We start from the raw sequence: 509,381 nt of genomic DNA on the forward strand, positions 1-509,381 counted from the left end.
CATGCCCACGGTACAATGTCTTCCTCCCTTGGTAAGCCACATTGAATAAAATAATGATCGCAAATCAATTCTTTGAATCCCTTCTTTTGGCTTAGTGACCAAAAGGTGGAATCAACACCACCTTGCTTTTTGCCATCGGAGAGCACACAATCCTCAGGGCCCTTTTTCAGTTATTTTACATTGTATTTTCCTTAGGAAATGCAGTCATATACCAGAGAAGGTGATCAGTTTCTTGTGAGGATTGAAAATATGAATAAATTAAATCACTTGTCAAGGATCCGTGTGCTAGATATTAAAGCTCTGCATTTATTAATACTTTGTGGTGTAAGAATGAGTGTATAGCAATTGTTTATGGGTGTGTGAGACCAGATTGGAAGAAGAGAAGGCTGATGGTTTCTAGGAAATGTCTCTTACTCTAGGAGTCAATGTCCCTTACTCTAGGAGAAGCGATCGTGTGTGTGTGTGCGCGCGCACATGTGTTTTTAAGTGTCTGCTTGAATTCATCCAATGATCTAGATTATCTGCAACACAACCCACAAAAACTTATTGTGCCAGACAGAACACACCCGGGTTGCTGGTATATTTTTCTAGCAGTAAAATAAGAAACCACATTTTCCACAAACACAAATTAGTTAACAGAAAAATTAATTACTTACAAAGTAATTTATTTCTTAGGCTATGTGGGTATCTTTGCAGTAAATCCTTTTTTTTTTAAGTCTTTAGGCTTCTCATAACCCAGAAGTTGTATTTTTACAAATGAATCCAGTCATTTCAGCAGTATTTTGTTAACTTAAAGAATTTGAGGTGGAAGTATTTACCCAAAAATAAAATACATTTTAAAGAATAGCAGGTTTCAAACATAGGATTAACATTCTAATGCCTTTAAAGATTAGATCAATAATTTATAGCGTCTGGTGGCTATGAGAGTTGCTATGAGTCAGAATCAACCTGACGGCAATGGGTTTTGTTTGGTTTTTTATTACATGACAAACTTAATCCATATTACTAATTTAGATAAATATCTGTCATTTTAGATAAATCTATGTCTGCCCATCTTTAAAATGTTATTACCATGATAGTTGGGCTGAAAGCCTAAAATATTTTTAAGCAACAGACTCAGTAAATGAGCAAGTGCCAGTTCAAAAGGATAAAAGCCTGTGATCGTGGTAAACTCTGGGGAAAACTGCTAGTGCCTGTTACTAATAGAAACTTAACCTACTATTGCTTAATTGTGGGTTTAATAGATGTTTGTTAGAAGAGAAATAATGTATGGCAGTTGCTACACTTGATGTGCTTCGTCTTTCAGCAAAAACCACCCATGGGGCCAAGGATATCTTATGACAAAAAGTTTACAGTGAAGCAGTTGTTATTATATCACCGTACAAGAACACTAGAAAAACGGAGTTGAGTGAGTAGTAGTAGGCATGGGTTTGATTTCTGCTCAGTATCTTGAGCCTACAGGCACTCAGACACACTCAGGTTTTGGGAATGGAGAAGAATCCCGATCAAAAGAGGGAAAATGCAGAACAGACATCCAAATTTTCATGGACTCCAGACTTTCTGGAGTCATGGAGGCTTTAAACTATCGCCTTGAGATAATTTTTAAACCTTAAACCAAAAATATCCCCTAAAGTCTTCTTTAAACCAAACAATAGTTTAGCTTAATTAGTAAAGAATGTCTGCCTTAAGCAGTGTGCTTTTTCAAGATCCATCTATATGGGATCAAATTGACAACAGAAACTTAAAAGATCAGATAGGAAACTTAGGGGGGCAGTGAGTTTATGTTAATGGAGGAAGAACAACTCAGAACTCAGAAAAGGAGAATGAGCATGGTTGCACAACTTAAAGAATGTAATCAATGTCACTGAATTATACACGTAGAAACTATTAGTGTATGTTTTGCTGTGCATATTCTCAACAACAACAACAAAATTTAAAAATTTTTTTAAAGAGTGCTGAGAAGAGAGGGCTGGGATCTATGATGTTTCTTTCAAAGAAAAGTCTTTAAATCCTCTGCACTTGAGCACTTGATAACTTTTAATGATGTAAATTGGCCTTGTTCACACTATTAGAATATGTAGTATTGCCAGTTGGACTCCTTGGAAGCAGATGCTGAGACAGAGTTTGGGAAACAAGATGTTTTTTAGGGATTAACACCTGGAAAAGGAAGGTTGAGGAAGCCGAATTGGGGAGAGGAAAAAGTCAAACCACAATGCAGGCCCAGCAAAGCCTCAAGAATCCAGCAAGGGGCTGTAAGAGCAAGTATTCCCTGGAGGAATTGTCCCCACAGACCGAAATGGATGAGCCCTCATACCTCCACATCACTAAGTCACAGATAGAGCTGCCCCAGGAAGGGCATGGCCTCCAAAGAGGAATCTGTCTGACCCTGAGGCAGACCCTGAAGAAGCTAGCAGCTGGAGACCACTTGCTGACCACACTGCCCACAGCTGGGCAGACATACTTCCCTGAAGGGGGATCTGGGTGGCTCACCTCTATGTCACCGCACAGACTCTATTAATTTATTCTTTCTGATTTGTGAGTCTATTAACATGCAAATTTTGCATAGTTATAAATAGTATGCCTTTCCATTTGTGTAGGTTTTGTTTCATGAGTAGAGTCTACACTTTACTTGGTTAAATTTATTCCTAAGTATTCTATATTTTGGAACCACTGTAAATGGAACATTTTCCCACTTTCGTTTCTAAGTGTTCATTGCTACAGTTGCGAAAGCTACTGATTTTTCATTATTTATATTAACATCCAATCACTAGATTAATTTTTCTTCTCTTCTAATATTTGTATCAGTTTATACCAATTATTTCACTTATTTATCATCTTCCTACATCTGTTATAACCTCCAAGGCAGTGTTACAAAATAAGGGTAAGAAAGAGCATCTGTGTTTAATCCCTGATTTTAACTGAGATATTTTTGCATTTTGCCTTTAAGGATAGTAATACTTGTTGGTATTTTGTAGTCTCATTTTATTCACTTCTTTCTGTTCTCTTTGACTTCAAGTTTTTCTTAGGAATGGCTGCTGAATTGTATCGAGTAATTTACCAGCATCTATTGATTTGATCTGATTTGATCACTTAATTCTCCTCCTTTTTTTTTTTTTTAAATACATGATGGCCTTAATCAGATTTGATAATGTGATAGATTTCCTGATATTGAACCACCCTTGTGTCCCAAGAATAATCCTTATTGGTATCCTCATACATTGCTGGATTCTATTCACTAGTAGTTTATTTAGAATTTTTGTATCTATATTTACAAAAGGAACAATTCTACAATGTTTTGTACTGTTTTTGTTGGGCTTTAGTGTTTAAAATTTTACTAGGTTTAAAACAGGAATTGGGGAAGATTTTCATTTTTATGTGGCCTAAAAACAAACCCAATTCCAACTCATAGCAACCCAATAGGAAAGAGTAGAACTGACCCATAGAGTTTCTAAGGAGCGCCCAGTGGATTAGAACTGCCAACCTTTTGGTTAAGAGCCATAGCTCTTAACCACTATGGCACCAGAGTTTCCTTTATATGGCCTAGAGGAGTTTAAATAATATTATAATTAATGATTATATAAAACTCATATGTAAAAAATGTCTATTCTACCAAAGCAATCTATAGATTTAATGCAATTCCGATCCAAATTCCAATGACATTCTTTAAAGAGATGGAGAAAGAAATCGCCAACTCCATATGGAAGGGAAAGAGGCCCCGGAGAAGTAAAGCATTATGGATAAAGAAGAACAAAGTGGGAGGCCTCACTCTACCTGATTTTAGAACCTATTATACCACCACAGTAGTCAAAGCAGGCTGGTATTGGTACAACAACAGATACATAGACCAATGGAACAGAATTGAGAATCCAGACATAAATCCATCCACATATGAGCAGCTGATATTTGACAAAGGCCCCAGATCAGTTAAATGGGGAAAAGATAGTCTTTTCAACAAATGGTCTTGGCATAACTGGATATCCATCTGCAGAAAAATGAAATAAGACCCATACCTCACACCATGTACAAAAATGAACTCAAAATGGACCAAAGACCTAAATATAAAATCTAAAACGATAAAGATCATGGAAGAAAAAATAGGGGCAATGTTAGGAGCCCTAATACATGGCATAAACAGTATATAAAACATTACTAATGATGCACAAGAAAAACTAGATAACTGGGAGCTCCTAAAAATCAAACATCTGTGCTCATCCAAAGACTTCACCAAAACAGTAAAAAGATTACCTCCAGACTGGGAAAAAGTTTTTAGCTATGACATTTCCAATTAGCGCCTGATGTCTAAAATCTACATGATACTGCAAAAACTCAGCTACAAAAAGACAACCCAATTAAAAAATGGACAAAAGATATGAACAGACACTTCCCTAAAGAAGACATTCAGGTAGCTAATAGATACATGAGGAAATGCTCATAATCATTAGCCATTAAAGAAATGCAAATCAAAACTGCAATGAGATTCCATCTCACTCCAACAAGGCTGGCATTAATCCAAAAAACACAATAAATGTTGGAGAGGTTATGGGCAGACTGGAACACTTATACAATGCTGGTGGGAATGTAAAATGGTACAACCACTTTGGAAATCGATTTGGCTCGTTCTTAAAAAGCTAGAAATAGAACTACCATATGATCCAGCAATCTCACTCCTGGGAATATATCCTAGTTTACACGAACAGATATATGCACACCCATGTTCATTGCAACACTGTTTACAATAGCAAAAAGCTATTGGAAGCAACCAAGGTGCCCATCAATGGATGAATAGGTAAATAAGTTATGGTATATTCACATAATGGAATACTATGCATTGATAAAGAACAGTGATAAATCGGTGAAACATTTCATAACATGGAGGAATCTGGAAGGCATTATGCTCAGTGAAATTAGTCATTTGCATAAGGACAAATATTGTATAAGATCACTATTATAAGAACTCGAGAAATAGTTAAACAGAGAAGAAAATATTCTTTGATGGTTACGAGAGGGGGTGGGAGGAAAGGAGAGAGGTATTCACTAATTAGATAGTTGATAAGAACTACTTTAGTTGAAGGGAAAGACAACATGCAATACAAGAGAGGTCAGCACAAGTGGACTAAACCAAAAGCAAAGAAGCTTCCTGAATAAACTGAGTGCTTCGAAGGCCAGCGTAGCAAGGGTAGGGGTTTGGGGACCGTGGTTTCAGGGGACATCTACGTCAATTGGCATAATAAAACCTATTAAGAAAACATTCTGCATCCCACTTTGGAGAGTGGCATCTGCGGTCTTAAATGCTAGCAAGCGGCCACCTGAGATGCATCAATGGGTCTCAACCCACCTGGAGCAAAGGAGAATGAAGAACACCAAGGACACAAGGTAATTATCAGCCCAAGAGACAGAAAGGGCCACATAAACCAGAGACTACATTGACCTGAGATCAGAAGAACTAGATGGTGCCCGGCTACAACCGATGACTGCCCTGACAGGGAACACAACAGAGAACCCCTGAGGGAGCAGAATAGCAGTGAGATGCAGACCCCAAATTCTCATAAAAAGACCAGACTTAATGGTCTGATTGAGACTAGAAGGACCCCAGTGGTCATGGCCCCAGACCTTCTGTTAGCCCAAGACAGGAACCATTCCCAAAGCCAACTGTTCAGATGGGGATTGGACTGGACAATGGGATAGAAAAAGAAGCTGGTGAAGAATGAGCTTCTTGGATCAAGTAGACACATAAGATTACGTTGGCATCTCCTATCTGGAGGGGTGATGAAAGGGCAGAAGGGGTCAGAAGCTGGCAGAATGGACACGAAAAGAGAGAGTGGAGGGAAGGAGCAGACTGCCTCATTAGTGGGAGAGCAATTAGGAGTATACAGCAAGGTGTGCAAGGTGTATATAAATTTTTGTATAAGAGACTGACTTGATTTGTAAACTTTCACTTAAAGCACAATAAAAATTAAAAAAAAAAAAAGGCGCAAGCACAGGGAGCAGCTCTACTCCCCTGAACTAACCCCGGGAGAGGGCCCAGCCAGTCCACGAGGGTGGCGGGGCGGCTGGCGGGACGAGAAGTCCCTGGGAGGCAGCGACTGATTTTGGAGCAGGGGTTGCAGCGTCCACGCAGGGGAACCTTGACGCTGGGCTTAGGACTGGCAGCGGAGGATCTGACCACGGCTTCAGCGGGCCAGACCCCCGGGGGCAATCTCCACACAGCCTGCACACATAGGCAACACGCCCCTCGGGAATCTCAGATAAAATAGTCATTTCAAGCAAGACAAGCAACTTTGGCTATATTCCGAGGTGCTACTCTCCTATTTCTCTGAACCCTCCCCCACCCTTCCCAGGCGGCTTCATTAACATTGGAATTTCCTGAGCCAGAGGGAGAATGGCTCCGGCTCCGCGGCGGCTTTGCTTTTCCCCTTTTTTTTTTTTCTTTTTTGGTCTTTTCCTAACCCATTCTTCCGGCCTGAGAGAAGCAACCACAAAAAACCCAGGGACCAAAAATCCATCCCTAGTTGGACTAAAAACACAGAATCAGCTACAGTCAAGCATATATGATCCAAATCTCGAACTTTCATCCTTTCAGGGAACAAGGTGGTGGTTATAATCCAAAGGCAGTTCTGATAGGGATCTGACTGCATTTTTTTTTAGCAGATTTTCTGGAAAAACAAGTTTCCCAGGTCTGATATCTCTGCGATTCAACAGAACCCTAACTGACCCACAACAGGGAACTGAGGGCTGAAGCTCCCCCCCAGACCACCTAGCCTCTTGCCTTAGGGGTCTAAGGAGGGTGACACCTACCAATCAGTAGAGGTACTTGCATTGGGGGCCTAAGGTACAGCTGCAGTGCCCTCCCACCAAGGTGCTATAGGAATAGAGACACACCTACCTCACTGACACTTGGGGGAAGCCTGTCAGCATCCTGCCCCCCCGGAGGGTGAACCCCAGCTGCTAATAGAATCTGGTGCACACAACTATCACCATTACTTCTCGAGGTGGATAGGTGTTAGGGTGCATCACACACTTGATGACCAAAATCAGATTCTACTCAAGAATAGTGAATAGACTCAGACATATATATCTGGCAACAGCCCAAACCAGCTGGTAATAGGTCATAAGTAAGTCAAGGGCTAAAACAAACAAGACAGCACAATCTAGTAGCCCATCCACGTATATGGAAAGAAAACAAAACAAGATAACACTCAGTGAGCAATTATAGAATAAACCACTACTTTTTTATATCTTAGTGATGGCTCGGAGACAGCAGTCGATATCAAACCACATAAAGAAGCAGACCATGACAGCTTCTACAACCCCCCAAACAAAAGAATCAAAATCTTTCCCAAATGAAGATAAAAAATGAAGATACAATCCTGGAATTATCAGATACAGAATATAAAAAACTAATTTACAGAATGCTTCAAGACATCACAAACGAAATAAGGCAAACTGCAGAAAAAGCCAAGGAACACACTGATAAAACAGTTGAAGAACTCAAAAAGATTATTCAAGAACATAGTGGAAAAATTAATAAGTTGCAAGAATCCATAGAGAGACAGCATGTAGAAATCCAAAAGATTAACAATAAAATTACAGAATTAGACACTGCAATAGGAAGTCAGAGGAGCAGACTCGAGCAATTAGAATGCAGACTGGGAAATCTGGAGGACCAGGGAATTAACACCAACATAGCTGAAAAAAAATCAGATAAAAGAATTAAAAAAAATGAAGAAACCCTAAGAATCATGTGGGACTCTATCAAGAAGGATAACTTCCATGTGATTGGAGTCCCAGAACAGGGAGGGAGGACAGAAAACACAGAGAAAATAGTTGAAGATCTGCTGACAGAAAACTTCCCTGACATCATGAAAGACGAAAGGATATCTATCCAAGATGCTCATCGAACCCCATTTAAGATTGATCCAAAAAGAAAAACACCAAGACATATTATCATCAAACTTGCCAAAACCAAAGATAAAGAGAAAATTTTAAAAGCAGCCAGGGAGAAAAGAAAGGTCTCCTTCAAGGGAGAATCAATAAGTTCAGACTACTCAGCAGAAACCATGCAGGCAAGAAGGCAATGGGATGACATATACAGAGCACTGAAGGAGAAAAACTGCCAGCCAAGGATCATATATCCAGCAAAACTCTCTCTGAAATATGAAGGCGAAATTAAGATATTTACAGATAAACACAAGTCTAGAGAATTTGCAAAAACCAAACCAAAGCTACAAGAAATACTAAAGGATATTGTTTGGTCAGAAAACCAATAATATCAGATACCAGCACAACACAAGGTCACAAAACAGAACATCCTGATATCAACTCAAATAGGGAAATCACAAAAACAAATTAAGATTAATTAAAAAAAAAATGCTCAAAACAGGGAATCATTGAAGTCAATATGTAAAAGATCACAATAATCAAAAAGAGGGACTAAATACAGGTGGCATAGAACTGCCATATGGAGAGGGATACAAGGCGATATAGAACAATACAAGTTAGGTTTTTACTTAAAAAAATAGGGGTAAATATTAAGGTAACCACAAAGAGGTATAACAACTCCATAACTCAAGATAAAAGCCAAGAAAAACGTAATGACTCAACAAACATAAAGTTAAACACTACGAAAATGAGGATCTCACAATTTACTAAGAAAAACGTTTCAGCACAAAACAGTAAGTGGAAAAATGAAATTGTCAACAACACACATAAAAAGGCATCAAAATGACAACACTAAACACTTATTTATCTATAATTATGCTGAATGTAAATGGACTAAATGCACCAATAAAGAGACAGAGAGTCTCGGACCGGATAAAGAAACACGATCCGTCTATATGCTGCCTACAAGAGACAGACCTTACACTTAGAGACACAAACAAACTAAAACTCAAAGGATGGAAAAAAAATATATCAAGCAAACAATAAGCAAAGAAGAAGAGGAGTAGCAATATTAATTTCTGACAAATAGACTTTAGACTTAAATCCACCCCAAAGGATAAAGAAGGACACTACATAATGATAAAAGGGACAATTGATCAGGAAGACATAGGTGCATATTAAATATTTATGCACCCAATGACAGGGCTGCAAGATACATAAATCAAATTTTAACAGAACTGAAAAGTGAGATAGACACCTCCACAATTATAGTTGGAGACTTCAACACACCACTTTCGGAGAAGGACAGGACATCCAGTAAGAAGCTCAATAGAGACACGGAAGACCTAATTACAACAATCAACCAACTTGACCTCATTGACTTACACAGAACTCTCCACCCAACTGGTGCAAAGCATACTTTTTCTTCTAGCGCACATGGAACATTCTCTAGAATAGATCACATATTAGGTCATAAAACAAACCTTTGCAGAATCCAAAACATCGAAATATTACAAAGCATCTTCTCAGACCACAAGACAATAAAACTAGAGATCAATAACAGAAAAACTAGGGAAAAGAAATCAAATACTTGGAAAATGAACAATACCCTCCTGAAAAAAGACTGGGTTATAGAAGACACCAAGGAGGGAATAAGGAAATTCATAGAATGCAACGAGAATGAAAATACACAAAACCTCTGGGACACAGCAAAAGCAGTGCTCAGAGGCCAATTTATATCAACAAATGCACACATACAAAAAGAAGAAAGAGCCAAAATCAGAGAACTGTCCCTACAACTTGAACAAACAGAAACTGAGCAACAAAAGAATCCATCAGGCACCAGAAGAAAACAAATAATAAAAATTAGAGCTGAACTAAATGAATTAGAGAACAGAAAAACAATTGAAAGAATTAACAAAGCCAAAAGCTGGTTCTTTGAAAAAATTAACAAAATTGATAAACCATTGGCTAGACTGACTAAAGAAAAACAGGAAAGGAAACAAATAACCCGAATAAGAAACGAGAAGGGCCGCATCACAGCAGACCCAACTGAAATTAAAAGAATCATATCAGATTATTACGAAAAATTGTACTCTAACAAATTTGCAAACCTACAAGAAATGGATGAATTCCTGGAAAAACACTACCTACCTAAACTAACACAATCAGAAGTAGAACAACTAAATAGACCCATAACAAAAAAAGAGATTGAAACGGTAATCTAAAAACTCCCAACAAAAAAAAGCCCTGGTCCGGATGGCTTCACTGCAGAGTTCTACCAAACTTTCAGAGAAGAGTTAACACCACTACTACTACAGGTATTTCAAAGCATAGAAAATGACGGAATACTACCCAACTCATTCTATGAAGCCACCATCTCCCTGATACCAAAACTGGGTAAAGACATTACAAAAAAAGAAAATTACAGACCTATATCCCTCATGAACATAGATGCAAAAATCCTCAACAAAATTCTAGCCAACAGAATTCAACAACATATCAAAAAAAGAATTCACCATGACCAAGTGGGATTTATACCAGGTATGCAAGGCTGGTTTAATATTAGAAAAACCATTAATGTAATCCACCACATAAATAAAGCAAAAGACAAAAACCACATGATCTTATCAATTGATGCAGAAAAGGCATTTGACAAAGTCCAACACCCACTCATGATAAAAACTCTCACCAAAATAGGAATTGAAGGAAAATTCCTCAACATAATAAAGGGCATCTATGCAAAGCCAACAGCCAACATCACTCTAAATGGAGAGAACCTGAAAGCATTTCCCTTGAGAACGGGAGCCAGACAAGGATGCCCTTTATCACCACTCTTATTCAACATTGTGCTAGAAGTCCTAGCCAGAGCAATTCAGCTAGACAAAGAAATAAAGGGCATCCGGATTGGCAAGGAGGAAGTAAAATTATCTCTATTTGCAGATGACATGATCTTATACACAGAAAACCCTAAGGAATCCTCCAGAAAACTACTGAAACTAATAGAAGAATTTGGCAGAGTCTCAGGTTATAAGATAAACATACAAAAATCCCTTGGATTCCTCTACATCAACAAAAGAACATCGAAGAGGAAATCACCAAATCAATACCATTCACAGTAGCCCCCAAGAAGATAAAATACTTAGGAATAAATCTTACCAAGGATGTAAAAGACCTATACAAAGAAAACTACAAAGCTCTACTACAAGAAATTAAAAAGGACATACTTAAGTGGAAAAACATATCTTGCTCATGGATAGGAAGACTTAACATAGTAAAAATGTCTCTTCTACCAAAAGCCATCTATACATACAATGCACTTCCGATCCAAATTCCAATGTCATTTTTTAAGGTGATAGAGAAACAAATCAGCAACTTCATATGGAAGGGAAAGAAGCCTCGGATAAGCAAAGCATTACTGAAAAAGAAGAAGAAAGTGGGAGGCCTCACTCTACCTGATTTCAGAACCTATTATACAGCCATAGTAGTCAAAACAGCCTGGTATTGGTACAACAACAGGCACATAGACCAGTGGAACAGAATTGAGAACCCAGATATAAATCCATCCACATATGAGCAGCTGATATTTGACAAAGGCCCAGTGTCAGTTAACTGGGGAAAAGATAGTCTTTTTAACAAATGGTGCTGGCATAACTGGATATCCATTTGCAAAAAAATGAAACAGGACCCATACCTCACACCAAGCACAAAAACTAACTCCAAGTGGATCAAAGACCTAAACATAAAGACTAAAACGATAAAGATCATGGAAGAAAAAATAGGGACAACGTTAGGAGCCCTAATACAAGGCATAAACAGAATACAAAACATTACCAAAAATGACGAAGAGAAACCAGATAACTGGGAGCTCCTAAAAATCAAACACCTATGCTCATCTAAAGACTTCACCAAAAGAGTATAAAGACCACCTAACAGACTGCGAAAGAATTTTCAGCTATGACATCTCCGACCAGCACCTGATCTCTAAAATCTATATGATTCTGTCAAAACTCAACCACAAAAAGACAAACAACCCAATCAAGAAGTGGGCAAAGGATATGAACACACATTTCACTAAGGAAGATATTCAGGCAGCCAACAGATACATGAGAAAATGCTCTCGATCATTAGCCATTAGAGAAATGCAAATTAAAACTATGATGAGATTCCATCTCACTCCAACAAGGATGGCATTAATCCAAAAAACACAAAATAATAAATGTTGGAGAGGCTGCGGAGAGATTGGAACTCTCATACACTGCTGGTGGGAATGTAAAATGGTACAACCACTTTGGAAATCTATCTGGCGTTATCTTAAACAGTTAGAAATAGAACTACCATACAACCCAGAAATCCCACTCCTCGGAATATACCCTAGAGAAACAAGAGCCTTCACAGAAACAGATATATGCACACCCATGTTTATTGCAGCTCTGTTTACAATAGCAAAAAGCTGGAAGCAACCAAGATGTCCATCAACGGACGAATGGGTAAATAAATTGTGGTATATTCACACAATGGAATACTACGCATCGATAAAGAACAGTGACGAATCTGTGAAACATTTCATAACATGGAGGAACCTGGAAGGCATTATGCTGAGCGAAATTAGTCAGTTGCAAAAGGACAAATATTGTATAAGAACACTATTATAAGATCTTGAGAAATAGTATAAAAGGAGAAGAACACATACTTTTGTGGTTACGAGGTGGGGGTGGGAGAGAGGGTGGGAGTGGGTTTTTTACTGATTAATTAGTAGATAAGAACTGCTTTAGGTGAAAGGAAGGACAATACTCAATACAGGGAAGGTCAGCTCAACTGGACTGGACCAAAAGCAAAGAAGTTTCCGGGATAAAATGAATGCTTCAAAGGTCAGCGGAGCAAGGGCGGGGGTTTGGGGACCATGGTTTAAGGGGACTTCTAAGTCAATTGGCAAAATAATTCTATTATGAAAACATTCTGCATCCCACTTTGAAATGTGCCATCTGGGGTCTTAAATGCTAACAAGCAGCCATCTAAGATGCATCAATTGGTCTCAACCCACCTGGAGCAAAGGAGAATGAAGAACACCAAGGTCTCAAGACAACTAAGAGCCCAAGAGACAGAAAGGGCCACATGAACCAGAGACCTACATCATCCTGAGACCAGAAGAACTAGTTGGTGCCCGGCCACAATTGACGACTGCCCTGACAGGGAGCACAACAGAGAACCCATGAGGGAGCAGGAGATCAGTGGGATGTAGACCCCAAATTTGCATAAAAAGACCATACTTAATGGTCTGACTGAGACTAGAGGAATCCCGGCCATCATGGTCCCCAAACCTTCTGTTGGCCCAGGACAGGAACCATCTCCGAAGACAACTCATCAGACATGGAAGGGACTGGACAGTGGCTAGGAGAGAGATGCTGAAGAAGAGTGAGCTAATTATATCAAGTGGTCACTTGAGACTGTGTTGGCATCTCCTGTCTGGAGGGGGGATGGGAGGATAGAGAGAGTTGGAAGCTGGCAAAATTGTCACGAAAGGAGAGACTGGAAGGGCTGACTCATTAGGGGGAGAGCAAGTGGGAGTACGGAGTAAGGTGTATATAAACTTATATGTGACAGTCTGACTTGATTTGTAAACGTTCACTTGAAGCTCAATAAAAGTTAATTAAAAAAAAAAAACTCATATGTAAATTCATTTGTTCCTGGTGGCCTATTCAATGATACAGCTTTAATCTTTTTCTATTCTCTTTCATGAGAAATTATCTTACCGGTTTTTTTTTTTTTTACAATTCCCTAGTATCTCTTTGACCCGCTTGTATTTCCATCCTTTCTTTATCCCTTTAAATGTGTTTCTTATAAACGGCATATATCTAGGTTTTGCGCTTTTTAAATCCACCTGGTAGCCGATTATTTTTAAATCGTAGAATTTGTTTAATTCACGTTTCCTATAATTATTGAAAAATCTAATGTATTATTTCATACTTATATATTTTATACCGCTGTTTCCTTTTTTTTTTTTTCTTTTTCTTTATTTTCCATGGTTTGTTCAAGCTATTGGTGTTTCTGTTTCTTCTTGTTAATTTGGAAATTCTACTGGGCTGTCAGTTATTTCCATTTAGCTGCTCTAATAATTAGACACATATTTCTCTACCACTATTTGAAAGCAAGATGCCAAATATTTCCCCCACCAAAAGTCACTCTTTCCTGGCTTCCTGCTCTGTTTGTCCCCCATATCTCGACCCCTTGCCCCAATTAAATAAGACTTTGGCAACTTTTATCCCTCCCCTCCCCAGCAGCCCCTAACCCCTTGGTAGCGGCAGTTGCTGTGTATTTTAGTTCTAAACTATTAATTGAATTTCTTTTCTAGTGTGACTCTTTGCCATTTATATTAAAAATATAAATGGCACATTTATATTACACATTCCCAAATAGCCTGGTCCTGTCTGTTTAGATTTCTTTTCTTCTTCATTTTTCTTATCGTAGTCATTTGTTTGATTATCTTCTTCAGATAGAATGGTCTTTTGCCTGGTGGGAGGAGGGTATTTTGCTAGACTACCAGATGTTAGCCTACTGCCCTCTAGTGCCCAGAGTGAAAGCCAAGAAGTTTGATGCCACGCTGGTTATTTTTCTTTCCTGGAAAACTTGATCTTTCTGCCTAGGACCTTGTAAGACAGTTCAGAAATGTTACCAGGTGAGGCCAGGTCGGTGTCCTTCCTCTTCAGTCCAGCCTGGAATTTTTTTTTTTTTTTTTTGTACTTTAGATGAAGGTTTACAGTACAAACTAGCTTCTCTTTAAACAGTTAGTTCACATATTTTTTGTGACATTGGTTAACCAACCCCACAACATGTCAACACCGTCCCTTCTCGACCTTGGGTTCCTCATTACCAGCTTTCCTATCCCCTCCTGCCTTCTAGTCCTTGCCCCTAGGCTGGTGTGCCCCTTTAGTCTCGTTTTGTTTTATTTGCCTGTCTAATCTTTGGCTGAAGGGTGAACTGCAGGAGAGATTCAGTACTGAGCTAAAAAGGCATCGGAGAGCCATACTCTCGGAGTTTCTCCAGTCTCTGTCAGGCCACCAAGTCTGGTCTTTTTTGAGAAGTTAGAATTCTGTTCTTCATTATTCTCCAGCTCTGTCCAGGACCCTCTATTGTGATCCATGTCAGAGCAGTCAGTGGTGGTAGCTGGGCACCATCTAGCTGTACTGGACTCAGTCTGGTAGAGGTCATGGTATTTGTGGTCCATTAGTCCTTTGGACTAACCTTTCCCTTGTGTCTTTAGTTTTCTTCATTCTTCCTTGCTCCTGATGCGGTGAGATCAGTGGAGTATCTTAGATGGCTGCTCACAAGCTTTTAAGACCCAAGACGCTACTCACCAAGGTAGAATGTAGAACATTTTCTTTATAAACTATGTTATGCCAATTGAGCTAGATGTTCCCCAAGACCATGGTCCCCACAGCCCTCAGCCCAGCAATTCGGTCCCTCAGGGAGTTTGGATGTGTCTTTGGAGCTTCCATGACCTTGCCTTGTACAAGTTGTGCTGGCTTCTCCAGTGTTGTGTACTGTCTCACCCTTCACCAGAGTTACCACTTATCTATAGTCAATTTAGTGTTTTTCCATCCCCACCCCTCCCCTCCCTCGTAACCATCAAAGATTGTTTCTTTTTGTGTGTAAACCTTTTCATGAATTTTTATAGTAGTGGTCTCATGAAATATTTGTCCTTTTGTGATTGACTTATTTCACTCAGCATAATGCCCTCCACATTCATCCATGTTGTGAGATGCTTCACAGGTTCATCATTGTTTTTTATCATTGTGTAATACTCCATTGTGTGTATGTACCATAGTGTGTTTATCCATTCATCTGTTGATGGGCATCTAGGTTGTTCCCATCTTTTTGCTATTGTGGACAATGCTGCAATTAGCATGGGTGTGCGTATGTGTATTCATGTGATGCCTCTTATTTCTCTAGTATATATCCTAGGAGTGGAATTGCTGGATCATATGGTATTTCTATTTCTAGCTTTCTAAGGAAGTGACATGTCATTTCCCAAAATGGTTGTATCATTTTGCATTCCCACCAGCAGTGCATTACAGTTCTGATCTCCCCACAGCCTCTCCAACATTTGTTATTTTCTGTTTTCTTGATTCATACCAGTAATGCCGGGATGAGACGCTTTCTCATTGTGGTCTTGATTTGCATTTCTCTGATAGCTAGTGGGAAACCCTGGTGGTGTAGTGGTTAAGAGCTACAGCTGCTAACCAAAACGTCAGCAGTTTGAATCCACTGTGCACTCCTTGGAAACTCTATGGGGGAGTTCTACTCTGTCCTATAGGGAATCAACTCGACGGCAACGAGTTATTTTTATGGCTAGTGATCGAAAGCATTTCCTCATGTGTCTGTTAGCCACTTAAATGTCTTTGGTGAATTGTCTGTTCATTTTCTTTGCCCATTTTTTAATTGGATTATTTGTCTTTTTGTTGTAGATGTATTGGATTTTCCTGTAGATTTTAGAGATTAGACCTTTGTCAGACTTGTCATAGGGAAAAATTTTTTCCCAGTATGTAGGTTCTCTTTTTTCTCTTTTGATGAAGTCTTTTGATGAGCATAAGTGTTTAACTTTTAGAAGATACCAGTTATCTAGCTTATCTTCTGGCGTGTTGTTAGTTAATAACATGTTATCAGGGCCTCTAGTGTTGATCCTAATTTTTCCTCTATGATCTTTATAGTTTTGGGCTTTCTATTTAGGTCTTTGATCCATTTGGAATTAGTTTTTGTGTATGGTGTGAGGTATAGGTCCTGTGCCATTTTTTGAAGATAGACATTCAGTTTTGCCAGCATGATTTGTTAAAAAGACTGACTTTTCTAATAGGGAATCCAAGGTCTGGAAGGGAGAGTATTGACATGTCGTGGGGTTGTTAACCAAAGTCATAAAACAATTTTTTTTTTATATATAAAAAAATTTTTACTATTTAATGAGAAACTAGTTTCTTCTGTAAACCTTCATCTAAAGTACAAAAAAAAAAAAAGACCTATTTTTCCCCATTTGATGGACTTCAGGCTCTGTCGAAGATCAGGTGATAATCCAGCCTGGAATTTGAGGAGCACTTCCAATCTTTCAGCTCAGAGAAAGATTCTTCCAGTAATTAATGATACTTTATTCTCACCTTTATTCTCCTCTTTCTCCTTTGACTGTCCGATTATTTATGTGCTACATCTCCTGCGTTTAGTCTCCAAGTCTCTTATTCTGCCCTTCATGATTTCAACTTCTGTATAGTTTTGCTCTGTGCTTAGTTATAAAAACTCATTGCCATCAAGTCGATTCCAATTCAAAGGGACCCTACAGGACAGACCAGAACTGCCCCTAGTGTTTCCAAGGCTGTAATCTTTACGGAAACAGACTGCCACATCTTTCTCCCCCAGAGTGGCTGATGAGCTCAAACCATGGACTTTTTGATTAGCAGCCATGCACTTAACCACTGTGCCACCAGGGCTTCTTGCTTAGATATATTGGTATATTTATTGCAATTTGTTTACCAGGTCGCTTTGAGTCAGAATTGACTTGACCTCAACTAGTTTGGTTTGTTTGTTTGTTTGTTTGTTTTGAGTTTTAGCAATGACCATCTTCACCATCCTCATCTCCCTGAATTGTTTGGTTGGTTGGTAGTTTTGTTGGTTGGTTGAGTTTTTTTCCTCCAGAAAGTCTTTTGGGGAGGGAAGGGCTGAACCTCGGTGTCCTTTTTTTTTACGATTATTCAGATTGACAGTTGTCTCCTTGTTGCACCGGACCAAATGGATCAATGGCAGGAGTGACTCCAAGAGGCACAGGTTGGATTCCATAAAAGCCAGGTTGATCAGACAAGACTTTATTAAGGAATTTACATACAAAGATCAGCACCAGAAATCTCACAATGGACAGCGAAAGGCCAAGAGTCACCCAGGTAGAGCAGGCTGGGTGTTGATAATGCTGTATCATCTAAAGCTAACTTGCAGGGCCTACGCACTGGGGACTCTAAACAATGATTAGTGGGGTTGTTTTTGTATTGGTTAGTGGCTGTCAATAGATATTATCATGAAGTCAGGTGTTTGGTGTGTTTTTTCCTGGCCTAGGTCACTGCTCGGTCAGGTAGTCTGGGTCTTTCCCAGAGTCCTTTAAAGACAGGATCCATCTTGTGTTTTTCAGGGCCCTCTTACTCCTCCAACGGCTCTGTTTTGCCGGGTGTATGTTCTTTCGATTCTGAATGATCTTCCTCTCTCTGGCAACTGGGCCCTCTGTTAGTTCCCTACGGCTTCTGCAACAAGGTATCACAAACAGCATGGCTTAAAACAACAGAAATTTATTCTGTAACAGTGCTGGAGGCCAGAAGTTTGAAATTATGGAGTCAGCAGGGCCATGCTCCCTCTGAAGACTCTAGGAAGAGCCTTTCTTTCTTCTCTCCTAGCTTCTGGTGGTCAGCAATCCTTGGCATTCTTTGACTTATAGCTGATGCATTCCAATCTCTGCCTCTGTCTTCAATGACAGTCTTCCCTCTTGTGAGTCTGTTTGCCTCCATATCTCCCTCCAGTGTGACCTCATCTTAATTTGATCACATTTGCAAAGACCCTATTTTTAAATAAGGTCACATTCACAGATACCAGGGGTTAGGAATTCAACGTATTTTGGAGGGGGAGGACACAGCTCAACCCACAATCTTTTTACAGTTGCCATCAAGTCAATTCCTACTCATGGAGACCACATGTGTGTCAGAACAGAATTATGCTCCCTAATATTTTCAATGGCTGACTTTTCAGTAGATTGACAGGTGTTTCTTCCGAGGCACCTTTGGGTGGACTCAAATCTTCAACCTTCCAGTTAGCATCAAGCATTTAACTCTTTGTGCTACCTGGGAACTCCTTGACCCACAATACCAAAACCCGTTACCATTGAGTCGATGCCAACTCATAGTGACCCTATAGGACAGAGTAGAACTGCCCCATAGGGTTTCCAAGGAGCCGCTGGTGAATTCAAACTGCTGATCTTTTGGTTAGCAGCCAAGCTCTTAACCATTTGTCAGCTCACTGGGCTCCACCTTAGTTATTAGAGTACTCTAAGTGGCACCAGTCACAGGTTACAGAAGGTAAAGTAATCCTGTCGAACCCTGCATGGGCTATCAGAGTAGAAGCAGGAAGGTTGCCAAGCCCCTGTTAAGGCAACTGAAGGAAGCCTTACAGCCTTATGTCTCTCCTGACCCCTCATACTCACCCAGCCTCAAGGGCAGGAAGTGGCTCTGTCAACCCATTTGCAACCTTTGACCTCTCTAGGAGACCCTGAACATCACATCAATGTCATACTTTCCCTCTATACCTCCCCAAAGGAGCAAGCTCTCCTCCAGATTCAGTTTTCAGAGCGCTGAACTTTGGGCACTCCCCCAGCCCATGGCCCCCTCATGGCACCCAGCTTCCCATATGCCCAGCAGCTGCCAGGTTCAACAGAGGCAGAGAGATTGGAGCTGGAAGTAGGAGAGAAGAAACCTCACAGTCAAGAAGGCTGAAAACCATGGGTTTGAACGTGGACATTTAAGGACCAGCCCAAGCTCTCAAGGGCCCTGAAAAGTGCCCTACTACTGGTCTGCTTGGAAAGCCTGGTGGCATAGCGGTTAAGAGCTATGGCTCCTAACTAAAAGGTCGGCAGTTCAAATCCATCAGGCACTCCTTGGAAACCCTATGGGGCAGTTCTATTCTGTCCTACAGGATCACAATGTGTCAGAATCAACTTGACAGCAATGAGTTTTTTTTTTTTAATTGGTCTGCTAAGCAGCCCTGGTGGTGCAATGGTTAAGCACTCAGCTGCTAGACTAAAATTAGATGGTTTGAGCCCACCCATTGACTCTGCGGGAGGAAGACCTGGCAATCTGCTTCCATAAAGATTACAGCCTAGAAAAGCCTATGCAGCAGTTCTACCCTGTCACATGAGATCACTATGAGTCAGGACTGACTCAGCAGCACCCAACAACAGCAACATTGGTCTGCATTCTGTGTTCTGTCTTCGGGTTTTGAAGAACCCAAAGCAAAAAGCAGCACCTCAGTGACCCTCATGCCTTTCCATTTACATCAGCGAGCAATATTTGTTCCGGTTTTGTTCTTTGTTTTTTTTCCAGAAATAAGGTTCATTTGGATTGTAACAGAGGGCAGTGTTTATTTCCTGTATTAATTCTTTCACTGGGTAACAGGCTTTCTCTGACGTAAACCATAAAGCCTTTTTTATAACAAGCATCACGAGTACCTGGGTCAATATACGTGGAGTTTGTCTTGTCCACTAGAACAATCCATTTAAAAGTGAAGAAATTTAGACCTCCTTTTTTATTAAAGAAAAAAAAGGTGGGAGGGCAGTGGTTGCTTTCTCCATTGTCTCGCATATGATCTGAGAGTCAGGAAAACTTGGCAGAGACTGCAGGCCACCCTGATACCGTGGGTAACTTTTTGTTCACTCTGAAGCAAGCAGTTTTCAAGCAGAGCTGCCCATTGCCCTGCAAGTTTCTGAAGGAAGGGAAGCCTAAAGATTTGCATTTGTCTCTAGGCCCCCCTGTCCCTAGGCCCCCCTGCAAGGGCAACGCCCATTTTGTTGAATTTGTTTACACTGCATAAGATTCCATTCAGACAAGTTTCCATATCTCAAACAAGTTTGAAAAACACTCCTCTAAGGTAATCCAGGTTCAGTTTTCAGTTTCCCAGCAATTAATGTATTTGATTCCCTAATCCGAAGTACTTTTATATCTGCCAAATCTAATATCATAATCCGATTTTAGCACTCTAAAAGTGTTCTTCCTCATTAAATGCTTTTTTTTATGTTGGTGCTGAAGGATTTATTCCTATGAGCATGCTGAAACACCATGATTCATGCTCCTCCCAGTCATTGGCAGCGTCTGTGCTCCTGTAGATGGAAATCGTGTGCGCTTTGGGTTCGCTGGAGTAGCTGCATGGTGCAAACAGGTAACATGCTTGGCTGTTAACTGAAAGGTTGGCGGTTCAAGTCCACCCTGAAGCACCTTGGAAGAAAGACCTGGCCATCTACTTCCCCAAAATCAGCACTTAAAAATCCTATGGAGCACAGTTCTACTCTGACACACATGGAGTTGCCATGAGTCAGAGCTGACTTGACAGCGACAGGTTTACTGGTTTTTATGTTTACTAGATACCCTTTTGGGTAATGGGTTAGATACCCTTTTTGAAAGTGAAGAGTGAGATGGTGAACAGACTGTGGTCCCTGCGTAGGTGTTCCCTTAAATGGAAGCAGCCGTAGAAGGCTGTGTCTCCACGTGCTGCTTTCTCTCTTCCCCAGACTGCCTCTCGCTCCGCACCCAACTCTCAAGGAATCAACTCCTCCTCATCTTTCAGGTTAAAAGCTTCTTCCTCAGGGCAGCCTTTTCTGACCCTTGTGCCCAAAAAAAAAGGCTAATTCTCTGTTCTTTGCTTTTCCTTAGTAGTACTTGTCACAAGGATAAATGTTTTCCCTCGATAAACTATAAACTCTTGGGAGACAGAGAGCTTGTAGACCTTGTTTTCCACTGTACCTCTACCTCTTAGCATCATGCCTGGTGCAAAGCAGACAGACACTCAGTAACTATTAATAAAGTGAATGAACGAATGACCAATGTCTCCTTTTTCAGGTAATCCATCAAGCATTTATTCACCCCTGCAATGAACAAGTAGCCATCCGTGCTGAACATTGTGGGGCATACAATGAGCTATTCTAACCTCCCACGAGCTTATTACCTAAGTGGAAAAATAAGACACAAAGATAACCAATTACTTAGTGACAGATAAGCCACTAGGCGACTAGCTTCCTAGTTCCTGGTTCATTAAATGGAAAGTACACAAGCAATTGGTTGTGCGGGTGCTTTCAGAATTCAGAGAAAGGAAAAGAAAGGAAGGTTTGAAATTGCCTTTTATTATTACTATTACTGTGGTAAAATATATACAATGAAAGTGTTGCCATTTTCACCATTTTTAAGTTATACAGTTAAGAGACATTCATTACATTCACCATGTTGTACAACCATTACCACTACCATTTCCAAAAGTTTTTTATCACCCCAAGAGTAAACTCAGTACCCCTCAAGCAATAACTCCCCATTCCCTCTCCCTTCAGCCCTTAGCAGCCACTAATAAACTTTTGTGTCTCTGCCGTTGCGTGTTCTAGATATTTAAGTGGGGTCATACAATATTTGTCCCTTTGTGTCTAGTTATTTCCCTCAGCAAAACATTTTCAAGTTTCACCCATGTGGTAACATGTATGGAGCTGCATTTTGACAGAGGATAAAGCGTGAAGGAGGGCATTGCAGCAGGACAGGGACACAGTTGTTATCGTTATCGGCATGGGCAAAATTTCTTCAGTCATTCAACAAACACATTTTGGGCATTTACTCTGTGGTAGGCACCATCCCGGCTCTGGGTGTACAGGGGTGAATTGGACGTAATGTCCCTGCCCTTGTGGAGCTCACATTCTAGTGGAGAAAGCAAACAACACCAACGTAAACAGCATCCATGTAGGCAGTGATGAGCAGTGTGGAAAAATGAAGTAGGGCAGGGGAATCGTGACGGGAGTGCTGCTTTAGACTGGGTGATCAGGCAAGAGCTCACACCCAAGTAACAAGAAGGCACCAATCATGGCACAGTGTGGGAGAAGAGAAGTTGTGTCCAGGTGAGTAACATGCACCAGGCCCTAGGACAGGAAAGAGTTTAGCATATTCAAGAAGCAGGGCACTGAAGCCCTCAAATGTCAAAAAAAGCAAGAACAGGTGTGGTATGTGGGTTGAGTACAGAGCTGCCTTTGAAGCCAGGATTGGTGGGAGGCAGAGGAGGCCTGAGGCAAGGATTGGTCCTCACTGGCACCCTCCATTTAAAAGGGGACTTCCCGCCCTCCCCTCTGAGGTTCAGGCTGCCTGCTTCTAGCCCAGGAAGGATTCCGGTTTCTTGGACCTAAATCTTTTCTGCTCATTTTAGAGGCTGGTGCCAAAGAGCATTCCCACCTAGAGTTGTAAGGCAAAACTTATGGGTGCAATGCCTTGCCCGACGAGATCCAATGAGTTGGTTTTCTTTGTGAACGGGAGGAAGGTAAGTGTTGGATGTTACTGCCATGGCTTGTAGAGGCAGGAGGAAACCACTAGCTTGAGGGCAGCTCTTGGCCCATTTGGGCTGAGCCTCCCTCCTGTTAAGGGGCAAATAGCCAGGGACCGGAGCTCCTGGGTGGTGTTAACTGTTCGTTCACTCAGTTGCTAACCAAAAGGGTGCCTCAGAAGAAAGACCTGGGAATCCGCTTCTGAAAAATCAGCCACTGAGAACCCTATAGAATACAGTTCTACTCTGACACACATGGGGTGGCCATGAGCTGGAGTTAACTCAAAGGCAACTGGTTTTGGTTAACCAGAGGCTCCAGGAACTCATCCTAATTTGGCCTTCCTCCCATTGAGCCAGGGCTCAGCTCCTGAGAATGTGGGAGGCAGTAAAATATTTGGGGATTAATTTTGGGGTTAGTTGCAGGTGATCGGTATGGGACAGATTTGGTTCCAATCAGGTTCTTCCTTTTACTGTGTAACCTTATGCAAGTTAGTTCACCTCTCTGAGCCTCAGTGTCCTCGTCTTTAGAACTGACTTCCTAGAGCTATTGTAAAGGTTTTAAAACGGCTTCTTCTTTCATTGATTAAGACTCCCTGCATGCTCATAAGGCACTAAGCACTGGGCCTGATCCCAGAGAAGTACTTTATCTAGTAACATATCTCAATCCTCAAATTTAGGTGGATGAGAAATGGAGCTTTCTTTGTTTTCCTGTATATCAACTTAATTTTCCTGTCAAGTCCCCATTTTACAAGGTTGGTTGAAATGTAATCACAGTCCATTGGAGTCCCCCTCTTCCCTGGGCTGCAGCTGGGTTGCAAGGGGACTTCTAGTGACAAGGGGTGGAGTGGTTCTCCCATTGTCACTTTCCCCTGGCATCACTGTGACAGCCATCCTCCCTGCAGCCTTCACTGTCAGTCCATCCAAGCTACCAGTTAACTCTCAGTGTCTTCTACCAGGCCCTTCCAACCATGAATCTCTATGTGCCTTTCATGGGAGCCATTCTACTGCTCCTTCCAAGGCCCCTCAGTTCTCTGATCCTTCAAACCTAACTGGGGTTTGGTGATACCCATCCACACCCCCAGGGCCTGGTGCAAGAAAGGAAATAGAGCATAGAGCCTCTACGCTCTTATCTCTTCCCTTCTAACTCTCTCTCCCGTAGCCAGTCTCCACGACCAGCAACCACCACACAGTCTTCTGAAGCTACCATTTGTGATCTGAGTCCTTACTTGCCTACCCCACCTGCCCAGGCTTTTGAGACAAAGTCTAGAAGTGGCTCCTTCCTCTACGTTCTTGAGGAAGGAGCCACTTCTATATCCCTTCTTGAGTCATGAGCCCTGAACAGAGCAGCAGCAAGATCAGGGCATAATTCTAGGGGTTAGAGAAAATACAGATGTGTGTGGTAGAGGCAGAAGTCAGCCAAAATTTCAAAAAATATTATCCAGCCACATTCTCAGTAAACATTTTTAAGAGGCCTGGGATAGAAGTAAGGACAGACAGAAGAGAGCTTCGTCTTTCATTGATTAAGGGTACCATAGGATGCAGAGAGGAAGCTCTGTTGTGTAGTGGTTAAAGCACTCAGCTATTAAGCCCCAAAGGTTGGCAGTTTGAACCACCAGCCACTCTGGGGAGAAAGAAGTCTGCTTTCTTAAAGATTACATACAGACTTGGAACCTCTATGAGGGTGTTCTACTCTGTTCTATAGGGTCGCTATGAGTTGGAATCAACTCAATGGCAGTGGGTTTAGTTTTGTTTTTTTTCGGTAGGGATCCAGAAAGCAGTTGAATTTTAATGTCTCAGCTTGGAAGAACCATCCTATTAGTTTTTACTCTTGAGGTGTATAAAAGTTCATGTCTTTCTTCTGGAGAGAAAGGACCAACCTAAAATGAACAGCCCGTTGTATCTTCTTTCGTTCTGATACAACAGAATGGCTGGAGGTTTTTGCAGGACACCCCAAGACAAAGTCAAAAGAAATATTCCAAAATAAGCAAATGGGGAAAAAGGCAACAAAGAAGGCCCCTCCATGGCCTTTGAGTGCTAACCCCCTCTTTCCAAGGTGAGGGAGGGAGGGATCCTAGTCTCTCACTAGAGGTACCCTGGGTCTTGAGCTGGAGCATCGTGGCTAACCATCGGGTCAGTTCTGGGGTCTTTCCAGGGTGACAGCAACTCCCTCACATTCCCTTTCTGCCACCTGTCTTAAGGCCCTAGGTGTTATTAAATGTATTCCCATAAGAGATGTCTCATAGGTCCCAGAATAGAAACTCTGCCTACCCAGCTTTCCTCCCTCCAAGACCCTGCACTGCAAGCAAGCACACATGTGCACACGCACACACACACACACACACTTGACATCCATATCCCTTCCAAATTTGAAATATTTCAAGAGTCCAAGAGACTGGGTCCGAAGATTCCACAAGGATGGATAATAGAGCAAATATGAAGAATACAACTGCATCTTTTTGCACAGCAGTGGTTTCCAGCACTAATCACAAATAAGAGCATTGCAGCCTGCTCTGTAAATGTGTGTGAAAGTTGTTTGCCTGTAGAGCACAGAAGCACAGGGCTAGGTGGGACCAGGCCTGATGTTGCACCAAACCACTGAATCAAACAGGTCACAGCAGACATTCCACTGGATCACTGATAAAACCCCCATTATAATCTCTTTTCTGTTTCCAACACAGGTGATAGAGAGGAATGCAGACCCAGAAGTGACTCTGCTGACCTTCCTGAGAAAGAACTGGACCCTTTTTTCAAAGTCTTGGCCTTGACTATATTTGCTTAAAAGCTTAGACCAGCTGCAATTATGGGAACTAATCAAACCCCTCTGTTCTTAAAACAGCCAGTTCCCTTGGCCCTTGCTCCCTAGGCCAAGAGTTTTTGACAATGGTTTTAAGGATATTAGGTTAATTGGACTCTTTTGGAGAGGATGAAGTTTCCCCAAAGTTTCTTATATCTTGATTTAATAGCAGTGAAATATAAGCTAAGCTCTTTATTCAACTCTAGGTACTTCCTTAAGGGCTGACCCGCTCCCCACTGGAGTTGTTACGTAATGGAGGGTTGTGTTGCACATGCCCTGCCCTTGAGCAAAGCCAAATTCTTCAGGTTCCGTGAGGGTGTTTGTCATAGAAAAGATTTCTTTTCCCTACATCTGTTTTCTTGCACGAGATCTTCCCCACCATTTTATATTCTGAAATACAGATCTACATAAGGCAAACACGTTTTAACTGGCAAATCTAATGAATCTCTCAGAGAAGTCAAATAAACAACAGAAATGACAAATTGATGGAGTTGGCCACAGGCCAAGTTTTGCTTAAAAGCCCACATGGGTTTTTTAACTAATTTTCAGTGTTTAAAAATCAGGAAATTTCGTATTTAAAAAATCTAGATTTCCAGCTCCTAGTGAAAAATGGGAAGATAGACATTCCTGTGAAGCAAAAATCTTGCTTGGAGCTAAATAGGACTTGTCCTTACTCTCTGATCTAAGATGGGGCAGGAGGGCTCCAGTTACCCTCAGCCCACCCCACTTATTTGCATAACCACTCTGATAAGCATTTGAGGTTATGATTCTTAATTTAGATGGACAAGCCCTGTGGTTTAAAAAAAGCAGTAAGCAATAGCAACAGAGCTCATGATTCTGAAGTCTTTCGGCCAGGCCAGGTAATTGCACTCAATCCCATCAACTGTGCCGAATGGATCTTGAGTAGGGAGAAAAAAAGAGAGAAGGATGGATAAAAAGAGGGAGGTGGACTGAGCCTAAAGTTGGAATTAGGACCCAGATGAAGCGGAAGTAGCAAGACATACAAGGTAGGATCTGAAACAAGAATGGGAATTTCTCCAAAGACTCACTAATTTGCTTTCAAATACAATACAAATTACTGTACAAAACTAGTCATAAAGTTTCTTTCTTCCAATTACATGACTGGAACCCAGAAGAAGTCATGAATGGCACAAATGATTAAGTGCTCAATTACTAGCTGCAAGGTTGGCAGGGAGAAAGAGGCATCTCAGAAGACAGGCCTGGAGATATGCTTTCAAGAAGTCACAGCCTTGAAAATCCTATGGAGCACAGTTCTACTCTGTACACATGCGGTCACCTGGAGTTGGAATCCACTTGGTGGCAACTAACAGCAACCTCACGATACTGGATTTTCCAAAGGGCTTTTACATGTGTTATCTTACAAGGTGCTTATAATAAGCCTGTGAAAGTAAGATAGGTATTGCTTTTCCCTTTTGCAAGTGAGAAAACAGCCAGGGACAGGTTAATATGCCCAGTGTCACACAGCATTTAATAAAGTATGGCATGGCCTTTACTGAGACCTTTACTGAGACCTAGAGGTAGGTAAATGATTTCTTAGACCTGCCTCTCTTCTCTCTAAGAAAATCTTCCTCGTTAGTGACACCCTGGAGACAGCGGGGCATCTGTTCCTTAACCAGCCCCTTCTTCCAGTGCGCCTCACAGGAACCAAGTATGCCTGCGGAAGAGGAGGCCGCGGAGCATGCACCGTGATGGTGTCCGGGCATGACCCCGTGTCCAAGAAGATAAGGTATCCTTCCTGGAAGCCTGGAAGCCTGGAAGCCCAGAGGGGGCTCTGTTTCTTTGCCAGGCTTGTATTCTCGTCTCATAGCTGAAAGAGATCTTCAACAGCCTTCCAGGCCTGTGATTCTCACCTCCTCTAGAGCTTAGACTCCCTCAGAAAATCTAATAAAACTAAGAGCCATCTACTCAGAAAGCACATAAACTACTACACTTTGCATACAGTTTCAGGGAGATCATGGACCTCCCAAAGCACATTGATGCACGCCAGATTAAGAAACCTCAATTTAGCTCAATCCTTCACTTTACAGATGAGGAAACTGAGGTTCAAAGACATGAAGTAACTTGTTCAAGGTCATACAGCTAGCAAGTCATAGGACAAGGACTTGAACCCATGTTTTGTGGCTCTGAAGTTCATGCTGTTTCTACTGCTGGGCTAGGCCAAAAGGCCCTGTAGATCAGGCCTGGGTCATGCTTTCATTCTTTACTTAAGGGCCAGATTCCAAAACTTGTGCTTCTGCCAAATCTATTGGCCCTAGAAATCAAGAGATGGCCTAAAACACTATTGAGTGACCTTATCCAGAAAGCTTAAAATTAACAAGCAAAAAAATCCATAAATACACAGATATGGGTAAAAGACATAAGTGTGTGCCTTTTATCTGCTATGGGGTCAATGTCCCAATAAGCAGCACCAGCAAAAGTTCAACCACACTCGTAGTGACATGAGTCCATTTCTATTGCTCCCAAGTACATCTGTTCTGGGCTTGGAAAGTTTTTCGAATGTTCAGGATGGCCAGATTCACCCTAGGGATCTCCAATTCTTATAGATATTATGGAGTCAGCAGAGACGACTCTAGAGTCTTCCTCCCTGCCCCTCCTTCAGCTCCCTACCCTGTCAGCTGAGTGATAGGCTGCTATGGGTTTTCTGCTGCCCTTCTTGGTTCCTGGTCTCCCCACAAGGCAGCACTGTGTTACTCACCTTGATTTTCCTTGTGTTTCTCATGCTAAGACACTTCTCTGTCACCGCCTGCCTGGTGCCCATCTGCTTTCTGTATGGAGCCGCTGTCACCACCGTGGAAGGTGTTGGAAGCATCCAAACTAGGATTCACCCTGTGCAGGTGAGAGCACATCCTAAATTTCTCACTCCTTAACTTCACCTTTTGAACAAATGCTGTTCTACCTGAGGCTTCTAGGTTGTGGTAGGTACGCAGAAGCTTTGGATGCATATTGATTAGGGCAATGCTATCTGTTAGTGATTTCAGAGAAAGCTGGGAATCTGTCCAAATTTTATGAGATTAAAATCTTTTTTCTTACTTTTTCTATTTGAATGATAAACAGAATGATCAAAATATTGATTAATACCTACCAGACTGTAGTCTAGAATAGATATTATACAAAGGATATTATACATAGAATAGAATGTCTCTCAGGGCAACAGGATAAAATTCAAGATTATCCTCTGTGACATGGAGTTGTTGGATGCAAAATAAAAATTGAGGGGACGGGAGGTAAGTGGAATCTAAAACTGATTTTACCAGAACAATCATTTCTCCAAATCCTAGCCTGAAGCCAGAATGCAGCAGCTGGTCTAAGAGTTCTGTGGCATGCACCGGCAGAGAATACATCAACTCCCCCATCATTGTCATGGTGGCTTGGGAATCACAGAACCAGAATGACCAACACTGCAAGTCCTTCCAGGCAGAAGGATCCAGATGACCCAGCAGAGCCTATTGGGCAGGAGGCCAGAGAGGAATATTCGCAAGCCGGTCAATAAACCTGAAGCCTAGGATTTCATGACTTTACATCCTGATTTCTGAAACAGGGCTGCTCCAACTTTAGTGGGAGCATGTTAAGAATGCAAATTCTGAGTCAGGAGGTTTGGGGTAGGCACCTGAGGTTCTACATTTTCTACAAGCTCCCAGGTAGAAACAATCTGCTGGTCCATGTACCACACTTTATTTATTTTTCTATTGTACTTTAGATGAAGGTTTACAGAACAAACTAGCTTCTCATTAAACAGTTAGTACACGTATTGTTTTACAACATCAGTTAACAACCCCATGACATGTCAATACTCTTCCTTCTCAATCTTGGGTTCCCTATTACCAGCTTTCCTGTCCCCTCCTGCCTTCTAGTCCTTGCCCCTGGGCTGGTGTGCCCCTTTAGTCTCGTTTCGTTTTATGGGTCTTTCCAATCTCTGGCTGAAGGGTGAGCCTCAGGAGTGACTTCATGACTGAGCTGAAAGGGTGTCCTGGGGCCATACTCTCAGCGTTTCTCCAGCTTCTGTCAGGGCAGCAAGCCTGGCATGAACCACACTTTAAATAACAAAGATCTAGGACACAGATCAAAGTCTTGGACCTTTGAAAGTAGAGCTCCCTTTGAGCCAACACAGAAGAATTTAAAGAATAAAGGAAGATCAATAATAGATAGTCTCCAAGTTAATCAAAAAAAGTGACCTCATGGTCAATACTAAGCTGTATAAGATATGGAGGTGTTCAAGAAAAATCTTTCTGGAATTTATACTGTATTCTCCTTATAATTGTTGATTTCTAGAGAATTCTTCTTGCTTTGTGAATGGCACACTGCTAATTCACAAGTAGAAGGGTTTGGGCATTTGACCTTCATGAGTTATTGTAACTATAGAATATGGCATCGGAGTCACCTCCTCCAGCCCTGTCTAGGAAAAGGGGAAGGGTACATTTGCTCAGGGAGCGAGTTCCACCATGACAGGGGTGTGGACCCTCATGGTGAGTTGGTAGCAGCAGGAAGGCAGAGCCTGTGATGTTGTGTGTGTCCTTCCAGGAGAGAATCGCCAAGAGTCATGGCACCCAGTGTGGATTCTGTACCCCTGGGATGGTGATGTCCATGTACACGCTCCTGAGGAACCACCCGGAGCCTTCAGAGGAACAGCTCATGGAAGCCCTGGGGGGTAAGTCTGAAATGGAGAAAACCCACTACCCACCCAAGGTCAGAAATGAAGTATGCTAAAGACTGCTCCACACCACCCCCAACACCCTCCCAACCCCTGTTAGAGTCTCCCTTCAGCTGTTTGTAAAGCAGCCACAGTTCACCCAGGAGCAGAGAAGAATGCCAAGCTGCACCCTGCTTGTCTGAGCACATGCTTAGAACAGCCTCCACAGAACTAACATGCTGCACATGGGCCACACCACCCACCTTGGCACGCACTTCTCTATCCAGTGACTTACTCTGCTTTCCCCATTAAGGACCCTTCAACATCAAAAAGATCCTTTAAATTTTGCAATGTGTGTAAGTTGCTAAAAAGGAGGCCATAAGTATATATCCCTTTTGCAGGACCAATAAACATCATTTTCAGGTGCCAATAATCCCTAAACAAGTCATCCATTATATATACAAGTTCTTAGATTGACTCATACTCATAGCAACCCTATAGGACAGAGTAGAACTGGCCCTGTAGGGTTTTCAAGGCTGTAATCTTTACAGAAGCAGACTGATACATCTTTCTCCTGAGGAGTGGCTAGCGGGTTCAAACCACAGGCCTTTCAGTTAGCATCCAAGCACTTAACCACTGCGAGTCGGAATGGACTCAACAGCAACGGGTTTGGTTTGGTTTCTTAGACTGAATACTGACAGGTGAGCACAGACACACTCTTCTATTCTGCCAGCGCCTTTGTTCTCTCCCTCTCTGCTCTGATACAGAAAATCAGATTAATTTATCTAAAATTCCCAACTTCCTTAGGTCCTTCCCCTATTGGAAGTTCTTCAGTGGCCCCTTGTTGGTAAAGCATAGCCAAGCCTAATCTCCTTAACCAGGCATTCAGAGAAGCCCAACAACTGGTCTCACCAACTCATGCTTCCTGCCCTTTCCTCTGTGGGACTCCCTGCAAGCCAATTTCCTACCCAACTCTCGACTCTGTGCACATTCCCACTTCTGCACCTTTGCTTGTGCGGCTCTGCGAGCCCAGTACCACCCACCCCTGCCCCCTCCACCAAGCCATTGAAGGATTGCTCATCCTTCAAGCCTTGGCTAGTTTGAGAAGCCTTTCCATGTGAACTCTTTTCTACAAGCCTTCATCCTTAGAAACCTCTGGTTCTCAAACTCTACAAAAGAATTACCTGCAGACCTATTACATGCAGTTCCAGGGCTCACCCCCAGACATTGTGATTCAGGAGAATTGGAGTATGGCTGAGCATCTGCATTTTTAACAAATACTCCCCAGGGATTTTGATGCACTGACCTAAGAGCCACTGAGAAGTGCTGCTGATAAACTGTCCGCTGTATGCTTTGCTTATATCCAAACCAAAAACCAAACCCAGTGCTGTCGAGTTGATATGCTTTGCTTATATCCAAACCAAAAACCAAACCCAGTGCTGTCGAGTTGATTCCGACTCATAGCGACGCTATAGGACAGAGTAGAACTGCCCCATAGAGTTTCCAAGGAGCACCTGGCGGATTTGAACTGCTGACCCTTTGGTTAGCAGCCATAGCACTTAACCACTACGCAACCAGGGTTTCCTTGCTTATATAGAGCCTTAAAAACCAGTTGCTGTCGAGTTGACTCTAACTCATGGTGACCCCATCTGTGTCAGAGTAGAACTATACTCCATAGGGTTTTCAATGGCTGATTTTTCAGAATTAGCTGTCCAGGCCTTTCGTCCAAGGTGCCTCTCGGTGGGCTCAAATCTCCAACCTTTCGTTTAGCAGCCACGTGTTAACTGTTTGCACCACGCTGGGACTCCATATAGAGCCTATATTGTCTGTGTTTTAGTGAGCCCTGGTGGTGCGGTGGTTAAAGTGCTCAGCTACTAACCAGAAAAAGTTGGCAGTTCAAGCTCACTAGCCACTCCACAGGAGAAGATGTGACATAAATATTTACAGCCTTGGAAACCCTATGGGAGACTTCTACTCTGTCCTATAGGGTTGTTATGAGTTGAAATTGACTCAATGGCAGTGGATTTGGTTTCAGATTGGTCTGTGTTTTGGGGTCCCCAGCATCTTGAGCAGTGTCTGAAATATAGCTATTGTCAATAAATACTTGTTGCTGAGATTGAAGATAAAGCACTTGACACTAATTTATTTGAGGAAAAATCAAATACAAGAATTTTAAAAAATGAAGAAACCCTAAGAATTATGCCGGACACTATTAAGAGGAACAGCCTGCAAGTGATTGGGGTACTAGAAAGGGGGAGATAACAGAAAATACAGAGAGAACTGTTGAAGGTTTGCTGGCAGAAATCTTTCCTGATGTCATGAAAGACAAGAAGATATCTATCCAAGAAGCTCATCAAACCACGCATAGGATAGATGCCAAAAGAAAGTCACCAAGACATATTATAATCAAACTTGCCAAAACCAAAGATAAAGAGAGAATTTTAAGAGTAGCTGGGGATACGAAAAGTCACCTACAAAGAAGAATCAGTAAAACTGAGCTCTGACTATACAGGCAAGAAAGCAATGGGATGACATATATAAAGCCTCGAAGGAAAAAAATTGCCAACAAGGAATTATATATTCAGTAAAACTGTCTCTCAAATGTAAAAATGAAATTAGGGCATTTCCAGATAAACAGAAGTTTAGGGAATTTGTAAAAACCAAACCAAAATTACAAGAAATATTAAAGGGAGTCCTTTGGCTAGTGAACCAACACTATCAGATAACAACCCAAGACTAGAACACAGGACAAGAAAACCAGATATCAACCCAGGTAGGGAAGTCACGAAAACAAGTCAAAGCTAAAACACTGTATAGGGAAACAGAGACATCAGTATGTAAATGTTGACAACATTAAAACCAAAAAGAGCGACTAAATAATGTAGTCATAGAACTTTCATATGGAGAGGAAGTTAAGGTGATATCAAGAAATAAAAGATTGGTTTAAACTTAGAAAAATAGAGATAAATTTTCAGGTAACCAAAAAGGGAAGCTAACAAATCTACCCATCAAAATAAAAAAGAAGAAAACCATAAAGACTCAGCAAATACAAAATCAACCGTAATGAAAAAGATGAAAGAAAATACAAAAAGAAAAACGAATCAGCACATAAAATTAAGTGGGACAAAGAAATTGTCACCACCAAAAAAAAAACCATCAAAGTGACAGCACTGAACTCATAAAAACCAGAAAACCAAACTCAGTGCTGTCGAGTAGATTCCAACTCATAGTGACCCTATAGGACAGAGTAGAACTGCCCCACAGAGTTTCCAAGGAGCACCTGGCGGATTCGAACTGCCAACCCTTTGGTTAGCAGCCGTAGCACTTAACCACTACATCACCAGGGTTTCCACTGAACACATGCCTATCAACAATTATGCTGAATGTAAATGGACTAAATGCACCAATAAAGAGACAGAGTGGCAGAATGGACAAAAAAACATGATCTATCTGTATGCTGCCTACAAGGGACACACCTTAGACTCAAAGACACAAACAAACTAAAACACAAAGGATGGAAAAAAATATATCCATCGAACAACAACTAAAAAAGAGCAGTGGTGGCAGTATTAATCTCTGACAAAATAGACTTTAAAACAAAATCCACCACAAAGGATAAGGAAGTACGCTATATAGTGATTAAAGGGTCAATATACCTGGAGGACATAACCATAATAAATATATACACACCCAATGACAAGGCTCCAAAATACATAAAACAAACTCTAATAGCATTGAAAAGAGAAATAGACAGCTCCACATTAATGGTAGGAGACTTCAACACACCACTTTCAGTGAAGGACAGAACATCTTAGAAAGAAGCTCAGTAAAGACAGGGAATATCTAAATGCCAAAATCAACCATCCTGATGTCATAAACATACTCAGAACACTCCACCCAACAGGAGCCAAGTATACTTTCTTTTCCAATGCACATGAAACATTCTCCAAAATACATCACATATCAGGCCACAAAACAACAGAATCTGAAACATTGAAATATTACAAAGCATCTTTTCTGACCATAAAGCCATAAAAATAGAAATCAGTAACAGAAAAAGCAAGGAAAAAAAAATACATGGAAACTGAACAACACCTTGCTCAAAAATGAGTGGGTTATAGAAGAAATCAAGGATGGAATAAAGAATTCACAGAATCAAATGAGAATGAAAACACATCTTACCAGAACCTTTGGGACACAGCAAAAGCAGCACTCAGAGTCAATTTATAGCAATAAATGCACACATCCAAAAGGAAGAAATGGCCAAAATCAAAACATTAACCCTACAACTTGAACAAATACAAGAGAGTAGCAAAAGTAGCCCTCGAGGATGCTGGTGAGGAGTGAGCTTCTTGGATCAGGTGGACACTTGAGACTATGTTGGCATCTCCTATCTGGAGGAGTGATGAGAGGGCAGAGAGGGTGAGAAGCTGGCAGAATGGACATGAAAAGAGAGAGTAGAGGGAAGGAGCAGGCTGTCTCATTAGTGGGAGAGCAATTAGGAGTATATAGCAAGGTGTATATAAATTTTTGTGTGAGAGACTGACTTGATTTGTAAACTTTCACTTAAAGCACAATAAAAATTATATATAAAAAAAAATGTAGCCCTCAAGCACACGAACAAAGGAAATAATAAAGACAGAACAGAAATAAATGAAAGAGTCAACAATACCAAAAGCTGGTTCTTTGAAAAGATCAACAAAATCAATAAACCACTGGCCAAACTGACAAAAGAAAAACAGGAGAAGAAACAGAAACCCTAAATAACAAATGAAATGGGTGATATCACAACAGACCCAACTGAAATTAAAAGGATGGTAACAGAATACTATGAAAATTTTTACTTCTACAAATTTGAAAACCTAGAAGAAATGGACAAATTTCCAAAAACACACTACCTGCCTAAACTAACACAAACCAAGTTAGAAAAACTAAATAAACCTATAACAAAAGAAGAGATTAAAGACCAAAAAAAAAACTGCCAACCAAAAAAATCTCTGGCCCTGACAGCTTCACTGGAAAATTCTATCAAACTTTCAGAGAAAAGTTAACACCAGTACTACTAAATGTATCTCAGAGCATAGAAAATGATGGAATACTCCCAAGCTCATTCTATGAAGCCAAACATAACCCTGATACTAAAGCCACATAAAGACACCACAAAAAAAGAAAATTGCAGACAAATATCCTTCATGAACATAGACACAAAAATCCTCAACAAAATTTTAGGCAATAGAATTCAACAACATAGCAAAAAAATAATTCACCATAACCAAGTGGGATTCATACCAGGTATGCAGGGATGGTTCAACACTAGAAAAACAATCAATGTAATCTATCACACAAATAGAAGACAAGAACCACATGATCTTATCAACTGATGCAGAAAAGGCATTTGACAAAGTGCAACACCCATTCATGATAAAAACTCTCAGCAAAATAGGAATACAAGGGAAATTCCTCCATATAATAAAGGGCATCCAACAGCCAACATCATCCTAAACAGACAGAGTCTGAAGGCATTCCCTTTGAAAACAGGGACCAGACAAGAATGTGCTTTATTATCGCTCTTATTCAACATTCTGCTGGAGGTCCTAGCCAGAGCAATAAGGCAAGAAAAAGAAACAAAGGGCATCCAAGTGGTAAGGAAGAAGTAAAAGTATCCCTGTTCACAAAGGATATGATCTTATACATAGAAAACTCAAAAAAATCCACAAGTAAACTACTGGAACTATTAGAAGATTTCAGCAAAGTATCAGAATACAAGATAAGCATACAAAAATCGATTGGACTCCTCTACACCAACAAAGAGAACTTCAAAAAGGAAATCACCAAATCAATACCATTTACAATAACCCCCCAAAAGATAAAATACTTAGGAATAAACCTAACCAGAGATGTAAAAGACCTATACAAAGAAAACTATAAGACACTACTTACTGCAAGAAACCAAAAGAGACCTACGAAAGTGGAAAACTATACCTTGCTCATGGATAGGAAGGCTCAACATTGTGAAAATGTCAATTCTACCCAAAACAATCTACACATACAATGCAATCCCAATCCAAATGCCAAGGACATTTTTTAATGAGATGGAGAAACAAATTACCAAATTCATATGGAAAAGGAACAGGCCCTGGATAAGTAAAACATTACTGAAGAAGAACAAAGTGGGAGGCCTCGCACCACCTGATTTTAGAACCTATTATACCACCATGGTAGTCAAAACAGCCTGGTGCTTGTACAACAACAGATACATAGACCAATGGAGCAGAATTGAGAATCCAGACATAAATTCATCCAGCTATGAGCAGCTGATATTTGACAAAGGCCCAAAGTCAGTTAAATGGGGAAAAGACAGTCTCTTTAACAAATGGTGCTGGCATAACTAGATATCCATCTGCAAAAAAATGAAACAGGACCCATACCTCACACCATGTATAAAAACTAACTCAAAGTGGATCAAAGACCTAAATATAAAACCTAAAACGATAAAGATCATGGAAGAAAAAATAGCAACAATGCTAGAAGCCCTAATACATGGCATAAACAGAACACAAACCATAACTAACAAAGCACAAACACTGGAAGGAAAACTAGGTAAGTGGGAGCTCCTAAAAATCAAACACCTATGCTCATCAAAAGACTTCACCAAAAGAGTAAAAAGAGAACCTACAGACTGGGAAAAAGTTTCTGGCTATGACATATCCGATAAGGGTCTAACCTCTAAAATCTACAAGATACTGCAACACCTCAACCACAAAAAGACAAATGACCCAATTAAAAATGGGCAAGGGTATGAATATACACTTCACCAAAGAAGATGTTCAGGCAGCTAACAGATACATGAGGAAATGCTCACGGTCATCATTAGCCATTAGAGAAATTCAAATCAAAACCACAAAGAGATGCCATCTCACCCCAACAAGGCTGGCAAAAAAAACACAAAATAATAAATGTTTGAGAGGTTATGGAGGGACTGGAACATTTATGCCCTGCTGGTGGGAATGTAAAATAGTACAACCACTTTGAAAATCAATTTGGCGCTTCCTTAAAAAGTTAGAAATAGAAGTTCCATATGACCCAGCAATCCCATTCCTTGGGATATATCCTAGAGAAATAAGAGCCATCACACTAATAGATATCTGCACACCCATGTTCATTGCAGCGCTGTTCACAATAGCAAAAAGATGGAAACAACCTAGGTGCCCATCAACAGACAAATGGATAAACAAATTATGGTACATACACACAATGGAATACTATGCAATGATAAAGAACAATGATGAATGGACTCCAGACTTCCTGGAGCTATGAAGGTTGGATGAACTCCTGAAACTATTGGCCTGAGATAATCTTCAAACCTTAAACCAAAAATATCCCCTGAAGTCTTCTTAAAACCAAACAATAGGTTAGTTTAGTAAAAAAATGTCTGCCTTGAGCATTATGCTCTATTAAGAACTGTCTATATGGGATGAAATTGACAACAGCAACTCGAAAGATTAGTTAGGAAGCTTAGTGGGCAGTGACTTATGTTAATGGGGGAGGAACAACTCAGAAAAGGAGGGTGAGAATGGTTACGTAACTCAAAGAATGGAATCAATGTCACGAAATGATATATGTATAAAAACTGTTGAATTGGTGTATGTTTTGCTGTGTATATTATCAATAACAACAACAAAATAAATAAATTACATTAAAAAAAAAAAAGGAACATGATGAATCCACAAAACATCTCATGACATAGATGAACCTGGAAGGCATTATGCTGAGTGAAATTAGTCGCAAAAGGACAAATATTGTATGAGACCACTATTACAAGAACTCAGGAAAAGGTTTAAACGTAGAAGAAAATATTCTTTGATGGTTACAAGGGTAGGAGGGAGGCAGAGGGGAATTCACTAACTAGATAGTAGACCACAATCATCTTAGGTGAAGGGAAGGACAACACACAATACAGGGGAAGTCAGTACAACTGGACTAAAGCAAAATCTAAGAAGTTTCCTGAACACAACCACTTTGACGGACAGAGGAGCTGGGGCTGGGTTCTGGGGATCATGGTTTCAGGGGACATCTAGGTCAATTGGCGTAACAAACTGTATTAAGAAAACATTCTGCATCCCACTTTGGTGAGTGGCATCTGGGGTCTTAAACACTAGCAAGCAGCCATCTAAGATGCATCAATTGCTCCCATCCCACTTGGAGCAAAGGAGAATGAAGAACACCAAGGACACAAGGAAAATATTAGCCCAAGAGACAGAAATGGCCACATAAACCAGAGACTCCATTAGCCTGAGACCAGAAGAACTAGGTGGTGCCTGTCTACCATCAATGATCTCCCTGACAGGGAACACAACAGAGAGTCTCTGACAGAGCAGGAGAAATGTGTGGAGCAGAATTCAAATTCACATAAAAAGACCAGATTTAATGGTCTGACTGAGACTGGAGGAACCCCGGAGGCCATGGCCCCTGGACACTCTGTTCAAACACCAAAACTAAAACCGTTCCTGAAGCCTGCTCTTCAGACAAAGATTAGACCAGGCTATAAGACATAAAATAATACTCTTGAGAGTGTGCTTTTTAGTTCGAGTTGATACACGAGACCAAATGGGTGGCTCTTGTCCAGAGGCAGAATGAGAAGGCAGGAAGGGACAGGACCTGACTGAATGAACACAAGAAACCCAGGGTGAAAGGGGGGAGTGTACTGTCACATTATAGAGATTGCAACTAATGCCACATAACGATGTGTGTATAAATTTTTGTATGAGAAATTAACTTGAACTGTAAACTTTCACCTAAAGCACAATAAAAATAAATAAATACTTGACGCATGAATGAATAGATTAATAGATGGTTGGAAGTTATCTCCCTGGCTAGTCTGTCATCTTCTTGAGGACTGAGAATAAAATTGGAATTGAGGTGATGGGGAGGGTAGTATTCTAAAGAGAAGTAAAAAGCATTTAACAGTTTAGCAGACATTAAAACATTCTCAAAAAAAAAAGGAAAAAATAGTTGGGTGTGTTTTCAACTTTCAAAATAAACCAGCAAAAATCAAGCCTACTGACAACCACTCTTCTTCTCTGATTAGGCAACCTATGCCGCTGCACTGGGTATCGACCAATTGTCGCGAGTGGAAGAACCTTCTGCATGGTGAGTAGCTAACTGTGTGGACATCCTGCAAAGCATAGAAAATGAGAGTCACAGCTGGTCAAGACTGGAAACTCAGGAATTGAATTTTTTAGACAATCTAAGCAGACTATAAGGGAAACCACAGGAGTTAACTCCAACTAGCTCATGGGAGTTTTAGGTATTTGTTGAGGACAGGGTGACTATTGGAGGTGACAACAGGTGGATGTTGTTCAAATCAAAACCACAAAGAAAAGTCGGGTGATCTAACCGGCCATCCAGACATTTTCCAGATGGGAGAGCTCTCACAAATCCAAGGAAACAAACAAGGGGTGGAGTTTGAGTTGGTGAGGCAAGGCTAGTTCTAAGAATCCTGCCCAGCTGGAAAGGTGTGAGCAGATGAAGAATCTGAATATGCAGAGTGGAGTCTAAAATCCACCCCAAGTACAAGAGCACAGAGAGTTTCCTCCACAAAACGGGGATCCCTCACTGGGCTGTTGTAAAGATCAAATGAGAGATCACAGGTATAAACACACAGCAAAATCTTCCTTGGCACTTAGTGAGAACTGAACAAAGAGTTACTACTGTTATTTAGGATGTTGTTGATGTTATGAATATATTTGACAGGGAGACCGGGAGCAGACAGGCACATCTGATTGTCCTCTGCTGAGGACAGGGTGGATGTGGGCAGCACCACCCCTAGACCCAAGCAAGGGGACCCCATAATTTAGAGGGCCCCTTTTCTCTGGTACTCCTCCAACCATTCCCAGGAGTCTACGAGGCCAGTGTGTCTTGCCTACCTGGAGCCTTCACCCCTCTTCTAACAATGCCCTGGGTATACAAGACCCCAGAATTTCCTGCCCAAATGGGCCTAAGCCCAATTCTAGGGACTAAACAAGCGTCTTTCCTGAGTTCATCCTCCTAGGGTAGATGATAACAGCCAGTATGTACACCCCAGCCATGTCAAGGGGTGGCCAACAAGTGGCTGTTTGTGGGGGGAGTGAACCAAGCTTAGACATTCAGACTGGGGTGTCCACACAGTATTCGAGGCCCCTCACTAGACAGAATCGAGCCACGGTGAGAAGAGAAGGGGAGCAGACCACAGACCAGGGACCCATTTGTATTCTTGCCCAACTCCACAAATACCATGGGCATGCCTTCCAGGCTTGTGTTGGCCCAGACTTCTGCCACACGGGGGAGCCAAAGTTGACAAGCTGAGAAGTAAAATGAATAGCTTGTGAGCTCAGCAAATTGTGAGTATAAATGGAAAAAGCACTTGTGAAATAGAAACAAAGAAAATTCAAGGAAACTTCCCTCCCTTTGCCGGGAAATCCTACATGTGGATGTTATCTGCCTTTCTAGGCAGACTCTGGGGATAAAGGCAAAAATGTGGTTGGTCAGAGACCCCACCCTAAAGCCAGCATGTCCCATGGGAGTTTCATGGGTGAAAGCAACCCAGCCCAGAGGAAATACGCAAGGCTTCTATCTACTGGGCAAAGATAAGACTGGCTTCTTGCCATTATTGCTGGCTCATGACCAATCCTGGAAGCTCTCAGAGCTTTTAGAAAGAAAGGAGTCTCTGCTGGCTTGGCCCAGCTATTTTTACTTCTTGGACAGAGTTAGGAAAATGGCAGCCTGACACACTTGGGCGGAGTCAGAGAACTGAAAGCTCTGAAGGAAATTATTTTGAAAGATACTTAGAAGAAATGTATTTGAGATAGAAAACATAAGAAGCAAATTTGGAGGAAATGTGAATTGAAAGAGCAGGCAACAGAAAGCTGCTTTAAAATTCATAGATTGTCAGCTCAGTCTCAGTCAACCTGATGCAGATCCCAAATGTCTGGGAGAACTGATTACATTTTTCTTTTTTTCTTTTTTTTTAAAGGCCCTTACATAGGATTGCCATGAGTTGGAATCAACTCATCAGCAACTAGTTTGGTGTTTTTGGTTTTATATGAATGATACTCAAGGTTACGAAATCTTATATATGTTAGGGAGGGAATAAATTGTTACCTCCCTGTAGAGCATTTTATCAAGTAATTCTGCCACTAGGAATTAAGCTAAGAAAGAAATTCAGAGAAGTACACAAAGCTGTATATATAAAAATGTTTATTACAATGTTATTTATAATTATAAAATATAGGGGAAAAACTAAATATATATCAATAGCAAATTTTATAATTATATTATGGAATAGCCAGAAGAAGGAATATTATAAAGACCTTTTGATGACATGGAGGAATGCCCACTATATAAATAAATGAGTAGGCAAATAAAGGAACAAAAAAATAGGCAAATAAAGGAACAAAAAGGCAATATAAAAACTATGTTTATAGTACAAGCCCAAATATATGGTATGTCAAAATATTATCAGTGGCATAGGGTAATGATAGATTATTTCTTCTATACTTCTCTATATTCTATATGTATTACTTTTATATATTCATGTATGCTATATATTGTCATGTGTATTTTACATGTACCATATGTGTTACAGAAACCCTGGTGGCGTAGTGGTTAAGTGCTACGGCTGCTAACCAAAGGGTCTGCAGTTCGAATCCACCAGGTGCTCCTTGGAAACTCTGTGGGGCAGTTCTACTCTGTCCTATAGGGTCGCTGTGAGTCGGAATCGACTCGACTGCACTGAGTTTGTTTTGGTTTTATATGCGTTACTTTCAGAAAGAAAAATAAGACAAATGGAGAAAGGCCTTGTGATTATTCCTGAGCCAACATGCTATTCCAATAGACACCACCAAAAGTGGCTTAAAAAGTCTGAGCCCTCATTTAAATTGCCAAGCCTTTGAAGGCACACAGCCCTTTGCCCATAAAAAAAGTTCTTAATCATGAGCCATTTCACTTTCTTAGGAGTCAAATGGCTGTCAACAGAAAGGAACAGGAAAATGCTGCCTGGACCAGGGAGAAAACGATTCTTCCCCACTTGACAGGAAACGTGAGGTGAATCCCTTTGTTTTTGTTTTGACCTTTACCTGACAGTATTGCTTAATGATCTGACAGTGGTTGAGGCGGGTCTGGAGTCGAAACTGTGCTTCTTGATTTTAGTGGTCATTCTTTACTTGCAACCCTATGACCATGCGTGAAAAAAAACATTCTTCATTTGGGAGCTGGATACAGCGATGATATAAAGCCCACATTCCGATTTTCCCCTTCATAGTCTTGAAGGCTGAAACAACAGGAAAACTAAATCCGGTTTAGACAAGAGAATAAAAACTACCCCAACTCTGGATGAGTTCCATTCTCAGGTGAATACGGATTTTGGTTCCTGCCCCTACTCAGGCAGGGTCGTCCTCCATGACTACATCTCCTCCTTTTTAGGGAAAGGACATGCAACCCCTGGAAGGCTGGGGAGCCCATCCAGTCACGTGGCAAGTTAACAGCCCCCACAGGAAGTCCGGCCTTAAACCTTCACATCTCTGGCTTTGCTTCCTGAGAGACTCTGTTGTTGTCGTTAGCTGCCGTCAAGTCAGCGCCAAGTCACGGCAACCCTGTGGGAACAAAACACTGCCCAGTCCTGACTGTTGTGATCCACAGGGTTTTCACTGGCTGATTTTTGGTAGTAGGTCACGAGGACTTTCTTCCTAGTTCTTCTTAGTCTTGAAGCTCTACTGAAACTTTCTCAGCACCATCAGTACCATAGCAACACACAAACCTCCACTGAGAGTGGAGAATTCTAGCCTTGCATGCCAGAGACCCAGGTTGGACTCCCGGCCAATGTATCTCAAGCACAGCCACCACCCATCTTTCTCTCTAGAAGCCACTGACTGGGTGAGTTCAAACTGCTAACTTTTACGTTAGCCATGGAGCACTTAACCATTGTGCCACCAGGATAGACTTGCTAAATGGCCAGGTGCCTGTCCCTGTGACTTTTCATTCCCTCTGCCCCCCAGGTGACCAAACTCCCCTTCTGAAGAGCACATGCTTTAAGCCATGTGAATATCTTCCAGGGATAACTATCAAGTCTTGATGTAGGGCCTGTTTAGGGGCACGTTTCAATGCTCAGTTCTGATTCCTTATGTTTGTTTTACATTTACAAGGAACAAGCTTACATCTACGTTTTAAGGACACACCACATTACTGTCCCAGGTACTGCCTGCACTCCTGATTCCAGCTAAAGTAAAAACTGCTCATGCAGATGCTGGCCTGTAATGCTTCAGTCTGTGACCCTACTAAGAATCTTTATGAGAAACAGTTATAAGTTTTCCTTCTGGACCTGGGAGGAGCTCAGAGAGAGACAACGAGGGTGAATGTGAGACAAATGTCAGGCCATTTCACTTAATTATCAAAGTGACCCTTCAAAATATGTTTTATTTCTGCTAATCTTTAGAAAGTGTAAGTACCTTTCCATTGAAAGGGTCAGAGAGCAAGCCATGGCAGAGTGGAGCATGAACCCAGATCTGCCTGCCTCCCATGTCCACTTATGCCCTTCTCCATTGCATCCATCTCAACCCCTGCATCCCACGGTTCTCTCCCAATCTTTCTCACTTCTTCAGGAATGTGAGAATACGCATCTTCCAGGTGTAAAACAGACCTGATTTAGACAATTAGAATTTCGGTAACCTCTCAGTGTGCTTTAGTTTCCTAACTGGTAAAATGGAGATAATAATGTACTCTCTTTATACAACTGTTGTGAGGACTAGATAAATCATTAACACACGTAAAGGCACGTGGAATGTAAGCGCTCAGTAAAGGTTAACCAGAAAACCCTATGGATCCCAATGGTCCAATCCGCATCCAATCATGGGGACAGCACAGGACCGGGCTGCATTTTGTTCCGCTGGGCATGGGGACGCCATGAGCTGGGGGCTGACTCAACGGCAGCAAAAAACCACAGCATTGTTATAAAGTGAGAAGCGTGTGCAGCCGGAAGAATATAATCAATGTCACTGAATTATGCATGTAAAAATTGTTGAATTGGCAAGTGTTTTATGTATATTTTTACCATGATTAAAAAAAAAAGTGTGTGTGCATGTGTGTGTGTATGCTTGCATTCATGTTTGTGCATATGTGTTTAGGGCCATTTTTATTTTAACTGCAGAACTTCTCAGGGCTTTCAGCATTTTGCATCCTGGCTTGGCAGGAAATGTCGGGTCGCAGTGGAGAGAATTTTCAAACTTATTTGACCTCTGATAGTTTTTTTCATAGAATGTCTTGGAGTTTCACAGAATACTCTTTGGAGTATTTTGTAGAATACCCTTTTGTTTTGTACCACAATAGTGGAAAATTAGTATTTCGTTATTTAAAACTTTCTTTGATTTGAACTATTCCCCCAGACAAGGAGAGTAGGAGAGTTATTATTACATTCGTCTTGCCTAATTCATGTAAATAATTATGATGCTGTTTCCAATCGAGCTGGGCTGACAGGCCTTCTTCTTCTTCCTTTTATGAAGATGTGCACTGAGTTATTTGCAAAAGAGGAGTTCCAGCCCTTGGACTCTACCCAGGAGCTCATATTTCCCCCAGAACTCTTGGTAAGATGAGTTGGGTTTTTTCATGCTTGCTGAAATATCCAAAAAACCAAACCAAACCAGTTACCATCAAGTCGATTTCTACTCCTAGCGACCCTATAGGACAGAGTAGAACTGCCCCCATAGGGTTTCCAAGGAGCAGCAGGTAGATTTGAACTGACAACCTTTTGGTTAGCAGCCGAGCTCTTAACCACCATGCCAGCAGGGCTCCTTTTTAAATATCACTGGTTATAAATTCAGTTTTATAAAACCATCCATTTTCCTGCCTGTGGAACTATCATGGTGAAAATGTTTGATCTGATCAAGATGCCTGCTCCCTCCCTAGCTCACTGTGCCCTGGCTAACCCCATGGACACATTCCCTGAAGCCTCAGCAGAGGCTATTTTTTAAAATGATTTCATCCTTACTCTTCATTGTCATCTAGAATATGTCCCTATTGACTGTCCCAAGTGATACAGCTTTGTTCAGCTTTAACTTGGTCTTTCTAGCCACTCTAGTTCAGGGTCCTGAAGAGCACCCTACCTATTCCTCACCCTTCTCTCCATCCATACCTCCATCTTTCCTCTCAGGCAGACAGTGGTCCTATTTTATAAAATGCCTATTTCTGAAGAAGTTCTGATGTGTTTATTCATTCATTCAACAAATGTGTATTCATTCAACAACACACCAGGCTCTACTCTAAGTACTGAATATATGTTGATGTTAGGTACCATCGAGTTGATTTCTACCCACAGTGACTCCATGTGAAAGAGTAGAACTGCCCCATAGGGCTTTCTAGGGGTGGTGCAGTGGTTAAGTGCTTGCCTGCTAAACAAAATGTCAGAAGTTTGAAACTACCAGTTGCTCCATGGGAGAAAGATGTGGCAGTCTGCTTTCATAAAAATTTACAGCCTTGGAAATGCTATGGGGAAGTTCTCTTCTGTCCAACAGGCTTGCAATGAGTCAGAATTGACTTGATGGCAATGGGTTTTTTGGTTTAATTTTTATGGAAGCAGACCTCCAGGTCTTTCCTCCCCCAGAGAGCCTGGTGAGTTTGAACCACCAACCTTTCGGTTAGCAGCTGAGCACTTAAACATTGTGCCACTAGGGCTCCTTACTAAATATATAGCAGATAACAAAACTAACAAAAAGATTTGCTCTCGAGGAGCTTGTAATCTAGCGAGACAAACAATAAGCAAGATAATAGGCAAAAGATATAGCATGGTAGCAAGTGAGAAGTATTAAGGTGGAGAAAATAAAAGAGATGAGGGATGTGAACTGAGGAAGAGAGGATTGGGATTTTAAATAGCCTGGCCAGAGATTTATCTGGGAAGGTAATATTTGATTGAAGTCCTGGACAAGTGAGGGTGCCAGCCATGAGGATATCTGGGGGAAGAGCAATCCAGGCAGTGGGAACAGCAAGTGCAAAGTCCTAAGGGTAGGAGATCACCCAGCCTGATCAGGCAACAGAGTGAAGCCCAGCCTGGCTGAAGTGAATAAGGGGAAGGGCAGAAGCTGTCACATGCAGACCATGCCCGACCTTATGCTGCTTGGCTTTTACTCAGTGTGAGCTGAGATGCTGTTGGGGATTTGGACAGAGGAAGTATATGCTCCTACTGACGTTGGCAATCACGTCATCTGGCTGGTGTGTTGAGAATGGCCTGCAGAAAGGCAAGTAAAAGAGCAACAAGCCCAGTTAGGTGTTAATGCCATTATGAGAGAGGGTGATGGCTGAACCAGGGTGGCAGGTGAAGGTGATGAGAAATGAGTGAGTTCTGGATTTATTTTGAAAGAAGAGCCAACAAGATTTGCTGATGGATGTGATATGAGGTATGGGAGAGAGATTGGAGTCAAGGCTGACTCCAGGGCTTTGGAAGGATGAAATGACCATTTACAGAGATGGGGCAAACCCCCGGAGAAGCAGGGTATCTTTCCCTTTGAAAGTTCCCTTTTACGGGATGGGGAGCTTGGAAGGGGACTTGAATATAAGGAGCTCAGTTTCGGGCATGTTAAATTGGACATGCCCTATTACACATCTACTGGAGGCCTGGTGACAGAGTAGTTAAGAGCTCAGCTGCTAACCAAAAGGTCAGCAGTTCGAATCCACCAGCCACTCCTTGGAAACCCTTTGGGGCAGTTCTACTCTGTCCTGTAGGGTCGCTATGAGTCAGAATCAACTGGACAGCAACAGGTTTGGGTTTTTTGGTTTACTATGCATCAAGAGGAGATGTAAAGAACTCACTCAGATAGGTGAGTTCAGATTTCAGAGGAAAATTCAGGCTGGAGATACTATTTTAGAAGCATTAGTATAATTACAGTTTTTAAAGCCATGAGACAAAATCATGTTAAATGAACCCATACTGAAGGGTCACTGACAGGTGCCAGCTTATATTGTTGCTTGTACCAAAGGAGCTACATTTTAACAAGTCTTAATTTAAGCTCAAGGAGTGAATATCTAATTACAGAAGTTCAAGCATTAGCCAATGAGTGTACCTGGTATCTTTTTGGGCAAGTAAACCCCAGAACCCTGAAATCTCTAGAAGAACATACCTCCACTTGGGACCTTGCATAACCCAAGAAAACAGGTGTGCACACATGCACACATACTTATCATTTGCCCTTAGAGAATGGCAGAGAACCCAGAAAAATGCACTCTTACTTTTCATGGAGAGAGGGTTACCTGGATCTCCCCTGCAACCCTCAAGGATCTCCTGGAGCTGAAAGTGAAACACCCTGAAGCCCCTCTCATCCTGGGCAACACGTCACTGGGTAAGTGCTTAAATGGTTCATGGCAACTGGGGCTTCCTGTCATAAACTCCTCAGTCTAGGTCTACAAAAACTACATCCTTTAAAATAAAGCCTGTGTTCTCCAAAGTGGGATGCATATATGCCATGGCAGTTTGAAGGATGACTCCTTGAAGTATGAATGGTTTGGGGGCTTTTTTTTTTTTTTTATCATTTGTCTCATCCTTTTTTATTGTGTTTTATAAAATATGTATGGGCTATATTAAAAATACAATGCGCACTCAGTTATCACCCCTCACCCAGTTTAAGACTGAGAACTTCGAAGGCCCCCATGGATCCTCCCTAATCACACCCCCTTCCCATCCCTCTGAAAGGTACTCTCTAGCCTGAATTATGTGTTGGTCCACTTCTACCATAGTTTTATAATTATACCACATGTTTACCATATGTGTTAACACTAAACAATATGTCATTTCATTTTGCATATTTTTGAAATTCATATAAATAGACTGACACAGTATTATTCTTCTGCAATTTGCTTTGTTCATTCAACAGTCTTGACCTGAGATTGACTCATATTGTTGCGCTTAGCAACAATTTAAATACGGCACAATTTCATCATTCATTCTGTTGTTGAAGGTCATGGAACAGTTTCCATATTTTGGCTATTACAAATATCCTTGTACTGTATTTTTACAGAAATAACGTGTGCCTTCTATGTTTGTTTGCCAACCGTGCCCTCTCCTCGAAAGATATTTTCATAAGCACTCTATGCTAATTTTTTTATGACACCATGTAAAAAAAATTGCATATTGGTGCTTATGAAAATACCTCGCGGGGGGAGGGCATGGTTGGCAAACAAACATAGAAGGCTCACGCTATTTGCGTAAGATACGGTGTCTGTATCTCTGGATATCCGTGTGCAATAGTCTCTCCTTTTTATTTTCTATTTCTATCTGGGTTTATATAAATGTAGTGAGTTTATGAATAAATAAATATACATTTACTTGGCAGGGGTGTATGGCCACTGCCTTCTCATCTATACGCATTTATTGTTTATTTTTTTAATTTTGTGTCCAAATATTTTATGACAAAATTTCATTTCAAATGCACAACTTGACCAAGGTAAATGATGTCTCTAAGAAGTACACAAGAATAAGGGACGTTTTTGATAAATGCTATAACATATACGATTTTACAACAATAACAACCAAAAAAATATATGTGTAGTTCCATAGGTAGGTATGTATGCATATATATGTACATGGAGATACATGTGTGTGTATACATGTGCATGTGTAGGTGAATCTATAGGCATATGTATATACATGTATGTGTATGTTGCATATATATTCATATATATAATAAAGCATATGGGGGCACAACTACGGATACTTCTTAGACATAACCGAATGCCTCACAGGATTGGTTTTCTGAGTTTGAAGGCTTAAAGACCATAGTCTCTTGGGACAACTCAATCAATTGGCATAATATAGTTTATAAAGATTATGTTCTACATCCTAGTTTGGTGAGTAGCACTTGGGGTATTAAAACCTTGGAAGCAGCCATGTGAGATATAACTATTAGCCTTTGCTCATCTGGAGCAAAAGAGAAAGAAGGTACTCAAAGACTCAAAGAAGAGCTAGTCTAGAGGACTAATAGCCTACACGAACCACGGCCTCACCTAGCCTAAGACCAGAACTAGATGGTGCCTGCCTGGCTGCCATTACCGACTATTCTTATCAGGGACACAATAGATGGACCCTAATAGAATGGGAGAAAAATGTAGAACAATACTTAAATTCTTAAAAAGTCCAGACTTATTGGACTATTTGAGACTAGAGGAACCCCCAAGACTATTGCCCTGAGATACCCTTTAAACTCTGAACTGAAATTACTCCCAGAGGAAGTCACCTTTCAGCTAAATAACAGATTGGCTCATAAAATAAAACAATATCACCCTGAGCACTGTACTCCTTTAAAAAAAAATCTGTATGAGACCAAAACAGTCAACATTTACCCTAAAACCAAGATGAGAAGGTAAGGGGGGGTCGGGGGGGAGGCAGGAAAATTAGATTAATGAAAGTGGAACTACCAGAATAGAAATAATGAGAACGTTGACACATTGTGAAAAATGTAACCAATGTCATTGAAGAAGATGTATAGAAATTGTTAAATGGGAACCTACCTGTGTAGACTTTCACTGAAAACACAATAAAATATTATTTAAAAAGTTTTCGTTGCCCAAAAAAAAAGGAATTTTATCTTTCCTAATTCTCTCCAAAATATATTCACTTTTTAGGACCTGCCATGAAATCTAAAGAGCATTTTCACCCAGTTCTCCTCTCTCCTGTTAGAATTTCTGAGCTGTGCGTGGTGTCTAGAACAAGTGATGGTGAGTTCCTGGTCCCCTCAGTAAAATACAAATGAAATGATGCCTGCTCTAAATTTACACGTTTTTCTTGTATGGTCTGTATTCCACTCTTCACCATTTTTCTGATGTGATGTTATATCCCCCCCATGAAACTTTACTCTCAAAATCTTTGCTGGATTCGTGCCCTTAAAATGCCTTGGTGACCCAGAGAAAATAAATTCCCAGAGTCACTTTGGCTCAGAAGGTGAAGAGAGAGAACAGGCTTTGTCCATCGTTAGGACAGTCAATTCCATGGAGGGGGAATGTTTGGAGGAAGGGAGGTGAAGTACGTGTCTGGCGCTCGAATATTGCCTGTCTTGTGGGGACCTGCCCAAGCAAGTACTCTACTCAATCCAAAACCAAACCAGTTGTGATCAAGTTGATTCCAACTCATAGCAGCCCCATAGGACAGAGAAGATCTACCCCATAGAGTATCCAAGGAGTGGCTAGTGGATTTAAACTGCTGACCTTTTGGTTAGCAGCCTGAGCTCTTAACCCCTGAGCCACCCAACATCCTTAATAGCCCATTCTGTGCTGAGAACTACATCAGGCAAGGTGGGAACTCACAAAGTAAGAAGAAAACAAGACTGTCTGCAAAATGTATAGCAAATTTTTTAACCCCCCCCCAAAAGTTGCTGTCCAGTTGACTCCAACTCATGGCAACCCCATTTGTGTCAGAGTAGAACTGTGCTCCGTAACATTTTCAACGGCTACTTTTTTTCAGAAGTAGATCACCAGGCCTTTCTTTCAAGGCACCTCTGGGTGGACTTGAATCTCCAACCTTTTCAGATAGCAGCTGAGTACATTAACCATTTGCTCCACCCAGGGACTCCTCTTTAGCAAAAGGAACTTTATTTTACTCCTTTCTTCATCCCGTAGAGCTCCCAGCACTGTATACACATGTAAGAAGTGCTCAGCCAATGACTGATAAAAGAGTGAATGAGTGGGTAGGGAACTTACTTGAATGTCAGGAGACCCAGTGGTAATAATGACTTCCTTTTTTCACTTAGGCAAACAAAGAGGTTGACTGAGCTGAAAGTTTTTGTCAAGGCTGACCGGTAGACCATGGTGTGTTCATGGCAGTCACTGGTGGGAAGGTTAGGGCCCACCATGGCTATATCACTGTCATCAAAGAGTCCCACCTTCTGGGCCTCTAACCAACATAATAACCAAACTAATAACCAAACTTATAGTGTGCTGCATACCAGCAAGCCTGCTCTCTTCTGTCTTGGCCTCACCAGTAAGCAAGGAAAGGGACCCTTCTTGGGTTTTTGCCTAGCATATTTCACAGCTTCAGCCTTAGGACAATTCAGCTAATATACCTGAGTACCATTGAGCAAAACAGAAGAATGTGGTTAGATTTACTGAAATCTTGTTGTGTGCAAGAAGGAAAGGAGAAAAGGAGTACTAAAGTGCGTTGTTTGGGGGGTTTAAAACCCAAGCCAAACGCATTGCCGGCAAGTTGATTCCGGCTCATAGCAACCCTATAGGACAGAGTAGAACTGACCCATAGGGCTTCCAAGGAGCAGCTGGTAGATTCAAATTGCTGACCTTTTGGGTTAGCAGCCTGAACTCTTAATCACTGTGCTACCAGGACTCCTGAGGGGTATAGACAACCAATTTAAGCAGGTTAAGATAGGAAGACTCCTCCCTCTAATCTTCAGCCTGGCATCATTGAGCCCACTGGTTTTCAAACTTCTCCTAAGCTGCCACACTCCTATCCTCAAACAAATCTTAAATAAAATAAATAAATGAAAATAAGCTGCTCTGTTTGAAGGAGATGGAAGATTTTCACTACCCCTTCCTCCTCCCTGTCTGTCTCTGAGCCCCTATTACCTGTCCCTAAGAGAGCCTCACAGCTTACAATTTAAAATTCTAATTATAAATCAAATCTCTTATTTGGAAACTGAGAGACAAAAGGAAAAGTAGACTTGCCCAAGGTCCCAAAACACTAGTGGTCAGGTCATAAGGCCAGAAGTCTCCCAATTCCCAATACAAAACTCTTTTTGTTACTACCCATTCCCCGCCTCCAAAAACCCACCTACAGCCTGTTCAGTTGCCTTTTTGACTGTCTGCTCAGTTTGGTCTCTACAGCCAAACCAGAGCCAGATTCTGAAATCTGAGGAAACAAACAAGGCACCCTCCTCTGGGCCAGTGAACCTGGAGCTGAACCAAACTAGCTACAATCAAGTAGATTCCAACTCATGGCAACCCAATGTGTGTCATAGTAGAACTGTGCTCCACAGGGTTTACAATGGGTGGTTTTTAGGAAGTAGATCACCAGGCCTTTCTTCCAGGGTGCCTCTGGGTAGACTTGAACCTCCGACTTTTCTGTTAGCACTCAGTAAGTTAACCCACCCAGGGACTCCTCTGGTGCTGTAAGTCCTTTTAAAATTAAAGCGTGATTACTCCCTGGTGGCTTCCCGGAAAGTGTCCCATGATTCTCAAACCATTCCTAAGGCCCTCAAATGTGCAAAGCAACTGGTTGGGGGGAGGAATACACTGGAACCAGATGTGCCCCCCACCCAAACTCCCAGGAAATAAATTTCTGTGACAGCTGTGATTTTAACTTAAATGTTTCATTAATTTTTGTATGTTAATCCATATCACATACATGATGGGATTGCTTTTGTTTTATTTTGTTTTTTCCCAAAATCTTTAGTATAGTAAGTGCTCCAGAAAATCGTTGCATGTTTACTACCTGAACCCATGGGCTCAGGGAAGCATGGAGTTAAAATAAAACCCCCTTTCTGAGACTCACACAAAGTTGAAGCCTTTTTAACTCCATTGGAATACAAGCTCGTTCTGTGACCAGATGTGGATTAAAATGTGAATAGAATTACAGTATATAAATGGGGTTTTCTCACTACAGCTGCGTCCTGACCAGCACAGAGTTGAGGTGGACATATGTTGAAATAGCCAGACCAAACGCCAAAAATGAATTATCCGCCCTCAACCTGAGTTTGAAATGTGTACTCATTAAATTAACGAGATAAGTGGCAGCCCTCTCCTTCATTTAATCCATCTTAACGATTCACATTTAAAAATGAAGGGAAGTATTCAAGCTCGACACGCTTGGTCTCTGTTTATTTTTTCAACACCCTGTCCCCCAAAAGCAGAAGATAGAATTCATTGACTCTTTAAAAGCTTTTCGGCTTGCCTTCAATTTTGCAAAGTGCCTAAACCGCGAATAATTTTCACATGCATGTAATAAAGTTAGTCGGAAGTGCAGGAATGCTTCTGTCCATCTCAAAGCAAGTTAATTCATTGGTGAGTTGGAGGTCCACCCAAAGGTAAAAGTATTTAACACTGCATACCTTTGGAGACCAGACTTTCAGCCACCCAAATTTTCAAGGGCTCAGCAAAATAATAAAATAAAATGAAGGAATTCAATACCCCCCAAACATAAATAAGTAAAATAAAATGGCTTGAGAGTGACTGACCAAAGCTCATGCCTAATTAATTGTTGCCTATTTGGTTGGTTGGTGGTCAGGTCCTAATTCTGTGATATAGACAAGCTATATCACAAACGCGTCGTTCCCAGTTTTTGTTCCTTCACTGCTCTTTTAATTAAGCAGAATCTAATTAACCACCTATTATTGCTACCTACGGAGCCCTGGTGGTGCAATGGTTAAGTGCTCGGCTGTTAGCCAAAAGGTTGGCAGCTCCAACCCACCTAGCAGCTCCTTGGTAGAAAGACCTGGTGATCTGCTTCCATAAAGATTATAGCCAAGAAAACCATATGGGACCCTTCTACTCTATCACGTGGGGCTCTTATGAGTCGAAAATCAACTCAACGGAACCTAACAACACTTGTCACCCACTAGTTATCCTTTATTTCTTACCACCTTTAATTGCTCATTCATTGAACTCTTACTGGGAATTCTACCTCACCCATAAGTCCAGCCCATCCACACCTGGCAACCCTCTTAACTCAGTCAGAGGCAGAGGGAGCATAGATTGATTTGTCCCAGGTCTCCACAGCTCTAGAGAGGACACAGGCAATAGAGCTGACAGGTGGAATTTCAACTCTGTCCTGGGGTTGAACTGGGCTATATTTGTTGAGATCAGCTGGTGCCCCTCAGAGAACTGGTTGTTGAAGATTTTGAGTATGGGCACTTTCTGTGGAGGTACAAAACTCAGCGGGCAAAGCATTGCTGATTTTAGACAATGCCCTAGGGAGTTGGATGACCTTTGCTATTATTTTAATGACATCAGATTCCCCCTCCCACCCCAAACCAAACAGCTTTGCATAGCTTCACCGTGATCAGTCAGGAGGGGTTATGGAAAGTTCTAGTAGGGTCTGCCACGTAATAGTTATTACTATAATTCCTTCTTTCTGGGCTTCTATTTCCTCATTTTTCCAAAGAAAAGTGTGGGCCAGTTCAGGAGTTCTCAACCCTGGCTGCACAGGACTGTTACCTGGAAAGCCTTTTTAAAGTCCCTAGGCTCAGAGATTCCGATTTAATTGATCTGAGGGTGTGGCATCTGTGCTGTTCTTGAGTTTCCTGGTGATTCTTTGTGTAACCAGGCTGGAGAGCCACTGCTGTAACCCACCTTTAAGGCCCTGGCTCCATGATTACAATTGAACTACTCTTCCAATAAAAACAATTTGCTTTCCAGGACTGACAATAGGTGCTGGCTGCAGCCTGGCCCAAGTGAAGGACATCTTGGGTGAGATGGTTTCTAAGCTCCCGGAGGAGAAAACTCAGACATACTGAGCCCTCCTGAAACACCTGAAGAGTCTGGGAGGACAGCAGATCTGGAATATGGCAGTATGTTCCCCGGATAGGGTCACTGGGCACAGGGCACCTATTCTTACTGAAATGTTGGAATATGCATTGGCAGAATCAGTATGCAAATATCTCAGAAGACCGAAATAATGGGCAAAACGAATAAATACTGTATGTAATATTTAACAAACATTATTTAATAAATATTTAAAAGAGAACTGTAAGTCAAGTTCGATAAACCCATTGCCATCGAGTCAATTCTGACTCATAGCAACCCTATAGGTCAGAGTAGAACTGCCTCATAGAGTTTCCAAGGAGCGCCTGGTGGATTTGAACTGCCGACCTTTTGGTTAGCAGCTATAGCACTTAACCACTATGCCACCAGGGTTCCCGTCAAGTTCAATAGAGTGGCTGAGTAGCCATGCAGGTGAGAAAGGACATCATGGTTTTGCTAACCTCATGATAAGACTGTCAAAGAACCTAAGTTAGTCTCAGGCTGCATTAACCAAAATATAGTATCTAAAATAAGGAGGGTTTAGAGTAGAGGGTTCTCTACTCTAGACGTTTCAAACCACCGCTGGAGAAAAATGTTCAGATCAGGGAGGCACACTTTAAGGTGTGGTTGTTTCTAACTACAGGAGAAAGAAGAGACATAGGTTTTCAAAATACACACACTCCTCTCTCCACTCACCCCAAATTGTGTATTAGAAATTCTTGGGGGATGGGGAGAGAACATGTTTGGTTTGAAAATGCTAACTCTCTCTTGAGAGCTCTGACTAGATGCCCTGGAGCTGGTCAAGGAGATGCTGGCAGGAGAGTGAGGGGCTGGAAACCATGTCAAAAGATGAAAGGCTGAAGGAGGTGGGGGGCATGGTCAGAGGGAACATGAGAGTTGAGGGAACATGAGAGTTGCCTTCTAATTTTTAAACACTTGTAAGGACAGATATGATTTATTACATATGATCACAAAGGGTAGAAGTATGACGGATGGGTGGAGTACAGGAAGGCAGATTTCAGCTCAGTGGAAACAAGAATTTCATAATCAAGCTGTCCATACAGGAAGGGGAGTTCCCTGTCCTCACTGACGTTCCGTTCCGACCCAGACCACAGAAACATGGTGGCCACTGTCAAGTCCATCACTATGTGGGGAGGTGGGTATTGAGCTGAATGACCAGTCATTTCCTTCCCAAGCTCTGAGATGCTATAAGCTCAATCAGATCTGAGTAAGGTCTCCAAAGGGGAGGAAAAAGGCAACTCTCTGCCAAGGGTGTGGATACCCAGAGCCCTGACATGGCCCATGTTATGTTTGGCCACTTAGACCTTCAGAGGCTCATGTGAAATGAAGCCCGAGAGCCTGTGTGTCCAATGCAGAAGGGCATATCTGTAGATGGCACTGTGGCCTCTAAGGCAGAGGAAGGGGTGGTTCAGAATTGGGCACTGAACCTCACTGCTTAGGTTCAAACCTCAGTCCTTCCACTTCCTAGCTGGAGAACTTGGTCAAGTTTAATAATTTCTCAGTACCCCAGTATCTTCGTCTGTAAAATAGGAATAATGGCATCAGTCTCACTTGGTTTTTTGAGTGGATTCACTCACTGAATTAAGTGAGTGAATATGTGTAAGGGAGTCAGACAGCATACAAACAGAACGTACCAAATGCTGTGTAAGCAGCTGTTATCATTGATTCCTCTTTCAATCCAGAGGAACGCATGGGAGGGGGTCTCCCCAGCAGTCTGAACTGTGTCCCCTCTGTGAAGGAGAAAAGAACTGAACTGACTGAGACTTCTCTGGCCCATTTCACTAGCCACTGAGAGAACAACAGGCAAGTGCCTGTGGGGTATAGGAACTTAGGGGTAGAATGACAAGGATGAAACTCTCTCTCTCTCCTTAGTCCTTAGGGGGACATGTTATAAGCCGGCATTACTACTCAGATCTAAATCCAATTCTGGCTGTGAGCAACGCTACTCTCAATCTGGTATCAGAAGGTAAGCTACCCTAGGACACTCTGAACAACACTTAAAGCTTTTCCTTTTTTTATTGTCAGAGAACCACTTTAAATCTGAGCCCAGAACTCTGGCTTTCAATTCACATGGGGAGCTCAAACTTATGAAGGAAGCAGGTGGCTGGTGCTTCCTTCTGACACCATACACACACATACACACAAGGGACCAGATTCAGCCTGTGTGTTTTGCTTGGCTAATAAACACCAGGGCTAGTTGGCAGAGGCTGAGGTGAAGGTGAGGTTGGAGCATCCCCCTTCCTGGTGGCCTGAGGGTCTGCTCCCCTCCTCCTTTCACCCTTTCCATGGGCTTCCCCCAAACACACAGTCTGCCACCTGGGCTCTGTGTAAGTCATTCCCCTGTGTTGTTGTGTGAGAAGTCACAAGTCTGGTGAGGACACACTGAAGACATTGTGGGTCCCCTGGCTGAAAGGAACATGCCTTGAGGCTGTTGTTGTTAGATGCCATCAAGCCATCCTATACACAACAGAATGAAACCCTGCCCGGTCCTTTGCCATCCTCACTATTGTTGTTAGGCTTAAGCTGGTTGATGCAGCCACTGTGTCAGCCCATCTCATTAAAGGACCACCCTTCCATCTCCCCAGAAGAGCACAGTGTGCTCACACAGCCCTCAGGCTGTTCCAAGGATACAACCACCCCACTACCCCTTCCCTGGGCTTGAGCTATGAACCAAGCCCTGTGCTGGTCACTTCTCATACAGCATCTCTAAGCTGCTCAACCACACAGCCGGGACCACTTGTAGAGGCAGAAGGGGCTATGAACCCAGTCTGTCTGATGCCAAAGTGTACTGACCTCTTCTCCATCCAGGCACATCCCTGGGCCATCCTGTCCTCTCCCCACAGTACCCCTAACTCTAAGATGCTGCTTCTGCTGCTCCCCCTTCCTCACCTACCCCTCCCTCTGTCCACCCCACTCGGCTAGTCAGTCACTTACACATTGATCCCTCCTATGTGCTGACACTGTCCCAGGCACTGGGGTGCAGGGGGGAGAATCAAAATCTCTGCCCCACATAAACTTCTGGGTGCGTCCCACAAGAAATTACTTCACAGACATCCTAACCCTCCCAGGGGTATTTGCTGGCTAATGCAAAACCCAAACCCTGAAAAACCAGTTGCCATCGAGTTGATTCCAACTCATGGAGACCCCCTGTGTATCAGAGTAGAACTGTGCCCCATTGGGTTTTCAACAGCTGATTTTTTTTTTTTTTTTCAGGGAGTAGATCACTAGACCTTTCTTCCTTAGCATCTCTGGATGTACTTGAACCTCCAACCTTTCAGGTAGTTGCCAAGTATATTAACTGTCTGCACTACCAAGGGATGCCTATCCAATCCCTAATAAGTGAGAATTCAGGAAGTGTCTGGAAGAGGAAACGCATTCGTCTCCTACAGCTCTCCCATCCTTGTTCAGCTTTGTATGGAGCCTGCACAGGAGGCAGGTGGAAAGGCTTCGCCCACCTGATAGAGTCCGCCATCTTGCACAGTCCTCCAGGCCTGTGGTCCAGGGAAAACCCCAGCCCATCCCCCAAAGACCAGGAGAGAAGAAAAAAAGACTCCCAGACACCAGAATGGCAAGGATAACCCAGCCCCCATCCAGGGCCCATGTCCTTCTACTAGGGTGTTGATGGTTACCTTCGGCTTAAGGGCTCTGCTTTTCCGGCCCTACCAAAGCCATCTCCAGCCTGAATATGGCCCCAGCGGCAGCCCCAGCTCCAGCGAGGGCAGTAGATCAGCAAGGCTGACACAGCAATAGTGCAAGCTGGGCAAGATCTGTAGGTGGCTCCTTTGGAACACTCCTGCTTCCCTCACAACTATGCCTAAATTCCAGTCATATCAGATCCATTGGGCTGTAGTTCAATCTCCTCACAGCACCCCCTGTGGAGCCAGAAACCACTGTTTAAAGCCAGAGGGCACAGCTCTGACCACCAAATGGTGATATGGTCGGGCTGAAAAGGGATTTTCCGAATTGTTCACTTTGCTTTAAAGATGCAAATATCTGGAGCCAACAGCAACAAGAACATAAAGTACAGTTGTGCCTCTGTATCCGCGGGTTCCACATCCAGACTCAACCAACCACTGATCAAAAATATTTTTTTTAAAAGGAGTGTTCCAAAAAGCAAAGTTTGAATTTGCTGCACACTGAGCACTACACTGAATCCACATGAATGAAGTGGTGTGTAGGCATTCCCTGCTGTAGCCTCCTGCCGTGTCACAGATCCTCAGCCTCTCCAGCACTTGTTCTTTGAGCATTGTTCACCTCTTGTATCTTGTCATTATTCCCTAAACAATACAGTACTGTATAACAACTATTTACATAGCATTCACATCGTATTAAGTGTTATAACTGATCTAGAGATGATTTGGAGCCCTGGTGGCACAGTGGTTAAGAACCCGACTGCTAACCAAAACATCAACAGTTTGAATCCACTAGCCGCTCGCTTGTTGAAAATCCTTTGTGGAAGTTCTATTCTGACCTATAGGGTTGCAATGAGTCAGAGCCATCTTGATGGCAATGGGTTTAGGGTGTTTGTTTGTTTGTTTAGAGATGATTTAAAGTATACGGGAGGATGTGAGTAGGTTATATGCAAATACTGTGGCCATTTTATGTAAGGGACTTGAGCCTCCTCAGATTTTTGGTGTCCGCAGGCAGTCCTGGAACCAATCCCCCACAGATACCCAAAGGACAACTATAAATCCAACTATCTGAACTCTGTTAATAGTGGAGACAAACCCTATATGGTTTGCACTCAACTACTAACCTAAATGTTGGTGGTTTGAACCCACTGAACTGTGCCATGGAAGAGCGTCCTGGCAATCTGCTTCCATAAAGATTACAGCCAAGAAAATCCTGTGGAGCAGTTCTACCCTATAACACGTGGGGCCGCCGTGAGTTGTAATCAACTCCAATGGGTTTGATTTTTTTTTGTTTTGGGGGCATGGGTGGGTTACCTTGATTCTAAATATTAAATGGATTGGATTTAGTAAGCCAGCCTCCAAACTGAAAGAATGAAAATTGCACATGCCCGACAGGCCTTGAGGCAGGAGGAGACCCTGGTTCACACACACATATACATCGGTAAAAGAAGAGCGAATGTTCTGGAATTATCGTCTACACTTCCCTGCAGATGGGAACAGGATGAGCCCTGTATCTGTCACAGACCCAAACCTCTGCATCCCTCCCTACAGAGGAAGGTGACATTTTCTTTTCCACTCCTGACATTTAAAAGTACAGAAAAATCTTGCTTTTCTTGTCACAACTGTGCAGAGATGTCATTTTCTTCAACAGAAGGGATGCGGCAGATTCCTCTGAACGAACATTTTCTTGCTGGGTTGGCAAGTGCAGACCTTAAGCCAGAGGAAATTTTGGAGTCTGTGCACATCCCTCACTCTCACAAGGTAAGAATTCTGCTGGTAGCTTTTGAGGGTTGTTTTTCCTTTTTCATGACTGCGTCCAGGCATCTTTAGAAATCTGAAAGCAGATGGAAGGAAAGAACTGCACTGAAAGCCTGTTTCCTGTCACACTGTGGCCTGGCCCAGCACCACGGCCCTCAGACATCACGAGTGAGCAGCTCCGGGGTGTGGTTTGGAGCTGTTGTTTCAGCTGTGAGGTGGGGCCCGCTCAGGCCTGCAATCATGCTTCCACACCCTCTTGTGTCCACAGGAACTCTGGGAAGCAGAAATGAAAGCTCTCTGGCTGTGGGCTAAAGCTTCTCTGCCTGACCCACGGTGAGATGGAGGCTAGAGCTTCCCCCTCCTCCCCTCCCCCCCTCCCCTGCAGCCAATTCTGTCAATTCATAGGAACACGAGGGCTTCCAGGCCTTGTGCTAATACAGGGCCGTGGGGTTGATGTGGCCACCCAGCTGGCTATGGAGGTGGCTCTTTGTTCCCATACTTTGCTCCCTGTGCCTCTCCTCCAAAGCTGTACCTGAACTCAAGGGGACAGTCTTCTCAGAGAATGACAATGCAACACAAAGTCACACACACACACATACTTATGAATCCTAAGCCATGAGGTTGCTTGGTTATGGAGGAAGTCGTACGTTAAGTCATGTTTTCAGTCATGTATGGTCTTCATTTGTTTTTCCTTTTTGATGGTTGTTTTAGTCATCTAGTTCTGCTATAACAGAAATACCACAAGTGGATGGCTTTAACAAAGAGAAATTTATTTCCTTACAGTCTAGTAGGCTAAAAGTCCAAATTCAGGCCATCACCTCCAGAGAAAGGCTTTCTCTCTCTGTCAGCTCTGGAGGAAGGTCTTTGTCCTCAATCTTCTCCTGGTCGAAGAACTTCTCAGGCCCAGGGACCACGGGTCCAAAGGACGCACTCTGCTCCTGGTGCTGCTTTCTTGGTGGTATGAGGTCCCCATGTCTCTCTGTTTGCTTCTATGTTTTATATCTCACGAGATTGCCTTAAGACACAATCCAATCCTGCAGGTTGAGTCCTGCCTCACTAACACAACTGCTGCCCATCCTCCCTCATTAATATCATAGAGTCAGGATTTACAACATATAGGAAAATCACATAATACCAGCCCAACTGATACACACATTTTTGAGGGGACATAATTCAATCCATGACAACAGTATATATTATTTTCCTAGGGCTGCCACAATCTTGTTGCCTTAAAACAACAGAAATGTATTGTCTCACAGGTCTGGAGGCTAGAAGTCCAAAATCAAGCTATCAGCAGGGCCAGTGCTCTCTCTGAAGGCTCTAGGGGAAGATCCTTCCATGCCTCTTCTTAGTCTCTGGTGGTTCCTGGCCATTATTGGTGTCCGTGAGTCAGAAATAACTGGACAGCAATGGGTTTGGGTTTTTTTTTTTTTTTTTTTTTGGCTTGTCAAACGCATCACTCCAATCTCTGACTCTCTTTACGTGTCTCTGTGTCTGTTCGTATTGGATTAGGACCCACCCTACTCTGGTATGGCTTACTCATTACACCTTCAAAGACCCCACTTCCAAACAAGGTCATGTTCACAGGTAATGGGAAGTTAGGACTACACCATATTTTTTAGAAAACTCAACTCAACCCATATAAGAAGTAAAAATTTTAAATCTGTTTCCAGTCAAATGTGCATCCACATAAAGGCAGATGACAGAAAAAGAGGCAGACTCAAACCTGAGCGACCTCGTGGCTGCACACACGGAAACCTACCTATGGGCACAGGTTGTCTTCACTGACCCACATAGGCACACCAGCAGTCATGGTGACAAGCGGTCAGCTGAGGCAGCCATCAATGCTTCTGAATCTTTCTCCTCATACAAGATTTCCTAGCCCACTACTACTGGAAAGTTCCTTTCTGAGCTTTGCAAAATGGAAAAGTAATCATTTCTGCAAACCACAGGATGCGATAAATCTCCTTTGCACTTTAAGGAAATCATCTTTAAAAGCACCTGTTTTAGGAGGGCTTCTCCATTTTTTTTTTTTTTTCCTCCATCCTCCCAAGGGACAAAGGTGTGTGGAGACTATGGGGGATGGTACCTGGAAGCAGAGCACATAGAATTGTTTCCAGGCATGAATTTCCACAGCATTCTGGGCAGAGGCATCCTGGCCCCAGAGGGAAAGTGCATAGTGATCCCTCTTCCTTGAGGGTGTCCAGGGCATTTGGGAGGGGCCTTTGGGAGGATACCATTCTCACTTTGAAGAAGACACAGCCAAGTTCTCTAATTGTGCCAAGTCTCCTTTGTGTGCCTTTAGATTAAGGCGAAGTGATTAATTAGTGGCATCAAGAAGCAAGAGCCATGCTCTTTGTTTTGTCATATCAAGTAACCCAAAATGGTTTTTGTCCCCACAGTGGGAATTTGTGTCCGCCTTCCGACAGGCTGAGTGCTGGCAAAATGCCTTGCCGGATGTGAACGCTGGCATGAAAGTCCTCTTTGAAGAAGGCACAGACACCATTGCGGACCTGAACCTCGCCTATGGAGGGGTAGGGGCTGCCACAGTCAGCGCACACCAGTCCTGCCAGCAGCTCCGAGGGAGGTGAGCTCTGCCGGAGGTTGGAACCTGACGTTTAAAATAACGAGTGGGAATCTGACCCCGCCCGGTGTTGGCAAAGCACTGGGAGGATGGAAACTTCTCTATGTAAAATCACCATTCGTTTTTTGTGTAATTTTGCTAAATGAATCAAACCTCATTGGACTTTGATTAATTGCTGGCTACTCTGGATGAGGGATGCAACAAAACAGCGCAGGACTGAGTGGAGGCAGCAGGTTATTTTTTCCCATTTGGCCTAGTTCTCTTATGTTTATCAACAGTCCAGCAAACCCACACTGGGCAGCATCCCACTGCTCAGGTTCACTATTTCTTTCCGAATCCTGTCCAGGTCATGATGGAATTGGCCCTAATCGCCTATTGATTTAATCTCTGGTTCTAGCATGTTCTTGGTTACGCAGCATGTTGCAGTGGAACAGGTCCCATATTCACCCTGCCATGACCTATGGGCCACTTGGTACAGCCTCTCCAGGCCTCAGTTTTCCTGACAGGCTTGGTTAGGTGATTTCAAATTCTCTTCGACACAAAAAAGGGGTTCTGGGGTCTCTAAAATGACACCATCCAATATCTAGCACATGGAGTACCTGGGTGGTGCAAATGGTTAGAGTGCTTGGCTGTTAACAGAAAGGTTAGATGTTCAAGTCCACCCACAGGCACCACGAAAGAAAGGCCTGGTGATCTAGTTCCAAAAAGCAGTTATTAAAAAAACCCTATGGAGCATTTGGGAATGGTTAATGGTGATGGTTGAACAACATGATGAATGTAATTAATGTGTACCTGTGAAGATTGTAGAAATGGCAAATGTTCTGTTACCTATATGCCTATATATATATATTTTAAAAACTCAGCGGAGCACAGTTCTACTCTGACACATATGGAGTTGTCTTGAGTCCGAATCCAATCGAGGGCGACAGGGTTGGGTTCGTTTTTTTCTTGCAGCGTGATTGAGACTGCCTTTTAACAGATTCATTTCCCGCCACCAACCCCATCAGGCGCTGGAATGAGCTGATGCTGGATGAGGCTTGCAGGCTGCTTCTGGAGGAAGTCTCCCTCCCAGGCTCGGCTCCAGGTGGCAGGGTAGAATTCAAGAGGATTCTGGTTGTCAGCTTCTTCTTCAAGTTCTACCTAGAAGTTTTGCAGGAACTAAAGAAGCTTCTGAAACTGTTCCCTGTGCCTGTAAGTGCTCTGGCTTTTATGTGCTCCTTGCAACCCTAAACCCACGGCTTTCCCACTACTTTTCCAAACTGTCATCTGTTCTGGGTCAGGCCTTGTCAGAACCCAGCCAGCCCTCCTTCCGGGATTCAGCCCTGAGAGCTACTTGAGGTTCCCGTCCACAGATGTTTCATGCATGTCCTGAGGACAGAAACATGGTGCCCCTGCCTCCAGTATGCAACTTTTTTCTTTTAAAATATCGACTTTTTGAAGTATAATTTACATATATTAAAATGTACCTATTTAAATTCAGTGAGATTTGACAAATGTGTAAAATCATGTAGCTACCACCACAAACAAGGTGTAGAAGATTTTCATCGCTCCAAAAAGACCTTGCACCCCTTTGCAGTCAACTCCCCATCCTGACCCACACAACCACTGATACGATTTGTGTCACTATAGAGTGATTTTGCTTATTCTAGAAATTTATATCCAACATGAAAAGTAAAATAAAACTTTCTTTTTCCAAAAGACCAAAATGTATGTGTATGCTAATGTTGAAATAGCTTGTTTCTGACTTTCTGAATATAAGCTTCTGGAATATGTTATACAAAACGAAACATCCTTCTCTCTCTCCCTCTGCCTCCCTCCCTCCTTCCCGACTTCTCTCCCTCTCTCTCCCTCTCTCTCCTTCTCTCTCTCTCTCCCTCTCTCTCCCTCTCCCTCTCTCTCTCCCTCCCTCTCCCTCTCTCTCTCGCTCCCTCCCTCTCTCTCTCCCTCCCTCCCTCTCTCCCTCTCCCTCTCTCTCCCTCTCCCTCCCCCTCTCTCTCCCTCTCTCCCTCTCCCTCTCTCTCCCTCCCTCCCTCTCTTGCTCCCTCCCTCCCTCTCTCTCTCCTTCCCTCCCTCTCTCCCTCTCTCTCTCTCTCCCTCCCTCCCTCCCTCCCTCTCTCTCTCTCTCTCTCTCTCTCTCTCTCTTTCTCTCGCGCGCGCGCGCGCGCGCGCGCGCCATGCCCTGTCTCCTCTTGGGTTGCACTTTAGGTCCTCTTGTTCAGAAAGCACTGCTCCCTTGGTCTTTTTTACCTCCAGAGTCCAGTTGTTACCAGAATAAGATCCTTGCCTCTCACTGGTCAAGAATGAGCAGGTAAGGCAAGTAGAGTTTCCCACACAAGCAAAGCTTTATCAAAGAGGCTTGCAAGCGGAGACGAGGAGGGCCTAGAGCAAAGCTTACCCTTGTCTCACAGAACAAAAGAGGGGCCTGGGTTTTTAAAATTTCTCCTGCGGGAAAAGATTCACGTTTATTCATAGGCACAGGCGGGGATAACTACGGTGTACGCACAGCATCTTTCCAAGATGGCTCCTGTCCGAGAGACCTCTGGGATTCGTAGCAGGACTTATTATGGGGTGCCGTGCCTACGCAGTCTCTCGCTCCCCAGGGTTCGATCCCCCGGCTGGGGCTGCAGCCCCTCACTGCCCCTGGTGGAAGGTCACATAGCGGTCACAGGTGGATGTTTTGCATGTCCCTGGGGCTGGTTTTGTTTGCGGGCTATTTTTAGATACCCTGCCCCATTGTTCTGGGGAATGGCTTTGTTTCTGTGCCCTGGCCTGTTCCTTGTTACTTTGTTTGCAGATTTGGGGGTCCCTCTGTTCTCTGCCTTACAGGTTCCTCCTCTCCGACCCTGATTGTAACTCACCCTACCTTGGACTCCTTGTTCCTTAACTACACTTGACGCCGACTGTCCACAGTTCCTTAAGTGTCTGATTTTCATTTACCCTCACTGCCCACATTCACCAGGATAACTCTTGCTGCCATTTAATTTCTGAATCAAGACACTTAAAGCATTGCAGGGACACCCAGAGCAGCCTTCCCGTTTTTACTGCTCTCCCAGAAAAGCTGGGTTCCTGAGAAAAACAGTCAGGATTTGGTCTGTTTTGTGTACAGTGAATTCCTGCTCATTCTGATATAGCTTATTCAGCCACAAGTCTTCTTGTTTCTCTTCCTTCCTCTGCAGGCCAGCTCACCAGCAGGCCTCTCTCCCAGGGTGACCTGAAGATCAGACTCAAACCAGTCAGTCTAGTTCCTCATTATGTGGCAAAGGGTGGGGGAGGGGAGCACAGGGCAAGAAACATTCACAGGAAGTGAAACCTGGGCAGGTAGTGTGGATTTGGGTCACCCAGGCTACCTGGCCTTGCAGTTAGGTGGAAAAAGAAAAGCTGCCCTCAAATTGTTGCCCAGTTAGGGTCTGTGCCCTGGAGCAAGTCGAGCCAATGAAACGTACTCCAAGTCAGAAAGAGTTAGAAAGTTTATTCAGGACATGTGTACATTACCAGGACTCGATAGCAACACAGGCTGTCTCTATGAAGTCCCAAAGAGCAATTTTACATTAGAGGGTTAGAAGTGTCTTTGTAGCCCAGAGATGGCATGGCCAGAGGAGTTATTCATTACAAAATAATGATAAAAAAAACTCTTTATCAGACTAAAGAGATGCATGGCCAACATCTCTTTATCAGGCTAACGATATACATGTCAGACATCTGGGCTCTGATTTACCTGTGAGGGGTTGTAAGTCACAGGTGATCAGACAGAACAAAACAACGTGATTTGCATCAGATCAGACAAAGAACAAAGTCTTTAGTATGAGGTCAAATCAAAGTCATTAACAAAGGTTCGAGAAGGAGGAGGCAGGCAAGGGAAGGAGAAAAACTTATAGGTTCATCATGGCGATAGTTATGTCAAGCTGTCAGTCACCCATGTTGAAAAGGAGAAAACATGCTGGGGAGTATTAGGGTCACAAAGTTGATTCTGACTCATGGCAACCCCATGTGTGTCAGAGTAGAACTGTGCTCCATGGGATTTTCAACAGCTGTTTTTTCAGAAGTAGATCATCAGGACTTTCTTCCAAGAAGCCCCTGGGTAGATTCAAACCGCCAACCTTTCAGTTCATACCAAGCATGTTAACCGTTTGTGCCACCCAGGGACTCATGGATACATTAGCTTATTGCAGTCGTCGAGTCGATTCCGACTCATAGCAACCCTAGAGGACAGAGTGGAACTGTCCCAATAGGGTTTCCAAGGAGCAGCTGGTGGATTCCAACTGCTGACCTTTTGATTAGCAGCCAAACACTTAACCACTACACCACCAGGGCCCCATGGATATATTAACCAAAAAATTTTCACAAAAATCAAAGCTCACCTTAATCATAGACTAACCAGCTGTCTTTATTATTTTGAATCATCTCTCAGGACAGCCGCCATTATCCTGAAATCCCAGACCGATTCCTAAGCGCTCTAGAAGATTTCCCTATCACAATACCCCAAGGATTACAAACATACCAGGTCAGTAGATTTACTGTAACTGAAACCTAGAAGTAAAGAGATACAGTATAGCTGTGCCATACAAGCCAGCTTTTCAGAGTTGTGATTTTTTTAGTTCTGACTTTGTAGCTGTTACCAGAACATTGGTTCTTTGCTCAGGCCAAGTCAAGTCAAGTGGAAGCTGCAGCTAGATCTACTCAAAGCTGAACCAGCTTAGAAAAAAACAAACAAAAAAAAAACCCAGCTTGGAGCAGTCTGATAATCTGACACATCTACAAATAATTGACAATTTCTTCAAACCAACATGCTTTGGGCCTTTGTTTGCTATTTACTTCAAACGGCAGAGTCCAGTGTTGGGAAAGAACAGAGCAGGAGAGTAACAAGTTTCAGCCTCCAGCCCTGATTTCAAATTTTTAATCTCCAGTCAGCAAAACGAGAGCCCTGCCAGTAACTGAACTCCCCATTCTTAAAGGACAATTAAGAAATGCTCTATTATTGCCAGAGGACAGCTTCTCCCCAATGGCACCTCCCACTTAACCACACACGGAGGACCTTCCCTGAGGAAAGCTCCTGAATAAACACCTTCTTCGCCTCCTTACACTACCAGTGATTTTTTTGTGGTGTTTCCAGGGGCAGCTGAGGCAGCTTAATCCAGATCTGAGTAGGCTTCATTGCCACCTCCTCTTCCCTCCCCCTCACCCCTAACCTCAGAAAAAAAGGTCCTGCTCAAGTCCATACTCATGCTCTGGGCTTAGATTTTGGTCCTCCACCCTCAGGAATTATAATCACTTTAGACTTCATCACCAGGATCACCTTATGTGTGAACAGGTTTATCATTGGAAAGGTGAGAAAGCAGGCGGGGAGAGCCCCTAAATTCCAGAAGAAAGGGGTTACAGAGATACCACCTGGGAAAAGAAGATGTCAAAAAGAAGCCTGGGTGCCCCTTCACCTACTTCACAATTTTGCCAAAAGGTTGGCCCAGCCTGAGGTTTTGCCACATAACTGGAATAACAATTCCCCGTTATAGTTATGTTATTAAATTGTGCAGTTCAAATCCACCAGGCGCTCCTTGGAAACTCTATGGGGCAGTTCTACTCTGTCTTATAGGGTCACTATGAGTCGGAATCGACTCGACAGCAGTGGGTTTTTGTCAGTGGTGGGTCATCATCTAACTTGCTCGAGCATCCTGTTGCCTGAGGGTGACCATCTGATTTCTCAATCCTGAATGGGGAGTGTTGGTAATTGGCCAGGCCGCTTCTGAGATTAAAGGTTTCTAGAGCAACTCTTGTCTTCCTCTGTAGAGTGTGGATTCTCACCAACCTCTCCAAGACCCAGTTGGACGCCCCATCATGCACCTGTCAGGTCTTAAACATGCCACAGGGGAAGCCATATTCTGTGATGACATTCCTGTGGTGGATAAAGAACTTGTCGTGGCTTTGGTGACCAGCACCAGGGCTCATGCTAAAATTATGTAAGTAAATGAAAAGGTTTTGAAATGCCTTTTAAAAGCACACTGGTGGATTCCCTCTGGGGAATGTGCCCATTTTCCAGCATCCCTCTGAACCTTAAGAACCTAAAATGTCAGAGGAGAATATCCAGAAAGTACTATTTTGAGAGAGAGAACAAAAATCATAGTTATAGGCTTCTTCCTACCCTTCTAAGCTTCACGAAACCACACCTCCCTCCTGCAACCTCAGGCATGGCTCAAGAAGTAACTCTGAGGTAGAGCTGATGTTCAGCTGTTCTTAAAACAGTGAAATATCTGCTTCACTGCCAATTAGTAAATAGCCTCTGTCTTGAGCTTCCCCAAAATACCCTTTGCCACAGCCACACTGCTGTGCCCCCAGATCCTCCCTGCAGCTAAAATGTACCACCTGGTGAGGCAGGGAACCTCCTAGCCCCTACTCCATGGCATGTCTACTCTGATTGGTCTAGGCCTAAGCTGGACCAGAAAAAAAACAGTTGCTGTCGAGTCTATTCCAACTCATGGCAACCTCGCGTGTGTCAGAGTGAAACTATATTCCATAGGGTTTTCAATGACTGATTTTTAGACCATCAAGTCTTTCTTCCAAGGCACATCTGCATGGGCTTGAGCCTCCAACCTTTTGGGTGGGAGTATGTTAACTGTTTGCACCAGCCAGGGGTCCCAAGTTGAACCAGGTGTTATATATTTTGATTTTCAACCATGTACTATCCCTTCCTTGAGCTCAGAGTCCTCGAAGCTGGCAGATTTCTATTTCTTAAATGTTTTCTCTTTGCTCAGATCAATTGATGCATCAGAGGCCCTTGAACTACCAGGGGTAGTTGATGTGATAACAACTAAGGATATTCCAGGCACCAATGGTGCTGAAGATGACAAATTGTTGGCCGTAGATGAGGTATGGAACATGGCTTCCCAGATGCTTTGTGCAGATAATCACCAAGGACCATTTTCTCTGGCTTTCCATTGCTTCCCAGCTATCTCTGCCATTAGGGGATAGAAGTGTCAATCCTTCTAGCTTCTCTCTACCCCTACCATCTTTATTCAGACTTACTCTTCTGGAGTCAGGAAATAAGATAGTAAAAGAAAACTGATTACAATAAAGTGACAAGTCCTAGTTGTGCCACTAGCTGTGTGCTCCAAAGTCAATTCGCTGTCATCTGAAGACTAAATGCAAGGAACTGATCTGTATCAGAAAGATCTAGAAAGAGGAGTACAAAAAATACAGCCACTCCCTTTATCTGCTCTGAGCCCTCTTCCTTCTTGACTGCTCTCCCACGTGCTTTCACACATCCATTTTTAATAAGGTTGCCCTTGCCAACCTGGATCTTTTAATTCAAATCAACAATCATTCATTGAGCACTTACTTCCAGAGCCAGACTGCCTAGATTCAAGTTCCAGCTCTGCCACTCACTAGCTATGCCAACTTGGGTTTCTTTCATCATCTGTAAAATGGGAATAACCATAGCACTCACCTTTTTTGTTGTTGTGAGATTTAAATGAGTCAATGCTTGTAAAGTCCTTGGCCATGTGAAGGTTCTCGGCAAAGGTTAGCTATTCTTGTCACAACTCAGTAAGTCCAACACAGACTGTTTCTCCTCCTACCAGGGGACGAATCACTGTCCTTTTTAGTGGAACTCCAGATGAAGAGGTTGGCTGTCATCTAGGGACATGCTGTACAAAAAATGTTTTCCTTATGCCTAAACTCTAAAATGACACCATGGGGGTGACACCTGTGAACCAAGCTCAACAGAGGACACAGCAGATTCCGTTCACAACCAATCTCACAGTCACTCTGGGCTTATATTCATTGAGTAAAATGGCTAATGGAATTTTCTGTATTATTTTTTAAATCAACATTTTTGGCCAAGCACATATAGTTGAGTATGACTCTAGTGTGGTTATTAGTGCTTAACAACAACACCTAAGACACTGGATGCTGCTAAGGTTGAACTCAGCCTACTCCCACCCAGGGTTTTCCACCTGTTCCATGTGTGCACTTTCCACAGGTACTTTGTGTGGGCCAGCTTGTCTGTGCTGTGGTTGCAGAGACTGAGGTACAGGTGAAGCAAGCAATTAAAAAAGTAAAGATCACCTATGAAGATCTGGAGCCTGTAATCTTCTCTATTGAGGTAAGCATGGCTGCCTGTCTTTCCATAAGGTTGTAGAATTAAAAGTACCTTTGTAAATATATTTGGGCAAGACTAATTCAGGGTTCTAATTTGTTCTTGTCACTGGCTTTCTCTGGAAAAATCTGCTTTCTCTGGAAGATATTACTTCTATGAGTTGGAATTAGCTTGCGCTCCGAAAAACAGGAAAGAAAAAAAACAAAAGCAAAACCCAGAATAGAGCTTTCTTTCTCTCTCATATTTAGGAAGTCTAGACATGGTCAGTCCAGGGCTTGAATAGGAGTTCAAGTGCCAGGGACCCAGGTCACATTTTGGTCCACAATAGCTGCTAAAGCCGTGGCCATTAAATCCACATTCCTGAGAGTGGGGAGAATGAAATGATAAAGAAGGACATGCCCCCTCTTTTTAAGGACACTTCCAAGCAGTTGCCCATACCTCTTTACATCTCATTGGTTAGAACCTAGTCACATGCCACACCTAACTCCCAAGGGGTCTGGGCATTTTATTCCAGGTGGCCATGTATCCAGTTAAAAATTGAGGGCTATCTGTTACATGGGATCTCTAGGAGTCAAAAATCAACTTGGCAGCACCTAACAACAATTACTTGAGGAAGATGCTGAGAATGGATATTGGAGAAAATAATGTTTTCAAGGTGATGCCCAATAGCAATGGGACTTTTGTGGTGGAGTTCCACAGAAACTTCCACTGTCATTTCCGGGTTTGGATGATGAAGTTCAAGATAGTATTTCTAGAGAAGATAATGAAAATTCGGATATAAACGAATTTGCAGATTCTAAGTTGTCAAGGATTTCATTTTACTTGGATCCACATGCAATGCCAGTGGAAACAGCAGTCAAGAAATCAAACAATGGATTGCACTGGGCAAATCTACTACAAAAGACCTCTTTAAAGTGTTAAAAAGAAAAGATGTCACCTTGAGGACTAAGGTGCACCTAACCCAAACCATAGTGTTTTCAATCACCTCATATGCATGCAAAAGCTGGACAATGAATAAGAAAGACCCAAGAAGAACTGATGTCTTTGAATTATGGTGCTTGCAAAGAATATTGAATATACCATGGACTGCCAGAAGAACCAACAAATCTGTCTTGGAAGAAGTACAACCAGAAGGCTCCTCAGAAGCAAGGATGGCGAGACTTCATCTCACGTACTTTGGACTTGTTATCAGGAGGGACCAGTCCCTGGACAAGGACATCATGCTTGGTAAAGTACAGTGTCAGTGAAAAAGAGGAAACCCTCAAAGAGATGGATTGACATAGTGGCTGCAACGAGGGGCTCAAGCAAAACAATGATTGTGGAGATGGCTCAGGACCAGGCAGTGTTTCATTCTGTTGCACATGAGGTCACGTATAAGTTGGAACCCACTTGACAGCACTAACAATTCAATGAGAAAAGTTTACTTGTTTGTATGCGTATGAAGACAATAAAAAATGTTCAAAGGCCCTAGCACGCCAGGAGCTAAAACATTTGTATTAGTTTCCTAGGGCTGCCATAACAAGTTACCACAAACTGGGTGACTTAAGACAACAGAAATTTATTCTCTCACAATTCTGTAGGCCAGACATTTGAAATTATGGTGTCTGCAAGGTCACACACCCTCTGAAGGCTCTAGGGAAGAATTATTGCTTGCCTCTTCCAGCTTCTGGTGACTCCAAGCTTCCTTGGCCTGTGGCAGCACAAGTCCAGTCTCTGCCTCTGTCTTCACAGGGCTTTCCTCCCCTGCCCCTCCCCCCACCTCTTTATGTCTCAAATCTCCCTCTCCTTTCTCTTTTAAAGACACCGGTTATTGGATTTAGGGCCCACCCTAAATCCTGGATGATCTCATCCCAAGATCTTAACTTAATTACATCTGCAAAGATCCTAGTCCCAAATAAGGTCACATGCCAGGTACATCTCACAGGTACAAGTTGTTCAATATTCAAAGTATAAAAATGTAATGTCTCTTGAGCTCTTTAAACCAAATCAACATAAGCTGCAAATTCTCATTTGCCAAGTTTACAAAAAGTTCCAATCATTTTTCTTGGCTTACTCTCCTTCCTTGGGTCGTACTAAGGCTTTTGAATTTTCAGTTCTAACATCACTTTCTTCAGGATGGATATGGCAATTGCCAAGGGGTAGCCCAGAGGGCACATAACAAAATGGTTAGAGATCCAGAGTTCCCTCAAAAGGGGGATGCTCAGAGTCAGCAAAAAATTATTGTCCAAACAAAAGCAGGTAACAGTCATGTATAGTAATATTCATTCATATGACTATATATAGGAGAGACAGTGTAGGGTAATGGTTCTTCCAAAAGTCCACGATATACTCAATATAAAAAAAATAAAAAAAATAAACTTTTTTTTTTTTTTTTTTTTTACCATGCATCAATCCTTCTTCCATCTGCTTTATTCATTGTCCAGCTTTCACATGCATGTAAGACAATTGAGAACACCGTGGCTCGGGTCAGGTGCACCAGAGTTCTAACACAATATGTTCAAAATAAGATAAAATAAAAGCATAGCCCTAGAACCAAACTACACGTAAGAATGTGTAACTTTAGGCAAGTCACTTAACCTCTCTGAGCCATGGTTTTCTCATTTGTAAAAGGGGGATAATAACAATATCTACCTCATCAGCTTGTTATAAGACTAAATGAGTAAATATATATAAAATATATATATATATATAAAGCATTTAAAATGGTGCTTGGCATATAGTTTCAAATCCGCTGCCGTCGAGTCAATTCCAACTCTTAGCAACTCTAAAGGACAGAGTAGAACTGCTCCATAGGGTTTCCAAGGACTGCCTGGTGGATTTGAACTGCCAACATTTTTGGTTAACAGCTGTAGCTCTTAACCAGCATGCCACCAGGGTTTCTGGCACATAGTTAGCACTCATTAAATATAAGCATATTTTATAAGGCTATATTGTCTTATGACACATTTGAAATATGGAAATAAATGTACTTCTACATGTACCAGGGTAAGTTTTTGAAATCTTGATAAAGCAGAAAATGAAAAAAATCTCATTATATTGATCATTTTCTGCTGTTTTGAGAAATCACGTATTCATTAGGGAAAAAAAAAAACAAAACCAGTTGGCGTCAAGTTGATTTCAACTCATACTGACCCTGTAGGATGGAGTAAAACTGCCCTTAGGGTTTCCAAGAAGCAGCTGGTGGATTCAAACTAGTAACTTTTTGTTTAGCAGCTGAGCTCTTAACCACTGCACTACCAGGGCTCCAATTCATTAGGGAAAGCATTTCTGAACACTAAGCCTGGGCTTGAAAGCTGGCTCCATCACTTATTTGTAGTGTGACCTGGAGACAGTAGTTTTTTTTTTTAACCCTGGTGGCGTAGTAGTTACGTGCTACAGCTGCTAACCAAAAGGTTGGCAGTTCGATTCCACGAGGCACTCCTTGGAAACTCCATAGGGTAGCTCTAGTCCATCCTATAGGGTCGCTGAGTCGGAATCGACTTGACGGCAGTGGTTTTTTTGGGTAAACCCATTTTGGAAACCCTGGTGGCGTGGCGTAGTGGTTAAGAGCTACAGCTGCTAACCAAGAGGTCAGCAGTTCAAATCCACCAGGCACTCCCTGGAAACTCTATGGGGCCATTCTACTCTGTCCTATAGGGTCACTATGAGTCAGAATCGACTCAATGGCAATGGGTTTGTTTTTTTTTAAATCCATTTTCTGCATCTGGAAAATGGAGATCATAACAAAGTTAATGTGAGAAGTCATGTAAAGCATGTAGGACAGTGCTAGACAGAAAGCAAGCACTCAAAAAATAGCAGCTGCTCTCATTATCGTTATTTTTATTATCATCACTAGCAGGAAAGGCTATGGCATGTAAGGCTGTTGGACTCTAAGAATGTAGGACACAGGTCCCATTCTGAAGTAAGGGAAAAAACACCTGGAACCTAAAGTTTAAGTGAAGATCAGCTGTCAGTAGGTTCTACCCATGAAACCACAGAATGGAATGGCTTTTACCAGTCTTCATGTGTTATTGTCAGGAAAAAAAAAAAATGGAACAAAGGGCTGGAAAGACCCTTGTGAGATATCCAAATGCCAAAAACAATGTGCAGGCTTCCTAAAATGTCTATTGGAGACTGACTTCATTTGTAAACTTTCACCTAAAGCACCAAGGCCATATTATCCAACTACTGATCCTTCTTCTTTGTTTCCAACTTTCTCATTCCAATCGCCAGTAATTATCAATGCATCTTGATTGTATGTTCAATCGATTTCAGACTGCAGCAGCTGATAAAAATCTTCTATTTCTTCATCTTTGGCCCTAGTCTTTGGTGCGTAAATTTGAATAATAGTCGTATTAACTGGTCTTCCTTGTAGGCGTATGGATATTATCCTATCACTGACAGCATTGTGCTTCAGGATAGATCTCGAAATGTTCTTTTTGACTATGAATGCAACACCATTCCTCTTCAAGTTATCATCCCCAGCGTAGTAGACTACATGATTGTCCGATTCAAAATGGCCAATACCAGTCCATTTCAGCTCACTAATGCCTAGGATATCGATGTTTATGCGTTCCATTTCATTTTTGATGATTTCCAATTTTCCTAGATTCATACTTTGTACATTCCAGGTTCCAATTACTAATGGATGTTTGCAGCTGTTTCTTCTCATTTTGAGCCGTGCCACATTAGTGAATGAAGGTCCCATCCACGTCATTAAGGTCGGCTCTACTTTCAGGAGGCAGCTTTTCCCCAGTCATCTTTTGAGTGCCTTCCAACCTGGGGGGCTCATCTTCTAGCACTATATCAGACAATATTCCACTGCTTTTCATGAGGTTTTCACTGGCTAATGCTTTTCAGAAGTAGACTGCTGGGTACTTCTTCCTAGCCTGTCTTAGTCTGGAAGCTGAGCTGAAACCTGTCCTCCATGGATGACCCTGCTGCTATCTGAATACTGGTGGCATAGCTTCCAGCATCATGTGCAAAGAGCTGGAGATGGAAAACCAAAGGCGAAGAACACACTTGGCGTTTCTCAAGCGGAAAGAACTGAAGAAAAAATTCAAGCCTCAAGTTGCAATAGTGAAGGATTCTATGGGGAAAATATTAAATGATGCAGGAAGCATCAAAAGAAGATGGAAGGAATACACAGAGTCATTATACCAAAAAGAATTAGTTGATGTTCAACCATTTCAAGAGGTGGCATATGATCAGGAACCAGTGGTACTGAAGGAAGAAGTCCAAGCTGCTTTGAAGGCATTGGTGAAAAACAAGACTCCAGGAATTGATGGAATATCAATTGAGATGTTTCAACAAACAGATGCAGCACTGGAAGTGATCACTTGTCTATGCCAAGAAATATGGAAGACAGCTTCCTGGCCAACAGACTGGAAGAGATCCATATTTATGCCTACTCCCAAGAAAGGTGATCCAACCGAATGTGGAAATTATAGCACAATATCATTTTCTTTTATCATTAATATCATATCCAAGCAAAATTTTGCTTAAGATCCTTCAAAAACGGCCACAGCAGTATATCAACGGGGAACTGCCAGAAATTCAGGCCAGATTCAGAAGAGGATGTGGAACCAGGGTATCATAGCTGATGTCAGATGGATCCTGGCTGAAAGCAGAGAATACCACAAGGATGTTTACCTGTGTTTTATTGACTATGCAAAGGCATTTGACCGTGTGGATCATAACAAACTATGGATAACACTGCGAAGAATGGGAATTCCAGAACACTTAATTGTGCTCATGAGGAACCTTTACATAGATCAAGAGGCAGTTGTTTGGACAGAACAAGGGGATACTGATTGGTTTAAAGTCAGAAAAGGTGTGCGCCAGGGTTGTATTCTTTCACCACACCTATTCAATCTGTATGCTGAGCAAATAATATGAGAAGCTGGACTATATGAAGAAGAACGGGACATCAGGATTGGAGGAAGACTCATTAACAACCTGTATTATGAGGATAACACAGCCTTGCTTGCTGAAAGTGAAGAGAACTCGAAGCACTTACTGATGAAGATCAAAGACCACAGCCTTCAGTATGGATTGCACCTCAATATAAAGAAAACAAAAATCCTCACAACTGGTCCAATGAGCAACACCATGATAAATGGAGAAAAGATTGAAGTTGTCAAGGATTTCATTTTACTTAGATCCACAATCAACAGCCATGGAAGCAGCAGTCAAGAAATCAAAAGACACATTGCATTGGGTTAATCTGCTGCAAAGGACCTCTTCAAAGTGTTGAAGAGCAAAGATGTCACCCCGAAGACTAAGGTGCGTCTGACCCAAGCCATGGTATTTTCAATCTCATCATATGCATGTGAAAGCTGGACAGTGAATAAGGAAGGCTGAAGAAGAATTGACACCTTTGAATTGTGGTGTTGGCGAAGAATATTGAATATACCATGGACTGCCAAAAGAACGAACAAATCTGTCTTAGAAGAAGTACAGCCAGAATGCTCCTTAGAGGCAAGGATGGTGAGACTGCGTCTTACGTATTTTGGACATGTTGTCAGGCAGGATCTGTCCCTGGAGAAGGACATCATGCTTGGCAGAGTACAGGGTCAGCAGAAAAGAGGAAGACCCTCAAAGAGGTGGATTGACACAGCGGCTGCAACAATGAGCTCAAGCATAATAAAGGACTGTAAGGATGGCTCAGGACCGGGCAGTGTTTCGTTCTGTTGTGCATAGGGTCGCTATGAGTTGGAACCAACTCAACGGCACCTAACGACAACACCTAAAGCACAATAAATAAATAAATAAATAAATAAAATGTCTATTGGGCTTTCTTGCCTCAGGGATGCGTAAGGACTTGTATCTTCTCTCTCAACACAGCCTCAGTTCATCCAGATTTCTGAGCTAGAGGCTGTGTACATGACTGTCTTAGTTATCTAGTGCTGCTATAACAGAAATACCACAAGTGGATAGCTTCGACAAAGAGAAACTTATTCTCTCACAGTAGGCTAGAAGTCCAAATTCAGGGCCTCAGCTCCAGAGGAAGGCTTTCTTTCTCTGTCGGCTCTGGAGGAAGGTCCTTATTATCAATCTTCACCTGGACTAGGATCTTCTCCACAAAGGAAACCGGGGTCCAAAGGATGCACCCTGCTCCTGGTGCTCCTTTCTTGCTGGTATGAGGTTCCCCTCTCTGCTTGCTTCCCTTTTCTTTTATCTCTTGTAAGATAAAAGGTGGTGCCGGCCACATTCCAGAGACACGTCCTTTACATTGGATCAGGGATGTGACCTTAGTAAGGCTGTTACAATCCCACCCTAGTCCTCTTTTAACATAAGATTACAATCACAAAATAGAGCACAACCACACAATACTAGGAAGCATGGCCTAACCAAGTTACACATATTTTGGGGGGACACAATTCAATCCATGACAATGACCTATGACCTACCTAACAAGTCTAACACAAGCACTTTTATCCAAGGAGAGAGTAAAATTGAAGGGCCTAGAACCTCATCTATAATGCATTTGGACCTATCACCTGTTCCCTGGAGATCCATGTTGAAAAATGAAATGAGTACTTCTCACCCTGGACCATCACAGCATCCCCAGGGCTCAGTTCTGAATATAGCTTCCTTCCTAAGGAAAACTAGCACCAATCCTTGGTAGTTTTTCTCGGCAAATCTAGAAGACATCCTCCCTGACGTCTTGTCTCTGTGGTAAGCCACTACTCTAGTAATCACTTGCTTGCAGGACTCTTTCATGTGTTTTAGTAGATGGCCATTTTCAGGATTTTACTGGCTTTTGAAAAAACTTCCGATGAAAGAAAAGTAAGAAGAATCGGCTTTTGTGTTTTTTTCCCTGTTACTCAGGATGCCATAAAACATAATTCATTCCTATGCCCTGAAAAAAAACTTGAACAAGGAAACATTGAGCAGGCATTTGAAAAAGTTGATCAAATTGTTGAAGGTAAGCTACTCAGGATATTTAATAGAATATTTGCCTGATTCTATTGAAGCAGACATCAAGAGCATGTTATTTCCTCCTCAGAAAGACCGTCCTCTAAAGTCTTAGCATTTTGCTAAATTTCTATTAGGACTTTTCCCTTAAAATCGTGGTGAGGTGGGTGGCAGGTAGGAGGTAGGAAGCAATAGAGTAAATAGAAAAAAAATTTATAGTATTTTGGTTAGTTAAGAACAGACGAAGGAATGGAAGCTAGCTCTTGTTATCAGAACAGTAATCTCTGAAACAGACCCTTAGTTGCCACAGAACAAATGCCTGGTCCATCAGTTCCCTGGCCAGGACAAGTCCAGGCTTACTTGCTTCTGAATTCCCCCAAATGGCAACTCCTGACCAGCACTCACCCTCAGGAGTTTCCCCGTGTGTGTGCTTAACAGGGGAGGTCCATGTTGGAGGACAGGAACATTTTTATATGGAAACACAAAGAGTGCTTGTTATTCCAAAGACAGAGGACAAAGAACTGGACATTTATGTGTCAACACAGGATCCAGCCCTTGTGCAGGTAAGGTCCAGGGTCAGCCCTACCTCCTCAACTTCCTGCCTTCATCATGGCCGTCAATCCCCACAGCCTCAGGGTAGGCAATCATTTTACATGCAGAAACTTAGAATCCAACTATTAGATGTCATTAAAACAGCTAAGATTTCAGAAATGTTTTTTTTTTTCTTGGCCTTGTCAAGTAAATAAAAGAACAGCCATAGTCACTTTCGGTTGAAAACAACATTCGTTTGCATCATGCTTAAATAAACTCTGTGATTGGATGATAACACTAAATTATTTTTATAGTCGATTTTTCTCTAAAATACTCGTTACAGATAACCTTTGGGGCAAACACATCACTTTATAGCACATTTTAATTTTCCCAGTCACAAAATGCTCTAGGTTTTAGCTGCTTACGTATCTTTTCCTTCACCTCCTTGGGACCTTGGGTCTGGGCATTTGACTAAGAATCCAGCTTCTGACAGGAATCCAGGACACTCTGACAGTTTCCCTTCTGCTGGAAGGGCTGTTCTATGAAGATTAAGGATGCAAGACAGATTCAGACAGTCTCAATTTTTTTTTTACAAACAGTAGACATGAATGAATTCCACTGTGATGTTGTATTTCAGGAAACAAAAAGCTTTGCCATTTTGCTCTTGTAAAACTTTCCTGTGATCTCCCTTTTACAGAAAACAGTGTCCTGCACTCTAAGCATCCCCATCAACAGGATCACCTGTCACATAAAACGAGTCGGCGGGGGTTTCGGAGGGAAACTGGGAAGACCAGCTGTCCTCGGGGCTATTGCAGCTGTGGGTGTGGTCAAGTAAGTTCTTTGGTGGGTAGGGGAGAGTGTAAAATGGTACAGGTCTGAAGGCAAATCAGCGGCCTGAGAGTCACATGGCTGCTGTCACAACTAGCTGTGTGTCCTTGGGCAACTCAACTTCCTGTCTCTTTTTCTTTACCTATAAAATGTAGATAATAATACCTAACCTCCCACTCTCCTAGAGTTATTGCAAAAGCTTGAAAAGGCTAATATGCTATAAAAACAAAAAGTGTAACTATCACTCGAATATTAGTGCTACATCCCTGAGCTTCAGGAGAAAGTGATCAGTTTCAAGGTGGGGCAAGTCATCTTGTCCAAGCGGAGTGTCAAGAAGGAGGCAGTTGTTGTTGTTGTTAATTGCCTCATGATGACCCCATGTACAACAGAACAAAACATTACCTGGCCTTGTGCCATCTTCACAATTGTTGGTATGCTCGAGTCCATTGCTCTGGCTGCTGTGTTGTTTTGTTTTTTAGATCAGTCAATATGAAATTAGTTATTTTTTTTAGTTGTACTTTAGATGAAGGCTTACAGAGCAAATTAGTTTCTCATTAAACAATTAATACACATATTGTTTTGTGACATTGGTTGCCAATCCCATGACATGTCAACACTCCCTTCTTGACCTTAGGTTCCCCATTACCAGCTTTCCTGTCCCCTCCTGACTTCTTGTCCTTGCCCCTGGGCTGGTGTGCCCCTTCAGTCTCACTTTGTTTTATGGGCCTGTCTAATCTTTGGCTGAAGAGTGAACCTTAGGAGTGACTTCAGTACTGAGTTAAGAAGATGTCAGGGGGCCATACTCTCAGGGTTTCTCCAGTCTTTGTCAGACCAGTAAGTCTGGTCTTTTTTGTGAGTTAGAATTTTGTTCTACATTTTTCTCCAGCTCTTTCAGGGACCCCCTATTGTGATTCCTGTCAGAGCATTTGGTGGGGTAGCCAGGTACCATCTAGCTGTACTGAACTCAGTCTGGTGCAGCCATTGTGAATTTTGAGTGCCTTCCAACTTAGGGGGCTCATCTTCTAGCACCATATCAGACAATATTCTTTTGTGATCCATAGGGTTTTCACTGGCTAATTTTCAGAAGTAGATCACCAGGCCTGTCTTCCTAGTCTGTCTTAGTCTGGAAGCTCCACTGAAACATGTTCAGCATGGGTGAGCCCGCTGGTATTTGAAATACTAGTGGCATAGCTTCCAGCATCATAGCAACATGCTAGCCATCACAGTGCAACAAACTGACAGACAGGTGGTAGAAGAAGGAGCCTACTCCCCCACTTTTCCTTTCTACCCTCAGCCCCAAGACAGGGTGGGGTGAAAAAAGAAAGGTTCTCCATCCTCTGCCTTCCTTCACCCGGGAAGGGCTGGCTCTTCAAGCTCTGCTTAATGGAAGGATGACTCATCCTCAGAGGCCTCCTGGGCTAACCTGAACCAGGAGTCTTGTTCCTTTGCTGTTCACGCCTCAGCATTCATGTTTAGTTGGTGTGGATTTTCTGTTACTTATTCATTTTCTATGACTGTTTTTTGGTAATTTGTCAGAGCCCCAATCAGCCTGCAAAGTTTACTAGTCCTGCTTCCTCTGACAACTGAGAGGTTCAGAGGTGGGCCCCAAAGCACACAGAAAGGTGTTTCAGTCTACAAAGAAAGGCGACAAAAAGTAGGATCTTAATCCCATCTCCTGTTCTTTACATGATGAGCCCCTCCCTACCCACACCCACCTGGGTCCCATCAAGGGATAATCCATTGATCATTTTATTCCCACCAGGCTTTGTGCCTTTGTTGTTATTAGGTGCCATCGAGCCGGTTCCAACTCATATTACCTCATGTGACAGAGTAGACTATGGGGTTTTCTAGGCTATAATCTTTATGTAAGCAGATTGTCAGGCCCTCTCCCACAGAGGCACTGGGTGCGTTCAAACTGCCAACCCTTCAGTTAGCAGCCGAGCACTTAATTGTTTGCACCACAGTTAAGGCTCCTTTTGTACCTTTAAGACTTTTCAGACATGACTGCAATTAGAATTATCTAGGAAGTGCTTAAATCCCAGTGCTCAGCTCCCCTTGTACTGATGAAGGCAGTCTATTTTCAAACTTTTCTGTACAGCCTAGTGTGAGAACTAGCACTTAAGATACAGTCCCACCTGCACAACTGCCGTGCACTTAGTGATCCCCAGAGCAGTGTTTGAAAACCTCCCTGATGATAAGAATCACCTGAGGCCATAGAAATTCCTGCCTCCCCATCCCAGACCCATTGGAACAGAATCATCTGGAGAGGGACCTGGAACCTGTACATTTAACTGGTGGTTCTCCTTACTAAGTGGAAACCCTGATGCCGTAGTGGTTAAGAGCTATGGCTGCTAACAATGGGTTTTTCTCCTTACTAAGGAGACTCTGTGCTATAATGGAGCCCTGATGGCTCGGTGGTTGAGAGCTCAGCTGCCAACCAAAGGTCAGCAGTTCAAATCCACCAACCGCTCCTTGGAAGCCCTATGGGGCAGTTCTACTTCTGCCTATAGAGTTGCTGTGAGTTTGAGTCAACTCAATGACAACAGGTTCGGCTTTTTGATTTGTGCTAGAATAGTTTCGGTTAGAATAGTGGTTTTCAACGTGAGCCTGAAGACAGCAGCATCAGAATCACTGTAGATGCTTGAGAAAATGAAGATTCTAAGTTTCCACCCCAATATATTGAATCAGAATTTTAGTACCAAGGCCCAGGAATCTGCCTTTTCACCCTTGCTCCACATGATTGTTTTGCACTCCAAAGTCTAGGAATCTCTGCCCTAGAGATACAGAAAGGCCAAGGCGCCTCACAACTTTGCCAATATAGTAACATTCATGGGTGAAAATGAAGACAGTAGCCCAGATATTCTAGCACAAGTGTTTGGCCTTGTTTTTCTAGGTTGTTGTTAAGTTTGCATTTATCTTCTCACATTCCTTCTCCTTTATAGCCAGTGGTGGAGATATGCAAAATGGCTGACCCGAGTGAAGGTCAAATGTGAAACCATAAGAACACAAGTCAACTGACATGTGACAATCTCATAGCTAGATCTCCAACCATTGAGTTACGGATCACAGAGACAATAGTAATTCAGTCATACCTTAATTCAAATCATCACCTAGCATATCATATGAACTCAATAAATGTATATGGGATGTATGGATGAGTGGGTGGATGGATGCAAGGATAGACGGATGCATGTGTGGATGGATGCATGTATGGATAAATGAGTGGTTGAATAAATGGGTAGGAGAGTAAATTTTGAATGGATGGGTGGGTAGGTGAGCAGATGAATGGATGGGTAGATGGTTAAATGAGAGGATGGATAAATGGGGAGGGGTGAATAGGTAGGTGAATGAATGGGTGGGTGGGATGGAGAGGCTGGCTAACTAAAACGTGTTTTCTTTAGAACTGGCCACCCCATCCGTCTTGTTCTTGATCGCGAAGATGATATGTTAATAACTGGGGGAAGGCACCCATTATTTGGAAAATATAAAGTAAGTATTAAAGATGAAATTATTAAAATGCCTCATTTTATTTGAGTGGTTTTGTTCTTTTCTATTATTTCAAATTCGCTAAATTCTAAAAATAAACAATGGTCATAAAATCCAAAATATTTGAAAATGCTCTGTCTCTGAATTCTCATATCATTTTATGAGAGACTTCTAATAAATCTAGAGTATAATTAATAAGAGGCGTAATAATAAAAATACAATTTCAGGTAATGATAAAACACTACTTAAAGAAATAAGCTAGAGAAAAACATGACAATCTGCTCCCGTAAAGATTACAGCCTAGGAAACCCTATGAGGCAGTTCTGCTGTGTCCTATAAGGTCACAATGAGTCGGAATTGACTTGGCAGCACCCAGCAACAACAACAAAGAAGTAAGAGTTTATATGACTGCTTCCTCAAAGACAAAAAGAACACTGAAAGAAGCTACAAATATTGTTAGAGCAAAACTTCTTGATATAAAAATATTATTTTGCAGTAGAAATGTTTAGAAAATAATTGAACATTTTAGCTGCAAGATCAGTTTTTACAAGTGTTTCTACCAAATGTTTATGAAAAACGTCACAAACGTTCCTTGTAGAGGGAAAAAAGAATATGCTAACTAGTGAAGTAACAATGTTTTCAAACCACATTCGGTGCTTTTTTTTTTTGCAATTATAGCATAAACACTGTTTAAAAAAATACTTATTGGGATCTAGCTGACAGCAATACAGTAAAACCTGCAAAAGCTGGAAACTGTGTAAGGTGGAAACCTGTCAGAGAAGGAAAACTCAAATATTTTCCACTAACAGGGAACAATAGAAAAGTCGTAAGACAGTATCATGTCAAAAACTTGCCATACGCAGAAAAACGAGGCAGTCCTGTAGAGTTCCAGCTCTCACAAGCTTCACTCTGCTACCTCTCAAATTCTGTTGGGATGCAATGCAGTGTTTTCATATCAAACATGCTTTATTTGGGAATTGCTTATAGCATACACAAAGCTAGGTTTTCTATCTGATTTTGTCTTTGCCTTAGATTACTCAATTATTATATTGCCTATATTACTAAGGAGCCCTGGTGGCCAAGTGGTTAAGAACTCAGCTGCTAACCAAAAGGTCCAGCAGTTCGGATCCACCAGTGCTCCTTGGAAATCCTATGGGGCAGTTCTACTCTGTTCTGTAGGGTTGCTATGAGTTGGAATCGACTCAACGGCAACAGGTTTGCTTTGGGTTTAGATTAGTAAGGCCTATGCTTTCCATACCACTGCACAGTTTTATTTCTTCCATTAACATTAGTAATTTTTGTAATTAGAGATTAAGGAAGGAAAGGAAGTTGTCCATTGAACTTTTTATTTGCTTTCAAATGCACAGAAATTAATATAGTGAGCAAAGTACAGACACATTGCTGGCATCGTGGCAGTTGGTGTTGTTATAGTGCTTGTTGAGTTCTTTGATTTGTGGCCTGGGTTTGTAAATCAGACTTTATATCACAGTTGAGGGTCTGTTTTAAAAATAGTACTTATTGAGAAGATTCTTGATATTTTGGTAACTGTAATAATATCAAATATAATTTTTTTATAATAACATCAAATGTAATTAAAAAAGGGAAATTTTCAGACTTTTTGAAAAATCCAATTTTATTTTTAAATAAATATAATTTCACTTCCAAATAAATATAATAATAGAAACATAATTTCACTTCCAAATAAATATAACATTATAATAAATATCCTCATTCAAAACTAGCTACCAAAGTTTTGCATGGTTATTCAGTCCTATTTGTAAGTTAACGTAACAGATGTTTATTGTACACAGGTTCTTCAAAACTCTTTAGAAGTTGATATTAAGTAGGTTAAGAATTCTCTCTACCTTATTTATAGTACTATTTTGCTTAAAATCTTCATGAAAAGTCAGAAGTAAACTTCACCCTCCCACTCGTCAAAATTACCATAAATTCTGAATTTTCGGATTTTTCTACATTTCCTAACTGTTCCATGATTTATTGTCCAATATTTCCCTTAGAGTTGGTGATAATAACCATAGAATTATATGGTTTCTTCAGAAGTATTTATCCCAGCTTTCAGAAAGGCAAAAGGGCCTGGGGCAATCTTTTTTTGGTAGAACTACCTAAAAACCAAAAAACCAAACCAGTTGCTGTCAAGTCAGTTCCAACTCACGTATGTCAGAGTAGACCTGTGTCCCATAGGATTTTCAGTGGCTGAATTTTTGGAATTAGATTGCCAGGCCTCTCTGGGTGGACTCAAGCCTTCAGCCTTTCAGTTAGCAGCAAAGAGCTTAACTGTTAGTTCACGCCACCCGGGAACGCCTAGAACTACAAAAATGAGTAGGAATTTTTCTTTACAATCTGGTGAAGGGTGGCAACTTCAGAAAACTGAAAGCTGCCTTAAATGATTCCAAAATAGTAGCAATAGCTCTAGCTCTCATATGTGTGTCCTTTCAATAGCTTCAGCTTCACCACCTCAGTAGAATGAGAGCAGTCACTCATGTGTGTCCATTCCCAGGTCTCTGCATCAGAGGCTTTTTCCTAATGAGATAAATACTCTGTGATTTGTTCCAAGGCACTCTGGGGTTCCAGAGACTTTTCCACAAGGGAGAAAACCACAGACTAAATTAGAAGGAAAGCCAGTAAAAAAATGAAGGTGAATATTCCAAAATTAAGGAAGAAGAGGGTGGCAATTATATGCCAGGAGACAAGCAAAGGCTTGAGAATTTCATGTTGACTGTAAAGCCAGAAAATTACATATTAAAAGGAAAATGCTCACAAAATTCAGGTCAGAAGAGGTCTCTGTCAGTCAAGCACTGAAAAGCAAGCCAGGCATGGTACACCACAGAGCAGGCAGGGAACAGAGTCTGTTCTCAGTCCTGCACTGGGCTGTGGCTCACACTTGGCATACAAATCATAAACATATCAGTAAAATGTCCATCATTTGGTGACAGGTGGGCTTCATGAACAGCGGGCGAATCAAAGCTCTGGACATTGAGTGCTACATTAATGGAGGATGCACACTGGATGACTCGGAGCTGGTACGTGCCTCAGAAACCAGCATGTCCTTGCTCGTGAATAGAAAGTAAAATTTCTAGATTAGTCTTTAAGGGGCATGTTTCTTCAAGCAGTAAACAAATTCCACAGGCAGCTCAATTCTGTACTTGACTTTTAGAGAAAAGAAAAAATGTGTTGTCTGATATATGTGACTATCTCCTTTTACTTTAGGTAACAGAATTCCTTATATTAAAGCTGGAAAATGCGTATAAAATCCGCAACCTCAGGTTCCGGGGCCGTGCGTGCATGACCAATTTACCGTCCAATACAGCGTTCCGTGGATTTGGCTTCCCACAAGGGGCCCTGGTAACAGAATCTTCCATCACAGCTGTGGCAGCCAAATGTGGCCTTCCTCCAGAAAAGGTGAGGTTGTAACCAGGGTGGTAACCAACGTTGCTGAAGAATCAAACAAGGTGGGGGACCAGGTATCTTGGCCCAAAGAAAAACACTGGAAGAACCGCACAAATTAGCCCTGACTCAGAATTCAAAATAAATTGTTATCTAAAACAGTGCACCTTCCCCAGCTTACTCTCTCCTTCCTTAAGCAAAAAAAAAAAACAGTTGTCATGTAGTTAACTCTGACTCATGGCAACCCCATGTGTGTCAGAGTAGAACTGTGCCCCATAGGGTTTTTGATGGATGATTTTTGAAAGTAGGTAGCCAGGCCTTTCTCCACAGGCACTTCTGGGTGGACTCAAACCTCCAACCTTTTGGTTAGCAGCCAAGCGCTTAACCATTTGCACCACCGAGGGATGTGTCCTTAAGCAAATATTTCTCTTCTCCTTTTATTTAAAAAAAATAACAATTACTTCTTAAAATTCAACAATACTGAAGTAATTGAAGCTAAAAGTGAAAGCCCCTGTAACAGTCAGAGTTCCCCAGAGAAACAGAATCAGTTGGGAATCTCTATCTGTCCTCACAACTGACCAATAAGCAGCATCATGATAAATGGAGAAAAGACTGAAGTTGTTAAGGATTTTATTTTGGATTCACAATCAATGCCCTTGGAAGCACAGTCAAGAAACCAAACAACGTATTGCATTGCGCAAATCTGCTGCAAAAGACCTCTTTAAAGTGTTCTAGATTAGTCTTTAAAGAAGTCACTTTGAGGACTAAGGTGCACCTGATACGCATGCAAAAGCTGGACAATGAACAAGGAAGACCAAAGAAGAATTGATGCCTCTGAATTATAGCACTGGTGAAGAATACATATGCCATGGACTGCCAGAAGAATGAACAAATCTGTCTTGGAAGAAGTATAGCCAGAGTGCTCCTTGGAAGCGAGGATGGCAAGACTTCATCTCACATCCTTTGGATGTACTATCAGGAGGGACCAGCCCCTGAAGAAGCACATCATGCTTGGTAAAGTAGAGGGTCAGCGAAAAGGAGAAAGACCCTTGACGAGATGGACTGACACAATGGCTGCAACAGTGGGCTCAAACGCAGCAACGATTGTGAGGATGGTACGGGACAGGGCAGTGTTTCATTCTCTTGTACGTAGTTTGCAGTCGTGCGTACTGTTGCAGCCAGTTTCTGTCTTATACCTATTGACTTGATCTCCCACCCATTTCAGATTAGGGAACAAAACATGTACAAAACAGTTGATAAAACCATCTACAAACAAGCGTTCAGCCCTGAGACTCTGGTCAGATGTTGGAACGAATGTCTGGACAAGTCTTCCTTTCATAGCAGAAGGCGGCAAGTGGAAGAGTTCAATAAGAAGAATTACTGGAAGAAGAAGGGCATTGCTGTTATCCCCATGAAGTTTTCAGTCGGCTTTGCTGCAACAAGTTACCATCAGGTAAGATTCCATTTTTCTCCGTTACTGGAAAACTATACATGGTGTTGTGTCAGCTTTGGGAGAGAGTGACATTTCCAGGATACTAAGCCCCTCCCCCCAGCTCTTGGGAGAAATGTACTGACACCTCCTGAGCAGCCCCCCATCTGCAAACGCTTTTAACAGAGTGCCGTGGAAAATGGTCTCAATGGCAGAAAATAGCACCAGCAAGCATGAGGCCTGCGCAGCGTGACTGTCAAGGTGGAGCCTTGGTCTCCACGGACTCACTACTATACCAGAGGGGAACAGGTGCTCACAAGGCCCATGGTAATGTGCTTTCTGAGGTCAGGGCTCTCATGGCTTGGGTGGGATTGGGGCCTCTCCTGGCCTGTTCTCCCGACTCTCATGGCATCCCTCGGTGCATGCGCACCTGCTCAGTTTTTGGCCAAGAAGCTGTTCCGTTTTGTCCCGACCAGTGGGCAGTCTCAAGACAACTCTTCCAGGAATCTGTGTCATTTCTGGTGGGTCCAGAAACCCTCCCAAGTAAATTGGCTACTGAGGGGCAAGTCATTCACAAGCCCAGAAGGGGGAAGGAAGGGCAGCATGAGTCCATTAAATAGAAAGGACTGGTAAGGGCGGGTCTTCCCAGCAATCCCAAAGTGTCATATATAGGAGAGCTGTTTAGAAAACTGGGAGAGGTTGTTGCTTGCCCATCAAAAGCAGAAAAACCAGGAACTGGAAAGGCCTTGCATGCATTAGCTCTCCCTTATACGGACACCATTGAAAGCATTCTTCTACTTGCATTCCACCACCAGACACGCACACACACACACACACCACAAAAGCTGCCCTACCAAAGGAAATCCTTCTTAGGGAATAAAGCAGTTGCCCTAAAATCCCTAATCAACTGGAGTCAGGCAAATCTGAGAAATCCTTGGCCCTGCTACATACTAGCTGTGTGGCATTAAGCAAGTGATTTAGCCCTCTGAGCCTCAGCTCAATTATAAAATTAGAACAACAATGACTCTCTCAGGGCTGATGAGAGTAAATGAGATAGCAAATGTAAAGCGCTTGGCAGGATTCCTGGCACTCTGGATGTTATCCAGGGCAGCCCTTACCCCTGTTGTACGTAGTTTGCAGTCATGCGTACTGTTGCAGTCAGTTTCTGTCTTATACCTATTGACTTGATCTCCCACCCATTTCAGACTAGGGAACAAAACATGAACAAAAGAGTAGCTCTCAGACACGCCTCTCAGTGTCTGGTGGGCAGAGTAAGACTCCCTAGTGGTCTGGGTCACATTCCTGTTCGAGTCCAGTGTAACCATTCTATAAAGAGGTGCAAGAAGGTTAACTGTCATGTCTACACTCCTGGACTGAATCAGTGGCTGGGCATAAGAGACCCCAGATGGCCACCCCTCATCTGTATGGCTGCCCCCTTATTAAAATCACAACTTACTCTCTGTTATCTCTTTAATTCACGTCCACGGCAGCCAACTTCTCATCTCGCCCCAAAAGGCATCTGTTATGGATTGAATTATGTCACCCAAAAAAATACGTGTTGAAGTACTAACCCGTGTACCCGTAAATATGACCCAGTTTTGAAATAGGGGGTTTCTTTTGTTATGTTAATGAGGTCATATTAGAGTAGGGTGGTTCCTAAACCTAATCACTTCTGAGTTATGAAAAGAATAGACTAGACACTGAGACAACACAGGAGGAAAAAGAAGACAGACAACAGGAACAGGTGCCAGGAATACCAAGGATTGCTAGCAGCTACGGGCAGTTCTACTCTGTCCTATAGGGTCGCTATGAGTCAGAATCGACTCGACAGCACTGGGTTTGGACTGGGACTAGAAGCTAAAACAGACAGAGAAGGACCTTTCCATAGGGTCACTCCCTGGATTTGGACTTCTAGTTTCCTGAACTGAGAGAAAAAATTTTCCATTCTTTAAAGCCACACACTTGTGATATTTCTGTTACAGCAGCACTGGGAACCGAAGACCCAAAACCAAACCCACTGCCTTTGAGTCAATTCTGACCCATAGCAACCCTACAGGACAGAGTAGAACTGCCCCACAGGGTTTCCAAGGCTGTAAGTCTTTAAGGAAGCAGACTGCCACATCTTTCTCCCAAACAGCAGCTGGTGAGTTTGAACCACCAGCCTTTTAGTTAGCATATGAGCGCTTTAACCACTGCACCACCAGGGCTCCTTGTACCTAAGATAGCATATTTAAAATAAGCAATGATTTTAAGTCTCCATTTGAAAGGCCTCCAGTTTCCCACAGAGCTCTAAATTGATGTACCTAAGAATTACCTGGCTAGGAGTTGAAGCATGTCATTCCAGGTCAGCAGATGACTCACAGACCAGCTGGAACACCTACTCTTTAAACTGGGTGTGAGAAGCACTGCCCTCAGAGGAAGTCGAAAGGCCCACCACCAGTAAATACTATTATTAGCACTTATAATCCCTGATGCTCCCAGAGTTCCTGCAAGCCACCCCTGGGCCTCCAGGCATCTCCAACAAACCAGACTAAAGTCTTAATTATTCCCCCTCCTCCTGGAAGCAAAAATACCGCTTTTCCATTCATTCCATTACCATTTAGCAGACATTTATTTAGTGTCTTTGTGGTTCAGACTTGCTCTAAGTTCTTTACAGAACAAAAAGATGAATGGGAACAGATGTCCTCCTTTGGTGAGACTCTCAGAGATGAGCTGGTAGTTGCTACGTGAGATGAAGTGCAGAGAAGGGGCATTTGAGCCTTCCTAGGTGGAGAGGAGAAGCCTTCAAGGAAATTTGCACAGAATGAGACTATGAGGTCTGAAGACTGGGAAGACAGGGAAAGAACAGGAAGAGAGAACAGCATAAGCAAGGGCAAAGGTCAGGAAGGAGCAGCAGTGAGGCTGAACTCAGAGGTAAAGCCGGGAATGGCGGGGATGAAGCTGGACAAGTAGGCAGAAGTCAAATCCCAAAAACCAGTTGTCATGGAGTCAACTCTGACTCTTGAAGACCCCATCTGTGTCAGGGTAGACCAGTGCTCCATTGGGTTTTCAATGGCTGATTTTTCAGAAGTGGATTTCCAGGTCTTTCTTCTGAGGCACTCAAACCTCCAATCTTTCCAGTGCCTTAACTGTTTGCACCACCTAGGGACTCTGCAAGTCCCAAAGGGTCTCATTGATTGTAATAAGGAGCTGGGCTTTCCCTTAAGCAATGGGGATTTTCCACCCAATGGTGAGCCCTTCTCCCCTTCATGATTTCATTCGAATGTCACTCTGGAAATCCTTCCCTGAGCTCCATAGGAGAAGTTAGAGCTGTTCTCCCAGGCCTCCCAGAGCCCTTATGCCACATCCATTATCTCACTAACCATCCTGCACTACAACGACTTGATTTCTAGCCTGTCTCCCCACCACATCATGAGCTACTTGAGGAAGGACCACGTCTTATCCATCTTTACATACCCATCTAAGCACAGATTTGGCATAACACTTTAAAATGTTGAATTAACTAGTTTAGAGCTGGAACCAATACTCACAACTCCAGAGGAATGCAAAGGGGCTACTACTAAATCCGGGTTCCTAAGTAGAAATGTTCTTTGCAGGTGACTTCTGCACAACACAGAACTAGGCTTCAGAATCTCACCAGAAAAGCTTGCCTTTCTGATCCCCATATGAGACAGGTGTTTCACAACCTCATTTTTTATATTGAATCTCACTAATTGCCTACTTGCACTGAGCTGTACATTCTGGGTTGTTTTACTAGGCAGCTGCACTCATTCACATCTACACGGATGGGTCCGTGTTGGTCACACATGGAGGCAACGAACTGGGACAAGGTATTCACACCAAAATGCTACAGGTAAAATAAATTAATTAAATTCAATCACTAATCTCACTATACATTGTTGGCATGGTTGATATTTGCGGCTCATCTTTTAGGGTACGTGACAACTCCCCGTACTCAAACTCTAGGATCCTAACTATTTAGTTGAAAAGCTTCTTATATGTCAAATAGAATGGCTAAGGTGGCAGAAATCCCATACATGTGCAAATACTGCTGGAGCTTGGCCAAGGTTTATGAATGAAGTTTGTTAGTAAGGATTCCACTAATGAGCCCATGGAGTCCTATGGTAAGTGCCCCATACAAGCCTAACTGGACAGGGTTATTAATGTTTTATTTTGACAAGTAAGGACGAATACTTCATCACTGTCACCATTAATAATTTTTTAAGGATTTTAATACGGAAAAAGTAGGAAGAATACAATCTCAGAGGAAAAAATAATCCATTAAATTGAATAAATATAACTTAATAACAAATTTACTAGGTTGTCATAGGACATATCTGTTGCTTTTGACTGTCCAGCCCCTTCACTCCTTTGGAACACTACACCTCTCACATCCCATAGAATTCTGCAAGAGTCCTCAATTCCAGACCTGTTAGTCCCATCTTCCTCTTTACCTCCATACCTGCCACAGATATAGGTATAGAACCCACCTCTGGCCAGTCATGGTTCCCAACCCCCCCTGACTGCAGGAATTGGTCCAGAAAGAAGACACATGACTCAAGCAAGGCCAAGCAAGTCCCTTCCTGGGGCTAATACGTAGATGCTGGAAGAAAGAAACTACCTTTCCCCTGAGGTCGTTTAGCTGGAATGTTGTAGGCCAAGGGTCACAGAGGCCAACGCACCTGTGTCGTGGACAAAGTTAGTCTACTGTTGGAAATAACATGACCAACACTGAGAGAAAAGAGAGAAAAGAAAATATGAGAGGCCATGAAGCCCCTAGATACAAACAAACGTGATGTTAGCTCCGCCTATCCTTCCCCATTATATGAATCAATAAATTCCCCCACCATTACCAAGAACCAATAAAACTGTCCTCTTTTTTGTAATTTTTCATCTTTCTGGGGAAACTTAACCACTGAATGGCATTAGTCTGAAGACTGGCATTTGGAAACAGGAAAGATACATAGCAGCAGATATCTCGAGAAGATGTTTTTGCAGGAAAATGAAAACTTTTTCTTTTCCTTCTTTCCTTCTATTTCATTTATTTTTGATTAGATACCTTAATTTCCATATGTGTCTGCTAGAGAAACTTGAATGAAGGTACAGAGAAAAGTGAACAGCAAATGCTAGCAAAATATAAGCAAGTAGGAACAAATAGAGTAAAAAAGGGAGAAAGCTCAAGCTAAGCTGGGCGTGAGGGCAAGAAAGACATATTGTCAGGATCTCTCCAGGTTCATATGATACTGGATATCCTCAGATTCTGGACCAAATCCTGAGTCAATCAATCTAATACAGTTTCTCTCTCTCTCTCTCTCATTCTCTTCCCCCCGTCTCTTTCTCTCACTCTCTCTTTTTTCCCCAACCACTGTCACCAAGTCTGAAAGTCTCAACTTGGCCTACCCCCCTACACATGCAAAACTTCAGAAATAGGATACCCCTAACGTCCCAAAAAAAAAAAAAAAAAGTCCCAAATACACTGCCCAAATTTGAAAGGAAGAACCAGTATGGAATATTGCCAGGAACACAGTAAAAGAATCAGCATGAGGCCCTTCTAAAAAGTGGTTTGATATTTATAAAACATATTATTTTAGGCTTTAGTGAAGACCATGGATGTAATTTTTAAAAATACACTTTTTTTCATTATTGAGAAAAATAATGTCTCAATTCTTCATAGCAGTCCTTGCTGTACTTGAAACTATTTACTTTTCTCATAGGTGGCCAGTCGTGAATTAAAAATACCCATGTCTTACATGCACATCTGTGAAACAAGTACAGCAACAGTGCCTAATACAGTCGCTACAGCAGCCTCCATTGGTTCAGATGTCAATGGCAAAGCCATACAGGTGATTCTTCTTGACTGTCTTTCCCTTGTGTACTTTTTCCACATTTCCTTAGCTGAATACAGGCACAAGTGGTTGGCTTCAGAGCAGTCACCCACGTCATTAAGTATATGTATTTTTGTTGTTGTTAACTGCCATTGAGTTGATTTCACTCATAGCAACCCCATGTTTACAGGATACCCGAAATGTCTGGAGAGTGTTTTAGTTAAATTAGGTGTATACTAAAGGACTTGGTCTTTGTCCCTAGTTCCTGGGAAGTAACCTCTAAACCCTTGGGATTTCCAAGTGATTGAAGTGCTTTGTTATTCATCTTTATTATTCTACACTTGATAGATTATGCGGATGAGGTAGCTCACAACAGGGCCGCTCCATAGTTTATGCTAACAAGATTACTCAGGATGGGGGCTGCCTACACTAGAAAGACCAACCCTGTGATTAGATGATTCAGGCTTTTAGCCACATGATATTAGCCTGACCTCCAGGGAGAAAAGAGGGACAGGAGGTTGAGTTCAATCACATGGATCAATGATTCAGTCAATCATGTGTGCATAATGAAACCCCAATAAAAACTCTGGACACCAAAGCTTGAGTAAGCTTCCCTGGTTGGCAATACTCTACATATTGTCACACGTTATGTGCCAGGAGGGTAACAAATCCTGAGAACAAGGAAGTTTCGTGTTTGGGGCCCTCCCACACCTTGTGTCTCTCCCTTTGCCTGGTTATAATATGTTTTCTTTTGCTATGATAAAACTGTAATACTAAGTATAACGCTTTCTTGAGTTCTATGAGTCATCGTAATGAATCATCAAACCTAAGGGAGTAGTGGGAACCCTTCAATTTGTAGCCAGCTGATCAGAAGTGAGGGTGGGCTGGGGGTCCCCAAGCTTGCAGATGGTGTCTGAAGTGAGCACAGTCTTGTAGAGGACTGTGCCCTTAACCTGGGAAGTCTGGCCTAACTCCATGTAGTTGGTGTCAGAGGTCATTGCAGTAGGCTAAACTGAGATGACAAATAGACCCAGAATATGATGGATCAAACGTAACAGGAGTCTCTTTCTTGAACACGTAACAGTCCAGAGGGAGTGTTCAGCCATTTGAAAACCCAGATTGATGGCGGTTCCTCCATGTTCAACATGTGGCTTTCAGTGTTGCCCTGAGCATCATCATTCCAGTTAGCAGAGAGGAGCTGTGAAAGACTTTGGGCCAGACTTGGGAGTGATGCAAGTCACCCCTCATAATTCACCAGCAGACCCAGTTTCAGGGCACACTGACTGCAAGGGAGGGTGGGAAACATGGAGTAGTAGAAAACCAAAAGCCCAGCTATTATGGAAGAAGGGAGAATGGATTTTGGTGAGCAAACAACCATCTCTGCCCCCAGGAGACACAAAAAGAAGAAATTCAGGTACTAAATGCAATGCAGAGCTGTGTAAGTTCCCCTGACACAAACAAGGTCTTGCAGGCAGGTGAGCAGACAGAACACCAGCCAGGTAGATATGGTGCAATTCAAGTGTTGTCATCAGTGGTGTTCTACCAGAATGTTCACAGTTTTCCTTTGTTATATTCTAGCTGTTTTGTTTGTTTGTTTGTTTTACTGCTACATTTTCACTATCTCAGAATAGAGCCATGGCTTCACTTTCCTTCATTCAAATGCCTGATTTCATGTACTTTTGGAAGTGAGGTCTACCTGTCATTACTTTTTGTTAATTTTTTCCATTGCAACACTGTGGGGAGGCATATTCCTCCATTTCTAGGACACTGCACTTATGCCACCAACAGGAACGAGTTTCAGATCATTCTTGTCTTCGTGGGGCCACATCTTAGAGGTCCAAAAACAGAGACACTTTTTGCTCAGAATAAGAGTGTGGGAAACTTCAAATTTATGAGATTCAATTTTGGGCAGGGTCAAACACAAGAGAGGAATACCCCCTTAAGTCTTCTTAAAACTAAATAATAGTCTAGTGTAACTAGTAAAAAACGTCTGCCTTGAGCATTATGTTCTCTTAAGAACTATCTATATGAGATCAAATTGACAACAGCAACTTGAAGACTTAGAAACCTTAGGGGGCAGTGGGTTTATGTTAATGAGGGAGGAACAACTCAGCAAATGAGGGTGAGGATGGTTGCACAACTCAAAGACTATCATCAATGTCACTGAATTTTACAAGGAGAAACTGCTGAATTGGTGTACATTTTGCTGTGTGTATTCTCAACAACAATAAAATTAAAAAAAATAATAATAATAAGGGAAAAAAACAGGAGAGAAACAGCTCAGGGTATATGGGATTTGTTAGCCCAAAGCGAAGGTTAATCCTTCTACTAGGGTGTTGAGTTTGAGATTTAAGTTTCAAGGATCAGAAACTTTGTGGGTCTAGGTTATTATAAAGAAAGTTTAAGTTTTTCCTCCCTTCACACCCAAAGCCAAGATCTTCATTTCAGTAGTTTAATGGTAGGTGACTGGATGAATGAACAGAGGGATGGACAGAGAGTTGAAAAGTGTTCCAGAGCCAGAAGGAGGCTGCATGTCAGCATTGCAGATTAAAAAGCACAAATTTGAATGAAAATGGTGTTTTGATCCCTTAATTTGAATGGCTGGAAAACACAAAAGAAGGTATGGCTCACAGATGTAGAAAGAGAAGGAAGGAATTTAGAACATGAATATTCTAAGAAGGAGAACCTGAGAGAAGAGATTCACCTGAGCCCACATTTTCATAGGAACTGAACCAGGAAGGAAAAAAAAAAAAATTCTCCAGTAACTAATACTATTCTCAAGGGCAGGAACTGTTCTGTTATTACCTCTGTGTTCCCAGTGTATCAGCAACAAGACCCTCCATAAGCATTTGCTGACCTAATCAATTATCAATGAATATTCTTTCACACAAATCCTAACCACCAGGCTCTTCTCTAATGTGGGTTCTCTTCTTCACTCTTTATAGAATGCTTGTCAGATTCTTCTGAAACGTCTTGAGCCCATCATGAAACAAAATCCAGAAGGTACATGGGAAGACTGGGTAGGTGTTCCACTCTGTTTGTTAGTATGAATGAGAAAACAGTCCAAATCAGTGTCAAAAGAGAGCCATGGCCATGCACAGATATACTACATAGAGACAGTTCTTCAAAGTGTCACATTGATGACACTTTGGCCCATGCTGCTTCCCTGGCTGAAGGGATTTCTACAAAAGGACAGGCTCACCAAAGGTTGAGAAGTCTGCTCCACGATTTGTACCTGGTATATGTGGAGAGAAGTCCCTGGGTGGTACAAACGGTTAATGTGATTGTCTGCTAACTGAAAGATTGGAGGATCAAGTCCACCTAGAGGTGCCTTGGAAGAAAGGCCTGGTGATCTACTTCCAAAAAATCAGTCATTGAAAACCCTATGGAGCACAGTTCTACTGTGACACATGTGGGGTCTCCGTGAGCCCGAATCCACTTGATGGCAAGTGGTTAACTGGTTATGTGTGGAGACAGCACACAGGGAACAGCAGTCACTGCAAAGAGGAATGGAGGTGTATGATGAATACCCAGAAGGCCTCATTCACCCTCATAAATCAGAAAGAAGAGGAAAAGACTAAGCATTCCTAAGCCACAAAGAAATGTTGATATTTTGGGTAGGAAGGAGGAAAACTACAAGGCCTAGTTGCTATTGAATATGTCTCAAGGGAAATGACTCATTCAATCCAACTTTACAATATCCTATGTTTTGTTTCATTAGAACAATTCACTATCACACTTAGAGTTCCAACATTTAGAAATGAAGCTCCAAATACCAACATTTGAAGCCCCAAATTCTAACATTTTGTTTGTTCAGTCCAGATTTCTGAACTCAGTCAGAAAGAAATTGTCAGTGTGCCAATTCAGGGAAAACGTAGGATGATTATTTCTATTATTGATAGCAGAGTACCAGAAACAATTATCAGATGTCAATTTTGATATATGGAATATTTTCATTTTCATCCATTGGATGGTATATTTATTTTAACTAAATATGCCCATTCTACAGATAGAAGCTGCATTTGAACAAAGAATCAGTCTTTCAGCCACTGGATATTTCAGGTAAAAATTACAATAATATCTCAACTTAGCTGAGAAAACATGAAGTAACCCAATTCCTCTGGGTTCCCTTATTTGTAAAATCTGAATTTTTTTGTTTTTTTTTAATGCGATTACTGAGTCCCTTCTAGGCCCAAAATTCTGTAATTTCTTATAGGCCTTGGAGCTATATGCAAAGAAATATTAAATAATAGCATAACCCTACATGGTTAAAAAAACAATTTTGATTTGCAACAGCTAATCATTTTTTTACTGTTTATTGTGAATAGTAAGAAAAATATTAAAGGAGCCCTGGTGGCGAAATGGTTAAGCAGTCCCTGCTAACCTAAATCTTGGCAGTTTGAACCCACCAGACAATTTGCAAGGGAGGGGAACGGGGAGACCTGCTCCCATAAAAACTACAGCTGTCCTGTAGGGTCGCTATAAATAGGAATTGACTCAACAACACACAGCAACGACAACAAGATATTATTCTTAGAAATAACTTGCAACTCAGTTTTACAAATCTCCCTCCTTTTATCATACAATCTTTCTATTTTGAAGCTCCTTGCTAGGCAAGAGGAGATGGGTAGAATGATAGTCACTAATCACCATTTACACCTTACCTGTCAGTGGAAAGCCCTCAGTAAATGCATATTTACTGAATGAAGTGTGAACTGGATAGCTGGTTGTCAAATTCAGGAAGTGTATATTAGTTCTCCATTCTAACGAGACAAACCACCAAACCAAACCAATAAAGAAACATATAAAAAGCAAAACAAATTCTCATGATGAAGGAAGGGAAGGAGGCACCAGCCCAGTCTAGTGCTCTGTACATAGTGAGTTCTATATTCCTCAGTTCAGTTACCCAAGAGGAGAACAAGCCATCCCTCTCGCTGGGTACATCTTGCATTATAGGTGAATGCATTGCATTACCAGCCTATACATCAGGCTCCTATGAGTTAAGATAGCACAATCTAGGGGTCCCTCTGGGAACACTGATAAATATCAGTTGAGGTTTTCAATGTGCAGAGCTAAAGCTCAAACTCTAGACCCCCAAGATACAGATACACTGTGAGGTTTTGGCTAAAATAGTCTTTTGGCTTCTCTCTCCTTTTGGGCATCCTAACTGCAGCACAAGGAGTATCCTCTTTTAAATGGAGGCAAAAGATGGTGCTGCCGTAACTAGCTAGCTTATAAACAGAGTTAGCAGTTGAAATGAGGTTAAAAGGCAGTTGAAATGAACATCCATCAAAGAAATGCTACTGTAAAACTTTGATAATTTTCAAAATGAATCAACATTGTTTGTACCCGCAAGGCAAAGGGCTTTATTTCTTCCATCAGGGGCTACAAGGCCTTCATGAACTGGGAGAAGGGGGAGGGAGACCCGTTTCCTTACTATGTCTACGGAGCCGCCTGTTCTGAGGTCGAAATTGACTGCCTGACTGGAGCTCACAAGGTAAGCCCAATACAGCGTTCTTATTGGCAAGTTAAAACAACAACTACCAAAAAAGTGTGTTCTGTATTACATAGACCAGTTTCATTTGTAATACCTGTACAGTAAGAACAAGATTCTTTCAATTCCATGGGAATGTCCCAGGACCCTGCTTTATCCAGCATTTCCACTTAAAAAGAAGATGTAATGGTCAAGAAAGAGTTGTTCATGTCAGCCTGAAGTATATTAAGTATCCACCCGCGTCAATGGAATTTTTTATTCCATTTAGACAACAAAATGACTTTCAAAGTTTTTCCAAAAGAGGCTCCATTCCTAAAGGAAAAATGATGAGTTAAAAAAATCTGAAGGAATAGGTAATTTAGAAAATAGTCTTGAACATTTTTAAACACGTAGCAATATGCTGATGTTTCTTCAAAGACAATCATCCCAAAGTTACTACTGACCTCTAAAGAAATAGATATTATAGTGAAAATAATTTTCATGTTTTCTATTCCAGTGAACATTCAAGAAACCACCTATTGAAAATACCCATTGCTGTCAAGCCAATTCCCACTCACAGTGACCCTATAAACAGAGTAGAACTGCCCCATAGGGTTTCCAAGGAACAACTGGTGAATTCGAACTGCTGACCTATTGGTTAGCAGCCAATCTCTTAACTACTGCACTTTCAAGGCTCCTCTATTTTAGTCACATTTAACTAAAAGTTAACAACTTGCACCATTAAGGGTAAACCCAAAGCATCAAAACCATGGATATGCTCATGGTACCACCTTGCAAAGAGAGAGATTACCAAACCAAAAAAAATACTAAACCCATTGCCATTGAGTCGATTCTGACTCATAGTGACCCTATAGGGCAGAGTAAAACTGCTCCATAGAATTTCCAGGGAGCGCCTGGTGGAGTCGAACTGCTGACCTTTTGGTCTTAACCACTACACCACCAGGGTTGCCAGAGAGATTACAGAAACCTTAAATGAGTACATTATAACCCAAAGTACAGTAAATTGTGAGGAAGTTTACAGGATGAACCTATAACACGTCTAAACTTCACACATAAATTATTCCAACATCGCCTTGAGCCACCTTGCCCAAAATTAGAAAGTCAATTCATGTAGAATAAAAAGAACTTGGAAAATACTGACCTGTAAATCTTGTCAAAATGTCTCACTGCTCCATTGCTGGTTAACTTGTCCACCATATAAATGTTATATAAATAAGATTTAAAAACACAGTAAATGAAGGGATGTTCTGGAAAGCAATTGCCCTCACACTCAGAAGTTTCATCTTTGGGACACATAAATATTATGTCTCCATTTTCATTCTAGATCATTTTTTAGACGGAAATTCCTGAAATTAGGGATCACAGATTGCTCATAAGTTTATTTTAAAACTGTGATTTCTGATGTTTTTCACAACATGGTGCACATAGAAAACGTGTATACAGTGTGGTAAATAGGGAGGCATTGGAGGCAGGTGGCCAGCCTAGGGGTCCTGCCCCAACTTCCCTCAGGTCCCAGGTGTCGGTGTCTCAGCACACTGTAGCCCATCAGAGTCTCCACAATAGGTGGGGAGCTCAGTTTTTAGAGATCAACTTTTTTTCCGACCCACCACCCTGAAGGTAATGCTGCCAGGTTTAGCAAATAAAAATGCAGGACACCCAATTAAATTTTAATTTCAGATAAATAGTGAATACTTTTCTAGTAAAATATGCCCTGTGCAATATTGGGACATACTCGTTTTACCTGGCAATTCTATTCAAGAGCCTTTATCTATATAAATTCCTGAAGAAATCAAATTCCTGGGGATCATCCAGGTTTATGGTGCCAAGAAGTTAAAATCTGGCCTCCCCTATGCTTAGAAAGCCTGTGGCATAGCGGTTAAGTGCTACAGCTGTTAACTAAGAGGTCGGAAGTTCAAATCCCCCAGGCACTCCTTGGAAACCCTGTGGGGCAGTGCTAGTCTGTCCTAAAGGGTCACTGTGAGTCAGAATTGACTCGACGGCAATGGGTTTATTTTTTAATTTTTTTTGTATGCCTTTCTTATTACAGTTTAAGGTTCAGTTATTTCAATATCACTTTGGTTACTTAAGATAGTTTATTCCCCGAAGAAGCACAACTTCCTTTAATTAAAGAGAAATCAAAGAAATTCAATGGTAGGCTTTATTGTTGGAATCTCTGAGTGGTGCAAATGGTTAACATGCTCAGCTGTTAACCAAAAGGTTGATGGTTTGAGTCCACCCAGAGGCACCTCAGAAGAAAGCCCCGGAGACCTACTTCTGAAAAATCAGCCACTGAAATCCTATGGATCATAGTTCTACTCTGACACACATGCAGCCTCCAAGAATCAGAGATGACTGGATTGAAACTTTTGTTTTGTGGTGGAGGGGTTTGTTGTGGGTTTGTTTATTGCTGTTGGCCATTTGTGGTTGGTGAACTAAAACATCCTACAATTCAATATTAGTGTACAGTCATCTCTTCCTACTGTTCAGTACCCGTAATACAAAACATATCAGGTTTCAAGACAGAAGTAGGATTGAAGCCAACTCTAAGGTTTGTTCAACCTCCTTCTCTATCCAGGTTGAGGATGGAGTGGCCAGGTTTGAGTCAGAAGATAATTGCTGAATCCAAAGGGCTAGATAGAAAGTAGAAGCCCAGGTATTGGAACAGTGAATGTTATCAGAGCAAGCACCAGAAGTGGGGCACAATGAATGTTATCAGAATGTGGAGCAGAAGGAAAGCTCAGAGGGATTCCTGAGACAGACCCGCAGCACTCAGGGGCTTTCTGTGGCTCCTCAACAACCTGACACACACGCCCAGGGTCAGAACAGAAGGATCAGATCAGTTTTGATGTTTCTCAGAGAAGGAGATTAGCAAAGCCAAAGGTGGTCTCAACATTTGCCCTTAATTCACTCCAAGATCTTGCAAATCCCCCAAATCAGACATGAATTATGGCTGTATGATTTCCTCAATAAAATGGCAATAATACCACCTACCTCAGGCTATTGTGAGGATTAGATGAGCTCATGAATTGTATTAAAACAACAAATCCAAAACAAGAATCGGATGCTAGGTAAATGACCAGGCTTAATTATTTACTAAGTGACTCACTTCCTCACACCATGTCATGGACTTTGGAGTCATTTAAATGAGTCAAAACCATGAATACAAAAAGTCTTCTGGAGTCATCAGTCCTAGCAGTAAACATCTTGGCAGATGTTTTACCAGGTTCAACCTAACTCTAATGTTGATGGAGTTCAGTGCAGTCTTCATTGACCAGCAGGAGTTCTTGAATGACTAGGGACCATTTGAATAAACCTTAAAATAATATATTTTTAATTCAGGTGAGGTAATTTTTATTTTTGGCAGAAAATCAGAACAGACATCGTCATGGATGCATGCTACAGCCTAAATCTAGCCATTGATATCGGACAGGTAGGTACCAGCCAGCTGAGATGGATACCCACTCCTGAGTTACTGTGGGGTCTGGAAAAGCATTCTAAAAAGTATACAATGTCACAAAGCTTGAAATTGTTCCCCTTCAGATTGAAGGTGCATTTATTCAGGGAATGGGCCTCTATACCACTGAAGAGCTGAAATATTCCCCAGAAGGTGTCCTGTACTCTCGAGGCCCGGGTGAATATAAAATTCCAATCATCACTGACATCCCAGAGGAGTTCAATGTGTCCTTGTTGCCATCATCACAAACCGCGCTAACAATCTATTCATCCAAGGTAAGCACCTACACCTACTGGAAAATATAAGGGCTCAGGTGGCATGGTTGAAAGTCAGTGGATAAAATAATAAAGGTTAACGGTTACCAGGACTCAGTCATCATGGACCGTTAGAATTTGGAAATGAATCACCTAGAGAAAACTAAGAGTCAGAGAAGAAAAATGATCCACCTGTGTCAAATGTCATGAGCACATCTAGACCCCAAGGATTTTATTAATAGCTTTTTTCACTGAAAACTCTAAAATTCAGCAAAAAGCTTTGATTTCTGGATAGAAAAATATTTTCACCTAAGAGCCTTAAGACTATAATATTAAATGAGATGGAAGGCACAGTGCCACTGGAAATCTTAGAAAACAGTGGCATTTTCCTCTCTGGTCAGGAAGTTGGCCAGTTGAATTAATTGAAAGTACTCTTCTTAATAGAGCACCCTCCCATCACACCATACACACACACACACACACACACACACACACAAACTTCTTTCCTATAGAAGAAAGATTTAACCCAGACAGGATTAAAGATCTGGGACTTCAGTAGTTATTGGGATTTTTAAGAGTACTTAAGCTTCATTCAGTCAGTGAGTCAGTCAACAAACACTTATTGAGACCCTGCTGTGTGTAAGACCCTGTGACGATAACCCCCGTGTGGGGATACAATGATGAACAAGACTAGGCCTCTGCCCTCTAGTAGCTTGTAGTCTAGCACAGACGCTTCTAATACAAATGTGTTTTCTTGCAGGGCCTTGGGGAGTCAGGGATGTTTCTGGGATCATCTGTATTCTTTGGCATTGCTGATGCTGTGGCCTCAGCACGCAGAGAAAGAGACGCAGCCGTAGACTTCACAGTGAGGAGCCCAGCAACACCAGAATGGGTTCGAATGGCCTGTGCAGATCGGTTCACAGAAATGGTATGGCATTGTTTATTTTCCTAAAAGGTGATTTTTCTATTTCCTGCTTCTCTTAGTTATCTAGTTCTGCTATAACAGAAATATCACAAGTGAATCGCTTTAACAAAGAGAAATTTATTCTCTCACAGTGTAGGAGGCTTGAAGTCCAAATTCTGGGCGCCAGCTCCAGGAGAAGGCTTTCTCTCTCAGTTGGCTCTGGGAGAAGGTCCCTATCAATCTTCCCCTGTACTAGGAGCTTCTCAGCACAGGAATCCCGGCTCCAAAGGACACTCCCCTTCTGGCTCTTCTTGCTTAGTGGTAATGAGGTCCCTCTCTTCTCTGCTCTCATCTCTCTTTGATATCTCAAAAGAGATTGACTCAAGATACAACCTAAATCCCATAGATGGTGTCCTGCTTCATTAACATAACTGCTTCTAATCTTGCCTTATAAACATCATAGAGGTTAGGATTTACAACACATAGCGTAATTCCATCAGATCACAAAATGGAGGACAAACACACAATAGTGAGAATCATGGCCTAGCCAAGTTGACACACATTTTTGGAGAACACAATTCAATCCATAACACTGCTTCTTTGACCTCTTGGTATATTTATAACCTAATCTGTGTCTAATTAATCACATTATAAGAGATAAAATAAATATCACAAATATGTTGTATCTATGTAGTAATTTTAACTTTTTAAAAGGCATTTTCCCATGTGTTTTTTAATTTTATCATCTCAGCAAACCTAAAGTAGGATAATTTATCATGTTTCAAAAGCTAATTGCTAAATGTGAAATAGAAGTCCTGCTGACACAGTGGTTAAGCACTTGGCTGCTAACCAAGAGGTCGGAGTTCAAACTCACCAGCCATTCTGAGGGAAGAAGATGTGGCAATCTGCTTCCGTAAAGATTTACAGCCTTGGAAACACCATGAGGCAGTTCTACTCTGTCCTATAGGGTCGCTATGAGTTGGAATCAACTCAACAGCAATGGGTAAATGTGAAACGACTGATTTCACCAAACTGTATTAAAGTATTCCCTCTATCCTACCCAAATTGCCCTACTATTCAAGAAAAACAAATACATACACATACAAGACAAGAAACAAAAACATTGGTTATGTAGCTTTATTTGATCATGTCAATTTCCATGTTTCCCATACAAATGTAGAACACACACTGTCTGCCCATCATTTAAAACTAACATGTTCCTATTACCAGCTGCTGCTTTTCCACTTCATTCCATTTCTTGACAATGCCTCCCAGCCTAGGACAGAGGGGACTTGGGTGTTATCTGCTCAGGTGCACCTGCACATGGCAATCCCAACCTGGTGAGTAAGCAAACTTTGTGAGGTCATGGAGTTCACCTCTTGTCTGTCGATTTCCTTAAAGTATCCATCCAAATATAAAATAATAATGGTAGCTAATATTGATTGGGAGCCCTGGTGACATAGTGGTTAAGAGCTCGGCTGCTAATCAAAAGGTCAACAAGTTCAAATCTACTAACCACTCCTTGGAAACCCTATGGGGAAGTTCTGCTTTGTCTTATAGGGTTGCTAATGATCAGAATCAACTCAATGGCAATGGGTTTTCTTTGGGTTTAATATTGATTGAGCACTGTACTAAACATTTAACCGTATTATCTCATTAGTCATTACCACAACTCTGTTAGGTAATTACTATTTTTTCCTCTTTTTGAGGAAACAGAAGTATACACCCACTCCTCACTTATTGACATGGTTAGGTTCCAAAGACCACGTTCTTTTGCAAAAATCAGCATTGGGTGAAAATTACAGTAGCCTAGGCCTAACCAAGACTGTGTTTGAGAGTTAACTGTAGCCTACCATACTCAGTGTACAAGAGATGATCGGAAACGAATGAAATCGTCTTAATCTTACGATTCCTGACTGACTCTTGATTTAAGCTTAATATCCTAAAGCTGCCAAACTACGTCATTACATAAATGCCAAATTACAGCATTATGTAACTGCCAAACCACTGAGAATCATGGCCCAGGCAAGTTGACACATAACCTTAATCATCACAGCCAATGTTACTCTTGCCTCGCAGTTTGGTGTCAGTTACTCCCAGACATACATCATTAATGCACAAAATAGTCGGATAGTAGAGTTTTTACTATTGTCGTAAATGTCAGATAACAAGATAGTCAATAAGTGAGGAGTAGGTGTAACTTGCCCAAAGTCACACAGCTGGTAAGTAGGGGACCAGGTTCGAACTCAGCACCATCTGGGTCCACCCTAGTATGTTGCCTCCTAGAGGAAAAAAAGTATTAATTCTCTACTTCCTCAAAGAAATTTATATTTTAATATCTATCTTTAAAGAAGTCCAAATACTTAGCTAAACTCACAACAGCCACCCATAGAATGAAAAAATAATGTGCCCCAGTGTAACTCAAATTTTTTACTGCTGACCATGTCTGCAAATGACCGCAAAAGTGTCACAAGTATTGATTTAGGGGGTAACAAATAAATTTTAGCAAGTAGGCGAATTCATAAATACGGAATTCATAAATACGGAACCCACAAATAATGAAGATCGGCCATACTATAATTTCAGCTGGCGATGAATACTGTGAAGCAAAATAAAGGAAGAGTCAAGGGCTAGAATGTGATGGAGAGATTGTTATTTTAGATAGTTGGCTACAGAAGTTTTCTCTGGATGCTCTCATTTGAGCCGAGGCCTGAATGAAGTGAGGGAGTGAGCATAAAGCTGCTAAGAGTGTGTTCCAGGCCCAGAATAGCAAGTCCAAAGGCCTGGTTTCAAAGGATTCGAAGTAGCTGGGGACAAAGTAGCTCTGAAAAGTGGCCTTTTTCTTAAGTCTCTGATCTTGCCTCTTGGGTAGGGAAAGTTTGTAACTGAAAGGCTGCAATTGCTCTTCTCCCTGGCAGAGAGAGAAAACAAATAGAAATTGATGGCCACACCACTTATCTTCACATCAGAAGGGTGCAACCAGGATTGCCCTTCTTCCATTCACTGGCTTTCCTGGCAACTAGCCTCTCTCATGTTCCAGGTCTGCTTCTTCACGTCTTTAGAAATTATGGTTCATTGATCCCTTAGGGACCAGATATCTGAACCCACATCAGAGTGTATACTTTCAAATACACTTGATCGGACTACAACATGGTTTTTAAATTGAATGATACAACGATTCACACTGCCATAAAATGCTGTACTATGCCAAAAAAAAAAAAAAAAAAAACAGGGAAAAACATAGATACTAACACTTTTTAAAGAAGGCTTAGTGGTGGAACAGTTAAGCACTCGGCTGCTAACCTGTAAGTTGGCGGTTTGAACCCACACAGCGTTTCTGCAGAAGAAAGACCTAGTGGTCTGTTCCCATAAAGATTACAGCCTAGAAAACCTTATGGGGTAGTTCTACTCTGTCACATGGGGTCGCTATGAGTCAAAATCTGCTCAATGGCACCCAAAAACAGCACTCTTTCTATTTGCCCTTTGCATATGGTTGTTAAACACAATTTGTTATGATAAGTAAGAAGGTAAGAGGCTCAGAGGGTCTGTGTACTAGAACATGCAAGTTAAAAAGTCCACAATGTCCTCTTTTAATAATCCCTTTATCACCATAAGGTAAGGAACAGCCTGGCTATATCTGTTTCTTAAACAGAAATGATGGTAAAATACAGTAATTTTCCTTTGGAATTAAACAAAATGCATGTAAAAATACTGTGGAAATACGAGTCACTCTGTAAATATTAGAATTAAGGTCTCCACCAAATGCCTGTAACTATTAATGACCGTCTTCAAAATATGCCTCTCCCAAAGAGCTTAAAAAGTGTTTCTACATTAAATCAAGTTGACCTGCTAAGTCCAGAACAAACATCAACCTTTAGGACTTTGCAGGCTCATTTTCATGGGTAAATGAGCTTCAACAAAAAGCAATCATCGGTAAGGAGCCTAGGGCATTTTGTTATAGAAGTTCTAATATTTGAATGAACATTTACTATATTAAAATTTTTTGCATTGTTTGGCCTTGGTGAACTTGCTTACAGAGTTGTTGACTGATGTTTTAAAAAAAAAAAAAAAAAAAACATGTTTTTACACCTGGTTAATTCCTGGTGAGGACAGCGTTGCTGGTGAGAATTTCTGCTCTGAGCCCAGCAGGACAACCTGGCTCAGCCAGACATGGCCAGAAACACCATCTCTCTGTAATTGCTTTTATGTTGACGGGAGAAACAAAAAAGTATTTCTTGGAAAATGTGATTTGTACAGTCACTTAAAATTCCACAAGGAAAAAAAAGGTAAATTTCCCTTGACTATATACAGAAAAGACCTAACTAAACCCCCCACCACCTCCCCCAAAAAAACTAACACTTGCAAATTAGAAATTTTCCTTAGAAAACTGATTTCCTTTAAAAAAAAAAAAATTAGGATTCAGGGACATGACAGCCTTAAAAGTTAAAACACTGCCTTGGAGATTTTGGGAGTAGGACAGATACAAAAACATTGTCACCTGGTTATTACCACTAGCAAAAAATATTTGTTAAAGTAACTATAAAACAGTGGTATGCTGGGCTCCCATAACCCGTGTAAAACAAATTAGCCTGGAAGCTAATATCTGACAACTGAGCTTACAAACGAGTTTGTAAGCCGATTTCAGCTCACCTCACATTTTGAAGGGGCAGCCTTTAGAGTGCTGACTCATAAGGAATCCTTGCAAGCACAACAAATGGGCAGGTCATGTGTGAGCCTGAGATCTGGTATTACAGTTACTTGTTGTTGTTTGTTGTTGAGTGGGGTTGACTCATAGCATCTCCATGTGACAGAGTAAAACTGCTCCATAGGGTTTTCTAGGTTGTAATCCTTACAGAAACATAATGCCAGCCAGGTCTTTCTCCCATGGAACTGCTGGGTCAGTTTGAACTGCCAACCTTTTGGTTAGCAGCCAAGTGCTTAACCATTGTGCCACCAGGGCTGCATATATTTACTCAAAAAAAAAAAAAAAAAGCCCACAGCTGTCGAGTTGATTCCAACTCATAGCCACCCTATAGGACAGAGTGGGACTGCCTCATAGAGTTTCCAAAGGGCCTGGCGGATTTGAACTGCTGACTTCTTGGTTAGCAGCCATAGCACTTAACCACTACACCACCAGGGTTTCCTATAGTTACTTAGTGGAGACAAAAACCCTTTCATTCTTAGACCAGTTCCCAATTCCAAATGGCCGTGCCCGTCCTACCCCTGCTATTCTAGAAGAGTGTTCCATCCTGAAGGCCTTTGCCTCCCCACCTCTGCAAACTCTGACACAGTCTCTTTCCACCTACTCTCCTACCTCTTATCACTATCAGCATCCGCATGCATTTCTACATCACCATCACCATCTCTTCTGCATTCTCTAGATGTCCTGACTCCGCTGGCAGCATTAGCAATGCCACCTTCCGCTCAGGAGAGAAGGCCCTTCCTGCTGTAAGCAGTCTGGTACCTACGTTGCTCTCACCTGGTTTGCCCCAAGCACTAGTCCCTCAAGATGAGGTGTGCTCAATCCCATATTCTACACACAATCTTGGATTTCTCTGAGCTGGGAGAGACGAACTGCCAGTCCTATCAGACCGCATTCTATTTCCTATGTTCTGGAACCTACTCCCTCAACATGTAGAAACTTGGAGTTTCCAACCTGTTCAGCTGAAATCTAAGCCACAGATACCTAGCTGGACCTTAGGCCAGCACAAACGTGCCTCAGTCACACAGATTCTGGGACACGGAAGCAGACTGCGTGACCCAGGACAGACTACTCAGAGTGGAGTCTCCTATGGTATCTTCCCCAGAATGCTGAGTCCATTGTCTGTTCTGTTCCTGTGAAACACATGCATATATATCCATGAACACACAACAGGCATGTACTCTTTCTTGGCCAGTCTTCCCTGCCCTGCCTCTCATGGTGCTGGGAGGAGGTTTTACTGGCACTGCAACAGGCTGTGGAACCGTTTCCCCATTGAATATGATTGTCCCAGGATGCAGGGACCGAATCTATTTCTTGCAATGCTTCATGACACTTCACACAGTGGCCATTCTTCCTGCTAAAGGGTAATGTCTTAGTCATCTAACGCTCCTATAACAGAAATACCATAAGTGGATGGCTTTAACAAAGAGAAATTTATTTCCTCACAGTAAAGTAGGCTAGAAGTCTAAATTCAGGGCATTAGCTCCAAGGGAAGGCTTTCTCCCTTTGTGGACTCTGGAGGAAGGTCCTTGTCATCAATCTTCCCCTGAACTAGAAGCTTCTCCACGCAGGAATCCCAAGTCCAAAGGACGCGCTGTCTTCCTGACACTGTTTTTTGGTGGTATGAGGCCCCCACTCCCTGCTCACTTCCCTTTCATCTCTTGTAAGATGAAAGGTGGTGCAGTCCACACCCTAGGGAAACTCCCTTTACATTGGCTCAGGGATGTGACCGTAGTAAGGGTATTACAATCCCACGATAATCCTCTTTAACATAAAATTATAATCACAAAATGAAGGACAACCACATAATATTGGAAATCATGGCCTAACCAAGTCAACACATATTTTAGGAGGACAAAATTCAACCCATGACAGGTGATTATCTGATACTGTTACTGAATGTCTGTTTTTGTACTTAAAACTCTCCTACCCGGTCTCTGGAAGGTTACTCCTTAGGTTGGGAGAAGCAGGGAAAGGGGAGAGATAGCGAGAGAACTTAAAAGGGAGAAGGATAAAGCTAGAGGTATTCCTCAGATTGAGAGGAAGTAAGAGATGCAGAACGTGAAGCAGGAAAAAAAAAAAAAAGCCATCTTATCCAGCCAGACAAAGGAATTGCAGTGAACTGTTTTAACTTAGTGATTACAATGCAGGCTTTGGGATCAGAGGGCCCTGGGTTTGAGTCTCAGCTCTACCTTTGATTATTTAACTTTTCTTACCACTCAGTTTCCTTATCCACGAAGTGGGGCAGGATAGGTGGAGAGAATAATTCTAGCTACTTTACATGGCAGTCGTAAGGACTGAGTAAGATAATACATAAAGCGCTTAGCAGTTGTCACACATAGGAAGTGGTCAATATAGATTGATGATGATGAAGATGATTAAGTGGGGAAGCCCTAAGGTCACCTTCAGGGTCAACGATTCACCAAAGGAGTCACAAATTCCGAAAAGTTGTTATATTCATGGTTATAGTTTGTAACAACAAAAGGATGCAGATTAAAATCAGCAAAGAAAAAAGGCACACCTGGCAGAGCCCAGGAGCGACAAGCCAGGGTTTCCAGTTGCCCTTTCCCAGGAACAAAGTGGAGTCATAGGGACAGCATTTAATTCTCCCAGCGACAATGTGTCACAACACACATGAAGTATTGCCAACCAAAGAATCTTACCTGAGCATTGACATCCAGGGTTTTATTGGGGATTGGTCATATAGGTATGGAATATCTGCATTGCTGATCTTAGTCTCCAGCCCCTCCAGAGGTCAAACTGATACCATGTGGCCTATGATCCAAGGTAAATAAAGACACTCTTATCCAGAAGGATATTCCCAGGAGCTGGTTAAGAGGCAAAACTTTCTTTGGGATGTGCAGGGTTTAGAAAACCAGGCAAGCTGAGCTAATCCTTTACTGAATGATGATGCTGATAAAGATTCCTGTTGACACTATGCTTTGAGACCAATGACACTGGACCCAGATACCATCTCAAAAAAAAAAAAACCTGTTGCCGTGGAGTCAATTCCAACTCATAGTGACCCTATAGGACAGAGTAGAACTCCCCCATAGGTTTTCCAAGGACCACCTAGTAGATTCGAACTGCCTTCCTTTTGGTTAGCAGCTGTAGCTCTTAACTACTACGTCACCAAGGTTTCCATTATCTCAGAAGCTGAGCTTTAACTAAAAGCGGAATTGGTCTCAACAGCCAATTAGTGAATGTATTGCTTTAAACACACCTATCAAGAACCAACCTAGGAGAAACAGGGCAGAGAGGGGGAAATGGCATCTAGAAAACGAAAAGGTAAAAGAAGAGAGGGAAGGAGATCACCAAAGGTCAATTTGAAGCCACTTAAATCCAAGGGATGGAATCTTTGAGATAAAAAAGAAGAAAGTGTGTCCTCAACCAAGTGGCTAGGAAGTAGGTTAAGGCCCAGTAGGGTGGGGTGTCAAGAGAATGAGAATTGATCTAAGTCCCAAAGCAGAAAGACACTACAGGAGCCCAATTCTGGTGAAAAGAAAAGGTAGCAGGTTTTGGAAGAGACTAAAAAGTCCCATCACCATTAGCAGAAGAGTCAACCTGAATCAACTTCAGACTAGACTAAGGAGCTTTGTCCAGCATCCAGCCCAGCCCAGGTGAAGCAGGCTGACTCTAGAGAGCTAGCTCCCACAGGACCAGTGAAGAAGAGAATAAGGAAATGCTGTTTGAGAAGGCCAAACCTAATTCTACATTCACATTTCAATACAGATTAAGAGCAAACAGTAGAACAGAACTGTTAAAGATGTCTTGAGATGTAGTTTGGTGAATTATTTTCTTCTTTTGGGGGGTTTGTGAAATAAATAATTCGGAGAAAAAAACCTTTTTGAATCATCATAACTTTCCACCACCTGTGGGAAGTTTGTTTTTAACACTTTTGCAGCTAAAAGTCAACCCTTCCAACAAAAACATGACAATGGGGGCAGGGAGGAATGTGTGTTCCGCTTTGAGGCCAGACCAAAGGAGAATTCCCAGCAGGGGGGGCAGGTATGGAGGACCACTAGGAAGAAAGGCAAACAAGTAAAATTCTTGGGGCCTGTAGTCCAGAATCCCCAGGTAGTGCTCAACTACTAACCGAAAGGTTTACTATTCAAACCCACCCAGAGGCATCTTGGAAGTAAGGCCTGGTGATCGCTTCCGAAAGGTCACAGCCTTGAAAATCCCATGAAGTGCTCTTCTACTCTGCAACACATAGTATTGCCATGAGTTGGCATCCAGGATGGTGAAATGAGTCTAGGGTTTAATCGGCAAGAGACCAAAAACCAACTCAAACTCACTGCCATGGAGTCAATTTCAACTCATAGCAACCATATAGGACAGAATAGAACTGCCCCATAGGGTTTCCAAGGCTATAAATCTTTATGGAAGCAGACTGTCACATGTTTCTCCTGCAGAGCAGCTGGTGGGTTCCAACCACTGACATTTTGCACAGCTGAGCACTTTAAACACTGCGCTATTTGGTTAAAGGTACAGGGCCATGTGACCCTAATACCTTGCAACATGTTTTCTCTTTTCAAAACAGTTGATTGAGAGCTTGACATAACTAACCCCATAATGATACTCTAAGTAACCTATAAGCATTTTTCTATTGCACCAGCTGCACTGGTCTCTTTCCCAAGGGGTGTGGAGCCCTCTTGGCTCCTGTGGCCTTTGTCTCTCACCTCTTCTTTTTTCTCTTGAGAAATGGCCTTCAGCCTGCAAGACAGCAGCTAGGAAGACTGCCTGGTGTTCTTGGCCTGCAATTTTCTTTCTTGCTCCTTATCTCAGTCAGGGTGGACTTGGCAGGCCAGTTCCACTAGCTGAGAGATTCTTACATAAGTTTTTTTCAACCTGTTATAAACATGCAGATTAAAGTCCAGATGTCCGACATGCATATCTTTAGTTTCGTGATGTATATGACCATCTGTGGGCTACATGCTTAAAAACATTAAGTAATCCTTGCCAAAATGATATATAAGCTCTGATGTAAAAATTGCTTTGGAGGGACTCCATAAAGAACAGCCTGCATTGCTGTTGGGACCCCTCTATTGGTGTCACCTCCTAATAAACTTTCTCTCTCTTTCTGGGGTATGTTTCATTGGTTCCACTGCTCCAGGGCACAGACCCTAATCGGGTAGCAGCTGTTCTCAGATCACTGCAAAGGGATCAGGGTCGATGGCCTCCAGTGCAAACAATGTATCCCACCCTAGCCACTTTCCTCTTTCTTTCGCTTCCCACCTCCCCAAACATTTTGATAAGATACATATTTCTCTTTGAGATTCATATCCGGGGAACAAGTAATAATATGGTAACTAACCCAAGTGCCCTCTTAATTATCAACATTAAGTGTGGCAGAGATCACATCACCAACACACTGTCTTTTCAAAATTGTCACTTGAAAAGAATATGTGTAACACAGCTCCATCCCCCAGGACCCAGAAGATCCTGCCTCCTCTCGTGAGGAATTTTTTTTAAACCTACAGATTTGATATAATTTTTCTGGTGGAATATTGCATGGAATTGTGAAATGAAATGAAAATGGAGTTATGTGGTTGACAAAATGGCATCAGCAGTCAAGTAGACAATGCCCCTAAGACCTGTCCTTACTGAAACTTAAGCCTAGCTCTCCTGTAAATAAGGCCACTCTTGTTGACCAATGAGATCCTGACAGCCCTTCCTTCCTTACTGACCAAAGAGATCTTAACAGCGCCTCCACCCTCCTTGACCAACAGAGAGTTATATAAACCAAACAGAAATAAGCCTCTTCTGCTTCTGCATTTTGTCAATCTAAGCCAATCATTGCTGATACTCAAGGGAGTACCTTTCCACATGTAATTTGGTGCTTTCCAGTTCTTTAATCTTCTGCCCACATAAACCTCATTTAATAGATTAATTTTATTATTGACTCGCTTTCTTTTGACAGTACTATGGTATTAAGCATACAATTTGCTTTCACTCTTAGATCCCAAGAGATGACCGGAAAACATTTAAACCTTGGGCTATCCCTATAGCATAATGTTGCTGTCACTTCCTAAAAGGTAAGATCAATAAACTAATAGATGATTGTGCAAAAGAAAAAAAAAAAAGCTACTCCGGTGGTTTTCAAGCTAGGATTCCACAAATGTTTAAATCAAGGTATTTTTAAACCAATATATCTAACATTTTAATCCTTTAACACTAAACATGCATAGCTTTGGAATATTGACAAAGAAAGGTCAGGATGTTTTAACTAACACATCAGCTTTTCATTTCAAAATAAAATAAAAAAGACTATAGATTAGATGGAGTAAGATATTTTAAAGATCCTACTCCCTGATTTTTTCGAGACTCGCTTACAGCCTGAATACAAAACAACAAATTGAAATCTATTGATTACTCCTTTTACAATTCACTAGTGCTATTTGGAAGAATTATTTCGTAGAGTTATCAGCGGCTACAATCTTGTGTTTAACCCAAAATGCAGAGCACTGAAGGCTTCAGAGGGTGGCCACAGAAACTCCCTGGGAAGCACATACTGATAAAGAGAAACACATTTTCATTGTTAGAAAATTAAACTTCTGCTTTTCTGCCCACTTAGTGGGCAACACAGAAGCCCTAGTGGCACAGTGGCTAAAGCACTTGACTGCTAACCAAAAGGTCCGCTCTTTGAAGCCACCAACTGCTCCTTAGAATAAAGAGGTGGCAGTTCTGGTTCGGTGAAGATTACAGCCTTGGAAACCCTACGGGGCCGTTCTATTTCTGTCCTACAGGGTCGCTATGAGTCAGGATTGACTCAACCGCATTGGGGTTTGGTTTTTATAGTGGGCAACAACGGAAAAACTTTGAAAGCAGTCTGGAAGAGAGAGAACTTAAATCATAAATTCAAAGAAGAAATAAAGTTTTTTCCTTCAAATCAAATTTTCCCATTAAATGTCTAAAACAATCCTCAAGTATTAACATATATTACATGCTTTGTCATTTTTTTTTTTTTTGTCATACAAGAACAGCTTGTATTGATATTTTTGCTAAATCAAATTAAATAAATAACTGGTGAGAATTTGTTTCTCCTTTTACAACAATAAAAAATCAAAATAAGCAACATTTAAAGATAGATCTCAAATTATTATAAAACACTAATTTAAAAACATACCCTTAGAAATGGAGGGCAAAGTTATCTGAACTCTTTATTGCTTTCCCTCCACCTCTCTTTCTTTCCAAATATTAAAGTTAAATATGGATATAAAGCCACGTTAATTTCCAAAATGGGTAGTATAATGCCTAACGCACAGTACTCAGTCAATAAAGGATAGCTAAACACACACGCGTTCAGATGTGCTAAATACCAAACTTTTAACAGATTAGCAACCACCAATGAGTGAACTGAGTTGTCAAGTTTTTGTACAGACTTTAAAATAGAGACTGCCCTTAGATTGCAAGACAAGCTTTAAAAACAGTTTAGAATTAGAATTTTCTCCATGTGTGCAATCAAAAGAAAACTCGGGTGTAAACTGCATTCTGAGCCTGGAGCTACAAAGTTTTGTATTTTTCAGAGGAGCATAACTGTTCCCATATATCTGCCTTTTTTTCAGGCAAGTATTAAATATTGAGAGTTACACCACATTAAAATCATATACGTGTGTGTGTGGGCGTATGTTCCTACAGAACATTTTCATACTAAGATATTCAAAAGCCTCTGATTCTAAGTGAAACTTCTTTTTTTATAAGACACATAAACTAAGGGAAAGTAAGTAACTACCCAAATATATTTATTCATCTGTAAAGCATACCAACCCAAGTTTTCGACTCCTTGTTGTTCTTACACAGAAACACACACAAAAATTGAGCACGTATTGTTTTATAATTATTCTCTTGTCTCTTTGTTTGTTTTCAGGTGGTTCAGTTTTTCACACGTTACAAGATGTCTTGTTAATCCAAAGTGGACTCCCAACTGATATTCTTACACTGTTGTAAAAAAAAAAAATTGTTTTAGGAATATTATTCACCTAATTAAGTAAATGAGATGAATTATTATTTACTTAGCCTTTACAGCCTAGACGCCACCAGGCAAACACTGCAATGTCTACCACAAATGAGTTAAATACTAATTCATTTCCGGAAAGATCACGTAACTGTTGCTGTAAAAGCAAGTTTTTCCTTTCTGTGTCTGTACAATCTATCTGGACTGGTAGTATAGGTTACAATCATAGGATCAAAGATGCTTCTTAGTAGACAAATAGGTGAGTACTTTTCCCAGGGCTGCATTCGATTGACAAGTAGCCACAGAGCAACGACACCATATTATAAGTTTTTGTTTTGTTTTGTGTTTACTGTGCCTTGTTGATGAGTCTGTGTATATGCATTTGGCAGCAAAGGAGTGGTATTTTCCTCACAAAAATCTGATAATCAACTGGTTAACATTCTTTTGGAAGTTGGAAAAAGCAACTCAAAAACATTTTTTGATGTGTCATCATAAAATCCTTTGTTTTATTTTTTAGTGAAAAACGTCCAATTTGATATCAGAGTTTCAGAAATACTTCATGGCTCAGTTTCCCACACACTGATGGGGGTAATGTGGAGCAAAAGAACTATAAATTGTAACCACGCCTATGTTGTGGTTTAAAACATTCAGTATCCACCAAATTCCACTAATCTGAGTTTTAAGGGCCTTCAGAGGGGGGTAAACCGGCATATGAATTAAGCCTTATTTGATCAGATAGTCAGCGGGTAAACTGATGCTCTGCCAGCCAGAATTCACAGGATCAGACCCACGGAACCATCCCCTGTAGTGATTTCTGAAGTGAGTGAAAAAGGCGGGACCGAGGTGAGCACGTTTGGTGACATGTGAGAGCAGGTACGCGATTAGGCATGCAGTATAGCCTGGGAGAGGCTAATGGTCACTGAAGGCAACAAGATTGTTTGCTTGAAGGGACCAGGGCACGGCTGTCCACTGGCCCCATCCACTGCCTTTGGAGGCTCCACTAGACCAGGGGGGCACAAGGGAGGACAGGAACTCAAAAAGGAAGGAGACAGGAGCAGAAGGGTCGTGGGAAAGAGAAAAATTACGCAAGACACACTAGCAGAAGAGCTGAGGAACTGAGTGGGAGTTGCCAGGGTGAAATGAGTTGACAGTAGTAAAAAAAAAAAAAAAAAAAATTTTTTTTTTTAGCTCCTTTGAAAATAAAATTCTTAACTGCAGCGTACATCAACAGGAAACTGCCAGAAGCTCAAGATGGTTTCAGAAGAGCATGTGCAATGAGAGATATCATTGCTGATGTCAGATGAATCTTGGTTGAAAGCAGAGAATACTAGAAAGATGTTTACCTGTGTTTTACCAGCTATGCAAGGGCATTCGACTGTATGGATCATAACAAATTATGGATAACATTATAAAGAACGGGAATTCCAGAACACTTAATTGTACTCGTGCAGAACCTGTCCATGGAAAGCAGCAGTCTTTGAAACAGAGCAAGGGGATACTGTGTGGTTTAAAATTGGAAAAGATGCGTGGCAAGGTTCTATCCTTTCACCTTACTTATTCAATCCGTATGCTGAACAAATAATCCGAGAAGCCAGACGATATGACGAAGAACGCAGCATCAGGACTGGAGGAAGACTCATTAACAATCTGCAATATGCAGATGACACAACCTTGCTTGCTGAAAGTGAAGAGGACTTGAAACACTTCACTGATCAAGCTCAAAGCCTTCAATATAGATTATGCCTGAATGTGAAAAAAAAAAAAAAAAATCCTCATAACTAGACCGATAAACTGAGTGACCTAAAGCTGAGAATCTCTGTCCTAGGCAAGCCTTATTGTATCTTCCCTGATGCTACAGCCTTCTGCAAGGGTCAGGCTTTGAAAAATAAACTATTTTTTTAAAAGAAAATTATTTTTATCCCAGAAAGATCTGGGAAAGCCTCCAGGATAATTTTAGTAGTGCATTTTAAAAGTAGGACCTACAATGCATCATAAGTAAAAAGGTTATACTTTTTCTCATCTGGTAAATTGATATTAAATTTACTTAATGGCGTCCATGGCTTTCATTTGGAAGAATGATAATCATCAATTATATTATAGTTAGCCTACTTTGAAAGTAAGGCTGCCCTACTAAAAAGTTTTTGTGAAGAAGTTTAAAATGTATATGAACATATTTTATAAACAATAATGTGCTCCATAGGAATCTCTGGGTGGCACAAATGGTTAAGTGTTTGGCTACTAATGGACAGGTTGGTGGTTCAAATTCTCTCAGAGGCACCTCGGAAGAAAGGTCTGGCGATCTAATTCCAAAAGATCACAGCCATTGAAAACATTATGGAGAGCAGTTCTACTCTAAAACAAATGGGGTCTCCACGAGCCAGAATCAACTCGACAGCACTGGTTTTTTAATGTGTTCTATAAATGTAATGTCTATTATGACCACTTTATTACTGCTACTAGTAGTATAATAGTAATAATACATAAAAAAATAGTATAATGATAATAATAATAATAAAGCAGTAACTAAGTTCTATGTTTCAACAAACGGATGCAATACTGGAAGCGCTCACTCGTCTATGCCAAGAAATTTAGAAGACCGCTACCTTGCCAACAGAATGGAAGAGATCCATATTTGTGCTCATTTCAAAGAAAGATGATCTAACAGAATTATTGAACAATATCATTAATATCATATGCAAGTAAAATTTTGTAGATCATTCAAAAACAGTTGCAGCAGTACATCAACAGGGAACTGCCAGAAATTCAATTCAGATGCAGAAAAGGACATGGAAAGAGGGATATCACTGCTGATGTCAGATGGATCTTGGCTGAAAGCAGAGAATACAGGAAAGATGTTTGCCTGTGTTTTATTGACTATGCAAAGGCATTCAACTGTGTGGATGACAACAAATTACGGATAACATTGCAAAGAATGGGAATTCCAGAACACTTGATTGTGCTCGTGAGGAACCTGTACATAGATCAAGAGGCAGTCATTGGAGGAAAACAAGAGAATACTGCGTGGCTTAAAATCAGGAAAGGTGTGCGTCAGGATTGTATCCTTTCACCATACTTATTCGATCTGTATGCTGAGCAAATAATCTGAGAAGCTGAACTATATGAAGAAGCACAGGGCATCAGGATTGAAGGAAGACTCATTAACAACTTGCAATATGCAGATGACACAACCTTGCTTGCTGAACGTGAAGAGGACTTGAAGCACTTACTGACTACGATCTAAGATTATAGCCTTCAGTATGGATTGCACTTCAACATAAAGAAAACAAAAATCCTCACAACTGGGCCGATAAGCAATATCGTGATAAACAGAGAAAATATTGAAGTTTTCAAGGATTTCATTTTACTTGAGTCCACAGTCAATGCCCATGGAAGCAGCAGTCAAGAAATCAAACGACATATTGCACTGGGCAAATCTGCTACAAAAGACTTCTTTAAGGTGTTAAAAAGCACTTTGAGGACCGAGGTGCACCTAACTGAAGCCACGGTATTTTCAGTTGCCTCATATGCATGCAAAAGATGGAAAATGAACAAGGAAGACCAAAGAAGAATTGATGCCTTTGAATTGTGGTATTGCTGAAGAATATTGAATAGACCATGGACCGCCAGAAGAACCCACAAATCTGTCTTGGAAGAAGTATAGCCAGAATGTTCCTTAGAAGCGAGGATGGCAAAACTTCGTCTCATGTACTTTGGATATATTATCAGTGAGGGACCAGTTCCTGGAGAAGCACATCCTGGTTGGTAAAGAAGAGGGTCCGTGAAAGAGGAAGACCCTTAACGAGATGGATTGTGGCTGTAACAATGGCCTCAAACATAGCAAGGAATGTGAGAATGGCGCAGGACCAGGTAGTGTTTTGTTCTGTTGTACATAGGGTCGCTATGAGTTAGAACTGACTTGATGGCACCTAACAACAAGAAGTTCTATTTAGTTTAGTTCCTGTTTCATTTTGAATAAATAACTTTCTATCACACAAAGTCTCCCTCAAAGCAAAATTTGGGTTTTAAAAAAGACATCAAAGATATCCACGTAAATATGCCAAGCAACAATTCAATACATATTTGAGATAATTTTTTAACACAGAGATATTTAGATCTGGAGTCACCAGGAAGATTTGTTATTCTTTAGTTTCATTTTAATATATTAAGAGAAAGGAATTGATAAGCAATAAATAGTCCTTCCTAAGTAATCCTATGGCTACCAATTATACCATATGCCATCACGCTATTAACCTTTTTTTTTCTGTTCTAATGAATGCCCTGAATGTTATATAACTTAGAGTGTAAATATTATGATCACCCAAAATATTACTTATTTGGCAAGTCATTTCAAACTATTTTCTGAATAAACACTTTACAGTAGCAAAGAGTTTTCACCTTAATTTGTCATTATTCCTGTGTGGAAAGAGGGAGTAGAGAGAAGCTGGCTTATTGAACCCTACACCTCCTGATTATTTCAGCTTAACCCAAAATCTAAACAATACTGTATGTTTATTTAGAAGGGGAAAATAAGCCTTTTAAAAGAATTACTTATTTACCAAATTTTACTAAAATATTCAGGTAATTATTTTTTAGTTTTTATTACCTTGATAATAAGAAATACTAAAATCATTCCAGGCAGCAAGTGGAAGAAATGATAGAGGTAAGATGTGTAACAACCAAATGGTATGTAACTACTGATTGGTTTATAGAAGACTTTAGGGGATATGTTTGATTTAAGGTTTAAAGATTATCTCAGGGTAATAGTTTCAGGGGTTCATCCAGCCTCCATGGCTCCAAAAAGTCTGGAGTTCATGAGAATTTGAAATTCTGTTCTGCATTTTCCCCTTTTTGATCAGGATTCTTCTATAGAATTTCTTATCAAAATGCTCAGTAATGGTAACTGGGCACCATCCAGTTGTTTTGGTCTCATGGGAAAAGAGGCCTTTATTCATGCAGACAATTAATTGCATATTCCATGTCCTCCTTGTCATGGATTGAATTGTGTCCCCCAAAAATCCGTGTGTCAAATTGGCTAGTCCGTGATTCCTAGTATTGTGTGATTGTCCACCATTTTGTCATCTGATACGATTTTCTTATATGTTGTAAATCCTACCTCTGTGATGTTAATGAGGCATGATTAGTGGCAGTTATGTCAATGAGGAAGAACTCAATCTACAAGATTAGGTTGCTTCTTCAGCCAATCTCTTTTGAGATATAAAAGAGAGAAGGAAGCAGAGAGACAGGGGGACATTATACCACCAAGAAAGCAACACTGGGACCAGAGTGCATCCTTTGGACTTAGGGTCCTTGTGCTGAGAAGCTCCTTGACCAAGAAAAGATTGATGACAATGACCTTCCTCCAGAACCAACAGAGAGAGAAAGCCTTTCCCTGGAACTGACACCCTGAACTTGGACTTGTAGCCTACTAGACTGTGAAAGAAAAAACTTCTGTTTGTTGAAGCCATCCACTTGTGGTATTTCTGTTATAGCAGCACTAGGTGACTAAGACACTCCTCCGATTCCTGACTCACCTTCTTCCTCTGTTACTCCAGGCAAATACAGACCAATTGTTGTGCCTTGGAATTGAAGCTTTAAAGACTCCAGGCACTACACAACAAACTAGGAGGTAGAACAGAAGCACTAAGCAAACACCAGGCCAATTAACTGGGATGTCCCATGAAAACATGACCCTAAACCTCCAAACCAAGGAACCAAATTCCATGAGATTTTTGGTTGTTGCATAAGACATTGTCTTGAATGTTGCTAATAATTCACCCAAAACGCCATTATGTACATACTGGAGTTGGCCAGGTTAGCCATTATACAGTTATTAACTGAGTACTAAAAGTCTGAAAAACAAGGTCTTGCGCAGCATTAACAACTCAAAAACCAATCTGAGGCAGCCTTGGGCCTTGTCTAATCTGGCATTTCCTCAAAGATCTGATTTACCCGCTTCTCTCCTTTTTTTTCCTCCGGATGCTCATCAGTTAACTAATACAGCATTTGTCAAACAGCCACAGAACATATTGCTAGGGACTCCCGTCAGTCCCAAGATAACAATAACAAGGTTGCAAAAGGTATCGAACCCTGATTTCAAGAGAAAGGTCTTAACTGTCATGTAAACTATCTGGTGCCAACATTTTACAGACAGGTTCATCGACTTGCATAATATCACAAAAATATCCAAGAGCAAACCTAGGACTAGATCCTCCTTTAAACATTTATCTTCAAGTACTTCTATAAGCAAACCAGCTCTTCCCCAAACTTCCTTGTCACCGTTCTTTCTCCTCCATAATCAAACGATGATTATAATAAAAGTACTGGTTTTATCAAATTCACTCCATACTTATTACAGCATGTTGCTTGCTATATAAATTGAGACAATACTAAAATGAGTGAGAAATAGACATTGCCATCTAGAATTATACTTTAGGTGATTGAGAAGGCAAGGAAGGGCAGGGAAACTGGAGGGATGGAAATGGGGAGGGCAGGGTGGAAATGGGGAGAGTGCTGACACATTGTGGGGATAACAACCAATGTCATGGAACAATTTGTGTATAAATTGTTGAATTGGAAATTAACTTGCTGGGTAGATTTTCATCTAAAACAATAAAAAGCTAATTTTTTTTTTTTTATTACATTTCAGGTGAAAAGATAAGACAACTGTAAATACAAAAACCAGTTGCTATCAAGTCGATCCCAACTCATAGCGACCCAGTATGTGTGAGGGTAGAACTGTGCTCCAAAAAGTTTTCAATGGCTGATTGCCAGGCCTTTCTTCTGAGGTGGTTTTGGATGGACTCAAAAACACCAACCCTTAGGTTTGCAGCTGAGCATGTTAATTGTTTGCACCACCCAGGGACTCCAATACAAAATAGATCAAATATCAGAAAGAAAGTAAAAAGTGTTAAGTAAATTTAAAAGGGGAATGTGTTCACTTCAGCTGCAGTGACTAAGAAAGCCTTGAGGGAAAGGGCAGTATTTGAGATAAGGCTTGAAACAGTAAGTAGGATTTTGACAATAGAAGATGAGGGAAAGACATTCCAGTGAGAAGGAAGACACAGTGTGTCTGGTCTGACTAAAGCAGAGTTCGGTTGTTAAAAACCATTTTCTACTATGATACCGTTTACGAACGACATTTTTTGTGCCAGTAAATTAGAGGTAACACAGGCTGACATCAAGGTACTGGAAAAAGATGATGGATTTGAGAAATATTGGAAAAAGAAAAAATAAGCTTTATGAGGTCATAGGTCTGAATTGTCACCTCTGTATCCCAAGTGGAGCCCTGATGGTTTGCTCAGCGTGACTTGTTACAGCCAATAAACAAGAGGCCTTCGTTAAAAGGAAAGGAGCAGTTGGGGTTGTTGCCTCCAAGACTGCTCACAGGCATCTTGCGGAGGTGGGCTTTTATTGAGAGCAGACAAGGAAATGCAAATTCATCATGAATATTCAGGATTGACCTTCACGCAGGCAGTTCAGAACTTGGGGATGAATATGCCTTTTATTTAGACAATGGTTTGATCCCCCAGGATGGAAGAAGGGATGAATTTTTCTTCATTAGGATGTTAAGTCTCCACCCAGAGGCACATTGAGGCCATCTATGGCCCACTCTGTGGTTATCTTGTCAAGGACAATTTCAGAAGAAAGGGCAGCTTATTCTGCTCAGTGTAGGAGGTTAAGTCAGAGCAGGTGCCTCTTAAAAGGGTTGGGCTCTAAGGCTGCCTGCCTCAGTGGTGCAGTGGTTAGGAGCTACAACAAATTACTGCTGCTAACCAAATGTCAGCAGTTCAAATCCACCAGCCACTTCTTGGAAACCATATGGGGCAGTTCTACTCTGTACTATAGGGTTGCTATGAGTTGGAATTGACTCGACAGCAATGAGTTTAATTTGGCTTTTTGTGGTATTCCAAGCGGTCTCTAGTTCAACAAATATTTGTTGAATGAATAAATAAATAAAACCTTGGCTGGCAGGGCAATATACTCTAGTGGTTGGAGCCAGACTGCTTGGGCTCAACTCTGGCTCTTCCACTTACTTTCCCTATGACTTTGGGCAAATTGCTTGACCTCTCTATGCCTCAGTTTCCCTGTCTATTAAAAAAAAAAACCAAACCAAACCCCTTGCCATCGAGTCAATTCTGACTCACAGTGATCCCATAGGACAGGACAGAACTGCCCCATACGGTTTCCAAGGAGTGCCTGATGGATTCAAACTGCCAACCTTTTGGTTAGCAGCCATAGCTGTTAGCTCTTAACCACTACGCCACCAGGGTTTATCCATCTGTAAAATGGGGCTAATAATAGTGTTCTAGGTAATAGGATAGTTCTGAGGATTAAATGAGTTAATACATAAAGTTCTCAGAAGAGTGCCTAGCATGAACATGTGCTATATAAATGTAGCTATTTTTTTTATTATTCTTATTAGTGAAGCATCACAGATTTAACAGAACTTCAGAAGTGAGAAAAGTAGTTTTGGGGGGAGAGTAATCAATAGTACTAAGAGTATTAAGTTTGCTTTGGAAATCGATTTGGTGCTTCCTTTAAAAGGTAGAAACAGAATTACCTTACGATCCAGCAAACCCACTCCTTGGAATATATCCTAGAGAAATAAGAGCCTTTACAAGAAAAGATATATGCACACCCATGTTCACTGCAGCACTGTTTACAACAGCAAAAAGATGGAAGCAAGCAAGCTGCCCATCAACGGATGAATGGATAAATTGTGGTATATTCACACAATGGAATACTATGCATCGATAAAGAACAGTGATGAATCTGTGAAACATTTCATAACATGAAGGAGTCTGGAAGGCATTATGCTGAGTGAAATTAGTCAGTTGCAAAAGGACAAATATTGTTTAAGACCACTATTATTAGAACTCAAGAAACAGTTTAACAGAGAAGTAAATATTCTTTGATGGTTACAAGAAAGGGGAGAGAGGGAGGGAGGGAAAGGAGTATTGACTAATTAGATAGTAGATAAAAACTATTTTAGGTGAAGGGAAAGACAACACACACAATACAGGGGAGGTCAGCACAACTGGACTAAACCAACGGAAAGAAGTTTCCTGAATAAACTGAATGCTTCGAAGGCCAGCGTAGCAAGAGCAGGGGTTTGGGCATCAGGGTTTCAGGCGACATCTAAGTCAATTGGCATAATAAAATCTACTAAGAAAACATTCTGCATCCCACTTTGGAGAGCAGCGTCTGGTGTCTTTTTTTTTTTTTTTAATTTTTGTCGCGCTTTAAGTGAAAGTTTACAAATCAAGTCAGTCTCTCACACAAAAACTTATATACACTTTGCTACATACTCCCCATTGCTCTCCCCCTAGTGAGACAGCCCGCTCCCTCCCTACACTCTTTCTTTTCTCCCTCCCTCCAATCTCTCTTTTCACGTCCCTTTCACCAGCTTCTAACCCCCCTCTACGCTCTCATCTCCCCTCCAGGCAGGAGATGCCAATATAGTCTCAAGTGTCCACCTGATCCAAGAAGCTGACTCCTCACCAGCAACCCTCTCCAACCCACTGTCCAGTCCAATCCCTGTCTGAAGAGTTGGCTTTGGAAATGTTTCCTGTCCTTGGCCAACAGAAGGGCTGGGGGCCATGACCACCAGGGTCCTTCTAGTCTCAGTCAGACCATTATGTCTGGTCTTTTTACAAGAATTTGAGGCCTGCATCCCAACACAACAGAAAATCCCTGAAGGAGCAGGAGAGCAGTGGGATACAGACCTCGAATTCCGCATAGCTATTTTTTTATGTGTACACTGACAATATAAACTTTATTTTTAATGCATCAATTGGTCTCAGCCCATCTGGAGCAAAGGAGAAGGAAGGACACCAAAGACACAAGGTAATTATGAGCCCAGAAGAACTAGATGGTGCCTGGCTACTACCGATGACTGCCCTGACAGGGAACACAACAGAGAACCCCTGAGGGAGCAGGAGAGCAGTGGGATACAGACCCCAACTTCTCATAAAAAGACCAGACTTAATGGTCTGACTGAAACTAGAAGGACCCCAGTGGTCATGGTCCCCAGACCTTCTATTAGCTCAAGACACGAACCATTCCCAAAGCCAACTCTTCAGACAGGGATTGGACTAGACAATGGGATAGAAAATGATACTGAAGAACGAGCTTCTTGGATCAAGTAGACACATAAGACTATGTTGGCATCTCCTGTCTGGAGGGGAGATGAGAAGGCAGAGGGGGTCAGACGCTGGCCGAATAGACACGAAAAGAGTGAAAGGAATGAGTGTGCTGTCTCATTAGTGGGAGAGCAATTAGGAATATATAGCAAGGTGTATATAAATTTTTGTATGAAAGACTGACTTATTTGTAAAGTTTCACCTAAAGCGCAATAAAAATTAAAAAAAAAAAATGTTAAGTTTGGCATTCCAGTGAAGATGCCAGACACTGGGATTGGGGATTTAGGAGAGAGGTTGGGGTTACAGATATGACTCCTGCTACTTCTCTCCGTTCCCCACAGTCCTCCCAACTCCCACCAAGCTCTCGTCACACTAGCCTCTTCCAGTTCCTCCAACAGGTCAGGTTCTTTCCTGCCTCAGGACCTTCCCATTGCTGTACCCTCAACCTAGACCAACACAGAGCCTGGACTCAGCAGAGGTTTGTTCAGTTATTCACTACATGATTTTGGGGATCTTCTAAATGGAGATAAAACTTAAATCCCCGGGAATGTATCAGACTGTCAGGGAAGAAAGTATGACTAAAGAAAATAAAAGGTCTGAGAACAGAAAAATGAGTCCACAAATTAAAAAAGAGTACAGTATTCAGAGAGGTAGCCAGGGTAGTTGGGACAAAGTTTTAAAGAGATCGGTGACACTAAATGCTCAGAGGAGGCAAAGAGGGTGAAGACTAAAAAGAATCACTGGATTTGACCATAATAACAGAAAAGAACTCTGAGAAAGTAATTTCTCACGGGGGGAGAGGGGCAGAGAAAAACAGCCAAAGAAAATAAGTCAACTAACACACTATTTTTTCCAAAACGTCTGATAAGAAAGAGAAGCAGAAAAGGTGATTTTAGGGAGAAACCGTTTTTAGGACTTCTCTGGTTGGAGGAAAGTAAGGAAGCAGATCGCGAGGCGAACGACTAGGGCTGGAACTCAGGGAGTAAGAACAGAGTAGATCCTGGGAACGCCGCGCATCTGCATTTGTACAGCCCTTTGTAGCGTCCACAGTGCTTTTCCCACGCTTATCTTATCTGACCGTCCCCAGCTCCCTGAAGATACACTCTAACTCAGTGGTTCTCAAAGTGTAGTCCCTAGGCGAGCAGCAGCACCGCCACCATCACCAGGAGCCTGTTAGAAACGCCCATTCTTGGGCCTCCCATCAGACCTACGGAATCAGAAACTCTGCGGGTCAGGGCCAGCAATCCGTGATTTGACAAACCGAGTCCCTACAACCACCACACTCCGGAAAGAACGACAGCGACGACTGCAAGGAGTGGCCGGCCGCAGCCGGAGGACAGAGTTCCCTCTCTGAACCCTGCCTGCAGTGCACGACCCCACCCAGCCAGCACCGCTGAGCAACGTGGTCTTGCTCGGGCCAGAGCCTTGAGGCAGCTCTGCCAGCCCAGGACCCAGTGGAGACGAGGCCTGATCTCCGTCACCAAAGCCCGACCTCAGTGGCCCAAAGCCCGGTAGCGGGCCTCGGCTACTGCCCAGACTCAGCCGCAGAGCCCCCGCCCTTGGGCTTCCACTTCCGGCGCTAGGGGAGGGGGTCAGGGGCGGGAGGACTCGGAGCGGACGCGGCCAACTTTCTCGAGACTGGGGGGAAAGGGCAAGCTTCGTCCTTAACCCCTCCGTGTGCTGAGGCCAGATCACTCGGCAGTGGAAGGAAGATGGGCTAGTTTACTGTCAGCGTCTGGAAAACCGGGAAGCTAATAGGGAAATAAAGAAGCTTTGAGAATCCCCTTCCCCGCCCTTTCCTACTATCCCCCCCCGGGCCTAAAGGAATGGAAAATGCAGAGGCTGGCGAGACCGGGGCGGGGCCGGGAGAGCGAGGTGGCCAGAGGACGAAATCTCGCGATAGGAGACGGGTCGGAGCGGGGGCGGCACCTCTTCCCTCCTCCTCCTCCTCCCCCTCCTCCCCCTCCTCCTCCTCGCGTTAGTTCCGGTCGCAGAGGAGACAGCGCCGCAGTTGCCGCCACATCGAGGGCTCCTGGCTCTTTTCTCTTCGCCTTAAATTCGGTGAGACGCGCCACCCGCTTACCTGGGCCGAGGCCGCGGCCCCTCGCCGCTGGCGGGAGCGGCCCGGCCTGGAGCGGCCCGAGCGGCGGCCGCCGCATGAGGTCGGGCCGGATCGGGGGCCCGGATTCCAGGCCCCGGGCCGCCTCTCAGCGGGGAGGCTGCGGGCCGGCGGTGGCCGCGGCCGGGGCGTGTGACCTGGGTGCGCGCCGCGGCGCCGGGGCCGGAGGCGGTGACCGAGGCGGGTCGCCCTCCGGGCCTGCGCGGCCTGGGTAACAAAGCCGCCGTGGCCTCTGTTGGGTGATGTGCGCGTGGGGGGTTCCGGACGGGCGGGGCGGAGCAGCCGCCACCACCACGGCCGCCGCCGCCGCCGCTGCTTCAGCCGGAGGCCGGGCGGATGTACGGGCCGGCAGGGCCCCCGGCGCGGAGCGCCTCGGCTCCCGGGGTCCGCTCGTCGCGGCGGCCGCCGCCGCCGACAGCGGGGTCAGTGGAGAAGGGGCGGCCGGCGAGGAGCAGCCACTACGGCGCCCCGCTGTGGCTGAGGGGCCGCGGGCGGGACGGGCTGTGTCTCCCGAGCTGGAGTCAGGTGAACGGTGTGGACAGGGAGACACGTGCCCAGAGAAGAGGGTTGGATTGTAGGGAGTGGGTCGAAGGAGGCTTGGCCCGCTCTCGGTTATTTTTGCAGGGTAGGGTGGTGCAGGTGTCCTCTGCGGTTCCAGGCACGACTTTAGGGAAGAGTGGTGCTTAGAACCAGGCCCCTCAGAGAAAGAAATTCACCCCTTGACAGTGCCTTAAGGTTGATGTCCGTGGTTTGGATCCCTACGACTAAGGTGGTAATGTTGTCCGTGGTGCGTCGGAGTAGTAGAAGATGTTCCTGAACTGAAAGAGGAAAGAGGAAGAAATTCATCTTATTTATGCCGGGTGATTGGCCATCAGTCACTGTGGCCCTGTAAAGTCATTCAAGGGTGTATTTCACAGCACATCTTTAAAGGGTTTCTTGTAGGGGGAAACGCAGGTTTTGAAGTTGTATTTCATTCAAGCGAAGGTAACTGTTTCTACCTGCACCCAGGTATATAGCCATGCTGGAAGCTTGTGTTCCAGAGGTTTGATGCTTTGTTTTAAAAGTGAATATTATGACACTGATGTTTTTAAGGCCTTCTTTTCTCTTTTCCTAGGGTGTCTTTTATGAATAATCAAAAGCAGCAAAAGCCAACGCTATCAGGCCAGCGTTTTAAAACTAGAAAAAGAGGTAAATGTTTATGTTTTAATGATAACTCTTTGACTCTCCAGGATATTTTGCATATCTTGGTTCCTCAGGCAAATACCAGGAAGGAACTTGAATTTCTAGTTGACTGCCATTTTAGATATATGGGTTTTAATATTTCTAGGGCTTTCCCAAGCCTTCCTTAGTTTTGAATCAACATATGTCTAAGCAGGTTAACGAATGTCCTGTTTAGTGTGAGCTAGTTAATTGTGACTATGAGATCAAGTACCTTTTTTTAAAAAAAAGTATGGGCTGTGTTTTCCCTCCCTAGCAGTTTCATTTAAGCAAACTTTTTGGTAGAGAAAAAAGTTTATAAGAGGAGGGCTCCTAACATGATCACTAGTTTCACACAAATTTTGTGTAGATTTGTGAGAAGAAAATCAAGACTTTAATTATGGAATATGGTCCACATGATAATTATAATGTCTTCTGAAATTACATGTTTGTGTCACAGACTTAGTAGAAACAGCATTAGAATTAACGTCTTTTGTATTAGTGAATACTCAGGTGAATACCGGTAGTCCCTGACTTACCACGGGTCCATCCTGAGGGAAGTCAGTTCTGATGTAAGTTGGATACCTTCCCCGCACAGTATTATTGCCTTTTAATATCAGTACCTGTGTAAATCCAATCTTTGAACATCTGTGAGTGAAGGTCTAAGAATAATACCAGCAAATTACACATTGCAACATTGTATGTAGCACATAATACAATAAGATGTACAAAAAACCAGACAGTGGTAAATGCTGTTCATCATAACTGGACTACTTGCTAAGTAGGGGACTAACTATATTGAATTCTGTAGCAAGGCACTGCACAAGTGATGCAAAGCTAAATAAGATGTGGTGTAAAATATATTTTGTGTTAGGCTTAATATTGTCCCAAAGCAGTGTTATTTGCTAAAAAGCACATATTAACCTTATTTTACAGGACATTTGTGGGAATAGTAGAACTGGGTCAGCTACTAATCTCAAATTGTGTTTTCTTTTTGTACACTAAGTGGCACAAACACTTTTGAGACATATGTATCAAAGAATGTAGTCTCTGACCATAGTCCCATCTAGAGGTGATGGAGAGTCCGAACTGTAATTTGATTCTAGTCTGTACAGATTCACTTAGATTTAACCAGTATGTTTCCTTAAGAGAGGTTACAGAAGTTGTAAACCCAGAGCAGTTCAGTGCTGATGGGGAAAAGTCTGTATCCTCTGAGTAGGTAGGTTGTTGGTATCATCACCTTTATATAAATAATAGCCGCGAGTAACTTTATTATTATTGCTAGCATCAGGGAATGATGTCACTTCCGAGTTCCATATAGAGAGAACTCATGTCCTCCTATCTGTTGATGAGTAGAGTTGTGGGTAGGATGACCAGCCATCCTGATTTCCCTGGGACCGAGGGAGTTCCCAGGACACAGAATTTTCAGTGCTAAAACCAAGAAAGTACAAAGTAAGCAAGGAAGAGTTGATCACCCCAGTGCTGGGTAAAAAGTAAGATATCTGACCTGGATGGAGAAACCCTGTCATGTGGTAAAGAGTATGTGGAAGCATCTCAGTTGCCTGTTTAGTTAGGCATGTGCCCAAGGCATTATTCTTTGTATTTAATATTCACAGCAACTTTATAAAAATTGGCATTGTTCTTAACCCCCATTTTAACAGTAGGGAAATTGAGGCATGGTGAATGAAGCTAGGTGCTCAAATTCAGACAGTAAGAAGTGATCAGAATTTCAATCAGGTAGTTTGACTCCAGAGCTCATTCTTTTAATGTGCTGCACAGTATGGTCTCATGATTACCTGATTTCTCTGACCCTCAAGTTCTTTTCTGAATAATGGGATCAAAAGATTATTATGAGGATTAAAGTAGAACACCTGGTAGTTTCTGTCATATATTGGGTGCTCAGTAGATACACTTTCTAAAGATTACCTTAATAAACACTAAATAAGTGGTATAAAAGAAAGTGCTATAGACATTCTAAGAAAAGAACCAAGAGCTCCAGCATTTGGGCAGCACTTCAGTGAGAAGTGAGACTTAGCCTGAGGTGTGGAGGATGGCTTCAATTTCAGAGAGGCCAAGAGGCAATGGGAAAGCATTCCATGTAGAAGTTGTCAAAGGCCGCTTCGTGGCCTTCACGTTTAGCTCACTTATGACACTTGTTTGAAAAGGTAGCCGAAGAAAAGGCTACAATAATTCTTTGACTGGGCCATCCTGCCTTGTACTGTACAGGAGAGAAACTTGCGTAGGATGTCTCTTTAGTCTCCAGTTTTGTTTGCTTGTGTTGCGTGCATGTCTTGGGTATTCTAGCTGTGTTTGCTTTATTTCCAGCTACTAAATGAAGTTGTGATGAATGTGGTTGCAGCTTTATAAGGTGGTGGTCTCACGGCATTTTAGTAAGCCTTTTAAAACTAAACGTTTTGGGTCTCTCCTCCCTCCTCAGATGAAAAAGAGAGGTTTGACCCTACTCAGTTTCAAGACTGTATTATTCAAGGCTTAACTGAAACTGGTACTGATTTAGAAGCAGTAGCTAAGTTTCTTGATGCCTCTGGAGCGAAACTTGATTACCGTCGATATGCAGAAACACTCTTTGACATTCTGGTGGCTGGTGGAATGCTGGGTAAGTGTCTGGGGTTTTGTGGCCTTAATAATTTAGGGAAGTGTGATGTTTGGAATTGAGAATCCTGAATATGAAAATTTGACAAACCTATCAAAATAGGGATTGGGGCTTTGTTTTGTTTTTATCCCTTAGACGTTCTCTTTTTTTTTCCCTTACCAAATCATATTATCAGATTGCCTTGCTCTGTCTAGTCTCATATTTGAAGTCTGTTATAGAACTATAACATTGGATTTTAAAGACTTAATGTAGAAAAGAATAAAATTTATCAGTATTTTACATGTTGGTTACATTCTGGGATTATATTTTTTTTGTATGTTGGCTTAAAACACACTATTAAAATTCCACCAGTTATTTTTTATATGGCTTCTGTAAGATTTTAAATTACATATGTGGCTCATTATATTTGTTAGAAAGTGCTGCTCTTATTTCTATCCTCACTCTCAGTAGCTCAAGATACCTTTACAGAATGTGATACTTAGTTACATAGTTTCAGGTGATGATGGTAATGTCATATGCATAACTTTTTTAAATATTTCAAAATGTTTTCACAGTAACATTGTGTTGACCCTCACAGCCAAGCTGTGCTAGAATAAGAACTGCATTTATACACATTTGGAAGTGACTTGCAGTCAAACAGTTATTCAGCGATGGAACTAGGAACTTAAAATTCATACCTTCAAATGCCTGATTGCGCAGTGGTTAAGCACTGAGCTGCTAACCAAAAGGTCGGCGGTTTGAATCCACCAGCTGCTCCTTGGAAACCCTGTGGGGCAGTTCTACTCTGTCCTATAGGGTCGCTATGAGTTGGAAATGACTTGAAGGCAATGTTTTTTTTTTATTTGTTTGAACCGTACTTTAGATGGTTTACAGAGCAAATTCGTTTCTCATTAAACAGGTAATACATATACTGTTTTGTGACATTGGTTGCCAACCCCAACGTGTCAACACTCTCTCTCCTTGACCTCGGGTTTCCCGATACCAGCTTTCCTGTCCCCTCCTGCCTTTTCGTCCTTGCTCCTGAGCTGGTGTGCCCATTTAGTCTCGTTTTGTAGGCCTGTCTAATCTGTGGCTAAAGGGTGAACCTCAGGAGTGATTTCAGTACTGAGTTAAAAGGGCATCTAGGGGCCATACTCTCTGGGTTTCTGCAGTCTCTATCAGACCAGTAAGTCTGGTCTTTTTTTGTGAGTTAGAATTTTGTTCTACATGCCTCTCTAGCTCTGTCCGGTCCCTCTGTTGTGATCCCTGTCTGTTTTCATAGATTCACAATACTGCTGTTGATAAGGCTTTTTTTTTCCTCCTTTTTAAAACATTTGATAAGGAAAGTTTCAGACATATCATAGAGGTAAAAGTATAATGAGCGTCAATCTATAACCCAGTTGGTGAAGCACTACTTGGGTATTTGGAAGCTTCTCTGGAAGCTTGACAGGGTTTTTTTCACTGTGGAAAGTTTTGTATCAAAACCAGCTCTGAACATCTCCCCTTGAGTGACAGATTTGGTACTACTGAATGGGTAATGCAGTGAGTTTCACTGGAGTGCTAAAGTGGATTGTTTTATTTATTCCTACGTAAATTGCTTCACTTCATGTATATTGAACCAGTCAGCCATGTTCCTGCTGACAAGTTGACTTCGCTTTCAGTTCATCTCAGAATTTTATTTTATTTTATAATGAAAATTCTTACAGAAAGTAAGATTTAAGTGATTACTAATCGAAATTAAGTTCGCTGCAAGTTTTTTGTGAAATATACCTTAGCCCCAGGTGGTACACTGGCAGATGACATGATGCGTACAGATGTCTGTGTGTTTGCAGCACAAGAAGACCTAGAGACCATGCAAGCATTTGCTCAGGTAAATGAAATTTTACCTAATTATTTTTAGTTCGCTACTATCCATCTGACTGTTTCAGGAATATTCTGCTTTAAAGAGGTTACGGGTTAAAAAAAAATGAAGGAATTCGATAACTTTCACATTTTTTAATTTTCTGGTGTTGAACTGAAGTTTTAAGGATAGTAGTCTTGGTGTAGTGTGATGAGTTAGGACCTTCAAAAGTATTGAGGAAAACAAACTAGAAAAAAACCCAACTAGCTTTCCTTTTCCTATTTGTGCTTGTGGAATTGCTCTGTTTTTAGGAAAAATATCAAGCTGAAAAGATTGAGTTCCCTATAGTGATTTTCATAGTTGAATTATTCTGCATGTAACTATTTTTAAAGGTGAATGAGTTGTAGGCAGATTAGCTTAACAGTCAATCTCATTTGTAAGTTTTGTTGTTGTTTTACTGTAAGCAAAGAATTTAAATGCATCTAAACTGGAGATTGTAGTCAATGCTGTTAGAGAATATAAAACTGTTTTATGTAATATTCTGTCAGTTTCCTACAATGAATATAAATGATTTGCATTTGATCAATAATTAGTCCTTGCCCTAATGTACAGTGGTAAAAATGTTTTGGAGATGGCTATGAAAGCGTTAACAGCATTTGGTATATTGCAGGGTTCTGGAGTTGACAAGCCCTTCTCAAACTGGTTTAGACAGTTCATAAACTATTGCATCCAGTGAAAAATTCACTTCATTGCTGTATTAAGAGACACTGATCTAGGTTTTTTAGGGATCTAGCATCTGTGCACATATGAAGTTGTTGTTAAATATATTTAATATTCTCCCTAGGTTTTTAACAAGTTAATCAGGCGCTACAAATACCTGGAGAAGGGTTTTGAAGATGAAGTTAAAAAGGTATGAGGGGCAATATGCTTTGGGGAAATGAAAGGTTAGAGCCAGAGAGAGGCATGTTAAAAAACAAAAGATCTCACTTCCGCCACAGATTTGAGGCAGTTTTGGATATTTAGGTAGGCTATCTTTGAAATGTAGTTTTGGGATAACGTGTGTATTTCTAGTTCGCTGTATACTTTCTTAGCTCTGTTCAAATAGGAAAGGGCTAAAAATCAAAGTGAGGTGAATGGGGTTTGTTTAGAGGATCTGAGCTAAACACATTGAGTAAGAGAAATGTAGCATGCTTGCTATTTGAGTCCTAGTCTATTAGATAACGCTAATATGTAGGTGCACAGAAAATCTGGTAATGTAATGATAACATTTTTCACGTGCCAGGCATTGTTCTGATTATATTAATTCATTTCATATTCACAAAAACCCTGTGGGGGAGGTTATATTATCCACATTTTACACATGAGGAAACTTGAGGCATGTAGCAGTTAAGTAAGTTGCCCAGGATCTTCACCTGGCTCATGAGTATTACAACTGAGAGATAAACTTGGATGATGAGACCTCAGAGCTCATACTTTTAACCAGTATAGTGTGTTTTACTGCTTCTCTTAATATCATTGCTTCTTGACTTTTACAGTTGCTGCTGTTCTTAAAGGGTTTTTCCGAGTCGGAGAGGAACAAGCTGGCTATGTTGACTGGTGTTCTTCTGGCTAATGGGACACTTAATGCATCCATTCTTAACAGCCTTTATAATGAGAATTTGGTTAAAGAAGGTAATCAGCCTTTAGTAAAGGATGGTCTTTACTTAGCTGAGGATGGGTAGATAAGAGCATGAAAGATGAATTGATACAGAAGTTGGTGTGACTCTTGTGATAGGGTTAGTTTATTACACATCCTTAAATTTAATGGAGCCCTGATGGTGCAGTGGTTAAGAGCTCAGCTGCTAACCAAAAGGTCGGCAGTTCGAATCCACCAGCTGCTCCTTGGAAATTGTATGGGGCAGTTCTCCTCTGTCCTGTGGGGTCACTATGGGTCAGTATCGACTCAACAGCAATGGTTTGGGGTTTAATTTAATAGATGCATTCACATTCAGTAGACATTTAATGTATACCTTTGGTGCCCAGGGTTAGTTACTTTCTCCAGCTATGCAAAAAAAATATCCAAGGTCCAGACAAAACGTGATTGTGAAATGAAGGTAAAGACAGGAATGCTGTGGGAACCCTGAAGGAGATTAATTCCAATTGAGACCTGGGAATGTGTTTAATAGAAAAGAGGAGATTAGGAAAAATATCAAGCTGTGAAGGAAAATCCATTCCTTATTGTGATTTCCATAGTTGAATTATGCTGCACAGTAATAAAAATGCTAACTTTTGTTACTGCTTAGAGTACAGAGTACTTGACATGCCTTATTTTAATTCTTAAAACAGCCCTGACTGAGGGGAACTATTACCCTCAGTGTACACATTAGAAAAGCAGTTTTAATTTACCCAGGAATACACAACTAGCAAATGGTAGAATAGGGAAATTGGAGTGAAATGGTAAGCAGTGACAGGAATGTTTGGGGATGGAGCAAGTAATCCCCCTATGGAGCAAGTAATCCCCGTATGGTTGAACTATGAGAGAGAAAATGGGGGGGAGGTGCATAATGGTTATAAACCAGGAAGGTACTTCCATTAAGTAAACTCTTAATTCTTTCATAGGGGTTTCAGCAGCTTTTGCTGTAAAGCTCTTTAAATCATGGATAAATGAAAAAGATATCAATGCAGTAGCTGCAAGTCTTCGGAAAGTCAGCATGGATAATAGACTGATGGTTTGTAACTTTTTTCTTCCTATTCCTGCCAACACTTAAAGCAAATGTAAAGAGGGGAAATTTTTCATTTTTAATCTGTAAAAAGAGGGAAAATATTTTTTCTTAATCTGATTTAAACACCATGTAACCAGATTAAATTCTCCCTTTCAGGAACTTTTTCCTGCCAATAAGCAAAGCGTTGAACACTTCACAAAGTATTTCACTGAGGCAGGCTTGAAAGAGCTTTCAGAATATGTTCGGAATCAACAAACCATAGGAGCTCGTAAGGAGCTCCAGAAAGAACTTCAAGAACAAATGTCCCGTGGTGATCCATTTAAGGACGTAAGATATCTTTGTATAAACCATCTTTATATGACTAAGTTGCTAACAAAGAAATACTTCACACATTTGAGAAACTATAAAGTATTTCACTAGAGTGAGTTTGAATTGATGGCTATAAAATATTGTGCTGGGACTTTGCCTTGGTCTTTTTCATATACTTTATTCAGTGTCCTACTGGTGCCCGGAAGTCAGAATACTTGGGGGTTTTATAGAGTGCAAGCCAGTGTGGACAGACCTGATTTTGTTTGCATCTTCGTAGTTAGTTTGCCTCTGTGTAAAATAGGAGGCTTTAACTAGAGGCTCCTTCCAGTTTTAAAAGCCCTTTGTGATATATGTACATGTGATCCTTGCCACTTACATGAAAGATATCTTTACGCCTTTTGTAAAAGGTCTAAATTTGATATGTGATCTATATGCATGTCAAAACTGGTTTCTGTTACTAAACTTGGATTCTTTTGCAGATAATTTTATATGTCAAGGAGGAGATGAAAAAAAACAACATCCCAGAACCAGTTGTCATCGGAATAGTTTGGTCAAGTGTAATGAGTACTGTGGAATGGAACAAAAAAGAGGAGCTTGTAGCAGAGCAAGCCATCAAGCACTTGAAGGTATTAGAACTGTGCCTTGGCAAAACAAACTATTCTGCTGTTAAGTGGGCATGTTGCTGTGGTTTTCTAAGAGGATTATCATATCCTGTGGTTCCTGGAGATAACCCCTAGTAAATAGACAAATAACATATTAACTACTGATGATAACACTTTTAAGGTTGACTCGGCCTTTGGTTCATCAGTTAGAAACATACATGTTTAAAAGTAGCTCAAACCTGCAATTGTGGTATTTGCGTTTGAGGGAATATTGGAAAATGGGAGCATTCTTTTTTCTTCTAAGATAATTGACATAGTATTGATACCTGGAATATTCAGTGCAGTATTTCTTATTTGACTTAGATGCTTAGTAGATTTTTCTGAATTAGTGTTTTTGTTTTTAATTTATAAACAGTTTATAAACTAGGTAGATTATAGTTCACAGTGATTGTAAAAGGTGAGTTATGTTCTCTATTTTAGGGGTTTTGGAATGGAAGGTCATTGTGATAGATGACTGAATCTTTCTCCCTTCCCTTTAAAAGCAATACAGCCCTCTTCTTGCTGCCTTCACTACTCAAGGTCAGTCTGAGCTGACTCTGTTACTGAAGATTCAGGAGTATTGTTATGACAACATTCATTTCATGAAAGCCTTCCAGAAAATAGTGGTGCTTTTTTATAAAGGTAATTTGAATTTTGTGACTACATTTAACAAAACCCTTCAGTATTCAGAATGATGCAAATGTATAGTTACTTGAATATCTGCTCCCTGAGATATTTTTTATTACAGTCATAGGACTGAGTTGTCTCTGATTAATTGGATGCTTTTTAATGCATTAATATTAAAACATCTCTCAACTGTATTAAAAAGCTAAAATCTAAAGCCTACATGTTGCAGCCTCAACTTCTGTCCTATATTCTAGCCCCATCAAATTCTCAAGTTCCCTTCCCGAGATACACTTCTCACATCTCTGTAGTCCTCACACAGCTTCTTTCCTTTTCCCTTCCCCACTACCCAGTGTGACCGGTTCAAAATGCTTCTGTAAAACACTGATATCTGTTGTTGTTCCCTTTTCTGTGATTCCGTATTGCAGAAAACTGGTCTAAAGTGGTTAATAAAGCTAAAACGACATCTGTTGGGAGAGTGCCCATTACAGTTAGTTTACAGTGGTTCGTGATAACATTTTTGTTTTAATGCTACATAAATCAAAGCAGCCACCAACCCAATGAGTGTGGTTTTGTATGTACGCGTATCACTTCCGTTCCCTAGTTTTTTCAGAGGATTTTGTTGGTGTCTTCCCCATTCTCCCCAGAGAATGGGGATATTGAAGTTTTATGTACCGATGCTTTCATGATTATCAGCCGTGGTTAGGTTTCTTGAAAGCAGCTGTACTCCCATTTATTTTCCCCTGCTCAGATTATTTAGAAATAAATTCTAAAAATCCTCATTCAGTTTTTTAATATGGACCTGTGAAGTATATGGATTTTTTTTTTTTTTTTAATAAAAACTAAGTACCATTTTCACACCTAAAATTGATGAATTTTTTGTCAAATTTTCCTGATCATTTAACAAAGTGTTTCTCAATTTCAGCACCATTGACATTTTGGGCCATTCATTGTGGGTGGTTGTCCTGTGCACTGTAGGGTGTTGAGCAGCACCCCTGGTCTCTACCCAGTAGCCAGCAATAGTACCCCTCCTCAGTGTGATAATCAAAAATACTTGTAGATTTTGTTAAAAGTCCTGAATATGATGATCACTGTCTCCTTCATAGCTGAAGTCCTGAGTGAAGAGCCCATTCTGAAGTGGTATAAAGATGCACATGTTGCAAAGGGGAAAAGTGTCTTCCTTGAGCAAATGAAAAAGTTTGTTGAGTGGCTCAAAAATGCTGAAGAAGGTAAGTTTTTCGTCTTTGTGCAGTTTGTTTGGTAAAGCCTGAAAACTTACAGTAACGTGGGCATAGTATATGCCCATACATGCTGCTTTCTTTTATTCTGATGCTGTATTGTACTTAGGATACACATTTTTTTTTTTTCCCTTATGAAGGACCTGCAGATAGTCATTGGCTTAAGTCAGGTGAGGAAAACTAGACTTTAATTATTAGCAGTGCTTTGATAGCTCAGCCAAAATACTAAACATTCTAAGAAGAAAATTGAAAATTAATAGATACTTATGAATTTTAAGATTACTAAGTGAATACTTTGAATAGACCCATTATGTGAGTAGGATATTTTTATTTTACTGATAAAATCTCTTAATTATAATAAAAAAAGCATCAAAGTTATAGATGGTAACTTCATGTTCTGATATTATATAATGCTTGACTATATCTTTCCCCTTTTCTAGAATCTGAGTCTGAAGCTGAAGAAGGTGACTGAATTTTGAAACTACACCCTCAGTAAAGCCAACAGGAGTTGTAGATAAAATGTCATGTCTCATGTGTCCTGGTTCTTACATCTTCCTACCTCCCTATATCAAGCATGGTATAAGGGCTTTCATGGCAAATTTTATTTTAACTGTTTCTATGGTTACTGGAAATGTTGGGTTTAGTTTCTAAAACCATGTTTTAAGTAGCTACAGGAGCTATAGATTTGAATCTAATGTTGCATTAGTCTTTTCAGTTATCTTCTACCTCCTGTATTTTCTACTGTAATAATGTAATTTAAGGCCTTCCACAGTGAACAGTTCACTTTATTCCCTGGGTTTTCTATATAAACAGTTTTCAAGATATGATTTGGTTAAAAACAATTTGTTATTAAAAATTCTGTTTGCAAATTAAACTGTAAAAGTATCCAAAGTCTCAGAAGGCAATGATTTGTGTGATAATTTGGTATGAAATGAAAAGGTGGCATATTTTATGCCCAGAGCCCTCTTCATCAATGGAAATCTAATATAATAATTGAATTAATTAATACGACTCTTGAGTGTTTGGACCACTGCTTGCATGTTAACATGTTTTCTTGCATTTTTAACCTCAGACTTCCTTAAATTCAGTTGTTTGCTCACTGGTTTTCATTCCTTAGTGAAGACATAGAGACCAAAGTTGAAAGTAAGGTATTTGAGAAATCATATGTGACGGAGCTGGTGGGAAGAAGAAAGTTGAGTTTTTTCCCAGAAGCTTCTGCATTCAGTTAATATCTTTCCAGGCAAACCAAGTGGGTATTCTTTCCACACAACCATTTTCAGATGTACCTAAGAAAAGTTGTCATCCAAAATATTTTATACAAAATACACTTACTTAGATTGATAGGAAAGAACAGGTAAAGGAGTGCAGATGAGAGAAATTACTAATGTTAGTTTTAAACCCAGTAAAAATTGTTGAAAATGTTAAGTGATGAGCATATTCTAATTGAGACACTAAGTATAACTTGTATTTCCTATTGGTTTAGTGTGTTTGTTGTAAAGAATGAAGTGCAATGATAATGATATATTCCACTTGGTAATACTGGACTGGCTTCAGTTAATGTATTCAATAACAAGTCAAGCATCTGGCTATTGACATACCCTAGTTGCCATTTTTTTTAATTGCCATGAGCCAAATACTTCTTCCGTATGGTTGATCCATCTATGTTAATGGCTGCCTTTTAATCTTCATCTTTCTTTTCTTGCTGCTACCCATTTATGTACGTAGTCAATAGAAAAGAAAATGTGACGACATTTTGGGGGGCAAGAGACTTCATGTTAAGAGTGAACATTTTTAAGGTTTTCTTATCGGTGAAAGAAACTTACCTGGAATAATGCTGCCAGAGACTGAGTGGAAATTACCCCTTGCTAAGGTGCCATTCTTATGAGCCAGGAAAATGGTGTTTAAAAGTTCATCTTGAGGGAATAACGTGTAATACAATTTGAAATAAAGGTGTAGTAACCTTATGAAGAAAAGCATTATAACTGATAACATTGTGAATGGGGTGAATTTGTTAAATGAATAACTTTGATAAAGTTTTCCTGCACAGGCAAAATGTATTCTCTAGGTTTCTAAGTAATCTGCTTTTACTTTGTAATTTGTACGTAGACCTCAAGACTTTTTTTTTTTTTTTTTTAAATAAAGTCCATCCTTACACTTAGGTTTTATAGGTCAATCTTTTTTTTTTTTTTGTAAATTCCTTGTTAATACCAAATGGTACTGTATGTCATGCATTCAAATGTCTTTACAGTGTATTAAATAATTACTCCTTTCATACAGTTAGGACTCCCAAACATAAACACCCACACACAATTTTAGTGTAGCTGAGACTACATTAACATATTTCTACAACCAAATCATTGCATGCTACCGCTGTACAGAGTGTACCCTGCTGTATTATATGCTGTGTAAAGTGAAAGGGTGTGTGGTCTTCCAGCACTACGTTATGATCTGTGTCCGATCAGAGGGTTTTTCCTGCATGGTGGCACAGTAGTGTTTACTTACTACAGTGTTGTGTATTAAATGGCTAAGTCACCTGTGACAGTATAGTGTAAAGAAAGGGAGTGCTTTTTAAAAAGACTTTGCAGATTTTCACCTTGAGTTTTAAGTGGTAATTTTGGAACTCAGCTGCAGTGCCAACATATGGCCTCAAATATGTAATTCTTAATATAGATGTTAAAGCTGTACTTTTAATTATGATTGTAAGTTTCTTAATTTCCCTGGAAATCTTGCCTAAGAGGTACTTACTATTCTGCTCTTAAGAAAATTCCAAGTCAGATAATTTTGACAGAGCATAACGTGGTGAGGAAAAATGCATGTGGCTGAGAATTTTACTATAATTCAGTGTTTCTCAACCTTTTTCTCATCACACCCCCCTCCCCCGCCCCGCCCCATGAAACGTTTTGGACCTTTTTTCCGAATCACTTCCCCATGAAATTTTAATACCATAGATAATGCTGAAAATGTATGTGTATCTGCTTTGTACATAGAATAGAATGAGATTATTACCCCAATTGAGAATGTACACCCTAATTTATCTTTAAAAAAAAAAAAGGTTAATAGTGGTCTAATAATGAACCATTTGCATTGGCAGACATATTTTTATGCTTATCCATAGGCTGAAGCAGTATCTTTTCCATCAGAGTTATTAGGAAATCTGTTTTTTGCCAATCACTATCTTTTAGCAGAGTTGTGCTTTGTACCACCGTAGACATCGGGCAAGGCATTTCTCATTGGCTGTTGAAGTCTTAATAGGTTCTTGATTGTAAAAGAGTATCATAAGTAGGATCATTTTGGAGTTCCTTCTAATCTTTAAGAACCAATGAAGATCCTCTAGATGAATGATGTAAAGTTGTTGGGTATAACAGACTTTGGTAAATGGTATTGAATTTTCACTGATGAACCTGTACTGTTATATGCAAGTGGGCTGCTTAGAGGAACTGACAGCTGGAACTATTGGTAACAGAGATGTCAGAGTTTTAGTGTCAGATGTTCTGTTTACCAGCCTGAGACCTAAAGATTTGAAGTAAAATTATTAGGGAATCAAAATTTTTTCCATAGGCTTGATTTAAGTCAAATCTGGAAGGCTGAGAACTTATTTCACAGTAATGAGTTTATAATTGCAGAGGGGACTCATACCCATGCATAATTGCATGAAACTTAGTGTGGATCAGAAAGGCCTCTTTTCTGTCCCCACCTTTTTTTAAAATTAACTATGGGGAATTGGAAACCCTGGTGGCGTAGTGGTTAAGTGCTACGGCTGCTAACCAAAGGGTCGGCAGATCGAATCTGCCAGGCGCTCCTTGGAAATTCTATGGGGCAGTTTTATTCTGTTCTATAGGATCGCTATGAGTCAGAATTGACTCGACGGCACTGGGTCTGGGTTTTTTATGGGCAATTAGCTGTATAAAATTGAGTCATTTCCAATGCACCTAATCCTTCTGTCTTTATTCTACGATTATAATTTCAGCTCTCAATGAATTGAAGGGATAGGACACTTTACAAATGTACTAAATGCCAATTTAGTAATTCTTAAATCAGAACCTTAGTTAAATTTTAAAAAGCTCAATTGTTTACAGTGCCTACTTCAGTGCCCTGGAGTAGTAGACAGCAGTAAAAATCTGAGTAACTTGCTTTCTAAGACTTTATCTAGAGAGACCAATATCTTGTTAACATATGACTAGAATGTTCATGGTTGTGTTAGTGCAGGCCCTGGAACTGTGCATTAAATGTGTATAATGAATCTGGGGTGCTGTAAAGATCAAGTATAATTGGGCTGTTTCAGGGAATTTCCAGTCTGTAACCATTTTAGAATATCTGAGCAAAACAAGTTAGGAGCCAGTTTGTGTTAATATGCTAAGGGCAAAAATAATTCAAACTATTATTTTTAAGGTGTTATCCTGAAGGCTATCCTTTTAAAAGTTCACTTAGAGGTAAACCTGTTGGGTAAATAAATAACCTCTTTATGGACACAAGCCTCTATTATTTAAAAAAGATGTTCTACATTCTCTGGCATTTTAAGAATAAAGTATTTTCTCTGTAAATACACCTCATTTCCATTCTAGTTAGGAGTAATGGATCCCAGCATGGCACACAGTTGAAGAATGGAGAAAACTGGATCGCTGGTAATCCAGATAGCTCTTGGCACTCTGAACAACCTCAAGTACAGCTGTCCAAGTCAGTAATTACACTGCTGCATCATTCGTGTTTAACTGTGAAACTTGCTTCTTGTCTGTACCCTTGAAATTGAATAAAATTTCATGAGACTCCTTGTTAATGGAAAGAGAAAAGTCATGACTGTTCAATTGGTTGATGTACATACACTAAGTGCTGGAGTTCTTTAAGGCTTAGTACTTATCCTTTAAATATCTTAAGGCCTGTGCCTCCAGAATTTTTCTTTTCTCCAACCCACTTTTTTATTTGTCTGACTCATATACTGCAAACTCCTCATATCCAGACATGTACAAAAAAAATCCAGCATTTCACTTCATAAAATAGTGACGCCATCTACATCTACTCTCTGTAGAAAGCTTTCCTTCTTTTTCAGCACCAATGTGTACAGGTCAAGTTCTGTCCCAACTCCAAAATAACTCCTGATGCCACCACCATCAGCATCTTCCCCAGTTCATTAAGTGATACTTGGATGCAAGTACAGTTTAACAGTTTAAAACTTGTCTGCCTAGTCCCAAATGATCTCTTAAACTTGCCCTCTTGCTGCTATATATCCAGTGTCTGCTTCTCACATAGTAAGCATGCAACTATTGAATAAGAAGAAATGAAAACACATTGGTAATAATGCTCACCAGGGCTCCATAGACAAGGTTAGATCCAAGTAAGTAATGCTATGAGTGATGTGACCAAGACAGAATGGGAGCCTATCAGTTACATCTGTCTTTCAATTAAATGCATGTCATTTGTCGGTGCTGCTGTGCTGTAGGGTTCTGGTAATGAACAGAACTGGGCACCAGTACTCATGCCCATAGGAAGAGGTAGGTGACAGTGTGGGCAGAGTGTAAGACAAGAACTTGGCAGGGACTGGCAAATTGGAGAGTCCAGTTTCAAGGGTCTGTATTCTTTAAAATACCATGAGACAGATTACACTTGGTGAGAAAATGTGGTTTGCAAACCCCTAACTAGACAATGTACACAGTGCATGTCTACCTGAAATTTGTAGCTTGGTGGAGAAGTTAAAGGTGTGTGATGGGCAAATAATTCAACCTCTAAACCATGCTCTGCATCTGTGAAGTAGGAATTAAAACAGTCCAATAATGCCCACCCACCTCATTGTACTGGAAGTTCCAGCCAGGCCAATTAGACAAGGAAAAAAAAAAAATATGGATGACATGACCTTGTATATAGAAAATCCTATAAAATTTACAAGAAAAGCTACTAGAACTAATAAATTAACTAAGCAAAATTGTGGGTTACAAGATCAATACAAAAATCACTTGTATTTCTATATACCAGCAATGAAAAACCAAAAAGGAAATTAAGAAAGCAATTCTGTTTACAATAGCATCTAAAAGAATACCTAGGAGTAAGTTTAAACAAGGAGGTGAAACATCTGTACATGATAACTACAAAGTGTTGCTGAAAGATGACCTAATAGATCCAGAGTCTCATAACACAACCAAAAATGTCCAGTTAAAAAACTTGTCATACCAAGAGCCAAGAAAATAAGTTGAATAAGACAGCCAACAGATGCCAATACCAAAATGACACATTTTAGGATTATCTGCTAAGGAGTTTAAAGCAGCCATTAAAATCCTGCAGTGAACAGTTAAAATTGCTTTCACTTGAAACAAATGCAAAAAAATCTCAGCAAAGAAATAGAATATTACAAAGGAGAACCATGTGGAAACTTTAAAATTGAAAAATAAACCTGAATGGATGAGCAAGAACAGAGAGCACAGGAAAGAATCAGTACTCGAAGATATTAGGCGCTGTTGTGTCAGAATAGAAGTTACCAATCTGAATGATAGAAAATAGATTGAAAAACAAATGACCAGAGTGTCAGGGATCTGTGAGATAATCTCACATTTATGCCACTGGAGACTCAGAAGACGGCGGGGCCGAGAAAGAATTTGAAGAAATAGTGGCTGCAAAATTCCCAAATTTTGTATAAAACAAACCTACAGATTAAAGAAGTTGAGCAAATCCCTAAATAGATTTGTTAGGTGCCCTCAAGTTCAATTCTGACTCACAGCAACCCTATGTACAATAGAACAAAACACTGCCCAGTCCTACACCATCTTCATGATTGCTATTGGCTTGAGCACATTGTTGCAGCCACTGTCAGTCTGTCTCGCTGAGGGTCTTCCTGTTTTTTGCTGAACCTCTACTTTACTAAGCATGATGTCCTCCAGGGACTGGTCCCTCCTGATAACATGTCCCAAGTATGTGAGATGAAGTCTCGCCATCCTCACTTCTAAAGAGCGTTTTGGCTGTACTTCTTCCAAGACAGATTTGTTTGTTCTTTTGGCAGTCCATGGTATATTCAATATTCCTCACCAACACCATAATACAAAGGCATCAATCCTTCAGTCTTCCTTATTCATTGCCAGATTTTCATATGCATACGAGATGACCAAAAACACAATGGCTTGGGTCAGGCGCATCTTAGTCTTCAAGGTGACATCTTCGCTTTTCAACACTTTAAAGAGGTCTTTTGCAGCAGATTGGCACAATGCAATGCGTCCTTTGATTTCTTGACTGCTCTTTCCATGGATGTTTATTGTGGATCCAAGTAAAATAAAATCCTTGACAACTTCCATCTTTTCTCCATTTATCATGATGTTGTTTATTGGTCCAATTTTGAGGATTTTTGTTCCCTTTATGTTGAGGTGCAATCCAGCAGGGTCACCTGTGGTGGACAGGTTTCAGGCTAAGCTTTCAGACTAAGGAGACTAGGAAAGAGGGCCTGGCAGCTACTTCTGAAAAAATTAGCCAGTGAAAACCTTGTGAATAGCAGCAGAATTGTCTGATACAGTGCCAGAAGGTAGATGAGCCCCTCAGGTTGGAAACCACTTGGAAGACGACTGGAGAAGAGCTGCCTCCTCAAAGTAGAGTCAACATGGATGGAGTCAAGCTTTCGGGATCTCCATTTGCTAGTATGGCAACATTCATAACAAGAATAAACAGCTGCAAACATCCATTCATAGTTGGAATGTGGAATGTACAAAGTATGACTCTAGGAAAATTAGAAATAAAAAATGAAATGGAACACACAAAGATTGATATCCTAGGCATTAGTGAGCTAAAATGGACTTGTACTGGCCATTCTGAGTCAGGCATTCATATTGTCTACTATGCCAGGAATGACAAATTGAAGAGGAATGGCATTGCATTCATTGTCAAAAACAGCATTTCAAGATCTATCCTGAGTACAACATGGTCAGTGATAGGATAATATAAAAAAAAAATTTTTTTTATAAGACCAGTTAATACAACTATTATTCAAATTTACACACCAACCACTAAGGCCAAAGATAAGGACACTAAATAGAATAAACCCAAAGAAATATACATCAGGACACAACATTGCCAACTTCTGAAAATTCAGCCACCTACCTATTTTTTTAAGTTTTATTGGAATACAGCTGCAGTGAGTTTGAGGGAATTCAGGGTTGATCAATGGAAAAAAAAAAAAAAAAAAGACCATGAGATGTAGGTTTGCACAAGCTTTTTATTGGGGTCGATGAATTGACAATCACATGTAGGGGCTGCTGTGTTAATAGCCTGGGGTAGGGTAAGTAATAAGGAGCCCAAGTGGTGCAAATAGCTAAGTGCTCAGCTGCTAACCAAAAGGTTGGCAGTTCAAACCCACCCAGGAACTGCACCATGGGAGAAAGACCTCGTGATCTTCATAAAGATTACAGCCAAGAAAACCTGGTGGGGCAGTTCTACTCTGTCACATGGAGTCACTGTGAGTCAAAGTCAACTCCATGGCACCTAACAATAACAGGGTAATGGATAGATTGCATTGATGGCCCAGATTCTTCATCCCCGCTGCAATCCACATCTTTTGTTGTGTAATCTTGTAGCACTCACACATATAAACTCTGGGCACAGCCATGTAACTTGCTTTGACCAATGGGGTGTTAGTAAATTTGCTCTGGGATACCATTCTTGAGGAAGCAGGACAAAACCTGGAACTTTAAATCTAACAAAACATAGGCCTTTAAGGTTTAAGTCAACCAATATAATACATTTTACTTTCAAACATGTAACTAATGAACTTTTTTTAATTTGTAAGAATACAGAATTTTATTAAGGGAAAAACTAATCAACAGTTCCATTTCTGGTGACATTTGGTATCTATTTTTTAGACCTTTTCTCTATTCTTAGGTGGATGAACTATAATGCTTTTATGCTATATAAACAAATGGCTCATACTACACATATAATTTATGTAGTACTTTTATCAAAGAAGAATTTTCCATATCTTCTCAATCAGGTTTTTTAATGGCTGCAGGTTAATGATTCAAGTGCATGTACTTTACGTAATGATTTCTTTACTGTTGGACTTTTAAGGCAATTTTTACTTTTCACATCTATAAACCAGACTGTAGTGTATATCTCTACCAGTGTACTTTTGAATCCCAGATCTTAGGCTAGGAAATAGTGCAATTGATTATCCATGTCACCATCTTCAACATCAGAATTTATATCTCAAAATTTAGGACTAGAGTCATCTGTTGCTTAACATCTACAACAACCCATTGCCGTCAAGTCAATTCTGACTCATAGCGACCCTATACAATATGTTCTGTAAAATAGGATGTTATGTGACTTGGACATTGTGCAGACACCGTATTATGGATGAAAGTCCTTTCATTCACTTCCAGAATAAGGTTTTGTCCATAAACATTTGCTGGGGCGCATAACCTCCCTCCACAATTAGTTTAAGGTTTCAACAAATTCTGCGCCTTCACATCGGCACTTGCAGACTTAGCACTTGCTTTCACGTAATGCAGCCAAAACCATTTGCAGTTCTTGACCTACACAGAGCTAGCACTAAACTCGATATGGTAGTCTGGTCCTGCTTTTTCCTGAAGCATCTCTAACAAGCTTCATGCCTTAAAGTGATCGTCAACGTGTTGAGAGGGATTCGCTTTTGTGTTAGGTCCTCAATCCACGTCGTCAGCAATTTCTCTCCGATATAGGTCCCTCTTGCATTTTTATTAGCCTTGTAGCTTTTTTTGTTTTGTAGCTTTCAGTGGAGCTGATCCTTTAACACCTTGGAGAAATTTTTGTTTTTGAGGATCACTGTGATTGTCGAGTGTTGTTTTTAGATGTCACTGAGTCAGTTCCAACTCATCGTGACCCTTTTACAACAGAACGAAACACTGCCTGGTCCTGCACCATCCTCACAATCGTTGTTATGCTTCAGAGCACTGTTGCAGCCACTGTGTCAATCCATCTTGTTGAGGGTCTTCCTCTTTTTTGCTGACCCTCTACTTTACCAAGCATGATGTCCTTCTCCAAGGACTGATCTCTCCTGATACATGTCCAAAATATGTGAGAAATAGTGCTAAAACAGTCTGGCTGTACTTCTTCCAAGACAGATGTTTCTTTTGGCAGCCCATGGTATATTCAATATTCTTCACCAGCACCATAACTCACAGGTATCAATTCGTCTTTGGTCTTCCTTATTCATAGTCCAGCTTTCACATACATATGAGGCAACTGAAAATACCTTGAGTCAGCGGCACCTTAGTCTTCAAGGTGACATCTTTGCTTTTTAACACTTTAAAGGGGTCTTCTGTAAAATGAAATCCTTGACATCTTCAATCCTTTCTCTGCTTATGATGTTGCTTACTGGTCCAGTTGCAAGGATTTTTATGTTGAGGTGTAATCCTTACTGAAGGCTGTGGTCTTTGATCTTCATCAGTCTAAGTGCTTCAAGTTCTACTCATTCTCGGCAAGCAAGGTTGTGTCATCTGCATAATGCAGGTCCCTCCAATCTTGATGCCTCATTCTTCTATAGTCCACTTTCTTGGATTATTTGCTCAGCACACAGATGGAATAGGTATGGTGAGAAAATAGAACCCTGACACACATCTCTCCTGACTTTAAACCATGCAGCATTCCCTTATGCTGTTTGAATGACTGCCTTTTGATCTATATACAGGTTTAGCGTGAGCACAATTAAGTGTCCTGGAATTCTCACTCTTTGCAATGTTATCCACAATTTGTTAAGACCCATAGTCGAATGCCTTTGCAGAGTCAGTAAAACACAGGTAAACATCTTTACGGTATTCTCTGCTTTCAGCCAGGATCCACCTGACATCAGCTACGACATCCCTGGTTCCATGTCTTCTTCTGAATCCGGCTTGATTTTCTAGCAGCTCTCCGTCAATATACTGCTGTAGCCGCTTTTGAATGACCTTCTGCAAAATTTTGTGTGATAATGATATTGTTCAATAATTTCTGCATTCTGCATCCTTTGTTGGGAAAAGGCATAAATATGGATCTCTTCTGTCGGTTGGCCAGGTAACTGTCTTCCAAATTTCTTGACATAGATAAGTGAGCACTTCCAATGCTGTAACTGTTTGTAAAACATCTCAAGTGGTATCCTGTCAATTCCTGGAGACCTGTTTTATGCCAATGCCTTCAGTGCAGCTTGGACTTCAATACCATTGGTTCCTGACCATATATGCTACCTCCTGAAATGGGTGAATGTTGACCAGTTCTTTTTGGTACAGTGTCTCTGTGTATTCCTTCCATCTTTTGATGCTTCCTGCATTGTTTAATGTTATTCCCATTGATTCCTTCAATATTGCAACTTGAGGCTTGAATTTTTTCTTCAGTTCTTTCGGCTTGAAAAATGCCAAGTGTGTTCTTCCCTTTTGGTTTTCTAACTCCAGGTTTTCGCACATGTCATTACAATACTTTATCTTTTGGAGCCACCCTTTGAAATCTTCTGTTCGGCTCTTCTACTTCATCATTTCTTTCTTCTGCTTTAGCTACTCAATGTTCAAGGGCAAGTTTCAGAGTCTCTTCTGACATCCATTTTGTTTCTTTCCTGTCTTTTTAATGACCCCTTGCTTTCTTCATGTATAACGTCCTTGATGTCATTCCACAACTCGTCTAGTCGTCCGTCATTAGTGTTCAACGCGTCAAAATCTACTCAAGATGGTCTCTAAATTCAGACGGGATACACTCAAGGTCATACTTTGGCTCTCATGGACTTGTTTCTAATTTTCTTCAGTTTCAACTTGAACTTGCACATGAGCAATTTGATGGTGTGTTCCGCAGTCAGCCCCTGGCCTTGTTCTGACTGATGATATTGAGCTTTTCCATTGTCTGTTTCCACAGATGTAGTTGATTCCTGTGTATTCCATCTGGCAAGGTCCATGTGTATAGTCGTCATTTATGTGGTTTGTATCACCAAAGCCGTATTTTCCAACTAATGACCCTTCTTGTTTCCAAATTTTGCATTCCAATCACCAATACTTATCAATACATCCTGCCTGCATGTTTGATCAGTTTCAAACCGGAGTTGGTAAAAATCTTGTTTCTTCATCTTTGACTTTAGTGGTTGGTGCATGAATAATAGTCATATTAACTGGTCTTTCTTGTAGGTGTAGGGATATTACCCTATCGGTGACAGCATTGTAATTCAGGATTGACCTTGAAATATTCTTTTTGATGATGAACACAATGCCATTCCTCGAGTTGTTCCCAGCATGGTGGACCATATGATTGTCCAATTCAAAATGGCAGATACCAGTCCATCTCAGCTAATGCCTAGAATATTGGTTTATGTGTTCCATTTCATTTTTGACAATTTTCAATTTTCCTAAATTCTTACTGCGTACATTCCACATTCTGTTTATTACTGGATGTTTGCAGATGTTTCTTCTCATTTTGAGTCATGTGACACACCTAAATCTGTTACATCCCATTCACCGATCAGAATTTCTCAACTGTATTACAACCTTATGGGACCACGGACATATATGCAGTCAGACGTTTCCTGAATGTATGTTATGCAGTAAATGACTATATAATATAGTATATAAAGAAGCTAAGGTCAAGTCTTTTTAAGGGTTATCAGTTGGGAAACTCAACAATTCAGGACTTAGGAAATTCAAAGATACCCTCTGCACTGGGCACCCTGATGTTATTTATAGGGAACAGATTAAAAAGACTAAAGGAACCAAGGGACCAAAGGAACTTTATACAACATGCCACTCAAGACATGTGGTCTTCTCCCGAAGACATAGCTTATGTAGAATATAGGCCACTGTTGCAAACTGCCTTACATATACTAATAATACACTAATTTATACTCATAATTCTGAGGTTAAGTAAATTTTCTCTAGTTTTACATCTAATACAGGGAGGCACAGAGATTAAATGACTTTCCAGGGTCATACAGCTAATAAGGGCTAATTTGAATCTAATAAGTCTAGATCTCGAGTTGTGACTTTTGGCAACAAATTAAAATCTGTAATATGGTCTACAAATCTGTTTAAATCTCTCAGGCTTAATTGCATTAAAAAAAAAAAGACCATGGCAAGACCTAGCCTAAGGATCCCAAATGGATCAAAAGCTGTCTTATTATCATTTGATAATGCAGACTTGGCTACAGTCTGGATGCTTTTTTGTCATTACCACTCCTGAAGGAGAATAGCACCTGAAGCCATTAAAAAAAAAAAAAAACCCCACTAAGGCAGAGACCAGCAAGTACCAGTACCCCCTGTAATCTGGTTCCATTAGCCCCGAGAAGAAACAATCCCTAAAATGAAAACAAAGCTAAGCATTTCCAAAGACTTAAAAACACCTCCAAGAAGAGAAATGTGTATCTATTCTTTAAAGTGAAAAGTATGAAGAAAATGCAGATTCATATAAATTTCATAAGCACAAGTTTATTCTGAATAAATCATCTTACACAGTAGTTACTGAAAAAGATCTCCATTAGTTTAGCTATATACTTAAACTATTCAAACAAAATAAACATGGCAATATAAAATCTAAGAATTTTACAAAGCTATATAAATAATTTAATATTTAAAAATTAGACTGATACAGTCTGTATGATCTCTTCAAGAGCTGTACAACTTATAGAGCTACACAGTTTTTTTAAGGGGGGAAAAGAAAGGATGCTTTAAGGCTTCTTTGAGAGTAATTCTTTTGGCTGGGTCATATTCCAACATTTTCTGAATGAGGTCAAACAGAAGCTCATGTTCAGCATCCTGAGAAAGCATAAATTCCTGAAAGGGAGAAACATATTCAATAATCTTTTCTACTACCATTATTATAATCTTGTTTTTCCACCATAAAAGCAGAACAGAAACCCATTTTTCACATCTGAGCAACATCCCAGGCTTACCTTCAGAGGTTTACAGCGCCTTGAAACGTATCTGCCAGCAGAACTGTGTTCATCCCAGTCTAGTCGATCATGATGGAAATATTTACGTTTCCTAAAAAATAAGTCAATATCCATGCATGTTTATGTTGACACTGGAAACTTAAACACCTTAAAAAGGTGACTGGTTCCAATTATTCTGCTGAACGACTAAATTCAATGCAGCCATCTAAAAATATATCTTGATTTTACACATAAAAAGAGGTTATGTACTGTTAGATTTTCTTAAAAACCGCCAGGCTGTTGCCTTCAAACATCTGATCCTTATTTGTAACCTATAAATCTTCAGCTATGCATATTCGTAGGAAAAAAAAATGTCCAGGAAACATCACATCAAAACATTAAAGTTGTGATGAAAGCTAAATTCCATCCATGGAATTTTCTCTTTATACTTTTTATAAAAACAAAAAATCTTCATAAGAGCAAATACACAATGGAAACAAACATGCTAATCTCTAAGACATTATGCTCACGTCAGTGAAATTATGCCTGTAGGGTATTTAACACAAAATTTATCTCTAAATGTTTTTACAGATTTAAGTTTAGGCAGTAGCCTAAAGATAACAGATTATATAACTTAAATAGTAGTAATCTGCTATCCCCAAGGTAATCTGAAATTTAACTAAAAAAGCATGTTTGACTTTACTCTTTTACGAAGTTCTGATTAGAACACGTGACCAAGTGGCACTAAGGATGGTGCTAACTTTTAAACAAAACATACCTGGTTTTCTGTATCATATGTTTTGGTAAAGGTCCAAGAATCCTTTCCATCATTGCTAAGTGTTCCTTACTGTCATGTGTCTAAAATTATAAAGAACAACAAACCTTTGTAACTATCTCCACTTGCTCACTGTGGTTTATTCTCATTTAACACAGCTGCTAATTTTCTAGTCCATAGACGATTAGAAATCAAAGGAAGGTAATCACTAAAAAAAGGCATGCTTTTATCAGTTACAGCAGATAGCAAAAAGTTAAGGCCTACAGAGCAAACTCACCAATGATTTACCTAAATAAACAAGGATATTGCTTGTAATATACTTAAAATTTTTTTCAAGTGAGATCTAAAAACAGTATATAAAACAATAAACAATGATGGGAATACTAATGCCCAAGGGTGGTAGAATTCTAGTTTTTGTTTCTTTATGCTTATCTACAATTAACATACTCTATAAATATAGCCAGTAAAAAAAAAAAAAAAAAAAAAAAAAAAAACTACCTTAGTATGTGTGTACGTAGAGTATCCATTTACATAAACAAGACTTTTTTGGGGGCAAAGCAACTAAAACAGATCATTGTCACTTACTGGAAATACTGTAAACCCAAGGTAGTATTCAATAAGAATACATCCTATACTCCAGACATCACATGGCTGGGACCATCCCAGAGCTGCAAAGCAAACCAGAGCGTTACAAGAAAAATGTATCATCAGCACTTCTTTAAAATATGTACAAAATCTGATGTTTGACCTGGAAGGATCCTAAAGGAAGCACTTAATTCAAGGACAAATGCAGTATGTATAGGGTATACATAGAGAGCACTAGAGCTCTGAAGACTCATAGCTTCAAGTCCCAACTCTGACTTGCTCCTATCGGTCTAGTGATTTTTTTGGGGGGGTGGGGGGTGGGGGGGAGAGGCTCTCTCAGTCTCAATTATCCTAAATAGTAAAATAGGAACTAATCTCAGACATGAAAAGTGTTTGCATACAACAGGCATTAAGTGATTGTTCTGAAACCGTACCAAATACCAAAAAAATGTGCAAACTAAATCCCAGAAAGGTTAAACCAATTGGTTCAAAGTGATAAGCCTCTTGCTCTAAGTCCCAAAGCTGACTCTGCAATTTTGGGAACAATCAAAGAACTTAAAATTGTTTAATGTGTTCTCCTCTTAGGGCGGAAAGGGGAAAGATACAAGTTCCACAAAGAATAAGACCTACAACTATTAAATTTTAAATCACCTTCAATAAAATATATACATTGTTTCCAGTTAAACTTAGAAAATAAATTCTATTTTGCACTGTCATTTTACACATCACTGCAACCATTATAATTGTTATAGGTTCCCAAAGCACAACCTACAAACCTAAAATAACTTCAGGTGCTCTGTAGTGTCTTGTAGATACCAATGTACTGTGATGTTCATCATCGTACGTTGCACTTCCAAAGTCCACAACTTTAATATCTGGATTTAGTAAGGTACGCTCATCACGTTTCTGAAAATCATAAACGATGGTTAAGAAAGCACACAAAAAAACCTCGTTTGAAACTATAAAGACAATACATTAAAGACTTACCATTTTGGTGTTATACGCCTCTGTGTAGTCTGACTGTACGAATAAGATGTTTTCAGGCTTTAAGTCTGTGTGAGTCAACTTATTACTGTGTAAAACTAAGAATGAAACAGAAATTTTAAAATTTTGCTGCAATCTGAAAATCAAAAAACAAAACCCCAAAACCCTACAATAAAATAACCTCTGATGCCTTTCCCACATGCTCAAAGTGGTCAACATTCCAGCCAGCTAGAAAGCCACCCATTACCCTCCTTAAAAAGGTACTCAGTTTAATAACAGCTAACTGCTTAAAAAGAAAAAAAGAAAAAAAAATTTTTTTCCTTTTATGAAACTAGTATCACCATTCCTTAGTTTTTACCCAGTGTTCTAGATTCCTATTTTAGGAAATCAGAATGACTAAATCATAATCTTCAAAATCACTGTTATTATATTCTGGATAAATCACTGCTGTAGAGTCAATTTTGACTCATAGTGACTCTATAGGCCAGTATAGAACTGCCCCACAGGGTTTCCAAGGAGCACCTGGTGGATTTGAACTGCTGATCTTTTGGTTAGCAGCTGAACCCTTAACCACTATACCACCAGGGCTTCCATATTCCAGATAGTATATTATTTATTGAATGAAGTGCACAGTACTGGCTGAAAGCACTTATAATCAACTCAATCTTTTCACACCTACTCTTAAGTCAGGCCTCCAAGTCCTGTACGCTAGGTCCTACATTCTTTTTCTCCAATAACCTTATCAGTCTGATACCAAACTAGTCTGAATAAACTAAAGTTTCTGGAAGATACGCAAAGTACTTACAATTGACAGACTTGCATATCTGATATGCCATCTTTCTGATATGATCCAGTCGAAATGGTAGAAAACCATTTTCCTTAATGAAGTCATAGGTACTAAGTCCCAACAATTCAAACACAATACAAACATGTCCATGATGTTCAAACCACTCCAGCATCTGGACACAGCGGCTATAAACACATGGAAAATAATCAGTACAGCTTTTCACAATTCAAAACTACCTGAGGTGGTTTTCCAAGTTCTAATTTGATACTTACAATGTACTGCTGGGGTCTGTTGTATTTAAATGTTCCAGAACTTGTATTTCTGAACGAGCAGCTTCACAATATCTGTCTACATTTTTTACTATTTTTACTGCTACATGTCTACCTCCCCTATTAAGAGAGAATAAGTTAAAAAATAATAATTATTCCCAATTCCATTTTTCTATCACCCTCTTCAAGCATCTGCATTATTTCTACTCTGAACCATCTTATTTGTTTTCTTGAATTTATGGCTTAGCATTCCATTTTCTCCCATTATATGTAAGTATTTTCTTCCAACTAGAACTCAATGTAAGTAACTAAAATGACCTCTGGGCATATGGCCAGGTTGGTAATACAAATACATATATGTTGAATCACAGAGATTTCTTTCATCAGATCACCACCCATTTGAGAATTTTTTGGGGATCCTCCACCTATAATAACCTATGTATCAAGAGTTCTAATTTAACAACTATACTGGGATACTACCATCTCAATCTGCATCTCAACTTAAGACAAATATTTGTGACGCAGTTTCTTCCTATACCTGTCACTGGCAAATACCTCAAGTCTTTCTTTGATCCAGGTTACCAGAAAAGTTGGGATACGGTGGGGGCACAGTAAAGAGCTCTAGCTCTCAGAAGCTTACCAGCCAATAGTGGGAGAGTTCCTCTAATAATACATTAAAAAAAAAACTGTCATTCAGAAGGGGGAAGAAAATCAAACAGGAACAGAAAAGGTTAACAAAAAATCTCTATTTAAATTATCTTAAGCAATTTCAATCGGTATTTTGTTAAGCATAAATAATCAAGCTCGTGGCACTGATCCAGAGGAGTTCTCAACTCTCTATGTATATCAAGATGAATTATGGTACTTTCTTAAAAAAATACAGGTTTCCAGGTAACCACCCGGGAAGGCTTCTTCAGTAGGTCTGGGGTAAGAAAAGCTGAAATTGCTCCTGACCACTGATCTAGGAAGAAAAGAATGGCCACAACAACTGTGTCTAAAATACTTTTCAAAGTAACAAAACGTGTTCTCAGCTTAAAAATTGGAATTAAGAAACTACATATACTATTAATAGTTATTGCTTAAGATATACAAAGGGCCAGTTACTATTAATGGTGATTTCCTATATCCAAGTCAAAGACCCAAGCTAAAAGAGTTATCAAGATAAATATCTAACTCAGGATCAGACCATATCCTAAAGCTAAATTTTCTATACTGTCAACCTCCCCAGTCTAAGTCCAAGATGGGAAACTTACGCTTTATGATCGATGCACTCCACTACTTTCCCAAAAGCTCCTTCACCTAAAGTGTCAACAATTTCATCTAAAAGAGATTAAAAAACCTCAGTCATATCAAAAAATGGAAACATTTTAATTATCATAATAAATGCTATCAATGCAGATTATTCTAGTTGATGCTATAAATTTCCTATCACTAGGTATTTATTTTATTGGTCAACACCATCAAAAAACATATAAAATTATTTTTAGTCTAATTTCATTCTCAGGCTAATTCATTAACTTGATTTACTGTTCTCGATGTTCTGTATAACAAACATTAAATTTCTAAAGAAAGCAAAACACAACCCCCCCCCACCAAAAGAAAAGAGAAAAAAAAAAAAAAAAGAAAAAGAAAAGAGAGAGAAAGAAAAAAGACTTCCAAATCCCTGCAATCTTAACATATATATAGATTATGTTATCTGAAAAGTGAATAAGTGTTGAAAAATATTCTATACATCTTGCACTTAGTACGTCTCCACTCTGACAGATCAGGTGACCCTCCTCATCATCCTCTACACTCCTGGTTCTTTTCCTTCGGTGACTCTTCTGGAAACGTCAAGTGGGCGGCACCAAGATCATCCAGCCAATCAATATACCCGAGTGAATTCAGGGCAGAATACGAAATTCATTCAGCGGGGAGATATTCAGGCATTCAGATACACGCCAGGCCACAAACGGTTGGCAGGAGCAATTTCAAATTCAGTCCCCAGAAATTCACAGGGCACATAGTTTATGTTAACAGGAGAAAAACATGGCAAGGAACAGATTTTCAGATAAGATACTCAAAGTGGCAAGGCAACAAAACATAATACAATTGTTTTCTTAAAAAAAAAAAAAAATGCTTAGTTGTAGCATTCACTGAAACATAATTTTAAGTTTCTAGTGTCCTAATTTAATGTTGCAAAATTGTAGGAGATAATATTTACTTGTCAAAGTAGACTGTGGCCAAATTAAGATTTCTTAGCTAATCTAAGAAAATAAATATTGGAACAGTAAATAAAATCAAAATTCTAATTTTGGGGGGAAAAATATTCGGCATACAAGAATAACACTATGGCATTTTAAATGTTGTATGAGCTAATCTCCAAATTAACACATAACCCATGAAGTTAAAATCTGTTGCTCAGTGGAAAAAGGATTACAGAGCATGCTTTGCTAGAACAAAGAGGCATACCTAAACAGCAATTATACAAAAATATAATGCCTGTCCTCTTTTTGTGATAAGACTTCCACGTATCAAAAACAGATTTCTTGAAATATCATAAAAACCTTTTGGAATATTTTCAAATAATTTTTACTAACTAACCTAAATAATTTCACTGCTATTCACTACTTCACTGGAATAATTAGCAGCCAACTAGTAATAAAACCTGTTATTATAAAACTAAATATGTACTGTATTTCAGGAATTTCCTATTCAAAGCAAAAACACAGAAGAATCCTGCAAGTTAAAATTGAGTTGACTTCATCTTAAACAGAACTTTCTCAAATAATCAAATACAATTCAATCTTCCTGCTCCACACGGGAAATAAAATTTCCGAAAGTGTTTTAAAAGAGCTCATACCCCATGTGAACGATGATGTGAGGTACTGTGGTGAATCCTGTGTTTGCTTTTATAACTACTTCTTCCACTTCTACCAGAAGACTTGCTACTATGGTTCTGATATCTGCTTTCATGATCTCTATGGCGATGTCCAGGTTCACATCCTTGATTGTAGTCATTTCTGTATTCGTCAATGTAGCGACGACTATGATAATCTTTCTCATTTATAGATCTGCTTTCCAAATAATGGCTAAAGAAATTTTTAAAAATTGTTTTCAATGTTTTATACTAATATCAAATATTCTCAAATTCTCAGTAAATCTCTTAAGACAGTGCTCTTACTATCTCTCACTGGAAACAGGAAAGAACGGTAATCATGGTTACTTATTTTCAGTGATTCAAGTTTTAATCATGAATATATACATTGAGACAGTTTCTTTAAATATGCTCCTTACCTCTCAGATGTTTTAGAGTGATTGTATTTGCAGCGCTTGTTTTCCCGAGCACTGCTATGTGATCTCTTCCTTCTTTTATAACTGCTGCTGCTCCTCCACTTCCCACAATCCCAATCCTTTTCATCCCAATCAGGACAGTACGTTCTCCTTGAGTGTCTCATCTACATAAAAAAAAGTTTTTTTCCCAGTTAAACTGTTTCCCACATGTTAACACTGAGTTGTTACATAAAACTCTACTTTGCAAATTCACTCTAGTCACCTTTGAAGTTCAAGTTGAAAAGTCATTGTTACTCAATCTAAAATCATAGATAAATCCAACTACTGGACTGTCCCACATGCTGGGCGCGACTCATATAGATTCTGCATTATCCACCTCATATCTGGGATTAAATGAATTTATCACAAGAGTGTAGGAAAAGAAAAAAATAAAATCCCAAACTATCAATTTCGGTAAAATCTTACTCCTACTCTGCCAGTAACACAAATGAATTATAGAATCAGGTATACAATTCTCCCCACTTAAATGTTTATCAGAAAACAGCCTTCAACCTAAAGCAATGTTTTTCTTATCACTAAATTAATTACATTCACCATACACACAGATCACCACTACTGAATCTATCAAAGACTTTTATTACACACGTAAGTCAATGATGGCACCCGAGAACAAACACTACAAAACACCCTTTTTCAAGTATCACTTCCCAGCCTGCACAATAACAAAACTCAGCTTATCCTAAAAGCAATCTTAACACATCAATTTGGGCGTAGGGGGAGGGAGCCACCTTCCTTTCAGAATGGTTTCTAAGAAGACTTGAAAATTTAAAATTAAGATTAACTGCCATCGTACATGCCACTTATTTCCCAACATAATTCTAAACTACATAAAATTTCAGAAAACTGAATTTTGAGAACTCCTATTACTTTAATTACAATCATTCTCTGACAGCTAGAAAAGAACATTACACCTACTTCTCACCATATTATTTGACATTTTGCATTTACGACAACAGTAAAAAACCAGCTATCCAACTATTCTGCACATTAATGATGTACGTCTGGCAGTAACAAACGCTGAGGTGGGAGGCAAGAGTTACGCTGGCAGTGATGGTTAAGGTTATGTGTCAACCTGGCTGGGTCATGTTTCTCAATGGTTTGGCAGTTATTAAACAATGTAGTCATCCTCCATTTTTGTGCTCAGATGTGGTCAGCCTCCATTTTCAAATAACACTGCTTTTTACATAATGACCTGGTCTTTGGAACCTAATTATGTTGATAAGGGAGGAATGGGTGTATATAGAAATGGCTTTTCAACAACTACTGTTCTTACTGGAAACCCTGGTGGTGTAGTGGTTAAGTGCTATGGCTCTAATCAGAAGGTCGGCAGTTCGAATCCACCAGGCGCTCCTTGGAAACCCTATGGGCAGTTCTACTCTGTCTCATAGAGTCGCTATGAGTCAGAATTGACTCGACAGCAACAGGTAATGGCCACCATTCTTACCAGTAATAACTGCCTGGACCCCACCACATCTCTATATACAACTCTCAATCAAAATGCCCCCTTCCCAGTGAAAAACAGTTTGGCTGCTCCTCAAAAGTTAAACACAGAATTATCCTATGACCCAAAACAAAAAGTAAACAAAAATCCTTACAACTGGACCAATAAGCAACATCACAATAAATGGAGAAAATACTGATGTTATTGAGATTTCATGTTACTTGGATCCAAAATCAATGCCCATGGAAGCAGCAGTCAAGAAATCAAACAACGTATTGTACTGGGCAAATCTGCCGCAAAAGACCTCTTTAAAATGTTCAAAAGCAAAGATGTCACTTTAAGGACTGACCCAAGCCACAGTATTTTCAATCACCTCATGCATGCAAAAGCTGGACAACGAGTAAGGAGGACCAAGAACTGATGCCTTTCAATTACAGTGTTGGTGAAGAATATTGAATATAACATGGACTACCAAAAGAACGAACAAATCTGTCTTGGAAGAAGTATAGCTAGAATGCTTAGAAGCGGGTATATCAAGTCTTAAGTACTTTGGGCATGTTATCAGTGAGGGATTATCAGTTACTGGAGGGAATCACACTTGGTGAAGTAGAGGGTCAGCTAAAGACAGGATGGCCCTCATCAAGATGGACTGACAGTGTCTGCGATGACTGGCTCAAGTATAGCAATGACTGTGAGCATGGCACAGGAACTGGCAGTGTTTTGTTCTGTTGTGCACAGGGTCACTATGAGTCAGAACTGACTCGATGGCACCTAACAACAACAACAACGTGACCCAAAAGAACTGAAAGCAGGGTCTCAAACAGAACAGTCTACGCTGGTATTCACTGCAGCATTATTCACAATAGACAAAAGGTGGAAACCCACGTGCCGATCATTAGAAGAATGGATAAACAAAAAATGTACATATACACGATGGAGTATTTATTATTCAACCATAAAGGGAAATAGCGTTCTGATACATGCTATGACATGGATAAACCTTGAAAACATGCTGAGTGAAAAAAATCAGACACAAAAGGGCAAATACTGTATGGCTGGCAGCCCAGTGCTTAACCCATGTACCACCACAGGGCTATGAGAAGAGGGGTAACAGGGAGTTACTGCTTAAGGGGCACTGAGTTTCTGTTAAGGGTGAAGAAAAAGTTAGGAAATGCATAGTGGGGATGGCTGAACATCAACATCAATGAATTGCTCATGTAAAAATAGTTAAAATGTCAAATGTTTTGCTATATATATTTTACACGCACAAAGTCAAGCACAGTATGTGATCTATATGGGGGTACGGAAAAGCCCCTAGTCACGAGGAAACATAACAGGTAAATTCAGGTTGAGAAACATTCTACAAACCTACTATCTGCGCTCTTCAAAGTCACTGCCATGAAAAAAATTACCGGGTTGTCTTTTAAAATTTTAAAAAGAAAAAATGATCCACTTGTTGAATTTTTCGTTCTAAAACAAAACTAAGACCTTCTATAAAATGTTTTAAAATTCAATGTGAAACATAAAAAGACAAGCAAAAAAGGTCCCCAATTGTCATTACAAGAGAACTGAGGAGGGGTGTGGTTGTACAACGCAGAAAACGCCCGAACCCCTGATTTCTCCCAGAGCTCCTTCAAATATTTCTCTCTTTCCCTTGGGTTCCTAAGCCTGATTTCTGTTCCCACGGAGGGCAAAGATACTGGCGATTTTCACTCCAATCCTAGGCGCTATTTCACTTAACGCAACAAGGCGTTAAGTAAAATCTCACTATACCAGTTCAGTGTGTTCGATCTTTCTCTCCGTTTGCGACAAACACATTTCTCCACAAGAGCTCGACTTGCGCACATTCCAGAATCCAAGTAAACGCCCTCCAAAACGGAGCCTCACCTTTTCTCAGAGGGCGAAGCCCTGCCTCCACCTCGCCGCCATTTTACAGCTCGGCCGAGGCGGCCGCAGACGACACGGCAGACAACATGGCGCTCGCGGCGCCTCGGGCCCGGCCCGCCCCACGGCTCAGGCCGCCCTGCTCCTTCTGAGCACCGCAAACAATTCGAGGGGCCCTCGTCATCTAGCAAAACTGTCAATACCCCCCACCAGTGTCTGGGGCGTCGCGATCCCAGCATAAACTGGTGACAACAGGCTTAGCAGAGCAGGGAAGACAAGCGCGCTGCCTTTGTGCAGCACAGGGAAGGGCAGGGCAGTCTTCGTACCGGAGACTGCCGGCGCAAACTAGCAGACAAGAAACGGCAGCGCTTCTGAAGCACAGAAAAAGGACCCTGACACCTAGCGCGCTTCCTCCAGCATCTTACCGTCCTGGCCAAAGAATTCCAGCCGACGGAGACAAAGCCTGCAACGCAATCACGAAAGACGCCCAGCTGACAGCGACCGGCTCAAACCACAAAATGGAGCTGACAGTCGCGGCGTCTCGAGTCTTCTTCAAAACAATCAGGACGCTGCGCATGCGTCTCCTCGGGGCGGGGGTGGGGAAGAGGGCGGTGCGTGCGGCGCGTGCACGCGAAGCGGGGGGGGGCGCGCGTGACCGCTGTGCGCGCAGGCGCTCACTTGGAGAACGAGCAGAGGTAGAGAAAGGGATTCTGACAGCGGCCATGTTAGCTGCGGTTTGCGTAGGTTTTCCGGTAGAGCTTTCCGCGTACTGGAGAAAAAATTTCGTCCCACGCTCTTTAAACATTTTATTTATGAACACTAGAAACAAGGAAAAGTGAGGAAGGTAGGTTACAAATCATTACGTACTTTTATTGTCATCATTAAAAAAACCTATACAGATTACACCACCTGCATCAAATAGCCGTTTAGTAATTGGTTGGATTTGGGCTTTTGCTAAGGTGTGAGACCTATACAAAATGAAGTCTTTAATATTTAGGGCCCACGCGCACTGAAATGGGATTGGAAAGATTTCCCAAAGGTTTTAAAAGTTGAAGAAATGAGCGTGCCCTGTCTATAGAAAGTGAGGACTCGTCTCATTCAAGAAACTTTGGGCATCGAGCGATGCATCTACAGCATTAAGGACTAGTGAACTGACTAGCCTAAAATGGAAGGTCGTAGAAACGACTGTCAGGAAACAAACTCTGAACGACAATAATCTTAATACAATTTGGTAAAACAAAGTAACTGCTCAGCCTTTCCCCCACCCCACCCCCATTCTGTCACTTCAAAAAAAAAAATCCTTGTTTAAATCAGTCCAAATTTAGTGGAAAATATATGTTACAACGAAGTATAGCAATTTTACTGGTCTGGTTCATAAACTCAAGGATTAAAATGCGTGTTTGAGCAGGAGAATATCGTAGATAGGACAGAGTTCTTACGAGGCATACACGTTCTCAAAATCCCTGTGGTTGTTTGCATTTCTTAAGCCCCTTTTCTTTATGATGTGAAGGTGCTTTAAAACCATTAATGCCTAAATCCTTATATCACGACCCAGATCATTAATGTCTAAATCCTTGTATCACAACCAAGATCACTAAATAGAAAGTAAAAAATTTGCAGAGAGATAAATTCATCACTGTAGCTTGTGAAATTTATAGCCCTTCAGGATAGATTTAGCAGCACAAATGTTAATCAAATCTAGGGATTCACAGTAGGCCATTGTGCCAAACTGCCCGCATGTTCTCAGTTAATCCTAACAACAATTTACAAGATGGACATCACTTTTTTTGCTGTTACAGATAAAGTTGCAGTGAATAACTTTGTGCAGAGAGCAGTGTAGTGTATTTAAATAATTTCTTTAGGGAAAATACCAAAGTAAAATTACAAGGTCAAAGACTGAACGTTGAGAAAACCTTTGTACATATTGCCAAAGGATTTTAATTTAGCAAAAACCCAAACCCACCTAATTACTAATATGGAAAATACCCAGATTTTCATTTCGGAAAATAACTTTTTCAGTGCATCCTTACTAAATTAAAAAAAAAAAATCATTTGGTGAAAACTGAATTTGTAAGTTTATTTTCTAATTAGTGAAATTAAACATTATCTTAGTTTCTTAGTACTGTTGTAACAAAAATACAACAAGCAGATAATTTTAAAGAACAGAAGTTTATTTTCCCACAGTTTTGGAGGCTTAATGTCCATCTAGGGTCTCAGCTGTGTCCATTCCTTCCTTGTAGGTAGTCAGGGTGTTCCTTGGTGATCTGCACATGGCATCTGCATTCCCCAGTATGTAGGTATTTGTGTGTCTAATCTTTTCTTTTTATAACTCAGAAGTGATTAGATTTAGAACTCACCTCCCCTCGCCCCCATAAACATAAAAAAGAAAACACTGTTTCCAGACAAGATTACACCCTCAGGTATAAAACCCAAAACCAAACCAACCCACTGCTGTTGAGTCAATTCCAACTCACAGTGACCCTATAGGACACAGTAGAACTGCCCCATAAGGTTTCCAAGGCAGTGAATCTTTACAGAGCAGACTGCCACATCTTTCTTTTGGGGAGAGGCCAGTGGGTTCAAACTGCTGACTTTTTGGTTAGTTGTCAAGCGATTTAACCACTGCACCACCAGGGCTCCTTTCCACGGGTATAAAACCTGTTGCCATCAAGTCAATTTCAACTCATAGCGACCCTATAGGACAGAGTAGAACTGCCCCATACAGTTTCCGAGGAGCACCTGGTGGATTGAACGTATGGTTCCTCTTGCTTGTACTTTTTTTTAATTGCAAAAAAGTTTTTAGTTTTCAGGTACTTAAACCTGTTCCATCTTCTGTGATGTTTGTAAGCTGAGAAATTCCTTTTCTCTTCAGAGGTTTGATACCAATTCTTTGAAATATTTTATGTTCTCCCTGTATTTTCTTTGAAAAAACAACTCTTTTATCCATCTGGAATTTTGGAGTATGATGTGCAGTGAAATTCTTTTGCTGTTTTTCCTCATTTGGTTTACCAGTTGTCGTAACACAATTTATGAAATAATCCTTCCCTTTCTTAATGATTTAGGCTACTGCTTTAATGATTAAACTCATATATATGGTTGTATTTATTGACACTCTTGTGCAGTTCCTCTAGCCTATCTCCGCACCACCACCAGTTTTAATATTTGCAGCTTTACAAAGTTTGGGGCTATTCCTTTTTCAGTGTAGTTGATTTTTTAAAAAATTTTATTATTTATTCTAGATCAGCTTTAGAGTTGTTATATCCAGTTCCCACCATCACTATGTCTACCACCACGGTTGATAACAAATTGAGTTTAATTGAAAAGAACTATCAGGGTTTTTTTCCCTCCAATTCATTAGTGAAATATTAACTAATGTATTCACTTTGCTAAACTGATTAAAAGTTGAGCCCTGTGCATTAAAATTTCTGTTCACGTGTCTGTTAGCTCCTGAGACATGAGCTCCCCCAGAGTAGGTGGTATGCTATGCACATTTATAAGAGACTTAATAAATTATTTTTACTAGATTCAGTTGTTCAAATGTAGATAAGAATAGAATGTCTTCAGAAGTCCCCGACATAGAAAGATTATGAATATGTTGCTAAATGGATTTGGGAAAGCTGTTAATTGTAATTGTTAACTAAAAGATCTGCAAGCTTTTTACTCAAAGAGTTCTAAACCAATTTATTGGACTATCCATTCCACCAAGATCGAACAGGACTTAAGTATTCCAATGGTAGTGATATATGCAGGTACAGTTCCAGCATGGTGAGACCAGTATGAGGCACAGTTTGATTATACTATCCATTAAGCTGGTCCAGCTCCCTTGCTGTGAAACCATGATTGGAAACTTCTGTCAGTCTAAATCAAAGGTTGAGAAACTTTTTCTTAAAGAGCTAGATAGTAAATATTTTACGCTTGCAGGCCAGATAGCCTCTGTCACAACTACTCAACTCTGTCGTGTTGAAAAGCAGTCAAATGACATGTAAACAAATAGGCTTGGCTGAGATCCAATAAAACATTATTTACAAAAGCAGATGGCCAGCCTGAGAGCCATAGTTTGCCAGCTCCTAGTCTCTATGGGGAACCGTATTACCTTTTTTTTTTAAAGGGGAGAAAACAGGCTGATCAACAATATTCTAGTTTTCTTAGTAGTTATACTGTCAGTTAATACATGGAACAGAATGTCAGTCACCCAATTGTGGCACGATCAGTGTGAACCAGTCAACAGTGTGAATGGACAGAAATCAATGTTGTAGACCTTAACCCACATGGTGCCCGCATTAGGCCCAAAGTGGACAGCCCTTATGCCCCATCTATGATACACTTACAGCTATAACTGAGCATACATTCTAAGAGTGAGCTCTAAGTATGAAAATGTCATCATATTGAGCCATTAAAAAAAAAAGGCAGTGTTTAGAATAAAAATTAAGGGATGCCAGTAAATTAAAGAAACATTCTGACAATCAGTAAAAGTTCCTCAAGAATGACCACAAAGAGGCCTTAATGCTACTTCTTATCCTAAAAGATTAAAGGGTGAAGCAAAATGTGAGGGCATTAGTATAATTGGCATCTCAGTGTGGTGGAAGGTGTAGATGGTAACAAGGGCATAGCTGCAAGCTAACTCCCACACTGTGGCTAAGAAAGAATCACACTAATTTAGACCAGCCATTTGCAGAAATAAACCAAGAAACAACATGTTTGGTATAAATTTTAGGAATACCCCAAATCTAAGTTGATCGAGGCAGTGAACCAAACATAATCTTCGATGAAATCAGTGGTAGAGTCTGATAAATGGTTTCATTAGGTGGGGGTGACTATGTCGGGATGAATGGCTTGGTTAGGTGGGGGTGACTGTCAGGATAAATGGCTTGGTGAGGTGGGGGTGACTGTGTCAGGATAAATGACTTGGTGAGGTGGGAGTGACTGTGTCGGGATAAATGGCTTGGTTAGGTGGGGGTGTCTATGTCAGGATAAATGGCTTGGTTAGGTGGGGGTTACTCTCAGGATAAATGGCTCGGTTAGGCGGGGGTGACTGTGTCGGGAGAAATGGCTCGGTTAGGCGGGGGTGACTGTGTCGGGAGAAATGGCTCGGTTAGGTGGCAGTGACTGTGTCGGGACACATGGATCGGTTAGGTGGGGTAACTGTCGGGATACATGGCTCGGTGAGGTGGGGGTGACTGTGTCAGGATACATGGCTCGGTTAGGTGGGGGTGACTGTCGGGATAAATGGCTTGGTGAGGTGGGGGTGACTGTCAGGATGGCTTGATTAAGTGGGGGTGACTGTGTTGGGATAAATGGCTTGGTGAGGCGAGGGTGACTGTGTCGGGATAAATGGCTTGGTGAGGCGGGGGTGACTGTGTCGGGATAAATGGCTTGGTGAGGCGGGGGTGACTGTGTCGGGATAAATGGCTTGGTGAGGCGGGGGTGACTGTGTCGGGATAAATGGCTTGGTGAGGCGGGGGTGACTGTGTCGGGATAAATGGCTTGGTTAGGTGGAGGTGAACGTGTCAGGAGAGCACCTTTTGCTTATTGACCACTGATTACATGCTAGAAGCTTTACACACATGACTTCATTTAACCCTCACAATAGTCTTAGTAGGCAATATTTATGGATGAAAAAACTAAAACTTAGATGTTTACTTGCCTAACATCATACAGTAAGGGGTACAACCGTGATTCAAACAGACCAGGACTCCACAACTGGTGCTCTTAACGAATTCATAGATTGGATATTCTACAGAACTCTATTTTGCAATATTTCAAAAGATACACTGTAGAACATGTTCCATGGGCAAATCATTTGGGAAATGCCGAGTGTTAACTCTACTGTAGGGCTTCTTAGAGCCTTTACTATACATCTAAAGACCAGAGAGGAGCCCTGGTGGTACAGTGGTTAAAGCACTCAGCTGCTAACCAAAAGGTCAACAGTTTGAACCCACCAGCCACTGTGCAGGAGAAGGATCTGGTGGTCTGCTTCCTTAAAGATTTACAGCCTTGGAACTCCATGGGGCACTTCTGCTCTGTCCTGTAGGGTCAATATGAGTCAGAATCGACTTGATGGCAGTGGGTTTTGGGAAAGACCAGAGAAAATAGCATGTGGATTAGCTAGCCTTTCTAGACCATCTGTTTATCTTGTTCCTCCTCTAACTGCACAGGATGAATAACCAATGTAAAACGGTACGTTCAGAATATGGACTAGATATGGTAGGAATATGTGATTAGGGTGCTCAAAAATGCCTAGATTTAATGAAGAAAATCAGTATTTAAAAATAGATGTTTATAACAAAAATTAAAACAGGTTTTTTTAATATTAAAATTAAATACATTGGATAACAGTTGTAGTAAAGAGCATGCTCCTAAGAGGGTAAAAGCTGTTTCTCTCCCCTTGGAATCACTACCTCATAGAAGCTCTTCGCTATAAACAAGCAGAAGGATGGTGCAATCTCTGACATAACTAGAACTGGGTAAACCACAAGAGGTGTGTTCCCTGAACAGCTTGCCAAGTATTTGCCCAGGTCTATTATAGCTACTGAGCAAATGGGTTGGCATGAATAGTTATGTCCTTAATGTGTACATCATTCAGAGGTCGATATGTCTTCTCATTTACTGGTAACTTCTCCAATTCATCTAGGGTCTCCAGACCATCTATTACCCTGAAAGAGAAACAGTATGTGAAAATTTCCTCAGATTGAAACACAATATTGAAATATCTACAGTAATTAAAGTCTACTTAAGAGAAAAGGATCATGTCTTACAGTTCTTTTAATTTCCTAGTTGAGTGTACAAGATATTTATTGATTTGATTTTCCACCATAGATATGAGTCAAAATTCAGAAATAAAAACTCACTTTTATACCTTTAGTCAACAACAGCAGTGGGTAAGGATATTCCTATCAAAGTAACTAAACACTATATTCTGCCCCATTCACACAGACACACAGAATAGCTACAAATGGGACCAATTTAACTTTCTTTGCTACAGGAAATATCCAGAGAAAGAACATAGGGAAGACACTATTATTGTGAGTTATTGCACCACAATGAAGGTCCTGAAGTGGAGGGCTACTTTACACTTTATTGTTAAGGTACAGCGTTTCTACTTTTTGCTTCTGAAAAACAAGCAGTAATAATAAAAATAGAAGATTGTCAGTTAACTCAGCCTCTGACAAGCCCTCTTTACGTTTCTATCAGGAAAAAATTATTGAGAGCTGTCCTTCAAATACGTGTTCTGGAAAGTTGAGTCTAAAACATTTGCTAAGAAAACGTGGCTTTTTAGATTATGCCTCTCAATGCAAATAAATTCCTAAGAATTATAGTACCTACTTAAAAAATAACAGATTTACACCTCGTTTTGCCTTTCCACTAAAATGGTATTTTAAAACAGGATAGAGGAAATAATGGATATCAGCAATAATAAACCAAGACCCAGTGCCGTCAAGTCGATTCCGACTCATAGCAAGACTATAGGACAGAGTAGAACTGCCCCATAGAGTTTCCAAGGAGCGCCTGGTGGATTTGAACTGCCAACGCTTTGGTTCACCGCCGTAGCACTTAACCACTACGCCATCAGGGTTTCCAATCAGCAATAAAAAACACAATAATTAAAACTTTTATTTTACCCCTAAATACAGGACAATTAAGATCTTTAAATTTTAAGTTTTAAAGCCTTTTCTACCTTCTAGGCCAGTAAGAGAAAGAGAAGCTCATTAAGAGAAACATAGATCTCAAGCAAAAAGGACAGGCAGAATTGAGGCAGGGTCAGTCTAGTCAAGTATCTAGGACATGGGACCTTTGAGAACCTGAGAGGCTCTATGGACCATCTCCCCAGAAAAATGTGTGTGCATATACATACAACACTGCATCCAGTTTCAAGGAGTTAATGGATCTGAAGTTAAGAATACTTGTTCTAAACTCTTTATTTCTGTCACAAATCTAGTGTAAGCCCAGCTAATTATTGATCAATAATTCTGAATGGTGGGTTAAGGGAGAAAAAAGGAAGGAAATCTGGATTATCTGAACACACAAAGATTAATAGATACTGTAATATTTCATTAATTTCACTGATTACTAGTAAATGTATAAACACGACACGTGTATATGGGATGAAAAAGAAAAGTTATAGAGACTTCTCTTTTTTATTTATTAATTTTTTTATAGAGCCTATTTTTTCATCAACCTAACTTTGCAGTCCAAACTGTTAAACGAAACAAATTCTCAACAGTGGCTTAGTGTATTGAGCAAGGTAAATATTAGTGAATGAACAGATGATTTCCCCTGATTTATGAAAGGAATTCCCTGGCAATGGATACTCTGGTAGAGACCACTGAATGTCTCCTTAAGAGCCGTTCTCTGCTTCTTACTCACAGAAACCTGAATTTTATTGAGGGTGGCAATATGTCCAGCTGAAAAGGTATTTCCTAGCCTCCATTGTAGATAGGAGGTAGCCACATGATTAAGCTCTGAGTCTTCCAGGAAAGCTGACTCAGCTGGCAAGCACATTTTGTCCTTCTTCCTGACTAGAACATAGATGGTTTGATTGGAGCTGTGATGCCCACATTATGACCATGAGGTGAGCTTGAGGATGGAAACTAAAGATGGTTGAGAAGACAGATGTGCCTGGGACATTGATGACATAATGGAACCACCATAGCAGTCCTGGATCTTGATTAAGCTACTGTTTTTCAGATCTGTAAACTGCAACCAAGTACTATTCTTACTGAAAATAGATACATTACTGTTAATTTGCAAAACAATGCTGAAAAAAATATTGGCCCCATTTTTACAAATAAGGAAACATAGTCTCAGAGAAGTTACAGCTTGCCAAAGATCACAGAGCTGTTATGTGATGAATTTAAACTCCAGGCACACTCAGCTCTCACACTGCTCTTTGCCATATTAGTTATGCCATTATCACAATCACTCATAAGCATTCCTTGCATTGAAATTCCAAAGAAAACCACAACCAAGATACTCACTTTCCAAATACTGTGTACTTCATGTCCAAATGTGGCTGCTTGCCATAAGTGATGAAGAATTGAGATCCATTGGTGTTTGGGCCATTATTAGCCATGGATACAACACCTCTAACATTGTGCTGAAAAACACCAAAGAATTAATTTAACCCTGTTTATATATAAATATTTCAAATACAGAACTGAAGCAAGACATATACTCTTAACCTTCCAAATATTTAAGGGACCACGAAAATATCTGACCAGCTTCTCTGTATTAGGGTCTATCAGTTTCTGTATTACCTGAATCCCTAAAAACTTGTATGTAAATTGTTTTATATCAAATCATATTCCCCAATTTCATTTTCACTTTGGAGAAGTATAGCCACACTTTTAGCAAATATATAATAGAAATAATTCTTAGATTTATATTAAGCAGTAGTATGCTGACCTAAAATCCCCATGGTCTCTTCTTTATCTGTAAAACAAGGGAGGTTGTACAAGTCCAGGGGTCTCTTCATAACTGAAATGCTCAAAAGGGTCAGACAAGATAATAAACTGGTAACTGGGCAGAGGTAAATAGGGAGTGGTGGAATATGCCAAAAGGAATAGTGCATCTCTTGCCTAATGGGATTTAAAAACATTTTTTTAACCAATGCATCGTGGGGCTTTCACTTATAGGCAGTCAGTTCATAACCCCAGGACTGGATTATCTAATAAGAGTCTCATCTAGCTCTAATATTCATGATACTATTTGTTATACAAGGGACTGTGTACAAGAGTTAGAAGAGCTTTACTGATAAAGCTTGAAGGCATAACCAAGAAACATAGTATAAGGAGGTGCTCAAATATAAAATATACTACAGGTAGCTCCACTGATTACTCTTCAGCTATTCAGGAGGTTACACTAATTAGACAAGCCATAAAGATGCAGCTACATCAAAATATCAATGCTTTGTTGTCTCCCTAAAAAGTGGTTAACAATCAAATATTTGATACATACACAAGAACATATCATTTGTAATAACAAAAGCCCATTAACTTACTTCCCAACTTTAAAAATTAAAATGTACCAATACTGTTACATGTCTATATGCTTTTCTTCATTCCTCTCCAAGAGTTAACCACTACTCTATTTATATATGCCTAAACTACACATGGAGCCCTGGCAGCTCAGTGGTTAAGAGCTCAGGTTGCTAACCAAAAGGCTGGCAGTTTGAATCCACTAGCCATTCCTTGGAAAGCCTATAGGGTAGTTCTACTCTGTCCTACAGGGCTGCTGAGTTGGCATTGACTCCATGGCAATGGGTTTGGGTTTGAAACAACATATTGTTACCTTTTGCTTGTTCTAAGCTCTATAAAATGGTATCATACTCTTTGTAGTCTTCTGGGACTTGATTTTTATACTTAACATTATGTTTCTAATATTCATACATGTAGCTGTAGTTCACTGATTCTTTTACTTCATTGATTTTTACCTGCTATATACTGTTTCATTATCAAGTGGTTGTTAGGTGCTGTTTAGTTGGTTCTGACTCATAGCGACCCCATGTACAACAGAAGGAAACACTACTCAGTCCTGCATCATCCTCACAATTGTTGCTATGCTTGAACCCATTGTTTCTGCCACTGTGTCAATCCATCTCAAGGGTCTTCCTCTTTTTCGCTGACCCTCTACTTTACGAAGCATGATGTCCTCCTCCAGGGACTGGTCCCTTCTGATAACATGTCCAAAGTACACAAGACGAGAAGCATTCTGGCTGTACTCCTTCCAAGTCAGATTTGTTCATTTTTTTGGCAGTCCATGGTATATTCAGTATTCTTCACCAACACTGTAATTCAATTTTTCTTTGATCTTCCTTATTCATTGTCCAGCTTTCACATGCATATGAGATTGAAAATACCATGGCTTGGGTCAGGCACACTTTAGTCCTCCAAGTGACATCTTTGCTTTTTAACACTTTAAAAAGGTCTTTTGCAGATTGGCCCGATGCATTCTGTCATTTGATTCCTTGACTGCTGCTTCCCTGGGCATTGATTGTGGAACCAAGTAAAACAAAATCCTTGACAACTTCAATCTTTTCTCCATTTATCATGATGTTGCTTATTGGTCCAGTTGTGAGAATTTTTGTTTTCTCATTATTGAACAGACTACAGTTTATCCATTCTGTCATAGACATTTAGGTTGTTTCTAGATTTTTGCTACTACAAATAGTACTCTAGGAATGCTCTTGTACACATCTCCTGGTACATAAGTATAAGAGTCTCTAAGGTACACATTTAGGAATGGAATTGCTGGTCACAAAGTATGTGAATATTCAACATACATATTTACATTGGCACTGTTAAAGCAATGGTTCTTACCTGTAGCTCCACTGGGAACCTTAAAATAGAGTCAAGCTCCTAATTAGTCCTACTGATTGTTTATCTCTGTTTTTAGGGGTCAGGGGTAGGGTAAGATAAGACCTTGATTTTCTGTATTTTTAAAACTTCCAGAAGACTGTGTCATAGCCAAGGTCGAAAACCAGTGGTATATGATTATAGATCAGTGTGATGGAAAACCAAAAAAAAAAAAAAAACAAAACCAAACCCAGAGCCGTCAAGTCGATTCTGACCCATAGCGACCCTACAGGACAGAGTAGAACTGCCCCATAGAGTTTCCAAAGAGCACCTGGCGGATTTGAACTGCCGACCTTTAGGTTAGCAGCTGTAGCACTTAACGACTATGCCACCGGGGTTTCCTAGTGTGATGGAAGCAGTCATGAATTCATGCCTAAAAAAATGGTTTAGCTTCTAATTCAGAAAAAGTATGACTTGTAAAAAAGTATATCACCTCCCAACCCAAGCTCCTGTAACAAAAGTAGTATTTTCTTATGATAGAAAAGCAAAATGAGGGTAAGATAAATTACTCCTAGTCCCAACATCAAGAGATAAATACTGAAATGATCTTTTTTTCCCAGAATTTTTGCTGGATATATTTTAATGTAACTGAAATATAATATTATAAATTATATATTCTGATTGAGAATTGATTTTTTTTCTAATTATAAAGTTATCATTACACGAAGATAGAAAGTTTGAAAGACCACATAACTGTTAACTGAAGTTATGTCTGGGGAGTGGAACTGACTTATTTTTATAGGCATGCACTAGTTTTTTTTAATTTTAGGGGAAAAAAAGGTTCTTTAGAAAGTTTGAAAAATATGGAGAAAATATAGCAAAAGAAAGAAAAATCCCTAATTTTACCCAGATGAAGACTGATTTATAGATACTTCTCTTTAACCTACCTGAGATCAACTGTAGGCATTAAGTTTAGACATCTAACGGAAGATGATAAAATCGGGGCTTAGTGATGGGCGGTATCGGCAGGAGGTTTGATACTCTGTCCTCCCCACTCTCAAAAAAGGCCAGTGACTCGTGGCCTTTACATTACTAACTAAACATTTCAGGTTGGACCTAAAATGAGTCCATTTAATATCAAGCTCCAGTATATCTAACTGGCTATGACTGCCATTTATATTTCTCTCTGATATCATTTACCAAGTGTGCAAAAATTACACATAAAAAAAAACCCAAAAACATACATGTATATATATAATATATATACATACATACGTACATACATGCACATACGTATATTTCCTTGGTAAAGATGCTAATGTTCATTACAACAGCATATGTATCAAAATTCCCAGGCATAGCTAAGACATTAGAAAACAGACCGTGAAGCACTGGGGATATACCTTAAGATATTCACTGTATTCATCCTCAAACTTCTTGCCCCAGATACTGTTACCTCCTCTTCCACTACCTATAAGACAAGCAAACCAAAAGTATCTAATGAAGGTTGAAAATGGTTCTTGGGATAGGGGTGGGGGTTTAAGAGACCCTTATTCATATTTTCTAAAACTTAAGAGCTAGTTTGGGTAGGTGCCAATAGCTTCTGCGTAAAAATTTCTTGCTACGGTACGGTAAGGTAGCCTGCTTATAAAAACTCCATGTGCTTTATTTTTTCCATTCTTCTTCTACCCTCTTCTTTATACATCCAATTCCCTTAATATTAACTAATGAAATAACTTACCTGTTGGATCTCCTGTTTGAACCATGAAACCCTTGATATTTCTATGAAAAATACAGCCATGGTAGTAATTACTGGCACAAAGAGCCAAGAAGTTCTGGAGAGTAAAAATGGTTGAGAAATGATGCAGCAGAACAGCAGAAATACATTTAAGAAAAAGAACCAGTCATATTTACTGAAAACAGCAGAATATTAAACTTTGACTTTTAGACATTACTTTGGATAATGTCACTTCCCTTCTTAAAACACTTCAGTGGCTTCCTTCTGCTCTTGGAATTAAACACAAAATCCTCAACAGGGCCAAGCAGGCCCTGCATGACCTGGCCTGCTTCTACATTCATATGATAGTTCACCCTTCCCTGTTGTTTACTACGTTAACCCCATCAGCTGGCAGGCTTTCCCACCTCAAGTCCTTTGTTCCTGCTGTTTCTACACATGGAATGTTCTTTTTACATCTCCTTCCATGGAGATCCCTTCATTACCTGTAAGACTCAGTTTCAGTATCACTTTTCTGGCTAGGCCTGCCTCCACCTTCCTCACTTAAATCATCTCCCCCATTATTCTCTACCTCAACACTTTATTTCCTTTAAGGCATTGCCGCATTCTAAAATTACTTAATTTCCCCCCCTGCAGTCTTCCTTGCTAGAATATAAGCTCCATGAAGGCAAGGGAGTCTCTTGTTCATCACTGTATCACCAGACCCTGGCAAGACAGCCTTACATAAGTAACTACTGGATGAATGAGTACATACCAGTGACTCTTCTTCCTTCCACCTTTGTCATTTAAACAGGTGAAACAATGAACAGTTCTCTTATCTGATATCCTAACAATTCTCTACCTTTCCTGAGGAAAATGAGTCAAAAAAAAAGATATCAACCACTCTACAGTTTCCATACTGAGTCGATTCCATAGGGTTTTCAAGGCTGTGACCTTTCGGAAGCGGATCGCTAGGCCTTGTCTTCCGATGCATCTCTGAGGTGGGTTCCAACCACCAATCTTTTGGCTAGTAGTCAAGCGCTTAACTACTTGCATTACACAGGGACTCCTACTCTATGCTTAGAGGAAAACTATCTACCATTTCTTTGATCTACCTTTGATATGGTAAAAGGTAAGGAAATTAGGCCAGAAATTATAATGGCTGGTTCTTCCTGACCACAGTTTCACAAAAAAGTTTTTTTCTATTGTTACTGTCTTAGGGTTAGGTGATTCAATTTCAAAATGGCTATCCTGGTACATTAAACTAATTTTTCATATACAAATAATGGTACTCACCTCACAGGTTTTGGGTGTCCTCTCACAAAAAACTTCTATTTTAATATCACCTACATCTGTATGCAATGTCACAGACTAAAAGGGAGAGAGAATTTGAGAACAAGTAAGATTTCTTCACGTGACTTTATGCACTGTATTGTTTCCCTTACTGGACATCCAGTATGACAGTCTGAGTAAAAGGAGACGGAAAGAAATACTGCATCAGAGATGACGTTCACATAACAGCTCTAGAGATGAGTTATACTTCTTCCCTAAAATTTATTCTAACAGCAGGAAAAAATACCATAAGATAGATATAAATGATAAGATAGATGTAAATGTTAAAGTAAAAAGGTATTTATGCTAAAAATTGGAAACAAATATTGAGATAGAAATTAGTTTACATTTGAATTTTTTATCAGTAAAAACAAGTGTTATGTTACTATTATTGATTTAAATGGTAAATCACCAAAACATAGTTTCCACCATATCCCTTATGTAATTTTATCCTGAGAAACAGGGTTAAAAATCAGTTTTTCTTTCTTTTAATTAATTTTTTATTGTGCTTTAAGTCAAAGTTTACAAATCAGGTCTCTCATACAAAAATTTATATACACCTTGCCATACACTCCTAATTGCTCTCCCTCCAATGAGACAGCACAGTTCTTCCCTCCACTCTCTCCTCGTGTCCATTCTGGTAGCTTCTGGCCCCCTCTGCCCTCTCATCTCCCCTCCAGACAGGAGATGCCAACATAGTCTCATGTGTCTATTTGATCCAAAAAGCTCGTTCTTCACCAGTATCATCTTCCATCCCCTATTCCAGTCCAATCCCTGTCTTAAGAGTTGGCTCTGGGAATGGTTCCTGTCCTGGGCCAACAGAAGGTCTGGGGACCATGGCCTCCGGGGTCCCTCCAGTCCCAGGCTGACCATTGAGTCTGGTCTTTTTACAAGAATTTGGGGTCTGCATCCCACTGCTCTCCTGCTCCCTCAGGGTTTCTCTATTGAGTTCCCTGTCAGGGCAGTCACCGGTTGTGGCTGGGCACCATCTAGTTCTTCTGGTCTCAGGCTGATGTAGTCTCTGGTTTATGTGGTCCTTTCTGTTCCTTAGGCTCATAATTACCTTTTGTCTTTGGTGTTCTTCATTCTTCCTTGCTCTAGGTGGGTTGAGACCAACTGATGCCTCCTAGATGGCCGCTTGCCAGCGTTTAAGACCCCAGGCACCACTCTCCAAAGTGGGATGCAGAATGTTTTCTTAATAGGTTTTATTATGCCGATTGACTTAGATGTTCCCTAAAACCACGGTCCTCAAACCCCCGCCCCGGCCACGCCAGCTCTCAAAGAATTCAGTTTATTCAGGAAACGCCTTTGCTTTTGGTTTAGTCCAGTTGTGTTGACCTCTCCTGTATTATGTATTATCTTTTCCTTCACCCATAATAAAACGTATATGTATTTTTTTTTTTTTATTATCTATCAATTTCTTTCTTGACTAAAGAAACAAGTATAAAAAGCATCAAAGAATTATCTTAGGTGAGGGGAAGGACAACACACAATACAAGGGAAGTCAGCACCAGTAGACGAAACCAAAAGCTAAGAAGTTTCCTGAACACAACGAAACACTTCGAGGGACAGAGTAGCAGGGACAGGGGTCTGGGGACCATGGTTTCAGGGGACACCTAGGTCAACTGGCATGACAAAGTTTAGTAAGAAAATGTTCTGCCTCCCACTTTGGTAAGTGGTGTCTTAAAAGCTAGCAAGTGGCCATCTAAGATGCATCAATTGGTCCCAACTCACCTGGAGCAAAGGAGAATGAAGAGCACTAAAGACACAGGAAAATGTTACCCCAAGAGACAAAAGGGTCCATCAATCTGAGACCAGAAGAACTAGATGGTGCCCAGCTACCACCAGTGACCACCCTGAGAGGGAACACAACAAAGAGTCCCTTACAGAGCAGTAGAAAAGTGTGATGCAGAACTCAAATTCTAATAAAAAGACCAGATTTAATGGTCTGAGACTAGAGGAACCCCAGAACACATGGCCCGCAGACTCTCTGTTAACCCAGAACTAAAACCATTGCTGGAGCCAACTCTTCAGACAAAGATTAGATTGGATTACAAAACGTAACACTCATGAAGAGTGTGCTTCCTAGTTCAAGCAGATACACGAGACTAAATGGGCACCTCCTGGCAGGCGGCAGGTTGAGAAGGCATAAGGGGATAGGAGCTGGTTGAATGGACACAGGAAACACAGGGTGGAAAGGGAGAGTGTGCTTTCACATTATAGGAATCGCAACTCATTCCAGAGAGGGGAGAAAACTATTTTGAGGCTTTCTTTTTTCTTCTCCTTACAATAATATCTAGCAGTCAGGAGGTATGGCCAGGTAGAAGGTAGAGGATAGGTGGGGGTGGGGCAGGGCACTATTCTCATTGCTTATCTTCTACTTCAAGTTAGAACCCACTGCCTTCAAGTCCATTCTGTTTAGCAGTGAAGCACTTTGACCACTGTGCTACCAGGGCTTATCATACATGGTTATACTGTTCTGCTCCTCCAACTCCCCCTTTCCATCTCTAATAATCTTTTTTCCATAAAAGGTAAATTCTGTGCATTTTAAGTGAAAACATTAAAGAATTAAAAAATAATTTTGCTGTTTTGTTTTTGTTTGGCATCATTCTACACTGTATGCCTCTACATCCTACTTTTTCTCCAACTTGGTGCTGAAATTTTCATGCAGTTTTATTTCCCTTGACTGGATTTCTAGAACTTACACGCATTCAAAAATATTCTACAAAACTTACCATTCTTCTTAATGGTTTCAGGAAGCACTGTTACTTAATGTATCACAGTGCTTCTGAGAAAGTGAGTCTGTTTGTAAAAAACAAGAGCAAAAAAGAATTGTTTTTTTCCTCTTAATTCACGCTTGCTTATTGTATATTAATAAGAAAAAGCCTCAAAGAGCATTCCCCACGTAATACAAATCTGGTTATAGACGTAGTGAGGAGGTCCTGAATATACTTCCTCTCCCTCACTCTTCTTCCAGAGCCTCCTTGTAAGTCTTCCAACAAGTCAGGCACACTCCCCCTCCTGAGGGTGTCAGCACTGGATGTTCCCTTTCCCTGGATCCCTCACACTTAGACATTAGTACTGCTGATTCCCTCACCGCCAAGTCTGCTCAATGTCAGGTCTCATTGACCTGTAAATCCTATTTAAAATTGTTTTAACCCTCCTACCTGCCCTATTTCCTTTTCCCATCACACTTATCACTAACATACTATACACTTTCCTTATTTAAAGTGTCTCTTTCCAACACCACCTCAACCCCAAATGTTCACTCAGAAGTATCCCAAGAACTAAAACACCCGTTGTCGAATCGATTCCGGCTCACAGTGACCTATAGGACAGAATAGAACTGCCCTGTAAGGTCTACCAAGGAGCGCCTGGTGGATTCGAACTGCCGACCCTTCCGGTTAGCAGCCGAGCTCTTAACCACGGTGCCACCAGGGATCCAAGAACAAGAACTAAGATAGTGTCTATCATATAGTTAGCGCTCACCAAGCACTTGAATAAGCGAATGAAAGGATTAAAACCGTCCATTCTTAATTCGGAGCTCTGGTGGAACTGTGGTTAACAGGTTGCTAAACAAAAGGTCTGCAGTTCGGATCCACCAGCCCCTCCTTGGAAACCCTGTGGGGCAGTTCCAATCTGTCCTATAAGGTCGCTATGAGTCGGAACCGACGCGACGGCAACGGGTTTTTTATACTTCACCATTTCAGTTAAGCAAAGCCGTTGCATAAAACAGAAGATGGAGCCGGTGATGTTCGCACGACTCCGGTCGCCGGAAGTTATAGTTTTTTGGCCACCGGAAGTTGGACGCGGGGCCCCTAACAGAGGACGCTCTTTCTTACAAGTTCCTTCGGTCCTCCGTTCTTACCTGGCTCAAACCAAATCGACTAGAAAAAGGGAACCATGGGACACGCTTGACAGTGAAAGGAAAAAAAAAAAAGAAGCTCTTAATAATTACACTAAAACAAGAAGCGTAACTCGGAGCTATCCTGGGCCACCTGTATAAGTGCCTTGGTCTCAGCTGTAAAACTTGACGGACCACTTCCGTTCAACTCCTGTCCTCGGCCCAGTCTTACAACACGGGGAGCTACTGCGCAGAGCCGGAAATGGCGTTTGAGAGGCATTTCCAGGACGGGTGAGTAATGTACTATCTAGAAACCTGCGTGGATTTTCGATATCTTAGAGGTAGAGCCTAGTTAGGAGTTGATTCCGACTCATAGTGACCCTATAGGACAGAGCGGAGCCGCCCTATACGGTTTCCGAAGCTGTAATCTTTAGGGAGCAGATTGCCTCGTCTTTATCCCGCAGAGCCGCTGGTGGGTTCTAATAGCCCACTTTTCGGTTAGCAGCTGAGCTCAGAACCATTGCGGCCACCGGGGCTCCAAGTTAGGGTAGACTTCGGTTGTTGTTGGAGTGTAGGGAAAGGAGCGGAAGAGGAGGCCTTGCAGAGAACTGGCCTGTCGCAGGGGTGCATGGGACGGGGGTCCTGACTCCTGGGGTTACTGGCTGTGCCACCTGGCGCTCTTCAGTGCCCAGGAAAAGGTGCTGCGGTGGAACTGACATGAAGGGTAGATGAGAACCTAAGAGGGAATAGTTTGCAGGTTGGGAAAAAAAAAAACCTTAATGTTAGTAAACAGTAGCAGTCACAGTGTTTACTCTGGGCCGGTCATTGTTCACGGCACAATACCTTTTGAATTTTCGTGACAATCATATCAGCTGGGCACTATTATTTACATTTCTTTTTTTCAGACGGGAAAACTGTAAAGGTAATTTGCCCGTGGTTGACATCTGTGCCTTTGGGGTTCAGTCTGGCTTCAGAGTCAGTGCTCTTAACCACCATGCTGTGCTGCCTCTCATTGTCGTTAACTGCGGCTTGAAGCCAAGTAGCCTCGCAGTATCCTAATCTATGCAATGGGAATGTTCTACCATGTTTCCACGGTCTCTTTCAAATATAACAGTAAATAACTCAAAATCAGCGTGGTGGCCTACTGGGACTTCACTTTACCTCTTGCTAGACTTAGAAGAATCTAGCGAGTGGATGTGGTAACAGAATCATTAGATCTTCCAAGTCCCCAGGCTCGCGTTGTTTTTCCAGGCCTTGCACATAAGTATCCATATCCTAATGAAATACTTTCTGCTGTAAAAATGTTGGAAAAAAGTTTTTTTCTTGAAATCATTGGGTTCTGAATGTTTCATTACATTTACAATTGGCTGTGCTTTCTTGTTAAGGAGCCCTGGCGGAGCAGTGGTTAAGTGCTTGGCTGCAGCCTAAAGATGGGTGATTCAGACCCACCAGCTGGGTCTGCAAGAGGAAGATGTGGCAGCCTACTTCCCTAAAGATTGTTGTAGTTAGGTGCCATTGAGTCATTCTGGCTCATAGTGACCCTATAGGACAGAGTAGAACTGCCCCATAGGGTTACCTGTAGGGCAGAGTAGACCTGGGTTTCCAAGGAGCAGCTGGTGGATTTGAACTGCCAGCCTTTTAGTTAGCAGCCATAGTAGCAGAGATCTTAACCACTGTACCACCAGGGCGTCTCCCTAGAGATTACAGCCTTGGAAACCTTATGGGGCAGTTCTACCATTTTCCTATAAAGTTGGTATAAGTCAGAATTCACTAGAGGGCAGTGTGTTTTTTAATATCAATCGTGCATACCAGAAGATGTTTTTCTTCCAAAACCAAAAATTTTTATAGATATTAAATTTAAGAACAGAGTTGACAGTGTTATTTTTGTGGTTATTTGGTTAATCATTTACTGATTTTAATTTGTCACCTTTCATATTTTAGAGCCAGCAAATTTTTCCCAGCTCCACAATTTCCTTTTTTAGTCCTCTACCTTTCCTTTTTTTGCCAACCTTTCCAATTTTTGTTGGCTGTAGATGTCTAGAAGGCTTACAGGCTGTGTAGGCAACGTACCTACACCGTTAGCTCTCCCACCTCTTGAGTGTGGCTTTTGTGCTGTAGGTGTTAATGGTTCAGGAGCAGAAGCTCCTGCCTTTTCCTGGCCATGACCCTGCCCATTCAGAAGAGTGACCCACTAATGCATCCCATGATACTGGCTGCTGATAAAGCAATTGATTTTTTAAAAAATATTATTATTATTTTGGTAAAGCACTTTTGCCAGTATGTACCACCCTAACTCCAAATTGGAAACCCTGGTGGCGTAGCAGTTAAGAGTTACAGCTGCTAAACAAAAGGTCGGCAGTTGGAATCCACCAGGCTTTCCTTGGAAATCCTATGGGACAGTTCTCCTCTGCCCTGTAGGGTCACTATGAGTCAGAATCGACTCGATGGCAACTGGTTTGGTTTTGGTTTTGGTTTAACTCCAAATTAAGGAGCCTGGCGGTACAGTAGTTAAGCACGCTTGGCTGCTAACTGAAAGATTTCAGTTCAGACCTACCAGCCGCTATGATGGAGAATGATGTGGCAGTCTACTTCTGTAAAGATTTCAGCTTTGGAAACACTACGGGGCAGTTTTACTTTGTCCTATAGCGTCGCTATGAGTCGGAATTGACTCCATGACAGTAGGTTTGTTTTTTTGGTTTTAACTCCAAATTCTGCAAGGAAGGAGGAGACTGCCATTCTGTGAGTAAACATTAGTGCCTACCTATGCTGGTGATACTGGGATTTAGAAAACATAGTTCTTTAATTTTTTTTTTTTTTTGCTTTCAGTGAAAGTTTACCATTCAGCTTCTCCCACAAAAACTTATACACTCATCGTCATATGATCCTAGTTGCTCTTTCTACAATGTAACAGCACATTCCTTCTCTTGTCCTTGTATTTCCCGTGTCCATTCAACCAGCTCCTGTCCACCTCTGCCTTCTCATCTCACCTCTGGACAGGAGCTGCCCACATGGTCTCATGTGTCTACTTGAGCTAAGAAGCACACTCCTCACCATTATCATTTTATGTCTTACAGTGCAGTCTAATCTTTGTCTGAAGAGTTGGCTTCGGGAATGGTTTTAGTTTTGGGCTAACAGAGAGTCTGGGGGCCATGACCTCTCAGGTCCCTACAGTCTCGTCAGACCATTAAGTCTGATCTTTTAGAAAACATAGTTCTTACTCTCAAGTAACTTTAGCATAGTGGGGAGACAACAGGAATATAACATGATGAGAATACAGAAGAGGAGCACTAAAAAAAGATTTGTCAGGAAAAGCTTTATGTAGGAAGTTCAAGTGGGCTTGGAAGGAAGGAAAATATTTAGGGAAATGGAAAAGGGAGGAGAGTGCTGGAGGGCAGGGGTAAGGAGAACAAGGGCGTGTGTGTGTGGTGGCGGGGGGCAGGGGTGAACATTTGTGTATTATGTACCAGGCTTGTGGTAGGTGACTTACATATGTTAATGCATTTGGTTCTCAAGTGGCCTGTGAGACAGATTGTAGTATCTCCATTTTGCAGATGAGAAAACAAGCTCAGAGAAGTTAAATGACGTGCCCAAGATACCATGTGCTGGTAAGTAGCAGAGCCAGTATTTGAACCCAGGTCTGTTGACTGCAGCTCTTTTGTCCGTGTACTTTCGGCCTAAAGGCCTGGGCCTAATGCATACATATGTGCCACTTTCTGTTTTTTGTCACATCAGATACTCAGCTTTTCCTGATTTCTGTATGTTGTCATCTGGCATACGTCTGGTCACCAGGAAGGTGCAGCTCATCCATTCCCTGAACTGCACTTCTTCCCGTTCCTTCATGGATTTGAAAACTCTCATTTCCTCCTTGGATGACTTTGCATCCCTCTCATTTGCTGAGAGTTGGGACAATGTTGGATTACTGGTAGAGCCAAGCCCACCACATACTGTAAACACACTCTTCCTGACCAATGACTTGACTGAGGAAGTGATGGAGGAGGCACTGCAAAAGAAGGCGGATCTCATTCTCTCCTACCACCCACCTATTTTCCGGCCCCTGAAGCATATAACCTGGAAAACCTGGAAGGAGCGCCTGGTGATCCGGGCTCTGGAGAATAGAGTCGGTATCTATTCTCCTCACACAGCCTATGATGCTGCTCCCCAGGGAGTCAACAGCTGGTTGGCTAAAGGACTTGGTGAGAAGCCTCTTGTTTTTTCGTATTTCATCTGTACAAATCATTTGAAAATTTAGAATGTCTTTCTAGTGAACTTTTAACTGCTTTATTGAAAAATTAAAATGTAGTTACATAATGTATTTTAAGAGAATGTGACTAAAAAGTAATGTTGCTGAACTCTGGCAGTTGCATTTGAAAAATAAAACATTTTTATCTTTAATGAATAAGGAGGGCATTGGAAGTCATGATTGCTGGACCGAGCTTCCTGGATTCCCCATTTGGGTGGCATAGTGCCTCAAACATAGACACACAAAAAATGCCTGTTAAATTGTATCGAAAGCTCAGGCCGCTCCAAAATGCATTTCATGGGTCAGTCACATAGATGATTAGGCTTTAATTGAATGCTTGCTTATGCCCAGCACAATGAGGGAATTCAGCATTTGTGTTCTAGCTTTATTTTAATTAATCTTTTTTATTTACTCATTTTTAGTTGAAGTTTTCATGATGATATGATCTGGATTAATGTGGCCAAGCAGATTATAAGCATTCAGAGCCTGAATCATGATTTACATAAGTAGATTTACCAAGCAGTAGACAATTCTCTATGTCATTTTAAACTCCATGAGTCAGTCTTTCTTGTCCAAGTATTTTTGGTATTTAAGAGCCTTCTGGAAAATACTTTGAAAATAAATATGATTTTTTATATCTATACTAAATCCCTAGATTATGGAGACTGTTGGTGGATTTATATGTGTATATATATTACATTAACAAATGAAAATCTTTAAAAAAAACTAGTTATAAATTTTGCCCATAATAGTTTATCTTACTTTTTTATCTTAAAAAATTAAAAAAGACAGCAACAACAACTCAATTTCCCCACATTTTTTCTTTTAGGAGCTTGTACCTCCCGCCCCATACATCCTTCCAAAGCTCCCAACTACCCCACAGAGGGAACACATCGAGTGGAATTCGGTGTTAACCACACCGAAGACCTGGATAAAGTCATGTCTGCAGTGAAAGGAATTACAGATGTTTCTGTCACTTCTGTTTTTGCTAGGTATAATCTATTTTTCTCTTTGTAAAGATCTTCTTTACAAAGTATCTTCTCATTTACATGTGGGTCCTAAGGGAGGAGAAGTATGGAATCTTCAAAACAACGAAAATAACAAGTAATATTTATTGAGTACTTGCTACATGGGAGGGACTATACTATGTATTTACATACAGTGTTTCTTATCCTCTCTGCAAGGTTGAGAGATAGTTTTTTTTCCTTTATAGATTGCAAATAGAGCCTAGTGATGTACTGATAACGTAAGACTTTATCAGGTCCCAGCAGGAAGAACAGGGCATCAGAATTGGAGGAAGACTCATTAACAACCTGTGATACGCAGATGACACAGCCCTGCTTGCTGAGAGTGAAGAGGACTTGAAGCACTTACTGATGAAGATCGAAGACCACAGCCTTCAGTATGGTTTACACCTCAATATTAAGAAAACAAAAATCCTCAAAGCTGGACCAATAAGCAACATCATGATAAATGGAGAAAAGAGTAAAATTGTCAAGGAGTTCATTTTACTTGGATCTACAATCAACACCCATGGCATCAGCAGTCAAGAAATCAGAAGACCCATTGCACTGAATAAATCTGCTGCAGAAGACCTCTTTAAAGTGTTAAAAAGCAGAGGTGTCACATTGAAGACTAAGGTGTGCCTGATCCAAGCCATGGTATTTTCAGTCACCTTGTATGCATGCAAAAGTTGGACAATGAATAAGGAAGACCAAAGAAGAATTGACACCTTTGAAATATGGCACTGGTGAAAAATATTGAATATGGCATGGTCTGCCAAAAGAATGAACAAATCTGTCTTGGAAGAAGTACAGCCAGAATTCTCCTTAGAAGCAAGGATGGGAGACTGTGTCTCACATACTTTGGACCTGTTATCAGGAGGGACCAGTCACTGGAGGAGGACATCATGCTTGGTAAAGAAGAGGGTCAGAGAAAAAGAGAAAGACCCTCAATGAGATGGATTGACACAGTGGCTGCAGCAGTGGGCTCAAGCATAACAAGGATTGTGAGGATGGCACAGGACCAGGCAGTGTTTCCTTCTGTTGTACGTAGGGTTGCTATGAGTTGGAACCGACTTGATGGCACCTAACAGCAAGAACAACAGCAAATCAGTGATTCTCAGGTACTTTAAAGGTCAATTGTTTAGTTATTTAGGGCAGAGATACCAAAATCTCTTCATAAGAGATTTTCTTTTAGGCTAATTTACCTAATACTTATTGAAGCATCATAAAAGCCAAGCTATACAAAGCTAGGACTTAATTGTTTTAAAAACAAAGGTAAATATAATGACTTCTTAATATAATTGAAACATATGTCAAGTTATACCAAAAAGTTCTCTCTTTGATAAGTGATTTTTTTAAGTGTCGATTCCTTATAGTAAAATTACTGCAAACGCCCTGGAATAATTTGGGGGAATTTAAGAATCTCAAGAAAAATTGTTTATGGGACTTTGGATAGATTTTAGTTCTGAGGTTTTTAACATACTGAAGTACTGTGTGAAATTTAAAAAAAAAATTAACAAATACTGTATGAAAAATTCATCATAAAAAATTCAAACAATACAAAAGTCCTCCTTGCCCCTTCTATACAATCTCAGTATCCTCATCTCAAGTTGTCTTCTGTTTTGTTTTCAGAGAAGTTGGTATTTTTCCATACACATATAGGGACATGAGGAAATGTGTAGTTTTGTTTTGTGCATTGCTTTCTTAATTAAATGGTATGCTATATTTGCCTTTTTTATTCAGCAGTGTGTCTTAAGAGACCACTCGGTGTAAGTATACTGATGTCATTTTTTTTTAACTGCTGTGCAGTGTTTCTTACTATGGGCATGCTGGAGATTCTTTACACATTCCTCTTCCTACAGGAGGACTTTTTTTTTAATTTGTAAACATTTAGTTTGTTTCCAGTTTTTCCGCATTACAGAGGACTGCCCAAGTCTTACCATTAGGTTGGAGTCCAGGCATTGTTTTTTTTTTTTTTTTCTCTCAAAGTTCCACAGATAATTCTAGTGCTGAAAACTACTCTTCCAAGTTATCTTTATGATGTCACTTAATTCTGGAATTCTGGTATTTTATATACAGTTTATGGTTAAATATAAAATATTCTTGATGCCATCTTTTTTGAGAGGGTCATTGCTTCTCAGAGGACCCCCACGTCATTGTTAATGGGGTATGTCCTGGATTGAATTGTATCACCCCAAAATATGTGTCAACTTAGTTAGGCTATGATCTCCAGTATTGTGTGGTTGTCCTGTATTTTGTGATTTTCCTGTGTGTGATAAATCATAATTTCTGCGTGTGGTTAAAGAGGATTAGGGTGGGATGTAACACCCTTGCTCAGGTCACATCCCTGATCAAATGTAAAGGGGGTTTCCCGGGATGTGGCCTGCACCACTTTTAATCTTACAAGAGATAAAAGGAAAGGGAAGCAAGCAGAGAGTGGGGTACCTCATACCACCAAGAAAGAAGCACCGGGAGCAGAGTGCATCCTTTGGACCTGGGGTTCTTGTGTGGAGAAGCTCCTAGTCCAGGGGAAGACTGATGACAAAGACTTTCCTCCAGAGCCAACACAGAGAGAAAGCCTTCCCCTGGAACTGATGACCTGAATTTGGATTTCTAGCCTACTACACTGAGAGAGAATGAAGTTCTCTTTGTTAAAGCCACCCACTCGTGGTGTTTCTTTTACAGCAGCACTAGATGACTAAGACAGGGTGCTTATTAGAAATGCATATTTTGGGCGTCATTTTAGTTCTATGTAATTAGAATGGAGTTTGCCTGAGAATCTTCATTTTAAAAAGCTGCCCAGGAGATTTTTGTATTCAATAATGTTTGAGAATTAACTTCTCTAGGGCTTTAAAGAAGTTTGGTTTGCCCTATCACTAATTGGTAGCAGTTCTGTTTCACTACATCTGTGGAAGGAAGCATCTGTGATTTTAAGAAACTACCAAGGTTTCTGATACACAGGACGAAGAACACTTCTAGAACAGTGGTTCTAAAATGAGGCCTCTGGATCAGCTACATTAGCATCTCATGGGAACTTGTTAGAATCTTCTTGAGCCTCACACAAACCTACTGAATCAGAAACTCTGGGGGTTGGGTCCAGCAACCTGTGTTTCAGTAAGTCCTCCAGGTGATTCTGATGTACCCTAAAGTTCGAGAACCAGTATTCTAGAAAATAGATGGGTTTGTGACTGAATGAGTTTTGCTAACTCCCTTGTTGTTGTTGTTGTTGTTAGGTGCTGTCGAGTCAGTTCCGACTCATAGCGACCCTATGCACAACAGAACGAAACACTGCCTGGTCCTGCGCCATCCCTACAATCGTTGTTATGCTTGAGCTCATTGTTGCAGCCACTGTGTCAATCCACCTTGTTGAGGGTCTTCCTCTTTTCTGCTGACCCTGTACTCTGCCAAGCATGATGTCCTTCTCCAGGAATTGGTCCCTCCTGACAACATGTCCAAAGTATGTAAGACACACTTTCGCCATCCTTGCCTCTAAGGAGCATTCTGGCCGCACTTCTTCCAAGACAGATTTGTTCGTTCTTTTGGCAATCCATGGTATGTTCAATATTCTTCGAAACACCACAAGTCAAAGGCGTCGCCTCTTCTTCAGTCTTGCTTATTCGTTGTCCAGCTTTCATAACGCGATTGAAAATACCATGGCTTGGGTCAGGCGCACCTTAGTCTTCAGGGTGACATCTTTGCTCTTCAACACTTTGAAGAGGTCCTTTGCAGCAGATTTGCCCAATGCAGTACAACTTTTGATTTCTTGACTGCATCTTCCATGGCTGTTGATTGTGGATCCAAGTAAAACGAAATCCTTGACAACTTCAATCTTTTCTCCATTTATCATGATGTTGCTCATTGGTCCAGTTGTGAGGATTTTTGTTTTATGTTGAGGTGTAATCCATACTGAAGGCTGTGGTCTTTGATCTTCATTAGTAAGTGCTTCAAGTCCTCTTCACTTTCAGCAAGCAAGGTTGTGTCATCTGCATAACACAGGTTGTTAATGAGTCTTCCTCTAGTCCTGATGCCCCCGTTCTCCTTCATATAGTCCAGCTTCTCATATTATTTGTTCAGCATACAGATTAAATAGGTCTGGTGAAAGAATACAATGCTGGCGCACACCTTTTTTGACTTTAAACCAATCAATATCCCCTTGTTCTGTCCGAACAACTGCCTCTTGATCTATGTACAGGTTCCTCATGAGCACAATTAAGTGTTCTGGAATTCCCATTCTTCGCAGTGTTATCCATAGTTGTTATGATCCACACAGTCGAATGCCTTTGCATAGTCAATAAAACACAGGTAAACATCCTTCTGGTATTCTCTGCTTTCAGCCAGGATCCATCTGACATGAGCAATGATATCCCTGGTTCCACATTCTTCTGAAACCAGCCTGAATTTCTGGCAGTTCCCTGTCGATATACTGCTGCAGCCGTTTTTGAATGATCTTCAGCAAAATTTTGCTTGCATGTGATATTAATGATATTGTTCTATAATTTCCACATTCGGTTGGATCACTGTTGGGAATAGGCATAAATATGGATCTCTTCCAGTCAGTTGGCCAGGAAGCTGTCTTCCATATTTCTTGGCATAGACGAGTGAACACCTCCAGCATTGCATCTGTTTGTTGAAACATCTCAACTGATACTCCATCAATTCTTGGAGCCTTGTTTTTCTCCAATGCCTTCAGAGCAGCTTGGACTTCTTCCTTCAGTACCAGCGGTTCCTGATCATATGCCACCTCTTGAAATGGTTGAATATCGACTAATTCTTTTTGGTATAATGACTCTGTGTATTCCTTCCATCTTATTTTGATGCTTCCTGTGTCATTTAATGTTTTCCCCATGGAATCCTTCACTGTTGCAACTCGAGGCTTGAATTTTTTCTTCAATTCTTTCAGCTTGAGAAACTCCAAGCGTGTTCTTCCCTTTTGGGTTTCCATTTCCAGCTCTTTGCACATGTCATTGTAATACTTTACTTTGTCTTCTCGAGAGGCCCTTTGAAATCTTCTGTTCAGTTCTTTTACTTCATCAGTTCTTCCTTTTGCTCTAGGTGCTCGACGCTCAAGAGCAAGTTTCAGAGTCTCCTCTGACATCCATCTTGGTCTTTTCTTTCTGTCCTGTCTTTTCAGTTACCTCTTGCTTTCTTCATGGATGATGTCCTTGATGTCATTCCACATCTCGTCTGGTCTGCGGTTACTAGCGTTCAATGCGTCAAATCTGTTCTTCAGATGGTCTCTAAATTCAGGTGGGATATACTTAAGGGCATATTTTGGCTCTCATGGACTTGCTCTGATTTTCTCAGTTTCAGCTTGGACTTGCATATGAGCAATTGATGGTCTGTTCCACAGTCGGCCCCTGGCCTTCTTCTGACTGATGATGAGCTTTTCCATCGTCTCTTTCCACAGGTGTAGTCTATTTGATTTCTGTGTGTTCCATCTGGCGAGGTCCATGTGTATAGTTGCCGTTTATGTTGGCGAAAGAAGATACTTGCAATGAAGAAGTCGTTGGTCTTGCGAAATTCTATCATTTGATCTCCGGCATTGTTTCTGTCACCAAGGCCGTGTTTTCCAACTACTGATCCTTCTTCTTTATTTCCAACTTTAGTATTCCATTCACCAGTAATTACCAATGCATCTTGATTGCATGTTCGATCAATTTCAGACTGTAGCAGCTGATAAAAATCTTCTATTTCTTCATCTTTGGCCCTAGTGGTTGGTGCGTAAATTTGAATAATAGTCATATTAACTGGTCTTCCTTGTAAAAAAAAAATGGATATTATCCTATCACTGACAGCGTTGTACTTCAGTGTAGATCTTGAAACGTTCTTTTTGACGATGAATGCAACACCAATCCTCTTCGAGTTATCATTCTCAGCATAGTAGACTATATTATTGTTCGATTCAAAATGGCCAATACTAGTCCATTTTCAGCTCACTAATGCCTAGGATATCAATGTTTATGCGCTCCAGTTCATTTTTGACCATTTCCAATTTTCCTAGATTCATATTTTGTACATCCCAGGTTCTGATTATTAATGGATGTTTGCAGCCGTTTCTTCTCATTTTGAGTCATGCCACATCAGCAAATGAAGGTCCCGAAAGCTTTACTCCATCCACGTCATTAAGGTCGACTCCACTTTGAGGAGGCAGCTCTTCTTCCCCAGTCACCTTTTGAGTGCCTTCCAACCTAGGGGGTTCATCTTCCAGCACTATATCAGACCATGTTCCGCTGCTATTCATGAGGTTTACACTGGCTAATGCTTTCCAGAAGTAGACTGTCGGGTCCTTCTTCCTAGTCTGTCTTAGTCTGGAAGCTCAGCTGAAACCTGTCCTCCATGGGTGACCCTGCTGGTATCTGAATACTGGTGGCATAGCTTCCGGCATCACAGCAACACACAAGCGCCCACAGTACGACAAACTGACAGACACGTGGGGGGACTTACTCCCTAGCTTCATATAAATCTAATATCCTGTTATAGCAGGTTGTTAACTGTGGATTATTTAGAATACTTTTTTTTGGTATTTGTCATAAACCAAGGCGGAATGTTCCCCCTAGGTCTGATGATGAAGAACAAACACGGATCAGTCTGAATTGTACTCAGAAGGCTCTGCTGCAGGTGGTGGCTTTTCTCTCCCAAAACAGACAACTTTATCAGAAGACTGAAATTCTGTCACTAGAGAAGGTAATGAAAATTCTTATATTTGATTTTATATGACTGTACATTTTTGTTCAGTAAATACACATGTAAATTGTTAGATCAACAAGCCATTAACTATCCCCTAAAGAGGCAGAAAGAGACCATAATATGCCTTAGAAAACCTTGAAGGAGGGAGATGTTCCATGAGTAGATGTTTCTTCAGGGTTGCAGACTTGGCCTTTTCTTGTCTTAGACCCTCTGTTTGGACTTTGCATTTGCGCCTTTAACTTGACAGCTGTACATATGATGATCTTCACTTTCTGGCTGCGAATGCTTCTTCATGTGCACAGACAGACAGACCCGTTGCCAACATTTCCAACAGCTTCCTGGACATTTTCCACTTCAAGATATGGAGCTAGGTGTCTCAAATCCAATATATTAAAAAAAAACTGACTTTATTTTTTAGCCTCCCTTCTTCCCCCTTTAAATTTCTTGTTATTTTTTATTTCATTGGTGGCATCATCATCTACCTTAATTTTCAAGTTTCCATAATGCTTCTCCTGCACCGTAAATTGAAGCTAATTCTGTCCCAAAGTCTATTAAAATGTGTATCTTCTCTATTAGCTCTGCCACCACTTTAGTTGAAACTTTCACCTTCCTTCACTTGGAATATCAGTAGTCTCATAACTGGCTACCTACAGGCTTTTGGGCATAGCATACAAAGCCCTTAGTGATCTGGCCGCAGCCCAGGTCTCTAGCTCTTCTTCCCCATCGCATGCTCTGCACGCCAGCCATGCTGTCGGCCTTTCGACCGGCCCTCAAAGTATGCTCTGGGACATATCCGGCCCCTGTGTACATGTTCTGTCTAGAACGTTTTCCACGTTCTCACCCTACCCTCCCACACTGCACTTCATTCATTTGTGGCTTCCTCTCTGGTTCAATGCCCCAGTGCTTGTGAAAGCTTTGATGCCAGTTCCTCCAGGCAGCTCCCCTCCACCCTCCAGTCCCCCAGCTCATTTAGCTTTTGTCATTCCTTTGTGCTCCCATAACAATTGTACTTAACTTTGTATTAAAGCGCTTTGATTGTGATTATTTAAATGCCTGCCTTCCCAGGAGGCTCTGTGCTCTGAAAAGTCAGAAATTTTTCGCCAGGTTTGCATCCCCAAATTTTAGCATGTGTATTTTATTGATCAGCATTTCATGTTTGAGCTACAACGGTGTTTCTAACTTCAGTTTCTCTGCAGCCTCTGCTTCTACATACTGGAATGGGACGGCTATGTACACTGGATGAATCTGTCTCCTTGGCAACCATGGTTGAACGAATCAAGAGACACCTAAAACTATCTCATGTTCGCCTTAGTCTTGGGGTAGGGAGGACCCTAGGTAAATATATGCCTTTTATTTTGCTAGCATATCCACTGATAACACTGGGCAAAGGTGAAACTCTTAGTTGTATTCATGTAAATGATAGAAAACATGCTAGCTGCTCATGGGAGATAATTGGTTACTTTCATCGATTGGGTTGGGCTGGGTTATGCTGTGGTATACATCTTCATGGCTTAAACCACAAGACTAACTTCTCAGTCACACTGCATGTTCACCTCACGTCAGCAGGGGAAGTCTGGCTGCTCATTAAAAATTGGTCACGGTTGCAGAGGGAGAAGGAGTTATGGAGGATCTTAAACCATCAGTTCAAAACTCTAGAAGTGATACATATTACTTCTGTTCAACTCATCATCCAGAATTAGTGAATTACCCAGCAGGACCCAGGGAGGGTGTGAAGTGCAGTCCTACCATGTGCCAAGAAGAGAGCTGAAAATAATGACTGCTACAATTACAACACAAATCTTGAACTTGACAATACTGGTAATATTGTATAGTGAAGTACTAGTAAATGGTCTGGTCCACTGTAGTTTGACTCTCATAGCCACTCTCTTTTCTCTGGCCTTTCCCAGTACTTCTGGGAACAAAGAGTGAACAGAACACTTGTTGGACCCCTCCAGGGAGCCTTGCACTGTCCTGAGCGTCTGAAGTATATGAGTGCCCACTGCAAAGGCAGTGGAGCCTAGTAGTTATGAATGTGGGCTCTGAAGTTAGATGACCTGTCTTCGTATTTGTCCTATTTGCTGTATGACTTTAGACACATTATTTAACCCTTCTGTGTCTCAGTCACCTCCTCTGTAAAATTGCATTAATACTAAAACCTCATAGGGGTAGTAGTATAATGCATGTGACACACTTAGCACAGTGATTGGTGCGCATAAGTACAGTAAATGTCACCTGTTGTTAGCTACGTGAGAGGTGGTATTCTTACTTTATAGAGAAAAAAATTGAGGGTTCGGAGAAGTCAGCTACACCGGAAGTCCACAGTCACATCAAATGACTCATGGGAATTAGTTTCCAAAGAAAATGGATGGCAGAGGTGGGATCTGACTTATGATCTAACTCCAGAGCCTTTTTTTGACATACCATGCTGCCAAACTAGAAAGCAGTAATAAAGTGTCCACTCTAGAAACCTAAGTGCTACGTACTTGTTGGATTTGGGCTTGAATGTTTGTTATTTCACTTTTCAAAGGATGCTCTTTGAAGATAAATACTAGATTAAGAAATACGTGACAAATCAATTTCAAGCATTTCTCTTTCTAAAGAGCCCTTTTCATTCCTCAGATTCCTCATCTGAGAATAGAGTACCTGCCTATCTCTCACTGTTGTCTGGAGACCCAGGTTAAGTTACTTTGCCTAGCAGCACTGCCATGAATCCTAGAGCTGGGGCATTAGTACCATTCAGTGGTTGTCCTGCGTGGGTTTGTGCAGCCATGTCCAGAGGGATAACAACTATCCCTGCCTTGGGATAGTTATGCAATACCTAAGATTCCTAAAAGTTAGCAAAATTTATATACTGGTAAAATGAGACCAGGAGTGAAATCTGCATTTCATTCAGGATTCTCGGTACAAATTATAATATTAAAATGAAGGGAAATTGTAACATGTTGGTCTCTTTTTCCCTTTACCTTGAAGAGTCCCAAGTCAGAGTTGTGGCCCTGTGTGCTGGTTCTGGGAGCAGTGTTCTGCAGGGTGCAGAGGCCGACCTTTATCTCACAGGTAGGACAGCCTTTGTATCTCTGCTACCCCTTTTTTCTAGACCCTTTTCCCACCTTGGTTTATTTTTTACAAATTCAAAAATAGCAGAACTTAGGACAGCATCAGGCACATAGATGGTATATAATAATAAATGTTTATTGAACCTGAACTAAAAAGCAACTGTACTGGAATTGGGGGACATACAGTATTCTTTGTGGAAGGATGAAATCATTTAACAATTTATTATTAGATTGTCTCTAAAACTGATGTTCACCATTTATTTAACCTGCCTTCTTCCTAAGGAGCCCTGGTGGTATAATGATTAAGCCCTTGGCTGCTAACTGAAAGGTCAGTGGTTCAAACCCTCACCAGTTGCTCTGTAGGAGAAAAGACCTGGTGATCTGCTCCTGTAAAGATTATAGCTTAGGTAACCCTATGGGGCAATTCTGCTCTGTCTTATATCGTTGCTGTGAGTTAGAATCAACTCAATGGCACACAGCCACCTTCTTCCTAAACCTGACTTCTCTCGGATTTCATGTCAGTTAGAAATGGATTCCTCTTTCTTACTCAGCCCTGTTTCAGTCAGTCATCAATTCTTATCACTTCTAGTTTCCAAATCTTTCTAGAACCTTTCCCTTACCTTCTATCCAGGCATTTGAAGTACTGCATCAAACGTCTAATCTTGGTTATCATCAACACACTCCCCTAAAATTCACTTCCAGCTGTACAAACTTAATGGCGTATCCTGACTAAAAAAACCTTCAGTGATTTCCTTCATCTGTCCTGATGAAGCCTGAACGTTTCATCTTCTTTCATGCAGTCTAGAATGCCTTTTCCTTGCCCCTTTCTTTGTACTTCTAGTGATTGTCTCAAAGTTCACCTCCTCTGAGAAGCTTTTTCTGACACAGTTCCCATCCTAAAGGAGCCTTGGTGGCTCGGGTTAAAGTGCTTGGCTGCTAACCAAACAAAGGTCGGAGGTTCGAACCTACCACCCACTCTGTGGGAGAAAGATGTGGCAATCTGCTTCCCTAAAGATTTACAGCCTTGGAAACCCTGTGGGGCAGTTCTGCTGTCCTACAGGGTCTCTATGAGTCAGAATCGACTTGACGACAGTGGGTTTGGTTGGTTTTGTCCCCATCCAGCCCCTAGTGGTCATGCCTTCGTTTTGGATCCCTATCACTGTCCTTAACCTCCAGCATGCATTTCCATTGGACAGTAATTATTTGTTTGCTTGGCTCCCTAAGCTTTATACTCTGTCCTCAAGGATAAGACCTAATAGGTACTGGTTGAATTTTTATTGAAAGAATTACTTGACCTAGTTACTACTCAGGGATATGGCCAAACATGGCCTTTTATTCCTCCAAAGCATTTGGAGGCATTTGAAAGGGTCCACACTTTGTACACCTGATGCTGTTTCCACCTCTGTTCCTCCTTGGTGTTAGGAGAGAGTTAAAGGGTTAACTGTCCTTCTAGGACCAAGTTCTAGGGTTTTCACCTCTTTGGCCACTCCCTTGGCTCTTCTATGCCTCTCCTCCTCCCACATGCATACTGTCATCCACCAGACCATCTTAGAAAGGCTGCTGCCTTGAAAGCATTGTAACATCCAGAAATATGGGGGAAGCCTCTCAAGCAATAAATTGAAAATGTACATGGCTGTGACCTGTTTTCTGTTTTTGAAAGATTTTTACAAGCCTTCAAACCAGCACCAGATGGAAACTTCGAGTATATGGGGAATTTCACTGAATCTTAGACCATCATATGTGATTATTTTAAAATTAATTTTAACATTTTATTTTGAAGAAATTTCAGCCTTATACAAAAGTTGCAAATAATAGTACAGTGAGCTCCTGTACGCCCTTCCCCTCGGTTACTAATGGTTATATTTTGCCACATCTGTACATGTTCTTTCTTATGGACATCTTGTGCATGTGTGTGTATTTATATAAATTTGTTCCAAACCATTTTGGAGTAAATTGCAGACATGATGACCCTTCACCCCTAAATAAACCTGAAACCAAACCCGTTGCCATCATGTCAATTCCAACTCATAGCAACTCTATAGGACAGAGTAAAACTGCCCCATAGGGTTTCCAAGGCTGTAATCTTTACAGAAGCGGACTGCCATATCTTTCTCCTGTGGAGCAGCTGGTGGATTTGAGTGGCTGATGGGTTTGAACCACTGACCTTTCAGTTAGCAGCCCAGTGCTTAACCACTGTGCCACCAGGGCTCCATCACCCCTAAATACTTCAGCATTTACCTCGTAGGAACAAGAACATTCTCTTAGATGTCCTGGAACAATTACCAAATGCAGGAAACTTACCATTGTTACAAGATTAACATGTAGCTCACATTTACATTTTTATAGCATTTCTTTTTCTGACCCATACACAATCCAGGGAGGAGCCCTGCTGGCACAGTGGTTAAACACTTGGCTGCTAACCAAAAGGTCTGTGGTTCGAACTCACTGTCCGCTTCGCATGAGAAAGATGTTTGGCAGTCTGCTTCCGTAAAGATTTATAGCCTTGGAAACCCTACGGGGCAGTTGTACTCTGTCCTGTAGGGCTGCTATGAGTTAAAATCGACTCATCAACTATAGGTTATACAACCAGGATCATACATTGCATTTACCAAATATGGGCCTCCATTTTTTTTTTTTAATGAAGTTCATCACCCATCCTATGTGCCAGAGACCCTGGTGGTGTAGTGGTTAAGAGTGGTATTTTGGCTGCTAATCAGAAGGTTGGCAGTTCAGATCCACCAGCAGCTCCTTAGAAACCCTACGGGGCAGTTCTACTCTGTCCTATAGAGTCGCTTTGAGTCAGAATTGACTCCAAGGCAATGGGTTTGGTTTGGTTTGGTTTGGTTTGATTTTGGTGGGTCACTAAATGTCATACCCTATAAAGACCAGTAGATGGGGTGCTTGTACCTTGCAAATGTACTAATTCTCTTCCGCGTGTCTTGCGCTCTCCCATTTGCTTTTCCTCTCCCTCAGCTGTCCTCCTGAGCTTTTTCCTTTGCCTTCAGGTATTACTGCAATGCCTTCACAGATTCCCCACTTTAATACCTTCTCCAGCCAGTCCATCTAATACAATAGCCCAGGCATCTAGATTTGTCCTTCCTGAAGCATGGCTTCTAACCAGGCCACCCTAATGTCTTTCCTCCTTTTACTATACCTTTGCTATTACAGACTAAAATGTTTTAAAAGGTGCTTAAATAAAAATTATTTCCTATAGTGGAATGATATATACTGGGGGGGAGAGTGCAGGTGATTGAAAGTTTCTGGGGAAAAAACCTACTTTTTTCCTAAGAACCTTTATCTTAAGTTTTTTATGCTTTCATGTCTAAATATATTTTAAAATTATGCTTTTTATGAATTGTACAAGTACATTCTTGCTCTTAAATTTGGAAGTCATCAAATTCACAAATGGTGTTTTTAAAAATTCAAAACATCTGAGTTTTTCCAAAATCTTTTCCCAAAAGATGAGGTCCTCTTTCAATAACTTCAAAATTTCTAGGAACTAAGTCGAAGGAAAATAATTCCTGTTTCTAATCTAGAAGTACCTTAAGCTCATTTCATCCTTATGAATTACACTAGAGTTGAAGCTGACAGTATTGGTGTTCACAAAGCTAAAAGGACTCTTCTGGGAAATCTGATTAGGATATTTCTTTGGAGTAATTTGTTATATATATTATTTACATAAAAAAGGAACTTTCTGAATGCCCTGTTTTACTTAGCAATGGTCATTTATTTTTATTGTAAAAACACCTTGAACACTGTGCTGTTACAGGTTTGGCTCTTGCAGTATTAGATACTGCAGGACATGCCAGTTTCTGTGAATACTTGTCTCAGGTCTGCCTAAGAGAAAAGCTGGGATTCTTAGTAGGGTGTGCTTGCTTGCACTCACATGCTATCTGTCTTTCAATTGAGGAACATGTAAGAGAAATTATATACAGCTTTCTAGATTTGTATGTAAACTAGTTCTGCTATACTACGTTTGCTTCATGCAGAATGCAAATTTGGTATTTCTGTTATGGTTCAGCATTCCATAGACTCTGTATCTCATGTGTAAGTATTTGGTCTTTCCTTTGTTGGCAGGTGAGATGTCCCATCATGATGTTCTGGACGCTGCTTCCCAAGGAATAAATGTCATCCTTTGTGAGCACAGCAACACTGAACGAGGCTTTCTTTCTGACCTTCGAGATATGCTGGGTGTTCACTTGGAGAATAAGATTAATATTATCCTGTCAGAGACAGACAAGGACCCTCTACATGTGGTATAATGCATACAGGGACAACAGGTTCACACGAGCTACAGACTTACTCCCGAAACTGTGTAGCATGACCCAGTGGAGTTGGTTATCTTTCCAGAGTGTCTTAGAGTCTGCTTTTTTTTTTTTCTGGCGTGTTAATCTCATTCACCAAATGTTCTGTAGCTCATAAGGTGAAACCTATAATGTAACTATTACATTAAAGAACAAATACGCACAGTAAACTCTAGGAAAGAGTGCCTAAAATCTGTTTAACATTCTTAGAAAATAGCTCAAGTGATACTCTCCTTACTTAATTACAGGTAGGATATGTCAATCTAGCTATCTCTACCTTGGGTTAGTTTAAAAATAAAAATAAATTTAGCTATCTCTACCTTGGGTTAGTTTAAAAATATACCCTAACAATTGAGATCCAAACATTTATTGCTAGATAGTAGCCTCTTTGGGGTGGTAAGGTCTATTTATGTGTTCCTATTTTTATTGCTATATCACAAATCTCCCCAAATTTCAGAATCAGGATGAGCTTTATTGGTATTTAAATTATGTATATACATTACACATATATGCACACACAGCAAGATCAACTTTGGCATGACAGTATGAGGTGCTTTGTTGACCCACTCCCCAGTGAAACTGGTTAAAATTATAAAAAAAAAAAAAAAACCCAAACATGTAAAGCCTTTGGAAATGGTCCTAAGGGTGAACAGCAAATGAACAAACATCTATTGAAGAAAAAACTATGAAAATTCAGTAAGAAAGGGAAGAGTGTGGTATCTGAACCAAGACCTCTCCCTTCCTGCTCAGTGGGGAGACTCCTCTCCTCTCCCACCTGCTGTAGTGAGAATGTAGGGCTCCCTCTCCCTGCCGCATCTAGCTAGAGGGCTTCTTCCTGGGAGGAGCAGGACTTCGGTGCTTGTTATCCTCCCAACTGCCTATTGCTGAAGCTGCCTCTGGACAAGTGTGGTCAAGAGGTAGAGGCTCCCTTCTGCCCAGCCCCCACTCATGGAAAGAAGGCTCTATCTTGGGCACAGAACAGTGTGGCCCCGATACCTCTTCCCCAGCTTGTGAGGCAGTGGTTGCACGCCAGGGGAAACAAGCAGAGAGGACCTCAGGCTGTCCTTCCAGTCCCGACAAGTCCTCAGCATTATGAAATTCTCTCAATTAGGAAGTTGGAGGATAATCAGCAAAGTGTCAGAATCCAAGAATGAGAAAGCTTCAAGGGGCAGGATAGTCAAAAGTGTCCAAGTGGAGAGAATGAGACAATGGACAGACTGTCTAACACTGTCTGGTTCAGTCATTCATCATTTGCTTACTATGTTCTAGGCCCAGGCCCAAAGAAATGTGGGGAGGATAGAACAGAAATTTGGATAATAACCATACACAGTCTTGAGTAAAATAAATGTGCTAGGGATATACATAAGGTAGATAGGGAAGGTTTTCTGGGAAAAGGCGATAGAATTCAGTCCAGAAGGACAGGTTGAAAAAATGCAGAGGAGAGAAACAGCATAACGCATGGAAAAAGCCGAAGAAATTACTCAGTATTGTCAGAATGGAAATCCCTGTCAGGAAAGGAAAGCATGGTCGGAGTTGATGCTGAAGAAAATAGCCTGGGGCTAGGGGTCCTCAATCTTTTTTCTCATTAGAGAATATGGTATGATGTAATTTCATCTGATAGTGATTCATGATGGCAGTGAGTATCTCATGGGTTTGAAGGTTATGGATTAATTTCTTTGGACAGAAATTAATGGATCAAAGAATTTATGCTCAAACATACTGCCAAATAGGTTTAAAAAAGGATGACATTTTTATAAAACTTTTCTTTCTTAGCGTGCTTGTATTTCTAAATAAAAATAATCCCAAAATATCCTTTATACTTTTGTAAAACAAAGCATCAGATTATATCTTGTCAGGTTTTTAGAATTGCTACCTGTGATGGTTAAGATTGTATGTCAACTTGACTGGGCCATGATTCTCAGTGTTTTTATGTGATCACTCCGGTGATGTAATCTGCTGTGAGTAGCCAGTCAGTTGAAGGTGACTTTCCTTGGAGGTGTGGCCTGCATCCAAATATAAGCATATGTTCTGGCTTTTTGCTTGCTCTGGATCCTGCGGCTGCCTCCTGTTCATCTGACCTCCGGTACTTGGGACTTGAGCTATCAGCTTATCTGCCGATCTCGGGATTGTCAATCTTCACAGCCTGTGAACGGGAGCCCTGCCAATCTTGGGTTCACCAGCCCCTGCAGCTACATGAATCGAGATAAGCCTCTATGCTGATCCACAGACTTGGAACATTCCAGCATCTACAATCACGTGAGCCATTTTCCTTGATGTAAATCTCTCTATATATTAAATTTATACGCTTTACTGGTTTTGCTTTTCTAGAGAACCCAGTCTAAGACACTACCTTTGTCTGAAATGTACCAAAAACAAGAACAAAAAATGAGTCAATTCTGACTTATAGCAACCCTATGGAACAGGGCAGAACAACCCTATAGGTTTTCCACAGCTGTAATCGTTATGGAAGCAGACTTCCACATCTTTCTCCCGCAGAGCGGCTGGTGGATTTAAACTGCAGACTTTTCGGTTAGCAGCCAAGTGCTTAACCACAGTGCAATTAGGGCTCCTTTAATCTAAAACGTAGTTGTTATTAAAAAGCAAAGATGTCACTGTGAGGAGTAAGATGCGCCTGACCCAAGCCATGGTATATTCAGTTACCTCATAATGCCTGTGAAAGCTGAACAATGAATAAGAAAATGGAAGAATTGATGCCTTTGAACTATGGTGTTGGCAAAGAATATTGAATATACCATGGACTGCCAGAAGAACCAATAAATCTGTCTTGGAAGTATTACAGGCAGTATGCTCCTTAGAAGCGAAGATGGTGAGGGACCAGTCCCTGGAGAAGGACATTAGCCTTGGTAAAGTAGAGGGTCAGCAGAAAAGAGGAAGACCCTCAATGAGATGGACTGACATCGTGGCTGCAACAGTGGGCTCAAATATAGCAACGACCGTTGAGGACGGCACAGGACCGGGTAATGTCTCTTTCTGTTGTGCATAGGATTACTCTAAGTTGGAACCGATTCCATGGCACTTAACAGCAACATTATTTTAGGGTGTTGATTGCTTAGTTGTGTATCCTTGCGTTTCAAATTTTAATGTGCATGTAGACATCTAGGATTTAGTTAAAATGCAGACTGAATCAGTAGACCTGGGGCAGGACCTTAAGAAATGCCTGATAATGCCGTTTTGAGGACCACACTTTGTGTAGTAAAGATGATGAACTAAATACTTGGGAAGACTAGGGCCAAGGTGATAGATACCAAATTACTCTAATAAATTGATAATGAGCTTAATGTTATACTGACGTGTTTAAAGTTATGTTTTCTGTAGCACGAGTAAGTCATTTCAAATTTATCTTGTTCAGCACATTAAAGATGCTGTACCTTAATGTTTTTAATGCTAGTCAATGTATTTAATGTTATTAAAATGTCAAAAAAAAAATTGAAATTTTTGTATTTCACCTTCATGTCCTTCAATTCCTGTCTAACACAGAGCCTTCTATGTAGTAAGTGCCCAACGTTAATTAAAATTGTTTAACAGCAATTTTAAAAATCACAATGTGGGAGATTTTTCTAAGGGAGAAATAATTATAAAAAACTCCCAAGAACAAAGTCATTTACATAATAACTTACTCATCCCTGGCTTTTAAGAGCCACATACTATGTGATAAGGCGCACTGCCATGACTCACTGTCATCTGATGGCTGTTCAGGACTAAGCTGGAAGAATCATCCCACCTCCTAGAAGCAGGAAATACACCCTGAGTAATGCTACTGGTTCCATGTTTAAATTAGCTAGAAAAAAAGGGAAACTTCTAAAAATTCTATTAGGAATTTTTTTTTTTTTTAAAGTAAAGCAACATCTATTAACCATCCCTAAACCCAGTATTTTCATATGAATTAAAATGTTCACATATTCAATAACAAACATAATTTTAAGAAAGTCCAGTTCCTGGTGTATTGCTTAGCCTGGCATTGTACCAAGTTTGTAAAAAGTAAATGTCTGGTCTACATACTGCCCTCACCCTCTTTTTGGAAGTGTATCACTTTATTAAAAACAGAAGATTTTTCATGGTTTCCAAAGGTATGTTCAATCTTATCAGAAGCAGGTAACATGGCACAAGAAATTAGAGACTTAGCAGTCAAAACATAACTGACAGAGCTTAAGAAAGTTACTTAAAGCAAGTTAATGAGGAGCATATTATAATTCTGCCAAGATTTCCACCAGACCTGTAAGGTACACTCTAAAATTTCTTAGAAAACACTTCCAGATATTTTTAGTTGGAAAATCCATACTGTAAAAAAAAAAAAAAAAGACTTCTACCCAAATTGGCTTTTTATTTATTAATAAATACTGTTGACACACACTGCTTGCAAATAGTGGACACAAAAATTATAAAAATAAATCACTGGATATTTAGGAGCAAATGCAAAAACTGCAGATTCAGGCCATTAAAGGTTTTCTGTATTTTTTATACTGTAGCAGTTATAAACTAAACATTTCAAGTAAAACAAGCAAGGTGCAAACCAGTATTATACGCTTCCACTTGTGTTATTAAAAGGAGAGCTGTATGACAAATATCTTTGCATATACATAGAATCCCTCTGGAAGACAACTTGAGACACTGTTATCAATGGTTGCCTAAGGGAGACTGGGATCGGTGAATGGGAGGGAATCTCACTTTTCATTGAATATCCTTTGGTACTATTAAAAAAAAAAAAAAGTTCATGTATAAATTGTTCTGGTTAGTGGTTATACTTAAGGCTATAACCTTTAATGTATGGATTTAGTATAAAGTTACCTTGTCACACCATAAAGAAATGATAAAAAAATTCCAAGTGTTTTGGGAAATAGTTCCATGAAAGGGGTTTACAAGTTAAGAAATGAGTGAGAAATGCCGTTGCAGTACATACTTTATTATAGTGATATTTTAACAATTTCATTTCCAGGTATGAAATATTTCAGGGAGTATGTAGACTCTAAGCTGGCAACAGTGGCCAAGGTTACCCTTTTTTCTTTCCTAAGAAAATAGGCTCATATAAATCTCTAGAAGGCTTGAAATTATCACTTTAAGAAAAAACTGAAATACCTTAGCAGTGATATTTTTAGATCTACTTGATAGTGAAATCTTTAAAGCCAGCCATCAATATGCTACTCACCTGCATGTTATTCAAGAAAAGAAAACTATGTCAATATACAAGAATACTGAAATGTTTTACTTTCTCTTGTCTTGGAAACAATTACTAAATTAAGGATTTTGTTTTTCTAGCCTGGCATCTCACTTGTACCCTGAAGGTGACTGCACAGACTTTAACTGTTCTGAGTGTCTTGATCTATTGTTCATGTGCTTCCTAGGTTGGGTACATACCCCATAAACTCCTTATGTTTTTCCCACTCTCCCAACTGAATGGTGTCACTGCTCCCCTCCTGTCCCCTCCCCACCACAGTATGCAGCCTAGTCCAAAAGGAGAGAGCTGGATTGCCTGCTTCTTCCCAGTCCACATCTTTTGTTAGTCATTTCAGAAGCAGTAAGAGATGATCTGTCTTCTCCACTGTACTCATCAGTCAGACACACGGAACAGCAAATAGAACAGATGATGCCCGTGCCTTCTTATTTCCACACTCGGCAGCAAGCAAGCTTGCAGTCAGTCAGCTCGAGAGTGTCAAAAGGCCCTCAAAAAATTAGGAGTAATATCATTTCTAGTATAAAAGAATTCAAAAACATCCAGTTCCAAATAGTCCCTGAGCACACTGTTCATTCCAACAAGAAGTCTCCAGAGAGGTAATGAATGAAAGGCACATTTCCCCAACTTGAGGACAGCTGCACAGTACTAAAGATGGTACACCAGACAGGCTAGTCAAAAGTTCTAACTGATGAAATTCCCCTCCCCCCCAAATTTAATCTTGTGCACTGGAAAAATAATGCTGGATGTAAACACAACACCTTTGACTAAAGGAGTGGCAGCTGGAGTACAACAACCCTTCCACAGAAGGTTCAAGAGTAAAGGGTAGCCTTCAAGACTCCTCTTCTTCCTTTTCCAGGAAATCAGTCAATGTTCCATTGTCAACAGGAATTAATAAATACTCCACTCCATCAGTTCCCTATAAGATAAAAGAACACCATAGATGTTAGTCATCCAGAAGAGAGAGATTTGAACATTTCTATTGAAGACTAAACAAAAAATGGACTTGATTTCTTTAATGTAGTATTTGATGTAATATAGAAGTATTAAAAATAAGGCAAAAGGCCATAGAGGCATGTACAGTGAGTTTATGTTGATCCACTTAATAGTAGAAAACTAAAAAAAAAAAAAACCCAATGGTGTAAAGTCGATTCCAACTCATAGCAACCCTATAGGACAGAGTAGAACTGCCCGATAGTTTCCAAGGAGCGCCTGGTGGATTCGAACTGCCAGCCTCTTGGTTAGCACCTGTAGCACTTAACCACTACACCACCAGGGTTTCCTGAAAATAAAACTAACACTTTAGACTAACTAGAGGGTGGATCCCCCCCTGCAAAAAACAAAAAAAACCTGTCGCCATCAAGTCGATTCCAACTCATACTGGGTATTATTGTCTTCAATGTGCTTTAGGTATTTCTTCACCCTCCTGCCATCTCCAAAACCTTACACTATTGATTTATCTGTTCTTTTTTTCTCCCTTTCAAATGGGTTCTTCCTATTGCCTTTTAAATATGTTCAAATGTCTCCCATTTTAAATCTCTGACTAGACTCCTTTATTCCTCTCTAATTATTACTTTAACTCTTCAACCCCCCCACCAAACTTCCTCAAAGAGTTGTCTATAATGGCTGTCTCCATTTCCTCACTTCTCATTCAACCAACCTGGTTTTGCCCCTATTATCACATCACCAAAAGTTTTTCCTCAGAACATTAAGGGATTCCATATCCCTAAACCTAATGAATATTTTCAGCCCTCATCTTTTTGACCTCTCAGCAACATCTGACATGGCTGACCATTCCCTTTCCTAAAAACATGTTTCTCTCTTGGCTTCTGTACCATCATATCCTGGTTTTCTTCCTGTTAAATGTCAGACTTCTTAGAGGCTTAGTCCCTAGTCCTCTAATCTCACTCCTTATACCTTCTCTCTAGGTAGTCTCACCCATGCCTAGTTTCAGTTACAACCTAAATACAAACAAATCATGATCTTGTGTCTCCAGCCCAGATTTTTCCTATGGGTTCTCATCCCTGTTTCCAACTGCCTAGTTGACATCTCTCCTTGGAAATCCTGAAGGAAACTCAAACAAGTAAGCCCAAAACTGAATTCATGACCTGTTCTCCCTCTCCCAAATGTTGCTCTTCTAATTTCTCTCTAATTTCTCATCCAGGGATCCTCCCATCCCTCTGGTTATGCAAGCCCGAAACTACAAATCACTCTTGACACTTTCCTTTCTCTTGGCTCCTATATCTAACCTCAAGTCTTGTCAGTTTTGCCTCCTAACTGTATCTTGAATCCAACCATTTTTCTCTCTTCACTCTAGTCCAAGCAACCATCATCTCACCCAGACTACTGCAATAATGCCTTCCTAGGTGGTCTCTGTGCATCCTGATCCCATTCTGCCCCAATATACTCTAAATCACAGTCAGAGCAATCTTTTATTTTGATTTATTTTTATGATTTCCCTGTCTGGGTTGACATCTGATTGCTCTGTCCAGTGTTCTAGTCTTGGGTTGATACCTGACATTACTGATTTTCTAACCAAAGAACTTCCTTTAGTATTTCTTGTAGTTTTGGTTTGGTTTTTACAAATACCCTAAACTTCTGTTTATCTGGAAATGTCCTAATTTCACCTTCACATTTGAGAGACAGTTTTGCTGGATATATGATTCTTGGCAGGCATTTTTTTTCCTTCAATACTTTATATAAGTCATTCCATTGCCTTCTTGCCTGCATGGTTTCTGCCGAGTAGCCCGAGCTTATTCTTAACTGACTCTCCTTTGTAGGTGACTTTTCGTTTATCCCTAAAAAAAAAAAAAAAAATTTTTTTTTTTTTTATAGCTGCTCTTAAAATTCTCTTTATTTTTGGTTTTGGCAAGTTTGATTATAATATATTTTGGTCACTTTCTTTTATAATCTACCTTATGTGGAGTTTGATGAGCATCTTGGATAGATATCTTCTCATCTTTCACGATATCGGGGAAGTTTTCTGCCAACAAATCTTCAACAATTCTCTCTGTATTTTCTGTTATCCCTCCCTGTTCTGGTACTCCAATCACTCGTAGGTTATTTCTCTTGATAGAGTCCACATGATTCTTAAGGTGTCTTCATTTTTTTTAATTCTTTTATCTGATTTTTCTTCAAATATATTGGTGCCAAGTGCTTTATCTTGAAGTTCACAAATTCTGCCTTCTACTTGCTCAATTCTGCTCCTCTTTCTATTGAGTTATCTAATTCTGTGATTTTAATCTTCTGAATTTCTGATTGCTGTCTATGGATTTTTCCAGCTTATTAAATTTTTCATTATGTTCCTGAATGACCTTTTTAATTTCTTCAATTTCTTTCCCTGTGTGTTCCTTGGCTTGTTCTGCCTGATTTCCTTCCTGATGTCTTGAAGGGTCCTTTATATTAATCTTTTGTATTCTGCATCCGGTAATTCCAGGAAGGCACTTTCATCTAGAAGATCCCTTGTTTGTTTGTTTTGAGAGCTTGTTGAGGTGATCATGATGTTTCTTTATGTGACTTGATATTGACTGTTGTCTCTAAGCCATCTATAAGTTATTGTATTAGTTTATTTTATGTCTGCTTAGTATACCATAGGTTCTTGCTTTGTTTTGTTTTGATATGCCCAAATGGATTGCCTGAGTGAGCTAGCTTGATTATTTTCACCTTTGGAACTCTGACATCCTGTCCCCAGATGGCTAGAGCTGTTATCAGGTATATCAGTCTAGAAGTCCATTCACTTTTCTTGTCTGAATTCACCTCAGGTATCCAGGCAGCTGATCATCAAGTGTGTAGTACAGGCTCTGTCCTACAGTTTTAGAGGGGCAAGGGTGATTGGTATAGGTACTGGTATTTGGTTGCAGCAGGGGGTCACGCTGTGAACAAGGCAGGGGGCTGAGAATCGTCCCCCAAGTGTCTCCAAGGGAAGTGTGTCCCTTTTCCCTAGAGTGTACAGGTGGGTGGGTTCTGCAGATGGATGTTTTTGGTTGTAAGGACTGGGAGGTACCAGTTATCTTTGGACCTCTGTCATGGGTGTTTGGGTGACCTGAGTGGGTAGGTGAGGCCTTAGGTCCCTGATGTGGGTAAGTGAGGACCCTGTTCAATAGGCAAAACGGTGTCAAACATCAAACACCCACCTCTCCACCACACAGCTAAAACAGTTGTAGTCTACCAACAAGGGCCTATTCTCCTGAAATAGGGCCACACAGGTCCATGCAGTGGGGAATGGTACTCAAAGTCCATGGACTGTTTATGCCTGGACAGGAGCCGCTTCTGTCCTGAGCTCCCCCGGTTAGTGGAGCTCGCAAATTATCTTTTTCCCCAGTTGCAAATTTATTCCTTTTCTAAGGCTGGGAGGATGGCTCTAGGCGCTCAACAGGGCCTATCCCAGGCCCAGGGAAATCAACAGCCGCTGAAGCTGGCTTGGGGGGGGGGGACACGGTAAAATACATGCAAGTACTTGGCTTTTGCCAAGAGCACCATTCTCTGGTTCCAGAGGTGCAAGTAGGCTGTGTGGCTGTTTGCTTCTCCCTGAGGAAACTGCGGCTGAACACTAGTATCAGCCCACTGCAGCCGTTCCTGGGAATGCTGCCTGAGGGCTCCCAGCAATTCAGGTCTGGTAACTCCTCTCAGCTTCTGAACCATCTCTTCCTCCCCCTGCTGCTCAGTTTGTTTTCTACCTTTGCCTTTGATGTTCAGGGCTCCTAGCTTGTCATAAGTATACTTATTTTACTTCTTTTTTTGGGTCTTCATTGTAAGAGGGCTCGCCGGAAGCATCTATTCCACCATCTCGGCCCCGCCTCCCAGAGCAATCTTTTAATGATTTTCCATTACTTTTAGAATAAAGATTAAAAGACTTTGGCCTGAAAGACCTGGATGGTCTACCCCTTAAATCATTACCTCTTGAGCTGCATCCTGTGCCATTTGGCCTTCTTTTTGTTTCCTGAAGGTACCATGCTCCTCTCTGCCCCGGGATCTCTGCATGCTGTTCCTTGCCTGGAATATTCTTACCTTACCTCTTTGACTAGTTACCGCCTACTCTTCCTTTTAGATCTCAGCTCAGCGGTCTCTTCTGATATCCGTAATTAAGTCAAATCCACCTATTACATGCTCTTAATGTACCTTCTGATTACAGAACTTAACACAATGTATTTTACGTGTGTGATTATTTGACTAATGTCTGTCTCCCCCACAGAATATAAGCTACATAAGAAAAGGAGTTAGGTTTCTGCTTACTATTGTATCTTAATACTTAGTGCAATATCTGATGTATACAGTTAGTGCTCAATAAATATAGACCAAATTAACGAGTGGAGAGAAGAGAGGAAGGAGAGAATAGAATTCACTGACTCATAGTATATCTCTAATGGCCTATTACTCTTGACTAGAACTCATAAGGTGTTATCTGCTCCCTTTGAAGCAGAGTACTTCTACCACATCACTTTCTAAAGAACTCAAATGGTACACTGCCTAAGTGGATCCTTGTGCCCCATTATGGAATCTCTGTTTCATACTCAGGTCTGAGTCAAAGGCATACTTATCTTTAAATAAATGAGATAACACTATTCCTGGCATATAATGCCACAATATCAGAGTCTCACCTTCTTTGTTCTTATAAGCTTGTGGTCCCTAAATTCAGTTAACTGGGCCCGAAGTGTCAGATCACTGTTGACGAGGAATGCCTCCCGACATTGCTGGTAGAAGTCTTGAAAAGAAAGTCCTAGAGAGTTCAAAGAGAGATCTGACCATAAGTCAGCATTTAAGACATGACCCCATACATGGAAACCATATCAAAGAACACAGAAAAATTGCTGTTAGCATAGTATGTCAAAGCAGTCAATAAGTGTTGTTGATTAAAAAAAGTACGTATCTCTAGGAAAAGCAAGACTAGAGAACACTTGGGTGTTATACACTGTGGCTTGTTTTTTAAAGAGAACCAATTGGTTCAAAGTAGTCAACTGTGACCAAGTATAACTAACACTGTGGGCAGTTTTAAACAGCATGGATAAAGTTGACTTTTCAAGACAGAACTAGTAAGTCATTAGAGCTGAACAATTATTAAAATGTTTGGTTAAATTCAAACATTATTTTTACCCAAAGGGAAGAAAATCTCCTAAGATGCCCAGCATATGAAAAATATGTGATTGGTAGATACACATCCATAATTAGCATATGAAATTTAAAAAGTAAGCTGGGTTTGTTTTTTAGTTCACATTAGCAAACAGCCTGTTCAGCAGTGAAATTACAATTGTAAACCACTTATTCACTGCTGTGAAAAACTGCAGTGCTATCATTACTTTCCAGAAAAAGGAATTTATGGAGTGAAGCAAAAGTCACACAATTTAATATCGTAAATATTGGATACCAATGTAAGAAGGGTTATCCTGGTTATCCAGCTGATACTTTATTAGTAGCCTGAAAATCCCCCTAAGGAAAAAAAAAAAAACAGGAATTCAAATCCAGAATGTTAACATTAAAAGATAACAGCCAGTTGTAAAATACACACAGGTAATATCTATATTATATTCCTTTCTTCAAGGAGCATTATATCTCACCTACTTAAAGAGAAGCTTTAAAAAAAGTTCCTTTTAAGGAAAATCTAGGAGTATTATTTTTTTTTTCTTGATTATAGGTTAGTCCTCTGTAGAAAACTTGGAACGTATTAAAAAAGGCTAAAGAGGAAAATACCAATCCATAACCCTAAGATAATATTTGATGCTGAAATCATATTGTGTATGCTGTTATCTCAAATCTTTATGGAATGAGGCAAAGCCAAAATAGATAAACTCAAAATTTATATACTGTATACACCACTGTGTATCTTGCTTTTTCACTGATTTTTCCATGTCTTTAAAAAACTCTTCCATTTATCACAAACTTACCATTTCCCTACTGGTTTTGGATGTTTACATTATTTCCAATTTTAAACCCAACCATTATTTACAATTTTAGATTATTAAAAATAACTGCATTAAATAAAACTGTACATATCTTTTCATATTTTCAGTTATTTCCTTGGGAGAGTTTACCGTAAGTGGAATTACAGGGCTGGTGGCAGGGTTACACAAACTAAAACTCCCAGGTATCTCTGGGTGTGCCAAAACAATATTAAACATTTACATTTTTATGATAATCTAGAAAACAATTAAAAATTTTGGATCATATGAATGACCACCTTATAACTAAGTATTGCCACATGACTCTTGAGCTGAATTTTAGTTAAGATTTTTGATTAATCATATCCATACCATATAAAGGCTGTATGATACTGCAGTTTGCAGAATGAACAATTTAAAAGTAGTTTAAATTAGGAAAAAAAGGTGTTAGAGGCTAGCATACAGATATTTTGGCTAAGCAAAGCTAAAAGATATTTGCATTAGAGCACTGAGTATCATATTTAATGCTGTGAGTAGTTACATTGCATGGACCCCCTCAACCCTCACCTTTATATACACAGCAATTTGCAATAGTCTATTGGCAGTAGGTGTAATATGAAAACTAGAATAAAGATTTTTTTCTGTTGCCAATCCATCAAAAATTTTGATTAGATACCTATTTAATGCATATTTCAATATCACTGAAATGCTAATCTCATCTTCCAGTGTACAAATCAGCCTAAAAGAAAAATACCCAGTTTTATGTTGGCATCTATTACAGCAACATTACTTGAATCAATTTTTGAGGGGGGTGGTCCTTTGAGAGGAATTTGCACATTATTCAGTTTTGAAAAAATACTGGGTAAAAAGGTAGGAACTTTTGAAATCAGGAATATATTTTAAAAAGCCTTTTCTAAGAGATGTTCCTATTTAGCTTGGCCTATTATTATCTTTTACATCCAAAATTCTATAAAATGAGACTTGATAATAAGAATGGTCTTGAGACACAAAATCTCTTATCAATAAAACTCTGGATACATATTACAAAACTGTCTTCCAGAAATACTTCTATTAATTTGCATACCCACTGCAGCATTTGAGGGCCCATATAAGCATATTCTTACTAGCTCGAGTATTACTTTAAAAAAATCTTCATTTAAATCAATATATAAAAATGAATTGTATTTCAATATACCAGCAACGAAGTTAGAAGAAAAATTACCGTTCACAATAGCATCAAATATACGAAACATCCAAGAATAAGACTAACAAATTACGTGTAAGACCTCTATGGGGAGAAACATGCGAAAGCTTCATTATGTAAGAGATGTACATGAATGTATTAGAAAACTCAATATTGTAAAGACATCACATCTTTCTAATTTGATTTATAACTCTACTGCAACCCCAACAAAAATCCCAGCAGTTTTTTTTTTTGGGTGATGGAGCTTGACACGATGACTGTTTTCATGGAAATGCCAAGGGCCAAGATTAGCCAAGGCTCTAGAAAGAAATCAAGGTGTGAGACTTGCTCTACTAGACACTGAGACTTATTATTAAACCATAGTATTGAAGACAATGAGAATCAGAGTAGGTATAGAGTTAAACCATCGAGTCAGTTGCAACTCACAGTGACCCTATAGGACAGAGTAGAACTGCCCCATAGAGTTTCCAAGGAACACCTGGTAGATACGAACTGCTGACCTTTTGGTTAGCAGCCATTGCACTTAACCACATGTCACCAGGGTTTCCTGGTATAGAGTAGGTAGAGTCAAATAAACCAGTGGAATAGAACAGAGGGCTGAGAAACAGACCCACACATTAAAGGGAAACCTGGAGTCCATAACAAATAGGGCTGGGGGTGGGATAAGGAAGGGAGTTTCAATAAATAGTGGATTAAAACCTAAATGTGAAAGACATTTTATATTTTTAGGTAATATAGGTGAATATCTTCATGACCTGGAGTAGTTAAGGCTTTCTTAAACAAGTTACATAAAGCACTTACCAAAGAAAACACTGATGAAATGGACTACATTAAAACTTAAAACTTCTCATTAAAAGGCATAATAAAGAAAATGAAAAGACAGCCAGAGGGTAAGAAAAGTTATATACAACACATTAACTGACAAAAGAATAGTGTCCAAAATAGGCAGCTTCTGACATGGCTCCCTGTGATCCTACTTCTTATGTAATCCTCTCCCTTGAGTATATACTGGATTTAGTAATTTGCTTCTAACAAATAGATTACGTCTTGCTAGCATGGTATCTCTTGCCCCTTGCCTGCTTGCTTTAATAAAGCAAGCTGCCATTATGTTCTATGAAGAGGCCCACAAGGTAAGGAAATGAGGGAAACCTCATCAATACCTCATGAGGAACTGAGGCTTTTGTTGAACAACCTGCAAGGAAATGAATTCTGTGAACAATGCAATGAATGAACTAGGAAGTCGATCTTTATAGTTGGGCCTTAAGATGACTGTAGACTTATGGGAGAACCTGAGCCAGAGGATTCATCTGAGCTTCACACAGACCAGACCCACAGAAACTAACAGTTAACAGACGTGTTTTTTTTTTTTTTAACAAATATATTTTTAAGCCATGAAGTTTTAGAGTAATTTGTTATGTAACAACAGATAGATGTTACAGATTGGATTTTGTCCCCTAAAAAGATACGTTGAAGTCCTAACCTCCAATACCTGTGAACATGGCCTTGTTTGGAAATAGTCTTTCGGGAAGGTATTAGTTAGGTTAACATGAGGTCATACTTGAGTAGGGTGGGTCCTAATCATATATGACTAATGTCCTTATAAATGCCAAGATGATGCACAGAGACAGAGAGGCAGAGGAAGTACTCATGCAACGCTGCAGTTGTAATCCAAGGAATGACTGGAGCTACCAGGAGCTATGAGAGAGGCATGGAACAGACTTTCCCTCAAAGCCTCAGAAGGAATCAACACAGCTGTCGCTCAGGTTTCCAACTCTCAGCCTCCAGAGCTCTGAGAAAATAAATTTCTGTCCTGATAAGCCAATCGATTTGTGGTATTTTGCTACAGCAGCCCTAAGAAACCAACATAATAATGAATGATACTTTTGTAGACTGATTAAAACCAGCAAGCAATTCAACAGAAAAATATGTAGAAAGTGTAAAAACGGAACCTGACGAAAGAAGCCTTTACAGCCAAAAAACACACAAAGAAGGGCTTATTTTGTAATTAGTGAAGAGTAAATTAAAGCCATAATAAAATGCTCTTACAGCCACCAGATTGACAAGTTTAAAAAATCTGACAATACCAAGTATGAAAGCACAACAGGCATTTTCTTGTCCTTGTATATATGTATAATCATCTTGGAAATATTATCTAGAAAAGGTGCAGATATGATCGTATGATGCAATAATTTCAATCTCAGTAATATACTTTAGATAAACTTGTACACATGGTCACCACAAAATGTTTACAACAATGTTCCTAACAATCTCGTTCATCATAGTTCTAAACAAGAAACAATCCAAAAGTCCATCAAGAGTAGAATGGATACAGTATGAGTACATAATGAAATACTATTCAAAAATGAAAAATGAATCAATTTCAGATTTGGATCAAAATCTCTGTGCCATTTACCATTTAGCTTAAAGTGGTTATGAAGATCAAATGAAAGGTACAACAATTGGTATCTATTAGCCTAGAGCAACAGAGGAGAGGCAGGAATAGGAGGAGCAAATTGAATGTGTGGCTAATTGCCTTCATGAATAACTGCCTCCTTTGCCATGAGACCAGAAGAACTAGATGGTGCCTGGCTACCATTACTGAACATTTTGATTAAGGATTCTATAGAAGAATCTATAATCAAAAGCAGAAAATACAGAACAGAATTTTAAATTCTCATGGAATCCAGACTTTCTGGAGCCTAGATAAACCCCTGAAACTATCGCCCTGAGATAGCCTTTAAATCTTAAACCAAAAATATTCCCTGAACTCTTCTTAAAACCAAACAATAGTTTAGCTTAACTAGTAAAAACTGTCTGTCTTGAACATTGTGATCTTCTAAGGTATATTTATATGGGATCAAAATGACAACAACAGCTCGAAAGATCAGATAGGAAATTAAGGGGACAGTGAGTTTATGTTAAAGGGGGAGGAACGGCTTAGAAAAGGAGGGTGAAAATAGTTGTACAACTTGAAGAAGGTAATCAATGTCACTGAATTGTACATGCAGAAATTGCTGAATTGGTTTATGTTCTGCTGTGTATACATTCTCAAAAACAAAATATAATAAATTATTTAAAAAAAAAAAGAGCAAATGAGCTGCTTCATGTGAAGAACTCATTGCCTAAATCATAACATTTAATATGTATTATAAATACCAACAATGACAACAACAACAAAAAAAGAAACTCATAAAATTCAAGGAGAATCCATTAAAATCGATTAAGAAAAAAAATGTTGGTAACTCCTGCTTTGCTACAGGGCAACTTGGTAGACTACTACAGAGTAGTCTGCCTACTGCATAATCTAGTATTGGTAACTATTACTACTACTATTTCCCTTAATTCTCCAAACTATGTTGGGACCTTGGTATTGCCATTAAAACCTAGAAATGCATACCTCTAAATGTATGGACTTTTTAAAAAAGAAAATATGGTTTTCATTCTTACCTTGCATTAGGAGTAAGGCTTCGTATGACATGAATTAGGGAACTAAGTGGTAATGATCCAGACTGTTTAACCAGAAGAGAATTCTCATAGGAAGTTTCTTCAGTATATGGACTATATGTAGTAGTTTCATACCAGAGCCAGTTATAAAGACTCTGCTTTGCATGATCCCACACTAGACACATGACCAAAAAAATAAGGAAATACAAATTATTTTCACAGTCATGTTACTAGATTTCAGGAAAGAATGAGAAAGCATTAAATAAAAAATGAATCCTGAGATTTAAAATTTTGCTATTTCCCCATCCAAATCAGTAACCAATAATCTAATTTCATTGTCAATCAACATATGAATATTTATTTACATGCTAAATATAAACTCTATGAATTCATAAAATAAATATTGCAATACCACAAAGAACAGAAACAGACCAAAATAACAATTTGGTTTTCTCTCCCACCCGATGTAATTTTATGTGTCCCAGCACCCTTTTTAGTATTTGACATTTTATTTCTAAGAATTACACTCTAAATCAGACTAAGGATACCTATCTTTTTGGCAAGTTGTGTCTTTAAACATGTATCAGAGGAAAAGTATACTACAAAATAGTAAAAATTTTCTGAATTGTGACATTAAGAAAATTAATTTTATAAGATGGATATCTCAAGAAAGAAAAATAGTAATATTTAACTTACTGAGGGGAGCATTGAGGTGATCAATAGAAGCTACAAGATATATGTTACGCAAAGATGACAACTGCCCAATAATTTGCTGACTCTTGTCTCCTCTCAACATTTGGCTATCCAAATTGTGGATGAGCAGGAAGAGTTCTAAAGAAGAATCTAAAAAGAAAGGGAATTCGATTATTATTTTCAGTGAGTATTTGTGAAGTCTCTACTACACACAATGCCTAGGTATTAAAGAATATATCAAAGCACCATAAATACTGCTTAAAAACCCATTGCCGTCGAGTTGATTCTGACTCATAGTGACTCTACAGGACACAGCAGAACTGCCCCATAGGGTGTCCAAGGAGTGGCTGGTAGATTCAAACTCCTGACCTTTTTTTGGTTAGCAGCTGTAGCTCTTAACCACTGCGCCACCAGTGCTCCAAATACTGCTTAGGGTATGTATTCATTTATTTGGGAAGATATGCCAAACGCTCATACAAAAGGCAAAGATTTATTATTAAAGTCTTAAAAAAAAAAAAAAAATACAGGAAATCAGTAGAGACTGAAGTGGTTAGAGACTTAACTCGAATGGTTAGTACATGAATCAGACCCTGAAGAGAACACAGTTTTTTGCTGTTGATTTTGATTTTGTTTTTGTTGCTGATTTTTGACTTGATTCTGTGTGTTACAAAGTAGAATTGTTTCATATGGTTCTCTTCGCTGTAATCTTTACAGAAGCAGATTCCAGGCCTATTTCTTCCATGGTGCCGCTGGGTAGGGGAACAGTTTTTAATAAGGCATAGGAAAAAAGAGAACTTTTAGGTAAGATGCATATAACAGATTGGAGGTCAATCTATGCATGCTGCATTGCAAGTGGGAATGCAGGGGGCTGGGAGGGAACACACGCACACGCACAAAAAAGCCAAAAATAGCCTATTGATTAAAGAGCTTTTATTAAGCATTAAGAGGTTATATTAAAAAAAAAAAAAAAAACCTGATTATTGCAAAAGCCAAGGGAGACAAAAGAGAATTAGGAAAGTACTCAAGGGATCAGGAAGGTCAGGGAAGCAAAACATCACAAAAGTTAATGAAGGAATAATTTAGAGGATGGAGCTGCCAGCACCATCAAATACAAATACAAATACAGCAGGGATCAGAATAAACAAAGAATGAGCCAAGGTCAACGGGTTTGGTAAGAAAGAAATTACAGCATATGGTTCAGGTAGCACAGAAACAAGAAATTAAGAAATGGGTTAAAAAAAAAAAGTATGACATGACTTCAAAAACTCTGAAATCATATGGAAACAGGAAATAAAAGAGTCTGGAGGGGCATCACAATCAGGTGAATTTTTTTCTTAAGATGAAAAAAGATCTATGCATGTTTAAAAGGCAAAGGTATTGGAAAGTCTCTTAGAGGTTGGTAAGAAATGGAACTCTTGGCATCTATGATTATGGACAGCCCTTTTGAAGAGAGTAAATGTCTCTCCTACTGGGGTTAGAGGGACAAGAGAAAGAATATAGTAACAAAGATTCTGAGATGACACATTTTGCAAATGCAGGTTCCTTGAATTCTAGAAGATAAACCATAGTCAAAAGTATAAAAAAAAAAATGTATTTTCAATGACTTAGGCACCTACTTTAATGAGCATGTAAACAGTATAGAGCTGTACCACAAAGATCTGTGGTAAAGAGATACAAAGGATGCTTTTATTATTCTACATGTGGGAGAATGTATTAACATTACATATTAAAATAGATGCTGAGAACTAAAGAGGGTCCAGAAAAATAACCCAAAATTATTCTAGGGGCAAAATACGGTAACAATTGACTTTTAATTAACTAATAAAGTTGGAAGAATTGAAAACAAACAGATTTGTTTACCTAATATATGTACTTTCTCCATAAGGCATATCACAGCCTTCTTGTGCTTAAGACCGCCAGCCAGCACTTCAGCACTATGCTTGGGGGTCATTTTCAACAGTGAAATCACCAACAAAAAGTGCGAAAGGCGAGGCGTTAAAAGATGGCAGAACGGACATTTGTTTACTGTATAACAGCAGAAACAAGAAGGCAGAACGTCACCTGGTTCCATCTCAGATGGGTACGTATGGACCAGGTGACTCAAATTCTTGCCGCTCTGCGTACGTCTGCAAATGGCTGTAAAAGTGCCACGAGTGTTGGCTTTGGGGATACAAATTAATTTTAGCAAGTGGGCACATCCACAAATACTGAGCATCAACTGTGTCTGTTTTCAAATGTGTATCATTAGAATAAGAATGTATTTGTCCATGTCTGTAAAGTACTGTAGATAAAATGGGCATGAGAAGCCTAAAAGGACGAAATTTAGCACAGAAAAATTGTTCAGCTAGGAAGTGAGGGAAAGAGAAAACTTAAGAATGCACAGTATATTGATGAGATTAATAAAAGTGTTATAGAAATGGAGCTAGGACTAAACAAAATTATCTAAAAAATCAGCTAAGTATTATCAATTATTCCTTTTGATTCATAAACAATGACCAAATGAAAATTAACTGGTAGAAACTGAATAATTTTATTCCAATTTTCTGATTGCTACCATAACTAAAACATTCACACTAAAAGTGTAGCAAAGACATGTCTTTTTCCCATTCCACAGATTTTGAGTTTGTGACATCATCCCAATGTAGTTTCATTTACTCAGAATAGAGAAATAAGAATGTTTTATAAATAATTAAACAATATAAAAATACCAAAGATATACCAATTAATTGGAGATATGCCACACTGCCCAAAATCTTCAAATTATCCTGAAATAAGAGGCATTAGGCTATACAAACCTAAGGTTGTAGGAAAACTCTCTTCTTTTAGCTAAGTTCACAGAAACATTTCATAGAAAAAGACAAGACAAATTATTTTAGAGAAATCTAAATCAGTAATTACTACACCAAGATAAGTGCAGTTATTAAAATAATCCTCATTTCTGTGTAGACAAATACAAGAATAAGTAGAAGTGTCTACTTCACCCTCAACTATTTAGCATCCACTTCATGTTACCTTCTTTAAATTTGTTTAGTATCCAGTCTAGCTGATCCAGTACACTGCGGAAAGTACCCACATGATCAAGGACCTCTTCTGTTATAGAATTCAGGACCTGTATTATAAAAGTACAAGAGGTACAATGTCAATTACAACTTTTTCTGTCATACAGGATAAATAACACATATAGCAAATCAATCCTTTTTTATAAATTACAAATGAACTTAAATTTCCTGTCCAAGTTTTAGAAGCCCTGGTGGTATAAGTAGTTAAGAGCTCAGCTGTTACCCAAAAGGTTGGCAATTTGAATCCACCAGCAGCTCCTTGGAAACCCCATGGGGGCAGCTCTAATCTGTCCTATGGGGTCATTATAAGCCGGTAATGGGTTTGGTTTTTTTGGTCCAAGTTTTAAAAAACTTTTAAAAATTTTACTGGAACTGAAATACATCTAAATTATTATTATTACTAATTATTTGTTGTTGAGAACATACACAGCAAAAAATATACCACTTCAAGTTTCTACATGTACATTTCAGTGACACTGATTACATTTTTGAGTTGTGCAACCATTCTCATCCTCCTTTTCTGAGTTGTTCCTCTCCCATTAAAGTATTCTCGCTTCTCCCTAAGGTTCCTATCTAATCTTTCGAAGTTGCTGTTGTCAGTCTGATACCATATGAAAACCCAGTGATCCCGTATAGACAGATCTTAAATGAGCATAATGCTCAAGGCAGACATCCTTTATTGATTAAGCTAAACTATTTGTCTTTAAAAAAACTTCAGGGGATATTTTTGCTTTAAAGTTTAAGGATTATCTTGTTGTTGTTAGGTGCCATAGAGTCAGCAACCTTATGTACAACAGAACAAAATATTGCCTGGTTCTGCTCCATTCTTAAAATTGTTGCTATGTTTGAGTCTATCATTGCAGCCACCGTGTTAATCCATCTTGTTGAGGGTCTTCCTCTCCTTCACCCTTGCTGACCCTCTACTTTACCAAGCATTATGTCCTTCTCCAGGGACTGCTCCCTCTTGATAACATGTCCAAAGCACCTTAGTCATCAAAGTGACATCTTTGCTTTGTAACACTTTAAAGAGGTCTTTTGCAGCAGATTTGCCCAATGCAATATGTTGTTTGAATTCTTGACTGCTGCTTCCATAGGCACTGACTGCGATCCAAGTGCAATGAAATCCGTGAAAACGTCAATATTTTCTCCACTTATCATGATGTTGCTTATTGGCCCAGTTGTGAGGATTTTTGCTTTCTTTATGTTAAGGTGTAATCCATACTGAAGGCTGCAGTCTTTGATCTTCATCAATAAGTGCTTCAAGTCCTCTTTGACTGCAGTAAGCAAGGTTGTGTCATTTGTATATCGAAGGCTAATGCGTCTTCCTCCAATCCTGATGCTGCGTTCTTCTTCATATAGTCCAGCAACTAAGATTACCTGCTCAGTATACAGACTAAGTATGGTGAAAGGATACAACCCTGATGCATGCCTTTCCTGATTTTAAACTACACAGCATCCCCTTCTTTTCGAACGATTGCTTCTTGGTCTATGCACTGCTTCCTCATGGGCACAATTAAGTGGTCTGGCATTCCCATTCTTAGCAATGTTATCCAAATTTGTTATGAAACCACACAGTCGAATGCCTTTGCATAGTCAATAAAACACAGGTAAACATCCTTCTGGTATTTTCTGCTTTCAGCCAAGATCCATCTCACATCAGCAGTGATATTCCCTTGTTCTACATCATCTTGTGAATCCAGCTTAACTTCTGGCAGCTCCCTGTCAATGTAATGCTGTAGCCATTTTCAAACTGCCTTCAGCAAAATTTTACTTGCGTGATATTAATGATATGACTCAATAATTTCTGCATTCTGTTGGATCAGCTTTCTTTGGAATGGACACAAATATGGACTCTTTGGCCAGGTAGCTGTCTTTCACACTTCTTTGCATAGACAAGTGAGCACCTTCAGTGTGACATCTATTTGTTGAAACACCTCAGTTGGTATTCTGCTGATTCCTGGAGATTTGTTTTTTGCCAGTGCCTTCAGTGCAGTTTAGGCTTCTTCCTTCAATACCATCGGTTCTTGATCACATGCTACCTCCTGAAATGGCTGAACATCAACCAATTCTTTTTGGTACAGTTACTCTGTATTCCTTCCACCTTCTTTAGATGCATCCTACATTGTTCAACATTTTACCTATAGAATCCTTCAATACTGGAACTCGAGGCTTGAATTCTTTCTTCAGTTCTCTCACCTTGAGAAATGGCAAGTGTGTTCTTTCTTTTTGGTTTTCTAACTCCAGGTCTAACTCTTTGTCTTCTTGTGCAACCCTTTGAAATCTTCTATTCAGCTCTTTTACCTCATCATTTCTGCCTTTCGCATTAGCTGCTCTACATTAAAGAGCAAGTTTCAGAGTCTCCTCTGGTCTTTTCTTTCTTTCCTGTCTTTTTAATGATCTTTTGCTTTCTTCATGTATAATACCCTAGATGTCATCCCACAACTCATTTGGGCTTCGGTCATTAGCGTTCAATGAGTCAAATCTATTCTTGAAATGATCTCTAAATTCAAGTGGGACGTATTCAAGGTTGTATTTTGGCTCTTGTGGACTTGTTATTTTTTTCAGCTTCAACTTGAACTTGCATAGGAGCAAATGATGGTCTGTTTCACAGTCAGCCTACTGGCCTTGTTCTGACTGATGATATTGAGTTTCTTCATTGTCTCTTTGCACAGAAAGAGATTCCTCTTTCCACAGAGTTATCAAATTGATAACTGTTTATTCCATCTGGTGAGGTCCAGGTATATAGTCATCATTTATATTGTTGAAAAAAGGTATTTGCAATGAATAAGCTGCTGATCTCCACAATTATATCATGCGATCTCCAGTATCGTTTCTATCACAAGGACATATTTTCCAACTACCGATCCTTTGTTTCCAACTTTTGAATTCCAATCACCAATAATTATCAATGCATCTTGATTGCATGTTTGATCAATCTCAAACTGCAGAAGTTAATAAAAAAATCTTCAATTTCTTCATCTTTGGCCTTAGAGGTTGGTGCATAAATTTGAATAATAGTCATATTAACTGGTCTTCCTTGTAGCCATATAGATATTATCCTATCACTGACAACGCTGTACTTCAGGATAGATCTTAAAATGTTCTTTTTAACGACAAATGTGATGTCATTCCTCCTCAATTTGTCATTCCTGGTACAGTAGAAAACATGATGGTCCAACTGAAAATGGCCAATACCAGTCCATTTCAGCTCAATAATGGCTAGGATATTGATCTTTATGTGTTCCATTTCACTTTGGAAGACTTCCAATTTTCCTAGTTTCATACTTCGTACATTCCACGTTCTGATTACTAACGGATAGTTGCAGGTGTTTCTTCTCATTTTGAGTTGTGCCACATCAGCAAATGAAGTTCCCAAAAGCTTTACTCCATCTACAGCATTAAGGTCAACTCTACTTTGATGAGGCAGCTCTTCCCCAGTTGTATTTTCAGTGCCTTCTAACCTGAGGGGCTCATGTTCTGGCACTATATCAGACAATGTTCCGCTGCTTTTCATAAGGTTTTCACTGGCCATTTTTTTCAGAAGTAGACCGCCAGGTCCTTCTTCCTAGTCTGTCTTAGTCTGGAAGCTCTTCTGAAACCTGTCCACTATGGGTGACCCTGCTATTTGAAATATCTATGGTATAACTTCCAGCATCACAGCAACACGCAAGCCTCCCAAGTATAACAACCCGACAGATGAGTAAAGATTATCTTAGGGCAATAGTTTCAGAGTTGTTAAATTATTTTTCCATAAATTACAGCTAAGAAGAAAAAAAAGAAAGAATAGCAAAGACGTAAAGAACATAAGAGGGCACAAAAACAAAACCCAGCAGTATAAGAAACATTAGAAAACTATAGATCTTTCAAAGCAAACAGTACAAAAACACCAAGGACACTTTTAAAAAGGAATACTATATTAGTTAATATCCAGCACTCAAAAGCTGTAAATTAATTTTCAAATGATTAAAAGACATGAGCTTTTGGAGTAAAAATGATCTATGATAAATATAAAACTATAAACTATTACTTAAATTTTTATCATGTTAGATTACCAAAATGACATAGAAGTATAACAGAGTTGAAGCCCTCCATAATTTTATTTTTCAGAGAAGAACCATTGATCTTTGGCATAGTTAACAAAGCTAACACTTCCCTGAAGTGTAATACGTATAGTAACAAAATAGGAAATGTAAAGATGGGGATTTGAAGCTAGAACTCTCTGAGTCTAACCACATGATCTTAAGCACTATGCAATGCTATTAGTAAGAAGGCTAAAAACAAAAGTCCTCTAAAGTGCATGTTCCAGAATGATAAGTAGCATCCTTATTAATTGGGGCTGAGGGGGAGAGGTATGGATTGGCATGGGATATAATTTTATTCCTTTTAACATTTTGGCAACACTTACTGATTTCACACTGATTCCAGGAAAAAAGCCATTGATGACAACATGAACAGAATCTTGCAGCATGGTGGTTCGAAACCTTTCTAGTAAATCTCTCTTAGATCCCAAACCATAAAGCACAATGTTGAATCCCAGGCTGTCAGGAAAGAGACCATTCATGAAATTAAAGTTCAGTATCTCCTTTACCATTTTTATAATCAATCAGTTGCCTTAATTTAAGCTTACAAAGAATAGGAAGAATTGGGGTAGATAAATAACTATATTGATTCCAAACTTATACATGGTAAAGGCACAATTTTATTATCTGTACACCAAGCTTATCATTCCAACTCCTTCAATAGCTTTCTCTTTAGCTCCCATTATTTTTCAAGTGACAGATGCCTGAAGGCAAGGGGGAACATGGCCAGTGCAAGGAAGTGAAAAGTTTTACAGGCTGAAGCAGAGTTTAAATTGATGGTGTAAAATGAAAAGGTAAGGGGGGGCCAGATCACAAAGGTCTTATTAAATCACACTAAGATGTTAATTAGACTTTACTCTAAAGACAGTGAACATTTAAAAATAACTAAGGCATTAACTGGAAGGTTTTAAGTAGAAAAATAACGTGATCATTTTAGAAAGATCGCACTGGGTATGTATGGGGAACAGATAGGATGGAGGAGCAAAACTAGAGACAATCAGGAAGTTATTTCAGTAATCCAGGCAAAAGATGATAATGACTTGAGTTAGGTGTCATGGAGAAAAATGTAAGGTATCAAAAGCTTTTTAGGAGGTCAAATCAATAGGATATAGACACTGATTAGATGCAGATGTTGAGAGAAAAGAAATTTTTAAGAAAAACTTTGCTTTTTGGCATAGGCAACTATGTAAATTGGATGGTATTCACTGTGGTGGGTAGCAGGGTTAGGTGGGAATAATGGGTTTAGGGTAAGTTATATTTTATGTACGTTGAATTATTTATAGGGTATCTAAGTGGAAACCTCCAATATATATTCAGAAATCCATGTCTGCTTCTGAGGAGTGAGGTCTGGGTTGGAGATACAGTTAGGGGAGTCATTCAGCATACAAAAAGCAGTGGAGGCCAAGACAGTCAATGAGACCACCCAGAACACCAAGCACTAGGGGTCAGTCTAAAGTGCAACTTCATGATTGTCATGGAAGTCAATCAGCAAACAGCATTTATGTGACGCTCTCTAGTAATGCAGGACAGCCTAGAAATAGAAGAACAGAAAAGAGATAACCCTTAAAAGCAGGCAACTAGTAAGGCAAAAGTAGCAGAAAGAAAGAAGGAAGGGAATTCAAGAGGTTAGGAATTCTACTAGGTAGCTGGCTATGAGATCTAGGCTGGATAGCAAAGCAAATCAAGTTATCTCAGAATTGACATCTAGGAGAAAGGATAAGATTAGAGTGAAGAGCTGCTTTATAAATTTATAATGTATAAAATCATAAACAGTTATTGAGAGAAGCTGAGATGCCTGCAGGGAAGGTAGCCATTCCCTTCCCAGAACAACTCTTGGACCTATTATTGGCAAAAGAAAACCAGGATAGACTGTGGGCAATTCTTGCAATTTCTGCATTTTTATTGTTTGGTGGACCGGCCTTTTTATTCGCCCCAGTGACACTGTAATTGAGTATGTGTGTGTATTCATATTGGTGTACATCTTAAGCACTTTGTTTTTTTTATATTAATAAAACTGCTACGTTTTGATTTTAATCACTCTAACAGAAATTTAAAATCTAACCTGAGGCATTTGAAAACTGATAAAATTGGAAAAAAAACGGTCTAGGAAATAATTTCAAAAATGGTAAAATAATGTTTATAGAACAGAACTCAAAATTGTGAAGGTCTTTGGTATATGTATACAGAATATATACATCTACTAAAAGATATATATATTCTTTCATTTCAGAAACTCGTGGAAAACTGACTAAAATTTAATTGATATATTTATTAATCTTGACATATTAGAGTTTAAATATTTTTATGAGTAATAACTTATAAAAAGGTTATTTATTTTACCACTGGGCTACCAAGTCTGATATACTTAGAAAGCACAAATTTCTTAAAATTGTAGAATTCTGAGAAGAGTCATATAATTATGTGAAATTTCTACTTGACTCATAAAATTAGAAAAATAGCTATTTTTAATATATATCATTTATTGTAAAAAGAAAAATATTACATTGTTTTCCTCTTAACATTAAGATTTATATAAATATATCACCCTTTGTTTTACAAGGGTTTGCAATGACTGTAATACTTACTGTAACTGCAACATCCACTTATGAAATAATTGCTCATATTGTTGATTTAGTTGTCTAAGTTCAGCAGAAAAGGAAGGAGAAACTTTGCTCAATAAGTTACGCAAAGTTTGCTTAAAAAGAAAGGAAAGAGGGGAAAAAATCACTCTCAAAACAAATACATCAAGTCAATCCAAATGGAAAATATCTCCCTAGAGGCAGAAGTTAGAAGTCATTAGTAGAAACATGCTTTGATCTGGGTGGTGACGTGTGCAGTACATTAACTGAATACACACACCACTTCACATATGATTTACCTATTTGTTTTCCTAAGTTTTTCTTTAAACATTCTTTTTGTCATCTTGTTAATAGTATAAATATGTAGTAACAATGAAGAATTTGCTATGCTTTGTCTAGAACTATTTACATGATTATAAATTCCAAATATAAGGCTTTAATTGCTAAAAAGATCATTACCATAGGAAATGATTAACCCTGCCTCCCAGCTTTGACCACAAATCCAGATAGACTTTAAAAAACCTATGGATTTGAAAAACTGTAAAAGCATAGAGTAACAGTACAATATTAATTCTTGAGAAAACATTAAAGTTTCTTTATAATTTACCGTTATCGCTAGTAAAATAAACATACCACTGATTCTCTTCCAAAAGCTATTTTGACAATTTTTTTTTATCTTTTGTAAGTACGGCAAAGTTTTTACCCTGCAATTACCATGTTCTCAAGATTCTACCTTTAAAGTAACATAGTCTTTTAATTCTGAAAGCTAGGCTTGCAATCAACATTCTAGGCTTTCTGACCTGTATAGTTTTCACTTATCCACATGCTTAAAGAAAATAGGACTAGCTCTCAGTAAAACTTCTAAATAGGTAGTTTTAAAAATCTTTGTCATTCCTTTCGGAATTTATTATGTTGTTGTGTGCTGCTGAGTCGATTCCAACTCATAGCGACGACCCTCTAGGACAGACTAGAACTGATCCATAGGGTTTCCTAGGCTGTAGTCTTTATGGTAGTAGATTCCCAGGTCTTTTCTTTCCAGAAGCTGCTGGGTAGGTTTGAATGGCTGACCTCTCAGTTAGCAGCCAAGAGCTTAACCACTGTACTACCAGGGCTCCTTTGCCCTAAAAGGGTAGAAAAAGCTCTAATATCCCTTCCAGTACAGGCAGTCCCCAGGTTATGAACGTCCAACTTACAGACAACTAGTACTTAAGAATAGACTGCCATAAAGCTTGTTATATATAAAACTTAAGCCAAATTCATACAATAGTTCGTAATAACGAATGCATGCACTACCTTGTGACGCTCATGAAAACACTGCAGCTTGGAAGTGTTTATATGTTTTATATGCACAGAAAAGTAAAATATATACTATGTACTAAGATAAACATTTGACTGACACCAAATAAGAACCGTATGTACCTGTTCTGACTTACCTACAAATTCAACTTAAAGTCAGACTTGGGAACAGATCTCGTTTGTAACCCAGGGACTGCCTGTAGTCATTTACACAGGATTATCCAGAATACTCAAAGTGTGAATGCTGGAACGTTTTATTATCTAAAAAAATCTATGCACTTTCAATTCAAACTTAGCGTCTGTGAAGAATTGCACTACTGGCTCTAATTCTTCCCCCTTCCCTGTAATCATACCCTTTGCCACATGACTTTGCAGTCCCTCCCACTAAAGGGGTGGAGTATAGTTTCACGCCTCTTGACTTTGTTTTCAGCCACATGATTCACTGTGGCTACTAGAATGAAGGTGGTAGTGATAATGTGCCAGTTCTGAGGCTGGGCTTTAAGAGGCCTTGTGTTTTTCCACTTGCTCTCTTGACTCTGCCATTGCCATGAGAACATGCCTTGGCTAGTCCACTGATGAAAGCAAACATGACAAATAAATGCTTATTGCCACACGTCAATGAGATTGTATTTGTTAACTATTTCCACAATCACTGGAAGGCCTTCACCTCTCTCATTGTCATGAAGTGTTTCTTTCATCCTCCTGGAGGTCTTTTTGCCTCCAGGTCCCTGAACTCCTACTTTGACCCTACATTCATTTATCCTTTTCCCATTTTACTTCTACAAAAATATATGCACTAAGCAGATGTTAGCATCATCTCTTCCTTGGAATAAGCTGGCTTCTTGACTTACATTTTCAGCTAGCTAGTCTCTGATCTGAGTCTTAATACCTATGAACCAGGTAACAAAAAACACAGTACCATGTTATCAGGTCATAAAGACTTACCTATAGCCTCCTCTCTCTTTTCTATAGCTAGTCCCAAACTAAAATTCCTATGTCAAAAGTCTTGGGCACCTTAAAAAATAACACAAGTTCTGAGTAAAAAAATCTTGGTACTCTCTGAGCTAATAATAATCTCTTCTTTACTCAGATTATCAACTCCACCTCCTATAGAAAGATTTCCTCTCTTAGGGAGGTATCAGTCAAAATCCCAACTAGTACAATTGTGGGGTATTTTTAGTAAAATGAGCACATGGAACCACAGTATATAGTAACCTCATTGTCTTACCATAATGGGCAGGTTTCCCATAACATCATTTAGCAGAATACTCTCTGCTGTTTTGTAAAGTTTTTTTTTTTTTTTTGTAATTCAGAGGATATCAGGCCACAGTCTTTATGACCAGTGTGAGAATTAATGAATAAATGAGTTAAATGAATAACTGAGATTAACAGTAGATAGATATCAATGAAACTATGGCCCTTATTATAGACCTTGGAGAAATGATAAAATAAGAGAAAAAAATATAGTTTTCTATGCCAAAGAGAACTCTAGTCCAGTGAATTATCTACCACTTATACAACAAAATAAATGTGCAATAATTTTTTCACATTAATTGGTATTCACTTGATCAGTACAAGAATTCTGCTTGTGTAGCCTTACTCTTCAAATCCGTTGCTCATGTAGTGTATTTTTCAGCTTGCAATAAGAAAGGTTTACAAGTTACACTCCTTGCAACATACCTGATCCAGTTTTGCTCTCTTTAGTTTCTGGAGTGTTCTATCAGAGGTTAAAACTTTTGAACTGCTATGAGCTTCAAAATACTCTTCTACTAAGTCATTCTGAAAGTGGAGAGAGCAAAGTCAGTTCTTAGTAGTTTTAGACACCTGTTTTATACCAAAACTAGACAGTAAAAACAGTGTAAAATAGAACATATGAAATTCTTTGATAGATGGTATTTTCTTTTTAAGGTTAAGGACCAAGCATATTTAATTCCAATAATAGAACTGAGTAACTCTTAGGTTCATAAAGGTTAAAGAAATGACTAAATTGAAGTAATCTGCTCCTAAAAATGATTCCTAAGTGCCAATTTATAATCTCCACTTGAGTTAAAAAAAAAAAAAAAAGATTTTTATGTATCAGGACTCATGTTTGCTTCTCAAACAGTCCTAGCAAATTGTTTACTATTAGTACAGTTAAAGAACTGTGAAAAATGGGGAAGAAATCAACAGCAAGGTAAAAAAAAGACCTGCCTACTATTCCAGTAAAATGGCCCACTACTTGTTCTACTTTCTATCTCTGGACAGAACTAATCTCCAGGGTGGGAGGGAAGGGACAGGAAGATACTCAAGAAGTAGGCTTCCTACATCTGCTCTGAACCTTTACACAGAGTACTAGGATAAAAAGCCTTTTCTCAGTGTTCTTCCAAACAAGTCAACATGGGTCTATGGCCACATCATTTATTACATACACCGACTTAAACATATCCCCAATGTTATAAAACCAAAACTATATAAAAAGATATAACTGAGACGTTCTGCCTCCAATTGTCTAATCAAAAGTCTACTTTTATACAACTGAATTGAGATGCCACTTTTAGCATAAACTAAATTCCTCGATATATCTGTGTCTATTTTTGGACATTCTATTCTGGTCTGTCTGTATAGTCATGTATCAATACCATACTTTTTAATCATTGGTGCCTTGTCTCTAAATTTAAACTTTCATTTGATTAACTAGAGGCTCAAGGAAAATTCTCTTGTATCCATTCTAGATTTTCAAGTGCAAAGTGCGAACCAGGTTACATAGAAAGGGTTTGTACTACAGGTAGGAATAGAAAAATTTACATGCAACCTGAACATGTTCAGTTTCATTAGCTGCCCTAGTTATAATATTACAAATCCCTGGGTGGTGCAAACAGTTAATGTGCTCAGCTGCTAACCAAAAGGTTGGAGTTTTGAGTCCACCCAGAAGCACCTAAGAAGAAAGGTCTGGTAGATCTACTTCTGAAAAACCATCCATTGATAACCCTACAGAGTGTAGTTCTAGTGTGACAAACATGGGGTCATCATGAGTTGGAGTTGACTTGACAAGTTTTTATTCTTGCTACAGGATCCAGCATTCTATATAGTTTTCTAGATAGACATGTCTGATGTCCCTTGCATTAGGGGCTGCTCCAACTTTACTTTCAGGGGGGAGCTCAGATGTGGAAAAGAGGAGCTTGCTCTATACAGACCAAGGGGCTTTCATGGTGCATTCGTATATATGTTCATTGTGTCCCTTAGAGTAGCCCCAAATCTGTTGCTCTGCATCATTTCTCCAACACAGAAATATAAGTCAGAGCTTTCCCTCCCTATAAGAGGACTATAACACACTATGTATCCCAGATAATTACACTCAGACCTGATTTGTATGTTCCCTTACTATAAACCCAAGACAATCCAGCACGTGACCCATGTGATATCCCATAGCACTGTCAAACTCTGTCCCAGAGAGGTGTACTACAGTTTCTGTAATAGCCTATAAACCAAAAGCAATTTGGGCCATCATAGTTTAGCAATCAAAAACATTACAAAGACCAAATACACTACCCAAATTCCTAAGTTTTACAAGTCTTCCTAAATTTTTATCTTCCTAAGGTAACTGGTTTCTATCAATTAAATAAAAAAGTATTTCTGTATAGGTATTGTAACAAATTACAATGAAAACAAAAGAAAAAAATTTATTCATGATTACTATCTTGCTCTAGTCCTTTTATTTAAGTGACTTTTGGTTATAATGGCATACATAATTTTGTATCAATTTTTTCACTTGGCAATTCATGAATTTTTCATGCCACTGTATAATTATCACTTTTAATGTTTATATACCAGTCTACTGAGTATATATGCTATAACTTACTTAACCATTTCCCTATGGATGGACAATTAAGTTGTTTTCAATTTTGTATTATGCATAATGTTGCTATGAACATCTTTGTGCACATCTCTCTGTTGTCTACAGTGTTGAACATTTTCCTATGTTAGTTTATTAACTGAATTTTTTCTTATGTGAAATACCTTACATTTTCCTTGGGGGAAAAAAGGAAGGCAGAAGTTGCTATAAAAGCTTATCTTGGTAATATATAAAGAACTCCTACAAACTGATTAGGAAAAGACCAATAACCTAACAGAAAAATGGACAAAGCATGTGAATAAGCAGTTCACAGAAAAGGAAATACAAACGGCTCTTCAACATATAAAAAGATGCTCAGTTTTACTCAACTAAGCAAAGTGCAAATTATAACAATACTGGGATAAGTTTGGTAACACATTTACTTGGCAAGGCAGCAAGTAAACAAGTATTTTCATACAGTATAAATTAAAACAATAACTATGGAGGATAATTTAGTAATATTTATCAAAATTACTAAGGTATTTATTCTCTGACCAAGCAACTTATCCTGCAGATAAATAAAACACATGTAAGAAATGACTATGTACAAGGGTTATTAACTGCAGTACTGCAGTGTATAACAGCAAGACTAGCTACGACACACTGATGTCCATCCATCCATATCAAACCCATTGCCGTGGAGTTGATTCTGACTCACAGAGACCCTACAGGACAGAGGAGAACTGCTAGAAACAGTAGAAACCCGTAGGGTTTCCAAGGCTATAATCTTTATGAAAGCAGATTGCCACATCTTTCTCCCACAGAGCAGCTGGTGGGTTCAAACCATCAACCTTTGGTTAGCAGCTGAGTACTTAACTACTGTGCCACCAGGGCTCCTTCTGTCCATCCATAAGGACTGGTTAAATAAATTATGGTATATCCATATGTATATAGACACTACGCAGGGATTTAAATTAAAAAAAAAAAAAAAGGCTAATACAGAAAGATCTTCAAAATGTACTGTTAGATCGAAAAGCAAAATGCAGAACTGTGTGTATAGTACATCATCTTTTGTATAAAAGGGAGATTAAGTAAGAATATATATACTTGTTTATATATGCAAAAAAAACCTTTAAAAGGATACATTATAAAACAACAGTGTTCACGTACTGTGGGAGGTGGGGGCAGTGGGCACAGGTGAGGGAGGGAGAGTTTTCAGTGTGTAGCTTTTAACTTTTTGAAGCAGTTTAACTGTATGAATAGAACTATTGGAAAAAGTAAAACTTTAAGTTACTAGGCTCCTAAGCAAATCAATCACTTTGGTCTTCTTTTTTTTTTTTTTAGCTCTACAAACAAATGTATTACCACTGAGGAGGGGAAGACATACTCAACTGACAAAGTAAGATATAGAAGAGGCTATAAGTAGAATACTCACTTAAAACATGAAATACCTTACATTTTCCTTGGGGAGAAAAAAAGGCAAAAGTGGCTACAGAAAGCTAATCTTGGTAATATATTAAGAGGCCTAAGGAGCTCCTAAATAGGAGCTAAAGTTAAAAAAAAATAACGATGCTAACCCTAGTAAGTTTATAGTAAAAATGATACACTCATGCTGTTGATGTCACTGTGAACTGGTACAACTCAAAGCAGCAGCAAACTGGGAAACACATGCCATGCACTTTTCTACCCTCATCTCAGTCCTGGGCTTTATTCTATGAAAATAAGTCAAGAGAGGGGAAGAATAATAACAACATAGGTATTGATTCATTACCTACAGCAGTGAAAATAAAAAACAACATAAATATTTCAAAATAGAAACTTAATTAATGATATTTTGGTATTAAAACGAAGGTTATGTAAAAACATGGAAAATTTTTAAGTACAAAAAGAACATAAAACTGTTTTTCACTAAGATTTCTATTCTAAAGTATAAATATATGCACTTATTTGAAGACTGGGAGAAAACATTATAAATGAAAATGAGATATTTAGAAAGACTGGATTATAAATGACTTCTGTTTTTGACTCACAGCGACTCATAGCAACCCTATAGGACAGAGGAGACCTGCCCCATAGAGTTTCCAAGGAGCGCCTGGTGGATTTGAACTGCCAACCTTTTGGTTAGCACCCATAGCACTTAACCACTACACCACCAGGGTTTCCAATTGCTATGAGTCGGAATCAACTCGACGGCACTGGGTTTGGGTTTTTTTTTTGGTCTGTTTTTGAAATTCCTGTATTGAACTGTTAATTTGTATAGTAAATTGAAAATGTAAGAAAAAAGATACAGTTCCTATTCTTGAGGAGATTCTATATTATAGGCTTATATGATAGAGATTCATTGCAATATTTAAGAAAATGTACAGGGCTACGAAAATAGAGGACAGTGAACAAGGCGGGGGGGAAATAATACTGGACTTCCCCACATTTGGCTCTCTTATCTCAGAGTATCCTATCTTTGAAGTATTACACTATTTTTTATTTAAGGTTAAAAGTCTCCGTCCTGACTTACTGTTTTATTTCTCTTCATCTTCTTAGAAGGTGTTACTTTGCAAACAGGAGCTGAAACTACTCTGTTCTGGGCTTGGATCTTTTGGCTCAATACGACTTCATTACTGTCCTCTTCATATTCCTGTGCAACTCTTTCATCATCCTCTGAGTTGGAAGCAGAATACTCACTTTCACTGTCAGAATGAGAACTTGGAACTGTAGAGGAGAAAAAAACACTTGGGAATATTTGACAAGAGAAAGATAGTGGAGTAATGTGGGCTTTGACCTAACAGAGTTTGAATTCTGGTTTTGTCATTATTTGCTCATGATTTCACTAGAGCTAGTTACAAAAAATCTGAGGATCAATTCCTCATTTGTCAAATATGGCTAATAGTGCCTAACTTAATAAACCATGTGAACATTACACTGAAATGTTTGTAAAACACCTGACAATGCCTGACACACAATAGAAATTGTGGCAGAAACTGTCAGCTGATACCTAATTCCATTGTCCTTCCCTCTTCCCTGTTAAAAGAACTCCAATTCTATAAAATGTGGCAATGTGTCCCACCTCAGGCGATGAATCATGGCAATTGTCTTTTCCTTTTGCCAGATATTTGCTCTCCCAGCCTCTCTTATAACTAAGACTGCTATATATAACCCTTTGGTTGACCCATGAGAATTGAGGGGAATTCTGCTTCCAGATATAAACGGTATAATTTTTAAATAACCACAACCACCTCCACCACTACCCAGAAATAATAAACCTAGTTTTACACTAATCAAAATAAGTATAACTAAGACAAAGTATAAAACTATTTTTAAAAGTTAACTTGGAAAATATGAGTGAAATAACTTTCACCAAATCAGTGTATTTATTTTGAATAACAGATATATTTCAGGAGTTACCTAGAGTCAGTATATAACAAGTATAGATACTAACTAAAAAAACTTTTCTTTTTAAAAGCCTTGATTTTATAGGCATAAATAGCTCAGCAGATTCAGATCTGTACTGGCTGCTGTCCATGGAAGTGGCAGGAGGCACCAGGAAATGTTTCCCTCTTATTTACATATATATCCTGCATATACATACATATGCTTGGTGATGATTAGGAAGAGAAAGGAAATTCTCCTTGTCTCAAAAAGGGTTTTTACATTCTTATCAGATGTAAAATAATAATAGACATTGCAAATATTATCTTTTATGGTTTCAGATATCTAATAATTTAGGATTACCATCTTTACGCTGATTAAAAATGCAAGATTAACAGCTCTATAAAACCCATGCCTTGAAAGGCAAGGGCTAAACATGATGCCCTGGAGTTTGACTGGATTTCACAATGTTAGCTGATATTATCGCCAGGGGCCAAAACCCCAAGAAAGCGGTTGATATTCAGAAACATAAAGGTCAATTATTTATTTCCTCCAAAGCTAAATATTTACAAATCTCAAACCATTTTAATTACCCTGAAAGCAGAACCTGTGTGTGTTTACTTGGTTTTGTACAGCATTCAGTACAAATATGAATATTTAATATTATTTTATTATAAAATTTCTAAATAAATCAAAAGAACTGCCTCCAAAGTGTCTCAAAACAAACCAAAAGGAGAGATGTTTTAACAGACTTCAATACCCATTGACTATAATGTGAAAGACAAAGTGCTGAGTGTTAAGTTAAAAAGATACAGTCACTACCCTTAAGGAATCTAGTTTAATTGATGAAATCAGTATATCCTTTGTCTCATGAAAAGAAATAGCAGTAAGTAGCCATAATAATAATTACAATAATAAAAAATAATGATAGCTAACACAGCTAACACTTGTTAAGCACATATCAAGGTCCACTACAATAAGCATTCTGACATTCTTTAATTCTCATAACAACTGTGAAGCTAGTACCATTATCCCCACCTCACAAATAATAAAATTGAGGCATAGAGAGCCCCTAGTAAGGGGTAGGAAAAAAAATAAAACTAAACACCCTAACTCTAGAAGCTGAACACTTAAACACTATTGCCCCTTATTTAGATGTTACCTTTTATAAAAACTTAGTGTAAAAAGAAATACATACCTATTAATCTTTTCCTTAGACCACTAGATTTTGTTGACAGAAATTCACTTTTGTCACTGTTCTGTTTAAAAAAAAAAAAGCACTATAGTTAAATAGTCAAATAATCATAATGACATGGAAAATTAATGACTGGTCTGAAAAAGGCTAGAAAAGAAAAATATTTTGCTTTAAATGAGGAGCCTCTAATTTAAGATTTTAGGAATATAAAGACAAATGAATTTGTTGGGAAAAAATAACAGAGTAACAAAAACAAACTCCAAAGAATTCCTAGAGTGATTTTGGAAACCATATTCTAAAAAAAAAAAAATATTCTAGGGCACTTGTAAAGTATGTAGTTAAAGAAAAAAAAACATAAGTACATCAGCCTTGTGAACCACTTTTCACACTCAGATTAGCAGAATATTAAAAAAAAAAAAAAGGTAATAATATCCAGAGTTGATGAGCATGCATGGAAATGGGCACTCCCACGTGTATCAGAAATTTATTGGTGTTAAAGTATTATATTCTGTAAGGACGAAACAGGTATTTATACTTTTTATTTCCATAATTTTAATATTAAATTATTTTACAGACATATAAAGTAAAAAGTATGTCTTCATGTTTTTCTCTTCCTTACAGAATACTTTAATACCATTAAATTTCCAGCACCTTAAGATGCCCACTACCATACACGTTACTTTTTAACAGTATTAATTATAACCCTGGTGGAGTAGTAATTAAGAGCTATGGCTGCTAACCAAAAGGTTGGCGGTTTGAATCCACCAGGTGCTCCTTGGAAACCATATGGGGCAGTTCTACTCTGTCCCTATAGGGTCGCTATGAGTTGGGCTCGTCTCGATGGCAATGGGTTAATTATATATAAAACGTATCCTGTGTTCTGTTTTGTTTTGCCTCATGAAAATATGACAGAAACTTAAGTCTACTGTCTTGTGATGAACTGTTGGTATTAGTTACAAATGTCAATAAAATTTGATTTGGAAATGTTTAACATTTTAGATCAAAATTCTCCAAAAATTTTTTAATATTTTGGTATCTTGACCCAGTACACATGTGCAATATAACTGTGACAAATTATGATGAAACAATACTTACGAAATAAGAAAATTTCTGTTCTACTTCATTTTTTAAAATGCAGGTCACGTCCTACTAAACTGAGACAACCTGCACCCACACAGCTTAATTATCAGGTTTGAGAACTGAGAGCAGCTGTGTCAAAGTAACAATTTGTTTCAGAAAAGTCTTCCTCAAGAAGATAAGGCTATATACAAATAAATAACTTCAGTGTTTGCTTCAGGAAACTTCTGCAAACTAGTTTTGCTGAACAGTTTGCTCATTTGGAAAAACCATTCTCACATCAGGTCAACAGATTACTCACCAGGGCAAAGAGCTTATCAAATAAGTTTATCAAGACTCAGCTCAAGACTCTTTCCTCACTCTGTCCACCAATCCTAAAATACTGTGTTGTGAACTTTGCCCAATCAGTTTCTCATTTTAAAAGACACTCTTTAAACCACTGGAGCCCAGATCCCAAAATCCTATACCTATCCTCCCCTGAACTCCCTCTTCGATGACACTACCCTAAGACTTTGTCATGTAGTTATTGCAGTAGGTCTAATAAACTTAGCTTTGTTTGATCAACAGGTTTTCTGGAGGTCTTTTGAGGAGTTAGCAACATCCACTAATGATTCTGATGTATAACTTGAAAAAGAATGCTTTAATATATCCAATTTCTTGATTGGATTATGAAAATGAGTTTTATTCTTTTAAAGCAATATAGTATACAAAATAAAATACAGGGAAAAAAGCATCCTTAAAGACAAAGGAGGCTCTGCCACTTCTAATCCCACACCTCTACTGAAACCCATTGCCATCGAGTCGATTTCAACTCACAGTGACCCTACAGGACAGAGGAGAACCGCCCCATAGGGTTTCCAAGGTTGTAAATCTTTACAGAAGCAGACTGCCACATCTTTCTCCCACAGAGCGCCTGGTGGGTTTGAACTACTGACCTTTCAGTTAGCAGCCAAACACTTACCCATCGTGCCACCAGGGCTCCTATCCCACACTCAGACTTGCCTAAACAAATGTGTCTGTACAGACATAACATGTCTGCACCAGCCTTGAATATCTATACTCAACACTCTTATCCAGATGTGTTTAAACCTATAGCCACCCAGCTCTGGACACACTCACCACTCACATACCCAGTGCCCTGAAACACCAATGCCTAGGATTCTTCCATGTTCATATGGGCTTGCCCACACCCAGGCAGGTCCATTTGACAAGGCATGATAGAAACAAAAACCACAAAAATACAAAAGAGGGGGATATTGTCAATTACTTTCAGCAACCCTGGATGAATTTGCCTATTTTACAGCCAACTTAGTTTTCAACTGTAAATTATAAAATGATAGATTAATGAATCAATCCCCAAGAAACAACAGAACAGTACATATAAAAGCAAAACAAAATAAAACCCATAAAATTTCCAGGCCAGCTCTACTAAGTTGAAAATACCCAGGGGTATTCTGACATAGCAGAAAAAGCACGACAGTTGGGTCCAGTAGACCTGGCTTCATTTTCCAGCTTTTCTCCTTCCTAGTTGGGTGAACTCGGGCAAGTCACTTCACCTTTCTGAGCCTCAAATTCTTCATCTATAAGGTACGTATTTAATTTGACAATTACCTGTAAATTATAAAGCACTATATAAATTAAGAGATGAAATGGGTATTTTTTATAATGTCTTACTTTGAAATACTTATGTTTTTGTTTGTTTTTAGTCAACTGCTTACCTTCAGCTGAACTTTGTCTGAAGGAGAATGGCCTAAAGAATGAAACAAAAAGCCATGACTTACTACAAGTCCTTCACTTTTCAGCATGGTTTAGTTTTATTAAAAGCAAAGTTGCAGCTTCTACATAGAAGTGGCCATATATCATTAAATTCTCAATTAACTGCATCTTCACTAGAGGCTGAATTTTCACTATTAATTTCATGATTATTCCCATTAGTGGCAGCTATTTCTTGTAATTCTGTAGTATTACTATAATTAAAAAAAAAAAAGAAGCCTTTTTCATTGCTGATTATTTAAAAGTGTAATGTTTAATTTAATTGGAATAGAATATTCAAAAATAGCTGCCCAACAACTCTTCACAAAATATAAGACTTCCAAATCCCCAAAGCCTTATTCAAATGGTATTTGCCAAAGCAAATCTTTCATGAACATTTGCCTAACTCAAGCAAATGACAATGGGACTTTAAGAGTGTTTGTAGTTGGCCCTGTCAATTCGCACAACTTCATTTGGCACAGGTTATTTTCCCTTTTTACTGACTGCTGAATGTAAGTATTATATACTAAGGCATGCAAATTAGGGTATTAACTGCATTTTGTTGAATGAATTTACTAAAATATGTAAAAATTAGACAAGTAAAATAAATAACATTCTATAACTTGAAGCAACTGTGAAAACTCTCTTTCAAAGAACTGAGGTAAAGTCTTACCCTTGCTACTTTGAGGAATGTTTATTGTTACTTCAGGATCATCCTTCAAATTACACGAAATGCTTTTTCTTGGTGTTTTTGCTAGTTCTGAAGCTGTAAACAGACATATTAAAAAAACATTTCATGGACAACACCAGATAAAGAGGGAAATAGCCTTATTTCACTTACATAAATGCTTAAAAAAAAAAAGACTACCTGCTACTTTTATCAGAAAGATAAATAAACCTACCCATATTAAAAGTACTACTGCATTCTGTGGAAGAGAACTTCAAACTCATATGGAAACCAGGCTTACTGGATCCACTGAGGCTGGGGGGGAACCCCTTAACTGAATGCCTGGAAATAATTTTTAAACCTTGAATGGAAACTATCCCATGAAACCATCATTAAGTTTAACAAGTTTAGCCCAACTAATAAAAAATGTTTGCCTTGCACATACTGTTATAAAAAAATTACCTATACGAGTATTAACCGACAACATTTAATCTAAAGCACTTTAAGGGTAAAAGGGTAGAGAGCCTAAATTGACAATGATAAAACAATATGGGTAGGGACAAAATGGTGATATAATGTGAAGTATGTAACCAATGTTACTGAACTGTTCATGAAGAAATTGTGAATGGATGTGTTTGGTTGTATGTGTTGCCACCGAAAATATTGTTTAAGAAAAAAAAAGAGTACTACTGCTTTCACCTTTATTCAGTCTTCCCAATATCTTCAAAACTTCAATTAGCCACAGGTCTCTCAAAAAAAAAATACAAATCAAGAACTAATTTTGACCCTGCTGCTTCCTTTAATTATTGTGCTCTGGTCCACTCTTCTCCATTGCCAAGCCTATACTCCCTTCTACTTCTTTATCATATATACTCAGGGCACGTCTTTGCTAAGAGGTGAGAAAGAAGGGCCAGAAAGTATCATCTAAAATCAAGTGAAAACTGTGCATAGTTAAAAGTGTACTTTAAAATCTCCTAAATCTATAAAGTATGGTATACTTTATATCAACAACTCTGTAATATGGATGAATGATGCATAAAATATAACATTGAACAGTTGCCTATTTTTTCATGATTTTTCCCATTAGCTCCCATTTTTATACTCCAACCTTGAAAGTGACCCAAGACTCCCTCAATAGTCTCTAAAAATTAATGGCTTCTTCTTTTTCCTTACTCTCCTTAATCCTCTCTATCATCCACCAGGGTTTTCCAATCTTCCCTTGAAATTATTCCTCTCTCTGGGTCCTCTGGCATTATTCTGGTTCCTGTTGGTGCTTACTCCATCTCTTCTTCACTATTCTCATCTTCTCCAACATCTACCTATAGGAATGCCTATGGTTGAGTCTTTGGTTCTCTATTTTTAATGTGGCAAAATGTATAAAACAAAACATTTGCCACTTCAATCATTTTTACATGTACAATTCACTTCTCTGATTTTATAAAGCCTTCCAATCCTTCAAGGTCTATTTCTAGCCCAAAATATTGGTTAGACCAATTGTATTTAATCACCATTAACGACAATGATTAAGTATATCTTCTTAGTTAATACATCTTTCCGGAAGTGGCTGGTTAAATACACCTTCTTAGAGAAGGAGAATATGGATTATAGAAATCAGAAAAGCAACATACCTAGTTTAGCCAGCTTTTCAGAGTGTTTTCTATTTTGAAAAGAATAAACTTTATTCCCACCATTTGCAGCAGAGCCATTTTTCAAGGATTCTGAAAGAAAAAATGTCACACACACTTACGAGAAAAGGCAAAGGAAAGAAATAGAAAATTTAAGTTAAAAAACTTAATATTTGTATCCCTTGTTGCCTTGCAAGGAGCTCTGGTAGTTCAGTGGTTAAGCGCTTGGCTGCTAATCGAAAGGTTAGTGGTTTGAACCCTCCAGCCACTCCAGAAGAGAGAGATGTAGCAGACTATATCCATAAAGAGTTCAACCTTGGAAACCCTAGGGAGCAGTTCTACTCTGTCCTATAGGGTCACTCTGAATTGCCACTGACTCAATGGCAATAGGTTTTTTGGGTTTGGTATTGCCTTGCACAAAGGTCTCTTTTAAAAATACACAGACTATACATAAAACATTAAAATATACACAATATCATAAAGGAAACAAAAGATCACAACAGAGGACTGTACCAAGAACCTGAAGGAGCTGTACTAGAGCTGTGTTGGCTGCTGCTCAAACCAACCTCACAAAGATGAAGCCAAATTTTCAATTCAGTCCTGACACAGAATTGCTCTATTTCACGGTTACAGGCTTAACTCAAAGGTAGCCACTTATTTTTTTTTTTAATTGACGACAAATTACAAATTAGTAGGGAAAAAGGCTATTCAAAGTAGTTGGAAAAATCTAGCTTTTACTAAAGAAAGTGTAAAATTCATTTGCTACCTCTCACCTGACATAAAAAGAAACAAAACTAGTAAACTTCATTACAAAAAAATATTGGAGAATATATTTATGAACTTGGAGTGGAGAAGAATTTCTTAAATACACAACCCACAAACTAACACGCAATTAGACTGGCAAACATTTTTTAAAAATCTAATTATGTCAGTGTTGGTGGAAATGTGGCAAAATGGGAACTCTTATACACTGCCTATTTAAGACCCTAGAAATATACCTTGTAGAAATTCTAGTACATATGCACAAGGAGACATGTACAAAAAGTGATTATTGCAACATTATTTGTAATACAGAAAAACTGAAAACAAATGTAAATGTCCATCAATAAGGGACTTGGGAAATAAAATATGGTATATTCATATATGAAATATTATATAAATACAAATGAACTAGGTCTCTACATGTATCAATGCATAATTCTAAAAATATAAGATGAAGTGAAAAAACAGAATGATATGTACACTGTGATACTGTTTACATAAAATTTCAAGCACACATAAAACATGTTGCTCAAAAATATATGTAAAAATACAAAAATCAGGTTAGAGGAATATGTATTCAATTCATAACAGCAGTTGCCTGTGGGGAGGAAGGACAGAAGAGACTTTACTGGCTACATTTCTTTCTTGAAGCAAACTTGCAAAGTACAATTGTTAACTGAGGGTGTGATTTAAATACGTAGAAGTGCTCTTAATGGAATCTGACTTAATTGGAATTCCCCAATTACCTCTTCAAATAATAGCAATTGATACCCACAAACATTCTGAACACTCATGGCTAGTAGCCTGCTCTCTACTACAGCAGTTCTGAAAGTGTGATCTGGGAAACTCAGATGTTAAAAGTATTTTATAATAATATTAAGATGTTATTTGACTTTCACTCTCAATCTCTCAAGAGTATACAGTGAGATAACCTAGAGATTACATGACATGTGATGATGTCATCACCCTGTAGGTTCATGAGATGTGTGAAGCAGATATGAAAACCCAGCAGTTTTCTATTAACCCAGACATTGGCAAAAATGTAAAACAATGCCTTCCTCAGTAAATTTTTTTGGTTTGGAAATAGTTGGCTTTCATTTTAAAAATACATAATTTACGTTAACTTGTCATGGGTTTATTCCTGGTATTTTTAAATGAATTACTATTTTTTAAATTTCAACTTTAATTTCTAATATAATAAATACCAATAGATATAACTCACATCAATACGAGTTCTATGGGGTTCACGATAATTTTTTTAAATATAAAGGGATCTTGGGACTAAAAAGTTTGAGCACTACTCTTTTAGTACAACTCTGCACAGCAGTTCCCGCCAGCTGATTATGTATGCTGGAGTCCACTGTAATTATTCCTAAACCTATCTATGCCAAAAGACTTTTTTTAAAAAAAACCACCTAATATTTGACACACAGAAAAAAAAAAATGCAGCACACATTATGAAGCAAATAACAAACTGTATACTCACAATTAACCAACCAGAATATTATCAACGAAACTTGTCTACTTGAGTGCACCTTCCTTATCCCTCTCCCTAAAGGTAACTACTTTCTTGAATTTATTCCTTGCTTTTAAAAATAGCTTCATCACAAATGTAATGTAAAAAGCATTGTCTATGTTTGCGTCTTTTCGAGTTGTACCAAAAAAATGACATCATACTAATTAGTCTCCTTTGATTTGCTTTTCTCACTCAATATTATTTCCAAGCTTTACCCACATTATTTTCACATAGCTTAGTTCATCTACTTTGACTGCTATATAATATTCCATTGTGTGAGTATATCACAATTTATTCATTCTCCTGTTGATATTTTGGTTATTTCCAATTTTTACTATCACAGACGGTACTGCATGAATATCTTACCTGTATTTTAGATCCAAGGCACATGCACATGAGTTTATTTAGGGTATATATCTAACGGAATTGTCAAGACATAGAGTCTATGAAAGCTTAACATTACAAAATAGTGCCAAACTTTCCCGAGCAAGTGTGTAAGAGTTCTCACTGACCTGTAATCTGTATTTGCATTAATATTTGGTATTATCCAGACTCCTTAATCTTTGCCAATCTAAAAAATCTAGTGAGTGTAAAATGAAACTCACAGGGAGAGGTATCTTAATTTGCATTTCTATAAAGATTAGCAACAATCTATATGTCCAACAATAGGGGACTGGTTAAATTATGGTTCATCCATATAATGCAATAGTCTCTGTAGCCAATAAAAAACGATAGAGTAGAAGATATTTAACAATACAGATTTTTGCATTCATGATACATTAATTACAAAAAACATGCTATAATATAATCTCCTATTTTACACACAATTATATAAGCCTATCTGTGTACATGCATGTACAGGGGATACACACCAAAACGTTAACAGTTCCATGCTCTCTAAAACATGCATTAACAAGACGGTGTTATTCCCAGTGGAGTGAAAATTTGTTTGCAGGGTGGTGCAAAAAAACCTTTTTTAGATATTACAATGGTTTGTGGCCCTTCAAAGGGTCATAATACATAAACAGATATACAGCATATCTGTTGTTTTAAATTTCATGGGTGGAAATGATTAGGAAAAAAATGTCTAAAAAGGTCTCTTAAACCAATAAAACCAAACCCGTTGCGCTAATGTCGATTCCAACTCATCGTGAACCTATAGGACAGAGGAGAACTGCCCCACTGGGTTTCCAACAAGCACCTGGTGGATCTGAACTGCCAACCTTTTGGTTAACAGCTGAGCTTTTAACCACGGCGCCATCAGGGCTACAAAAGGCCTATTAGGGGAAGATAATGAAAAAAAGGTTGAGAAACACTGTTCTAAAGCACAGCTTCCCAATCAGCGTGCAGAATACAAGAGGTAGGACTGCAGTGTGCTGAGATAATGACCCCTCTGGGATGTGAGGATGCCATTCAGGGCCTGCAAAAAGGGGTGAGATTAGGAATGAGAGGACCTGGAGCATTTGTCCTTGGCCTGGAGCATCCTCCTCCACTTATTTCAGTGCGTCTCCAAATGTCATTTGCTGTGGGTGCTGATATGTGAAAAGATTTGAAGCACTGTTCCAGAGTTTCTACAATATGCATTTTTCTTAATAAGCAACAACGTTTAAGACAAAAGTTTCTCTTTTAAAATATTGTTTTAAATTTCTTAGGCCTGGCAGAATAGGTAGTTGAGAATTCAAAATTCTATTCAGGATATGTCCTAAAAATGTAAGCTGCCTAGCTGGGTACACTTTTAAGAGAATCCACCTTGCCCTCCAAGCCTATTGAGAGGTAGGGGTCATGTTTTATAACACATGACTCTGCCACCATCATAGTTAATGAACTAAGGAGTGGGCACAATAACCCAATATTGTTCATCTGTGGGCTTTCCAATTATATGTCATTTCTATGTCCTGGATTAAAAAGATGAACTGAGCTAAATCCATTCTTGCGAATCTAGAACTGGAGAACTAAAAAACCAAGTTATTTAACACTGGGAACTAAACCAGAAGAATGGAGACTTAAGAAGAAGTGACAGAAAGGTCAGAAGTGGTCATAAATAGTCATTTATAAGCCAAGTATGAGAAAGTAAAAAATATGTATGTGAGAGTATCTTAGTTATTTAGTGCTGCTGTAACAGAAATACCTTAAGTGGGTGGCTTTAACAAACAGAATTTATTTTATCATAGTATAGGAGGCCAGAAGTCCAAATTCAGGGCACCAGCTCTGGAGGAAGGTCCTTGTCTCTTCTGAGCTTCATGTGGCTTGGCACTATCTCTCTTACCTTATCTCTACTTTGCTTGCTTGTTTAATCTCTTTTATATCTCAAAAGAGATTGACTCAAAATACACCCTATACTAATCCTGCCTCATTAACATAACAAAGAGAATCCATTCCCAAATGGGATTATAACCACAGGCACAGAGGTTAGGATTTACAACACATATTTTGAGGGGACATAATTCAATCCCTAACCGAGAGAGACAGGTGGCATAGAGAGAACAGAGCAGGTGCACAGAGATGATATGAGGGAGACCAGGAGACCCGTGACAGGAAAGTCTCTCAGTTTTAAATGTTGTCACAGTTCCAACACCCCTACTGCCCAACAACACTGATTTTTTTTCTTGATCTTTATTTTTTAAGCCAGCTTGAGTGGATCTTACTCCTGGTAACCAGAAGAACTCCAAAATATAATTCAAGCCTAAGAAAATGTTTTAAGTGTAATATGGCAGGACTCTGGCTTAGGTGTAAAAAAAAAAATAAAACACAAATAACACTGGCATGCCTAGGTTTGAACAACACTACTTCCTGGAATGTTCCTTCCAACTATTTCCGTAAAGAACATCAACATAATAATAAAGTTTCTTGCTTTATGAAATCACTTTAAAATTAATTAAAATATAGTGTATCTTTAAAAATCACTTTTAGAGTGGTTGGTCTATAGAGTCCCTCTTTCTAAAAATAATTAAATGCAGGACTGAACTGATAGTTTGTTAAAAAGAGAACTGTGGAGCAAAAATGTGAAGCAAATATATAGCACACCATTGTTTAATCTACCAGACTTTTGTGTATCCTGCAAAGTAATTATCTGCTATTAGCAGAAATATTAGTGTACATCTACCCCCCTCAATACCTGGAATATCTCTTCCCAAAACTTCCACATACTTCTGATCTTTTAGGACTTCCTGGTCATCTTCCTCCAAGTCACATTCCGGCTTCTTTATTATTTTTTTTGCATTGACCAAAAGCTGAGTTCGTTCCTTTTTTAATTTAGCTCCTATAAGTACATTGAAGGAATCAGAACGTGAGAGGTACAAATTCTTTTTAAATATTACGTATACTGTCATTACTTAAATAAAAAAAAAAAAATTCTCTCAGTGTTTTCCCTTTGAGTGATTGAAAGTAGACCATTCTTCCACAATTTTTATAACTAAAATTTAAAAAATCTTCCAAGTGTATGCTTGCATTCCAAGTAACCACACCTTTTAATTACAATGGATAGTTATCATTTACTGCTACTTCTGAGCATTTCATATTAGATAAGGCTTTGTTATTTTTTATTTTTCAATTAAAGTTTGAATAAAGTAAACTAAAAATCAAAGTAGTCTTTATTCATGGCCTTACTAGATAAAATACTTTATGCTGAATCTTTAAAAGAGAAGAACTGTTAAAATATTTTAAAAACTGAAATAATGCACAAGCATTACATAAACTATATAATCATTCAGTACCTCCTTCTCTATCAAGAATGTGATTAAGAACATCATCATCCCCCACGAATCGAACCTCCAGCATCTTGTCTTCCTTTAATTCCAGCTGATTCATCACTGCCAACCTAAACAAAAGCAATAAATCATTCAAAAGTGATGAAGATTCAACCACTAAAAAAGTAAACATTAATATAATGAATACATATATTTGTGTAACACTTTTAAAAGCCTTTGTGTGTTTAAAAGCCTTTTTAAATATTAAAAATATATTGTAAATTACTGTGTTAATGTTTTTGATTGCAGGTAACTGAATTTTATTTTTTCATATGTAAAAAATAAAGGAAGAAGGGAAGAGATGTCTGAGATTTAGGAAAAGCCAACTCTAATCAAGGTAACTAAAATGTAGTCTCAGGAAAACAATTCTTCTTGTAAACAAAACTGTAACCAACCTACCAAACAACCACACTGACATAAAGAGGGTGGTTTTAACACAAGAGTTTAGAAAAGGGGAAGCCAAGCAAACAATAATGGTTTGGTGGATTTTATTATCTGCTCACTACAGAGATATAGTCCACTGGGGAAATCTTGTGATACTTCACTGGTGCACCAAGCCTAGACCAAATAGCCCTCAGCTTTTACTTTTATTGCATGCTCACCAAACAACTTTACAATTATTAATTTGGCTTTCTAGGTATCTTGGTAACTAAACAGTAAACACGAATCTTTCCAATACTTTATTGATTTCAGAGTTCAGTTGGCAAGCAAAAGCTTGATCAACTGTGGCTACTCTGACAAAATTTAGTTTCAGAACTTAAAAAGCTAATGGCCTGAAACCAATCAATGATGATTCCAACACATGATACCCCAAAAATGTAAACCAAGATTCAGAGTGCCCAGTGAATTTTTCCTCTCCCCTTTCTCTTGTAAATCCTGTTTTTGTCTTTTCTCCTGACAAGAGGAACTACTGACTGTGACCCTCAGGAGACAAAGTTATTTGCATGCAGATAACTAAATGGTGCCACGTTTTCTTTTGACAACGGTTACAATGAAATTACCTGTTTCAGTTTTCATTTACCTTTAAAGGTATTACACATTCTGCAGCTGGAAAATTCAGGTAGAATCACCTGTAATTCAAAGAAGAACTCAGCCAGGTTGAGCTAACAGGAAAGCGAAAGTGAAAGGGTAAAATCAAGGAGTCCATGAGTGTCAAGAAACAAGATGAACAGATACATTTAGTCTTTATAAAGCCAAAGTTAAATTATGATGGTATAGTAATGGTCAAAAGATCTTTACTATTTTGGCCTGCAAGCCCTGTAAGTTCTTCTTATACTGAGTGAGATCTGGATATTAGAGAGAGGGGAAAAAAGGACAAAATTTGAGCACTAGGGTCGCTATGAGTCGGAATCCACTTGACAGCACTGGGTTTGGTTTGGTTTTTGGTATGTATTAGACGGAGTCCCTGGGTGGTGCAAACAATTAACACACCAGGGTGCTAACCGAAAGGTTGGAGGTTTGAGTCTACCCAGAGATGTCCTGGAAGATAGGCCGGGTAATCTACTACTTCTCAAAAATCAGCCACTGGAAACTCTATGAAGCACAGTTCTACTCTGACACGTATGGGCTCACTATGAGTTGCAGGCGACTCAACGGCAACTGGTTTTTATGTGCCATGCACAGTTTGGGCTACTTTATACGTATTCTCATTTAACTCTCACAACAACTCTATGAGGTTTATACTTTCCATATAAACATAACACTATCTAAAATCTATACGGCCACTACCAGTAAAATATGCTTCTAGATCGTTTTTCTAGTTATGATATTTTTCCTATTCTAGGGCATCCTGTTGTATTAGAGAAAAAGTTTAATGCATCTATATGACATTTGTATAAAGAAACTAACAGTTTGAGGGGGGCTCTTTGTCAGGTACTGTATTAGGCCCTTTTACGCACACCAGCTCACTAAATCCTCAGACTACTTGAGGTAGGTATTACATATACTGCTATAATTTTCCCAATTTACAGATGAGTAAAGCTGAGGTTAGGTATTAAATTACTCGCCCAAACTGACATTATTAGAAAGTGTATTAAGGCTGATACCCAAGGCTGATTGAATCCAAAGTTCCTGATCATTCTATTATACCACACACCTCTCCCATCATTAAATAAAAAATCTGTTAACCTAAACTCTTCCTTTGATCTCTAGAAACTATTCATAATAAGTCTAATCATTTTCCCACATGGTACTTCAAATACCCAGAGATTTATATAGGTAGCAGTAATTTTCTGGTTCATTAGGTTAAACATCACCAGTTCTACAAAGCGTACTTCAAACAGCATGCCAGGTTCAGTATAATTATGTTATTTTTACTTAATTATATACTGTTGTGTTCCACAAAGGACTTGAAGCAGTGGTAATGAACAAATGCAAGAAAACAAATGATAAACTATAAATACTAATAGGGAGTGTGGACCAGGGAAAACACAAAGAATAGCAGAAAATAAAAATACAAAGAATTTTTTGGCTCTGAGCTTCCTGGAAATCAAAGTCAAAAGGAATAAAGGTCAGTCATATAATTCTCATCAGCAAAAGTTTAGTAGTTCCTTCAGGAAAATAAAAAAGATTTTCAAAGATAATTTAAAATCAAATATTCTAGGTAACTGAATATTGTCCTAGGTAATTTCCTTATGGCATTTTACATAAGAATTGCCAGGATAGAGGCAGCCTAACTCTTGTTTATAGTCAAATTCATTTATACATGAATTTCCTTAACTAAATTTTAAGGCTTCTCATTATTTAGTACAGAATCACCAAATTGAAGAAATGTCTACAAAGACCTTCCTTCTCCAACAGTCGGGGGGCGGGGGGTGGGGAACTACTCAACAATCACACAATAAATTAACGTGTCATATTTAGTGACCATTTATAACCCTTCAAGGACGCCCCTGCTGGCATAATGGCTAAACGTTTGGCTGCTAACTGAATGGCTGGTGGTTTGAGTCCACTCAGTGCTCCGTGGGAGAAAGATCTGGATCTGCTTCCGTAAAGATTACAGCCTGGGAAACCCTACGGGGCAGTTCTACTCTGTCTTATGGGTCGCTAGGAGTCCCCATCAACCAGAGGGCACATAACAACAACAACATGACCCTTCAAGGCACTGTCCTGGGTGCTTGCTGTGTAAATCAGTTCCTCTCAAGGAGTCAGGGGATAGAAAACTCACACTCAAAGTTAACTGCAAGGCAATATAGCAGCACCAAGTGTTAAAAGCAACACACTCTCCTTTGAGAACAATAAAAATCGTTGCAATTTTAACATAATCCTTTAGAAAGAAAGTGACGTAGGTTAATAGTTAAGCACCAATTTTAACATCACACCTTACAGTTGTGTGATCTTGGATCTCTTAAATGGGATCATGTGCCTGGCATATGAAAGTACTCACTAAACATTCAGTAGTATTGGTATCGTTACTTTAAACTACAATTTTACCATGCAAATCTCCTGTACATCTCTACATTTCATTCAACATCTAACAACAGAAAGTGTGCTCAATAAATGATGATTGGATTATGTTCATTTAATATGCAGTGTGTCCTTACACAAAGATGCAGGACCATGCTATTCTTCCAACTGCTATTTAACTAAGGGACTGTGTCATGGTTCCATTAGGAAATTTTGGTCTAATTTGATTTCAACTGTAAAATGAAAAGTAATACATAAGCATCCTTTTCATTTTAAAAGCTCTATCAAAGGATCCTGGTTTATCAACTTTACAACCAAGCACTGACCCAGGGTGACCGTTCAGTTAGCGGGACTCATTTGGTGCTTCCAGTCTGGGATGAAATCAAAGGTTGTCCCTACAGTGTAGTTCTGGGATGTGATCTCTGAACCCCACATCTCTCACTGTACCTGTTCTTCTCACAGGGCACTCTCCTACTTTCGTTGTACATTTTCATGTGTTCTCCTTTTACAAGCAGAGGGCTCCTTAGGCGAGGGAACAGGCATGTTGGTTTCGGGCGTCCCTAGCATGGAAAGGCTATCACTGCCGGACAGACAGACGAACAGTCTTCCCAGAGGGCGCCTCTTACCGCAACAAATACTACGGACTTCGCCCTGGGCCTCAGTTGCTGACCACCGGGCTGCTCTCCGCCGGCCGGGGGTCCCCGTGCCGCTACGACAGGGGGCTAGCTTGGGGAAGGCGAAGCGGGAGGCGCAGCGACCCTGCCCCAGGTGCTGAGAGGAAGCCCTGAGACACAAAACCCGAAATGCGGACGCCCCAGCTCGGATGCCAAGGCTGTGCTCATCGCAACTCACCTCAGAAGCCCACAGCCAAGCAGAAGGAGGCAGGCTGCCCCGTCGCCCCTCAACGTACCGCTAGGTTCCCGCGGGGCGTGGCCCTGGCCCCCTAGCACCAGCCGGACGCCTCCAGGCTGAGCCGTTGCAGCAGGGAAAGCTGCTTTGGCCCCAGCCAGAGGGACAAGTACTCAAAAGGAACGCCACAGGAGGGCCGAGGTGGGAGAGGAGGCCGGCTGGGGGATGGGAGGCCTGCCAGCCGCACACCAAATCTCCCGCCCTGCTCAGGGGCGGTGCCCGGGACAGCCAATAAGAAACGGAGCCGGCTGAGAACGACGGTTCTGCGGGCCAGTCGGCGCCGGCCAGCCGGCCCCCCTACACCAGGAAATCTGAGGGAAAACGAATCCTCGAGCGTTGGAGTTGTGGGCTTTTCCTTTCCTCTTTCCGTTTCCGGGGAAGGGAGAAGGAAGTGTTGGTTGTATCTGAGGAAATCTGAGATGTTGTTTGGAAAAACTGCGGCTGAGCGTTACTCTATTTTGGGGCAATCTTAGAAGTGATTATTGATTTTAAAAATTTTTTTTTTTTTTTGAGAAAAAATACGGGGACTACTTGCGTTTATTTATTTATTTTTCTCTCCTGTTGTAAAAGGTAGGATCTTGTGCATCTCTAGGATTTGGAGGAGGGGAAACAGCCCTCTATAAAGAAGAGAATTAGGGCCAGAGCACTGAAGATGGAGATGGGATCATACTGCTAATAGGATAAAAAGGCAAGATAAATAGAAGGATTACAAACCCATCGCCAGTGGACTCAATTCAGACTTACAGAAACTCTATATGACAGTAGAACCACCCCACTGGGTTTCCAAGGCTGTAAATCATTATGGAAGCAGATTGTCACAGCTCTCTCCTATGGAGCAGCTGGTGGTTTCAGAACTTTCAACCTTTCCGTTAGCAGCCATTTCAACTACTGCGGCCATCAGGGTGCCACCAGGGCTCCTTAAATAGAAGGAATAGAGGCAGAAAAAGATAATGAGGAAGAAAAGGAAAAGAACCTGGCTGGGATACAGTACTACTCACCAATAATACTATTTTTTAAAAGTGTGAACATACAAGCAATTAAAAGAACAAGACAGGAGCTAAGTTAAAACAAACACAGGCCTGCAGAGAGGACAGCCAATAAGAATCAAGCCTGTTCTTGTCACAGAACTCCAGCTAGTCCCAGGAATTAAGTTTACAGGAACCTCTGAAGTCAGATGAGCAGCATGAAATCTACTAGCTAATAAGCCATACCCTTGCAGGCTGAGCTTTAAGTCAGTTTTAGTATCACCAAACTTTTGAATAAAGCTTCACCTTGCAAAGAGGCAAAAAGACCAAGAAGAAATAGGCTGTACAGAACCCAGAAGAAAATTTATTCCAAACTAGCAAAATCTCAAAGATAAAAGATTTTATATCAACAAAACAAGGAATATAAAGAAGAATGTGATAAACACCTTGTGAGATTGGTTTGAAGGCTTAGGACCACAATAGTGGGACAATTCCATCAACATAGTTCATAACATAGCATAACATGGTTCATAAAGTTTTTGTTCTACACCCTAGTTTGGTGAGTAGCATCTGGGGTCTGAAAAGCTGTGAGTGGCTATCTAAGATACAACTGTTGGTCTCTACTTGTCCAGTACAAAAGAGAAAGAAGGATACCAAAGACTTGAAGAAGAAACTACAGAACTAATAGTCTACACAAACCATGGCCTCATCTACCCTGAGACCAGAAGAACTAGATGGTGCCCTGCTACCAATACCAACCTGACCAGGGACACAATAGATGGTCCCAGATAGAATGGGAAAAAAATGTTGAACAAAATTCAAATTCTTAAAAAAAGGCCAGACTTACTGGAGAAGTTGAGACTAGAGGAACCCTTCAAAACTATCACCCTGAGATACCCTTTAACCTTTGAACTGAGACTGCTCTGGAGGTCACCTTTCAGCTAAGTAACAGATGGGCTCATAAACAATATTACCTGTGTGTACTATGGATGTCAGAAGAGACTCTGAAACTTGCTCTTGAACATCGAATAGTTAAAGCAAAAGGAAGAAATGAGGAAGTAAAAGAGTTGAACAGAAGGTCTCAAAGGGCAGCTCGAGAAGGCAAAGTAAAGTACTATAATGACATGTGCAAAGACCTGGAGGTAGAAAACAAAAAGGGAAGAACACGCTCGGTGTTTCTCAAGCTGAAAGAGCTAAAGAAAAAAATTCAAGCCTTGAGTTGCAGTACTGAAGGATTCTATAGGGAAAATATTAAACGATTCAGGAAGCATCAAAAGAAGATGAAGGAATATACAGAGTCACTGTACCAAAAAGAATTGGTCGACGTTCAACCATGTCAGGAGGTAGCATATGATCAGGAACCGACGGTACAGAAGGAAGAAGTCCAAGAAGGGACTGGCAAAAAACAGGGCTCCAAGAATTGGTGGAATACCAATTGAAATGTTTCAATAAACAGATGCAACACTGGAAGTGCTCACTTGTCTATACTAAGAAATTTAAAAGACAGCTACCTGGCCAGTTGACTGGAAGAGATCCATATTAATGCCTATTCCCAAGAAAGGTGATTTAACTGAATACGGAAATTATCAATATCACTAATTTGACACACAAGTAAAATTTTGCTGAAGATCATTCAAAAGCAGCTGCAGCAGTATATCAATAGGGAACCACCAGAAATTCAAGCCAGATTCACAAGAGGACATAGAACAAGGGGTATCATTGCTGATGTCAGATGGATCCTGGCTGAAAGCAGAGAATACCAGAAAGATGTTTACCTGTGTTTTATTGACTATGCAAAGGCATTGGACTGTGTGGATCATTATAAATTATGGATAATACTGCAGAGAATGGGATTTCCAGAACACTTAATTGTGCTCATGAGGAACCTCTACATAGTTCAAGAGGCAGTAGTTCAAAAAGAACAAGGGGATACTGTGTAGTTTAAAATCAGGAAAGGTGTATGTCAGGTTGTATCCTTTCACCATACCTATTCAATCTGTATGCAGAGCAAATAATCCGGGAACCTGGACTGTATGAAGAACTGGGCATCAGAATTGGAGGAAGACTCATTAACAACCTACACTTTGCAGATGATACAACCTTGCGTGCTGAAAGTGAAGAGGACTTCAAGCACTTACTGATGAAGGTCAAAGACTGCAGCCTTCAGTATGGATCACACCTCAATATAAAGAAACCAAAAATCCTCACAAGGGACCAATAAGCAACATGACGATAAATGGAGAAAAGATCGAAGTTGTCAAGGATTTCATTTTACTAGGATCTACAATCAATGCCCATGGAAGCAGCCGTCAAGAAATCTAAAGATGCATTGCATTGGGTAAATCTGCAGCAAAAGACCTCTTTAAAGTGTTAAAAGGTAAAGATGTCAACTTGAAGACTAAGGTGCACCTGACCCATGCCATGGTGTTTTCAGTTGCCTCACATGCATGCGAAAGCTGGGTGATGAATAAGGAGGATGGAAGAAGAATTGACACCTTTGAATTGTGGTGTTGGTGAAGCCTGGTGAATATACCATGGACTGCCAAAAGAATGTACAAATTTGTCTCGGAAGAAGTACAACCAGAATGCTCCTTAGAAGCAAGGATAGCGAGACTATCTCACTTGCTTTGGAAATGTTATCAGGAGGGATCTGTTCCTGGAGAAGAACATCATGCTTGGTAAAGTAGAGGGTCAGCGAAAAAGTGGAAGACACTCAACAAGATGGAGTGACACAGTGGCTGCAACAATGGGCTCAAGCGTAACAATGATTTTAAGGATGGTGGAGGACTGGGCAGTGTTTCATTCTATTGTACGTAGGGTTGCTATGAGTCAGAACTGACTCGACAGCACCTGACAACAACACTATGTTCCTTTAAAAAAATTATCTGTATGAGATCAAATGGTCAACAGTTATCCTGAAGCACAGAGGAGAAGGTAAGGGGAGGTAAGGAAACTAGATTAATGCAAATGGAACAACCAGAATGGGAATAATGAGAATGCTGACACATTGTGAAAAGCGTAACCAATGTCACTGAAAAATATGTATTGAAAAAAAACCCAAAACCAAACCCACTGCCGTCAAGTCGATTCTGACTCATAGCGATCCTACAGGACAGGGTAAAGCAGGATTTCCAAGAAGCAGCTGGTGGATTCAAACTGCCAACCTTTTGGTTAGCAGCCAAGCTCTTAACACTGTGCTACCAGGGCTCCAAAAGTCCCCTTAGGAGAAGATAATGAGAAAAACAATATGTATAGAAATTGTTAAATGGGAACCTAATTTGCTGTGTAAACTTTCATCAAAAAACAAAATAAAATATTAAAAAAAAGAATGAGTTATCAAATTTAGATTTTTAAAAGTAATTCTTAAAGTTTTATTTAATTTTGAAACAGCAGACTGTAACATCAGTATATCAGCTGCAGATTTTTTTTCACCAATGACTCCTCTGTCAACACAAAGAGGAAAATCAGTTATGTCTCTACATATTTTTCCTCAGGGAGTTGACTGACTTAAAAAAGTAAAATCATTTTTCAAGTTTAATTATTTTTGTATTCAAAAGGTTTTTTTTAATCCAAGCCATATTTTACATGATCAAATTTAAAAATATGGCCTTCTCAGTTTATATGTTCTAAGTTGAAATATAATCTAAATAGCTGCATACATATCAGTAAAAGATTCAACCAACCAGGTAGGCCTTAAGTACAAATTAACATCTGAATTTGTTTCTAAATTTAGGAAACTCACTGCTTTTACTGCCAGTATCATGAAAATTTTCATAATCATGCTATTGCTCCTTAAATCTGTTTTCTCTCTGGATCTTTTTCTTTCAACAGTTGTTTATTGAATAAAATTTTGAGCACCTACCTGTCAGGGACATAGGGTCCAGATATATCCCTTACTCTTATAGAACTTAGAGTCCAGTTGTGTATAAAGAATCAGATAAATTCAATACACTAAAAGTGTAAGTGTGAAGTTAGTAATATGTACTAAGAACTACAGGGTAACTACCACCTACCCTTGGGTGGGTGGGTGGGGTAGCAGAGGAAAGACCAACCCAACTTCCAACAGTAAGTATGATCTAGTCAAGCAAAAGAGAATGGGTAGAGAAGGGGTTGCAGGAAGAGAGTACAGTAGTACAAACTGGGCATAGTAAATAGCAAGTGATAAAAGATGAGGTAGGAGCAATAGGTCTCAGGGCCTTGTATGCCAGGCTAAGGAGCATAGAATTTATCTTCCATGATGGAACCACTGAATGATTTTAACCAGGAGACTGACAGCTGTTTTGTATCAATCACCAATGAAGATATATTTGAGAGAGGCAAGCTAGCTAGGAGGCTATTGGAGCAGTCTAGATAGGAAGATGAGATCATGGTTTCAGCTTTAGAAGTAGAGAGGAAAGGATGGATTTGCAAAACAGAATGCAAAGTCAGCAGGATTCAAGGACTGGATATAGAGGTGAGGGAGTGGGAATATCCTCCAACCTATCCTTGCTTGTCTAGATATCACTTAGGGGTGGTGATGTGAGAGAGGCTGCAGGTAGAGGGGAAGGGTGGGAGAGAAGGAGAAGAGAGTTTATCTTGGAGCATCTTAACTTTGAGGTACCTGAGGGACTTGCAAGTATTCTGCAGCCAGTGGATATAGGAGTCTGAAATTCAAGAGGAAAAAGCCTAAAGAGAAGGATTTGGATAAAGGATAGTTGCAGATATAGTTGAGAACTTTGAAGTGGTAGGGGAGAAAAGGAAATTAACTGTGCTCTAGCATGATGGCCTCCATTTTATGGAGGATATAAGACTTGAGACTGCTGAGAAAGTGGCACTTAAAGTGATAAAGCTTTGGAACAAACAGGAAAATGAGAGGGCTGGTCAAGGAGTACAAGTAACTCAAAATGCTGAGAGCCTAAGAGTTGGGGCCAATGAAGTTGTACTAATACCTAGTGTTCAGTGGTCTGGGTAAAGGAATAGACAGCAGACTGCAGCACCAACATGGATCTGAGTATTTATTTTGGTACAGTTATGGACTAGGTTAATGATACCTTTCCTTATGGTGTCAGTTATGTTTTATATATTTCTCTGGGAAAAAAATTTTATTGAGTCAGTGGTTTTGGATAGAAGAAGGAAAGATTAGCTACGAATGCCCAATATTCAGTCACAGGATTATAGAGATGAGTTTCAATCCTGACTGCACATGAGAATTACCTGGAGAGTTTTTAAAACTACTGATGCCAGATCCCACTTCAGAGTTTGAATGGGGCCTGGTTATCATAATTTTAAAAACATTTTCCAGATAGTTTTCAATGTGCAGCTGGGGTTAAGAACCACTGAGCTAGAGAGAATGAAAAAATAGGCAATAAAAATTTGTCAGGCATGAAATGATCTAGATGCTATGCCTGAAACATGCTTGATATGGGTACTGTAGGTCTAGAATGTCAGTGGCAGATGCCTCAGCAAATATTTTCTGCCCAGAGATTTTTTTAGACATAATTTGATTTCAATCATGCTCAGGAGAGTAAAAGTGATTACTTATGTTTGAGCATCTGGAGTGAAGGGAGAATAGGTAGCCAGAATCTACTTATCTCCAGGATGTTCTTATGACAGGGATGAGGCAGTGAATACCCCACAAGGCATACACAGGGTGACATCATCAACTTAGTAATGAAAGACCTGGCAGAGTAAACCTTAAAAAAATATACACACGATAATTCGAATTCTAGGGGACCAGCTTCAGAAAATAATTCTCAGTACAAAAAGCTTTATGATGTGCATAAAGCCATTGTTAATGTTAACAGAATTGTGAATAAGTTAAATCTATAGATTTCTTAAAATTCCACAATTATTTTACTTTAAGGAAATGAAGTTAAAGCTTTGTTTGAGAAATTCCCTTCCAAATACGGGGGGCGGGGGAGATAAAATGAAAATCTTATTTAATGTGTTTTTGGCTAAACTACACAATGATTCAGAACTAATTTTGTACTGGTCAGCATGTCATGGCCATAAAAATGTTTTGATTATTCCTAATGTGTGTTAAACACTGTTCCCTAAATAAAGTGCCAAAAGCGATCGGTCCTTCCAGTGAGTCCCATCCCTTTTTAATGTAACTTCTTGAACAAGACTAGGGCTATTACCACATATTATGTCTACTCTGTTTGGATTATGACCCAGGACCATATTAAAACCTTTAGAGGTCCTAAACACAAGACTGTATTTCTGCCCTCCTTTCAATGCACCAGATGCTCTGTGGGATAAAGATGTGGTAGTCTGTGACCATAAAGATTTACAGCCTTGGAAACCCTACAGGGCAGTTCTACTCTGTCCTATAGGGTCATTATGAGTCGGAATAAACCCAACGCCAGTGAGTTTTTTGGGTTTATGTTTAAAATAATATTAAATCATAAAATAATTTTTCAGTTTCCCCTTGCTACCTAGCAGGAGCCTCCTTTCCTTTATTATGCTCTAAATCAGCCTTTCTCAACTGAGGTTCCTCACATGAACCCACAGAAAGACTCTTAATTCTCCTGAGGACGGTATTTAAAAAAAAAAAAAAAAAACCATTATATACGCACAGAAGAAAAGTTAATTTATAACTATGGATGCCTATGGAATTAGGGCTTAATTCTTTCATGGATTTAGTTTGCCTATTGGTAATCCAGCTTTACAGAGATTCAACCCTCCCTTTCTTCCCACCCCATGGAGGCCATGGCCTTGTGGGGACAGGGCAGATATTTGACAAGTGTACTAATAGCTAGGAACAATCAACACTACACGAAGCAGTACCTTATGATGGGTAAGTGCACAAATCCATGAGTCTGAGTGTCTGTGTTCAATCCTGGCTCTACCACTTTCTAGCTGTGACCTTGAGCAGATATATTTCCTTTTTTTTTTTAAATAAACAGAATATTTATCTGATAGTATTGAGCATTAAATGCATTACGGCATTGTCTTCAAAGTAGAACAGCATATCTATCCTAAGCACCTAATGTTAGTTGTCACTGTTTCATTCACATGGGAAAAATACTTGAACCATAAAATATTGTGGTCTGGTCTGGACCAGAGTACATATATCTATGGAGGATAGTGCTTCCACTATATTATTGATATCACAATTTTATTATAGTAACTTAAAGGAAAGTAATTTTTTCCCTTTGTACTTTTTCTGTATTTTCTGAGGTTTTCAAAATGAGCAAGTATTATATTTTTAGTATTACATTTTTAATAAAAGGACAAACTTGGAATCGTAAACTTGTAAAACTCATACTTCCTAACTAATGCAGATTAGAGGAGAAAAAATAATAGCTTGGTGAATTGCCTTAAACCATTCTCTTCTGGAACTACTAGTCTGTATCAGAAATTTTGGATTCAGGCATAATACACAAGATACAAAAAAGACAATATGCTTCGTCTTGCCTGAGTTGAAATGAAATGGAGAATAAAGCTTAGTCCACGTGCAAGGAATAAAAGGCATAAGGAAAAAAGACAGAGTTTTTTTCTAGGAAGTGATGCAAAGGGAAAGGAAAAGAGAGCCTGGGGCTCAGCTGTTGATTAATCCCATGTTCCAAGAGAAGGTTAAAGTATTTTTAAAAAATACAATGTGGGAAAGACCAAAAAGTGTAATGCTAAGATAACTAGCTGCTAGTGATGGTGCGAGGAAACAGGCACTTCCATACACTGGTGAAGAGAGTATAAATGGTACTGTAATAATGTTGGCTCCTTTTTTTTTTTGTGGTAAAAACATACACAACAAAGAAAACATGGACCTGGAAAGAAAATGTTTTAACATCTTAGTACTAGAAATAGTTGTGGTGCACCTGAGAAACTGATTTATTTACAAAATATCCGAAAATCATGTAATTAATCTTATTTCTCTTTTTACATTGGTTGCATTAAAGTTCAGTGCTAAGTTTGTTGTGTCCCAACAACATACAGAAATTTTACGGCACATAGTTTATGTATTAATTTCTCTCCTGACTTCATGTTATTTTTTACTTACTTCATGATTTATATGTAATTATAGCTATTGCCTTATCTTAAAAGAGTGTGGCATAAAAAAAGGTTTAGAGCAGACATACAGAAATAAAATGGTATGCTTTGAAAAAAAACATATAGTGAAGGACCATTTTAAAGCATAAAATTTAGGTAAGATATAAAATCAACTCAGGGAAATTCAATGAAAAGCCAAATAAAGCTGTATTTTTATACTGTACAAAAGAAAATTTACATTCCTAATGTAACTAGATACATCTAGAGAAAATTACATATCTCTCAAGAAGCACAATATTTAACATCTTAGATGTTTCTGCATCGCAGACTAATACTGAATTTTATACATTTTTATTTACAATAACTTAAAATATTTTCTCATCTCTGGCAGGTATTTACAAGGTCAACAATGACTACATTTCACATTTCAACAATCAACAGCATTAACCAGTTCAGTAAGACAGTTAAGATAATGGCTTACATGCACCAATAAATATGATCTTAAATGTGAGATTTTTTTTCTTCAACTCTGAAAAAAATGAAAGTTTTCACTAGTCCTAGGCTGAAAGGACATCATTCAGTAGAGATCATATTTTCTGCATGCCTATCCTTTTTAAATTTTCACCAGCACTATTCTCCAAATACTTGGTAAGTTTGTATCAAGCTATAGGTTGATGCTGGTGAAAAAGAATTGTTTTACACATTCCATATCTTTTTACCAAGCAAACATCTGCGAGTGGGTATTTGTTGCTTATTTGTCCATTGTGACAGAGATCAGACTATATAATGCCAAAGTAGTAAAAGTCCTTCGGAAATTGTAGCTCAGGAGAGCCAAATTATCATGAGAAAGATAGTGGGAAAATAATCTTCAAACCATAATAACAGTTTCAATCAGTTAAACTGAATGCAAGGCCAGCATAATTTTTAGAATAAGAACCAAAAAGATTCATTGTAAATTAGCAGATGAACTTATTACAAATGTTTAAAAACATCACATGGAGCGTATCTCTCAATTCCATTTGGATGATAAAATTAAAAAAAAAAAAAATTAGTAACTGTTAGCAAATATTCTCTTTTCAAGATAGTCTGATCGATACATTCATTACTTTTTAATTACCACTTGATATGGAAAAATAATACATAGAACGTGTTTGGAATATCAGTTAATATACAATTACATTTCATGTTTTCAAAAAAGTCATTTAATAGTCTAAATAAATTCTTTAGTTCTTATTGGTGCTTACATTACAAAACTAGTATTTTAGCTTTTCTTAACCCAATTATACTTTTCTAGCAAAGAAAAAAACACCCAGAGTAATCCTGTACATCAATTATGTAAACAAATAGTACCATTTAAACCAATACTATACTTACTAGAAATATTTGAAATTGCTCATTTAAAGAGGTACATTTCCATAATTTTCCCAATATTATTTTTTTTTAAAGTCATATACTAATTTTAGAAATTTCCCCCCCTTTTTATTCAATAGTGATGAGCAGAATCCTTAACTTGACTTAGGGGACTTGAAAATGTTCCATTAGGAATATTTAGACATAACCTTTAACTGGTACCTTGCTGGAAGTATAAAATGTTGTCATTTTTACTGACATCACAAAATCTCAAATGGAATCTTATAGCTATTATATGCCTATTTTCTAGGTCAAAGGACCTTTGAAAATTTATTTCCCCCAGGGTTAGAAAGCAATCTTTTATGTTAAAAGAGCATCATTCCTTAATAGTTAGGTACATTAAAAATTATATTTGGTCAATATATTTTCTTTGATAAATTTTGTTATCAGTGAAGATGTAAAGAATTTCCTCTGATACTGACACTCAAACACAACAAACCAGATTGATATGAATTCTGTAGCTGGAGATGGATTATCCAATTAAGTTTATTTCTCTTTGAAATAAAAGGATTTCTTTATTAGACCTGCCTCCAGATATATAGTTAAAATAAAAAGACTCATACTTTAATATCCACCTAATTCTATTTTGGGGGGGTAAATTCTATATTAAACATAACAGCAGACATCTGAATGTGCCTTAATTTGTAAACATCATAAAAACATTTTCTCAAAACTCAGAAGCAAAACGTAGAACCTACACACTGTACTATGCTGCCAGTTATTTCATATCATTCCCAGCTTTCCGCTAACACTCTATCCTGAACTGTTTTCTCTTGTGTATATTTGTCACGTGACTAAGGGCTAAGATCACTTTAAACCAAAAATACCAAAGATTGAAGTTACCAAAATTTTACGGTGTGTGGCCAGGTTTAGAAGGAACATTCCTACGTGGGCAAGGGAAGGTTGGGTGGAGATGTCTCCTCTAATTTTAATGGCTTGCCATAACCACACAAATTTCTGGCACAGCCAAAAATCTAACACGGTTTAAGTGCACATTGGCTGACTCTATTGAATATTTCCAATGTATGTTCAGTGCCAATATGATATACCCACTAGATACATACAGTACAGGTAATACTAAACTTTAAATTTTATGTCTTACATTATCAAAGTGACATCCTTGGCAACGGAAAATTTTAGCAATCTGGTAACTTGTTATGACTTTATTAGCACTATTAATAATTCTACACTGCATTCTATCTTTTAATAATCTGGTAAATACTCTAATTTTTTAACGCTTAAGCTAGCAATAATTTCTAGTTGGTTTTCAAACAACTTTTTCTAAAAATCACTTTTAAAAAAAAATTAAAGTATTACAAACAAGTGTCTCAAACAACTTAGTGGTTTGAAACATGACAATAATCATTTAACTTGAAAGTTAAAAAGTCTTATGTTCAGACTGTTTAACGTAGCCATAGTATAGAAAAATTGCCCTAAAACTCTTACAGACTTCCTGACCACTAGCATGGCCTACTGAACTTTTTCTAAACTGAAAAACAAGTATGTAACTGAAATACTGATTTTTTTTTTAAACATAAAATAAAACTTACTTTGTAATTCAAGATCCAAAATGGAGAGATCTCATTGCCAGTGTTGGTGTAATAGTGTACTACCCCCTAAAGACAGAGGTTAATTTTTTTCTATTTACAAATGGACATGCAGAGAGCTAGATGAGACAACTGATTGTCAACAGTAAAGTACTAAAAAATGGACCCATACAACCTCACAAAGTAAGGTGGGGCTGGGGGGAAACACTTCACTAAAATATTCATAAAAATAGTGCAAACAAAATCTAAAGGAAGCTGTTCTCAGTATTCCAGGATCTAACAAAAAAAAAACATAATAATTAATTTAAAGCTACTAAGTGGAATTTGAGAATACAGGCTGGAAATACAGCTTATATAGCTGAGACTACTACATTTAAAACATTTTGTATGGTATATACCCTTTAAATGACATCACGGTCACTGTTCATTATAGAATCATCACTTCACAATGTAAGCCTTTTTCAATCATACAAGGAAATATTGCTTGCATCTGCTCCAAGCACAAGGTTCAACCCCTTTCTACATTAGAAATTAATGGAATAAAATTTATTTAATCTTCACCTTGCAATACTCTACTGTGCAATATAATTAACTTGCCACATTGGTGACTATGAAAGTTGGCTGACTCAAAAATTAAAATAGCTAGAAACACTGATCAAAGCCATTTCACTGGTTTTATTTCACATTTAAATAAATTCCCAAAATATTACCAACTATAAGATGGCAGCATACAACTGATTTGTGGCAGAAAATAGTAAGGCTTAAATTAGAATAAGGAAAAATATATCCATCCTTACATCTGTACAGCACTTCCACATCTATGTTTATTACTCTACATTTTTTCTGGAAGTAATACTTTTCTTAATGTGCTGTATTCACTAACTACTAGGCTAGAACTAAATAAACTGCAGAAATGAAGAGTGTCACGTACCACATTTATTGTAGTACACGTAAAGGGAGGCCATGGGGTGTTAATATGCATTAGACAGGAGGCAGAGATTTGATTCTGGCTCTGCTTCTGAGTTATGTGACCTCATTTGTGTCACAACCTCTTTGAGTCTCAGTTTCCTGAGGATGAATATGCGGGTCAGGGTTTGGAGACTAGCTAGATTATCTCTAGGGTCTCTTCTAGTACAAAAATTCTGATTCTGTAATAAGCAGGCACCGTAGAATGAACTGGGAGGGTCAGGGTGGTGGTAGAGATCAAGACTTAAAATGACAACCATTTCTTCTTTCTAGCTTCTTTAAATATTTTCATATTTAAAAATCTTCTAATGCAACTTTTCACTTTACATTTAGTTTGTTTTCTAGTAAGATGATTTTTAATTAATGTTATAGAGAAGAGTTCCCAAAGCCTTCAGATACATCTTCCTTTTCCTGAATTCAACCTGGCATAGATGGCCTCAATCAAATAGATTTATTATAGAAATCAAGTATTTTATCCCTAAATAGCTTTTTCATAGGTGGCTAGACTTTTTAAAAATGGAAATTATAAAGTATAAAACAAAAGGTTACTAAAGGATAAAGTATGAATGTTGCTGGTCAATATTTGCAACAGCACTCTTATATAGGTAAAACAAACTATTTTAAATTAAATGCCAATAAATAACATAAATGAATATCAGAAAGCTTGGCTTGTTAAACTAATTCATTTCAACTATGTCTTGCATAGGAAATCTGTTCTAAGAACCTGAATGTAAAGTTTTACCTAAGTGAGATATTTCTCATTGGTCCCAAATCATATCGCCTAAAAGAATGGAACACAAATGTTGCAGGGTCATGAAACATTAATGGGTATGTATACATATAAAATATATATGTATACACATACTGATAAGTGAAACCCTCTAAGTAAGTTGAACTTTTTCAAAACCATTTTTACAGATATAACACAATTTCTAACAAAAACCAAAGGGAAATTTTGTCTTATATTTATTATAGCTTTGCTATTTGATATTTCTTTTGTGCTTTAACTAGAATTATGCTAGATTTAGATGCCAGTAAACACACAATTTGTTGAATTAAAAACAATCCTTCAGTCCTAAATAAACCAGGTGGTTATCCCCTGTAGTGACTGACCTCCAGCCATGGCCAAGATCTCATTCCCTGGTAAGTATTATGTTCTTCTATACCTGAAACTTTGCTTTTCTTAGTGTGGCAAAGACCTTTACCCTTCATTTATTTTGGCTGTTTTTTAATTCTTTTAATTTATTTGACATCCTTAAGTCAAATTAAAAGAAGAGATATCTAAAATATATCTTTGTGATATATACACATATATGTACACATCATACACACACACACACAAATCAATAAATCATCTATCACCTTTTAGCTTTACTGCAGACTTTAGCAATGTTGCAGATACTAGTCCAGGTTCTAGTTTTCCATTTCCATATGAGCTGAAAATGTTATAGACCACCAAATTCAATCAAGATTCATTGTTCTTATAAAGATTCTATCAGAAAGCCCCTTTAAAAAAATGCTCTTATAATCAAAACGAAAAAAAGGAGGGAGATTTTTAGGTGTGAAAAAAAACAAGAGGCATTTTTCTCGTTTTATTAATCAAAATCTACTGTAATTTTAATTGGTGAAGTTAAAATTTTTAAACGTTAATTAAGAGAATACTTGCTTTCTATAAATTCAGTATATAATTTTTTTCACAATAAAGTAAAAACGTCTAAATGTACAAAGCACTAATAGCTCTGATGTGTTTTATAGAGGATAACTTAAAACATTTAAACTCACAATACACTAATTTTCAAAAACTCAATATATTCCCTTCTATTTCAAGCAGTAGAGCCTGAGACCCAGAAGAGGTTATAATGAAATTTTATCCAACCAAATCAGAACAAAAAAAAAAAAAAATTTTTTTTATATTATCTTTTTTTTTTAAAACCAATAATGCATTTTTGTAGCCTCTTAGTACAGTTACCAAATGCTACTTACATACATTCAACATCTAGCTTACTGGCATGATTTCAAAGTTTTATAAAAGTGAGAAATTTTTGCAGATAGATGATTAGAAGGTACACAAATTGCATTACATTAAACACAAAGGCAGTGTGTCCTTGTAGGAGAAATCAAGTCAGTACTCCCTGGTAGAAATGTTCTATAAAAATGTGTCACATTGAAGTGTCAGTGTTTTCAGCCAATTATCTGTCCCTGATGTATTTCCTTGGAGTATATAATCTATCAGGACTTCAGGTATCTTAATCTAAAATATCTGACTGAATTTAGGTACATCTAGAAAGCAGCTGAAAGGGTTTCTCCAATAGTCTGACATCACAGAAAGTGGATTGAGAAATCCCTCTCTTTACCTGAAGACGTACTTGCTCTACTTCAGTCATCATCAGCTCACAAAGGAAAATAAACAACAACAAAAAACCAGGCAAAATCTCCCTAACACACACAATCCCACACAAGCTAAACAAAAACCATCCCCCCCCCCCCACAAAACCCCAGCACCAAAGTGTCAATCATTCCTGGGAAAAAGAACATGCCCCTTGGATGCTCTGATTTGTTAGTTGTTCAAACTTTAAGGACAGAAATGACCCTATGTCCTTGTGGGGAGGAGGGAAGACATGTTAATTATGACTATAGAGCCATTGAAAGTGCATTATCAACTACACAATCAACTTAGAGCCCCGTCTCCAGCAGAGGAGGCCACAACTTGATTTGAATGCCTCAATATTAAACATTTATGTCCTCAGGATAAAGGAAATGAGGAAAAGAGATGGGGAAAATAAAGAGCTACCCTCATTTTAATGAAAAAAGTGCAGCAGTCTGCCACCTTTCCCCATGCTTCTCAAGAAAACGATTGCACAGACTCAGAGAAGTCCAAAGTCACAGCAGAATCTCTGAGGCACTCCTGGTTAAAAGAGAAAAAAATATGATCCAGTAGTCTTCATAGTTCTATAGATTATGAGAAGAAACCCGTTTTGTTTTTTTTAAACAAAGCCAAAGAATCATTTCATAGGGATCATATACACCATTTCCTCTAATATATCCTCAGTCTCACAGTGTTGAAATGGGACTGATCAGCCTACGATGGATTGCACATCACCCAAGGAGAAAGGAAGGCATGGAAAAGGCATACATTTTATACTGCTTCACGAACACATTTACAAGGAATAGGTGAAGATATAGGAGAAAAAAAGAAAACCTTATTGCTGTTTCCATACAAAATACAGTATGAAGATACCTACACTAAATCAAATCTGATTACGATGACCAATATTTTCACAATGTGGGATGAAGCGTCTTCGCGCACAATGAAATGTTCAGTTTAAAAGGTAAGCAGAAAGAGGCGAGAGAATAATATCAAAGCTACACCTGGGATATTAGCTGCATATTGAAACTTGGGGATCGAGACTGCTTGGTTAAGGGGGCTCCTGGGCTGAGGAGCTCTTTACCTTCTCCAGCTTGACCTAGCCGGTCTTCCTGTAGACTGATAGTTGAATAACGATTAGCATTGTTAGCTGCTAAATTTTTAACTCCCTCAGTGCCAACCCCAATGCTGGTAGTTGCTTGACTGCCATTTACATAGTCAAATGATTTACTTGAGGAAGCACTGGCTGTCCGGATTAAACTTAAACTATTGGTTTTTGGCACCACCTGGCCAGCAGGCAGGCTCAGGTGTTTTTTCATCGGTGTCAGCTCAAGTGAATCTACACTAAGATCAGCTGATTGCTGTACATACTGCCTGCGAACTACTGAATCTCGAGGGCTCTCATTGGATTTGATTGCAGAGGCTGTTTCTTTATCCTTGGCTGAACGCCCAGCTGCTACTTTCCTTAAACTTCCCCTCTGAGAGGAGGATGATGGTTTGGTCCCAACTGGCTGACTGCTGAGGGAAGCCCCTGATGAAAATCCTTCATCTGCATCATTCAGGTTTACAGATTCCTCTCCTCCATTTACACCCTCGGCACCTAAAAACAAATCAAACATACTCAGCAATAGCTCATTAAATAGGAAGCAGCTGTGAATAACAACACCCTTATCTCTTGGATAATGTGTTATATGTAGGCAACGTTTCGTTAGGGGAATAAACCTTAATCTATATAGAATTCGAATACGATATTCATTCTGCTTATTTAGTTTAACTAATCTATCTCTGGTAAAGCTGTCTACAAACTAATTTGGTTAATCTATCCAAATTTTGGCACATAAAACAACTTTAGGCAAAATACAACATTCTTTTAGTGTAAATCTTTAACAATAATACTTTGTCAATGTGAGGTGACCTTATCTATCTATTAAAAAAATTTTTTCCCCTCATCTTTCTGAACCCATCTTCAGGCAGACCATGCAAAAGACAGCCCCTCCTAATTTCAGTTATCCAGAGTTACAACAAAAATACATATTCCTACAGGCCAAGCCCTAATTAAAAAACAAACAAAAAAACCCATTGCTGTTGACTTGATTCTTACTCACAGTGACCCCACAGGACAGAGTAGAACTGTCCCATTGGGTTTCCAAGGCTATAAATCTTTACAGAAGCAGGCTGCCACGCCTTTCTCCTGTGAAGCAGCTGGTAGGTTTGAGCTGCTGACCTTTGGTTAGCAGCCAAGTGTTTTAACCACTGCACCACCAGGGCTTCTTAAGCATTGGTCAACTACAATAAAATTTTTACTCAAAAGCTAACTGTTTCTATGTGGCTTCAGAACCTTCACCGTGGAACTAGTAAATCTAACTCAAAACTCTACATTGCTTCCAGTAACTTCGTAATCATATTTTGTCTTATAGACATACCTACTCACTATTTTCCACATTATCTTGATCAATTAATGTGAAGAAAATATTTGCCTGATTATCAGAGAGCAGGGTTAGGGAACCAGCAAGGACTATTACTTTCCATATAATGTATTACTATAATATTGAAAACTTTTAACAATGAGTACACATTATTGTCATAATAAAAATACTATAGTACCCCATCACATTTCATGGAGAAACTGCAGTTAACCAAAGAATCCTTATCTTGGGATATTGTAGACAGAAGTATACATACACATATTGCCCTTGGGGTTTTCTGAAAGCCCAATTCTCTTACTGAAAGTATGATCAACATTCACTTAGAAAGTAATACATTTGCTTCTTTCAAAAACTGATAGTGGTTTACTACCTCATTAAATTCATTTCCTAGACTGTAAGAAAGTTTAATCTGAATCTGTTAGGAAAGACACTCTACACAAATATTATTTTGAAATACATGTTACCAAAGTAAAATGTATATAAAATACTTAAACATAATCTTTTATTTAACATAATACCTGCAAAATAAAATATTTTCTTAATTCTATTTTCTCATATGGATTAGTTATTTCCTTCCTTCCAAAAGAATAAACTATCCTTAAAGCAAAAGCACCTTTTTATTACAACCAGCAGTTTAATACCCTTCGATCATCATGCAAAGCCATATGAAAATGCATTTACTAAGAATAGTAGCAGCTGACACCACTTCTCTCAACTCCTTCAAAAGAACAGTATATAAAAAAAAAAATACTGTACCACAAAATAAAAACTTCAATTACTAAGATGATATCGTATCATCTTAACAATGTACTTACAATTAGTATAAAGGGCTCCAAAATGCCCAAGAAAAGGTAGTTACTGGTTCAGAATTGATATTAGTAATTTAAAATTGGGAGTGAACAGAAATGTAACACTGGTATGTCTCTTAGGAGAGGAAACTGAGAGACTTAGTGCTAGCTACCGATTCTTGCTACATGCAGATCTGATGCCCAAGCGATATGGCCATAAAAGGGACGATAACATAAAAGCCACCATGCAAGGGAATCTACTGATGTTTTATATACTAAGAAACTTTTTTTCAATTTAGTGGAACACTTACTATACTTTAATCACAGGCATTATTCTCAGTTTAATAATAATTTTAATTTCAGCTTTAAAAGTTACAAATAGAATGTCACTTGACACTCAGGAGAAAGGTAGGTGATAGGCTCATATCTGCTCTTTAACTTCAACACATAATAAATACAACTTTAACTTTAAAACCATCATATTAGAAAACAAGTTTTCTTTTAAAACAAAAAAGTCAGTTATTGATGTTAATCCAAATGCTCCAGCCGGCTTCGGAATTTCCAAAATTTTTCATAGATTTTAGTAAGTTTCTTCCTTCTGTTTAACAAACCTCAAGGGATAAAAAGGCAATTAATTGTATCTCACAACTTTTTTTCCTTTCTAATTTTCTCCCTACGTGCTAACAATACCAATCATGATCCAAAGAACAGACAATGGGAAAGGATTTTTAATGAACTTTCTACTTATGACTGCCTTTCCCTATAAACTTAGCTTGTACTGATTTAAAGCTTACAATTAATCTAGATTAAAAGGTAAAATAATTTTTTAGAAATTTCAAACATACTCAAGGAATTTATTCTTCTTTCCTTGTAGCTACACCCTTCACCCACTGAAATCTCTTTACCACTGATAACAAAAAACCAAACCCGTTGCCATCAAGTTGATTCCAGCTAACAGCGACCCTATAGGACAGAGTAGAACTGCCCCATAGGGTTTCCAAGGAGCACCTGGCAGATTCAAATTGCTGCCCTTTTGGTTAGGAGCTGTTAGCTCTTAACCACTATGCCACCGGGGTTTCCTACCATTATAGGAAATATCAAAATTGACTACTATTTTGGTTCCTTTTTCAAAGTGTATGACTTTTGATGAATTGAAAGAAAAGTTCCAACCTAATCCCTTACCTTCTAGAATTTCATCAACTGTCATTTAGCACAACACTGTAACAATGGTAGTAGATATATCTCAATGTATACATCTCAATGGCTTGTTCAATCATCAACTACACTTTGTTCAATTTAGGCCAACTCTGGGTTCAACAGTTACTTCTATATTTATTATTTTTGTGTGTTTAGGCAAGATAAAACTGACTCCTAAGGGTAACACAAGGAGATAATGAAAAACCAAAAAAGGTTTTTGCTGCATCTACCACAGCCATTTAAAGAATGATCTCTGTAAAATAGCAGCAACTTCTCTGGGACCCTGGGTCATGCACATGCAACACTGTTAAATGAAGTAAGGTCAATCTGGACAAATGGGCAAGGAAATAGAGGACAGATTTAGATTTTTACTGAGCATGCTCAAATTTCTAACGCACCAACAGAGCTAGAGACTTTCCTAAGGTGAAAGGTAACTGCTTCATGTATGTTTGTTTTTAAAATAAGTAAGAATATGTACCCTATTTTAAAACTACATGTTATATTCCATAAATAAGTGTAAAGTTCCATAGTAGTAATATATTACATAATGTATATTATTTAATGAAATACATAATGTATATTATTTAATGAAAGTCATTAAATAATGAAAAAAAAAAACCCTATTAGGCAACTATTGTTGCCTTCTTTCACACAGCCAACTCCTATGCTATTACATGCAAAACAGCACGTAAATACTTTCCTATCAGAAAGTTTTCTCTTACAAATGTGGCAAGGGGACCTAAAACAAATTCTCATTTTGAGATACCTACACTGTTTTCTACTTTGTTTTTCAAAGATCTAGTAGGATATCTGGCCTCTAAGGAATACATTTCAATTCTGTTTGGGAGCTTTGTAATATAACCATAATTTGTAATAAATTATAAAATGTAGTGTACGCCAGGATAGCACATTCACAGAGTCAGTAGTTCACTATTTAGACCCAGTCAACTTGATCCACAGGTAGAGTATAGCAGTTTACTCTATCAAACAAAAAAGAAATTCTTGTTAATTGGCCACCCTGGGATTAAAGATAAATTGGTTGGCTCCAATTCAGTCTAATTTCTCAAAGACACTATATTAATGTTTTAAAACTGTTCATGGATTTTTAAAGAATAAATTATTGTGTGAATACAATCAATTCACATTGACTAATAAGGCTCATGTCCATTGGGTACATTTTTCCTTTCCTAGTATTAGATAAACATGCTCAGTAATGAAGAAAATTCCAAGCATTTGCAGACCTTTTGGAGACAGGCCCCTGCCTTGTTAGTAGCCATGCCAAGCTGTTGTTTGATCACACAGGGATGCAGACTCCAGGCCAGCACAAATGGTAACTAAAGATTACACCTGACCTGGTGCTAGGCATATAAGGCAGGTGTGCTTTGCAAGGAGGAGCTAATATACCCTGGGGTAGTGGACACACACGCTAGAATGGAAAGATGTTCTGCTTGGGGATAGAGAGCCAGGATCCTTCTCCAGCAACTGCCTCACTGACTTCTGCCTCCTCATCTCTGTCCTACCCTCTGTTGTGGCTGCTGCTGAGTTGGGCTCCGGCGAGCCATGCTCAGGGGTCCTGCGCACCAGCACCTCCCCCTCTTGCACACGTTTGATCCCTAGGTCAGTGGAGCCGTGTTGGATCGGGGAGCCAGGAATACTCGAGTCAGCCTCGTTTGAGAAGTCAAAGCCATCTGGGATTCAACATATAAAATTTTAGTGCTTTGTGCTGTTCTATTCTTTTCTGAGCATTTTGACCCAGGCAGATAAGAGAATGTATATATGGATATGATATAAACACAAACACTATTTATATAGTTACATGTGTGTGCACAGCATGCACACACATAAGGAAGCAGATGAACAATGTGAGGTTTGCAAATGAATAGGACAGAAAATAGGGATCATTAAAATAGCAATTAATATCTCTTAGGCAAGACAGCTTGACAATTCAAGTACCATATACCTATGAAATACTGCTGGATTCAGCATTTACCAAAAAAAGGAAAAGCAAAGATAAAAATCTAAGAACAAGAATTAATTATTTTATAGATACCTTGTATTTACCATTAGCTTGGCCAGTTCCATAGTTTTCTCCCACAACACCCATACATGCACCTTCTTTTCAGTATGGTAGCAGACTTATTAAAGATTATTTTTTTCCTATTGTTATTATTAGTTCAAAAAATGACAAAAATTAACCTAATCTTATTTATGCTTTAGATTTCATAGAGGAGTCTAAAATATATGTATATAACTTTAGGCATTTCAATTACATTTCTAGTGCTATTTCAAAAAACTAAAAAAGTTTTAGCTTAATTACACAGGTTGCTATAATGTCATGGTTAATATAGTCTGTAAAAACAGTGATAAATTTACTGGAATACATGAGCGGACTATGGGGATTGTGTACCCACCTTCTCTCCTCCATCTATGACGACGGATTGAAGCTGTTGTAATTGCAGTACGAGAAATTCTCGGCACTGTTGGAGTGACTTCTACTTTAAGTACTTTCTGGCCTTCTTGTGAAGAATCAGGAGCATCAAATGGTAGTGAGTTTTTCATGGCATTGGCAACCTAAAATGATGATATAAGTCTATACAAATTTACAACCAATATAGTTTATGCTTATTCTATACTTCATCTTTCCATAATTCTTGAGTATGTACTGAAAACTTGTACTTTAAAAGTATGGTATGTCAGAAGCGCTTGTATCTTCACTGCTCTGTATTTTTTTTTTAAGTCGGCTTTTCAAATGAGGATTTATTTTAAGAATGTTAAGTCACATACCACACTGACTCCTTGAAGTTGTTGGCTTTCAAAGAGAAAAGAATAGCATTCCAAAGACAGAAAAATTAACATTTGAAGACATATAAGACAACAGAATAAGTCTCTGACTCTTCAAGTGATAAATAACATATAAAATTTAATTCTGATAAATAATAGCTTTTTCTTCACTCCTATTTTCATGAAGGAAAATTTTCCCCTCAACACTTCTGGCATTTTGTCCTACCATCTTCTGTTCCCTGTGAAGAGTAAGAGACCCAGGTGGAGAGCAATTGCCTTTGATTGGTCCTCACTTCCTAACTGGTTAGTGTAATATGGTAAAGATCTTGAGCTATAGGACTGCCTTTCTCCCTCCCTCTCCACCTGGACTAGTGGAATTCAGCAACCTGGAAAGTGTGCCTCCTCTGGCAATTAAAACCTTCTCTCTAGCAGGCTTTTCTAGGCATTAGACTGAGGGGTGTAGAGTTCAGTCTTTTAATCCAGTATTTATTAGTAATAAGAATGATACCTTCTTTCTCCATCTGCCAATTATTTTGTTGAATTAAATGGGGGAAAGGTGGTGTTATTTATTGGGTTTCTCTAAGACCCCTAACAATAAAGGAATGTTCTAGGACTAGTAATTACTAATCTCTTTACCTACATTGCCTTGGAAATACCTCTACTATTCAATTTACAAGATTGATGCAAGGATCATACAATGAATTTAAAGTCTCACGAATACAAGGTATGATGTAAGCCTGTTATTTGTTTGTTTTAATGTAATCCTTAGAGTAAAAATTAGGGATGCCGAGATGAGAAAAAACAGAAGTCCAAATATAAAAGAATTATTGCAGATGCTACCTCAATAAATTTATATTTATCTTAAATATAACAAATGATATAAAGAAAATGGCTATTTAAAAAAGGCTCTTAAAGTAATGAAAGTAGAAAATACATAAATGATATTTAAAAAACTATTATAAAAGTACTATAAAAAGCTTAGAAAACACAGAAAATTGGAAAGAAATAAAACTCATCCACAGTCCAATCACCTAAACAAACTTAGTATTTTGTATATTTCTTCTGTACTATCTAGATTTCATAGCGAGCCTATGAGTTGGAATCGACTTGGCGGCAATGGGTTTGGTTTTTGGTTATCTAGATTTAAAAAAAATAGACGTAGAGGGCTAACCTCAGGGAACATCTAGCCCAACTGGCATAACATAGTTTATAAAGAAAATATTCTACATTCTACTTTGGTGAGTGGCGTCTGGGGTCTTAAAAGCTTGTAAGCGGCCATCTAAGATACTCTACTGGGAGCAAGGAAAAATGAAGAAACCAAAGACACAAGGGAAAGATTAGTCTAAAGGACTAATGAACCACAACTACCACAACCTCCACCAGACTGAGTCAAGCACAACTAGATGGTGGCTGGCTACCACCACCTACTGCTCTGACAGGGATCACAGTAGAGGGTCCCAGAAAGAGCTGAAATAAAATGTAGAACAAAATTCTAACTAAAAAAAAAGACCTGACTTAGTGGTCTGACAGAGACTGGAGAAACGCCGAGAGTATGGCTCCCAGACACCTTTTTAGTTCAGTAATGAAGTCAGTCCCAAGGTTCACCCTTCAGCCAAAGATTAGACAGGCCCATAAAACAAAACAAAACTAAAGGGGCACACCAGCCCAGGGACAAGGACGAGAAGGCAGGAAGGGACAGGAAAGCTGGTAATGGGGAACCTAAATGTCGAGAAGTGGAGAGTGTTTACATGTCGTGGGGTTGGCAACCAATGTCACAAAACAATATGTGTATTGTTTAAAGAGAAGTTAATTTATTCTGTAAACCTTCACCTAAAGTACAATAAAAAAAGACATGTTGCTTTCACCACTTAAAACAAACTAGCATTTTTCTCTAATATAAATTCTCAAATGTTTAATTTCTTCAGTAAATATAAGGTCATTTATATAATCATTCTCTGCTGTGGAACATTTAGATTATTTCTATTCCTTTATAATTAAAAATAACATGGTAATGTGCTTAGATTAAATTTTTTTCTGTATTTAAAATAGTTTCCTAGGATAGATTGTTAGACATGGAATTGTTCTTAGAATCAAAAACAAACACACATCACCAAACTGCTTCGGTAGAGGGATGTTCTGAGTTGTGTTATACTGCCACCAGTAACATCAAGAATGATTTCCTTTACCTTCCTTATGCCACACTTGGATGTTTACACTTTTTAAAAACTGATCATTTACCTTTTGGAAATTTTTTTTTTTTTTCAGGCGGGGACAGATGGGAGGAGTATGAAGTGTGTTTATATAGAACAAATGTTAACTGGCTTTTTCTTGTCATGTCTGCTGCAACTATTTTTCTCAGTTTGTATACTGTACATTAATTTTGCTTTTAAAAAACTGAGAGTTTAGAATTTAGATGTTTATGTGGTCAAAAGATCGATCTCTTTTTTTGTGTGTGATTTTTCTCATTACTTAGGCTTAGAAAGTCCTCCTTTCTCTTAGAGAGTTGAATCAGTATTTACAGCTTTTCCTTGCCTCTTTTACCTAAAGGATCTTAAAACATTTAATTTTTTCATTTACCTGACGTTTATTTTCATATGTCTCATTATAAAATTATATATTGAGGTAGGTAGGGAGGAGCTAAATCAATTTTATTTTCTCTCAGTTAACCAACTATTATTATGGAATGAATCTTTTTTCCTTCATTTATTTGCATTGCCTCATGTATTACATTATGATGTTGGCAAGGAATATTGAATATACCAGAGACTGCCAGAAGAATGAACAAATCTATCTCGGAAGAAGTATAGCCAGATTGCTCCTTGGAAGTGAGGATGGTGAGATTTCATCTCACGTACTTTGGACAGGCTATCAGGAGGGACCAATCCCTGGAGAAAGACATGATGTTTGGTAAAGTAGAGAGTCAGTGAAAAAGAGGAGGACCTTCAATAAGATGAACTGACACAGTGGCTACAACAATGGGCTCAAACATAGAAACTATTGTGAAGATAGCTCAGGACTGCGCAGTGTTTCGTTCTGTTCTACACAGGGTTGCTACAAGTTGGAACCAACTTGACAGCACCTAACGACAACATATGTTACATATTAAATTATTTTACCCAATAGCGCCTTTTCAGATATGACATGTTTAATAAAGTATAAATATAACTTACCAATAGTGGTTGAGAGAAGAGTTCTAGCTGAGCTCTGTAAATGATATCATCAAGGACTCCCTGGCCAAGGTCCCACTGTCCATTATACCTATAAAGAAGCATATCATTCACTATCTTTAGCAAGTATCTCTAATCTTTAATACATTTTTATTGTCCCAAGACCTACTAGTTTGGTTCTGAAACAAGGTCTTCACATCAATTTTTCTATCATTTCATTTCTAAGCCATCCCATTTTGGGTTACAAGAAAAAAATGAAGATTGCAAATATTAATGTTTAAAAAAGTTTACAGATGTTTCTTCATATAAATTGGTTTTTATCATGTGCTGATATTCAGGGGAATCTACTTAATGCATTCATGAAAATCCAGTTTATGAACAAGCTTTAGGATGGTAGAGATACATGTTGTTTGTTGTTAGGTGCCATGGAGTCAGTTCCGACTCATAGTGACCCTATGCACAACAGAACGAAACACTGCCTGGTCCTAAGCCATCCTTATAATTGTTGTTATGCTTAAGCTCATTGTTGCAGCCACTGTGTCAATCCACCTCGTTGAGGGTCTGCCTCTTTTCCACTGACCCTGTACTCTGCCAAGCATGATGTCCTTCTCCAGGGACTGATCCCTGTAGAGATACATAGTTTTCCATAAAGAGAAACTAACAACTTCTAGGCTTTAATTTTAATGACTACTTATATTTTTGGTTATCATAAAAGTACTAAAAGGAATCCATATTAGAAAAATAAGATAATGGGTTCATCATGGAACAAGTGTTGTGTGCAGTAACTACATACATTACTGAAAAGGAAGAAAAAAGTTTCCAAACATTAGGAAGAATTAATACAATTTCAAATTCCAGCTACTTACATGGCATAATAGACCCCTGTGAGAAGTTGCACCATAAATTCAGGATCCAATACTATTCGACCACAGAGTTCTTTCCACTGTTTTTCGTGTTGCCGTGGAAACCCACTAACACAAACCCTAGAAAAATACAATATTTACCATGTGTGATTTCCTGATTCATTAAATAAAATAGCTTTTTGCTTCCAATAAATTATTTATTCATTTCTTAAATATTTGACTGAGTGCCTACTATGTGCCACTCACTGTTCTGGGTTTAGGCATACGGTCATGAACAGGCGAAAAAAATAAAAATTGAATAAAAAACATTTTAGCTTTTATTTTTTACCTGTTCATGACCGTATGCCTAAACTCAGACAGTGAGTGGCGCATTTAATGCCCTCATAAAGCATATATTCTAGTGGTTAACATCAATAAGAGCAATAATTTTTCTTAAATAGCTAACTACCTTTTTCACAATCATCCATCTCCCTCCTCACAAAAGAAAGGGATAACTCTCACTCATTCCAAATTGTATCATGGTGAATTGCTGGGAAGTATAGAAATCTCAAAGCAAATAAAGAACAGTGTCAAAATACTGCTGTCTGTTAAAAAAAAAAAACCCTTTAATCAAAGTACCATAAACAACTCCCTAATTTCCATCTCATTAACAGATGTTTTCCAAAGAAGAGATGTTTAATAATTTTCAAAAATTATAACGGATCCATGTTATTTTAAACAATTAATTTCTTTGGCTAATTCTAATGGTAAGCAAGTCCAGAATAAAATTTTTCGTGTTAAATGCCTATAGTCACAGGAAATTAAAAAAAAATATATATATATATATTTTTTTTTTCATAGCAGAGAAGTATGATTGGGTGATCAAGATGTGTAAGTATAAAATTGCATCACATTAAGATAAAATTATGTGGAGAAACTAGAACGGAATTTAAATTTCAAGGAGAAAAAGGAATAATGTAACATCAGACTGTTAAAGAAGAACTTGTTCATTTATTTATCGAACAGATGATGGTGGTGGGTATCAAATCACTGTGGTATTTACAATTCATTAAACCCTGGTGGTGTAGTGGTTAAGTGCTACGGCTGCTAACCAAAAGGTCGGCAGTTCGAATCCACCAGGCACTCCTTAGAAACTCTATGGAAACCCTGGTTGCATAGTGGTTAAGAGCTACAGCTGCTAACCAAGAGGCTGGCAGTTAGAATCCATCAGGCACTCCTTGGAAACTCCATAGGGCAGTTCTACTCTGTCCTATAGGGTTGCTATGAGTCGGAACTGACTTGACAGCACTTTTTTTTTTTTTAAATACACATTTAAAATAGTGAACCAAATGCCTTTTTTTTTTTTTTTTTTCAATTTACATACTAGAAATCACATCATTTGCAACTATTTAAGATAGGATGAAAACCTTTAAAACCTTATAAGGTACGTAATTTTCAAAACTCTTTTAGGGAATAGGTGAGCAAAAGCTGGAAGATGACTGAACTCTCCATTGCTTATGTTATCGAGAATCTCTATTAAAATGTTGCTAATTAGAGATTCAACAGATTTGTTTTAGTGAGCCAAAAATAGTCACTCATAAATTTATCTACAGATAAGCATTAAGTTCTTAAACAGTGTATTCTCTTGAAAACTGTTTCTAGGTTAAAGACAAGAACTCTGTTATCCATTAATCACATTATTATAGGCAAGTGAAGATAATGTATTTATTTAAAATTAATTTTTATTGTGCTTTAAGTGAAAGTTTACAAATCAAGTCAGTCTCTCATACAAGAACTTACATACACCTTGCTATACACCCCTAATTGTTCTCTCCCTAATGAGACAACACAGTCCTTCCCTCCACTCTCTCTCCTCGTATCCATTCGGTCAGCTTCTGATCCCCTCTGCCCTCTCATCTCCCCTCCAGACAGGAGATGCCCACATAGTCTCACGTGTCTATTTGATCCAAGAAGCTCACTCTACACCAGTATCATTTTCCGTCCCATACTCCAGTCCAATCCCTGTCTGAAGAGTTGGCTTCGGGAATGGTTCCTGTCCTGGGATAACAGAAGGCCTGGAGACCATGGCCTCCGGTGTCCTTCTAGTCCCAGTCTGACCATTAAGTCTGGTCTTTTTACAAGAATTTGGGGTCTGCATCCCACTGCTCTCCTGCTTCCTCAGGGGTTCTCTGTTGTGTTCCCTGTCAGGGCAGTCATCGGTTGTAGCCGGGTACCCTCTAGTTCTTCTGGCCTCAGGCTGATGTAGTCTCTTAGGCTCATAATTATCTCGTGTCTTTGGTGTTCTTCATTCTGCTTTGCTCCAGGTGGGTTGAGACCAACTGATGCATCTTAGATGGCCGCTTGCTAGTGTTTAAGACCCCAGACGCCACTCTCCACAGTGGGATGCAGAATGTTTTCTTAAGAGATTTTATTATGCCAATTGACTTAGGTGTCCCCTGAAACCATGGTCCCCAAGCCCCCGGCCCTGCTATGCTGGCCTTCAAAGCATTCAGTTTATTCAGGAAACTGCTTTTGGTTTAGTCTAGTTGTGTTGACCTCTCCTCTATTGTGTGTTGTCATTCCCTTTACCTAAAATAAAACTTATCTACTATCTAATTAGTGAAAACCCCTCTCCCTCCCTCCCTCCCTCCTCTCGGAACCATCAAAGAATATTTTCTTCTCTGTTTAAACTATTTCTCCAGTTCTTATAATTGTGGTCTTAATGTATTTATTTTTAAGATAATCTTTAAAATCAAACTTACAGCTAGTTTAGATTGACTTTCCCCCAATTGGCAAAATTAATTAGTTAAAAGTGGTATCACACTTTCTTCTCAGTAACACAGTAGCATGTGAACTTGTGCAAGGCATTTGTGGTTGGCAGACTCTTAAAGGGCCATGATTCAGATGATCGCCACACCTCCTGGTATTCTCATCCTTGTATCATCTCCACCCCTTGAGTGTGAGCAGAACCAGTGACTTACTTTTAACCAACAGAATACAGCAAAGATGACTGGATGTTACATGTACATGATTATGTGATTATGTTACATTAAGACTGTAGTACAGATACTCCTGGAGTCTCTTTCTCTCTCTCTTCCTGGCTTTGAAGAAGTAAGATGCCATGCTGTAGGCTGCCTATTTTGGAGGCACCACATGGCAAGGAACTGAGGATGGCCTCTGGAACACAGCTGGCAAGAACTAAAGCCCTCAGTCCTATAATCACAAGGAACTGAATTCTGATAACAAAAACCCTTCCTTAGTCGAGCCTCACATGAGACTGCAGCTCCAGCTGACATCTTAACTGCAGCCTTGTGAGACCCTAAGCAGAGGGCCCAGCTAAGTCACGTGTGGGCTACTGACCCAAAGAAAACTATATTGTTTAAGCAACTAATTTTGTTTAAAGTCTCTGACTCTAAATATTTCCTATCCCCAAACTAATTTATATTACTTAAATTTCTTTTTCTACAATGGAAATTTAAATTTCAGCCCAGGTGTGTCCAAATTATTAGAAATTCTGACTGTGAAGATTATAATCTAAGAGACACACAGAACATAACACACACATATGAAACACACAGATGATAGGTGCTATCACCAATTATCTTATCCAAAGACAATAATTTGTAAAATATATAAAGAAATCTTAGGAAACGGTTCATATTCCTTAAGACTTTCCCTACATGTAGGACTATTTATTCAAAGTTCCCAAAATGATTTATAAAAATTGGCATCCAGGGAATGTTTAGGTACATCATAACCCACTGCCATCTAGTTGACTCATAATGACCTTATAGAACAGAGCAGAACTGCCTCATAGGGTTTCCAAGGCTGTAAATCTTTGCTGAAGCAGACGACCACATCTTTCTCCTGTGGAGCAGCTGGGTTGGAACGGCCAATATGTTGGTTAGCAGCCAAGCGCTTAACCACTATGCAACCAGGGCTCCTCTAGGTGCATCATAACAACCCTCAACTTGAATGTCTTGGCTTAACTCAATGTTCAGCAAGAAAACACTTCTTTAATGCCGAAAATTTTTCAAGAAGTCTACTGCTGCATTACCAGAAGTTAGAAAAAGGCCTGGCATAGAGAATGTGCTCAATAAATATCTGTTAAATAAATGAATGAATATGAAGGTTAATGATGACTGTTCTTCTTACCTGGAGCCCATCCGACAAAGTGATTGGTAAGATGAGGCAGGCATATACACAATAGCAGAGTTATAGCATAACATGAGAAAACTCAGGACTTCAAACCTAGAAAAAAACACAAGGGAAAGGGATTACAAGGAATTATTTTTATTAGAAAAAAAAAATAGAGGCTGTACTAAATGATTCACCAAATGGTTATAACAACAATGCATGCCTTAATATTGATCTTCATGATTTCTCCATCAGATTACTATAACATCCTCCTCAGTGATTACCCTGTTTCCACTCTCATCACAGGTCATCTCCTTTGCTGCCACCTATATTTTCTTTACAAAAAAAAAAAAAAATCATGCCTAAACAGATCACTCTCCTTTCTACAGAAGTTCACTGCCTACCTATTGACTGCATGAAAAAATCCAAACTTATGCTATACAAGGTAATTTATAACCCACCCTCAACCTACTTTTCCAACCTTTCTTCCCTCCACTGCTTACCACATACACCACCACATCAATCTTCTCATCACTTCTTAAATATACCACAACCTTTCATAACTCCTTGCTTTTATGCATCTGTTTCTTCTTATTAGAACATACTTTTTCACTTGCGAAACTGCTAAGGCTTCAAGTCCTGGCTCAAATTTTTACCCTAGTCATAAAAAAAATAAGTCATTCTTAATTCTCCAAGCTATAAGAAGCTATTCCCTCATCTGTGTAGCAGTAATCTAACATTTACACTATTAGGTCGTTGTTAGGTGCCACCAAATCGATTCTGACTCATAGTGACACTATGTACAACAAAATGAGACACTGCCTGGTCCTGCACCATCCTCACAATCATTGCTATGTTTGAGCCCATTGTTGCAGCCACTGTGTCAGTCCATCTCATTGAGGGTCTTCCTCTTTTTCGCTGATCCCCCACTTTACCAAGCATGATGTCCTTCTCCAGGGACTGGTCCTTCCTGATAACATGTCCAAAGTATGTGAAACGTAGTCTCGCCATCCTTGCTTCCAATGAGCATTTTGGCTGTGCTTCTTCCAAGATGTTTGTTTGTTTTTCTGGCAGTCCCTGGTACATTCACTATTCTTTGCCAGAACCAAAATTCAAAGGCATCAATTCTTCTTTGGTCTTCCTTATTAACTGTCTAGCTTTTTTATGCATATGAGGAGACAGAAAACACCATGGCTTGGGTCAGGCAAACCTTAATCCTCAAAGTGACATCTTTGCTTTTGAACACTTTAAAGAGCTCTTTTGCAGCAGATTTGCCCAATGCAATGTGTCATTTGATTTCTTGACTGCTGCTTCCATAGGTGTTAACTGTGGATCCAAGTAAAATTAAATCCTTGATAATTTCAATATTTTTTCCATTTATCATGATGTTGGTTACTGATCCAATTGTGAGGATTTTTGTTTCCTTTATGTTAAGGTGTAATCCATACTGAAGGCTGTGGTCTATGATCTTCATCAGTAAGTGCTTCAAGTCCTCTTCATTTTCAGCAAGCACGGCTGTGTCATCAGCATATTGCAGGTTGTTAATGAGTCTTCCTCCAATCCTGATGCTGCCTTCTTCTTCATACACTCCAGTTTTTTGGATTATTTGCCCAGCATACAGATTGAATACATATGGTGATGCATCCAACCCTGATGCATACCTTTGTGATTTTAAACCACGCAACATTGCCTTGTTCTGTTTAAACACCTGCCTCTTCATCTATGTACAGGTTCCTCATGAGCACCATTAAGTGTTCTGGAATCCCCATTCTTTACAATGTTATCCATAATTTGTTATGATCCACACAGTCGAATGCCTTAGCATAGTCAATAAAACACAGGTAAACATCTTTGTGATATTCTCTGCCTTCAGCCAAGATCCATCTGACATCAGCAATGATATCCCTGGTTCCACATCCTCTTCTGAATCCAGCTTGAATTTTTGGCAGTTCCCTGTTGATGTGCTGCTGTAGCTGCTTTTGAATGATCTTCAGCAAAATTATACTAGTGTGTCATATTAATTATATTGTTTGATAATTTCCACATTCTGTTGAGTCTCCTCTCTGGAATGGACATAAATACGGATCTCTTCCAGTTGGCTGGCCAGGTAGCTGTCTTCCAAATTTCGTGGCATAGACGAGTGAGTGCTTTCAGCACTGCATCTGTTTGTTGAAACATCTCAACTGGTATTTTGTCAATTCTTGGTGCCTTGTTTTTTGACAATGCCTTCAGTACAGCTGAGATCTCTTCCTTCAGTACCACAGTTCTTGAGCATATGCTATCTCCTGAAATGGCTGATCACCAGTGCCCAGCACAATGTCTAATACATTAAAATTGGTCAACAAATATTTATTGAATTAATAAGTAAATGCTTCCCTAATCTTTAGGAGCCCTGGTGGCACAGTGGTTAAGAATTCAGCTGCCAACCAAAAGGTTGGCAGTTTAAATCCACCAGCCACATCTTGGGAACCCTATAGAGCAGTTCTACTCTGTCTTTTAGGGTTGGTATGAGTCAGAATAGACTCGATGGCAACAGGTTTGGTTTGGTTTTGGTTTTCCCTAATCTTTTACAATCTCTAAGAAAGTGGATCCTAAATCTGGATGCACACTGCAGTTATTTAAGGATTTTTAAAAAACGTAATATTATGTCTCAATCCAGACTGATCCAATTAGAATTTTCAGGGCAGGGTCCAGGAAGCTATATTTCTAAAAAGCGTCCCATAGATGGGTGAGAAAACCAAACACGACTATTTCTGGAACATTTTTTTCTAAGTCTGAAATTATTTCAAAATGAAATAATTGAGCCAAAAGTCTTATTCAGAAGCAGTCATATGCTCAGATCTCTTCCTCTTCTCCATGCAGCTGGATAAAAGACTAGAGATTCTGGAAGGAAAAAAGACAGTTTATATCTGGCAGCCACCAGACACAATTGGGACTGGAAGGTTCCATAAGGAAAACAGGAAGATTAAATAAAGCATGCCTTATTGGAGCTCTCTTTCCCTAGTTGGCCACCAGAATTCTAGCAGCCAGCCCTCCAGTTAGGGAACTAGATGAATTTTCTCCAGGGAATCTGGCTACCCAAGAGGAAAGACTTAAAGATACGGACTTGGGAGGTTCCCCAACTGAATGGCCCACTGAGAATATCCTACAGTGAACTTTGTAGTCAACCAGCCGTATGTATTAACATGATCAGAGCTTCTCATTCTAATCCTCCACTCTTAAATATGAGGCGGGAAAAGATTAGCATACATTTGAAGAACTCCATCAACATGAAAAAGGGAAATCAAAATAAACAAATAGAAAAAAGAAAAAAAGCAATTTGGAGTAATCAGCAGATACAAAGAGAAAAAAAATTGGTGGCTGCCAGGTACAAACTGTCTTTTATCCTTCCAGAATCTCCAGTCTTTTAGCCAGCTGCATGGAGAAGGGGAAGGGGAAGAGATCTGAGCATACGACTGCTTCTGAATAAAACAAATTAGCATTAACATTCTCCAAAATATGAGATATTATTTCAAAAAAAAAAAAAAAAGAATAGGCTCTTATTTAAAAAGACCATTCAGAGAATTAAAAAAAAGCTTCTGGATATGCAAAATACAATAGCAGAAATAAAAAACTCAAGTTGATTGGCAGGTAAAGCTAAGGATATATCCCAGAAAGTAAAGCAAGAGGAAAACTAGCTGGCAAGTGGGAGAGGAACGAGTACGATTCCAGAAGACTCAACATCCAGAATGTTGAATGCTCCAGAAAGAGCAGTAAAACAGAGGGACCAAATTAATTAATGAAAACAATTCAAGAAAATTTTCCAGTCTGAAAAACTTGAGCTTTCAAATCAAAACAGTCTACCTACTGCTCCGCACAAAGGATGAAATAAACCCTTAAGAAGAAATATCACTGTGAAATACCAGAATTCTGGGAACAAAAAGACATTGAAGTACAGGAAAAAGTAGATCCATACAAGAAAAAGGCAAAGAAAATTCCCAGGATAATAGTGAAAGGAGATGTCAACATGATAACTGTACACCAAGCAAAGAGGGCAACATAGTCCAGGTTGTAAGTCAGTCAGTCAGAAGGTTCCAAGAACCCATTTTTCAGGAAGATGAAACTGACAGAATAACTGATATGAATGAAGATACTGAGAGAAGATTTAGACAAGTGATAGAGAATTCGGGGGAGGGGGTGAATTACAAAGTACGTAATAAAGCAAAAAAAAAAAAAGGATAATTATGAATTCCAAGGAAAACAAAACAAGAATGAAGAAAAGAAAAACTAATCATAGTTAACCACAAAACTCAGGTCAGCTCTGGATAGCTTACATGGTGATTCATAATAATGAGAAATCTGAATAATGACCTCTTCATAATTACAACATAATTAGATTGAGAGAATAGGAGGATGGGGGAGGAAAAGAGCTAAATTCTTATCTTTCACAGAGGTTATTACACAATACCCAAAACTGAAAAATTAAGTAACAGCAAGTTACTAAAAGATGTGGACATAAATAGCAAAAGAATCAGTTAAAAGTGGGGTTTGACAACCTCTGCACTACTGACAATTTGGGCTGAGTTAACTGTTTGTTTTAGGGACCTGTCTTGTTCATCTAGGATATTAGCAGCATTCCCCCCAGCTGTGACAATCAAAAACATTTCTAGATATCGCCAAATGTTCCCTTGCTCCCAATTGATAAGCACTTGTTAAAAGAACTGAAAGTCTTTACAGCAGAGAAAGGGGAAATGGAAAGGAGGAAGACGTGGTGATTGTGATTTTTCTTAATCAACCCTATAGAGTTAATGTTTATTTAGCTTTAAAAAAAAAATGCGTATGTAGTCCTGATATAGTAGACCATGTAAAAAATTAAAACACATATATCAAAAACAAAACAATAGCACAATGAGATGCTACTTCACACCCACTAAGATGGCTCTAAGAAGCCCTCCTATTCTGTCCGTTAGGGTCGTTACGGAATCAACTGCACAGCACACAACAACAAGATGACTATAATAAAAAAGATGAACAATAACAAGTATTGGTAAGGATATGGAGATACTGGACCCCTTATAATTGCTGATGGGAATGTAAAATGCTGCAGCCACTCTGCGAAACAGTTCAGCAGTTCCTCAAAAAGTTAAACATAGAGTTATTATACCCATACCATACCCATTGCCGTCAAGTTGAATTCTGACTCATAGGGTTTTCAAGGCTGTAAATCTTTTCAGAGCAAGAGTGCCGCATCTTTCTCCTGCGGAGTAGCTGGTGGGTTCGAACTGCCGACCTATCAATCAGCACTTGAGCACTTAACCACTATGCCACTAGGGCTCCTCAGAGTTAATAGGTTGTTGTTAGATGCCATTGAGTCAGGTCCGACTCATAGCAACCCCATGTACCATAGAACAAAACACTGCCCAGTCATGAGCCATGTTCACAATTGTTGCTTTGCTTGGGCCCCCTGTTGCAGCCACTGTGCAAGTCCATCTCGTTGAGGGTCTTTCTCTTTTTTCACTGACTCTCTACCAAGCATGATGTCCTTCTCCAGGGACTGATCCCTCCTGATAACATGTCCAAAGTATGTAAGATGTAGTATCACCGTTCTTGTTTCTAAGGAGCGTTCTGGTTGTACTTCTGAGGCACATTTGTTCATTCTTTTGGCAGTCCATGGTATAGTCAATATTCTTCACCAACACCACAATTCAAAGGCATCGGTTCTTCTTCGGTCTTCCTTATTCATTGTCAAGCTTTCGCATGCATATGATACAATTGAAAATACCATGGCTTGGGTCAGGTGCACCTTAGTGTTCAAGGTGACATCTTTGTTTTTCAACACTTTAAAGAAGTCTTTCACAGCAGATTTGCCCAACAAAATGCATCTTCTGATTTCTTTACTGCTGCTTCCTTGTGTGCTGACTGTGGATCCAAGTAAAATGAAATCTTTGACAACTTCGATCTTTTCTCTGTTTATCATGATGTTGCTTACTGGTCCAGTTGTGAGGATTTTTGTTTTCTTTATGTTAAGGTGTAACCCATACTGAATGCTGTGGTCTTTGATATTCATCAGTAAGTGCTTCCACTCCTCTTCACTTTCAGCAAGCAAGGTTCTGTCATCTGCATATCGCAGGTTGTTAATGAGTCTTCCTCCAATCCTGATACCCTGTTTTTCATACAGTCCAGCTTCTCGGGCTATTTGCTCAGCATACAGATTGAATAGGTATGGTGAAAGGATACAACCCTGATGCACACCCTTCCTGAGTTTAAACCATACAGTATCCCCTTGTTCTGTTCAAACAACTGCCTTTTCATCTATTTAGAGGTTCCTCATGAAAAAAAAAAAAAAATGAGCACTATTAAGTGTTCTGAATTCCCATTCTTGTTATCCATAATTTGTTATGATCCACACAGTCAAATGCATCTGCATAGCCAATACAGCACAGGTAAATATCTTTCTGGTATGCTCTGCTTTCAGCTAGGGTCCATCCGAAATCAGCTATGACATCCCTGGTTCCACACCCCCTTCTGAATCCAGCCTGAATTTCTGGCAGTTCCCTGCCAATATACTGCTGCAGCCGCTTTTGAATGATCTACTGCAAAATTTTACCTTCGTGTGATGTTAACGATATTGTTTGATAATTTCCACATTCTGTTGAATCACCTTTCTTGGGAACAGGCGTAAATATATCAGTTGGCCAGGGAGCTATCTTCCAAATCTCCTGGAATAGACGAGTGAGCACTTCCAGTGGTGCATCCATTTGTTGAAACATCTCAACTGATATTCGGTCAATTCCTGGAGACTTGTTTTTTGCCAATGCCTTCAGTGCAGCTTGGACTTCTTCCTTCAGTACCATCGGTTCCTGATCATACGCTACTCCTTGAAATGGCTGAACGTCGACAATCCTTTTTGGTATAATGACTCTGTGTATTCCTTTCATGTTCTTTTTTTTTATTATTATTATTATTATTTTATTTTTAATAACTTTTATTAAGCTTCAAGTGAACGTTTACAAATCCAATCAGTCTGTCACATATAAATTCACATACATCTCACTCCCTACTCCCACTTGCTCTCCCCCTCTTGAGTCAGCCCTTTCAGTCTCTCCTTTCTTGACAATTTTGCCCGCTTCCCTCTCTCTCTACCCTCCCGTCCCCCCTCCAGACAAGAGTTGCCAACACAATCTCAAGTGTCCACCTGATATAATTAGCTCACTCTTCATCAGCGTCTCTCTCCCACCCGCTGACCAGTCCCTTTCATTTCTGATGAGTTGTCTTTGGGGATGGTTCCTGTCCTGTGTCAACTGAAGGTCTGGGGAGCATGGCCGCCGGGATTCCTCCAGTCTCAGTCAGATCATTAAGTATGGTCTTTTTATGAGAATTTGGGGTCTGTATCCCACTGATCTCCTGCTCCCTCAGGGGTCCTCTGCTGTGCTCCCTGTCAGGGCAGTCATCGATTGTGGCCGGGCACCAACTAGTTCTTCTGGTCTCAGGATGATGTAGGTCTCTGGTTCATGTGGCCCCTTCTGTCTCTTGGGCTCTTAGTTGTCGTGTGACCTTGGTGTTCTTCATTTTCCTTTGCTCCAGGTGGGTTGAGACCAATTGCTGCATCTTAGATGGCTGCTTGTTAGCATTTAAGACCCCAGACGCCACATTTCAAAGTGGGATGCAGAATGATTTCATAATAGAATTATTTTGCCAATTGACTTAGAAGTCCCCGCAAACCATGTTCCCCAGACCCCCGCACTTGCTCCCCTGACCTTTGAAGCATTCATTTTATCCCGGAAACTTCTTTGCTTTTGGTCCAGTCCAATTGAGCTGACCTTCCATGTATTGAGTGTTGTCTTTCCCTTCACCTAAAGCAGTTCTTATCTACTGATTAATCAATAAAAAACCCTCTCCCACCCTCCCTCCCTCCCCGCCTCGTAACCACAAAAGTATGTGTTCTTCTCAGGTTTACTATTTCTCAAGATCTTATAATAGTGGTCTTATACAATATTTGTCCTTTTGCCTCTGACTAATTTCGCTCAGCATAATGCCTTCCAGGTTCCTCCATGTTACTTTCATGTTCTTTTGATACTTCCTGCATCGTTTTGTATTTTCCCCATGGAATCCTTCACTTTTGCACCTTGAGGCTTGAATTTTTTCTTCAGTTCTTTCAACCTGAGAAATGCCAAGCATGTTCTTCCCTTTTGGTTTTCTATTTCCAGCTCTTTGCACATGTCATTATAGTACTTTACTTCATCTTCTCAAGCCCACCTTTGAAATCTTCTGTTCAGTTCTTTTACTTCATCATTTCTTCCTTTTGCTTTAGCTACATAATGCTCAAGAACAAGTTTCAAAGCTCTTCTGACATCCATTTTGGTCTTTTCTTTTTTCCTGTCTTTTTAACGACCTCTTGCTTTCTTCATGGATGATGACCTTGATGTCATTTCACAACTTGTCTGGTCTTTGGTCATTAGTGTTTAATGCACCAAATCTATTCTTAAGATGGTCTCTAAATTCAGGTGGAATATACTCAAGGTCGTACTTTAGCTCTCGCTGACTTGTTCTAATTTTCTTTCACTCTCAACTTGAACTTGCATATGAGCAATTGACAGTCTGTTCCACAGTCAGCCCCTGGTCTTGTTCTAACTAATGATATTGAGCTTTCCATCGTCTCTTTCCACAGTTGCAGTCGATTTGATTCCTGTGTATGCCATCTGGTGAGGTCCGTGTGTGTAGCTGCTGTTTACGTTAGTGAAAAAATGTATTTGCGATGAAGTCGTTGGTCTTGTAAAATTCTATCATGCCATCTCTGGCATTGTTTCTATCACCAAGGCCATATTTTCCAGCTACCATCCTTTTTCTTTGTTTCCAACTTTTGGATTCATATCACCAGTAATTATCAATGCATCCTGATTGCATGTTCAATCAATTTCAGACTGCAGAAGCTGGTAAAAATCTTCAATTTCTTCATCTGTGGCCTAAGTGGTTGGTGCATAAATTTAAATAATAGCCGTAGTAACTGGCCTTCCTTATAGGCGTATGGATATTATCCTATCACTGACAGCGCTGTACGTCAGGATAGATCTTGAAATGTTCTTTTTGACGATGAATGCAACACCATTCCTCTTCAAGCTGTCATTCCCGGCAAAGTATACCATGATTGTCTGATTCAAAATGGCTAATACCAGTCCATTTCAGCTCACTAATGCCTAGGATATTGATGTTTATGCATTCCATTTCATTTCTGATGATTTCCAATTTTCCTAGATTCATACTTTGTACATTCCACATCCCGATTATTAATAGATGTTTGCAGCTGTTTCTTCACATTTTGAGTCGTGCCACATCAGCAAATGAACGTCCCAAAAGCTTCACTAAGATCAGCTCTACTTTGAGGAGGCAGCTCTTTTGAGTGCCTTCCAATCTGGGGGGCTCATCTTCCAGCACTATATCAGACAATGTTCCACTGCTATTTGTAAGGTTTTCACTGGCTAATTATTTTCAGAAGTAGACTTCCGAGTCCTTCTTCCTAGTCTGTCTTAGTCTGGAAGCTCAGCTGAAACCTGTCCACCATTGGTGACCCTGTTAGAATCTGAATATTGGTGGCATAGCTTCCAGCATCATAGCAACATGTAAGCCCCCACATTATGACAAACTGACAGACACGTGGGGGCAGAGTTACTATACGACCCAACAATTCTACTCCTAGTTATATATCCAAGAGAAATGAAAACAAATTCACACAAAAACTTGTACACGAACAAGTAGCCTTATTCATAATTACCAAAAAGTGGAAATAGCCAGGATTCCTCTAGTCTCAGTCAGACCATTAAGTATGGTCTTTTTATGAGAATTTGGGGTCTGCATCCCACTGATCTCCTGCTCCCTCAGGGGTTCTTTGTTGTGCTCCCTGTCAGGGCAGTCATCGATTGTGGCTGGGCACCAACTAGTTCTTCTGGTCTCAGGATGATGTAGGTCTCTGGTTCATGTGGCCCTTTCTCTCTCTTGGGCTCTTAGTTGTCTTGAGACCTTGGTGTTCTTCATTCTCCTTTGCTCCAGGTGGGTTGAGACCAATTGATGCATCTTAGATGGCCGCTTGTTAGCATTTAAGACCCCAGACGCCACATTTCAAAGTGGGATGCAGAATGTTTTCATAATAGAATTATTTTGCCAATTGACTTAGAAGTCCCCTTAAACCATGGTCCCCAAACCCCCGCCCTTGCTCCGCTGACCTCTGAAACATTCATTTTATCCCGGAAACTTCTTTGCTTTTGGTCCAGTCCAATTGAGCTAACCTTCCATGTATTGAGTGTTGCCCTTCCCTTCACCTAAAGCAGTACCTATCTACTAATTAATCAGTAAAAACCCTCTCCCTCCCTCCCTCCCTCCCCCCCTCGTAACCAAAAAAGTATGTGTTCTTCTCAGTTTATACTATTTCTCAAGATCTTATAATAGTGGTCTTATACAATATTTGTCCTTTTGCCTCTGACTAATTTCGCTCAGCATAATGCCTTCCAGGTTCCTCCATGTTATGAAATGTTTCACAGATTCTTCACTGTTCTTTATCGATGCGTAGTATTCCATTGTGTGAATATACCACAATTTATTTACCCTTCATCTGTTGATGGACACCTTGGTTGCTTCCAGCTTTTTGGTATATTGTAAACAGAGATGCAATAAACACGGGTGTGCATATATCTGTTTGTGTGAAGGCTCTTGTTTCTCTAGGGTATATTCCCAGGAGTGGGATTTCTGGATTGTATGGTAGTTCTATTTCTAACTGTTTAAGATAACGCCAGATAGATTTCCAAAGTGGTTGTACCATTTGACATTCCCACCAGCAGTGTATAACAGTTCCAATCTCTCCGCAGCCTCTCCAACATTTATTATTTTGTGTTTTTTGGATTAATGCCAGCCTTGTTGGAGTGAGATGGAATCTCATCATAGTTTTAATTTGCATTTCTCTAATGGCTAACGATTGAGAGCATTTTCTCACGTATCTGTTAGCTGCCTGAATATCTTCTTTAGTGAAGTGTGTGTTCATATCCTTTGCCCAGTTCTTGATTGGGTTGTTTGTCTTTTTGTGGTTGAGTTTTGACAGAATCATATAGATTTTAGAGATCAGGCGCTGGTCGGAGATGTCATAGCTGAAAATTCTTTCCCAGTCTGTAGGTGGTCTTTTTACTCTTTTGGTGAAGTCTTTAGATGAGCATAGGTGTTTGATTTTTAGGAGCTCCCAGTTATCTGGTTTTTCTTCATCATTTTTGGTAGTTTTGTATTCTGTTTATGCCTTGTATTAGGGCTCCTCAGGTTGTCCCTATTTTTTCTCCCATGATCTTTATCGTTTTAGTCTTTATGTTTAGGTCTTTGATCCACTTGGAGTTAGTTTTTGTGCTTGGTGTGAGGTATGGGTCCTGTTTTGGCCTTTCTTTTTGAGTTAGAATTTTGTTCTACATTTTTTTCCAGCTCTGTTCAGGACCCTCCATTGTGATCCCTGTCAGAGCAGTCAGTGGTTATAGCCTGGCACCATCTAGTTGTACTAGATGTAGTCTAGTGGAGGCCTTGGTAGTTGTGGTCCATTAGTCCTTTGGACTAATCTTTCCCTCGTGTCTTTAGTTTTCTTCATTCTCTCTTGATCCCAAAGGGGTGAGACCAGTGGAGGATCTTAGACGGCCGCTCACAGGCTTTTAGGAGCCCAGATGCTATTCACCAAGCAGAATGTAGAACATTTTCTTCATAAACTGTGGTATGCTAATTGAGCTATGGTCCCCACAGCCCTCAGCCCAGCAATTTGGTCCTTCAGGGAGTTTGGATGTGTCTATGGAGCTTCCATGACCTTGCCGTGTACAAGTTGTGGTGGCTTCCCCAATATTGTGTACTGTCTTACCCTTCACCAAAGTTACCACTTATCTATTATCTAGTTATTGTTTTTCCACTCCCACCCCTTCCCTCCCTCATAACCATCAAAGATTGTTTCTTCTGTGACACCAATTTTTAACTATCAGATTGACAAAGATTAAAAAATTAGCAAAATATTTTAAAGTATTTCGGGTTAATATGTGTAAGCAAATATTCTCAAACTACTGGTAAGAGACTGGTGTAGTTTAGGACAGATAATTTGGCAATATCTACTCAAACTGAAAATGCAGGCATTCTTTAGCATAGGAATTTCACTATTAGGAATTTATTCTACAGGTACCTTTGTGCTCTTATGCAAATATATACATAAAAATATGTTCCTTGCAATATTGTTAATAATAGCAAAAAAATGAAAACAATCTAAATTTTGTTCAATATGGGACTGGTTAAAAGCTGATTGTACATATATACAATGGAATACTAAATAGTCATTGAAAAGAATGAGATCCCTATGTGCTATCAGAGAACGATGGCCAAGCTTTATTCTTAGTAAAAAAAAAAAACCAAGTGCCAGAACAGTATGCACACTGAATCTCATGTGTTTAAGGTTGAATATATGCTTTTGCATGCATTAAAACTTTCTGGAAGGGTACATAAAAAACTGATACCAGTTTAACTTTCGGGGAGTGGAAATGGCTGGTTGGAGGGAAGAAGACATGTTTATTTCCTTTATAACCTTGCATATTTTTACTTTATACCCAGTTCTATTTTAATTTTTCAAGTATATAATTTATACTTCAAAAGAATTTATATTAGAAAACAAAAAGAAAAGAGGTAACCAGATATTTATGCAAGTCAGTCTTCAGACTGTACTTATGAAACCTTTATTCTAATATAAATTTTATATTGCAGAAATGATCTGAGTAAACCAACCTAACTGTATGGAAAAAAATTAAGCTGATATTTTAGGTTGGGATAAAGCCTTCTCTCTCCAAGTTTTATACAGCATCCTGCTGGCTAACAAAGGACAAATCACTAAAGCAGAATTCCAAAACAATATGTCAAGATACAAGAGAAGTCATTGACTTTTCTATCATCTGTGTAATACTCACAAGAAACAAAAGAAGAACCACAATTCCAGATCAAAGATCAATGATTATGGAAATATGCTTGATTCTATGTTCCTTCCAGGAAAACCTAGTGGCATAATGGTTAAGTGCTATGGCTGCTAACCAAAAGGTCGGCAGTTTGAATCCACCAGGTGCTCCTTGGAAACTCTATCAGGCAGTTCTACTCTGTCCTATAGGATCGCTATGAGTCAGAATCAACTTGGCGGCAGTGAGTTGTGGGTTTTATGTTCCTTCCATTGAGCCCTGGTGGCGCAGTGGTTAAGCATTCCATGGAACCCTGGTAGCACAGTGGTTAAGCATTCAGCTGCTAAACAAAGGGCTGGAAGTTCAAATTCACCAGCCACTCCTTGGAAACCCTCTGGGGCAGTTCTACTCTGCCCTATAGGGTTGCTATGAATGGGAATCGACCCGACGGCAGTGGGTTTTTTCCAAATGTTCCTTCCATAACTGTAATGTTATAATCAATAAGATAAGAACACAATTTTACTAGGAAGATAAAATAGCATATAAAGAATAATAGTATCAGCTAACACTTATTGTGTGTTAGCCAGGCACTGTGCTAAGCATGTTTCAGGAACCACCTCATTTATTCCTCACAACAATCACGTAGGATAGGTCTTGCCATTAATCCCATTCCACAGAGAAAACAAGGCACCTGAGAGGGTAAGCTTCTGAACTACAGTGCTAGAACATGAACTCTGATTTGGCTGACTCTAAGCTGATACTTTTGGTTTTTATATGCTTGATACAAGATGACCATTACATAATACCAAGCATTAGACAGACAGATCTTTTGATAGTATGACGTATTTCACTAGTATGATGTGTTTAATTTTTTGCCTCCTCTCATACTAAACTTCGACTGAAGTAATTATCCTTAACTGTGAAGCATAAACTAACCATCGTTACTATCCACAGTTATGACCATTACCGGTTTTGTGCAGTGAATGTTTCCCTCTGAGGATGAAGATCACTATAAACAACCCTGATGAGATCATGCTGACACAATGCCCCTTCTGTCAAAGCCATGGATCCAATTGTTGAGGGCTACAGAAATAAAGCAAAGTATGAGATAGTATCTCTAAAATGAAGTAAAAATCTATATTATGTAATGATATTTAATTTTGCACAAAACTCTATGTTCTAATAAAAAGTTTGAAGCCATTTCTTCTCTTTCAAAATCTTTTCAATTTCTCAATTATATAAACTCTACAACTCCTTTTGGAAATTATACATACAAATTATTTAAAACTAGAAATATATTGCTTTATTTTTGAAAGATTATAGAATGAGTCTATATTTAGGAAAGAGAATAAGAGAAGTTGCTAGAAAGACTAAAGGTTAATACATCAATTTTCATTTGTTCGTATTCCAGAATACAGAGTAAAACTGCTATAATCTAAACTATGTTCAAATGACTCTTTAATAGTGACATAATTGATTTCATGTTTTTAAAGTTAAAAGAAGCATCCATTCATTAATGCTTCACTACCTTCCATTTTTCATAATTACACAGAACTTAATTAAAATCTATCACTCAGAAATATTCTACTCTAAAACGAGTCCTGGTTAAATATGAGGCACTCTACAAAGTTCTAGGGGGAATTACGGAAATAAATAGCTGCATAGAGATATGATACAAGCAAGATGATACAAGTCAGAAACATGGAATGTAATTTTTAGACATCTTGTAAAGTTTCTTTAAATATTTCCCTCACAACTTCATGCACTAAAAGCCACTAGAGACCAGAAGCTTCATTCATAACATATTTCCTTATTGGATTTTATTTAATGAGAGCAGGTATAAGGAGTTCAGTTTAACAGAAGTCATTTACCTTTATGACTATGTGTTCTCATATTCTTCAACCAAATAAAATATAAGCAAAAATCAAAAGTATAATGTTACTGAGCAACTAGAACACACCAAGTAAACTCTTTTAAACTGAAATATAACAATCACAGTGTTAAAATTCTTGTAAGTAGTCAATTTCCTAAAGAATAATGAAAACTAATCTAACACAGGTGGTTTCGAAGTAATATGTTAAGGAGCTCTGGTGGTACAATTGTTAACGCTCAGCAGCTACCCGAAAGGTCTGCATTTGGAACCCACCAGCCACTCTACAGGAGAAAAAACTGAAAAAAACCAAACCCACTGCTGTCGAGTCGATTCCGACTCAGTGACCCTATAGGACAGAGTAGAACTGCCCTGTACGGTTTCCAAGGAGCACCTGGTGGATTTGAACTGCTGACCTTTTGGTTAGCAGCCATAGCTCTTAATCACTATGCCACCAGGGTTTCCAACAGGAGAAAAAACATGTCAATCTGTTCCCGTAAAGATTACAGCCTAGGAAACCCTATGGGGCAGTTCTACCCTCTCATATAGGTCACTATGAGTTAGAACCAACTCCATGGCACACAACAACAGCAACAAAGCAGTATGTAAGACTGAAAAATAAAAAATATTTTTCAAAAACCCACAAAGCATTAATAAACAAAGACCAAAAATGATGCAAGTGGAAGAATAAAAAAGAAATAAACAAGAACCAGAGGAAAACTTTTCCATTAATTACTTTCTACCTCTCTTGACACAGCTCAGCTTTATATCACTAATAACAAACATCTACTTTTAAGAAACAAATCAGTAAAGATATATGAGGAATATTTATTCCAGTAAGAAGCTGAATATGAGGAATATTTATTCCAGTAAGAAGCTGACTTTCCATCTCTTAATATAATTTTAAATTATTCCACCTTTCCAATCTTACTTACCTCATGGTATATTGAAGGCTTAGATAAGGAAGGGATAGTGAAAGATAGAACTTTATTGTTTCCATCTTTATCAGCGATTTCCTGTAGTTTAAAAAATATACAAAGATAATGAAATAATCACAGGCCTTTATTACATGAAATAATGACTACTTTCTTAACTTACAGAATATATCACTAACAATTGAGTTTTTATTTTTTAAAGAAATAGTAATATGCAGTAAAACCTGCGAAAGCTGGAACGCGTGTAAGACAGAAACCTTTCAGAGAAGGAAAACGCAAATATTTTCCACTAATAAAATTTTTTTTTTTTTTTATTAATAGGGAGCTATAAAAAAGTGGTAAGACTGCACCCTGTCAAAGGTGGGAAATTTGCGAGACCTGGAAAAACAAGACAGTCCCACCGAGTTCTAGCTTTTACAGGTTTCAGTGTATAAAAAATATTAGTACTCCAGTATATCTTTTCTAAATTATTAGCAAATTTGTACAATTTACTAGTAGAGTTACAATTCATAGAGAATGAGCACAATACTATACTAAATCAAATAGAATATGGCGGCAAAGACATGAAGAAGGCACACAAATCAATTTTCATGTTAAATTTATAACAGGAAAGAAAGACTACAAGTGATTAACTCTTCTTGTAATAGAAATGTGGCTGAACTAAACAAAATGAAAAGAAAAATATCAGCCAAGAGATCCACATTTATTAAAACAAGGAAAACACACTGTATTAACACAGAATGAACCTCGACTAAAAGAAATTTTTACATTCAGCAATAAGCTAAAAGCCCAGACTAAGCTATGTATTTACATAATTAATATTAGTCCAAATGATTAAAATAAACTCATATTTAGGTAATTTTTAGTAAGCTGCAAGAAAATCCTTATGATTTTTAAAAGCACTTTCACTCTCCATTCTTTGGTATCTCCAATCTTCCACAGGCACCAGCAATCAGGAGGGTGAAATGCTGCTGCATCACTCCTTTTCTCCAGTGCTTTATTTCAGTCTATGTGCCTTTTACAACTCTTTATCAGGCAAAAAGTCCATAGAGATTGCCTTTACTAGACCTAGACAGTAGGCAGTCAGAAGACAGATGGAGTGGCTGGCTACACAGCATAAAAGGAAGAAAGAACAACTATCATCACCAAAACACAAACCCAAAGACCTTCCTTACAGAGCTCATTTCTGAATTTAGTACGTCATAGCAAAGTACCAATCATCTGTGAACAATAGCCATGCCTCTCATTTTGGTAGGAAAACAGCTTTAAAAGTTACCTAGAGAGAGATCAGGCAACTTCCTTGCAGTAAAATTCCAGTTACTATCACATTTGGGCCATTGTGCTTCAGAGAAAGTATGAATATGAACGAACTTGATTCAAGTTAGGCAATAAAATTTTAATTTCTATCGACTCAACAGCACTGGGTTTGCTGGGTAATTAAGTTATGTACTTTTGTTTTATCTTTTTGTGTATTTGTGGAGAAGGGTGCTCTGAAATTCGTTAAGGCTGAGGACAATATAAAACTCCCCTGTGGGTATTTGAGGCAAGGGAGATGTGAGAACATCGAAAATACCCAAAGAGGTAAGAAAAATTGAGAACCACAGAAAAGAGAGAACACAGATATAAACGGAAGTGAAAGGAGTTCAGAAGCCTGAGATTGCATTTCTAAGGTATAACTATGCATTTTCTATATATTTCTGAGATGCCACTATGATACAGTATTTCTGAGACGTGAAAAGATATTAAACTATAACTCCAGCCAATACTGTCAATAACTTATAAAACATTCCACTCCACAAAATAGTTTTGTTTCATTTGTTCAATACTGAATTTTACACTAAACAAACTAATCACACACGTTGACTCAATAGCAACAACAATAAATTAATAAAAATGATAATATTAAACATAAGCTAAAACACTAAACTCAATAATTCAACAAACATTTACTATGAGGCTGTGCTAGACACTATGGCAGACTTAGTAATGCATATAACAAATTTCCTGCTTTAAAAGAAAAAAACAAATTAGTAAAAAAGAAATTTTATACCTAAACCAGCTTTTCATTAAAAAATCCCCCAGATTTAGCATGATAATATTAATAATAAACATTTATTAAATACCTCAGGCAATATGTTAGGATCTTCAAGTTATTTTTAATCCTTACTCAAAATCTTTTATTCCTGTGTTACAGATGAGACAACTGAAGTCAAGATGTTAAGAAACTTGCCCATATTAAAATAGTCAATATGTGTCAGGGCCTGGTTTTAAATGGAATACAACTGATTCCAAAGTCCATGCTTCTTCTTTCAGACATATATGTTCTATTACTGGCAATATTTTCTAATGGGTTCTTAAGTGATAACACTTCATACAAGTGAGCACTGGTGCAGAAGAATACATATTTATTGTGACTCAATCTTCCTGTACTTTATTAACTCTCAACTATAAAGGTAACCTTTGTTATGTGGAGTGTTTACAATGTGGACTGAATTCACAGAATATAAGACTTCAAAGGGCACATATTTTAGAACCAATGTCTCAAATTAGGCATCATGAGAAAAAAACAGAATAATAATGTTTAAAGCACTTAAAAGTTCCTTAGAAGAAAAAAAGTACCGAAAATAATGTGTTATCAAATATATACCATCAAATGAATATTAAAATAAATTTGCAAATAGCTATAAAAAACTTTATCATCAAATTACAAAAGTTTTGTGCCAGTGGCTTCTCATTCTTTTCCCCACTCAGTGACTCCAATATACATTCATTAGATTCATGGATCTTCATTGATGAGTTCTGGTAACTGTTCAATTTTTTACAGAGGTACAAGAAGGTGGGAATATGATGTTCCTTTGCATTGCACAAGAAAAGGAGTCTTGCTACCTGTATCTTCAGAAAGGTCCCATGTAGGTTTCCCACGTTTCCTAACTCTCCCCAACTTTCTCACTTATTTCCTTCATTCCTCAAGACCTTTAAGTTCTTCCCTTTCCAGCAAGCCCATTCATCTTACAGAAGTAGTCAAGTCTTAAAGTTCCTTCATGCAAGGCCTCTAGCATCTAGGAAATGTTAAGTGGTCTCTGTTCTCCCTCTAGTTTCCACTGTGTTCTTAGTCAAATCTTAAAGATCCTAACAGGCTGTAACAGAACAGCCTTAACTAACATGCCTCCCTCAAGAAACAGTAATCTCATATCCACTCGCCCCACTATTTCCAGTTATATATATAGCCTACCAAATACAAAGAATGGTAATTAAGTTCAATTTATAATTCCAAGGCCTCTCTGCATACCATCACCCAATTAATTTCCCTAATGCCATTCTTTTATTCAAAAACCTGTAACTGCTTTCCCAATGTGTATTACAGAACACCGAAACTCTTTACGTTAGAGTTTACCTGTTGACAACAAGCGACCCTATAGGACAAAGCAGAACTGCCCCATAGGGTTTCCAAGGCTGTAATCTGTACGGGAGCAGACCGCCACGTCTTTCTCTCGCAGAACGGCTGATAGGTTCAAACTGTTGACTTTTCAGTTAGCAGCCGAGCACTTAACCTCTGCACCACTAGGGCTCCGTTAGAGTTTAAGACCCTCTAAAACAGATGCCAAAGTATCTTTCACAGCTTGCATATATATTTTGTACTTCAAAAAGAATTATTTTCTATTTCCAGGAAATGACTTCCTTACATCTGTGCTTATGCTCATGTGATTATTTCTGAAATCTCACCTACTCCTAATCTCAATGTTAGTACTACACCACCTGTTAAGGCCAAGCACAGATGCCATTTCCTCAATAAAGCCTGTCACAATAACTTCAGCTAGCATCTAAGTTTCTCTCTGAAATACTCTTGTAAAAATTTTGCTTATTAGTCATCTATAATTATTTCTTCTCTCGCAGAGCAGAAGCTTCCTAAAAACAAGTATCACACCTAATTTTTTATATTTATTGGTGCCCAACTCAATGCCTTACACAGAAGACATTCATAAATATTGGTCAACTGAAACGATTTGAAGAAATAAGTCATAAAATATTAAGAATGATACTGATTATAATAGTTAAATCTACTTTTCAACTTACCAAATTGTAAATTCCTAACAGAAGTGCTTCAATACAACCATTACTCTGTCTGTCTCGGCTAACTGTAAGCCGTAAATAAACCCATATCAATTCTGGCAAGAACTGCAGTGTGAACCTCTTAAGTCGAACTTCAGAGCTACGATAGAGTTCAAAGAGCTGGTGGCAGACAGGCTCCAGCAGCTAAAATAAAAATAAAGTACATTGGTTATTTCCATTCTTCTGTCTGTAACTGTACTTTTTAATATACATTTACCTATATAATATTTAAAATAAATTCTCAATATTAATTCCTAAATATTTTTTAATTCAACCAAAATCCTTAATCCCTATTTATGTAGAGACCATATATTAAACTGACCAATCCACTAACTATAAGTACTTTGTGCCCATATAATATCAAGATACCTTTCAATATACTGTACTACTAAATTATTAGATGAAAAATTCTTTAATCAATGTACTATAAATTATATTTGGCAACTTTCCCTTTCTATTCTTACCAACCCTTAACATTTTTCACTTAAAAAAATTTCCATCAGAAGAAAATAATTTCAAATGGTCATGTTTGAAATAAACTTTAAATCTCAACTCAGACTAAGATTTAAACAAATTATGTACCACTCAGTAGAGGGAAGGATTTTGTAATACACAATCTCTGGGTATTCAAAATGCTATTTTAAATGCATACAAATAAAAGAAACTGATTATTCCAGTTTTCCCTAAACACATACTTCCAATTTAGACCTGGTTTTGCTGGAGTAACTACAGGCTGCAAAAATCTGACTATCATTTTAAAAGGCAGATCATATACTAATTGTCATTGTTGTTAGGTCGATTCTGACTAACAGTGAACCTATATTCAGCTGATGGAAATACTGTGCGGGTCCTGCACCATCCTCACATTTGTTGCTATGTTTCAGCCCACTGTTGCAGCCGCTGTGTCAATCCCATCTCATTTAGGGATTTCCTCTTTTTCACTGATTCTCTACTTTAATAAGCATGATATTCTTCTCCAGGGACTGGTCCCTCCTGGTAATATGCCCGAAGTACTGAGATGAAGTCTTGCCATTCTCCCTTCTAAGCAGCATTCTGGCTGTACTTCTTTCAGAACAGATTTGTTCATTTTTCTAGCAGTTCATGGTATATTCAATATTCTTTGCCATAATTTATAAGGCATCAATAATTTTTTTATTTTTTTATTCATTGTCCAGCTTTCGCCTGCATACAAGGCAACTGAAATACCATGGCTTGAGTCAGGCACACCTTAGTACTCCAAGAGACATCTTTGCGTTTCAACACTTTAAAGAGGTTTTTTGCAGCGGATTTGCCCAACGCAATGCATCATTTTTCTTTTTTTTTTTTTAAATTGTGTTTTAGATGAAAGTTTACAGCTCAAGTTAATTTCTCATTCAAAAGTTTATATGCATACTCTTTTGTAACATTAGTTGCAATCCCCACAGTGTTACACCACATTCCCCCTTTCTACCCTGGGTTCCCTGTGTCCATTCGACCACGTCCTGTCCCTTCTTGCCTTCTCATCCTGCTTTTGGGCAGGAGCTGCCCATTTGCTCTGGTACATCTGATTGAACTAAGAAGCACATTCCTCATGTGTATTATTTTTTGTTTTACAGTCCTGTCTCCTCTTGGAGCCCTGGTGACATAGTGGTTAAGAGATTGGCCGCTAACCAAAAGGTCACTATGAGTCGGAATCAACTCAACAGCAATGGGTTTTTTAAAAATCTTTGTCTGAAGAGCGGGCTTTGGGAATGGTTTCAGTTCTGGGTTAAGAGTGTGTCCAGGGGCCAGAGTTTCAGGGGTTCCTCTAGTCTCTGTCAAACCATTAAGTCTGGTCTTTTTATGTGAATTTGAGATCTGTTCTACATTTTTCTCTGCTCTTTCCAGGACTCTGTTGGATTCTCTGTCAGGGCGGTAACTCGTGTAGCTAAGCACCATCTAGTTCTTCTGGCCTCAGGCTGGTGAAGTCTCTAGTTCATTTGGCCCTGTAATCCTTTGGTCTAGTATTTTCCTTGTTTCTTTGGTTTTCTTCATTTCTCCTTCGCTCTGAGTGGGACGGCTGCTCGAAAGCTTTTAAGACCCTGGACACCACTTGCCAAAGTGGGATGTAGAACATTTTCTTTATAAACCATGTTATGCCAATTGATCTAGATGTCCCCCGAAAATATGGTCCCCAGACCCAGACCCAGCTACTCTGCCCCTCATAGTGTTTGGGTGTGTCCAGGAAACTTCTTTGCTTTCGCTTTGGTCCAGTTGGGCTGACTTTCCCTGTATTGTGTGTTGTCCTTCCCTTCATCAAAGTTGATCCCTGTCTACTATCTACCTAGCAATTTCCCCTCCTTCCTCCCTCCCCACCCTTATAACCATCAAAGAATGCTTTTTTTTTTTCTGTGTTTAAACCTTTTCTTGAGTTCTTATAATAGTAGTCTCATACAGTATTTGTCCTTTTGTGACTTATTTCACTTAGCATAATTCATCCATGAATCCTCCAGATTAATCCATGTTGTGAGATGTTTCGCGGATTCATCACTGTTCTTTATCGCTGCACAGTATTCCATTTTGTGTGTGTACCATAATGTTTACCATAATTTGTTTATCCATTTGTCTGTTGATGGGCATTTAGGTTGTTTCCACCTTTTTGCTATTGTGAATAGTGCTGCAATGAACATGAGTGTGCATATGTCTATTCGAGTGACGGCTCTTATTTCTCTTGGGTATATTCCTAGGAGTGGGATTGCTGAATCCTATGGTATTTCTATTTCTAGCTTTTTAAGAAAGTGCCGTATCGTTTTCCAAAGTGGTTGTACCATTTTACACTCCCACCAGCAGTGCATAAGATTCCCGATCTCTCCACAACCTCTCCAACAAATGTTAGGTTTTGTTTTTTGGATCGGTGCCAGCCAATGGCATCTCATTGTAGTTTTGATCTGCATTTCTCTAACAGCTAATGTTTGTGAGCATTTCCCCGTATGTTAGCCGCCTGAATGTCTTCTTTGGTGAAGTATCTGTTCATACCCTTAGCCCTTTGTTTGTTTGTTTATTTTTTTATTGTGCTGTAAGTGAAAGTTTACAAAGGAAGTCAGTCTCTCATGCAAAAAGTTACACACACCTTGCTATGTACTTCCAGCGGCTCTCCTCCTAATGAGACAGTACATTCCTCCTCTCCATCCTGTATTCCCCGTGTCCCTTCAACCAGCTCCTGCTCTCCTCTCCCTTCTCATCTCGCCTCCAGACAGGAGTTGCCCATATAGTCTCACGTGTCTACTTAAGCCATGAAGCTCACTCCTCACCCGTGTCATTATCTATCTTGCTGTCCAGTCCAATCCCTGTCTGAAGAGTTGGCTTAGGGAATGGTTCCAATTTTGGGCTAACAAAGGGTCCGGGGACCATGACCTCCAGGGTCTCTCTGGTCTCAGTCCGACCACTAAGCCTGGTCTTTTTATGAGAATTTGAGATCTGCATCCCACTGTTCTCCTGCTCCATCAGGGAATCTCTGTTGTGTTCCCTGTCAGGGCAGTGATCTGTGGTAGCTGGGCACCATGTAGTTCTTCCAGTCTCAGGCTGATTGAGTCTCTGGTTTATGTGGCCCTTTCTGTCTCTTGGGCTCATCATTACCGTATATCGTTGGTGTTCTTCATTCTCCTTTGCTCCAGGTGGGTTGAGACCAATTGATGCATCTTAGACGGCCGCTTGCTAGCATTTAAGACCCCAGACACCTCTCACCAAAGTGGGATGCAGAATGTTTTCTTAACAAATTTGGTTATGCCAATTGACTTAGATGTCTCCTGAAGCCATGGTTCCCAAACCCCTGTCCCTGCTACTCTGCCCTTTGAAGCATTTGGTTGTATTCAGGAAACTTCTTTGCTTTTGGTTTAGTCCAGTTGTGCTGACCTCTGCTGTATTGTATGTTGTCTCTCCCTTCATCTAAAATAGTTCTAGTCTACCATCTAATTAGTGACTATCCCTCTTCCTCCCTCCCACTCTCTTCTGTGTTTAAACTTTTTCTAGAATTCTTATAATAGTGGTCTCATACTGTATTTGTCCTTTTGCAAACTGACTAATTTTATGCAGCACAACGCCTTCCACATTCCATGGTATGAGATGTTTCACGAATTCATAGTTGTTCTTAATCGTTGTGTAGTATTCCATTATGTGACTATATCATAATAATTTATTTATCCACTCATCTGTTGATAGGCATCTTGGTTGCTTCCATCTTTTTGCAACTGTAAACAGTCTTAGCTCATTTTTTAATTGGATTGTCTTTTTGTTGTTGAGGTGTTGCAGTATCTTTTAAATTTTAGAGATTAGACCCTTATCGGATACGTTGTAGCCAATTTTTTTTCCCCAGTCTGTAGGTTGCCTTTTTACTCTTTTGGTGAAATCTTTTGAGGAGCAAAGTATTTGATTTTTAGGAGCTCCCAGTTATCTAGTTTCTCTTCTGGTGTTTGTGCATTGTTAGTTATGGTTTGTATACTATTTACACCATGTATTACAGCCCCTAGCATTGTCCCCTATGTTTTCTTCCATGATCTTTACTGTTTTAGATTTTATATTTAGGTCTTTGATCTATTTTCAGTTCGTTTTTGTGTATGATGTGAGGTATGGGAAGTGTTAAATTTTTTTACAGATAGATATCCAGTTATGCCAGTGCTACTCGCTAAAGAGATTGCCTTTTCCTCATTTAATGAACTTTGGGCCTTTGTCAAATATCAGCTGTTCATTGGTGGATGGACCTACGTCTGGGTTCTCAATTCTGTTCCATTGGTCTATGTGTCTGTTGTTGTACCAGTAACAAGCTGTGTTGATTTCCATGGCAGTACAATAGGTTCTAAAATCAGGGAGTGTGAAGCCTCCCACTTTGTTCTTCTTCATAATGCTTTACATTGTTTGATTTCTTGACTGCTGCTTCCATGGATGCTGACTGTGGATTCAAGTAAAATGAAATCTACAACAACTTCAATATTTTCTCTGTTTATCATGATGTGGCTATTTGTCCAGTTGTGAGGATTTTTATTTAATGTTGAGGTGTAATACATACTGACGCATGTGGTCTTTGATATTTGTCAGGAAGTGCTTCAAGCCCTATTCACTTTCAGCAAGCAAGGCTGTATCATCTGCATATCGCAGGTTGTTAATGAGTCTTCCTCCAATCCTCATGCTGCGTTCTTCTTCATTTAGTCCAGCTTCTCAAATTATTTATTCAGCACATACATTGAATAAGTATGGTGAAAGGACACAACCCCGATGCACACCTTTGTGATTCTGCACCACACAGCATCCCCTTATTCTGTTCGAACAACTGCCTCTTGGTCTGCATACGGTTTCCTCATGAGCACAATTAAGTGTTATGGAATTCTCATTCTTTGCAACGTTATCCATAATGTGTTATGATCCACATAGTCAAATGCGTTTTCATAATCAAAAACACTGGTAAACACCTTTCTGACAATTTCTGCTTTCAGCCAAGATCTATCTGACATCAGCAATGATATCCCATGTTCCACATTCTCTTCTGAATCCAACTTGAATTTCTGGAAGTTCCCTGTTGATGCACTGCTATAATGTTCTTGAATTATCTTTGGCAAAATTTTAATTGCATGTAATATTAATGATATTGTTTGATAATTTCCACATTCTGTTGAATAATCTACCTTTAGAATGGGCACAAATATGGATCCTCTTTCAGTTGGTTGGCTAGGTAGCTGTCTTCCAAATTTCTCGGCATAGATGAGTGAGTGCTTCCAGCACTGCATCCATTTGTTGAAACATCTAAATTTGTATTCTGTCAATTCCAAAGCACTGTTTTTCACCAATACCTTCACTGCAGCTTAGACTTCTTCCTTCGATACCATCAGTTTTTGATCATATACTAGCTCCTGAAATGGCTGAACATCAACCAGTTCTTTCGGTACAGTAACGCTATGCATTCCTTCGATCTTTTGATGCTTCTTGCATCGTTCAATATTTTGCCAATAGAATTCTGCAAAGCTGCAACTCAGGGCTTGAATTTTTTTCTTTAGTTCTTTCAGCTTGAGTGTTCTTCCCTTTTGGTTTCCATGTTTTTGCACATTTAATTATAATACTTTACTTTGTCTTTTTGAGCCACCCTTCTTCTGTTCAGCTCTTTTACTTCATCATTTCTGCCATTCTCTTCAACTACTCTACATTCAACAGCAAGTTTCAGAGTCTCTTCTAACATCCATTTGGTCTTTTCTTTCTTCTCTTTTTAACGACCTTTTGCTTTCTTAATGTATGATGTCTTTGATGTTCTCCCACAACTCGTCTGGTCTTCATTCATTAGTGCTCAATGTGCCAAATCTATTCCTGAGATGGTCTCTAACTTCAGGTGAGATATGCTCAGGGTTGCACTTTGGCTGTCATGGACTTAATTTTTTAATACTAATAAGAAACTATAAAATAATTTTTAAATTAAAATTTAACACAAACTCTTAAAATATGAGTAACTCAGTAATTTCATACGCTTATTACCTCTATTCTGAATGACCAAAATAGTGCATAGACATTAGGAAATCTACTTGAACGTAGTTAGATATGTCTGTAATAATCTAACATTGCCGAAAAATCACTACATTCAAACTTGTAAAATCAGGTCAACAACCTGAATGTTGACTATACAGTTAATACTAAGATGAGTTCAGCTTAGTTCTTGAAAAACAACTTTAAAGCTAAGAAATTTACATACATACATGTAACTCTAAATCCTTCAAGTGAAATCACTATCATAGCTGTTAAAATCTTAAAAAGTATTCTAACTCTTCCCTTACAAATGAAGCCTAGACTAGTCAGAAAATTTGCCCAAACTTATAGAGAAGTTAGTAGTAGAGGAAGATACTAAAATTCAGGACTTTCTACAACAAAGTATTGTTTCCATTATACCGTATTTCTTACACTAGAATGGAGTTGGAGCAGAGTGAGGTTTGTTTAATCACAAATATTCTATTACATGTAGTACCAATAATGAAGAAATAATAAGCTTTTTGAATGTAGTCAGGAGATTGCCTTTGATACAACCTAGGGCACTTCATCCACTGAATGGCAGAAAAGAGTAGAGATGTTGGTAGAATGATAAGATTTGAACGAGAAAATAAGAGAGTTTCCAACTATTCTTTTTTTATTGATATAGAAAGCAAGCTGAAAATGAGGAGGAAGGACAGTAAGAATATGAGGAAAGAGAAGGTATAAAATGAACAGTGGGACAGTAAGTGTACCAAGGAAGTAAAGTAAGACTGCAAGGCAGCACTATGTGCTTATTTGAGATTTGTAATCCTGAATTGAAAGTGGGAAAGTGGAGCAAGTCAATCAAATTGTATTTTCTCAGGCATGTTCAGCTGCTCAGGTACAGCAGGCATGAAGTAGATGGATGGCTGGATTTTATCCAGCATTGATTTTGCCTAGAGAGTATGAACTGAGGGAATGAGAGGCAAAGGAGTTAAGAATGTTTACAAGGGGAATGACTGTAATCCTGGATCATGAAAATTTAGCTGGGAAAAGAGAGGAGTGAGACACTGAGTGGAGAACCAAAAAAAAACCAAACCCATTGGCGTCAAGTCAATTTTGACTCATAGCGACCCAACAGAGGAGGTGTAATTAAATCATAAAAAAAAAGTGATAGGGTTAATGTGTTAGGGGTCTCTTTGAATTAGAAGACTTGCTAGAGTATCTAAGGGATCTGGAAGGGAGGAAGGGAGAAGAATAAAGCCATATGCTGGTCTAGAGATGAACACTTAAAACTGTAACACAGGTTAGCCATGACAATGTAATATTAAACTTCTAGGAAGTATACATTAAGAATTTTTATGATTTTAAATAAAATTATTTGTAAGAATGTCATAAGTTCCAATTATTATTATACGTGGCATGTGGCAACTTTTTGAAATAATTTGTTAACTAAATAATACATCTGATTACATTTCAGAACATAACAGAATTAGGACTAAAAGGGCCCTCTTTATATGACTAAAGTTCAGCATTGCTTTAAGATTCTGCAGAATCGTTCTTTCTAAAGTCTGAACACATGGTTAGAACCATATGACCTGACAGGAGAAACAATGAAAGCAGACCTATGCCAGCAACTGGTTGATTATAATGAACGCTGGGTCTTGAACTTGGATCGCTGAAGTTGTAATTTCTTCCATTTCTACCTATGGCAAGGTCTCACACATTAATATTATAAAGTATGACAATATAAAATAATTGAGTAATTTCTTTAATGCCACAGTATCCAAAGTATAATAATCTCAGAAAGCTATATGCTCAGTTCCACAATGTCACAACTGCTCAAAATATTCTTGGAACATCTCTTTGAAAGAAACACTTTCAAGTATCAGTTTAAAAGTCACAGTAGAAAAAAAAGTTTTATTTCATAATCAGTCACAATTTTGACCATACAATAGAGTAGAAGGCCTCTGGCATTTAAGGTTCTGACTACCCAGTTATCAGCAAAATATCACCACCCAATATAAGCAAAGTAATCTGCCTTCATTGTTTGTTGTCACTAAATAAATACTGACTTTTGTAAAATTACCTAAATTTAGTTTTTCTACGTAAAATAATCCCCAAAAGAAAACAAACAAAAATGCTAGAGGGTAGGGAGTTTAAGGTAAAGCCAAAATGAAGAGATTGAAAAACATGATGTGTTTGGAAATTTACGGGTATTAAAGTTATTGCTGTTAAAGTTGTTACTTCAATATACTCCTTGAGAATGTCAAAGGTATCCTGTATTATCAGACCTGAACATCTATTATATTTAACATACTACTGTGAAATGAAGTTTTGGTGGTTTAAAAAAAATTCAGTGTATCCTCAAAGGAAAACACTTTGTACCACTAAAAGTGTACAAATAAATAATAAATAAATTTTAGAAAGTAATTTAAAAGAAATATAAAAATGTTTTGGGTTGGACACTTGGGGCTGTGTTGGCATCTCCTGTCTGGAGCGGGGACAGGAGGATAGAGAGAGTTGGAGGCTGGCAAAATTGTCACGAAAGGAGAGACTGGAAGGGCTGACTCATTAGGGGGAGAGCAAGTGGGGGTACGGACTAAGGTGTACATAAACTTATATGTGACAGTCTGATTTGATTTGTAAACGTTCACCTGAAGCTCAATAGAAGTTAATAAAAAAAAAAATGTTTTGGGTAATGTTGGTTACCACCATTGAAAAACTATAGAGCTTCATGAAGTGACATCTTTGTAGAAGACATTTTGATGTATAAATTCTGATAACATATTTTTTAAAGATTCACTCGCACCAACTTAGAAACATCTTTTTCTAAAATTAAATTTTCTACTTCAAACTTAATTTTTAAAATATTTATGTACCTTTGCATTCCTTTTTCCAAGCCAGAACCTAATACATAAATTGCAATATGTATCTTAAATATTTAATGAAATGCTAATATGAAACAAAAGAACCCTTTCTAGGTCAACTCTCAACTTAATCACATTTGCCACCTGTCATGGACTGAACTGTGTCCCCAAAAAATATATGTGAACTTGGTTAGGCCATGATTCCCAGTATTGTATGATTGTCTACCATTTTGTCATCTGATGTGATTTCCCTATGTGTTGCAAATCCTATCACTATGATGTAATGAGATCGACTACTGGCAGTTATATTGATGAGATCTACAAGATTAGATAGTGTCTTAAGCCAACCTCTTTTGAGATATAAAAGAGAAGCGAGCACAAAGACATGGGGGCCTCATACCACCAGGAAAGCAGCACCGGGAGCAGAGCACATTTTTTGGACCTGAGGTTCCTGCACTGAGATGCTCCCAGACCAAGGGAAGACTGATAATAAGGACCTTCCTCCAGAGCTGACAGAGAGAGAAAGCCTTCCCCTGAACTGACACCCTGAATTTGGGCTTGTAGCCTACTGGACTGTGAGAGAATAAATTTCTTTGTTGAAGCCATCCACTTGTGGTATTTCTGTTATAGCAGCACTAGATGACTAAGACATAACCCTAGAAATAAATATATTTTGAGGTTGCCTCAAGGAATTCCCAAAGAAATTATGGTAAAATAAGGAAATAAAGTGACCTTTAGCATATTTTAGCTTAGAATGATCTGAAAATAATTGAACAAGTCTTAATGGAATACATCATTTCTATATTTCCTTCTATTTCCATTTCTCTTTATGACTGTTTACTGACAATTACTTGGAAAATTCTAACTCTGGAATTTTTTAAAGGCACAGCATAAGCTAAACATTTATAAAATCGAGTATATTTATTCAAGTTCCCTAGGTTCCATTAATACTAGCCTCTCCTTCCTTATCATTACACCCCCTTTCCTTCCTTCAAAGGGGTTCATTACCAGCACATATACAAAGGGCCAACACCCTTGCCAGGTAATTCTCAGCAACCAGTAACACCATCAATATCCATCAGACGAGAGAAATGAAGATAAAAAAACCTTTTGTCCCTTCTGCAACCTGACAATGCAAAGATTATAGTTTTTGGTAGTAGGCTAATAAAAAGAGAAAAAAATATATATTTTAAAAAGTCAAAGGATACTTTTTATACACATGTAAGTCCTAATGAAAATGACAGCATTTTAGAACCTCATTTTGTAGTTCACTATTCTTCTTCTTTTTTTTTTTTTTTATTCTTCTAAACAATATTTATCAAGGGTTCATTACGTACATGATAAAGTATTAGATTCTGGGGAAGTAACAAATACAGAATATATGATCACTGCCCATAAAGAGCTTACATTCTAAAGAGAAACCATAAAACAGAGATATTTTAATAAGCAAAGTTTAAATGTTAAGTTAGCATAAAACACATTCATTATTCAGACAGTGAATTTTGAAAACTCCTGACCAAGAAGGATATGCATATATGTACATTACCCATACCTAAATTTTCAAAACATTCAGAAATACACAGCATGAGAAAAAGAGGCAGATTAACCCTGCAGTTGCTGCTACAAACTGCAACAGATGCAAGTCTAACTGAGAAGAGACAGGAAAGGAAGAGGTCAGTAAGCAAGCTTTTAGTGAAAGGACAAAAATAAAGATGGACTTTAAGTTAAGCTGCTGGTTAGGAGATGATTACCTGAACTTCTTCAAACTCACTCCAGTACACAGCAGTGGCACTCTTGGAGGCTGTATCTGGGAAGATAAGAAGCTACTTTCCTGTGTGTTCCTTTCATTTTCATTTTAAAGCACACATGAAACCAGTGGTGATAAAACTGTATGTTGTACTAATGTGTTAATGGAAAGATAATGTGTGTATTTTGCATAAGTTAATATATGGATCCAATACTGCATTTTTTTCCTTCTTCTATCCAAGGCCGAACAATAGGAAACTCTTACTGATCTTGACCATTTAGACTAAAAGGTGCTTTCTCTGATCATTTTCAGCATTTACTAGCAGCATCACCTTGTGTTATAAGTTTGATTTCGCTGATTAGAGCGATTATATATAGTCTTATATTATCAATCAAATAACTGTAAAGAATATTTAAAATAAATCTCAATCAGAATTTCATTAAATTTTGGCTTCTGGAACAGGAAACATTCACAGAGAAGAATTTCAAATTAAATAATCTATTGAGATGATAGTCACTTAAATCAAGAATCAAAATATACTACCCTTGACAAGAACAAATTTGATCGAAACATTTTAAAATATGAAAAGGAAGGGGTCAGAAAAAGCCAAAGCAACCATCAGAATGAAAAACAGCAGAAAGAAAGATTTTCAGTCCCACAAGTAAAATTGAAGAAATTTTTTTAAGAGGAAAGCTTACATATATGGGTTTTGGTACACATATTTCATTTCACTGTGTTAATTTTTTTTTTTTCTTATGAACTTTCCTACCTCATTATTCAAATCTTGAATAACTTTATAGAGGGCTGGTACCAGTGTTTTTTTCCGGTGTAAAGTTGCTGCATAATTGGTGACCTGAGTGTCAGGTAACGCCTAAAAGAAATCACCAAAGAAAAACAAAAGTGAACTTAATATTTGGGGTGTCAGGAACTTTATTTTACATGACTTCAATCTGAAAACAGTACTAATAGAGTCAACAAGAAAAGTGAAAATAATTAATATAGGAAATAACCATGAGAATTAATAAACTATAAAGTTAGGATGTTATTTAAAATAATTCTTTTAACTACTCAACCTTGAAAAATGGTTAGAAATCAAAAATTATTCCAAGATTTACCAAAATGAGTCACTTTAAACTAATCTGGTCCAAAATACAATGTAGGAGATATTGCAATTCTTACATTTTATATTTTTAAAAAACATTTTATTTGCATAGAATTATTAAGTTATATGGTTTTTAATCAAATCAGTGAGTGACTGTTAAGCCCAAACCAAACCCAGTGCCATCGAGTCGATTCCAACTCATAGCGACCCTATAGGACAGAGTAGAACTGCCCCACGGAGTTTCCAAGAAGCGCCTGGCAGATTTGAACTGCCAACCTTTTGGTTAGCAGCCGTAGCACTTAACCACTACGCCACCAGGGCTTCCAAGTGACTGTTAATTACAGAAAATAAAAGCCTAAAGCACAAATCCTACGTCTGGGCCTTACTAAAGCCTAGTGGCATCACCTCTTTTATTGAATATGTTTTTAAACTTAAATATCCCCTCATTGATCCTAACAACTATTTTCATTTTTACATATTATCTTCTAGACATTGTCCACATCAGTGCTTTTTTCAAGAGTTATAATTGAAACATATTATTTCATATTTTACTGTTTTCACTTCATATCAAAACATTAGCACAAGTTTAACCACACAGCACGTTTGCTATTTAAATTAATGACATTTAAAATCACATAATACATCCTTACCCCCAATCCAACTTACCTTGAATTCTGACAACCATTCTTCCACAACACCACGTTCAGATCCCAGCATCTTCTTCTACCTTCTATTTTTTTTTTTTTTTTACCTCTGAAAGAGAGTAGTGCTGAACTTGAGGATGGCAATACGCACAAAAGCTACCAAAGGCAAATGATGTGTGCCTTTTATTAAAGGAGAAATTTAGTATACATTTTAGATAAGGAAGTTTGCCAAAAAAAAAAACTTCTCTTCAGAAATAAGCTTTTTTTAAAAAAAAAAGATGCATTTAAATATATTATCTTAATGCTTTCATACTTTAACCAGCAGCTATGCTTCAAAATGAAAAATCAAGTTTACTGAGCAAAATCAAACAGCACAATACCCAAGACGATGCACAGTCTATGCCTGGAGCTCTTACCAAGTATACAACTGAAATAAGTTAAATCCAAAAAAAAAAAAAAAACCCATTGCCATTGAGCCAATTCCGACTCATAGCGACCCTAAAGGACAGAGCAGAACTGCCCCAAAGAGTTTCCAAGGAGCACCTGGTGGATTCAAGCTGCTGACCTTTTGGTTAACAGCTGTAGCACTCAACCACTACGCCACCAGGGTTTCCAAAATAAGTTATACACCATGGAAAAACCATGTGACAGATTGTAAATGACAAAGCTAGGTAAGCTAGAAATCAAGCATCATATATTCAGTAAACTGATTATAAACATATATACACCATAGAAAAGAAGGTCTTTGAAGAAGGTAGACCTATGTTTTCTAAAATGGAAAGACGTCCAATTAGAAAAAGCAAATTGCACAATAAATAGCATGCAAACCACAATTCCATTTAGAAATTGTGTAAGATGTGAAAAAAGCCTATTAAGTGTTTACCTCTGAGGGAAAGCATTATTTGAGAATACGTAATTTTGAATTCCAAAAAATAAATAAATAAAAACAAGCACATATTGTTAATAGAAAGAAACAACAATTTTTTAGGCTGGAAAGCTAAGAACAGGAAGAAATAAAGAACTTCTGGTGATGGTGAAGAACTGTCTTTAAAGCGACTAAAACAAAAGCTCCTTTATTAAAAAGATATCTTTGCCTAATTTTGTGTCAAATTTCATATTAGATTTTTACCTAAAAAAAAGAAATCAGATTTTCTAATTTTTTCTTCAATTCCAAAAGGATTTTTAAATATTTATCTATAAGGCACTATACTAAGGAGTATATAAGCAATAAGTACAAAAAGGAGTAAGATATGCCCCTTATTTTCAAATAGTGAATGCTCTTAAGTCAGACTGAAGTATTTCTTCAGTGTAAGATAAGAGAGAGATGGTGAGGGAACCTACATATTAAAAGAGATTAAAAAACATGTATTAATAATCAATTGCAAAGTATGAATCTTATTAGGATCCTAATTCAAACAGTTAAAAAAAAGTATGAAACAACTGGGGAAGGCTGAATATGATTGGTTATTTGATGATATTAAACTAAGGAATTACTATAGCTTATTTTTATATTTGACAATGGTACTGCCACCTGAAAAACCAAACCCGTTGCCATCAAGTCGATTCTGACTCACAGCGACCCTATACGACAGAGCAGAACTGCCCCATAGTTTCCAAGGAGCGCCTGGTGGATTCGAACTGCTGACATTTTGGTTAGCAGCCATAGCTCTTAATCACTGTGTCACCAGGGTTTCCAATGGTATTGCAGTAGCTTTTTAAAAAAAAATAGTCCTTATGCATTAGAGATACATAATGAAATATTTGTTGATGAAATGATGCCTGGGATTTACTATAAAATAAATAGGGAGAGGATAGTGAGGACAGTGTATTCAGGTATAGATGAACTACGACTGGCCATGAGTTGATAACAATTGAAGCTGCTTAACTGCTATACAGGTTTCATTATACTACTTGCTCTATTTTGTTACAGGTTTGAAACGTTCCACAATGAACAATAAAAAGAAAAAAAAACTGGATCAATGAACTAATACTACATATAAATCATGACATTAAAAAAAAAAAACCAAACCCACTGCCGTCGAGTCGATTCCGACTCCTAGTGACCCTATAGCACAGAGTAGAACTGCCCCATAGAGTTTCCAAGGAGCGCCTGGTGGATTTGAACTGCCGACCTTTTGGCTAGTAGCTGTAGCACTTAACCAGTACGCCACCAGGGTTTCCAAATCATGACATACAAGATACAAAATAATGGTTCTTGACTTTTTTTTTTCTTTGATGAGGGGAAGAGGAAGTCACAGATCCCTTTGGGATCTGAACAAAACTATGGATCCCTTCTTTAGAAAAAGTTAAATATGATGCCTGTACATAAACAATTTCACAAACAATGTCAGGGAGTTCATAGGCTTACTACAGCCCTTTCATAGGACTAGACCCCCAAAGTTAAAAACTCTTGCTGAAGAAATGAGACTTAAAAAAAAAAAAAAAAAGAACCATACATCCAAATGCTACTGCCCTTCAAATAAGCCATCTTTCGGGTGTTACATTTATTCCACTGATTGCTCTTTATTTTCTTTCAAATACCAATCACATCTTCACAATATTGAGTTTTCCCATATAGAAGCATGACATTGCTCTTAGTTAAAAATCGTCTTTGATAGGTCTTAGCATAAGTTATGTGTTTTCTTCAGATAGGTCAACACATTTCCAATTACCTTAATTCCTAAGTAGTTTACATTTTTTTGCTGTGATTGTGATTTTTTCCATTATGTTTTCTAACTAGCTATTGTTCAACAAAACAAAGAAAATATTTCTTTGAAAAATCAAAATAAATAAGTTGTTACATAATTATTTAGAATACTTAAAATGTTTTAAATCAAGATTTCTATGTTTTAGGAAAATTTATAAATTATTTTTTAGCTAACTATAAGAGATTACAAGATTTTAAAGACATATACTATCACAGTATAAAAAGGGCAAGAAAATGCAACTACAATTAATAATTTTTTTCATAATCTCTACAAAGAATATATACTGTTTTTAAAATGAAAAATTAGCTCAAATATTTTTAAAAAGAACCACACATCTTTTAAACCTGATACACACTGCATCAGAATTTCCACCCAATATGGAAACCCTGGTGGCATAGTGGTTAAGTGCTACAGCTGCTAACCAAAAGATCAGCAGTTCGAATCCACCAGGCGCTCCTTGGAAACTCTGTGGGGTGGTTCTACTCTGTCCTATAGAGTCGCTATGAGTCAGAATCAACTTGATGGCAACAGGCTTGGTTTTTGTTTTTGTTTTTTTAATAGGTCCCAGCTTACATATTTTGTAACAGCTCCCCTAAGTAATCCTGATGACCATCTTCCAATTAAAAAAAATAAAAGTATCCCATCTAGGGTAAATTTCTTAGTATCACAAATTTGGCAAATCAAATCTCTGCGGTATCTACCAAAACCACTTAAAAAGTAACTGAAAGTTAAATACCTTTAAATAGAAGAATAAAGTGGTGTTAATAATAATGATAACCATAACTCTATGATACAACTAAGGAGCTCTGGTGGCACAATGGTTAAGCATTCAGCAGCTAACTGAAAGGTCATCATTCAAACCTATCCAGCCGCTCTGGGGAAGAAAAGATCTGGCAATCTGCTTCTGTAAAGATTACAGCCCAGGAAAGCCTTTTGGGGCTATTCTATTCTGTTGCTATCAGTCAGAATCAACTCCAGGGCATTCAACAAAAATGTGATACAACTAATTTTAAGACATCAATTAATCAACACTTTAAGAAGAAAACAAGAAATAATATTAAAAAGAAAAAACTGCATAATTAAAGTATGATAAGAGATACCCATTTGACCACGTTATCACTTTGTTTCTGGATTCCCTCAGTCTTTGTACTTGCCACTTAGCATGATCTTCTTCAAGTCGTCTGTATATGGCTGGGTTGCTATCAGTTTAAATGTCACCTCCTTGGAGAAGCCTTTCCTATCTACTCAAATTGCCCCATCCCAGTTATTCCTCCCCTTCAACCCCTGTCATTCTGCCCATTTCTTTTATACCACTTTCCACAATCTAATTACCTTGGAGCCCAGGTGGTACAGTGGTTAAGAGCTACGGCTGCTAATCAAAAAGGTCAGCAGTTCAAATCCACCAGCTGCTCCTTGGAAACCGTATGGGGCAGTTCTATTCTGTCCCAAAGGGTCGCTATGAGTCGGAATCAACTCAACTGCAACCGGTTTGGTTTGGTAATTATCTTGCTTATTCATTTACATATTATTGTCTGTCTTTCCCACTAAAATTTGTACGTTACAGGAACAGGCATTATATCCCCAGTGCCTGGCACATAGCAGGCACTCAAACATCTGTTAATTCAATTGTGCTCATGGACTTGGTTTATTTAGTACCTTTAGTAATGATGGAACCCTGATGGTGCACTGGTTAAGAGTTTGGACGCTTACCAAAAGGTTGGCAGTTCGAATCTACCAGCCGCTCTTTGGAAACCCAATGGGGCAGTTCTACTCTGTTCTATAGGCTCGCTATGAGAATCAAATCGATGGCAATGAGTTTGGTTTTTTGGTTAGCAATGACAGTTTACTTCTGGCCATAACAAAACCTATTTAGATTTTTGCCTGCATTTTCTACTTGGTTAAGCTTAATAATTTTATTTTCTTCCAATTAAGTATAGATGGAAGTTAAATACTTTCTTTAAAAGTCACCCAGAAGCTTTTCACATGTAGATATTCTTCCAGATGCATGAATCAGTCACCCCAACCTTACCGACGTTTGAAATTAGACACATAGATTTGGAAATTTTGATGTCTTTGAATTAACTGGCATGTGTCAGGTAATCTTCTGCTGAGATAATTGTTCGTTCCAAAGCTGTATTATACTGTGATATTTTGTAGACATTTTAAGTAACAATTAGGGGTGCAAATTCAATTAAAAATTCAACCCCAAGAGGTGCTATTAATGTCAACTGAAATAATAACAGAATAAAAGAAAACTCAATGCTAAATTCTCAAAATGCGAAGTACTGATGCATACTGCTTTTCACAATTTACTTGCCTGATCACTGAAAAGTTTCTTCAGACAAGACACATCCTGATTGCAAAATTGTTAAAATGTGAATAAACATATATCTTAGAATGGAGGAGATAAGTAAATTATTATTGAACCTATCAAGTATATATAAACTCTATTAAATGTTTTCTATAGCTTACGTAATTTAATGAGATGCAGTAGAATCTCGCAGTTTAGAGCAGTGTTCTCAACTTTTTGTACTCAGGACCCCTTTATAAAATTTTAAAAATATTTTTTAATTCCTTTAATAAAATAATAAGCTAAATAGAGATTCATACAGACATCTGTACACAAATGTTCCTAGCAGCACTATTCACATTAGTCAAAACATATAAACCACCCACGTGTCCATCAGCAGATGAACAGATAACGAAAGTATTATATATCTATACAATGGAATATTATTGAGTCATAAAAAGGAATGAAGTTCTGACACATGCTACAACATGAACTCTTAAAACATTATGCTAACTGAATAAGCCAGCCACAAAAGTCAAATATTAACTGATTCCAACTATGTGAAATACCTAGAATAAATAAATTCATAGCGAAAGTTGATGAGAGGTTATGATGGGCTGGGGGGAAGGAGAATGGGAAGTTACTGCTTAATGGGTACAGAGTTTCTGTTTGGGATGATTAAAGCCTACTATATTAAAAAATTGAGGTACATATCATGGTTTGTAATAACAAACAGCCGCTACTTTGTGACACGCTTCAAAATATTATCATTATTACCAAATTATTATGTTAAAGATGTTCTAGTGTATTTGGACGCGTTTTCCGAAGTTTTTTATGCATAGAAAGGTACACTATATACTGAGACTAACATTTGACTAACTGACACTAGATATGAACTTTCCTAACTGTTACAACTAACTTACAATTTCGACTTAAAGACAGGCTTAGGAAAAGAATTCATTTGTGATTTGCCTATACACTTAAAAATGATCAAAATTGCAAGTTTTACATGTATTCTCCCACAATAAAATAGAAATAAGCCAATTACATGTTAACATAAATAACAATTTTTTAATGTAAAGTATATTTTTCTAAAACAACAAAAAAAAATTAGTGAGAGTTGCATTGTTTTACATGATTTTGTAACTGCTTCTGCATTCCATCTATTGCTGAAAAAGTTCACTGTATATTTATGAGAGAATGAGAGTGAAGAAGACAAATACTGTCTTAGGACTAGATAAGAAAATTAAAGTATAAAGAAGTTGAGTGGCCTAAGAAAGGTAAAATAGCTTAAATGGCAGAACTTGGATTTGAATTTAACTCTTACTCTAAAACTTATGGTTGAAAAACTGTGATCTGAATCCTACCTTATGGCTCATACTACGCTTCCCACTGCTTTCTATGTCTGGCCAGACTCTCTTTTCAGTTTCTTCACACCTTCACACATGCCTTCACCCAGCCTGGGATGCTGTCCTACTGCTATTATTTGAACAGCTGGCTCCTTCTCCTTCTGGAAATCTCAGCAGGATAGCAGCCTTTTCCTTTCTTCCTCAGTATTTTCCAATCCAACATATGGTTTCTTCCCTTCCTAGAGCTTCTTTGGGTTTCATAATTTATTTATTAGACCTCATGACTATCTCCCCTATTAGACTGTAAATTTCATGAGAGTAGGGTCTATTTCTGTTTTGCTCACCATTATGTCCTCAAAGCTAACAAGCCTACTACTGTGGTATCTGAACATATGGCAGGTACTTAATGTGTATTTGTTGAATCAATGAACCACACTCCTTATATGACCTCAGACAAATCACTTAAAACCTTTAGGCTTCAGTTTCCTGTATATGATAAGTTACTTTCTAACTCTAAAACCCTATAAATACATTTCAGTACCTTCATTTGAAAGATACAATAGTATTGGTTATAGAAAACTTTTATAAACATGTATTTCCTAACTAGGCTCAGTATTCTTTAATATTTAAAAGTAGCTAGAAAATACAGTTATAAATACACTGCAAGGTTCCTTTTTATTTATAGATCTGGTTACTGAAATCTGCATAAAACTCTGAGAAACATTTCTTCTATTATACATTTCACCCAACCCATCACTTATTATATAAAAACTATATTCAAAAGCAAGAGCTCAAGTTGATAATCCAGCATGCAGCTCAGTTCAGGCCCATACTGCCTCAATTCCAGGGTACACAACAAAGTAAGCAGGGTATCACAGAAAATGATTATCTTTTTGTGACCGTGGTAATGGTAATCTTTACCAGCAAGCTCTGACTACAACATAATGAACAGAATAATAAGCTGCTGGAAAGTGACCTGAAGAAGGTCAATCACCACTTGCCAGGAAGTTATTCAGAGTACCTGTTCAAATATAGTAAGCTCTCCATTACCTACATGTTTAGAACTTGTGTCTCAGCTGATAGCACACATCTTGTTCAGGAGTTCTCCATTTACAGAGAATCAGAATATAAGCAGTAGTAAAGCTTAGTGGTTAAAGAGTATGGGCTCTGGTACAAGACTGCCTGAATTTGAATTCCAGTTTCATGGCCTACAAGCTATATGTCCTTGGGAAAGTTACTTAACCAATCACTTGACCTAAAGTTTTTCACTTACAAGATGGAGATAATTCATATTATCCTATGTCAAAAGTTTATTTTAAAAGATTACATAAGTTAACACGCATAAAGCTTTAGAACAGTGACTGGCACAATATAAGTCTTCAGTAGTGGTTAAAAAAAAAAAACCCGATGCTATCTTTCCAACTCATATAGGACAGAGTAGAATTGCGCCATAAGGTTTCCAAGGGGTGGCTGGTGGGTTAGCACTACCAACCTTTTTGTCAGCAGCTGCGCTTTTAACAACTGTGCCACCAGGGCTCCCAAAAGAGGTTAACCAAAAAACCAAGCCCGGTGCCGTCGAGTCAATTCCAACTCATAGCAACCCTACAGGACAGAGTAGAACTGCCCCACAGAGTTTCCAAGGAGCGCCTGGCAGATTCGAATTGCTGACCCTTTGGTTAGCAGCCGTAGCACTTAACCACTACACCACCAGGGCTACCCCAATAGAGGTTAGTTAGCTATTATTATTATTATTACAGAAATAATATCAATATAATTATTTAATTTTTTGGACAATTCAGGAGGCATGTTTACTGTGTAGGTAAAGTATAGCAATTATTCATCCATTCATCAACTAATATTTACTAAATACCAATTACTTGCTGGGTACTGAGTTGGATGCTGAGCATAGAGCAGTGAGCAAAACTAATTAAGATTCCTTCTGTCAAGGATTTCAAGTGCATCAAAATATATATTGATAAACAAAGCTATACAGTTAACAAGGCAACATATGAGTAGGCAATAATGGGCTTGCTACTGCAAATTTTCAAATTAAGTGATCAACTATGAAGGCATTTCAAAGCATATGTCTGAAACTTTAAGCACTTAAGACATGCTATTATTGTAAATACCAAATATACTAAAATAAAATTTAAATATTCAATTCCCTTCATTGCACTAACCACACTTCAAGTGCTCAATAGTTACATGTGCCGTTGTTAGGTGCAATCAAGCCAATTCTGACTTATAGCCACCCCATGTGACAAAGTAGAACTGCCACATAGGGTTTTCTAGGCTGTAATCCTTAAGGGAACAGATTGCCAGGTCTTTCTCCCGCAGAGTCTCTGGATGGGTTTGAACTGTCAACCTTTCCGTCAGCAGCCAAGCACTTAACCATTGCACTACTAGGGCTAGTGTGTCCCATACTGGACAGCACAGATATAGAACATTTCCATTATCACAGAAGATATATGGACTGCACTGATCTAGAGGTAGCTAGATAAGGCAGTCATGCTGAGTAAATTCAATAATTTGATTTAAAGTTTAGGCAATAAAAAGATTTTTATAAAACACAACTATTAAAAGGGATCTACTTTCAAAAGTAAAATTCACAGGCAATAATTAAGACGGAATTATTTCAAGTTTCCTAGGTAAAAATGCTCAACAAGTAGCAGTGACTCACCAACTAACAAACTAACATGTCTAACTATATAGGGAGATTCATTATTTATTCTTTAAAAGTTGAAGTCTATGACTTTACCTCTGTTTCAAGATCAGTTTTCTAAAGGAGGAGGTGGCACAGGAATGTGGCAGATTTCAAGTGTGGAATTCATTTGTTGAGACGTAAATATTTTCCAAGTCTATAAAAAATGAAAATGAAAAACTATGAAATATACTGAAATATTCTAAAAATGTAATACAAAGGAACAAGAGCAGTTTTGATAAGATTTAAAATACAGTTTACCTAATTAAAAAATAATTTTAAAAATTATTATCCAAAGTATTTCTATAGTAAATAGCATACTTGTCTGCCTTTATTACACCCACACACACACCCACTTTATTAGACTTAATAAAAAGGACGTGAGATTTAGAGATAGGAAATCTGAGTTTTACTCTCAAGTTTGCGATTAATTATCTGTAATACTTTGAGTGGGTTACTTAAATTATCTGGAGCCTCACTTGAATAATCTCTAAAATTAAGTCCTGCCCAGTCATAAAATTCTATAAATCTAACCTTTGAAGCATATTATAGTGAAAACACACATGCACAATCATTAAAAAAAACCCCACTAAAATTTTAATAAAAACAAACTCATTGCCGTCAAGTCAATTTCAACTGATAGAGACCCTATATGCAGAATAAAAACAAGCTTAACTAATAAAGTATCACAGTCCACAAAATCATTTTGGATAAGTTTCACAGAAATGAAAATTTTAACTTTAAAAAAAAAAAAACACAAAAAATGCTATTATTTGAATTTTTGGCAGCAAAACAGATTTAAAAAAATTTGGTCATAGAGAATCATTTTCAGGTTGTTAAAAGGGTAAAGACTTTCTTAGGACGCAACAGCTATTTTCATGTATTTGCTGGCTGCATTATACTATACTTCTGATTCAGAACTACATCACAATCTCAAAATCTGAAATTCTAAAGGAAAATTAACATTAAAATCATTAGAAGAAAATTAACATTAAACTATGTTCATTAACAAAGTATACTTTTTCTCTTTGAATGCAAAGAACACTACATTAAAATTCCCTTGAAGTTAAATTACATTATCATTGTAAAATCTCTAATTTTTTCAAACTGGATATGTGTCAAGACCCCCTACTCCAACTGTTTAACAGCTGACTTTTTTTTTATCTCATAATGTGGCCTTTCACACGAGATTTTTATTTCATGAGAAGGTTCTGAGGTGGGGGAAAAACATGAAAAGGATTAAAGAGGCTGTCTCTGGAAAGATAAGAAAATGGCCAATGCTTTGAGAAGGGCACTTGATGTCAGAGGAACAGAATGGGAATGAGACTCTGTCCTTTGAACCTTGGGCATTTTAACCCACCAAGAAAATTGTCAATTTTTGAAGCAGAGACACTGAAAAACTAGTACACCAGCAACCTGTGTAGAAATGGGTCTCTGGTAATCTTTCAGGCTGACTGAGGATGCTTAATAGGCTCTCAAAAAGAAGGAAAACAAACAAACAAACAAAATAAGGCAAATGATAGGAAGGCCGAGTTTTACGAAACTTTTAACACATCCCTATTGGTTCTACTATGTCCTATAGGGTTGCTATGAGTCGGAATCAACTCGATGGCAGTGGGTTTTTTTTTTTTTTACAACAGCTCAAGCCCTGATTAGCTGCAGGTAACCTATACCTCACCCCATTTACACAAGAGAGAAAAAGGGAACTCTGCCTGGAAGATAATATTGTCTGGTGACTTTACGGTTTTTTCATATACAAAGTCTGGCATACAATAAAAAACTGCTAAATATGCAACAAGAAAATAGACCAATAAGTAAGAGAAAACTTAATTCTAGGCAACAGAATCTGACCCATACATGATCCAATATTAGAGTTTGCAGACAAGAACTTTTAAATAATTCTGACTAACATATTAAAGAAAATAGAGTGGAAAATCAACAAACTTGATGAAAGATGGAGAACTTTGTAATGAATCAGGATCTATAAAAATAATGAAATAGACATTCTGGAACTGAAAAATACAATATACAAAATTAAGAACTCAATACATTGGTTTTATAGTAACTGGACACATCAGAATATAGAAGTAGAGAACTGAAACATAGGTCAGTAAAAAACACCCAAAATGAATTATAGCGGAAAAGGAGAGGAAGGCAGAGTATGGTGTGATGGATTGCTTTTATATGGCTTTTCGTACCATGATCTTGTAACTCCCTCCAAATGACTGGGTGCGACTATGCTTGTGGCCCACCCAGAGGATTAGACAGCTTGTTAATAATGCAAATAAAGTGCATGGCATCCTTGTGGGGGGGGGGGTGGGACCATGCAAACAAGGTGTATGGAACCCTAACGAGGGGATTGGTCACTTTTGCCATCCTGCTAGGCTTAAAACGAGCCATCCTAGAGGTAAAAAGGGGGGACCTGACTACTACCAAGAAGAAGAGGCAGGAACGGAATGTGCCCTTTGGACCTGGGATCCCTGTGCTGAGACCCTCCTAGACCCATGAGACAGAGGAGCTGTAACACAGAAGACAGCAAGAGACGGTGGAGAAGCAATAGCAAGAGCGATAGTGGTGTGACATGGCAGGAACCAGGAGATCAGCGGGAGATAGCTGCAGTGGGGCTTGTTGACCCACAGAGCTAGAAGCTTCGTAACACTTGCCCGAGCAGGACAGGGCCAAGGGGCCAAGAGGCTGAGGGCCAGAGAGAGGCCTCCTTGCGGGCACGGCTGAGAAGAGGCTGTCCTGGTTGAAGTAGCTATATCTGAGTCCTTTCTGATCTTGAATTGTAACACGTACTACCCTAATGAACCCCATATTTGTGAGTACGGTATGTGCATTCTGTGTGGTCACTGCAAAGAATTATTGAACCCAACAGAGAAGTAAAGAGTGTTGTGAGAGGGCCTGCTAGTGCCAGAATTGTTAAAATTGGATGGTGGAGGTATGTCTGACCTCTACCTCACAGCGATCAATCTTGGGCTGTTGACGCTGATAGTGATTCCCTCTCTCCCTTGTGAAGATAGAGGTCAGATGCCCCCTACACGGCCATTTTTACACAGGGACAAAGGCGATAAAGGGAAAGGGGACAGAAGGAAGGTAGAGAGGCTTAAGAGAAACATGGGACATGATGGAGTCCCAGACATGAGGAGAAAGAGATAAAAGTAATATTCAAAGACAGAAAAACTGAGAGTTTTTCAAAACCAATGAAAAAAGTCAACCTACACATTCAAGAATCTCTGCCAACTCCAACCATGATATAGTTAAAAAAAAAAACTACAGCTAGGACACCATAATCAAACTACTAAAATAAAGGAAGCAGTAGTGGGTAATAGGGGGAAAAGAAAAGAATAAGAAAAACTTAAAAAGTAGCCATAGCACAAAAAAAAAAAATTGATTTTCAAAGGAACAAAAAGTCAGCAGATTTCTCAACAGAAGCCAGCATATAGAAGAATGACATTGTCAATGGGCCAAAAGAAAATAAACAGAAATCTAGAACACTCAGTAAAAATATCCTTCAAAAATTAAGGTGGAATAAAGATGTTTACAAACAAATACCAGAAAATTTGTCACCAGCAAGCCAGTACTAAAAGATAATTAAAGAGTTATTCAGGCAGAATAAAATTGCCCTAGATCAGAAACATGGAAATACAGGAAGAAATAAACAGTATCAGAAAACATAAATATATAACCAAAGAAAAATTAATAGTGACTGTTAACAATAGCTGAAATGTTTTATAAGGTTTAAGGCATCTAAGATTCTAGCAGTTCCACAATAGTGGTAAAAGTAATAATTTTTATTATACAATTATAAAGAAAAATGTTATAATCTTTACAATAACCATTAAAACAGCAGTAACAAAATGTATATGTGTGTGTATAAAGTAAGTTAATAGAAAAAATGGAATATTTAGCTAATTTTCTAAAAAATGCAAGAAAAAAAGAAAAAACAGATGGGTCCCATAGAAAACAAATAGTAAGATTATACATTTAACTGAACTATATCAGTAATTACATGAATTGTACATACAGCACATTACAGTTTAAGTATAAATCTAAGTTTGCCAGATGGTATTAAACTCCATAAAAGAGACACACTTTACATATAAGCACACGGAAAGACTGAACGGACTGGATAGAAAAAATATACCACGCAACATTAATCAAAAGAAAACTGATGTACTTTGCTAATATCAGAAAAAGTAGAATTTAAGGCAAGAAGCATTATTATAGATAAAAAGGAATATTACATAACGATAAACGGATCAATCGAAAGGAACATATCACAATCATAAATTTGTAGGTACTCCATAGCACAACTTTAAAAAACCACAAAGCAAAAATTTACAAAATTGGAAAAGAAACAGACAAATCAGTAATTGTAGTAAGAGATATTATTATACCTTTCTCAGTAATTGATAGAAAACGCAACAAAAAGTAAGATCTGAACAAGCAATTAACAAATGTGGTCTAAATGACTGCTATAGAACACTGCACTCAATAACAACAAAACTAACATTGTTTTCAAGGGTGCATGGAAGATTTATCAAAACTGACCACATACTGGGCCATCAAGAAAGCCACAACGCATTTCAAAAAGGATGATGCCATTCAGAGTAAGTACTGTGACCGCAATGGAAGCCAGAAATCATTAACAACCATAAATAAAAACACTAAGTAACTGGAAATTTATAAAATTACATTTCTAAATAATCTATGGGACAAGGAAATCAAAATAGAAATTAGAAAATATATTGAACTGAATGCTAAGAATGATACGACATATCAGAAGTTACGGGATGCAGATAAAGCAGTATTTAAAGAAAACTTACTTTACCCTTAATTGCATATGCTGGCAGTTCTCACTTTTCATGTGCAAAGACAGTTTGATACGCATTAGTTTACCTCGCAAAGCTAAGACTGCCTGTATTAGAAGAATACTAAGAGAAAAGAGGCTGAAAAAAGTCAATGATGCAAGCTTCTACTTCTAGAAGTTAAAGAAAATTGCAAATCAATGAAATTGAAAACAAGCATATAATAAAGAAGAATCAGCAAAGCTGAAAGTCAGTTTTTTGAAAGATTAATAAAATTGATAACCCCCTAGAAAGACTGATTAATATAAGAGAGAAAACACAAATTACTACAGAATTTACAGGCATCAATAAGAGAGTATTATGACAAACTTTATGGTAATAAATGCGACACAAACACATTTCTCGAAAAATACAAATTACCAATGCTGGAAGCAGATATAGAACACACAGATAGCCCCACAGCTATTAAAGAAATTGAATCCATTATTAAAAATCATTTCATAAAGAAAATCTCAAGTGCAAGTTCTTTCACCAGCGAATTCTTCCAAACAATTAAGGAAGAAACAATACCAAGCTTGTACAAAATCTTCCAGAGCACTGAAAGTAATAGAACGCTTTGTAGCTCTTTTTAAGAACCCGTGTAATCCTGATGGCAAAAACTGACAAGGACATTATAAGGAATTAAAAACCATTGTCTCATGAACACAGATGCAAAAAAAAAAAAAAAATCAACATGTCAGCAAATCAAATCCAGCAACATATGTAAAAAGGACATATAATATTTAAAAATGAACTTATTCTACGTATATATATATATATATATATATATATATATACACTTTTTTATATACATAAGAGTAGTTTAACAGAAAAATCACACGATCATCCAAATAGGTACAGAAAAAGCATGTGACAAAATTCAATACTCATTCATGGTAAAACTAGTAAACTCACAAAGAATATCTATAAAAAAACCTACAGTAAGCATCATATTTAACGGTAAATTAAAAACTTACCTAGCTCTGAAGTTGAAAACAAGACAGAGATGACCATTATCATCACTTCTATTCAACATTGTACCGGAGGGTCTAGCTAGTATAATAAAGCAAGAAAAAGAAATAAAAAGAAGAAGGAGAATAAGGACTGGAAAGGAAGAAATGTCATTATACACAGATAATTATTCAGATGATATGATTATTAGCCAAGAAAACTTCAGCTTTGACAGGCTAATTACTAGAATTAATAAGTGAATTTACAAAGGTTGATAGATATAATATTAATGTATAAAAATCCATTGTATTTCTATAAACCAGTCACAAATTTTTAAAAATAAATAAAACTTACAACAGCGTTTAAAAAACAAAAACAAACTAGGAATATATATATATATATATAACTAAAGATGTACAAGACCTCTACACTGAAAACTAAAAAAAACATTTTTGAGAGAAATTAAAGAAGGTCTAAGTAAATGGAGGAGCCCTGGTGGCACAGTGGTTAAAGAGCTCGACTGTTAACCAAAAGGTCAGCAGTTTGAATCCACCAGCTGCTCCTTGGAAATCTTATGGGACAGTTCTACTCTGTCCAATTGGGCCACTATGAGTCATAACTGACTCAATGGCAAAGGGTTTTCGCTTAAGTAAATGGAAGGGAGTCCCTGCGTGCTGCAATCGGTTAACACACTCAGCTGCTAACTGAAAAATTGGAGGTTCAAGTCTACCCAGAGGCACCTATGAAGAAAGACCTGGCAATCTACTTCTGAAACAATGAGTCACTGAAAACCCTGTGGAGTACAGTTCTACTGTGATACATATGAGGTCCCAGGAGTTAAAATCAATCCGGTGGCAACGGGTTTTTAAGTAAATGGAAAGATATGTCATGTTCGTGGGTTGAGAGAAACAGACAAGATATCAATTCTCCCCAAATTAATTTCTAGTTTGGATGACACACATTAGACTTGTCTGAGTTGCATTTAATAAACCTAAATGGCAAGATTCTGACTAGCTAGCTACAATATGATGTCAGAAGGAAAAGAGCTTATTGCTAGGTTGGAACAGGCATTCCCAGAGTTTGTCAGTGAAGACTGCGTGAGCGCTTACCATGAACCAGATTTCAGCCATGTGGGAGAGAAAGAAAACACTGCTAACAGAGGCTGATCACAGAAAGAAGCTGGAAGGTCCCCTAAATGCACAGGAGCTAAAGAAGGAGCATGTGGAGTCCCTGGGTGGTAGAAATAGTTAAGCGCTTGGCTACTAACCAAAAGGCTGGCGATCAGAACCCACCAAAAGGTGCCTTGGAACCAATGCTACTGAAGGAAGAAATTCAAGCTGCACTGAAGGCACTGGCAAAAAACAAGGCTCCAGGAACTGATGGAATATCAACTGAGATGTTTCGACAAATGGATGCAGTGTTGCAAGTGCTCACTCATCTATGCCAGGAAATTTGGAAGACAGCTACCTGGCCAACCAACTGAAAGAGATCCATATTTATGCCTATTCCCAAGAAAGGTGATCCAAACGAATGTGGAAATTATTGAACAATATCATTAATATCACACACAACTAAAATTTTGCTGAAGATCATTCAAAAGTGGCTGCAGCAGTATACTGACAGGAAACTGCCAGAAATTCAGGCCGATACAGAAAAGGATGTGGAACCAGGGATATCACTGCTGATGTCAGATGGATCCTGGCTGAAAGCAGAGAGTATCAGAAAGATGCTTACCTGTGTTTTACTGACTATGCTAAGGCATTTGACTTTGTGGATCATAAATGCCTTACAATATTTTTTTAAGGCATTTACTTTGTGGATCATAACAAATTATGGATAATATTGTGAAGAATGGGAATTCCAGAACATTTAATTGTGCTTTTGAGGCACCTGTACATAGATCAAGAGGGAGTTGTTCAAACAGAGCAAGGGGATACTGCGTGGTTTAAAGTCAGGAAAGGTGTGTGTCAGGGTTGTATCCATTCATCATACCTATTCAATCTGTTTGCTGAGCAAATAATCCGAGAAGCTGGACTATATGAAGTAGAACGGGGCATCAGGATTGGAGGAAGACTCGTTAACATCCTGTGTTATGCAGATGACACAACCTTGCTTGCTGAAAGTAAAGAGGACTGAAAACACTTATTGATGAAGACCAAAGACCACAGCCTTCCGTACGGATTGTACCTCAACATGAAGAAAACAAAAATCCTCACAACCAAACCAATAAACAACATCATGATAAACGGAGAAAAGACTGAAGTTATCAAGGATTTCATTTTACTTGGATCCACAATCCACACCCATGGAGGCGGCTGTCAAGAAATCAAAAGTCGCAATGCATTAGGCAAATCTGCAAAAGACCTCTTTAAAGTGTTGAAAAGCAAAGATGTTACCTTGAACACTAAGGTGCGCCTGACCCAAACCATGGTATTCCCAATAGTATCATATGAATGTGAAAGCTGGACAATGAATAACGAAGATGGAAGAAGAATTGATGTCTTTGAATTGTGATGTTGGCAAAGAATACTGAATATACCATGGACTGCCAAAAGAACAAACAAATCTGTCTTGGAGGAAGTACAACCAGAATGCTCCCTAGAGGCAAGGATGGTGAGACTACGTCTTATATACTTTGGACATGTGGTCAGGAGAGATCAGTCCCTAGAGAAGGACATCATGCTTGGTAAAGTACAGGGTCAATGAAAAAGAGGAAGACCCTCAAAGAGATGGATTGACACAGTGGCTGCAACAACAGGCTCAAGCATTACGGTTGTGTGCATGGCACAGGACCAGGCAGTGTTCCGTTCTATCGTATATGGGGTCACCACGAGTCGGAACCAACTTGACGGCACCTATCAATAACAAGAGGCGCCTCAGAAGAAAAGCCTGCCAATCTGCTTCTGAAAGGTCACAGCCATAAAAACCTTATAAAGCACAGTTCTTCTACTCTGAAACACATGGGGTTGCCATGGGTTGGAGTCAACTCAACAGCAACTGGTTCCTTTTTAAGGTAGGTAGAAACAACCTGCAACTGGAAGAGAGATGGACTGTCCCTCAACGAATAAGCTACCACCACCAACTGCTCTGACAGGGATCACAACAGAGGGTCCTGGACAGAGCTGGAGAAAGATGTAGAACAAAATTCTAACTCACAAAAAGAGAGCTGACAGAGATTGGAGAAACCCTGAGAATACGGCCCCAGGACATCCTTTTAACTCAGTGCTAAAATCACTCTTGAGGTTCACCCTTCAGTCAGAGATTAGACAGGCCCATGAAACAAAACGAGACTAAATGGGCACACCAGCCCAGAAGCAAGGATGAGAAGGCAGGAGGGGACTGGAAAGCTGGTAACAGGGAACCTAGGTCGAGAAAGGGAGAGTGTTGACATGTCACGGGGTTGGCAACCAATGTCACAAAGCAGTATGTGTATTATTTAGTGAGAAACCAACTTGCTCCGTAAACCTTCATCTCAAGTACAATAAAAAAATGTAAACAGCTAAATCAGGTAAAAACTAACAAGCAAATAAAAAACTGAGTAAAGGAAACAAACAGTTCTAGAAGTAGAAATCTAAACAGCTGATAAGAATATGAGATTCTTTATCTCACTAATAATTACAGAAATCCAAATTAAATACAATAAACATTTCATACACATCAGTGTCAAAATTTAGATAATGTGACAATAACAAATTTTGATGAGGCAATGGGAAAAAATTAAGATGGAAATATAGATTGGAATAATACGGCAGAGAAAAATTTGATGACACCTAACAAAATAAAGTATTCATACCCCACACCTCAGTAATATCATGTTTAGATAGTATCCTCAAGAAAACATATAATAACGTTCACTAAAGCAGTGCTAATAACAGGAAAAACAGCTTAAACGTTTACCAATGGAGGAAAGGATAAATAAAATGTGCTAAATTCACACAATGGAATACTACACAGTAATTAAAAGGAATAAACTAGATTTGTATATATAGACCGGAAAAACAATGCTGAATAAAAAGAGTACCAAGCAACTCTAACAATGTTAAAAATCAAGTCTGAGTGATAAGAACCCAAGTGTTTATTATTATATTACTCATCCGTATTTTAGAAATTTTTCAGAAAATGGGTTTATGCAGAAAACTATGACTGGACTTGGTGAATGACTACATGCACAGGATGAATGAAAGTGAATTTATTTTTAACAAACTTGCTGAATGGCTACTTTTTTACAGAAATTATGAGGGAACACACACACACGTCACACACACACACATTACACACACACGTTACACATACACACACTATAGTCCTTGAGCTCAGAATGCTTATAATCTAATAATGAACAAATGTACATACACAAATTAGCATAATAAGCAGGAAGAAATAAATGTCATACATGGTAGTCACAGAACATTTCCTAAGAAAAATTCTCAGAGAAAACTAACGCCCAAACATAAAGCGCAAAATTAATAGCTGAGGAACAAAAGTTTCATATGAAATTCCTAAAAACAACCAAGCATTCAATATTCTAATATAGTCCAAACACTATGTCAGCCTAACAATTAGTTAAACCAGATGCAGTCAAGTTGACTGCGAGTCATGGCGACTCCATGTGTGTCAGAGCAGAAGCGTGCTCCACAGCGTTTTCAATAGCTGATTTTTCGGAAGCAGATTGCCACATCTTTCTTCTGAGGTGCCCCTGGGTGGATTCAAGCCTCTAACCTTTCAGTCAGCAGTCGAGCACATTATCATTCGAGCCACATTGGGGGGTGGGAGGGAGGTGGGTAGTATTAGGTTCTTAAAAATTAATAATGTCAACTATCTCTATTTTAAAAATATGACAAATTTTTATCAGATTCTTCATAGTGACTCAGTTGTTACAGCAAACTAAGTTATTAGAAATACAAACATTATAGATCCATTACATTTTATTTACTGTTCAATTACTACAATATTGATCAACTTAAATCACGTACAAATGTATTTCAACATACTGACATTGGCAAAGATTCAATCTGAATATATGATTATATATACCTGAACAATGGAGTCACATTTCAGAGTGAAAAGAACAATAAAGCTATTGTTTTTCTTTAAGTATCTTCTGAATGAGGTAGAATCTGGCAAGAGTGACATCATACTTAGAGACATACAGGATTGCTAATAAAATCCAATTCATGTTTCCTTTTTGCCTCAGGTTGACACAATTAAGACAAGGATGGGAATTCTCCTTCACAAAGGGCTGGAAGTATTTCCAGAATAGAAACATCTTGTAGTATATCTCATAGATGTTTTGTCCCTGCTTTATCTGTGTATAAGCAACCACATTTAAGGAAAATGAAACAGGCAAAGGATTCATTCACTCGAGGCTCTCTATTTTAAGTGGTGCTTGCAAGAGCGGAAGTAAGGCACCCTGGATGTGTGAAGAAGAACATATTTTTCCTCTCGATAAGCTTATAATCTAGAAGACAGCATTTAGTAAGTATAATACAAAATTGAATGTGATAAAAGTGAGATAAATATCAGAAAGGATTATTCCACCCTATGATCTTGAGAGAATAGTAGCCATCTTAGTGAGTGATAAAATATAGCTTGAGAACATTTCAGAGAAAGCAGGGGAGAAGGCACACTCTAAGCAAGTGGAAGAAGCCAGCAGCTGGGAGTTTTTGTTTGAAAGTAGAAGAGCACAGCAGGGTGAAACTAGCAGGCTCTTCCTCACATCAACATCTGGAACCAATCAGAGGGTACAAGGAGCCCCGGTGGCACAGTGGTTAAGCGCTCGGCTGCCAACCAAAAGGTAGGTCAATGTTTTAAACCCACCAGCTGCTCCCCAGGAGAAAGATGTGGCAATCTGTTTCAGTAAGATTTACAGCCTTGGGAACCCTATAGGGTAGTTCTACTTTGTCCCATATGGTTACTGAGTCGGAATTGACTCGATGGCAGTGGGTTTGGTTTCTGGTTTAAAGAAGATATGGATGAATCCAGAATTTACAGCAAGAAAATGTGTTCTCAAACACTAAATCAGCTCTACCTGCAGGGTTAGGGTAAAATGGATTATTTTTTGGTTCACTGGTTTTAATCCTGGAATTTTCTTCACTTCTCAGAAAAAGAGAAGGGAACACAGCTATAGGTTCCATTAGGATGTATATATCTTTCCCTCTTTTATCTACAATCAAATACTGACACTGTACAACCAGACATTAACACAAAAGTGTAGTTAATCTTTAAATATTTTATGGCTATTAATTATTAATTAGGAGCCCTGGTGGCATAGTAGTTAAGTGTTTGGCTGCTAACCGAAAAGTCAGCGGTTCAAACCCACCAGCCATTTGCTGAGAAAGACGTGGCAGTTGGCTTCCTTAAGGATTTACAGCCTTGGAAACCCTATGGTGTAGGTCTACTCTGTCCTACAAGGTTGCTATGAATTGGCATCAGCTTGATGGCAACAGGTTTGGTTGTTTTTGTTTTAAAGCAAAGAAAAAGGTTCCTCTGGGTGAGGTGGTGGGGAGGATAATGGTCCATAACTTCCCTGAAATTGTATGAAATATACTTATGCAAATGTGCATTTTTCTAAATCCAAAGCTTTTATCTAATTTCAATGGAGTTGTAACCCACCAAAAGGTTAAGAAATACCGTTCCAGGAAAACTGGAAGAGAGGTTGCTTCAGGACCTAAAAAACGAAAAGAATCCTAATAGGTAACTTGATTACAGGGCTTATTATGATTCTTACGAAACTGGAAAAGTACCGTAATAGTATTTTTTATCTTTCAAGTATCATCTTTTATTTTCCAGAGCATCAACTTGACTAAGTTGGTTGTATTAAGCTACAGACTTAGTTAAGTAAAGATTCACCTAATGAATTTTAAAGCCACTAAATTACACAATAATAAAACAAGAGTATTTTATTTTTATATAACTGTCATTCAGTAAGTGTAGTTACAGTGTGAAATTACATTTTAATCTTCCTTTTTAATAGAAGGAAACCCTGTGGTTAAGAGTTCGGCTGCTAACCATAAGGCTGGCAGTTCGAATATACCAGGTGCTCCTTGGAAACCCTATGGGGTAGTTCTATTCTGTCCTGTAGGGTCGCTATGAGTCGGAATCGACTTGACAGCAATGGGCTGGGTTTGGTTTGGTTTTGGTTTTTTAATAGAAAGGATTCCTAAGGAATGTCTTGGGAGTCTTCCACATTTATCAGGTACTTTTCTATTTTTGCAATTCTAGATCCAAACTGTGTGGCATGTTTTGGTAAAAAACATAGGCTGTAAGACCAAGTTCTACAGCTGTGAGGTGCAAAATAAGTTCCTCATCAATTCCATGGGGTAAAGTCAAGTTTTCCTATTCCCAAACCAGTAGGGAATTCAGTAAGGAGATAATATTTTCATCCAGGAAAGGACATCTTCCTTCTTTTCCATGATCACCAATAACTCTGTCATCATGACCACAATTTCTGGAAGAAATCTGACCTTGTTCCATTTCTGTCATCTTATTCAATCCTTCTAGCCCATGTGTCTAAAAGCAGACACAGTGATGAGAATAACCTGCATGTTGCCTACCTGCACTGATTCCAGTAAGAATGGTCTTTCCTTTGCTCTGATAACATTTCACTTCATCCCAGGTCTCTAAACAACCAGTTCCTCTAGAAGCAAAGCAGACTCCACAACCTATGCTCTGTCTAAAACCATATGGAAGGGCTGACTTAATTACCATATTTGAGTTCTTAATTTTTGCAGTTCTTCCAAAGAAACATTAATTTCAACAAAATTCGAAATTCAGAAAGGGTTAAGAGCTTGTAGTTCCTTTAGTCCCACTCTTCCTGTGATTTGATCTGAACTGTTTATCAGAAGTACCATCAACTACAGCAAGATTTTGGAAGAATTCTTCAGAAGGTATTTCACAATGATTTTTCTGTTTGCCCCCTGTAAAAATGACGTGGGGGCAGTGTCTGACCTCCTCCAATCCCACAAGGGGGAAGAACCAAGATCAACAGCACAAGGCTGACTCCCATGAGGTGGAGGCCAAATAAGCCTCCTCTCTCCATCATCTTTACTAATTCTGACACCAACTGTCCTTCCCACAGCCAACTCTACTTCTCTGATGAGTGTGATTATTCATTGCAATGGCCACACAGAACTCACAGACCACACCCATGATTATGGGGTTTATTAGGGAAGTAACAGGTTACAATTTAGGCTCAGGAACACTCAGGATATAGTACTTCAGTCAGGACAGCCTCTTCCCAACTGTGCTCGCAGGTATGCCTCTCCCCAGCCCTACGTCTCTCCCCAACGACACTCAGCCTTCTCTCTCTCTGGGCCAGGAAGCCCACCATGCCAGTTCCTGCTGCTGGGTCTCTCCTGCCACCGCTTCTCAACATCTTCAGGGTTACAGCTTTCTCTCTCTCTAACTCTCGGTCTGCTGCTTCCAGGAGCTTCTCAGCACAGGGATCCTGGGTCCAAAAGACATGCTCTCAGCTCTTGGCTGTTCTTCCTTGGTGGTGGTAGGATCTTCCCTCTGCTCTGGAATTGGCTCTCTTTTAAAGCAAAACTGACCAACCCCCTTGGTGGGCCACAGTTACCCTATCACACAGCCCCGTCCAATCACCTGGGTGGGAATTACAAGACTACGGTTAGGAAGGCCACACAAAAGTAATCAATCTATCACACTCCCTTTTTTGTTGTTGTTGTTAAAAAACCAGTTGGTATGGTCTCTTCTTTAGTCATAAAAGCCACATTAAGATCAGTTGGTTCATCTAAAGGCATATGACAGTCAAGGGTTGTAATAACCATGGAATCAATGACCCTAGAAAACAGACTTACAATGTTTGCTTTACTATCACAAGTTTTCAAAACTTCATTTATTGTCACGCTTTCATGCCTGTAATACTCAGGACAACAATGAGCTGTTGAACTACTTCGTTCAGGTGTCTGTCAGTAAGAAAGACGTTTTGTAGGTGGGACACTGGAAATAGTAGTGTAATGAGTCTCAAATGGAGCTCTTGGCAACATTATATTTAAAGGAACAACAGGTTCTTGGAAATATAATTTGGCTTAATTTTCTACTGCAATACAAATGTTGGTAAGTCTGCTGAAATTTGTGTCAGGCAATTAGCACATTCTTCGATAATCTTCTCCCTAGAAATACATTTCTAAGGACACAATTTTAAAATCACACATTAGGAAATGGCAGTAGACTTGAGACCAGTTTTGAAAATTCTAGATGCTGAAGTGTCTTGCCACCAATTGGCCCCTCCAAATGTTTGGACACTGTTATGGATTGAATTACGTCCCCAAAAAATACGTGTTGTAAATCTCCTATGCCTGTGGTCATAATTCCATTTGGGAATGGGTTGTCTTTGTTATGTTAATGGACAGGATAGTGTAGGGTGTATCTGAGTACCTTGAGTCAATCTCTTTTGAAATAATAAAAGAAACTAAACAAGCAAGCAGAGCAAAGATGGAGTAAGACAGATGCTAAGACACATGGAGATCTCCAAGAAACCAGGAAGCAGAAGCTGAAGAGACAAGTACTTTACTTCTGAGCCGACAGAGAGAGAAAGCCTTTCCCTATGGCCAGCATTCTGAATTCATACTTCTAGCCTCCTAAACTATTAGAAAATAAATTTATGTTTGTTAAAGTCATCCACTTCTGGTATTTCTGTTATAGCAGCACTAGATAACTAAGACAGGCACCTACGGAAAACCAGAAGAAAAAAAAATTTTTTTTTTCTAGAATTACCCAAATATTCAGATTCAGTATATTCCAAATTAATAAAATGTCAAAGCAAGTTACGGCAACTAAAAAAACCCCAACCCTACCATCTCACCCTGACATTACTGTACAAATAATAATAATAATAAAACAGAAAATAGCAAATGCTGGGGAGATTGGAACACTTATGCATTGCTGGTGGGAATATAAAATGATCCAACCACTATGGAAAATAATATGGTGCTTTTCCTTAAAAAGCTAGAAATAGAAATACCATATGATCCAGCGATCCCACTCCCAGGAATATACCTAGAGAAATAAGAGCAAACACACGAATAGACACATGCACACCCACGTCCACAGCAGCATTATTTACAATAGCAAAAAGATAGAAACAACCTGAGTGGCCATCAACAGATGGTTAGGTAAACAAACTATGATATATACACACAATGGGATACTATGCAAAGAACAATGATGAATCTGCAAAACATCTCATAACATGGATGAATCTGAGGGCATTCTGCTGAGTGAAATAAGTCAATCAGAAAAAAAGAAATACAGTATGAGACCACGATTATAAAAACTCAAGGAAAGGTTTATACAAAGAAAGAAACAATTTTTGATGGTTATGAGGGAGGTGGAAGGCTGGAGAGAGAAAATCATTAACTAGATAGTATGTAAGTTATTATTATTATTATTATTATTTTATGTAAGTATTAACTTTGGTGAAGGGAAAGGCAGTGCACGATATATGGCAAGTCTGCACAACCTGAGCAAGGCAGTCATAGAAGCTTCACAGACACATCCAAACACCCTGTGGGGATCAAGGTCGTGGGGATCAACGGGCATAACAAAATTCATAAATAAAATGTTCTACATCCAACTTTGGGGAATGGCGTCTGGGGTCTTAGAAGATTGAGAGCAGCCAACTAAGATGCATCTATAGGTCCCATCCTGTCCGGAGAAAGGAGAATGAAGAGAACCAAAGACAAGGAAAATATTAGTCCAAAGTACTAATGGACTAAAGTACCACAGCCTCCACCAGCCTGAGACCTGAAGAACTAGGTGGTACCCGGCTATCACCACCAAGCACTCTGACAGGAATCACAACAGAGTGGGAGAAAAATGTAGAATAAAGTTCAAATTCACAGTCTGAAAGAGACTGGAAGAACCTGAGACTATAGTCCCCGGATACCCATTTAACTCAAAACTGAAGCCACTCCCAAAGTTCATCCTTCAGCCAAAGATTAGACAGGTGTATAAAACAAACAACACACGTGAGGAACGTGCTTCTCAGTTCAAACGCGTAGGAGACCAAAAGGGCAACACCTACCCAAAAGCAGTGACAGAAAAAATGGGCAGATGGAAACGGGGAATTGGGGTGTGGAAAGGGAGAGTGTTGACACATGGCGGGGATTGCAACCAATGTCACAAAACAATCTGAGTTTAAATTGTTGAATGAGAAACTAATTTGGTCTGTAAAGTTTCACCTAAAGTGCGTGCACGCGCGCGTGCACACACACACACAAGAAATCACAAAAGACAAAACAAAAAACCCAACCCAATCATAAATGACTAGATACTTGATCATATACAAAAAACTAAACACCTTGGACTTCTGAGAATAGTGACAAAATATCTGATTCGTTTTTATAAGAGGAAGATAATTAAACATAATTTGAGTTATTTTCTTTAGCATTAAACTTTATTCCACTGAAAAGTTCTCCATTCCACAGTACACACTGCTTCTTTCACCTTCCACATGCTGGGCAGTCAGAGCACTTCTCAAGTTAAGGACATAACCAGAAAATAAACACTGCTAATTACTTTTTTTAACAGCTGTTTACTACTAATGAGTTCACGCAGTTTAAGATTATAAATTCTCCTTCAGATATCTGCTGAAATGCTCAACAGAAAAGTTTACAAAACAACAAATATCACACATTACTATGTGATACTATTTCTTCATTTTCATCTTATCTGGGTTTTCTACTTCTTGGTATTCTTTTTTCAGTTCTTCCAATATATTTTTGCTTTCAGAAAGCATTTTTGTTTGGTGCTTAATGAAGAATATTTTTCTGTTCTGTTGCTGCTTATATACCTTCCCGTTCTTCAGGTTAGAAAGTTCATCAACAATTTTTTGCTCTTTTAACCTTGTTGCTTAGATTCTCCCCGTGTGGGGTTGAGTTGTGTGTGGGGGGGTGAGGTAGGGATCAGCCCAGTCCTGTCCTCCAAGCGTGCCCTCCAGCTGGGCATCTCCACTAAATACAGGATGCAGCAATGCACACCGAACAGCCCTCAGCCTCTGAGTGTATCTATGTGCTCTCCTTTTCCATTTCCCATATTTGATCGTTAAGGTCGTGTGTCAACTTGGCTGGGCCATGATTCTCAGTGGTTTTGCAGTTACATAATGATGCTGTCATCCTTCATGATGTGATCTGATGTGATCAGCCAATCAGTTTTAAGGGGAGTTTTCTCAGGGGTGTGGCCTGCACCCAACATACATATAGACGGTCTGGCAAAGCACTCTTGCTTGCTCTAGGCTCTGCATCCTAGAGCCCTTCGACATCTGACCTCCAGTTCTTGGGACCTGAGCCAACGGCCTGCTGTCGAGCCTACTAATTTGGGGTTCTTCTGCCCCTGCAACCACATGAGTCAGGAGAAGCCTCCAGTCTGAAACCAGACTCAAGGACTTGGGACTTGTCAGCCTCTACAACCACGTGAGCCATTTCCTGGATATAAATCTCTCTCTATACACACTTCACTGGTTTTGCTTCTCTAGAGATCTCAGCATAAGACACCATCCATAACAGTATTCTTGCAATTTAAATACAGAATCGGTATGCATTATTATAACCAAACATGAAATATGCTTGATATGACCGTGAGAGATTACACTCTCATAGCTGTCTTAATTTTCTAGGTCTACAAGCCACAAAGTCTTCCCAAATAATATATAAATTACTAGAAGGCACAGATCAAGTTAAACTAATAGAGAAATTACCTTTCTTGCGTACGTTAAGATTTAAGAGTTCAATCAGTGAGGGTAACGACTGACAGCAATTTAGATAATGAAAACAAAAGCAGTTAGCAAATGAAGTAAGTTAACAGTATTTTCTCTGAAGTGACAAAACCATAATACAAATTCAAGTCACTTACAGTATTATTTTTGTTTTGGATTAAGTATCTGTTCTACCTGCCATTAATCTAGGCCACTGGCAGTGCTTTTCATTGATTTACCAAACACAGGATACAGCTGGAGTCCTTGAGTGGTAGGAACAGTTGTAATACTCAGCTGCTAACTGAAAGGTTGGTGGTTAGAGTCCACCCAGACAGGCACATTGGAAGAAAGGCCTGGCAACCTACTTATGAAAAACCAGCCATTGAAAACCCTACGGAACACAGTCTACTGTGACACACATGGGGTTGCCTTCAGTTGGAATCAACTTGAAGGCAACTGGTAGGTTACAGTTACAAATTTTTTAATGGGACACGAGCTACAAAAAAAAATTATGATTAATTTTTTGGAATAAAGTCCATAGTTATCAGGCTAATTATACCCGCTTTTCATTTATAATAGTCAATCTTTGAAAGATTTTTCTTAATATTTCATTTGTATTTATTTATTCTTTTCATAGACATTTATTATCGAACATATTCTTGAAACAATGCTAGTCATACCATGTACTTATGAATGAAACCTTTTCATTACCAAATTTTCATTAAAAAAAATTTTTTTTGATGGCATGTATTTTCAATATGGGAATGTACGCTTACTCACTGGGTGTTTAAATTTTTGATTGGTAATATAGATTTTGAGAAATAAGATCTGCTACTGCAAGCAATAAGGCAAGTGGCACTCTGGTGCCACTGATCTGTGGTATGACAACATACCAGTCAGAACTAAATTGAGAATTTACTGCGGGTGCCTTTCTATTAGGTTACATGGGAAACCTCTGCTTTTCTAATACGACACAGGAAAACCAAAACAAATCCATCAGGGCTCCCTAACTATCACACAGGATAGCCATAATTATGCTTGCAAGCCTTATCTCACAGAAATAAAAGAAAAAAGGCAAAAGTTTCAAAACTAACATATCCAGGAAGTATCCTAATAGGATATTCAACCTACACAACAAGGAGGCTCCAATGCCCTGGTCTGCTGGGCTTCACACATTTTAAAAGGGACCCACCTTGACGCTAAATGGATTAGAACCAGAATAAAGTACTACCTGTGAGATCTTGTTGTTGTTAGTTTCCGTCAAGTTCGTTCTGACTCATAGCGACCCTATGCACAACAGAATGAAACACTGCCGGCTCCTGAGCCATCCTTACAATCGTTGTTATGCTTGAGCTCATTGTTGCAGCCACTGTGTCAACCCACCTCATTGAGAGTCTTCCTCTTTTCCGCTGACCCTGTACTCTGCCAAGCATGATGTCCTTCTCCAAGGATAGATCCCTCCTGACAACATATCCAAAGTATGTAAGATGCAGTCTCGCCATCTTGCTTCTAAGGAGCATTCTGGTTGTACTTCTTCTAAGACAGATTTGTTCATTCTTTTGGCAGTTCATGGTATATTCAATATTCTTCGCCAACAACATAATTCAAAGGAGTCAATTCTTCTTCCGTCTTCCTTATTCATTGTCCAGCTTTCACATGCATATGATGCGATTGAAAACACCACGGCTTGGGTCAGGCACACCTTAGTCTTCAAGGTGACATCTTTGCTCTTCAACACTTTAAAGAGGTCCTTTGTAGCAGATTTACCGAACGCAATGTGTCTTTTGATTTCATGACTGCTGCTTCCATGGCTGTTGATTGTGGATCCAAGTAAAATGAAACCCTTGACAATTTCAATCTTTTCTCCGTTTATCATCATGTTGCTCATTGGTCCAGTTGTGAGGATTTTTGTTTTATGTTGAGGTGCAATCTCATATTGAAGGCTGTGGTCTTTTATCTTCATTAGTAAGTGCTTCAAGTCCTCTTCACTTTCAGCAAGTAAGGTTGTGTCATCTGCATAACGCAGGCTGTTAACGAGTCTTCCTCCAACCCTGATGCCCGTTCTTCTTCATATAGTCCAGCTTCTCGTATTATTTGCTCAGCATACACATTGAATAGGTATGGTGAAAGAATACAACCCTGACGCACACCTTTCCTGACTTTAAACCAATCAGTATCCCCTTGTTCTGTCCAAACAACTGCCTCTTGATCTATGTAAAGATTCCTCATGAGCACAATTAAGCGTTCTGGAATGCCCATTCTTCGGAATGCTATCCATAATTTGTTATGATCCACACAGTTGAATGCCTTTGCATAGTCTATAAAACACAGGTAAACATCCTTCTGTGAGATCTAGAGGCACAAAAAGGGGCTGGTATACCATTAAACCAATAGTAACTAAAAGAATTAAGATTAAAAGCTAAACACAAAGTATTATTTTCCTCCCACCTGAAGATCCCAAAACCAAACCTACTGCTGTCAAGTCGATTCTGACTCATAGCGACCCTACAGGACAGAACAGAACAGAACTGCCCCCATAGAGTTTCCAAGGAGCACCTGGTAGATTCGAACTGCTGACCTCTTGGTTAGCGGCCGTAGTACTTAACCACTACACCACCAGGGTTTCCCCCACTTAAAGATAAATGTAAGTATTTTTCTTTCCTATGTTGCGGCAGATTGTTACAATAACAGTCCCCAGTGAACCATACCTTCTGGTACCCATGCCCTTCCCTGCCACTTTGGCTCTGTGCTTGGCCATATGACTTGCTTTGACCAATGGGACATTAGCAAATGAGAAGTAAAAGTTTGAAAAGTGATTGTGCACTGGAACCTGCACTATTTCTTGCTGTTTTTTGAATGTAGCAGCCATGTAAAGAATCCAGGGCTAGCCTGATGATGACATGTGGCCCAGCCAACAGCAATCACCAGACATTCAAGTGAGGCCATCATAAACAACAGTCCCAGTTAAGCAGCAAAGTAACTCCAGGCAAAACCAGAAAAAGAGCCTACCAGCTGCCCAAATTGCTGACGCACAGAACAGTGAGCAAATAAAATAGTATACAAAAGACTCACCTTTAAAATTTGGATTTACAAATTAAGAAAAGTGCTAATCAAATGTATCAATCTTTTTTCTTTACACTATTATGCTTTTTGTTTTTTAATGAACTCCTTCCCTATTTCAAGGTCATAAAGGTACTCACCTATATTTTCTCCTTAAAGATTTTGTATTATTACAGGCATTATTTTTTATTAACTAATACTCACTATCTTAGTCATCTAGTGCTGCCAACAGAAATACCACAAGTGGATGGCTTCAACAAAGAGAAGTTTATTTTCTCACAGTCTAGTAGGTTACAAGTCCAAATTCAGGACGTCGGCACCAGAGGAAGGCTTTGTCTCTGTGTTAGCTCTGGAGGAAGGTTCTTGTCCTCAATCTTCCCCTAGCTGAAGAGCTTCTCAGGTGCAGGGACCCCGTGGGCAAAGGATGCGCTCTGCTCCTGTGCTGTTTTCTTGGTGGTATGAGGTCCCCAACTCTCTGCTTGCTTCCCTTTCATCTCTTGAGAAATAAAAGGTGGTACAGACCACATCCCAGGGAAACTCCCTTTACACTGGATCAGGGATGAGACCTGGGTAAGGGTGGTGTTACAATCCCACCCTAATCTTTTAACCACAGGCAGAGATTATGATCCACAACACATAGGAAGCTCACAAAATGGAGGACAACCACACATGGCCTAAACAAGCTGACATACATTTTTGGGAGACACAATTCAATCCATTACACTCCACCCTTTGGCCCCCAAAAATTCACATCCTTGTAACATGCAAAACATACTCATTCCATCATATCATAGCAAAAGTCTTAACTCCAAGTCCAAAATCCAAAAATTCCTCTTCATCTGTTAAATCTAGAATACAAGTATCTGCTTCCAAGGGTAAAATGGCAGAAGAGGCATAAGCTAGACATTTCCATTACAAGTGGGGGAAACTGAAGGGAAAAAAGCCATCACAGGCACCAAGTAAGTCAGTAGAACACATTACATTAGCCTTGAAAGCTCTGAAAATAATCCTCTGTTCTCTGAGACAATTTACACAACAATCCTGCCCTCCAGCCTCTAGGTATTGGCCACACTCTTTGGATTCTGAGTGGAGGCCCCTTGGCCCTGGGCTTCAGCTCTGCCTTCCAGGCCCACTGGGACAGCAGCTCTGCTTTCTCGGCTTTAGGTGCGCCATTCTCCTAGTCCATCTGAGTGGTGACTCGACCCTTAGAAACACCAGAGGCCACGGCCCCACCCCTGAGGTGATGGCCATACCTTCTGAGGCTGAGGCAACTTGGCTTCTTGTGCTGTCCCTTCAGCTTCTGCTTCCTGGTTTCCTGGCCTCTGGGCTCCTGGGGCCTCACACCTGCATTTGCCCTGCTGGGGCAAGTGTTCCAAAGCTCTGCAGCTCCACTGATAAGTGTTTAGAGGCACCACACTCTGCCAGGAAGTCTTCTGCACAACAGGCACTCAGCTCTCTGGCTCTGTGGGTTGGCAAGCCCAGCTCCACCTATAAGTGCCCAGGGGCACCCCACTCCACCAGGAAGCCTCCTCCACACAGGCACTCAGCTCTCTTGCTCCATGGGTCAGCTCCAGCACCATATTGTGCTGGTCTCCTGGTTCTGCTGCTATTGGTTCTCCGCTATTGCCGCTTCTCTGCCCCTGCAGGTTTGCTGCTGTGCTGGTCCTCTGCCACTGTCGCAACTCTATCCATTCACAGTTTCAAAACTGCATCTGCATTTTAGGTATCCATTAGAGCAGCACCCCACTCTCTTGGTACCAAGTTCTGTCTTAGTCATCTAGTGCTGCTGTAACAGAAATACCACAAGTGGATGGCTTTAACAAAAAGAAATTTATTTTCTCACAGTCTAGTAGGTTATACTTACATTAAATATTTAATATTAAATAATATTTGATGAACAAAGAAGACTGAAGAAGAATTGATGCCTTTGAATTGCCATGTTGGAGAAGAATATTGATTATACCATGGACTGCCAAAAGAACGAAAAAATCTGTCTTGGAATAAGTACAACCAGGATGTTCCTTAGAAGCAAAGATGGCAAGACTATGTCTTATATACTTGGGACATGTTGTAAGGAGGGATCAGTCCCTGGAGAAGGACACTGTGTCTGGTAGAGGGTCAGCAAAAAAGAGGAAGACCCTCAATGAGATGGACTGACACAGTGGCTGCAACAATGGGCTTAAGCGATCAAGAGACTGGAAAAGGACCAGGTGGTGTTTCGTTCTGTTGTACACAGGGTTGCTATGAGTCAGAATTGACTCGATGGCACCTAACAACAACAACAATACTTACATAGCATTTACTATATGCTTGGCACTATTCTAAGCATTTTACGTGATTCATTTACGATTTACAGTAACCCTTTAAGGTAGGTACTGTTATTATTCCCATATTACAGATGAAGAAATAGGCAATAAGGTTAAATAAATACCTTTTCCAAAGGTCAAATGGCTAGACAGTGGTGAAGCCAGGTCTCTGTCAATCTGGACTACAAGAACTTTGAGCGTCTCACCAACCCACAGGACATTACAGTTATCACTATGCTGAGGACATCGTGCTGATTTTCATCTGGTCAGGAGAGCATTTTGGTAAAAGATACATGCCAGAGACTGGATGATAACATGAAAACTTAGGAGCCTGCCACCTGATGAAGTCCCTAGGGGTCCAGAGGTCTAAAGTATCTCAAGACATTCCCCTCAAAATGAAAGACCAGTTTCCAAAGCTCAGCACATTACTGTCACTTAGAAAGGAGCACAGCACTTGTTGGGCCTCTTTAAATCCTGGAAATAAACATTTTAGTGTGCTTCTCTGCCCCATTTCCTGAATAGCCCATAAAGCTGCCAGTTTTAAATGGAACCTAGGAAAAGAGATGGCAGTGTAGCGGGTCAAGAAAGCACAGCAAACTACTCTGCCATTTGGGCCGTAATACCAAGCAAACCCAATGGTGTTCAAAGTGTCTATGGTAGATGATAAAATGGCTGTATAAAGCTACCAGTAGACCCTGATAAGACGATCACAATATAGACCACTAGGTTTTACAGCACAATTTTTCAACTTTGGCACTAGAGAATGTGAGGGCTGTCCTGTGCATTTTAAGAGGTTTAGTAGTATCCCTGGCCTCTACCTACTAGATACCAGTTGTGGCAACCAAAAATGTCTCCAAACATTGCTAAATGTCCCCTGGGGAGCAAAACTGTCCCTCGTTGAGAACCACTGCTTTAGAATAAAGTTATTCCCTCTTCTGCAGATGATTATTTACTTTTCAGAAATAGCTTCTTCCCTGGCTTCTGGAACCTGGCAGAGACTGATCACGGCGCACCAAAGTGACCACGTGACCTGAGCTACCCTTAAAACTGGGTGCTCTGACCCACCAAGCCAAAGAGGTGAATATGCTAGCAGCATTCCATCATTATGTGGAAGTGATACTATGTGCCAGACATTAGCTCTTCCTCTCTTTCAGGGCACACAGGAGGACTATATGTCTCCATCTTCTCTAAGTCAGGTGTGATCTCATAAGTTGCTTTGGCCAGTAAGCATAAATGATTCCTGTGGAAGCATTTAATTGCCAGTATGCAACTCTCCAGCCTGCTCTTCCTTTGCCACTATTACAATAGAAGCAGAAATAAACACAGAGATGCAGTACTAACTTATCACATGGAGAACAGCTGCCCTGGAGTCACCCTGATTTGTGGAAGATTTTACATGAAGCAGAGCTTTAAGCAGTATATCTGGTTGTACACTACGCTTCAAAAGAGAGATGACCAGAAGTAAAGATCTATCATTTGGCTAGATAGCCTCTGCCACTACTCCTCAATCAACAGGCTCATGAATGAAATAGCCACAGCAACAGGAATAGAAATTATGCCCTGACTCAACACAGACTTCTCTTCATCAAGGCTCATCTTGCTACTATTACTGCTGAGGACCCAAACTACCAACATCAGAGACAAACACTGAATTCTCAACACAGAGTATGGTAGAGTTCAGCTGTGGTGGCAATGAGTAGCAATCTCCTACGATCACACAGTTTCCATCATGGAGAGGACGGCAATTCTGCCTTCTCTGGAAGAGACATTTGCTCTAGATCTGGATTTGCCTTCCCTATTTGCAGTCCTCCCCCAGTATCACCATCTTCAGGCTTAATGAAGTCTTTTCTCCATCATGGTATCCCACACAACAATGATCTGTCCAAAGAACTCACTTTACAGTAAAAGTGTACTGTAAAAAAAAAAAAATATATCAGTAAACCAGTTGCTGTCGAGTTGATTCGGATTCATGGAGACCCTACGTGTGTCAGAGTAGAACTGTTTTCATTGGCTGATTTTTTGGCAGTAAATTGCCAGGTCTTTCTTCCGAGGTTCCTCTGGGTGGACTTGAACCTCCAACCTTTCGGTTAGCAGCCACAGCTCTTAGCCACTGCAACACCAGCGCTCCGTTACTACTAATAATACTATTAGTTAAAAAAAAAAAACAAAAAACTTGTTGCCGTTGAGTCAATCCAACTCATAGCAACCCTATAGGACAGAGTAGAACTGCCCCATAGAGTTTCCAAGGAGCAACTGGTGGATTTGAACTGCCGACCTTTTGGTTAGCAGCCAAGCTCTTTAGCCACTGCACCACCAGGGCTCTGTTATTAGTAATAGCTAACATTTCTTATGTATTTATGATGTAGCAAGTACCATAGTAAGATCTTTATGTGAATTTTCTCATTTAGTCCTCATAACAATCCTATTTTTAAAACTTTTTATTTTGAACTAATTATAGTTACAAGCAGTTACAATAAAAAGTACCCTTTACCCAGTTTTGCCCAATAGTAACATCTTGCATAACTATAGGACAATATCAAAACCAGGAAAGTGACATTAGTACAGTTCACAGAACTTATTTAGATCTCACTAGTTTTAAAAAATTCATGTGTGTGTGCATGTGTATAGTTCTATGTAATTTTATCACATGTAGATTTGTGTAACCACCACCACGATCAAGATATGGAACTGTTCCATCACAAGACTCCCTTGTGCTATACTATTATCTACCTACCTCTTTCCCCCATCTCTAAGCCCTAGCAACCAGCAGTCTGTTCTCCATCTATATAACACTATTATTTCAAGAATGTTATATAAATAGAATCATATAATATGTAAGTTTAGAGATAGGATTTTTTTCACTTGAGACCCATCCAAGTTGTTACATGAATCAACAGTTTGTTCCTTTTTACTGCTGCATAGTATTCCACAGTATGGATGTACTACAGTTTCTCTAACCATTCACTCATTGAAGGACATTTTGGCTATTTCCAGCTTTTGGCTATTTTGAATTAAAACTGCTATGACCACTTGTGTACAGGTTTTTGTGTGAATATAAGTTCCCATTTCTCTGGAATAAACACCCAAGATTCCATTTGCTAGGCTGCACAATGCTATTTTTAAAGATAAAGAAACGGAGACTATAAATAGTAGAGCTGGGATTATAATCCAGACAGACTGCCTCTAGACACTAACTCTTCATACTATTTCCAGTAGCTGTAGAGATTGTGAGAAGTAGAATTAAAGAAATAGTAAAAAGGTAGTCAACAGAACCTACCGTTGTTCATAAAAACTGAAAACCAAACCCGCTGCCATCAAGTCAATTCCTACTCATAGCGACCATAGGACAGAGCAGAACTGCCCCATATGGTTTCCAAGGAGCACCTAGTAGACCTGAACTGCCGACCTTTTGGTTAGCAACCGTAGCTCACAACCACTACGCCACCTGGGTTTCCAGCATCATTCACAGGAGGAGTATATAAGTAAACTATCAAAGATGATGCCAGGGTTCCTGCTTTGGCACATTAGATAGATGATAAAAGAGAAAATATGAATTCACTTTTACACACATTGTATTTGAGGGACCTGCAGGTCATCTTCATCTAGTAGATAATTAGATTTATAGAATAAGAACTGGAGATCAAGTGAAAGCTCTAGATTAGAGATATAGATTTCAGAATCACCACATATAGACACTAATGGAAGTACTAAGAGTAAATAAGATCACAGAGGGACAGGGTACAAAATGAGAGATGACCTGAGAACAAAACTCTGAAGAACAAAAAGTCTTAAAGTTCATAGTCATACTTTCCCAAAAACAATAATAGTAGGTACTGTGATAAATTGCAAATTCGTATTAACTTAGTTTTACAAACACTTCATGTCTACTATGAGTCTTACAACCACCTTATAAGGTAGAAAAAACATAATATACTCTCCCCTCCGTATTCCCCTTTTCATTTAAAAAGAATGAACTACAAAAGTAATACATGCTGATTAAAAAGTCTCAATACAGAATAAATAAAAAGTATAAATTTCACTACCCCCTCAGTATCCAACTCCCTCTCTCACTCATTTTTTTAAATACATGGGAAAAATGAATTTTAGGAGGTAAATTAACAAATCTTAGTCGTTAACAAAAGTCTATATCAACTAAGAATCAAGCACAATCAAGAGACAAGAATCCATAATGAGAAAGGTGATAAACTTGATCCTAAGATTTTTTGGAGTTCAAGATGTTACAACATAACAAAATAACTATTCTGTAACCCATTCTTTTCCATTCAATAAATTGTCATTTACTATAACTTTATGTCTACTGTTTTGGTAGTTATAGTTCAAACCTAGAAGATACTGTAGTGCTATAAATAATCAAAGTCACACTTCTGAATATATTACATAATTGACTTTTTACTTTCCTCAAAATTAAATTCTACCCATTTACTTTTTCTCATAGCTTTGTCCATAGCAGCTAGATACTGAAACAGAAAGTCTAAAGTTCATAAAGATGAACCATGAATTTCTAAACAGGACCCGTGTCAAGGTCAACTCATTAGTAAGTCTTAGTTTTTTCTTTTCTTTTTTTATTGTAATTTAGATGAAGGTTTACAGAACAAATGACAATTCTCATTAAACTGTTAGTACACATATTGTTTTGTGACATTGGTTAACAACCCCACAACATGTCAACACTCTCCCTTCTCAAACTTGGGTTCCCTATTACCAGCTTTCTTGTCCCCTCCTGCCTTCTAGTCCTTGCTCCTGGGCTGGTGCACCCCTTTAGTCTCATTGTGTTTTATGGGCCTGTCCACTCGTTGGCTGAAGGGTAAACCTCAGGACTGACTTCATTACTGAGCTGAAACGGTGTCCAGGGGCCATAGTCTCAGGGTTTCTCCAGACTCTGTTAGGCCAGAAAGTCTCATCTTTCTCCCTGAGTTAGAATTTTGTTCTACATTTTTCTCCAGCTCTGTCTGGGACACACTATTGTGATCGTCTTCAGAGCAGTCAGTGATGGCTACCGCCAGGCACCATCTAGTTGTACTGGGCTCAGTCTGGTGGAGACCGTGATAGATGTGGTCCATTAGTCCTTTGGACTAATCTTTCCCTTGTGTCCTAGTTATCTAGTGCTGCTATAACAGAAATACCACAAGTGGATGGCTTTAACAAAGAGAAGTTTATTCTTTCACAGTCTAGTAGGCTAGAAGTCTGAATTCAGGGCGCTAGCTCCAAGAGAAGGCTTTCTCTCTCTGTTGGCTCTGGAGGAAGGTCCTTGCCATCAGTCTTCCCTCGGTCTGGGAGCATCTCAGCGCAGGAACCTCAGGTCCAAAATACACGCTCTGCTCCCAGCACTGCTTTCTCAGTGGTATGAGGTTCCCAACTCTGCTTGCTTCCCTTTCCTTTTATCTTTTGAGAGATAAAAGGTGATGCAGGTCACACCTCCAGGGAAAATCCCTTTACACTGGATCAGGGATGTGACCTGGTAAGGGTGTTATAATCCCACCCTAATCCTTTTAAAATAAAACTACAATCATGAAATGAAGGACCACCACAGAATACCAGGAATCATGGCCTAACCAAGTTGATACATACATTTTTGGGGGACATAATTCAATCTATGACACCCTGTATCTTTAGTTTTCATCATTCTTCCTTGCTCCCAAAGGAGTGAGACCAGTGGAGTATCCTAGATGGCCGTTCACAGGCTTTTAAGACCCCAAGCACTACTCACAAGTAGAATGTAGAACATTTTCTTTATAAACTATGTTATGCCAACTGAGCTAGATGTTCCCCGAGACCATTGTCCCCACAGCCCTCAGCCCAGAAATCTGGTCCCTCAGGGAGTTTGGATATATCTATGCAGCTTCCATTACCTTGCCTCGTACAAGATGTCCTGGCTTCCCCAGTGCTGTGTGCTGTCTTATCCTTCACCAAAGTTACCACTTACCTATTGTCTATTTAGTGTTTTCCCATCCTTCCCCTCACTCTTAACCATCAAAGATTGTTTCTTTTTGTGTGTAAACCTTTTCAGTACAGTAGTGGTCTCATTCAATATTTGTCCTTTTTTGACTGACTTATTTCAGTCACATTTCAGCAAAACACCTTTCAGATTCATCCATGTTATGAGATGCTTCACAGATTCATCATTCTTCTTTATCGTTGCATAATACTCCATTGTGTGTACATACCACAGTTCATCCATTCATCTGTTGATGGGCATCTAAGTTGTTTCCATTTTTTGCTACTGTGAACAATGCTGCAATGAACATGGGTATGCATATGTCTACTCGTGTAACGACTGTTATTTCTCTAAGATATAGTCCTAGGAGTGGGATTGCTGGATCACATGGTATTTCTAGCTTTCTAAGGAAGTGCCATATTGGTTTTCCAAAATGGTTGTATCATTTTGCATTCCAACCAGCAGTGCATAAAAGTTCCGATCTCCCCACAGCCTCTCCGACATTTGTTATTCCCTGTTTTTTTGTTTTTTTGATTCATGCCAGTAACACCGGGGTGAGACAATATCTCGTTGTGGTTTTGATTTGCCTTTCTGCAATGGCTACTATTTGAGCATTTCCTCATGTGTCTGTTGGCCGCGCGAATGTCTTCTTTGGTGAAGTGTCTTTCATTTCCTTTGCCCATTTTTTAATTGGATTATTTGTCTTTTTGTTGTAGAGGTGTTGGATTTTCTTGTAGATTTCAGAGATTAGACCTTGTCTGATTTATAATAGCCAAATTTTTTTCCCTAGTCTGTAGGTTCTCTTTTTACCTTTTTGGTGAAGTCTTTTGATGATCATAGTATTTAATTTTTAGAAGATCCCAGTTGCTTATCTTTTGGAGTTTGCGTGTTGTTGGTTATGGTTTGTATCCTGCTAATGCTGGGTATTAGGGCCTCTAGTGTTGATCCTATTTTTTCTTCTATGAACTTCATAGTTTTGGGCTTTACATTTAAGTCTTTGATTCATTTTGAATTAGTTTTTGCATAAGGTGTGAGGTATGGATCCTATTTCATTTTTTCACAGAGGGACATCCAGTTTTGCCAGCACCATTTGTTGAAAAGACTGTCTTTTCCCCATCTGATGGACTTTGGGCCCTTGTCGAAGAGCAGGTGACCATAAGTGGATGGATTTACATCTGGGTTCTCAATTCTGTTCCATCGGTCAATGTATCTGTTGTTGTACCAGTACCAGGCTGCTTTGACTACCATAGCCGTATAGTAGGTTCTGAGGTCACGTAGTGCAAGTCCTCCTACTTAATTCTTCTTCTTCAGTAGTGCTTTAATTATCTAGGGCAGTAAGTCTAAGTTCTAATATGTATTACTGAGTGAACGTTTAGGCAAAAGGTAAAATGTACACCTTTGCTGTATCGTGACAATATCACAAAAGGACCTTTGATCAAGAAAAATTTTCCCAATTCTTATCAGTTTAATTCTAGAAATAGATCACTTTCAGAGATATTAAGAGCACAGGATATGAGTAAATATCTGTGCAAATCAGCACAGGTTTGAAGCCTGAAAGAAATCAGCTTGGTTTCTGGAAAGCAACTAAGTGCCAAGCAAAAATTAATCCAAACCAAAAGATTCAGCACAGTTATTTCTGGCAACTTTGGCTCCTGACTACAAAATATATTCCAGCTATTACATTAAATGGTGAAAATTTATTGAGCTATAAAAATATTGGTAGATTTGGCAGCCGTTTTTCTCAAGCTGAAACTACTGTAACTGGTTCATACTACAAGTGCGAGAGCCTTGAATTAATGATTCTAAACTGGAAGCCAGTGGTAAATCAACTCATCTAGGGAATTTTTTTCCCCCTAGCACATATATACACCCTTTCTGTCCTCTCCCACCACTAAGATTCTGAAGGGAAGTGGAAATAATACATGGGTATATGTGTGTTCTCCTTTTTAACTCTTATAATATATACACTACTTTCCACCTTCATAAAAAATTCCTGAATTAGGTTCAATCCTTTCTTTTTTAACATTGTACCAAGAGCAGGCCTAAGGAGCAGAGTTACAAAGCACAAGAGCTCAGCAGAAAGCTCCGCAGGCAAGCGGCTGTACTAATACCAGCTGTAAGCCACCTTCAAAGCTTTCTGTAGCAGCTCTATCTAGAATCCATTACATTTCAGACGATGACAAATGTTCAGTTCATCGTCCTGCAAAACCACATAGCCTACTAGCCAAATAAAACATGTAAAAAGAAGCCATTTTGGGAATTAAAAAAAAAACTAAGAAGCCGCAGTCGATGAAAGACAAAAGGTCTTCTGTTCCGGCATTAAGACAACAATAACAAAGTACTACATGTAGCTGATAACTTGTTTGGAGACTTTCTGCCCACTTTTTTTTTTTTAAATCATTTTAGCTTTTCATTATATACATCGGTTTTTCTATTTTAAAGTTCACTCAAAATAAAAATCTTAATCATTCCAGAACTTAATATACTACTACACAAAGCCAAAGCTGTATTAAAAACAATCAAACAAATCTGAATCTGCACTGCATGTCAAGATAGTTTAACAGTCGGATTAAAAACAAATTTTCAAGGTCTACTTTACAGCAAATGATTATACTTCTTTACAGCCATTGTTTCAAGTGCCTTATAAACAGCACTAATACTGCAATGTGTCAGAAGACGTCTAATGATGTATAAACAATCAGCCCATTATTATACACTAATTTGGACTAGTGTTTCTTAAATTACTTAGTAATTTCTAAATCGATGTTCAACTTTATTGCATTCTACAATGACACCTACTGGCCATTCAAAATCAACCATTAGTTGTTTAAGACTGCTCTAGTAGGTTGGTTACATAATAGGAAGAAACACACACACACACACACCCCACCTTGCATAAAAGCAAGATTTGTTCACAGGTACTCAACACATTACAGAAATGCACCCAAAACAGAACCAGAAATATTCTTTGTGACTAAGACTGCAATATTCTTGTAAAAGATAGAAAACAGAATAAAGCACCTCACTATTCTAAACATTTCAGAACAAACTAACAAACTCTAATGATCCACCTCTTTCCTAAATGATTTTTTGAGAAAAAAGGGAAATTTTGACTTAGGTTCTGGCACATAGTAACATAAAATATCATTAATAGAAAAAAATCTCATCTTAAAAAGTTATTCTGACATGCAATATTAAAATAAGCTTAGGAAAATTATACACTTGCTAATACTACATTAATTTTTTATCTACTAAGCTGAAGGCAACATTTCAAACAGCTTTCATTTTAGCAATTTATAATGCTTCTTTTAAAACTGTTCTCCACTGAGCTATAAAATCAAGTTTTTGTGTAGTTTGTCCCTCCATAACACACACTGAATGGGATTGATATTTTTATTCCACATTTCATTGTGCAAATAATTACAAAAACTTTGAAAAAAATTATATCTGTAAACACATTTTACTTCAGTCCAAGAGGCTCAAAGAGCATACTTTTAAAACCTAACAAATAAATAATTCATAACCAGCCTCTCAGACTTACACAGCAAACTATTAACAGTTGACTTTTATTCCAATTCAGACCACCACCTTATTTTCACAGTTCTTAACATCCACAATATCTGGAGAAGAATCTACTAAACTAATTTTCTGGTCATTTCCAACTTGCTGCACTTACCTCCTACTATAGATTTTGTGAGGCTCTTCACTTTCCTGGAGATTAAAAAAACAAAAAACCATATTTGTTATCAGCCTTGACCCTCAAAACAAATATATTCAGGAACTACAAAACGCGAATCTGGCCACCTCTATCTCAAACTAACATCCTATCTCTCAAACCAACTCCATATTTCGGAGAAGCTCTTCGTGACTACCCTATCCTTCATACTATCACCCTTCGCCTACAGAACCTGCCTGGGTAGAAAGCACTCAAGCCAAGGAAGAAAGTGTTCTGACACATCAATAGGTTGTAAGACCTCCTCTTTCAGGAGAGACAACCTACTTGTTTGGGTAAATACCAGCCAAGGATTACATAATGTATAGCCATAAAGAGTTCAAGAATCTGCCACCAGTAAATATCTTTCTTCTCCACTCCTACCGTCTTCACCCCGGGAAATGGCCCCAAAATGCAATCCTTAGGATTTCTCTTAGATGCCTGCAATGCCGCGTCCTTTTTTCGCCCGGGGTCTCATGCAAGGAATTCCTCCTGCCCTTACGACACCCTTTTGCTCCTGCCTCTCTGCTCCCCGCTGCCGGCGCCACCTCAGCCCCCCACGCCCTAGGCCCCCGCGTCGCCCCACGGGGTTCAGCCTCTACCCGTCTCAGCTGCCTTCTCTTTCTCCTCACGACCCTCCCAGGCTGCTGCTACCTGGTCTACCAGAGGTTCCGAAACCACCAACACTCTAGCTACCGCCTTCCCAGACTACCCTCATCAGCTCCTGTATATAATTCTTACGGCTGGAGAAGAGGAAAATCCCTTCTGATCTAGCACTCCGTGTCCCTCAAAGACAGCGCCGCTGCCTACCTGTCACCCCGCTGTCTCCGGCTGCCTACCGCCACCGCCTCCCGCAGCCGCCTGCCAACTGCAGCGCAACAACCAACCCTTCCATTGGATGGTTCCACGCTCTGAACAAGAACCTAATTTATTGGCTCCAGTAGTCCTCGGGCTCCCCCTCTGTGCAGTGCCTAAGGATTCCGATCTCCAAGCACGGAAAACATCTCCTTTCCCGTCTTTCGCTCCTACACAATTTCTCTTACTTCACTCATACTGAGGATGCACATATGTAGGAAAAAATGTTGGCTTCCAGCCTCCCTCATAAGTGTTCCACCTGTTCCAGGAATCTGTGACTCAATACCGGAACGTTAAACGGTTTCTCTGCTTTCTTGCCGTAAGGAACTCGAAGTGACAACTTCCGTTTCCGGTCGGGCTGCAGCTGGGGGTTTGAATTTTGAGTGTCCTGAGAGGTCAGATTGCCATCAGGTAAATTAAGTAGTTGGTGGGAAACCTTGGATTGGGGATAAGGAAGAGACTTTATTTTGGGAGCTGTAGGAAGGGAGCGTCTTGATGGAGAAGGATGATGAGAAGCAGCTTAAGAGGAAAGGAGCTGGAAAAATTAGCGGGAGAAAACTGTATAGTCCTACTTTAGAGCTGAGGCAGAGAAGGGTTGTTGGAGAAGGATGTAGCGAGAATCAGTGTGGTTGTTAAATCCAAGTGCTTTTTTCTTCCTCTCCCCACCCGTTATTGTTGTAGTGTGTCTTTGAAACGAATAAAGGCAAAAAATCCGAAACTCTGAAAGAGGAATAATTGTAATGCCTACCTCACAACTTTGTATAGTTTTAACTAAGACTTATCTTTCTCGTGTCAATATGACACAATGTTAAATGATAGAAGCAGGATACAAAATCTCATCCGTTTTTAGAATGACAACTATTTTTAAATAGTATACACGTTAGAGCAGGAAGTGGAAGGGAACACTATAAGTGATAAATGTTTTTATTTTCTAATATTTGCAGTTTTAAAAACGAGGGTTACGTAGGGATATATACCAAAGTAAACTGTAAAATTACATGTTGTGGAAGTGACATTATCCTACTTCCTTTTTACAGAAAAAATTGTACTTTAACCAGTCCTCTTTAGTGGACATTGATCTCCACCAAACGAGTAGGTTCACTTCAGACATGGGTAGATCCAAACCAAAAACCAAACACATTGCTGTTGAGCCGATTCCGACTCATAGCGACCCTATAAGACAGAGTGGAACTGCCCCATACGGTGTCCAAGGAGTGCCTGGAGGATTGGAACCACCGACCTTTTGGTTCGCAGCTGTACCTCTTAACCACTATGCTACCAGGGTTTCCATGGGTAGATAGCTTTAATTTTTTTTCCCCAAGCTTGTCCTTTCTGTGTTGAACAGGTAGTTGAACAACTACCTGTTGTTGAATCCTAGGCACAATGTAAGTCATTTTTTTTCTTATTTTATCTTTTATTGTGAAATATACATGCAGAAGAGAATATAAAAATATATACATTCTAAAGAATTTTAATTAAGCAAACACTTGTGTAACCACCCCCCAGATTAAGAAATAAAGCATTGCCAATACCTTAAAATGTGCATTCTCAATGGGGGTGATATCACACGATGGGGCTATTACCCCCATTGAGAGAGGGTGGAAAAAATCTTAGACACTAGGATGGTTTGTGGTACTCGAAAGGGTCACAGTACATAAATATACAGTATATCTCTGATGTTAAAATTTCATGGGGGAGGGGGATGGTTAGAAAAAATGTCTTAAAATATTCTTTAGCAGTACCAATTGCCATTAAGTTGATTCCAAGTCATGGTGACCCCATGTGTGTCAGAGTAGAAATGTGTTCCATAGCGTTTTCAGTGGTGTATTTTTTGGAAGTAGATTGCCAGATCTTTCTCCTGAGCTGCCTCTGTGTGGATTCCAACCTCCAACCTTTCAGTTGGCAGCTGAGTCCATTAACCCTTTGCACCATCCCAGGGACTTCAAAAAGGTTCCTTAGGGAGACAGTAAATTTTTTAAAAGGTGAGAAATCATGCCTCAAAGGCTCCTTGTTTAGGTTGTGATTCCATCTTCTAGAAGTGGTAACCACTGTTCTGACTTGTGATAAGCATTCCCTGTTTAACTTTAGTTTTCCTATGATGCAGTCCTAAAAAAAGAATTGTTTTTCTCAACTTATATAAATGAGATTGTAGTATACATATTTTTTTCCTGACTTACTGCTGGCTCACTATAACATTTGTGAGATTCATTCATACTTTTGCTTGTAGTTTATTTTTGTTGCTATATAATATTCTATGCTGTGGCTATACCATAAGTAATCCATTCTGTTATTGTTAGGGAAACCCTGGTGGCATAGTGGTTAAGTGCTATGGCTGCTAACCAAGAGGTCAGCAGTTCAAATCTGCCATGCCCTCCTTGGAAACTCTATGGGGCAGCTCTACTCTGTCCTGTAGGGTTGCTGTTAATCAGAATAGACTCAATGGCAGTGCATTTGGTTTGTTTGTTGGTTGGTTGGTTTATTATTGTTGGACATTTGGGTTGTTCACAGTTTGGGGTTAGCACAAATAATGTGGCTGTAAAGAGTCTTTTAAAACACATTTTGTTATAAACACGTAAGGGTGTCTCTAGAGAAGCACTGTACTATAAAAATAATGTGAGGTACATATATAATTTAAAATTTCTTAGTAGCCACATATGAAAAGTAAAAAGGAACAGATAAAATTAATTTTAATAATATACTTCACTCAATCCAATATATTGAAAAGTTTATTTCAACTTTTAATCGGTATTAAAAATTGAAATATTTTAATGAAATCAATTAATGAAATATTTTACACTTTAATAATGCCTTTGAAAATTATCTGTATATTACAATTACAGAATATCTCAAATTGGATGCTAAGTTTCAAATTTTACAATTGAAAAAGTAGATTCTTATGACCAAATTGTTCCATGCACACTTTAAAATTTTCCGATAACTGAGAATTAGTATTGATAATTAAGTAAATTAAAATTAAATAAAAATTTTTAATTCATAGTTACCCAGGTGCACTAACCACGTTTCAAGGGCTAGTTGTTGTCATATTAGTGCATATCTAGAATACATATATCTAAGAGTGGAATTCTGGGCTGTAGGATACTAGAATGTTCAACTTTTCTAGGTCATGCCAAACAGTTTGAGAATGGTTGCACCAACTCACATTCTCACCAACTGGGCGTGAGATTAGAAGGCCATCACAATGTTTTCCCTAAACACAATCTTGCAAAGTAGGTCTTGTTTTGTTGTTGTGAGGTGCCGTCAAGTTGGTCCCGATTGATAGCAACCCTGTGCACAACAGAACGAAACACTGCCCAGTCCTGCGCCCTCCTTACAATTGTTCTTATGCTTGAGCTTATTGTTGCAGCCACTGTGTCAATCCGCCTTGTTGAGGGATCTTCCTCTTTTCCGCTGACCCTGTACTTTGCCAAGCATGATGTCGGTTCTCCAGGGACTGATCCCTCTTGACAACATGTCCAAAGTATGTAAGACATAGTCTCACCATCATGGTTTCTAAGACGCTTTCTGGTTGTACTTCCTCCAAGACAGATGTGTTTGTTCTTTCTGCAGTCCGTGGTATATTCAGTATTCTTTGCCAACACCACAATTCAAAGGCGTCGATTCTTCTTCAGCCTTCCTTATTCATCATCCAGCTTTCACATGCATATTATGTGATTGAAAATACCATGGCTTGGGTCGGGCACACCTTAGTCTTCAAGGTGACATCTTTACTTTTCAACACCTCAAAGAGGACCTATGCAACAGATTTGCCCAATGTAATGTGTCATTTGATTGACTGTGGATCCAAGTAAAATGAAATCCTTGACAACTTCAGTATTTTCTCTGTTTATCATGATGTTGCTTATTGGTCCAGTTGTGAGAATTTTTGTTTTATGTTGATGTGCAATCCATATTGAAGGCTGTGGTCTTTGATCTCCACTAGTGTTTCAAGTCCTTTTCACTTTCAGCAAGCAAGGTTGTGTCATCTGCATAACGCAGGTTATTAATGAATCTTCCTCCAACCCTGATGCCCCGTTCTTCATATAGTCCAGCTTCTCGTATTATTTGCTCAGCATACACATTGAATAGGTATGGTGAAAGGATACAACCCTGACACACACCTTTCCTGACTTTAAACCATGAAGTGTCTACTTGTGGTACTTGATCTATGTAAAGGTTCCTCATGAGCACAATTAAGTGTTCCGGAATTCCCATTCTTAGCAATGTTAGCCATTGAACAACTGCCACTTGATGTATGTAAAGGTTCCTCATGAGCACAATTAAGTGTCCCGGAATTCCCGTTCTTAGCAATGTTAGCCATAATTTGTTGTGATCCACACAGTCAAATGCCTTTGCATAGGCAATAAAACACAGGTAAACATCTTTCTAGTATTCTCTGCGTTCAGCCAGGATCCATCTGACATCAGCAATGATATCCCTGGTCCCATGTCCTCTTCTGAAACCGGCCTGAATTTCTGGCAGTTACCTGTCGTTATACTGCTGCAGCCGTTTTTGACTGATCTTTAGCAAAATATTGCTTGCATATAATATTAATGATATTGTTCTACAATTTCCACATTTGGTTGGATCACCTTTCTTGGGAATAGGCATAAATATGGATCTCTTCCAGTCAGTTGGCCAGGAAGCTGTCTTCCATATTTCTTGGCGTAGACCAGTGAGTACCTCCAGCACTGCATCCGTTTGTTGAAACATCTCAATTGATATTCCGTCAATTCCTGGAACCTTGTTCTTCTCCAATGCCTTCAGAGCAGCTTGGACTTCTTCCTTCAGTACCATCAGTTCCTGATCATATGCTACCTCTTGAAATGGTTGAACGTTGACTAATTCTTTTTGGTATAATGACTCTGTGTACTCCTTCCATCTTCTTTTGATGTTTCCTGTGTCATTGAATATTTTCCCCATAGCATGCTTCACTATTGCAACTCGAGGCTTGAATTTTTTCTTCAGTTCTTTCAGCTTGAGAAATGCCGAGCGTGTTCTTCTCTTTTGGTTTTCTGTCTCCAGCTCTTTGCACGTGTCATTATAATACTTTGTCTTCTCGAGAGGCCCTTTGAAATCTTCTGTTCAGTTCTTTTACTTCATCATTTATTCCTTTTGCTTTAGCTGCTTGACTTTCGTGAGCAAGTTTCAGAGTCTCCTCTGACATCCATCTTGGTCTTTTCTTTCTTTCTTGTCTTTTCAGTGACCTCTTGCTTTCTTCACGGATGGTGTCCTTGATGTCATTCCACAACTCACCTGGTCTTTGGTCACTAGTGTTCAATGCGTCAAATCTGCTCTTTGGATGGTCTCTAAATTCAGGTGGGATATACTCATGGTCATATTTCAGCTCTCGTGGACTTGCTCTGATTTTCTTCAGTTTCAGCTTGAACTTGCGTATGAGCAATTGATGGTCTGCTCCACAGTTGGTCCCTGGCCTTGTTCTGACTGATGATATTGAGCTTTTCCATCATCCCTTTCCACAGATGTAGTCAATTTGATTCCTGTGTGTTACATCTGGCGAGGTCCATGTGTATAATCGCTGTTTATGTTGGTGAAAGAAGGTATTTTCAATGAAGAAGTCGTTGGTCTTGCAAAATTCTATCATGCAATCTCTGGCATTGTTTCTGTCACAAAGGCCGTATTTTCTAACTACCAGATGCTTGTTTCCAACTTCCACATTCCAGTCACCAGTAATTATCAATGCATCCTGATTGCATGTTCAATCAATTTCAGACTGCAGCAGCTGATAAAAATCTGTTTCTTTATTTTGTCCTTAGTGGTTGGTGCGTAAATTTGAATGAAAGTCGGATTAACTGGTCTTCCTTCTAGGCATATGGATATTATCCTATCACTGACAGCGTTGTACTTCACGATAGATCTTGAAATGTTCTTTTTGACAATGAATGCAACACCATTCCTCTTCAAGTTTTCATTCCCAGCATAGTAGACTATATGATTGTCCTATTCAGAATGGCCAGTGCCAGTCCATTTCAGCTCACTAATCCCTAGAATATTGATGTTTATGCATTCCATTTCATTTTTGATGATTTCCAATTTTCCTGGATTCATACTTTGTATATTCCAGGTTCCGATTATTAATGGATGTTTGCAGCTGTTTCTTCTCATTTTGAGTCGTGCCACATCAGCAGATGAAGATCCCGAAAGCTTTACTCCATCCACGTCATTAAGGTCAACTCTACTTTGAGGAGGCAGCTCTTCCCCAGTCATCTTTTGAGTGCCTTCCAACCTGGGGGGCTCATCTTCAGCACTATATCAGACAGTGTTCCGCTGCTTTTCATAAGGTTTTCACTGGCTAATGCTTTTCAGAACCAGTCTGCTGGGTCCTTCTTCCTAGTCTGTCTTAGTCTGGAAGCTCAGGTGAAATCTGCTGGTATCTGAATACTGGTGGCATGGCTTCCAACATCACAGCAACACGCAAGCCCCCACAGTAAGACAAACTTACAGACACGTGGGGGAAAGTAGGTCTTAGCCTCATGTTATGTGAAGAAACTGAAACTCTGAGAGATTAAGTGACTTTTCCAGGATTTCACAGCTGTCAGTGGTGCACCTGGATTTGATGCCAGATGCATATAGCACCAAAGTCTGTACATAAGCAGGAGAATTCCACCTTTTTTGCTTCAGGTGATCAATATGTCATTGTTTGATTTATGGCTATTATGAAATAGAAATAATTTTTTAAAGGAAAGTGAAAAGTTCCCTAGAAAGGAGTATTGTTCAACATTAAAAAAAAAAAGTCATTTAAATATTATATTTAGTAAACACCTCAAGGGACCGTTTCTGAAATATTTTAATTAGGCAGAAGAGAAAACACATTGAATTTATTGGAGGAAATTTGTGTAGGAAAAATGAGTATATTTTCATGTTTTGTTTTATTAAGGATTTATCTTCCAAATTACTTCGTATTTTGAGCATAATAATATTGTAACTTTGAAACAGCCTTCATACTACGGGGATGTTTCAACTTTTATTTTCAAAAAACCAAACTATTTTATTGAAAAATTTTTGATCCATTGTTTTGTATTCTTTTCAAAGTTCAATAATATTCATTTAGGATTAATATTCTAGAATTGGCATTTGCGGAAGTAAAGGTTTGCTTTGAATCTCTCTAAACATTTTTGGAATAAAATGTTATTTTTTTTTTAATTTTCTTTTAGGCATGGTGTGAAGAAACCAAGACATTATCATGCCAGTTAAAGGCTTCTAAAGGCCTTTCTTTTGTAATAATGTATTACCTTATTTTTGCATAAATAACTCCTTCCACCTTTGTTTGCCAACCATGCCCTCTCCCTCCTCCCTCCCCCAGGTATTTGCATAAGCGTTCTATGTTAATTTTTTTTTATAGCAGCATGTAAGGAAGAATTGGCATAGTGGCATTTGTGAAAATACCTTGAGAGGGTGGGGGAGGGAGGAGGGTGGATGACACACAAACATAGAAGGGGCGTGTTATTTGCATAAAAATATAGTACATCTCAAAAGTCAGTCTGAAATCTAAAACCATATTCTTTTTTCCTTAATTTTATTGATTCTCCCAAATAACAAAGAAGTAATGGTATTTCATTCAAAGTTGTGAGTGTTGTAGTTTTAGCTTGTGTTTGGTGAGTATTGGTTTTCATTCACTCTTGTATGTGAAAATCATCAATATGTTTTTAAATATTATAAATAATACATGTTGGTTAATTTGTCAGAATTGTTATTTACAGTTTTCCCCTGTATTCTTGGAACTCTTTAATGAAATGAGCTTTTTTAGTAGTATTAACATAATGTGCCTTTAGTATACCAGAAAAAAAAAACAAAACAGTGCTGTCGAGTCGATTCCAACTCATAGTGAGTGACCCTATAGGACAGAGTAGAGCTGCCCCATAGAGTTTCCAAGGAGCGCCTGGCGGATTCAAACTGCTGACCCTTTGGCTAGCAGCCTTAGCACTTAACCACTACACCACCAGAGTTTCTGCCTTTAGTATACACTATCTAATAATTACCTCTGTCTTGTAAAATACAGTGTAAGAAACCCTGCCTTATTATTGGCCCTGCTTATACTAATAAATGTAGACATAATGGTAATAATTATTTGGTTTGGTTTTACTTCTAGAGAGCAGTGATTATAGAATTGTTACTGCTAACCTTATGCAAATTATAGTATAGCTTTACTAATTCATACCTCCTTAATTTGAAGTTCATAGCAATTAAATGGGGACTGAGCTGAATTTTTTTTTTTTGAAGTTTGTTTTTACATTGTCTGTAAAAATAAGACTAGCAAAACTGAGGGCTATGTATTACTGTTGAGGACATATTTTATAAAAGAGCCAACATATTGAAAGAATTCACTTGACAGCAACAGGTTTGGTTTGGTTGAAGGTCTCTGTGGAGCCCTAGTGGCGCAGTGGTTAAGAGCTCCACTGCTAACCAAAAGGTTGGCAGTTCGAATCCACCAGCCACTCCTTGGAAACCCTTTGGAGGCAGTTCTGCTTTGTCCTATAGTTGTCACTATAAGTCAGAATCGACTTGACAGCATCGGGTTTGGTTTTGGTTGGTTTAAGGTCTCCGTTGATCTAGTTCAGCAGCTGACAAACTACAGCTTGTGAGCCAGAGCTAGCCCACTGCCTGTTTCTATACAGCCATAAGTTAAGAATGATATTTATAGATGAACATTTGCAATTGACTTGATAATAAGGAACACTAACTTAAAAAACCAGAAGTTATCCTCCAGGAAAGGAGTTCCATTTTTTAGCAGTAGACCTATGTTACAAAGTAATTGTACTCAATTAACATTATATTTTGAGTTTTCATGAATTAAAAAATTGTAGAAATGTGTTTTCTCTCCTGTTATGTAAGTTGTTGTTCTTAGTTACCATCAATTTTACCTCTTGGCCAAAAAAGCCTAAAATTTTTACTGGCTAGCTCTTTGCAGAAAAAGTTCATGTGGTCAAATATGTGATAACACTGCATTTTAAAAAAGAATTATCTAAAGCAGGTGACAAAACAGTATATACCACATTTTTGTTATCCGTACTTATGAAAGGACTAAAAAGAGGGAAACTGCATTACAAAGAAGTTAGGAGTATGGGCTCTGAAACCAAACTGCAAGATTCATATCCCAATTCTACTATTTATTATTTTTGTTACCTTCAGAAAGTTACTTGTTGGAGTTAGTGTCTTATATCATTACTTTCATCTGTAAAACAGAGATAGTAAAATAAGCTCTAAGGGTTTTAGTAGCAACAGTTAATGCAAGTAAAGCACTTAGCATAATGTAACTGGCACATAAAAAAAAATAGGACTCAATAAATGTTTGCTATTATTGTATTGAAGGACACTAAATTAGTAAATGGTTATCTCTGAAGGGTGGAATTACTGATGACTTTTCTCTTTTTTATACTTTGTGTATATGTATTTCCTAACTGTGAACATATATTAGTTATGTAGAAGGACACTGTTCTATAAAATATCTTGAACTTAGAATTTTCAAGTATTTATATTGGCTCTCTGTTTAAAACTTTAAACTTCAGTATTTGTATTTACAATCTGCATTTTCTCCCTGAAGGTATCTTTTCCTATAGACATGGCCTCTGGACATGGACAAGAACATGGCCATGGACATGAACATGGCCATCATAAAATGGAACTTCCGGATTATAAACAATGGAAGATAGAAGGGACACCATTACAAACTGTCCAGGAGAAGCTGGCTGCACGAGGGCTAAGGGATCCATGGGGCCGGTAAGAGGAACTGAGTAATTTAGATAGAATTTATCCTAGAGAATTTATTATCTATTTTCCTTTCCAATGTATTCTTTAAAGAACCATGAAAAGGGGCTTTTTACATTAAAGTTTTTGTTTTGTTGTTACTGTTGGGAATATACACAGCAAAACATACACCAAGTCAGCAGTTTCTACATGTACAATTCAGTGACGTTGTTTACATTCTTTGAGTTGTGCAGCCGTTCTCACCCTCCTTTTCTGAGTGTTCCTCCCCCCTTAACATAAACTCCTTGCCCCCTGAGATTCCTTTTTAATCTTTTGAGTTGCTATTGTCAGTTTGGTCCTATATAGATGGTTCTTAAAAGAGCATAATGTTCAAGGCAGAATTTTTTTTACTAGTTAAGCTAAACTATTGTTTGGTTTTAAGAAGACTTTAGAGGATATTTTTGGTTTAAAGTTTAAAGATTATCTTAGGGCAATAGTTTCATGGGTTTATCCAGTCTCCATGGCTCCAGAAAATCTGGAGTCCATGAGAATTTGAAATTTTGTTCTGCATTTTCCCTCTTTTGATCAGGATTCTGCTATAGAATTTTTTTTTTAATTGTGCTTTTGTTGAAGGTTTACAGAGCAAATTAGTTTCTCATTAAACAATACACATACTGTTTTGTGACATTAGTTGCCAACCCCATTTCGTGTCAACACTCTCCCCTTCTTGACCTTGGGATCCCCATTACCAGCTTTCCTGCCCCCTCCTGCCTTCTTGTCCTTGCCCTGGTCTTGTTTTATGAGCCTGTCTAAAATCAGCTTCATGAAAGTGTCAGTTATATACAATAAAATTCACCCATTTTAATTGTACAGGTAAGTGCAATTTCATGAGTTTTGATAAATGTATACAGTTATATAACCACCAACAGAATCATGATAGAGAATATTTTTGTCATCCCAAAAAGTTTCCTTATGCCCCTTTGCAATCAAGCCTATTCTACCCCTGGCTACCGGCAATCATCAATCCGCTTTCTGTCTCTATAGTGTTGCCTTTTGTAGGAATCAAACAGTATGTAGCCTCTTGTTCTGGCTTCTTTTGCTTAATGCTTTTGAGATTTATCCATGTTGTTGCTTGTATATATAGTTCTTTCTTTTTCACTGTCCGTTGTATGTAATACATCATTTTGTTGACATTCACCAGTCGATGGTCATTTGGGTTGTTTCCAGTCTGGGGCTATTATGAATAAAGTTGTCACGACCATTTGAGTACAGGTCTTTGTGTGAACATATGTTTTCATTTCACTTGGATAGATAACTAAGAATTGGACTTCTGGGTCATATGATGAATGAATTTTATCCAAAAAAAAAAAATTACCAAAAATGGCAGTACCACTTTCCGAAGTGGCTGTTCCATTTTGAATTCCCATCAGCAGTATGAGAATTTCAATTGATCAATATCCTCATCTACACTTCGTATTATCAGTCTTTTGATTTTAGCCTTTCTACTGAATGTGGAATAATACCCCTTGTGATTTTAATTTATGTTTCCATAAAGACTGATGGAAATGTATGGAGCCCTGGTGGCGTGGTGGTTAAGAGCTTGGCTTAAGAGCTTGTCTGGTGACCAGAAGGTCGGCAGTTTGAATCCACCAGCTGCTCCTTGGAAACCCTGTGGGGTAGTTCTACTCTGTTCTATAGAGTCACTATGAGTCGGAATGGACTCAACGGCAGTGGGTTTGTTTTTTTTGAAAAAGACTGATGAGGAGAGCCCTGGTGGTGCAGTGGCTAAGTGCTCAGCTGCTAACCGAAAGGTTGGTGGTTCAGCCACTCCATGAGAGAAGGATATGGCAGTCTCCTTCCGTAAAGATTTGAGGCCTTGGAAACCCTACAGGGTAGTTCTAGTCTGTCCTACAGGGTCGCTGTGAGTTGGAATCGACTCAAAGGCAACGGGGAAAACTGATGATCATGAGAATCTTTTTGTGTGCTTACTTGTCATTTATATATCTTCTTTGGTGAAATGTCTTCAAATCTTTTGCCCATTTTATTTATCAGGGTATTTGTCTTCTTGTTACTAAGTTGTAAGAATTCTTTACATATTTCGAATGTAAGTACTTCATCAGATATGAGTTTTACAGATGTTTTCTCCCAGGCTGTAGCTTGTCTTTTCATTTTCTTAATAATGTCTTTCAAAGAGCAAAAGTTTTAAATTTTGATGAATTCCCAACTTACGGGAATTGTGGTTTTCTTTTATGGTTGTGCTTTTTGCATTCTAAGATTTTCTCGTATGTGTTCTTCTGGAAGCTTTATAGTTATCTTTCTTACATTTAGGCATATGATCCATTTTGAGTTAATTTTTATATGGTGTGAGGCAACAGTGGAGGTTCGCATTTTTCATGTGCACATTTTTCATGTGGGTATCCAATTGTTCTAGCACCATTTATTAATTCTTCCATTGAATTACCTTGATACCTTTGTCAAAAATCAATTGACTATATATTTATGGTCTGTTTCTGGACTCTATTCTTTTACCTGATCAATAGGTCTATCTTTATGCCAATACCACAGCATCTTCAAATCAGGTAGTTTAAGACCTCCAACTTTTTTTTATCTTGTTTGTTTTTACTATTCCAGGTCCTTGGCATTTACATATAAATTTCAGGATGAGCTTGTCAGTTTCTACAAAAAGCCTGTTTGCACTTTAATTGGGATTACAGTGAATCTGTAGATCAATTTGAGGATAATTGGTATCTTAACAATACTGAATCTTCCAGCCTATGAGCAGTTTAGATGCTCTTTCTCTCACCAGTGTTTTGTTGTTTTATGTACAGGTCTTGCATATATTTTGCTTAAAAAATATGTAAAAATATGAAAGTTTTTCATGTTTTTGATGCCATTGTAAATGGTTTATTTTAATTTTCAATTGTTTCTTGTTAATATAGAGAAATAAAATTGATTTTTACATATTGATTTTTTTTTTTTACTAACTTTTATTGAGCTTCAAGTGAACGTTTACAAATCAAGTCAGAGTGTCACATATAAGTTTATATACACCTTACTCCATACTCCCACTTGCACTCCCCCTAATGAATCAGCCCTTCCAGTCTCTCCTTTCGTAACAATTTTGCCAGCTTCCAACTCTCTCTGTCCTCCCATCCACCCTCTAGACAGGAGATGCCAACACAGTCTCAAGTGTCCACCAGATATAAATAGCTCACTCTTCATCAGCATCTCTCTCCTACCCACTGTCTAGTCCCTTTCATGTCTGATGAGTTGTCTTCAGGAATGGTTCCTGTCCTGGGCCAACAGAAGGTTTGGGGACCATGACCGCCGGGATTCTTCTAATCTCAGTCAGACCATTAAGTATGGTCTTTTTGTGAGAATTTGGGGTCTGCATCCCACTGATCTCCTGCTCCCTCAGGGGTTCTCTGTTGTGCTCCCTGTCAGGGCAGTCATCGGTTGTGGCTGGTCACCAACTAGTTCTTCTTGTCTCAGGATGATATAGGTCTCTGGTTCCTGTGGCCCTTTCTGTCTCTTGGGCTCTTAGTTATCGTGTGACCTTGGTGTTCTTCATTCTCCTTTGCTCCAGGTGGGTTGAGACCAATTGATGCATCTTAGATGGCTGCTTGTTAGCATTTAAGACCCCAGAAGCCACATTTCAAAGTGGGATGCAGAATGTTTTCATAATAGAATTATTCTGCCAATTGACTTAGAAGTCCCCTTAAACTATGGTCCCCAAACCCCCGCCCTAGCTCTGCTGACCTTTGAAGCATTCATTTTATCCTGGAAACTTCTTTGCTTTTGGTCCAGTCCAGTTGAGCTGACCTTCCATGTATTGAGTGTTGTCCTTCCCTTCACCTAAAGCAGTTCTTATCTACTAATTAATCCATAAAAAACCCTCTCCCTCCCTCCCTCCCCCCCAACCACAAAAGTATGTGTTCTTCTCAGTTTATACTATTTCTCAAGATCTTATAATAGTGGTCTTGTACAATATTTGTCCTTTTGCCTCTGACTAATTTCGCTCAACGTAATGCCTTCCAGGTTCCTCCATGTTATGAAATGTTTCACAGATTTGTCACTGTTCTTTATCGATGCGTCGTATTCCATTGTGTGAATATACCACAATTTATTTAACCATTCATCCGTTGATGGACACCTTGGTTGCTTCCAGCTTTTTGCTATTGTAAACAGAGCTGCAATAAACATGGGTGTGCATATATCTGTTTGTATGAAGGCTCTTATTTCTCTAGGGTATATTCCAAGGAGTGGGATTTCTGGATTGTATGGTAGTTCTATTTCTAACTGTTTAAGGTAACGCCAGATAGATTTCCAAAGTGGTTGTACCATTACATATTGATTTTGTATCCTATTACCTTGCTAAATTCAGTTTTTAGTTTTAATAGTTGTTTTTGTTTGTTTTTTATATATATAGATTCCTTAGGATTTTGTTGATACACAATCATTTTGCCTGTAAATAAACAGTATTACTTCTTCCTTTTCAATACGTTAAGGTTTAATTTTTTTTCTTACATTATTGCACTGGCTAAGACCTCTAGTTCTATGTTGAGTGAAAGCAGACATCCCTCTCTTGTTTCTAATTGGGGGAAAGTTATTCCAGGCTTTCATCACTAAGTATAATGTTTGTTGTAGGGTTCTCATATATGCCTTCTGTCAAGGTGGGGAATTTCCATTCTATTACTAGATTACTGAGAATTTTTTTTTATCATTAATGGGTGTTCAATTTTGTAATGCTCACATAGTTTTTCTTATTTAGTCTTTAACATGGTGGGTTACTTTTATTGATGTTGAAATATTAAATCAATCTTGCATTCCTGGGGATGAACCCTACTTCATCATGGTATATTATTCTTTTTATATATTGCTAGATTTAATTTTTTGTGGAGAATATTTGTATCTGTGTTCACGAGAAGGAGCCCTGGTGGCGCTGTGGTTAAGTGTTCGGCTGCTAACTGAAAGGTTGGTGGTTTGAACCCACCAACGGCTCCACGGGAGAAAGATGCGGCAGTCTGCTTCCATAAAGATTTACAGCCTTGGAAACCCTATGGGGCAGTTCTACTCTGTCCCGTAAGGTCGCTATGAGTCAGAAAAGAGTCAACGGCAATGGGTTTGTTCATGACGAATATTGCTCTTGAACTTTCTTTTCTTCTAATGTCTTTATCTGGTTTTGTAATCTACATTAGATTTCAATTAGCTCTCATATTTTCTAGCAAGTCATATTTTTAGAGCTAAATGGCTTTTGATCTTCAAAACATGATTTCTTATCCTAATCTGTGGGAAAAAACATTTTTTTTCCTAAAGCTCTCTGACATCTGTTTACTTCTCTGTTCAGGGTACTCGGAAGAATGATTGGCAGAGCAGGAAATCACGCCTGTAGAGTTCAGGCTGCTGGGACAGAGAAAAGCTGTGATCCACTTGAATAGTAATAATATTGTCAAGTGTCACACACTCTCTGTGCCAAAATGTATCATATATAACCCTGGGTAATGTTTACAATAACACTATAAAATAGAAATTATCATTGAATAGAAGAGGGAGAAGGACCTAAAAGATATAACTTGCCAAGGCTCAAAGGTTATGAATCTTGTATAAGTGGCAGAGCAAAGATTAATACTCAAGTCTAACTTGCTCTTTCTATGCTGATACAATTACCAGTATGGGCAGATCCACCCAGCTAACCTGTAATGTATAGACTGAAATGAGTCTTACGTTGTGAATTCTGTAAAATCTTGAGTAATATGACTGGGAAATCATCAAGTGTTTTTTTCCTCTATTTTATGTATGAAACTAGGGCATGCATACCTATTTATCCAATGCTAGAGAAAAATTTCTATTGTGATCCTCTTAGATTATTTTATATAAGGTTACACTTCAGCCTTTTATAAAGATAGAAATCCAATATATTTTAGTCAATGAATGTATACAAATAGTGTATGATTGTAATCCTCCCTCTTTTTTGTTTTTCCCCTCTAGCAATGAAGCTTGGAGATACATGGGTGAATTTGCAAGCAATGTTTCCTTTGTTGGTGCACTATTAAGAGGATTCAAATGGGGATTTGCTGCGTTTGTGGTAGCTGTAGGAGCTGAATATTTACTGGAGTCCCAGAATAAAGAAAAGAAGCATCACTGAAGATAATACCTGAAAGTATCTTAGTGGCTTATTAACTGTCTTATAAAAATAAGATTTCTGTACCCTAACCTAAGGTGTTTGTCCATTAAATAATACTAGTAAGATTTAGTAAAATAAGAAAACTTAAACCAGTGTCTTTTGTTGTTCTTTAAAAAGAACAAAACAGTGTCTCAAGCCATATCAGATTTGGTTTGGAATAAATGGGGTGTTAGGTACCAGCAGCAATGCATTCTGCATGTAGTAGACAGCAAGCCAGCAGTTATTTGATGGAACAAATGGATATGCTCTAATCGATTTTTAAATGGGAGTTGGCCTTACTTCTTTTACCATCCTCTTTAGGAAGCATAGAGGGACCTAGATTGTATTATAAAATACTTGCTGTCCAGTTCTGGTTGAGATATCCATGTATCATATTCATTTTTCTTTGTTGTGGTATTTCCTACTCTTCCCTGAGTACATTGTTCCCATGTCTTCCATGTCTTGAAGAACTTGACATTTTTTTCCTTACATATTTCTCATAATAAACTAGATATTCTCCCCCATCATCAAATTTTTAGAATTTAATTAATTGAATCTCTAGAGTTGAGATTTAAAACAAAGCAGCTTCTTAAGGAAGATTAATATTTTTTGCTTGAATAATGAAGGTAATATCAAACTCCTGAAAGATTTTTTTCTTTGTAACATCCTTGGTTATAAATGTAAACTCAAGTAATCACTAAATAAATAAGACAAAGGTGAATTCTTTATAAGCTGATAGTGATAAATGCAATTTGGAAAAGTGAAATTTAAAAAAATCCAAAAGAAGTTAATGACTTAAAAAAAAAAAGATGAAAGTCTTAAAAGGACAGTGGGACAAATGGAAGTAGCAAGATGGTATATTTAAACTTAATCATATCAATAATGTAAATGGTCTACAGTTCAAACTATAAAACATCCCAATTAAGAGACATCTTGAGCAAAAACGAAAGGCCCAACTATAAGCTGTCTACAAGAAAACCACTTTAAAAACAGTAAAAGGATAGAAAACACTAATGAAACACGGATGCAGACACCAATGAAAAGAAAGTTGGAGTGGCTGTATTAATATCAGTGGATTTTAGGACAAGGAATATCAGCTGTGGTATTTAAAGAGGAACTTTTCATAGCAATAAAGGGATGAGTTAATGGGAACAGAAACCTTAAATGTATATGTACATAGTGTGTAAATGTATGCACAGAGTTTCAAAATACATGAAACAAAAATAGAACTAAAAGGAAAAATAGAGAAGTTCACAATTGTAGTTGCAGATTTCAACACCTCTTTCTAGTAACAGACAGAAAGTTAGTAAGGTTATTGAAGACTTGAGTAAGGCAGTTCCACAGGATTAAAGTAACTCAACTCCCAGATGATTGTAAATTCCAGAGTTAGATTTTGGATCCAGGTCTGATGCCACAGCCCACAGTAACTGCATTACCTGCTGTGATAAATACTATGTCGTAGAATTATCCTTTCTGAATCTTTTCTAAGAGCTACTTTGTAATTATACCTGAAGTAAACAGAAGGGATTTTTTAAAAATCTATCGAGTATGGCATGTAATATTTTGTGAAAAACTAATTTTACTGTATACTTGTACTTTGAAGGGAGCTCTGTTTTGTTATACTTTATGAAACAAAGATTCAGATACTTCTTTTTGAAAGTAACATGATTGGAGAACTTCAGGAAACAAGATAGCATAGAAAATGTGTCCAAAGACAAGAACACAGAAAGAACAGGAATTTATGTACAGAGCTCATGGTGAAAAAAAGAAACTGAGACAATGAAAAAGCAAAAGAAGGGGCTACAGATATGATGGAAGCAGCAGAGACAAGTAGAGCTTTTATTCCATAGGGTGTATTACAATCATCTCACCATTTCAAATGTAGACCTTAATGATATTGCAAAAGAAAAATACTTTATATTGGGTTTTAAGGGAAATGCACAAAGTCAATGTAAATTTATTTAGCTTAGGAAGTATGTTGGCAAGGCCAGCTTCATTAGGAGCTAGATAGAAGTATTGCAGTAGAAATTGAGTTGTATGCTTCATCCTCCTCTTTCTCTTCCCTATTGCTGATCATATTTGTCCTTTTTCTTTTTAAAAATTTGGTTGTCAGAGAATGACTTATTTTCCAACACTGAGGTCCCCGAAATGGGATACACACAACACAATGTACAAGACCATCTATTGGGGTGATGAGAAAATAATCTTCCATTTATATTTTTACTTTTAATAAAAATTAATTAAATTTCGCTAATGTTTAATATGTGTATTTATAGTGGGATCCTCCCTCACTTGGTGGACACCAAGTAGTCACATACAGTTTCCTGAAGGCAAAGTCGGAGTTCCACTCTCCCAAAAAGGAGAACAGAGGTACTTTTCAGCAAATTGCTTCAGACTGTAGTTTACATGTGTCCAGTTTCAAGGAATTTATTAACTACTAGTTTTAATTAAACTAGCTCTTTTAAAGTAGGTAAGTGGCTTAAAATGTTTTACAAAGAAACTGCTAATGAAGATAATACCAGTACTGCAAGAACAAGCAAATGAGAAGAAAAAAGCTATGAGCTTCAAGTCAGCCGCATACCAGGTAAAAATAATGATCTAATCATCAAGATCAAGTCCATTTGAAATATGGACTTGAATCCACTATCAGTAACAGTGAACCTTGCCCTAATGTTAGCCAAAGCAGGTCCTGCCCAGTGCGGCTTCTCAATGAAGACACGCCTAGGTGAGGAGGAGAAAGATTGCTTATTGCAAGCGAGCAGGGAAGGAGCAAGGAGGCACGGCCCTCAAATCAAGCTCCCTGAACAAAGGGAGACAGAACCTTTTATACTGTCCTTCACAAGGAAGTGCATATAAACTTTGACTACATAGGTTTTCATGCCGTGCAGGTGCAGTAAGACAAATTGCCAAATTGCTTTTTTTTCTCTCCCCCTTAGTGTGTACAGAAAATGGCAGATAACTCCCGCCCTGGGCAGAGATTTTAATATTCAATTCGGTTTTGAATCTAGTCAACTGATTTTGTTTGGTTTTGGCTGGTTTAAGGCAGAAACTGAGTTATGGGCAATGCCCAAGGCCTTGACAATAATTGACAGGAGGAGCAGGTCTTGCTTTATAGTGGCTGAATAGCTGCTGGCTGCACTGGCTATCACTAAGAGTGTATTGATTTGTTAACTAATAATAGCATGAAGTCATAATGACTAGAGAAACATTTAAAAATATTCTCAGTTAATTTTTGTCTCACCTTTAATTTCTATATGTATTTTTTAACACACACATATATACTATGATGTTTGCATATAATGAAATGTTAATTCAAAGATTGTGATTTACTGTGAACAATGTTCAGCTGTCTTAAAAAATAGCATTCAAGAAACTACTCAGATTTTGTTTTTAAATGTATTATGTTCTAGATTTTTTATAATGTAAAACCCAAGTAATTTAGAAATGAAAATTAAATGTTATTTCATGATGGCATCTTAGTTGGCTACATGAGTTACAAACTTGATATAATCCTCATGAGCCTTTTGAATCTCTAGATATGCAAAGTACTCAAATTCAAATAACTATGCTTATGAGAGTGGAATTTTCAAGGTGACTCCTAGTTTACCTCAACATCAATCTAAAAACAAGATTATTTTTTGGCCAGAAAATCAACTTCAGAAGCTCAGAGACTAGAATACCCAATAGAAATTGCATTTACTTTCCTGTGATTCTATCCCAAAGGATCTACTGTGAAGAATTATATTTTATTTTTACATATTATGTTACACATAAAAATATAGTGTAAAATTGTTATATAAGTATTATGTATATAACAGTTATTCCTCCAAAGTGCTAACTCATTTAATTAAAGATTAAAATATTAACTGCCACGTACTGTGTTAGACTGAATTACCTTTGGTACATGTAAATCACTTAAAACATTTCTTTAGCAATTAAAAAAAGGAAAAAATCCTGTTATCTCCAGGTTTGTATATTTTTCTGTTTAATCTCATTAAAAAATGGAGTAACTCTTTTGAAATGTGGCCCCAAATTACAAAACTAACTGAAAGGAATTTTGGTTGCTAAACACTTGTGTTTCTGGGAATGTGTTACAAAATAAGAACATGATGTACATTTAAGATTTAAGCCAGAAGGTTTTACATCATGTGGAAAAGCCACCTTTTCACTTTGTGTTTTTTAAAACTTAAAGAGTAATTCTTAATAATATGCCAAACAGTGCTCTCCAAAGCAAAGTATGGCTACAAAGAAGTCATTTGCTTTCAGATTTTTACCAGTTATGGTATCTGTAAATTATTGATTAAATATCACTTCAAATGAAACATTTCATTGTTGTTAGATGCCGTCAAGTTGGTTTTGACTCATAGTGGCCCTGTGTACAACAGAACAAAACACTGCCCGGTCCATCCTCACAAGTGTTGCTGTTTGAGCTCATTGTTGCAGCCACTGTGTCAATCCATTTAGAACTCACTACAAATGTTCCACCTACTCTCATTTTAGTCACTTATTTTTACCTCTCTAACTGAATTTGGAAATAATAACATTTAATAAATATTTTCTGCTAATTTGATAATCAAACATCTTTCTATATTTCCTTCATATAACTAAAACATTCATCAGGAATTTCTTATTGTAGAATAACAAATGGGTTTAAAAAAAAATCTTTGTGTTATACATTTAAATGAATTATACACTTACATGAATGTTTTGTGACTACTGCTGTTGTGCTGTGTATATTTTTATTTCTTTTATTCACTTGCTAGAAAATTTCCATGGAAAATACTAACTGTTCAGAGATATGTACTAAAGGCCAACCCTGTGGTTCACAGTAACCATAGCAATAACTGTCCTAAAAATAAGTAGTGCTTGTATCAGCACAAATGGGATCATCTTACCAAGGAAGAATTAGGTTCACAGGCAGCAGTATCACCTGGACCAGAAAATCCCACATGATAGTAACGTAATACAATATAGTATGAGCGTTTAATAAAATATAAACCCAAAAATCAAACCATTGCCGCTGAGTCAATTCTGACTCACAGCAACCGTATAGGACAGAGTAGGAAACCATAGTTTCCAAGGCTGTAAGCTTTACAAAAACAGACTGCTACATCTTTCTCCCACTGAGCAGCTGGTGAGTTTGAACCACTGACCTTTCGATTCACAGCTAAGCACTTAGCCACTGCACCCCCAGGATTCCTAATGCAAATATCAGGGCTTAAAATTAGATCTTATATTCAGACCAGGCCTCCTATTGAAGTGTAATTAGAACCTAAAATTGTATTTTTATAATTTAGGAATTTCCCACATGGAAATGTGTCACAATTCACAAATTTAACAATATAGGGATTTAGCTCAAGGTATTAATTTCTTTATTCATGGCCCATAAATGCTTCCTTATATTTGATCTGGGCTTATCAGCAATTATAATTGATATAATTTCTATATTTATAGGTAATCTTTTGAAAGATAATTTTTACAACCTTAAACCCTGTTTAAAAACAAACCAGTTACTGTCAAATCGATTCTGACTTGTGGCCACCCCATGTGCGTCGGAATAGAACCACACCCCACAGAGTTTTGAATAGCTGGTTTTTCCGAAGTAGGTCACCAGGCCTTTTTTCTGAGGAGCTTCTTGATGGACTCAAACCTCCAATCTTTCCATCAGCGGCTAAGTGCTTTAACCGTTTGCCCCGCCCGTGGATTCCATACATATTTCTATGATAACATTTATCACCAAACCAAAAAACAAAACCCATTGCTGTTGAGTCAATTCTGACTCATATTGACCCCATAGGACAGAGTAGAACAGCTCCATAGGATTTCCAAGGAGTGGCTGGTGGATTTGAACTGCCAACCTTTTTGGGTCCCAGCCGTAACACGCCATGGCTTTTAACTACTGCCCCACCAGAACCCCACACTTATCAAAATGCATTATAATTATTCATTTTCTTGTTTGACTACCTCATTACAGCATGGTCTCCATGAAGACAGGTACTGTTCCTGGGTAATAAGCATTTAGGAAGTGTCTATTGAATGAATGAGTTCATAAATAGAGATCCGAAAATATAGGTGAGGTAATAGAGATAATTCATCACACATTAATACCTCATTTTATTAATCTATAACGTTTTGGAGAAAATGAAGGATTACGAAAACACATATTTTCTAGTATCTAAGAGACGTCATGGATTCCAATTGCATGTCAGAAAACAGATCATTTATAAAAGGGCTGTGATGATGACCTGGGCACAGATTCTGGAATTGGAAGACACTTTTCCCCACCCCATGGCAAGGATATTAGCACCAAGATAGGCCTAAGCCTTCTGGCACATGCTACATAACTTTCCCTTGTTTGATCATGAATTGTGATAAAAATAACCCAAAGAACCCAGTTGCAGTCAATTTCAACTCATAGTGACCCCCACAGGGTTTCCAAGCCTATAATCTTTACAGAAGCAGACTGCCACATCTTTCTCCCCTGGAGCAGCTGGTGGATTCAAACCACCAACCTTTCGTTTAGCAGCTTAGCTCTTAACCACTGCATGCCACCAGTGCTCCTTGTGATAAAAATACTGACCAACAAAGGTCAAGGCCAATTCACACTAAATGCAATCATGGTGATTGCATGCAACAAACATCTCTCCCTCTCTCTTTTTTAAAACACGTTGGCAATTTTTTTGTTTTCTTTTGTCAAAATCACAAAGAACAGAAGCACCATATGCAAGTAATTGGACATGCTTGCAAAACTTTTTAAGTCCAACTCAAAGGAGCTCCATGGAATTGCAATTAGAAACAGAGGCAGACTTCTCAGCTCCTTTTTTTTGCATTTTATTTATTTGACAATTATTTGTTGAGTACCTCTCTGTGCCAGGGGAAACCCTGGTGGCTTAGCGGTTAAGAGCTACAGCTGCTAACCAAAAGGTCAGCTGTTCGAATCTACCAGGTGCTCCTTGGAAACTCTATGGGGCAGTTCTATTCTGACCTGTAGGGTTGCTATGAGTTGGAATCGACTTGATGGCAATAGGTTTGGTTTTTTGTTTTTATTTGCCAGGCAACATTCATGGCACATGTGATATATCAATGAGCAAAACAGACATATTTTTCTCCTCTTGGTGCTTATATTCTGGTTCAGGGTTGTTATTGTTTTCCTGATGCTGGCCAATAGTGGGGCTTCTCACTACCTGGTAGGCATGAGAGACATTTTGAACACATGCAGTATATTTTACCAACCAAACTTTTCTCAAGAATAGATTTGACGCATTGAACACTAATGACCAAAGACCAGACGAGTTGTGGAATGACATCAAAGACATCATACATGAAGACAGCAAGAGGTCATTAAAGAGACAGAAAAGAAAGAAAAGACAAAAATGAATGTCAGAAGAGACTCTGAAACTTGCTCTTGAACATTGACCAGCTAAAGCAAAAGGAAGAGATGATGAAGTAAAAGAACCGAATAGAAGATTTCAAAGGGCAGCTCCAGAAGACAGTAAGGTATTATAATGACATATGCTAAGCGCTGGAGATAGAAAACCAAAAGGGAAGAACACCCTCAGCATTTTTCAAGCTGAAAGAACTGAAGAAAAAATTCAAGCCTCGAGTTGCAATAGCGAAGAATTCTATGGGGAAAATATTAAATGACTCAGGAAGCATCAAAAGAAGATGGAAGGAATGCACAGAGTCATTATACCAAAAAGAATTAGTCGAGGCTCAACCATTTCAAGAGGTGGCATATGATCAGGAACTGACGGTGCTGAAGGAAGAAGTCCAAGCTGCTCTGAAGGCATTGGCAAAAAACAAGGCTCCAGGAATTGACAGGATATCAACTGAAACATTTCAACAAACGAATGCAGTGCTGGAAGTGGTTACTCACCTTTACCAAGAAATTTGGAAGAAAGCTACCTGACCAACCTACTGGAAAGAGATCATGTTTATGCCTATTCCCAAGACAGGTGATCCAACTGAATGTGGAAATTATCGAACAATATCATTAACATCACACGGAAGTAAAATGTTGCTGAAGATCATTCAAAAATGGCTGCAGCAGTATATCGACAGGGAACTGCCAGAAATTCAGGTTGGATTCAGCAGAGGACATGGAACCATAGATATCATTGCTGATGTCAGATGGATCCTGACTGAAAGCAGAGAATACCAGAAGGATGTTTACCTGTGTTTTATTGACTATGCAAAGGCATTCAACTGTGTGGATCATAACAAATTATGGATAACATTGCAAAGAATGGGAATTCCAGAAGACTTAATTGTGCTCATGAGGAACCTGTACATAGATCAAGAAGCAGTCATTCAAACAGAACAAGGGGATCCTGCATGGTTTAAAATCAGGGAAGGTGTGCATCAGGGTTGTATTCTTTCATCATACTTATTCAATCTGTATGCTGAGCAAATAATCCAAGAAGCTGGGCTATATGAAGAAGAATGGAGCATTAAGATTCGTGGAAGACTCATTAACAACTTGCATTATGCAAATGACACAACCTTGCTTGCTGAAAGTGAAGAGGACTTGAAGCACTTACTGATGAAGGTCAAAGACCACAGCTTTCAGTATGGATTATACGTCAACATAAAGAAAACAAAAATCCTCACAACTGGACCTATAAGCAACATCATGATAAATGGAGAAAAGGTTGAAATTGTCAAGGATTTCATTTTACTTGGACCCATAATCCACAGCCATGGAAGCAGCAGTCAAGAAATCAAAAGATGCATTGCATTGGGCAAATTGACTGCAAACACCTCTTTGAAGTGTTGAAAAGCAAAAATGTCACCCTGAAGACTCAGGTGTGCCTGACCCAAGCCAGGGTATTTTCAATCGCATCATATGCATTCAAAAGGTGGACAATGAATAAAGAAGACCGAAGAATTGATGCCTTTGAATTGTGTTGGCAAAGAATATTGACTATACCATGGACTGCCAAAAGAATGAGCAAATCTGTCTAGGAAGAAGTACAACCATATTGCTCCTTAGAAGCAAGGATGACGAGTCTACATCTTACATACTTTGGACATGTTGTCAGGAGAGATCAGCCCCTGGAGAACATCATGCTTGTAAAGTGCAGTGTCAACGAAAAAGAGGAAGACCCTCAAAATGGTGGATTGACACAGTGTCTGCAACAATGGGCTCAAGCATAACAACGTGAGGATGGCGCAGGACCGGGGAGTGTTTCCTTCTGTTGTACATAGGGTCGCTATGAGTAGAAACTGACTCGACAGCACCTAACAACAATAAAAACATTTCTCCTAAGGGCAGAAATTTAAAACTGTAGTTTGAATCAGTGACAAGATTTGATTCTTGATAAATGATATTCCCCTCCTATAAATTGCACAGAACTTTGTACCCTTCTAATAAAACATGTCTTGACCCATTTTATAATTTAGGCATTTTCATACTTGCCTTATTCTTCCCTACCAGGATATAAATTCTTGAAAATCTTGCTTTATTTATTCTTTTATCTCCTACACAGTGTCTTGCACATAGTAAATGTTCAAGAAATGTTTGATTTAATTTGGACTTGACTTAATTCAGTTTTTAAAAAGAGACTTTATCATGATTCTTGTGAGCATAAATTTCCATTTAAACTACTTATACAGTTACACTAATTTTCCTCCACAGTGTTTCGTGAAGAGGAAGGCTGCAATAAATATTTGCTAAATTGAATTAAAAAATGTTTAAAGTAATTTTGTTCAGTCGATTTTCAAACCAGTTTTTACAATGGCTATAAAAAAAAAAAAATACCCGGTACAAAAAAAAAAAATTTTTTTTTTTTTTTTTATACCCATTGCCATCAAGTCAATTCTGACTCATAGTCAGACTTGTATAGAGACCCCATGGGATAGAGTAGAACTGCCCCATAGAGTTTCCAAAGAGCACCTGGGTGGATTTGAACTGCCAACTTTTTGGTTAGCAGCTATAGCACTTAACCACTACGCCACCAGGGTTATAAATTCTCATTTTGCTTAACCACCTACAATCAATCCTTTAGAAAGGAAATGAAAGGGCAACTGAGGAAATAAAAGCACAACCAGGAGGTTTTGAAAGATTTTCATAAATGTCACTTTTCTATCCCATGCATATCCGCCTTCTGTCAAATTAGAAATTTCCATCTTGGTCAAGCTAAATAATCTCACCCAATTTATGCATTGATCTCCTTCCTTCTTTATCTACATACAAACATTTACCATACTTGCTTCAATATTTTATCTCATTCTTTTCCCCCTCCACTATCCTTTAAGTTCAATCCAATTATTCTTGATGAGGATAAAAAAAGGCATAATAAAATGTATAATTCCAAAAAGTGACAAAATCTAAAATATCAAAGTGACTTACTTCTGCAACCTCTGCCTAGAAATGCAGCGGATTTGTGTGGCAGACTGGGCTATGTGAAAAGTGGCCTGAGTATACTAACAATGGAGTGGAGTTTTCTTCATCGTGTAGATTAGCAGAAGGCATTCTCTTCTGTGGTCAGAGTCCCATGGTCCCCACAGCCCACAGGAGATGCTAAGGTATCTGTTTGTGAAGCCAGGAACCACATAGACTTAGATGTAGTGTCACAAGAGTTCCAAAGCTCAACATCTAGAAACTGCTGGAAACTCCAGGCTATTTCTCTGATTTCCCATACTTCTTTCCACTCTCCGTCTTACTTACTGGAACCTAATTCCTGCCACAAATACAGTAAATGCCACCTCTTCAAGGCTTCAGTATGATAATTACATTAAATTTATGACTTATCTCATTCTGCCTTGCTGGACTGCTATCTTATCTTTAGATTTTGAACTCCTTGAGAATATGATTAGGCATGTTCAACTTTTCTCACTTCTCCCCTGCCGCCCCATAGTGGGCCCAGACATTCATAAAATGAAAATGAAGTTCTGTTACAGAACTTCTTTGATCTTAGGTTCCTCTGAGACCACTAATGCTGCTGAAGCACCCATTCTGATTTAAGGTTGTACACATAGACCACAATGCAGCGACTCCACATAGTCATTTAAGCACTGTTTATATGCCAGGAATATGTTCAAGTGTTTTTTATAAGGAGCAATATGATCAGAAATTCATGTATGTGGGAGATTAGTTTTTCTTATTGACAACTGTAGAGGTAAACAATCTAAAACTATAAACTTATGAAGTAATACCAAATATGTCCGAAAATACTTTATGTAACTTTATTTGGACCAAAGTGCCTTATTATAGAGGTAGTACTAGTACCAGTAATATTGGTAGTTATTGCTCAATTTGGCTTGAGACAGCAAGAGTATAGGCGCACTTCATATAAGGGCATATTTCAAATCAGGTTTCAGATTTATATAAAGCCAACGCCATTGGTATTCTCAACTTTGAGCTTCATGAACCTTTCATAGCACCCATGTGGGTCCCAACATTGCCCAGAGTTTGGCCAAGTTATTGCTGGAAATTTTTGACAGGAAAACTGGTAAGAATGTAATTGGCCTCTGGCTCTAAGAGATAGGGCAGAAGGCATTTACCAAATTATGTCTAGAGAGAGTGCTGAGAGCCAAAGCCAGAAAATGCTGTCCAAATGGGTTATGCAAGTAAGAAAGATGTGAGCATAGATTAGAATACCAGAGGATCACCAAACCAGGTGGGCAAGGTATAGAAATGGAACAACGCTAGAGAGTAAGTGGCAGACTCTCTGGATGAAATCTGGTGATAGCTATCATTGCCTGATAATGGAAAACCTGGTGGAGTAGTGATTAAGTGCTATGGCTGCTAACCAAAGGGTTGGCAGTTCAAATCCACCAGGCGCTCCTTGGAAATTCTGTGGGGCAGTTCTACTCTGTCCTATAGGGTCGCTGTGAGTCGGAATCGACTCGACGGCACTGGGTTTGGTTTTTTGGTTTTACTGGATCTCACGTGTTAAGAATGATCTGATTCATTTAAAGAGTCTGGGATGGAACAGACACTAAGCTTCGTATGTTGGTCAACAAAATCCCAGGGATACTGTGTCTTTAGTTCAATCAGTTCCTGTCAAAAGGGGACGAACTGACAGTCCAGTCATATCAAGGGGTACACCACTGGTTTTAAGCAATTTGATTATCATGTTCTTTGGTGTAGTTTTCTTCATGTTTCTTGTGCTTGGGGTTCATGGAACTTCTTTGACCTATGGGTTTATAGTTTTTAGCAAATTTGGAAATTTTCAGCAATTATCTCTTTAAGTATTTTTTCTGTTTCCTCTCTCTCTCCTCTCCTTCAGGGACTCCAAATTACACATATATATTTAGTCTACCTGAAGTTGTATCACAGCTTACTGATGCTCTTTTTGTTTTCTTTTTTCAGTTTTTTCTTCCCTATATTTCATTTTAGATACTTTCCATTGTTATGTCTTCAGGTTCACTAATCTTTTCTTCGGCAATATCAAATCTGCTGTCAGTCCCATGCTATGTATTTTTAATTTCAGACATTGTAGTTTACATCTAGAATTTTGATGTGGGTACTTTTATATCTTTTCTGTATCTATTAACACGCTCGATCTTCTTAATCAAGGCCTGAAATACCCTCCTGCCTGAAACAACTAAAAAACAAAACAGAAAAAATGTATGCTAAAACCTCCTTTGTTTCTCCTCTCTCAAGAACCACTGTCCTGCATTGCTGATATCCAGTGTCTGAAAACTGTTGTTTCATATGCTGTTTCTATCTTGTTTTTTAGTTGTTTCAAGCAGGAGGGTATTCCAGTCCCTATTACTCCATCTCGCCAGAAACAGGACTTGTAAGGTCAATAGAATCACCAATAATTGAATAGACTGCATCCGAGTTTCTCCACATTCTGAGGTTTATATGGCATTACATTTGCAAAGAAAAATATTTAAGCACTATGACAGAGATAACGAGCTGTCCACCAAAATTTGCTCCCCCTCCAGATAATGGAATTGTCCGTGGGAAGTGGCTGCTCAGCTCCCTTACATCTTGAATATAGGTGTCGCCATACACTTAGTTTTTACCAATAAAATGTGAGTGGAAGTGAGGTATGCCATTTCTAAGACAAGGCTTTTAAGAAGCAGGTATGCCTTTTTCAGACTCTCTTCCCTTCTCCTGACTCAATGGTGAGGATCATAAGACCCCTGGAAATGGCGACACCAAAATATGGAAGGAATTTCAGTCCCTGGATCATGGCATGGAGGGAGGCTGTTCTTATTGTCTTTAATTTATAAATAACACTTTTATTATGTATTGTACTTTGTTCTTATTTCAAAATTTAGCATTATTATGCATAAATGGAGATAAACAAAGAAAATGCTGAATTGTCAAAGATTTCATTTTATTTGGATCCATAATCAAAACCCATGAAAGCAGTAGTCAAGAAATCAAACGATGTATTGCATTGGGCATATCTGGTGCAAAAGGCCTCTTTAAAGTATGGAAAAGCAAAGATGTCACTTTGAGGACTAAGGTGCACCTGACCCAAGCCATGGTATTTTCAACTGCCTCATATGCATGTGAAAGCTGGACATTGAATAATGGAAGACTGAAGAAGATTTCACGCCTTTGAATTATGGTGTTGGTGAAGAATACTGAATATATCATGGACTGCTGGAAGAACGAAGAAATCTGTCTTGGAAGAAGTACAGCCAGAATGCTCATTACAAGTGAAGATGGTGAAACTTCGTCTCACGTATTTTGGATATGTTATCAGGAGGGACGATTCCCTGGAGAAGGACATCATGCTTGGTAAAATAGAGGGTCAGCAAAAAAGAGGAAGACCCTCAATGAGATGGACTGACACAGTGACTGCAACAATAGGCTCAAGCAAAACAATTGTGAGAATGGCGCAGGATCAGATAGCGTTTCGTTCTGTTGTACCAGAGGGCCACTATGAGTTGAAACCGACTCAGCAGCAACTAACAACAATGCATAAATAATAATCAAAGGAATTATTTCCCCAGTTATCTGGTATCATTATCTATGTAAATATTCCAAGTAACTTATACATATTTTTTAAATTAAACATTTTTTTAAATGTCAGAATCATTTTGCACAAAAGGCCTCTAAAATGCATTAAGTATTTTTCTTTCTCTTTCTTATGCACAGAACATACTTTAACATTTTTCTGGCTCAGGCTCTGATAGATAGCATCTGTTATGGTACTGGTCCACGACACTGAGATGCCCAGACACTAAATGATTCCAGATGCTTTGCTTTTCTGTCATTTTCTGTCCTGCTCTTTTGCTTTATCCATAACTAGCTACCACTCCTTTTTCTTGGTATAGTTTTGCATATTAATATCCCTATTAATAAAAAAAAAATAGGCTCCATTAATATGCCCAGGACATAACAATAGTTACCACTTACTGCATGCCTCCTTTCAAATGTAAGTCCCCCAGTCAGAGTAACTCTGCAGGCCTGAAGAGGGAATATGTGCATAAGAGACTGTCTTATGGAGTCTGTGCCCTGAGTTGTAGGGTCATAGTCCTGTCCATACCTTCACTGTTAGGCACTGAATCAGTATCCACCACAAGGAAAACTGCAGTGCCTGATCATTTACTTTGTGCTGGGAAAAGGTGCCTCTGTTAAGCAGCAGCACCATGGAAGTAGGTCATCACAAGCAGAGAACAGCAACAATATGATACAGAGATGCCACAGCTACATCTAGGGTTGGCCTCCGCCTGCGTCAGCATCTCCCTTCAGGCCTGAGATATTGCTGAACCAGCTAGTGGCCTTTGGGCTCCGAGGATTCTTCTCTCCTCTGACCTTGACTGCCTCTCTCTGTCAGGTTCTGTTTGTATTCAACTCCTGTCCTTTAGTGCTTCATAAGAGCAGACAACAGATATACAGAACTCCAATAGACCATAGGAGAGGTCAGATGGACACAGAAACCAGATAAACACAGAAAAGGGATGTATGGTCACTAAAACAAAAGATAATTAAATCTTGGTTGACAAATACAATGAGGAAGATCAAGGACAGAGCCAATACTTAAAGGGCAAACAAAGGAAGCGAGGTCTACGAAAAGACTGAGAAGGAATCATCAGATTGGTGAGGGGTGAATCTGGAGACAGCTGAGTTCCAGCAGCTGAGGGAGAAAGGATTTCAACAAAGGGGGTGATATCAACAGTATTCAACTAAAATAATTTATGCCTACCAGATTCTGAGGAGTCCCTGGGTGGTGCAAATGGTTAAACACTCAACTACTAGCTGAAAAGTTGGAGGTTCAAACCCACCCATAGCCACCTTGGAAGACAGGCCTGGTGATCTGTTTCCAAAAGGTCACAGCCTTGAAAACCCTATAGAGAAACTGTACCCTGCACACGTGGGGCCGCCATGAGTTGGAATCAACTGCAACTAACAACAACTGGATTCTGAAACCTCATCAGTCTTTTTGCACTTTGCTCAGGAAACTCTGGCAGCCAGGCCAGGAGATTAGAAGAGTTGTCTCTGCTAAATCTAATCAATTTAAAAGGAAATCTCTGAAGATAACATTAGAGGTCTCTCAAGGAAATGGCCTAGCCAGATCATCCCTGAGATGCTCAGAATGGATTAGGTCCACTCAGTTCAGAGCTTCCAATCCAGTTTTGTTTGTCTGTTTAAAGTCAACTACATCAATATATAATTTACATAAATAAATATACTCATTTTGAGTGCACAGTTCAGTGAGTTTTGACAAATATATACAACCATGTAGCCACCATCCTGTCAAGGTATAGAATATTTCCATCAACCCAAAAAGTGTCCTCACTTTCCTTTGTAATCAACACCTCTCTCCTCCAGGCAACTACTTGTGTACTTTCTGTGACTATAGATTAGTTTTGTCTGTTCTAGAATTTCATAAAAATAGAATTGTATAGTATGTACTCTTCTGTGTCTGACTTCTTTCACTCAGATCAAAGTTTTCATCCCAAGCATTCTATAAAAATACTCAATCATAAAGAAAAGTCGAAAGAACTGTACATTGTATGATTTTGAGGTTGTATGTCAACTTGTCTGGGTCATGATTCTCGGTGGTTTAGCAGTTATGACGTAGTTTGACAGCCATATAATGATGTAAATATCTCCATGATGAAATCTGATATAATGTGATCTCCTCCATGATGGGATCTGCATCCAATATAGGTGGGCTTCCTGGCAAGGCTTGCAGGCTTTTGCTCGCTCTGGATCCTGCAGCTGGCTCCTGTTCATCTGACCTCTGGTTCTTGGAACTTGAGCTAGCAGCTTACCTGATGATCTTGTGATGTGTCGGCCTCTGCAGCCTGTGAACCAGAGGCTTGTTGTCTTATCTGTCGATCTTGGGTTTGCCAGCCCCTGCAGCTACATGAATCAGGAGAAGCCTCCAGCCTACCCACGGACTTGGGACTTGCTGGCCTCTACAACTGCATAAGCCATTTCCTTGATATAAATCTGTGTATGTGTGTGGGTATATATATACATATATATAGATGCTTCACTGGTTTTGCTTCTGTAGAGAATCCAGCCTAAGACACACTGAATACTCATATTCCCACCACTAGATTCTATCATTAGATTAAACTACACTCGCTTTAACACATCCATTTATCCATCAATCAATCCATCTTATTTTTTTATGTATTCCAAAGACATAAAAAAATCAGTATACTTCCCCCTAAATACTTCAGCATGTGCATCAGGCACAATCATCTAGATTGTTGCATGAATCAGTAGCTTTCACTTTCTTATTACTGAGCAGTATTCCATTGTATAGATATACCACAATGGTTTCTCAATTTGCCCATTCATGGATATTTAAGTTATTCCCAGATTTTGGTTATTAGGAGTAAAACTGCTATGAACATTCATATACAAGTCTTTATGTGGCTATATGCTTTCCTTCTCTTGAGTAAATACTTAGGACAGCATTTGCTGGGTCATATGACAAGTAAAACTTCATAATTAACTGCTAAATTGCTTTCCAAGTTGTATCATTTTACATTCCTGCAAGCACTGCATGAGAGTTGCAGTCATTCTACATTCTCACTGTTAGTTTTTATTATCAGTTCTTTTGATTTTAGCCATTCTGGTGGGCTTTTAATTTGCATTTCTCTGATGACTAATTATGTTGAGCACATTTTCAAGTACTTATCGGTCATTTGTATATTCTATTTTGTGAAGCTCCTGTTCAAATCCTTTGCCAGTTTTTAAATAGGTCATTTGTTTTATTATTTCATCTTAAAAATTCTTTACATATTCAAGCTTTAAGTCCACTGTGAGATAGCCATTGGAAATACTTTCCATAGTCCATGGCTTGCCTTTTCATTTTCTTAAGGGTAGCTTCTGAAGAACAGAATTTTTTTTTTATTTTGATGAAGATCAATTTATAGGGTTTTTTTTTTTTTTTTTTATGCTCAGTGCTTTTTTGTGATCTAAGAATTCATTGCTTATCCCCAAGGTTGTGAATATTTTCTTCTACAAGTTTTATGATATACAGCAATGAACATCAACTACATATATCGATACACAACACAATAAACCTCATGGATATAATGTTGAGAAAATGAAGGAAGACACAAAAAAATACAATTTCCTTTCATTCATGTAAAGTTCAAAAACAGTCAAAACTAAGCTATGTTTTTTAGAGATGTATGCAAAAGTGGTAACACTATGAAGAAAGTCAAGGACATCGTTATCTTCGAAGTTAGCGTTTGATTACCTCTGGGGAGAGGAGGTGGCTTATGATCAGAGATGGGCACTGTAAGAATGGCATGGGGGCGGTATCTGACATCCTCTAACTTCACAAGGGGGGAGAAGAATCTAGATCAACAGCCCAAGGCTGATTCCTATGAGGAAGAGGTCAGACATACCTCTTCTCTCCGACTGTTATACCAGTTCTGACACCAACCTTCCCTCCCATAGCATTCTCTACTTCTCTGCTGAGTTCGATAATTCATTCAATGGCCACACAGAACTCACAGACCATACTCACAGTTATGAGTATGGTGTTTATTAGGGAAGTAACAGGTTACAATTCAGGTTCAGGCATGCTCAGGATACAGTTCTTCAATCAGGTCAGCCTCTTCTCAGCCATGCTACAGGCAGGCCTCTCTGGCCCTTAGCCCCTTAGTCCCTTGGGATTCTTGGGTTGGCCTGGTCTCTGCCCTGCTCAGGCAAGTGTTACTCTTTAAGCTCTGCCAATAAGTGCCTGGAGGCACCCCACTGCCAGTAAGCCTTGGCCTGAAGGGACTCAGCTCTTTTGCTCTGGGTTGGTGAGCTTAGCTCCACTGCCAAGTTCTGGAGGCATCTCACTCCACCAGGAAGCCTCATGTCTGAAGGCACTCAGCTGTCTTGCTCCAAGGGTCGACATGCCCACTATAACCCAAACTGCATTGCTCTGTGAGTCAGGAAACCCACAGTGCTGTCTCCTGCCGCTTTCCTGGTTCTTTTGCCTCTTCTGCTGTTTCTTGCCATCTCTAATCATCTCCGGCATTACAACCCTCTCTCTCTCTGTCTCCTGGGCCTAGGAGGTCTCAGCACTGGGATCCTGGGTCCAAAAGACATACTCCATTCCTAGCTCTTCTTTCTGCTGGTAATGAGGTCCCTCCTTTCTGAGACAGGGTTAACTGTGCTGGCGGAACAAAAAAGTTGTTGAAAGATTGCCACCTAGAAGTTGGGTAAACAGGAATCACACCCTGTCAACATGAGATAAGGTTGAAACAACCCTTGAATTATTATCTCCTTCTTAGTGTTTTTCTAGTCCTTTCCCCTTTACAGGCTCTGCATGGGCAGAAGAACAAAGTGTGACTGTTATTTAACCTTCTTTAGCCCTCTGAAGATGGCAATGTAGTGCTGAAGATCAGTGGGCTTACACTATATCCCATAATAAGTGATACCAAGGGCTGCTGAGAGGACTCCGTCTTGAATATCAGTGGGTTCCATCTTGGATTCCAGGTGCACGTGCACCCTAATTAGCATGCACCACCATTCTGAGAAGTACTCACCCCTTGAAAGAAGCCCACTAAATAATCATTACTCTGTTGTCTCCACTGAACCCATATAAGTCCTAGCCTTGCCTCCCGTTTTTAGTCAGGCTTTTGGAGAGGCTTAGTTCCCCGCTGACTCCTTTTGCTTGATTCAAGCAAAATAAAGGTTGCTGAAGATAAAGCTTGTCTTTTGTGTGTGTTCTTACTCGGGAAAAGACAGGACCCTTTGTGTCAGGTTGGGGACTGGTAACATTTCCACTTCTGGAATGGATTATTTTAAGCTTAGCAGGATGGCAAAACTGACCAATCCCTTCATTAGCGTTCCAAACAACTAATATGCATGGTCCCACCCCTACAAGGATGCCATGCACATTATTTTCATTGTTAGCAAGCTATTCAATTGCCTTGGTGGGCCACAAGTACCTCATTTGCATATTCTCACCAGGTCGTTTGGTGGGAGTTAAAAAAAGCTATGGCCAGAAGGGCTTGTTAAGTAGTTCACTGCAATACAGGCACACTTGGGGGCCTCAGATGCTTCTATTTTATGTCCTAGGTGATCTTTACACGGATATTTGATTTATAATTCTTCGTTGAAGTATATATTTATGTTTTATGAAATTTTTGGATACCTCATTTTCACAATTTTTTAAAAAGATCTAGGGAAACCAAACTTCATCATGAGGCATTGGCGAGTCTCACCTTTCATGTGAGAGACACAGGTTTGATCTATGGCTCATGCACTTCATGTGCAACCATCACCCATTTGCCAGTGGTAGATTGCATGTTGCTATGGGTGCTAAACAGGTTTCAGTGAAGCTTCCATACTAAGACAGACTAGGAAGAAAGGCCTGGTGATCTACTTCCCAAAAATCAGTCAATGAAAACCTTACGGATCACAATGGTCTGATACTCAATGGGATGGTGCAGGATTGCGCAGTACTTCATTTCATTGTACATGAGGTCATCATAAACTGGAGGCCAATTCGATAGCAGCTAAAAACAACATTGTGCTTATGTAAGAGAATATCTTTGTGTAATATTCTACTAGTGCCTGAAGTTTTCTGACTTCAGAAGAAGGAGAGAGGATCATCATCACTCCAAAGCTGATTCCTATGAGGTAAAGGTCAGACATACCTCCACTCTCCAACCTTTTTACCAATTCTGACACAAGTGATCCTCTCCACGGCACTTTCTACTTCTCTGCTGAGTTTGATAATTCATTGCAATGGCCACAAAGAACACACAGACAATATTTACAGTTAAGTGGTTTATTAAGGAAGTATCAGGGTACATCTCAGGATCAGGATCAATACACTGTAACTCAGGATCAGGATCAGGAGGCATGTAGGCAAAGTCTGGAAGACTCTCCTGAAGTGGAGAGCACATCCCCCCCCTTCTTCAACACAGGACAGCTCTCTCAGCTTTTATTGGCCTTGCAAGCAAGCAGGCCCTTGTCTCTTCAGTGCACATCCCCTCTCAACCATGCAGGCCTTCTCTCAGTCCCTTCAGGACGGGCCTCCTGTTGGCTCTGCACACCCACTCTCAGTTGTGCAGGACTCCTTTCAGCTTCCCCAGGACAGGGTTCCTCTTGGCCATACACACTCCTCTCAGCCTTGCAGGCCTCTTCTCAGCCCCCTCTGGACAGGCCTTCTCTTGGCTTTGCATGCTTACTCTCAGCCATGCAGGCTCTCTGCTGCCAGTCTCTTCACCGCTAAGTGAACCAGCTCATAGCCAGTGTAGCAGCTTGCTCAGCTCTCTTAGCTGCTACCCTAGCAGCAAGTTTCTACCATCACCACTGATTCTGCCACAGGGCCCCTTCTGGGCCTATTGCCACTGGCTCTGCTGCAGGGTTTCTTCCATACTCCTCCCTGTCTTCAGTGTTACAGCCCTTGGCCTGTGTTACAGCTCTTTTAGGAAGTTCCTTGCCTTCTCTCTCCCTGCTTCTTCTCTCTTTTTGCCTCTCTTTTTTTGCCTTTTTCCTTTCTGAAACCTCTGTGGGGTTGGTTGCTTATATAAAAAAACTCCTTGTCAGTTTCAAGGCATGACCCTCTTAGCAGGGTCACAAACTGACCAATCCTCTCGTGGACCATAATAACTTCATGTGCATAGTATATTGACCAACCCTACAAGGTGCATACCAGTCACAGGGCAGGCTGCATCCCAGGACCAGACAAAAAATATCAAACCTGTCAATACTACTCAAACTGATCTGTAGATAATATGCAATCCCAGTCCAGATGCGAACATTAGTTACTGAAATAGAAAAATATAACACCAATTTTATATGGAAAAGAAAGAGCCCCTGAATAGCCAAAGCAATATTGAAGAAGAAGAACAAGTAGGAGGTCTCACACTCTCCAATTTCAAATATACTACATAGCCACAGTAAACAAAACAGCCTGGTACTGGTTCAAAGACAGACACATGGACCAATGGAACAGAATTGAGGACTCAGAAGTAAAGCTATTAATCTATGGGCTGCTGATTTTTGACAAGGGGTCAAAGTCCATTCAATGGGGAAGAAACAGTTTCTTTAACAAATGGTGCTCGCAAAACTGAATAGCCATTTTTGGAAAACTGAAATAGGATGCTTACCTAACACCATACACAAAAACTACCTCAAAATGAATCTAAAATCTAGAAGTTAAATCTAACCTATAAAGTTCCTAGAAGATAATACAGAGACAAAACTATGGGACCTAATTTTTTTCAGTAATACAATACCAAACATAACTATTAATGCATGAGCAACAGAAGACAAATTAGATAACTGAGGCCTCCTAAAAATTAAATAATTATGCTCATCAAAAGACTTTATCAGAGAGGCAGGACCGAGATGGCAAAATGGCCAGATGCTTCCGGCGATCCCTCTGACAACAAAGACCCAAAAAACAAGTGAAACAATTATATTTATGACAAGCTAGGGGCTCTGATCATCAAAAGCAAAGTTAGAAAATGGACTGAGTGGCAGGAGGAGGGAGAGTTGGTTCAGAAGTGGAGAGGAGTTACTGGACCTGAATTGTTGGGATCCCTCAGACACCATTCCTGGGAGCTGCTGTGGCGAGCAGGCAGTAGTGTTCAGCCACAGTTACCTCAGGGAGAAGCAGCCAGGCGCACAGCCGACTCACACCTCCGGACCCAGAAAAGAACGGTGCTGTCAGCGAAAGCTAAGTACTTGCATATATTTTACCATGCCCCCTGCTCCCAAGCTGGCTTCAGTGGCTGTTGATTTCCCCGGGCCTGAGATAGGCACATTTCAGTGCCCTGAACCATGCTTCCAGACTTGGAGAAGGAATAAATTCACAACAGGGGGAAAAGATAATTTGCCAGCTCCACTAGCCGGGGGAGCTCAGGATAGAAGCAGCTCCTGTCCAGGCATAAATGGTCAGTGGACTTTGAATAACTTTCCCCCCTGCATGGACCCGTGTGGGCCTATTTCAGGAGAATAGGTCCTTGCTGGCAGAGTGCAACTGTTTAAGCTGTGTGGTGAAGAGGTTGGTGTTTAAGGTTTGACACCAGTTTGCCTATTAAACAGGGTCCTCACCAGCCCACATCAGGGGCCTAAGGACTGTTGGATCCAATCAGGTCGCCCAAACACCTGCAACAGGGGTCCAAGGATAACTGGTACCTCCAGTCCTTACAACCACAAGCATTGGGTGCCCCTGGTATGTCTTCATAACTCACCCACCTGTATGCTCTAGGGAACAAGGACACTCTTTCCTCAGAGACACGTGGGGGATGGTTCTTAGCCCCCTGCCTTGTTGAGAGTGTGACCCCCAGCTGCAACTGGATACTGGTACCTATGCCAAACACCCCTGCCCCTCTAAGGCTGTAAGACAGAGCCTGTACCACACACTTGGTGACTAGCTACCTGGACACCTGAGCTGAATCCACACAAGAAAAGCGAATGGACCCATAAGCTCATATACATGGTAACAGCTCTAGCCATCTGGTGACAGGACGTCAGAGCTCCAAAGGTGAAAATAATCATGCTAGCTCACTCAAGCAACCCATGTGGGCATACCAAATAAAACAAAGCAAGAAACTGGGATACAGTAAGCAAACATAAAATAAACTAATACAATAACTTATAGATGGCTTGGAGACAACAGTCAATATTAAATCACATAAAGAAACAAAACATGATTGCTTCAACAAGCTCTCAAAACAGAGTATCAAAGGATCTTCTGGATGAAGGATCAAATGATCTTCTGGATGAAGGTAACTTCCTGGGATTACCAGATACAGAATTCAAAAGATTAATATACAGAACTCTTCAAGACATAAGGAAGGAGATCAGGCAATATGCAGAACAAGCCAAGGAACACATGGATAAAACAGCTGGAGAAACTAAAAAGGTTATTCAAAAACATGATGAAAAATTTAATAAGCTGCAAGAATCCATAGAGAGACAGCAATCAGAAATTCAGAAGATTAACAATAAAATTACAGAAGTAGACAACTCAATAGAAAATCAGAGGAGCACAATCGAACAAGTGGAAGGAAGAATTGGTGACCTCGAAGATAAAGCACTTGGCACCAATATATTTGAAGAAAAATCAGATAAAAGAATTTTAAAAAATGAAGACACCTTAATAATCATGTGGGACTCTATCAAAAGAAATAACCTACGAGTGATTGGAGTACCAGAACAGGGAGGGATAACAGAAAATACAGAGAGAATTCTTGAAGATTTATTGGCAGAAAGCTCCCCAGATATCGTGAAGGATGAGAAGATATCAATCCAAGGTGCTAATCAAACTCCACATAAGGTAGATTTTAAAAGAAAGTCACCTAGAAATATTAAATCAAACTTGCCAAAACCAAAGATAAAGAGAGAATTTTAAGAGCACCTAGGGATAAACGAAAAGTCAGCTACAAAGGAGAGTCAATAAGAATAAGCTCAGACTACTCGGCAGAAACCCTGCAGACAAGAAGGCAATGGGGTGACGTATATAAAGAATTCAGGGGAAAAAAATTGCCAGCCAAGAACCATATATCCAGCAAAACCATCTCTCAAATATGAAGGTGAAATGAGAAACTCTCCAGATAAACAGAAGTTTAGGGAATTCGTAAAAACCAAACCAAAACTTCAAGGAATACTAAAGGGAGTTCTTTGGTTAGAAAATCAATAATATCGGGTATCGACCCAAGACTGGAACACTGGACAGAGTAATCAGATGTCAACCCAGACAGGAAAATTACAAAAATAAATAATAAAAAAAAAACCTCAAAACAGGGAAACAATGATGTCATTATGTAAAAGAAGGCAACATTAAAATAATAAAGACAGACTAAGAAATGTAGTCATAGATCTTTCATGTGGAGAGGAAGACAAGATGATATAAAGAAATAAAAGGTAGGTTTAAGCTTAGAAAAATAGGGGTAAATATTAAGGTAACCACAAAGGATGCTAACTATCCTACACATCAAAATAAAATACAAGAAAAAATGGGGACTCAGCAGAAACAAAATCAACGACAATGAAGAAAAGACAATATATAAGGATAAACCACTGAGCACAAAAAATTAAATGGGAAAAAGAAACTGTCAACAACACACACAAAAAAAGGCATCAAAATGACAGCATTAAACTCATATCTGTCCATAATTATGCTGAATAAATGGGCTAAATGGACCAATAAAGAGACAGTTACAGAATGGATAAAAAAAACCTCAATCCGTGTATATGCTGCCTACAAGAAACACCCTTTAGACTTAGAGACACAAACAAACTAAAGCTCAAAGGATAGAAACATTATATCCAGCAAACAACAATCAAAAAAGAGCAGGAGTGACAATGTTAATTTCTGACGAAATAGACTTTAAAGTTAAATCCACCAGAAAGGATAAGGAATGATACTATATAATGATTAAAGGGACAATGTACCAGGAGGATATAACCACATTAAATACTTATGCACCCAATGACAGAGCTTCAAGATACATAAAACAAACTCTAAAAGCATTAAAAAGTGAGATAGACAGCGCCACAATAACAGTAGGAGAGTCCAACACACCACTTTCGGTGAAGGCCAAACATCCAGAAAGAAGCTCAGTAAAGCCACAGAAGATCTAAATGCCACAACCAACCAACTTGACCTCATTAACATATACAGAACAGTTCACCCAACATCAGCCAAGTATACTTTCTTTTCCAATGCACATGGAACATTCTCTAAAATACACCAAGTATTAGGTCATAAAGCAAGACTTAGCAGAATCCAGAACATCAAAATATTACAAAGCATCTTCTCTGGCCATAAAGCCATAAAAGTAGAAATCAATAACAGAAAAAGCAGGGAAAAGAAATCAAACACTTGGAAACTGAACTCCAAAACTGCTCAAAAACGACCGGGTTATAGAAGACATTAAGGATGGAATAAACAAATTCATAGAATCCAATGAGAATGAAAATACTTCCTATCAGAACCTTTGAGACACAGCTAAAGCAGTGCTCAGAAGTCAATATGTATCAATAAATGCACACATCCAAAAAGAAGAAAGGGCCAAAATCAAAGAATTATCCCTACAACTTGAACAAATACAAAGAGAGCAACAAAAGAAACCTTTAGGCACTAGAAGAAAGGAAATAATAAAAATTAGAGCAGAACTAAATGAAATAGAGAACAGAAAAACAATTCAAAGAGGTAACAAGACCAAAAGCCGGTTCTCTGAAAAAAATTAATAAAGTTGATAAACCGTTGGCCAAACTAACAAAAGAAAAACAGGAGAGGAAGCAAATAACCTGAGTAAGAAATGAGATGGGTGATACCACAACAGACCCAACTGAAATTAAAAGAATCATATCAGATTACTAGAAAAAACTCTAACAAATTTGAAAACCTAGAAGAAATGTATGAATTCCTAGAAACACGCTACCTACCTAAACTAACACAAACAGAGGTACAACAACTAAATAAACCCATAACAAAAGAAGAGATTGAAAAGATAATCAAAAAACTCCCAAGAAAAAAAAAGCCCTTGCCTGGACTGCTTCACTGCAGAGTTCTACCAAACTTTCAGAGAAGAATTAACACCACTACTACTAAAGGTATTTCAGAGCATAGGAAAGGACAGAATACTCCCAAACTCCTTCTATGAAGCCAGCATATCCCCGATACCAAAACCAGGTAAAGACACCACAAAAAAAAAAAAAAAAAAATTACAGACCTATATCCCTTACGAACTTAGGTGCAAAAATTCTCAACAAAATTCTAGCCAATAGAATTCAACAATATATCAAAAAAATAATTCACCATGACCAAGTGGGATTCATACCAGATATGCAGGGATGGTTCAACACTAGAAAAACAATTAATGTAATCCATCGTATATATATAACAAAAGATAAGAACTACATGATTTTATCAACTGATACAGAAAAGATATTTGACAAAGTTCAACATCCATTCATGATAAAAACTCTCACAAAATAGAAATAGAAGGAAAATTCCTCAACATAATACATGGCATTTATACAAAGCCAACAGCCAACATCGTCCTAAATGGAGAGAGTCTGAAAGCATTCCCCTTGAGATCGGGAACCAGACAAGGATGCCCTTTATCACCACTCTTATTCAACATTGTGCTAGAGGTCCTAGCCAGAGCAGTTAGGCTAGATAAAGAAATAAAGGGCATCCAGATTCCTAAGGAAGAAGTAAAAGTATCTCTATTTGCAGATGACATAATCTTATACACAGAAAACCCTGAAGAATCCTCAAGAAAACTACTGAAACTAATAGAAGAGTTCAGCGGAGGATCAGGATACAAGATAAACATACAAAAATCAGTTGGATTCCTCTACACCAACAAAAAGAACATCAAAGAGGAAATCACCAAATCAGTACCATTTACAGTAGCCCCCAAGAAGATAAAATACTTAGGAATAATTCTTACCAGAGATGTAAAAGACCTATGCAAAGAAAACTACAAGGCACCACTGCAAAAAACCAAAAGAGACTTACGTAAGTGGAAAACATACCTTGCTCATGGATAGGAAGATTTAACAATTTAAAAATGTCTATTCTACCAAAAGCAGTCTATAGATACAATGCAATTCCTATCCAAATTCCAGGAACATTCTTTAATGAGATAGAGAAACAAATCACCAACTTCATATGGAAGGGAAAGAAGCCCCGGTTAAGTAAAGCATTACTGAAAAGGAAGAACAAAGTGGGAGGCCTCACTCTACCTTATTTTAGAACCTATTATACTGCCACAATAGTTAAAACAGCCTGGTACTGGTACAACAACAGATACATAGACCAATGGAACAGAATTGAGAATCCAGACATAAATCCATCCACATACGAGCAGCTGATATTTGACAAAGGACCAAAGTCAGTTAGATGGGAAAAGACAGTCTTTTTAACAAATGGTTCTGGCATAACTAGATATCCATCTGCAAAAAAATGAAACAAGATCCATACCTCACACTATGCACATAAATAAACTCGAAATCGATCAAAGACCTAAATATCAAATCTAAAATGATAAAGATCATGGAAGAAAAAATAGAGACAACACCAGGAGCCCTAACACATGGCATAAACAGTATACAAAACATTACTAACAATGCAGAAGAGAAACCAGATAACTGGGAGCTCCTAAAAATCAAACACCTATGCTCACCCAAAGACTTCACCAAAAGAGTAAACAGATTACCTACAGACTGGGAAAAACTTTTTAGATATGACATTTCCCATCAGCAACTGATCTCTAAAATCTACATGATACTGCAGAAACTCAACTACAAAAAGACAAATAACCCATTTAAAAAATGGGCAAAGGATATGAACAGACACTTCACTAAGGAAGACTTTCAGGTAGCTAACAGATACGTGAGGAAATGCTCACGATCATTAGCCATTAGGGAAATGCAAATAAAAACTACAATGAGATTCCTTCTCATTCTAACAAGGCTTGCATTAATCAAAAAAAAAGAACATAAAATAATAAATGTTGGAGAGGTTGTAGAGAGACTGGAACTCTTATACACTGCTGGTGGAAACGTAAAATGGTACAACCACTTTGGAAATCGATTTCCTAGAGAAATAAAAGCCTTTACAGGAAAAGATGTAGGCATACCAATGTTCATTGCAGCATTGTTTACAATAGCAAAAAGATGCAAGCAACCAAGGTGCTCATCAAGGGATGAATGGATAAATAAATTATGGTATATTCACACAATGGAATATTATGCATCGATAAAGAACAATGATGAATCCATGAAACATTTCATAACATGGAGGAATCTGGAAGGCATTATGCTGAGTGAAATTAGTCAGCTGCAAAAGGACAAATATGGTATAAGACCACTATTATAAGAACTTGAGAAATAGTTTAAACAGAGAAGAGAATATTCTTTGATGGTTATGAAAGGGGGGAGGGAGGAAGAGGGGATTTCACTAATTAGAAAGTAGATAAGAACTATTTTTGGTGAAGGGAAAGACAACACACAACACAGGAGAGGTCAGCACAAGTGGACTAATCCAGAAGCAGTTTCCTGAATAAACTGAACTCTTCGAAGGCTAGCATAGTAGGGGCGGGGGTTGGGAACCACGGTTTCAGGGGACATATAAGTCAACTGGCATAATAAAATCTATTAAGAAAACATCGTACTTTGGAGAGTGGTGTCTGGGGTCTTAAACATTAGCAAGCGGCCATCTAAGATGCATCAATTGGTCTCAACCTGCGTGGAAAAAAGGAGAATGAAGAACACCAAAGACACAAGGAAATTATAAGCCCAAGAGGCAGATAGCGCCACATAAAGCAGGGGCTACATTAGCCTGAGACCAGAAGAACGAGATGGTGCCTGGCTACAACCGATGACTATCCTGACAGGGAACACAACAGAGAACCCCTGAGGGAGCAGGAGAGCAGTGGGATGCAGACCCCAAATTCTTATAAGACCAGACATAATGGTCTGACTGAGACTAGAATGACCCTGGAGGTCATTGTCCCCAGACCTTCCATTAGCCCAAGACAGGAACCATTCCCAAAGCCAACTCTTCAGACAGGGATTGGACTGGATTATGGGATAGACAATGATACTGGTGAAGAATGAGCTTTTTGGATCAAGTAGACACATGAGACTATGTTGGCATCTCCTATCCGAAGGGGAGATGAGAGGGTAGAGGGGGTCAGAAGCTGGCCAAACAGACACAAAAAGGGAGAGTGGGGGGAAGGAGTGCGCTGTCTCATTAGGGGGAGAGCAATTAGCAGTATATAGCGAGGTGTTTATATATTTTTGTAGGAGAGTCCAACTTGATTTGTAAACTTTCACTTAAAGCACAATAAAAATTGAAAAAAAAAAGACTATCAAAAGAGAACCTACAGTTTGGGAAAAAATCTTTGGGGACAATATAACTGGTAAGTACCGACTCTAAAATATACAGAAAACTTCAACAACTGAACAACAAAAAGTCAAACAAACCAACTAAAAAATGGTCAAAGGAGATGAACAGAAACTTCACCAAGGAGGACTTTCAAGCAGCCAACAAACACAGGAAAAAATGCTCCCAATAATTGGCCATGAGAGAGATGCAAATCAAAACTACAGTGAGATACCATCTTACCCCTATAAAAACAGCATTGATTTAAAAAAAAATAAAAAACAACAAATGCTAACAAGGATGTGGGAAGACTGGAACTCTTATCCACTGCTGGTAGGATTGTAAAATGGCACAACCACTTTGGAAAACAGTAATGGTGTTTCCTCAAAAAGCTAGAATTAGAAATACCTTATGATCCAGCAAAACCACTCCTAGGTTTATAACCTAGAAATCTAATAGCAATGCCACAAATAGACATATGCACGCCCGTGTTCATTGCCATATTATTCACAACAGCAAAAAGATGGAAACAATCTAAGTGTGCCCATCAATGGATGAATGGATAAACAAAATGTGGTATATAATACAATGGAGCACTATGCAATCATAAAGAATAACGATGAGTCCAGAAAACATCTTACAACATAGATGAATCTAGAAGACATACTGACTGAAATAAGTTGAGCACATAATGACAAATATTGTATGATATCACTTTTATAAAAAGACAAAAATCTGTATACATATACAAATCAACATTCTTTGGTGGTTACCGGGGATGGGAGGGACAGTGAGGGGGAATCACTCTCTAGAAAGTAGACACTTGTTATTTTTGGTTACAGGCAAGGCAATACCAAATGTAGGCAAAGTGTGTACACAACTTAACCGAGGTGAATGATAACAACAAGAAACACAGAAGATTAAGGGATCTTGCTGGTAAATGTTATAACATGTAGAATTTGGCAACAACAGCAGTAACAACAAAAAAGTATTAGTGGTTACACAGGTAGATATATATGCATACATATGTATAGCAAGGTATATAAAAAAATATATGTGTGTGTATATACATGTGCACATATAGGTGTGCCTGTAGCCATAGTTACATACATGTTTGTGTGTGCTGCACATATATTCATATATATATTCCAGCATATAGGGGGGAGAGTCACAGATACCACCCAGACATAAACAAACACCTCACGGTATTGGTTTACTGGGTTTGAAGTTTTAGGACCACAGTCTCATGGGACAATTTGGTCAATTGGCATAACATAGCCTATAAAGTTTATGTTCTACAAGCTAGTAATATGAGTAGTGTCTTGGGTCTTAAAAGCTTGCAAGCAGCCATCTAAGATATGACTATTTGTCTCTGCTCATCTGGAGCAAAAGAGAGAGAAGGAAGCAAAAGACTCAAAGAAGAAACTACTCTGTACAACTAATTGCCTACACAAACCATGGCCTCATCTATCCAGAGATCAGAAGAACTGCCTGGCTACCACTACCAACCATTCTGACCAGGGACACAGTAGATAGTCCCAGATAGAATGAGAGAAAACTGTACAACAAAACTCTAATTATTTTTTTGTGTGTGTACTTTAGATGAAGGTTTACAGAATAAACTAGTTTCTCATTAAGCAGTTAGTACACATATTGTTTTATGACATTGGTTAACAACCCTACGACAGGTCAACACTCCCTTCTCAACCTTGGGCTCCCTATTACCAGCTTCCCTGTCCCCTCCTGCCTTCTAGTCCTTATCCGTGGGCTGGTGTGCCCCTTTAGTCTCGTTTTGTTTTATGGGTCTGTCTAATCTTTTTTTTTTTAATCTTTGGCTGAAGGGTGAACCTTGGGAGTGACTTCATTACTGAGGTAAAAAGGAGTCCAGGGGCCATACTCTCAGGAATTCTCTCTAGTCTCTGTCAGGCCAGTAAGTCTGGTCTTCTTTTGTGAGTTAGAATTCTGTTCTACGTTTCTCTCCAGCACTCTCTGGGACCCTCTATTGTGATCCCTATCACAGCAGTCAGTGGTTGTAGCCGGGCACCATCTAGCTGTGGTCCATTAGTCCTTTGGATTAATGTTTCCCTTATAGCTTTAGTTTTCTTCATTCTCCCTTACTCCTGAAGGGGTGAGACCAGTGCAATATCTTAGATGGCCACTCGCAGGCTTTTAAGACCCTGGACACTACTCACCAAAGTAGAATGTAGAACATTTTCTTTACAATGTTATACCAATTGAGCTAGATCTTCCTTATAAACTATGTTATGCCGATTGAGCTAGATGTCCCCGAGACCAGGGGTCCCACACCCTCATCCCAGCAATTTGGTCCCTCAGGGAGTTCACGTGTGTCTAAGGAGCTTCCATGACCTTGCCTTGTACGAGTTGTGCTGGTTTCCCCAGTATGTGTACTGTCTTACCCTTCACCAAAGTTACCAGTTATCTATTGTCTATTTAGTATTTTTCCATCCCCACCCGTCCTCTCCCTCATAACCATCAAAGATTGTTTCTTTTTGTGTGCAAACCTTTTCAGTATAGTAGTGGTCTCATACAATATTTGTCTTTTGTGACTGACTTATTTCACTCAGCATAATGCCCTCCAGATTCATCCATGTTATGAGATGATGCTTCACAAATTCATCATTGTTCTTTACCTTTGTATAATACTCTATTGTGTGTATGTACCACAGTTTGTTTATCCATTCATATTGTGATGGGCATTTACATCGCTATGGTGAACAATGCTGCAATGAATGTGGGTGTGCATATGTCTATTAGTGTGACAACTCTTATTTCTCTAGAATATATTCCTAGGAGTGGGGTCGTTGGATCATATGGTATTTCTATTTATAGCTATCGTTTAGTTGTATCATTTTGCATTACCACCAGCAGTGCATAAGAGTTCTGATCTCCCTGCAGCCTCTCCATCATTTGATATTTCCTGTTGTATTGATTTGTGCCAGTAATGCTGGGGTGAGATTGTATCTCATTGTGGTTTTGATTTGCATTTCTCTAATGGCTAGTGATCGAGAGCATTTCCTCATGTGTCTGTTCTATGCTTTAATGTTTTCTTGGTGAAGTGTCTCTTCCTTTGTCGATTTTTAAATTGGATTATTTGTCTTTTTGTTGCAGAGCAGTTAGATTTTCCTGTAAATTTTAGAGATTAGGACTTTGTCTGATTTGTAATAGCCAAATTTTTTTTCCCAGTGTGTAGGTTTTTTTTATTCTTTTGATGATCATAAGCATTTAATTTTTAGAAGATCCCAGTTATCTGGCTTATTTTCTGGAGTTTGTGTGTTGTAGGTTATGGTTTGTATCCTGTTAATGCTGTGTATTAGGATCTCTAGTGTTGATCTTATTTTTTCTTCTATGAACTTTACAGTTTTTGGCTTTATATTTAGGTCTTTGATCCATTTTGAATTAGTTTTTTTGTATATGGTGTGAAGTATGTGTTCCTTTTCATTTTTTGCAGATGGACATCCAGTTATGCCAGCACCATTTGTTAAAAAGACTGTCTTTTCCCCATTTGATGGACTTTGGGCCCTTGACTAAGGTCAGATGACCATAGGTTTATGGATTTACATCTGGGTTTTCAATTCTGGTCCATTGGTCAATGTATCTGTCATTGTACCAGTACCAGGCTGTTTTGACTACCGTGGCTGTATAGTAGGTTATGAGGTCACGTAGTGCGAGTCCTCCTACTCGTCTTCTTTAATAGTGCTTTACTTATCTGGTGTTGTTTTCCTTTCCATATAAAGTTAATGATTAGTTTTTCCATCTCTTTAAGGAATGTTGTTGGTATTTGGATTGGGTTGCATTGTATTTGTAAATTGCTTTGGGTAAAATTGTCATTTTCACAATGTTGAGTCTACCTGTCCATGAGCATAGTATGTTTTTCCATTTATGTAGATTTCTTTTAGCTTCTTGCAGTGTTTTGTAGTTTTCGTTGTATAGGTCTTTTGCAACCTTTGTTAGATTTATTCCTAAGTATTTTATTTTTTTAGGGGCTATTACAAATGGTATTGTTTTCCTGATTTCCTTTTCATTGTTCTCTTTATGGGTGTATAGGAATCCAACTGATTTTTGTATGTTTATCTTGTATCCTGCTACTCTGCTGAATCTTTCTGTTAGTTCCAGTAGTTTCCTCTTTGAGTCTTTTGGGTTTTCTACATATAGAATCGTATTATCCACAATTAGGGGTGGTTTAACTTCTTCACTACCAATTTGGATGCCGTTTATTTATTTTTTCTTGCCTTTTTGCTCTAGCTAGGACTTCCAGCACAATGTTTAATAGGAGTGGTGATAAAGGGCGCCCTTGTCTTGTCCCTGTTCTCGAGGGGAATATTTTCAGCCTCTTCATTAAAAACGATGTTGGCTGTTTGTTTTGCATAGGTGACCTTTATTATGTTGAGAAATTTCCCTTCTATACCTATTTTATTGAGGACGTTTATCAGGAATGGGTGTTGGACTTCGTCGAATGCCTTTTGTGTCCAGTGAGATGATCATGTGATTCTTTTCTTTCTTTTTATTTATGTAGTGGATTATGTTGATTGATTTTCTAATGTTAAACCATCCTTGCACACCTGGTATGAATCCTCCTTGGTCATGGTGTATTGTTTTTTGGATATGATGCTGAATTCTATTGGCTAGAATTTTGTTGAGAATTTTTGCATCTATATTCATGAGAGATACTGGTCTGTAATTTTCTTTTTTTGTGGTGTCATTGCCTGGTTTTGGTATCAGGGTTGTGCTGGCTTTGTAGAATGAATTTGGAAGTATTGCTTCCTTTTCTAAGTTCTGAAATAGTTTGAATAGTACTGGTATAAGCTCTTCTCTGAATGTTTGGCAGAATTCTCCAGTGAAGCCATCTGGGCCAGGGTTTTTCTTTGTTGAGAGTTTTTTAAATTACCTTTTCAATCTTTTCTCTTGTTATGGGTCTGTTCAGATTTTCAACATCATTTTGTGTTAGTTTGGGTAAGTAGTGTATTTCTAGAAATTTGTCCATTTCCTCTAGGTTCCCCAATTTGTTGGAGTATAGTTTTTCATAATACTCTGTTATGATCCTTTTTATTTCGGTTGGGTCTGTTGTAATGCCCCCCATTTCATTTCTTATTTGGGTTGTTTGTGTCCTCTCCTATTTTTCTTTTGCGAGTTTGGACAGTGATTTTTCAATTTTGTTGATCCTTTCAAAGAAACAGCTTTTGGTTTCGTTGGTTCTGTCTATTGTTTTTCTATTCTCTATTTATTTCTGCTTTAATCTTTATTATTTCCTTTCTTGGCTGTGAGCTTTTTTTTTTTTTTTTGCTGTTCTCCTTCTGTTTGTTCGAGTTGTGTAGCTAATGCTTTGATTTTATCCCTTTCTTCTTTTTTGATGTGTGCATCTATTGCTATAAATTGACCTCTAAGGACTGCCTTTGCTATGTCCCAAAGGTTTTGGTATGATGTGTTTTCATTCTTACTTGATTCTAGGAATTTTCTTATTCCATCTCTGCTTTCTTCGATTATCCAGTGGTTTTTAAGCAGGGTGTTATTCAGTTTTCATGTGATTAATATTTTTTCCTTGCCTTTCCTGTTGTTAATTTCTGCCTTGATGGCAAGTGGACGGAGAACATACTTGTGTTATCTCAATGTTTTGGATTTTGTTGAGGGTTGCTCTGTGACCTAAGATGTGGTCTATTGAGGAGAATGTTCCATGTGCCTTGGGAAAGAATGCGTACTTTGCAGCTGTTGGGTGGAATGTAATATATATGTCTATGAGATCAAGTTGGCTGATTGTGCCGTTTAGCTCTTTTGTATCTTTGTTGAGTTTCTTTCTAGATGTTCTGTCCTTTTACTGAAAATGGTGTGCTGAAGTCTCCTGAAATTATTGTGGAACTGTCAGTTTCCCTTTTCAGTGCTATTAGAGTTTGTTTTATGTATTTTGGAGCCCTGCCAATGGGTAAGTAGATGTTTAGTATGGTTATGCCTTCATGATGTATTGTCCGTTTAATCATTACATAGTGGCCTTCTTTGCATTTTATAGTGGATTTTGTTTTCAAGTCTTTTTTATCTGAGATTAATGTTGCCACTCCTACTCTTTTTCGTAGCTGTTTGCTTTATATATTTTTTCCATCCTTTGATGTTTAATAAATTTATGTCTTTGTTTCTAAGATGTGTCTCTTGTAGACAACATATTGATGGATCCTTTTTTTTTTTTTTCTAATCTATTCTGTCACTCTTTGGCTCTTTATGGATGCCTTTAGGCCATTTACACTCAGTGTAATTATTGATAGGTGTGAGTTTATTGCTGTCATTTTGTAGTGCTTTTTTTTTTTTGGTGGTACTGACATTTTCTTTGTTCCTCTTAACTCTCCTGTGCTGAATTAATTTTGTTCGTGGATCTTTTTTTCATTTCTTTTGTTTTCATATATTTTGTTTTTAGTAAGACTTTACATTTTTCTTGGTTTCGATGAGTAGGTTTTTTAACTTTCTTTGTGGTTGCCTTGAAATTTACCCTTATCTTCCTAGGTTTCAACCAGCCTAATATTGCTTGTTATTACCTTGCCTTCCTCTCCGTTAGAAAGTTCTATACCTACGCCATTTATTGCCTCCCTCTTTTATTGTTCTGACTTTGTTGTCATTTCCAGATTAGCCTCTCCAGTTCCCTGTTGTGATTCTTCTGGTTTTGGATAGTCCTTAAGGGTTTATTTCCTAGGTTGGTATCTGGCTGGTATGATCTTGCATTCTAGATTCAGGCTATGGTCTGATGCTGTTTGTTCTCAAATTCAAAGGCTCCCTTTAATAATTCTTGCAAGTTTGGTTTGGTTTTTACATATTTCCTTAATTTCTGTTTATCTAGAAATGTTCTAATTTCACCATCATATTACAATAAGTATTTTGCAGGACACATTATTCTTGATTGGCAAGTTTTTTTCTTTCAAGGTTTTATATATGTCATCCTAGTGCCTTCTTGCCTGCATGGTTTCTGCTGAATAATCGAGAGCTTAGCCTTATTTTTTCCACTCTGTATGTGACTTTTCATTTCTCTTGAGCTGCTCTCAGGATCCTGTCTTTGGTTTTAGTGAGTGTGATTTATGATATGCCTTGGTGATTTACCTTTGGGGTCTATCCTATATGGTGTTCTTTGAGCTTCTTGGATTGTCAGCTTTTCATTTTTCATGATATTAGTAAAGTTTTCCGCCAGCAATTCTTCAACGATCCTCTCTGTGTTTTTTGTTTTCTCTGCCTGTGCTGAAACTCCAATCACTCATAAATTTTTGCTTTTGATTGTATCCCGCATAATTCTTAGAGTTTCTTCATTTTCCTTTGTCCTTTTTTCTGATTTTTCCTCAAAGAAAGTTGTATCCAAGTGTTTGTCGTTAATTTCGCTAATCCCGTCTTCCATTGTTTCAAACTTGCTCCTCAGCCCTTCTGTTACACAGTCCGTTTGTGATATCTTGCTGCTTATTTTTTGGATTTCTAATTGTTGTTTTGTATGATTTCTAGTTGTGAATTTATTTTGGCAGTTTGTTCCTGTATTATTTTCCTGAATTCTTCCATCTTTTTGTCTGTATTTTCCAAGAATTTGCCTTTTCCATGGATTTGTCCATTTTTTCCTCATTTTTGTCTGCATTTTGCTTCAACTCTTGTACAGCTCTGAATATTAGAGATTTCAATCCCATATCAGTTAGTTCCAATGCCTTTTCTTCTACCAGAAAGTTATCTAGTGTTTTATTTTGGATGTCTACTGGAACTATCCTGCTCTGTTTTTTAATATGTTTTGTCTGCTGCCTTCAGAACATTCAGTAGTTATTTTCCCCATTTATTGACTGCTGATTTGTATGTTTCATCCTGCTGTTTTTGTTTTATTTGGTTACATCTGAGCAGGAGAGCTGTGCATTCTCTGTTGTTTGCTCATGTGTGGGCATTATACTTTTCACCTCCTTGTCCAATGGGCAGGGCCAGTCACTCAGCTATGGTACAGCAGGACAGGTCCAGCTGAAGGGGAGGGGCTGGGATGGGTTGTTTTTGACATGTAGTAGGGCCCACAGGGCAGGCAGGAAGTCAGTAAAGGGCAGTTTCCAGTAGACTGTGCCTGTGCTACTCAGGGATGTGATGTTCAGCACACAGTGCAAGTAGGCAGGAAGGAGGGGGGAAGTTGTGATGTGTGGAGCTAAGATGAGTAAGGGAAAGAAGAGAGAGAAAAACAGGAACCAAAAAAAACAAACAAAAAAGAGGGCTAAGGGAGCTGCTGGAATGGAGATACAAGAAACTAAGAAATGGATGAAGACAAAAAGGAAAAAACAAAAAATAAATAGAAATTAGGAAAAAAGGAAAAGATAAGCCCCCAGGGATCCCACTGATGCAGCAGCAAGACCAGGGAAGTGGCTCCAAGGGTACGCAGTACAGTCTGGCTATAAGGGGCAGAGATGTCACACAGCACCAGGTATTCAGGAGATGGAAAAGGAACGTAAGTATATAGAGAGAAGAAACTGAGAAATGAAGAAAGAAAAAAAGAGGAAAAAAAGTCCCCAGGGATCCCACTGACACTGCTGCACAGACCACGGAAATGGCTCACAAGACGCGTAGTACAACCTGACTAGAAGGGGCTCCCAAGCCACAAAAAAAAGAAAGAAAGAAAACAAACAAAACAAAACGGAAGAGAACAAAACAAAAGGAAACAAAAACAAAAAAAGGCTCTGGGGATCCCACCAATGTGGCGGCACAGACTGGGGAAGCATTTCCCCAGTGGAGTGGCACTTCACAGCCTTTCAAGAGGAAGCAAAGATGGCACACACAGCCAGGTATTCAAGAGAAAGGAGGGTAGAAGGTGAGAGGCAGGGAAGGAACGAATAGAAGCGGAAAAAAAGCAACAAAGAGACAGCAATGAAAGAGCTGGCCGGTTTGGGTGGGGCAAGTCCAAGTGGCACACAGCCGGAGCCAGTGCCTCCTGGCCAAGAGATTGAGGCCGGCAGGTAGTGGCAGAGGCCGAGCTGGGGGAAGAAGGGTGGGGGTGGGAAAGCGTACATCTCTGGTTACCCGGTGCTCCATCTCCTGCTGGGGGCTCTGTGACGCTGCTTTCCTGTACTCCTGTCTGCTGCTCTTTGATGTGGGTGGGGCAAATCCAAGCAGCATGAAACCTGTACTTCTCAGTTGGCTGAGCAATTGCAGCCAGCTAGGAAGCAGTGGAGACTGAGCAGGGGGGAGAAGGATGGGGGCTGGGTGGGAAAGTGATATATTGCTGGTTACCAGGTGCTCTGTCTCCTGCTAGGTGCTCTGTGAAGCTGCTTTCCCATACTCCTTGTCCAGTGATCACCAACAGGAGTCCAAGATGGCGAATCCATGCTGCATCAGCGGATAGGGGACCTCCCCAATATCTCTACTCCATCTCAGTTCTGTATGAGTTTCTTATTCCATTCAGTGCTTGTCTGAGTTCTTCATCTCTTTATTTGATGCTTACGGTACCAGGATTGACGTCTGTCTTTGTTTTGCTTAGTTTTTCAGGTCTTTGCTGTGGAGGGATGGCGTGGTGCTTCTGTCTATAGTGCCGTGTTGACTCCGACCAATAAAATCAAAATCTTATTCTTTATAGAACAAAAACAAAGACTAGACTTACTGGACCATCAGAGACTAGAGAAACCCTCCAAGATGCCCTGATGTGCCCTTTAATCTTTGAACTGAAACTACTCCCAGAGGTAACCTTTCAACTAAACAACAGATTGGCTCATAAAATGAACAACATCACCTGTGAGTACTGTGATCCTTAAAAAAAAAAAAAAAAATCATGTATATGAGATCAAGGAATCAACATTTATCCTAAAGCAAAGATGAGAAGGTTGAGGGGAGAGGACAAAGAAGCTGGATTAATGGAAACAGAACAGCCCAAAGGGAAATAATGAAAAAGTTGACACAATGTATAAAATTTAACCAATGTCACTGAACAATATGTATAGAAATTGTTAAAAGGGATCCTAATTTGCTGTAAAAACTTTCACCAAAAACTCAATAAAGTATTAAAAAAAAAAAAAGCATCAAACCATCAACTGTTTACAGCTTACTCAGGAAGTGTCTACCAACCTGGACAAAAGTAACAAACTCTCTGGGGTGGAAAACTAGGGCAAAAGTAACTCCTCAGGGCTTAGGAGAAAAATGTCTTAAGCTGTTTTTCCAAAGATCCAAGGCAAATGGCCCCATAAAGGAACTCATTTCACTACGCTTTGTTTATAGGAAACAAACCGAAGAAACTGAAGAATAAGGGGAACAAAATGGTATCATATTGGCAACTTACGATCAATCAAATGTTCAGGATAAAAAAAGTCTTTGTGCTGTACTTGCTACTTTTCTGTTAATTGGAGATTTGACATAAAAAAATTTTTTTTAAATAATCTTATTGCAAACCAGAAGTTGGAAGACACTTCTTTAATAAAGGGAACCTATGAAAACCTATAGTCCCTGGGTGATGAAAACGTTAACACAGTTGGCTGCTAACCAAAAGATTGGAGTTTCAAATCTACCCAGAGGAATGTTAGAAGAAAGGCCTAGTGAACTACTTCTGAAAAATCAGCCATTGAAAATCTTATGGTGCTATTCTACCTTTCTGGGATTCCTATTATGTGTACGTTTGGTGCGCTCAGTGGTGTCCCACATTTCTCTGAGTCTCTGTTCATTTTTCTTCATTCTCTTTTTTCTCTGTCCTTTACCTTGCACACTATCAATCTGTGTTCAGATTTTCTTATTCTTCCTTCTGGCAGTTCAAACTACTGTTGATTCCCTCTAGTGAGTTGTTTTGGTTATTTTCAATTTCAGAATTTTCATTTGGTTCTTTTTAACAATTTCTATCTCCTTATCAATACCCTCTATTTGATGTGTTACTGTCATCACACCTTCCTTCACTTCTTTAATCATACTTTCCTTTAGTTCTGTGAACATGTTTGTAATGGTTACTTTGATGTCTTTTTCTAGTAAATCTGACATCTGGTCATTGTCACAGGCACTTTCTCTAGTCTGCTTTTTTTCCCCATTACATGGGTCATCTTTCCTGTTTCTTTTGCTCACTCTGGATCCTACATCTGGCTCATCATCATCTGGCCTCCTGTTCTTGGAACTTGAGCCAGCAGCCATATTGCCTGCTCATCATGGGATTTGTTGGTCTCAGCAGCCTAGGAGTCAGCAGCCTGCCATCTTAACTGCCAGTCATGGGTTCATTAGCCCTGCAGCTATGTGAGTCAGGAGAAGCCTCCACACTGACGCCTGATCCACAGACTTGGGACTTGCCAGGCTGTACAACCACGTGAACCTTTTCCTTGAGATAAATCTCTCTCGCGCTCTTTCTCTGTGTATGTATGTATGTATATATATATGTATGCAAACCCTGGTGGCATAGTGGTTAAGTTCTATGGTTGCTAACCAAAAGGTCGGCAGTTCGAATTCACCAAGCACTTCTTGGAAACTCTATGGGGCAGTTCTACTCTGTCCTATAGGGTTGCTATGAGTCAGAATCCACTCAACTGCATTGGGTTTTATATATAAATCACTGATTTTGCTTCTCTAGAGGACCCAGGCTAAGACATTTTGTTTGCCTTGTAATTTTTTGTTGAAAACTGGGCATTTTAGTTAAAACAGTTTCACAGCTCTGGGTACTGGATCCTGTTCCCAGCACTGCAGGGCTTGTTATTGTCATTTGCATGTTTATTTGTTCAGTGACTGGCTGGATTATTTTATTGAAGTCTGTTCCTCTTCTTCCTCCCTCCCAGTGTTAAGCCTCTGATGTTACTCCTCAGTGAGGCACACTTTGTGTATGCCCAGTAAACCTGGGAAAACTGTGGCACCAATAGAGCTCTCTTTCTCTTTCCCTGACCATATCCATCTGTTGTTTCTGTTAGTGGCTATAGAGTCAGCTCTCCTGGACTTGTTTTCATTTTCCTCAACTTCCACTTGAACTTGCATATGAGCAATTGATGGTCTTTTCCACAGTCGGCCCCTGGCCTTGTTCTGACTGATGATATTGAGCTTTTCCATTGTCTCTTTCCACAAATGTAGTTGATTTGATTCCTGTGTATTCCACCCAGCGAGGTCCATGTATATAGCTGCAGTTTATGTTGTTGAAAAAAAGGTATTTGCAAAGAATAAGCTGTTGGTCCTGCAAAATTCTATCAGGGATCTCTGGTATTGTTTCTATTACCAAGGCAATGTTTTCCAGTCACTGATCCTTCTTCTTTGTTTCCAATTTTCGCATTCCAATCACCAGTAATTATCTCTTCTATTTTTATTTTTATTGTGCTTTAAGTGAAAGTTTACAAATCAAGTCAGTCTCTCATAGAAAAATTTATATAAACCTTGCTATATATGCTTAGTTGCTCTCCCTTAATGAGACAGCGCACTCCTTCTCTCCACTCTCTATTTTTCTGTCCATTCAGCCAGCTTCTGACCCTCTCTGCCCTCTCATCTCTGCTTCAGACAGGAGATGCCCACATAGTCTCATGTGTCTTCTTGATCCAAGAAGCTCACTCCTCAGCAGTATCATTTTCTATCTCATAGTCCAGTCCAATCCCTGTCTGAAGAGTTGGTTTGGGAATGGTTTCTGTCTTGGGCTAACAGAAGGTCTGGGGACCATGACCTCTGGGGTCCTTCTAGTCTCAGTCAGGCTATTAAGTCTGGCCTTGTTACAAGAATTTGAGGTCTGCATCCCACTGCTCTTCTGCTCCCTCAGTGGTTTGTGTTGTGTTCCTGTCAGGGCAGTCATCAGTTGTAGCTGGGCACCATCTAATTCTTCTGGTCTCAGGCTGATGTAGTCTCTGCTTTATGTGGCCCTTTCGTTCTCTTGGGCTCATAATTACCTTGTGTCTTTGGTGTTCTTCATTCTCCTTTTTTCTAGGTGGATTGAGAGCAATTGATGCATCTTAGATGACCACTTGCTAGCATTTAAGGCCTCAGGCACCACTCTCCAAAGTGGGAGGTAGAATATTTTCTTAATAGATTTTATTATGCCAATTGACCTAGATGTCCCCTGAAACCATAGTTCCCGGACCCCCGCCTCTGCTACTCTGGGCTTCGAAGCATTCAGTTTATTCAGGAAACTTCTTTGCTTTTGGTTTAGTCCAGTTGTGCTGACCTCTCCTGTATTGTGTGTTGTCTTTCCCTTCACCTAAAATAGTTCTTATCTACTATCTAATTAGTGAATACCCCCTCCCTCCCTCCCTTCCCACTCTCCTATCAAAGAATATTTTCTTTCTGTTTAAACTATTTCTCGAGTTCTTATAATAGTGGTATTATGCAATATTTGTCCTTTTGCAACTGACTAATTTCACTCAGCATAATGCCTTTCAGATTCTTCCATGTTATGAAATGTTTCAAGGATTCATCGTTGTTCTTTATCGATGCATAATATTCCATTGTGTGAATATACCATGATTTATCCATTCATCCATTGATGGGCACCTTGGTTGCTTCCATCTTTTTGCTGTTGTGAGCAGTGCTGCAATAAACCTGGGTGTGCATATATCTGTTTGTGTACAGGCTCTTATTTCTCTAGGATATAGTCCAAGGAATGGGATTGCAGGATCCTATGGTAGTTCCATTTCTAGCTTTTTAAGGAAGCACCAAATCGATTTCCAAAGTGCTTGTACCATTTTACATTCCCACCAGAAGTGCGTAAGTGTTTCAGTCTCTCTACAACCTCTCCAACATTTATTATTTTATGTTTTTTGGATTAATACCAGCCTTGTTGGAATGAGATGGAATCTCATTGTAGTTTTGATTTGCATTTCCCTAATGGCTAATGATTGTGAGCATTTCCTCATGTATCTGTTAGCTACCTGAAAGTCTTCTTTAGTGAAGTGTCTGTTCATATGTTTTGCCCATTTTCTAATACGGTTATTTGTCTTTTTGTAGTTGAGTTTTTGAGTATCATGTAGATTTTAGAAATCAGATGCTGATGGGAAATGTCATATCTAAAAAGTTTTTCCCAGTCTGTAGGTAATCTGTTTACTCTTTTGGTGAAGTCTTTGGGTGAGCATAGGTGTTTGATTTTTAGGAGCTCCCAGTTATCTGGTTTCTCTTCTGCATTGTTAGTAATGTTTTGTATACTATTAATGCCATGTGTTAGGGCTCCTAGCATTGTCTCTATTTTCTCTTCCATGACCTTTTTCATTTTAGATTTTATATTTAGGTCTTTGATCCATTTTGAGTAATTTTTTTGCATGGTGTCATGTATGGGTCTTGTTTCATTTTTTTGCAGTTGGATATCCAGTTATGCCAGCACCATTTGTTAAAGAGACTGTCTTTTCCCCATTTACCTGACTTAGGGCCTTTGTCAAATATCAGCTGCTCATATGTGGATGGATTTAAGTCTGGATTCTCAATTCTGTTCCATTGGCCTATGTATCTGTTGTTGTACCAGTATCAGGCTGTTTTAACTACAGTGGAAGAATAATAGGTTCTAAAATAAGGTAGAGTGAGGACTCCCACTTTGTTCTTCTTTTTCAGTAATGCTTTATTTAACCAGGGACTCTTTCCCTTCCATATGAAGTTGGTGATTTGTTTCTCCATCTCATTAAAGAATGTCATTGGAATTTGGATCAGAATTGCATTGTATCTATAGATCACTTTTGGTAGAATAGACATTTTGATAATGTTAAGTCTTCCTATCCATGAGCAAGGTATATTTCTCCACTTATGTAGGTCTCTTTTGGTTTCTTGCAGTAGTGTCTTGTAGTTTTCTTTGTATAGGTCTTTTACATCTCTGGTTAGAATTATTCCTAAGTATTTTATCTTCTTGGGGGCTACTGTAAGCGGTATCGATCTGGTGATTTCCTCTTTGATGTTCTTTTTGTTGGTGTAGAGGAATCCAACTGATTTTTGTATGTTTATCTTGTATCCTGATCCTCCGTTGAACTTTTCTATTGGTTTCAGTAATTTTCTTGAGGATTCTTTAGGGTTTCCTGTGTGTAAGGTCATGTCATCTGCAGATAGAGATAGTTTTACTTCTTCCTTACCAATCGAGATGTTCTTTCTTTATCCAGCCTAATTGATCTGGCTAGGACCTCCAGCACAATGTTGAATAAAAGTGGTGACAAAGGGCATCCTTGTCTGGTTCCTGATCTCAAGGGGAATACTTTCAGACTCTGTCCATTTAGGATGATGTTGGCTGTTGGCTTTGTATAGATGCCCTTTATTATGTTGAGGAATTTTCCTTCTGTTCCTATTTTGCTGCGAGTTTTCATCATAAATGGGTGTTGGACTTTGTCAAATGCCTTTTTTGCATCAATTAATAAGATCATATGGTTCTTGTCTTTTATTTATATGATGGATTACATTAATTGTTTTTCTAATATTGAACCATCCCAGCATACCTGGTATGGTGTATTTTTTTTTTTTTTTTTGATATATTGTTGAATTCTATTGGCTAGAATTTTGTTGAGCATTTTTGCTTCTAAGCTCATGAGGGATATAGGTCTACAATTTTCTTTTTCTGTGGTGTCTTTACCTGGTTTTGGTATCAAGGATATGCTGGCTTCATAGAATGAGTTTGGGAGTATTCTGTCCTTTCCTATGCTCTGAAAAACTTTAGTAATAGCGGTGTTAATTCTTCTCTGAAAGCCTGGTAGAACTCTGCAGTGAAGCAGTCCAGGCAAGGGCTTTTTTTTTTCTTGGGAGTTTTTTGATTATCTTTTCAATCTCTTCTTTTGTTATGGGTTTATTTAGCTGTTGTACCTCTGTTTGTGTTAGTTTAGGTAGGTAGCGTGTTTCTAGGAATTCATACATTTCTTCTAGGTTTTCAAATTTGTTAGAGTTTTTTCTAGTAATCTGATATGATTCTTTTAATTTCAGTTGGGTCTGTTGTGGTATCACCCATCTCATTTCTTACTCAGGTTATTTGCTTCCTCTCCTGTTTTTCTTTTGTTAGTTTGGCCAACGGTTTATCAACTTTGTTAATTTTTTTCAAAGAACCAGCTTTTGGTCTTGTTACCTCTTTGAATTGTTTTTCTGTTCTCTATTTCATTTAGTTCTGCTCTAATTTTTATTATTTCCTTTCTTCTAGTGCCTAAAGGTTTCTTTTGTTGCTCTCTTTGTATTTGTTCAAGTTGTAGGGATAATTCTTTGATTTTGGCCCTTTCTTCTTTTTGAATGTGTGCATTTATTGATACAAATTGACTTCTGAGCACTGCTTTAGCTGTGTCTCAAAGGTTCTGATAGGAAGTGTTTTCATTCTCATTGGATTCTATGAATTTGTTTATTCCATCCTTAATGTCTTCTATAACCCGGTCGTTTTTGAGCAGGTTTTGGAGTTCAGTTTCCAAGTGTTTGATTTCTTTTCCCTGCTTTTTCTGTTATTGATTTCTACTTTTATGGCTTTATGGTCAGAGAAGATGCTTTGTAATATTTTGATGTTTTGGATTCTGCTAAATCTTGCTTTATGACCTAATACGTGGGGTGTAGGTCCGGGCAGTGTTTCCATCTGTCGTATATATGGTTGCTATGAGTCAGAACTGACTTAATAGCACCTAAGAAGAATAAGAATATGCTGAGCAGATAATCTGAGAAGCTGGACTACAGGAAGAAGAATGCGGCATTACGGTTGGAGGAACATTCATTAATGACTTGCAATATGGAGATGACACAATCTTGTTTGCTGAAAGCAAAGAGGACCTAAAGCAATTACCAATGAACATCAAAGGCTACAGCCTTTAGTATGGATTATGCCTCGACATAAAGAAAACAAACAAACAAACAAAAATCCTCACAACTGGAACAAGAAACACCATAATAAACGGAGAAAAGATGGAAGTTGTCAAGGATTTCATTTTATTGGGATCCACAATCCACACCCATGGAAGAACCAGTCAAGAAATGAAACAATGTATTGCATTAGGCAAGTCTGTTACAAAAAATCTCTTTAAAGTGTTAAAAAGCAAAGATGTCACTCAAGGAGTAAGGTGCACCTGATCCAAAAGAAATGTTTGTTGAAGCAAAATACCTGAGGCATTAGGCAAAACTTTAGGTGACTCCTGTACCCAAATAGAAGGCCCCCCCACAATAAAGCCTGCCACCCAAGACCAGTGGGCTAGATGGGCTCCCACAAATCATGTACTTTCACATAATATTTCTCAAAATCTATATTACCATCCAAAAATTTAAACACACTTAATGTCTCAGCATGCATTCATTCACCTGGTATTTTCATTTGCCTCACATGCATGCTTTAGTTGTATGAATGAATAAGGAAGACCAAAGAAGACTTGATGCCTTTGAATTATGGTGTTGGTGAAGAATATTGAATATACTCAGACTGCCAAAAGATGGAAGAAATCTTTCCTGGAAGAATTACAGCCTGAATGCTCCTTCGAAGCTAGGACGACGAGACTTCATCTCACGTACTTTGGACATGTTATCAGGAGGAACCAGTTTCTGCAGAAGGACATCGTGCTTGGTAGAGGGTCAGCGAAACAGAGGAAGATCCTCAACAAGATGGATTGACACAGTGGCTGCAATGATGGGCTCAATCATAGCAAAGATTCTGAGGATGCCAAAGGAATGGGCAGTGTTTCATTCTATTGCACATAGGTTCACTATGAGTTGGAACCGACTAGACGGCACATAACAACAACATAAAGTCAGCTCCAATTCACGGAGATCCCACGTATAACTGAAGAAAAGACTGCCTAGTCCTGAGCCATCTTCATGATTATGGGTATGTTTGAGGCCATGTTTGTAGCTATTGTGTTAAACTCCACTAATTGCTGGCTGATTGCTCTATTGTTTTCAATACTCTGGGTCATAAATTGCTCTACTAACTTGTCCAATCAAAGATTGGTTCCTGTGGTCAGTGTTTTATATTTGTTTTCACCCCAGGAGGGCTCCTCCCTGGTTCCCTCTTGCAAACTATCTGGCCTACAGTTTAGCCTGTATCTTAATCCTTTCAAGACCCAATTATTTTCTGCTTTGAATTTTTTGTTGATAACATGTGTTTGCAGTAGTGGAATGCATGCTGAGACATTTAGTGTGTTTAAATTTTTGGTTGGTAAAATTTTTTTTTTTTAATATAGATTTAGAAAAATATTATGTGAAAGTACGTGATCTGTGGGAGCCCGTCTGGCCCACCGGTCTTGGGTGGCAGGCTTTATTGTGAGGGGGCCTTCTATTTGGGTACATGAGTCACCTCTAGTTTTGCCTAATGCCCCAGGTATTTTGCTTCAACAAACATTTCTTTTGTCTTCCACTATTATACAAGTCCACAGTGGAGGGAAGCAAATATTTTCAATACTTTCAAAGTATTCCAGAGGCATAAAGTGGGTGCGAGACTGTATGTTCCACAAGTCACGAGAGGGTTTTAAATCCTCTACCGTCTTTCACCACAACCTCCACTGTTCTTGAGAGTGCTTTTAGGTTTGAGCTTCTCCACACTCTGCTGCAAATGAAGTCAGTTCTTTTGGGAAAAGATTAGGAGCCTTCTGTTTCAAGGCCTGCTTTTCCCCTCCAAGAGCCCAGGTGGTACAGTGGTTAAGAGCTATAGCTGCTAACCAAAAGGTCAACCTTTCAAATCCACCAGCTGTTCCTTGGAAACCCTATGGGGCATTTCTTCTCTGTCCTGTGGGGTACAATCTCTGAGCCAGGGCTCTGGACCTCGGGACAACGGCAGGCTTCTCTCTAAGTGACACACCTGCTGTAGGGACTGATCTGGGGAATGGGGCAGCAGCCTGATGTCCTCTTGGTTTGCCTCTGCTTGTGTGGGAACACCACCTCACAAATCAGGGCAAGGGTGAGCAGGGCCCTAGTATTATCAGGTAAAGCCTACTTTACACAATTCAGGGTTGAGTGGAAGAAGGGAGCACCCACCTCTTAACTGCATTCAGCCAGGACTTAACCTCAGTAACAGGTAGCTGCAGGCAAGATGCAAAACACTACTGCCTGCTCCTAGAGGGCTGGGGAGAAGCCCTCCCACTGGAACTTAGCAGGTGGGGGAGCTCTGTATTCTTGGCTGCAGCACTCTGGAGTAGAGTCTGCATTGCTGAGCTGAAGTGGGGGACGGTGGAAGTGTGGGGATCAGTTTGGGTTCAAAAACCACAGACAGCTGACTTTCTTAAATTTTCCTAGGTTTTGTTGAATGGATCTTCCTTCTTTGGCTGTTAGCCCTTAGGACCATTTCCTGAGGCTTTAAATGGTTGTGTTTTGTTTGTTTTTATAATTTTCACCAGTTTCACTGAGGAGTGGGACAGCAGAGCTTCTCACCCTGTCATGCTGGAAGTCGATCTTTTTTTGTATCTTCTTCCAACTCTCCTTAAGTTTAAAATTATTTCAAGAAAAGTTAAATTAAAAAAAAAAACAAACAGGTAGTTATTAGATATAAATAGATTCAAGTATAGCAAGAGCTTTCATTTTTACTATTCTTCCCACGCATCATTAACAAACTTTAACAGCGCTCACTGTAACATCTTGAAGGTAGCTGCTGGGGAGTCACCCCCCTACTTCACTCATTACAACCCCACGCACAACAGGATCTGACCCATTGGGTGAACTACTTTAAATGTCCATCCTGGTTTTATCCAGTTGTAGAAGTCAAAACAGATTAACAGTGTTTGTTCATCGAACAGGACAGTATTTCAACTCAAAGGGACTAGTGTGGCATGAATGTGGGTGAGGGGTAGCTGTCTGGGCCTAAGAGTGAATGTCACACCCTTGAGCTTTTGTAGGGTGAAAGTTCAGAGAAATCTAAGGCAAGCAAGGCTCCTGGCTCGGAGGCAATGGGTGGGGGGGGTGGGGGAGGGAGAACGGCAGGGGAGCGCCGCATATCGTAATCCGCCAGCACAACGTCCGCTTCCAGAGTTTCGGTTTCTTTGCCTCCATCTTGTGTGCGCTGTCCGAAGGTGAAGCTTTGCAGGCGGGAGCCCGAGAAGAGCCCCAGCTGTGGGCAGGACGGTACGTGCCCCACATTTGATCCTGGCGCTCCCCCAAGGGCAGCGCGTGCGCCCGACGCCCTCTCCCCCAGACTCGGCGCCAGAGTTTTTGCGTCAGTGTTGCAGCGGACCCCGCCGCCTGACACCCCTACGTGCCTCACCCCTCGCCCCTTCTCCCCGAGCCGCGCTTCCCCGAACTGGCCCAGAGACGGAGGGCGCCGGGGCGGGGGGGTCGGGGAGGAGTGGGCCTTGTGGGCTGGTGACTCAACCCTGTCGATTCCTAATATCCGGTTTGCCCCGCGCCCCACTGGGCGGGGCGCTCCTTGCCGGCTCTCACCCCCTGGCCCTTTCCCCCCAGCCCGGGTTTTCCAGAAGGGGTGGAGGCCGTGGAAACCCACGCGCGATCCGGTACGCACCGACGGACCTGACTAACCGGAATATAACCCTTGGTCAACACTGGTCACCCTCTGTAGCCCCAAGAGGCGGAAAACAGGCTGTGGGTTTTGGTGGTGGCTCCCCAGAGTCAAGCAGGTTTAAGATAATCTTGAGAGTTGTTGAATTCCTGGAGTGAACTGCTCAAAAGATTTGGCAGTTTTCCTTTCGGAAAGTGGATTAGAACAAGAACTTTTTATCCAGTTGTCTGTGTGCACGGTCGCCTTTATCTGGTTGGAGCACCGGCCTTGTAGAAATTTTTACTGCCTCATAATAGCCTGGTAAAGTAGGCCGGGACTTTAGCTCTCAAAGCAGCTTGAGTTTAAGGTACATTTTGGCAAATTGCAAAGAAGCTTGCCTTGGGAATGCTTAACGGACAGATTGGATTTTTTAAAGCCCTAAAATAAACCTATTTCCGCCGCTTATTTTTTTTCTCAGGAAAAAGACAAGGAAATTTAAGATGACTTCAAGATGTTCTCGCTTGACAGGAGTTGCACTGAAGGGCCTAAGCCTGTTTTTTTAAATGTTATTAACAGTCACGTGCTTCAACCATTGCGCCACCAGGGTTCCTTCAATACAACAAAGGCCAATAAAATTCAGAATAAGTTGATTATTCAAGTGAGCAGGAAGTAGTTCAAGGATCCTAAAGCCCGCTCAAATATTTAAATTCGTTGACCTTTGAAAATTATTTTTATGGAACGAGGGGTGGTTCCCAGCCTACTACCCAGAGGGCATTTTGGACACCGAAAATCCCGGAGAATAAGACTGGCTCTGGTGGGCTTGAACTACTTTAGGTAAGAGGTCTCAGAGAAACTGAATTTTTGGTACTTTTCCCACTGGCGCTTCCTCTAATCTTACAAGTTTCCAAGACGGAACAAACACTTGACTTAGCTCCAAAATTAAAAAAAAACACACAAAAAAAACAAGATGGGTTTGGAAAGAGAATCTTGAATGTATTTGTCATACAGATATTTTCATTTTTTATGTCACCAAATTTAACTTGCTTTACTTATTTTTTTTTTTTTTTTACTTATAGCTTCAACGCTGAGTATTCTGATTAAGATTGCTTTTTCTGACAACTTTATGTTTTACATTTCTGTGTTTGTAACTGACATTTGCCCCTCTTTTAACGTGGTATATAGCACTTGGAAAGTGAACCTACTTGTATATCCCTTAAAAAACCCGGTGAGAATTGCGTGACTGGTAGTTGCGTGTGGTTTTTGAGCTGGGGCAGAAGGCCTCTGGAGCTGATCCGGAAGTAGGTTTGGTGTCCGCGGTGTCTCCGAGGTCGCAGTCGCCGCCCGCAGCGGCAGCGCTCACTCAGCGTGGGCTTCGCGTTAACTTTCCGCAGTGTTTGTGTGCATTCTTTCCCAGAATAAAGGTTTTACTGCACCGCAACACCTGCGTATGCCTTTATGAGAATTTCTAAGTTGCTGGGGCGGGGAGCTCCTAGACCTCGATTTTTGAGCCTACAGCCACATGTGCACAGAGCCTCACCTGGCGGCCTGCCTGGAGGAAGCGCGCAAGTGGTCCGCAGGCAGAGGTCCCGGGACGCCAGCCCGGGAGGCCGCACCCTGTCACTGGTGACAGTCTCCTCCAGTTCCTTGCCCTATCGGGAGCATTTCCAACTCCAGCGTTCCAGAGCGGCACGTCCGAGCTTATCCTGCGAGGGTGAGCGCCGTTCCAGGCGGAGATCCAGCAAGAAGAGCCGGCAGCTGCCCTGGCGTGAGTGGACCCGAGAACTTTGTCGGCCCTTTTCTCTCTACCTTCCCCGGTGAGGGCGTCGGCCTGGGCTTCGGGGCATCAGGGCATTATCCCCAGATCCTGGCAGAAAAGATGAGCCTCCTGCTTTCAGCCCTCCAACTCTCCCTTGAGATTCTTGGGACTCTATCGGGACTCAGAGTCGCCTGACGTGTCGCCCTTTAAATCCCAGGAATGTACTCCGTTTTGGGTCAGGGGCGCCTTTGAAATCTGGTTGTGTTTCTCTTGTAGAGCCTCAAGGGCTGATTAAACTCGTGTTGATGGGCTGAAATGCCTGCTTGCCTTTAATTCAGTGTAATCCTATGAACATTAATTGAGCTTCTCGGGGCCAGGCAAAGCCCTGGGTGCTGGGGACATAAAGATGGATCTGAACTTAGTTTCTGCCCCCTACAAGCATACAGTGTGGTTGAGAAAGCTGTTTAAGCCGGACTGGGGAAGTAATGACAGGTCACAGAAGGCTGCGTGTGCTCACACGCATACTTCCATTACTTACAGTGGGGTAAGTAAGATCACTATTGTAATAAGCCCTATTTCTCCTCTTTTAAATTCAGCCTCTGTCCTTGGGCACCCTTCCTTTATACTTTCATGTACTCGGTGGCTGGCTTTGCACTTACCACAGGATTGCACTTAACATTTTATATTGTAATATTTTTTCTTCAAATACTTTTTTCTGTCAAGTTGTATTGTAATTACCTGGGTTAAAACACATGCAGAGTATATAAAGTCCCCAGAAGTCCATTCCTCAGAGATAACCAGAGGCTGCAGTTTAGTGTCGTATTCAGACGTTTGTACACTCATATACAATCTTTGTATATATACAAAAAACCAAACCCGTTGCTGTCAGGTCTATCCTCTGACTCATAGCGACCCTACAGGACACGGTGGAACTGCCCCATAGAGTTTCCAAGGAGTGCCTGGGGGATTTGAACTGCCAGCCTTTCGGTTAGCAGCTGTAGCACTTAACCACTATGCCAGCAGTGTTTATATATATATGTACACACACACATATATGCACATAATACATATATATATATATATATATATAAATAAAACCTGGTGGCACAGTGGTTAAAAGCACTCAGCTGCTAAGCAAAAGCTTGGCAGTTCGAAACCACCAGCTGTTTAGCGGGAGAAAGATGTGGCAGTTTGCTTCTGAAAACATTTATAGCCTTGGATACCCCAGGGGCAGTTCTGCTTTGTCCCATAGGGTCACAATCACTCAGTGGAATTGACTCAATGGCAGTGAGTTTGTATGTATATGTTGTTGTTAGGTGCCTTCGAGTTGGTTCCGACTCATGGTGACCCTATATACAACAGAAGAAAATACTGCCTGGTCCTGCACCATCCTCACAATGGTTATGTTTGAGCCCATTGTTGCACCCACTGTGTCAGTTCGTCTTGTCCAGGGTCTTTCTCTTTTTTGCGGACCCTCTGCCTTACCAAGCATAATGTCCTTCTCCATGGACTGGCCCCTCCTGATAACGTGTCCAAAGTACTTGAGAAAAAGCCTCACCGTCCTTGCTTCCAAGGATCACTCTAGCTACACTTCTTCCAAAACAGACCTTTTCATCCTTTTGGCAGTCCATGGTATATTCAATATTCTTTGCCAACACCATAATTCAAAGGCCTAGGTTCTTCTTTGGTCTTTCTTTATTCATTGTCTAGCTTTTGCACGCATATGAGGGGATTGAAAATACCGTGGCTTGGGTCAGGTGCACATTAGTCCTCAAAGTGACATCTTCATTTTTTAACACTTTGAAGAGATCTTTTGCATCAGATTTGCCCAATGCAATACGTCATTTGATTTCTTGACTGCTGCTTCCATGGGTGTGGATTGTGGATCTAAGTAAAATGAAATCCTGGACAACTTCAGTCTTTTCTCCATTTATCATGATGTTGCTTATTGGTCTAGTTGTGAGGATTTTTGTTTTCTTGAAGTGTAATCTGTGCTGAAGGCTGTGGTCTTTGATCTCCATCAGTAAGGGCCTCAGGCCCTCTTTGTTTTCAGCAAGCAGGGTTGTCTCATTGCATTTTTCAGGTTGTTAATGAGTCTTCCTCGAATCCTGATTCCCTGTATTTCATATAGTCCAGCTTCTTGGATTATTTGCTCAGCATACAGATTGAATAGGCATGATGAAATGATACAACCCCGACACACACCTTTCCTGACTTTAAACCACACAGTATCCCCTTGTTCTGTTCAAACAACTGCCTGTTGATGTATGTACAGGTTCCTCATGAGCACAATTAAGTGTTCTGGAATTCCCATTCTTTGCAGTGTTATCCATTATTTGTTATGATCCACGTAGTCGAATGCCTTTGCTTAGTCAATAAAACACAGGTAAACATCTTTCGGGTGTTCTCTGCTTTCAGCCAAGATCCATCTGACATCATCAATGATATCCCTTGTTCCACTTCTGAATCCGGCTTGAATTTTGGCAGTTCCCTGTTGATGTACTGCTGCAACTGTTTTTGAATGATCTTCAGCAAAATTTTGTGTGTAAGATTAATGATACTACAGCATCATACTATATATATGTATGGATTTCTCCTACTTAAGTTGTATCATACAGCATCATACAACTTATATTGTTACTGTTGTTGTGTGCCATCGAGTCGACTCTGACTCATAGCAACCCTATAGGACAGAGTAGACCCGCGCCGTAGGGTTTCCAAGGAGTGGCTGGTGGATTTCAACTGCTGACCTTTTGGTTAGCAGCCTGAGCTCTTAACCGTTATCTCTCTACCTACCTACCTAACCTACCTACCCACCCACCTTATCTACACATATGTATATGTGGCTTTCTCCACTTTAAGTTGTATGATGCTGTTTCTCCAAACTTGTGTTTGAGAGCTGTTGTTTTTTCTATCAATATCCGTTTTTGCCACATGTAACTTTACTCCTGGTGGATTATAGAGGATTAGTTATGGAGGATTTTACCATTTCATACAAGGTATTAGTAATTGGGGGGATGTTAGGGGACTGTCCTATTTGGGGAAAAATACTTTAAATTGTAAGCATTTTCAAGTCCATTCTAGGAGAACTTTTATTTAATGTAGTATACACATAGAGGACTGGGTTGGAGGTTTAGCAAAAATGAAAGCCCTAACACGTAAATCTTATAGAAATTGCACTTTATTGTGATAACTGCAAAGGATACATTTTTAACAAAAGGTACTGGGAGATATTGGGCCGGGGGTGTTTGGTGAGCTTAGATGGAGACATTCTATTCTACCTGTTCAAGGTGAGGTCCTGCCAGGTCCCCGGAAGCCTGCATGGGGGCTTACCCAGCCTTTTACAGTTGCATCATAAGTCATCCTAAAGCAATGGCATAATTATCTCTGAGAGTTGCAAAAGTTCCCTTTCGCAAGCTGTCTTCTAGATTTATCAACCAGGTTCCAGGTATACTTGACTAGACCACTAGCTTCATCTTGCTTAATTGTCCATAGGTTACGAAAGGATGAGTGGGCATTATATATGTGCAGTCCTGCTGTACCTGTGTAATGATGACCAGTCTGTTCAAGGTCTGAGAAGGGTGAGCTTGGCAGGCCTGGCAGGGCCTACCAGAGCCTATTGAAGATGAGTTAGAGCCTATCAGTCTTCAAGGACCTTACTCCGTGGCTTAGTTATCTAGTGCTGTTGTAGCAGAAATACCACAAGTGGATGGATTAAACAAACAAAGTTTTTTCTCACAGCTTAGGAGGCCAGAAGTCGGAATTCAGGGCACCAGCTCTATGGGAAGGCTTTCTCTCTCTGTCAGCTGCTCTCAGCCTTCCCCTATGTATATAAAGTTCTCAGGTACTCCACTCCCAGCTCCTCTTTCATGGTTGTATGAGGTCCCTTTCTCTCTGCTGGATTCTCTGTCCTTTTATCTCCTGTAAGATAAAAGGTGATGCAGGCCACACCCCCAGAAACTCCCATTTCATGGATCAGGGATATGACCTGAGTAAGGGTGTCCTATCCCACACTAATCTTCTTTAACATAACCTAATCTTGCCTCATTAGCCATAGGCAGAGATTAGGATTTACAACACATAGGGCAATTACATCAGATCACAAAATGGAGGATAACATGGGAATCATGGCCTGGCCAAGCTGACATATTTTTTGCAGAAACAGTTCAGTCCATGACACCACAAATGACAGATATCCAACTAACTGTCATGTATGATAGAATAAGATAAATGCCAGAAGAGAATAAAAACAATGCTACAAAGGAGGGAGCAAAGACCTGATTTTTGGGACCAAGACAAGCTTATTGGAGAGATGCCTTGAGAGATGGGATAGAATTTCAAAGGGCAGAGACTGAGAAGAGGGAAGGGGTTTTTCAAATGGAGGCAAATGCTTGAACAAATGCCTTGCGACAGAAGGACACTGTACAGGGAACACTGAGATATTTGTCTTAATTGGATTATATGTTGGGCAGAAGTAGAGGGATACTCTTAGGTGCTTGAGCTATGTATGATTTTACCTCAATGAAAATTTAACTGGTTAAGACGGAGTGGGTCATTACATCAAATAGATTTAGTTTTATTTCCCCTGGTGACTATGCTCATGTTTTTGTATCCAATTAGATGATTCACGATCTCCTGTGTATCTAGATCTTTTCTCGTTCTGTGATTCTTTAGTTCCTGTTTTCTGCACCCTCTGTGTAGCTGTTATGAACTAGGGAAATTATTGGAGGTGATACTATGTTGGGATTTATGGGAGCTTCTCTGAGAGACATGGGGCTAAGCCTCATCAGAGAACTTTATAAAATAATACCTCCTTATTTTATGATTGGGATCATCTGTTGTTTGCGGGTAGTGTGCCTAGATTGAAGTGCATTGCTTGTAAAGCCAAATAATTTTTAACGCATATTCTTAGCCACTGATACATAATAATGGTCAGTAATATCCCAAATTGAAATGTGTTTATGCTTCAGAGTAAGTACATGATCTCTAGACTGTCATTGAGTATGTGCTTGAAGCATACCAGAAATCAGGAACTATGTGATGATTTATTGTTACACACTCTCATTTTGGTATTTTTGGGGGGCACAAAATGGCATTTCATGTACTATCCCAGGTTTAAAATGCCTACAGGGGGAGAAGGACAGATTGGTTCATTGTACTAGCTGCTTGAATTGTTACACACACACAACCAACATTCATAGATTCTGTGCACAAATGGAGGAGGAAGGTGGGTTGTTTAATATTCAGGGTGAATACAGCACAGAACTCCTGTGAGATGGCAACAGGGATCATGAACCCCTTCTTTATTCTTTTAGAAACTTCTGTGTGACTTTCTCAAGGACTTTGTGTTCATGTCTCTTTGGGGTTTCCCAGATGCCTGAAAGTTGCAGGTGTACATTCTGCTTTCTGCAGCTGGCAAGGCAGGCTTCTCTGCATTGCTACCCAGTGTTGTGGGGTTGCTGAGAAACTGTATTTGCTTTCACACTGTGGCTCGGTGGACATGACCTTGCTTTCATGCCGTGCCATGACCTTGCTTCATGTAGAGAAACAGTACAAAGTATTAAGTATGTCCTTGAGTACAAACAATTCCAGGTTAAGGTATGGTGGGAACCGGTCATGCTGGCTGCTATTTACTGATTAGAGGGAAAGTTATGTGCTTTGAGTATCAGGTGGTTTGAAAGCAGAGTTGACATTACATAAGAAATGTTGAGAAGCTTGACTATAGTCAGCCATATTTTACTGTTTTAAGGTTGGTCACTGCTAGAGTGGGGTGTTCGTTCTTGAGCGCAGGGCTCCTGGTAGCAGCCTCCTGATTGCCTTCTTCCCTGACCGAGGCAAGGTCTTTCTCAGAGTTCTGGATGTCTTTCCCAGAAGATCAGTCGAGAGCCCAAAATACCTGGAGTAGCTTCTAATTCCAGAACCTGACTGACACTCCTTTTATTAACCAGTGTTGTGAAAATTGGACTCTGGTGACATACATCTGGTGTCTAATTATTGGAACATCCCATGACTTCAACCTCAAAAATGAAACTGGAACAGTCAAGTTTTGGCTTCTTTCTTTATGAATACCAGAGTCAGTATGTACTGAGCTGGAAATTTTGTGTGGGTGTGGAAGAGAAGGGGAAACAGTTATTAAATTACAATATGCCTGTAAGACCCTGAAGAAAGTCTCAGAGGAGAGGTTACAGAAAGGAGAATTCCTTAAAATTCTAGAAACACATATAAATGCCTTTTTCAGGGTAAAAAAACGCAAATGGCTTAAAACAGGGGGTGAAATAACACTAACAGAATATTGGTAACTCAGGAGGATTGGTCATTTGAAACCAGAAAAAAAGAATTGGGCTTGGATAGCTTCTTTGTCCCTTACCTGAGTAAGGAGAAGGCAGGAGACTCTTCAGAAGAGGTGAGCACACTGCTGAGCCAGGCAGCTCAGGCGGGGTGGGGTCAGTAAATGATGAGCAGGCACCCTCTTACAAGGCTCTGAAGGGCTCCTATGAATCTAACTCCCCACCCATCTTTTGAACCATGCTAAATAAAATCTGACCTGTTCTTTCTGAAGTATAACTTTGGGATACCTTTTAGGCTTTCTTCTTCTGAAGTTTGTCTACATATACACAAAGGACCTCATTTAAAATGAGGTCATTTCTATGTGGCATGTTCTGTTTTTCTTCCCACCTGTTTTTGTTTTATATACCAAAAAAAAAAAAAAAAAAACCAAACCCACTGCTGTCAAGTTGATTCTTCTTTTACATAGTACTTGTTAATTGAACTGGTAAAGATTGAGTGAGTAAGAAATAGAAACTAATTTTTCAGTTTCAAACCTATAGGGTTCCTTTCTGGCTTATGACTGTTTTCTAACTTTATTGTGCTGTGGTTAGAGAATGTGGCATGGGGAGTATTTTAACACCTGTATGCTCGTCACCCAGTGTGATGGTTAGTTATGTGTCAACTTGGCTAGGCCATGATTCTCTGTGGTTTGGCAGATACTATGTAATCATCCTCCATTTTGTGATCTGATGTGAACAGCTGATTAGTTGAAAGGAGAGTTTCCTTGAGGGTGTGGCCTGCATCCAATATATTTGGATATTCTGGCAAAGCTTGCCCTCTCTCTCAGTCCTGCATCTGACTTGTCATCCGTTGACCTCTGGCTCTTGGGACGTGAGCCAGCAGCCTGCCCTCTGACCTGCAGATTTTGGGTTCGTCAGCCCCTGCAACCATGTGAGTCAGGACAAGCCTCCAGCCTGACTCCTGACCCTTGAAGTTGGGACTTGCCAGCCTCCATGAATGCGTGAGCCATTTCTTTGAAATAAATCTCTGTATAGGCCGGGTTCTGTAGAGAAGCAAACATCAGTGAAGTGTATATATATAAATATATATGGAGGGCCCTGGTGGCTTAACCACTGTGCCACCAGGGCCCCCTATATATATATATATATATAAATATGCACTTCACTGGTGTTGCTCTTCTACAGAACCACTGTGCCACCAGGGCCCCCTATAGATATTTATATATATATATATACTTCACTGATTTTGTTCCTGTAGAGAACCCAGCCTAAGACACCCAGCCTATGAAGAAAAATATTACAAATTTAGTTATGTTTCCTCTGTATTTTTTTTTTTTTTAATCGTTTCACTGTGGTAAAAAGCATATATAAGAAAATATTTGCCAATTCTCCTTTTTTTACGTGTACAGTTAGGTGACACTGATTACATTCATAATTTTGTACAACCATCACCACTTTCCAAATTATTCTACCACCGTTAATGGAAACTGAGTGTCCTCCAAGCAGCGACTCCCCTTTCTCTCTCCTTCCCTCTAGTCACCACTAATAAACTGTGGTCTCTGTACATTTGTCTAGTCAAGATATTTCATCTAAGTTGTATTGTACAATATTTATCCCTTTGTGTCTGACATTTCACTCAACATAATGTTTTCAAGGCTCATCCATGTCATAGCATGTATCAGGACTTTCTCTTTATGGCTGAGTAATATTCCATTGTATGTATATACCACATTTTTTTTACCCTTTCATCTCTTGGTGGGCATTTAGGTTGTTTTCACCTTTTGGCTATTGTGAATAATGCTGTAATGAACATTGGTGTACAAATTTCTGTTTGTGTTCCTGCTTTCAGCTCTTTTAGGTATATGTTGTTCTTATATGCTGTCAAGTTGATTCTGACTTACAGTGACCCTATATGACAGAATAGAACTGCCCCGTAGAGTTTTCTAGGCTGTAATCTTTACGGGAGCAGATCGCTAGGTCTTTTCTGCCGCGGATCTGGTGGTAGCTTCCAACCTCTGACCTTTCGGTTAGTAGCTGAGTGCTTAACCATTGTGCCACCAGGGCTCCTTTTTGGTATGTACCCCACTTTGTATTCTTATCTAGTCACATTCTCTTCCTGCAGTGGAAATCACTTTCCTGAATTTAGTATTATCACTATGCATCTCTAAGTATATTGTAGCTAGAATTTTTTCTTATTATCTAGGGCAGGGTTTCTCAGCCTTGGCACTGATGATATTTTGGACTAGATAATTATTTGTTGTGGGAGGATATGCATTGTGGAATGTTGAGTGGCATTTCTGGCCTCTACTCATTAGATACCAGTAGCACCACCCAGTTACGACAACCAAAACTAACTCCAACCAAAAAATCCAAGCCCATTGCCACTGAGTTAGCTCTGCCTCATTGAAGCCCTGGTGGTGCAGTAGTTAAGAGCTTGGCTGCTAACCAGAAAAGATCAGTGATTCAAACCTACCAGCCACTCATTGGAAAACCTATGGGACAGTTCTGCTCTGCCCTGTAGGGTCGCTGTGGTGAAACTTAACTTCTGACATTGTCAGATGTCCTCAGAGGGACAAAATCGCCCCTATTTGAGAACCTGATCTAGCCTATCATATTGCAGAAATTTTTCTTATCGCCTTGAGCATTTAAAGATACTTATTTTAAACTCTTTCAGTTGTAGGATGTGCATTGTTTGTTTCTGCTGTCATGGTGATTTTTATTTTTGTGCAGAGTAATTTTTAAGTAGGAGCTCACCTCCCCTTCAGCAGAAGTTATTCCTTGGATGTCTCATGTGCCCTGGGTTGTGAAAGTGGCCTTGGGGGGTGGTTTTATGTTTTCCTCTGAAGTTCTTAGGAATTTCCTTAGCCCTTTAGTAATTTTTATATTAATTTCTTGATGTGGGATTTCCTTAACCAACAGAGTAGTGACTATTTGGACCCTAACTCTAACTCTGCCTTCCATATTCTTCCTCAAGTGCCCATCACCTCTGGACACAATTAACTGCCCCCACCCCCACACCAACTTAAACACATTGATATTTTGCTGCATCTGGTTGGCCTGGCTCAGCACAGGAATTTGTAGTTTTCCTTTTGATATTTTTCCTGAACGTGCCAGATGCTACCACTGAGTAATTTGGATTTTCCTGCCAAACTATGCCCCCATTAGCTCAGAGGGAAGACAGCATGCCAGTTCTCTTGGTGAGTGTGCCTGACTGGTAGAAAGCAGCTTTGTGTATGGTGGTTGGAGGAAATTAACTGAGTAGATAATGTTTTTTGAAAGGATTATCTAATTTTCTTAACTCTTGATGGCATTGTTATACCACTGATAATTATGAATGACAATAGTCAAATTACTGTGTTTAAAAATAGGGAATTAAACATTTCATTTCTAGCAGTTCTATCTGGTTCTTTTTCAAACCTGTCTGGTGAGTTTGGATAATAACCCGTTTCTTATTTGTGTCTTTGATGACCTCTCATTTATTTTATTTCTTTTAGAGTATGAATATTTTATTGGTTAATTTATAATAACAACTAATAACAAAATTGTGGCTTTTAATGAGAAGAAAAAGAACTTGACCTCCTCTGCATGGAAACTGGTAATTAGGTTATATAGTACTGCTCCCCTCTTGTGAGTAGAGTATAGATTTAGGCTTTCCTGAACATATGAAATTAGTATTTACATTTCAGATTAAAAAATAATGTAAATATCAAGTTTTCTACTTTCAGTGAGCAGTCGTTTTAGTACATTTTACTTCTTAGTAATTCACAAAAGTCCCTACATGAGTGATGTTTGGATGAATGGGCATGGGATTAGCACAGCCACACCAATACTTATTAAAAGTTAGCAAGTATACATTAGATAAAATGTCTGTTTTTAGTAAGAGCTCACCTCTTTAGAGTGGGAAGGCCAGTATGAAAGATATGAATGAATGGTCTGTTTTAATTTAAACAATTTTCTTAATAAAATAAGGTGAATTTTGACTTAAGTGTAACTTTATTATTTTTAGACAGTGAACATACTGATTAATATTTCTGGTGATGAAGAATTCTGGAGCTACAGGAAAGCTGTGCTTCCTTTGCGAATCTGTTTTTCTTCTCTTCGATAGCAAGACCTATTTAATTTCCCATATATTCCTTTTTGTCCTGGCTGCCAAGAAGCTCAGAGACAAATTCATAGTCCACTAACATCTGTTAAAGCCTTTCTGGCCTACATGTGTGCGTTGTATTCTCTATCCCTCTACCCCATTTCTACTTTCTAACCTAATTTGTTTTCCCTTATTCTCATATAAAATTTTTCTGTTTATATATTTTTATTATAAGATGCCTCAGATCTTTTCTGGACTGAAATTATTTATAGATAAATAAAACAGATACAGTAATCCTTTAAGTTAGCTAGATAAATATACAAATATTCTTGTATACAAAGTACATAGCAATAGTTAGCAACTTGCAAATGGGTTGTGTGTCTAATTATTTTTTGCTAAGATTAGGTTTATAACCCAAAATGTTGTCTAATAGGAACTGTCAAGGTGCTTACCCAGAACACAGGAGCTCATTTAACCTAAATATAGCTATAAAACTTAAGAGTAGTGTAGACAGTGACTGCCATTTGCAACTCAAATTTTGATAGAAAATGTGTTGAGTTCCAGTGGAAGAAAATTAAGAATATATTGCTACCCGTGGTTTAAACTCCCAACCCCTCCCACTGACGTCCCAGGAGTGAGATCTTTCCTAGATCTTCTGTTCCATAGCCTGCCTGCCTTCCAATGACACTATCAGGGATGCTGGTGGCAGTTACTGCCATATGACCATATATTGAGAGTTGGGGGCCTTTAGTACTTCCAGGGGGCTCAGGGTCTGAAGAGGTGATGGAAACTTGATATGCCTTTGTTCAGCTGTCGTGGCAGGTCCTATATCATTATGAAGTTGTGAAAAGGGCTTGGAACTTCTGGGAGGATGGCTGTTGAGGCTTCTGATTATAGGCGTGAAGGAGGGACTTTCAAGTAGATCAACTGGAAAAACAGGGTCTAGTAGGGCCTGAAACCTCTTTTCTCCCATCCTTTGTGGTATCCTCCGTTTGCTAACATTCATATTTATTCAAGCCCACCATGGTGGGGTCACTAAAAATATGAGTTAACCCCACTGACACCAGTTTCTCTAGTCAGCTGCTTAGTCAGTGGCTTTTTTCCCCTCCCTCCCACTGAGGTCATTCATTTGCAACTTAGTCATTAACTCCCTAGTTGTGATTTTCCCCTTACTATGTTTTCCATTCTGGTAAGTTCTCATAAAGTACGTGGGATTTTTTAGAGATGATTTTTTTTTTCTCTGTTACATATTCTTTAATTTACATATTCTTTAAAACGTAGGTTTTTTTTGTCTGTCTGTCTGGGTTTTTGGATTAGTCACTCTGATTACTGAGGATCCCTTTCTTTAGACTCAACACTGAATTAAACCTACATTAGGGAGACCAGCAAGAAAAGAAGAGCCTAGTTACCCTGATTAGAAGATTTAAAAAAAATTCCCTTTTAACCACAGAACTCCTCCACTGGAAAGGATTCTGAAAGAAATGAAGAAAGCCATCAGAAATGAAGTCAGTATCCTCATGGCTTTCTGTTGAGTGGTCTGGAGATTTATTACTGCAGTTCCTTGGAATGACACGGTGCGGGGTGCCTGCTGCAGTCATCCATCAGGTTGAAGAGGCACTTGACGAAGACGAGAAGGAGATGCTTCTCTTTTTGTGCCGGGATGTTGCTAGAGATGTGGCCCTACCTAATGTCAGGGACCTTCTGGATATTTTAAGCGAGAGAGGTAAGCTGTCTGCCATGGGCTTGGCTGAGCTGCTGTACAGAATGAGGCGGTTTGACTTGCTCAAACGGATCTTGAAGATGGACAAAGCTGCCGTGGAGGCCCTCCTGCTCAGGGACCCTCACCTTGTTTCGGACTATAGGTAACTCATCACCTCTTCCTGAGGCTGGAGCGGTGGGAGGGAGTGAGGCAGCCCAGACTCTGTGAATGGTAGAAGTAAGGACAGAAAGAAAAGCAGCCACATTCCTTTCTTTATCCACTGATCCAAGTGTCATATGATGTAGCTTCATTCTTTTGAACTCTTTGGATTTTTAGAATGTGTTTGTTTCAAGGAATTGTGTAGAAGATCATACTAGAAATGCAAGGGACAGATGGTGTGTGTTTGCCTGAAGGATAGAATGTCAAGAAATAAAGAGAGATAGGAATGACTAAGAACGACCTAGTAATTCTTGCCGACTTCTAACTGTGAGATTTGCAGTGGTGTTTGTTAGCTACTTTTCAATGATGTCAGAACCTGGCAATTTTTGGGTGCTGAGAAAGGAAACAAGTTTGACAGAAACTTAGTACTTTCGTAGAGCTCCATGTTCCTTCCTGAATTCTTGTTGGTTCTTGCCTGCTGAGGAAGTTAGTTAAGGTGGCCTCCCTTCCTGTCAGTTCCCCATATCCTGACAATCTAAATTAACCATAAAGTCACCAAAAGTTGGAGTCAACTCAGAGGGAACTAACAACAACAAAAAGCCCCTTTCAGTTGAAAGAGGGAATGACTGCTAGAATCTGCTTTAGTTCAGACAGTCTGAGTTGTTCCTTCTTGCTGTTCAGATAGTACTGTCTTATGGGCTCAGAAGTCACTGGAAAGGCTGTGTTTCTAGAGAAAAGGAAGAGAACTTGTAACTTGCAATTGGTGTTTTCCTTTTCCTCCAGACCACTAGCCTTTAGTTATATTACTAATGTATATTTACAGATGATGTATGTTATCAAGAAATATATTAAAGAGACCTGAATGAACTGCAGGCTTTGGAAAGTGTATCAGATTTGAGGTCAGAGGGTCTGTTTGAAGCCTCAAACCTACCAATTACAGGCCATGTAGACTGAACCAGTCACTGACATCAATTGAGCCTTAGTTTTCCTACTTGTAAAGCTAAGAATAATGATACTCAACCTCACAAGGTTGTGGTGAGGACCAGTTGTGATAATTTATTATGTGAAGTACTTTTTAAAACTGTGAAGCACTTGCAAATGCTAGGGTTTATTATTATTATTGTTGTCATTGTTATTCTTGATCATCTTCCACCCATCCAACATTATATAATGTCAGTAATCTTAAAAATTTTTGAGAGCATTAACTTACCTCAATGAATAAGTTAGGGAACTCTCTCCATTTTCTGTTTCTTTGCTATGGTGAGTGGAGATTGTTTCTCAGGCCCTTTGGTCAGAGAGGCTGGGCAGATGAAGGAGAGAGCTAGGTTCCTTCGTTCATCTGTTTAGTGGGCTTTATGTGGGTCGACATATACCAGGAGTTTTGGTAAGCTCTAGGGAAAAATGAGTGAAGAATCTCCCATCCTCAGGAGTCTTAGGGTCTAATTGGGGAAATGGTCTTCTAAGCAGTGTGATTACAGTATAATGGTAATAACGCTAATTACTAGGTCTCCTAAGAGACCTAATCAAGTGTAAAGGTACCTACAACTGGGACAGAGGTGAGTGAGCAAGGAAGGGCTTTCTGTACAAAGACATTTATAGTCAGAATCCTCATCACCCAGGTGCCTTTCACCCTTTGAGTTCAGGACTAGGACAGGATATCCCAGGTGTTTCCTTGCTTTAGAATCTTGCTGCTCAAACTGTGGTCCCTGGATCGGCTGCCACATTGGCATCACCTGAGAGCTTGTTAGAAAAGCAGAATCTCAGGCCCCACCCTAGACCTACTGAATCAGAATATCCATTTTAACAAGATGCCTAAGTGACCTGTGTACACATACAGATTTGAGAAGCTCTGCCTTAACATTACCATGGACTGCATCAGCTGTATATCTTGGGCTGAAGCTTCTAGGGAATGGGATTAATCCAGAGTTAACCAGGTGTTGAGTATATTCCTGGTTAGTATTACACCTTCTCTTTGGAGTAAATGACTGTTAAACAGAGAAGACAAAGTCATTTTGAATTCTATTTCTGTCTTTCATGTTACTCATTTAGGTTCTTAACTCATTTCACCATAACTGCTGGGGGAGTTGAGGGGATTCTTTAGGGAAGTTTTGTTCTCTTGTCGTTTTCAGAGCTGTTACTTGGGAAGAGAAGTCCCATCTTCTACTGAAAACAGGGGAAAGGAGAAGCTTCCTTTTTGAGGTCTTGTAAGGTCTTTTCTGGGGGCTTTTTGTTTTGTTGGGGGCACATTCACATGCCAAGAACCAGTGGGCAAGAAACAGCCTTTTAACCATTGTTGGCATAGGAGAGAGATGGGCTCAGTGTTCTCACTAGGACAGATACATGAATTTACTTAAAAAACTTTCTTTTTTTTGGTTTACAGGGTGCTGTTGACAGAGATTAGTGAGGATTTGGACAAATCCGACGTGTCCTCATTAATTTTTCTCCTGAGGGATTACACAGGCCGAGGCAAAATAGCCAAAGATAAGGTGACTTGTCTATTTCTGGTTCATGTTCCTAAGAGCCTCTGAGAAATTGGAGGCTACTCCTTACAGTACGAAGAGAGGGAGGCAGACACCTGAGCAGGGAGGCCCACGCAGGGGGTGAAGGCAGGAGGTGAGAAGAGTATGGGTTTTTCTATAATAATATTGATAGGAAGAAAACTGGTTTATTAATTGAGAGGAAATAGGGTAATATCTCCTAGTGTGGCCTTTAGTAGTTTTTTTCATCCTTGGATTTTATCCTTATTTCTGTAAAATCCATGGACCTGGTTTATACATCAGTTTTCTCCCTGGTTTGACAGATCACCTGGGGGGGTTAGGAAGACCCATCTGCTCATGCTGAGTAGAAATAGGTGAGAGATGCTGTTATACTGTCATCTTGTCTCCCTACTGCCATCTCTTTTTCCTCGGTGAGTCAAGGTCAGTGTGAAGGCTGCCTGTGGAGGCGGGGGTAGGGGAAGGTCTTTGTGACCAGTATATCTGCCAGTATATCCAGGGAATGGCAAAAGTAGAGATTTGGGGTTGAAAACTAGGTGAGATTGATCATTCCAGGGATGTTGTTATTGCTGGAAGAGTATTTAAATTCCATTTGGCCCTACGTTGTATTGCTGACCTAAGGACAGGCCAGGAAAAGCTTGGGTCTCTCTTATGAAAATAGGTCCTTAGTGGTTGTGCTGCCTCTAAGGACTCCGTAAGCCATTGCTTAAGAGTTTCCTTATGCACTATAATGATTGCAGTTTTGTTTGTGAAATCTGTATGCACCACCATTAAATGTAAAATGGAAAGGAAAATGCAAAAGAGAGCTTCTTTTTTGAGGTTTCCTGACCAACTTCTCTTCCAGTCATTTGTATGTACTTAATTGTGATTATTGTTTTTTAAAATAAAGACAGTACTTTATTTATTCGTAACACAGTGACCAAATGTTAGACAGAAGGGAAGTAAAACTAAAAGCAATGCCTTTTTCTGAAATGTAGTCCTTTCACAATTCCTGTGGCCCAGGATGAATGAGTAATGAAAAATACCCTAGCCCTGTTAGACCTTTGACCCCCTAAGTCAGATGAGTTGGAATGTCCAGCATCAATCAAAATATTTTAAGAACTTGAACACTGTATAATTGGAATTTTTCTCCCAAAATCTTTTTCCCAGCTGTCTTCTTTCTCCCTTTTACGGAGAAGCCCTTAGAGTTTTTCAGTGGAATACCAGCCTAGAGAATTTTGTTTTTAGGCTGCTCTCACGCATACTACTCCTTGATGACACAAAATGGCCCATGTGTCTGTCCCAACCTAGATACCATTTGGTTACCAAAAGACTTACCACCACCTCTTTTCTGAGTAAAATCCTGAAGGGCCATTTGCTCATGGTCTTAAAACTAAAAAAAAACCAAACCTGGGGCTATCGAGTTGATTCTGAATCATTAGCCACCCTATAGGACAGAGTCGAACTGCCCCATAGGATTTCCAGGGAGCAGCTGGTAGATTTGAATTGCTGACCTTTTGGTTAGCAGCCGAGCTCTTAACCATCACACCACCAGGGCTCCGCTCATGGTCTTAGGCACACTATAAAAGAGATGTCCTCCTTAGCATCACTGAAGGGTGCTGAAGGGTCTCATCTTGTCACATTTTCTTGTTATTATAAATCATATTGCCTGAGGTTTGCATTTGTGCCTTCATAGTCAGCTCTACTGACATTTATTTCTTGTTGGTGGTTCTCTTAGAGTTTCCTGGATCTTGTGGTTGAATTGGAGAAACAAAATCTGGTTGCTCCAGATCAATTGGATTTACTAGAAAAATGCCTAAAGAACATCCACAGAATAGACCTGAAGACAAAAATCCAGAAATACAAGCAGTCTGGTAAGAATTTTTGCCTGTCATTGGTCTAAAGAAAGTACCTTGTGCATATTTGGTATAATTGGTAAAGATTCATTTGTTGAATAGGTGAATGGAATGGAACCTGAATGTCCACAGCCCCACTAGTTTATGGCTGAAGAGCATATCCCTTCATATCCTTCATATCTCAGATCTGCTGGTTCCATAGCCTCATGCCCATGACCCTGGAGCCTCGACCCGCTGCAGAATTCCCCAAGCAATTCGTGACATTCTTGGCCTTCAAGGAGTCAGCACCCCCATTTCCTGCACAGACTATGGAGGAGCTGTGGGCATTTAGTGCTTTTACAGTGTGTGCTGAGTCCTGCTGCTTTTTGGCATGACCACCATTCAACTCTGGGTGATATCCTCTTAGTGGGGTCCCATTGCTGCCCTGCATATGTCCCTGGTTTCACACAGCCCCCTCATGGAAATGGGCATCTTCAATGTCTGCTGATAACTCCTCTTTCCATAAAGGGACCAGGCTCACATTGGCCTTTCCTATCTCCCCATTGCTCCCCCATTGTCTTTTAGCCTCAGCCTCAGCTTGGGCTTTGTTAGCAGCCCACTGCCATTATAGAGTCACAGCCTAAAGTGTGTGGCTGAGACCCAGGGGTCTAAAAGCCTCCCTCCCCCTACATACTCCTCAATGTCTGTTAAAGGGATAAGAACAGGACTAGCATTTTAAGCTCATTCTTAATGACATTTGATGATCTGGTATTTTAAATTCAGTAACGTACCTGGGTTGCTATGAGTCGGAATTGACTCGATAGCACTGGGTTTGGTTTTGGTTTTTTAAGGTGACTGAAAAGTTTAGGGTATTTTGAAAGATGGTGTCTTTTCAGTATGATTGTTTCTGAAAAGTGGTTGACCTTGGACTGAGCCATTGTTGAAGATTCATTTGAAAATAATTTGTAAATCTTAACTCAGTATGCCTCTTCTGCCTACAGCTCAAGGAGCAGCAGGAACAAAATATGTAAATGCTCTCCAGGCATCTCTCCCAAACTTGAGTCTCAAGGAACCTACATATAACTTAGGGGTGAGTCTGGAGCAACTGTATAGAATTGCAGCATGAAAAGGTTTCAGAGCTTTACTAAAAATATACATATTCTGAAAGAATGTACTTCATTTAGTATCCGAAAAAATTATAATACAAACGTGCCGTTGTTTTTAAATATATGTGTAATTTCTTGTGATTACAAAGCTAATACATATTCATTGAGCTAATCTGGAAAATAAATCACCCATAATCTCACTACTCAAAGACAACCACTGTTAATATTTTGGTGTATTTTCTTCTAGTCTCTGTCGTATGTGTATTTACATGTGTGTCTACATGTACAGTTGAATATTTTTTTCATTGTTCAATTGTTCCTGTCAAAATTTAACTTCTTAAAAGTAGGACATGGCCGTGGACAAAAAAGTTCAAAATGTACTCAAAGGGCTTTTTTTTTTTTTAATTAACTTTTATTGAGCTTCAAGTGAACGTTTACAAATCAAGTCAGTCTGTCACATATAAGTTAATATACATCTTACTCCTTACTCCCACTTGCTCTCCCCCTAATGAGTCAGCCCTTCCAGTCTCTCCTTTCATGAAAACTTTGGCAGCCTCCAACTCTCTCTATCCTCCCATCCCCCCTCCAGACAGGAGATGCCAACACAGTCTCAAGTGTCCACCTGATATTATTAGCTCACTCTTCATCAGCTTCTCTCTCCCACCCACTGTCCAGTCTGTTTCATGTCTGATGAATTGTCTTCGGGGATGGTTCCCGTCCTGTGCCAACAGAAGGTTTGGGGACCATGACCGCCAGGATTCCTCTAGTCACATCCAGACCATTAAGTATGGTCTTTTTATGAGAATTTGGGGTCTGCATCCCACTTATCTCCTGCTCCCTCAGGGGTTCTCTATTGTGCTCCCTGTCAGGGCAGTCATCGATTTCAAAGGGCTTTTAAAAGTATGTGTTCCTCCTGCCGCTATAATGGTGACACCAGATCCTTTCCCAGAGATAGGTCTTGTTAACCAGTTTCTTCTGTAACCGTCCAGAGATAGTCTATGCTCATAATATCATTTTTGTTTTTTCCTTTTGTGCAACTGGTAGCACACTATGCCCACTGTCCCAATCAGGTTTCTTGGAAACTGTTCACATAATTCATGTGCAGCTGTCTCTATTTAATTATTATTTTAATAATTGTACATGGTTCCATTTTCTAGATGTATCATGGTGTGTTTAACCCTTTCTTTGCTGATGTGTATTTAGATTGTTTCCAAAGTTACTACAAACAATGCTACAATAAATATCTTTGTACTTAATGCTCTGTGCTTTGTTTTTTTACTGAGCTTATTTTAATGATTTCAGCAAAAGTTTTTTTTGTGATTGAGTGATGAAAGATTTCTTTCTGGTTTATAAATATATATATCACATAGTTACTTTTGCTGGTTACGTTAGCCATAGATAGTACAAGGTATCATTAGAATTATTCTTTTATTAACCTTTTGTCTTGAGAAGATAAGTATTAACATAACCTTATCCTTGTATAAAGGTATGTGGAATCTGTAATGCAGACTTAGACCAGAGTGCAATTTCATGGTTAAATTATAAACACTTCGATAAAAGTGTGTGATGAAAACATTAACTACCCTTGTAGTATAAGTGGTTTCTTGGAGAATGTAAACTGCAAGAGACACCTGTGAGCAATAGAATTTCAGAGCAGAAATGGATGTTATGGGTTATATTGTCCAACTTTCTTATTTAACGTGTAAGGAAACTTAGGCCTAAAGAGCATTAAGTGATTGTTCACCTCTAATTACTGGCAGAGCTGGGCCTGGTCCATGCTCCTTCCACTATACCATGATATATTTAATAAACTACGTATTGGTCACATTGTTACTTTGGTATATCTTCATTTTTTAAGAATCAAATCATGAACAAGATAGATTTTGGATTCAGATCAGATTTTCTGTGCTTTCTCTACTATTGTCTGTCTAATATAAGTTATACTGTTATTCTTAGTTAAAAGCCTGCCATGCTGTTGTCTATTTTGTAAATGAAGATAAACCTGTATACTGCCTAAGTAGTCTATTTGGAACCCATGTGCTCTGTGTATAATTTTCTGTTTAATTTGCCTATATTTAATCTGTGACCTTGATCATTCATTCATTTAGTAGGCAGGCACTATGTATGGTACGTGAATTGTGAATTTCTCACAAGATTTAGGAGCCGAATACCTGAGTGTTAGCTCATACAAGGCTATAAAAATGCTTTCAAAATTACAGTAGCGTTAAATGACATATGATTCCAACATGGATTGAATTATTTTCCCCCAAACGTGTGTATCAACTTGGATAGGACATGATTCCCAGTATTCTGTGGTTGTCCTTCATTCTGCGATTGTAACTTTATGTTCAAGAGGATTAGGGTGGGATTGTAACACCTTTACCAGGTCATATCCCTGATCCAGTGTAAAGGTATTTTCCCTGGGATATGGCCTGCACCACCTTTTATCTCTCAAGAAAGGGAGGCAAGTGGAGAGTTGGGTACCTCATACCACTAAGAAAGCAGAGCTGGGAGCAGAGTGCATCCTTTGGACCTGGGGTCCCTGTGCAGAGAAGCTCCTAGTCCGGGGGAAGATTGATAAGAAGGCCGACAGAGAGAGAAAGTCTTCCCTGAAGCTGATGCCCTGAGTTTGGACTTTCAGCCTACTTTACTGTGAGAGAGTAAACTTTGTTAAAGCCGTCCACTTATGGTATTTCTGTTATAGCAGCACTAGATGACTAAGACAGAATTTGGCACTGAGAGAGTAGGGCGCGGCTCTAATAGATACCCAAAATGTGGAAGCAGCAGCAGCAGAGAACTTGCAGTGGCAGAGAAGCAGCAGCAGCAGAGCCAGGAGACCAGCGCCAGACAGCACTGAAGCCAACCCATAGAAAGAGAGAGCTGAGCGCCTGTGTGCAGAAGGCTTCTTGGCGGAGTTTGGTGCCTCCTGGGAGGAGTGGAGCTAGGCTCGCCGACCCACGGAGCAAGAGAGTTGAGTGCCTTTTTGCAAGAGGCTTTCTGGTGGAGTGGGGTGCCTGCAGGCACTTATCGGTGGAGCTACAGAGCTTTGGAACTCTTGCCCTAACAGGGCAGTTGCGGGCGTGAGGCCCAACGGCTGAGAGGCCACAGGAAGCAGAAGCTGATGAGACAAGGAACACAAGAAGCTAAGCTGCCTCAGTCTCAAAAGGTATGGATGGCCAGGATCTCTGGGGTTTCAAAGGGTGGAGCCATGGCATCTAGTGTTTCTAAGGGTGGAGTCCCCACTCAGATGGACTAGGAGAACAGTGTGCCTAAAGCTGAGGGCGCAGAGTTGCTGTCTCAGTGGGCCTGGAAGGCAGAGCTGAAGCTCAGGGCCGAGGGGCCTTTACTCAGAATCCAGAGGGTATGGCCAATACCTAGAATCCGGAGGGCAGGGCCATTGTGTAAATGGTCCCAGAGAACAGAGGGTTGTTTTCAAGCCCTCAGGGCTAATATAAAGTGTTCTGCTCACTTGCTTGATGCCTGTTATCCCTTCTTTTCCTCCAGTTTTTCCCATTTGTAATTGAAATGTCTAGCTTTTGCCTGTTCTGCCGTTATACCTTTGGAAGCAGATAACTTGTATCCTGGATTTCACAGATGAAGAGGACTTTTTGGATTTTGGACTTGGAGTTAAGACTTTTGCTATATGATGGAATGAATATGTTATATTGCAAGGATATGATTTCCTTGGGGGGCAAAAGGGTAGAATGTCATGGATTGAATTATGTCTTCCAAAAAACATGTGTATCAACTTGTTTAGGACATGATTCCTAGTAGTCTGTCATTTGTTGCCCTCCATTTTGTGATTATAATTTTATGTCAAAGAGGATTAGGGTGGAATTGTAACACCCTTACCAAGTCACATGCCTGATCCAATGTAAAGGGAGTTTCCCTGGGGTGTGGCCTGTACCACCTTTTATCTCCTAAGAGATAAAAGGAAAGGGAAGCAAGCAGAGAGTGGGGGATCTCATACCACCAAGAAAGCAGTGCTGGGAGCAGAGCGTGTCCTTTGGACCTGGGGTCCCTGCGCAGAGAAGCTTCTATTCTGGGGGAAGATTGATGAGAAGGCTGACAGAGAGAGAAAGCCTTCCTGTGAAGCTGACGTCCTGAGTTTGGACTTGTAGCCTACTTTACTGTGAGAGAATAAACTTCTCTTTGTTAAAGCTATCCACTTGTGGTATTTCTGTTATAGCAGCACTAGATGACTAAGACAATACTGTAAAGTGAAAAATTTGCGTGACTCTGCAATATAATGCTTTTTAAATCTACCTTCGATTTGATCTTACTCTCTTTAATAATATGTGAAAGTGAAATATGTCCTTGTGGGGAACCAAGTTCTCTCTATAGTGATTCGCCTCTGGCCAAGTGAGTGATTATTAGTGACAAAAGCAATTTACATGTTTTTCTGTAATTTAGACACACAAATTTAGCAAGTCACAGCTTTACAAATAGTGTACTTTTTTTTCTTTTGGCTAGGGTAGCTTCAGAGGAGAACTGTCATTTGAAAGCTGAGTGTATCAGATGGTTGACAGTATATGCTATGTGTACCTTACAAAGGACCTGTCATCTGAAAAGAGAAAGGGTCTGTTTCAATCTTTCATTTTCTGATTAATCCCACTCTAACCCTCAGAAGTGGTACCTGATTATCAAGCATCAAGCCCCTGTGTGGCTTATGTATGCTTAACTAGGCAATTTACAGAAAAACAGTAACTGGGCATTGATTAAGCACTTTTGGTGTACTAGGCACTGTGCTAGGTGCTTTGTGTACATTCAGTCTTCACAATAAATCTATAAGATAGATGATATTATGCTCATTTTGGCGGTGAAGAAATAGACATAGAGAGGTAGATAACTTGCTCAAGATTATGTCACTAGTAAGTGGCAGGGTCAAGATGCATAGCCAGGTTTGTATGGGTGAGAACTCCCACTCTTAACGATTCTGTTCTTTGCCTCAGTGTTAAAAGGAGCAGGCTGACTATCAATCTCACGTTCTAAGAGCCTGTTCTAACTTGGAGCTATTATAGCATCTATACTATACCATAGAATCTGATTTTATTGAGCTGTTTGAAACATTGTGATATGCTGGTTTAACATATTTATACTTTCATTGTCTTTTTACTTTTTAAAAAAAGAGTCGCCTTGCTCTTTGGCTACATAAAATGGGATTTATGGAGTTAATGGCTCTTGCTAGTACTCAGATAATTTAACTGTGAATGTGATATTTTGATTTTTTTTTTTCTGGGTAAGAAGCCTATTGAGGTATTTAAAGAGGTGTTATAGAGTGTGCCTCTGAAAAAACAAACAGGGAGTGTGACCTTGTTGTTTTTATTTGAAGCTACAGAATGGAAGAAATAAAGAACAAAGAATGGTTGCAGGACAACTTGGCATTCAAAGTAAGTCTAACTTTCTTCATATTCATTCTTTATAAATGCTTGATGATTTAAGTACAAAATGTTGCATTTTTAGAGTTTCCATTTCCTTTACCTGCATATTTTAAATGTTGCCATATCTTTACATATTCTAATTAAACTCTTAAAAAGAAGATAAACTCAAAATTATTCGTTGACACTTCTAGTTATCTATTGAATAAGCTTGTTTAAATTTAAACACGGCCTTACTCCATCAGCTCTAAGACCAGGCCATAAACATTCACCAAATATCTAGTAGCAAGAAGAAGAAAGGTTAATAGGCTCTTGTTTCATAGCCCACTTAATACATCTGGATACTCTACAGGTGACATGCCCTCACTACCCCCCCCCAAAAAAAGAAAGAATACAATAAAAACTAGCTATTTCTGTCCATATGATCTCTTTCCTCTCTCAAAACGTCAGCACTTTACCCCATAATGTTTTCTTAAAGCCTGTTTCTTTTGCTTGTCTTGGGTCCTCTCTTCGAAGTGAGGGCAGAGACTCAGTCTATACCACAGGGCAGATGATTTGGGCTTCAGAACTCCAGGAAGCAAGAATTGATAGGCAGGTCAGGAGGGCTTCAGTTTGATGAGAGGTTTGGGATTTGTCCTGTGTGCTGTGGGGGATCACAAACAGGGCAGTGTTCCAATGAGAGCCTTCTCCCAGTAACAAGTCCCTTGCCAGTATCTTAGGACTCAGCCTCCATATTGTCTGTGTATACCTGGAGACAGAGAAGCATTTTGCCCACATTAGCCAGATGGCACAGCTTGTGCCTGCCACTCCCTACCTAATAATCTGCTCTCCAGTAAAAGCTGTTCAGAAGTGAATTAATTCCTGAAGTGTCAACATGTTTCTTAAAACACTGGTGAGGTAGTGAGAATCAGCATTCTGAGAGCTGTTTGAAGGGCAAATAGAAGACCTGGTAGGTCTGGATCGGAATTAAAAGCACAGCCGATGTTTTCTGTTACACTCCCTGATGGCAGCTTTTATTTGATCATAATTATATAGGTGAGGTGAGTGAGGCTGCCAACACTGCCTGGTAATCTGTTAGGAGTGCTAGTTACCTGCTTTTACCTGGGCTTGGTTTATTTACTAATAAAAGAAAAAGCATTCTGAAAACTTGGCCTTTATCTAATAGTTGTTTAAAACGATCAAAGCAAGTATTCATATTTATTTGGTCTTCCAAATAGATTTCAACTGAATGATGATGGTGATGATACCTACAGTTCATTAAGCTCTTGTTAAGTGCCTTAAACTGAACTAGGCATATTACATAGATTATTCGGTGTTTTTTCTTTTTTGTTATATAAAAATACATGATTGCTAAAATATATACAGAAAAGTGAAATTTCCTCTTAATTCCAACTATCAGAAATAGCCACTATTAATGTTCAATTTATATACCTCTGAGTTCTTACATTTTAAAAAATATGTATGTAAGTTTACATGTACAAATATATGTTCTTAAGTACCTGGGGTCAGTACTACACGTATTACTTAATAACCTTTTTTTTTTTTCCACTTACTATATCCTGCATATCCTTTCATGTGAAATACATGAAATTCTCCCTTATCCTTTCACCATGATTGGGTATTCCATTATATGCACCATAATTCATTTAACCAGTTTCATGTCGGTGGACTTTTAGGTTCTTTCTAGTTTGGGGCCGATATAACAGCCATTCAGTAAACATCCTTGACATATATTTTTGCATACTTGCTCTATTCTTTCCTTCAAATAAACTTCTTAAAATGGAATGATGACTCAAAGGGTATTGCCAGCTGCCCTTTAAAAATACTGTTTCAACTTATACTGCATTAGCATTTGAAAGAGCTCATTTCCCCAAAACCTTACCAGTACTGGCATTTTCTTTGCTGGTCTTTAAACATTACTTCTCATTCTTGCAACGGTCTTGTAAGGTAGAGTTTAGGATGTTCATCTTAAAGATGAAACTTTGAGACTTAAGGAAGTAAGTTACCTAAGATCACAGCGCTGGTCAGTGATGGTGCTAGGGTTTAAGCCAGCCCTTTATGGCTTCAAAACTGGTGATACTTCCGTCTCACCTCATTTTTATCTGATGAAATTTGCTTTCAGCTCTTCTACATTTGCCAGGCTCACTGTTCCCTATCTTTCCATTGCCATTTTATTTTATGATCTTGCAATATCACTGACTAAGCAAACATGGCCTATAAATAGCAAATACATGTAAACTTTCTCTTCTCTGCGATCTCTAAGACTGTTGCCTTTAAGTGTTATACACAGTTTCAGCACATAAGAAAGCCGTTGATACTGTGGGGTGGTGAAGTTAGTGGTTAAGAGCCACGGCTGCTAACCAAAGAGTTGGCAGTTTGAATCTATCAGCCACTTCTTGGAAACCCTATGGGGCAGTTCTACTCTGTCCTACAGTGTTGCTATGAGTCGGAATCCACCTGGTGGCAACAGGTTAGAAGTTATTAGATCCTTCCCATCAGGTTAAAGACTCATCAGTTGCCTGGCATTTATCCTAGAGAAGGTGAGAGAGAGGCTTCTTCTCATTTGCTATTTGCTATTTAAACAGTTTTTCTATATAACCCCTTTTTAGCATAAACCAAACCCAACCCATTGCCGTCGAGTTGATTCCAACTCATAGGGACCCTATAGGACAGAGTAGAGCTACCCCATAGGTTTCCAAGGAGTGGCTGGTGGATTTGAACTTCAGACCTTTTGGTTAGCAGCCCTAGCTCTTAACCACTGTGCCATGTTTTCTTATCAGTTAAGTTCTTCAGTGTGAGTATAGCTAGGAAAAGAAGAGTTAGTGGAAGAAAATAGGGGATGAGAACAGTTTGTGATATAAAGAAATTCAGCCAGCAGAGAGGGGGCTTAGTTTTCCTTCAGCTTTGTGAATGATTTGTCTCTCTTCTCCCAGGAGAACCAGTGAAGACGTCCGTTCAGGAATCAGGAGTGTTTTTGTCTCAGGTACAGAATGGTCTGATTTGTATTTGTACGTACACTATCTGCTGAGTACACTGACTTTTTAAAAATATCTGTCCATTAAGAATTCTTTGTTAGAACAATAGAATGCTGAGTGTTGTTCTTCTGAGAATGCTTTTACAGGGGAACCATGGATATCACAGAGAAAAGTGTTGAAGTGGATTCCATTAGTGAATTTTGGAGTGCAGGGAAATTCCAGTGTTGCACTTTGTCTCTCAGCTGAGTGATTGCTGAGCGTATAAGTAGGCAGTGACACTGAATCTTGATTTTTTCTGGAGTTTGCTTAGGCTGATAATTCTCCATAAGAAGAGGCTATAGAAGGCCTCTTTTTGTACTGGTTTTAGAAAGATATCACTTGTGTAACTTCTTGACGTCAGGTTACATATGACCTATCTTTTCTCTCCATTTCAAGTTTTCTATTCCGTAAAGCCAAGACATGTGGAAAGAGACTGCAATTTTCGTTAAACTTAAACTGATCATAAAATAGCTTGTGTGTCTAAAGTACACCACTCTAAAAAGGAAAAATGTTATACTAATGGGAAATGTCAGCCGTGATGACTTCAGGCTGTGTTTATTGAGCGACTGTCCTGCCAAAGGGATGTTTAAGGATATCCAAAAGAAGAGATGGTATGTGGGTGGGACCTTCCCGGAACAGAGCAGTATCCAGAGTCTTTAACACCCCCTGCTTTCCTTTCCAGCACATTCCTGAAGAAAGATACAGGATGCAGAGCAAGCCCCTAGGAATCTGCTTGATAATCGATTGCATTGGCAATGACATAGGTAGGTGTAGATGCAGGTTAACTGATGCCACCACAGTGAGTTCATGGCTTAGGCAGACTCTGTCATTCAGAGTGATCAACACTAGCTGCTGTTAACAAACCACTACAAAAATCTGTGGATCAATGCAACAAAGGTTATTTCCCACTCATGTCGCAGTGTAGTGTGGATTGGGTAGAGAGAGTTTTGTTCCGTGATCTTTCAGTGGCTCCATCATCTTTGGAGGCTTGGAGTCTTCTGCAGGATTCTCTGTATCTGATTGGTGGATGAAGGAAGAACAAGAGTACCTGGAGGATCTCACAAGAGATTTAGGGTCCGGACCTGAAAGTAATCATGATTTTACCCACATTCCATTGGTCAGAACTCATTCATGTGGCCCCATCTAACTGCAGGGGAAGTGAGAGAATTAGTCTACCTGTGTATTAGGAGGAAAAGAAATAGGCATTGGTGAACCCATAGCATTGTCTCTGCCACAGAGGCTTAGTTTATGAAAATTATTGAGCTTTGGTCTTGCCTTTCCATCCTGGATACTGCAGCAAGGAGAAGCCCTGGATATCAGAGGGGGGTGGAAGACTTTCTGGCTGTACGTATTGTCCGATGCCCCATCATTTCACCTAGATGGACTATGAAAGCTTTCCTGAGGATCACTGCAAATATGATAAATGTGTGTTCACTTAGAGAGCCTTAGGTATTGTCTGAGGAATGTATCAAGTAGTTTTGCCACCCTTTACTTTGTTGTTGGCCTGGGTCTGTTCTGTCCTCTTGTGTATGGCTATTGTTTAGTCCTGAATTGATTCTTTTGTTCAGTTGCTATTGGACGTCTGACTCAAACTGAATCACTGGTGATGCATCCAAAGAGAATGAAAACAACCTAGAGAAGTGTGATAACATTATGTTTAATAATTTATCTCTTCCTTGAGAAGATTGATCAATATTATTTCTAGCAGTTTGCCAACTTCTTAACATTTTTCTAGAATGAGTCAGGCTATCTTTTAGGGTCATTTAAATGTTACCAACAAGGAACTCTGGTGGCACAGTGATTAAGCACTTGGCTGCTACCCAAAAGGTTGGTGGTTCAAACTCACCAGCTGATCTGAGGAAGAAAGATGTGGCAGTCTGCTCCTGTAAAGATTACAGCCTTGGAAACCCTATGGGGCAGTTCTACTTTGTCCTGTGGGTTGCTGTGAGTCAGAATTGACTTGATGGCAGTGGGTTTGGTTTGGGCAAATATCATCATGGGGAGTTTTATGGGAAGAGAATCTAAGAGAAAATCAAATTAGCAAATATTAGGCTGGATTTCCCAGGATTTCAGATATGATCCTATTTTCTCATGCCCTGTTTTTGGTTGGATGTGAGAAATGCTGTCTCCTCAGCTACAGATAGGTGTTCTTTCTTTTTTAGTCATTGATACCCATATGAGAATGAGAAAATATTTTCTTAATGAGTCACTTCTGTTTTAAAACAGGTTATGTAACTGTCCTCCATTTTCTTTTGTTATCAGTTCTGTTTTATTCATCAGCAGGAAATTTCTTAATTGTACATGGAACTGGGTGTATCTTTTGTATTAGAAGAATCATGAAGGTAAAGCCATGATCTTCTGTGAATTGGCAAACCAAGTTATTTGTGGCTAAAATTCAGTGTCTGTGCTTGCTTTGCTTGTTGGGTTGTGGGCCTCTTGTAGGCGAGGACTGAATGCGTATTTGTGTTTTTCTGCAATTATAGCAATGTGATCAGAGTTGGGCCCTGAAATATAACTGTAGGGCTTGAATTATGGTTGTGCCTTGTCCTAACTTGTTATCTTGGGCAACTTATCTAGCCTGTGACTCAGTTTCTCTTCTGTAAAATGGGTTAATAACAGGACCTACCTTATAAGGTCATACAATACAACTTCATATCTGTAAAAGGCTTAGGACAGCACCTGGCACATTTTAAGTATTCACTAAATGTCAGCCAGTATTATTATTCTTTCTTTTTTTTTGTTTACTTTTAGTTGTGAACTACTAACTGAAAACTTACCACAGCTTCGTGCTTGGTACATGGAATCTAATCCCAGACAAGTGAGGAATCAGAGAACTTGGAGCCTGGGACCTGGGCTGGGTTCTGGGGTGTCCCCACAGGCTGTGGTACACTGGATGAAGGCGACAACCTGAGAGGGCTAACTTCTTGGGGAGATACCCAGGTGGATAGCTGGGAAGACCACTCTAACTGGCCATCAATATGAATGGGTTTGGCAGAGAAGGAGAATCTGAGTACAAAAGCTGGGGCGTGGGAGAGCAGACCAGACTTGATAGGAGAGTTTGAAGGGGAAGGTAGAATTGGAGGTGGAGCCTGAGACACCGTGCCTTTGGTCTGAGGTCTCAGCAGATACTGGCCTCAGGTGTGTTCATACATCGTACAGTGGCTGCTGATGAGTATGCATGTGGATCACAAGAATCAGAACGGTGTGTGTGAGGAGCAGGTCCTTCCCAGTCATGTATAATCCTTTCAAGTTCAATATCTCGAAGGTGGAGTGCTGGATAAAAGTGGGTCTGGGCTACTAGAGGGTACCCCTGAATGCTTGTCACTGCCTGTCCACTGAGAGTCAGGGCTCTCTTGACTCAAGCTCTCCCTGCCCCTGGAAACAACATGAGTAACTGGTATCAAGGCCACTTATAAAAAACCCCAGGCTCAGGTGGCCAATCAACAGATAAAAGACAGCAGCGTCCACTTTTACTCCCACTGTGCTGCAACTTTCATCAGTTGAAGGGTCCTCAATGCACTTGACAGCCCTCCTGAGACTCAGAGAAGCAGAAGAGAATAAGAAGTGGAGAGACATGGTCTCCCTTTCTCACACCATCCCTCTAGGCCTCCAGCTTCTCATTTTTCCATTTCCTTCCTGGCAGTGGGACTCAGGGCCTGGAATCCTGCCTTGGTGGACCCTTGTCTTTCTGAATAGGACTCTTCACTCCCATCTCTTAGAGTGATTATGCAGTTTGCTCTGTCTCTTCCCTAATGAACTTTGTCATCTAGTTAATACTGAACATTTGGGAGGAGTGTATGAGTCAGGTAATAAACAAGCAAACAAACAAGATAATTGCTAGCTGGAATAAGGTCTCTGAAACTGTAAAAATGGAGTGGCTGAGGTGTCTGACCTCCTCTAACTTCACAAGGGGGGAAGGAGAATCAAGATCAACAGCCCAAGGTTGATTCCTGTGAGGCAGAGGTCAAACATACGTCCTTTTTCCAACCTTTTTACCAATTCTGACACCAACTGTCCCTCCCATGGCACTCCTTTTCAGGTGGGTTCAATAATTCACTGCAATGGCCACACAGAACTCACAGACCATACTCATCATTATGGGGTTTATTATGGAAGTCACAGGTTAAAATTCAGGTTCAGGAACGCTCAGGATACAGTTCTTCCATCAGGACAGCCTCCTCTCAGCTGTGCCTGCAGGCACACTTTTCTGGCCCCTCGGCCTCTGGCCCCTCAGCCCAGCCTCTGCCCTGCTGGGGCAAGTGTTACAGAGCTCTTTTAGCTCTGCCAGTAAGTGCCTGGAGGCTCCCGACTCCACCAGTAAGCCTTCTGCCTGAAGGTGCTCAGTTTTCTTGCTCTTGGGCCAGAAAGCCCACCATAGCTGTCTCATGCCAGTCTTCTACTTTTGCTATCTCACACTGCTATCTCTTGCTGTCTTCCGTGTTAGAGCTCTGTCTCTCTGTCTCCTGGATCTAGGAAGTTCTCAGTGCAGGGACTCCAGGTCCAAAGGACGCACTCTACTCCTGGCTCTTCTTTCTTGGTGGAGGTGAGATCTCCCTCCCCTCTGGGATGGTTCCTTTTAAGGCTAGTGGGATGGCAAAACTCACCAATCCCTTCATTAGGTTTTGCACTGTCCCACTCCCGCAAGGATGCCATGCACCTTATTTACATTATTAGCAAGCTTTCTAATCCCCTTGGTGGGCAACAAGCACTTTATTTGCATAATCCCACCCAGTCATTTACGGTCGCTATGAGTCGGAATCAACTCGATGGCACTGGATTTATTTTACCCAGTCATTTGGTGGGAGTTACAAAGACTATGGCTATAAGGGCTATATTAAGTGATTCACTGCACTGCAGAAACTAACAGAGTAATATAAGACTATGCTGGGGGTGGTAGTCGTCAGAGTATAAAATTTATTAGAAGTCTACCACGTGCCAGGTACTTTGCTAATTGCTTTACATGGATTCTCACTTTTTCCTCATAAATAATGCTGTAAGGTAGGTACTGTTATCCTCACTTTCAAGGTAAGGGCATTGAGTCCACTGAACTACTTTTCCTAGCTTCTTTGAAAACTGATAGAGCTACAATTTGGAACCTTGATTCCAAAACCTAAACTTTTTTTTTTTTATAATTTTTATTGTGCTCTAAGTGAAAGTTTACAAATCAAATCAGTCTGTCACATATAAGCTTATATATACCTTACTCCATACCCCCACTTACTCTCCTCCTAATGAGTCAGCCCGCTCCCTCCTTCTAGTCTCTCCTTTCGTGTTGGTTTTGCCAGTTTCTAACCCCCTCTACCCTCTCATCTCCCCTCCAGACAGGAGATGCCAACACAGTCTCAAGTGTCCACCTGATACAAGTAGCTCACTCTTCATCAGCATCTCTCTCCAACCCATTGTCCAGTCCCTTCCATGTCTGATGAGTTGTCTTCGGGAATGGTTCCTGTCCTGGGCCAACAGAAGGTTTGGGGACCATGACTGCCGGGGTTCTTCTAGTCTCAGTCAGATCATTTAGTCTGGTCTTTTTGTGAGAATTTGGGGTCTGCATCCCACTGTTCTCCTGCTCCCTCAGGAGTTCTCTGTTGTGCTCCCTGTCAGGGCAGTCATCAGTTGTGGCCGGGCACCATCTAGCTCTTCTGGTCTCAGGATGATGTAAGTCTCTGGTTCATGTGGCCCTTTCTGTCTCTTGGGCTCATAGCTATCGTGTGACTTTGGTGATCTTCATTCTCCTTCGATCCAGGTGGACGAAACCTAAGCTTTTAACTATCTTAAATATAATGTAAATTTCATGTGGCTGGGGACTTTGTCATCTCTTCTACTATGTTGCTCCAGTACTTGGAACAGTGCCTGGCACATAACCAAACCAAACCAAACCAGTTGCCATTGAGTCAGTTCTGATTCCCGGCGACCCCATGTGTGTCAGAGTAGAAGTGTGCTTCTTAGGGTTTTCAATGGCTGTGACCTTTTGGAACTGGATCACTAGGTCTTTTTTCCAGGGCACCTCTGGATGGATTCTAACTGCCAACCTTTTAGTTAGTAGCCAAGCATTTAACTGTTTTGCACATAACCCAAAATAGGAGCTCAATAAATATTTGTTGGATGAATGAATGAAGAAACAAATTCTCAACAATGTTTCTTTTGTCTGTAGAATTTAGTAGACTCTCACACCTATCTTCTCCTCCTGTCCTCAAAAAGTTAGACTTTTGTCCCAAGAATATACAAGTCTCTCAAGCATTTATGGGTTTATTCCTTCCTTTATCCAATAAATGTTTATTGAGCACCTACTGTGTGCAAAGCACCACGGTTGGCCTTGTGTGGGAAAGCAAAGATGGAGACAATGCAGTGGAATCTGGTCTCAGAGCCATGTTGTGAACAAAGATAATTATTTTTTGGTGGCTGGCTCTTGAGAATCCTAATAGAAGTTAAACCCCTTCTAGATGCAGACATAGATGCTTAGGAATTTGGGGCTAGGTATCTCAGTTTGGTAGAATTTAAAAATAAGTCCTTGGTGTCAGTAACCTAGGAGAGCTAGGCCTGATGTTTTTGGTGATTGGCCATGCCCTGACAAATTATCAGGTCTTTTGATCTTGTTAGGAATCTAGAAACAAATGTCTTGTAGCACAGACAGATAGACTTGGGTCTTGGCTTGAATCTCTGGCTGTTTTGAGGCTCCCGAGTAAAAGATGGTATTTGTAGATTTTAAGAAGAGGCATTTTCTTCCCCCCTCTTTTTTCTCCCTTGCTCTTTCTGAAAAGCTTGAATATTTTTCTGTAGTTTTTACTGAGGCTAAGACTTGGGTTTTTCTAGCAGACATTACAAATTTCCTTTATAAATCTTACCTAAACTTCCCCTTCCAATAGAGTCATGAAAGCCAGAAGTGGATAGTGGTGCTGACTTGAGCTGCGGTGCTCCTTGGGGTTACCTGGCCTCCTTCTGTCCTTTTTCCTGTGGTGGAATGGGCAGGCAACCTGAATTGGTAGCATTTTTCTGCACTAACATTTGTAGGAAAATCTCAGCAAGGGAATGGATTACGGCAGCCACAGTGGCCTCTGCTCATGTCCCCCTTTCTCTGTGTTTCTTACGATGGTAAGAGGTACTGCGCACACAAGTGGTGAGTGGTATCTGAGGTGGTAGACGGCGGCTTTATTCAGGTGGCGCAGCAACCACGTGCTGCTTGCCAGCTGGAAAGCCAGCAAGATAGACCTTCCCCTCCTTGCTCTTGTGGAGTTAACTTACTTTTAAGGTTGGCTTCCTCCTTGAGTGTAAAAGTCTAGGTAGAAGGAAGACCCAGGAATCTGTGGTGGGGTGCTTTTTCTCTGGGCAGTCTTATTCTCTGAGACTCAGCAGCCCTTCACAGAAACCTAGTATTATTAATTAAATTTCCTATTAAATTAGAGTCACCCCCAAATTGTGCTACATAGCCCTTTTTTTTTTTTCACAGACAGCATAAATCTCATGTACAAATAAGAATTATAGGTTCACAATTCCTTATTGGAAGCTCTTGGGGCCAGATGTGTTTTAAAATTTAGAGGTTTTAAGAGTTTAGAAAGATGACATAGTATATATACTGTAATTGATAAAACACAGATGTCTAGGGCGGCATCCCATAAACAAATACAGTAATATTTCTGCAGCAAGGTAAATGAAAATTCACACTAAGTGGGATAGAAGTGGAAATTCACACCAAGGGGAATAGATAAAGATTACAGATAGCCTTTGTTCAGTTCAGGAAAGATTTTACCACACAGTGGATTGGGGAAAAACTTCAGGTTTTCAGAACTTTTACAGTTCTAGAGTTGCAAATAACGGGTCATAGATACCCAGGAGAATAAGGTGATTTTTGGCTGCCAGAGGTACCACAGAAACCTCTTTTAACATGAAGTTGACATGTTTATTATTGACATTATCCTCTCCTGATAAAAGCTAAGTCCAGAAGAAATCACTAGTAATCATTTGTGCTTAAGAAGAAGGTATTTAAAAAGTAGTTTATAATTTTGAGTGTATATGAATTGTCCAGTAAAGCCTTTTTGATTAGTCTATCAGAATAAATGAAAAGTTGGATTATACCAGCCTGTCACCACTGCGTACATTTCACCCTCCTTCTCTCTGTGCTCTTGTGGAGTTAACTTACTTTTAAAGTTGGCTTCCTCCTTGAGTGTAAAAGTCTAGGTAGAAGGAAGACCCAGGAATCTGTGGTGGGGTGCTTTTTCTCTGGGCAGTTTTATTCTCTGAGACTCAGCAGCCCTTCACAGAAACCTAGTTCACCAGCAACTCCTGCCTGAGGTGCCTTTTCTTTGCCCCCGTGTTTTCAGACCCCAGCTCAAATTATCCCTTTTCCACAATGCCCTCTCCATGAGTCTCAGTCCATACTGCTTTTCCATTCTCTGATCTCCTATTTTATCTAAAATCTACTGGATTACATGGCATTTAAGCTGTTGTTTTATTGGTGTTTATAAATTCTGCTTTGCCAGTAAGATTATAAGCTCACTGAAGGACAGAAACTGTTACATTGTATCCTATATCTTTGTTCCCCTGTTGCAGTGTTTCTTAAGTTAATAAGAGGTACTTTGTAACACTTGTGTTTTGGGAGCAAGTCAATTTGAGGAATGCTGCATAATATATTCCCTTCTCGAAGATTTGCAACGCATATTGGCCTATTAAAGGCTCTCAGAAGTCCTTCTGTAAAGAAACCTATTTATCCTTGTCAAGCTTGTATTTCCCATATACATTTGACCTCAGAACTTCCCTTTCTACCACGAATATCCTGCTGAACTTGTGTTCCACTGTATGCAATTACTACAATAATTAGAACTGGGCTTATTGAAGCACTTGGTAAGTGATTGCAAATAGACTGACTAAACATACCCTCTTTTTTGATTGTTAAGTTTATTTTCATAGAAAGTGTGATGATAAATGTGCACCCATTTTTTTGGCCAAAACAAATTGTAAATTAATGAGGTCATGACATTTTACTATATTTTTGAGTTTTATCTTAGTTGTCCCAAAACCTGTGAGTGATGCTGACCCTAGCCCCTTACTAACTGCATCACTAGCAGAAAACCCCCATCATTTCAGGAAGTTGGTTTCTAAAGAACAGTTGAACTTTATAGAGATGGGCCATGGGTCGGGAGCATGGATTCCAGGGTGGGCAGAAAGAGAAGTAGAACTTCTGCAATTCAAGTTTTATTTTCCAAACTCAGCGCCCAGGTTTTTCTTTTCCTATTTGTATGCAGAGACAAGGCGGTTGATCTGACGCATGGGAAACAGAGTCTGTCTGCTTTGAAACCATTTGAGTTTAGGATACAGATACCTTCCTTCAGGTCCTAAGATTCCATGAGAGATACTATGTAGGCTGGGTGATTAGTTGTTTAAAATGGCTGCCTTTATTCTCAAAGAGTCCTGGTGGCACAGTGATTAAGCGCTCGGCTGCTAACTTAAAGATTGGCACTTTGAACCCACTAGCTGTTCTGTGGCAGAAAGATGTGGCGGTCTGCTTCTGTAAAGATCACAGCCTTGGAAACTTTATGGGGCACTTCTGCTCTGTCCTGAAGTGTCACTATGAGTTGGAATCAGCTTAACGGCAACGGGTTTTGCCTTTATTCTCTTTACAGTTAATATCTTATATTTGAATAAGCACTCACAGTTTGCAAACTAAGGTTTAGACCCTAGCTAGAAGGTAGAGGAGCCAGGATTGACACTCAGATCTTGTGATTCCGTGACTGGTCCAGCTTTTACCTGCCCATTGCAGTGTAACAGGGGCCGCCTAGCCAGAACCTACACAGGGGCTAGATAAAGGAAAGAAAGAGCTAGAAGGCAGCATTTGTTCTGTTGTCCCCCTCACTCTCACCTCCAGAAAGGGAGACCATGTGACAATGTTCTTCCAAGGACTTTGATAAGACAGAAGGTTTTGAACAAAGTAAACCATTCTGAGATAAGTAAACAAGAGCTGAGTTTGGCGTTTCTCTGTTCGCTTTTGCCCTCTACAGGAAAGGGTAATCCATGATTAGAGATGTGTGAATCCTGAAAGGAAGTGTTTGGAATAAAATAGTGGTGAAGGAACTTGGGTCCTAGGTCAGTTCTTTCCTTGTACTATCTTGTGTTTCAACTGGAGCCTGGTACTGGGTACTGTACCCTGGCTATGCCCTCAGAGGAAATGGCTAGGGGACTGTGCTGCAAGGCCTTTTCCACCACACTGGGATATCACGTGTGCCAGTGAGCTATTTAGTAGGTCATCAGCAGTCTGTGGTGCATGTCCCCCATTTTCTTGATAATTATACTTATTGATTGTAGTATTTTAAGAACATCGACACCTTCTTTGTACCTCTGCTATTACGTCATATAAATTTTTTTTTCACTCTTAACTATGGGCCAGGCAGAGGAGAGAAGTAGTTATAGCCTAACTACTGTCAAAAGAAACTGAGTCAATAATAAAATTGGCTTATTAGATGAGATTTATTCAGGCAGAAGATTCATGAAACGGGTAGCACCAAACCACAGATGGAAAAGTACTCTGCCAAGTATCAGCAGTGACAGGTGTTTTTTTTTCCCTATCTTATTTATTTTGTTGCTGTTGAGAATATGCACTCCAAAACATACACCAATTCAACAGTTTCTACATGTATAATTCAGTGACATTGATCATATTCATCGAGTTGTGCAACCATTCTCACCCTCCTTTTCTGTTTTTTTCCCCCCTGTTGAAATGAACGGTGACAGGCTTTTTACTGATAAAATTCGGAAGCAAAGAGCTTATTTCTGATTGACTTACACAATTCACTTTTGAAATGCTGTCAGGATTTCATTGGTCAGTGAGGGTGGCCTGATTTATAGTAAAGCTAGGCTTAGGTTTCAGTAAAGACAAATCTTAGGGGCATTGTCCAGGCCATTACTGAAGCCATTTTGTCAACCACATGACTCCATTTCGATTTCATTTTACACTACAGTCTTATGAAATGGTTATTATCCTTCCCTTTTAATGACAGGACAGGACAAGGGACTTGCATAGTATATTATTTATCTAATGATGCATACAAATCACTCCAAACTTTAGTGCCTTAAAACAACAGTGGTAATTTATTTATATCTTTCACGTTTTCTGTAGGTCAAGAATTTAAAAACGGCTTGACTAGGTTTTTTGGGCCCAGAGTCTCTGGCCCCAGATGTCAGCTGAGTTTGTTTGAAGGCTTCATTGAGATTGGAGGATCCACTTGTAAGGTGGTTCACTCACGTGGCTGGGAAGTTGGTGCTGGCTGTTGGTGGGAGGCCTCAGTTCTCTTTATGTGGTCCTCTCCACAGGACTGCTTGCATGTTCTCATGACATGGCACCTGACTTCCCCCAGAATGAGGGATTCAAAAGAGAGAAAGAGCCAGGCAGAAACTTTGAAAGTCGTATTGTCTCATTTCTGCCATATTCCATTCATTAGAAACGAGTTACCAAGTTTGGTCCACATTCAAGGGGAAGGGAATTAGGCTCTTACCTTTTGAAAAGAGAAGTGTCAAAGAATTTGTGGATATATTTAAAACCGCCATATCTAGTAGGAGGTGGGGCCACAATTAAACCCAAGTCTCCTGACCAGAAAGCCCCACTAGACCGTGGGTGAATACGTACAGGTAAACTGCTCATAGACTGGGTGAATTAATTCACAGAATGATTAGTATTCCAGCTTTTGCTTATCCAAAGCTAAATCTCTTTTCCTACCTTTTACCTTTTTCCTGTTTCCTGCTGAGAAGCCACTTTTATAATTTATTAGTGATCGATAAAAAGTTTGCCAGGCAAGAAGACTGAAACTGTTGGTTTAAGCTGTAAGTCTTTGGATTATTTTTGACTATTTATCTGTACAGGAAGTCCTCAGGTTATGAACTGGTTCCGTTCCTAAGTCTGTCTTTAAGTCAGGTTTGTACTTAAGTTGGAACAGTTAGGTATGGTTCATATCCAACATCAGTTAGTCAAATGTTTGTCTTAGTATATAGTATATAATGTAGCTTTCTGTGCATAAAAAACATTAAAGAAACGCTTCCAGATACACTAAAACATCTTTGACATAATATGGTAATAATAATAATAATGTTTTGATACACATCGCAAAGTAGTACTCGTTTGTTATTATGACCCAATGTATGCATGTACCACAGATTTTTAATAGAGTAAGCTTTATGGGGGTTGGTTCATAATTATGACTTGTACGTAAGTCGGACATTCGTAACCCGGGGACTGTCTGTACTCTGTATTGTCCCCATTTAATGTAGGGAATTGAGAATATGTAGTATGCAGTTATGTGGTGCCTTCAGTTTTGTATCTTCTCTTGATTCTTTTCTGCCTTGCCTAAGCTGATGTGAGATGGGGTCCCTTTGTTCCTTGGTGGAAGTTATATCTGTTATAATTACTATTGTGTTGTGTGGTTTGGGGCGAATGCAGTGTTAGACTCTGGAAGACCGTGCTCTGGGGTTGGGAAAGAGGTGGGCACTTAATGATCAGATATGGAAATAAATCTAGAGAAGTAGGCTAATGGCTGAGGTGACGACCTTATTTGGGGAATAATTGTTTAGTCTCTAGGCTTCGGACAGAGCAGTTTCCTGTCTGACAAATAAACTAAGAACAGATGGCATCCCTCAGACAAGGAACGGAAACTTAACAATGGCCCAACAGGGTATGGAATTTTTGAATGAGGAAAAGGAAGAAGTTTCTCTTTGCTATTAGAAAGATATACCATAATTCGGGAGGCTGTGTTAACTCCAATGAAGGTGAACTGAGCAGATGAGGAAGAATTGGACTGGGTAGGATTTCTAGGGGGCTAAACCTATGGACTACCAACCATCTGTCAGCTTGTCATTTTGTGGTGGCTTGTGTGTTGCTACAATGGTGGCCAGGCTTCAGTGGAGCTTCCAGAGTAAAACAGACTAGGAAGAAAGGCTTGGTGACCTCCAGTTTCCATGAGCTTTTCTTATTCCAGTGTTGTTTTTTTATTTCCAGAGCTTCTTCGGGACACCTTCACATCCCTGGGCTTTGAAGTCCAGTACTTCTTGCATCTCCATATGGAGAATATAATTCAGATTCTTCACCAAGTTGCCTGTATGCCCCAACACCAAAATTATGACAGCTTCGTGTGTGTCCTGGTGAGCCGAGGAGGCTCCCAAAGCGTGTTTGGCGTGGATCAGACTCATCGAGGGTACTCTTTGGATCAGATCAGGAGGATATTCATGGGAGACTTGTGCCCTTCTCTCTTAGGGAAACCAAAGCTCTTTTTTATTCAGATCTATGTGGTGTCAGAGGACCAGCAGGAGGTTAGCAGCCTTCTGGAGATGGATGGGGCAGGGATGAACAGTGTGGATTCCAAAGCAAGGCAGCCTGGGCCCTGCATGGTCCACCGAGAAGCCGACTTCCTCTGGAGCCTGTGCAGAGCGGATGTGGCCCTGCTGGAGCAGTCCTCTAGCTCACCCTCAGTGTACCTGCAGTGCCTCTCCCAGAAACTGCAGCAAGAAAGGTGAGCTGCCCAGGGGTGGCCAGACCCTGGACCACTTTCCCAAGATCAGTACCTCTGTGCTGTGTTTCATGCCCATCTCTCTAGGGAAGAAGAGGGATTTTCCATTCCCCATTGGGGTTGCCTTAGGAATATGATATAAAACCAAAAAACTAAACCCGTTGCTGTAAAGTCAATTCCAACTCATCACGACCCTGTAGGACAGAGCAGACCTGCCTCTGAGGGTTTCCAAGGAGAGGCTGGTAGATTTGGATTCAAACTGCTGACCTTTTAGTTAGCAGCCTGAGCTCTTAACCACTGTACCACCAGGGCTCCAGAAATATGATAATAGACCTTACACAATTTATGAAGGCCTTTTGTTCCAGAAGATCACCTATAAGTCAATTTGTAGTTTGAATTTATTTTCTTCAAAATTAAGAAATTATTTTTTTTCTTATAACCAAAGTAGTACATACTTCTTACAGAAAAAACTCATAAAATACAGAAGCAGACCGTAGTAAACAGTTATAATCCTACTTATGGGAAACAATCTCTATTAATCTAATCTTGGTGTATTGCTTTCTAGACATTTTGTTGAAAATACCCACACAATCACATGTAAATATGTTTTTAAGCCAAAATGGAATCATCACCTACTATTACTTTATAGCCTGCATTTGTTTTGCTCAATAGTATATCCCGTTTTCACATGTCAGTACTCACATTGCTGCAGCCTTGTTTCAGTGGCTGCAGGGTAGCCCATTATGCGGCTGTAGCATAACTTACTGACCAGTCTCCAGGTGTTGGACAGTGTTTTGCTTACACAAAAAGAAAGAGTTAAACATCTTTGCAGCTCAGTATTTATGTTTATCCTTAGTTGTTTTCACAGGGAAAATTCTCAGAAGTGGAATTACTGTGTCGAAGGCCTTGTGTGTGTGTTTTTTTGTTTGTTTGTTTTGTTAATTGTGGTAAATATATCACTAACAAAACATTTACTATTTCTACAGTCTTCACATCTACAGTTCAGTGAAATTAATTACATTCATCATGTTCAACCATCACCATTAACTGTTCCCGGATTTATCACTCTTAAGAGAGGCTTGGTGTCTCCTAAGCGCTGAGTCTTGCACTTTTAAAGCTTTTCATGTATCTTCACCGGATTGTCCTCTAGGACAGTTATACCAGGCCTGTCTAAGAGTCCCTGCTTCCCTGAATTCTCACCAACGCTGCATGTGCTCCCCTGCCCCCTAAGTTTTGACAGTTTGTTAGGTGAAAAATGGTATCTGACTGCCGAGGTCTGCAAGTCCTTGTTACGTAAACATGTTTAATGTTTATTGGCAAGAATACTTCTCTTAGGGAAACACTGGTGACCTAGTTTCCATTTAAGCTGAATGAAGCCACTGTGTACCTCAAGTGTGAGATTAGCTATCCCTTTTCAGTTTCTCTCTAATTACAATTTAGAATAATGTTTCTGAGCCACCTGGGAAATGCATTCTGCTTTCTGGCTCTGAGTGGCCCAGGAATAAATCTCATACCCCTTTACCCCCAACCTGCTCAGTAGGGGCTCAGCAGAAGGAAGGGGAAAGCTATAGCAGAAGCAACTCAGCCTCCCAAGGTAGATACTCTGTGGGCCAATGATATTATTGGCATTTATACCATTCTACATTTGCATAGGTGATCTAGGTGGGTTATCATCTGGCTGATGTGTCTCCAGAGTAAGTCTGGGGGAGGAGTCTGTGATCGTTGGGCAGGTTTGGATCACTCACTAAGCAGCTTGTAGAACATCTAGAGAGGAATAATTCCAAAGCACGTTCACATCTGTTGGCTCACTTCATTTTAACGAGCCTGTCTTGTCTTTGATATTTGCATGGCATTCATTTTTGCTTTTCTCATTTCTTCCAGAAAACGCCCACTCCTGGATCTTCACATTGAACTCCACAGCAAAGTCTATGATTGGAACAGTAGAGTTTCTGCTAAGGAGAAGTACTCCGTTTGGCTGCAGCACACACTGAGAAAGAAACTCATCCTTTCTTGCAAATGAAAAGCCAAGAGCCATTTTAGCCCTACAGTCTCCATCACTAGAGGGAGGGTTTTCAAGCAAGTGTGTATGTGTGTGATGTGGGTGAGGTAAGGTCCCATCCCGTCCTGAAATGACCCTCTGTGAGGACCGCTTGACTTGAAGGGGTGTTTGAAGTATAGATCCTGAAATCAAGGTGTTGATCTCTATTCTGGTTCTTATTTAACTAAAACAGCATATTGCTCTTAATTTGGGGCTTGGATCCTCACTACTTTTTGAAAGCAGCTTACCAGAATGTTGTGAGTAGAGCACAGTAATGGACTTATAGCAAGCTTTTCACTGTATCCATAGTGTATCCATGCCAGAGTAAACTGCGTCCTGGAACCACTGCCCAGCCTCCTTACCCAGAGGCTGTGAACACTGTAGGGGGTTACAGAGTGTGGGAAAAAAATGGTATGGGTAGACTGTTCCTTGATAGGATAAGCAAAAATTGCAGGTATGTAACTGATATTATAGTATTTATTTGTATTACATTTAACCTTTGTATTCTTGTAATTCTTATAATGCTAATTTCTATTTATATTTGTGATGTGATAGATCACTTTTATATGGCCTTTCTCGCCATAATCTTGTAATTATCATTAAATGATTGGGTGGGACTATGCAAATAAGGTGCCTATGTCCCACCAAGGGAATTGGACAGTGCTGTAGATTGAATTGTGTCTCTAAAAATGTGTTGGGTAAATTCTCTATGCCTGTGGTTATAATCTCATTTGGAAATGGAACATCTTCGTCTTTCAGTCTGTTCTCATGTAAGTTGTTTTTCTCACTTTAATAGTGGTGTCTTTGACTTTTTCTTTGCCATTTTTGTATATGAGCATTTGATTACTAAAATGCTTTTCTTCAGTGAGTCTTTTTTGAAATATTTTAGATGTTTTAAAAGAGACCTATTTAGATAGCAATATAATGAATAGCCCTATACCCACAACCCAGCTGAAATAAAATGTTCTAAAATATATATATGAAGACCCTTATGTTAATGAGACTCCTAGGATTACTATAGGGGATGTTTTGAGTCAATCTCTTCTGAGCTATAAAAGAGATTAAACAAGCAAACAGAGAGAGGGAGATGGGATAAGACAGATGCCAAGATACGTGAAGATCTCCAAGGAACCAAAAAGCAGAAGCTGAAGAGACAAAGACCTTCCTCCAGAGCTGACTGAGAGACAAAGCCTTCCCCTAGAGCTGGCACTCTGAATTTGGACTTCTAGCCTCTTAAACTGTTAGAAAATAAATTTGTTTGTTAAAGCCACCTACTTGTGGTATTTCTGTTATAGCAGCACTAGGTAACTAAGACAGACAGCTTGCTAATAATGCAAATAAGGTATGTGGCACTCTCGTGGGACGGGACCATGCAACTAAGGTGGATGGAACAGTAACAAGAGAACTAGTCAGTTTTGCCATCCTGCTAGACTTAAAATGAGCCTTCATAGAGGTGGAAAGAGGGAACCTCACTACCACCAAGAAAGAACTAGAGCAGAGTACATCCTTTGGACTCACGGTTCCTGCGCTGAGAACCTCCTGGATCCAGGAGACAGAGAGCTATAAAACAGAGATGGCACAAGACGATGTGAAGTGGCAGCAAGCGCAGCAGAGAACTGGCAGCAGCTGAACCAGGAGAACAGCAGGATGGCTCAGTGGGCTTCCTGGCCCATGGAGCGAGAAAGCTGAGCATCTTTGGGCAGAAGGCTGCTGGGCAGAGTGAGATATCTCTGAGCACTCGTCAGTGGAGCGAGATGTCTCTGAGCACTCATCAGTGGAGCTAAAAAGCTTTTTTCACTTTCCAGAGCAGGGCAGAGGCTGAGGTGGCCCAAGAGGGTTCAGGGGCCAAGGACCGAGAGGCTGAGGGCCAGGGAGAGGCCTACCTGTAGGCTCAGCCAAGAAGCTGTCCTGACTGAAGAACTGTATCTGGAGTTGTTCCTGATCCTGAATTGTAACTTGTTACTTCCCTAATTAAGCACATAATCGTGAGCATTGCCTGTGAGTTCTTTGTGGCCATTGCAATGAGCTATTGAACCCAGCAGAGAAGCACGGTGGGAGGGATGGCTGGTGTCAGAATTGGCAAAAAGATTGGAGAGTAGAGGTATATCTGACCTCCACTTCATATGAAACAGCTTTGGGCTGATGCTGATGGTGATCCTCTCTCCTCCTTGTGAAGCTAGAGGAGTTCAGATGCCCCTACCATTCCATTTTTATAATATTAATAAATAAAAAGTAATAATACAGTATCTTGTATTATTTGAGGTTTAAATTCTGAAGATCTTTCACATCAATGTGCTCCTTCTTAGTCCTACATGAGAGTAAATATTGTATCATTCAGGATGCTTTTAGATGCAACTAACAGAAGTCCTAACTCACAATAAAAAAGCCTGTTTTGTTGGTTGTTTAGTCTCATTAAGCAGGAAGTCCAGAGATAGGGAGGCAGTTGCTGGGTTGGTTAATTCGATGGTCTAATTATGTCATCAAGGACTTGATGCTTTCTAACTTTTCTTTCTGAAGACTCAGCATTTTGCCTTTTATCTTCAGATTTGTCATCTCAGAGTTACAAGATGGCCACAGGTCCAAGTGTCATGACAGAAGAGAAAACATCTCTTCCTTGTGTCTCTTCTTAAGATCAAAGGAAAATTTTCCCAGAAGCTCTCCTCCCCAAGTGTCACCTTCCCTCGCCCTCATTGGCTACAATTGCCAGACATTTCTGTTTCTTAAACCAAACATTGGCAAAGGGAGTAGAATTACCATGGGTGGTTTAGACCAATTCACATTCAGTCCTCTGGGACTCTTCCTCTGAGATACATGGTTTCCAAAATCTGGAGTTCTGTTAGCAAGGAAAAAGTGGGGCAGGGAGCTCCCCTGTGGGGTAGTTAGCCATAATGTATGGCAAAAGAATAAGAAACTGAGACACACAGCTATTTAGTGACTTTTACCCAAATTTCAGAGGAATTCAGTGGTTTGGTAGTGCCAAACCTAGAATGTTAATAACCAACCATATGGTCCTAGTGTCCTTTATAAATTAAAACAACATTGGCAATATTTGGCATCATATTCCTCTGTTTTATAAGAATCGTCTTACCTTTCCAACCGCTACTCTCAGAGAGACAGTGTGGCCACATATTTTGCCTTATCCTATCTGCTTGGCATGGTGAAAGTACAGAGCTTGACAAATGAATGTCTTTTCTTCCCTAGCTTTCCCTTCCTTTAAAAAAAAAAAAAAAGATCAACTCTTAAATTATACTGTGTTGTCGCTTTGTTTACTTTTGTCATTTTTCATTTTTGTCTTTAATTACATTATTTTTATTAATACCAAGCACCAATGAACCCCCAGGCCCCAAAGGGAAGGTTGCTAAATGCTTTCTTTGTGTGTTTTGTTTACTAGCAAGGGTACCGGGTAGAGGGCACTAGACCAGTAATCTAGGACTATGATTCCAGGGTCAGGCTTATCTTTTACTGTCCATGTGACTCACAGCAAGGACTCGGGTTTTCCAAGCTGCCAAAGTGAAAGGAGGAAGGCCTTGCCTTCCCTGGCCCACCTCAGGACTGTTCTGAGGATGAGATGAGAGTCTTTATGACTATACTCGGGTGATGTCATGTGAATTTAAGCTGCTGTTATTGCACCACATTATGGAGGGTTATTTTGGAAAGATTGAACCAATCCTGGAAGAGTTGGCAGGATTTTGGCAGACTGAAATGGGGAAGAGAATATGTTGCAAGAAAAGGAAACAAGTTGAGTGAAAGAATGGATAGGGGAAATGGATGGTGTTTTAGAAAGCTTGCAGAGCCCTGCTGGCAAAGTGGTTAAGAGCTTGGCTGCTAACCTAGAGGTTGGCAGTTTAGATCCACCAGTCACTTCCTGGAAACCCTATGGGGCAGTTCTACTCTGTCCTTTAGGGTTGCTATGAGTCGGAATCATCTCAGTGGCAACGGGTTTGTGTTTTTTTTTGGTTTTAGAAACCTTGAATGTCATGTTTAGCTGGAGTGGAGAGGATGTGAGTAATAGTGTGTGGTAAGCCTGGAGATGGCTGTGGTTAGAGTGTGCAGAGCCTGGAAGGCCCACATCTTCTTCTTTCAGTCCGTTCTCATGTAAGTTGTTTTCCTCACTTTAATAGCGGTGTCTTTGACTCTTTCTTTGCTACTTTTGTAGATGAGCGTTTGATTACTAAATGCTTTTCTTTTCTTCAGTGAGTCTATTTTTAATGAAATACTTTAAACATATTAAAAGAGACCTATTTAGATAGGAATATAATGAGTAGCCATGCACCCGCAACCCAGCTGAAATAAAATGTTCTAAAATACATATGAAGACCCTTACGATATTACTTTAAGAAAGTAGTCCTAAATATAAGAGAGATAAATGCACTAAAAAATTTCAAACTGCATAATAATACTGAATTGAGAACTAGCTAAGTCTTTAGTAATAGGGGCTTGGTTATGAAGAGCTGCCCTCTGGTTGGAATTTTAGGTGGCCATTAAAACTGTATAGGCAAATCGTAAGTGCTTACATTGATTGAGCTCTTATGAGCTCAATTTACATGAATTATCTCATTTAACTCTCAGAGCAGCCTTGTAAGGTAGGTAGTATTGTCTTCATTATTATTTTTTCCTACTTAGGTGAGGAAAATGAGGCAAAGTGATGGTAAGTAGCTTACCTGTGGTCACCCAGCGCTATGACACGAATTTAGGCTATAAAGAGAGCCACTTCAGGGCCCACACACTTAAACAGTTCACTGTATGGCCTCAAAAAAGAATGTCATAACATACAAAATGCTCATATATTAATGTTATGTGAAAAAAGGCAGAACACAAAATAACGCATCTAGTATGTTTACAGAAACTCTGGTGGAGTAGTGGTTAACTGCTACAGCTGCTAACCAAAAGGTCGGCAGTTCAAATCTACCAGGAGTTCCTTGGAAACTATGGGGCAGTTCTACTCTGACGTATAGGGTCACTGTGAGTTGGAATTGACTCAGCAGCAACGGGTTTGGATTTTTTTTGAAGTATGTTTACAGTAATTATTAAAAAAAAAAAAAAGAAAGATACATCTTATAGGAAAACAAAAGAGCAGAAAAACTATTCCAGAAGGGGTCTATGGATGCCAGGACTGTAGTTGATATTTTTTCTTCTTCTCTCTGTTCTCCTAATTCTCATCTGTGTCTAAATAAGTTTAACAGTGTTGGTTTCTACACTAAAGCCGAGGTAACCTCTTTCAACTTTTGACTAGTTGGCTTCTCGTTGGTAATGAAAATAGCCTTCTCTTCTTAGTTCCATTTTGACTTCTCTATCTCATCCTTATTTCCTCTTTTGAGTAACAGGGAACCCTGGTGTCATGACAGCTTCTGACTACTGGCTATGAGGACAGACTTTTCAGCTCAGTTCCATTTCTGCCCCTCAGCCCCTTCCTTTTCCTGCAATAGTCATGGTAGTGTCATTTGAGCACCTCCTGTCTGTAGTGTTTGAAATGGAGATGTGATCCTCCCAGATTCTGGGAGCATGTTTTTGGCACTAAATATGTTTCGTATACCACTAAGAAGTCAGAGTTTGAGGTCAGCCTTTCACGTTGCTGTGTGGCATACCTTGTTTGCTGTCTCCAAATATCCATTCTCTTCTTTTTCCCTCATAATAAAAAATAGAGACCCCAATATGTAACTGGGCACATAACCTCACAGAATACAGACTACTTGTCCAAGCCTCAGCTTTTAGCTAGGTGTGTCCTTGTGACTAAGTCCTGGCCAATGAGAGGTAGGCAGAAGTGTCATGTGACAGCTGGTATTTGCTCTTTGCCCCTTCTCTGTCCCTTCCTCCATCCTGCTAACTAGAATATGGATGTGATGACTGGAGCTCCAGCTGCCATCTTGAACTGTGATGATAAGGGCCACACTGTAGGAATGGCTGAGTGGTGAGCAGCAAGGAGCCTTGTGAGTGAGGATAGTAAGGAGCAGAGTCACTATACCAGCCCTAGACCACCTACCCCTGGACTTTTATATGAGAGAAAAATAAGCCATTTTATCGTGGGCTTGTATTTCAATCTAACCTTATCCAACTGACATTGTTATTTTATTAAAATATTTTGAATGTTTATGCATGTTATATATGTAAAAGGAAAAGCAATCTAGATTATTATTTTCTAATGGTTGTTCTAAAATTTGTGTGGTTTTCCAAGGCAAGGTCGTGGAAGCTCCATAAACTCACTGCTGTCGAGTCAATTCTGACTCATAGCAACCCTACAGGACAGAGTAGAACTTGCCCTATAGAGTTTCCAAGGAGCGCCTGATGAATTCGAGCTGCTGACCTTTTGGTTAGCAGCCATAGCACTTAACCGCTACGCCACAAGAGTTTCTCCATAGACACATCTAAACTCCCTGAGGCACCAGATCACTGGGCTGAGGGCTGTGGGGACCATGGTCTTGGGGATCATCTAGCTCAATTGGCATAGTATAGTTTGTAAAGAAGATATTCTATGTTCTACTTTGGTAAGAAGCGTGTGGGGTCTTAAAAGCTTGTGAATGGCCATCGAAGACACACCACTGATCTCACCCTGTCAGGGGCAAGGGAGAGTGAAGAAAACCAAAGGTACAAGGGAAAGATTAGTCCAGAGGAATAACGGACCACGACTACCACGGCCTCCACCATACTGAGTCCAGTACAACTAGATGGTGCCTGGCTACCACCACTGACTGCTCTGACAGGAATCACAATAGAAGGTCCTGGACAGAGCTGGAGAAAAATGTAGAACAAAATTCTAACTCCCCAAAAAAGACCAGACTTACTGGCCTGACAGACTGGAGAAACGCAAGAGAATGGCCCCCAGACACGCTTTTTGCTCAGTAATGAAGTCTCTCCTGAGGCTCACGCTTCAGCCAAAGATTAGACAAGCCCATAAAACAAAACAAGATGAAATGGGCACACCAGCCCAGGGGCAAGGACTAGAATGCAGGAGGGGACAGGAAAGCTGATAATAGGGAACCCAAGGTCAAAAGGGAGAGTGTTGACATGTCGTGGAGTTGGTAACCAATGTCACAAAACAATACGTGTACTAATAGTTTAATGAGAAGCTAGTTTGTTCTGCAAACCTTCATCTAAAGTACAATAATAAAATTTGTGTGCATTTCAGATCTGAACTGACCTCAGTGTTCAGCACGTATGATCCCATTTATCTCATTTTATCCTTTTGTGGTTGTTGCTGAGGGCGTGGAGATGCAGTAGGACTTGGACATAAGAAATGCAGCCTACACGGAAAAGTCATTGTAGTTGAATCACTCAGGTTCATTTGAATCATCCAAATTACCCAGATTTTTGGGTACAGTCCTAGGTTCATAGTGAGTAAAGGTTTGAAAGATAAAGTTGAGTATGAAGAAGACACATTAACTATGCACATATGTTTCTAGGGAGAGACTTAATGTGTACTGGGTCTCCTTTGGGGGTGATGGTCATGTTTTGGAACTGGATAGAGGTGATGTTTGTACCACATTGTGAATGCATTAATGGTGCTGAATTGCGCACTTAAAAATTGTTAATTTTTTAAAAAATAATATTTTATTGTGTTTTAGGTAGAAGAGGGAGAGGAAGTTAGGTTCCCATTTAACAATTTTTATACAAATTGGTCCATGACATTGGTTACATTTTTAGCGATGTGTCAGCACTCTCATTATTCCCATTCTGTTCTCTTTCCATTAATCTATCTGCCCTGCCCATCCTTAGCTTCTCACTTTTGCTTTAGGTTAAATGTTGACCTTTTGGTGTCATATAGTTGATTATTTAAGAGAACACAGTACTCACAGGTGATACTGTGTATTTTATAGGCCAATCTGTTATTTGGATGAAAGGTGACTTCTGAGAGTGGCTTTAGTTCCAAATTCAAAGCAAATCTTAGGGTGATAGTCTTGGGAGTTCCTCTTGAAGTGTTTACTTTTGTGTTGTATGAATTTCATATCAATTTAAAAAAAAGAGTAGATTAGAATTCATTCATTCCTTTATTCATTGCACATTTTCCTCAAAAATTTTTTAATGAAAAAATTTAAATACACACAAAATTTGAAAGAACAGGATAACATATACTTGAATATCCTTCACCTCTATTGAACACCTATTTACAGTTTGCCATTTTTTGCATTATATATTTTTTAATTCTGTAGGTCTAGAATTATCTTCTTTGTTCCTTAAGAATAAGGCAGTCTCCTACATAAAAGCGTCTAAGAAAATCAGCAGTAATTATATAATGTCATGTAATACACAAGTCTGTACTCAGATTTCCCCAGTTGTCCCCACAAGTCTCTTCTAACTGATTTTTCCCTGGCCAGGATTCAGACATGGTTCATATATTGCCTTCGTTGTTTTATGTGTCTTTAGACTCTCTTAATGTAGAACAATCAGCCCTCCAAACATTTTACCCCCTTCATGACTCTGACTTTTAAAGTATCTAAGCTAGTTGACTTATAGAACGTGCCACATTCTAGATTTAACAAACATTTATGAACAGTTTACTATGCTCTGTAGATAAAATAGGCAAATCTTGAACTGTGATTACAATAATATTCAGAGGCAATTTCCAACATATGAAGGCTGGCTGCTTCCTTTTTATTCAAAGCAATCTTAATTAGATTTTATCTAAGGTCTTCACAAATAACACTTCTGAAAATAGGTCCAGCCAATGTTGCCAATATCATTTCAAATTCACTCCGAATTTACTGATTCACTTCCAGAGAGGAGGTAACATTTGGGATTTTCAAATGCCAAATTTAGGACTGTATTCCATAGGGGTCCTTGGGAAGTTGTTGTTTAGTGTGTGTGTGTGCACGTTTAATAGACTTTACGTTTCAGAGTATCATTAGACTTAGGGAAAAATTTCTGCAGAAAGTACAGAGTTCCTGTATACTCCCCTCCCTTCCTGCACACTCTTGCTCTTATTATTAAAATCTTGCATTTAGGTGGTAATTTGTTACAATCGATGAGCCAATATTGACACATTATTACTAACTAAAGTCCATAATTTATATTAGAGTTTACTTTTTGTGTTGTACAGTTCTCTGGGTTTTGACAAATGTATAATGTTATCTGTCCACCATTACTGTATCACACAGAATATTTTCACTGCTCTAAAAATGCTTTGTGCTCCAACTATTAATTCCTCTTCCTTCCCTTGTAACCATTGATCATCTTACTGTCTATATAGTTTTCCAAAATGTCGTATAGTTGGAATCATACAGTATGTAGCTTTTTCAGAGTGGCTTCTTTCACTTAGTAATGTGCATTTAAGGTTCCTTCATGTCTCTCTGTGATTTGATAGCTCATTTCTTTTTATCGCTGGATAGCACTCCATTGTATGGATATACCACCATTTGTTTCTGTGTTGATCAATTGAAGGACATCTTGGTTGCTTCCAATTTCTGGCAATTATGATTAAGTCCTACAAATATTTTTGTGCAATTTTTTATGAGCACATACATTTTCAAGTCATTTGGCTAAATATTTAGGAATACAGTTGCGTGTGGTAGACCTATGTTTAGCATTCTGGGAGGTTTTAAGCATTGATTTATTTAGCCATTCCTTTATTAGTCAACAAAACTTTATTAAACCTTCTGTTTGGGAAACTAAGCTAAGTGATAAGCCTCTTCTCTAAACTTTTTCAGAGCCGTTTACTCTCTCTGTGTGATAGGCAACAGATAAGAAGAAATGAGGCTTTTCTTCTTTCTGTTTGGAAGAAAAATAGGCAAAAACCCTGGAGAGTTCAGATGAAGAAGTATAAGCCATGGGTATATTAAGCACCATGCAAGAAATGATTAAGTCTTCTAAGCTTAAATTAAGGGAGGATTTTAAAACATGGACAATTTGGTAAAAAATTGCATTATTATTTTGTTTTTAATTTTTTTAAGAAGAACAATAACACATGTAAAATGCAGAAGCCAGACATTAAGTGCTTTTCCTACATTAACTCATTTAATTAGCACAATTCTGTAAGGTTATATCATTACTATATTTTATACATGAGAATTCTTTTTTTTTTTATTTTTAAAGAAGCTCATTACAAACAGGTGATATTTTTAATTTTATGAACCAAAATGTTATTTCACTAACAGGTGACCTCAAGGGATAATTTTGGTTTAAGGTTTTTAAAGTATATCTCAGGGTGATAGTCTTAGGGAGTCCTCTAGTCCGAACTGGTCTGGTAAGTCTGGACTTTGTAAGAATTTAAGTTCTGTTCCACATTTTTCTCCCATTCTATAAGGATCTATTTAATGTGGCTGTGATCAGAATGGTCGGTAGTGGTAGACGGGCACCACTTAGTTCTTCTGGTCTCAGGGCAGAAAAGAGGTCATGCTTCATGTTGATGAGTAGTCCTGCAGACTACTTTCTTCCCTGAGTCTTTGATGTTCTTCTCTTTCTTTTGTTCTAAACTAGTAGAGAGAAATCGTTGCATCTTAGCTGACCGCTCGCAAGCTTTTAAGACTTGATACTACTCACCACAGTGGGATGTAGAACATATACTTTAGGAACCATGTTACGCTGATTAACTGAGTTGTCCCTTGAGACTATAGTCGTAAGTCTTCAAATCCCAAAAACCAATCTTGAGAGGTGTTTGGTTATATTTAAGAAGTATTCTTACCTGTGTCACCTATGTGGTTTATGATGTATATGGATATACATACACATACACACATAGTTGTCATGGGTTGAATTGTGTCCCCCCAAAATATGTGTCAACTTGGTTAGGCCATGATCCCCAGTATTGTGTGGTTGTCTTCCATTTTGTGATTTTCCTATGTGTTATAAATCATAATCTCTGCCTGTGCTTAAAGAGGATTAGGGTGGGATGTAACACCCTTGCTTAGGTCACATCCCTGATCCAATGTAAAGGGAGTTTCTCTGAGGTATGGCCTGCAACACCTTTTATCTTACAACAGCTAAAATGAAAGGTAAGCAATCAAAGAGCTGGGGACCTCATACTACCAAAAACGGTGCTGGGAGTAGAGTACATCCTTTGGACCCAGGGTTCCTTTGCAGAGAAGCTCCTAGTCCAGGGGAAGATTAATGACAAGGACCTTACCCCAGAGCCGACAGAGAAAACCTTCCCCTGGAGCTGATGCCTTGAATTTGGACTTCTAGCCTACTAGACTGAGAGAATCCATTTCTCTTTGTTAAAGCCATCCACAGTGGTATTTCTGTTATAGCAGCACTAGATGACTAAGACATTTCTATGTACATATTCCCATTAAAAAAAAAAAAACCATAGATACTTTTATCTGTGTACACAGGTATGTACTGACATATATTTATATGCCTATATATATATTTGTGTAACCACACACATACTTTTTTGATTGTTGTTACCAAAGGCATCCTTTTCTTCTTAGTGACATCATTTACCTTGGTCAAGCTGTATGTACTCTACCTATATTTGATGCTGCCTTTCCCATCACCAAAACTAACAAGTGGAGAATTTTCTTTTATTTTTGCAAAAGGTTTTGGTTGTTTTTAAAAATGTTGTTGCAGTTTTAATGTAGCATATGCTGTTTTTAATAAAACCCTAAAAATTTATAAATAATGCCATATAAATATTTTTCATAGGTTAGAGGCTAAATCCATTCTAAAATAAAATGTCTTCTTTAATTATCAAAGTAAAAAGCTTTTTTTTTTTTTTAAGGAATCATCAAAATAAAAGCTATTTGTGCATAGAAAATGGACATAAACAATGTTGCGGGCATGCAATTTGAATAAACTCAATTGTATTATTTTTTTATACAAAGCACATATTACTATAATTAAAAAAATAGTCTATTATAAAAAATAAAACAAAAGACAAAAACCACATGATCTTATCAATTGATGCAGAAAAGGCATTTGACAAAGTCCAACACCCATTCATGATAAAAACTCTCAGCAAAATAGGAATTGAAGGAAAATTCCTCAACATAATAAAGGGCATCTATACAAAGCCAACAGCCAACATCGTTCTAAATGGAGAGAGCCTGAAAGCATTTCCCTTGAGAACTGGAACCAGAGAAGGATGCCCTTTATCACTGCTTTTATTCAACATTGTGCTAGAGGTCCTAGCCAGGGCCTTTAGGCTAGACAAAGAAATAAAGGGCATCTGGATGGCAAGGAAGAAGTAAAATTATCTCTATTTGCAGATGTCATGATCTTATACACAGAAAACCCTACGAAGTCCTCCAGAAAACTACTGAAACTAATAGAAGAGTTCGTCAGAGTCTCAGGTTACAAGATAAACGTACAAAAATCACTTGGATTCCTCTATATCAACAAAAAAAACATCGAAGAGAAAATCACCAAATCAATACCATTCATAGTAGCCCCCAAGAAGATAAAATACTTAGGAATAAATCTTACCAAAGATGTAAAATACCTATACAAAGAAAACTACAAAGTACTAGTGCAAGAAACTAAAAGGGACCTACATAAGTGGAAAAACATACCTTGCTCATGGATAAGAAGACTTAACGTGGTAAAAATGTCTATTCTACCAAAAGCCATCTATACATACAATGCACTTCCGATCCAAATTCCAATGACGTTTTTTAAAGTGTTGGAGAAACAAATCACCAACTTCATATGGAAGGGAAAGAAGCCCTGGATAAGTAAAGCATTACTGATAAAGAAGAAGAAAGTGGGAGGCCTCACTCTACATGATTTTAGAACATATTATACAGCCACAGTAGTCAAAACAGCCTGGTATTGGTACAGCAACAGGCACATAGACCAATGGAACACAGTTGAGAACCCAGATATAAATCCATCCACATATGAGCAGCTGATATTTGACAAAGGCCCAGTGTCAGTTAATTGGGGAGAAGATAGTCTTTTTAACAAATGGTGCTGGTATAACTGGATATCCATTTGCAAAAAAATGAAACAGGACCGATACCTCACACCATGCACAAAAACTAACTCCTAGTGGATCAAAGACCTAAACATAAAGACTAAAACGATAAAGATCATGGAAGAAAAAATAGGGATAACGTTAGGAGCCCTAATACAAGGCATAAACAGAATACAAAACATTACCAAAAATGACGAAGAGAAACCAGATAACTGGGAGCTCTTAAAAATCAAACACCTATGCCCATCTAAAGACTTCACCAAAAGAGTAAAAAGACCACCTACAGATTGGGAAAAAATTTTCAGCTATGACATCTCTGACCAGCGCCTGATCTCTAAAATCTACATGATTCTGTCAAAACTCAACCACAAAAAGACAAACAACCCAATCAAGAAGTGGGCAAAGGATATGAACACACACTTCACTAAAGAAGATATTCAGGCAGCTAGCAGACACATGAGAAGATGCTCTCGTTCATTAGCCATTAGAGAAATGCAAATTAAAACTACAATGAGATTCCATCTCACTCCAACAAGGCTGGCATTAATCCAAAAAACACAAAATAATAAATGTTGGAGGGGCTGCGGAGAGATTGGAACTCTCATACACTGCTGGTGGGAATGTAAAATGGTACAACCACTTTGGAAATCTATCTGGCATTATCTTAAAAAGTTAGAAATAGAACTACCACACACCCAGAAATTCCACTCCTCAGAATATACCCTAGAGAAATAAGAGCCTTTACACAAACAGATATATGTACACCCATGTTTATTGCAGCACTGTGTTTACAATAGCAAAAAGCTGGAACCAACCAAGGTGTCCATCAATAGATGAATAGTTAAATAAATTATGCTACATTCACACAATGGAATACTACGCATCGATAAAGAACAGTGACGAATCTGTGAAATATTTCATAACATGGAGGAACCTGGAAGGCGTTATGCTGAGTGAAATTAGATGCAAAAGGACAAATACTGTATAAGACCACTATTATAAGTCCTTGAGAAATAGTATAAACTGAGAAGAACACATTCTTTTGTGGTTATGAGAGGGGGGAGGGATGGAGGATGGGAGAGGGTTATTTACTGATTAGTTAGTAGATAAGAACTACTTTAGGTGAAGGGAAGGACAATACTCAATACACGGAAGGTCAGCTCAACTGGACTAGACCAAAAGCAAAGAAGTTTCCTGGATAAACTGAATGCTTCGAAGGTCAGCGGAGCAAGGGTGGGGGTTTGGGGGCTATGGCTTAAGGGGACTTCTAAGTCAATTGGCATAATAAACTTTATTATGAAAAACATTCTGCATCCCATTTTGAAGTGTGGTGTCTGGGGTCTTAAATGCTAACAAGCGGCCATCTAAGATGCATCAGTTGGTCTCAACCCACCTGGATCAAAGGAGAATGAAGAACACCAAGGTCACACGATAACTATGAGCCCGAGACAGAAAGGGTCATGTGAACTAGAGACTTACATCATCCTGAGACCAGAAGAACTAGGTGGTACCTGGCCACAACCGATGACTGCCCTGACAGGGAGCACAACAGAGAACTCCTGAGGGAGCAGGAGATCAGTGGGATGCAGACCCCAAATTCTCATAAAAAGACCAGACTTAATGGTCTGACTGAGACTAGAAGGACCCCGGTGGTCATGGTCCCCAAACCTGTTGGCCCAGGACAGGAACCATTCCCAAAGACAACTCATCAGACATGGAAGGGACTGGACAATGGGCTGGAGAGAGATGCTGATGAAGAGTGAGCTACTTGTATCAGGTGGACACTTGAGACTGTATTGGCATCTCCAGTCTGGAGGGGAGATGGGAGGGTAGAGAAGGTTAGAAACTGGCAAAACGGTCACGAAAGGAGAGACTGGAAGAAGGGAGTGGGCTGACTGATTAGGGGGAGAGTAAATGGGAGTATGTAGTAAGGTGTATATAAGCTTATATGTGACAGACTGACTTGATTTGTAAACTTTCACTTAAAGCACAATAAAAATTATTTTTAAAAAATCTATTACAAAAAGTTCAGTCTGTTTAGTATACATAAACACAATTTGTTTTAAATATAAGTGGCATAATATAATACTGTTCTCTCTTTTCATTCGTATGGTCATGTCCATACGCATATGTCTCTATGTGATATTTAAGTTGTTCACGGTTTTTAACTATTTTAAACAATACTTTAAGAAACATCTTCCCTACCTGTTTTACCTTAGGATAAAATCTTAGAAATAGAGTTTCCTGGTCTAAAGTTTAAGTGTTTAAATGTGAGTCCAAAACAGTCTAGTTATTGAGGCATCTTGCCAAACTGTCCTCCAAAATGGTTCCATCAACTTACACCTCCATCAGCAGTGTAGTAAGTGCCTGTATTCCATACCACCATTGGTATGGAATCTTTGTAAATCAGTTGGGAGAAAAAAAGATAACTTGTTTTAATTAACTCTTGATTATTGCAGTGTTAGCATCTCTTCTTGTTTAATGGCCATTTAAATTTTCATTTTGGTGACTTTGTTGTTTGTGTCCCTGTTTATGCATTGTTTATTCACTAAACTAAACATGAAGCATAGAAATAATTTTAAAAAAAGGATCCATACTAAAAATTGATGGGTTCTTTTTACAACTAGAAATGACATATTTAACTCCAGAAGTCAAGGTGGTAAAGACTTTCTTCACCTATCTCTACTTTGTTGTACATTTACAGATTAAAGAAGAGAGACAAACCAAGCTCTTACACAAATATAATATGAGCTCCCTTCATTTGTCTCCATTGTCACATTTCTTTTTTCTGTTCCAGAGAATGACGTATCCCTCCTCTTCAAAACTAACACTTCCACTCTTGCTTTTGATCTCCCATTCCTTTCTGCCAATTCCCCAGACTTTGGTCCATCTATTATTTCAGCTCTCTTGTATCTTTAGCGTCTTCCTTTCTCTTCTAGCCTTTCCTTCAGTCTAAAAACAAGCTCTGCCTTCTCCATCAAATAAAGTCCCTCTCCTTCAAGCCATTGTCCTATGTAAACTTTTTATAAGACTAGTCTGTACTCGAAATCAAATTGACCTCATTTCTGGAAAGACATGATGGAAAAGCTCAATATCATCTATTAGAACAAGGCCAGGGGCTGACTGTGGAACAGACCATCAATTGCTCATATGCAAGTTCAAACTGAAACAGAAGAAAATCAGAGCAAATCCACGAGAGCCAAAATATGACCTCGAGTATATCCCACCTGAATTTAGAGACCATCTGAAGAATAGATTTGACGCATTGAACACTAGTGACTGAAGACCAGACAAGTTGTGGAATGACATCAAGGACATCACACATGAAGAAAACAAGAGGTCATTGAAAAGACAGGAAAGAAAGAAAAGACCAAGATGGATGTCAGAGGAAACTCAAACTTGCTCTTGAACGTTGAGCAACTAAAGCAAAAGGAAGAATTGATGAAGTAAAAGAACTGAAGATTTCAAAGGGCATCTCGAGAAGACAAAGTGAAGTATTATAATGACGTGCAAAGAGCTGGAGATGGAAAACCAAAAGAGAAGAACACGCTTGGCATTTCTCAAGCTGAGAGAACTGAAGAAAAAATTCAAGCCTCGAGTTGCAATAGTGAAGGATTCTATGGGAAAAATATTAAACAATGCAGGAAACATCAAAAGAAGAGAGAAGGAATACAGAGAGTCATTATACCAAAAAGAATTAGTCGATGTTCAACCATTTCAAGAGGTGGCATATGATCAGGAACCAATAGTACTGAAGGAAGAAGTCCAAGCTGCTCTGAAGGCATTGGCGAAAAATAAGGCTACAGGAATTGATGGAATTATCGATTGAGATGTTTCAACAAACAGATACAGTGGTGGAGGTGCTCACTCGTCTATGCCAGGAAATCTGGAAGACAGCTTCCTGGCCAACTGACTGCAAGAGATCCACATTTATACCTATTCCCAAGAAAGGTGATCCAACCAAATGTGGAAATTATAGAGCAATATCATTAATATCACACGGAAGCAAAATTTTGCTGAAGATCATTCAAAAGTGGCTGCAGCAGTATATCGACAGGGAACTGCCAGAAATTCAGGCCAGGTTCAGAAGAGGATGTGGAACCAGGGATATCATTGCTGATGTCAGATGGATCCTGACTGAAAGCAGAGAATACCAGAAGGATGTTTACCTGTGTTTTATTGACTATGCAAAGGCATTCAACTGTGTGGATCATAACAAATTATGGATAACATTGCAAAGAATGGGAATTCCAGAAGACTTAATTGTGCTCATGAGGAGCCTGTACATAGATCAAGAGGCAGTTGTTTGAACAGAACAAGGGGATACCAATTGGTTAAAATCAGGAAAGGTGCACGTCAGGGTTGTATTCTTTCACCATACCTATTCAATCTGTATGCTGAGGAAATGGTACGAGAAGCTGGACTATATGAAGAAGAACAGGGCATCAGGATTGGAGGAAGACTCGTTAACAATCTGCATTATGCAGATGACACAACCTTGCTTGCTGAAAGTGAAGACGTCTTGAAGTACTTACTCATGAAGATCGAAGACCACAGCCTTCAGTATGGATTGCACCTCAACATAAAGAAAGCAAAAATCCTCGCAACTGGACGAATGAGCAACATCATGATAAATGGAGAAAAGATTGAAGTTGTCGAGGATTTCATTTTACTTGGATCCACAATCAACTGCCATGGAAGCAGCAGTCAAGAAATCAAAAGACACATTGCGTTCGGTAAATCTGCTACAAAGGACCTCTTTAAAGTGTTGAAGAGCAAAGATGTCACCTTGAAGACTAAGGTGTGCCTGACCCAAGCCATGGTATTTTCAATCGCATCATACGCATATGAAAGCTGGACAATGAATAAGGAAGACGGAAGAAGAATTGATGCCTTTGAATTGTGGTGCTGGCGAAGAATATTGAATATACCATGGACTGCCAAAAGAACGAATAAATCTGTCTTAGAAGTACAACCAGAATGCTCCTTAGAAGCAAGGATGACAAGACTGCATCTTAAATACTTTGGACATGTTGTCAGGAGGGATCAGTCCCTGGAGAAGGACATCATGCTTGGCAGAGTACAGGGTCAGCGGAAAAGAGGAAGACCCTAAATGAGGTGGATTGACGCAGTGGCTGCAGCAAGGAGCTCAAGGATAACAACGATTGTAAGGATGGCTCAGGACCGGGTATTGTTTTGTTCTGTTGTGCATAGGGTCGCTATGAGTCAGAACCAACTCGATGGCACCTAACAACAAAAACAAGTCTGTACTCTCCCTTCCATTTATTCCATACTTCCCTGTCATCTGGATTGTACATTAACCATTCTACCAAACCTGCAAGAATCAAAGGTACCATTGACCTTCATTACCAAACCAATGGTCCTTGAATTCTCTAAGGCCATTGTCCCCTCCCTACTACTTCTCCAGGTTGTTGTGCTCTTGAAGTTCTATTAAGGACTTCTCTGATCAAGGCTTCTCGATACCTCTCCTCCTGATCCCTATATGTAGGTATTCCAAAGGATAACTCCTTTGTCTACTCTCTTTATATTTTATCAATTGTATTTTTTGTGGCTTCAATTACTACTCTTATACTGGTGACTCCAAGACGGGTATTTCTAGCCCAGACTCCTCTCTTCAAGTTCTAATCTCTTCTTTCATCTTGCTGGTAATCATTTCCACTTGATTTTCTCTGTTTCACCTCAAACTCCAAGCAAAAATAAGCCTCCGTTCTACTTTTCTGCCTGTGTTTCTAATTTCAGCTAATGGTGCCACCAGAACTTCATTTTTACCTTGATCCACTCTCTCCTGTGTTTCTATATACAAGTAGTTTCAAGATCCTGTGAGCTCTGAATCTAGAGCTTCCATCTGTCTTCATCATTATACTTCCTCTGCCTTCGTTACCTCTCCGTTAAACTATGGCAATGGCCTTCTCACTGGTCTTGCCCCCAGGCTCTCATTTCATACTCAGCAATCAGAAGAATCTCCCTAAACACAGCTTTGTCACCTCACTTCTTAGAAAACTTTAAGACTTCCCAATGCATACACAATAAGATTGCCGCTCAGCCAAAATTTCAAAACTTTCTCAATCTGTCTAGATTGTATTTTCTTCATTCATACCTTCTTAAAGCTCTCATTTCATGAACTGTTGGTCTAGCCAAATTGAACAGCTCACCACTCTTGACTCTGGGTAGTTGATCCTGGTCATGGTATCTTCTTAAATCACCCTGTACCCCACCCCACCGTCCATATTGTCACATCTCCAAAATACAACGTACTTCAAGGCCTGGTTTGAATGCTACCTCCTTTCATCCTGTATGAAGCCAGTTATCTGCTCAACTGGAAGTACCACCTCCTCTCCTGAATGAAATTACCGTTTTATCTGAATCCATGACTTGTTTACACTTGGCATGTGATGCCATAGTTCTTGGTGAGCAAGCCATGGTTTGAGTGCAGGGGTCTCATCAATTTTATCTTTATATCTCCCCAAGCAACTAACACAATGCAAATCTGGCACATACTAAGCACTTGTTAGATATGTATTCATGGCAACCCCATGTGCTACAGAGTAGAACTGCTCCATAGGGTTTTTTTTTTTTTTTTTATAATAACTTTTATTAAGCTTCAAGTGAACGTTTACAAATCCAATCAGTCTGTCACATATAAGTTTACATACATCTCACTCCCTACTCCCACTTACTCTCCCCGTCTTGAGTCAGCCCTTTCAGTCTCTCCTTTCTTGACAATTTTGCCGGCTTCCCCTCTCTCTATCCTCCCATCCCCCCTCCAGACAAGAGTTGCCAACACAATCTCAAGTGTACACCTGATATAATTAGCTCACTCTTCATCAGCGTCTCTCTCCCACCCGCTGACCAGTCCCTTTCATGTCTGATGAGTTGTCTTCAGGGATGGTTCCTGTCCTGTGTCAACAGAAGGTCTGGAGAGCATGACCGCCGGGATTCCTCCAGTCTCAGTCAGACCATTAAGTTTGGTCTTCTTATGAGAATTTGGGGTCTGCATCCCACTGCTCTCCTGCTCCCTCAGGGGTCCTCTGCTGAGCTCCCTGTCAGGGCAGTCATCGATTGTGGCCGGGCACCAACTAGTTCTTCTGGTCTCAGGATGATGTAGGTCTCTGGTTCATGTGGCCCTTTCTGTCTCTTGGGCTCTTAGTTGTCATGTGGGCTTGGTGTTCTTCATTTTCCTTTGCTCCAGGTGGGTTGAGACCAATTGCTGCATCTTAGATGGCTGCTTGTTAGCATTTAAGACCCCAGACGCCACATTTCAAAGTGGGATGCAGAATGATTTCATAATAGAATTATTTTGCCAATTGACTTAGAAGTCCCCGCAAACCATGTTCCCCAGACCCCCGCGCTTGCTCCGCTGAGCTTTGAAGCATTCATTTTATCCCGGAAACTTCTTTGCTTTTGGTCCAGTCCAATTGAGCTGACCTTCCATGTATTGAGTGTTGTCTTTCCCTTCACCTAAAGCAGTTCTTATCTACTGATTAATCAATAAAAAAACCCTCTCCCACCCTCCCTCCCTCCCCCCCTCGTAACCACAAAAGTATGTGTTCTTCTCAGGTTTACTATTTCTCAAGATCTTATAATAGTGGTCTTATACAATATTTGTCCTTTTGCCTCTGACTCATTTCGCTCAGCATAATGCCTTCCAGGTTCCTCCATGTTATGAAATGTTTCAGAGATTCGTCACTGTTCTTTATCGATGCGTAGTATTCCATTGTGTGAATATACCACAATTTATTTACCCATTCATCCGTTGATGGACACCTTGGTTGCTTCCAACTTTTTGCTATTGTAAACAGAGCTGCAATAAACATGGGTGTGCATATATCTGTTTGTATGAAGGCTCTTGTATCTCTAGGGTATATTCCGAGGAGTGGGATTTCTGGGTTGTATGGTAGTTCTATTTCTAACTGTTTAAGATAACGCCAGATAGATTTCCAAAGTGGTTGTACCATTTTACATTCCCACCAGCAGTGTATGAGAGTTCCAATCTCTCCGCAGCCTCTCCAACATTTATTATTTTGTGTTTTTTGGATTAATGCCAGCCTTGCTGGTGTGAGATGGAATCTCATCGTAGTTTTAATTTGCATTTCTCTAATGGCTAATGATCGAGAGCATTTTCTCATGTATCTGTTTCCATAGGGTTTTCTTGACTATAATCTTTATAGAAACGGATCACCAGGCATTTCTTCTGTGGCACTGCTGGGTGGGTTCTAACCACCACCTTTTAGGTTCGTAGTCAAGTGCAAACTGTGTCACCTAGGGTCACAGTGAATTGGAATTGACTTGATGGTAGCAGGTTTGTTTTGGTAAATATATATGGAATGAATTAATAATTGAATGAAAGAAGAAATTATTGGCTCTTAAATTTTAACTTTTATCAAATCTCCTGACATTTGAGATCTTACTTTAGCAAACAGTTTACTGAACATAATTTAAGGTGCTACTATTGATGCTGATCATATGTTGATCAGGTTTTATATTGTGGAGTGTAAGAGATTTGTCATACAGGATTGTGACATATCCTAGATCTCCCATTCTTTTATAATATATATATGTTTTATTTTGGTAAATATATAGATAACAAAACATTTGCCTCTTTTTTCAAAAGATTGAGATATAACTTATATACCATAAAACTTAACCTTTTAAAGTATACTATTATTTTTTTTTTTATTCAGTGGAAACCTTGGTGGTGTAGTTGTTAAGTGCCAGGGCTGCTAACGAAAAGGTTAGCAGTTTGAATCCGCCAGGCGCTTCTTGAAAACCTTATGGGGCAGTTCTACCCTGTCCTATAGGGTCACTGAGTCAGAATGGACTCAGTGGCAACGGGTTTGGGTTTTTTGTTTATTCAGTGGCTTTTAGTATATTCACAGAATTTCTGCAGCCATCACCACTGTAATTTCAGAACATCATCATTCCAAAAAGAAACCCCATACTCATTGGCAGTCACTCCCCATTCTTCCCTCCCTAAACCCTTGGCAACCACAGATCCACTTTCTATGGATTTGCCTATCCTGGGTTTTCATACAAATGGAATCATACAATATGTGGCCTTTTATAATGGGCTTCTTTCACTTAGCATAATTTTTTAAAATAATTTTTATTGTGCTTTAAGTGAAAGTTTACAAATCAAGTCAGTCTCTCACACAAAAGCTTATATACACTTTGCTACATACTCCCTATTACTCTCCCCCTAATGAGACGGCCCGCTCGCTTCCTTCCTCTAGTCTCTCTTCTTGTGTCCATTTCGCCAGCTTCTAACCCCCTCTACCCTCTCATCTCCCCTCCAGGTAGGAGATGCCAGCATAGTCTCAAGTGTCCACCTAATCCAAGAAGCTCACTCCTCACGAGCATCCCTCTCCAACCCATTGTCCAGTTCAATCCATGTATGAAGAGTTGGCTTTGGAAATGGTTCTTGTCCTGGGCCAACAGTAGGTCTGGGGACCATGACCACCGGGGTCCTTCTAGTCTCAGTCAGACCATTAAGTCTGGTCTTTTTATGAGAATTTGGGGTCTGCATCCCACTGTTCTCCTGCTCCCTCAGGAGTTCTCTGTTGTGTTCCCTGTCAGGGCAGTCATCGGTCGTAGCTGGGCACCGTCTAGTTCTTCTGGTTTCAGGATGATGTAGTCTCTGGTTCATGTGGCCCTTTCTGTCTCTTGGGCTCATAAGTACCCTGTGTCCTTGGTGTTCTTCATTCTCCTTTGATCCAGGTGGGTTGAGACTCATTGATGCATCTTAGATGGCTGCTTGCTAGTGTTTAAGACCCCAGACACCACTCTTCAAAGTGGGATGCAGAATTTTTTCTTAACAGGTTTTATTATGCCAATTGACTTAGATTTCCCCTGAAATCATGGTCCCCAAACCCCTGCCCCTCCTACACTGGCTTTCGAAGCATTCAGTTTATTCAGGAAACTTCTTTGCTTTTGGCTTAGTCCAGTTGTGCTGACCTCCCCTGTATTGTGTGCTGTCTTTCCCTTCACCTAAAGTAGTTCTTATCTACTATCTAATTAGTGAATACCCCTTTCCCACCCTCCATCCCTCCACCCTCTGGTAACAACAAAAGAATGTTTTCTTCTTGGCTTAAACTATTTCTCGAGTTCTTATAATAGTGGTCTTATATGATATTTGTCCTTCTGCAACTGACTAATTTCACTCAGCATAATGCCTTCCAGGTTCCTCCATGTTATGAAATGTTTCACAGATTCCTCACTGTTCTTTATTGATGCGTAGTATTCCATTGTGTGAATATACCATAATTTATTTATCCATTCATCCATTTATCCATTCATCCATCCATTGATGGGCACCTTTGTTGCTTCCATCTTTTTGCTATTGTAAACACTGCTGCAATAAACATGGGTGTGCATATATCTGTTTGTGTAAAGGCTTTTATTTCTCCAGGATATATTCTGAGGAGTGGGATTGCTGGATCGTATGGTAGTTCTATTTCTAGCTTTCTAATGAAGCGTCAAATTGATTTCCAAAGTGCTTGTACCATTTGACATTCCCACCAGCAGTGTATAAGTGTTCCAATCTCTCCACAGCCTTTCCAAGATTTATTATTTTGTGTTTTTTGGATTAGTGCCAGCCTTGTTGGAGTGAGATGAAATCTCATTGTAGTTTTGATTTGCATTTCTCTAATGGCTAATGATCATAAACATTTCCTCATATATCTGTTAGCTGCCTGAATGTTTTCTTTAGTGAAGTGTCTATTCCTATCTTTTGCCCATTTTTTAATTGGGTTATCTGTCTTTTTGTAGTTGAGTTTTTGCAGTATCATTTAGATTTTAGAGATCAGGCACTGATTGGAAATGTCATAGCTAAAAACTTTTTCCCAGTCTGTAGGTAGTCTTTCATTTTTTTGCAGATGGATATCCAGGTATGCCAGCACCATTTGTTAAAAAGACTGTCTTTTCCCCCGTTTAACTGTTTTGGGGCCTTTGATCAACTGCTTATTTGTGGATGGATTTATGCCTGGATTCTCAATTCTGTTCCATTGGTCTATGTATCTGTTGTTGTACCAGTACCAGGCTGTTGTGGCTACTGTGGTGGAGTAATAAGTTCTAAAATCAGGTAGAGTGAGGCCTCCCACTTTCTTCTTCTTTTTCAGTAATGCCTTATTTATCCGGGGCCTCTTTCCCTTCCATATGAATTTGGTGATTTGTTTCTCCATCTCATTAAAGAATGTCGTTGCGATTTGGATCGGAATTGTATTAAATGTATAGATCGTTTTTGGTAGAATAGACATTTTTGTAATGTTAAGTCTACCTATCCATGAGCAAGTTATGTTTTTCCACTTATGTAAGTCTCTTTTGGTTTCTTGCAGCAGTGTACTGTAGTTTTATTTGTATAAGTCTTTTACATCTCTGGTAAGATTTATTCCTAAGTATTTTATCTTCCTGGGGGCTACTGTAAATGGCATTGATTTGGTGATTTCCTCTTCGATGTTCTTTTTGTTGGTGTAGAGGAATCCAACTGATTTTTGTATGTTTATCTTGTATCCCGATACTCTGCTGAACTCTTCTATTAGTTTCAGTAGTTTTCTGGAGGATTCCTTAGGGTTTTCTGTCTATAAGATCATGTCATCTGCAAATAGAGATAATTTTACTTCAGGCTCTCTCCGTTTAGGGTGATGTTGGCTGTTGGCTTTGTATAAATACCCTTTATTATGTTGAGGAATTTCCCGTCTATTCCTGTTTTTCTGAGAGTTTTTATCGTGAATGGGTGTTGAACTTTGTCAAATGCCTTTTCTGCATCAATTGATAAAATCATGTGATTCTTGTCTTTTGTTTTATTTATGTGGTGGATTACATTAATTGTTTTTCTAATGTTGAACCATCCCTGCATACCTGGTATGAATACCACTTGGTCCTGGTGAATTATTTTCTTGATATGTTGTTGAATTCTATTGGCTAGAATTTTGTTGAGGATTCTTGCCTCTATGTTCATGAGGGATATAGGTCTATAATTTTCTTTTCTTGTGGTGTCTTTATCTGGTTTTGGTATCAGGGATATGGTGGCTTCACAGAATGATTTGGTAGTATTCCGTTCTTTTCTATGCTCTGAAATACCTTTAGTAGTAGTGGTGTTAACTCTTCTCTGAAAGTTTGGTAGAACCCTGCAGTGAAGCCATCCAGGCCAGGGTTTTTTTTTTGTTCTTGGGAGTTTTTTGATTACCTTTTCAGTCTCTTCTTTTGTTATGGGTCTATTTAGATGTTCTACCTCTGTTTGTGTTAGCTTAGGTACTTAGTGTATTTCTAGGAATTCATCCATCCATTTCTTCTAGGTTTTCAAATTTGTTAGAGTACAATTTTTCATAGTAATCTGATATGATTCTTTTAATTTCAGTTGGGTCTGTTTTGTAATGTCACCCATCTCATTTCTTATTTGGGTTATTTCCTTCCTCTCCTGTTTTTCTTTTGTCAATTTGGCCAGTGGTTTTATTAATTTTGTTGATTTTTTTCAGAGAACCAGCTTTTGGTCTTGTTAATTCTTTCAATTGTTTTTCTGTTTCATTTAGTTCTGCTCTAATTTTTATTATTTGTTTTCTTCCGGTGCCTCTGGGTTTTTTTTTTTTTTTTTTTTTGGTGGTGTTGCTCTCTTTCTGTTTGTTCAAGTTTTAGGGATAATTCTTTGTTTTTGGCCTTTTCTTCTTTTTGGATGTGTGCGTTTATTGATATAAATTGGCCTCTGAGCACCACTTTTGTTGTGTCCCAAAGGTTCTGATAGGTAGTGTTTTCATCTCGTTAGATTCTATGAATTTCTTTATTCCGTCCTTAATGTCTTCTATAATCCAGTCTTTTTTGAGCAGGATATTGTTCAGTTTCCAAGTGTTTGATTTCTTTTCCCTGCTTTTTCTGCTGTTGATTTCTACTTTTATGGCCTTAGGGTTAGAGAAGATGCTTTGTAATATTTCAATGTTTTGGATTCTGCTAAGGCTTCCTTTATGACCTAATATGTGGTCTATTCTAGAGAATGTTCCATGTGTACTAGAAAAGATAGTATCCGTGGTTGCTGTTGGGTGGAGTGTTCTGTATATGTCTATGAGATCAAGTTGGTTGATTGTGTCATTTAGATCTTCTGTGTCTTTATTGAGCTGTTTTCTGGATGTCCTGTCCTTCACCGAAAATGGTGTGTTGAAGTCTCCTACTATTATTGTGGAGCTGTCTATCTCACTTTTCAATGCTGATACAGTTTGTTTCATGTATCTTGCAGCCCTGTCATTGGGTGCATAAATATTTAATATGGTTATATCTTCTTGGTATATTGTCCCTTTAACCATTATATAGTGTCCTTCCTTATCCTTTCTGATGGATTTAACTTTAAAGTCTATTTTGTCAGAAATTAATATTGCCACTCCTGCTCTTTTTTGATTGTTGTTTGCTTGATATATTTTTTCCCATCCTTTGAGTTTTAGTTTGTTTGTGTCTCTAAGTCTAAGGTGTGTCTCTTGTAGGCAGCATATAGACGGATCTTGTTTTTTTAATCCATTCTGCCACTCTCTGTCTCTTTATTGGTGCATTTAGCCCATTTACATTCAGGGTAATTATGGATAGGTATGAATTTAGTGCTATCATTTTGATGTCCTTTTTTGTGGGTTGTTGACAGTTTCTTTTTCCCACATAATTTTATGTGCTGAGTAGATTATCTTTATATATTGTCCTTTCCTCATATTTGTTGTTGTTGATTTTGTTTCTGCTGAGTCTTGTATTTTATTTTGATGAGTAGGATAGTTTGTCTCTTTTGTGGTTACCTTATTATTTACCCCTATTTTTCTAAATATAAACCTAACTTTTATTTCTTTGCATCGCGGTATGTTCCTCTCCATATGGAAGGTCTATGATTACATTTTTTAGTCCCTCTTTATTATTTTAATGTTGTCTTCTTTTATATAATAACATTGCTGTTACCCTGTTTTGAGCTTTTGTTTTGTTTTTATAATCTTGCCTTTTTTTTTTTTTTTTTTGGATTTCCCTGTCTGGGTTGACTTTTGGTTGCTCTGCCCAGTGTTCTAGTCTTGGGTTGATACCTGATGTTATTGATTTTCTAACCAAAGAACTCCCTTTAGTATTTCTTGTAGTTTTGGTTTGGTTTTTACAAATTCCCTAAACTTGTGTTTATCTGGAAATGTCTTAATTTCACCTTCATATTTAAGAGTTTTGCTAGATATATGATTCTTGGCAGACAATTTTTTTCCTTCAATTTTTTAAACATGTCATCCCATTGTCTTCTTGCCTGCATGGTTTCTGCTGAGTAGTCCGAGCTTATTCTTATTGGCTCTCCTTTGTAGGTGATTTTTTCATTTATCCCTCGCTGCTCTTAAAATTCTCTCTTTATCTTTGGTTTCGGCAAGTTTGTTTTTAATATGTCTTGGTAACTTTCTTTTAAGATCTACCTTTTGTGGAGTTCGATGAATACCTTGGATAGATATCTTCTCATCTTTCATGATATCAGGGAAGTTTTCTGCCAACAAATCTTCAACAATTTTCTCTGTGTTTTCCGTTATCCCTCCCTGTTCTGGTATTCCAATCACTCGTAGGTTATTTCTCTTGATAGAGTCCCACATGATTCTTAAGTTTTCTTCATTTTTTTATATTCTTTCATCTGATTTTTCTTCAAATATATTAGTGCCAAGTGATTTATCTTTGAGTTCAGAGATTTTGGCTTCTACTTGCTCAATTCTCCTTCTCCGACTGTCTATCGAGTTGTCTATTTCTATAATTTTATTGTTAATCTTCTGAATTTCTGATTGCTGTCTGTGGATTTTTCCAGCTTATTAAACTTTTCATTATGTTCCTGAATAATCTTTCTAATTTCTTCAGTTGCTTTATCTGTGTGTTCCTTGGCTTGTTCTGCATATTGCTTCATTTCCTTCCTGACGTCTTGAAGCGTTCTGTATATTAAACTTTTGTATTCTGGCTCTGGTAATTCCAGGAATGCATTTTCATCTAGAAGATCCCTGGATTCTTTGTTTTGAGAGCCTGTTGAGGTGATCATGGTTTGTTTCTTTATGTGTCTCGACTGTTGTCTCTGAGCCATCTATAAGTTATTGTATTAGTTTATGCTTGTTTACTGTGTCGTAGCTTCTTGCTTTTTTTGTTTTGGTATACCTAGGTGGGTTGCTTGAGTGAGCTAGGTTGATTATTTTCACCTTTGGAGCTCTGATATTCCTATCCCCAGATGGCTAGAGCTGTTATCAGGTATATCAGTCTAGGAGTCCATTCAGTTTTCTTGTATGAATTCAGCTCAGGTTTCCAGGTAGTTGATCATCAAGTGTGTGGTACAGGCTCTGTCCTACAGTCTTAGAGGGGCAGGGGTGATTGGCATATATACCAGTATCTGATTGCAGCAGGGGGTCATGCTCTGAACAAGGCAGGGGGCTGAGATCCAACCCCTGTGCGTCTCTGAGGAAAGCACGTCCCTGTTCCCTACAGCCTGCAGGTGGTGGGTTCTGCAGACGGACTGTGGGCACTCGAAGTTTTTGGTTGTAAGGACTGGGAGTTACCAGTTATCCTTGGACCTCTGTTGCAGGTGGCTCAGTGACCTGAGTGGAGCTACCAGTCCTTAGGTCCCTGATGTGGGTAGGCAAGGACCTTGTTTAATAGCCAAAGCAATGTCAAACATCAAACGCCTACCTCTCCATCGCACAGCTGAAATGGTTGGAGTCTGCCAACAAGGGCCTATTCTCTCAAAATAGGCTCACACAGGTCCATGCAGAAAGGAAAGGTGTTCAAAGTCCACGGACCATTTATGCCTGGACAGGAGTCGCTTCTGTCCTCAGCTCTCCCATTTAGTGGAGCTAACAAATTATCTTTTCCTCCAATTGCAAATTTTTTCCTTCCCCAAGGCCGGGAGGATGGCTCTAGGTGCTCAACAGGGCCTATCTCAGGCCCAGGGAATTCAGCCGCTGAAGCTGGCTTGGGGGTGGGGGGCGTGGTAAAATATACACAAGTACTTAGCTTTTGCGGAGAGCGCTGTTATTCTCTGGTTCCAGAGGTGTGAGTAGGCTGTGTGGCTGGCTGCTTCTGCCTGAGGAAAGTGCAGCTGAACGCTAGTAGCAGCCCACCGCCGCCGCTCTGGGAATGGTGCCTGAGTGCTCCCCATAATTCAGATCCAGTAACTCCTCTCCGCTTCTGAACCATCTCTTCCTCCCCTTGCCTCTCAGTTCATTTTCTAAGCTTGCCTTTGAAGCCCAGGGCTCCCAGCTTGTCACAAATATATTCGTTTCACTTGTTTTTGGGGGGCTGTGTTGTAAAGAGGGCTCACTGGAAGCGTCTGTCTATTCTGCCATCTTGGCTCTGCCCACTTAGCATAATGTTTTAAGATTCTTCATTGCTGTAGCATGTATCAATATTTCCTTTTTCTTGTCAAATAATATTCCACTGTATGTTTTGTTTTGGTTTTTGGTATGGATATACAGCATTTTCTTTACCCATTCACCAGTTGGGTATTTCCACTTTTTGGCTATTACGAATAAGGCTGGTGTAAACATTTATGTATGAGTTTTTGCAAGAATATGTTTTCAGTTCTCTTGGGTATATACCTAGAAGTGGAATTGCTGGGTTATATGGTTTTATGGAAACCCTAGTCCCTGAGTGGCACAAATGGTTAAGTACAGGGCTACTAACAGAAAGGTTGGCAGTTTTAATCCACCCAGTGGTGCCTTGGGAAAAAGTCTGGATATCTACTTCTAAAGGATCAGAGCCATTGAAAATCCTATTTACCACAGTTTTACTCTGAAACACATGGGGTCACCATGAGTCGGAATTGAGTTGACCGGCAACTGGTTTTTGTTTATGGTAACTCTATGATTAATACTTTGAGAAACACCAAAACTGTGTTCCAAAGTGGTTGCACTATTTTACAATCCCATTAGCGGTGTATGAGGGTTCCAATTTCTCCAAATCCTCACCAACAGCTTTTATCGTTGTTGTTCTTTTTTTTTTTTTTTTTTTGCTTTAGGCTATCCTAGTGAGTGTGCAACGTTATCCCATTGTGGTTTTGATTTGCAATTTCCCTAAAGACTAATGAGGAAACACTGGTGGTGTAGTGGTTAAGAGCTATGCTGCTAACCAAAAGTTTTGCAGTTTGAATCCACCAGGTGCTCCTTGGATACCATATGGGGCAGTTCTACTCTGTCCTACAGGGTCACTATGAGTCAGAATCAACTCGACGGCAACAGGTCTGGCTTTTTTTTGGTTTAATGACTAATAATGTTGAGCATCTTTTCATGTGCTTATTAGTCATTTATATATCTTCTTTGGTGAAATTTATAGTAAAATCCTTTGTCTTTTCATTGTTGAGTTGTAACAGTTCTTTATCTATTCTGGATACTAGTACCTTATTGGATATATGACTTGCAAATATTTTCTCCCAGTGTATGGGATTTTTACTCTCTCAATAGTGTCTTTTGTAGTGCAAAAGCTTTTCATTTTGATGAAGTCCAATTTATCTGTATTTTCTTTGTGCTTTTGGCGTCATATCTAAGAAACTATTGCCTAATCCAAGGTCACAAAGAATTACACTTTTGTTTTCTTCTAAGAGTTTCAGTTTCAGCTTTTACATTTAGGTCTTTGATCCATTTTGAGTTAATTTTTGTGCATGGTATGAGGTATGGATCCAACTTCATCTTTTTGCCTGTGAATATTTAGTCGTCCCAGTACCATTGGTTGAAAAGACCATTGATTGTTTTGTTGTCCTTATTGAAAATTGGTTCACCATAAATGTAAGGATTAATTTCTGGACTTTCAATTCTATACGACTGATCTACCTTCCTATCTTTATGTCAGTACCACACTTTCTTAATCATTGTAGATTTGTGGTAAGTTTTGAAATTGAGAAATGAGTCTTTCAACTTTTTACTTTTTATTCAAGATTTTTGTTTTTTAGTTATTCTGTTTCCCTTACATTTCTATATGGCTTTTTTTTTTTTTTAAAGACTAAACCTGTTAATTTCTGCAAAAAGGGCAGCTGGGATTTTTGATAGGCATTTCACTGAATATATAGATAAATTTGGGGAGTGTGGCCATCTTAACTGAACTCTCTTTCTTACATGCATTGGTATCACTGAGCGTCTACAATATTTCTTGTTACTTGTCTTGCTGTAGATTTTTACAGATGTAAAATATACCATATATTTACATATGTAAATATATGAAAAAGAGAAAGACCCTCAACGAGATGGAATGACACAGTGGCTGCAACAATAGGCTGAAGCATAATAATGCTTGTGAGGATGGCATAGGACTGAGCAGTGTTTCGTTCTGTTGTACATTGTGTTTCTATGAGTTGGAACCAACTTGACAGCACCTAACAAAAACAACAACAAATATACCATGGACTGTGGAAGAATGAACAAATCTGTCTTGGAAAAAGTATAGCCAGAATGCTGCTTAGAAGCAAGGATGGCAAGACTTTGTCTCACGTTCTTTGGAGGAGTTATCAGAAGGGACCAGTCCCTGGAGAAGGACATCATGCTTGGTAAAGTAGAGGGACAGTGAAAAAGAGTAAGACCCTCAATGAGATGTATTGACGCAGTGGCTACAACAATGGGCTTAAACAGCAATGATTGTGAGGATGGCACAGGACTGGGCAACATTTCATTCTGTTATATGTAAGAGTCACTATGAATTGGAACCAACTCGATGGCACCTAACAGCAACAACAACCAAGTAAGATACTGCCTTCTTGAAAAACTGATAAACCAAAGTCTGAAACATACTTGTCCCTATTTTTTGTCCTAGAGAAAGCAAACAAACCTCCAAATAAAAAATCTTTCAGCCTTTATCTTCTTATTCTTTTTTAAACAGCATTAAAACAATTTTATTCAAATTTAGCTACATGCATTTTTCTAGCCAATCTAATGCTAATTTGGGAAATACCACCATCTTGTGGAACTCTGAGGCTTTGCCACTCCAGAAGTACCTAGCTTTTTGCCCTAAACTCACTTGGATAAGAAAATGGAATGGAAGGCTGCTGGTACACAAACTGGGGACAGTTAAATTTAAAATTCAGCTTGCTAATTCTACTTTTGGGAATTAATCTTAGAGATGTAAATATGAATATGTGCAAATATTTATCTGTAACAATGTTCAGTGCAGTATGGTCCACAATAGTAGAAAATTGGAAACAAGTTAAATGTCTAATAATTGAAAATTGGTTAAACTGTATATGTGTAGTTAAGTGAAAAAAGCAAATTAAAAAAAAAACAAACCAAAAAAAGCTGATGCTGAAGAAAATTAGAGGAAGTTCAGAAGAGCCAAAATACAACCTTGACTGTATCCCACCTGAATTTAGAGACCATCTCAAGAACAGATTTGATGCATTGAACACTAATGACCAAAGACCAGACGAGTTGTGGAATGACATCAAGGACATCATACATGAAGAAAGCAAAAGTTCATTAAAAAGACAGGAAAGAAAGAAAAGACCAAAACAAATGTTAGAAGAGACTCTGAAGCTTGCTCTTGAACGTTGAGTAGCTAAAGCAAGTGGAAGAAATGGTGAAGTAAAAGAGCTGAATGGAAGATTTCAAAGGATGGCTCGAGAAGACAAAGTATTATGAAATATACAAAGATCTGGAGTTAGAAAACCAAAAGGGAAGAACATGCTTGGCATTTCTCAAGCTGAAAGAACTGAAGAAAAAATTCAAGCCTTGAGTTGCAATATTGAAGGATTCTACAGGGAAAATACTAGACGATGCAGGAAGCATCAAAAGAAGAAGGAAGGAATATACAGAGTCACTGTACCAAAAATAATTGATTGACATTCAACCATTTCAGAAGGTAGCACATGACGAAGAACCAATGGTACCGAAGGAAGAAGCCCAAGCTGCACTGAAGGGAATGGCGAGAAACAAGGCTCTAGGAATTGACAGAATACCAGTTGAGATGTTTCAACAAACAGATGCAGCCTGGAGGTACTCACTCATCTATGTCAAGAAATTTGGAAGACAGCTTCCTGGCCAACTGACTGGAAGACATCCATATTTGTGCACATTCCAAAGAAAGGTGACCTGGCAGAGTGTGGAAATTATCAAACAATATCATTGATATCACAGTCAAGTTAAATTTTGCTGAAGATCATTCAAAAGTGGCTGCAGCAGTACATGGACAGGGAACTGCCAGAAGTTCAAGCTGGCTTCAGAAGAAGAGGATGTGGAACCAGGGATATCATTGCTGATGTTAGATGGATCCTGGCTGAAAGCAGAGAATACCAGAAAGATGTTTACCTGTGTTTTATTGACTATGCAAAGACGGTGGACTGTGTGGATCATAATAAATTACGGATAACATTGCGAAGAATGGGAATTCCAGTGCACTTAATTGTGCTTATGAGGATCCTGTACATAGATCAAAAGGTAGTCATTCAAACAGAACAAGGGGATACTGAGTGGTTTAAAGTCAACAAAGTTGTGTGTTAGGGTTGTATTTTTCACCATACTTATTCAATCTGTATGCTGAGCAAATAATTTGAGAAGAAGAATGTGGCATCAGGATTGGAGCAAGACTCATTAACAACCTGTTTTATGCAGATGACACAACTTTGCTTGCTGAAAGCAAAGAGGACTTGAAGTGCTTAGTGATGAAGATCAAAGACTATAATCTTCAGTATAGGTTACACGTCAACATAAAGAAAACAAAAATCCTCACAACTGGACCAAAAAGCAACATCATGATAAACAGGGAAAATATTGAAGTTGTCAAGAATTTAATTTTACTTGGATCCATAATCAACGCCCATGGAAACAATAGTCAAGAAATTAGATGACGTATTGTGTTGGCAAATCTACTGCAAGAAGACCTCTTTAAAGTGTTAGAAAGCAAAGATGTCACTTTGAGGACTGAGGTGCAGTTAACCCAAGGCGTGGTATTTTCAATTGCCTCATGCATGTGAAAGCTGGATGATGAATAAGGAAGGCTGAAGAAGAATTGATGCCTTTGAATTGTGGTGTTGGCAAAGAATGTTGAATATACCATGAACTGGGAGAAGAATAAACAAATCTGCTTGGAAAAAGCACAACCAGAATGCTTCTTGGAAGCAAGGATGGCAAGACTTCGTCTCACATACTTTGGACATGTTATCAGAAGGGAGCAGTCCCTGGAGAAGGAAATCATGCTTGGTAAAGTAGAGGAAGACCTTCAGTGAGATAGATTGACACAGTGGCGGCGACAATGGGCTCAAGCATAACAACAATTGTGAGGATGGCACAGGTCTGGGCAGTGTTTGGTTCCAGTGTACACAGTGTTTCTATGAGTCAAAAAGGACTCAATGGCACCTAACAAAACAACAACATGTTAACAGTAGTTATAGAATAATAACTGATACTGTGTGTTTCTCTGTTTTCCGATTTTTCTACATTAAATATTGGAAGTCACCCCTACCCCTTGCTTTTGTAATCAGAAAAGAAACTTGTTAAAGTGGATCAGTACAGACCTTGCTGCCGTCAAGTTGATTCCGACTCATAGTGACACTACAGGACAGAGTAGAATTGCCCCACAGGGTTTCCAAGGAGCAGCTGGTGGATTTGAACTGTTAACCACCATGCCACCAAGGCTCCTGTATAAGTATAAACCAAAACCAAACCCATTGCCATCAAGTCAATTCCAACTCAGTGACCCTATAAGACAGAGTTGAGCTGCCCCATAGGGTTTCCAAGGAGTGGCTGGTAGATTTCAACTGCTGACCTTTGGGTTAGCACCTGTAGCACTTAACCACTGGGCCACCAGGGATCCTGGATTAGCATAGTGAATATAGAATAGGTCATACTTTACTTGCCTAGTAGCTGCAGTCTCCTGCCAGTTCACTATTTTGAGATCTTTGCTGGGAGCCTTACCAGAAAAAAAATCTTCCCCTTCAGAACTTAGTTTCAGTGTGCTTCTATATACCCAGATAAGACTGGTTCTGGGGAGGGTCTGAAGTGTGTTGGAAAAGGAGTGGAGAGTGGGAGGGGAGGTTTCTTGGAAGTTGCAAGGGGTAGGGAGGTGGGTGTCAAAAGAACTTGCTATCTCAGGATCCGGGATGGAATGGAAGTTTCACAGCATAGAGCTTTTCCCTAGCTCGTACATACACCACCCCCATCATTTGTGCGAATTCTTTAGTTCATGAGTCTTTATTCTTATAAAGTCTCCCAGAACAGAGTGTGGGAAACTTGGACCAGAGCCTAGATATAAAGGACAACCAGCCTCCAGCGGTCTACCTCCCCACCAAGGTAGATCTGAATAGTTGGGTATTTCCCCTGTGTCACCAGGGCAGTAGTAGAAATCTACCACTATAAAAAGGCTATAGAAGTTTTGATTGGCCCTTCAGGTGGTCTCACGGGTCAGCAATCTACCAGAAAGAGGCTGTAAGAAGTGTTTATTCTTTCCACTACTACCAGCTCACAATCAGCTTGACCTTAGTAATTGTGTTCCAAATGTGAGGAAATGCAAAATGCTGAATGCAAATGTCTACATTGCTCACAATCTCCCCTGTGTAACTTGCCTCAAGCATTTTCCTTTAGTACTAGGAGTTCTCAGATAAAGTTCAGGCTTTACTTTCAGCATCTCTATTCTACCTCTACCTCTAAGGCCTAGCTCAAATACATACCTTCCCCTCCAAGAAGCCCTCCCAGGCGCTGCGTCTGGGTTCATCCAGTGCTCCTGGAGCTCTGTGGCACTTAGATGAAACCCCATTGCATTTCACCATGTCCTGCCCAATAGTTACAGACATTACATTAATTATGTCATATTGCATTACAGGCAGCGGTAGCACTGGGATCAAGAGCATGAGATATGGAGTCAGATAGACCTGGGTTTGAGTTCTGAATCCCGCTTCTTCCCACCTTTGTCATAGTGGCAAGATACTTTGTCTCTCTGACTTTTAGTTTCCTTATTTATAGAATGTAGATAATAATAATGCCGACATGACAGAGTTCTTATGAGAATTAATCACAGAAGAAAGGGTGAAGAAATGGAGGTCATCAGAATTATTTTTGAAGGCGGGCGCTGTTTTTTATTCATTTTGCTTTCCCATTGTGCCCAGTTCAGTGCTTTACACATAGGAAGTGCTTGATGAGTATTTAATACAATTGAATACAACTCGAAAGAGTTAATGTACTTTATAAATAGATGTGAAGTGACAGTGTTAGCAAATTGCCCTCCTTAGATGGCCTAAGGAATGAGATATAAACATAAACATAAGTATATATACATAACTGAACAGAAGACTGTTCAGTTATGTATATATACTTAACATTATATATAATGTCTTAGTTATCTAGTGCTGCTATAACAGAAATACTACAAGCTGATGGCTTTAATAAACAGAAATTTATTCTCTCACAGTCTAGGAGGCTGGAAATCCAAATTCAGGGCACCAGCTCCTGGGGAGGTCTTTCTCTCTCTCTTTTCGGTTCTGGGGGAAGGTATTGTCATCTATTCTCCCCTGGTCTAGGAGTTTCTCAGTGCAGGGACTCCAGGTACAAAGGACATGCTCCACTTCTGGCACTCCTTTCTTGGTGGTATGAGGTCCCTCTCCTCTCTGCTTGCTTCTCTTTTTTATATCCCAAAAGAGATTGACCCAAAACACAGCCAAATCCAGTAGATTGTGTCCTGCCTCATTAACATAACTGCCTCTAATCTTTCCTCATTAACATCATAGAGGTCAGGATTTACAACATATAGGATGATCACATCAGATCACAAAACAGACAACCAAACAATACTGAGAATCATGGCCTAGCCAAGTTCACACACATTTTTGGGGGACACAATCCAATCCATGACATTCTACTCTTTGGTCCCCCAAAATTCATGTCCTTACCACATGTAAAGCACATTCACCCCATCACATCATAGCAAAATCTTAAATCAACTCCAAGTCCAAAGTCTCCTGGGAAAAAATTCATCTTCATCTGTGCAATGTAGAATACAAGTTATCTGCTTCCAAAGTACAATGGTGGAACAGGCACAAGGTAGACATTTCCATTACAAATGGGAGAAATTGGAGGGAAAGAAGGGGTAACAGGCACGGAGCAAGTCAGCAGAACACATTACATTAGCTCTCAATAATCCTCTGTTCTCTGAGGCCATTTAGGCAATGGCCCTGCTCTCCAGACTCTGGGTATTGGCCACAATCTCTGGATCCTGGGTGGAAGCCCCTCAGCCCTGGGCTTCAGCTCTGCCTTCTGGGCCCACTGGAACAGCAACTCTGCTCCCTTGCATTTGGTTGGCCCCATTCTCCTTGTCCATCTGAGTGGTGACTCCACACCCTTGGCCCCCCAGCAGGCCCTGTTCTTCTGCCCCTTGAGCATGGCAGCCCCACGCCCTCAGCTCTGGGCTGTGCAAAAGGCAGCCCCACACTCTACAACCAAGTTGGTAAAGATCTGACTCTTTGAAACCTGGCCCCACCCTTTGAAATCCCAAGGGGCATGACTCAACCCTTTGAGACCCCAGAGGTCTCACAAGAGCTCTGCTTCCTATGCTTTTTGTCACTCCATCTTCTGCTTCCTGGTTTCTTGGCCTCTTGGCCCCTTGGGCCCCTAAGGCCAGCCCAGATTCTGCCCTGCTCTGGCAAGTGTTCCAAAGCTCTTTAGCTCTACTGATAAGTGCCTGAGGCACCCCCCTTTCACCAGTAAACCTCACCCAGAAGTCAGTTCTCTTGCTCCTTGGGTTAGCAAGCCAACTCCTCCAAGTATCTGCAGGCACCCCACTCAGCCAGGAAGCCTCCTGTGTAAAGGTACTCATTTCTCTTGCTCTATGGATCAGCTCCCTCACCACTCCCGCTAATTTCCTGGTTCTGCTGCTGCTTCTCACCATCTGTGCCATCCCCATTGTTATAGGCCTTCTCACTTCCTTCTGAGTCCTCACCAGAATTGTCTTTGATGTCCAAAATGCCTTTGCGTAGTCAATAAGACACAGGTAAACATATTTCTGGTATTCTCTGCTTTCAGCCAGGATCCATCTAATATCAGCAATGATATCCCTGGTTCCACGTCTTCTTCTGAATCCGGTGTGAATTTCTGGCAGTTCCCTGTCGATATACTGCTGCAGCCACTTTTGAATGATCTTTAGCAAAATTTTACTTGTATGCCATATTAATGATATTGTTCTATAATTTCCACATTCGGTTGGATCACCTTTTTTTGGAATAGGCATGAATATGGATGTCTTCCAGTTGGTTGGCCAGGTAGCCGTCTTCCAAATTTCTAGGCATAGACAAATGAGCACCTTCAGCCCTGCATCGATTTGTTGAAACATCTCATTTGGTATTCTGTCAATGCTTGGAGCCTTGTTTTTCACCAGTGCCTTCAGTGCAGCTTCTATCTCTTCCTTCTGTACCATCAGTTCCTGATAATATGCTACCTCCTAAAATGGTTGAATGTCAACCAATTCATCCCTATATAGTGATTCTGTGTATTCCTTCCATCTTCTTTTGATGCTTCCTGCATCATTTAATATTTTCCCCGTAGAATCCTTCAATATTACAATTTGAGACTTGAATTTTTTCTTCGGTTCTTTCAGCTTAAGAAATGCGGAGGGTGTTCTTCCTTTTTGGTGTTCTAACTTCGGATCTTTGCACATGTCATTATAATGCTTTACTTTGTCTTCTTGAGCCACCCTTTGAAATCTTCTTTTCAGCTCTTTTAGTTCATCATTTCTTCCATTTGTTTTAGCTGCTCGACTTTCAAGAGCAAGTTTCGGAGTCTCTCCTGACATCTATTTTGTTTTTTTCTTTCTTTCCTGTCTTTTTAATGACCTCTTGATTTCTTCATGTATGATGTCCTTGATGTCAGTCCACAACTCGTTTGGTCTTTGATCATTAGTGTTCAATGCATCAAATCTGTTCTTGAGATGGTCTTTAAATTCAGGTGGGATGTACTCAAGGTCATACTTTGGCTTTTGTGGACTTGTTCTAATTTTCTTCAACTTCAACTTGAACTTGCATATGAGCAATTGATGGTCTGTTCTGAAGTCTGTCCCTGGCCTTGTTCTGACTGATGATATTGAGCTTTTCTACTTTGTCCACAGCTGTAGTTGATTTTATTCCTGTGTATTCTATATGGCGATGTCCACATGTGTAGTCACCATTTATGTTGGTGAAAAAAGATATTTTGCAATGAAGAAGTTGTTGGTCTTGCAAAATTCTGTCATGCGATTTCTGGCATCATTTCTATCACCAAGGCCGTATTTTCCAATTACTGATCCTTCTTCTTTGTTTCCAACTTTTGTATTTCAGTCCCCAGTCGTTATCAATGCATACCGATTACATATTCGATCAATTTCAGACTCCAGAAGTTCGTAAAAATCTTCAATTTCTTCATCTTTGGCCTTAGTAGTTGGTGTATAAATTTGAATAATAGTCATATTAACTGGTCTTCCTTATAGGTGTGTGGATATTATCCTATCACTAACAGCATTGTACTTCAGAATAGATCTTGAAACGTTCTTTTTGATGATGAATGCAACACCATTCCTCTTCAAGTTGTCATCCCTGGCATAGTAGACCATATGATTTTTCAATTCAAAATGACCAATACCAGCCCATTGCAGCTTACTAATGGCTAGGATATTAATGTTTATGTGTTCCATTTCATTTTTGACAACTTTCAGTTTTCCTAGATTCATACTTCATGCATTCCACGTTCTGATTATTAAATGGGTGTTTGCAGCCATTTCTTCTCATTTTGAATCATGCCACATCAGCAAATGAAGGTTCCAAAAGCTTGATTCCAACCACAACATTAAGGCCGACTCTACTTGAGGAGGTGGCTCTTTCCCAGTCGACTTTTGAGTGCCTTCCAACCTAAGGGGCTCATCTTCTGCCACTATAGCAGACATTGTTCTGCTGCAATTCACAAGGTTTTCACTGGCTAATTCTTTTTATATGTAGGCTGACAGAATCTTCTTTCTAGTCTTAGTTTGGAAGCCCTGCTGAAACCTCTTCACCATGGGTGACCCTGCTTGTATTTGAATAACGGTGGCATTGCTTCCCACAACACAGCAACACAAGACCCTACAGTATGACAAACTGACAGATGTGTGGGGGGAGGATGCCTAGGATATAGAAATGCACTTTAGCATGTTTGTTAACAAAAGCATGATAAA

General features: G+C 39.4%; 9 protein-coding genes, 1 long non-coding RNA gene and 2 pseudogenes across 43 annotated transcripts; 6 read left to right on the top strand and 6 right to left on the bottom strand.

Annotated features, from left to right (window-relative positions):
* The first annotated feature begins 22,896 nt into the window (after positions 1–22,896).
* Positions 22,897–118,225, top strand: LOC126078340 (aldehyde oxidase 2-like). The gene is given in 35 exon segments (XM_049888832.1): positions 22,897–22,950; positions 27,328–27,494; positions 28,494–28,602; positions 30,287–30,413; positions 39,484–39,545; positions 42,387–42,476; positions 44,927–45,007; positions 47,608–47,752; positions 50,031–50,123; positions 54,765–54,916; positions 56,763–56,856; positions 60,174–60,283; positions 62,683–62,867; positions 63,872–64,055; positions 67,273–67,365; positions 68,646–68,815; positions 69,608–69,722; positions 70,834–70,956; positions 78,763–78,859; positions 79,288–79,412; positions 80,078–80,211; positions 83,610–83,697; positions 86,649–86,735; positions 86,923–87,114; positions 88,325–88,552; positions 92,286–92,381; positions 94,243–94,371; positions 97,299–97,373; positions 98,363–98,415; positions 99,736–99,850; positions 103,212–103,277; positions 103,388–103,576; positions 104,316–104,483; positions 115,124–115,199; positions 117,032–118,225. Coding segments are annotated over 34 exon segments (4,050 nt in total). The 3' UTR covers positions 115,178–115,199; positions 117,032–118,225.
* An 11,007-nt stretch (positions 118,226–129,232) lies between these two features.
* On the top strand, positions 129,233–144,847 carry BZW1 (basic leucine zipper and W2 domains 1). 4 transcript variants are annotated; one of them, XM_049887779.1, is made up of 12 exons: positions 129,233–129,321; positions 130,494–130,567; positions 133,014–133,190; positions 134,942–135,036; positions 135,851–135,916; positions 136,542–136,677; positions 137,605–137,714; positions 137,865–138,035; positions 138,497–138,643; positions 139,162–139,300; positions 140,389–140,511; positions 140,961–144,847. In XM_049887779.1, the coding sequence occupies exons 2-12, from the start codon at positions 130,504–130,506 to the stop codon at positions 140,990–140,992; spliced, it is 1,260 nt and encodes a 419-aa protein (XP_049743736.1). In that variant the 5' UTR covers positions 129,233–129,321; positions 130,494–130,503; the 3' UTR covers positions 140,993–144,847. The 4 variants fall into 4 exon arrangements, with proteins under 4 accessions (XP_049743736.1, XP_049743737.1, XP_049743738.1 ...); XM_049887780.1 differs by having other exon boundaries at positions 134,999–135,036; XM_049887781.1 differs by lacking the exon at positions 129,233–129,321 and adding an exon at positions 129,533–129,801.
* Positions 144,848–153,873: 9,026 nt separating this feature from the next.
* Positions 153,874–164,959, bottom strand: CLK1 (CDC like kinase 1). Of its 2 annotated transcripts, XM_049887783.1 has the most exons (13): positions 164,820–164,958; positions 161,013–161,173; positions 160,579–160,807; positions 159,469–159,559; positions 158,990–159,056; positions 157,740–157,856; positions 157,486–157,652; positions 156,684–156,778; positions 156,473–156,602; positions 155,697–155,779; positions 155,115–155,194; positions 154,358–154,448; positions 153,874–154,238 (listed from the first exon to the last, which is right to left on the bottom strand). In XM_049887783.1, exons 2-13 carry the CDS (start codon positions 161,171–161,173, stop codon positions 154,095–154,097), a joined length of 1,455 nt encoding a protein of 484 aa, XP_049743740.1. In that variant the 5' UTR covers positions 164,820–164,958; the 3' UTR covers positions 153,874–154,094. The 2 variants fall into 2 exon arrangements, with proteins under 2 accessions (XP_049743740.1, XP_049743742.1); XM_049887785.1 differs by lacking the exons at positions 159,469–159,559; positions 160,579–160,807 and having other exon boundaries at positions 164,820–164,959.
* A 5,318-nt stretch (positions 164,960–170,277) lies between these two features.
* PPIL3 (peptidylprolyl isomerase like 3) lies at positions 170,278–182,658 on the bottom strand. 5 transcript variants are annotated; one of them, XM_049887801.1, is made up of 7 exons: positions 182,600–182,658; positions 181,467–181,533; positions 178,696–178,770; positions 177,427–177,520; positions 177,089–177,156; positions 173,370–173,488; positions 170,281–171,047 (listed from the first exon to the last, which is right to left on the bottom strand). In XM_049887801.1, the coding sequence occupies exons 2-7, from the start codon at positions 181,467–181,469 to the stop codon at positions 170,921–170,923; spliced, it is 486 nt and encodes a 161-aa protein (XP_049743758.1). In that variant the 5' UTR covers positions 181,470–181,533; positions 182,600–182,658; the 3' UTR covers positions 170,281–170,920. The 5 variants fall into 5 exon arrangements, with proteins under 5 accessions (XP_049743755.1, XP_049743753.1, XP_049743758.1 ...); XM_049887799.1 differs by lacking the exon at positions 182,600–182,658 and adding an exon at positions 182,434–182,513; XM_049887800.1 differs by lacking the exon at positions 182,600–182,658 and adding an exon at positions 182,221–182,495.
* A 5-nt stretch (positions 182,659–182,663) lies between these two features.
* On the top strand, positions 182,664–236,714 carry NIF3L1 (NGG1 interacting factor 3 like 1). 7 transcript variants are annotated; one of them, XR_007517920.1, is made up of 9 exons: positions 182,664–182,866; positions 186,308–186,768; positions 187,645–187,807; positions 194,377–194,503; positions 195,703–195,841; positions 197,477–197,560; positions 201,637–204,841; positions 235,433–235,487; positions 236,627–236,714. XR_007517920.1 is itself a non-coding variant. In XM_049887795.1 (8 exons), the coding sequence occupies exons 3-8, from the start codon at positions 186,333–186,335 to the stop codon at positions 201,819–201,821; spliced, it is 1,134 nt and encodes a 377-aa protein (XP_049743752.1). In that variant the 5' UTR covers positions 182,664–182,866; positions 186,111–186,180; positions 186,308–186,332; the 3' UTR covers positions 201,822–207,125. The 7 variants fall into 7 exon arrangements, 4 of the variants coding, with proteins under 4 accessions (XP_049743752.1, XP_049743750.1, XP_049743749.1 ...); XR_007517922.1 differs by having other exon boundaries at positions 201,637–204,119; XR_007517921.1 differs by lacking the exons at positions 235,433–235,487; positions 236,627–236,714 and having other exon boundaries at positions 201,637–204,119; positions 204,656–207,125.
* ORC2 (origin recognition complex subunit 2) lies at positions 207,227–254,336 on the bottom strand. Of its 6 annotated transcripts, none has more exons than XM_049887787.1 (18): positions 254,049–254,335; positions 250,813–250,861; positions 249,759–249,862; positions 249,161–249,304; positions 243,771–243,860; positions 242,149–242,241; positions 241,442–241,473; positions 238,650–238,710; positions 236,601–236,794; positions 231,958–232,056; positions 228,988–229,097; positions 226,729–226,861; positions 222,277–222,373; positions 219,268–219,414; positions 218,575–218,746; positions 213,413–213,474; positions 212,649–212,767; positions 207,227–207,970 (listed from the first exon to the last, which is right to left on the bottom strand). In XM_049887787.1, the coding sequence occupies exons 3-18, from the start codon at positions 249,850–249,852 to the stop codon at positions 207,884–207,886; spliced, it is 1,734 nt and encodes a 577-aa protein (XP_049743744.1). In that variant the 5' UTR covers positions 249,853–249,862; positions 250,813–250,861; positions 254,049–254,335; the 3' UTR covers positions 207,227–207,883. The 6 variants fall into 6 exon arrangements, with proteins under 6 accessions (XP_049743744.1, XP_049743743.1, XP_049743745.1 ...); XM_049887786.1 differs by having other exon boundaries at positions 250,793–250,861; XM_049887788.1 differs by having other exon boundaries at positions 250,793–250,894.
* Positions 254,337–263,224: 8,888 nt separating this feature from the next.
* Positions 263,225–360,995, bottom strand: HYCC2 (hyccin PI4KA lipid kinase complex subunit 2). Of its 6 annotated transcripts, XM_049887804.1 has the most exons (16): positions 360,706–360,995; positions 359,860–359,894; positions 338,762–338,816; positions 332,176–332,251; positions 326,406–326,505; positions 317,323–317,409; positions 316,324–316,425; positions 304,464–304,643; positions 300,390–300,470; positions 298,552–298,667; positions 284,686–284,781; positions 280,555–280,671; positions 279,692–279,779; positions 276,152–276,311; positions 275,261–275,428; positions 263,225–270,929 (listed from the first exon to the last, which is right to left on the bottom strand). In XM_049887804.1, the coding sequence occupies exons 6-16, from the start codon at positions 317,371–317,373 to the stop codon at positions 270,328–270,330; spliced, it is 1,761 nt and encodes a 586-aa protein (XP_049743761.1). In that variant the 5' UTR covers positions 317,374–317,409; positions 326,406–326,505; positions 332,176–332,251; positions 338,762–338,816; positions 359,860–359,894; positions 360,706–360,995; the 3' UTR covers positions 263,225–270,327. The 6 variants fall into 6 exon arrangements, with proteins under 6 accessions (XP_049743761.1, XP_049743762.1, XP_049743760.1 ...); XM_049887805.1 differs by lacking the exon at positions 338,762–338,816 and having other exon boundaries at positions 332,176–332,247; XM_049887803.1 differs by lacking the exon at positions 338,762–338,816.
* On the bottom strand, positions 339,309–340,102 carry LOC126077983 (asparagine synthetase domain-containing protein 1-like; annotated as a pseudogene).
* Positions 340,102–341,501, bottom strand: LOC126077984 (asparagine synthetase domain-containing protein 1-like; annotated as a pseudogene).
* A 71-nt stretch (positions 360,996–361,066) lies between the features above and the next one.
* On the top strand, positions 361,067–377,241 carry NDUFB3 (NADH:ubiquinone oxidoreductase subunit B3). 4 transcript variants are annotated; one of them, XM_049887844.1, is made up of 4 exons: positions 361,091–361,161; positions 366,833–366,936; positions 370,310–370,485; positions 376,441–377,221. In XM_049887844.1, exons 3-4 carry the CDS (start codon positions 370,328–370,330, stop codon positions 376,595–376,597), a joined length of 315 nt encoding a protein of 104 aa, XP_049743801.1. In that variant the 5' UTR covers positions 361,091–361,161; positions 366,833–366,936; positions 370,310–370,327; the 3' UTR covers positions 376,598–377,221. The 4 variants fall into 4 exon arrangements, with proteins under 4 accessions (XP_049743799.1, XP_049743801.1, XP_049743800.1 ...); XM_049887842.1 differs by lacking the exon at positions 366,833–366,936 and having other exon boundaries at positions 361,067–361,161; positions 376,441–377,217; XM_049887843.1 differs by lacking the exons at positions 361,091–361,161; positions 366,833–366,936 and adding an exon at positions 366,950–367,389.
* A 36,693-nt stretch (positions 377,242–413,934) lies between these two features.
* LOC126077986 (uncharacterized) lies at positions 413,935–416,674 on the top strand. The gene is made up of 3 exons (XR_007517929.1): positions 413,935–414,635; positions 415,103–415,228; positions 415,328–416,674. It is a non-coding gene; the product is annotated as an uncharacterized LOC126077986 (long non-coding RNA).
* An 8,980-nt stretch (positions 416,675–425,654) lies between these two features.
* CFLAR (CASP8 and FADD like apoptosis regulator) lies at positions 425,655–474,249 on the top strand. Of its 7 annotated transcripts, none has more exons than XM_049887817.1 (10): positions 425,655–425,745; positions 439,693–440,104; positions 442,481–442,586; positions 444,313–444,448; positions 445,411–445,499; positions 450,848–450,905; positions 453,827–453,876; positions 454,590–454,671; positions 466,881–467,391; positions 469,270–474,249. In XM_049887817.1, exons 2-10 carry the CDS (start codon positions 439,743–439,745, stop codon positions 469,406–469,408), a joined length of 1,533 nt encoding a protein of 510 aa, XP_049743774.1. In that variant the 5' UTR covers positions 425,655–425,745; positions 439,693–439,742; the 3' UTR covers positions 469,409–474,249. The 7 variants fall into 7 exon arrangements, with proteins under 7 accessions (XP_049743774.1, XP_049743776.1, XP_049743773.1 ...); XM_049887819.1 differs by lacking the exon at positions 425,655–425,745 and adding an exon at positions 425,752–426,949; XM_049887816.1 differs by lacking the exon at positions 425,655–425,745 and adding an exon at positions 426,956–428,415.
* The last annotated feature ends 35,132 nt before the right edge of the window (positions 474,250–509,381 follow it).

Source organism: Elephas maximus, chromosome 6 (assembly GCF_024166365.1).
Source record: "Elephas maximus indicus isolate mEleMax1 chromosome 6, mEleMax1 primary haplotype, whole genome shotgun sequence".
Classification (NCBI taxonomy): domain Eukaryota; kingdom Metazoa; phylum Chordata; class Mammalia; order Proboscidea; family Elephantidae; genus Elephas; species Elephas maximus.

What these genes read in the sequence shown, in the direction of transcription:
- BZW1 (XM_049887781.1), top strand. Translation starts at nt 129,716, where the DNA reads ATGTACGGGCCGGCAGGGCCCCCGGCGCGGAGCGCCTCGGCTCCCGGG. An exon ending in CCATGCAAGCATTTGCTCAG is followed by an intron (nt 135,037 to 135,850) that starts GTAAATGAAATT and finishes TATTCTCCCTAG; the next exon opens with GTTTTTAACAAGTTAATCAG. An exon ending in TGAGAATTTGGTTAAAGAAG is followed by an intron (nt 136,678 to 137,604) that starts GTAATCAGCCTT and finishes ATTCTTTCATAG; the next exon opens with GGGTTTCAGCAGCTTTTGCT.
- CLK1 (XM_049887783.1), bottom strand. Translation starts at nt 161,173, where the DNA reads ATGAGACACTCAAGGAGAACGTACTGTCCTGATTGGGATGAAAAGGAT. An exon ending in ACAGACCCCAGCAGTACATT is followed by an intron (nt 157,653 to 157,739) that starts GTAAGTATCAAA and finishes ATGTGTTTATAG; the next exon opens with CCGCTGTGTCCAGATGCTGG. An exon ending in AGGCGTATAACACCAAAATG is followed by an intron (nt 156,603 to 156,683) that starts GTAAGTCTTTAA and finishes TATGATTTTCAG; the next exon opens with AAACGTGATGAGCGTACCTT.
- PPIL3 (XM_049887796.1), bottom strand. Translation starts at nt 182,262, where the DNA reads ATGGACGGTTTTAATCCTTTCATTCGCTTATTCAAGTGCTTG. An exon ending in GGACACCCAAAACCTGTGAG is followed by an intron (nt 177,521 to 178,695) that starts GTGAGTACCATT and finishes TTTACTCTCCAG; the next exon opens with AACTTCTTGGCTCTTTGTGC. An exon ending in AATACAGTGAATATCTTAAG is followed by an intron (nt 173,489 to 177,088) that starts GTATATCCCCAG and finishes GGTGTTTTTCAG; the next exon opens with CACAATGTTAGAGGTGTTGT.
- NIF3L1 (XM_049887792.1), top strand. Translation starts at nt 182,838, where the DNA reads ATGGCGTTTGAGAGGCATTTCCAGGACGG. An exon ending in GAGAGGCATTTCCAGGACGG is followed by an intron (nt 182,867 to 186,307) that starts GTGAGTAATGTA and finishes TTGTCACATCAG; the next exon opens with ATACTCAGCTTTTCCTGATT. An exon ending in TGGGGTAGGGAGGACCCTAG is followed by an intron (nt 195,842 to 197,476) that starts GTAAATATATGC and finishes TTTACCTTGAAG; the next exon opens with AGTCCCAAGTCAGAGTTGTG.
- ORC2 (XM_049887790.1), bottom strand. Translation starts at nt 249,852, where the DNA reads ATGAATCAGCTGGAATTAAAGGAAGACAAGATGCTGGAGGTTCGATTC. An exon ending in TGAAAAGCTGGCTAAACTAG is followed by an intron (nt 242,242 to 243,770) that starts GTATGTTGCTTT and finishes GTCTGTTTACAG; the next exon opens with CTTCAGAACTAGCAAAAACA. An exon ending in AGCCTTACTCCTAATGCAAG is followed by an intron (nt 213,475 to 218,574) that starts GTAAGAATGAAA and finishes TTTTTTCCTTAG; the next exon opens with GGGGATTTTCAGGCTACTAA.
- HYCC2 (XM_049887806.1), bottom strand. Translation starts at nt 317,373, where the DNA reads ATGCTGGGATCTGAACGTGGTGTTGTGGAAGAATGGTTGTCAGAATTC. An exon ending in TTCAAGATTTGAATAATGAG is followed by an intron (nt 304,644 to 316,323) that starts GTAGGAAAGTTC and finishes TTTTTATTTTAG; the next exon opens with CTGCTGGAGCCTGTCTGCCA. An exon ending in AGCCTTCAATATACCATGAG is followed by an intron (nt 298,668 to 300,389) that starts GTAAGTAAGATT and finishes TTATTTCTGTAG; the next exon opens with CCCTCAACAATTGGATCCAT.
- NDUFB3 (XM_049887841.1), top strand. Translation starts at nt 368,045, where the DNA reads ATGCCCTCTCCCTCCTCCCTCCCCCAG. An exon ending in CTCCCTCCTCCCTCCCCCAG is followed by an intron (nt 368,072 to 370,309) that starts GTATTTGCATAA and finishes TTCTCCCTGAAG; the next exon opens with GTATCTTTTCCTATAGACAT. An exon ending in CTAAGGGATCCATGGGGCCG is followed by an intron (nt 370,486 to 376,440) that starts GTAAGAGGAACT and finishes TTTCCCCTCTAG; the next exon opens with CAATGAAGCTTGGAGATACA.
- CFLAR (XM_049887817.1), top strand. Translation starts at nt 439,743, where the DNA reads ATGAAGTCAGTATCCTCATGGCTTTCTGTTGAGTGGTCTGGAGATTTA. An exon ending in CCAGAAATACAAGCAGTCTG is followed by an intron (nt 444,449 to 445,410) that starts GTAAGAATTTTT and finishes TTCTGCCTACAG; the next exon opens with CTCAAGGAGCAGCAGGAACA. An exon ending in CAGAAACTGCAGCAAGAAAG is followed by an intron (nt 467,392 to 469,269) that starts GTGAGCTGCCCA and finishes CATTTCTTCCAG; the next exon opens with AAAACGCCCACTCCTGGATC.